The 576,716-nt window shown below is 37.2% G+C and overlaps 4 protein-coding genes across 8 annotated transcripts; 1 reads left to right on the top strand and 3 right to left on the bottom strand.

Moving 5' to 3' along the window:
• Positions 1-17,511: 17,511 nt before the first annotated feature.
• On the bottom strand, positions 17,512-61,084 carry NEDD1 (NEDD1 gamma-tubulin ring complex targeting factor). 2 transcript variants are annotated; one of them, XM_033118726.1, is made up of 15 exons: positions 61,008-61,084; positions 59,026-59,169; positions 56,122-56,216; positions 52,127-52,243; positions 50,345-50,485; positions 35,869-36,098; positions 34,291-34,492; positions 33,707-33,902; positions 30,875-31,003; positions 28,517-28,564; positions 27,439-27,641; positions 26,360-26,513; positions 25,252-25,408; positions 19,375-19,441; positions 17,512-18,928 (listed from the first exon to the last, which is right to left on the bottom strand). In XM_033118726.1, exons 2-15 carry the CDS (start codon positions 59,159-59,161, stop codon positions 18,824-18,826), a joined length of 1,980 nt encoding a protein of 659 aa, XP_032974617.1. In that variant the 5' UTR covers positions 59,162-59,169; positions 61,008-61,084; the 3' UTR covers positions 17,512-18,823. The 2 variants fall into 2 exon arrangements, with proteins under 2 accessions (XP_032974617.1, XP_032974616.1); XM_033118725.1 differs by having other exon boundaries at positions 60,734-61,067.
• A 29,487-nt stretch (positions 61,085-90,571) lies between these two features.
• Positions 90,572-344,214, bottom strand: CFAP54 (cilia and flagella associated protein 54). Its single transcript, XM_033116208.1, has 68 exons — positions 343,874-344,214; positions 336,767-336,872; positions 333,957-334,100; positions 329,320-329,491; positions 324,816-324,874; positions 317,999-318,142; positions 316,136-316,249; positions 315,911-316,012; positions 310,738-310,936; positions 303,693-303,874; positions 303,449-303,611; positions 302,993-303,078; positions 300,146-300,280; positions 298,957-299,107; positions 295,370-295,446; positions 289,651-289,779; positions 289,163-289,289; positions 283,232-283,318; positions 283,020-283,141; positions 271,060-271,236; positions 266,704-266,796; positions 266,277-266,462; positions 258,646-258,782; positions 255,053-255,200; positions 253,169-253,324; positions 248,835-248,957; positions 238,650-238,778; positions 236,842-236,956; positions 234,903-234,992; positions 234,096-234,222; positions 229,029-229,143; positions 228,567-228,664; positions 223,630-223,860; positions 221,168-221,310; positions 219,211-219,392; positions 217,305-217,532; positions 215,444-215,667; positions 215,204-215,339; positions 211,244-211,352; positions 194,966-195,118; positions 192,670-192,864; positions 190,883-190,970; positions 190,388-190,597; positions 187,413-187,479; positions 185,620-185,802; positions 182,326-182,412; positions 177,164-177,286; positions 172,903-172,956; positions 167,750-167,957; positions 165,581-165,657; positions 163,831-164,000; positions 159,258-159,363; positions 157,156-157,303; positions 156,181-156,338; positions 155,834-156,013; positions 155,603-155,729; positions 150,453-150,623; positions 149,029-149,134; positions 148,024-148,117; positions 138,613-138,711; positions 137,888-138,029; positions 134,365-134,538; positions 132,600-132,823; positions 126,845-126,982; positions 114,881-114,987; positions 112,229-112,370; positions 106,820-106,894; positions 90,572-90,697 (listed from the first exon to the last, which is right to left on the bottom strand). Exons 1-68 carry the CDS (start codon positions 344,200-344,202, stop codon positions 90,578-90,580), a joined length of 9,501 nt encoding a protein of 3,166 aa, XP_032972099.1. The 5' UTR covers positions 344,203-344,214; the 3' UTR covers positions 90,572-90,577.
• A 65,096-nt stretch (positions 344,215-409,310) lies between these two features.
• CDK17 (cyclin dependent kinase 17) lies at positions 409,311-499,956 on the top strand. Of its 3 annotated transcripts, XM_033116325.1 has the most exons (18): positions 409,311-409,871; positions 448,061-448,230; positions 461,318-461,459; positions 470,413-470,577; positions 472,390-472,523; positions 474,458-474,583; positions 482,917-482,973; positions 484,017-484,131; positions 484,847-484,941; positions 485,214-485,276; positions 487,575-487,698; positions 490,403-490,523; positions 492,612-492,709; positions 493,209-493,314; positions 495,151-495,193; positions 496,199-496,289; positions 497,595-497,672; positions 498,198-498,733. In XM_033116325.1, exons 3-18 carry the CDS (start codon positions 461,342-461,344, stop codon positions 498,233-498,235), a joined length of 1,572 nt encoding a protein of 523 aa, XP_032972216.1. In that variant the 5' UTR covers positions 409,311-409,871; positions 448,061-448,230; positions 461,318-461,341; the 3' UTR covers positions 498,236-498,733. The 3 variants fall into 3 exon arrangements, with proteins under 3 accessions (XP_032972216.1, XP_032972214.1, XP_032972215.1); XM_033116323.1 differs by lacking the exon at positions 448,061-448,230 and having other exon boundaries at positions 409,312-409,871; positions 498,198-499,956; XM_033116324.1 differs by lacking the exons at positions 409,311-409,871; positions 448,061-448,230 and adding an exon at positions 449,224-449,391.
• A 3,326-nt stretch (positions 499,957-503,282) lies between these two features.
• On the bottom strand, positions 503,283-569,351 carry ELK3 (ETS transcription factor ELK3). Of its 2 annotated transcripts, none has more exons than XM_033116327.1 (5): positions 557,095-557,175; positions 541,965-542,173; positions 521,823-522,602; positions 512,091-512,213; positions 503,283-505,882 (listed from the first exon to the last, which is right to left on the bottom strand). In XM_033116327.1, the coding sequence occupies exons 2-5, from the start codon at positions 542,169-542,171 to the stop codon at positions 505,784-505,786; spliced, it is 1,209 nt and encodes a 402-aa protein (XP_032972218.1). In that variant the 5' UTR covers positions 542,172-542,173; positions 557,095-557,175; the 3' UTR covers positions 503,283-505,783. The 2 variants fall into 2 exon arrangements, with proteins under 2 accessions (XP_032972218.1, XP_032972217.1); XM_033116326.1 differs by lacking the exon at positions 557,095-557,175 and adding an exon at positions 568,983-569,351 and having other exon boundaries at positions 505,136-505,882.
• Positions 569,352-576,716: the final 7,365 nt, after the last annotated feature.

Consider the following 576,716-nt stretch of genomic DNA (forward strand, 5'->3'; position numbering starts at 1 on the left):
TTTGAAGAGCCACTGGTTTCTTACCACAGGTGCCTATTTCCTTGAATATGATGCCTGAGAACATACTTCCCCCTTCTAAACAATTCAGAAAATATCTACTTCTCTGTAGCCCATTTACCTGATCTAGCCTACAAACAACTTGAAGATTAAACATATTTTTATTGAAATAAGTTTGTTGAAATTTAGTGGGAAAAAGATACTGTGCTCTCGACATCACAAGAGAATAACTGATCATTAAAATCTGCTTTTAAATGCAACTGATAGGGCACCATTTAAGAAGATTTGAAAAGAAAACCTATGTGTTAATAGCAGCCTAGCATTCTTCACTTCAATGTTTGCAAACTGCGGTGATCACTAACACCTACGTTCCCCCTACCCTCTTTCTAACTATTCTTTAAATTGACTTCATACTGTTTTTTTTTTTTTTTTGACAGCTCAGTGACAGGCACAAATTACTTTACTATTACCATGGTAACCAAGGGAACTCCAACTAAAGAACAAATTAAAATTAAAATAAAAGGGAGAAGAAATCGCCCAAATTGGCATTAATGAGTCATTGTCCAAGTGTAATCGGGTGTCAACTGGTCAAGCTTTGGGAGTTTTTCCAGTAAGGACCCCTGAATCACTCAGCCAGCACGGGAAGTCACCCATGTGAACCAGAATGCTTGTTTCTGCAAGAAGCAATGGTTTAAAGTTTATAGAACCTTCTACTTTCCTTCTACTTATGCATCTCTTTTATTTGAAATGTCTCCTTTGTTTTTCACATCCTCCTGCTCTTCCCCTTCTGAACACATTAGTTACTATGGAAACATTGGTGTGAATGTCAGAAAGCCTGGCTCAGAAATGCTTCATAAAGTCAATTTATAGAATGGTCTGATATTTATCTCACGTTTGGGAAATTATAAGAATTTGTCATATTCATGACCACGGACAAGAGTGGGTGGTAAACACTGTGCTATATACGGATTTAAAAATTTGTGTTATATACACTGCGAAAACATCTGGTTTTGTCTTTTAGGAGAAGAATAGCAACAAAAAACAGGAGTCTGGTTTGGGATTTGAAATTGGATTCATTTTCCGTCAGTTCAGGAAGGATTTTCACTTTTGAAGTTTGTAAGGCTGACTGGAATCTCTTGTGTCAAAATAAATGCTTTTTGAAAAACTTTGGTTGGCTTATTTTTTTAACTTTAACCTGACAATAAGACAAATGGCATTATCCATAACAATGTACACAGTGCAGCAGCAATATCAGCTAAAGACAGAAATGTTAATATCCATGCTATAAAAATTCTTACTTCACTGTGGAGAATGTCAGACTTAGTGTTACCCTAAGGAATAATAATAATAATAGCTAACATTTATAGCACACTTACTATGTGTCAGGCCCCATTCTAAATACTTTACATATATTAATTCATGTGATTCTCAAAACAACCTGGTGAGGTAGGTGCTATCATTATACTTGTTTTACACAAGAGGAAACTGAGGCACAAAGAGGTTAAGTAACTCATCCACATAAGTGGTTGGAGCCAAGATTCAAACCAAGGCAACTGGGCTCTAGGGCCTATAATCTTAAGCACCGTGCAAAATTTCTTCCGTATAAAAAATTAAAATAATACTAACAACATAGCCAGATAAAGAGCTTTTAGTCCAGGTCTGCATTAAAAAGACAATCTAGGCATCCACTTTAAGTACTACCTCTCTGCTGATATTGCCCAAAGACTCAAGGCTTGCCACATTGTCGATAAAGATACAATGAGTTGCTAATGATTACAGTTTGAGGATAAGTTCAGTTCAGAGTTCAATTTCATTTTTGACTTTCAGGCTCTTAGATATTTTGTTACATATAAAAGAGTAATAAACTATAAATAGGAAAGCTATAAATAGTAGGAAAAGCTATAAATACCTAAAAAGACATTATCATTAACTCCACTGTATTCCATCAGAATTTTAATTCAAATAAAATCGTGTCAAACCATAGACTAAATCTTTGACATCCAACATTTCCCATTCCCTCCAGCAACTTCAGTTGTTGTCAGAGAAAGCCGGACCCGCTCAGTTCACTTGCTTGACCTTCCTGGCACTGGAGTGGATCACGTGGCCCAGGCCTGAGCCAATCAGCACGTCTCATCTCCCTGACCTCTGTGATTGGTTTAAATATCAGGCATGTTATCAGATCAGAACCAAGGAAACGCCAGAAGATTTTTGCCGGAATTCTGGAACAGGAAAAGGGGCTCTTTTTTCCCTTCCCTTCTTGGAAGACTTTAATGTGGAATGAGCTGCTCTAGCCGTTTTTTGCCACCATAAAGGGGTTATCCTGAAGCATACAGAGGCCACTAGGCAGAGAGACTGAAAGCTTTGGAACAAAAAGCATGTGGAAGATTAAGTGAAACCCAGCCAAATGGCATCACTGGAGCCCTGAACACAGCAATGTCCAAAATCTGTCTACTAGACGTTTCAATTACCGAATCAATAAGTCAATGCCGCCCGTTGCTTCCTCTTCCCCCTCCCCCACCCCTCCGTCTCCTTTTGTTAAAATCACAACACATTTGAGCTGGCTTACAACAAACAGAAAAAGGCTTAAAGGAGAAAACATGAAGCGTCTGTGTGCTTTGAGGGCAGAATTTGCCTCTTGTTCACCTTGTTCGTAGACAAGCAAAAATTCCTTTATCTGAGATTCTAAAATTCATAAACTTCCGAAAACCAAAAGTCCCTTTGTAGCTCATCTGGTAACAAAATGGACATAACCTGCGTGGACATGAGGCTCCTATTCACAGTCCTGACGTATCCCATTTATATGACTATTCCTATATTTTGCTTAAGAACAACTAATATGTGTGATTGCAGAATGCCACTGCAGGCCCTGCCAGAAGCATCAGACTATAGAAAGAACATAAACTCTTATCTTTATTAAATAAAAAAATTCTAGATTCTGAAGCCCCAAAGGTTTCAGATAAAAGACCATGGACTTCAAGTCACAGGATAAACTGAATGAATATATTGATTGAATAAAAAATTGCTTAATCTCTGAATAGGATGGGATCTGACGTAGCTAACGATATTGTTGAGAACCACAAGATGAAAGCATCCATCATTCCAAAATTATATTGAAGGTAAAAGAGTGCTTGCAAGGCAGACAATAGACAGACAACAAATCAAACATTAGATTGATAAACACCAGGACAAAGTGAAAATTCATAAGTTTGGAACAAAGGCAAAAGGAATTCAGTGTCTCAAAGAATAGTATCAATAACTTGGAGAACAGAGAATCTGGAAGAAGAATAGAACCGGTGACTTGACTTCACACCAAGTTACACTAAACTGTACGTATTATAAACACTAACTTCAAGATGTAAGAGAATTAGTATGATGCTGAGTATATGTGGCCATGACATTGATCTTGAAATCCACATTCCATGCCCATAGGGGATTTATTCTAAACCTTTCTCTGTGAGTCTTCACATTATGTAATAAAAAGTGTTATTTACCTTTTTTTTTTTTTGACAGTAGCCAAGAAAACTATCATCCTGTGAGATATCAAAAAAAGAGTACTGGAGACTAATTCACCATAACCCTCAAAGTAGCAAACTCATCTGTTTTCTTCTTTATATCCAGGACCTAAAACAGCAACAGGTACATAGTAAGTGCTGAAGATGTGCTTTATTAATAAATGGAATAAGTGCTACATTCTAACACCTCTACCTTCTCACAACACTGACAATTGTCAGTGGGACAAATGACAGAGGGAGGGGGAAAACTAGAGAAGGGGAAAAAGCCCCCAAGAACTGTGACACCACTAATCCATGGGGAGAGACCCTCCATGGGCTTCCCGTCAGTTGTGGAAAAAACAAATTTAGATCAATGATCTCCAAGGTGCCTTTTGGCCCCATGAGTACATGATTTTTCTACATAAAAAAGAAATCTAACCAGGGTGCAGGTAGAAGTCTATATAACTTACCTAAAAAACACTGACTAATAGAGCATAGAGTAATCCCTAAATCTGGGTAAGACACTTGAAATTTGAAATTTCATATGTATGAAAAAAATTCTGCATCAAGTACCTTACTAGAGCTAAAAGATGGTACAAGCCTAAAAAATGGTGCAGCTTAAAATGGCCCACATATTCCGTGTTTCCCCGAAAAATAAGACCTAGCCAGACGATCAGCTCTAATACATATTTTGGAGTAAAAATTAATATAAGACCCGGTCTTATTTTACTGTAAGACCTGGTAATATAATATAACATAACATAATATAATATAATATAATATAATATAATATAATATAATATAATATAATATAATATAATATAATATAATTACTGGGTCTTACATTAATTTTTGCTCCAAAAGACGCATTAGAGCAGATTGTCCACCTAGGTCTTATTTTTGGGGAAACATGGTTGGTCTGAGAAATATTGAGTTCTTATCTTCCTGTTAATAAAACTTCTAATGTCCAAACTGCTGAGCTGTAAGAGCCCAGCCAAACCTAGCATGCTGTCAAATTTTTCTACCTCCCGGACACTGCTCAAATCCAAACTATCTTTTCCATGGGAATAGTTAACTGCTTCCCTTCCCTCCAGCTTCTCTGCCAATCTTCCTTGCATACAATTACCAGATGAATTTTCGTAAGGAAAAGCGTTGGTCCCATCACTCTGTTTCAAAATCTTCAATAACGGCTCCCTATCACCTTGAGACCATTTCACTAACTCTATGATGATACCACCTTTTCCTATTTTCTCTCCTACTTCTTAAGCTGCTCCTTTTCAGTCTCCAATCCTGATGCTCTCTCCTCTACCTGTCCTTTAAAATGTTAGAATTCCTTATATCTTGATCATAGCCCCTTCTCTCACTCTATACCTTCTCCCTAGGTGACCCCATCCTTACAAGGCCTTCATTAACATCTGGATGGTAATGAGTCTCGTGGTGTTTTTTTTTATTGTGGTAAAAAAATACACATATAAAATTTATCATTTTCACCACTTCATTGTATACAATTCAATGACGTTGAGTACATTCACAATGTTGCACAACCATCACCACTATTATCTAGTCCCAGAATTTTATTATCAGCTCAAATGGAAATCCCAGACCCATTAAATACTCACTCCCAATTTCCCCCCACCCCTTTGCTCTTGGCAACCATTAATCTGCTTTCTGTCTCTGTGAAACTTCCCTATTCTGGATAGTCCATATAAATGGACTCTTGTAATATGTGGCCTTTGTGACTGGCTTCTTTCACTTAGCATAATGCTTTCAAGGTTCATCCATGTTGTAGCATGTGTCAGTATTTCATTCCTTTGTATGGCTGAGAAATATTGCACTGTATAGACATACCGCATTTTGTTTACCCATTCATCTGCTGATGGGCATTTGAGTTGTTTTTAACTTTTAGCTTTTGGGAGTAATACTGCTATGACCATTAGTGTACAAGTTTTTGCTTGAATACCTGTTTTCAATTATTTTGGATATATAACTAGGAGTGCAATTGCTGGCTCATATGGTATTTCTATGTTTAACTTATTGGGGAACTGCTAAACTGTTCTCCATAATGTTGCACCATTTTATATTCTCACCAGCAATGGATGAAGGTTCCAATTTCTCCAAATCCTTGTTTTGTTTTGTTTTGTTTTTTAAATGATGGCCATCCTAGTGGATGTGAAGTGCTATTTCTTTGTGGCTTTGATTTACACTTGCCTAATGACTAATGATGTTGAGCGTCTCTTCAAGTGCTTTTTAACTATCTATTATATATCTTCGTGGGAAAAAAGTTATTCCAGTCCTTTGCCCATTTTTAAATTGGGTTTTCTTATTGTTGATTTGTAAGAGTTCTTTACATATTCCAGCCTATACCCTTAACAGACATACAATTTGCAAATATTTTCTCCTATTCCACAGGTGGCTTTTTACCCTCTTGATTGTGTTCTTTGATGCACAAAAGTTTTTAATTTTGAGGAAGTCCAGATTATCCTTTTCTATTGTTGTTGATTTTGCCTTGGTGTCATATTTAAGAAATCATTAGAAAAATAAAATCATTGCCAGATCCAAGATCATGAAGATTTGCCCCTATGTTTTCTTCTAAGAGTTTTAAAGTTTTAGCTCCTAAATTTAAGTCTCATTTGGAGTTAATTTTTGTAAATGATGTGAGGTAAGGGTCCAACTTCGTTATTTTGTATGTGGATGTTCAGTTGTCCCATCACAATGTGTTGAAGAGATTGTTCTTTCCCATCACCTTAGTAAAGAAAAACTAGTTGACCACAGACATATGGAAACCCTTATTACTCTTAAACAAATTTCTCTTCCAAGCTCAAAATCCATATATATCCATCAGGTCATTCAACATATTCACCTCAACATTCCCAGAGCAGACGTCATGGTTTTCAACCTCTCCAAACATGTTCATATTCCAGAGTTCTTTCTGGGTGCCACCATTCATCTATTCATGGAAGCTAGAAATAATCCCTCTCCTTCACTCTCCATATCCAATTCCTCTCAACTGAGTTTCCATATGTATCTTGAATCTGTCCAATTCTTTTAAGCTCCTCTGCTACTCCCTAGATCAGGTTACTGTGATCTACTCCTTAAACCATTAAAAGGTCTCCTAACCTCATCTCCTTGCATCCAGTCTTGTACTCTTTTACTCTATTACTCAGGGACCTTTTTAAGAGACAAATAAAATCACCTCTCTCCACTCCCCACCCTCACTCTAAGCCCACCTTGTTTAAAATTTTTCAATTTCTTCCAATTGTTCATAGGATAAAGACCAAAATGGTAATGTGGCCTGCAAAGTTCTGCAGGACCTGATTCTGAGTTTCCTCTCCAAATTAATCAGATGCCACTCTTTACTCTTCAAATAGTTGACTCCTACTCAACCTTCAGGTCTCACCTCAAATATCACTTATTCAAGTGATCTCTACTAGATCAGGTCTCCTTGCTAATTGTTATCATTGCACACTATACATTTCCTTCATAGAGCTTTCAAAATTTGAAATTATGTATCTGTGAGATTATGATTTATATGTATTCCCCACTAGATTTAAAGCTCCATGAAGCCCACATTTTCTAGCCTGTAAATTTCAAAACCCTGTGTCATCTGACCTTTGTAGACTTATGATTACAATTATTCCTCTTTGCATTCCTATCCTTAGATTCTGATAAAATCCTGTAAAAATTGTCATCATATTCTGTTCACACTGTGGATTTCCTGTTTCCTCTTACTGTATTTTTCTACAATTATTTTTTCATACTCTAGCCCACTTTCAATCTTCATTCATTCATTTAAATTTAATTTATGGAATACCTACTATGTGTCAGTCCTGAAATGTAAATCCAGGAATAGAGATTCACAGCAGAATAAGTCATGATTCCTGACATAAAGAAAGCAAGGAAACAGGTCAGTAAACAAATAGCTACAACCCCAGATAAAAGTTGATGTGAGAAAGACTTCTAAAATTATCATGGGAACAAAGACAGTAATAGCTAGCTCTTCCTGAGAAAATCATGAAAGCTCCACTACAGAATGTTATTTTACGTAGGTCTTGGAAGATGAGTAAGAGTGGGAAAAGTTTTCAGGTATAAGCATTCATACAGTGTGAAGTTACGAAAGAGGTTGACATGTTTGGGAGCAGCAAGTGGTCCAAGTTTTCTGACAGAAAGGGCCTGGACAGAGGGTAAGAGTGAAAGGTACGATATCCAAACTAAAAGCCCATGCCATCATATTTTGTATACAACTGACAGGCAGAGTCTCAAGCAACTGTCCCTTTCCCTCACGCTAAATGAAAAAGTGTAACTTTCTAACAAAACATTAATATGAGAAATGGGTTGTAAAATAAAACTCGCTGGTGGAAAGAGTCTAGGGTGTCCCCAATGAATCCTGCTACCTAGTGTTCACACCCTGTGTAATCCCTTACCCTTGAGTGTGGGTGGAACTAGTGATATATTTCAAGCCAAAAGAAAAACATGGTGAAGGAATTTTGCTGAAGTAATTAATGTCCTAAATCAGTTGGTTTTGATTAATTAAAAGGGAGATTATTCAGGTTGAGGGAGGAAGGGGCTGGCTTATTTGGATGAAATCCCCCAAAAGTCAGACTGAATGCTCCCCTGAAGCAAGAAGCTCCACTTATCAGGATGATGAAATAACCAGCCATGTTGGAGAAGCCAACAAAGAAATTCAGGCAGCTTACAGCTGACAGCCAGCAAAATGCTGAGCCCTCAGTCATGCATCCACAAGCAAATGAATTCTGCCAACAACCTGAATGACCTTGGAAAAGAATTCTTCCCCAGTCAAGCCTCCAGATGAGAATGCAGCCCTGGCCAATACCTTGATTGTAGCCCCGTGAGACCCTGAGCAGAGGACTCAGCTATATCACGCCAGATTCCTTACCTGTGTAATAATAAATGTGAGTGTCTGACGCTGCTAAGTTTGTGGCAATTTATTATGAAGAAATAGAAAACATATAGATTTCAAAGCTAGCAAAGATGTTTTTATTCTTCTTGTTGTTTTTTTATATTTTTTCCAAAATGGCTTAAATGTCTAAAAGAACAACTGGCAAAACACACTGGTTAGAACAAAATTTAAATGCATTTCTAGCCAACTCCCCAATAATGTGAAATGACGACAGGATACTTCAACTTGATTTGCTCTGCTTTACAATAGGATTTTGAACTTTATTTTGGTTTTGGTTGCTCAGCCTCTCAGTCTTAGCAGTTTCTTTGGCTTTTAATGAACATGTTGCTCACAAATGAAGGAAAAAGCAGATGCAGAAACATAGCAGCTTTGAGGATCAAAGCACAGCCATAAAGTCACAAATGGAAGAGCACGCTATTGCACAACCCACAACAGCACATATAACATAACAGTCCATAGCCTGTCTTGCTGCAATGTGTTCCTTGCCTTTGTTATTTGAGTCAGTTATCTTCCCACAGGAGTAATTTCATAATAGGCAACTGATGACCCAGTATCAAATTAAGTCATCGCTATGACTGACATGGTCAATTTACATATAATAAAAGCAAAAAAGGAATTCAGAGCCTGTATAATAAATTAAAATGAAAATATTATGCTTTAAGTGATATAAAACAGGCATAAAAACCACTGTTCATCTTGATTATATAAATTTATAAGTAGCATAATAAACATGATATAAAATATAACAATTTTTTTATCTAATAAGCATATAAACATACATCATTTAATCTTGTTAAGCTGACTATTCCTTATATAAAAACTTAGCAAATTAGAAACCTATATTGCTTATAACAATACAATTGAAACTCTGAAATACCACAGAAAAAGATGTAACAATATATGAAAATAACCTCCCTGACCATGTAGAATTTACCCCCCAAATAAAAAGATAGGTCAGTATTAAAAAAATAAATCATAACTCACTATAGGTTAATAAAGGGGAGGAATGTTCAGTAGATGTTGGAAACTGCTAAATTTCTGTTCATACCATTAATGTTTAAAACTCTGAAAACTAGAGCTAGTAGGGTAATTAAACATAAAAAGCCTTCTCAAATCAATAGGCCCCCTAATGATTAAAAGGTGGCTTCTAGATGCTTTCCAGTTTAAATCCACTATCTTTGATCAAGCTCTGCTTATTTCACCTTCTAAATAGTCCTCCAATCTTTTGATGGTTGTGTTTCTTACCTGGATGACTGAACAGTTTCCTAAATGGCATCTGCTATGGTCTGAATGTTTGTGTTCCCCCCGAATGTTGAAATTTTAACCCCCAATGTGATGATGTTAGGAGGTGGGACCTTTGGGAGGTAATTAGGTCATGAGGGCTTCATGAATGGGATTAGTGTTCTTATAAAAGCCCCAGAGACATGACCTGCTCCTTCTGCACGGTGAGAATACAGTGAAAAGAGAGTTGTCTCTGAACCAGGACGTGGGTCCTCATCTGCCTTTATCTTAGACTTCCCAGCATCCAGGACTGTGAGAAATACATTTCTGTTGTCTATAAGACATCTAATCACGGTATTTTTTTAAATTGCAGCATGAATGGACTAAAACTACATCAGTGCCCTCGGTATAATTCTTCTCAGAACCATGTTCTTCACTGTCGTCAGAATCATCTTTCTAAATCTGAACATGACACATTCCTAATTTAAACCCTTATTTGTTCCTTTTTGTCTTCAGAAGAAAATGCTAGCACCCTGGCATGCACCCAAGGCATCTGACGTGGCTCATCTCTGCAACCTGTATCCTGCTCTCCCTGCCTGGCCCTCCAAGTCTTATGCATGCTGTTTCCAGCTTCCTGTGTGAGAGGCACTTCCCTCCTCTTCACCAGGTGTATTTCTATTCATCTTTAATCCTCAGCGCAGGACTTTGCCCCCTACTTTACCTCCTGTCACCTCTAGGAAGCCTTCTCAGATACTCGACCTCTTCTAGTTGCAGCTAACACCCCTCTCTGCTGCCTTCACAATGTGCCGTGCATGTATCCATCCCCAGCTCTCAGCACGATTGTTCAATGTATGTGTCCGTCTTTTCTACTCAATTAGTGTGCTCCTCAGTATGATGCCCAGTGCTTGGCACATGGGAGGTAACTACTGCTCGCTGAATGAATGAATGAATGAATGAATGAATGAATGAATGAATGAAGTGAACGAATTAAAAAAAGAAGACGCGGAGCCAAAGTGAGCCTTGTGAGTTGGAACACCTCTACTAAAGCACAGGCTGAGATGGAATCTTCTGTGGAAGTTGCCCAGACCATGGGATAATGCCTGAGACTATTTACTACCAATCCTGAGAGAAACCCCAGCAAAACCAAGCTCCCAGATCTGGGATAGCCAGCAGACCTACCAAAATCACGCCACACCCACTAAGGGGATGTGCTATCATTCCCCGTTCAAACTTAAAAAGCCAAGCCCGCTGTGTAAAATAGATGTCAGCTACATTTACCTAACAAAGCTGACGAGGGTGGTCATGTTTAGGAGTCTGTATACTTTCTAACAAGAAGGAGAGGGACAGAGAAATTCACTCCCTTCTTTTCGTCATCTCCAGAAAACATCCGTCTGTTTATTGAAGTCTAGACTCTTAGCCATGTCATACAAAGCCCTTCTGATTTGCCCCCATCTTCTCCTCCAGTCTTTTCTTTGCACAGGCTCCTTCGTGTGGTCTATGTTCCAGCAGTTCCCTCCTATTCCATTGATAACTTTGTTCTTTGCCAAAGTCATTGTTATTTAAAGAGAGTTCAAGAACGATAGCAATATTTAGACATCCAGATATTCTGCAGTCTCATTTTAGCAGATAAAGATCTAGTGTGTATGATTTTAAAAGTGAAAAATAGAATGTTTTTTCATTTCACTAGCACTCAAATAATAGAGTAGGTGTCTTCTGACATAAGATGTGCTTCAAATATATTTTGAAAAGTTCAATTTGTCTGAATGAAAAATGAAGCATAATTGATTTTTGACATTTTAATTTTAAGTGAGCTGATTGTCAGATTTCACTTGAAAAGGACTCACAATATCTACACCAAGGGCATATCAACTTATCTTCAACCATTATTGTCATTCTTCTATGTCCATATATTTATCCTACTACAACAAATGCTATTATTTGACAAGTGTGAAGAAGGGAGAATTACGGTTAACCAAATTTCCAGTTTATTGCAAATATTATAAACACCATACAGGAATTACAAGAATTAATAATCTATAACAATCCCTACGTATATTCCACATTATTCAACAATTGATAAAATTAGATATGATATGATATTGAACCTCTGTGGAGGTCAAAGTATCATATTAGATATTGCATCTACAGAAAACATTCAGAAATGGCCTCGGCCCAGTGGGGAGAGAGACCTGAAGACAAATCATTCCAATTCTATAAAAATTATAATAGCAGTAGAATATGAATTTTTGGATGCACAGAAGACAGCATGATTGCCTTTAGGTCATGGAAAAATATCACAAAAGACAAGACATGTGAGTGTCCTAAAGGATGTGTAGGAGTTTTCCAGGCAGAGAGAAGAATAAAAGTGATGGCCCACAGCCATGAAATGGCACGGTGCTCTCTGGAACCTGAGACTGGGATGTCAGGTTCAGGGTGTGTGGAGTAGCAGGAGACAAGTCTTCAAGGAAGGACCAGGATGCCACACCAAAAGCCATGGCTTCTTCCTGTGGAAAATTAGGTTTTCCTTTTGGGTGAGGACAACTCTAGTAGAGGTGTATACAAGAGACAAGAAGGAACGAGAGGAAAACAGAAGCTCAGTTAGGAGGCTCTTACAAAAATCTCAGCAAGGCAGGATGTAACGCTAAATCACAGCTGCTGGAACAGAGGTGCATCAACACATTGTCAGTTACTACTGCTACGTAGAAACCAAAAACTCTCCATGGCATACAATGGCAGGCATTCATTCCCGGAGATCTCAAGGTCAGCTGGGCTGGACTAGGCTGGGTGTGGCTGAGCAGCGTGGCTGAGACAGCTCTACTTCACATATTTCATGTTCCTGTTGAGACCAGCAGCTAGCCCAGGTAGCTTCCTGTGTTTTATTTTGTGCTTTTAATGGTCCTGTGAGAGGTACAAGACAGCAGGTGGAAACCTGCTGCAAGACCTCTTAAAGCCTAGGCCTGGTTTTGGCACACCATCATTTCTGCTTTATTGTCCAAAGCAAGCCAAAGGGCCAAACCCAAAGTCACCTCTTTGAGTAGAACTACAAAGGACAGGGATACAAGTAGGGGTGAAGGACTGGCGACAATACCACCACTCTGCTCTCTGGGCCACAATAATTCATGTTCCTCCCAAATGCAATGTATGATCACTCCAGCCAAGGACTCTGAAAGTCGCATCCAATCACAGCATCAGGCTCAAAACTTGTGATCTTGTAATCTACACTAGATTCAGCTGTGTCTCATCTGGTAACAACCATTGCTTTTGTTCAGAGACAATGAACAAAAGACATGCACCCAGCCTACCAACAACGGTGAAGCTAGCACAGAATAACTATAATAAATACTTGAATTTAAGAAGAATGGGAGGCTCATAGTAATCACTGGCCAATAGCAATTCTGAAACTCCACTGGGCAAATGCTGCTCTGTGGATGGGGAATATGTCTTGATTAGGCTTGTGTTCTGCACCCTGGTAGTGCCTCCCATTCCATTGTTCTCCACTGTTTTGACTCTGCTCTTTGAGATGTCCATCCTTTTTCACTCTCTTTAACCACTTCTGAAAAGGGCTTTGGAAGATATGCCATTTTGGCAACTGAGCAACTTTCTTAGCCTGCTGCCAATATTACAAAGTTGAGGGCCCAGAGGTTTTCTTAATATTTTTGTAAAGCTTCAATCTTTTAGTCCTAGATGACAGTACTTTTGCTAATTTGACAGTCTGAAACACCCTGTGAATTTCTATGCATTTGATTCCAGTGTACTCTGTGTGCCAAAAGCCAAGTCACACCCACAATTCTTTGCTAGACATGCTTCTCTTACTCTTGACTTAATTTCTGCTACTAAGTACATAGGACTCATGTGAAACTGTGCCCTTAACCTTAAGTGTCCTTTTTACCAGCTGAAAAAGTACACTACAGGTTCTCAACTTTCTTAGTCTCAGTTCTCTTTTATACTATTAAAAATTATTGAAGAGTCCAAAGAGCTTATCTTAGAAAATTCTAGAATGTACAAGAATAAATAAGCACCCATTCTATTAGATACTGGGGCAATGATGTAATTGTGTCATGTAACCTCTATAAACTTCCACTCTATGCTCATGAAAAATGAGTGAAAAAGACAATGTCTTAGTATTATTATGAAAATAATTTTGACCTCATGAACACCCAAAAGAATCTTGGGACTTCCAAGAGCTCACCAAATCACATATTGAGAATCACTAACCTATTAAACGATACTTTTTTTCATTTCAAAGGCCCGAATTATAGCTTCTATAGATACATACTTGATTTTCTTACAAGTAACATACTACATACTAGTATCTTTGTATCTTTGTAGTATGTGGAACTCGATAATTTATTAATACATAAAATAATTCCTTACTAGAAATGTTTTAGATCAGATGAAGTGATTATCTACCCAACTTGTCTGGCATTCTGTTAACTTCAACTATAAAATAGCAAATAGCACATCTAAACATCAACAAAGTTCAGAAGCAGAACTTTGAAAAGTCCTTACAGAGTTGGGGAGACAAAAATTAGACTTCATGACTCACCAGGCTGTGATGGAACCCCAAGGGTTTGGTTTGAACTCTGAAGGGTTATACCTTAAAAATAAAAATAAACCAGGGATTTAAACTCAATTTGGAGTCACCTCAACCCGACTGGATTAAGATGACATGGCAGTGTTCATTCCCCTAGCCCAGTTATCTGTCATTCTGAAAATAAATTTTCCCTAGAAGATAATAGCATTTAGAGACTCAAAAGTATTTGTTTTTCATAAGATCAATCACTCAATAAATATTCAAGATTAGAAGGCACATGTGACCAAAAACTGAGAGAAATGTAAAATAGAAACAAATTTATAGGCTATCCAGATACTAGCTATCAGGCACAAACCAAAATAAATTTAAAGAATTAAAGTGTAAGATTTCAACAGAGAATTAGAAACTAAAAAAATAACCAAATGGAAATTCTAAGATGAAAAATTAAATAGGTGACATTAAATACCAGGTTAGGTAAATATTAAAATAGACAGAGCTGAAGAGAAAAATCGTTTCTGCTAAAATTTCTATTGGGATTATACTGAATCTAAATCAATACGTATGGGAAAAATTGACATTTAATAATATTCAATATTACAATCCAAGAACATGATATGTCTCTCCATTTATTTAGGTTTACTTTCTCTCAGTAACGTTTTGCAGAATTCAATGTACAGGTCTTGGGTAACTTTTACCAAATTTCTACCAAAGCATCGCATATTTTTTATGCTAATATAAATAGCATTGATTTTTAATTTCAATTTTTTGCTAGTATATAGAAATGTAATTGTTATATATTGACCTTTTATATACTATAAACTGTTAAACTCACTTATTAGTTTTAGTTTTATATATTCCATAGGATTTTTCTATAGAGTCGAGTGTATCACCTGTGAAGATACTTTACTTCTTCATTTGTAATCTGGAAGTCATTTGCTTTTTTCTTGCCTAATTGTCTTGGCTAGAAACTCCAGTACAATGTATAATAAAAGGGGACAGTGGACATCTTCAGTCTCTGATCTTAGGGGAAAACAATCCAGTCTTTCACCATTCAAGTATGATGTTGGCTGCAGGTTTTTCTTAGGATGCCCTTTATCATGTGTCATTAGTTCTTTTTTATTCTTATTTTGCTGAGAGTTTTTAGTCAGAAATAAATGCTGGATTTTGTCAAATGCTCTTTTTGCATTTATTGAGATGATCATATAGTTTTCCTATATTAATCTGTTAATATAGTGAATTGCATTAATTTTTTAATGTTAGCCCAAATTTGCATCCTTGAGATAAATCTCACTAGGTCAAATAAACATATTATCCTTTTTATACATAGTTGGTTTCAAATTGCTAAAATTGTGTTTAGAACTTTTGCATGTGTTCATGATGAATACTGGTGTGTACTTTTGTGATTTTGGTATGAGGGTAATGCCGGCCTCAAAGAATTAGTTAGGAATTATGATTTTCTGGAAACATTGAGAATTGAAATACTTTGTCCTTTAAACATTTGAAAGAATTCACCAATGTAGCCATTGAGGTTTGGTATTTTTGTCAGAAGTATCTGTAGAATCTGTAGTGATGTCACTTCTCTCATTCCTCATATTGGTAATTTACACCTTTTCTTCTCATCAGTCCAACTAACAGTTTATCAATTCCATTATCTAAAAGAATTTTTAATTTCACTGATTTTCTCAATTGATTTTGTTTTCTATTGCATTGATTTCATCTTTTTCCTTTCATTTGCTTGTTTTGTATTTCACTTGCTATTATTTTTGTTGCTTGAGGTGGAAGCTGAAGTCATTGATTTGAATTTCATTTTCTAATATAGACATTTAATGATACACATTTCCCTTTAAGTACTTGATTTAGCTGATTCCCACAAAATTTAATAATTTGCTTTCATTTGCATTCAGTTCAATATACTTTCAAATTTAATTCTTTTTATATTAAAATTATGTCTTTATATTTGAAGATTTCTTTGATACAACATATAGTTGTATAAAAGACTCAATTTGATAACAAGGAAAATTGACAATTGCATTAATGTAATTATTGATATTGCTGTTTAAGTATACCATCTTACTGTTTATTTTCTATTTTTCCTACCTATTCTCTGTTCCCCTTTTTTTCCTTCCTACTTTTGGGTTTTTTGTTTTTTTCTATGGTTACATAACAAATATCATTTTTGTTGGTTTATCAGTTTTACCTGTTTTTATTTTTTGTGGTTGCTTTAGGGTTTACATTATACATTCTTGTCACAGACTATTTTCAGGTAATATTATACTACTTCATGGTATAGGAACCTTAAAGGAATCAATATACTTTCATTTCCCTCCTCCCATCCTTGATATTGTTGTCAGGTATTTCACTTTACATATGTTAACCACAAAATACCTTGTTATCATTTTGGCTTTAGTTAATTATCCTTTAAAAATGATTTAAAATAAGAAAAAGAGTCTTACATTTTTTTGTTTATGTATGTCCCATTTTTGTGTTCTTCATTACTTTGCATAGAAAGAAATTTCTATCTGGTACCATTTTCTTTCTGACTAAAGACATTCTTTAACATTTCCAATACGCAAGACGGCTTCCACTCTTCATAGGTCTCAAAAAGTTTTCATTTCATTTTCATTTTTGAAAGGTATTTTTGCTCGGTATAGAATTCTGAGTTATTTTCTTTCGGTACTTGAAAGTTATTGCTCCACTGCCTCTGACATTCTCATCTTTGTTCCTCCGTGTCTTTTGACTTCAGCTGTTTTAAGAATTTTCCTTTGTCAGTGGTCTTCAGACATTTGATTATAATGTGCTTTGGTGTTATTTTCTTATTTCTTGTGCTTCAACTTCATTGAGTTTTCATCACTTGTCTTCCTTTCTCAGGGATCATAGCCCTGTGCTGCATGATGTCCAATATTTGAAAACTGCTTCACATATTTTCTCTTTTAAAAATTGTCAGATGGTTAAATCCAATCTCTATTATTCCATCTTGGCCAGAGGCAAAAGTTCAATTCCAGGTTTCCCATTTTTACCATATGGGAATTTTATTTTTTGTATTTATTTGCTTTTAAATGCCATGAGAAAAATGTTTCAACTACATATATAAAGTTACTAAAATTGTTTTATTTATCCCACCTCTTTTAATATACATTAAGTACATGTATAGAAAAAGGTAATAGGAAAATATTAATGGATTTAAATACAAAATGTAGGCAAAACACACTTTTATGTCTTCTCAACCTGCCTGATAATTATATATAAGAAAACTTGTTACAAGTCATAATGCTTTCATAATCTGCTAGGAAAACGTTCACACAGTACCTCTTAGGCTTCAATACAAATGTATTCTCAGAATCACACTGGGAAAAAGTAGTATTTGTTTTTATTCCTTGAAGTAATTATTAGTATGTTTACATTTATTAAAAATATCCTCAAAAATTTCCACTGCTTTGGAAAACCATACAGTTAGTAAGCTAGCTCAATTTCCTTTTTATTTCAGTAAATATTTTCATCTCAGAAGTCAAAATTGGGCAGGAATACTATACATAAGGTACATAATTTAAATCTTTGGGACAAGAGACTACAGAAGGTAAACAAGCCAGTAACCCACCTAATCTTATACCACAAAAACTGTAGATCACAGCAGGTAAATGTACACATCCATCTATTGTCAAAGAGGTATAAATTCTTTTGACAATTAACCTTTATAAATTTTATGGTTAAGTCAACAATATAAAAAATTACACACAGCACACAAAGAATTAGAGAAAGTTAGTGATATAAACCACAAAACAAACAAAAAAAAATCCACACTTCTCGTGGGAGAAAAAAATGGCAAAAATATAGTAATATTTAGTTTTTACTATGAAATTTTCACTGATTATAAGTTGAATCATTTTGGTTGAAACTTTATAGTATAATTTTGCTTGTTATTAATTTGTGAGATCATCAGCAGATACGCAGCTCTAGTTGAATCTTACAAATCCTTAAAAATTTTCATAGGTAAAGTGAAGTTAGCTAAAAAAAATTACCAACCAGGAGTACAGATTTGTCAGAAGTACAATACAGTAACATAAATGCAATAGATATAATGTAATCTGTGCAACTGAAAATTCCAAAAATTGTCTTATCAAATATACAACAAATAAATAATAGCCATAATTGATTTATCAAGTTAAAATAATTACTAACCAACCTTGTATTTTATTAGTCAGTTGCTTAGAAGCACCAATTGCCATTTTAAAATTTCTCCATAAAAATAGAATGCATATCAAACAGTTTAATCCGGAAATATCCAAACATATTTGAAAAGCAACTGTCAATCAAAAATATATCAGTAAAAAAAGGTGATTTTAAAATATCCATAACCTATTTTTTTGCACAATTTTCTTTTCTTATGAAAAAGGGCACTTAGTGTTTAGCTAAAGCTTTCAGAAAATAAAGATCCTATTGACTTTCCTATTTGCAGATGATACATTGTACAGCTTTTAATATAAAAATATAAATATTTTTGACAGTCAGAGAAGATGAAATACTGGTTGGTATAAAATCCCATTACCCTTTTACTTGAAAAAAAAATTATTTTCCCAGAGGCCATGAAAAAAATAATGATTCCATGTATTTCTGTGTTGCCAGAAACTTCCTAAATTAAAAAACATTAAGGGATTCACTGAAATTTCAAAAGTGGGCCCGGAGTCTTTTGTTTTCTTCTCTTAGTCTTTCAATTTCAGCCACTAAACCTTCATTCACTGAGTATCTTTCCAGCAAAGAGTGCATTTCATTCTAGAAAAGAAAAAAATGGTTTTTAAATTATTGGCATTTCACATTTATTTGGCAACTTGTTTTACATACTTTCATCTATCATTTCTCTCATGTTCAATTAACTAGCTAAATGATGTTTCTTGTACTTAACCACGCTTACTACTTTGTTAATATAAATGAAAGATCACTAGTAAAATTTACATATTTGAAAGGCTTACTTGCACATTTGGGAAGATTTTTGCTTACTTACTGCAAAGAAAAAAAACACTGTAAAAAAGTAGCCTTAATATCATAAGTTAAAAAGTAGGGTGACTAGTTAAAAACTATTTTACTTATAAAATTTCTAAAACTCCCCATTTATTTATCATAGCAACTAGATATGACTAAGTAAAATATATATCGCCCTTTACTGGATTTTGTAGAGCCACAATTCTACACTCATTTAAAATAAAATTTGTTATACATACCAACTGCATATGAAACTGTTTAATCATCTCCACTTGCAAATTCACAATGTCCCTATGACATGCTTCTCTAGGAAAGAACGTAAAATACTTGTTAGAATTGTAAGTTTTACCAATTCTAGATCATTCAAGAAACTAAGCTCTTCTTATTTTTCAAATTACTGGATGTTAACAACTTATTACATTAAAAATACCAAAGCACCCAGCATTTATTTACCATGTGCTCTGCACTGTTTCTTGTACTTTAAAGAACTCAATCTTCACAACTAGGTATAATTATTACCTCCATTTTACCAATGAAGTAACTGAGCCACAGTGAAATTATAACTTATCCAAAGTCACACAATCAGTAAATGGTGGAGCTAGAATATAAACCCAAACTGTCTACCTCCATTCCACTACACTACATTCCTTAATGTAGCAATTATCAATAAGGAAAGACACAGTCTTATATTATAGTGAAATATAGATAATTCACTAGGTTATAATGTTTTAACTATTATCAATATTTTAGCTATTAAAAAATACTTTCAGTGGAATGGAAAGGGTTACTTGGGTGGTCACAATATATCTTACTCAATAAAATGCAATTAATTCATGCTTACAAAAGAATACATGAAAATTATGCAGTATAATAATAAAAGAAACACTTATCACCCATCAAACAATTTAAAAGTTAGAACATTACCAAAATCATAGAAACCTCCTGTGTGCTCCTCTCTATTCCATCACTTAATTCTTGCGAGAAGCCCAAGACATTATTCTGCTTAATTTTGTTTAAGCAAATAAATGCTTAAAAAAATACATTTATATAATATAGAATATGTACTCAATACATTTTTGTTTTGTTTGCTTTTGAGCATTACAAAAGAGTACCATATCCTATGTAGTCTTGAGTATTGTACATTTAGAAAATAATCCAATACCGCAGTTTATGATTCATGTTCGATATATCTGTAATTCACTGATTTGTACTGGTACATTCTCTTGCCAGTTGACATTTGGATTGTTTTTATTATTAATTACAATGGTGTTACAAACAATCATGTATATATCTCCCAACCTACACGTGCCAATTTCTGTAGATGACATATCCAAGAGTACGTATGCTGAGTGACAGGTTATCATCCAGATGTACTTTTCCAGTTTTACAATGTAACACAAATTGTTTTCTGAAGTGGTGGTATCAGTGGACATGCTCATCATAAGTAAAACAGAGTTCCTTTTGCTAACATGTACACCAAGACTTGGTGTAGTCAGACTTTACAGTCTTTTCCCATCTAATGGGTGTGAAATGGTATCACATTCCATTTTCACTTCTCTAATTACAGGATTGAGCATCTTTCTTAGATTCATATATGATTTCTGTGAAATGCTGATCTATATCTTTTAACCATTTTTCTATTGAATGTCTTTTTTTCTTATTAATAAGAGTTCTTTACAAAATCTGATCCTTTGTTGGTTGTGTGAGTACTGCAGATATTTTTTGTCGTTTCACTTTGTTAATGATGTCTCATGATGAGTTCTTATTAATAACTCAAATTTATTAACCTAATACTGCAAATTTACCAATCTATTTTTATTGATAGTATATCCTCTCATTTCTTAATAACTTCCTTACCCTGAAGTCATAAATAAATTCTCTTACAATGCCTAAAATTTGCTCTTTAGATTTAAACTTTTATTCGATATGGAACTGATTTTTTTTAACAGCATGGAATCCAAACTTATTTTTTACATGCATAACCACATGTCACAACACAATTTATTAATTATTCCACATTTTGCATACAGATCTGCCATGTTTCCTCTGTCATATATCACATTTCCATATATGCATAGGTTTCTTTCTGGCCTATTTGATTCCTTTAGCCAAGCTGTCACGCTGTGCTAATGCTACACTATTTTAATTACAGCTTAGTAATTAAGCTTATCTATCTGACAAATAAGTCCCCTTTAACCTCATTCTTCTCTAGAGTATCTTGGTTATTTCTGGAACTCTTCTTCTTTCATGTACATTTTGGAATTATCTCATCAACTCCTTCCAAAGCATCCCGTTTGCATTTGATTGGAATTGCATTCAATCTATGGACCCACCTAGAATAACTGACATCTTCATAATATCTTTCCATTTAGTTAAGTGTTAATATTTTCTAGCAAATTTTAAAAAATGTTTTTCTATAAAAAGCTTTACTATTTTTGGTTAGATTTATTCTTACCTACCTTATTTTTTCTGTTGCAACTATAAGGGTATGTAAAAAAATTTTCTCTTCTGCCTTCAGTTTTGACAAAAGCTATATTAAAAACAAACTGAAGGAATCAGAGAACCACGAAGATAACCAGGATTTCTTCTCTTGCAAAGGAGTCTACAAGGTAAGCCCACATTTCCCTCTGCTTTTCCCTCTGGAAAATGTGCTGGTTCTACCTTGTGGGGAAAAGAGGCTGAGCTGAAAACAGTGGCCTGGAGCTTGAGACAGTCTCATTGTGGGGTGTGGGAAGAAGACTGCCAGAGCAGCCAAGGCTACAAGGTCCAAGATCCTGGAAAGGGGTGCCTGCAGAAAAGCAAAACTGAAACTGTGCAATTTGCCCTTGGAGACACCTGTTGATTCCCAAGCAACGTTTACACTGGGTTAGATGATGGGAATGCAAACGAAAAGTAGCAGCTCCAAAGAGCAGCAAGAATTTTGGAAGCCTTGTGATGCCGGGAAAGAAAGGCTGAAAGGCCTGTGAGTACTACAGATATTCACCTGACATCCTCAAAGGCACAGACTAAACACTAAGAATAAAGGCAAACCAGAAATAAACCAGCCCTAAGAAAACCTGAAACCCCGCAAGTGCAGGATCAGTGATCTGCCTGCCAGAAGAAATTTAAATCTTCTTGAAAGACAACAGAAATAGACCCACCAATTTCCACTTAGCATGTAATCTCTCCAACCCTGATAAATGATAACAAGCCAGATAACCTATAAAACCACACATTTTAAAAATTCAACCAGAGCTGAGTGTGTAAAGAAACCTCAAAGAACTGAAATCCAGAATATGATTATTCCCGCCTAGAAGAGACCTCTGATTGTTTTCATCCTCAACAGAGCAGCAGTGGGGGAGAAAGCTGCCACTGACAGTGTAAGGAGAACTAGCTGAATTTTTCACAGATTTGTAAAGGACAAGTGAAGACTGGCACAACGGATTAGAATCCCAGGGAGTCCCAGCCACAAAATAAACCTGCAGTCACTCACCAACTTTTGCCACAGGCCTTCGCTGAGTGCTTGTGTAAAAAAATTAGGGGCAGAGCAGGAGGGCTAAGAGAGACACCCCTCTCCCGCAAGGAACAGATACACAAAACCTGGTGAAGACTTGGGGCAGGGAGAACTGAGAGCAGTCTCTCTGAAGCACTACAGACCTTTGTAGAGAAGGCGGCCACACTCCACAGCTGAGGGAGAGCTGCTGAAAGGGAACCCCTCACACCCTTCTTTGTCCCCCCACTGTGAGGTGTAGCTGTGCAAGACCTACTGTGCAGAGCAAGTAAATGTACAGAAACACTCTGAGCCTCTCTGGGTCCTCACTGAGTCCCAAGCGGAGGCAGCTTATGGTGATGGAGGGGCAGGAGAGCTGAGAGAGGGCCCTACTCACCCCCACTCCCTGGTACAGGCATACAAGGCATGCTGAAAGCGGAAGGCAGGACAGTGACATCTCTAGGTGTGCCCCAGCAGAAAGATGGCTCTCTTTCCATGTTTCCAACATTGCTTTGTTCACATTTTATAGTTAGCTGTATCTGGACAATTCTGCTATTTTGCCATACATATGCATTCCTGAAAAACCTCACGTTCTTTAAAACTGTGTACTGAAAATAACAGAGCCAAATTTTAAAAATGTGATAAATGCTGTATTAGAATAATATTCAGCCTTAAAAAAGAAGGAAATCTTGCAATATCCGACAACATAGATGAACCTGAATGACATAATGCTAAGTGAAATAAGCCAGTCACAGAAGGACAAATCTGCATGATTCCACTGATATGAGACATCTAAAATAGTTAACCTCATGGAAATAAACAACAGAATTGTGGTTGTCAGGGGCTGGGGAGAAGAGGGAAAAGGGAGTTGCTAGCTGATGAGCATAAAATTTCAGTCATGCAAAACAAGTAAGTTCAAGAGACCCGATCTACAACATGTGCCTGTACTGCACACTTAAAAATCTACTAAGAGGGTAGAGCTCACGTTAAGCGTTCTTAACACAATAAAACTAAAAAAGAAAACGATAGAAAGAAGAACAAGACTTAGGGAAAAAGGATTAGAACAGACCACTCAAAACATACACAACTTTATAAAGAGAACACTAATAAAAACAATTAAATCCTAAAAAAAATACTAGCATAGTTTAAATATTGAATAATAAGACTTGTCCTTAAAAAAGTGATTTCTACTTGATAAATGGGAGAAAGAAGACAGAAGAAACAATTGAGCTGTCAAGCATAAAGGCAACAATAAAATGCCCCAAATGGGGGAATCGTCACAAAATAAGTACTTCCTAACACAGAGCACGTAGCCAAACCAGGTTAGGAGGAAGGGCATAGGAAGTGAAGGACACTGATAGGTGGTTTGCTGCCTTCAGCCAGGGTTCAGGACTTTGTTTTGGTTGCTGTTACATGAACCAACAGAATTTGTTCACCATGTTGTCATCACTGCCCTATTTACCAATCACGAATTAATTCATATTAAAGAAACAAACATCATAGCAGGACACACTGTAGCTATCCCAATTAAACTATAAGGCCTTTGTGGGCAGACCATTTTTATATCCTTAGTATCTGGCACATACACCACACACACTATAAATTCCAAAATGATGAGTTTTCTTTAAAAATGTGTATGTTAACATTTAAAACCATTTTTAACATTAAAAAGAAATATGCACCAACAAAAACTGCATGTCTTCTCCAGCATTCTTGCTCATGATAACCAAATTTGAACTAGAATACTAAGTTAACTATAGGTCAGAAAGAAAAATATAAAGATTCTAATAATTGATAATAGCTTCCAAAACATATTGAGATGATAGGTAAAAGAACCAAATTTGAGTATATTTTACTATAATATAAGAACGGGTCTGATATATGATATGATATGATATATATAATATGATATATATATTATATATATCATATAATATATATGATATAATATAATACCGGGTCTTATAGTAATTTTTGTTCCAAAAGACACATTAGAGCTGATTGTCCGGCTAGGTCTTATTTTCGGGGAAATACAGTAAGTAACTATAGGTCAGGAAAAAAAAACATAAAAGATTCTAATAATTGATAATAGCTTCCAAAATCTATAGAAATTATAGGTAAAAGGAGGCAGCATTCTAGAACACATTCTTACCATGTTCAAAATTCAAAGGATGAGGAGACAAGGATAGATCCATGCAAGAATTTTTTTGAAATAAAGTATTACATTCTAATTCATCCTATCTGAAAATATTCAGAACTCCTTTAAAAAATATTTTTCTGAATTATGTTATTGCACCTAGTATATTTAGCAGGTGATCTATAAATACTATATGTGTGTAAGAATTCCATTTGAGCTTACCGGAATCCATCCACATTTTAATAAAACAAAATCCACAATGGCAGCTTGCTTGTTAGACTGCCCTATCAAGTTATCTAATAACTACCCTAGGAAAATGTGCCTTTTCCTGGCTGATAGTCAATAAATTCAGCATATTAAGATCAACAAAACTCATTATGTTTTCTATGGTTCTATGGACACCAAAACATAGGGAAAAGTAGTAACCACCAATATTACTTATAGTTCTGGTTTTACACCTAATAAAAGCAGTTAAGGTCCAGATAGAGAGAGTAATTTCTTAGTCACTACCTAAAGTCATCCAATGTTTCCTGTATCATGTTCTGAATAAAACGAATTTGAACGGATGTCAATGGTGCATTTGGTCGATTATTTCCAATGGTATCAGCTATTTTTTCTGATAGTGAACTGGCAACTCCAGCAGTGACAGAGTATGCTAACTTCGGATCTAAAATAAAAAAAGAGAAAATATTAATAGTCAACTTGGACTAAGAGACATCAAACATTTCTAAATAAGATTTGGCATGAGAAAACTTGAAAAACTGGTAAAGAACAGTGTTCCTGTGACATTTAGAAAAATTCAGTGGTTGGAGTATAAATCTTAGAAACTTTCTATAACATTATTTCTGTGTGTGTGTGTGTGTGTGTGTGTGTGTGTGTGTGTGTGTGTGTGTATCTATCTCCAACTGTCTAATGTAATAATATATGGCAGAGGGATTAATCTTGAAGAATCTCTGAACCATTTTCTCTTATAAAAGATGAATGTGACAAGCTGCACCACAAACTAGATAAACCAAGACCATTAAAAACAAACAGAAGGAATATAGGAGTAAAGTAGTGCTACAGGCAAAGCCCTAGAGTTTACGCTAATGCAATTTATCCACAGAAGCCTTAAGGTAAAATATAGGTATCTATATAACAGAGTTGCTTCTACAGAGTTGTTTTATATAGATAACTCTTATAACTGAACCTAATATCCCTTTAAATGTGACTCAGTTTTCAGGGTCTGTGGTATGAACTCTACAAGTAAGGCTTTAATATGGGAGGGGAGAGACAATTTTAGGTAGTTAATGACCTATTTTCAAAGGTCCTGCAGATAGAAATATCCTACAGTATATTCCTATCTGTACCATATTAGATCAAGATACTTACATATTAGATTGAAAAATGAAATTCACACCAAGAGTGTCAAATAAATGTGGTTAACTTAACCACTCATATACATTTTATTGTCTTTTAATAAGAGTCATACTAGAGCAATATCATAAACTTTAAACTTGATCATTTCTCATTTTTACTCTATGATTACTCCATTAATTATCCTTTCAAGTTAAATACTTACAGTAATTATCCTTTCAACTTAACACTTTCAAACATTAGGGAAGTTTCATGTACTTACTTGGAGTTGAGGACCCATTGATTGTAGGTTCATATTGTAACTGGGCTTCATTTTCTTTCTCTGGCTTTTCAAATTTCTCAGGGCTTCTTGTTTGGTTAGATGATGGAGAGGTATTTAGATTTCCAGTTTCAGCACCGGAGATCAACTTTGCAAACTTCACATTTAAAATAAACAATTAATATATAAATTCTGGTTTTACCCATGTCATCTACATAATTTGCACCTACTTTTCTCTTTTTATCCAGTAGGTGAAGTCAGATAAAAGAAGAACAGAAAGGGATATAGAAAGAGAAAAAAATTGCTAGAACTAGCGGTAAAATAATTAAGTGTACTAATCAAAAACAATCTCAATGATAACGTAATGAGAAAAACCTCATTTACTAGCTGTTGAGTATCATTTAAAATGAAAATCACAGGCAAAAAAAAAAAACATTTCCCCAGCCTCTCAAGTGATAACTAGTCAGAAATATTTGAAAAATAAGTCAAAAGAAATTTCTGTACTTCTTGAATGGTATCTTTCCATATCATTCTAAAAAATAAATGAAAATAAAGAGATATAATGCACAACAAATTCAGTGTTCCTGGTAATACTTGACCATTTTAAACGCTTATATAATAAATTAACTTCTATATTGAATACTGTATTATAGAGGAACGTAATGATAATGAATTACATTCTTAGCACCATCAATTAGCAAATTGCTCTAAGACTTAGGGTAAATGACTTGACCACCAACTTGGTGCTTTCTGCTGCAATGGAAATACATTCCCCAAAAAAACTCAGGTACAAAATATTATTACACAGTTAAATGAAATTTCTTGTCTTAGGAAAAAAAAAATAGTGTAAGTTTATAGTGCCATTACCTCCAACATATCCAGAGACAGATTTCGAAAGTATCCTTTAGATTTTAAAATACGACATCAAGATTTAAGAGTATTTTTTTACCTCGTAAGTGCACAGCACTGTCAATAATGAGGACACATTAAATAGCAGCTACTTGCTTTCTTGTGATGAAGTTCATTATGCTTGCTAGTGATAAACACACACAGTAAGTTCAGTATTATTTTCAGGCAGATACCTGTTTGAAGGAGTCTTTAGGTTCCTGTTTTCCCAGATACGTTTTCTTAGATTCAGCTGTCAGATCATGATTTTCATTTTCTTCTTTCCCTGGAGATCCCATAAAGACATTGAGAGGACTGGAATGCAATACTGAAGTGCTAGAAGCTCCTGGATGTTTTCTTGGAGGAAACACTGAGTTCAAGTGTGTTAAAAAGTCAAGGCCTAAAAAGGAGGAGAAAAAAAAAAAACAACTGCATTTGCATAAGACTTTCCCCAATCTTGGATATTTAACAAAAACACTTAACACAATAGATAGGTTAATACAGGAGAAAGATATGGGATTTGAATTCAGAAGCAGGTTCCCTTGTCAGCTCTAGCCCTTATCTGATGTTTGTTCTTGGGTAAAAATCGTAACATTCTGCTTCCTGATCTGTAAATGTGAATATTTATTTCCCTGAGTGGTTAGGCTACAGAGGTATTATATGTGAAAATACTTTGAAAACTGACAATGAAGGTTTTAGTCAGTATTAGATTCTGATAACTGAAGACTGTTAATTTGGTATCCACCTGTGGTATGTATCTTGGCAGGCAGCCTGGACTGCAGCTCCTAATAATCCCTGCCTCCAGGCCCTTGTGTAATCCCCTCCCTTTGAATGTGGGTTGGACCTAGCAACTTGCTACTAACAAGTGGTGGGATGTCACGTCTAAGATTTGATGACAAACACACTGTGGCTTCCATCCTGGGGTCCGCTCTCACTCTCTTGCTCACCAGCTCCGAGGCAAGCCAGTTGCCATGTTGTCAGCTGCCCTGCAGAAAGGCCACAGGAAAGGCACTGACTTTTGTCTTTGGCCAACAGCCACATGAATGAGCTTGGAAGCAGATCGTGACCCAGGTCAGCCTCGAGGTGCCTGCTACCCCGTTATCACCCTGATTAAAGCACCAAGAGAGACCTAAAGCCATGCTCAGATTCGTATCCCACAATTATGAGACAATAAATGTTCTTTTAAGATTCAAAATCTTGGGGTTGTTACACAACAATAGATACCACAATATTACTTAAACAATTTTCAAAAAAGTACTTCTCAATAGTTCTTACCATCTCCTTTGGCTACGGACTCATCACCTCCCTTGTTAACTACAGCCTCTATAAGAAAAATTAGAAAATCAAACTTAAAAGATAGTGAAAAAGACACCGTAGCAACTTAACCTTCTTATTCATTACTCCAAGGAGTTCAGAGACTAATAATTATAAGAAGAAAAATCTGAGTAAAGTTAAAGCTAGTACTGACATAAACTTCCCTTTTTGTTCTTTTAGTTTCATGCATAGCAGCAAATATGAAAAGATAATTCTACGATATAGAGTCATTTAATGAGACACCAAAGTATATTAGAAAAAGCACTGTAGTAAGCTCCAAAGATCTCTAACCCAGTTCTGCCTATACTATTTAATACCTTTGTGATGTTGAACAGAACTTTAATACAATTAAGCTTCAGTTTCTGCAACTATATAAGAGGGATAATGCCCTGACGATCTAAGATTGCTCTAAGAATCAAATGAAATAATGTAAGCATATTTTGCAAGCTATACAATGCTATAAAAAACAAAGGTTTATTAATATTTATTTCAATGGTAGAGTATTTCAATACTGTAGCATTCATTTCCCAATTAACCAAAAATTGCTTAATTCCATTTTAACAGATTAATAGAAAAATGGTCCAAGGTCATAAAAAAATTCACCAGTAATTTAAATGGCCAATAAATTATTGTACAAGATGATCATATTAGTAGGATTATCATCCATCCATCCAATCACCTATCTGTCTATGCATGTGTGTATGTATGCCTAGCAATTACACAACACACACATACTTTTGGAAGCTATTAGTTTTGCCCTAGTGAAAGAAGTATTCTTATTTAAAAGATGAAGAAATTGAAGTACAAACAGATTAAGCCTTTTACCAGTAAAGCTGCAGCCTTGAGATTAAAACACGAATCTCTTGATAATGAAATCAGTACTATATTTAGTATCCATGTTTTCTTATTAATAATGTTAACATTAAAAACTCTAATAAATGAAGGGCATATGGCTCATATTCTAACATTTTTAAAAATAGCTAAAGTAATTAAAGAGGAATTTCGATCCTTTCTTCATTTCTCTTAAAAATCATTAAAGAGGATTTCATTTATAACTCGAAACCCTCCTTAAACCCCCTTCCTACATTCTTCAATTCAAAAGTTAACTCCATGGGTTCTTTTAAGCCCAAACTCTCCAACTGGGCACTAACTTCAGAAACCTTTCTCAACACCAGCCCGAGTCACTTTTCCCTCCTTCGCCCACGTCCTTCCTCACATTACTCTTTATGTAGTCTGACCCCTCCTTTTCCTGAAAGAAAGGAACCCTTCCTTCTTTTATTAGGTGGAAGAAAAGGGAATTTGACCTGGATGTTGAAGTAGTCATTTTCAGGCTGGGGTAACACAGAACACACCTAATAATTCTGTACTAATAAATTGTATTTATTCTTTTTGACTATGAAGTTCATTGTAAAAACTTGGAAAATGTACAATTTTAAAATAAAAAATGAAATTTTGTATGATGATGAGCAGATATAACAATTTAAACATCTTGCTCCTGTTGATATTTAGATTTGCTCCAGTTTTTCACTATTATATATAAACAGTAAACATACAAATCTTTGTGGGTTTCTCTGAATATTTCCGTAGGTAAACTTATAGAAATGGAATTAACACGCCAAAAAGTGTGAATATTTAAGCCTGCTAAATTACCCTCTAGAAATTTATCCATATTATTGATAATACTGCTATTAGCAGTGGAAGTATCCTATTAAGGGCAACAAAATGAACATCAGCACCAAAAAAACCCAGCCAAACAATGTGCATAGTTTATATAAAATGAACAACAATGATAAATAATGTTTGCATTTATCAAGCTGGCAAACTTTCTTGCTTTTTGTTTTCTTTTTAATGGCAATGTCTACTAGCAATGGGGAGTGTGTGTGCGTGTGTGTATATGATAGTTTCATACACAGTGTAACAGATGAGGCAATCTACCACCTGGCCATTTGTCTCCATGAAAACATTTAATACCAATTAAATACTAATAAACACAGAAATAATTTTTTTTTAAGTTAGGAAGATATATTTTGCCTATCAAAATATCCACAATTTTATGATGATTTATTTGGAAGTAGGTGTAAGTAAAAGATTGCCTGTGGAGGCAAAACTTCCTTTCAGAAACTTCTGTGGAAATTAAAATGCTAACTTGAGAGCTTTTTGCACAGGCCCCAAGTGGAAATTACCAGCATATACTTTAGAATGATAACATTTGAAATATTAGGGGAAAGGAAAAGAGTTAAACTCAAGCTATTACCCACATCTTTCAGTCAGAATGACCACCAGCAAGAGAACATGACTCTCTGATCCTAACGGACTTACCATCTCTGATAGGTGAGAACATGTCACCTAAGCTACTCTTTCCAGTATCATCAAAGCTGGAGAAATCCTGATTTTGTCCACTGTCTGTTTCCTTGGGCAAAATATCTGTGTTGATGCTTCGAGGCAAACCTTATAGAAATTAGATATAAAAATAAGTGTTATTACATCTACATAAATTTATCATCAGAAGCTAGGTTCTACAAATTAATGCATTACCCATACTATTGGTAATACAACGACTGTGAGCACCAGGAAAAAAAGAATTTAACAATAGCTCAGTTAATCATCCTTTTCATGGAATAAAGGCACCCCCTTCCCAATCAAGTAACTTATTTTTCATACAGTACTACCTTATTTTTTCTTACAGCACCATCTTATTTTAGCCATTATGATTGGGATTTTTCTAAAACAATTTTTATATACTTTGTTCCCTCTTAAACAAAGTATACTCAACACAACTTACTTTTGTTCCTGCCTCACTCAGATTATCCACAAATTGTTTTTTAAAAAGTCTGTAAGGCATACATGGCACAATGCCTAACAGATAGCAGGATTCAAGTTATGTTAGTTCTTTCTCCAATTTGCAGTGAATGGATTTTTCCCCTCTTCTGTCTTTTCCTTCACTAACAGTGGGAGCTTAACATTGCTCTCAGCATCATCGACATCCAGTGACTTCACTAACCTCACAATACGAGCAGTTTACTAAGAGGAAGAAATCCAGAATACCAGACTCATAAAGAATACTATAGAATAGACAACAATAAAGAGGCATGCAGCAATTTATTTTTTACTCCTAAAATGGCTGCTTTCTACTGATAATGAGCACTAGCAACAAGTCTGCAGAGGTTTTTTTTCAATAACTATAATCAGGACACCTTCAGTAGAAGCAACATGAACTGTTTTCAAACTTTGATTTATTTCACAAACGGGCCTAAAATAATAATAGTGACGATAATGATAGTAATAACAATATTATTAGTCACACCTTAATATACTGAGTGCCCGCTATGTGCCAGGCACTTTTGATATATTTTCTCTGATTTTCGCTATAACCCAGAAGTTAAATATTATCTATGGAAGAGAACAATGAGACTCACAGTGGTTAAGAAAATTCGCCAAAGTCATCCTGGCAGGAAGTGACAGACCTGAGACTTAAGCCTAATTAGACCCTCTCAATGTTTCAGAGGGAAAAAACTGTACATGTGAGTGTGTGTGTGACTGTGTGTGTGTGACTGTGTGTGTGTGTGTGAGAGAGAGAGAGAGAGAGAGAGAGAGAGAGAGAGAGAGAGAGAATAAGGAAGCAAATGTGGCAAAATTTATAAAATGGTGAATCTGCTAGATACTAAAGCTCACATGTTCTTCGAACTACTATTGAAACTTTTCTATGTTTGCGATTATTTCAAAATAAAATTAATAAACAAAAATTTCTAACTATAGATACAGAGCAAACATTTATTTTACCAGAAACGTTACTAATCAACCAAGAGTTGTTAGTCAGTGACCCTGCAGACCCAAGTCTTTCATTTCCTAATTAATGCTGTCAACATTAAACATGAGCCTCCTTATTAAAAACTAAGTGAATAACAGTAAGACCTTAGAAAATTTATGGTAAATGAGAGAAACTTTCATTTAATTTTTTAAATTATGCATAAAATTAATAAAATAATTTTTGAACATAATGGCAAATTTCATATAGTTAATTCTACATCTTGGCAAACATTACTTGAAGCTATATTTCAAAAAGAATTTCTTCTTTTAAACAGATAGCAACAGTATTTATTTCCAGGAGTTTTTAAATAGGGATCTAATTATTTTTCTATATAGTATGTAATGATTTTTTTTAAGTAAGAATAATGTAGTCACAAAAAATTTATAGTGAATATACTTATTACTTAAAAATAACTATTCCACACTATCAAGGCTAACTAACAAAGTTTTGCTTATACTTGGAAATAGTAAACTCAGATTGAGAAGGCACCAACAAATATTTTTGTCCAAGTCAAGTACTTACTCCTAAAAAAATTAAAGAAGACATGGACACATCCACTTCTAATGAGAATATTTTAGAAACATACTGGCATCTATACACCATGTAGATAAAAATATCTGTTCCAAGTTGACAGTTTAGTATAACTTCTTAAAATAAAAACCAGAAGGTTTTCAGGAATTTAGGGAATACCATCTTTATTGTGGGCAACGAATATATTCTACAGTAAGTATGGGGAAGTTTATCATCATATTACACCTTCACAAAGCCTAAATAAATTCTTCAAGAAATGCTTCATCAATATGATTATCAGAACAGAACAAAAAATTTAATTACAACATTTCCATTTATTTGTATTTAATAAACTACTAATACCTGCTTAACATGTGCCAGGCACTATTTAACACCTAAATATATTCATTTCATCACTTGACTTACTTTCCATTCTGAAACATGAAACAAAAGGAGCCAGTAATAGCTTTTCTTTAAAAAAACCCTCAAAGATCAAATCATGACTCCATCAAAGTTTCATTCTCTACTGATTAAGACACAATGGAAAGTCATCCAGTCTCGTGATATTAGAATAAATTTCTTAATTGACATTATCCTGTTTTTAAGCTAATATTTTATAATAGAAGTTCAGCTAAATAGAATAAGCAACGTGTCTTTCATTAATACTTTTTTAAATGTATAGCTGAAATGAAAATTTTCACTTCTTTAATGATATCTACTAATAAGTTTACCTAAATATTCAAGTGTATTTCAGGTCTAGGTTCCTAAAGAAAGTGCTAATTATCTATATTTGGGTGGGGTCACTCCAAACACTACATATAAGCAACATTTACCTGCTTTGTCCTGAGCAGCAGCTGTTCCTTTCCCCACAACTGTTGTCATGGGCTGTGGTAGAACTGTGGCAATGGAAGTGGTGGTTGCTTCTCTAACAATTCCAGAATTCTGAACTCCTCCACTAGTAGCGCTCACATTGACAGTTCGTTTGTTCAAAGCTGAGGACTTATTTGAACAGCCTTTATTTAAACTTGACTGAAATGTAATGGAATATTTAAAAGCTCAGGTTTCTAATGCTCCATACTGTTATTAATATTTTATAAATTCCCTGCTAGATTAAAAAATATATATATTTTCCCTTAAAAGCCTAAGCTTGCTGGTGGATCTGAGAGTTTCCCTCTGAACCAAAATGGTCTTTTAAAATATTTTTGAAAAGAGGGAAATATGAGCATTAGGTGTAAAATTTAAAAAAATAAAGTTTAAAACCAAGTATCAAATGGCTCTGTACTGAAATTATTTTAAATGCTTTCATCTAAAAATAATTATGAATCAAAATTACACTGTGTTTAATTGACAACTTAATATTTCCATGAGCTAGATTTTATTTAGTCAAAAAATGCAGACAAGAAAGAAAGTATCTTACCTTAGAAAGACCAGTGGAGTACTGAAATGCTATACACTGCACAGATGTTTTGTGAGCACTGATGGTTTTAACCGGTGATTTCAACATCCTTAAATCATACTGATATATTTTCCCACGGGAAGATCCAATAGCCAAAGTGGCTCCATCAGGCATGAAATCTACTGCAGTTAGAGGAGTGTCAGCCACTAAAGTTTTCACTAGCCTTTGGAAAGGAGAACAAAGTATATGTAGATATATGAGTGTATCCAGGTATATAAGCTTATATGACATATAAATAACTGTATACCGAAACCAAACTTACTTAGAATTGGGCAAATAACATACACATCCCAAACATGTTTACAGCAGAAATTTAGAATTAGAAACATTTCTAATACAATGGCATAAAAAGGAACTGCTGAACACTCCATCCTATTTTCCTATTCTCTTCTAATAGGTACATTTTACATCTTCTAGAAGCAGTACCTATTTCTTTGAGTAATTATTCCTTTGGCAGTGAATGTGACAGAATTCCTGGGTGTCACTCCACAAACAAGGACTCTAGCCTAAAGGTTAAGCAGGCTCTCAGTATCCACTTTCCATTAATTGACCTGCGAAAGCCTCAAGAGGACTATGCCTTTCACAGGGGAGCAGCTGCTGTTTTGTTCTTAGTTGTGCATCTCTTGACCAAAAAGCTAACAGAATCCATGTAGCTTGATCCTCAGGAAGCTAAAATAGAAATATGGAGACTGATCTGCTGCAGCTGAGCTCTTAGCTGGAGTGTCTGATGCAAGAGAGGAACGGCTTACTAACTCAGGTCTCTCAGTAAATAGTTTAAAACAAAAGTAAAAAGAAAAGAAAAAAGAATGTGAAGTAACAATAAACTTTTAACAAGGGCTGATAGTAGGCCCTTCCCTAGGAGTAACATTACCATTTTCTTCTACATTGATCTTTAGAATTGTTCTTGAATAAATCTGTAGCATTCTTGCTGCTTTCTTTTTAAAGGTAACCAAGTACACCTATAACTCTAAGAAGGACAAGAAGGCACAATGGACCCAGACACTTAGATTATCCTTTAGCTCTAGATCAGTGCATCTCAATGGGGGGCAATTAGGATGTCACAACTGGAGAAGTGCTACTGGCACCTAGCGGGTAGAGGCCAGGAAAGCTGCTGAGTATCCTACAAAGCCCAGGACAGCCCAACATAATCAAGAATTATCCAGCCAAAACTGTTTATAGTTTAGAACAACCCCTGCTTTAGATAAGGATTTAATTTCAAAGCAAATTAATCATATTACTTTAAAAAAATGCATATTTAGTTGTATTCTGAAAAAAGAATATGCATGCATGCTAAAATAAAGATGTGAAATCAACATGCTATCCCTCAACATTCACGATCCAGAAGTACTCTAAAGAACACCCACGCCTCATCTATTTTTTTCTGCATGGGAAGAAAAAGAAAAAAAATCGATTTTACTAGATATCAAATACAGAAATTTTAGAGCTCCTGAACATCAATTAGAGGTCTGTACAAATCACAAATACATATGCTAATGAGATAATCATTACTAAATTAAGAAATGAGCATGTCACACTTACTTCTTACTTGAAGTGTCATAAAGAATGATTCTTTTATCCAAGCCTATGGTTACAAATAACAGTTCATTGACAGGAGAAAAACAGATGCCTGAAGCTGGAGCTTTATGTGTACTGTCAAAGTTATGATATGGACTCTGACTATTCACATCCCAGAGAGTTACTATCCCGTTATCCGAAACACTGCCCAGTAGTGATTTCTTAAATAAGGAGTACTTCAAGTGCCGAACAGGCTATAAAAATAAGAATAAATTTTATGTAATTGCAAGTATTCATAAAAACATTTTATATAAATAGTGCCCAACCACTAAGCTTCACACTCACACAGGATTTAGGACTTCTCTGGTTTATAAGTAGCAGATTTCAATTTTAACAATCATAAAATCATTTAATGGGCTATATAAGATGACTCTAGACATACCAATATTCTAGTAATTGAATATTTACCATGATTTTGTTATCTTGGAGTACAGCTATCGCAATCTCCTCTTTTTCAGAGGAAAAATACAGTACATTGAGATTAACTACATTAATTCATCAAGGTTAAAAAATCCACCACAAATAAAAGGCTATGTCACAGCCAAGTCACAAATAAGTACAAGGGAATACTGGCAGAGAATAAGCAATATTTGTATTCTATATATATTTCAGATATTTGGATATATTTTTTTGAATCTGAGCATCTGATGCACTGGCAATTCAACACCCGAAGTGTATTAAAAAAGAACTAAACCACAAAAGAGAAATTATCAATACTCTAGACTGGGGATGAATATATCCATTTCTTTCAAAAGCATCAGCCTGAGGTCAATGCTCGCTTTTCTCTAAAGCACTGGAGACATTCTCTCTTTCTAGCTTCTGGTCTAGCTGAACCAGAATAAACAAAAATCCTGTTTGAGTAAACAAGTTGTGAGTTAAAACTGGTTGAATTTTATCGACTTTTACTAAACTATTGCTTTCAAACTTGTATTCATAATGCCATTTATTGTGCTAAGAATTAAGTACTTTATATTTAAGCACGTTTCCCTATGAAGGAACAGCAACATATGGAAATTAAGTAGAATCTACAAGAGTGGGAAACTGACTGTAAGACGCCTTCAAACAGTTAAGTTATAGTCTTGAGTCAAGCAACGAATCAGGTTCTAGTAGGCGGGTATTAACTTTATATTTGGTCCCAGATAAAACTGGCACAGAACAAAAGTCACATCTGAGGTTTTTTGTTTGTTTGTTTAATCTTTCATATTTCAAAAGGATTTAAAAACACTGGCTTTTAGGTATTAAAAATTCATATTCTACTTACGTCTAAGATGTTTCAAAATAATATGTATTAGCCCTCAACAACAAAATATATTTAGATATGTCTTCACTAGTAAATTCTACCAAATATTCAAAGATTTAATGACAAATTCTCAAATTCTTCCAAAAAATTGAAGAGGCAGTACTTCCTAATTCATTCTATGAGGCCAACATTTTCCTGTTACCAAAACCGGGCAAGGATAACACAAAAAAAGGAAACTACAGACCAGTATCCCTGATGAATATATGCAGAAATCCTAAGCAAAATACTAGCAAATCGATTATAACGATACATTAAAAAGATAATACATCAGGATCAAGTGGGGTTTATCCCAGGGGCACAAGGATGGTTCAACATACGGAAATCGATCAATGTGATACACCATAAACAAAATAAAGGATAAAAATCAAATGATCATATCAATAGATGCAGAGAAAGCATTTGGAAAGCTGTAACATCCATTTATGATTAAAACACTCAAAAAAATGGGTATAGAAGGAAAGTACGTCAACATAATAAAGGCTATATATGATAATCCCTCAGCTAATCCATTCAACGGAGAAAAACTGCAAGCTTTTCCTCTAAATCAGGAACAAGACACGGATGCCCTCTTTCACCACTGTTATACAACATAAGACAGCCAGAGCAGTCAGGAACAACAAAGAAATAAAGTGCATCCAAATTGGGAGTGAAGAAGTCAAATTGTCATTTTTTGCCAACAACGATTCTTTACATAGAAAACCCTAAAGACTCCATCAAAAAACTGATAGAAACAATAAGCAAATACAGTCAAGTTGCAGGATACAAAATCAATGTACAAAAATCCACTGTGTTCCTATGTACTAAAAATGAAATTTCAGAAAAATGATAAAACAATTCCTTTTGCACCTGCCACAAAAAGAATAAAATGCCTAAGAATAAACTTTAAAAAGGATGTGAAGGACCTATACACTGAAAACTACAAGACATTATTAAAATAAATTGAAGACACAAAGAAATGGAAAGCGATTCCGTGTTCATGGATTAGAAGAAACAACATAGTTAAAATGGCCATATTACCCAATGCAGTATACAGTTTTAATGCAATCCCCATCAAAATCTCAATGGCATTTTTTATAGAAATAGAACAAAAAATCATCAGATATGTATGGAACAACAAAAGACACCAAATAGCCAAAGCAGTCCTGAGAAAAAAGAACAAAGCTGGAAGTATCAAACTCCCTTACTTCAAATTATACTACAAAGCAATAAACAAAACACCATGGTACTGGCAGAAAAACAGGCACACAGACCAAAGAAAAAAATTGAGCCCAGGAATAAACCAACATGCATATGGGCAAATAATTTTCAACCATGAGCCAAAAACATACAACGGAGAAAAAGAAAGCCTCTTCAATAAATGGTGCTGGGAAAATTGGAGATCCGCATGCAAAAGAATAAAGCTAGACTATCTGTCACCATACACAAAAGTTAATTCAAAATGGATTAAAGATTTAAATATGAGAACTGAAACAATAAAATACATAGAAGAAAACCTAAGTACTAAATTTATGGACTTTGGTCTTAAGAGAGGATTTTATGAATTTGACCTCAAAGGCAAGGGAAGTAAAAGCAAAAATAAATGGGACTATATCAAACTAAAAAGCTTCTGCACAGCAAAAGAAACCATCAATAAAATAAAGGCAAACAACCAAATGGGAGAAGATATTTGGAAACAACACCTCCGATAAAGGGCTAATATCCAAAATATCTAAAGAACTCATTCAACTCAACAACAACAACAACAACAACAAAAACCAAACAATCCAATTTAAAAATTGGGCAGAAGACCTGAACAGACACTTCTCCCAAGAAGACATACAGACAGCCAACAGATGTATGAAAAGATGCTCAACTTCACTATTTATGAGGGACATGCAAATCAAAACTACAATGAGATACCACCTCAGACCTTATACTTTGTTCTCATACCTGTTAGAATGGCTGTTATCAACAAGACAATAATCACAGGTTTTGGAGAGGTTGTAGAGAAAAGGGACCCTCACACACTGCTAGTGGGAATGTAAACTGGTACAGCCCCTAAGGAAAACAGTATGGAGGTTCCTCAAAAAATTAAGACGAGGATTATATGACCCAGCAATCCCTCCTCTGGGTATCTACCCCCGAAATTTGAAAATATTTATTCATAAAGATATATGTACCCCTATGTTCATTGCAGCATTATCCACGGTGGCCAAGACATGGAAACAACCGAAGTGTCCTTTGGTGGATGATTGTATAAAGATGTGGTACATACATACAATGAAATTCTACTCAGCCATAAGAAAAGATGAAATACTGCCATTTGCAACAACATGGATGGATCTTGAGAATATCATGCTAAGTGAAGAAAATCAGACGGAAAAAGTCAAGAGCCATTGATTTCACTCCTCATGCGGGATATAAAAGTGAAAGCAACAAATGAACAAGACAACAAACTAACAGAAACTTATAGACACAGACAACAGTTACCAAAGGGAAAGGAGGACTGGGGGGAAGGCAGACAAAGGTAAAGGGGGTCAAATATATGGTGACAGGAGATTTGGCTTTGAGTGATGAACATACAATGCAATATACAGATGATGAATTGTACATTTGAAATCTATATAATTTTTATTAACCAATGTCACTCTGACAAATTTAATAAAATTTTTTAAAAAATTTAGGAATAACACAAAACAAATTCTAAGGAAACAAAAGGAGTACTTGTTACCAGACACATAGGTTAAGACAATTACTATGGCCATCCATTAAATTTGGCTTCTTATTTTTATATGGCTAAAGTACAAAGAGAAAGTGCTGGTATATATTTTCCATCTTTGTTGAGGGACAGTATATCAACTGGAATAGATAAATCTTTCCTCTAGTCGACACTCAAGAAAAAATAAACCAGATGGACCATAACTATATAAAAGACACAGAGCTCCTTAATGAATTATGTTTACAGAGTCATATGTCAACAAGGGATATTCCCAATTTTTTAAAGATTTCTGCAGCATTGTACGAGTTTACATAGTTATGGTCCTTCATATAACGTAAATTCAAATTAAATGCAAAACACACAGCTAACACCATAAAATCATACATCTCATAGGTTCTCAAAGTTCATGAAGTTCTATCTCTTAGCAACAGACAGAATTTGCTACATCCTTAAAATATTGTCATCCAGAATCTACTTGAATATAGCAGGAAACAGGGAGCTTACTACTTTTATATAGTAAAACTTGATAGTTAAAAATCCATTTCTTGATTAAGTCAAAACCTAAATTTGATACATTGTTTCAAAATCTGTGAACTTACTGGCAATCCATTAAAAAAAAAAAAAAAAGGATGAAACATAACCATAAATCTTCCTCTCAGATAAACCTGGATTCAAGTAGAGGCTCCACTAAACTCCATGTCACTTGGGTAAATTACTTAAACTCCAACCCTCAGTGTTTTCACCTACAAAACAAAAAATACTTGTTTGTCTGTCCAGATTATTTTGAGGATTAAACAGAATTTCTGCACAGACCCAGGTACATACTACCGATCGCTACTATCCTCACAGGTTCATGACCCCCATATTCAATGCTGTTTATATGCTCATTCAATCATCTTTTACACATATTTTTAAAAAGATCCTTAAGTAACCACACTGATTCTTTTAAATGCCTCCCCTTTATCTCCTTGAAAACAGATATTTGTTTCTGAACTTTCTATCTACTAAATCATCATTTCTTTAGAACATCACTAACAGAATATTCAGTGATCCTGGATAAACAAAGTATTGATCTACAGAAATTCTATTTAAAATAAGTATTAATTTATTTTACTATCAGCAGCACTTATTAAGCCCCTATCTTTTCCACATTCAAGCTATTTCTAAGAAAAAAAAAGATCGCCAAGAAGCTTACTAAAAATCCCATTATAAGCAGCAATGCTATTTTTTCTTACATTATTATTATGTAAAAATGTGTGTGCTTGTGAAGTAGAGAGGTTGTTTCTAAATATAAAATATGTATCACTCACTATCACATCAGGGGTTGGCAAACTTTTTCTTAAAAGAACAGATAGTAAATATTTTATACTGCTGTACTGCAAAAGCAGTTATAAGCAATACATAAACAAGCATGGCTGTGTTTCAAAAAAACTTTATTTACAAAAATAACAGCTAACCCATGGGTCATAGTTTGCTCCTCCCTACAGTATTTGGAAGACTGAAAAAAAAAAAAAAACTATCCATAATCCCTTCACCTAGGGAAAAACTGGTTAACACTTTGGGGGATATTGTTTTAATTATTTTTGTATGTGTATGTATGTTTGTGTGTATTCAATAAAGTATCAACAGAAAATTTGAGATCATACTTTATTAGTATAAAGTTAGCCATGTCATTTTTTTCTATTACATGACTTTAATAGCTGAATAATATATGAATGTATATCAATTTATCTAAATAATCTAATGTTATTTAGGTTATTCCAATTTCCAAGTACCCTACCATCATTTTTAAAAACTGCTAATTTATGAAAGAATTTCTATTTCATTGTTGTTCATCCTTTAAAGGTTCTGGGTTGAAAACTGCTACGTGACCATTTGTCTTTCTTGTTTTTTGAATTGCCCATTAATCTATTTTGCTTATTTTCTACTAGTCTATTAAGATTTTTTAAGTACTAACTTGCAATTGATCTCAAGAAGGATATTAATGCTCTCATAGGTATAAATATTTTTCCCATTTCCTTTCAACTTTTTTATTTTTTTTCAAGTCTTGCTTTTTTGTCAAATTTTAAATTTTTATGTACACAAATTTATCAAACTTGTTCTCAATGACTCATGACTTTGTTCTTATACTTAGAAAAACCTTCCCTTTGCAAAGATAATTCACGTTCATATTTTCTTATAGCTTCAGTCTCCAATATATATATAGATATACATATATATACACTATATATTCATGTACACACACACACACACACACACACACACACACAGTATCTCTTCAACTCCATCCCTTCTTTCTTCTTGATTCTCAGTGTCTTATTTCAAGCACTAATCAACTGTCACCCGAGCTACTGCCTACTTCCATTATCAAAGGCTTACCATCCATCCTTCATACTATTACAGCATGAATCTCTTCAAAACTGGAAATCTGAACATATCTCTGCATTGCTTAAAATCCTTTTAATTGGAGGACTCTGCTAAGACCGTGGTCATGGTGATCACAGAGTTTTTTAATCTCCCTGAATTCCCCCTTTTGAGTATGTGTATTTATGTGTGCAGAAAAGACTTAAGCTGGCCTGAGACAGCCTAACCTTAGCAAATCCTGCTTTCAAGGTTTGCCCTTGTCTGACGTCTGGGAATCTGGATTTTGGGAGGGTTCCCACTACTCTAATAGATAAGATCGTTTCACTATGTCTAGTCTATTTGTGCAAATATGTCTAGTCTATTTGTGGTCGTGACTGAACCACAGCTCAATACCTGCTTTCCTTCTGGAAATTTGAAATTTTAGTACATGCTAGGCGAGGGTGCTTAGGTAAGCAGCCTCCAATAAAAACCCTCGGCAATGAGTCTCTAATGAGCTTCCCTGGTAGATAACTTCTCACACATGCTGTCACAATTTGATGCTGGGGAAAACAAGTACATTTTCTCCACTGAGAGAAGACTCGTTTGGAAGCTTGTGCCTGGTTTCCTTAGGACTTTACCCCAAGCGTCTTTTCCTCTTTGCTCATTTTGCTTTGTACCCTTTCATTGTAATAAATCATGCTGAGTCCTCCTAGCGAATCATCAAACCTCGTCTTGGGGATCCCCAGCAAAGTAAGTGTAAGTGTATGAGTGTTAGTGTATGTGTGTTTTACAGATAACAAACCAAACAGCAAAACTAAAATCCCATAAACAACATTTGCAACACAAAGAGACAATCGGGTATCTCCATGAGCCCCAAAATACACACTAGTAGGTCACACACTCAAGAGCCACAAATCCTTCATAGTATTTAGTGCTTGTGAAGGAAGAAGCAGAGGAAAATACAGGGAGTCTAAGACAGATCTGAAAACAGGAAAAGCCCCAAACAGCCAATGGGTATTCACAGGAAAGCACAGTGGCCAATTAGACAACAGCTGAAACCAGGAATATCCACTGCATTAGTGGGTCTGTACAAAATGTCTGCAGAAAAGTCTGAAAGGCTAGCGCAGTTTAGCCCCAGTGAACTCCCAAAACTGACCAGCCAAGGTGCCTCCCTCCCAAGTCAGGGCACAACACTAAGGAGACACTACTAGGAGTGGAAGCAAACCTGAATAGGTCAGAGTCAACAGAGCTGAAGGAAAGCAAAAGTTCACATACAAGCAGAGGAGTGGAACAGAGCCAAGCAACCTCAGAAAACAACTTGCCGTTAAAAAAAAGAGAAAAAAAACCCTGAAAATAAGGAGCTCCGTAAGTTAGAAAAGATACCCTGAATCCCATCTCTGTCTAGATGTTCAGGGAAACTAACTTCACAGATAAATCCCATAGTTAAGTTAAGATAAATCCCAAAGTTATCGTAGGAACAGAGAGAACAAGAAGACATTCACAACAGATGACCAAACAGACAATAAAATTATATAAGACATTTAAAAACAACATTAATCAGAATTAGGAAACTCAGAAATGAGATGTTAGAACTTGAAAAAGAATTAGAAATTTTAAAAATGTCTTCAAAAATGAAGGCTACTTTAAAAGAAACACAAGAATGAATAAACACAACAGACAATTATCTTAAAAACAGGTAAAAAAGGAAAGAATTTTTAAAAATCAAAAATAAGGAAAAAGTTAAAAATTATTTGAAAGTAATAAATTACTAAAGAAGCTAAAAAAGAGGAAAAAACAAAAATAAGGAAAAGAAGAAATACTAGAAACTATAATTCAAGAAACTTTCCTGAAAGAAGATTTGAGCTACATAAAATGAGCACACCATCTGAATAGCAACACACAACACGCAACACCAGGACACTGTCCAGTAAAATCATTGTACTTTAAAGAATAAAAATCCTTTGGTCATCTAAAGGAAAAAGAACAACTGGCTTATAAGAAAAAAAAATACTGAAATTATCATCAGACATTTGAGATAAAAAATGATAAGAGTAACACACTTAAGATCCTCAAGGGGAAAAAAAAATGTGAGGCTGCTGCTGAGTTACACTGAAAAAGAACTTGTAATCTCAAAGAAATAGTCAAAAGAAGAACATACATGCTTATGGAAACAATATTAACATATGGTGCTCACTGTGATTAAAAAAACTTCGAAAATAACTTAAATACAGAAATGCTGATAAGCTGTGGCATTTCAACAATGGAATATTACTCAGCCATTAAAAATTATGGTTATAAAGACTAGTAATATAAGAATATGTGGGATAGAACACTAATGAGCAAAAGGCAGAAAACAAGACTGAACCAACAACATGATTACTACTGTATGGAAGGAAGACAGAGCCATACATAGAAACACTGCAAGAAAACACTCTTCAAATAATTTTCCATTAAAGAAAATTTGCAAGAGAAAAATGGGGGGGAAAATTAGCCTTTAAGAAGTAAAATATATAGAAGTTTATTTTATGCCAACATGTCAACCATAAAACTGCTTTAGAACATAATATATATAGACTAGCCAAGTATACACAAATCCTAAGGAAATACATCAAGAGAATCAAGGCCGTATTAGCATGCATACATTGTATACCAATGCTCCTATATAACATAAAGGAGACCACTATTCTAGAAATAAAGCTCTGTAGTCAGTCAAACTTTTTGAGTGCTGAAATTCAGGTACAAACACAACTAGTCACCAAGTTAACCGAATTAGAACTAAACTCATTCGTGACAAAACAATTCTTTTAAAAATATAATTAATATTTACATTTACCAGATCTCTGTACTCAAACAGGCTTATTAATACTTACAAAGTCTGTACCTAAAATGTAAAAAATTTCACTGAAGACAATAAGCTTATTTAATACATACTGAAATACGTTATATTTAAAATCTCACAGAAAGCCTACTATATTTAAACATCATTTTTAAATCTAAGGAATCGATAAAATACATCCACTTTTTAACTGCTTTTGAGAAAGGCAACAGAGGTTAACCTATTTGTGAGCCTAAGCTGCTGAACTTGCCAAATAGCGACATGCAATTATATTCTAAGAAGTCTGTCAGCCCTGGTAGTTGGGCAGGAGCAGGAAGGCTCTTTCTTTTTCCCCTGCAGAAAGACACTGAGATTTACATAAAACTAATAGCTTCAATTCAGCTCATATACTTCAAAGTAAGATTCTAAATATATTCAGGCAATCTCATTTCCAATATCACTTTTGCTAAGAAATCAATTTGATAACTTTTAAAGATTTCAGATTCTTGACTGTTCATAGAAACAAAAACAGAAAAATTTTCATTTAATCATTAGATGCGCCCTACCTACTATTTTTCTCAATAACCCAGACCCTATCTGTAGTAAAACTGATCAACATAGAAATTGGGCTGGGTATTTGAATTAAAGTATGTCAGTTTTTTAAAAGACTTGAAATTTTTACGAACACTGTGTAGATTTAAGAAATGAATATTTGATATATTTGAAATGTTAAATGAATTTTGAGAAATATTTTAAAAATTGTTAATGAATGCTCAATTAGCAATTCTATACTTTTGGTCCACATTAGATAAAACAAACCAGAGTGAAATCACTGTAGAAAAAACTAATTAAAAAAAAAAAAAAAACAATCACTCCAAAGATTTCAATCACACTGCCTGAAAAGAGAAACAGAAGCACACAGAATTATGAAAACTCTGACTTTCTTCACGAAGAAACTGAGACTGCATTCTTACATACAGAGGGGCCAACCAGTATTTCCTAGCCCATACACTCTTTCAATGGTATACAGGAAAATGATATAATATAGCATACAAAAATATATAAACATTTGTTCCAGGGAAAGGGAAAAAATTAACACACCCCAATTCAATTTCTTCACCTTCTTTAATGCTCTTCTTATTCTAAGCACTAGACCTAAAACACAAAATATTATTACTGAGGTCAAGTTACAACTGGTAAATTAGCAGGGGTTCAGAGGAAATGCATTAAACCAAGATGCGCAAGCCAGTTTGGGGCAGCAAATAACAAAAGCTATTTTAATGCATTAATATATTTATTCATTCAAAGCTCACACTAAAGTTCATTAATCTCTTACCAAATATTGGGAAGTATGTTAAACAATGTACTTGGCATCTAGTTTAGTCCTTAGGAAAAGAAAAAAAAAACAACAACCCTGTGGAAAGTATATTCTCATTCTCACTTGACAGATAAGGAAAAGGAGGCTTGCGAGTTAAGTAACTTGTCCAGGTTCACACAGCTATAAATGTGGGACTTGCAATGTAAAATGAGACCAAAAGATCCTGTAGAGATGCTGACTGCCCTGGCAGGAGGCAGCAGGCACATGAAAATCTCAGGTTCTGGTTTATCTGACCTTGCACAGAGATATGCTTTTTGCATTACTGTTTTCCTAAAGTAGAAGAAAATTTAAATTCAGTTTTACTGTTATTAATTTTTCAATAATCAATGAAAACCCTTTGAAAACCAACAATATAGCAACCTATCCGTCATGTAGAACTTTAAAAGAAATTTGTTTAAAGTGAAGAAGAGGTTAGTATTTTGGATCCCTGCACAAAGTGACAAAAGAATACTGCAGTTTCCAGAAGCTTTAGATCCTCAAATCCTTCTACATTCAGCTGTTCCTGAGCTAGCAAGAGATCCAAAAGGAAACATTGCTGCCACTCTTAAAGAGTTGCTCTTCAAAACACTCAACTAAGAGTCTTATGATCTGAAAGTCCTGGAATCTGTTTTCTCACTAGTAAAATGAAAATAACATGCATCTCACAAGCAGCAAAGATCAAATAAAAAAATGTAACATGAAGCAATGATCACAGTGCTGGAAACACAATACATAAAGATGTAGGTAGTAAGGATTCTCATAACCTCTACCTGGAATGCTTTCCAAACCCTCACTCACCACCTGCAGTCACCCCACTGGCAATAGAATGGTCACTGCAATAATTAATGCTGGCCGAAGTATATACCTGTACGGAAAGTTGAATCCTATCTCACACCATATGCAAAAATTAATTTGAAACGGATCATAATGGACATAAATGAGACAGGTAAAACAACAAAGCTTTATCTAAAGAAAACAAAAGGACACTATTTTTAAGACCTTGGGGCAAGAAAGATTCTTCAAGAGGACACAAAAAGCAGCATCCATTAAAAAAAGTGATATAATAGACTAGGTTTCATCAAATTTAAGAACCTCTGTTTATTAAAAAGAAGGCATTAAGACAGTCGAAAGGCAAGCTGTAGGCTAAAAGTATATGTAACACGTACACCCAAAATATGACTCTGGAATATATAATAAACTATATAAATCAACCAGAACAATACCAATAACTCAATACAAAAAGGAGGAACAGACTTGAACAGTCACTTCACAAAAGAAGGTGTATGAAAATGCACTCAATCTGTTCAAAATAGAGAAATGCAAATTAAAACTACAATGAGATACCACTATATAACCATCAAAGTGGCTAAAATGAATAAGATAGAAAATACTGGGTATTAGCAAAAATGTGGAGCAACTGTATCTCACACACATTGCTGTAGGAGAGTAAAATGGCACGAGCACTTTAGGAAAACTTGGGGCAATTTTTAATAAAGTAAAATTCGATGCCTACCTAGACACATCAATTCATTTCCCATGTATTTACTCAAGACAAATAAAAACATATGTTCACAACAAGACTTTTACAAGAATATTCATAGTAGCTTTATTGTAATAGCTAAAAACTAGAAACAACTCACATGTCCATCAACAATAGAACGGATAGTGTTACATCCATATAACGGCATACTATGCAGTAATGAAACAGTATGAACCACTATTCCATGCAACAAAGCAAACATAAATGAAGACTAAAAGAAACCAGATACATAAATTCTTTGAAGAAATACTAGGTAGTGACCGGAAAGGGTTAAGATGGAGTCCTCTGGTGTGCCAGAAATGTTCTCTATCTTGATTTTGGTAGTGGCTACACAGGTGTATGTGTATATAAGAATTCATCCAGCTGTACACTTAAGATATACGCACTTTACCAATTAAAAAGATTTAAATATTTTACACATAATAAGGCCAAGAGCAATAAGCAAACCTAATGTTTTCAGGATTATTCCTTCATGCTTGGTTTTAATAAGAAAACTCTGCAGCAAGATACAATAAAAACTGAAATGTAAGAATATACATGGTAGTATCTGATCTAATTTTTGTGTTACTGAAAAGTCAGCCAGAAATGTACAAATCTAAATTTGTCATGAGTCTAATATACACGCCCCACCAAAAAAAAAATGGAAAGAAAATTAGTCTATTTCCTTACAAAGCAAGAAACTGAAACACTAGGTAAATTTTTTTCACACCAGTTCCAATGTCTATGAGCTTAGGCTTTATGTCTTGATTATGAACACACAAATAACCAAAAAAAAAAAAAATCACAAAAACAAAATATTACTTTCTGCATGTATGACAATATTAAGATGTTCCTGGTGGCCAATCAGTTAGCCTAGTCATAATGCAGACAGTGAGATTACTTCCAATGGCTTTTTTCAGTTCAAGTATTCTGGTTCTCACATTCAACTAATCAAAAACTTTCATTAGTTCCCTCAACACCTTCCAAAATAAAAGGCAAATCTTTGGTCTGGCATTCCAAGTCCCATATCAACACTATGTTCACATGTATCTTTCCCATCTTTTCTCACACTGGCCCTGTATAAAGCCCACGCACCTTCCTATTCCTTGTTTTTGCTCATGTGATTTCCTACATATAAAAATATCCCTGTCGCAAAGTTCTATATTAGCCTGTTAAAAATCTTTATTGTCTCTAAATGTATTCATCCACTCACATATTTATTGAGAATATCTTTCCATGTAAGGCACAAAGTTGGATGGCTGAGGACAAAGGAAATAAGATATGGTTCCAACTATAGTGCAGGCATGTAACGAGTTAACCCTAATATAAGTTAAAATCAAGTAACTGCCAAAGAGGACAGTTTATAGTATAGTAAAAACAAAACAAAAAAAAACAATTAAGGCTTAGACAGAACTGAAATCCTCTACCCTCCAATTTTCCCTATTTTATTCCCAATTGGATAGTTTTCTCTCACTGTTTTGAACCACCCTAAGATTATTTTATATCACCTATATTATAATTTATATGTGTATCTCTGTTATTCCCAATACATAGAAAACTTGGGAAGACTTTTTTCTTTGAATTTTTAATATCTATTAAATTTTCCTTAAACACTAAATATATACTATTCAAATAATGATTTTAAAAATTGTTTTTCAAAAGTGAGGAGCTCTTTTATCTGATAGTAATTATGGCCAAAATGATTGTAATAAAAAGGAAGGATTAAAGAAGTTGCACCTCATTGTAAATTTCTGTGAAGGAATTTCATGGCAAGTTGGCCAAGAATTAGATTTCTTGAGAAACTAAATTTATTCTTTCAAGAATTTTATAGACTAATTTTTTTATAAAGAAAAAAAAATTTGACTAATTTTACTTTGTAAAAAATTTCCCTAAGTACTTCTACATTACCCTGAAATACATGAATAAGCTTTGATACATTAACTATCATGTACTTAAACAACCAAAAAACAAAACTCAATTTACCCTATGCCTAAACACACTCCATTACCCCATGTCCACCAGAATATTTATGAACCTTTCTTGTAGCTGACACATTTAGAGCTATGCAACACTTTATAACTGTAATGTCATAGAAAGATTAATATCCATGTTTTGGGCTTAACCTCTTAGCACTATTTGTATTTTGTTATATATAGTTATATTCTAAGAGCAGATGACTATTCAATGGTCTAATTGAACTTAAGTAAGCACCTTAATCAAGTATGAATTAGCTTGTTATTTTAACATTTTCAAACACTACCATTAAAAAGTAGCTAGATGTAAGTTTTTCAAGCAAGCTAAATGCAAATGTAAAATATTTAATTTAAAAAACTTAAAATTCACCGTCTTACATACAACAATTCAACATCTATCTTATCAACTTTATTTTGAATAAACCCATACTGTACCTGGTTACTACCATGACCAAATGGAGTGCTAGATAAATTAGTGGTTACACTGTGCAAAATAATTTCACCACTGAGAGATCCAGAAGCAATGTAGCAATCATTCCAATTATATGTTACACTAGTTACTTCATCTTTATGATCCTGTAAGGAAAAAAAATGAAAGTACAGTGCCATATAACATTCAAACTACATTTTTGTAGACTTCATGTTTTATAAATATTATTTGTCAATCTAATATTTGCTTTAACATTTTCCTCAAATAACCTAAAAAAAAATTACTAAAGCAGGAAGCTATCTGATTAACACGACCTTCTCAGGGAACAGAGATTTATTTTTCATAACCATAATAATGATCAGACTGAAACAAAAGACAGAAAGGAATGGTAATTTTCTAAATGGCATTTTGTCTATCTTAAAGAATTCACTTCCACTAACAAATAACATTTATTGCAAGTTGACTATCATGAGAATCCCTGCCCTTGAGAGTATTACCGCTCAACTGAAAGACAGGACATTTAAATTAACATGAAAAAGGTAGAACAAATGTTAAGTGAATGACAGAGGCAAAGCGTGGAGAGGAAAGAGCAAGAGGCATCCCTGTAAACTGAGTTGATAGAGGAAGCTTTATGAAGACGTAAAGCTTGAGTTCAACATTAAAGAAAGGATAAGAGCTAAGTTAGGTGAAGGGGAAAGGAACCAGACACTACAACATGGAAGAGAGCAAAAAACAAAAGCCCCAAAGCCAGAATGAGTATGCTTGAGAGATGATAGCAGCTGCTTTTAATTGCTGAATACCTACTAATGCTGGGAGCTTTATATGTTGTTGTCATTATTATTATTATTATTATTATTATTATTATTATTAATCCTTAGAACAATCCTGGAGGCAAGGTCATTTTATCCCATTTTATAGATGACTTAACTAAATGAGGCACAGAAAGGTTAAGAAACCTGAGCAAGCCCCTGTAACTGGTAAGTGATAGAGCCAGGATTCAATTGCCGGTTAAATTCCAAAGACTCCCTCTATTAGGCTCTCAAATCCAAAGGGGAATCCACTTTGTGGAAATAAAACTTGTTTGGTTTTAAATAAAATGAGTTCACAAGGACTATGTTTTCCAACATCGAATTAGAGCAATCTAGCAGGAACACAGAAAAGTGATCAGGATTAGGGGTACAGTTTTTCACAGTTTGCTGTCAGATCTTAATGTAAACAAAGTAACCTTTATATTTAATAATTACATTAACGTACTATGAAGAATAGTAACTATAATATTCTACTTATATGACAACTTTTTCAAATGGTTGAAAAAGTTGTTTCACGCATGTTTGGAGATATCTTTACATTTTATTCCTTTTCTAAATCAAAGAAACAACTGCTGTCCTGAGGAAAAAAATGCCTGATAAGAAGAAAAAAACCAAAGAGTAGACATTGAGAGCATTGTTCCCACTTGGGAAATTAAGAACATGAGGTCTAACACAATTTCAATGACTTTGTACTCGTAAAGAGGCAAGTGTCTTTCATATTTCTGTGGAAATAAGTCACTCAATAAACATTTACTAAGGACCTAGCAAGTGCCAGAAGTTGTGTTGTTACCAGAAAGAGCACTGCAGAGAAGGGATCCAAAGGTGAAAGATTAGGTTTCCCACTATTACAATTAGTTATGTACTTTGGTACCAAAGCATTTTATTTTTATCATAAATGCTCAAAATTAAAAGTTTGGTAACTAAACACACTGAGACATACTAATTTCTATAAAGATTAAAAGAAAAAAAGTTGCTTACCTTAAGAGATCGATGAACTCTTTTTGATTTTAAATCCCAAATATTAACAGTGTTATTTAGGCCTCCGCTTACCAAATACATAGATGTTGAATTCAAACTGACACATGTCTGCTTTTGCTATTAAAGAAAAAAAAGTTACCTTAATTTAATAGGCCCAGACATGACTTTCAAGTCTTCTCCAACACTTAGTAACACTTAGTATTTGTTGAATTAAATGCTATACCCATGCTATTTATACTAAAGATTCACATCTCATCATCTTCCACATGGATCCAAGAGCTGGTAATGAGTTCAAAAAAGTTTCAAGGAAATCAACTAGATTCGTGATCTCTTCCACAGAACAGAGGCGGCAGAGGGACCTTAGGAAACTCAGCAAATCTTGGCCTCCCCTCAGGGCTTACTTGCCCTTAACATCTCTCCTTACTAACACCAGGTCGTGCACTTCCACAGTGTCTTGAATTAGATAGAACCAACCAATAGCTCAGAAAACACTACAGGTAGAGGGAACTTGAAGGATGTCCAAGCTCCTCGTTTTACAGATGGGGAGAGCTTTATAAAGAGGACAAAAGACTTGCCCAAAGCCTCACAGCAAATCTCCCCCCTAAGGAGCCCAAGTCTCAAGTATCAGGTCATCACAATTTGACTCTACACTTTTCCCCATGTCTGTAAAGAGACCACGCATTCAGTTTCTCAAGGTAAAAGTCTAAAATTACCCAATTCCTCATTCACCTTCCCCACAATCTATCATAAATTCTCTAAACTCCAACACTAAAATAAATCCCACATGGGCCCCCCTTTATCGCTATTCCTACGGGAACACCCTAATCTGACCCTGCCTCTCAAACCACAGTAGCAACCTCCCAACTGGTTGTCCTGCTGCCACTCCTACTTGCCTACATTCTATGCTGTAAGTAGGGTCACCTTTAAAAAATCAGATCACGTCTCTCCCATCTACAAATCTTCAATGGCTTCTAATCAGCCCCAGAATAAATTCTGAACTCATTAACCTGGCTTTCAAAGCCCTATTCATCTGGCCCCGTCCTACCTCACCTCTCACCAGTTTCCTCCTCACCCACTAATTCTCCAGCCACAATGACCTTCTTCCGTTCCCTCAACAGAACAACTCTGTATTTGCCTTACGGCTTCAAGGCAGCTATTTTTGCCGGGAAAGTTAAATTTCCTGAAGCCTGGCTGAATGACTTCTTCTGGGCAACAGACAGCAACTTACATGCCACCTCCTGACTCAGGAGACTTCCCTTGGCCACCTAATGTAACTTGCTATCTCAATATTTTATTTTAGTTCCCTGCATAACAACATATGACTATCTGGGTATTCAGTTTACTAGTTTATTGTCTGTCTTCCACCAGGCTATTAATTTCATTAGAACAAAGACCATATCTATGCTCAATAAATACTGATAAAATTAATGGCTGAAAATACAGAGGTTATCAAGTTTTTCTCACAATGATTATTATCTGTGAGTGTCACCTCTCTGGTGGTATCAATCCATAACTATGCTACACAGCAGAACTCAACATTACATGTTTTTTTCCATTTAACATTCGGGTACACTATGTAGTTAGAGTAATTGTTCTCACTTTCAGTTGAATGCCATGAGAAAAAAATAGAGAAATGAATTCAAAAGGAAACATTTTTGTGGCTTAGTTAAAAAGTTAAAAGGCAAGCTTTATAGGTTTAAATAAATCATCTCACCTTTCTGAGCCTACATTTCTTCATCTGAGAAATGAAAGATGAGGACTAGATCTACCGGTCCTAACTTGAGAGTCCATGCATCTCATAAACATCCTCTGCTCAAGAGAGCACTGGATTCTTAAAGGGCTGGAGATGGTCCCCCACCCCAAGGTTTCTTACACTCTCAAACTCTGCCCAAGAGTCAAAATTACTAACGCATAACAATATCAGAAGCACACTGCAGCAATGTTTCAGTATAGTTGGTATAATTCTCTTCTAGGCACCATACTAGGAACTGACTTTGGTCGAAACAGAGTAATAAGGTCTGGTTATCACTGCAAATCAGGACAGTTTGTTAAGAGCTATAAAAATAATGTTTAATGAAAACAGACAAGAATAGTGTCAATCAAAGATCAATGTATTAGGATTCTAATTGTCAAAAACAACGCAAATTATTCTTAAGGGCTCAGAACAAAAACTAGTATTTATAGCTGGCTTACCCCGATGATTGAAGATCTTTTTTTATGTTAATATATTATTAATGTAGCTAAGGAACTTAAATAATTAATAGAAATTATATGGTTTTTACAAGAATACTATACCCCAAGACACAAGCAATGGGTGCAGTTTTTAAAATCTAAAAATAAAGCTGGTCAAATTTCTAGGTTATATAGTAGCCTATTATATCCATATTATACTGTTAATTCCAATCTGCCTTCTTTAAAGAAATAAAATATAAAATCAAAGAATATAAATATGAACTTGAAGTTCTACTTTAAAAATAATGTTAAACTAATCCAGAATCTTATTTTCCCATATAGGAAAGGTCTAATATCTCAAATGGCACATGAGTAATAGTACTTAGATCTTACAAAACAAAGGTTATCGACACACTAATATGTTATAAGAAATTACCAATCAAGGCTACAGAACCAACATTTGCAAAATATTTCTATAATTAAAGCAGATTCAAATTATAACCATAATGACCTCACTTCCATCCACCTGCATTCTGATGTGATTTCTTAACTGTGGGAAAGAGAACTATAGCAACAGATGTGCAATATTCACAAAATTTAGAATAAATTGTGTCACATTTGTGAATATCAGGTTATTTTCATACTTTAATAACAACAAAAAAGGTTCCAAACTGGTTCTAAATCATAATGCATAAAAGTAGCACAATATATATTGTGATGGAAGTGAAAATCAAAACGGTTTTGATTTTGATATTTAAACAAACATTTGTTGACACCTTTGCTGGGATTTAACTCTCCAAAGATGACTAAGATATTTAGCCTTCCCTGGAAGAATACACTTTGACTTTGATTGACCAGGAACGCTCTCTGCTGCAATTTTACTTAATTGGACTTGAATAGGTAGAGTACCTCAAACTCCATTTCTACCCTTAGCAGACATTCTCTCTGGCCCAGCCTCCAAAGTAGGTGAGCTGGATGCTTGAATCAATCCCACCAGATACCTTTATAAGTAGATGAGCTAATATTCCATTTCCTGCTGTGTTCTTTCTAATTGGTCTACTTTACCTATTCCGGTGTGTAAAATTAAGACAATTCATAATGATTTAGGGTCTGCTATGAAAACTTTGAAACTTAACAAAAGAACAAGGTACCAACTACTTGTACCTTTTTAATCAGACCTTATTTAAAAAAAAGCAATAGGTTTCAAGGAGTCTGTGATTAGAAATGAGGAAGCCAGCATTATCCTGAATCAGAGGGATTAATTTATAAAACAAAAGAATAAGAAAATATGCAGCAAGAGCTTCATTTAAATGCTCTGGGACCAAAGCCACTTTTGACAAAGCCATCTGGTTCCAGGAGAGCTTGGAGGCTCGGGCAGGCTCCTCAGGACCATGTAAACAAAGGCAAAAGCGGAAAGCTACCATCAGAGGTAGTCTTTAGCTGATGGTCCTGAGCCCAGTGTCAGTGAGGGCGGGGCTACATCATTAGGGCTCTACAGTCAAATCAACCTAGTGACCTAGGTGGGACTTGATCCTAAAACAGGCAGCAAAACCAGGGACCCTCCCACACATGGAAAATGGCAAAAGCAAGTGCCTAGTTGACAAAATCTAAGTCCTTGACTGCTCCCCTAGGATCCAGTATTGTTTTACCTAACGATGTTTCGTACCTGTCTCACCTGTAACTGTTACTGTATTATTTTGAGCTTAGGTTAAAAATGCTTTTAAAGACCTTTATATTTATTTGCAATCACCATAAAAAATAAGCAGTTACCACCCAAGAAGAACCGTTTTTTTTTTAAAGCTTTAAAAAAAAAAATTACTTACCCCTTCACCAAGCTCTAAAAGTGGTACAGGTTTACATTTGCAACTTGAAACAACAATTTTGTCACCACTGGAAGACGCTGTCACTAGAAAGTTATCTAAATGAAAAGTTATGGAGCATAAAACAATCCATGAGCATCTCTAGCACTAGATTAACTAATATAAGAATTGTGATGATCAAAGCAAGCACACTAACCTACAAAGAAAAGCAAATGAACATAGCTTATGCATTAGCTGTCACAAATGGCTCAGGTTACTAATTACAAGACTAATTCTTTTGACTACCACCACAGGGAAGAACTATCCTTTCTGGCTTTGCTATCACTTGAAAGCTATTTAACCCATGTGAAATACTACTCCATTTTCAAAGAGTAGGCCAGGAGGTCTAATTTTATCCTTTAAGAATGAGAACATGATAAAAGCAACATCAGCAAATACGAATCACCCTTTTCATCTATAAATGCTATTCAAGATAGTTATTAACACAGTGCTCAGTACTCATTTAAGCTAGGAAGCAAATATCCACATTAGCCTCCTATCTGTCCACTAAACAAATGAAATTTGGTGATTTCTCAGAACTAGAATTTTTGTAATAGAATGTTTCAATCTTAAATGTACTAAGAATATTACAGTAAATATAGCAGATATAAATAAATGTGGTTAAATAGCAACTATTTATGCTATGGAAGTTTTATTTTAAATTAAACTTAATAATTTCAAATGATTTAGTTATTTTAAAATTTAATTTAAAATTATATTTACCTTATTTTACAAATTATAAATGGAACAATCAGTAAACACAAAACAATTTAATTTAGGTATTTTAAAACTAAAATGATTAAGTACAATAATGCAACCAAAAACAAGAGTCTGATTTTGAAAGTCCTAACAAATTATCAGAAGTTCAAATCAATGCTTTTTAATAAGCAGTTCTAACTGCACTCCTTTTTGATGACTTACAAAACATTCACATATTTTATGAACCGTGGATTGTGATTTGATTATTATACACAATTCAAACAAAATCATTTCCACCTAGATATTCCAGCATTGAGAAAAATAAATCATGTCTCTTTCCTTGGCTTCTTCTGTTCACTTCTACTTTTCTTCTGAGAATATTGAAAAAACTGAAAGAATATGAGAGGGTAAAATAGTAACTCCTTTTTATTTCTCATGTAGTTTTAGAAGTCATGAGAAAGCGAGGAACACTACCTCGAGGACCAAAAACAAAAACACCCAAAAACAAATCTCCCTGGCACCTCACTATTAACCCCATCCTTGGAATCTATACCACATAGGCCCTAAGTCTCTGGTAAATCCTTCTTCAGTAACTAACCTCCATGGAAGGGATCAAAGCCTCATTAGGAAAAAGATCATACAAGAATTATATAAGAATAAAGCTTCCAGTGCACGTCCACTGTATAAGAAAACTATGCAAAAATAAGACCAAATTTCAAAAGTCATACGATACCTCCTCATAGACACATCAGTTTTGTTGAGAGACCATTAAATGGTTTATCACTAAATGCCAACTCTTAATAAAACTCCTTGGAATAAAAAAAACACCAAAAATATCATACTTATTAAGAATTGCTATTTTTCTCTTATACTGTAAGTAACAGGGAAAATTAAACTCTAAACATAATAAAAATTCAATAAAGAGATGCTACCTCACATATTTGTCACTCTCTTTAAAACATTTTCCCCCAATACATATCTGGAAAGTCCTTAAAAAATGTAGTCACTGCACCTTGAGTTTGATTAATAGAACACCAAAGTAATTTATTTTGCTACTATAATACCAAATCAAGGAATGATGAAGAGGTAAATTTAATTCAGTAAGAAAATTCATCATTTTTGTTACAAGAACAATTAGGTTAGGCATGAAAACCTCTAATGTTGTTGTTTATGAATCAGTCACATTTTAAAGCTTTAATATTTTTACTTTCATCAGGAAGCAGAATATTAATTATTTGGTACTGATAACATCAGAAACATTAAAACCTAATTTGTTGTTTAAACAATAGTGTAGCAGTTCTACAAAAAGAATGATAATATCTAGCATACCAAGTATACAGAACATGCTCATATAAAAAGTAATGAGTATTTTGTTTATAGCAGTGGTTCTCAACTGGGGGCTACTGACCTCTGGTAAGGAGAGGCCAGAAAGACTCCCAAACATCTTATAATGCACAGGACAGTCCCTATAACAAAATATTATTTGGGCCAAAATGACCATAATGGGAGGCTGAGAAATCCTGATTTACAAGCTTCAATGCCTCATTTATTTTATCCACATATGGGAGCTTACTAAGACAGGGAGGGTGTGAATCAGAAACATAAAAAGCTTAGAAAAATTCAATATCAATAATGTTTGGAAAATGAGACTATTTTCATCATAGAAAGGAAGAGAAATACGAAAGTACATAAAATGCGGATGGTTGGACAATTTTAATTTTTATCTCCTCCCCCAAACTTTGCTTCTGCCTTTGAGTTCTGTCTTTCATTATCAAATCAGATCAACAAATATACGAATGCAGATGCAAAAATTCATTGCAAAACCTTTCAGAATTTTTCTTACCATTACCTACCTTATTCTATCTGATTCAATAACAAACTTTTGATAAGAAAACTAATTCTATGGTCTGGAGCCAGTAATTTATTTACACAAATATATATCACTGTTTTTCAATGTAGTGGTCTGCAACTAAAATTTTTAAAAATGATATCAACAAAGAGTATCAGTGTGCATTCACATGATATACTGATTTTTAAACTTCTGTTTCTTATCTGTCTTTCACAGGTATGCAAAATATGCTTCTCATTATGGGTGGCATGCAAAAGTTCCATTGATACTGGTTGTTTAACCTAACAAAAAGTGGTTATTTAAAAAAACAAAAAGGATACTATTGCTGCTCCAACACATTGAGCTGATTCCATGTGGTGAAGTGTGTGGGTTGAATTTATCCACCAATGTCATAGATGAAGCATCCCATATTTTAATATCATCTCCTGACGAAGCAAATCTGAGGTTTTCCTGCATGACTGCACCTATAAATAGTTTAAGACAATATATTTTAAAAACAATTAAGGATAGGCAAAAAAAAAAAAAGTGAAAATAAAGCATCTAATCTCAAACAAGTGGCATTTATCCACTTGTTCCAGAGTGTGCTCACCACAAAATCCTGAGATTTTGTCTTGTTTACTACCAGTCTTGAAACATTCCTGGCACACAGTAGGTACTCACAAATAAGTGTTGGATAGTTAAGCTCCTCCTCTTTTTAAACATGTATGATAAACTGGAGCCCTCCTGTAGTCACTCCAATTTTTTCAAATAACTCCAAAATTAAAAAATACAGCCAAAGGAGATGTCACCAAGTCCCTATATCAATTCTTGTTCTATAACACCCTCACTCATGTTATTTATTCACAATATATAGTTCAAACACGTAATTCTGGCAAAGTGATTTCACCAACTAAGGCAATCTAGAAGACAAGAAAGCACAGAAACTACTCTAGGCAGATACTTTAAAGAATAGCAAATAGTAATGCATGACAGGTCAGAAAAAATGCTCAAAAATACATGGGAGGAAGGGAAGGGGAACTAGAAATACATCCTCGCCTTCCTGGTGTGGACAGTGCAAGAGTATAGCATAGCGTGTAACGTCACAGACAGGTTCCCAAGTCATCGATAAAACATCTCATTTATGTCCAGCATACCCTATTTCAAAGGACAAGTTAGAGGGATAATAAATTATAGGGCCCTTTGATTCTCAAGAGACAAAAAAAAAAAAAGTTTTTAATGTTTATAAAAAGGCCAAAACTTGCTAACTAGAAAAGTCAGTTATGTGATTCATTATGCTTCATTTATCAGATAATGCAGTGCTACTAAAAGTCGTTAGTCACCTGTTGCAATAAAGGCAGTGTTTGGATCTGATGCCGTAGCATGTGGTAACATGCACTCTTGGTTCCCTACTCAAGGAACAATATAAGGCTGGAAAGGCGATCTCTACACCCAGTAAACACAAGTGCAAGATGTTTTCACTACACTTTTACACCATTCCTGTTGAGTGCTGTGGAGTAGTGGGAAGATCACTTAAGCCAGGGCTCAGAAAAAGTGGGTTCAAACTAAGTGCCCCAGAGTTAGCTGACAAGTGACTTTGGCCAAGTCATTTAATGTGTTTCCTTCTCTGAGAGTGGAGAGGAGAAGGGGACCATCTGCCCACCTACCTCAGTCTTCTGAGAACTGAGCACAATTAAGGAAGAGGCATTACATCAGCCTTTCAAAGTGGGTCCCACCGAAAGGGAGCTGTCAGGACACAAGGCGGTACCAGACCGCCAGCCCCAGATTTGCGGATAACCGGTACATGAAACAACTCTAATACAACACTTCGTTTACACAAATAAAAGTCCCCCAAAGTTCATTCACCAAAAATGCACTTTACTTGCTGGAGACTTGCTCAACTGGGGTTACCCTGTGAAATCATTCGAGCGTCTATTAAACGAATATTAAACGAGTCGTATTTGAGAAGTTTACGAAAGGGGAGGCAGACTGTGAAGAAGCTGTAAACTTTTCGGAGGCAGCACACCACCCCCAGAGCCACCACCAACCTACCCCGGCGACCCCGGCCACCTCTCAGGCCAGGCAGGAGGCCGTCGCGGGCAGAGAGGTGCGCGACCCCGGCCCGCGGCTCCCGGCAACTTCCGCGCCAAACGCTCCGCCGCGCCCCTGCCCGGCAACCGTCCGGAGCGCGGGACCAGCCCAGGCGTGGGGAGTCCCGGGACCTCCGACCCGCCCCCTGAAGTGGCCGGAGGGCGGACGGGGTTCAGGAACGTGCAAGGACACGCTGGACGACCGCCAGCTGACCCCAACCCCTCCGGAACCTCACCTCTCAGCCGAGGAACGCCGGGGGCCAAGGCACGGCCCGCTCCGGCGCTGTGCTTCCGGCTCCCGCCCGGACTGTTAAACTTCGACGGCCGGAAGTCCCACCCCCAAATGGCGTCACCTGGCGAGGCTCAGCCCCAGGCTCTGGCTGGCGATCGCGGGGTAGGGCCTGGTGCAGGGGCCGATCCTGGAGTAGTATTAGGCCGCTGCTGGGGATGTTATCCCTATGCAAGGGCGGGAATTGCGGGCCTGGGCGGCTTCCTCCACACCCCACCTACAACGCGCCAGCCACAAGCTGCTACACCTTTGTCATTCATTTGTTCCCTGACTGCCTACACTGTGCCAGGCACTATGCTTGACTCTGAGTGAAAGGTGATGGGTTCAGCCTAGGAATACAGGGGTACAGCAATCGCTTATGGTCCCTGGCTCCGTGGAGCTTACAATACAGTATAGGAGGTAGATATTAATAAATAATTATATACTTCAATGAAAAGTGAAATTGTGACAATTGCTTCAAAGGAAAGGTATATGATGTATGAAAGTCCCAAATAAGGGAAATGAACATGAATGTGGTATAGGATACGCTTTCCTGAAGAGGAAACCATGGAGAGCAGGTTAATACCACAATTTACAAATCGGAAACATGTTCAGAAAGGCTAAGAGATAACCCAAAGTGTAAGCACCTGAGTTATCTGACTTTAAACTCACGATCTTTTTTCCACGTCACGCTGCTGAGTCAGCAACATTAAACATCATCTGGTTGGTAATTCTGAAGGGGATGCTTCTCAGAGTGCAAAAAGAGCTGAACTGAGTTTTCAAATGCCCCTTCTACCAGGGCCTCTTATAAGCTCTAGTGACAATTTGTGCTGAGAATACTTACAATAAATATAGGGCATTTCTTCTGCAAACAGTGTTATTATTCTGTCATCCAAGTACATCTGGAGTGTCTTTCTAAGCTAGGTGTATAAGCCCCAGTTATTTGTACCCATATTGCAAACAACTGAAAAACTCTTAACAAGTGCAGTTTTTTAGAGTGGAAATGGGAGTCCTAGCCAAGTTATAAAGATTGATGGTGAGTCTCAAAAGAAGAAAGATAGCAAGCAGCAACTACCTTAATTGTATAATTTGCAGTTCTTGAGGTTATTAAATTTTGACAGCAATGAGAGCCAAAAATTGAGAAATGAGAAAATAGAGTAAGGAAGTGAGGAGAGGGACAATCAGGGCAAACGGGGAAAAGACAGTTAACTAAACCTCTATAACTTTGAAGCCAGCGGGAAAATTAGAATATATGAAGCAACATATGATATAATAATATCTATCATATATACATATTATATGTTATATAAGAGCACATATAACAATAGATATTCATTGAACACATACTTTACTAAGTACTATATGTGTGTATAAGTATGATATATATAATGTGTATATGCATACTATATATATAATATATATATAATTTCATCTTTCTAAAAGCACATACAAAGTCTGACAATTAAGATTGTGAACTTGTTGCAACAATGTTGCTAACCTTTTTCGATGTCAGAGGGATTATTTATTATGAATTTGTACCAACTGGACAAACAGTTCACCAAGTTTACTATTTGGAAGTGCTGAAAAGGCTGCATGAAAAAGTTAGACAACCTGAAGTTTTCGCCAACAATTCATGGCTCTTGCATCACGGCAATTCACATGGCACTGTCTGTGAGGGAGTTTTTAGCCAGTAAACAAATAACTATATTGGAACCCCCTCTCTACTCACCTGATCTGGCCGCCAATGACCTCTTTCTTTACCCGAAGATAAAGGAAATGTTGAAAGGAAGACATTTTGATAACATTCAGGACATCAAGGGTAATACAATGACCGCTCTGATGGGCATCCCAGAAAAAGAGTTCCAAAATTGCTTTGAAGGGTGGACTAGGCGCTGGCGTCAGTGCATAGCTTCCCAAGGGGAGTACTTCGAAGGTGGCCATAGTGATATTCAGCAATGAGGTATGTAGCACTTTTTCTAGGATGAGTTCAGCGAACTTAATTGTTCAACCTCATATATACTATTCTACGTCTCCACTTTACATATGAAGAAAAAGGTTAAGTAACTTGCCTAAGGTCACACAGTTAAGAAATGGTATGGACTGGAGATAAACCCAGATTCATAAGACTACAAAGACTGTGCTGTAAGTCATTATGCTGTATAGTCAAGAGCCAAAACACTGCGTAAAGACCCAAATGTTAACCTCACTCTTCCTTCCCTGTTGGTGCCACAGCCTCATAAAACCTTGCATGGTTCTGGAACTATCTTGTCATAAACAAGTCTCAATAGGTTTAAAAGAATAAATCTTACAAAGTATGTTATCTGATCACAATAGAATTAAATAGAAATAGAAAATAATAAAGCATCTAGAAAAGCCCCAAATATCTAAAAATAAAAAACCTTACTTCAAAATAACACATAGGTCAAAGAAGAAATCAAGTTACACATAAATTAGAAAATATCTAAACTGAATAAATAAAATGCAACATAAAAAAATTTATGGAATTCAGCTAATACAGTGCTTAGACAAAAATATATAGGTTTAAATGTCTATATTACAAAAAAAATGAAAGATCCAAAATCAATGATCTACACTCTCTCATAAGGAACTTAGAGAAAGAGGAGCAAATTAAACACAAGTAAAGATAAGAGTGCAGAACAATGAAATTGAAAACAAATGGACAGTATTCTTTGAAATGATTAATAAAATTCATAAACCTCTAGCTACAAATATCAAGAAGAAAAACATGAAGTATCAGCATGAGAATAGAAAGGCCATCAGAACAGAACCAACGATATTTAAAAAGATAATAAGGGAAGAATATAAACAACTTTATGCTAATAAATCTGGTAACAACATGAACAAGTATTTTGAAGACATATATAAAAACTGAAACAAAAAGAAATAGATAATATGAATAGTTCTACATACACTACAAAATTTGAATTCATAACAAAGAAAACCCCAAGATCAGATGGCTTTACTGTTGAACTCTATCACACACATGAGAAAGAAATTATACCAATACAATATGAAATTTTTCCAAAATCAGAAGAGGGCGGGGTATTTTCTAAACTCACTTTTTTAAGGACAGTATTTCTCTGATTCAAAAACCAGACAAAGACATTAAAAGAATTAACTATAGATTCATAGCCCTCACATATAGACACAAAAATTATATATATGTAAATTGAATCTAGTAACATATGGAAAGGATTATATATCATGACCAAGTAAGGTTTGTTCCAGAAATGCAAGGTTGGTTTAACATTAAAAAATCTCTTAACATAATTCACCATATTAACAAAATAAAGATAAATAGCCCATCTAATTATGTCAATAGATGAAACAAAAGTGTTTGAAAAATTCAGCATTTATTTATAATGAACAACTCTCAGCAAACTAAGAATAAGAAGGAAGAAACATCCTCAACTGGTTCAAGAACATCTATGAAAAGCCCACCGATAGCATTATATTTAATGATGAAAGACTGAGTGCTTTCCTCCTAAGATCTAGAATAAGACAAGGATGCCGTGTCTCACTACTACTACGTATTTAACATTCTTCTGTACGCCCTAGCCAGTGCGATAAGACAAACAAACAAATGAATAAATAAATAAATAATAATAGATAGCATACAGAATAGAAAGGAAGAAGTAAAACTCTATTTGCCAAAAATATGATGATTACTGGAAAATCACAAGGAACATGGAAAAATCCTCCTAGAACCAGTAAGTGAATTTAGCAAGACCTATCCTAAATCAATATACAAAAATAGACTAGTATTTCTATACATCAGCAATAAACGATTAGAAAATGAAATAAAAACTACAATTCCATTTCCAATAGAATCCAAAAGCATGAATTACTTACAGATAAATTTAATAAAGTATGTAATAATTATACATTGAAAACTATAAGATATTGCTGAGAGATGTAAAAGAACTAAACAAATAGTTATATCGTTTTAATGAGATGAAAAACAATATTGCTAGAATGTTAATTTTTTTCCATCTACTTATTCAACGTAACCTCCACAAAATTCCAGCGGGTATATTTCATGTGTGTGCAAACTGAAAGGCTAATTCAGAAACTTATATTGGAATGCAAATGAACTAGCCAAAATAATTTTTTTTTAAAAGACAAAGTCAGAGGACCTACACTGGATATCAGTCTAGATTTAATGCAAGCCAATCCATGGTGACAGAAAGCAGTGTGGCACTTTCCTAAGTGGAGGGAGGAATCAAAAATAAGGAGTCAATGACACAATTGGTGATGCTAGAAATGCTCTTCATCTTGACTGTTGTGATGGTTTCAATACATCTGTCAAAGTTCATAAAAGGGTATATTTTAAATTATACAGTTTATTGTGGGTATATTATTGTTAAGTCAGCTACGGGCATGGTCAAAGTGGCCGGGAGCCAAGTCAGACCCGTTCCTAGGAGCCAAGTCATACCCCTCTGCCAAGTCAGACCCCTCCACGCATGACAGAAATTGGGGCCCCTGGCGTTTCCCAGAAAAGGCAGCAGACCGCTGGTGCGATAAGCAACTCCGGACACAGCCACTCGCACGACCCATCTGCACTAGGGGGGCCTGCTCATCTGCCACCTCACTCAGCCAACCCCCACCCCAAAAATCGCATATATGCCTCCCTCCCTCTACCCTGGGCGCGGCTTCACCGGCCCCCTTTTGCAGACCGGTGAACCTTGCCCGGGAGCGCAGAATAAAGCACACACTTTTCTCAACCCACCTGACTCTCTTAGCCTCATTATCTCGCCGCAAGCCTTACAATTATATCTCAATAATTTTTTTAAAAAAATTCTCAGGGACCAAGGGTTCCTGATCATTAATGAAATAATATCCTTAACTATAAGAAAAAACTAAAATTAATTATTTTTTAAAATGACATACCAAAATATTTAATCGTCAAATTTCAAAACACTGGCTTGAGAGAGATTTTTAATATTCTCAAAAGTGAAAAAGGAAAAAGATGTTACTAAAGTTTCAAGAATCAGAATGGCTTCTATGTTCTTAAGAGTACCACTAGAATTTACAAGACAATGGAACAATACCATTATATTTGTGAGTGGAAATGATTTTAACCTAAAATTATCTAGCCATATTATCATCCAAGTATCAGGAAGGAATAAAAACATTTTCAGACATGTAAAGTCTCAGCAAATTTACCTCCCATGCTACCTATCAGGAAGCTGCTTAAGGGGATGTTCCACCAAACCAAAGGAGTAAAATGAACGAGACAAACACCCAGCATCCAGCATAAGAAAGGTAAGGGGACTCCCCAGGATGTTGGTGAAGGAAAATCCCAGGATAGCAGCTGACACTGGGCCTAAAGAGCAACCAGTTCAGACAGTAGGTCAAAGGCTCCAGGAGGGCTATTGTCAAAAATACACACACACACACACACACATGCACACATACATGCACACACACACGTGCACACACACATGCACACACACACACACACACTCACACCCCTCTGTCATGTTTAATTATATCAAGAAGAGGTTTACAGAACTGGGGGAGAGGAGGTTATGGACTTAATTCATGATTGAATATATAGAAAACTAGAAAAACAACCAACCAACCAAACAATAACAGAAAACTAACACTACGGAAACAAAAAGTTGTACAAGAAAGGAAAAATGGAAATAGAAACCATAATATATCACATAACTCTGCTATGGATAATATTTACATTGTGATAAAAAAGTGATCATGGAATGTTAATTTGACAAAAGTTATGATACCCTATGTGGGTTGTTAGGGATATGGGAAGTGTGCACCCGTGTTGGGGTGGAGGAAAGGGCTATGAGAACCGATTCCTCATCTCCTGTGGTGTCAAGTCAACCGGTAAAACCTAAAATTGAAAAAAAATCATGAATTAGCTTATTATTCAGAGAGATGGAGATGAATACCAAAAACAGCAAAAAAAAAGTTGAAAGGGTTGCCTCTGGGGCTGTAGTCAGTGATGGATAGGGACTACTTTTAATTTAAGCCTTGTCATTATGAATACAAGTACTTCTCTTTAACTTAATCTAATATGTCTGATTTTTGTAACTAAATTAAATTTAAAAAGAAAGAAAAAAATTAAATGTAATATTGAACCATTCATATTTTAAGGCATCAACATTTAGAAAGGATAAAGTAACCAGACAATATGTGTTCTAGCAGTTTTCAGAGACATACCAAAAGGTCACATTGTTTGTCATTATTTGTCTGTCAACACACATTTGTGGGCCCTCCAAGTTCCCAGCAAACTGTGCTGGGTATTTCAATCAACAAGATGAAGAAAAGGCTATACCCAGGTAACAAATACTAGCAATAAAAAGTAAAAAGTGCTCTAACATTTATCAAGTGCTTGGGAGTCATGATGGAAGAAGGAATTAACACAGTCTAAGGGGATAAGGAAGCAAGATGATAAATACTTAAGAATTTAAGGTTTCCAGGTAGAGGTCCCATTACGTGGACATCTGCATCCCTTCTCTCTTCCATGCCTTCCCTACAACACCACTACCCTTTGGGACACTGCTGCCCCACATGCTTTTTCTTGCACACTCTTCCTTGAACTTTCCCATGGCTCCCTCTGGAACTGCAATCAGGTTTGTGCTCAAATATCACCTCTTCAAAGATGCTTTCATCTGGATTAACTTATCTAAAATATCCCCCATATCTCATCACTCTGTCTTCTCAATCTAATTTATTTGTCTTTGAAGCATATACGTGTAACCAGCTGACATTTTACCATCTTATACATTTATTTACTTGTTGTTTGGTTTGTTTAGTCTCTTTCCTGTAATGCGAGTGCCACAAGAATAGGAAATTTGTCCTGTTTTGGGTTGGTATTTGTTTGTTTGTTTTGCCATTATATTTCCAGGGCTTAAAACAGTGCTTGACATATAGTAGACACTCAATACCTATCTGTTGAATAAGCAAGTGGATAAAGAATGAATAACTCCAATCTAAATATCTCACCTGAGTGCAGACCCCTATACTCAACTGCTATCATCTTTTCTAGATCACAAAACCAGCTCTCTGCAAAACCATTCCCTCTTCCACAGCTCTTAGCTCCCAAGGGCTCAAATCAGACATTGGCAAGTCAATTCTGACTTTCCCCTCGTCTTTCCCTCCTTCTCATAAACATCCAAATCGGTAGTCACTAAACCTAGTCTGTTTTATTGATATCTTTCAAATTTTCAAATCTGTCCACTTCTCCCCATCCCTACTGCTGTTATCTTTATTTAGATCACCCTTGACTCTTGACTGAATTGTTGAAATAGTCTCCTCCTAATTTGCTTTCCTGTCTCCAGTCGATTATCCCTCTAACTACCCTCTGAACTCCTACCTCAGTGCTTTTCATAAAATGCAAATCTGATCCCAGGACTGCTCCGCTTAAAACCTAGACTCTTAGAATAAAGTCCAAACTCCTTTGCATGCCCCTCTAGGCCCTTCGCCACCACCTCATGCTGATGTCCCCAGCTCTTCCCTTGCCACCTTACTGACCAGATATGCCACACAGCACCCTGTTTATCCAATGCCCTTGCTGCTGCTTCTGCTCAGAACATGTCCCTCTGCCTCCCTACAATGTGATCAGTTGGCAGGGATTGAGAACTGCCCCTTCCTGCTGGGTGCTGCCAGTGCATCCTGTGCCCACCCCATGGACTGTAAATCTTCTGTCTACTCATTGGCACCAGACTCAAAGCTCAGGAGTATGGTGTCTGCATAGGAAAAGTATGTCTTTGTGTCTCCAGTTCCTAGCAAGATGCCTGACACAAAGGAGATACTTAAAATATGTTGGATGAATGGATGAATGAACTCATGAATCTGTTTTTCAGAATCTCTTTTTAGAACTTAGCAGTAAAGTGGAAAATACATTGCCAGTAGGGTGTCTGAAAGCATGCCGACTATTTAAGAGCTAATTGACATATTCCAGACAAGATGAAGAGGGCTGGACTCAGGCAAAGGCAATGGGGATGGAAATAAGGAGTCAGAATCAGGAGACTTTTGTTCAAAAAAAACTCAAAAGATACTTTATGAGCAAATGCAATCGATTGAATACTGTGAATTTTCTGAAGGGTGGCTCTAGTGTTTTAGACAAAGGGCTGGAAAGCCAGACATACCCTGTGAGAAGCAATCAATCAACAAACTTCATGAAAGTGAGAAGAGGTGACTGAAGTTGACAAAGGGTTTAGTATAGTGCATAGAATTTCTGGTACAGAAATAAAGTAGTGTTTTAACTGATGAAGAATAAAGAGGCCGACAAGGAGAGTGAAGATTTTAGAGCAGAGGATGTAATAACCGAAAAAATTTGCTTCGGTCCTTCAAATAGTAATAAAATCTGCAGACAGCCTACAATATTATACTGACTGTGAAGTTATACATTATACAAGCTGCCTTCCATTTTGATGAGAGAGATATCAAAGTAAGCATGAACGTTTGGGGATTTATTGGGGGCAAATAACTAACTTCCAGGGCATGCCATAGGATCAGTAGAGCCTAATCCCATTTACACTTGACAACATCTAGAGCCATACATAAAGGTAACTTAAGGCGTCCCTGAAGTGTGGAAAGATTCTGCTATAACATCTGTGCTATTCGACAAAGTGTAGGGAAGGAAAGGGAATGGATATCTCCTAGGAGCCTACTATGTGTTGGACACTAGTATGACATGTATGTCATTTACATACATCTGTCCCCACCTCCACTTTTTAAAAATAAACATGAATTATTATGCTCTTATAACTGATTTTGGAAAATTCTTTTTGGAGACTGTTTTCTTCAAACCTGTAAATACATTTTTTTTTCTGAATAGGTAAGGAATACATATAGTAAAAACATTCAATCAGCACAAATATGTAGAGTTAAAAGTAAATCTTCGTCACCTCTGATACTGAACTGCAATTTCTTCTCTCTAGGACAATAACTAAAAATAATTTCTCATGCATCCTTCTAAGAATATTCTGTGTATAAGTACTTTAAATAATTCATCCAAAATCTATTCAATATACACTGAACACAAACATTTGCTTACTATACAAGTCTTCTGTGCTTCCTTTTTTTTTTCCACTTAATATATATCAGACAGTTCCCTATCTTCATACATATTGGTCTCATTCTTTTTTCTGGTCACATGATATTCCACTCTGTGGATGTATCATGCTTTATTTAGCAAAGCCTCTGTCAGTGAATATTAATGGTGTTTGGCATATTCTTTATATATACATAATTTCCCATATATACAAGTAGAACTATATATGCTAGCATTGCTCAATAGTAATGTAATGTGAAAAACATGTAACTTTAATTGTCCTAGCAGCCAAATTAAAAAAGTAAAAGAAACAAGTGAAATTAATTTTTAAAATGTATTATATTTAACCTATATGTCCCAGATATTATCACTTCAACATGTAAATCAGCATAAAAAATTAATAATGAGATATTTTACATATTTTTTACTTGTAGTCTTTCAAATCCAGTGTGCATTTTATACTTAAAGTATATCTCAATTCAGATGAATCACATTTTGAGGGCTCAGTAACCATATTTGGTCATTGGCTACCATATCAGTCAGCACAGGTATGTACATTCCTAGAAGAATTACTCAAAAAAGAATGTGGTGAAATTTTTATGGCTGTTGCCAAATTGCCTTTCAAAGAAGTTGTACCTGTTTACAGTCCCCTTAACAATGTATGGAGTGCCTACTTTCCCACATCATTTGTCGGTTGGTTAGGTGAAGAATGGCATATTGCTGAGTTTTATTTTGCATTTATTTTATCACAGGTGAGACTGAACATTTTTATATATTTAAAAGTCATTTTTATTTCCTTTGCAATGGACTATTTTTATGTCTTTTGTACATATATTTTTTATTGGATTGGTCTTTTTCCTCACTGATATATGAGAGAATAAAAATAATTCTTTTATCTCTCATAAATGTTGCAAACATTTTTTTCCAGTTTACCCATGCTTAGCTTTGGGTATTGTATTATTTTGCCTTGCAAACATGCTATTTTATGCAGTCAAAATGTCCATTTTTTTATGGTCTCTGGATTTTATCATGCTTATAGAAGTCTTTCTCTAAGATTAGTCATTAAAAAATCTTTTCATGACCTCTTCTAACACTCACGATAAAATTATGAAATGAATGTCCTTATTTATATTTCACAGATGAGAAGATGGATGCTTAAATAGTAAATGAATTGCTTAAAGACACCAAGCTAATAAACAGTAGAACTAGGATTAAAATCTAGTTAGTCTAACTCTAAAGACTATGCCTCCTCTTTTGATTAGATTGTAATGATCAATATAATTTGTTAGGTGTCTCACAATTGTCCACTTCTTTTAAATCTGAGTACAAAATTAAATATATCATCATATTAATAACTACATTTCATTAATCCTCATACACCTTGTTCTCACAAAATTCCAGATAAAGAGAAATTAACAGTTTGGACATTCCCATGAATTCTCATGGAAAGAAAACAAAAAGACAAAATATAATAGAAGATAAACAGAAAACATTCAAGAGATCAGCTTATTGGGCTGAAAGGGAGAACAAATAACAAACCCCAGTGAGACTGCAAAGAGCCTTGACTTCCAGACCAATGGATTTGGATTTTTTATGTGAGAAGCCAGAAGTCACTGATACATTTTGAAAAGGTAGTGACATGAGAGAGAGAGAGAGAGAGAAAAAAAAGAAATAGGGAAAGAAGAGATCGTTAACATCCTGGAGAGAAAAATTAATCTATCTCATTATCGTATTACATGATTATGTTGTAGTCCTATTAGCTTTTCCACAAAATTTTACTTCAAATAACAACTTAGGTTGTTTTCAAAATTCAAATTTGTTCTTAGAAAACATGTACTTTTACCTGTCCAAGCTCTGAGGCAGATTCAAATGAGAAGCTTCAAAAATGTCTTGTGCAGTAACATCATTGCTAGAATAAATATACAGCCTCCCAAAGTGAACACCTTTGTTCCACTTATTTTATTTTATTTTATTTTAAAAAATGACACTTTGTAATTTTATGTTATGCCAAAAAGAAATTTCAGTTACCATAAGGGAGAAGAAAGTCTACCTTTTCTTTTTTCATTTATTTTTCAATTACAGTTGACATACAATATTATGTTAGTGGTAGGTGTACAACACATTTATATGCCCTATGAAGTGACCACTCCAATAAACCTAGTACCCGTCTGATACCATCCATAGTTATTATAATATTTTTGACTATATGTGTGACTTTTAGGGAACATATATATGTATATATATATACATATATATACATATATACATATATATATTCCCTAAAAGTATATATGTGTGTGTGTGTGTATATATATATATATATACATATATATATATATGTATATATATATCTTAACCCATATTTTAATTAATAGGCAAATCTCTTCAAAATGAAGACTCGTCTATGGGCATTTGTCTTAGCTTTTTAATAAATATATGTGAGTTCTGAATCTAAAAGGTGAGCGGGGTTTTAACTGCAAAATGGTTTCCACCAGAATCACTCAACAAATTGTAGACATCTGTTGCTTTGGGTTGCCCCCAATTCTGACCATATATCCTGGAAACAGCAGCTCTTTCATTTCCTTCTTTTCGATTTATTCCTCCTTTTTTAAACCATGTGATTCTGGTGGCATTATCATTGATAGAACCTACCCCCCGGCCTAAGAGTAGGCTCATGTCCTGGCTGGCTTGACCAGTCAGTCATTCCTAGAAAGTTGTATATTCTAAAGTGAGGAAAGAGAGTTCCCTCTTCCCTCTGGATTTACAAGGCTGAGAAGATGTGAGCCTGGAGTTACCATGAACAGGAAGCCTGTCTGCAGTGAAAAACAATAAGACCCTGCATCGTAGGGTACCAGAAGAAGAGAGAAAGCAAGGAATTGAAAACCTATATGAAGAAATAATGATGGAAAAATTCCCTAACCTGCTGAAGGAAATAGATATACAAGCCCAGGAAATGCTGAGAGTCCCAAACAAGACAAATCCAAACAGGCCCACACCAAGACACATCATAATTAAAATGCCAAATGTTAAAGACAAAAAGAATTTTAAAAGCAGCATGAGAAAACCAGTTTGTTATGTACAAGGGAACTCCCATAAGATTGTCAGCAGATTCCTCAACAGAAACTTTGCAGGCCAGAAGGGATTGGCAGGAAATATTCAAAGTGATGTAAAGCAAGGACCTACAACCAAGATTACTCTACCCAGCAAAGCTGTCATTTAGAATTGAAGGATAAAGAGCTTCCCAGGCAAGAAAAAGCTAAAGGAGTTCATCACCACCAAACCAGTATTACAAGGAATGTTATGGAAGGAGCAGGAGGAGGAGGAGGAAGAGGAGAAAGAAAAGAAGGAGAAGAAGAGGGAGAAAAGACTGAAAATAATAATAAAATAGCAATACCTACATATCTATCAACAATTACTTTAAGTGTAAATGGATTAAATGCTGTAATCAAAAGACACAGGATGGCTGAATGGATAAGAAAACAATGCTGCTTACAAGAGACTCACTTCAGATCAAAAGATACACACAGACTGACAGGAAAGGAATGGAAAAAGATATTTCATGAAATTGAAACAAACAGAAAATCTGGGTTAGCAAAACTTATACTAGACAAAGTAGACTTTAAAACAAAGGCTATAACAACAGACAATGAAGGACCCAGTAATCCCATTTCTGGGTGTTTATCTGAAGAAACCCAAAACGCTACTTAGAGGGGTCATAGGCATCCATATGTTTGTTTCAGCATTATTTACAATAGTTAAGAGATGGAGGCAACCTGGTTGTCCATCAATGGAGGAATGGATAAAGAAGAGATGGTACATATATACAATGGAATATTACTCTACCATAAAAATGAATGAAATCTTGCCATCTGTAACAACATGGATGGACTTAGAGAATATTGTGCTAAATTGAGCAAGTCAAACAAAGACAAATGCCATATGATTTCACTTATATGTGGAATCTAAAGAACAAAATAAATGAACAAACAAAGCAGAAACTTATAGATACAGAGAACAAACTAATGGTTACCAGATGAAGGGGACTTGGGGGGAATAGGTGAAAAAGGTTAAGAAGTACAAATTGGTAGTTACAAAATAGTCAAGGGGGTTGTAAAGTATAGCATAGGGAATATAGTCAATAATATTTTAACAACTATGCATGGTGTCAGATGAGTACGAAATTTATCAGGGTGATCACTTTGTAAGTTATATAAATATGTTTACCCAGTATCTTGTACATCTGAAACTAATATAGTATTGTGTGTCAACTAATTGGAAAAAAAAGTTATTTGAAAAAAGAACAGAATAAGACCACAAATAGAGAAGGACAGAGATATGTGAACGAGGGATTATGGGGAGAGATGGGGAGAAAATTGTAAATATCATTTAAGACCCTGGATACTCTTTTCTCCTGCCTATTAATATAAACCAAAAAATTCCTTATGTTGATTTGATTTGAGTTTCCATTACTGACAATCAAAAGAGAGCTAATTGCTGCTCTTACAAATTAGTTCCACTTTATCCAATCTGACTTCACAGTTTTTACCTCATTCAATCTTTTTGAAGTCCACCTCTCTGTTAGCTCTGTTCTCTTTCTTACTATATTCTCTTAGCTTTTACCCCATCTCTCTGGCTGTACCATTTTGGTCTCTTGCTGACACTGCCTTCTGGATTTTCACACTATGACTTTCTTCCTGTGAAATAGCATTAAAACCCACTGCTTCAAAAACCACTTCTACTCTATTTATTATATATGAGAAATCCCACAAACACCACAAGCCCAAAGTGGTTACAGAAAACCTATTGTCTTTGACATCAAACCTGCTCCTCCTACTACTATATTCTGCGTCTCAACCAGTAAACCCATTATCCATCCAAAAGACCAAACCAGCAGTCCAAAAATCACTGGTAGCGTCCTCCTACACTATCTTCTCTCTCCCTCCACATTCTATCAATCATTAGATCATATAGATTTCACTTTCTAAGTATCCTTCAAAGTCATCCCTACGTTTTACCTCAACATACCATATCTAGCTGAAACTATCTAGTCTGTGATAATACTATTACCTCCCAGTGAGTCATCTTACCTCCAGGTCTGTCCCTATGTAATACATGCTCCCAACTATTGCCAGAAGGATCTTCCTACAAAGCAAATATGATCATTTCACTCCTCTCCTAAACTTGCTTCAGGAAATGGCTCCCCACAGTTTTTAGAGTAAAGTTGTAACTCCTTTGCTTAGTACACACAGCCCTTCATCTGTGACCAAATATTTATTTTAAACACTGTGTCCCACGTGCTGTGGTAGATGCTATACTTGCAAAAACCAAAACAAAAGTCATAGTTTCTGCCTAAAAGAGCTACTAGATGGGCTTCTGTGCATATAGATTTTAAGTTCTCTGGAGAAAGTTACCAAACAATAAAAACTTGATGAAAATTTACAACACAAATGCTGTGATTCAGGCTTTCGTCACCTTTTCTGATTCTAGGAAAAAACAACATCAAATACATGATCCAAGAGACCCCAACCTGCATTATTTGCCTACTGCAAGCCCACTCTTACTTTTAGCCATTTTGTTTGAACTGTGATAAGGCTTTTCTAGAAAACATTAAAGGAGGCTTCAGCCCCAGGAGCATCCTTTTTGCATCTCCTATAGCTACTGATTGATAGTAGCAGTCAAGGAGACTTGAACACCACAGCCCTGCACTCCTTACCTTAAGGAAGAGCGCATTGTCTCTGCATCCACGTAAATGCACCTGTGGGTCGCATAGCCATCCTGTGTTCTCTAAACACAAAATAAAAGATGCTCTATATTACTTGGTTTCTAATTACATGCCACAGACTTTGATGCAATATTACGAGGTTATAGTATCTAATTGGTTCGGTGCATGCTTCCCGTCTACTTCTATAACAAAGGGTACATTAGGCTGCTTTATGTGTATGGTTTGACTTTGAATAAGAACAGGAGCTCTCATTTTAAAACTAGGAATTATATCAGAGGGAACAATCCTTCACCTGCTGACCTAGCGGGTTTTTTTCCTTCTAATTTTCATGAGTCTAGATGCATCTTTTGTAAGGAAAAAATGCTTTCTGGCTGTTAATTTGACAGCTGGAAATTTTTGTTCTGGTTCACCTGTACTTTCATCACTGATTTCAGCTTGTGAGGAGGGGGTCGTTGCCTCAGAGAAACTACTTTTGAAGGCTGACTATTAAGGGTCTGAGGGTGACTCGTGACACAGGTAGATATGCATTAAGCAGGTTGTTGAATAGGAAAAGAAAAAAGTGGTTTGATATATTTCCTTCCCCCTGTTGAAGTATTGACCCAAAAAGCGCTTCTTAGGAGCTAGTGTAATTCTATTTCTTTATCTGGGTACTGGTTACTAGGTGTATAAATTTGAATAAATTCATTGAGTTATATACGAAGGATTTGTACAATTTCCTATATGTATGATATACTTTAATGAAAAGTTTTCTTAAATACGTTGCAATATTCCCTCCCTACCTGGTGGATAAATAGACATACATGCATATACACACACACACACACACACACACACGCACACCACTAGTCTGTGCTCTGTGATTTCTCTATCAAAGCACTATTAACACATTGTTATTGTGTTTTGATTAACAATCTTTCCTAATAGTGTAAGGTGTTCGTTCAGTAAAATTCGCAGAAATCTTTAAAATGTGACCAAGAGAAGCATTCTAAACGGTCTAAAATGTGTGCAGTGTAAATGAAACAAAATTTAAAACCTTTATGTCAAACTCAAAGTAACAGCCAAACGTAACTTATGCAATATCAGGCTAGCACATTATGAGAGTAATTCCATCCAATCACCTTCCCTCCCCTCAGACTATGTGGGTTGCTTTCTGCCTCCAGCCAGCTCTGTGTAATTCCAACATTCTGGGGTTGGAATGTGGTTTACGTTGTTATATCACATATAATTCTTACGTCTGAATTAGTTCAGTTTATAGATCATTTTCCATCGTATACCTTAGACTTGGGACAGATTTCCCTTGATTTCCCCACTGATGTCTGCCTCTCATAGAAGGAAGGAGCTTTACATCGCTCTGTTGCTTTTCACCCTTTTACCCTCAGGGATCTTCCTTCTCCCATTTCCCCTTCCCCTTTTTATTGGTCTCCACAAGGAATTAATTTCCCATTACCCTTTCCTGTAAAACAATTTAGACCACTGCCTCCTACTGGCTCAGGGCTTCCATTGACTTATTCTCAATGTACTCTGTAAATAACGGACCATTTTCTCCAAGGCTTCCAGCAGTAAGCTCTACTACCAGTCTAAAATTACATAGCTGAAGCCAGAGAGCTGAGTCAGAGGTAAATGAAAAATACCGAGAAGCCACTCCTCCCATCCCTTCCCCTAGGTACCTAGAAAGGATGTGGGGGGCACAGTACCCTCTATCATGCTTGGGATGGGTGTCAGATAATTTCCAAGGGAGAAGGGAACAATATATTTCCCCACTAGATAAACTGTGCAATTTCCCCCAATTTTGAAAGCATATGCTGCTAAAGTCAATTTTGGTTTTAAATAACACATTTTTGTCCTCTTTGTTTCACATCCATCATCTGAACTACACCAGGACATATGTAATAAAGAAATCTATGCTAATTATTCATCAGGACACATTTGTATTGTATTCTAATGTAACTCGCACTTGTGGATTTCAAAGAGCTTCCCCAGATTTAATTAATCCTTAGCTTTGCTAATGAAAAGCATTGCTTCCACCCAACGTGAGTTTGGGTTTTTAATCTGTTCCTTAAGGTCACTTCATTTGTCTCGAAACTATACATTTATAATTTAACATTTCAGATCTTTCACATTCCCTATTAAGCAATTATTTTGATTACTTCATTATCTTTCATTTTTTTTCCTAGACTACTTAGGTTGGTTTCTGCCTGCTGCTAGCCAAGTGTAATTCCGACATTCTCTCTCACTCCCTTTATTAGCATGATTTGCATTAGCAAGGGATTCATTTTCATTCTGAAGACGGAAAACAATTTCATTATCTGATAAAAATTATCTTCTCATATGCTATAAGAACCAATTCTCCTCATTTATGGTCTCATTAGGCATTTCATCTACCCAATATATCTCCTCAATTTTTCCTCTTTCTGGAAGTAATCATTCCTGTGGTTCAACTAACAACGGTCTTGGGCTAGTGATTTTCATTTTTCCCTTCCTTCCCTCTTTTATTCTTTCTTTTCCTAATACAGTAATTGCATCATCTCCTCTGTAAAACCTTTTAATTCCTTCTCTCCCTAAATATTTTGTTCAAGTTTTGTTCTAACACCCACACTGTTGTATCGTGAATTTTAAGTTTACATTTCTATTGTCTTTAATACAGTATGATCATCTGTGCTGGGCACAGCTTATAGATCTTTATGTTTTCAGAGACTGGAACCATGTCTAGTGTATGGCAATGATTTAAAAAAAAATGTATATTAAAGCAATGACAAACTAAGTACATGTGCATATTCATTTTTATTTGGAAAACTTATACTTTCCAAATGCAGGAGAGAATGGAAAAGCCAAAGCAACTTGATAAGGAGGTAGATCAGTTGGACAAACTGAGGACAAGCTGAAGAGATATACAGATCTGAAAGTAACAGGAAGTAAGTAGTTAAACCCTTCTAGTGGGAGCTAAAGCTTGAGGCTACAAGAGGCCGGTTGAGTAAGAGTAAAAACTCAAAGTAATATCTGCAGTATCTGGGTACATCACAAAGGACCAGATGTGGCAAGAGCCACGTCAGACCCAGAGCTTTCTCAGCCAGCAAGATATTGAATCATGACCATTTCTCCTCACTAAATATTCAAAAGCTAAAGATAGTGCTAAAAAAATTCCTCAGTCTGAAGTTGCATTCTTGATTTATTTCTCAGTTTTATTCATCCCTCAAAGAGAGGAAAAAAGTAATCACAATACTTCCTTTTCATCATACGCGTGTTAGAAATATAAGGAATGCTGCAGCATCATCCTGTGGCATTAAGTTCAATTCCATGGCAAAGCCAAAGTGCCTGCTGCTTGGAGCTGGGCCTATTTTCAGGAAGTGGAATTTTGATTATGTTAAGTTTAAAATGGTATTAAACCTTTAAATGGAAATGTTAAACAGGTAAGTGGCTATAGGAGTTTGGAGATAGGGGAGCAGTCTGGGTCAGAGACAAAAATTTGAAAGATTTTAGCACATAAATGGTACTGATATGGTCATCTTGAGAGTGAGTGTGGTGAAGAGAAAAGAGAGCACATGGCAGGAAGAGATTTTTGCTTACAACTTTGGTTAGACAGTTTCTAAGTCAGGGGTCAGCATTTATGACCTGCAGGTCAAAACTGGCCCTCTCTGCCTGGTTTTGTTCAGTCCTTGAGGTAGTATGGTTTTACATTTTAAAATGATTAGGGCAAAAAATCCAAAGAAGAAGAAAGAATATTTCACGACACTTGAAAATTACACAAAATTTAATCGATAAAGTTTTACTGGAACACAGCCATGCTCATTTGTTTACAGATTGTCTATGGCTGCTTTTGCACCTCAACAGCAGAGCTGACTAGTTGCAACAGACACACAAAGCCTACAATATTTACTGTGTTGCTCTTTATAGATCCAGTTTGCTGACTCGTGGTGTTGTGTGAGCATGTGAGTCCCGGAACTGCTACTGCTATTGTTACTACTATGAGGGGAAACCATTCTGAATATGAGCTGTCACAGGGAAGGAGGCTGTTGAGATACGTGCTGAGGAATGGAACCAGAGCCCAGAAGTGTTCATGAACCTCTGAGGTGAATCAAACCTGAAGCCCACTTTACCTCCACTTTTCAGTTACATGAGCGAATAAATTCCCTTTACTGGGTGATCCAGTCAGAGTAGATTTTCTATTAAACAAAAACAAGGTTCTTAACCAATACAGTTATAAGATCCAAATGGAATCTCAGTGCTTTTTGCCCTTAATATACCCAAACTTGCTCAAATCTCCCATTTTATATCTATACTGGTCCAGAGCCATTCACATGATTTCTACAAATTCCCAAACACTTCCTAGGTATAACAGGATACCACAGACTGGCTGGCTTAAACAACAAACATTTACTTCTCATAGTTCTCGAGGATGGGAAGTCCAAGATCAAGGTGCTGGCCAATTCAGTGTCTGGTGAGAGCCCTTCTTTCAGTTTGAACACAGTTGCTTTCCTGTTGTACCTTCATGGTGAAGAGAAAGAGGTAGCTTTCTGGTCTCTTATAAGGGCACTAATCCCATCGCAAGGACTCCAGCCTCATGACTTCATCTAAACCTAATTACATTCCAAAGGTCTCATCACATTGGGAGTTAAAGTTTCAACGTACAAATTCTGGGGGACAATCAGTCCATAGCAATTACGTTCTCATGGCTCTTGCCTCGTGAATATCATGCCCATGACATATGCCATGTAATTTTCACCCATTCTCCCTCATCGTGAGTTTCCCAATGACTTCATTTTTTCATATGCTATCTGTATATCTTTGGTAAATGTTGATGTGCTTTGCCTGCTTTTTTAAAATGAATTTTGGCTATTTCCTTTTTCATTAACAAATAAGGAGATAGTGAAACAATAAATAAAGAATTATGTTGGAACTTCAAAAAAAAACAAGCTCACACACACTTTATGAAATGCTCCATTTTACCTCTAGCAGTAACCCATGTCTTGAAACATACTTGATATTAATATAGTCTCACCAGTTTTCTTATGTTCAGTGTTTGTATGGTATACATTGCTCCATCCTTCACTTCCATGATGCTTAATTCGATGTTAAGTTCATCCAATGAATTTTTTTATTTCAGATATTATACTTTTTAGTTCTAGGCTTTCCATTTGGTTATTTTTTCTAGTTTCCATATCTTTCCTGATATTTCGCTTCATCCATTATTTCAGTTTTTTTCAATAGATTCATTTACATGTATATCATGGTTACTTTAATGTCTTCATCTGCTAATTATAACAACTGGGAATTTGGTAGATCCATTTGACTGTTTTTCTCTTGATTAAGGACCCCATTTTCCTGCTTCTTTGTATAGATAGTAATTTTCCATTATATACTGTACACTGTGGGCAATATATTGTAGATGATAACATGATCTTTCTCCAAAGAGTGTTTGTTGAGTTTTGTTCTAGTAGACTATTGAATTGCTGACAAATTGCCTTGATGTTGAGGAAGCTTGACAGAATGGGTTCTTGTTGTTTTGCCCTTAGGCTTCAGTTGTAGTCCTTTGTCCTGGCATCTTATTCCTAAAGGTGGTTCTCTTAGGGTTTCAATGAAAAGCACAAAATGTTTAGTAAGTCCCTTGTACTTGGCTGGACTTGAATTCCAAAACTTGTCTCTGGCACCAAGTATCTGCTGAAATCACTGCTCAGCTCATTTAACCTTCCAGCTGTTACGTTCACTGACATCCCCTCCTCAAGTGCAAGTGCAGTTTGGTGGTCAGCCAACAATTCGAGGAGAATTAGTGCACAGATCTGGGGGTTTCTGGCTCCTGGCTCCTGGTTTCTCTCTGTTTTTTTTTTTTTTTTTTTTGGAATATTCCTCTTTAATTTCCAGATACTCTGACCTCTGAACCCTCGTTCCAGTCAGTCAGCCTCTTCCTGAAAGAGCTCTGTTCTTCAGCACATCACACGATGAGAAGTGCATTCAGGACAAAAGCTGTGTAGCTGTGGATCTCACCTAGTTTGTTTCCCTGATTTCAAGGATCATGTCCCGTTCAGTTTCTGCAAATTTTCAGTTATTCTCCCAGTGCTTCTGCAGTTATTTTACTTCTGATTTTTTAATTGCTCATTCTGTTTTTTAGTCCAAAGTTTAAAATTGTGATTAGCAGATTATAGGTAGTTCAATAAAAGCTACTCTGTTATGAGTGAACTCTTCTTACAAAAAGCAAGCAAGCACACAAACAAACAAACAAAACCCTCTAGTCTTTCCAGGCAAAACTGAACTTTCCTGAAAGGTGTATGCAATAATAGAAGATGTAATAATAGTAAGAGATAACTATATTGAGAATCCAGCATCTGCTAGCCACTGTTCCAGGTACTTTACCTATCACCAATTCACTGATGAGAAAACTAAAACTTAAGAAATTTGCCCACGTTCATATAAGTGGTAAGTAAGAAAGCTAGGACTCCAACCCACGTGGCCTGATGTCATTGCTGGCTCTCTTTACTACTAGACCATGATGCTATTTAAGTGCGGGCTGTTTCTTGATGGAGACGCTTTAGAGGGGATTTAAGCCTGTAGTAGAGAACTGAAATGAATAACCTTTATGATCCTTTTAAACCTGTGAATTCATCATCCTATAAAAATCAGCCAAAAATATAATTTTTATGTTAGAAAAATTATTTTCCCTCAATCAGAAATCCAGAAAATGTACACATAAAAAATATTTTTATGTATACTCAACTCCTGCAGAATCGTTTCCCTTTACTTTAGAATTTGACTTACAGCATCTCAAGCAGAACTATATTGTATTTGTGGTTACCTGAATTGGTGCAGTGTTGGCTGTACACTGTGCTCATTTTGAATGCATGGTCAAGATTGATAAACCAACTTACTTCAAGCAATTCCAAGGCATTAACCTTTGAAGTTTTGAAAACAGTCATTTTTTCACACCACCCCAAATACGTTTGAAAAATATTTTTAACCAGTGAAATTGTTCTAAGAAAAAAAGCCACATGGCAGTATTTTTCCTCAACAAAAATGGAACTGTTTTAAAGATCAATAAAAATATCCCTTTCCTTGATATCTTTCCCTTGCTACATGACTCCCAAATTGTTTCAAACTCATTAATGAGCAATGGATATTATTTTGCAAAAATAAAATAAATGAAAAACCCTTGAAAGAAAGTCTACAAACTACAAATCCCTTGACACAGTTCATTGAGAATATCTTCTCATAAAGACCCATGGGAAAAACTGCTTTCTGGAATTTGTACCAAGAATACCAGTATTTCTAAGTTTGTGATGTGTTTTTCCCTCACAACACTGTTGATCTTGTAATGCGTTGTATGTACTTATCAATGCAAGGTGCAGAAAAGCATGCAGCCACATCAGTGGCTGACCTCTAGGAAATGGAAAGGTTGTAATAGCATCTTTTTTGAAGGAATTAACTCCAGGATCCATCTTTCTTCCAGATCTTTATTTGTTTTCTTTGCCTCCTTTTTCTTATCTGGTTTTAATTAATCTTATCTTTGTCCTGAATGCATGCTTGTAAGCCACCTTAAATCCCTTTTTTGAGCAAGTCTGAACACAACTAACTAAAGGGTCTAGAATCAACTATCACAGTTTTAAAAATAAGAACCATTGAAGTTGAGAGGCAAATGAAAACCTGAAAAAAAATTTTACAATACATATGAAAAGGGTTAATAGCTTTGAAAGTGAGGGATTTTGGAAATCAACAAGAAAAAGACAGGTATGAGTAAACCTCCAAGACTGAGCAAAGGTTCTGAAGAAGCATGAAATAGAAAAAAATGCAATGGACCAATAACAAAAGTGAAAAACATTCAATCTCAGTGGTAGTCAAAAAAATGCAAATCAAAATTTAATGAGAAACTTCTGCACAAAATGGGAAAAAAAATTCATCTATTTCCTTGCAATCCATCTACCTTACTCCCTGACCTCAAGTTGGGGCACAGACATACCAATAAGCATGTATAAAATAGAGTGTGCATGACAGGAGCATGTATGTTACATGGAGGCATCAGGAGGAAGTGATAAAGACAGGTCCAAGATAGGCGAGATGCCTGTGCTGACTCTGGAATGAAGAGCTGCCATCATTAGATGTTCTTTTTTGGAGGAAGGGACTGCCTAAGTGGCAGTCCTCGTGTGCGAAGTCTCTGGCTTATAGTGGGCACCTGACAAATTTTTTTTTTTAATAAAAAGAGTGGCAAAGGACATTTTTGCCAGGAAGCAAAGGCACAGAGTAATGAATGAACTCTACCAAATGAACAAATGTACGCATGAATGAATGAGCTAAGTTTGACAGGGAAATACTAATATATTTATGAAAGAGAGATTAAATGACAGCCTCCAAAGGACAAAGTGAAGATTTATTTTTTCCCTCGTATGGATCACATACATTTATTACTAGGAAGAACTCTGGACACTTCCTTGGGATCTAATGACATCCTCATTTTTCATTTTTTAAAACTGCCTTGGGTGAACCAAATCACAAGGTCTAAAGACTCCCAATTCAGGCATATTCCCAGCCAATAGGCTCTGGAAAGGCCTATCTGTGCTACACCTTAGGGAATGTGAATAGTTTCTTCAAATCTCAATATTTTTCAGTCTGAAGACTTCCCCCCTGTCTATTAGGGAAGATAAGTAGATATGCTATAGGAAATATATTTAAATGTCAATCTTGGTTGTTTCACAGTGGTAGACTCCTGGCTAACTTTTATTTTCTACTTTATGCCTTTCAATATTTTGCAAATTTTCTGCATTAGTCTTGAATTGCTTTTATAATGACGAGAAAAGAAATCAGTTCAAAAACTTCTTGTGACTTTTGTAGGGGAGAATTAAGTTAGGAAAGTTGTAAAACTACTTAGAAATCTTCAAATTACTTAGAAATCTACTAAGCTTTCACACTGTGGAAAATTTAAAAGGAAGGTTCAGGGTGATTTGTACTTGGGCAGAATATGGTTATAGACCTGTTCCATTCTAAGCTATTAAATACAAAACATATAAATGTTATCTTAAATATCAAACAGGACCAAAGGCAATTTAATAGCAATTAATTCTGTTTTATCTCTAAAGCTCCAGTTGAAAATGTCCTTGTTGCAATAAAATTCCTCTGCCTCTTAACCCAGTATTTTAACTAATGAATTTAATTACAAAGAAACTGCTGTCACTAAAGCCTTCTTCTTAATCATGCTTGTTTTTATGACAAAAAAAAAAAAATATGTTGCCATGGAGATTTTAGTGTCAGTGTTGCAAGCTCCACTGAAGTGTAAAGCAAAAATAGAAAATGTGTTTTGGTAAAGAGAAACTTCTTAATGTATTTTTAAAAAACATTTAAATTATGGATGGTAGGTGGATTTTTCAAATGAACCTCATTTCGCATAACAAGCAGTCATGTAAAAAGTTCTGCCTATATCTAATTTCTGAAAATCAAATAATTTAAATTATAACTAGGGAACTTACAATTGATAGGAATCATACAGGGAATCTGCCTCAATTTAATTAAACATTTATTGAGGCTCTCCTATCTTATATTAAAAATTAGTATTTTCATAGATTGAGTTTTCTAAAATTGGGTACATGTATAGTTTGACATTAATTTCAAAATGATTTTCAGTTGTCATTAAAACCCCAAATAATGAATCAGATGTGATCTACTCAGTTACAGTCATATAATGAGACCGGAGTCACAGCTCACATTTAACGGTGATTTCCTGATAGGTGAGCCGATAGCCACACGGAGCATGATGGCCAACAAGATGAGGACGGTAAATGGTGTGTTCGTTTTTCATTTACGAAATATGTCATGTGTGTAAAAAAATAGAGACCAGTATAACAAACCCCAAGCTTAAAAAAGAAAATGTTACAAATACAAATGGAATCTATTCAGCATTTTTCCTAGACCACATTCCCCTTTCTTCATCCAGTGGGTGACCACAAACCTGATTTGGGTGTTGACCAGTAACCTGCGTTAACAACATGTTTTTAACACATACTTATACATCCACCAATACTTATGTTATTTTACCTGTTTTTAAAATTTTATATAAATGGTATCATCCTATATGTACCCTTCTGCAACACTTCATTTTTTTCTCTTTTGTTCAATCTGCTTTTGAAGTGTATCCAGATTGTCTCTGATACATGATAAATGATAATTAATTCATTTATAACTTCTTTTTAGTAGTCGGTTATTCATTCATTTGTAACTTCTGTATAATATTCTACCGTATGACCACACCATTCTATATTTATCCATTCTCCACCTGAGGCATGTTTAGTAGGTTTCCTTTTTTTCTTTTGCTATTGTAATCAATGCATCAGTGAACATTTTTTCCCAAGTTTCCTTGGGCACGTGGGTAGCAGCTTCTTTGGGGATATACTACAAGCATTTCAAATGTGAGAAAATGAGAAACAGTGATTAAACAGTGGACTTCTGGGTCCATTGTTTTCTCCCCTAATCTAAGTTAGGGGCTTGTCCAATCCTATGCACACATAAATAAGTTAAAAATAACATTTTATGTTTTATGGATTGCAGATGTCTGTGACATTATGTATATTTCAGCTAAGTCTCCAGATGTGGACACCCGGTAGGTTCCAAGATACATTAGCAAACAACAATGTACCCAGTCTCAAGCTAATGAGACCCAAAAGAACGTGGGGCAGGCTCACACATTTGTGACAACCTTCAGCTGAAGATGTAAGACTGTGCTGTGAAAATATACCTACAAAACTATATGCCAAAGGGCACTGGTAAGAGCCAAATGAGCAGGCAGTGCTTTAGGAGTTCTGGGAGCCCTATCCTCTGTCATTTGAACCAGGATGGAGAGATTTGTATATGGTTTTCTGTAAAGGGAAGGAAGAGCAATGCAGACCAGAAGCAGAAACCAAGTTTTCAGGACACCCAGAGGTGTACCATTTTTTCCCCTACAATTCAGTGAAGAACAACAGTTAACTGGGGTGGGAAATGTGTAAAGTGTCTGTACCAGAAGTGAACTGAGACCACTGCATTTAAGCCTCTGAATTGCCTGCAGGTGGTCAATTTCTAAAGCAATCTCTTGAAGATTGATGTAGAGAAAGATAAGGGAAGCTGGGGTTTTGTTAACCCTTCACTCAGCTGCTGCACTGCTCCTATTCCCTGGCTCCCCACTTCCCTCCCCTCTCTTTCTGCTTTCCTTCTTCCCTTTTCAGTTTGCCTCCTGTCATTCTGTGTTATAATTAAAACAAATAGAAAACTTCGCAGGTGTCTGCTATAAAGCATTTGCAGACTGTACCTTGCATGAAAAAAAAAGCAGCTGGAAATTGTGTAATTTCGTCTTTATGAAAAAACCTGAAAGACATTTCTGGAAATAAACATATTTTTCATTCTGGTAGATTTAGAATTTTCTTTTTGTTTGTGCTTCAGCCCAGTTCCTCACCATTTCCTCACTGCCTTGCACAGAAACTCTCAGCTCTAACTAGTGAGTGTTCCTATTTTAGAAGAGGTGGGAGATTTTTGGAATGATGGCTTAAAATGGGAAACAGTGACTGCAGGGTCTGGTGCAGTTTTACGAGTAGATAGCATTTTTCTCAGTCCAAACAACATCTAAGAATAACAGAATCTGTAAGTTACTAAAGGGGAGAGAAGGTAAAAATGTGCTGAAACACTAGCTGTAATAGTTGGAATGGACTTTCCTTTCCCCAGAGAAAAACAATATACTGGTACAGATAACAATGGGGACACCCTCACGCTTTCTTGGGACATCCATTCAGTTCTACCGGTCATTTAAAAAAAAAAAAAAAACCCGCTCGTAGGGCAGACCATGTTGTTCCCATTTTATCTTGAGGCTCAGCTGTCTTCCTTTCTCTCAACTTTCAAATTTCTCAGAGCCGTGGAGAGGGCACGAGGGCTGTGGAAGCCAGTTGAGCAATAAAGAGCTCAGATTCTCCAGTCAGACTGAGCTGAAATTTAAATCCTGGCTCTATCTCTGACTGTGATCACCAGGTAAATTACCTAACCGGCCTTATACTTGATTCCTCATATGTAACGTGGGGTCAGGCATCCTACATCCATCATGGCTGTAATGCTTGTGAGGATAGAAGGTACAATGCCCAGCATGGTAAATGCTCCAGAAAGGGTAGATAATAATGGTAGTGGTAGGGATGGTGGAGGCAATACCTTTGCTTCTCTTCCTTTTAGAGCCGCATAGTGTCATTTTGCCTGGGTCACATCCATCCATCCATCCATCCATCCATCCATCCATCCATCCATTCACTCATTTAACAAACATTATAGACTTCTATTATCTGCCAGGCATTGTTTTAGGGTTCTATGAAACACTACATGCCTTTATATCCTAATATTTAAAATAAAGAAAAATAAATAGCATGCAACAAGTAAAAACTTAATAGTGACGAAGAATGAAAGACATGGATACACATGTGCAGGAAATTAACATCAGGTTGCAGGACGTGACCTTGGTTATTAGTTATGCTATATTCCTACACCTTTATTAAATGTGAACTGCCTTTGGCTGTGCCTTTTTGCCCTGTTTGCTAAACTTGGCATAATAAATTAAACTTCCCCTAGGAGAAACACTTTATCCCAGCAAGAAATTTATAAACCGCAGCCCCTGGCCAAAGATTGGGAAACCTTCATCACATTACAGCCAACACCCAAACTGTATTTCATAAGAGGAGACAGTCATCAGACTTTTTGCTTTTTTTTAAATTCAGTGGAAAATATTTTGTTGCTTTCTCTTTCGTTTTCACTAAAACATAGTTTCCTACTGGTCTTCTTGCCTTTGTTTCTTCCCTTGCCATTGTACACTGCATACTTATCATCCCTGAGAGCCAGGTCATCATTCATTTTCATTCATTCATTCATTCATTCATTCATTCCCTATTACTCACTCAATATTTATTGAATGTCTACTAGTGCCTGGAATTTGCCACTCTTCTCCTTAATCACCAGTGATTGTACCCTATCATACATTGAATGAAGCCCATAGTCTTCGCTCTAGTTTCACCCTTAGAGTTTACTTTATTTTCTATTACCGTGTTTCCCCAAAAATAAGACCTAGCCAGATAATCAGCTCTAATGTGTCTTTTGAAACAAAAATTAATATAAGACCTGGTCTTATTTTACTATAAGACCAAGTCTTTATAATATAATATAATGTAATATAATATAATATAATACCCGGTCATCTTTCACTATAAGACCCAGTATAATATAATATAATATAATACCGGGTCTTATATTAATTTTTGCTCCAAAAGACACATTAAAGCTGATTGTCCAACTAGGTCTTATTTTCGGGGAAACCGGGTATGACTGTCCACTCCAGATAGGTAGTTGTAAAGTCCTTTGCACATACATCATATCCATTTTCATTTTTATGCCTCTGTTCTTTCACGGCATCCTGCCTACCAGCAAATTTTCAACCATCAAAATACTTATCATTAAAATTCTTGCTCAAGACTCATTTCCTTTATGTAGCATTCTAGGACAATTCTAGCCTGGCTGTTCCCAGACTTTGGAACTTTCATGCTAAACACAATGGGTCAGAAATGCATGATCCTCTTCCAATTTGGCAGGGCAATGAAACTCTTAGCACAATGACTATCACTACCTCAGGTATTGTGCTAAGTACCTTCTTACATCATCTCACTTAATTTAATCCACACAGGCATCGTATTAATATCCCTATTTTACTGGTGAGGAAACAAAGACTTAGGCTATTTGTTACTTTCCCAAAGTAGAACTGGTAAGTGGTGAAGTTACTATTCAAACTCAGATCTATAAAATATCATAGCTCATGCTCTAAAATTTTATGCAGTGTTGCCTCTTGGAAATGTAAAACATGAAAGGTCTAATTTGCTATAGATTTCTTCCCAAATCCGGTAGATAAACTTCCAAAGATGAACTTATCACATGTTGAGATTTCATCCAGAGTTTCTCTTTCTTGACACTACTTACATTTTGGGCCAAATAATTCTTGGTTGTGGGGAGCTCTCTTGGGAATTGTAGGATATTTTATAGCATCCCTGGCTTCTACCTATTAGATGACTAGTTATATTAATAAAAACATCTTTGGAGGGGCAGCCAGATGGCTCAGTTGGTTAGAGCGCGAGCTCTGAGCGACAGGGTTGCCGGTTTCATTCCCACATGGGCCAGTGAGCTGTGCTCTCCACAACTGGATTGAAGACAACGAGCTGGAGCTGAGCTTCCGGAGGGGCAGCCGTATGGCTCAGTTGGCTAGAGTGTGAGCTCTCAACAAGGTTGCCAGTTCAATTCCCGCATGGAATGGTGGGCTGTGCCCCCTGCAACTAAAGATTGAAGACAGAAACTGGACTGGAGCTGTGCCGCACCCTCCACAGCTGGATTGAAGGACAATGACTTGGAGCTGATGGGCCCTGGAGAGGCACGCTGTCCCCCAGTATTCTCCAATTAAAAAAAAAATGTCTTTGGAGATTCCCAAATGTGACCCTAGAGGCAAAATTCCCTCCAGGTGAGAACCACTGGTTAATTCAATCTTGCTGTATGGACACATCTAAAGACAATCTAAACATAAACTATGTAAACATGGGAATAGTTACACTGTGCATGAACATATGTCCTATGAATAGTTCTGTAAGATAGTCTTAATAAGCAACAGTACTGTCATTTAATTCAAATACAGTTTAAAACATTACTAAAAACTATAATTTTTAAAGAAACTTTGTGTAGGAAAACAATTTTATTTTGTTTGTTGTAAGATGACAGTTCTTCTTTCAAACCAAGAAAAACATTAAGATGTATAGGATGTTTAGGGAATAATCGACACAATCCAGTTGAAAACGCTTCCTCCTGATATGATGCAACCATGAGCAAGATCAAACAGTTTCTCAAGACTGAATAGAGATGACAGTGAGATATCAAATGGGACCTGATGAAAAAAGCATAAATGTGTTCATGAAATACATTGTGTCAAACTGTTGACTGAAGTAATATTCTCAAAACACACAAATACCAATTCCATATTATTTTGTGAAAGATATGTAATTCTTGCCTAAGTTAAGACACAAAGTTTTTTATCCCTACACTGCTGAAATGTCACATATATCATTTTATATCCTATTAAGATTCGTATGTATGAGTCTATAAAAATGAGCCTATAAAACAGCAGATACTTCTAGAAATATGGATTATTTGTATTTACATAATCATTGTGCATGATTCTAAATGTGGGACTTTTGGCTCTGTTCCTAATGAAATGTTTTCCTCCATAACATACTGCCAATTGACAAGTCTCCCTCTCTCGTTTTGAGTTGAAGTCTGGCCACAAGCAAATTATGTTAGGAGCTTAATCTCTCTGAAAGAGGTACTGTGTTACCATGCTGAGGACTAGTGCAGCCAAAATCATCTGAGCAATCTGAAAAATAGGAAATAAGACTGCTTTTGTGATCATAGCACTGGTTATTTGATTGGGAGAAGGACAGGAAGGAGAGAACAAACATGAAGGAAAGGAAACAAACGTCTACTGTGGGACCCACTTCATGCACATTTCCGTGTTTCCCTGAAAATAAGACCTAGCCGGACAATCAGCTTTAACACATCTTTTGGAGCAAAAGTTAATATAAGACCTGATATATATATTATATTATATTATATTATATTATATTATATTATATTGTATTGTATTATATTATATTGTATTATATTATATTATTATATTATTATATTATACTATATTGTATTATATTATATTATATTAAAGACCTGGTCTTATATTATAGTAAAATAAGACTGGGTCTTATATTAATTTTTGTTCCAAAACACATTAGAGCTGATTGTCTGGCTAGATCTTATTTTCAGGGAAACACGGTAGCTACTTGTAAAGGTGAATGAGCCAATGTCACGTAGAATGACCAGCATGAATTAGATCCTTGTGGGCCTGAAAGAAATTAGAGGACACATCTTATTAATTTCTTGTCTACTTATTAAATGAAATTTTAGTCGCAAGAAAATAGTGAACCTAAAAATGGAGACTCGTTTTTATTTTTCTATTTTCACGTTATTGGATTAAAAAATGAGAAAAGTATTTCAGTGGTTTTTTATAACTTCAAATAATAAAGAGGTGAATACATAAAAAATTAATAATATCCCCTTTCTCACTTCCTGGAGTAATTAGTGTTACCCATTTGAGGAGCTGTCTTCCAAAACTTTTAAATCCTCATACAAAATATATTCATGTGTGTTTTTTCTTTTCCTTTTCTGTTTTCCCTTTCTTTTTTTGAAAGAGTATAACTAGATTCCCATTATTTGCTTTTTCAGTTACCTATATGTAAGAGAAATCCCTCCTTAGTCAGTTCAGGGAGGCAGAATGACCAGTTAAGAGTATGCATTCTGGAATACGACACTCTGGTTCAAATTCAGACCTCACCACAGACCAGCTATGTGAGTGAGGCTGAGTAAGATATTTGATCTGCTTGAACTTTAATTGCCTTTTCCATAAAATGGAAATAATAATAATTCCTATGTAGTATTGTTACAAAGATGGGATGAGTTTATACACATATCATAGAATTAACTCTTGAACGATGTGGGAATTAGAGGTAACTACTCCCCATGCAGTAGAAAATTCGCATATAACTTGTGACTCCCCTAAAAGTTAACTACTAATAACCTACAATTGACTTGAAGCCTTACCAATAACATAAAAAGTTGATTAACCTTTTAATCAACATACAATATAAAAGTATGTTATATGCATCATATACATTATATGCATTATATTATTACAATAAAGTAAGATAGAGAAAAAGCTATTAAGAAAATCATAAAGAAAAGAAAATACATTTACAGCACTGTACGGATTCGCACAGTTCAAACCTGTGTTGTTCAAGCGTCAACTGTATCTAGGACAGTGCTTAGCACAAACACTCAATCAAGGCTATGTATTATTATCATTGTTAAACACATTATTTTTAATGGCTACATAACAATGTGTGGGATTGAAGTATCCTAATTTATTCAGTCATTTGCCACAGAGGTTGTTTCTAGTTTTTCTACATGTTTGTCTATTTACATATATCCTGGGTACAGGTGCTTTCATTTATGTATTACTGATTCCCCAAGGTGGCTGGTTTAGTCAAAGGGTGTTTACATTTTACTTTTTAACATTTCTTTCCAGATTACTTTCCAAATAGGTTATGACAGTTAACACTTCAATCAGAAATATATGAGGGTTTTTCCACACCTCAGGTGGCATATTTTTATGGAATGTAATAAACATTTTGGGGACATTTAATGACTATTTTATTCAGAAAAGAATAATGGGAAACATTTTGGAGAGCTAATATTAACTGGTTTATGAACACATTGGAAATATATGTGATTACCATGATTATTTTGGTTATATCTCCTTGCTTTTTAACCACACTAAATATTCAGTCTATTATGTTTTGATGAAATATCTCACATCCAATAATATTCTTTCGTAGATGATTTTCAAAGAAGTATACAAAGAAGTAATAATTGACATTAAAATATTTGTGTTTTCTTTTGTGCTATATATCTGTTATTATGGAATTCTTCTCATGTTAAAGATAAGAATGGTTTAAAAAAAAACACAAAGTGGCCAAGTACGTTTTAGATACCATTAAAAGTATCTTTGACATAATTTATATATTAGATACCAATAGAGCACTTTGGCCTCTGACCCTGACAATGAAGCTGCAGAAACGAGTGACCATTTGTCAAACGACGAAGATCAATTGCTGAATTTTTTATGGAGGCCGCACGTAAAAGCTTCAGGTCAGGAAGATAAAATAAAAACAGTTGTCATTCAGGAGTTCTTAGTTCTTGTTCATTTTCTGGAGAACACAAATTACCGTAAAATATCAAAACTTACCTTTGTGTTATTACCTCTCCCTTTCTAGACACCCAAGCCCTTCTGTGGACAAGTCAAATGCTTTACATTTCAGCTATTTTTATCATGCTATAACACAGTAGTCTGTATTTTGCTATTGCTGTACACAATTCTTTAACTAAACTTTTGATTGAAATATAACATACAGACAGAAAAAAGAGAAATCTCAAGTGTACAACTTGACAGTGTCTTTTCAAAATGAACACAACCTCACAACTATCCCTCAAACCAAGAAAAAGAACACCATTAGCATCTAAGAAGTCCCCTGGTGCTCCCTCCGAGTCACCGATCATGCCCTCCTCCCACCAAAGTAACCACTGTTCTGGTTTCTATGCTTTTGTGCCAATATTTTAGTTTTACTTGGGGTGTGTGTGTTTTACTGTATTCCTTAACTGTATTTACTTAAATTAGGAATAGAAGAGAACCACCTAAACAAGGTCCAGTTAATGTATGAAACACATTTTATTAAACAGTAAAATAAAAAAGTCACTATCAGCAACATCATGAAGTCCAGCTTTAAAAAATATTGCATTAGATGAACGTGCTAAGTTGACCTCACAGCCAAAGTATATCAATGCTATAAATATTCAGAGAATCTGAATGTGCTTTAGGAAGTCAATGTCATACCTTCTTCTCAGAGAATTCAAGATTAAAAAAAAAAATTTACAAGATTTCAAGTAAAATGATGAGTTAACAGGTCAAGTGTTTCTACATGTTTCTTGATCTGTATCTATTCAATCTTGATTGAATATTTAAGTGAGCCCACATAATTCTTTACAATATGAACACCACTATGAGGCTCAGAGACTTCAAGTGACTTGCCTAGGTCCCTGAGCTAGTTAGGGTGAGAACCAGAATTCACACCCAGGCAGACTGGCTCCTCAGAACATATTGCTCACCACTGTGCTGTATTGTCTCTTCTACTTCCCACAATCCTCTGAACTGCCTCCTGCCATGTCTGTCAATCATGACATGGCCCTGCTCCATGCAGCCTCTCCTCCCACACCCACCCGACTACTCAGTCTCCTCCTCCCATGGGCTCAGTGGTAATCTGGACAGTTTTCTAGCTCCAGCTTTTGGAAATTGTATGGAATATTCTAGGTCTTCTTTCATAGGGAATTTCTCAAGTAAAGTTAAGCTCAAGTGAAATCAAAGAAGGGATTCTTTGTCATTCAGTAGAGACAAGATTGACAATCATATAATCACTGAGAAGTCCTCTATGTTTTGTAAATAGCTTTAAGTCCAAATTGTCCCAGATAAGGTACCAGAAAATCCTTGTTCCTCTTCCTTTGTAGAGAGAAAGGAAGAAAAAGCTTGGCAGGTAGTAGACTGCAAATTAGTTCAAGTAGGTTATGCGTTAAGGAGCAATATTAAAGAAATGGTGATGATTTTGCCTGCCTACAGAGGATAAAAGTCTGAAATAGTACAAGGAAGAGAAAGAAAGTTAATCGGGTTAGAGCACACTGAAAGGGTTCATTAAAATCTGCTCTGGACTTGAACTTGTTTGAGACAGTTGTGAAAGTCATTGGAGAGTTAAAGGTTATTTGCCAATGCTATACTGTATTTTATATGAGTTTCTACATGAAAACTAGATTCTATCATAATGAAAGATTTTATTACTTCTGTTCTTTTGTTCCAACAATTTTATTTGATTGAAAAAAATATCATATAGCCTTCAAAGTATCTATGATTTTTCTCAAGCCAATGAGTTTTTACTGAGCAACTACTTTGAGACCTCTTTATGCTTCTCTCAGCACAATGTCAGCTGCCTTTCATTGATTCTAAATGTTAATGACCAAGAAAAAAAGGAGAAAGCCAAATTCCCACTAATGAATTAGGTTTGACAACTCCTTTTTTTTTTTTTAAGGAGGGTGCAGCTCACCGTGGCCCATGCAGGGATCGAACCGGCAACCTTGGTGTTATTAGCACCATGCTCTAATCAATTGGGCTAACCAGCCACCCATGGTTTGATGACTTATAATTGGTAAGTGGGATATCAATAACTGTAGGTTTTGTGATATAGATGGATTTAACTTTGCCTCCTACCAAGTATCTTAAAATATAGAGAATCAGAGCCATGAAAAAAAAATTTCATAGCTTCGAGGAAAGAAAGCAATAACTGTTTTCATTTAGCATTCTCACACATAATTTTCTCTACCATGTTTTCTATCTCTTCTTAACAGATCACCTAAGTCTTTGAAGTTAATGATTTATTGGAGTTTTTTTTTTTTGGACTGCGGAAAAGCATGCATTCTATAGTAGAAAGGATAATATGATACTAGCTTACTTAAGAATCGGTATCATGAATGGATTGGTGACCCCCATCTAATAAAAGTTCCAGCTGAGAGGGAACAAGATATATTTGGTTTCACTGTGCTTTATATGATCAGAGAATCCTAATACTAACAACATAGATCTTATTCTCCCCAATCTAATAGAAAGAGCAACCAACTCTTAGGAAGGTGAGAATGGCTTATATGCAACTCTATCAGATCAGATCACATGAAATTTCACACTTGGCTGAGAAGAAGATTATCTTTTGCATCACCCTAATTTTTGAATTAATAAAACTTTAAATGTGACAGAAAAGAGGTTTTTTTTACTATAATATGAGATCAAAGGGCCATATTGGTGAGATAGTCGGAATCTTTAAAATTTAATTTTAAAGAAATAACATTATTATAAAGACGTTTTACAGAGAACAAGAAAATTAGAAGTTAAGATAGGCTATGGGAGAGAAAGCAGGTGCCTAGGGAATTGGTACAAATGTTACACTGTCTAAGAATAGGACAGGTTCTTTTTAAATGACCATCACTACCGTTACCATTGTCACTGTCACTCTACAATCACTGAGTCCCGGCTGTGCATGGTGTTTCCTTGAGCTCTTGAGCAGAGTTCACCTTTTAATAAAGGACAATTCTTGCTCAGACACATTGTTGCACACGCACAGGAAACCAAATACTTCAGCCCACCCCAGATCATTTCCGCAACGTGACGGGGCCCTGCCTCTTTTCTCACATCTAAGTAGATGCCAAAAATGTTTTGAACAATGGCTTCTTTATTGGAATACACGCATGAAGAGTGCCACCAGGAGAGGAGACTACGTTCACTGGAATGTATGTTTAAAAATCAATTTTAGGTTATGCTCATAGTTTACAGTTGTGGTATAATAAAAAAAAAAAAATTAGGTCTTTGTCCGAGGTTTCTGGCATAGCACTCCTAAAATCCCTTGAAAAGAAATTTGGGGGGATAAGATGACTCGTGGGGCAAGAAGTGCCTAGATAGCTCCAAAATGGGGTTGGTCACCAGGAAACCCAACCCTGTGATTAGAGACTTAAAACTTTCGGCCTTTTGCCCCAAATTCTGAGGAGGGGTGCGGGGCTGGAGGTTGAGTCCCATCACCAATGGCCAATGATTTCATCCATCATGTCCATGTAATGCAACCTCCAGAAAAAGCCCATAATGACAGGTGTCAAGGAGTTTCTTGGTTGGTAAACACATTGATGTGCTGCAGCTTGGAGCACCCAGCGAGGGCATGGAAGCTCTTGTCCTATGCACCTTTTCTATTGGGCTGTTCCTCGGTTGTATCCTTTACAATAGACTGGTAATCGTAAATACCATGCTTTCATGATGTTTGTGAGTCTTCCTAGCACGTTATTGAACCTGAGGGGGCATCGTGGGAACTCCCCTATTTGTAGTCTGCTGGGCACAAGTGTAGGTAGCCTGTCATCCTCATTTGCAGTAGGCATCTCAAGTGAGGGCAGTCTTGAATTGAGTCCTAAATCTGTGGGGTTCTGTGCTAACTCTGAACAGTAGTGTCAGAAATGAATTAAATTGTTGGACACCCAGATGGTGTCAGAGACTTGTTGTGGAGTTGGTTGGTGTCAGGAAAACCACCCTACAGTCCTATCTGATGTTATGTAAATGAGGGCCGTTCTCAGCTAGTGAATGTCTTTGGGGCTTTTGGGGGCCTTCTCCTTCACCGCACAGATTCTACAAACACACTGCTCTTCATACCCCATCCCAGGCCGAGCGAGGCACTGCTTGAGGAAAAGTGATAGAGCTGGCAGTGAGATCATCATTAAGGATATATGCTTTTCGTAGGGAACCATATAGGAAAACAATCTGTTAAGACCAAAAGAGAGACTTAAAAAAAAAAGTGAAAGTTTAGGTTGTACATATCCAGGCTTATTCTGACTGCTCAAGAGTCTATGGCCCAGAGAAAAGAGCCTTTGAAGTCTGACACTCCACTGTGCAGAAAGAACAGCTCCTCTTCTCTCTCTCTCTGCAGAAAAGTATTTTTCACCATATAAAGAACTAATAAAGGGTCTCATAAAGGGCAAATCCTCTTAAAATATCAAAAGCTCTAATCAGAACAGGAAGCATGAGTTATGCAGCCAACAATGAAGTGCACAGGGCACAAAGGCTAGATGCAAGTTCACGGCCAATGGTTCCGTGCTTATAATCGGGGGTTTAGGGGAAGAATTAAAAGAAAAGTTTCCTTGGATAGAGAATTGAACAGAAATGCTTATATTGAATGTTTTTAAAATTGAATGTCTATTCTTCATTCTCTGTAGAGATGCGAGGGTATAAATTCTGATATAATACTTATACATGATTACATTTCTCTTTACATCATTGCCTTTATTTTCAGAAGATGGTTTAAAGCTCCCTCAAATCCTCGTTTTTATACTCTGCAAAAATTGTTTCACTGAAAAAGGAAAACCACATTTATTGAGGATTGGATATGGGCTGGAGGCTTAGTTTTATAGTTTATTTCATTTGTAAATTAACTGTTCAAATAGGGTCAAAAGAAAATGTGTTGAACTGCAGGTCACATTGTAGAGTGTATTTTTAATCACAAGTGGGTGACGTGTGTATGATGTTTTTCCCTGACTTCTATAAGAAAAAATAAACTTTAAGCCAGAAAAGCACATTTCCTATTTCCTTTAGAACTCTTCTAATTCCAATAAATAAGGATTAATTGAGCACCTTTATGTATTCATCACCAGTCAGGGATCTTCATTTTTTGTTTTAAACTTATTGTTGCAGTTCAGGTTCTTGGGAAACAGACCTTGAGGGAATTTAGCTTTCAGGAAATTTATTAGTCAATACCCGTGGGATTGACACCCATGGGGAAAGGGAAGAAAGCAGGATTAGGCAGAGAGAAGATGGGCGGAGAGAGAAGAGAGAGAAGTTGCAGTCACAGCAAAGGGCTCAGCCAACCTCAGGGGAGCTTTGGAGCTGGAAGGCTTTTCAAAGTAGACCTGAATCATGGTGGGGGTGAGGGGGGTGATGGTCAGGTCTTTGCACCCTCATATCAACCAGTAATTGGATGCAGACTTCCCCCTAGAAAAAGACCATGTCCTTTGGCCGGGGACAATTCTTAAAGCTGAGAGCTGAGGGCTATTAGACGGCACATTCCCAGAGCTGGGAAATAAGTTCTTCAGTCCTGGAGGGGAGATTTGGGTGGCTCAGTAAAGGAGCAGGCATAAATATTTAATTCAGTGGTTAACTACAGAACCACTAAATAAGTGGCAATATGGCAAAATGCATGCTAGTATATAACCAGTACAAGCTAAGGGGAGATTTAAAGTAATAACTAAGTAAGAATTCATATACCAAATTCCCAGATGCTTGTTTTCTGGGTCACACAGTTCCAGTATCACTTCTATAATCATTTTATTTGACTACTCTTGGGAACATTCTCCTCTCTAGTATGAGAAAGAGAATTAGAAATTAAAAGTAGGAAGAAGATTCAGAAATAATATCTTCCCGTGAACTTAAGTATGAAAAAATTTAATAATTTTATTTGAAGCCTAACTTTAGTTGAGAAAATTCCCTATGGAAGACACAGAACCTTCCATAAAATTTCTAAAAGCTGAATGAAGCTGGACAAGTGTCCAGAGTACCACCAAGCCCATGGGAAGAGCAAGAGACTGAAGTCAGGTGGGTGTGGGAGGAGAGGCTGCATGGAGCAAGGCCATGTCATGATTGACAGACACGGCAGGAGGCAGTTCAGATAGTTGGGCAGTAGGGGAGAGGCAACACAGCACAGTGCTTAGGATGTGTTCTGAGGAGCCAGTCTGCCTGGGTGTGAATCCTGGTTCTCACCCTAACTAGCTGAAGGAACTTGGGCAAGTCACTTAGAGTCTGCAGGACTCTGTTTCTCACTTGTAAAATAAGGATAATAATAGTACCTGCCTTAAGTAGAAACGGAAATCTAAAAGTCACATGCTGAAGTCCAGAATGTATGTGTGTATTAACTTCCTATTGCTGCTATATAACAAATTTACAACAATCCTAGTGATTTACAACACAAATGTACGTATTCTCTTATAGTCTTGGAGATAGGAAATCTGAAATCAATTTCACTGCGTTAAAGTTGAGGGATCAACAGGACTGGTTCCTTCTTGGGGGAGAAAATGTTTCTTTGTCTTTTTTAGCTTCTGAGGCCACCTGTGTTCCTTGGCTTGTAACCCCTTTTCCCGTCTTCAACACATATCACTCTCCAAACTCTACTTCCATCATCACATGGCCTCCTCATCTGTTGTCCAATCTCCCTCTGTCTCTCTTTTATAAGGACACCTGTGACTTCACTCAGGGCCTACCTGGATAATCCAGGATAACTTCCCCATCTCAATGTCATTAACTTAATCATATCTGCAAATTCACTTTTGTCCTAAGGTAATAGGTTTCTGGGGATTAGGATGTGGACATCCTTGGGGGGCGATTATTCAGCCTACCACAATATGTGATTAAGTGAGATGGTTTAGTTCATAAGAATATCATATTGATATCATAACAGCTCAACACAGTTTTGGTAAGCAAAGTTATTGAACTAATTCTGTTAAAAAATTTGTGGCATTCCTAAAAATGCCTATTGTGTCAGAAGTTATTAGTGTTCATTAAAATATATACTTGCTCCTCTACAATTCTCTGCATCCTTGCACATTAGGTTGAAGCCAATAGAATATGAGCAGGAAGTATGATACCCGTTCCAGGCTGGCTCTTAGAAATGATCACCCTAATTTATTGCCTAAATGGGAACACTTTTAAGAATAAAATAAAAGAAATATTAACCATTACTCCAAATTGACAGGTATACGTTGTGGCTGTCACAGGCAAACCAGGATGTATGGTGGTGATCCTACTTAAAAACATCCTGTAAATTCCCTAGCCCTCTTCTCCTGCACTAGTGACTTTGGCAGCCACGTAGTCCAGACAACATAGTGACAGTTTCAAGGATAGTTGCCCATCTTCCACTGGACTTTGCATGAGAAAGAAATAAACATTTATTTCCACGGAGATTTGGATTTATTTGTTAGCACAGCAATAACCTACTCTATCCTGACTCCAACACGTATGTATGTTCTACACATACCCTATTTCTGAATAGGGGAAATTCCATCAGAGTAAGGGTTTAACTCCACTCAAAGGTCAGGACTTCAAATCTCAGCAGCAAAGCTATTGGAAGAAATGCTGTAACTGAGGTCAGTGAAGTTGAGTTCCCTCCTGAAGGGATGGTTTGGGTCTGCCTGTGGGCTTTTGACCTGGCATACAGAAATGAGAACTCTAGAGTTCGAACGATACTTGGCATTTCTTGATGCTTTTATGAGGGAGCTCACTGGGCTTAACTAGAAACAGAGGCCCTTTTTTAGAGCAAAGGCTTATAAAGAACATGAAATGAAGTTTGCGTTTTGTTCATGAGACTTTGCTGCTTAGAATCAAAGCATGACAGGCTTTGTTGGTTAGCAGTTCCCACTGCAGGAGCAAACAGGAGGGCAGGCCGCATGTGCACAGTGTAGGGAAAAAAAAACCTGCTCACGTTGACTTCGTTGTTCACCTCTGCATACACCACAAGCACCTGCAAACCATTCTTATAATGTGGCCAGCACAGACCGGCAATTTCTGATGGATAGTCTAACAGAGCTTGCAATTTACAAAGAATGTTCCCATAAATCATTTCATTTAACTCTTTGTAGAATTTCTTAACTTGAGCAATCAGCCTTTGTCAATATTAATCAGAGCATGTGGAGCAGAAGGGGGCAAGGAGAGAGGAGAAAGACAGAGGAGGAGGAGGAAGGGCAGAGGTAGGTAGAATGGGAACCCACGACTGCACCCCCTGAACATTTACTGTGCGCTTATGGACTCTATGCCAGGTACCACATTAAGCACTTTTGGCTGATGATAAATCTGCTGCCAAAATAAAATGTGTCAATATTCACAAGGATTTTTTTTTGATTCATGAAAAGCATAGTTTAATGGCTCTCTAGGGAATTATCCTGAGTGAAAAAATGCCAACCCCCAAAAGTTACATACTGTATGGTTCCTTTAATATAACATTCTGAAAATGACAAAATTATGGAAATGGAGACTAGACTAGCCAAGTATCAGGGTTGGGGATAGGGGCGGGGGGTGGGAAGCTTAGGTAGCTACAAAAAGGTAACAAGAAGGGTCCTTGGGACGAAATTGTTCTGTGTCCTGACTTTATTAACGTCAGTATCCTGGTTGTGATATTGTACTATAGTTTTGTAAGATGGTACCATTGGGAAAAACTGGATTTCTTTATACTATTTCTTATCATTGCATGTGAATCTGTAGTTATCTCAAGACAAAAAATTTAATTAAAAAAAATTTAATTAAAAAAGGATGGTTGAAAAATAATACTAAAAATACATCTACACGTATTAAATGACCATTTACTCTACTGAAAATTAGCAAACATTTAGACAAGCCAGAGGCCACTAATGAAGGGAGTTGCTAATGGTCAAATGAAGAATGACTCCTTTCACATAATTTTAAGGCTGGGAAAAATAAAAATGGCCACAATGCATTGAATGCTTACCACTGGCATTGTACTAGCACAATACTAAATGGGTTGTATGTTGTTTCTGAGGTAATCCTACAAGAGGAGTAGCTATCACCAATGTACAAGATAAGGAAGCAAAGCACAGAGAAGTAAAGTAACTTGCTCATAGTCACACAACCAATACATGGTGGAAACAAGAATCAAATCATGTTTTTATCCACTAAGATACATTGCTCTTGAGACCTTCAACAGAATCTAATTGACTTACGGTCTTTAAGGATTAATGACTTATCTAGGCAAAACTGAGACTAGAACTTGGGCCGAGTGCTCTTCCCACCACACTATGCTCTCACAGGTGGTTGAGAAAAGAACATAATGTCACAGCTGCATGAGATTCAGGTGGAATAAGGGCAAAAATCTTGAATGGCTAGTGTCCAAAGTATTAACAAGGAAAATGGATAAATTTACACCTGCCGCTTCTTTGTGGATTAATTTAAATATAAGGAAAATTTGTCTAGATAATTTCCAGTGGTTTTTCTAATTGACTCAAATATATGAGGCAAAAAATCAACAATTCTCTTAAAATGAACTATATGGCCATTGTGAAAGGTCCAGTTTTCGGACACATAGACCAATGGAATAGAACTGAGAACCCAGAAATAAACCCACATAAATATGGACAGACAATTTTTGACAAAGAAGCCAAAAACATACAGTGGAGAAAAGACAGCCTCTTCAATAAATGGTATTGGGAGAATTGGACAGCCACATGCAAAAGGATGAAACTAGACTGCTATCTGTCACTGTGTACCAAAATTAACTCAAAATGGATCAAAGACCTAAACATAAGACCTGAAACAATAAACTGCATAGAAGAAAACATAGGTACTAAACTTATGGACCTTGGGTTCAAAGAGCATTTTATGAATTTGATCCCAAAGGCAAGGGAAGTAAAAGCTAAAATAAATGAATGGGACTACATCAAACTAAAACGCTTCTGCACAGCAAAAGAAACCATCAACAAAATAAAGAGGAAACCAACCGAATGGGAGAAGATTTTTGCAAACAACACCTCTGTTAAGGGGCTAATATCCAAAATATTAACTCAACAACAACAAAAAAGCAAAAAATCCCATTGAAAAATGGGCAGAGGAGCTGAAGAGACATTTCTCCAAGTAAGACATAAAAATGGCCAATAGACATAAGAAAAAATGTTCAACATCACTAATCATCAGAGAAATGCAAATAAAGACCTCAATGAGATATCACCTCACACCAGTTAGAATGGCTATCATCAACAAGACAAATAGTAACAAGTGTTGGAGAGGCTGTGGAGAAAAAGGAACCCTCATACACTGTTGGTGGGAATGCAGATTGGTGCAGCCGCTGTGGAAGGCAGTGTGGAGGTTCCTCAAAAAATTAAGAATAGAATCACCATATGACCCAGCAATCCCTCTCCTGGGTATCTGCCAAAAAAATCTGAAAAAATTTGTCCGTAAAGATATATGTGCTCCAATTTTCATTGCACCTTTATTTACAGTGGCCAAGACATGGAAACAACCAAAGTGTCCTTCAATAGATGATTGGATAAAGAAGATGTGGTATATGTACACAATGGAATACTATTCTGCCATAAGAAAGATGAAATAGTGCCATTTCCAACAACATGGATGGATCTTGAGAGTATAATGCAGAGCGAAATAAGTCAGACAGAAAAAGTCGAGAACCATATGATTCCATTGATATGTGGTATACAAAACTGAAAACAACTGAAGAACAAGACAAACAAATGAGGAAACAAAAACTCATAGACACAGACAATAGTTTAGTGGTTACCAGAGGGTAAGGGAGGAGAGGGGTGGTAGATGAGGATTAAAGGGGATCCAATATATGGTGATGGAAAGAGACTGACTCTGGGTGGTGAACACACAATGTGATATATAGATGATGGATTATGGAACTGTACACCTGAAATCTACATAACTTTACTAACAATTGTCACCCCAATAAACTTTAATTTAAAAAAAAAAGAAAGGTCCAGTTTTTAATCAAGACAAAACTATTCAGCAAAATGAACTAAATGAAACTACATATTTAACTCTGTTTTCAGCAAAATAGAAAGCAATGAACAGATTTGCTAATGATACCCTTGCCTCTCACCTCCTTGAACGTTATCTAAGTAACTCAACTTCAGCAAATTGTCCTTTTGATTCTGAAATACAGTTATATCCTGAATGAAGCGAGGCTTACTTTATCAGTGCATATGCTTCTTGCCACTTTTAGAGTAAATACACAATATCAGGTTCATGATTATACTTTGGTTTAAATTATATCCAAGTATCATTATACCCCAAATTGCATGCCTAACAAAAGTAGAACCAATACTTTGAGCCCGATAACACAAAGGCTCTCAGTTGCGGGGTGAATGAGAGCATATTTTACCTTGACACTATTGCGGGCAAATCGAGAGATGAGCATTTTGAAAATGCTATAAACAGCTTAGCCTTTTCCTAGCATTTTGAAGAGCGCATTAATAGCCTGGCCTTTTCTTAAGGGCTTTATTTTTCCCTTAGCCAAATTTGACAGTTAGAAGTGAACAGTGAGCGGATGGAATCAAAGTCAGCGCTGTGTTTTAAAAGCAACTTGGGACTGATGTCATCCAGCATTGTCTTCAAAAGAATATACGAATATTAAGTGGATGTCTCATGAACTTATACAAAGGATACTCTTCACTTGAGGACAGAATGATAATGCCTCACAGAAGAAAGATGTAATTCTAGCTGCTCATAGAATCTATTCAGACAGTTCTTGGCTGGTACAAAAAAAAAAAATCTGCAACTCTCAACCAAAAGAAGTTATGTTAACAGAATCAATTCTTTAAGACTTAGTAAATACCAAATACAGAATATTTGGAACCTTGTGCCCAATGCTATAAAAGACAATTTAAAGAGAGTATTGTCATTGCCACCATTTGGGCAGTTTTGTTAAAAAGAAACCCAAACCTCTCTTTTGTTAAAAAGAGGCGTATGGTAAATGTAATAAAATTAGCCAAAGGAAGTTAAACAGCCTAGCACCACCCTCTAGGATTTAACAGCCTAAAAAAGTGAAGTGGAAGCTGTCCCAAGTGGATAGTGGTACATGCAACCCTTCTACCACCCAGAAAAACTGCATAGGTTATTTCAAATGGTTCAGCTTCAGAAGAAAACAGTTTGGGGGTTCCTCAAAAAGTTAAACATAGAATTACCATACAACCCACCAATTCTACTCCTAGGTATATACCCAAAAGGATTGAAAGCAGGGAATCAAGCAGATACTTGTACACCCATGTTTCTAGCAGCATTATTTACAATAGTCAAAAGGTGGAAACAACTCAAATGTCCAGCCACAGAAGAATGGATTAAAGAAATATGGTATCTACATACAGTGGATTATTATTCACTTCATTCCTTTAAAAAGGAATGAAGTACTGACATATGCTAAACATGGATGAACTGTGAAAACATTGTGCTAAATGAAATAAACTAGCCACAAAAGGACCAATATTATATGATTCCATTTATCTGAGGTCCCCAGAATAGGTAAATAGTAGAACAGAAAATAGAAGTTACCAGGAGTTTGGGGAGGAGGGAATGGGAAGTTATTATTTAATGCGTACAAACATTTCTGGAAATGGATGGTAGTGATGGTTGCACAACATGGTGAATGTACTTAACACCACTGAAGTGTACACTTAAAATGGTCAAAATTGTAAACTTTATCTTATGTATATTTTATCATAACACAAAAATGTACATACACTTTTTACTCCAAAATCTTATTCCTGAGAATTAACTCTGAGGAGATAACGCATAAGGGTGAAATATGTATATATCTATCACCCACGAGATCCGTGAATAATATCTGTTTACATAAAAGGAGCCTTACACAAAAATACACAAAAGAAATTATTATGTGAGCATTAAATACAACAAGATAGACATTTCACATAACAATATGACTATAACATCAGTGAATGAAAAGAGGCAGGTTACAGAATGCATGTACAGGATGATCTCCAAAATGTTAATAATGATTATTGTCTGAATGGTAGACTTGAGCTGATTTTAAAATTATCCTCTTAATAAATTTCTGTACTGGTTAATTTTTAAACAAAATAACATGCTATTATAAAATGTTTATCACTCTCTCACATTAATTAAGAAGGGTTAGGCCCTTGGTACTTTCATAATAGATGGTTTCTGTTCTATAGCAACAATGATTTCTAGTTCTATAGCAACAATAATACTTGTGAGTGAATCAGATACAGTTTTAAAAAAGATACATACCTCAGATAGTGGTGATGTCTCTCTATCACTCAAAAACAGACTTCTTATTTCAGAGCAACATTCAATAATCATGTTCTAGAAATAAGAAGACAATATAGTGAGGTTGAGCTTATTGGTAAACATTACGTATTTTAATTATACGCTATTTATTTTATTTGTCTTTTCTTGCATCATCACCTAACTCTTAACTCCCAGCAGGAGACTTGGAGGGATCCAAAGGTCATAATCCCGTCAGTAATTAGGGTTATTTGAAAAGATACAGGATGGCCACAAAAGATAAGATTTAGTTGAAAATGATACATTGTTTTAGGATTATTTCCCCAAATATTCATTGTTAAAATTCATGTCACAGAAGAATAACAAGTAAAGTAATTCGTACCAAAATATGATTTTGGAAAGCCACTTTTCTTCTGAGAAGAGAGTCTAGAAATGAGTTGAAGCAGAGAAGAATGTTCGGGAATTGGGGAAGAAATGGAAAGAGTAAATGAGTAGGAAGCAAGAATCAATATCATATGCTGTCTACTGTTGATGACACTGCCACTGCTTGATGGACAGGGCTATGTTTATGTGTGGACATCTGACACATGAGGGATTTACCCTTAGGCGGGTTGAATCACGCAGATCCTCTATCATTGTAATTTCCTATAAAGAAGGACCACAGAAGAGAGTTGTAATCAGTACTGGCCATGTGCTGAGAAGTCCTGATACAGAGTTGGAGAAGGCAGTCATTGGGCCAAATGTAAGATGAGTAGGAGCAGGAAACAGAGATGAGTGAGAACTTATACCCCCTGTGGAACTGAGCACAACCTTGGCTCCTGACTTTCCAGTTCCATTTTCTGTCAGGTCCACTGTGTGTTGTTCCCAGTCCTTGGTTATGCATGAGCTTCCTTATTGGACCCTGCCAAATTTGGCCTCCCCACCATTTTCTGTACTTAGCAATTAAAGGAGTCATAATTATAACATTATCAGAGAAAAACTATGCCTGCGGCACAAAGTTGCCAATATCCATCCTGGAAGAAAGCAACAATTTGTTTTATGGTAGCATGTACTAACATTCAGAAATATTAAAATGAGTCAAGTCCATTAATTTTTACATTATAACTGACCAATGCTGGTGAAATCCTTAAAAAAAAAAAAAAGAAAAAGTAAGCTATTGAACTCACAGCCTCAACCATGTTATGTCCAAATTTTAATAAATGCATAAATATAGAAAAGATCAAATTTTAGCATTCCAAAGCTATAGCTAATTTAATTCAATTTAACAAATATATTTAAAGCATTGTATTAGGTACTGTGGAACACAGATAAAGAAATAAGCACTATCCTCCTAAAGTTTATAACTGAGAAAAAAACAGATGCATACATAGCTTAATAAAATACCAAATGGACTGTGGTCAGATCAGAACCTCATCGTTATGACATGTTGTAGGAGCCTAGAAGTGGGACAGTAAGTGTAAGTACGACGAACAGGGAAGATGTCTTGGAGGAAGGGTCAAAGGAACTGAGCATTAACAGAATAGTAGAATTTCAACTGGTAGAGAATGGGGACAAAGACCATGTAAGCAACAAAACAGTGGGCACTCAAGGCACATAAGGGATCTGATACGGTGTTTACTGCGGGCTTGTACAGGAAGCATGGCAATGAGAGTGGCGGGACATGGAAAAGTAAGGAATTTGGATTTTGTTGTGGAAGACACTGAGTTACTGGACCGAGGGAATAATGATCAGGGTGCTTTAAAAAGATAATTTTGGCTACAGTTTAAAGGTGAACTGGATTGTTCTCACCAAGAGGTGATACTTAAGTGTGAACTTAAAGGTGAACTTAAACGTTCTCACAAAAAAAAAAAAAAAAAAGGGGAATTGCACTGGGAAGAGACGAGAGAAAGATACATCAGCTAGGAGGCTACTCAAACTGTTTGCACAGGAAGTGATCGTGGCTGAATATAGGTCAGATTCCATGAGACGAAAGGATGGAGGGCAGGCAGGATCGCCAGCACTGATCAGGGTATACCAGTTCTCTGATTAACCCTCCAGGCTTCTGGTTCATTTCACAAGAGGAGAACACACATCCACTTCTATACTCCAGTCATTATCTATATTTCTAATTGAGTTCTTAGGACTGGTTAAAGTATGTTTTCTTTCTATATAAAAGGTGTCAGGAACAGCTATGACGATGGCTGTAACTCAGTAACTCAGCCATGATGAGTTACTGTCATGATTTCATCGAGAGCTATCAAGCAAATGACGCTGTTTTGTCATTAATCATTTCACAAAGCAGATGGGCAGCAATGTTACCTGATAAATGACTTTCACTGCTCATCTCCACATTTATTAAAGAGAAATTTCACCTGAACAACATTCTATTTCTTTGGCATTATTTAAGGTAAACAGCACACATGTTAGAAACTGGCTGATTCCATGTTGAGCCTGTGAGAGACCTCGCGTGACCTTGTTACCCCCGGAATGAAGACAGGAAAAGCACTGAGTTCATCCCTCCCGTCAGAAAACTGCTGGCAGAGTGCTGTGTTTGGCGAGGGGCCTGGGAGGACACAGAATGACTCTCGCTCAATCTCTGCCATTTCTCCTTTTAAAAAGGAGCATCTGTTGGTTCTATGAGGGATGGTCTTTTGAGTTACTTCAAAAATATAACAATAAAGCCAATTCTTTGACTTAGTTGAAATCCTCATCATCTTTCACCTATAATATGGAAAAAGCTTCCTAAACTGTTTTCCATCCTCCAAACTCGTTTCTCTCATCCCTCCTTCACATGCCACCAGGGTTGCCCTTCCAGATATGATCCCCACCTTCTCCGATTCCCTCCCATACCCAGCCTTGCCTTCCCATGGCCATTTTCTGCAGAAACACGTTCATTGATCATTTCTTCATTCCACATCTACTGAATGTGTCCTAAGTGCCACGGAGGGGTAACCGGAGATGCACAAGGCCGAGCCCTTAAGGAGCTCGTGGTCGGGTGGAAGGAGCAGGAGAGAGGGACTTCCCGTACCACGTATGAGACCAGAGAGGAGGAAGCACTCCGCCCCACCCACCCCGCCAGCCCCATCTCCCACCACATTCACCCCAGACTCCTGCCACAGCAGATGGCTCACTGCCTCCTGAGTAACATTCAGTCCCGTGACCTCATGCCTCATCCCTTACGGTAGCCTCAGTCAGGAATGAGTACCCTCCACAAGTCTCCAACTAGAAGTTTCACAAGCAAGGACTGAAGAGGCGCTATGTTTCAGTTCCTGGGCAAGATCAAATGATGAATAGGAACCCTGAGCAAAGGAATTCACAGTAGAGAGAGGAAGAGACACTCAGACAGATAATTGCTGAAACAGTATGGTAAGGACACAGGATATTTTGGTGTGCAAGGGAAAATGGCCTTTATTTCCACTTATAGGGAGCGCTGTCTGAGCTATGTAAGCAAGTACAAAGTCTAGCTCAACTTTTTCTCTCTCTCAACACACACACGCACACACACACACCTATATGAATGAGATTTAAAAAGAAATAAATGAGAATAGTTTGCATCAACAGCCCTACGACTTAGAGAGAAGGATTCCAGCAACCTTACCCTTTTATACAGTGTAGAATCCAGATAATGGGGGAAACAGGAAAACTGGAAGAAGTCAGAGACAAAGCTGAACATACATAATAAAGAGCTGAGCCAGAGCAGGAAAGGGAGAGAAAACAAAACTCTCCACACAGACTGCGTTGGAGGCAAAGATTTCGCTAGGAGTTAGAGCCAAATGAGACAGATGTTGCAGAGCAGCTGTGAATGTCAGGGAGATACCCAGAGCAAGACAGTTGGGGAAAAGAAGACATAACAGGGGAAGTTGTGCTGTGTATTAGGAAGGATTCCTTCTCAGATGTTCTTACAAGAGCCTCCATAAAGATTTAGATCATCTTCAATGGTTTTGAACATCAGATTGATGTTTCTTTGAATGTCACACTTTGCTTGCTAAAAGAGGGCTGCCAGGCAACTGGCTCATTATGACATCTAGGTACCTATAGCCATACGCATACAGTGATTAAGCTCCTCCATGACAAGGACCTAATTGGACTGATGTCTGCCTGTCCTCTCTTCCCAAGCCTAGGAAATCCTTGCAAATAATTATTTCCCAAAAACAATTTGTTAATTGATGCTAATGCCCAATTGTATTTTCTTCTGTTTTCATATTACTTCAATATTTGGGATAATTTGAGTTTACAGCAATTTTAATTGCCTTGTACAAGCCAGGCATTCCATACATGTTTGCTGAACTAACCTTAGATGACTTGGTAAACAAACATAATTTAAGCTTTTCATATCAGTATGCTATCATTCCAAACAGGTGTTTTTCTCTTAAAATCAGGACGGGTTGTACCTTTCATATGCTTTGAAGTACCTAATATACTCTGAAGACACCCCGAAAACTGTGAATGACAGGTTAAAATAACTTAGTCATTCTGAGCTGGTGGTGTTCATTTTAAAAAGACATGCAGGTTTTCAAGCCAGAAGTGATTGGAACACCTGTTATGTAACCCTCCCAATACATCCTAAATTAACATCTGTCTTCTGAAGTTCTTGGCTTATTTCAGACAATAGAAATTTGGGGTGGGGCGGGGAGAAAACACAAAAGGAAGGAAATGAGAAATATTAACCAAAGGCGCATTTTTCTGAACCCTTATATTTAATAACCCACCAAAAATCTATACTGTGATAGAAATAAATATATTAGATTAAAGAGGTTATGAAATCCTGTCTAATTCTTGACCAGAATTGATCGCTTCAAGTGTCCTGGTTAACTTCTAATTAGCTCCAAGCGAAGGTTGTCATGACAACGGACTGGTAGGTTTCATCAACGGGATTTATTTGCTATAACCCAGAATCTAGCTGCTTTATTTTCTTAAGTGCTGGTTACTATACTGGAAAATAGAAAACTTTACGTGTTCCTTTCATTTCTCAACTTTCAAATGTTATGAACTAATTAGTTTGACAATTCACTTAAACAAACACTAGTTTTTCTTCCATTGGAAGATATTCTGACTTCACACGTTAATTGGGTAATAAAAATGCTCAAATAATAGACTTAGAGCGAGAATTAAAAGTAATGTAATGAAGTTACAGAACATTGTTTCGTGGGACTCAGTTACAGCTGAATGATTTCTCTAGATTGGCTCTGTTTTCATTCACCACCAAATTCTTATAATTTGTATGCTTCGAAAAGCTTTGAAGGAAACACTACTTATGTGTCTAAAAGTTGGGTCATATCTGGGACTCTACGTAGAGAGAATAGAGGGCAGAAGATCCATAAAATTCAAGTTTAGCTACATAGTTCTGCTCCGATGAAGTAAAAAATAAGTATTTATGTAGAATGACATCCATCCTGCAATAGCAATGTAATTTTCCATTATTTAATAACTTACTTCCATTTCTTTATCAATTGATTTCTCTTCCATTTGTCGTATTTCAGATACATTTTCATCTGGAGTAATTTCAGAAATTGCTGGCAATGATATTTCAGCTATTTGCATAAGATTAAACAGTTTCTCATGAATTGAAATAACTCTAAAAATAAATACATATGTATTTTATTTAAAAGTTTAAAAAGGCATCCATTTATTCCCAGATTCAATAACATGTAGAGTAAGTCCTTGGTTATTTAACACTCAGTTTTCTGGCATCCCTAAACAAAATTCATTCAATTATTCCTTCATTTAAGAAACATGAGCAAAGAGACACAATTCAAACAGGCATAATGTTTATGATCTAGCTATACAATCAGATAGACATGTAACTACCAATTGGCACAGGCACAATGAAAGAAATGTATACATCCAAAATACCACTTAACATGAAACTAAAGAAAATAAATGATCTATATGGGCAAAGGAACTCCAGGCAATGACAAAAGATTTCCTCCTATGTAAACCTTAATGACATGCTATGATTGTCCTGCTGACCTGAAGGTAAAAATTATGAGAAGTTAGCAATGGCTCTAAAAAAAATCAATGAGCCCACAACACTGAAATGTATTGTGTGTGGAGTGGAGGGTAGGGAGAAAAATCAAGACAGGAGGAAAAGCAAAAGCAGAGGAGGAAGGCAGAGGACACAGTGGCAAGTAAGCTGCAGACAGAAAGCGTCTGGAGCCACAAAGGCAGAGGTGAACTGGTGAGTAGAGTCAGAAGATGGGAAAGACTTGAAACAGTTGAAGGAGGCAAACAGCCACCTGCCTGGCCCAGTGACTACGATACAGGCCCAGCGTGCGTGTGCATGCCCGTATGTGTGTGGGGTGCAGGTGTCTCCAGCCAGGGGAGGGGGGAAATTTTTATGGAAAAGAACTAAATGGTCTAACACAGCAAACCGACATTAGGAAAAAAAAAATCAGGAATGTTAGTTCTCCAATTTTCCTCTTATTTTGCCTTCTAAAGGATGATTAACAAGAGCAATTCCTCATGAGCTGATCTTATCTTGACCCTCATACGAGCACAGGAAACATCGCCCTGGATGAGAGAAATTGTCCATTTTCACCATGTCACCAAGTGACAGCTCAGATGAAAGGTTGTCGTCACCCTCCTCTGTGATGGCCTCCGTGACAGGGGCATGTCCCTAACTTTAGTAACCCCACCATCAATCAGGAACACACCAAAAATAACATTTTGGAATAAAAAAGAACCTGTCAGTTTGATTACCTTCTACTCTGCAGAAATTATAATCATTTTCATAATGTGGTTCTGAAAAAAAAAATCTTGCCATGTTTCTGGATGTACAGGGCAAGTGCCTAATTTCCTAATTTTGTTGCTTAGCTGTGCTGGTATATGACCTGTGTCTAGATTTTCTGCCATTTCTCCAAAAGAAAGAAAGAAAGAAAGAGAGTCAGGGGGGAGGGAGGGAGGGAGGGGAGGAGAGGGGAGGGGAGGGAAGGGGAGGGAGGAGAGAAGAGGAGAGAAGAGAAGAGGGAAAGGGAGGGAGATGGGGAGGAGGAAGGGAGAGAGGAAGAAAAGGAAAAGAAAGAAGAAGAAAATTGTCCAAATAATTCAAAGTATGCCAGCTCTTGAAACATTTCTTGTTTTATTCTCTTTCATGCCGAAGCCAAAGTGTCCTTGGAAATGAAAATCACAGAGCACAAGCTCTGTAGGGAAAGACAGAGAAGCACCAAGCCTCAGTTCCCTAAGCACTTACTAGGTACCTAGTGGGGCAGAGAGCTGACACTGACAAAAAAACATGAGAGTTAATAAGGAATTAGTAATGAGACTTGACATTTGCCTAGTGCTTCCGCCTTTCAAACTATGTGCATACATTGTCTGGCTTGATCCTAACAATAACCCTGAAAGGAGGCAGAATAGGTATTAGTTCCATTTTGCAACCGAAGAAACGGAGGCTGAGGTCATAAGAGCAATGAACAATGGAATCAAAGCTAAATTAACTAAGCAATGAAACAAATAAAAAAACAAACAAGGAGTATGGTAGAGTGAAACAGGAACAGAGATAAACCAGGCCTGAGCCAAAGTTAGAGACATTAAGTTAGAGACATTTTTTTCCTCCTATTTGATGGAGGAAAGCAACCTAGTTGAAGCAGAGATTTCTGACTAGGGAACAATATAAAACAGGATTGGGTAAGAGGAAAGAGTAAGACAAGGGATATGGGGAAGTATGGGCTTAATTTCGCAACTCAATTCAGAGCCACATTAATTTTTAAATACATGCAAAATTTTAGGCAACATATAGTACAGACAACATCCTGTGCTCTCTATAAATTTCATAAAATGTCAGGAATTGTTCCTCCAACAACCCTAGTTATTATTATTATTATTCTCATTTTTCTGAAGCAACTGAGGCACAGGAACATGCTCAAGGTTGAGAGGGTAGTGAGGGGCACGCCTGGCATTTGAACCAAAGCAGGCTGGATTCAGAATTTGTGTTCTTAACCACTGCAGTGTCATGAGGCCCTAAGTAAAAGGGAGACTTTTTTCTAAAAATATCTTCTAAGTGTTACCTTGTATATTACTGAAACAGCTTGTTTTTATGAAAATACCAACAGTGAAGGTTGGAGTTGTAGATAATCCGTCTTTACTTGCCTGTTCAGTGGAACCCAGAAAGAGCCAACACATGCATCGCTGTAAGTGGTATTTTCAACATCGGAAACCTTCAGGGGCTTCGTATTATATGCATACAATAATAAAACCTACAAGAAAATGAAAGGGCATATAAAATGTGACATCAAAATTATACTTTGCCTCAAAAAATGTGGCATCAGTTCTCAAAATAATATCGTTAATCTTTAAAAAGTTTTTCTTTGAAAGAGAAAAATGAGGATTTTTTTTTTCAATCCACTTTAAGGAGAATGATATGAACAAGAATTGTGCAAAGGTTATGAGATGAAAAGAAATGCTATTTGGTACCAATATTACATTCTTTTTGAAGAGTGACATTTCTTAGTGCAGTTAAATTTAAATTTCAGCCTCTGAAAGTCCTCTACAAGTTCTAAATATACACCCAGTGAATATATAACTTTGTTTCTTGTTAATTTTCAATATGTACTTTTCCCATAGTCGTCATAGCCGCTTCTCTGCATTCACTTATGCTGTCTCCTTCTTCTCTCCATTTATTCAATCTACACACAACTTTCCAGTCCCCACCTCTAAGATGAAACTTTTCCTAACGATGGAGGCTCTACTAGTTGCCCTGTTCGAATTCTGACAATATTTAGAGTCAGTCCTACACAATCATGGATTCATAGAATTTGAAATTCATGGAAACTTACAGGTGATCTACTCTATGTCCCTCATTTTAGATATAAGAAAGCCGAGGCCCAGAGTTGCCAGTTAAAATTGACTAAGTGCACGTGTTTATCTCTGCTTCCTCACAAATCAAACTAAAATAAGAGTAAAGATAGTTTCGTGGTTACCACAGGGTAAGGGGGAAAAGAGGTGGCAGATGAGGATAAATGGGGTCTAATGTTGTGATGGAAGGAGAACTGACTCTGGCTGGTGAGCACACAATGTGATATACAGATGATGTATTACTGAATTGTACACCCGAAACCTATGTCACTTTACTGACCATTGTCACCCCAATAAACTTTAATTAAAAAAAAATAGAGTAAAGAGATTTTTTTTTAAAAGGCATGAATCAACAAAGACAGAAGAAACAAGAGAGGAGGTTGTTTCTTGATCCAAGAGAGGAGGTGAGGCAGACAAGAAATATTAACAACTCTCTGACAGAAAGCACTTGGAAGAGCTGATCCGACACAGCAGAAGGAAAGGCTGTATCCTAGCTACCGTTAGAGGGACTGCCAACAAGAGGCCTGTATCCTGAGAAGGCTTTGGGACTGGGGGCAGCAGGAATCTTAGACAGCCTCCTTCTCATCCTCTCTCCATGCCACCAGGAGACACCCTCCCCCGCCCACTTCCCTTGCCTCCTCTCTGCTGGCTGAACTTCTTCCATGTTGCTCTCTGCTGAGGTTAAATTAGAAAACATCTATGCTCGGGGACATTGGGTACAGGGGTGAGATGCTGAACTGAAAACAATGGAATTAAGTGAAAGTCTGTGTTCTGAACAAGAGACATCCTCTTCCTCCGTCCACTCCAACCCTTTTCAGAATGTAGAAAACCTGACGGGAGTCTAAAAAGAGTCCTCTTAGGGAAATTCACCAAAGAGAAAAGACCTACAGATACTGATATTTCAGCATCCTTCAATGAAACTGCTGGCCCCTGCAGTGGCCCCACACTGGGGCCTATGTATCAATAACCCTGATCAGATATGTTTCTTAGTGACTCCAAACATGAATGGATAGCCAATAGTCACTAAACACAAAATGAAAGCAGCGACCAAAACTAATATAAGAAAGGAACTTGGAGAATCAGATACAAGACAAAGAGCATAAGAAAACGTCACTGAAACCATAATTAATACCCTCAGAGAAGAAAGACGATATTACATGTGTGAAACAAGAACATAGTACTGTTAAAATGGAACAATAAATGACAAGATAGACGTCTTAAAAATTTAAAAATAGGGGCGGATGGGTGGCTCAGTTTGTTAGAGCATGAACTCTAAGAAACAGGGTTGCCGGTTTGATTCCCACATGGGCCAGCGAGCTGTGCCCTTGGCAACTAGAATGAAGACAATGAGCTGCAGCTGAGCTGCCACTGAGCTACCAGGCGGCCAGATGGCTCTGTTGGTTGGAGTGCATGCTCTCAACCACAAGGTTGCCTGTTCGATTCCCACAAGGGATGGTGGGCTGTACTCCCTGCGACTAAGATTGAATGATGGCAACTGGACTTGGAGCTGAGCTGCGCCCTCCACAACCAAGATTGAAAGGACAACAACTTGACTTGGAGCTGATGGGTCCTGGGAAAAACACACTGTTCCCCAATGAAGTCCTGGAAATACACACTGTTCCCCAATAAAGTCCTGTTCCCCTTCCCCAATAAAATCTTTAAAAAAATAAAAATATAATCATGACAACTAAATAACAAAAGATTTGAAATATAAAGTTGAACATAAAGTAAACCTAAATTTAAAAACATAAATAGGGGAGAAAAGTAAGCACTCAATCTACTAGGTAGAATATCTGAATAATAGAAATTGCACAATATGGAGACAATCAGAGGGAGGAAAGTATCAAAGAAAAAATCTCCATGAACTGAAGAATATATTTTCAACATTGAAAGGGGCACCCTAACTATCTAGCACAATGGATGAAAGACCCACACCAAGGCACCTTGTGGAATTTAAGAACACAGGGGACAGAGGGAAGATCCTCAGAGCTTCCAGAAGAAAAAAGTCAAAATAAAGAACCAGGAATCGGAATGGGATCAGACTTCTCAACAGCAATGTAGGATTGTCAGGGACAATGGAGCAATGCCTCCCACATTTTGAGGGAAAATAATTTTCAACCTATAATTTTATGCCTAGAAAACAAGGAAGTAAGCATTAAGATGATGACCTTTTGTCAGATATTTAAGGTCTTTTTACCTCTTGTGGAATACAAGGTCAATTTCAGTCAGTATGTTGTAACTTTTAGCATCTCAGGGGACTGTGATCATCATATTGGCCATTGGCCAAACCTGAGTGAAATGTACTAATAAGTAGTGTAGTCCTGTCCTCGACACATCAGGGGACAGCCAGTGCCATCTTGTCAGCACTTTTTTTTTTTGTAGAAAACATGCATATTGATGATTTGCATCTGGATTCTGTTATCTTCATTTCTATTACTGAGTCTGGTACCAGACATGGTTTTAACTACGTAAACAGGAAGGTACGAAAGACTCCTTCTCAGTAAGACAGTAACTTCCTTGATACTAAGATGTCTCACCATATTTTGGTGGTTCATGATCCATAGGTGAAGTGTGCCCTATGCAACTGAGACAGGATCTTGGAAGCTGCTCCTGGACATCGTGGATATCTCCCATGGTTATCTGTGCTGTCTTTATCCTGCAATGCCTTATCCTTTACTAAAGTCTTTAATGAATATACTTTGTGGAGTCCGGTGAGTCCTTTGAATAATCAGAACCTTCAATTCACCCTTTTTCAGGAAGCTTTATGATGTGTTCATATGACATTAGAGAACAAATCAAAATAGAAAGAAACATAGCACCCCGGGAACCCAACTCAAAAGAAGGGTTTGGCGAATGGGGCTCTTAAGATGATACCTGAGCCATAAGAGCAATCAGTCCAGTTTGCATGTCTCTAAAGGAGAAAAAAAAAATGGAACTGAGACATAAGCTTATGGGTTTGACCATATGGAGAGGGGCTGTATAGTTCTTTGAAAGTTTAAGAAGAATGAAAGATTCTAAAACACAGAGAACAAGACGTTAAGCAAATACAAAGCAATTTCTTTCTTCAGGAAGAAAAAAATAGCACCTTATTTGGCTCAGCTGTGAGTGGTATTTATACGGTCATCATTTAAACGCTGACTATGGTTTAAGAATTATGATAGAACTTGATTAGGAGAACGTGCAGAGGAGAAGCGTGTATGTGTGTGTGAAGGTTGGGGGGAAGGGTTGACGTTAGCCTTCCTCCTCCATAGTAGTATGTGAAGTTGCTGACTCAAGAAATCACCATGTAAGCATGTAATTTAGATAAATGGGGGGCAGGAGAAACAACCAAACACCCCATCTGAAAGAAGTTAAAGTAATTGCATCTGAGAAGGGGAATTAGGGATGGGGACAGCTAAAGAGAGAACTGTTCTTTTTTTAGTCATTAAAAGTTTTTCAAACATTGATTTTTCAAACTATGAAAAATTTGATGAAACGTTTCTGAAAAGAAAATTAAATGAGTCCCAGACAGATTAGCCCAAGAACACACACTGTCTTTTGGTGTTTGCTCTTGTTTTGTGTTTGTTAACCTTTGTTAACCTTGACTCCCAGGTTAGCATAGAAAATCCCTGAGGACAGGAGTGACATCTGGTACTTTTTCAGCAGTGCTCACAGCACCTAGAGCATGTTCATTCATATCTTCATATTTCTGAAATTTTCATTAGCTCTATTAAAAGCTAATGAAGTTCCCCAAAGCATGTTAGTGGAAAATTTTAAACAGATAACATAGTTGATATTTAAGCCCTGATAATGAAAATGACTCTTTCCCTCCTCAGGCTGATACCTGTCAATGGGCTTGCAATACAATTCAAAAATCTTTTCTAACTGAGCATAGCACAAACAACTAAATTCAAAGTTTAATAGTTTCAAATTAGACTGATGTGCATAGAGTGGGGCAGTACGTAAACAATAAAACACTAAACTCACTGGACTACTTGTGAGCCTGGGCTCTGAAGCCAGTGTGCCTGGGTTTGTCTCCACCACTTACTAGCTCTGTGATATTGGGCAAATTATTAAAAAGTTATGCTTCTGTTTCTTTATTTGTACAATGGAGATGTGGTATTCCCTGTCCCATGGATCTGTGTGTAGTTTCACTGGGTCAATGTCAAGTGCTTAGAGTGATGCTTAGAGCATTTTTGTTGTGTTTAGCCTCATAATCTGTCTTGGTTCCTCACTCTACCTTGGTACCTCATTCTTCATATTCTCTTCGACTTGATGATAATCCCAAATCAAATTCCCTTTGGATCTTCCAGTCGGTCCTTGTCTAATCCACTCGTGTTCAGTTCTATCCCCAACTTGCCCTCACTCCTCAGGGGTAAGTTTCAGCCTATATCATCCAGCACACTCAGGACTGGATTCTGCAGGAGATAATACTCTCATGATGGAGTTTTCAATGCTCCCTTACTCACTTCTGAAAACACTTTTATTCCACAGCAAAGAAGTGATATGGTTTGGACAAACACTGAGGAAAACTGTGTTTAAAATTGTCTTCTAGCTAGTCTAGTAAGCAAAATATATATTTTTTTTCCTAAAGAAAAAAATAAAATAAATCTGTCTTGTATGTAGCATCCCGTGCAGCCCAGGCATGGGTGAAAGAAGAGCCCCTCACCTACTAGATGGAAATGATTCATCACTCCCTCCTCTTGGTGTCTTAATCACCTAACAAAATGCCTGGTATGCAGTATGCATTCGGTATACCTCCTATATTTAAGAAGTTAAACTTTTCCAAGTTATACACTTCATTCTAAAGTATTGCGGTATGGAATATTTCACCCTGTGAATTTTTAAAATATTTTATATCCAAATCCTCAGTCCCAGGATTTCTGCTTTGCTGCTACCAGCATCCTTTTCCTATTGGCATTTCTGCTTCAGTGTAGTGGACAAACTGAAGTGGATTGAGAAGCTGAATTAGGTGATGCCAACCTGCAGTGTTATCCAATAACCGTCTAGACCCTGGAAACTCCAAAGCCCTAAGTCAGATCTTCGTTTTCATTACCTTCCTGCCCAGAGGCTAGAAGTGCCTGCAGCCAGGATCATCCTCTGAGGACCCAACATAGCACCGTTCTGAGGAGTGCAGACATGGAGTCAGAATGAGATACCAAGGTAGAGTGAGGAGCCAGAAGTGATCATGGGGCTAAAAACAACAGTAATGCTCTAAGTATTGCTCTAAGCACTTGAGATTGACTCACTGAATCTTCACACAGATCCAGAGATGGGGAATACCACATCTCCATTGTACAAATAAGGAAAGAGAGGCATAACCTTTTAATAATTTGCTCAAGATCACAATCCTGACTCCATGCCAACTAGCACTCCTCCATTTCATGTATCAGTTTCCTTGTCTATAAAATGGGGGCTAATGATAATACTTACCTAATACAGTGGTTGTGAAACTAATATAAGTGTCTGGATAACTAATATAAGTGTCTAATATATGCTTTACATAAGTGTTCACTATTGCTATTATCTTGTGTGTTTCGTTAGCTTTGGCCAGTCATTCAACACCAAATTCTACACTAACGGCCTAAGATGATGGCAGAGAAATGCTAAAAATACACCAATATTTAAATCATCAAACAAATTTCAGTGTTACCTTCCAAAAAGATAGAATCTTAGGACTAGAAGATGTAGACTGTCCAAGTCAGTTTTTCCTGATTTTTTGACTGAGATTTATGGCAGCAACTACATCTGTTATCATGATCCAGTACATACATACATATTGTCAAAGGGGGGAAAAGTCCACAAGCTAAGAAATGGGAAAACTGTGTGTTCTGTATCTTTGCTTATGGCTTAAGAAAAACATGTATAAATCAGAATGTGTTAGTTGGCGATCTGCTTCTAATCTCTGACACCAGTTCATGCTTCCATATTAATTATCAGACATGACTGCTAATGGATAAAGCCTTGTTATTCTAATTATGAGTCATAGATGTAGACTTAGCATTAACTTCTCAGTTCGTCCTGACCAAAACTGATAAGGATGTGATATTTCTATGACCTTGTGAAATGAACTATATATTTTATAATTTTTCTTTGTTTTTTTTTTAAAAAAACTAGCTGCTTAGGTAAACATTCTATTTCCAAACTATGTAATCTTTCTCTTTTCATACACTTTTTAAATGATATACTCTTTTATCACTTTGTTGGTTCTCTTGCCAGCAAGTAAATAAATTCTGACATGCTGATGAGCAATGTCAGAAATTTTCTTTTTTAACATATCTATCGTGAAATAAAAATTTCAGAAAACATTTTCACTTACCGTATATGATTCAATCTGATATTTTTACTTCCTCTCTCATTTTAGACATTCCATCTAGGATCACTTCTCGTATTTAATTTCTTTAAAAAAACATACTACTCATCTCCTACTCTATTGACTCCATGACTTAGAGTATTATTGGAACCACACTTTGAAAACTACTGTACAAAGTTCCTCAAAACAGACTGCAGATTTAATATTTCAAAACATATGTGAAATATCTGGCAAGGGTCTGACTTGAGGGTGGGAAGGAAAGTACTTTCAAAATATAACAAATATCTTTAAATGTTTTGGGGGAGTGATAAGTTAAAGTTTCTCTTTTCATGTAAGTAGGAAGAGATATGTAATTGACCAAGAGTTAGCAGGATTGCCAGCCTAAGGATGCAGAATGAGGAGAGCAAAGATAGGTAGTAAGCCCAGGAGGTTTCCCTATCTAACAGGAATCACCAGTCAAGGAGCAGCAGAAACTACCAGAGGCACAGCTAGAGGGGACAGCCCTTAAGAACTGGGACGTGCAGGACTAGACTAGTGCAGAAGACAAAAAGCAAATGAAAATGCTAAACAGGGCAAAACTATATGGCAAACATTTTATGGGAAAAAGCCTGAGGCTCTTCTTAGAGCAACAATCAAAGGAATTCTATAGCAGAAACTTTCTCTGTAAAAGACTACAGTGACCAACTGTTCCATTTTTAAAAGCTTGACTCCTCTTCAAGACTCTCCTAGCATCTGAATCACTGTTTCATCTCCAAGAGTTCAGGGACTGATACTGAAGTGCTCCCAAATACGTACTTGCCTGTGCGTCTTTCTTAGTTCTGCTGCACATGTCTATCCATGCATAGGACATAGGTATGAGTAAAGATAAAGATACAGAGTTAGATAAAGAACATTAAAATAAGGAGTTATATGAGTGACGCAAAATTATAAACAGCATTTACAGGCAAACTAAGTTTGTTTTTTTCCTCTAATTTGCTGCGCACTTTAATTTTTCTGGTTAGGCACAGTTTACTCTTTTTTCTGCATAATGTAGGCAGCTAAAGGATCTATAAGGAGATACTGTTGCTAAACTTTAAAAGGTGCTTTTAAATAACATTTATTAAGTGTATTACATGTATATTTGAAGTTATTAAACTTTAAAACAACATAATAATTTTAGAATAATTTCAGATAATTAATGTCAACTACTATTTATTGAGGTTAGGTGTTTACACAATTATCTCTAATTACAGATAAGGGTAACCATGATACAGAGAAGTTAACTACCATGTTTCCCCAAAAATAAGACCTAGCTGGACCATCAGCTTTAATGCGTCTTTAGGAGCAAAAATTAATATAAAACATTAATACAAATTAACGTAATATTAATATAATTAATATATTATATTAAAATAAGACTGGGTCTTATATTAATTTTTGCTCCAAAAGACGCATTAAAGCTGATGGTCTGGCTAGGCCATATTTTTCGGGGAAACACGGTAATACACTCAAGATCACAAAATTATTTAGTGACAGAGTTGGGATTCAAACCAAGGCAATTTGGCTCCAGACTCTGTGATCTAAACCACTACACTCATGTAAGCAAAATAAATAAAAAGAAAACCATTCCCAGCAAAATTGTGCAAATACAAAGAGAAAATCTCAATAACAACTAATGAAAGAAGGCAGAATACTTTTAAAGCAAAAACAGTTTGACTCTCAGCTTCAACAGTGGAAATGAGTAGATGACGTTTTCAATGTACTGAAATGAAATAATTTCCAATCTTGAATTCTCTACTCCACAAAAACTTATTTCACAAATAAATGTAAAACAGTGAAATTTATCAGACAAACAACAATTTGTCTGAGAGGGTTTGCCTCCAGAAGAGCCCCACTAAAAGAAATTCCAAAGTATATACTTCAACAGAAAAAGTGACCCTAGAAGTAATGTCTAAAATGCAAGAAGAAGTGAAAAGAAAAAAAAAGGAAAATAATGAATGTGTAGAAAAGTCTATAGGAAAACAACTCTTGTAGAAAATAATTTTAAAATAATATTATTTTGCGTTAAAAAGAAAATGTACAATAATATCATAAAAGTCATTAGAGGAATAAAGATATTCATTAACTTTAGACTACGATAAGTATGTATATTGTCCTGCAGGTAGCCACTAAAAGCACAGAAAAAGAGTATATAATTTCAAAACTCATAAATGAAAAAACAAATGATAAAAATAATCAACTCAAAAGAAGGGAAGAAAGAAAAGAAAAACAGAAAAGCTGAGACACACAAAATAACATGGTAGATTTCAAACAAAATATATTAGTATTTATGTTAAATATAAATGCATTAAATTCTCCCATCAAAGTACAATAATGTCAGATTGTCTTTCAAAATATCCGATGCATACCTTTGATAAAAAAAAACACTCAAAACACAAGTACATAAAAGAATTGAAAAAGAAAGGCTGGAAAAAGATACATTGTGAAAATAACCACAAGAAAGTCATTTTCCTCTGGTAATATCAAACAAAACAGACTTTATGAGGAAAAAAAGCATTATTACAAAAAGGCTATGCGTCACTTCACAATGAGAAAATTCTCAATTCATTAAGAAGATGCAACCGCTATCAATCTGATTGCACCTAGGAACATAGCCTCAAATTATATAAAGCAAAATTTGACAGAACTACAAGGAAAAACTAAACAATAATAGCTACTGAGGGATTTAACCATACTCCTTTTAGTAATTGATTTAAAAAAATAAAAAGGCAAACAAAAACAGAAGAGTCAGCAATAATACAGAAGATGTGAACAAGACTAACCAAACTGACGTATTACACATATATGAACACTGCGTCAAGAACTGAGGAGTGAACATTGTTTTTTTTTAATTATTAGTTTCAGGTGCACAAGACAAAGTAATACGTAGACGTTTATCTTTTATATCCCTCACACTGTGTGAACCCCCCTCCCCCCCATCCGCTATCCCTCTGACATCGCACAGAGCCATTACATTTCCACTGTCTCTATTCCTAATGCTGTACTATGCTTCTTGTAAGTAAATACATATATATATATATATATGTGTGTGTGTGTGTGTGTGTGTGTGCGCGTGTGCGCATATATATATATATATATATATATATATATATATATACACAAACTTGTAGTTGATATTCATTATTGTTCAGCTTCAGCTTCAGGTGTACAATGCAGTGATCAGGCATCTACATCATCCCTGAGGTGGTCTCCCTAATGAGACAAGTGTCCATCGGATACCCTACAAAATCTTTAAAACATTATTGATTACATTCCCCAAATTAATTTTCAAAACCCCATGGCCATCTTGTGGTTACTGACTGTTTTCTCATCCCCTCACTTTCCCTCTTATCCCCACCCCCCCATCTAGCAACCCTCAGTTTTTCCTCTATGTCTTCAAATCTGTTTCTGATTATGAACATTCTTTTTAAGAGCAATGGAGTATTTACACAATAAACCCTTTCCTGGAGAAAAAAGCACATGTCAACAAATATCAATCATACAGAGCATTTTTTATTACAACAGAACAACATAATCTAAGAATAATATAAATGGTAACTAGAAAAGCTCTATATAGTTTGAAATTTAAGAAATACATATTGAAATTGTCCATGAGTCAAAGAAGAAATCATAATAGAAATTTAAAAATTATTTTAACTGAATGATGATGACAATACTATAATAAAAACTGGTGGGATGAAGCCAAAGCAATGTTTAGAGAAAAATTTATAGCCTTAAAATACATACATTAGGAAAGGAAGGACTGAATATTGAGCTAAACAGCTATCTCAAGAAATCAGTAGTAGTTGGGGAAAAAAATAGAAAAAGAATACAGTAATTAATGAAATAAAACTAATGAGAAAACTTAGGTGACAATGATCGAGAATAAATATACAAATAACCAATATAAGGAATTAAAGGAAGCACTTCACTACAAATATAACACATTAAAAATATGAGAGAAATTTTAAATAAAATGGGAAGATTCCTAGAAAAAGCAACTTAAAACTGACTCAAGAAGAAATAGAAAACTCCAGTGTTATATAAACAGGATGATAGTCAAAATATTTAAAACTTGGTTTGACATAATTACTAATCATTAGAATAGATATGGTCCAATCAGAACTGATACCAACTCTGATAACCAGTATATTAGTACTAATGCTTAAAGACTGCCTGTAACTATTCAGAATTTTATCACTAGTCTTACACCTTCTTACACAGAAAAACTATGACCAGTTTTCCTGATGAGTTCTTACCAAATATTCAAAGAAAAAAAAGTTACTACAAACTTCACCAAAGAACAGGAAAACATGATTATACTTATCAACTAATTTTATGAGTCTAACAAAAGCTTAAAACAAACAAACAAAAAATCTGAAAAGGATATTATGAAAAGGAAAATTTATAGCTCAATGTTACTCTCGAAAATAGTGGCAAAAATCCAATATAAAAACATTAGTAAACTGAATCCAGTAAAATTAATACATCATGACCAATATGAGGTAATCTTAGGAATGCAAGGTTGATTTAACATTTTTAAAAAATCAATTAACATATTAAAAGAGAAAAATCATAAAATCATCTTGATACAGTAAAAGATTCATGATAAAAATTCTTAGCAAAGTGGTAGTAGAAAAAAAACTTCCTTAATGTGATAAAGAATAACTACCAAAAGGAAAAAAAAACGTCAAATACCATATATAATGGTGACACACTGGAAAGCTTCCCTTGAGGATCAGGAAAAAGGAAAATGATCTCAACTTGAATCAGACTTTCCAGGATTTCATAGTTCTTTTCAGATTCATTCTATTAGACAATATAAATTCTATATTGCTGTATATTTTTGTCTCTATGATAAGAAGGTGGTCTCTACCCTTCAATTTATAATGGCCGAGTTAAACTTTATATCTAAATGTAAGATTTAGCTTTGTAATTATATTACATACCATAGGTTCCGTTTCCTTTGGAGGTCTTTCCAGGGGAGGAATGTACCACTGAAAGCAGAGTTCTTTGTTTAAAGCTTGTGCTGTTTGTGCTGCCCTATCTGAAGATATCGGCTCTACAGAAGATGGGCTGGCAAGGATCTTTAATAATAAAATGGAGTGTAGAGAATTATCATGAAGTAACGAGCAAATAAACAAAAACATCAGTTTAATTGCTGGTAATGAAGTCATTCAATATTTAAAACGTTCATTCAATATGCATTCAATACGGGCTCCACTGGATAACTCTGGGAATTGTTTCAGCTTGTTTTATGGTTGTAGATCTTAAAACTGTCCCTGATTACCACAGAGAAGATTTTTCTACAGAAGAATATGCTTCAAAACCCAGTGGACTCAACAAATATCTTCCACTTTCGTGAGTCTCCCAGATTAAAGACATAAATGGAAAATGTCCATGCTGTCATTTCAGCCTCAAGGTCACCATGGATTCTAAGATTCACCATGGATTCTATCTGCTTTTTTTCTGGTTTATTCACTGGCAAATCTACTAAGGATATGGTTACACTTTATTATTTATTTTCCAATAGCATTTTTTTTTGCAGTGCCAGATACAAAATAAGACAGAGTTTTTACTCTAAAAGATTAAAATCCATTGTTATCATTCCCCTTTCAAATGAATGTGCTGATTTGTAAGTTCAGACTTGGTGAATCTGGGCCCAGCTTCTCTGATGGAACTTTGTCCCTGAATCAGGAGTTTTCAAGAATCATAAATGTGTAGTGATTTCATAAATTATTTATTTAGTTTTTAAAGGTAGCTAAGAAGGCAAAGCATGATTGATATCAATAAAATAAATCTAGCCAAAGAGATTATAATAGTGATAATAATATCTCAAATCTAAAAAGAGCCTTCTTCAACAGTCTGTGAACTATATTCAAAATTAACTTCTTGAACAAAACGATTGTTGCCAGATGGGAGGAGGTTAAGGGGCTGGATGAAAAAGGTGAAGGAATTAAGAAATACAAATTGGCAGTTATGAAATAATCAAAGGGATGTAAAGTACAGCATAGGGAATACAGTCAATAAAACAACTATGTATAGTGCCAGGTGGTTACTAGACTAACTAGGGGGATCACTTTGTAAATTACATAAATGTCTAACCACTCTGCTGTACACCTCAAAATAATATAAAATAATATTGAATGTCAACTGTAAATGAAAATAAAAAAAGAATCATACCTATAATTTTAAGAAAATGAGCATTATATTGACACAATAAATATACTACTTGACATTTTTTAAAAAGTTAACTTCTTGTTATTCCCAAGTTTACAGCATGGTGGTTGGGAAGCAGTTCTTCTACTAAACTCTTGACATCTAAGGTATCTGAAGGCTTGGTGACCAAGGGAACATGTCAGTGGCCAGAATGAAATGCCTGGTGTTTCTATGAGGCTTTGTTCCTCCCATTATTTCTGAGCCTATTCAAGATATAATATAAGATCGCCAATGCAAGTCTTCAAAATAAAATAAAAAGAGAAATAAAGACATTGACCTTTCAAGTCATCTACTGATAAAAGAAAAATATGTTTTGACTGAAAGGTAATATTAAAGGTGAAAACCTTTCAAAAATGTCTAGAGACTATCATAAAAGGATACAATAAGCCAGAATCCTCATTTATTAGCACTATGGTACTAAAAGCATGACCAAAATGCATAATAAGCAAAATTATTAGGGTTAAATAATTATTTTAAAGTGCTTAATTAAGATGAATTCTACGTCAGGCCTTTCACCAAAAAATCAGGTAAATAACTGATTCACAAAAATAAATTCTCATATTTTTTTCATATCTTGAGTGCCTTTCAAGAGTCTGACAACTACCTTGTTTCCCCAAAAATAACCCTAGCCGGACCATCAGCTCTAATGCGTCTTTTGGAGCAAAAATTAATATAAGACCCAATCTTATATTATAGTAAATAAGACTAGATCTTATATTAATTTTTGCTCCAAAAGACGCATTAGAGCTGATGGTCCGGCTAGGTCTTATTTTTGGGGAAATGGTATTTTAGTAAACAATTCATGTTTAATAACTACCTAAATGGAGAAAAATAACAAATAGATATTTTTTCTCTTCCATACATACAGTGTTTATTAGCATGATGGTCTAATAATGGTAAATTGTAACAGAAGTCAATTATCAAAATAGGCATTTCATTTTCCATTATCTTTAAAAAAAATCGTAACTAGTAGCTGATGAGATTAATTACATATACTAATTGATGGAATACACACTGAATAGTTTTGATATGTTTGATTTATTCCTTGAAAGGAATGAAACAGCAGACCTGCCAGGAGACCTCTTGTTCGCCACAGCCCTATAGACAACAAATCACTTTGTACCAGTCAAATATTTGACCTTACACAGATTGTCACAGGCACACTGTCTAAACATGAATATCTCAGCATTGTGCACAATTTTAATCATATCCTCTCTTTTCTTGGAATTTTTAATGTAATTTGTTCAGCATCTTTGTCCATCAATAGACCTGACAACATGCAGACTCACAAAACTGATGAGCATGACCCATAGCAATGATTGTTCTGGAAAGGCATCTACTTCTTTGTGGGAGAAAAGCATGTTTAAGTATCAAATTATGGAAAGAGTTTGATTGAAATAGCCTCCTGAGTGATTAAAAGGCTCAAAAATGTTATTATAAAAATCAGCCAAGCTTGGAGTTTATTAAAAAAAAAAAATCCGAAAGGCTTTATGCTTGTTAGCTGTCTACCCCAGTGAAACGAACACATGATTGGGTGGCTTGCACCTGTCAGGCAAGCAACAGTGATCTCCAGAGCTGATTATCCTGGGAGAGTGTTACACTAATTATATCCAAAAAAAAAAAAAAAAATAGCAAACAGGGTGTGATAGCTCTTTGATAACACTGCTGCCATTAGAAATGTCACATATGTTTACAACGTATTCAAGGTTATACATTTTGGAGCATCATCCTGAGAACTGGGTGATGATAGGTTACCCATAATACTAAAATACTTAAGTAGAACTCCTTTCAGAACAGTATTTAAGAAATCACACATATTAGTTTCCAAACTTATAAAATATTCACGCAGGTAGCATTTTCTCAATTCGTTGGGATTTTGCTTCCTGGCAATTGTCATCAGTTTGGCTCAAATAAACTCTTACAAGCATTAAAATAAAATAAAAAAATTCACGCAAATATATCCATTATAACTATAGTTCCCAACGTTCTCATTGACTGCCCTCTATTCCACAACACCTATGGTGTCTGGGACACATAACAGTCTCCGTGCCCAGGAGGAGGAATCAGAATTTGGCCTTAGATGGAAATGATTTCATCCCACTATCTACTGTTTCCTTCCCTGGGGAGGGCCCGACATTAACATGACATGCCTGGCCTTTCCGTCCCCACTCACTCCACTCCCTGGGAGACAGGTACTTGATTGGTGAATTTGGGGAAAAGAATTTTGGATATGCACAGCTCTGACTTACACCTTAGGAGTGAACTATTTGCAGGGAGTGCGTATTCTGCACTCCTTCATGTGACAAATTTTTAAGAGGACTGTGTCCCCACAGATTTTAAAGAGACCTGTAATGACCAAAAAACAAAACAAAACACAACACATGGCTGTATTGGTAAATCTGTCTACTTTGCTATTCACTACTAAGAACACCATTTACCAGTAAATATAAACCATACCCTAAAATATCAACGTTATGACTCATAAAAGTGAGTATTTTTTAATCCCAGTCTGTTTCAGATTCTCAAATGATTCAGAATCTCGGCAGGAAATGGGGGTGCTAAGTATTGGGCATCCCAACACCCCAATATCTGAAAGTAATTTGAAAAATCCTCCCAAGTGGATTCCAATACACTGCCCTGGGGGCACTTCCATAACCCCAACGGACAGTCACTTCTTTAACTGAATTCTTAAATATTCCTTAGTGGTCTTTCCAATTCTTTTTAAAATCACAATTTATTAACAGTCACTTCTATTTCATAAATTTTAAAGATTTTCATTAAAATACAGCTAACATACATTATATTAGCTTCAGATGTACATCATAGTTATTCAATAGTACTCACCTGGCTAAGTCACTTTTAAAGTCACAATTTATTAACAGTCACTCTGTTTTCTTGTTCAAAGCAGTGATTTAAAAAAATATATTACCTACTCAAAACATAAGGTTACCACTTTCTAGTAGGATAAGATGAGCAAAGGGTCTCAATTTGGAACAAGCCACATTTTTGTGAGACAGCTGACGATAGAAACATGGACCTGCTATGGGCAATCTGTAATTGTACAAAGTAAAGCACTATATGGTAAAGTACAAAGTCAAAATAACTCAGAATAAATGAGTGATTGTTTTTCCCAGTTTTTGAAAGAATTCTATGCATATGACTTGATCTATTCATTTCACAAATGCATATTGAAAACTTATAATATGTCCACTAGAATCTCAAACTCTGTATCTACAGAGCAGAATATGTCAGACTTCACCACAAAAGTTCTCATTCTTCTGCCTCCACTATATCGGCTAATGGTGTCACCATGCTCTAATGATCACAGAGAGAGGATCCAAATGGCGGAAGAGACTTTGACCATTTCTTCCGCTTCACTTTCTGTCTCCAAAGGGTCACTAAGTTGTTTTGTTTGCGATTTTACTGAATATCTTTTACATCCATCCTTTCCTTCCCATTCCTATGATCATAAGTTTCATCACTTTACCATTTCTCTCTTGGATAACTCCCTTTCACCTCTCCATTGCCAATCAGCCCTACCAACGACTGACAATTCATATAGTTTAATTTTTACATTCCGTCTGCCACTAACCTCGCCATTTTCTCTTAAAACGCTTCTCTGAGGTTCTGTAGTTTTCTTCTGCTCTAACTCTATCGCTGCTTCTCCACCGCCACACCACCACTGTGTACAATGACTAGGCCTTATCCATCCCCTCTTTCTCCACCAACTAAGAGTGTCTGACGTATAGTTAATATTCAACATGTTTGTTGAATATACCGCGTTTCAAATATACATTCCTATTTTTTAACTAAACACTTCACTTTTTTGTATCTTCCAATTCATTGATTCTGGTAGTTTATTAAACAATTACTATTATTCAAGACCCTAGTATCTTTAAAAAATAACAAAACTTCATTTATATTCCTCTTTTTCTCTTCAGCAGGTAACTTAAAAGAAGCTTCCATATTACATATTTTGAGAAAGTCCATCTAATTTAATAACTCTTTTCAAACAACAAGAAACCTTCAAACTTTTAACTTATTTAAACATTTTACCCTATTTAGTGACACTCATGATTGTAAAAAATACAATGAATGATTTTTATTACATATTTAAAACAATGAAATTCAGCATAGATTTAGGAACTCTCAGTCGTTTTATTATGGAGTTATTATGTTGAAATTTGTGTAACTTCTTGCCAAAATTACTGCCTGAGAGATGTTAAGTTCAGGAATGTAGAAAATTCTGAGACAGTCTGAAGATGTATGAGGACCGCAAAACAAAACACTTGAACGGTGAGCTTTCCTAGACATCCAGGATGTCTGGTTGACTTCGCTACGTGACAAAACAGAAATGAGCCTCCCCAGAACTCTGAGGACACTAGACATTCTTCATGCCAGTACTGACGTTAACATGCTCCCTTCCGAAATATGAAGATGATTTTAGGAAGTTTTACAAAAATATATAATGTTTCAAAACATTACCTTGGCTGATGAGTCATGTAAGACTTTTTCTGAAAAAGGTGAATTTTCTAATCCTTGCAATAGTTCTCTTGGAAATTCATCAATACAAGAGGAACAATACAGCTGTAAGAATCTTTTAAGGAAAACATCCATTTCTTTTTGGCGCAAAATCAACCCAGAGTTGAAAAGGGACGTTAAAAGTGTATCATTTGGCAAAGAAATTCCAGCACCTGGCTTTGGAGATGCTTTAGGAAGAAAAATAGCTTAATTTAGAGTCATGTTAGATAACAGAATGGTCTCAATATGATTCGCTTTTGCTCACTAACCACTAACCTGTATATCCCCATCTCCGGTAGTGGCTGCCAATGACTTTCCAACATTTTTAGCGCTTACACATTAATGAACTTGCTTCTCACCCCAGAAAGGAAAGAAAATCTCAGAAGCATGTAAGGATGTTAATTCAGGTTCCAAGCCTTCACAACGCCAAATGTTCTCTCTAGCTGTCGTGTTTGGGGCTCTCCCCATAAAAGATCTTAAAGTAAGCATTTAGGTGCAGGTAATTTATTTGAAAAGTGATCCAAGGAGCACCAGTCAGAGAACGGGCAAAATGTGACAGAAAAGAAAAGAGCCACCGAGAGTGAGTTCATGAATGGACCACAGCTATGAACAATGAGGGCTCAGGGCTGGGGGCGCCGTCTGAAGGAAGAACACGTAGAACTGTCCCATCCAGGGACTGGGAAGCTGGAATATTAATCTACCACATTAGTTGAAGGTTACTCCTGGGTGTGTGGAATCCTGGCACTCTCAGGCTGCCCTTCCTTTGGGCTGGGCTAGCCTCAGTAACTTCCGAGGAAGCCCAGGCAGAAAAGCAGTGAAATGTGGGCCCTTGACCTGGGAAGTGTCAGCAGCTGACTCAGAGGTGCGCTGACTTGGTATAGGGCAGGGCATAACCAGGGTCTGCTGCACTGGCTCACGTACACTTCCTTCACCACTAGACTTCCATTGTTCTTGCGCCCAACATGAGGCACCTTAACCCCTGACGCCTTTCTGGGTGCCCGGCTGTCTCACTGCTAACTCCTGATACCTGCGCTTAGCCACCCTGTGGCCCCGCCTATTAGCCTTGCTGGCTTCTCCATCACTGGGCCCTGGCATAGGTCCAACTGTCTTTTCTGACCATGGCACTGATGAGCAACACTGGATCACCCATTTCACGGGCACAGGTTGAACACAATAATACACATTCCCAAAACCACCGAAGGATGGATATGAAGCAGGTTATATCAGTCCTTCTGGATATTCTGTAGGTACATCAATGATAAAACAAAAAACTTAACAAAACAGAACAACTCCATGGAGTTAAATATCCCTTCTGAAGTCATGCATTTCTTCTCTTTTACATACTGGATACTGAAAGACTCTCTCCTTAAAGCCCAAATTTCATCTTGCTAATTTTATAAGCTTGTCATATTGTGATCACTCTGGTTCTTAATTGTTTTAAAACATGAGTCAGTTTGGCAGTCATGGGAAGACTCTGGATGCCTCCCTATAATAATATTTTAAATACATGAAATAAAACATATATAATGCCAAAGGAAATCAACTACATTGAAAAACTATTTTATGCAAAGGTCCGAGTGTCTCAATTTAAGAACCCCTGAAATTTTCATCTGCTGATGAGAATTCATTCAGAAAGGTATCAAAAGTATTTTATAATTCTAAATCAGAGAATTGACTTAAATAGAAACTGGAAAGGAATATGATCTTTCTTAACCCATCAAAAACTTACCTAGAAGCTTGCTCATATTATTAATTCTCTGCAGATGAATATAGTAGCGCAATAGAAGAATCCATGTAATATCCACCTTAGTCTGAGTCTTTTTTCTAGCATCTGTATTGTCATATACATTATCACTTGGGTTAAAAAATGTATAGCCAGCCTGGAAAACAACTTGGTAGTTATCTGAAAGTTACAAAAAAAGTTTTTAATACAAATATTATGCTTTTCTTAAAAAATAATGAAATGTATGAAAAAAGCCCAACTCACAAAGGAAAGACTGACACAGGGGATTACATTCGATTAATTCTTTTGTATCACAAAAGAAAACAAACCATAGACTTAGAAAATATATATAAAACATGTACGAAATGTTTTTTCTCTAATATGAGTAACACCTTCCACCAATCAATAAGAAAAAGTCAAATAGTCCAATGAAAAAGTGAGCAAAGAATTCCAACAGAAACTCATAGAAAAAGAAACCCAAGTGGCTAACATTTTCAGCATCACTAAAAATCAGAGAAATGCATATTGAAATCAAATATCATTTCACTTCCCTCAGGAAATGACAGACCCTGAAATCTGAAAATGAGAAATATTAGTAATAATGTGAAGAAACCGGAATTTTCATACACTACTTGTGAGAACGACCTCTTGGGGAAGCAATTTGGCAGGATCTAATAAAATTTTAAATGCAGATACTTATATATGTGTACCAGGAATTTCCCACAAGATATTCATGGCAGTGTTGTTTGTAAAATAAAATTTTAAAAGATAGAAACTTGAAAAAATAAGAAGCCTATTCATTTGATGGCATTTAAAATAAATTTATTAGATCTATAGGCAGAAAGTGTAGTGTAGTGTCTTGGTTCAAATTCCAGCTGTACCTCTCACTATTGTTGAGACCTTGAACCTCTCTGTGCCGTAAGCCTCTGTAGGCTTTTGCTTTTCTGAGTGTTAATTTCCTCATTTTTAAAATGGGCATGATATGGGTGGTTCTGGATAGATCTTGAAAACACATACTGAGTTAGCAAGCTGGTTCCGGAAGACAGAGTATAATACTACTGTATAAGTTTGAAAGAACTCAATACACTATTTTGTATTATTTATGTATAGACACACAAATATATATTTGATTAGGGTAGTGGGTGCCCCTAGGGAGAAAGGAAGTAGGATCTTCTATGGTTAATGACGTATGCATATTTTCTTAAATAATAATATGAATCCCGACGTACTCATCACCCAGCTTAGCAAACAAAATATTCCCAGTACTTGGAGAACCTTGTAAAGCTCTTGCTAATCCCATTTCCTCCTCTCTACTTCAGCCCATCTCCCAGAAATAACCACTATCTAAAATTATGTGTTAATAATCTCATAGGTTTCCTTTACCCTTTACTTATATATTATCTATTACTTGTTATTTAATAAGTAATGCATCGCTAATTTTATCTTTTTGGAACTTTATAGGGAGAAAATCATATTGCACATACTTATCTACAATATTCTTTCTTCCACTAAGCATTATGCTTTAAAAATTCATGTATGTAGCTGTAAGTCATGATGTATGTAGCTGTAAATCATTAATTTTTCATTGTTGTATTATATTCCATTGCTATATGAATATGCCACAATTTATCTGTTCTACTGTTGATTGTCACATGAATTGTCTCTAAGTTTTGGTTTGTTGGCTGTGGTTTTGTCTTTGCTGTTATGAACAAGGCTGCTATGAATAGTTGAGTACATCCTGTCTAGTGCATATGTGTAAACTAATTCCCTGGAAGTGGAATTACTAGATTATTTTTCAGGATTCTTTGGACCAATCTTGCCTCTTGCTCTCCCACATAAATTTTAGAATAAGTTCGTCAAATTCCACAAAATAAAATTTGCTGAAATTGTTATTGACGCTACAGTAAATCTATAGATCATTTGGAGAAGACTTAGAATCTTGCAATGAATCTTCTTAACTATAAATATTGTATGTTTCCTTATCTCCTTCAATAATTTTTTTTTTTGTTTTATAACTTTTTGTTATATTAAGCCCTAAATACCTTATACATTTTTGGAGTATTGTAAATGATAGCTTCTAAAAATGCACTATCTGTTAAAGGTGTATCGAAATGAAATCTTACATTCTGTAATCTTGCTAAACATTCTCATTGCCTCTAGTTTTGGGACTTGTCCATGTGAATAATCTATTGTTAACAACAGCTTTTTTCTTTTTTCCCATTACTTGTACCACTTATTTCTTATTTCTTTTGCTTAATATTTATGCAGGATAGGACTTCCAGAACAATTTTCAATAGAAGTGGTGATAGCAATCTTACTCCTACTTTTAAAAAGGTCTAGTGTTTGAATGTTGAGTAAGGTAAGTCCAGTAGGCTTTTGCCCATTTAAACTTTTCAAAATGAAGAAAATCTTTAATTCCTAGTATTAAAATCATGGTACGTGCAAATTAAAATTAAATCTCCCCCCCACCACATTGATAAAAGTTTTAAAAAATGTTTATAATGTACTTATGTCAGCAAGGGTATAGGGAAAATAAACCTTTTATTAATTGCTGGCAGGAGTACAAACTGGCATAACATTTATGGAAGGTATTTGGCAAAATTTACCAAAATTGCAAAAAAATCTACCCTTTGATCCAGAAATTTCCCTATGGGAATTGGACCAAGAGATATACCAGACTATGTACAGAATTATGTATATATAGCAGAGCTCTATGTAGCAGTAAGTTATTTATCTATAGCAGAGTTCTATGTATTTGTAAGATTAGAAACAACCTAAATATCTATCAAAGGGAGACTAATTTAATTATGGTGCATCTCTATGAAGGAACATTATGCAACAATAAAAAAAGTTATGTATTGATTTGAAACAATTTATAATAAATATATTTATATTAAATTAAAGAAAAGAATGAGCAAGGGGCATAAAACTTTTATCAATATGTATAGTTATACTATTATTTGTATTTTTAAGGAAAAAAATGTCAATGTATTAGTGTATGAGTATGCACCTGATTGGTTCACTCAATATCCATCTTAATCTCCAAATTTGCTTTCCCATATTGAAGAAGTAAAAAAGATAAAAATTGTGTTTCCCAGATTTCTTGGTAGGTAGGGCCCTGGATGGGATTTAGGTATCACAAATTCAGTGCACCGGGCAGGACTTGAAAGTTGGAACCCTGCTAAATGGAGACAGGATTCAAGGCATCTGGTTTGCTGGTTTGCATTCTGGCAGAGGCGGTGTGATGCCTGAGGGTGCAGCTAGAGCAAAGGCTTCCTATTTTGCAGGCAGATTCCTGCTTCTACAACTTCCTTTACATTATGGTCTGAATGTTTGTATCCCCCCGCCCCAAAATTTATATGTCCAAATTCTTTTCTTTGGCAGCTAGGCCCTAAGACCCCTATCCTCTGCCAGAGGCTACCCAAACCATTATCTAAAATCCAACAAATCACTACAAGTAAGCTTTTTAAACTTGATTACACATGACATACATCAGGTTTTTATAAAATGCCTATACATTCAAACATACCAAGCAAATAATCTGTGTATGAAGACAAAAGATCCATAATGGCAAATTCTGGGATGTTAGGCAATACGCCTTGACTAACTTTATCAGTTCTAGCATTTTTCTTTCCGATAAGTAGGTTAACTGCCAGCACAGCTTCATTGACCTAAAAGTAATGCATAATTAGAATTCATAAATGTAAGCTTTCTGATTCAGAGATTACCCATTAGGTAAATAATGTAAAAAAATGAATTCATAAAATAACATTCGACATATATTGGAAGAAAAAATAAAGACATCCTCAAAAATAATATGTTATCCCCAACATGTAGTATATATCATTGTCAAAGATATCGTTACTGTTGAAAATTTAATTAATGTATAAGTCACTTTATTTTTTAATGTAAAAGTCACTTTAAATATGCTACCTTACTATGGTAGATATCTATGACAGATGTCTTACTATGACAGATATCTACCAAAAGTCAAATAGGTGTACCTGTGTATCTGCCAATATTTTCAGTAAAGAAAAGTTAAAACAAACAAAGACAGATATGGCTAATAGAAATTAAAAACACTACATATATAAAGTACATTTTTAATCTTCCCAAAGAAACATTAGCCCAAATCCCAAAGAGTATAAAATTTTCCTTTCTCTTGTACAAATATACTGTGTTGTATTAACAGCTAGTAGGTGGAGAATACAGATGTGACAGTAAAAAGAAAGATTAAATAAAGATCACACCAACCTGTGCAGCAGCTCTTATTGCAATCCAGGCCAATGAATTGTACATTTCAAATCTATTTACTGCTGGTTCTTCAATAGAACTATGCTTTCTAGGAGGAACCTAAAAAATATGGCAAATATTTTATGGTAAAGATATATAAAAATATTATAAAGTTTCATGATGAATTTTCTCATCTTTTGAAGATAACAATTTAGTGGAATACTATGTAGCCATTAAGAATAATGTATGCCAGACAAGAAAAAGCTAAAGGAGTCCATCACCACCAAACAAGTATTACAAAAAATGTTAAAAGGACTTCTATAAGGAGAACCAGAGCGGGAAACATAAATATAAATAATAAAATGGCAATAACTATGTAACTATCAATAATCACTTTAAATGTAAATGGATTAAATTCTCCGATAAAAGACATAGGATAGCTGAATGGATAAGAAAACAAAAACAATACATATGCTGTGTACAAGAGACCCACTTCTGATCGAAAGACAAACATGACTGAAAGTAAAGTGATGGGAAAAGATATTTCATGCAAATGGAAATGAAAAAAAGCTGGGTAGCAAATACTTATATTAGACAAAATAGACTTTAAAACAAAGACTATTATGAGACAAAGGACATTTCATAATGATACAACAAGAGGATATAACCCTTGTAAACATTTATGCATGCAACATAAGAGCACCAAAATATATATAATAAATATTGATGGACAAAAAGGGAGAGATTAACAGTAATACAGTCATAGCAGGGTATTTTAACACCCTATTGATATCAATGGACAGATCTTCCAAACAGAAAATAAACAAGGAAACAGCAGCCGTAAATGACACATTAGACCAGATGGATTTAATTGATATTTTTAGAGCATATCACCCCAACAAGGCAGAATATACATTCTTTTCAAGTACACAGGGAACATTTTCCAAGATAGACCATAGGTTAGGTCACAAGTCTCAATAATTTAAGAAGTCTCAATAAATTTAAGAAGACTGAAATCATGTCAAATATTTCCTCCAAACACAATGGTCTGAAACTAGAAATCAATTACAAGAAAAAATAAATGAAAAACACACAAACACTTGTAGGCTAAATAACATGCTATTAAACAATGAATGGGTCAACAATAAGATCAAGGAAGAAATCAAAAGATACCTTGAAACAAATGAAAATGAAAACATAATGACCCAAAATCCATGGGACACAGGGAAAGCAGTCCTAGAAGGGAAATTCATAGCAATACAGGCCTACCTCAAGAAATAAGAAAAATCTCAAATAAACAGTCTAACTTTACACCTAAGGGAAATGGAAAAAGAACAGCAAACAAAACCCAAAGTGAGTAGAATGGAGGAAATAATAGAGATCAGAGTGGAAATAAATGAAATAGAGTCTAAAAAAAAAAATCCAGAAGATCAATGAAACCAAGAGCTGGTTTTTTGAAAAGATAATAAAATTGGTAAACCTGTAACCAAACTCATCAAAAAAAGAGAGAGGAAGAACTAAAAAAAAAAAAACAGAAACGAAAGAGGAGAGGTGACAACTGACACCACAGAAATACAAAGAATTATAAGAAAATACTATGAATAATTACAAGTCAAAAAATTGGATAATCTAGAAAAAAATGGATAAATTCCTAGAAATATACAATCTTTTAAGACAGGATCAAGAAGAAACAGAACATATGGATAGACTGATTACTACTAACAAAATCTAATCAATAATCAAAAAACTCTCAACAAACAAAAGTCTTGAATCAGATGGCTTCACAGGTGAATTTTACCAAACATTCAAAGACTTAACACCTATGCTTCTTAAACTATTCCAAGAAATTCAAGAGAAAGGAAGGCTTCCAAGATCATTTTACAAGGCCACCATTACCCTGATTCCGAATACAGACAAAGACATTACAAAAAAATGAAAATGATAGGCCAATATCCCCAATGAACATAGATGCAAGAATCCTCAACAAAACATTAGCAAATCAAATTCAGCAATACATTAAAAACATTATATACTATAATCAAGTGGGGTTTATTCCTGGGATACAAATTTAGTTCAATATCTGCAAATCAATTAATATGATACACCACATAAACAAAATGAAGGATTAAAATTATATGATATCAACAGATGCAGGAAAAGCATTTGACAAAATCTAGCATCCATTTATTATAAAAACTCTCGGCAAAGTGGGAATAGAGGGAACATACCTCAACATAATGAAGGCCATATATGACAAACCCACAGCTAACATCATAGAGACCATCAAAATACTATTAGAACTAATAAATGAATTCAGTAAAGTAACAGGATACAAAATTAATATTCAGAAATTGGTTGCATTTTTATAAACTAATAACAAACTATCAGAAAAAGAAATCAAGAAAACAATCCCATTTACAATTGCATAAAAAGAATACCTAGGAATAAATTTAACCAAAGAAGTAAAAGACCCATACTCAGAAAACCTAAAGATATTGAGAAAAGAAACAGAAGAAGATACAAATACATGGAAGCATATACCGTGCTCATGGGTAGGAAAAATTAATAACTGAAATATCCATACTACCCAAAGCAAACTACATAGTCAAGGCAATCCCTATCAAAACACAAATGGCATTTTCCACAGAACTAGAACAAATAATCCTAAAATTTATATCGAACCACAAAAGACTCCAGATAGCCACAGCAATTTTGAAAAGGAACAGACTTGGAGGTGTCACACTACCTGATATAAAACTATATTACAAGACTATTGTAATCAAAACAGCATGTTACTGGCATGAAAATAGACACATAGATCAGTGGAACAAAACAGAGAGCCCACCTTATAACCCAGCAATCCCACTTCTGCATATTTATACAAGAAAATCCAAAACACTAATTTGAAAAGATATATGCACCCTTACGTTCTTTGCTGCATTATTTACAATAGCCAAGATGTGGAAGCAACCTAAGTGCTCATCAATAGACAACTGGATAAAGGATATATGGTACCTATATACAATGAAATATTACTTGGCCATAAAAAAGAATGAAATCTTACCAGTTGCCACAACATGGAGGGACCTACAGGATATTAGGTTAAGTGAAATAAGTCAGACTGAGAAAGACAAATACCATTTGATCTCACTTATATGTGGAATCTAAAAAAAACAAAATAAACGAACAAATAAAACAGAAATAGATACAGAGAACAAACTGATGTTTGCCAGAGAAAACAAAATACCATATGATTTCACTTACATGTAGAATCTAAAGAACAAAATAAACAATTAAACAAAACAGAAACTCTCATAGATATAGAGAACAAACTGATGGTTGCCAGAAGAGAAGGGGGTTAGGAGGCTGGGTAAAAAAGGTGAAGGGATTAAGATATACAAACTGGTAGTTACAAAATAGTCATGGGGACATAAAGTATAGTATAGAGAATACAGTCAATGATATTGTAATACTACGCATGGTGCCAGGTGGGTACTAGACTTATCAGAGGGGATCACTTCGCAAATTATATAAATGTCAAACCACTATATTGTATGCCTGAAACTAACAGAGAATAATACTGAATGTCAACTGTAATTGAAAATACTTTTTAGATAAAATAAAATATTTTTTAAATTATGCATAAAATCAATAATGAATTAAAAAAGAATAAAGAGAATAATAATATATATGTACCTATTGACATGAAAAGATGTTCAATGTATATGGGGAAATAAAAGTGTACATTACAAGATAGGATGCAACATATGATCCCATTTAAAAAAAAGATATATATACACATATATTTCCTGTATATAAAAGCAGAAAAATTATTAACAGTGTTATCTCAGGCTTAAAAGATAAATAGATTTTTCTTAACATTTTTTCTAATTTTCAATAATGAGCTTGCATTATTTGAATATTAATAGTAAACACAAGTGGCATTTTATATAAAGCATTTACTTTACCTAAAATGATATTTACCATTTTAATAGAGGATCTACAAATGGAATATATTGTATGTAAAGATATCAGAAATGAGAATATTACTTTAAAGTTTCTAAAAGGTATTTGCTATCATCTTTCTAACTAGGAAACTACTAAAGGAACAATGTAATTATAAAGTTCCATAAAACAGCAAAAACTAACGATGAATGAAGATATATTTCATCATGAATATGTGTGTGTATTGTTTTAAAACATAAGAAAGTCAATGCTACAGAAATACACAGAAAGAAAAGAAACTTCACCAGCAACATAATACTTGTTTTACATTTTTAAAGATAACCAAAATAAGTGTTAATAGTCAATTTTTAAGATTTAACTAATCTGGATGACAGTGTTCAATTAGACTGCTTGGTTCTACTTTTTGATGCTCTCGTGTTTTGGCCAATTCTTTAATCTTCAACAAATCTGCAGAATAAAGGAAACAATAATAAAAATATCTCTCTTCTACTTCTGGCTACAACATTCTCAAGTAAAAGGGAAGACAGTGAATAATGCTGATGCCAGAGCAAGAAATACAATATGTAAATGTGCTTGGCCTAGACCACGTGTAAGGCTTGGCAGCCGATACCTGCAGAGATCCGCCTATGGGGAATCTAAGCAATACAGCTCTGTCTCAAGACACAAAGGTCCTAGTCGTTAGCTGTAATGAAACCACCTAGGCTCTGGGGTAGCCGTTGCCAGCTTACTGCTATATTAACATTTACCTACTTAAAGTCTGGAAACAAGACTGATAGGCATTAAATGAAGAATGCAGAATAACCTTAAATGACTATAATGGAAGAACGATTAGTGACACAGACATTAAAAAAAAGAACTCATTTTGAATTGAGAGGAAAGCTTTATTGAGGAGGTTGGGCTTCAGCTCAGAATAGAAAAATTTGGACTGAAATAAAAAGTAAGGTGGGCATTTTTTGATGGGGGAGGTGTTCAACATTGCAAAGGAGATTCTAGCCCACACAAACAAGCAAGAAAAAGAAAGGGAAAAAAAATGCTTTTAGATGGAAAATGAAGAAGGGAAATTGTCTTTGTTTGCTGAAGACATGATCCTACTTGTATATGCAGAAAATCCCAAGACTCACACACACACACACACACACACACACACACACACACACACACCTAGAATTAATAAATGTATTCAGCAAAGTCACAGGATACAAAACTCGACACACATAAATCAATTGTATTTCTATAAAGCAGCAATGAACGATTTGAAAATGAGGTTAAGAAAACGTTTCATCCACAATAAAAATAAACTTAACAAAAATGTAACAAATGTGTACACTGAAAAGTAAAAACATTGTTGAAATTAGCTAATATCTAAATAAATGAAGAGACAGTTCATATTATGAATTGGAAGATTCAATATTGTTAAGATGGCAATTATCCCCAAATTGATGTATAAACGATCCCTACCAAAATAGTTTTTGTGCATAAAATGACAAGTGTATCCTAAAATGTATATGAAAATGTAAAAACTCAAAGCAGTCAAAACAATTTTGAAAAGGAAGATCATAGTTGGAGATTTTGCCTGTGTTTTCTTCTAGAATTTTTATAGGTTTAGCTTTTATGTTTATGTATAATCCACTTTGAATTAATATTTGTGTAAAATGTGAGGAAGTATTTAAATTCATCTTTTTATACAAAGATATCCAGTTGTTCCAGCACCATTTGTTGAAAAGACAAGCCACCAACTGGAGAAATTATCTGCAAATCATATATCTGATTAGGGACTTGTATCTAGAATATACATTAAAAAACTCCTAACTCCTTTTTATTGCTGAGTAATATTCCACTGTACCTATATGCCAACATATTCACATCCTTTGACCATAACCTAAATTGAGTTATTTATCTTTTTTATTGAGTTATGAGTTTTTGAGCGATTGATTGATGGATTTTTCATTGAATTGCCCTAGCACATTTGTCAAAATTAACTGATTATAAATCTAAATGTAGATCATAAGTATTTTATCATGAATATGTGTGTGTATTGTTTTAAAACATACAGACTCCCAATACTGTTTTATTGATTTATAAGTCTACCTTTACATAAGTATCCTGTCTTATTTACTGTACATTTTAGAAACTTTAAAGTAATATTCTCATTTCTGATATCTTTACATACAATATATTCCATTTGTAGATCCTCTATTAAAATGGTAAATATCATTTTAGGTAAAGTAAATGCTTTATATAAAATGCCACTTGGGTCTACTATTAATATTCAAATAATGCAAGCTCATTATTGAAAATTAGGAAAAAATATTAAGAAAAATCTATTTATCCTTAAGCCTGAGATAACACTGTTAATAATTTTTCTGCTTTTATATACAGGGAATATATGTGTGTATATATCTTTTATTTTTAAAGGGGATCATATGTTGCATCCTATCTTGTAATGTACACTTTTATTTCCCCATATACTTTGAACATCTTTTCATGTCAATAGGTACATATATATTATTATTCTCTTTTTTTGAAATTGGAAAGTACATATCCCCCAATTCTCTCCCATTTGGCAACCATCAGCTTGTTCTCTATTATCTGTGGGTCCATTTCTGTTTTATTTACCCATATGTCTTATTTTTTTAGATTCCACATATAAGTGAAATCGTTAAGTGGTATTTGTCTTTATCTGTCTGACTTATTTCACTTACAAACGGCCAATGAGCACCTGAAAAGACGCTCAACATCATTAGCCATCAGGGAAATGCAAATCAAAAGCACAATGAAATACTACATCACACCACTACAATGGAGAGTCAAAAAATAGATAATAATAACTGTTAGCAAGGATGTGGAGACACTGGAACCCTCATATACTGCTGGTAATGATTTGACTTTGGAAAACAATCTTAGAGATCAACAGAAGGCTAAACGTAGAGTTGACATGACCCAGTAATTCCATTCTTCGGTATACACTCAAGAGAAGTAAAAACATGTCCACATAAAAACTTGTATATAAATGTTCAAAGCAGCATTAGTCATAATAGCAAAAAAAAGGGGGGGAAATAATTCATATGTCCATCAACTGTTAAATGGACAAAGAAAATATGTTATATCCATATAAAGGAATACTATTCAGCAATAAAAAGGAACAAACTATGGTTACATGCTACAGCATGGGTGAACCTCAAGAAGACAATGCTAAGGGAAAAAAGCAGGCACAAGACTACATATTGCTTAATTCCATTTATGTGAAATATCCAGGAAAGGAAATCCATAGAGACAGAAAATAGATTAGTGGTTGCCTGAAGCTAGAGGTGGAAATGGGAATGACTGCAAATGGGCACTAGGGATCTTTTTGGAATTATGATAATGTTCTAAAATTGGCTGATGGTGATAGTTGCACAACTCTATAAAGTTACTAAACATCTGTGAACTGCACTCTTAAAATAGGTTAATTCATGTAAATCATACCTCAACAAATCTATTTTTAAAATGTGTGCTCAATGATCTCTCGCTTTGGACTATTTTTTTCCCACTTGACTTGGAAAACTTCTACTGATCCTTCAAAATTCATCTCATCTGTGCAGCTTTCTCCAGCATTCCCCCAAAGCAAAATCAGCCCCTACCTGGCTCCACTTCCCTTCCTTGACATATCTTGATTGTATTACAGTCCTCATTACATTGTGATATGATTATTTCTCTCCCTTGCTAGACTTTGTGCCCCTTAGGGAAAGAGAGTAACATGCCTGGCACACATTAAGCACTCGGTTAGTGTTTGGTTAATGAATGAATAAATGAATGAATGTTCAAAAAATAGTCAAGTAAACTTAGCTTACAAATAATTAGTGAATACCTACTATGTACAAAATACTTTAGAAAGATAGACTGTAGATGTTTAACTGAAATTACATTGTGATGGAGAATAGTTCCCTTGAGTATCTATTACGTGTCAAGCCCATTACATTATTTAATTCTCCGAACCATCATCGTCTCCATTTCACAGATGAGAAATCTAAGCTTGGAAAGTCTCCAATCACACTGCTAGTATGCCATAAAGCTCGGATTCAAATCCAAACCAGTGCTCTAGTTATTCTGCTATATGGATTCCATAAAAGTGAAACAATAATGCTTTCTTTTAAGGGCTTATAAAGCATTGTCTTTATTAGGACAAATCTCAAGTGTTATATTTCAACGGTTTGAATGTGTCTGGATGAATTTTTTTATTTGTTTTTGGCTGTTTTCTGTGTGTCTAGTAATTGTATGACTTTCTAAAACATTTATATCATGTCAAGATACACATAAAATGATGATATTGTATGGAATTATAGTAGTCTTTTTATTCAGATTCTAACTTGTTCAAGCTCTTAATTATAAGCACTTCTCTAACAAAGACCAAAAAGTTGATATATTATTATCATAGCATCCTATTCATTTGTATTGCCATTTGCTATGAAAACAACAATTTTTGTTTTCTCTTACTGAAAATCAACAAGTTTACCACACCACAAAAAGCAACTTTTCTACGCAATCATAGATTTTTGATAGAAAAAAAATGGCTGCTATCACTGAAGGCAGCTACCATGTGAATAATTCAATTGACTGAAATCTTATTTGTCTAATGGTTTTAAATCATGTTTATGCTGTCTCAAAAATTAGAAACTTGACACCAAAATTTTCTGAAAAGATCTCTTGGTGGGTCCATGAGAAAAAGGGCAGACTTTGGCTTGGATAGTATTTAATCACCTTCCAGAATGCTGCCTGGGTCACAGTAGCTGCTCAACAGATATGTGATGAATGAATTAGTAACTCTATCAAAAGGTGGTCTGTTTGAAGCCCACATCAGTAATGAAAACCTTACTGTGTAAGTAATATGTCATATCCTGCAATTACCTAATTCACACTAATAGCTTACAGTATTTACAAGCACCTACATTTCATAGACAACATTTTAACAGACAAAAATGTCTACATGAAACCAATTTCCAGAGCTTTATGTAAAATATCCAAAGAGGTGTCTAAATCTGAGTGTCACCACAAGCAATGAATTACCATGTTTTCCCGAAAATAAGATCTAACTGGACCATCAGCTCTAATGTGTCTTTTGGAGCAAAAATTAATATAAGTCTCGGTCTTATTTTAATATAATATAACACCAGGGTATAATATAATATAACATAACATAACATAATATAATATAGTATAGTATAAGACTGGGTATAATATAATGTAATACCGGATCTTATATAAAACCCGGACTTTATAATATAATATAATACCGGGTCTTATATTAATTTTTGCTCCAAAAGACGCATTAGAGCTCATGGTCCAGCTAGATCTTATTTTCGGGGAAACATGGTAATTTCTCTAAGTCACACAGGAAAATCAGTCTCATTATTTCAATAACACAGTGTTACCAAAATAGCAAGTTCAAAAGGCAATTAACTTAAAATTTCTAATAAAATAGTTTATTACCTTAGGAGTTAATGGTCTTACTGAAAGCTTGTTCTTTGGCTTCTTCAGATGTAAATATAATAGGGCCATCTCTAGGTAGGAGTCCCTTATCAACCTAAAATGATAGAGCGTTGTACTCCTTACATACCTTCACCACTCATAATCATTTTGCATCATTCGCCAATAATTTCTGAGCTAATGAAAGGTGAAAATAGGCAAAAGCAGCATCTGTCCCAAACTCACCCCCTCTTCTCACAGCACTTTCCGCACACACACTAGCATCTGCCTCCCTACTGAAATTAGAAGCTCTTGGCGAGACCTGAGCTTTCTACCTTGTCCTGTGCTGGCCACACTCCATGCTGTGGCTGCCATGAAGCCCAGCACCAACACTAGTCCAGGATATTCCAGCAAACAAGGCAGTAAAGAAGTGAAGGTGCGGACTGGAGGAACCTGGCTTGAAAATCAAGCATTTATCTACCCTCCTACACTAATTTATACTGAAAGAGACACATAGAGTTATGCAGAAAGAAGATATTTGCTATGGGTAGGTCTGTGTGTTCACTACCGGACCTGTCAGTTGGGGACGTTTAGATTAGTGCAGTTGTAATTATTGTGGCATATTCTCAATCTGGAGATGATTTTTAAACAGAATTAAGTTGGCTCACCCTAGTACTACTGACCAGAATGAAAATCCACATATTCCCTTTTAGACACAATTTCACATGCAGGGGAGGCTCCTGTCATTCTGGGACTGACTGGAGATTGATCTAAGTGCAGACTAGAAGAGAGCCACAGTCCAATAGGCCACCATGATAACCAACCATCGCTGAAAACGCCTTGGGTTAGAGCCAAGAGCAACAAGCTTGAAAAGGAAGTCCGGAAACCTGTTGGATACAGTGAACTAGCCCTGCTGTGGGAAGAGGGTCTCCCATCACTTCCACCTTGAATATTCAATGTACCACCAGAACATGGGGCTCAAACCAAAACACACACATTGTTACAACAGTGGAAAGATATTTGCTTTACCCTGAGTTTTGATCATGTCTCAAGCTTAGTTGTATAGCTTCAGGTAAACTCTCAAGTTGTGCATTAGGAGATTTCTCTTCCATTAATACTTGACGTTCTATTTTGCCTGACAGGAGAAAAAGATACACAAAGATGGATTTTCCTTTTTGTATCATTTAGAACTTCAGAACAAATATTGCATGCTGAAAATTCAGAAAACTGGATTGCTTTCCTTTTCATCTGTCTGTCTGTTGTTTCTTGCTGGGAGAGAAGCCATACAAAAAGATCTTTTGCTTTCTTCCGCAGGCGTCTCAAGGCTCCGTTAGCAGCAATGAGTCAAAGCCTCCTTTGGCTTTCTGGACACAACTGTTCCTACCCTCTTCCTTTTCTCTCCATTTCCTTGTTTTGCGCTTCCCTTTCCTCCTGAGGTACTCATTACTTTTCTCTACACCCATTTTTCTCTTTCCTTCGTCTACTATCACAGTTATCATAGAAAACAACTCTAAAAACAAAAAGACCTAAAAGTCAGCAAAGGCTGGTAAACCCCGATGGATGATGCCAATGCGCCAGTTCTCACACAGCTTCCAGTCCTGATGGTGGGCAGCAGCTTTCAAACGGCGGTGCTGGATGGCACTGTCGTAGCAGCAGAAAGGGCAGGAAAGGGAAATCTGACAATTACTATGAAAAGGATTCATGCAGCATGTGGACAGGGTACAGGGCTACCCAGGGTTAACATCTGGCACTATTATTTGGTAGCTGCTGATTTATGAAAAGTTATGTAACTAGACTGCACCTTATTTTCCTCGTCTGTCAACCAGGAATGGCCATGCCTACCAGGTGAGCTGTTGTACGAATTAGCAGTATGAGATGTAAACCACTAACTACAGTGCCTAACATCTAGGAGATGCTCCATAAATGATAGCACTCGTCACCATCATCGTTTTTCTCATGGATAAAATGGCCACAATAAAATCATATGAATGTGTTATGCAAATATGTGTTGTATATAAGTTATAAATATAGGTATGCTGTAGCAATTTAATTTAAATGGGTATGTCTCTTCTGCAAATGAACTAAAATGCTTAGCTAAGTAATGAAATGATGCAGAAAAAAAGCATCTTCCAGGCATTATTGAAGTAACGTTACTTATAGCTCAATGTCTGATGCTGACATTTTTGAGTCATACATGGAAACAAGGAGGGGCAATTGCAATTATAAAAAAACTAAGGAGTACTTTCTTTCTTCTGTCTAGATGTAAACTTAAAATAATTTCTTTATCTAAAACTGAATTTGGCAGAGGTATTAATGTGTTTGTCATCACCAAGCCCTTGTAAAAATCTATATTTTTTATACTCAGTAACCAGATTTTCAAGAAACCCATTGTTAGTTAATAGGAAAACAATTCCACAAACTTTACCATAGTTCTGGCCCCAAATACATCTTACCTTTCTGAAAAAGGATTTCAGCTTCCACCTCATGTTCTTCTGTTGCTGATATCTTACAGAGTTTCAATGCTATTTCAAAAAGTTGAAGAGCAGGGAACCACTTTGAGGGATCCTTCTTTTTACTTTTCATTATATTATTACTACAATACACTTGCTTGGCCGCTGTATGTCCTAAAGAAAGACAGTTGGATAATGAGGGAATAATAAAGCATGCAGTGATCACAATAAGCCTCCAAGTTACTAGACTGCTCTCACAGGAAGGCACCTACTAAGAACCCTGGTGGTCTTTAGTTTTTAGCGTCTAAGAAATTTTTGAAAGAAACTCAATACCCAAATATTTCAATGAACTATAACAATAGCCCTTTGAAACTTTATGTTTGATAAATTTCAACGTTTTCTCATTTTTAAAAGAAAGGATAATCTCTCAAGTCGCTCTGTCAGTTCTAAAATTTTTATAACGCTCTACAAAACAACTTCTGTGGTCCTAAGACAGGGAAACATCTGGAAGTGTTATGAAGTTTTATGTTGCTTCCAATAAAACTTGCATATATTAGGTAGTGATTTTGTTTCCATTCAGCTCTACACAATAGAAACAAAATCTATTTTGTGTTGCTTGCTATGTATATTTTGTCAGCCCAACTCAATGATAAACCCGTTAAGGGCAAGGCCCACATGCTATACTTGTGTGTGGTCCCATCATCACTTAACATAATGAAGGGTTATTGTATAGAAGAGGCATTAGATTTCATCTGTGTGGCCTCAGAGACAGACGGACAGAGAGACGTTTATTGAAAAAATATTTTCTGAGTGCGTAGGCACTGGATAAAAATGAGAAAAGAGAAAAGTAAGAGCTAAGGTTTATTAAGTGCTTCCTGCAAGTCAGGCTCCATCCCAAGGACTTGACAAACATGACCTCGTGTGATCCTCCCAGCTCTGACTCCGAGTCTGACTGGGTGCCATTTTCCAGAGGAGAAAGCGGTGGCACAGGGAGACTTAAGTAACTTGCCCAAGGTCACAAGACTAGTACATATCAGGGCCATGATTTGAACCTAGGCAGGCTGGCTCCAGGGCCCACTCCCTAACCTGTGACACTGCAAAGCTCCTTAAGAGAGATAAATCACGGAGCCTAGTGTTTAATGGGTAATGCTAATGGCCCCAGACAGGTGATCAAAGTACTATGTGGTTAATTGTGTGGCAGGAAAAGCATGGGTGCTGTGGTAGCCGGTTACCGGAGCCCTGGCTCAGACCTGGAAAATGTCAGGGAAGCCTACTCAGAAAGTAGTTGTTGAGGCTGACAGCTGATGATTGCCTTGTCTTTTGGTAATTTTAAAGAAGAGAACTGTTGGGAGAAAGAGTAGAAGGCAACCGGAGGAAACACTACATTGATAGGATAGTTTATCACACTCCAAAGTAGAATATTAACAGAAAGACAATACAGGCTTGCAGAATGATACAGTCCCTAGATTCCAGCTGAAGTGCTGGGTCTGAGCCAGTCATTGGTGCTCCCATGTCATTTGAGGCTTTGAACAAGTCCCTACATGTCTCTGAGCCTTGAGTGTCCTTCTCTGAAAAATGAGGCAGCAGAACTAGAAAATATCTGAGGTCTCTTCTGGTTCTGAAAATTTTCAGTTCCGGGATGCTATGCCTTATAAAGAGCTTTCAGGAAATCTAGGACTCTTTGTAAATTTTTATTTCAAAATGTGTTATATGAACCAGAGGATAGTGGAAAAAGTCTCTCTCTCTCTCTCTCTCTCTCTCTCTCTCTCTCTCTCTCTCTCGCTCTCTTGCTCTCTCGCTCTCTCTCTCTCTCTCTCTCCTTCTCCTTCTCCCAGGGAGAAGTTACAGAGCCCTTACTTTGGACAAGACAGGATGACAGCACACTGTTGAGAACATGGAGATGAAGAAACTGAAGCCTTGCTTCCAGGGGGCTCCCAGGAGAGGAAGGTAGCCAGACATGGAATAGTGAGGAAAGCTAATACCTGCAAAGCTCTTAGAACAAACTAGGTGCCCTCCTATACATACTACACATTCCACTTGTTTCATCCAAAAACAAGCCAGTGAGATTAGTACATACTTTTCTTATCCACACATGATGGGAGAGGAAACTGAAACACGGGGAAGTTAAATGACTTACTCATGGGAATTAGAGCAGACTTCTTTCTCCAGAGTCCATGCTCTTAATCCCAACAATTACCAAGTGTGATTAGAAAGATATGTGGATATCATTTGTCCAATACAACTTTATATTTCAATACATCTCCCATTTTTATGTTTCATTATTGTTTCATATTATACTGCAGCTGTTTACTAATATGAGACAAAATATCACGTATCTTCATGTCATCCAGGCACTTATGTATGTACTATATGTGCTATCTACATACCATATATAATATAGTACTAGGTAACATAGTACTAATATATAATAATAGTACCTAAATTGTCTCCTAGATTTTTGTTAAAATTAGAAAAGAAACTGTTACAGAAATTATTGACTGTTTTATTTTTTTTTTTCCCTCTCCCTCCCTAACTAGACAATAACTCTTTGAGGACAGATGGTGACTGGCTCAGCTCTCTATTATCTTCCCACTCTCCAGCATCATTCTTGCAACTTTCTTCACTCCTATCACACATTTAGTAATTGACTTTTTCATCTAATAAGGAAGCCCAAGTTTCAGTCATTAATGGGAAAAATAATCTTAAATAACGGTGATGCTTATTTTTATTTTATAACAATAATCTGAAAATGCTTTTTTTTCTGTCTGATGCTTTCACAAGAAAAAAATGATTTTTATGTGGCTCTATTCTTGCAATGCAGGCTATACTATCACTAAAAAGGAAAACTGTCGAGAACACATCAAGTGTTTTATGCTTCATAATATTGAAGTGCTCCTTTTTTCAATAAACATTAATGCTGTGAAAAAAAAGTTGTGAAACTGACATTGTTTTGACAAAAAAGCTGCTTTTAGTTATGTTTTTTAAGTCTGTATTTAATATAATATAAAAGAAAGCAAGCTGTTCTGCTTCAAGTAAGTCTAAAATATAGTACCAGTATTGCTACTGAATGGTGACACATCTTCAAGATTAGTAAGGCAGGAGAGCAGAGAATACGTTTGATTTAACAAGATCTGCACAATTTAACACAATCTGTACTTTAAGCTCTTGTAGAAATTAAATATACTGAGGATATAACAAACCGTGGACTAAAAATGCAGAAAAAATAACTCTCAGGGGATCAGATTGTTGGAAGGAATTCTAGAGGTCAGCTAGGCCAGCGTAATTTCCTAAATAAGGAAATTCAACAACATAGAAGTGAAGTGATTTACCTACAGTAATAAAATCCACAATTGATGATGACAATCATCTAATAATAAGGATCAATAATAATAATGAGGGGGAGAGTCAGATGGAAAAATAAGGGAAAAGGTTCTGGACAGATGATGGCTGGGGCACACCTCTTATTGGCCGAACTTCCCCATTCTAGTCCAACCCTCGACCTCTCCTGAGCTGACAGCACCTGCTGGTGCAGGAGACAAGTGGGTTCCAGGAAGCAGGGGTAATGTTTTAAAATGTAGAGTTTATTATTATTCATGTATGATGCAATTAACAGGTCAGGAGACCACTGCCATTGAAAAGATAGTTTGTTACAGTTCCCAGGAGGAAAGGGCACAGCACTTCAGGGCAGGGCCACACGGGAAGCACAGGGGTTGGTCAGGAAGTAGAGGGAGCCAGGGGAACCGTGGATGAGAACCTTTGTTACGGTTTTCATGGGAAGGAATTGGTTGGGTAGGGTAAGCAGGCTAAGCAGGTTTAGGATTGGCTAGTTTGAATAATTTCAGGGGGCTCTGCTACTAGTCTGATAGCTGGCCCCAGGGTGATCAGGGCAGGGGAATAGTGGCATGGAATGTAACAGCCCAACAAAGGACACTAAAGGAACCCAATAAAGGTCCATGGTGTGGGCTCTGGAACGGTTAGTTTGCATATGAAAGGCATGCTCACAGGAGAGTGGTTTGCTATTTCCTAGGAACTGGCTAACTCTGGGAGGGAAAGTTCCTCCCTGGTTAGCAAGGCACTTGATGTCAAAGCATTAGCAATACAGAAAATAGAAAGGCATGGTTAATACAGGTTAGAACAGAGAGTTGGTACAAGATATTCTTCCCTTTCTGAACTGCACAAGAAGCGCCTGGAGCTCAAGGCAGGTAGCCTTGGGTCAAAGATCAGAGAGGTCCTGGAGAAACCTCAAAACATGTCCCTGAGTTCCTCCTTAGTTTCTGAGGAGCTGTATGTAAGCTTTCTGCTTACCTGTCCACCTGATCTAATCAGGTCCATTGTTGGTCGGCTCAAGTCTACCCTCCAGTCTACTCTTCACTCAGCAGTCAGGGTAATATTTTAAAACATACACCATCCCCAGCTCAGCTCTTCCCATTAGGCTGCCCCTAGCCCACTCTGCTCTGGCTGTACTTGTCTCCTGGCAGTTCCAGAATATGTCAAGGTTGCCCTGACCCCCGAGCCGACAACTCACTGCTTCCTCTGCCTCTACTACGCATAACTACTGACTCACATTTGAGGTCTCGGGTTAAATGACATCTCCACAGAGAGGCCTTCCCCAATTACACTACGGAAACGGGCAGCCCTCCGTTCGTTGCTCTTTTCCAGCAGATCTTATTCACATCTTTCATAACACTAACAATTTATAATTATATACATACACATAATTCACTATTGTATATAAGCTTTCTATATCCTTGCTGATTTTCTGTCTAGTTGTTATCAAATACACATTTTATTTTATACAATATGCATTTTATTCAATTTTATACATATTAAAATATTTATTTTTCTGCAATATTTATAATGATGTGATATGTGATATAACATGCACTCCTACACGTGGTTTATTTACTTGTTTATTTCTGTCTCCCACACTAAGAGCAGAGATTACATCTGATTTCATCTCCAATAACTTCCCAAGTCCTCACATACAGCCTGGCACATTAATAAATGATCAAAATCTACCAGTTAAATAAATAGAGCCTGGGTATTCATAAATATTGCCCATATAAATGCACTCATATGATAGCATGACTGAAAATAACATACAAATTTTACACTCAGTAACTTGAGCGTAATATATGTTTAAGTGTGCTTACCAATTCTCATTTTTGTTTTGGCCAATAACATGATATGAGGGAGATAGACATTTTTCAAAGGCTGTAATGGATTTGCATAAGCAGTGTTTGATGAAAGAAATTCTATTGTCTCTCCAAAAGTTAACATCTGTAAGACAAACATTATAATGGGTAATTAACTAATGGGGTCTGGAATAAGAAAAAAAAAGAAAAATACGTTTCTAAATCTTGCACACACAAAAGCACTCTTACCTGCTCAATAAGAATGTTGTGAGACCGAGTCAACAAATCTAATTTTTCTGTTTTCGAAGAGGGAGTTTCTTTGAATTTCTCAGCTTTTGTTAAGTCATCCAGCAAAAGCATGCTTCTCACCAAGGTTAAACAAGATCGAGGAGAAATAAACTCACTTCCTTCAAGCAAACGTATTATGGCCTATTAAAATAAAATTATTCCTTTTGATCGTACTGTTTGCAATTCTCTGAAACAAGAGCTGGCCATATTGGCTGTTATGTATTCAGTACCTAATGGAATTTAAAATTCTCTCCTTTTGTTCTAACCAGAATCCTTCAGTAAATATCAATGTGAATGAAGTTTCCTACCTGAAGGTTTGTTATGATGTCTGCCTTTAAGTGCTTTTCTTGCAGGCCAATGATTACAGCTTGCATCAAGAATTCAGCCTGTAGCTCCCTATCGCCTGCACTTTTTGCTTCCACGCACACTTCATTGATGAGGCTAACATAATCCGTCATATCATTTTCTAAAATAAACAAATGCAGTTACTTAAAACGCACCGAGAAAGTAAGAAATTATATATGCGTAATATCCCCAACGTTCATTACAGGAATATTGTGTAATATAGAACAGGAAGATACAAAGACAGAAAACAAATGGACTACATGAAACATTGAAAATAAACGTGTTTAATTGGGGGGGAAGTACTTTAGGGTACATTCAAATGCTGCAAAACTGGTAATAATACTGCGTGAAATAATTTGGGAGATGGATAGAGATGGGTAGATTGATAAATTTACAAATAGATACTTACTAATCAGTGTAAGAACTAACATTTATATGTGCCAGGCTGATTTAAGAACTTTATAAATTGAACCCATTTAATTTTGACAATAATCCTATGAAGTAGGTACAATGATCTCCATCTTACAGCCGAGGAAATGAGGCATAGGGGTTTAAGAGACTTGCCAAGATAACACAACAAGAAAGTGGTGATATGAGCATTTGAACCCAAGGTGGGTGGCTCCAGAGACTGTGCTCTGGACCCCTTACACTATGCTGCCTTCCTACGTGACAGTGAGACCTGCACGTTAGTATTTTGAAATCTCCTTGGCGGCTTTGCATACATCGGTAACATATGTGCCATTTTCAGTGGCACAAGAGACTGTTGAAAATGATTTTTTCTTATTTAGTAACCTGAATTTTTTATTCTGAAAACAGATCAAGCTAGAAAGTTATAAAGTGTTAATGCTATAATAAAATATATCCCAATAAAACATCTGTTACTTACATCTAATCAGTTTTTTATAAAAACTTTGATTAAGGAAATAGGATATTTGTACCTTTCACAATTCCAATGCCACGGATCTGTGCAACAAATGCAGTCACCAGTGCTAAGCGGCACCTCAACCACAGATGAATGTTGAAATATTCTCGAGAATTTAATGAAATAGGATCTAGAAACTCATTATCGTCTTTATTTCCAGTGGCCTAAACAATGTTAAAATCATGGTTATCTTTCCATTTAACCATGTCAAAGTTCTAGCCTAATGCTAAATGTAAGTTAAAAGAAGCATCTGATATCATTTAATCGCATTAAGTTTTTAATCTTAGAAATTATTCTTGTACATTCTATAAAACATAAAAAATACACAAACAAATAAATATATAAAATCATCCATAATCCTACAATCCTCTATTGAAATTTTGGTATACTGTTTTTCAGCCTTTCTTTTTCTCTCTATACTCATTGTTGAAAAATAGTTTTGCAGTATGAATTTTTCATGGCAAATTATATTATCAGTAGTTTCCATATCTTCAAAAAATTTTATAAACATCATTTTAAAGACTGAATAATAATAAATAATACTGGCTAATATTTATTGAGTGCTTATTATGTGCCAAGCACCGTGCTGCATGCCTTATACACATTATCTCATATAATCCTCCTGACAAGCCCAAGAGGACTTATTATCATTTCTGTTTTACAGATGGGAGAACTGAGACCTAGAAAGGTTGACTATTTGCTTAAATTCCATCATATTCTGGCAGAGGTGGGATTCAAACTTGTGTCTTTCCAAATCTAGAGCCCCCAGTCTTAATCCATTGTGTCAAACTGCTGTCTGCCGCTCACATCCCAAACACATATTATAACTGATTTACCATCCTCATTGTTATACTTTACAAAGGGGAGCCAGGGTTCAGAGCTTCTGAAGGGCAATGCAAAGAGAGCTTTTTCCAGGGGGTGGCAGTAATCAACATTACTTAGATATTTGGGAACTTTAAAGTCACTTAGAACAACGCCCACTTGTTCTAGGAATTTCCTTCTATGCATCTCTGACAGCTCATCATCTCCAACGAATCAGCAACCAGGCACAGCAAGTAATCGAGGAGTATAGTATTTAGATTAGCAATACAGAAAAAAATGCCCATCCACATACCTTAATCTCTTAGTGCCTACATTCCCCGTTACCATTAAAAAACCAAGTCACCATCTAAATCAGGGTTTCTCAGCCTTGGCACTACTGACATTATGGGGCAAACAACTGTTGTGGGGGACTGTTCTGTGCATTATAGGAAGCTGAGCAACATCGATGACCTCCATGCACTATATGCCAGTAGCACCTCCTGTAGCTGTGACAACCAAAATGTCCCTAGAAGTTGCCAAATGTCCCCTGGGGAGGCAAAATAGCACCCACTTGACAACCATTCTTCTAAGTCAATTTTTAGAATTAGATTGCTTTTTAGCATTTTTATTGCTTTTAATAGAGTAAGAAATGAGTCTCTAGAACAATTAGTTTTACTTATTTGTAATGACAGTAGATATTAACAATTTTATTAGTAAAGTTTAAAATAATGAGTAAGGAGTCTATGTGATGAATCTTTATATTTTAATTCTAAACAATACTATATTATTAAATTACTTGATCTTATCAAAATCCAATAAAATTTCAAATATGCAACACCAGTTGTCAAATAGGTTTGAGAGCTAAAATGTGGAAGAATCTAACCATGAGAAATCCAAAGTAGGAAATAACACTGGAGTCATTCTGGTAATGCTGAAGTAATAACTGAAAAGTGAAATGAAGAGCACAATAAAGTGAAACAACTTCATTTGCTAGTGAAATCAGATCTAGAATACTGTAATGATACATCTAATGGGCTTTAGTGACTATTACATCCAATTCCATCAGTTCACAAATGAGATTTAAATTAAAAATTTTAATTAAAATTGTTTTTTAAAGTTTAAGAAATTTGCCAAAAATATACCAGTTAATAAATAGCATAAACAGGTCTGAACCACAGATATCTGTACTCTGAATTCAATGCTTTTTTTCTACTTTACTCTTTTGTTTCATACAACTAATTAATTAGACGATTTTCTAGCTTGCCATAATTATTATATAATACGTATTATAAGGATAAACACTGAATTCATACATACAGAAGCTCTAGGAGAGATGCAACTCTCTGTTTCAGGTTGTACTTCCTTCTTTTTAAAAAGTTTTGAATCCTGGAGAAGTTTAAGTGTGGAAAATACTATTGCAGCACTAAAACAGAGAATATATTTTAAATGTTATTGGTATTACACTGTGGCATTTTGTTGTTTCCTAAGGCTCTTCCCACACTCCCATCTTCCCCCAAACCTGTTAGGCACCCCTTCTATATGCCCCAATAGTACCCTGGTCTTAACCGTGCAGTAGTATTTATTACACTATTTAATTGCCTGTAAATTGCTCTCTAGCTAATCTAGAGGTTGGGATATAACAGAAGCTAAAAAATATTTTTAAATGAAAGTGAGTGAATATAAAAATAAATAAATGAAAGTTTCCAAGATCTAAAACAAAATTTGCTGACAATCTCCCTAATTAACGAGCACATATGCATTTTACATATATTAGAACGTGATTCTCTAGCTGTTTGAGGTTATAGTACTATGTTAATTAATGCTAAACACTTGGAAACTCTAAAGCTAAATTACTGCTTAATCAATTTCTAACAGAACCAGAAGGGAAATGTACTAAATTAAGAAAACAGAATCTAGGAAATGGGAATTCTTCGTATTTCCTATTATTCTGTATATAAATTTGTCTGCACTTTAAACCATCACATTCTCCTCCCCTAAATGATAAATTTATAATTGACATCACACTTCTTCAAAATATTTAAAAATATGTATCAAGAGTCTTCTTCTTTTGAAAATCTATCTCAAAACAAAATTCAAAATATGGAACAACGTATATATCTGAATACGGTTATCACGGTGTTATTAATAACATACGAAGATTGAGCAAAAGCCAAATGGACAGTATACCCATATAGCTAATTCCCCACTTGATATGTCCACTTGAACAGTTAATAGACAATCACATTTAATAGGTGTTGTAGGTTGAATTATATCCCCCCCAAAAAAAGGTATGTTGACATCCTAACCTTAATACCTCAGAATGGTAGTTATCTGAGGAAACCAAGTTAAAATGAAGCCGTTAGGGTGGACCCTATTCCAATACGCCTGGTGTCCCTATAAAAGGGAAAATTTGAACAGAGAAACAGACATACATACAGAGGGAAGACGATGTGAAGACACACGGGAGAACATGGCCACGTGACTGGAGTGATGCATCTACAAGCCTAAAAATGCCAAGGATTGTCAGCAAACTAGAAACTAGGAAAAGCAAGGAAGGACTCTCCCCTAGAGCTGTCAGAAAGAGGATGATCCCGCTGATGCCTTGATTTTGGACTTCTAGCCTCCAGATCTGTGAAACAATAAAATTCTATTGTTTTAATCCACTTGGTTTTTGGTACTTTGTTATGGCAACCCTAGGAAACATAGGTTACAAGCAGATTCCTTTTCTTCCACCTTCTCCACCAAACCCAGTGCTCTTCTCTGTCCTCCATCCCACAGGCAGAGCCCAGAATCACCATTGCTTTCTCTTTGACTCATTCTATATTCAACTCATCAACAAGTTCTGTCAGCTTTACCTTCAAAATATTGATACCAGCCAGCAGCTCCTCACCTCACCTCCTCCAGGGCTAACACCTTTGTCCAAGCCATCATCATGTCCAGGCTGAATGACTGGCAGCTTCCTGACCAGTCTCCCAGATATGGCTCTTAGCCCTGCAGTCCTGGTTTCCACAGAGCAGCCACAGCGATCTTATCAAGATGTAAATCAGATCACGTGACTTCTCCAGATACACATTCCAGAGGCTTCCCTCATCCCTGGACTACGGTCAGTATGCCATCCCCTTTGGGTCAGTTACTGAGGTTTCTGGCCCGTATATGATCAGCTTTGTCAGTGTCCATAGATGCTTGGGAGAATGTATAGTCTGTTGCAGGCTGCCAGAGTGTTGAAATGGGATTATTGTAAGGATTAAATGAGGTGTTTATTCTTTTATTTGTTCAAAAATATGTATTGAGTACTGAGCCAGAATAAATCTAAGGTCTATGGATACAGTCCCGGCCCTCATGGAATTGACATTCTAGTGAGAGTGGGGTGTGCTTAGCAAACAGGGGTGCTTGGCAAATGAATGGTGCTCAGCGCATACTAGCTGTTATCACTATTTATTTATTGAGTTAGCCAGGAGGGGTGGGGATATTAAATTGATTTTTTTCTAAGTTGTTAATCGGAATCAAAAACTTTCTGCAATTATTGAATTCTAAATTCCCAAGATTCTACTAAATCACTAAAATGGTATAGATATTTGCAGAATATTTTCTAAGGTATTGTTTCTGATTATATAAATATATTGGTTTTTACTTAAAATAAAACTAAACAAACAAGAAAACAACAACAAAAAAACGGTAACACTGATCCATTATGTATTGAGGTATGAAATTTCCTCTCCCCCACACCCTTCCTCCCTCAAGGATACACACATTTCTGTGGCACTTTGTTTACCAAGTGGCTTCGGAAGCTAGCACGGGTTGGCTACTAGAGGGCCCTAGAAAAAGAAAGTAGTGCTGATCCCATCCTTCTGATTCTAAAGCCCAAATTCTGATTTTAAGAGAAATGAGGTATGTGGTTTGGAATCTTGCTAACCCCAAAACTTAATGAATAAAATATAAACATATGAACATGGACTAATCCACGTGGTACTGCTTAGCTGCACAATGGAAAATTTCTAGTTTTTCCTTTCCACTTGAGAGACAGAAAGTGTAGGAGGATTACCCACTATAAACAGTCTAAAGTCCCCAAGGAAGGGAGTCTCATTCTGACACAAAATTAAAAGACTCAACTCTTATCCCATTTGGACAATAAATTAAATAGAAAGGAGAATAGAATGGAACACTTATAAAAAAAAAAAAAAGACAGGATTCTGAGACAGCCCTAAAAGAAGTAGAAATATAGTTTGAATAACTTTGATCCCATTTATTTCTTATTAACATTCATGACAAAAATGGTCAGTTTGTTCTCCTAAAAATCCATGTGGCTCACTTTACCTGTCACCCTAGGGAAGGTGCCTTTCAATTTCCTTGACATATAATTTTATTAGAAGTATCATGAAATGTCAAGCTAACCATCATTTGGGGAAGAGACTGTCCAACACTTTCAGCAGCGCCCAAACAGAAGCTCGTTGGGGGTAAAGTTCACCTCAGAAAAACTCATTCATCTTGACAGTAGGCTTCCCCAAATGACAACTCCGCTGCAAAAAGGCAATCACATCAAAGTTTTTGCAGGTTTTGTCCCAAGGGCCAGGTTCATGTATTTAAAATAGGAGCGATTCTGATTCACTTGCACATTATTTGCATATGTCTATCTGGTCTTCAAATTAAAGTTCTATTATGACACTCCTTTCTGTGGCCATTTTGTAATTTTTAGTTTCTAGTTTCCTTCTTCTTCCCTGAAAAAAAAAAAAATCACTCACATCTTCCATACCAAAAGGGCCTAAGACATATGGAGAGCTGGGGAAATAATGAAGGTTCATGACAAAAAAATACTTCCTAGGGCTGCTGTTGCTGTCTGGGAAACTGTTTGGAGAAAAGAATTCTATATTCTTCTATAGAAAATCAGATAGTTATATATTTTATAGTCATATTTATCTATCTATATATTTATATATATATATATATATATATATTCACGTTATTTATTTTCTATATATAGTAAAAGCTCCTATCAGACTTTGATATGCAGCAGAACTGCTATAGGTGTATTTCCCATTTAATATTCCCACAGAATACTAAAAGGAGATTCATGGACAGGGATTTATAAATGTAAGATTCTAATGCTTCATGAGAGGCATTCTTAAGTGAAAGTGGCTTTTTTTTCTTAAATTGCAAGTGTGTGGCAGTGTTGTATGTAATGACTACCAGTATGGTTGGTGACACCTCTTTGATTCAAAGGTTTTACTACTGTTGCTTTTGCAGCATCAATGCAAATACAAATACAAGAAGAAAGCGAATGACATCTTAGTTTTATTATAAAAATAGTTTTAACCCTACAGACCCCCTGAAAACTTCTCAGGGACAACCCTAGAGATCTGCAGATTACACTTTGAGAATCACTACTCCAAACAGACTTTATGGATTTTCATCACTGCTTAGAAACCACAAAAAATAAATTTCCAAAAACTATATTGACTCTAGCAAAAAACAATCAAACATAGATATGGTTAATCATGGAATGGACTTCAGTCAAGGCTCACACTGATGAGATGATGGCATGTGTCAATCAAAGCAAAAGGGGATTTTTGCAGAATTGATTACCCCCTTGCAAAAGCTACAGATGGGCTTCGCCTGTTTGAGAGAATGACCATTAAATAATTAATTCCGCTTCTAAATTCTGAATCTAATGCAATGAGTTTAATGCATAGAATTTTAGTTCTGTGAAGAAAGTCAAGGACAGAAAAAACACACATAATTTTTCAGTCTGTAGTTTTAAGAGTAATAATGTACGAAAACTCCCCTGAATAATAAAAAACAAGTATGTTCTATTAATCTAGGAATTAATAAAATTTAGATGTATTTAACAAATCGGGTGAGGAAGAAAGTCTCTTCTGTTCCTGAAGGGACTCACCTATATGCAGCCCGGTGTCTCTGCAGGGCAATTGCAGCCAGCTGAAGCCTGGCCTCCACCACCATCTCCAGCTCGCCCACAGAACACTGAGAGAAGTTCTTGTGGTCTGGATGCTCCATCTCCAACACAAGGAAGTTCAGCTTTTCTTCAGCTTCCATCAGTAAAATAGACTAAAGAAAGAATACCACACAATCACATCAGTTCAGAAATACAAATAATGTCTTATCCGTCTTCATCAACTAGTTTTCATGTACTGAAAGGTAGCAATGAATGAAAGACCAAAATGGAAATTTGATCATCATCAGAGGAGATAGTTCAGTGAAGAGGAAAAAGGCAACAGAGAATAAAAGGAAAGTAATAGCAACACTATGCATATACGACAGCTACCCTTCATTGTATGCACAGCTGCTGCTCATACATACTTTATTCAGAGCAGTTATGCTTGATAAAGTTGCTGAAAATACTGAATTAGCAAATATTGATCCATTGTTCCTATGGAAAATACTAGGATAGGTTCCTGGGGGCCTCTGGTCACATTTTGTCAACTGATCTATATGTAATGTTTTTTTAATGTGTGTTTATGTTTAAAGACACACTATTTAATATATGGTATAGGTTCATTAACCTTGAACTCACAGCCAATAGCTCTGTAACTAATGCCTGACTGAAACTTATCTAACACACTTATTTTCTCCATGAGGCACATCACAGCCTCCTCACACTTAGGAACACTAGACAGCACTACACTTGCGGGGTAATTTTAAATATCGAAATTACCAACAAAAAAGCATAAAAGTGCACACAAAAAAAGTGGCAATAAACAGACCATGAAAAGGACAGTTGTTTATAGTATGGAAGTGGAAATACAAACTCAGAGCATTGCTTTGTTCACCTCAGCTGGGAATGACTGTGTTGGGCAACTCCAAGTTTTCTATTTTCTGCCTATGTCCACAAATGATGACGAAAGAGCCACATATACTGATTTGGGGTTACGAATAAATTTTACCTTTGGCAAACTATTGAATACTGAATCTACAAATAATACGGATCGACTGTATTTCAAGCTAAACCATGGTCACCTGACTGGTAATGTGAAGATAATGAGATTTCACAGTGGGTAATCAATAGGAAATAGCAACCTGACATGGCAAAATAAACAGGAACCAACTAATCTTTCAAAAAACAGGTCTCTAAAATCTTGTTTGTAGAAAGCAGTAGATATTATACAAGTTCTAGGGCAATTTGTATAATGGTTAATAACATGATCTGTATTTTGTTAGTTCCATGATGTTAATAAATTTCTTACTGTCTGAGCCTCAATTTTCTCATGGTTCAGTGCAACGTATTTCAAATATGAGTAATACCTAAATCATAGAGTTGTGCAAATAATCATGCAACGTGCCTGTCATGTAGTAAGCACTGAATAAATGGTAGCTGTTTTTGTTGCTGTTGCCATCACTATTATTATTAGGAAATGAGAAACAGGGTATGGAATATTCAAATCCCATCAAATAAAGAATCATATATTCTGCAGCACCTAATTGAATTGGAAAGTCAAAGTCTGACACCTCTGGGCATCTGCTTTTCTAATGAGGAGTAGACTCCTTCTCATCCCAACCCATCCTTATGCGAGAAAAGCTACCTGGTCTCCTAACAGCGAGCACAACTCTGAAAGTGGGCTTGTCCCTGACCTAATCGTGGGCATCTTGGTAACTGATTTATCATGATTTGAAAACAATTTGAAACTTACCTTTACTTTGATAAGAGTAAAGTCATTCACTTTTGTAAGACGACTAAATGAGCCTCCATCATCCTTTAAACATAACTCTATAAGACACAAAATTTTAGAGGAACCAAGGAGGTCTGTGGTTAGTTTAAATATTAATTCTAGCTTATAAAACTCATCATTAATTGGGAAACTATCCATAAATTTAATGCTAAAAAACCCACAATGATATATAGAAATATATTGCTATATCAAATAGTCTCGTAAACATCACAAATTAGAAGACAGAAGCTGATTCTTACAGCAAATCAGACAACTATGGAAGGACCTTTTGGATGCTTAGTGATGTTATTTAAGTGACCAGCTACTGATATAAAGTACTAGTTCCTCCCCTGGAATTCCAGAACCCCTTAAAGTCTTCAAAGTATTTTGGGTCATCCAGATATTTATAACATTTCAATAAGATCTCCTTGGAAGCATCAGTTCTGCTGATTTACACAAATTCATTGCTCCAAGAGCACAGAGTAAGACCATTTGAAACAGCACATCCCACAATTCTCAAATATCTCAAAATTCCCACCCACAATCCGAAGCTGGCCCTTATTTTGAGATAGGGAGAACTGAGGGAATTTAGATCACAGACTTTGCCTGCTTTGTAAACCAGGCTTCTAGACTTCCTATAGTAGAGAGAGAAAAAAACTACAAGGAATTACTTCAAAAATTATCCACCGGAAAGACTAAGTTTGCCAAGTAGGAAGAGGGAGTCTAGAATAACATGGGACTTAACACACCTGACTTCCTCTCTTCTTCCAACTCCCACCTACCTGGCTCTTACCCTACATGAGGAGGCTCTGGAGCTGGGGGTCAGCTGAGTATAAGGGAGGGTTTGAACATTGGGAAAGCCCAGCAGGAAGATCTGGGACTGAGTCTTCTCCCAGTGAGACAGAGACAGAGAGACAGACAGAGGTAAAAAACAAATGCCTGGAGACTGGTATGGAAGAACCCTGCAATGAGTATTAGAGCATAAGACACCTCAGGAAGAGTGTGGCCCACATTTTCCTCACTGCTCTCTCTGCTTTCTGTGTGGTCTTTCCATGATGTGGCATGACCCTTCTCTCGGGAGCTGTAAATAACAAACTATGTTTTCAATGGCAGTCATCTCCTGATCTGTTGGCCTCACCATATCTGAATAATAATAAAACTTACATTTTAAAACAGAGGCCAGTGTTACTCCCATATTAAACACAAAGACACCACAAGAATATAACTACACACCAATATCTCTTATAAATACAGATTCAAAAACCTTCAGTAAAATACTAGCAAACAGAAACCAGCAACACACAAAAAAATTATACACCGTGATCAAATGGGATTTATCTCAAAAAAGCAAGGTCGGTTAAACACTCAGAAATCAATCGACGTAATACACCATATTAATAGAATAAAAAAACAAAAACTATATAATCATCTTAACAGACTCAGAAAAGGCATTTAATGAAATCCAACATTCTATCATGATAAAATCATTCAACAAACTTGGAAAAGAAGAGAAATTCCTCTATCTGAAAAAGGACATATATGAAAAACCCACAGTTAGCTTTCCATACTTAATGGTAAAAACAACTATTTTCATGGTGACTACTAATACATTTGAAAAATACATACACACTGTGGTCCATAAATCCCATCCATGGGTTTCGTATCCCACAGAAATATATACTATATATCATATGGATATGTAGCGTTTTAGCACTATTCTCTAGAAACAAAATAAATGCATATCAATAGGCGAATGGTTGCATAACCATGGGATATCACAGCATAGAATACTGCACAGCCAATAGAGTGAACCAAAGCAAAGCAGTGGACTTAGACTGGTTTTAGTGAAGTTTTTCTGCATGCAAAATGCAAGGTGCAGAAAAAATGTAAAACACATCATTTGTATAAATGACAAATCCTGTTTTGTAGGTATATACTATATGAAACGTATATGGATATGAGGGTAAATGAATGGATATGGATATGCACGTACCTAAACATAAACACATATGTGTGTCACTAGTGAGATTAGAGAAAAACGTAGAAGAATATATACTAGATTGTTCATAGAGATTAATGAAAGTGGAGTAGGGAGTAGTTGGGGAAAGTAAGGAGAAAGAGAAGCAAGCAAACAATACCATAAAAGATTACCTTTCAAGTTCTGGAGGATTGCTTTGCTCTTTTCGGGAACGAATCCATGGGAGACAGTTTTCAACAGATTTTCTGGGACACAATTTATTGTTGCAGCCACATTTATTAAAAAGTATGCTTTAACAAAAGAAAACTTATTTAAGAGATGTTTGTGGCCAACTATAACCAGAATTTGAGGCAAGCCTTTATTTATTAATTCATCAAGTGCCTGAAAAAATGAAAAAAGCATTTAAAAATGGAAATAAGTAAAATGTTTTAGATGTCTAATTAGATATTATTAGCTTCAGTCCCCTTTTGCACTCTTCATTTGTTTTGGGGTGAAAGAATACAGGGATAGATAGTTATGAGGTACCATAGATGGCAGTTCTATTGACAGAAGCATGTAATGTCAGAACCATTCCAGCAGTTCCATAGCACTTCTGCCATTCCCCACCAATTTGTGACCTGTGCCTCATGAGCCCAGCCCTGCCATATAACGAGAGTGAACCTGTGCTGAGAGCAAGAGAGAAGACACTTTATCAAAGTAGAGAAACTGCAAAAGCTCATCAGCCATGCGTGCTGGCCACTCTGCTTTAGTGTGAGTAAATATTAGAGCTGTGAGGACAGAAACAGGAAGAATGGGTGGGCAAGAAAGCTCCCTACTCAGCTTAGATTCCATGCTCAATCATTAGAACTCCGCTCTGTGCCCACCCTCGACTCCCTGGCCCCTCTCCCATGCATACACATTTCCTTGGCAAAATCATATCCCTGTTAAAATACAATGCTGAACCTTCTTGGGGACGTGTACCCTGCAGTAGCTGAAGGCTGGAGAAAATCATGTAATCACAAGTGTCTCACTTTAAGTTCCTGACCAAACCGCAGGGCTGCCTCATCATCATTCTACATTTTCCCGGTCCATTCGCTCTCACTCTCTCCTAGACAACCTTCTCACGCTCTTCTTGTTTCTAAATTCTAACCCTTCCCCCCTGTTACCCCTGCCAGCTAATTACCTTGCTTCCTCTACTGAAGTAAGGAAACTGAAACAGTGAAAGTAGTGTCCACAGACCCCACAGCTCCACCATCTCACCCAGCTACCCAGGCAAATGCCCCATTGCTCTCCTTTCCTTCAAGCCACCTCAGCCTTCAATCCTGTCCCCACTGGTCAACTCAGCCATTCTCTCTACATCATAAATGACCCCTTTCTACAGAGATATTCCCATCAGCACTCAGCCATGCTGTCTTCTTTATCTTAAAAAACAAAAACTTTCTATACCCCGACTTCATCTCCAGCTACTACCTTAATTCTTAATTCTGTTACAGTGCAACCTAGAGTTGTCAATATTCCAATTTCTGTCCTTTCATTTGCTTATAAACCCACTTGTTACCTACGTTGAAACCCTTTGGTTGAGGTCACCAATGGCCTACACTTGACTAAATTCAATGTTCAATTCTTAGTCCTCGTATGTCATATTACTTATAATCTAAGACATTACCTCATATTCCAATTAAACTGTCACATGTCTTCAACAGTAAAATTCATTCTAATTTCAGAGATGTTAAATATGAAAAAAATGCATGTTTAAGACTCAGTCAATTATGGTGCTTGAGTCATCAGCAAAATTTGACACCATTAATCATTTCCTTTTCTGCAAACGCTTCTCTTAGCTTTTAAGTCATCACACTCCCTTGGTTTCTTTCCCATCCTATTGGCCACTCCTTGTCAGTCTTCTTGCTGGTTCTTCTTCTTCTCCTATATCTCTTAATACTGGAGTATCTCAGAAATCAGTCCTCTTCCCTCTCTTCACTCCCTCCCCTTAGATGATCTTAATCAGGCTCATGGTTTTAATTTCATTTAAATGCTGATTCTCTGCTTTCTCTCCATCTCTAATCTCGCTTCTGAATTCAAGACACATATAATCACCTTCTGACTCAATACCTTCACTTGGATGTCTAACAGATATTTCAAACTGAACATCCAAAACTGTATTCCTAGTCTCCCCTACAAATACACACACACACACACACACACACACACACACACACACACACACAAATATAAACTCCATAAGGGCTGGGAATTTGCCTCTATTGATTAATGTGTTTGATTGACAGCACTGGAACAGTAGGCTCAACAGATTAGCTAAAGTGATCCTTTCAAAACATAAGTGGATGAGGCATGCCTCTGCTCTAAACCTTCCAGTCGCTCCCCATTTTGTTCAGATAAGAACCTAAGCTATAAAGGCCCTACAAGGCCCTTCTCAAACTGGCACCCTGTTAGCTCTCTGACCTCATGTCCTACTGCTCTCCACCATTCACACAGCTTTAGTCACACTGGCCAAGGTTTTCCTCCCCAAGCTACGCAATCCTGCCCCAGGGCCTTTGCACCCTTTCCCTACTATATTCTTTCTCCATATTTCATACCACTCGTACATTTACCTGTTTCAAGTCTGTTCACAAATGTCACCTCCGTGAGGACTAACCTGGTCACCCCATTTAATATTATAACCCCCAACCTAGCCCCATGTTCCCAAGCCCCTTCACACAGTACTGGGTTTATTTTCCCCCATAGCATGGTTCACCTTGCAATATACTATGTGATTTACTTACTCATAATGTTTGCTTATATATTTATTACTAGCCTTGATCACGAAAATATAAACTCCCTGAGGGCTTGGAGTATGGATTGTTGATTGATGTGTTTATTTGACAGCACCAGAACAGTGAGCCTTATGCACAACAGGCTCTTATTAAATACTTTCTGAATTTTTTTTTTTTTTTAAAAGACAGATGCTGGGGGTGGCTATTCTAGAAGAAAAGGAAGTTGTTCGCCTTATGTGAACTAAAAAAGAAAAATCACATTGTTTGGGAGAATTTGAGGCAATGTTGGCAGTGGGGAGGTCTGTTGCTGTTGCTGTTCATTCTCCTTTCTTAACCTCCTTTAAGGGTGGAAATCAACACATACAGGGGAGCCAGACATGGAGCATCAATGAGCCTGAGCTGGTAACAAACTGCTGTACTAGGAAAACGGTTGTCATTCTGGATCTAGGAAAAGAAATTTGGATTGGTTGAGGGCTGGGGAGAGAAGAAGTTTTCTCTCCTCTTTTCTCTCCACAGCAGTCATTTAATGAGTCTTAACAATTACACACAAACACTTGAGGATCAAAAGGAGATTAATTAGTAATGCTGTTTAATACCCCTTCCCTCTACACAGAAAATGTGAAGCGTAATCTGAAGCGTCTTAAGCAGACCAACAATTCTGTTTTAATTAATTAGCTAATAGAAATCGGTTTTCCATTATACTGTCAGTCTCTTTTTGTTCAAAAAGAAATGATCAGGCAATCATTCTTCTTATACTCCAAACCACTCCTTAAAGAAGTGTTTTTAGGATGCTGTGGCATTTACGACTGAAAAGAAATAAATACTCTTAAACATCCCAAGATCTTGAAACACTAAAACGAAACATGAGTATGTGTTTGTATCTTCCTAATTACCAGCTCTTTCATTTCAGGCAACTTGCTTATAAATTAAAATAAACTTCAAGGCAAAAACAATGAATCATCTGAAGCATAATTATATATGAAGATTGTGGAATAAAATGAACAATAGAAAAGCAATAAGATTACATTTAATAAAAGGTAGATATGTTCCTATCAAAATTAAGGAGAACAAAAAATAAAGCAATTTTGAGGAAATGTCTCTTAATATTATTTCATGAAAATAAATACCTTATTTAATGGAACAGAAAGCTGTTTCTAGCATTGAAAAAAATAAAACTATGTATATCTGTCTACATGGTTGTGTGAGCCCCTTACCTGTCCATACCCCCTTTAATAATGGTTGCATTACCACTCTTGTGCTCTAATGCTTTCTAGTGGACAGATGGCTGATAGACGAAAGATTTTTTAAATGATTATTTAAAGTTATTTAAATAGTACTAGGCCATTAAAGTTTAAATCCCAATCATTCAATTATTGACAAGAACAAACAAAGTGAGATGGGCAGTCTAGCCCGCTCTTTGTAAAAAATATTCTAATAGGCTTTTATTCAATATTTGTTGAATTCATATAAAAGGAGAAATGGGGAGATTAGAGGAGCTGCTTATGAAAATGTCATATGAAAACCTTCCATTAGCTATCTCTATGGTGGTAATCATATTGCAATATATATACTTATCGATAAGTTTATATAAGTTTATATCAATAAGAAGTAGTGATATATACACAATGGAATACTATTCGGTGGTAAGAAAAAATGACATAGTACCATTTGTGACAACATGGATGGATCTTGAGATTATAATGCTAAGAGAAATAAGTCAGACACAAAAAGTAGAGAACCATATGATTTCACTGATATGTGGTATATAAAACTAGAAACAACAAAAGAACAAGACAAACAAATGAAGAAACAAAAACTCATAGATGTAGACAATAGTTTAGCAGTTACCAGAGGGTAAGGGGGTGGGGGGCTCTAGAAGAGAGTAAAAGGGATCTAATATATGGTGATGGAAAGAGAACTGATTCTGGGTGGTGAACACATAGTGTGAAATATATATAATGAATTACAAAATTGTACACCTTAAATTTATGTAACTTTACTAACAATTGTCACCCCAATAACCTTTATTTAAAAAATATAGATATATAAATATGAAATCAACATGTTATACACCTTAAACCTACACAATGTTATATGTCAATTACATCTCAATAAAAAAAACTTTTTTAAATAAAAAAAGAAAAGAAAACCTTTCAAACCATTGGGTAAGAGGCAGTCTCATACTAGGGAAAAAGATATGAGTAAAAGCAGAATTGAACAAGTGGGCTACCACAAAATACACAAAATCCTTTTCTTACAAAGTCAGCTGTTATTGGATAAGTAATCAAGATAAATATCAAAGTTAGAGACTTGACATGGCTAGATGAGCAAACTGAATACACATGTGTAATTTAAAAATTTAGGAACAATAACTGTTTGCCCAATCTGAAGACCAGACCAGTTTGGGGCCAATCGTACCTTTGGCCTCAGCATTTTGAGATAACCCATAACTAGAAATAGAAGAGCATATCACATAGAGGATTTTCAAAAACAAAGATTAGAACTACCAAATAGATAAAAATGACTCAGAAGTTTTCCACACTAAATATCCAATGTTTATAAACTGTTATCCTTACTTGTATATTTTCTTTATGAGTAAGAGGTTTTCCGGAGTCAAATGATTGGAATACCTGTCGAAATACAAAACATTAACATTAGAAACAAGAGTATTGAGTGTTCTTTTAAATAAAATTGTCAATGTGTTCTAAACAAATTTTAAATATTTTAATATAAAAGTACTACATGTTCTAGTTACAAAAGACAAGTATAGTAGAAAGAAGAAAGTAAAAATTACATAAATCAACTCTTTTAGGTCATCAATGTTAATATTTTGGTGTCTTTACTACCAATTTCTTTTTGATGTATTTTAAAATTGTATATATGGATTTATGTTCCTTTTCACTAAACATTACATCATAATCATTTTCCCACACCATTAAATTATTCGTAAGCCTCAGTGTGATAGTGAAGTAATGTTCTATCCTCTGAATGGAGTATAATAACCTCTTTTGTATCGTTACACATCTAAAAGGACTACTTCCCTCCGTTACCCCACCATCTAGACCTATTTAAATAACATGGGTGACTATTTTGTCTGTATTTCTGATTATCACCTTTGGATGGATTTCAGGAAGCAGAATTACAGGGTTATAAGATAAGAATATATTAAGAAAATTGAACGGGACTGGCTTAATTTACACTTCCACCCACGTTGTATGAAAATGCCAGGATTACTGCACTTTTAACAGCATTGAGTATTAGCACTTAAAAACATGTTGATCAACTTGAGGTAAAATTGCATACTCTTCAGAATGACTCTTTTTGTGGTTCTTTTCCTTTTTAGTGAATTGCCTATTAATATGTTTGGCTCTAAATATAATGTTGCATTAGGAAATATTCAATTTATTTGCCACAGGAGATTGCTGTATCACTCTGGAGGGTATATCCCTCTTAGTACAGAAGGCCTTTTCTAGAAGGTGCCGCTTCGTAGATGTCCATACTGATGCCCTGCCCATATGCCCTAGGCCACCTGGAACTCACCAGCAGCTTCTGTGGACAGGCCGCTCCCATATGAATGGTATCCTGCTTCACTTGGACCTTTTTGCTGCGGGCATTCTGTGGCCACAAGAGCACTGAGGAAAGGCCGGGAGTGGAGGGAGCATCCCGTACCAATAAGGGACAAACACCGTTCTAGCCAGTCTCTCCAAGGGTCCTGGTTATCTACACTGGTGACCTCATCAATGTTCCTGAAATGGTTTTCCTCCTTTCCCTATTTGACTTTCTCACTCCTTCACCATTGCTTCTGGAATCACCTCTCAAATATGCTACTTGCTCCAAAATCTTTGTCTCAGGAGCTGCTTTTGAGGGACCCCTAAACCAAGTGAGTGTGTGTATGAGGCACCCTGAAATGGAAGGCATTCTGTCCAGGGTGGGTTCCTGCCTGGCACGCTGAGCTGCCAGGATAGGCTCCAGCCACCCATGACCCTGAACTGGAATAAGTGGGTTGGAAATCATTATCTTACTTGTTTCTATTAATCTTTCTTAAATGTATGTATAGCTCACATTCATTTCAATGTTTAATATTATAAGTGTTTTGGGTCTTTATTTAGAAGCCTGGTGATACTTGTTTTTATGACCAGAAATATGGCATAGGAACTTAACTTTTGTTTATATCAATTATGGTAAAATTGGTTTCATGATACATCATTTCACCTAAAGTTGCAATTTCCAAGAATCTACTGACGACTTTAAGTAAGGACTTACTGTACTTCCTTTACAACTGAAATCGAATTCATTAATCCTTTCTTTAAATAACTAGCCTGTAGCCTAATACCACTGGCACCTATTTTAATTATAAATCCTGAACACATTTCCTCTTTAATTACACTTTTTAAATTCCCAATTGAAGCTGCAAATTAACTTTGAGAATACAAAATTTGAAGTCACAATCCACTGGGAGACAATTCACCCACACTTGTGCCTTATGATAATTAGCTGATAAAAATGAAATTTGGAATTGACCTGTCAAAATTGGCTTCAGAACTGTTTATTTTGGTGAAAGCAGTGACCATTGAAAACTCTTTCTTGTTTCTCACTCTACCCAATTGGCTTCTCTCTCCTTGACTTCCTGGATTCTAAATGTAGATGACCCAAAGGGTCAGTCCTCTGACTTTTACTTTTTCCTATCTGCCTCGGTCCCCAGATGATTTCATCCAGTCCCATGACTGTAACTCTCTATGCTAATGATCCCAGATGTACCTGAAGCCCCAACCTGTCCCCTGAATTCCAGGTCATATCCTCTCTGCACCTACCTGCACTACATCTCCACCTGTATGTCTGCTAGAGATCTCATACTTGACATTTCACCCCTGCCCAGCAGCATTCCCCAGCTCAGTTCATGAAGACTTCTTCCTATCACTTGAACGCTGTAGTCTTGCTTGACTCCTTTCTCTTCTATCCCACAACCAAACCATCATCTACAAATGCTCTACTTTCACAACATACCCAGTATTTGACCATTTTTCACTCTTTCCACCACTTTTACCCCAACCATTGTCCCATCTCACTCAGATGACATGCAAAGGCCTTCTAACTGGTCTCCCCATTTATCCCCATGCGCACCCACAGTCCAGCCCAAACAGCAAGCAAAGCAGGCCTTTGAAATTGAATACCTATCCTGTCCTTCCTCTGCTCACAGCTCTGCGAGATTTCCATCTTATTTAGAGTAAACTCCTGACCTGACCAAGCCCTGTGAGGTTCTACAGGACCTAGCTCCTGGGGCCGGACCTCTTCTCCTCCTCGGCTTCCTGTCTGTCCAACCTCACTGGCCTCCCTGGTTTTCTTCAGCCACACCATGCAGGCATTGCCCCAGATCCTTTGTCTTTGCAGCTCCTCCTTTTGGGAAGGTTGTTCTCTTGAATTCTTTACCCTCAAAACTCCCAGATTTCCCAAAGCACTCTGACTAAAACTCTGTCCCCCTAACTCAGCTTGACTGTCCTCACAGCACATCACTGCCTGGCACATTTACGTGCTTAATACATTTATTGTTTGCCTTCCTCACTGGACTGCCTGATAGTAACATGCCCTCAGGAAGGCTGTAACTATTTATATCTTTACTGCTCCATCCCCATGCCTGGGATACTACCTGCATTCAGTAAACTCTCAATAAACACTTAAATAAATTAAAATATGATTTTAATAACAAAATGAAAACCATTTACAATAGGAAAAGGCTGTTGACTGAGAAGCAAGCCAGGAAATACTGCTAATTTTACTGAGGTAAGAAAATGAATTCATTCATGCCACAGAAAATAAACAAAACCCAACTGATTCCTCTATAAATAGACAGATACTTGTATACACACATACACATATCCGATTGCCTACTGAGCGTCCCTGTTAGGATTTTCTGTAGATCTTACCCTATTACAATAATTATAATCATATTGAGAAATAAGCAGCTGTATTTCAGGGGAATATGTTGAATGCATTATATGTAAATATAATGTCAGCTTATGCAAATAATTTTCAAGACTTACATCCTATTCCCCAGCTTCTTTTAGGTTCTCAAAATTGGAATCCCATCAGCATGTAGCTGTCTGTCAGTTCCACTCCTCACACATACAGTCTCCCCCAAGAAACTGACTTGTTATCTTTTATTTTCTTTATTGCTGGCCCATGAGGGTCCAAGCATCTCCCTAAAACAAGATCACTCACTGATTTCCAGATCACCATGAAAACTGAAACACAGGAAAATAATAGCTCATTCTGATTTAAATATAAACACCAGTATCCATTTTTAAGGAGGCTTCAGTTTACAATTTACAAATTACACATTAAGCAAGCAACTTCCCAAAGTCAAAAAAGATGAGACAAACTAGAGGAATGTTCTCTCCTTACAGAAATCAGGAGAAATTTGAACACAGGCTTAACACTTTCATATAAAGTATGTAAGTCAAAAATATCCAAATAAAACAGGAGCGAGACTGTCTGAGTAAGAACACTAACCAGAAATTATATGATTAGACTCAACAGTCTAACAGGTAGTGGCTGATAAATGCATCTCCGGAAACAGTCCATGATAACTATAATACAGATCCAGAATTTCACTGTAAAAATCTCCTCCAAGACCACACTCCCTCCCCCATGACATCCTTCCATTCCAGACAAGTGAAACCTTGTAAAAGCCTGATGTTAGCTATAGCCATGCTTAACAATGAGGTCTGCCACACCAGAGACTTGTCAATGCATGTTTGTGGACGCATGCATTCCCTAGATTTTAGAAACGCAGCCTTCAAAAGGTAAAGAAATGGCTTTGAATTAAATCAGCACGTTTACCTTCACTTTTCCAGCAGCTTTAGAACCAGCGGGTATTAAGGCAGGTATGTGTTTTCCATGAAAAATCTGGGACATCTCATGAAAGGCTTCAGAAAAGAATCTTAAATCTATAAGGACTTCTATCTTTAAAGGAAAGAAAAAAATGAATTTTTAAAATAAAACATTTTGTTTTACTTACAAAACAAAAACTTTAAAGAGGAAAATCACCACTGAGATCCAGAACTTCTGCTTCATGTTGGTAAACGTGTTATAAATTAATGTTTAGTAAACATGGATGATGGAGATGCATGTGTATGTGTGTAAGCCAGTTTACATGTGCAATGGACTCAGTAAGAAGCTAATAAACAACAGCAAGCTGCTGTTCAAAACAATGGACATCTGTCAGATGTGGCTACTTCATCACAGGAAAACACATAAAAATATGATAGGCATAGAAGAGTTAAAAAATAATTGAATTTCTTTCTGTGTTCCCATGGTGAATTATGGTCTAAAAGAAAAACCAAACCAAAACACTCCTGATGTTCTCTAACACTCTGAGGAGAGTCAAACACACCAGGGGATGAACTCTACAATGTATCAACATAGAGACAACGATTCATTTTCTTATCCATAATTAATGGGCACTGTCGATTTTAAAGACATATACTCAACAACATTAATTAATTGGTAACTATACACTGTGCATGGCTTATTTTGAATATAATCCAGCAATCAGAAAATTATAGGAAGAAAATTTCTTGATCAAAATCATTTATTCATCCAACATGTTTATTGAACACCTCTTATTCGCCAAGCCCTCTGGAGCTTACATTCCAGCACGATATATATACATATATATATACATTTAGCCAAATTTAAGGGATACGTAAAGATATACACAGTAAGAGAAAGGGTATAGGTTACTGATGAAATGTTCTTTTCAAAACTGTGGTCAAGAAGAACTTCCCTGAGGAAAAGAGGAGATTTGGGGATGATGTAATGGAGAGAGACATGTGAAAATCGACTGAAGGGACCTCGATTACAAAGGTCATATGGTGGCAGCAGCAGTCTAGCCATTTTGGTGTGCTCAAGGAACAGCCTGTGTGACTGGAGCTTAGGGAGAGAAGGGAAGAGGATTGGGAGGTAGGTGCGAATGGTGGCCTGTACAGCCAAGTGGGGGCTTGGGATTTTACTCTTGGGTGAGAAGAAGTTAGTGGAAATTTTGAACAGGGCAGGGCCCTAACCTAACTTATGTTTTGAAGATATCTAGTGACTTTCTAAAGAATAGAGAAGGATAAATTATGGAAGCAGGAAATGAAATACAAAATTAGATGAAAATTATATATATATATATATATATATATATATATATATATATACACACACACACACATACATACGGATGTATGTATACATAACATAGTAAAAATAAATTCAATTAATCCTCAACATGGATACCCATTTTACTCTCTCTTTTCCTTTAAGCACTCACTATCTTAGAAATCTCAAGAGTGTATAAATTTGAAAGAAATAAAAAGAAGGTAAGTTAGGGGGAAACAAGATGTTACAATAACATGAAAATAAATCATTAAAGATCAGGAGAGTATTTTTAATGGAGAAGAGAACACTTCTTGTCTATTGAGTTGCATACTTTGGTTCTGGCCTACAGCACCTTGGGTTCTAATCTTCCTAGTGCTGTATCACATCAAAGTAGGCTCTTTCTGACTTCTCCATGAACATCTTTCTCATTGCTCCAGGGAGGAAACACTTGCTCATCTCTGTGTGAGGTTAGTCTCCTCTGGTCTGGACTATAAGATTGCTATACATGGACTACTTATAACTGTTAAGGCTACTTTGGGTTTCAGTTTATCATACTAATATGACCATCTGAAAAAGCAATGGTGACAATAATAGACCATACATTTTCAGAAATGACAAACACCATGAACACAAACAAGCCTGATCAAAAAAAAGAATTACCCATATATCAACCCTTCACTCACACAAATACAGAGCAAACGGTAAGTACCCTTTCCAGGAATGTTGGATATTTGGGGAGTACAAATCTTTCAAGATGTTGGCAGTTCTAAAGTGAAGCCAGACAAGTTGATCGTAAAGAGGTCTTAAAGCTTTCCCTGAAAGACATTAGCACACTATAGAAACTGAACAGGATGATCTATTGCTGTTTGATTTGTCAAAACATCATTGTTTGCTATTTCCCGACTATGACTTTTCTCTCTCAGTGAGTGGAAACTCACTGACCCCAATTTACTTCAGAAAGGTCAGGCAAACTCTGCTCACAGAGGCTGTCATTCCTTCTTTTGAAGGAACCATTGGTTGCCTTTTTTCATTACTTCTGTTAAAACCCTAGTTGAGTTTTTCAGTCCTATTATGCCAGTAAGATCTCACTTCCATCTCAGTCTGCTCCTGACACTATTACCAGTTACATCTGATCACGTCTTTTTCCTGAGCAAAATTCTGTAATTAATTCTCCCTGCCCTCCCAAAGCTACAGAATGGGGTCGACAGTTCTTCACTGGCTTTTAAGCTACTCTAGTACAAAAACAGTTGTCAAGTGTTAACAATCCAATTTAAAAAAAAAATCATTTAACTAAAATTTTCTTCTTTCAGTGCCTCTCCTGATCTCCTTCTGACATGTTACTAACGGTCATCACGACCCTTCCATGGTTGCCTCTTAGCACAGACCACAATAAAACTGTCACCCAATTCTGACTCCACAGTCCCCTCATTTCTCCCATTGCTCAGCCTCCACATTATGTCTCAGTCTAGAATTCAAGTTTGGGCCCCTCGCATTCTCCGCATCACAGACCTCTGGTATTCTCATGTTATCTTCTCCAACCTCCCTGCGCAAAACCTCCACTCCAGTCTAAGTGAAACACTCCTGCCCCCTAAACAAATCAATACTTTCTCACCTCTATATCTTTCACACTACTGTCTGCCAATAAAGTCCCTTTCTTCCTCTCTCCTACTCAGTTACTTCTACTCTTCTCAAGCCTAAATCGTATCTACTTAGTGAAACCTAGAAACCCAAAGCCATGTTTTCCTCTTTAAAATTCCTGGAGACGGTGCTCATCATCTTCAATTAGAAACGACCAAGTGGCAGGAGCACACGTTATTGTCTTGTGTTTATGTAATTTCCTCTTCCCTATTTTCACATCCTTAGAAACAAGGACCATGGGTTACATTTCTTTGATTAGAGTTACTAACATGGTGCTTTCATTTAGGAGGTACTCAATAAATGTTGTTTCAGAGGTAAAGTAATAAATAGTTACCAAATATCTTCTAAGTGAGTTCCTACTAAACACTAAAGAGAGTGTGGATAGTAGGCCCTTGATAAATGTCTATAGATTTCAAATTCAATTTAGTAATTAATTACTGAATATCAAGAATATAAATGTATCACTCAAGATGTGATACAGAACTAAAAGATGGATAAATATAGGCCCAAGCCTCAAGAATTTTACAATCAAAGAGAAAGAAAAGACTGCATGCATGTTTTAAAAAGTGTTATTAGAATTCAAAAGCAGGAGAACTCTTAAGAGTTCAATTAACTCAGAAAGGGTGATCCAGAAATTCTCATTTATAACTTATTTATTCCTGAGTTAAAATATATTAAGAGTCAGCACCAGAATTCCTCTTAGGGAAGGTATTGTCTTTATTTAGAAACAGAATGCGATGGAATATTTGGGTCTGAAAACATAGGCCCAAGGGCAGAGTCTGGATGTAGAAACCAGTTTAAAAGAAGTCTAATTTTCCCTCATTAGAAAAAGGAAAAGATTTGGAGAAGAAGGGTAGAGTGCATTTCCCAAAAGGAGAAGGAGGGTTAAGCTAGTGGTATGTTGGAGCCCACTCCCTCCCTATTGTAAGAGCTAATTGTTCACATCTTGTCCCAATTCCACATACCACAGTCAGTAACGCCCAGTTGGTAAGCTGAAGTCAGCTATGGTGAGAGCATTTACGCCATGGAAAATGCAAATGCTACAAATCAGAGGGTTTTTTCTTTTTCTTTTTTTTAGAGTGAGTTGTGAATCACTTACCAGCACACAGCTGACTAAGCCATGGTATGGGAAGCAAAAGCATGAGGTGTTGGCCAAGAAATATTTTAAGTTCAGAAATGTCAAAAATTCTATTTAAAAAATTTTTTGCCTCGACTTAAACTTCCCTGTGTTCCCAATTTTCAGTAAAGTCAAATATACCGTGTTTCTCCTAAAATAAGACCTAGTTGGACAATCAGCTCTAATGTGTCTTTTGAAGCAAAAATTAATATAAGACCCAGTCTTATTTTACTATAATAAGACCCAGTATGATGTAATAATAATATAATATAATACCGGATCATATTAATTTTTGCTCCAAAAGATGCATTAGAGCTGATTGTCCAGCTACGTCTTATTTTAGGGGAAACACGGTAGAAATAAAGGCCTTCGGTGAATGTGTTGTGTGTGTTTATGGTTTATGTGTAAATGAGTATGCGTGTGTGTGAGTGTGTGTGTGTGTGTGTTTAATATGGAATAGGGTTGAATTGCACATTAGAAATGAGGAAGTGCAGAATAGTAAGCAAATTTCCTGGATATTGAGATGATCTGCCTACAAAACAAATTCAACAACAGTGGGAGCCTGAGACCACAGGTGACCAGGCAAAGGGGCAGAGAAAATGAGGTGCTTGAGATTCCACGTGGGATTCAAGCCAACTGCACGTGAATCATGAAGGCAGAGACGCTATGCTGATGTCTAGGTTCCAGAATTAATCATAATTTGGTGTCGGTGCAAGGAAAAATTATTGTATACCATAATATACATAAGTGTACTCAGCAAAAAAATTCACAGAAACGTCAGAAAACTGACTCTTGAGTCTCCAGTCTCCCAGGAAACCAGTCTTTCAGAAGGGGTCATCTCCAGGCTGATGTTGGGTGAGCCTTGGTACCAGATGGAGTTGTTTCTCACTTCACTGTGGCCCAAGTGTAAAATGATAGCTTTTCTAACTTGCTCTTTCCCATAGTTTATTATAATGATGGGCAAGTGTTTTTTGGTTTTTTTTGAATATCAGTATAACACCATATTGTTACCAGCTGATTATTATCATGAATATTAGAACCAAATTAATTCATGACAATATCTTTAATAGTTCAAGAATGGCAAATGTCTTAAAAGCTTGTTACATACCTTGAGGATTCTTGCTTCTAGATTTCTGACTAGGTCTTGGCAAATTCCGAAAACAAAATACTGGTACAATGCAAGGAGAGGCAGAACCTACCAACAGAAAAACATTTTATTTTTAAAACATATTTTACCAAGTTAATAACATAATAATAAAACTTAGCCAAATAATATAGGAAATGTTATGCAAAACAGTGATTGATTTTTCCATGCTAGGAGATTATACTGCTTGGTATAAGTGAAATGATCTACCTAGCATATGCTTCATAATTTTATCAGAACTTTAATGTGCTATCAGGGACTTACAGTTCCAAATAGATGCCACTTGGTCCCCAAACCCTTGGTTTCACATCTTTTTAAGATTGAAAAAGTGAAAATGCAATTATTTATCTTTCTTGAAAAAAATTAATTCAATATATATGCATGAATCACAAAGGCCTGTGGAAACATTCTAGCAAATGAGCTTTCAAATAAATGCAAAATTTAAAGCAAAGGAACTCATATCCACGTCCCTTGATAGCTTCTACTTATTCACCTCAATGTCAGCTGCTATTTGTATTCAATTCGAATATCCCTATCAGCAAAATAGTATTTATAACATGCCTACTATGTTTCAGGCACTGCTGAATGAGAACAAAATCTAACAAATCCCTGCCTTCATAGGGCATATATTCTACTCATTGAAACCCACGCTTACTCTTCACATAATATTTTTATTTTACTAGAACTAACCCCAAGTTCAACTCTTCTGGAAATCATGGCTATATGTGAAGGCTTAAAGCCTATAATATTTCAATTGACCTAGCCACTCTCCAGTCAGAGACAGCTGTTGAGGGGACAGTTTTGCCTGGACTTCGGAACAGCTCCGGATCTCAACTCCAAACTGAAGCTCAGTTCCTACAGCTGGCTCCTGCCCCACTAAGGGGAGATAAAGCAAGGAGGAGGTTTGGGATTCCTACTAATTGGCAAAATATTTCCCATGATGCCACGGCAGTGGGTCCCATAGCAAACTTTTAATGTGACATCAGTCTCCTTAACCATCAGACTTCTGCTGAAGGGTAGTGTAATACAAAGTGGAAACTGTTTACGTCCTGCAAGTTCAGCTAAGGAGACTCTAATTGTCAGTCAACTGGCAGCTGCTAATAGCAACGCTTTTAAAAAGGATTAGAACTGATCTTAAATGATTTCAAACATAATACATTTTTGAACAGTTATGTGCTACAAACATAACACAATACCTTTTTCTTCAATTAATGCAGCACAAAACAATTAGCTGTCTATTACCTTTGAGATTTTTCTTTTCTTTAGTAAGAAATAAAACCACACCATTTTATTGCTGCCAATTGCTTGATTATTCAGAAAAATGTTCTCAATTTCTTAAGCTTCAGAGAGAAAAAAGTCTCATTTCTTTTCCAGTGCAGTGGTATGTATTATATATGAATGTGACAAGGCAGCTAAAGGTTACCCAAGGGATAGAACTATTTTCTAAATCCAGAAATGAGCCTCTGTAACAATGAGAGGAGCACCATTTTGTTATTTTTTTCTAATAAACAATTTCTTGCCAAATCTGCCAAGTGTTAAATGCATTTGTCAGTCTCTTCACTTTAACACATAGCTTTATAATTTAACAACTCATAGCAGGGAGAAATAAATCTTTTCAATATAAGAAGAGAGATTTATTTCTCCGAATTTAGAACAAGAGAATAGAAAACAATATATGAGAAAAAAGAAAGCAGGTATGAAAATTATGAAGAAAGGGGAAAGAAGCAGAAAAAGAGACAAAATAGATGTTAAAGAGCAAACAGGGAAACAAGAGATACAAAAATAAAGGAAATGGCATAAAGGAGGAAAATAGGAAAAACAAGATAAAGGAGGAAAATACAAAAGGACCAACAGGACATACTAACTTATTTTTAAAATGCAAGCAGCTTCAAATTTATATATATATATAAAATATATATAAAATTTGAAGCAGCTTCAAATTTATATATATATATAAAATTTATATACTTCAAATTTATATATATATATATATATATAAATTTGAAGCTGCTTTGCATTATACATATATATATATATGTGCCAAAAATGTATACACATTTTAAGAAAGGAAAAAACTGTATTAAAATTGTAACACTCAATATATACCAATAACAAAAGATGAATACAAGTCACGTTTGACTTCTGAAATTACAAAAGGTGCTCAAAGTGGTTACTATCAGAATCCAGACACTTCTGATTATGGTGAACTACTGCTTGAGCAGTGCTGACCAAAGTGTCTACTTGTATATATATATATATATATATGTATGTATGTATGTGTGTGTATATATATATATACCGTGTTTCCTCAAAATAAGACCTAGCTGGACCATCAGCTCTAATGCATCTTTTGGAGCAAAAATGAACATAAGACCTGGTCTTATTTTAATATAATATAAGACTGGATATTATATAATACAATATAAGACCGGGTCTTATATTAATTTTTACTCCAGAAGATGCATTAGAGCTGACAGTCTGGCTAATGGTCTGGCTAGGTCTTATTTTCAGGGAAACACCAAATATACATATATACTCTCTCTATATATATATATATAAATACACACATATGTACATATATATGTACATATGTATATATGTGTATGTGTGTGTATATATATATATATATATATATATATATATATATATATATATATAGAGAGAGAGAGAGAGAGAGAGAGAGAGAGAGAGAGAGAGATTCATTTCCCCAAAGGAAAAGAGAGTTGTATTGTGATTTTTTTATTTCCTAGGATATTAAGAAGTGTCTGTCTTTTATTTCACAGTTAGAATCGGTTGTTCACTTAGATGCACCCTTAACAAAGAAAAGACAAGAGACACAAAGATAAATTTATCTCAATAAAGAAATAGTCTCAGAGTTTTGGTCATGGTATGACATGCATGACTTACTGTAGTGAGTTACATGTGTACTAGATTCCTCAATTTGAGAATGTTTCACTAAACATTCTAATCAATTTCACCACGTCTTCAGAAAAAACAAAACAAAAAATACAGTAAAAAGAGAACAAAATCAAATAGACATTGCTTGTGGATGCAATGCAAAATGCGATGCAAACAACATCAAAGAAAGAATCTTAATTTATTTCATTTTGAAATACAGATAAGAATCCTGAATATACAGTTTAAAAGTTAAACAAGAACCGACCGAAAGAATATTAGCAAATTTTGAAAAGTATGAACTAAGTGGGGCAAAAAAATACCACAGTGAATTAGATTTGTTGATTTTTACAAATTACTTACTATGATATTTTGCTTAGCAAAGTGCAGTTCACGTATAATGTAATATAGGCTTGCAACTACAGAGCATATGTTAGCCCTGTAGCTATCTGAGAAGAGTTCGATTCCTGGGAGAAGCTGAGTGATTTCATACTGAGCGTAGCAACGTTCAGCTTTGGGGTGCAGAAGTGTGGTTCTCAGCAAACCCTGATAATGGAAGAAAAGGTGAAATAAAGAGCTATAAATTGCATTTGTAACAATGAAACAGAAAGACAAGTACATACATTACTTGCTAAAGTGCTTAGCACATGCCTCGCACTCTGGACTCTGTAATAAACAATATTTATCATTCATATTATTATCATAGGTTGCCAATGCTTTTATTCCTCAAGATGGGCCTTCTAAATTCCATGGTCATTGAATATTTATTATTTTCAGAAGAAATTATCATTACTTAGGTTATCATTTGTTGGGAGGCAATTTTATATTAGGCACGATTGCGAAGGTCTTTATTTTTATTTTTGTATTAGTTTCAGGTGTACAATGCAACATAATAGTTAGACATTTACTCCCCTTACAAAGTGATAACCCTCCTCCCCCAAGCTTCTACCCTTCTGACATCTTATATAATTGTCACAATGTTGCTAAATTCTTTATAAATGCTATTTCATTTAATCCTCATTTAACCTATCCCTACAAGGAAGGATTATTATCCACTTATACATGGATTTTTTCCAATAAATACCTGCGCTGTTTTTGATCTGCAGTTGGGAGTCCATGGATGTGAAGAGCTGACAATATGTATTGATTTATGCTTTTTTATATAGGGGATTTGAGAATCCACAGATTTTGGTATCTGTGGAGAACCCCGTAACCAATCACCAGCAGATACCAAGGGACAACTAAGTGTTGGGGGAGTCAAAAGTTATATGTGGATTCTCGACCATGCCTCCAACCCTCCTGTTGTTCAAGGGTCAACTATACTTATTTCCTAAAACATAAACAGCATTCTGAACAAAGAGTATCAGAATGTAAAAAATGCAATATGAGGAATGAGAATCAGGTAATCATTCCCTTTGCACCCCTGCCACATCCACCTCTTCCCTTTGAAGCACAGGCAAGAGGTGAATGGAACAGAAGAAAATTGAAAAGTCTGGCCTTACATTCAGAGAAGCCTTTTCCAAAGATCTTATCTATCCAGATTTCTTAAGCTATCAGACTCTTCCGATACACAGAGCAAGGGTGTCCGTCCTTCAAAGTAAACAGAACCTTTAGTAGGTTGAAAAGGTCCCGGCTACATTTCTGAATCTGAAAATATCTTGTATTTCAGATAAAAGCTCCTTTCTTCTTCAGCAGAGTCAAACCCAGATCCTAAGAACTGCAAACACTCTATGTACTTCTGTAGTCATCCACTTATTTCTTGCTTTCATTATATGGTACATCATGCAATTGAGCAAAGCTTTATTTAGAGATGACGTAATCCACGGCAACCCTTTGGAGCCAAACAGACTGACCTCGCCCCTCACCAGCAACATGATCTTACTAACAACAGCAGACTCAGGTGACTTATCTGTAAAACTCCTTCTTCCATAGGCTAATGGAAAAACTGATTCTGCTGGATATTAAAGGTGCAACTGTCACACAGGTTCAGCCAAAGAAGGAAAGATGAACTTATGATATTTAATCAAGATTCATGCTATTTTCCTACCTGAATATAAGTAGAAATTTTATTTTATGAATATGATAAACTACTGCACTTTTTTTTACTGACTAGTGAATGGTCATGCTACTGTAGAAAGATATATGTAAAGTGTTACCTGAAAGAGTAATGCAGACAAAATGCAACAGTCAGTTCTCTTCTCAACATCCAACATCTTAATAAATCTAAATAAGAAAAAGAAACAGATTCACAGACGATTTTTCAAAAATATTTTTATATAAATACAACTCTAATACTCATAGATTTTCCAAAATTATAATAGTCTTTGCAATTGTAAAAGTGTTACTTTCTCATATAAGATCTAGAACACCAAAAAATGAAAAATAAAATGAAGAGTCACCTATAATCCTACCACCTAAACATGATTACTGACCAGTAACATTTTGGTCAATATCCTTCTAGATTTTTTTTCTATATAATTATATACACACATTAAGACTAGAATTATGCAACATGTATTATTTATAAACAAATTTTCCATTCATGGATATAATGAGCTACATCATTATTTTACAGAACTTTAATATTTTTATCATATGTATGTACCATAATATAAAAATAGTCATCTCCATTTTGATGTTTTCCAATGCTAAGATAAACATTGTTGTTCCTAAATTTTTGAGCACTTGTCCTATTGGTTCTACTGGATAAATCCGTAAAAGTGGAATTTTTTGGGGAAAGAAGATGCACAATTTTAAACTTCTGGATGAGTATGGTTAAATAATTCCCTCCAAAAGATGGGTGTATTTTCTCACCAGCAGTATATTATGGACACATTGATGATATTAAGTCTCTCTACCAAAGATTAAGGTGATGTCTCTGAAGTTACTACCATCTCATTTTGTGTCCCTTAGAAGAGTTTGAGTTTTCTTTATATGGGTCTTGAAACTCACATTTGCAGCTATAAACCACATTACTTTCTTCTAAGTCTTATTTAGATAAAACCAGTCATCTTTACTATATTAACTTAATTAACTAATGTCTGAGTTCAGCTTCTGTGTGTGTCTATGAGAGTGTGGGGAGAAGAGTTTCTTCTACGCAAGGAGTCTCCGAGAACAGCCAAAACCCCTGTAGCATCATATATCCTATGGAAGTCAGACTCCAGCTGGATAACCAGGAAATTACTTTCGGTTGAAAATCAGGAGATAATAACTTCAGAGACTCAGAGAAGCTGAGGTGCCCAGTGGCAGGAATGCTATAGTGGTTCTTTTTCAAGCTGTGGGCTTTTCTCAGCTTTTCTACTATTCTCTGCTGCCAAGCTCTACTAAGTCATAAGCTCAGACTTGTATGGGGATTGATTGATTGGTCGATTGTATGTGTGTGTGTGTGTGTGTGTGTGTGTGTGCACATGTGTGTAAGGATGCGTTCCTTTCCAGATGTGCAAGAAAAGATCAAACCTGACAAAAGTTTTAAAAATCTATACTGTTTAATACTTTTTAACGAGTTATTTCTTACTTCCCCTGCCCAAAGATGCTAATTTCCAGAAAACAATGTGATTATTAACTAGTTATTATTTTTTTAAATTTGCCGTTCAGTTCCAAATACTATGCAAGTTTTGGCCCACACCCTATACATAAGCTAAAAAGGTAACTGGAGAGGTGAAGGAAACCTGTACCTCTACTCCCTCCATACTTCTTACATTTTTCATAATAATCAAACATTTAAGATATTTGTGAATGCTAACCAGGTATAAGGTACTATAATAGACTTTCACATGTTATGTGTGGTAGACTGAATAAAGGCCCCCGAAAGATATCCACGTCCTCATTGCCCAAATCCATGAACATGTTACCTTACATAGCAAAAAAACCCAAAGACTTTGCAGATGTGATTAAATTAAGGACCTTATAATGGGGAGGTTATCCTGGATTATCCAGGTGGATTCAGTGTAATCACAGTGGTCCTTATAAAAGAAAGGCAGGAGGGTCAGAGAAGGAGATAGGTGGAAATGGGTGAGTGAGAGAGGAGAGAGAAAGATGACAGGCAGTTGGTCCTGAAGACAGAAGATGAGCCATGAGCCAAGGAACGCAGCAGCCCCTAGAAGCTGGAAAAGACAAGGAAACAGATTCTCCCCTAGAGCGCCTGGAGTGACAGTCCTTCCAACACATTGATTTTAGGTATTCTGACCTCCATAACGGTAAGATAGTATATCTGTGTTGTTTTAAACCACTAACTTTGTGGTAACTTGTTACAGCAGCAGGAGGAAATGCATCTAGTGTGCGTGATGGGCTAAATGTTGTGTTCTTCCCTTCCCATCCATCAAGTTCACATGTTGATTTCCTAACCCCCAGTACCTCCAAATGTGACTGTACTTGAAGACGGGGTCTTTAAAGAGGTAATTAAGTTAAAATGAGGTCATTAGGACGGGCTATAATCTGATATGACTGGTACCCTCATAAGACGAGGACATTAGGACACAGACATGTGAGGACACAGCAAGAAGACAACCATCCAGAGCTGATAAAAGAGGCCTTGGAAGAAACCAACCCTGCCAACTCTGTGAACTTTTAGCCTCCAGAATTGTGAGAAATACATTTCTGTTGTTTAGGCCATGCAGTCTTTCGTACTTTATTGTGGCAGCCCTAGCAAACTAATACAGTTTGTCATGTAACTGTCACCACCAGGATTTAAAGATGAGGACATTGAGGCTCAGAAAGAATGAGTAACTTGCCAAGGGGGCACAGAGTTAGTAGGAGGCTCTTGAATTAGGCCCAAGTCGGCTGCCTCCACAGCACTATTCTTACTCCCGTACCAACTGTCCATTCTCGCATTCATTCATTCAACATGTAGTTACCGAATGCCAACTCCAAGGCACTCAGGATACATCGGTGTACAAAACAAAGATCTTTGCCCATGTGCTGCTCATATTCTGGGGGTGGGAGGTATTATAGAAAGAGGAGAGGCCCTAAACAACAAACATCACAAGTAAGTAAATGGTATAACCCTTTATGACATGGACGTAGCTGCAAGAATCCAGTGTGTTTAAGGCATGGCATTGTACTTGGCACAGGTGGGCACCCCACAAAAGGAAGCTATTAGCTATTATGCAGGTCATTCCATCATCACACTCACTGGGCTATCTTTGCTGATATGACCGCTCCTTGCAAACATCCCCAAACGCCAACTTTTGACAGAAATTCCTCACTGTAGTCTTTGGAACCGGGAGGTGAACAGCTGTCGGTGGCACTCGTGAGCGAGGTGCCCAACTCTTTCCATGTATGTAGCACATCTTGTTTTCTGAATATGTCATCAAGAGCTTGACACCAACATTTAAAAGCAGCCCTAAAACAGAAACAGAGCATCCAGCAGTACATTTTCTGAGACTTATGTCATTAAATGTTTCCAAAAGGGAAAGCGAATATACTAAAGAAACATTTTAATTAAAATCTATACCATTTATACATTACTCATAACCATGTCTCTCAGGTAGCATTTGATGAATAAAATGTAGCAACATTATTGAAGAACTAAAATTTATGAAAGACGGTATTTTTTCACAGTAATTAAAAAAAAAAATTCAAACAAACAAAAACTTCTCCCTCAATCTATAGACTCCTAAAAATCTACCTTTTCTTTCCTGCGAAGACAAGAAGACTTCCAAGTTCATGCAACGCTTGAACTTTAAGACTTCTTTGATTGCTGGCTTGGAGAACATCTGTATTTTAATCAAGTAAAAGAACAAATATCAATTCCTGGAAAATATTTCCTTTATATTCGCAAAATATTTGAAACTGCATTATTCCTTAACTGTGTACATAAGCAAACTGCAAGCTAGCAGTGCTTTCAAATGTCACACTACACACACACACACACACACACACACACACACACACACACAGAAAGAGAGCAAAGGATGTTTTCTATTTGAATATAGCAGAGTGGGAGATTGGATCTAACAGGTAGGAAAAATGGAGAAAGTAAAATAAGAGTCAGGCAGGTAGAAATGGTTGAGAAGAGAAATGCAGAAATGGTGTGCAAGGGCTGAGTGCATATGGAAATGACATGTGTGGCTGGAGTATGGTTTTCCTGGGAGGGTGATGAAGGAGGTAGAGGTAAGATTACAGAGGCTTCTGAATGCCTCATGGAAAAATGTGGACATTATCCTATAGCAGATGGGAAGCCTCAAAGGATTGTTTCTGAGCTGGATGTGACAAGATCACAGCCTATCAGTTTCTTCCTTTTCCTTTTACACAAACGCAAAAAAAAAAAAAAAAGAGCATATTTTTAATATCACCTCAATTTTTTTCTCATGGAGGGTGTTCTGATAAATGCATGTATTCAAGGATATGTAGCAAAAAAATCCCAACCAACATGGCAATGGTTTCTAATGAGAAACCTAAAATCTCAGGAAAGGTTTTAAAAATCTAAGGAAAGGTTTTTCGTATGTTGTCCAATGGGGCATCTCCTGGTATTTCGTGGGTAAAGACCAGAGAAACCAGATGGCCTGTAATGCCCAGAACCTTGTCCCTCAGTGAAGAAAAAGGTGAGAAACCTGTTTCTAATGATCTAATATCTAACTTCATTTTACACATAAAAAGGGCATACGTGCATATTTTCCAATTGCTCTAAATTTTCCAGAAATGCAACCATTAAATGTAGTTGTCTGTTTTGTTCAGATCTTTATTTAGATTTATTTGCCATTTTAGAAAATCATGTCACCAAAATTAACAGTGCTGGTTACTACATGCCACCAATATAAACATACCGGAACCACTCCGCATTTGCAGCTGTCACATTCCTGGGGACCCTACATGCAAGATATGAGCATTGGGCTGCTTCACTGTACCTTCTACTGCTTGAGTACTTACGTGCAAACAATAGCTTCTTTTATTACAAAGTGATTTTGTCTGACTTATCCTTTATTTTATATTCAGAGCATCATATGGATTTGGGGAAAACAAAACATGTAGGAAGACTATATTAAATATACATTTTATTCTGGGAGTAAAGGGGAAATTACAAAATGTCTGTTATGGGAGACACTGGGTCTACAACATGGGTTGAGTATATACTGCTGAGTTTGTAAAAGCCAAATCAAGGGGGAAAGGCAAGGAAAATGAAATCAGCTGGGGCAGAGCAAAAGAACTTGACAGTGGCCATATCCCAACAAGCGGTTCACAGATACAGTTAAAGGGGGATGGACAGAAGGGTGGCCTTGAATCTCGCAATGGTGACAGCCAGGCTGGGAAAGTGGGTAATAGGAGATGCTGGACTGCAATGTCACTGCTACAAGGGTGTGATGAAAGAGCCTCTGTTTAAGCTCTTTCGTAACGATAACATGTAAAGGCTAAATGTAATCTCAACATTCATGCAGACAATCACATTGACAATGAATGCATAATAATACATCTTACCAATAGTTCCATAATAAGAAGAAATTACAAGTCCAAGTTGTGAATAGGGAAGTTTGCTTTTCTCCACTGAACTAAAAACTCTGAAGTTTTCCTGAGAAAGGTCAGGGGGTGTGGGCATATGCATCTCTTCTGTCCCCAGGCAAAATTCCACCTTTCCAGACGTAAATTTTGAATTGTTTATACCCCCTTTGTCTCCTAAATTCATGAAAAAAAAAAAAAAGGAAATTTAGAATAGAAAAAGAAAGGAAGCTGATTGGGAAGAAAGGAGTAGAAGAAATGGAAAGGGACAAGAAAGGAAAGGTTTTGTAATATATAGCTGAAGCTTATTTGCAGTTTGAGGGGCATTGTTTCCTTCAACTTAAAATCATTTCTGAAGAGCCCAGGAGAGTATGAATGGGCTCTATATTCAAGTTGTTAAATAAAGAACATTACAGAGGAGCAATTTGCCAGAATGTAAATGTTGAGATAACGCTTTGCTTCTGTGGCGATTGGTGGAAGTTACATTGTTTGGGTTTGCCCTTTTTTAAGAGCTTCCACCAGGAAGACGTTGGTTTGCCTCTGGGACGGAGACCTCTGGGATAGAAACAACACATAGGTAGTTATGACACGAGGGGGAAAAGTGGGAAAGAGCTGCCTCTTTCTTATAAGATCAGAGAACACACAGGAAAAAACAAAAAAGAAAAAATATTCTAGGGAAAGTAGTCAAAGGTTGCAGAGAGACAGAAGCAATCGTCTATAGTCCAAAGACTAGGGATAAACTGCCGAGAATATTTTGGTATATGTTACATGCCTTTGAGTTGGCTCTGACTCTGATGACCCTGTGAATGAGTGACGTCCACAGTGTCCTCTCCTCACCAGCCCTGCTCAGCTCACACCTATGGCTCCTTTAGCAGAGTCAGTCCATCCCATACTTGTTCTTCCGCTTTCCTGATGCTGCCTATATTTCCCAGCATTACTGTCTTTTCCAAAGGCCCCTGCCTTCTCATGATGTGCCGGAAGTAGGACAGCTTCAGTTTTGTCATTTTTGCTTCCAGCAGTGTTTCAGGCAGGCTTAATTTGCTGTAGGACCCACTTGTCGTCTTTCTGGCGGTCCAGGGTATCTGTAGTGCTCTCCTCCGAAACCATATTTCAAATGAATATTTAATTCATATTTCAAGTGAATATTTTGGTACCAGGTCAGATTCAGAGTGAATTGGTGTAAACCATTCTTAGGAATTTTATCTCCTTTTTTTAATTTATGCCCTTAACCATCGTTAATGCACGCCGTAATTGAGAAAAGTTCAAACATGATATGGGGAGTTAATTTAATGTAATGTGAGTCAGTGGAAAATACAATGAAAAACTGTGGGGACATATCATAACAAGTGCTTTTTGCAGGGGGCAGCAATAACATATACATAAATACATATGTATATATACATCCATACATACATAAAACTTCAGTCAGTGGTTGTAAAAAAAATTGGTCAGATTTCTAAAAGATCAATTCAGTGGATATTAGCATCTTAATTAGATATGTTTAAATCTACTTTTAATAACTTTAAGGTATAATTATTTTAAGTTTATTAATTTAAGTTTATTCTTTAAGCTTATTTTGACTATTCTGATAAATATGAACAGCAAGAATCATAAACATAAATTAAGATTTTAAAAAATTTAAATAAACTAAATATAGATAAATTTGAGTATACTCTTCTTTGAGGTTACCACTTAACCACTCAAAGCCATATTTTGATTAAGTTCAGAAATCAATAGATGTTGAAAAAGGAGAAAACAAATAAATGTAATATAACCAATGACAGTATCTTGTTTATGTTAAAAAAAATCTCTAAGATCAAAACCTATGGTGCTAATAAGAAATTTTATTGATGCTTATGTTAAAATGCATCCATTTCTTTGACACTGATAAAGTAGTATTTTAGTAAAAGGTACTATATCATTAATTCAGTATCAGTCAACTCATCTACTTATGAAAATTAAACAAAACTCAGCCATACAGGCAAAGAAAATGATAAGAACACAGAAGTACAGAATCAAAAAACTGACAAATGTTACTTGTGTATCTACTGTATATAAGGGGGTCTTGTAGTTTCACAGACAGTATAAAAGCAGATGAGTGAGACAGTGCCTTGGTTGGCATAGTGTTATAGAGAGAAAATGCAATCCACTAGGCAAGAAGGAGAAAGTGAAAGGCAGCAGTGAGGGGGCATGGAGGCCCTATGGCAGAATACAGTAGATCCGCAGGGTGGTATCCCCACATAAATAAAGAGTAACTGATACAAAGCAAGTCTTTTACCTTGTGTCTGGGCAAGAAATAATGAAAGCAACTTTCTGCTGTGTCGGATTGATCTGTTATGATATTTGGATTTTTCCAAGGTCTCTCTAAAGCATCTCAAAGTGTCTGTCACATCCACAGGCACACAGACGAGCTCTTTGGCTTGGCTGTATTCTGAAAGGAAAGGGAAGAGTAACACTGGGGATGAAATGCTGCAGCAAGCCAACTAGTAGTGAAAGATTCTAATTCAGAGAATTCTTGGTGCCAAACTAAAGCTGCTAAATTCAAAGCCCCCGAGTCTGTAGCAGGTGTTTCAACATTCAAATCAAATTTTTTTGGTATATTTGAAAGTTCTTAAAAAAAAAAAAAAGAAAGAAAAAAGTTAGGAAACTTTTGATTCTTATGAAATGCAAAATACTTTAGATCTTGCCAATTTTCCTTATGAAGCCTCTACTTTTTCCTTTTTTTTTTTTTTTTTTTTTTTGCTGATCATAAAAGATGAAATAATCTACTCTTTTCAGCATCCTCTTCAAAGTAAGGGTACCTTGGGAAAGAGATGAAAGGAAGAAACAAAAAAGCTTGGAGATGGCCAACTGCTCTCTTAAGGAAAAGCCAGTTTTCTAATCTTGGAGGATGCAAAGAAAGGAAGATGGGGCCATAAATGAGTATGAAACCAACAAACAGTCCTGAAAAATGGCTAGAAAGGGGAGATGGTGGCAGAGAGTTGCTATGAGGTCTCTGGAAAGGAAATGACCATACAGGAATTAGGTTGCAGATTTGCGACATACGATAAGAAGCAGGCATATGAGAAAGAAGAATTACAGACTTCAGATGAATAACAAAGGAATTTACTTCTTCAACAAGTTGAACAGGTCAAATACCTCTATAAAACCTGAGGTCTTGATAGTATAGCAACTTGCTGGGGAACAGAGCTAATAGAGGTTAAGAGGTAAGGCCTGTGCCCTTGAGAGTTTACAGTCTAGCTGAAGATATGAAGCATGCCATCACTGGAGCATTAATATGACATTTACAGAGAGTGTCTGATTACACGCTAAAATGAGGGAAAGACAGAGGAGAGAGATCAGGGTAAGGAGGAAAGGAGGAGCTAGAAAAACTTCATGGAGGAGCTAGAAAAACTTCATGGAGGAGAAGATATGCTGGCTGTGTTTTAGAAGATAAGGAAGATTGGATTGGGAAGAAAGAGGCAAGGGGTTTTTTTCAGATAGAATAAGAATAGCTGAGTTGATTGAGCACTTACTCTATACCATGAACTATTCAAAGTAATTTATGAACATAGTCACATCAAACCCTAAAAGGAACCATAAGAGGTATGTACCATTATATCCTCATTTGTACAGATGAGGAAAAGAAGGCACAGAGAAGCCTGGTAGCCTCCCTTGGGTCACAGAACAAGTCTGTGCAAGGAGAGGCATGGCAGCAGGAGTAAGGGTGGTGCTTTAGGGCACAATGAGATGACATGACCAGTCCTGTTGAACAAAGAAGGGTTGCCAGAGGCCTGAAGCCCTCACTGAGTAAGTGGCCCTCTTTCTCTCTAAAGGGGAGCTGAGCAAGGGTTTTGACCAGGACCTTGACAGAAAGATTGGTATTTTAGGAAGAGTCAGCCAGCAGCTGCATGCACAGCAGACTGCAACAGAAAGAGGTTGGTGACTGAGAGACTGTGACAACATTGTGTGATTTGATATTGAGTAAAGTAATAGCAATGGAAACAAGGGAGGGACACAGGGAACTTCCCAATGTTAGAAGCGACAGGAGAGTGGTTAATGGGCTATGTGGCAAAATATAAAAAGGGCGTGGAAATTACCTCTTCCCCATTCTTTAAGGGCCAATGACCTTGCTTCCTACCTCACTAGAAAAAAATGAAAGCAATCCAAAGGGATTTTTCCACAAGGCCCCACCACTATATCCATCCAGTCCCCAACACCTGTACCCATCTGTACACCTCCAGGGCATTACTCCAGCAGTTCTCGCTCTCCAGAACATGAATTTTTCTCTCTGCTGAATCATTCACAATAGCACATTTTGCTGTTTTTCACCTATCTTTAAAAAAAAAATTTAATTTCATGTTCATTGCAGCATTATTTACAATAGCCAAGATAAGGAAACAACCCAAGTATCCATTGATGAATGAATGGATAAGGCAAATGGGACACACACACACACACACACACACACACACACACACACACACAGAGAGAGAAATAAAAAAGAAGGAAATCTTGCTATTTGTGACCACATGGATGAAACTTGAGGGTATTATGCTAAGTGAAACAAGTCAGACAGAGAAAGACAAATACTGTATGATCTCATTTAAATGTGGAATTTAAATAAACCAAATATAGTTTCAAGATGGCAGAATAGGTTGTGCTTACCTCCTATCACAACCACATCAAAATTACAACTAACCTACAAAACAACCATCACTGAGAATCACCTGAAGTCTTGCTGAACTGAAGACGTACAACTAAGGACATACAGAAGGAGCCACCTTGAGACTGGTAGGAGGGGCAGAGATGTGGAATGGGCTGGTCCCACACCCATGTGTGACCATAAAAATTGGGAGGAATATCTCGCTGCAGAGGTACCTCCAGAGGAATAATGGGTCCCAGCCCTACACAGGCTCCACAGCCCAGGGATCCAGTACTGGGTAGAGAAGTCCCCATAACTTATGGCTGTGAAAATCCGTAGAGATTGTGGCTGTATGAGATGAGAGTGGCTGCAGTCCCAGAAGCTCCTCGTAAAGGGCTCTCACACAGACTTACTCACTGATGAACTTACTCGCTCTGAGCTCCAGCACTGGGGAAATAGCTCAAAAGATGTCAGGGACATAAAGGGAAGAAGTGAATTGTCTGGCTCTAGGGCAAGGGCTGGAGGGGCAGCTATCAACAAAACGAAGGTGCTGGCAGAAGCCATTGTTTATTTGTTGAGCCCTCTCCACTACCAGCATGCAGATGCCGGTGGCTGTCATATTTGCCTGGCTATGTTAGCCACCATCCACCTGGCTAACACTTCATTCACTCCACCCTGGTGATTCTGAGACCCCACCTCACCCAACTTTCAGGCACACCAAAGCCACTTCTAGTGGCTTTTCCATCAAAATGGCCTGTTTTAGTGCATGCTGCAGATTTTCCTAAAAACTCTCAAAAGTTCACAAAACCAAAACAAGCAGCATCTGACTTTGGCATGTCCTGTACCTCTGGCTGAGATGCCCTAAGCTGGGCACTAGCAACAGCTGGCCTCAGTTTAATTCTTGGCCTCTCAAGGTACCTCTCAGCCCAGCATGGGTGGCAGACATCTGTGAATTGCTTTGTAGAACATACCAGGTGACCACAGGTAGGGCACAAACTGCAGCTGAACTAGACCTGCAGCAGGTCCCCTCCCAGGAAGCCCTCAGTCTGGCACACCTAGTGGCCAGCTTCAGACCAAGCCAGAGCATCACTCAGCTGCTTCCAAGGATGAAACACACAAAGGGCAGACTGGGCAGGCACCAGAGCCCTGCTAAAGTGAATCCTGCTCTGTAGGGTCAGCCCCTGTACCACAACTCCTACACTGTGTAGAGATGGCGAGTCCCCACAACCAATCAGCCTGAGGCTCAATTCCTTCCACTAACGTGCAAACAGCAACCAAGGCTCAACTACAACAGGAGAGCACACACAACCCACATGAGGGACACACCTGGAGCACCCAGCTCTGGTGAGCAGGGAGACGGCACCACTGGGCCCTACAGGACACCTACTACATAAGGCCACTCTGCTAAGACCAGCAGGCATAGCAGCCCTACCTAATACATAGAAACAAACACAGGGAGGCATCCTAAATGGGGAGACAAAGAAACATGTCCCAAACAAAAGAACAGAACAAAGCGCCAGAAAAGGAACTAAACAAAATGGAGACAAACAATCTACCAAACACAGGCTTCCAAACACTGCTTATAAGGATGCTCAATGATCTCAGGGAGAACTTCAACAAAGAGATAAGAAACATAAAAATGGAGATAGAAAATATAAAATAGAACCAGTCAAAAATAAAGACCACAATAACTAAAATTAAGAATACATCAGAGGGAATCAACAGTAGATTAGATGAAGCAGAGGATAGAATCAGCAATTTATAATATAAGGCAGAAGAAAACATCCAATCAGAATAGCAAAGAGGATAAAAAAAAATGAGGAGAGTTTACGGGGCCTCTGAAACAACATCAAGCATATCAACATTTGCATCATAGGGGTACCAGAAGGAGAAGAGAGGGAACAACAAATTGAAAACATAGTTGAAGAAATAATGATTGAAAACTTCCCTAACCTGGCAAAGGAAATAGATATACAAGCCCAGTAAGTGCAGAGAGTCACAAACAAGATAAACCCAAAGAGGCCCACACCAAGATACATCATTATTAAAATGCCAAAGGTTAAATACAAAGAGAGAATATTACAGGAGCTCTCATAAGACTATCAGCTGATTTCTCAACAGAAACTTGCAGGCCAGAAGGGATTGGCAGGAAATATTCAAAGTGATGAAAGGCCGGGACCTACAACGAAGATTACTCTACACACCAAAGCTATCATTTAGAATCGAAGGACAGATAAAGAGCTTCCCAGACAAGAAAAAGCTAAAGGAGTTTATCACCACCAAACCAGTATTACAAGGAATGTTAGAGGGACTTCTTTAAGCCAATAAATACATACATACATACATACATACATACATACATACATACATACATAATATGAATAATAAAATGGCAATAACTCCATATCTATCAACAATTACTTTCAATATAAATGGATTAAATGCTCCAATCATGGATGGGGGTGGGGATGAGGGAGAAGGGGAGGGGATTAGAAAGCACAAATTGGTAACCACAATATTGTCACGGGGATATGAAAGACAGTTCAGGGAATATAATCAATAATGTTATAAAGATTTTGTAGGGTGTCAGAAGGGCACTTGTCTTATTAGGGAGACCACTTCATAGATGGTATAGATGCCTGACCACTGCACTCCTGAAACTGAAGCTGAATAACATTGTTATGTCAACTATAATTTATATCTATATCTATAGGTATAGATATAGATATATAGATATATATTCATGGGATATAGAGTACAGCATAGGGAATAGAGTCTATGGAATTGTAACAGCTATATACAATGTCAGAGGGGCAATAGATTGGGGGCGGGGGGTTATCACTTTGTGAGGGGTGAAATGTCTAACTATTACATTGTTTTGTACACCTGAAACTAATTAAAAAAAAAAAAAAGATAGGGCAGCTGAACAGATAAGAAAACAAGACCTTATATATGCTTCCTACAAGAGACTCACTTCAGATCAAAAGACACACACAGACTGAAAGTAATGGGATGGGAAAAAGATATTTCATGAAAATGGAAATAAACAAACAAAACTGTGGTAGCAATACTTATACCAGATAAAACAGACTTTAAAACAAAGGCTATAACAAGAGACAAAGAAGGACCCAGTAATACCACTTCTAGGTATTTATCCAAAGAATCCCAAAACTCTCCTTTGAAGGGAAGTGCATTCCTATGTTCACAGCAGCATTGTTTACAATGGCTAAGATGTGGGGGAAGCCTGGTGTCCGTTGATGGATAAGTGGTAAAGAGTAGGTGGTACATATATACAATGGAATATTGCTCGGCCATGGAAGGAAATGGGTGCTTGCCATCTGCAGCGGCGTGGATGGACCTGGAGGGGATTGTGCTGAGTGGAGTAGGTCAAAGACAGATGCAATGTGATTTCACTTACATGTGGAATTTAAAGAACAAAATAAACAACCAAAATAGAAACAAACTCATAGATACAGAGAAAATTCTGACAGTTGTCAGATGGGAGGGGGATCGGGAGTGGGTGAAAAAGTAGAAAGAATTAAGAAGTACAAATTGGTTATTACACAGTAGTCATGGGGATGTAGGGTATAGCATAAGGGATATAGACAATAATATGGCAATAGCTATGGAAGTGCCAGGAGGGTGACTTCTAAAATTGTACAAATGTCTAACCACTATGCTGTAAACTGAAATTAATATGAAATGATGCTGAATGTCAACTGTAATTGAAAATTTAAAAAGGGGAGGGAGAAAAAGGTGAAAGAGAATAAGAGGCTAAAATTTCCAGGTATAAAACAAGTAAGTCATGGGGATGTAATATACAGCAGGGGGAATATAGTCAGCAATATTGTGATAGCGTGGTACAGTGTCAGATGGTTGCTGGGCTTATCCTGGTGATCACTTCTTTAGGTATACATAGAATAGATTGGTGGTTGCCAGAGGTGGGGTAAGGGATGGGCAAAATGAACAAACTTCCAGTTATAAGATAAATAAATTCTAGGGCTATGATATACAGCATGATAATTATACTAAATGTCTAAAAAAGAAAAAAATACTTTTAAAAAATAAAAAAACTTTCTCTTGACCCTACCTTCCCTTCAAGGTAGCATCCTTTTTTTCTGTGCCATTTTACAACAAAACGCCTCAAAATGTTCTGTATTCATTGCTTCCCATTCTCTCTTGAACCCATTCAAATCAGACCCCAAGGGTCTTCTTGTGGCTTAAATGTAGTGTTCCATTTTTAGACTTTATCTTACTTCAGTTTTCAGCAGCATTTGACTCAGTTAGTAACTCCCTCCTGCTTGAAATACTTCCTGTACTTGGCTTAAAGGTCCTTTTCCAACCTCACAGGCCATTCCTTCTTAGTCCTCTTTGCTAATTCATTCTCATCAACCCAACCTCTTAATATTGGGGAAGCCCCAGCTCTATACTTAAGACTGCCTCTCCTTTCTTCTTAATTTATACTGACCCCCTAGATAATCTCATCTAGTCTCATGGTTTTAAGTATCATCTGTATGCTAGTGGCTCCCAATTTATACCACTCTCTCCTAAAGTCCAGACTCATTTGTCCAGTGATCTACTCTGCTGTGTGCCCAATAGACATCTCAAACTTAACAGGTCCACAACTGATTTCCTAATCTTTCCCCCCTAAACTTGCTCCTGCCACAGTCTTTCTCCATCTCATTAAAGGATGGGTCCATTTTTCCAGTTGCTTAGGCTAAAAGCTGGAATCATCCTTGACTTCTCTTCTCTCATGCTCCAGATCAATTCTCAGCAAATCCTACAGGCTCCCCCTTCAGAAAATAGCCAAACTCCACCCTCCACTACCACTTTCACTGTGTTCCAAGACCTCATCATCTCCTTTTGAATTACTGTAATCATCCTGATAACCAGTCTCCCTGTTTCCACCTTTGCCATTCTCAGCATAGCAACTGAAGACTCATTTTTAAATGTAAGTCATCTCATGTCATTCCTCTGCCTGAGACCCTCCGTTGGCTCCCCCGTCACCATCACCCCCAAGAGCGACTTGTAAGTCCTGACATGAACTGGCTCCCCACGGCCACTCTGAACCCTTCTCTTACTATTCTCCCTCTCACTCCCTCCCACACCAGGCATGCTTTCACATAGGGGCTTGGCACCAGTGGTTCACTTTGGTCTAGAATCTTCTTCCTTCAGATACCTTCATGTTTTGCTTCCTCAGCTCCTTAAGGTTATTGCTTAACTGTTAACTTCTCAGTGAGTGCTTCTTTGATCACGCGATATAAAACTGTAGCACTTTTCCTTCCCAACTTCTTTGTTCTCTGCAGCATTCATTATCTTAGGATGTACTATGTGTTTCACTTGCTTATTCATTGTCTCCCACCACTGGAATCCAAGGGATTTTTGTCCATTTCATCTGCTGCTATAACCCCAGGAGTGTAACAGTGCCTGTTACATGGTATGTACTCAATAAGTAATTATTAAGTGAATGAATGAATGACAACAGTTTTTAAAATTAAATGGCTAGGATAAACTTAATCAATAATCACTTTATAGGTTTTAATCTCAACTGATCCTCATAGCACCTTACAAACTAGTAGGGGTAGACATCACTCACACTCTTCAAGAAGGAAAACTAAACTTGAGGGACATTCAGTTATTTTAAGACTTTATAAGAGAGAGAACCAGTGTTCAAGTCCAGCACCTTTCCTAGAGAATTCTCCTAAGGGCATCAGATCTTGGGTAATCGGCAATGACCCAGATTGAGGCACAGGGACACTTTGAGAATAGGACAGAAATAAACCCAAGAAAGGTTAATAAGAGAAGAAGCCTGGGGTCCTGTGAGCCCAGGGAGGTTCTGATGGAATTAGTAACTCAGGGTTACATTGTATGGCCAAAGAGATGACATCTTTCAATATACCCTAATGTCTAGAAACCCTGGAGGCTCTAGACAAACCAGAAACATAGCTTCATTGAGAGATGCATTTTTCCCCCCAGCAAGTTCAATCCAACATGCTTTCCTCTCACACATTTAAGAGAATCAAATACTTAGGTCACAGTATCTCTTATTAACTCCCTGGTAGCTCTCATTCTTCTACCCTACCGATTTCATTCTCCTGCCCACTCCATCCTGTCCCCGCCCTCTTGCTCTTTCAATTGCCCTGTCCTCTAAGCATGCACAGTCCTGCATGACCCTGAGAAAGCATGCCCCATGCCTGCCACCACCGCCCTTACGCACAACACCCTGCACATGGTAAGATTTCTGCTCTATTTTTCTTGCAAGAATTCATGAGCTTGGCTTTTATCTTCTTCTCCTTAAAGATCAGGGAAAGAAGCCTGCAAACAAAAAGGAGGAAGCTGGGGGCCGGAGGAAGCTGGGGGCCGGCCCAGTGGCTCAGGCGGTTAGAGCTCCATGCTCCGAGCTCCAAAGGCTGCCGGTTTGATTCCCACAAGGGCCAGTGGGCTCTGAACCACAAGGTTGCTGGTTCAACTCCTCGAGTCCTGCGAGGGATGGTGGGCTCCACCCCCTGCAACTAAGATTGAACACGGCACCTTGAGCTGAGCTGCTTCCCAGATGGCTCAATTGGTTGGAGCAGGGGCTGTCAACCACTCCTGCAAGGGATGGTGGGCTGTGCCCCTGCAACTAGAAAACGGCAACTGGACCTGGAGCTGAGCTGCACCCTCCACAACTAAGAGTGAAAGGACAACAACTTGACTTGGAAAAAAAAGTCCTGGAAGTACACACTGTTCCCCAATAAAATCTTCAAAAAAAAAGGGGGGGGGGAAGCTGGAAGCCCTCACACATTAATACTTTGAGATAGTCAGTTACTTTCTCTAGGCCTTCATTTTAAATATCTGGTACAAGTGGGATGACAATGTTTACCCCTGAAGACTATTATTTTCACCTGGGTGTGACACGCCCAGCATGGTGCCTGTTGTGGAGCAAGCATGCAGTAGATAGAGGCTCACGTGATCACTGTTAGTCATATATTTTTAAACTATATAGTAACGCTTACTGGTACAAGGCCCATTGCTGGGCACTGAGAAGATACGGGTAGACACAACAGACATAGTCCCTGCTCTTGAAGAGCTTACTTTCTAGAATAAAAATCACAAAGGCACATGGGATATCGGGGGTGATAAGAAGGGTAGGAGGATGGGAAGATGTTTGTCGTCTTTAAAACAGGAGGTCTGAATAAAATCATCCTGCTACTTTGATCAACTATCTGCTCAGAAATCATTCCTTTTTTTTTTTTAATAAACTGTATTTTGCTTTCTGTTTTTCCTTTTTTCAAGCCCTAGCTTACCTTTTTCTTGTGGTCTGATTAGGGTTTGCTGGTGTTTTGTGGCTGTCTACATGAGAGAAATGATGCAAAGCGGTGAGGCCTTATCCTGACATCTATCTCAAGGGGGTTCCTGTCTGAAAACTTACATGGATAATTCAAGAAACTATTTCAAAGCCACTAATAGGCTCGACAGTTTAAGATAGGTGAGAAGAAGAAGAGGTGAAAGAGGAGGAGAAGAGGAAGGGGACAGAAAGGAAGCGGGAGAAAGAGAAGAATTACTATGTCTCCCATTGTCCAACGTAGACCTTAAAACTGAAATGCCAATCACTGCTGAGAGATGGGTCCACCAAGGAACACTCCCAGGGAGTGATACAAAATCTGTGCTACTTTCAACACATTTGGTCAATCCAAATGCCCAAAGGCAGTAATAAAACACACCTGCCAAAGGGTGGAAAATTCCAACGTACCTGAAGACTGAATAACCTTATCAGAAATCTTAAATACCAATAAGGTCAAAACTCAAAAAAGAAATTTCAGACAGAATGCAAAAACAGCTGCAATACAAGACATATCCATAGAGTTATTTCCCCTATGAAGTTTAACAAGCAGGCAAGTTCCTCACCCATATAAAAAATAATCTATAAAGTGAGGTATTCTCACTTCTCCAAATCCTACAGAGACCTTACCAAATTACATATGCATTATTAAATAGTTAGAGGGAGAATAGAATGTTTTTAAATAATGAGAACAGCAAATGTTCCTAGGCACTGGAGCATTACAATATCTGCTCTGAAGAATTAAATGTAGCAAGCATAACCGCCAAATGCTGTTATGCCAAAGGAAAATCTACGATGTTCTAAAGCAGCAATCTGGTGTGGAAAACATCAAGAGTCTACTTGGTCTTTTCAAAGAACTGCAAACATGTCATGGTGACATACATAAGACCCACCATGCTAATAAACATGTTAATGACCTGAGTTCAGTATACTGAAAAAAATTCAGGGTCCTAAACACTTATCAAATAAGCCCAAGTGTGGGCCAAAATCTTGTGCCTAGTCACAGAGGTCCTAGAGTCTTATACAGAGCTATAGGTTGGATGCCAAGATTTTAATGATAATGGCTCAATGAGAAACCTCTAATTAGTATGCAGGATTATCTAAAAATTATCATACTACTGGTATCTATCACCAGAAGTCAGAATCAAGTATCGTCTTCCCATGACCACTGATATATAGCAATTTTTTTTTTCTTGGGTGCTGTAAGGTTAAGAAGAGAGTTGAGCCAAAAAGGGCACAAATGGTGAATAGGCCTGGTAGCTCAGTGGAGCACGCATGGGCTGACCAATCAGACAGACCAGGGTTTGAACCATAGTTCCAGTACTTACTAGTAACATTTAATGTTCTCATCTGTAATGTAAGCATAATAATATCAACCTCCTAAGAATGTAAAAATTAAAGAAGCTAATGATTATAAAGTGCTAAATACCGTGCCTAGCCCAATTAATTATTGCCATTATATAATTTTTTAGATGTTTATCTATTAAAATATTCTTGCTTTAATCACTGCTCAAACTGGCTACACTTCCACCACTGTTGAGAATCAACCAAAAGAATCACTAGCCTGACTCTACTTGCCTTCCTTTCTGCCTACCTACCATCTTGCCTTTCCAAATGTAACTTGGACAACAGGCAAGCAAAGTGCTTCTCTGAAATAATGCACCTACAGTCATACAGGTCTAGAATTCTGTTATGCATGTTTTTCCTATCCCTTAGATGCTAGTCATTATTTTGGTAACGAGAATTTTTGACACATTTTCTCACATTTGTTGCCAGGTATTTTTAGGATGGAGGGAATAATATAAATCACATTCCGAGTTATGAATCCCAAATCGGGGGATCTCCAGAGGTTTGGCAGAAAAGACCAAGAAAGGGAGAACACACCCACAAAGAATCACACTCTCTGATTGGAACTGGTCACACGTGACTGACCACATGGGTCCTCCTACTGTTTACTGACTATAAGGAGATAATTTATCATTGGCAGTAAAATCTGCAAGTTCATGGTTACCAACCTCACTCAAAGGGACCCTCTCCACTACTCTGCAGCCCCTCTGTCTTCCTTCTCCTATTTCCCTCAGTGGCCAGTCCACTCTGTCACATCCTGAAATCCCCCATCAAGTTTGGCTGTGCTCTCAACCCCCTGCTTCATTAAGAAAGTCTCCAGTGTCCAGTGAGAGCGCCTCCACCTTGTACCCTTCCCACCAGCAAACTTGACGGCCTTTGGACCTATTCTCTCCTTCCTTCTGCCCTAGCAGCAGGGGTGCTGCACCCTCCTGTGTAAGGCAACTTCCCCTCCTGCATCCGCTTCTCTATCTTCTTTCTCCTCAAGTTCCTTGCCCTCTCTCCTGTCTGCAAGCTCTCCCTCACTACTGGCTCTTGCCATTTAACGTAGAAACAGGATCCTTCTCCTCCTCTATAAAAAACAGACACACAAACAAAACAAAGCCCTCCTGAGCCCTCTGACTGCCCCATTTCCTTCTAGCTGCAGCTACTGCTCTCTTTCTTGTCATTGCTAAGCTTTCGGAAAGGCAGTTCTCTATTCAGTGGCTCTGAGCAGGCACAGCTCACCACTACTGCACCTACCGCTCAAAATACCTCTCCTCTCCCCACCCCACCATTTCTTTGAAGGTACCCTTTTAAAGGTCGCAAAGTCATTCATTCAGCAAATAGATAGAGATCCTACTAAGTATCAGAAACAGACGAAGGTATTCGGATTATACCAATGGACAGAACAAGGATCCTTGGCCTCACAGAGCTTACACTGTATCAGGGGAGACAGCCTGGTCATCAGTAAATACAAGAAAAATCTTTAAATTATACAGTATGTGATGGGTCGTTGGTAAGTGATTCAGGAAAAAAAAAATGTTTCGCAGAGTAAGCGGAACTGGAAGACGCAGGCAGGATACACTTTTAAGTACAACGGTCAGGGTAAGTGTCCTTACCCAAAGATTTGATGTGCACGAAGTTGTAAAGTTGGTGAGGGGTTTTTCAGACTGACATCTGGGTGGGAGGAGAGTATTTCAGGAACGGGAAACAGCTAGAGCGAGGTCATAAGATGAGGGTGGCATATCAGAAAGGCCAGTGACAACGACCTCCAAAATATTAACACAATAGACAGTCTGTCTTCACCGTCGGTGACCTCCCTGACTGAGGGCTGCTTCATCTCACGGAGTCTCGGCCTTGTTTACACCCCTCTCACCTGCTGCCCCTCCCCCCTCAGAGGCCATGTCCCAGTCTCTTCCAGATCCTGCTCGTCCTGTTTGCTCCTGGGACAGTCATTAAGGCTTCATTGTTCAGTGTCTCTTTATCCCCAGGGTGCAGAGGAGAGTCCTACTTCCTCACCCCTTTGGAAGTTAGATGTGGCCATGGGACGTTAGCAATGGAATATCAGCAGAAGTAGCATGTGTCACTTTCAAGTATCAGTGTTAAGAGCCAGCCCATGATTTATATATATGACTCATGAACATAAAATTACAAAATATGAAAAAGCCTATAAGTTATATTCTTTCTCCTGCCTGAAAAATGGAGACAATAACAAACCTACCTCCTTAGGTGGTTGTAAGCTAATACAAGCAGGCCTCATCTTATTGCATGTTGCTCTACTGCACTTCGCAATTTTTACAAATTGAAGGTTTGTGGCAACCCTGCATCGAGCAAGTCTGTTGGGACCACTTTCTCACTGAAGGCTCATGATGGTGAGCATTTTTTAGCAATAAAGTATTTTTAAATTAAGGTACGTACATTTTTTAGACAGGACATTATTGTATACTTAATAGGCTACAGTATAGTGTAAACATAGCGTTTATATGCACTGGGGAACTACAACTGAACCCACAATATCTCCGAGGTATGCCTGTGCTCACAAAGCACTTATTAGAGTGCCTGATGTCCAATGCATAGCAATAATTACTTTATTGGGGTTGTTATAAGAGTTAAATAAAACAATCTATGTAAAGTCCTTAGCATAAAGCATACAGTACATGCACATGTGATCTGGCTTCAAAGTCTGTGTTCTTAACAATTGACTGCCTCTCAGTATAACTCCCTGAAGGGTAACATTAGTGTCCCGTTTCCTGCCTTGGAAATTATCGTGGAAGCTTATGTCAACATGTAGAGTCCATCAAGCCATGACGATCGGCAGCTCCTCGCAACCTCACTGAACATGGTAGCGTGGGCCGAAAATAGACTTCCCTGTGTTAAGGCGTTAGGTTTGGGGATTGCTTCTTACGGCTATGTTGCCTAGCCCATTTGACTGACACAGTTTTCAAAATGAGGCCATCCTAAGATCTACACTCCGCATAACTCTTCCTGGGTGACCTCATACAAGCCCAATTTCAACCAGTACCAATATACTGATGACTGAAATACAAATCTCTTCTAAGTGCCTCACCACTCTATCTAACCGTACACTGGATCATGCCACCACTCGGCTATCACCCAGGTCTCTTGAACTCAGCAATTCCAAAGTAACCTTCTCCTCTGACCTGCCTCTCCCTTCAGTTTTCCTGCAGAGTGAAGACCACATCCACCGTGCCATCCAAGCCAGAAACCAAAGCAACTTGAATTCCTCCCTTCCTCATCCATCCTCATCATCTAACAAGTACAGAATGAAGTCCTGTGGACTTCGGCCTCTCTCTCGTATCTGTCCACTCCTCTGTTCTCACCGCCTACGTCCAGGGCCTCACCACATCTCTCACACACAGGTCAGGAATAGCCGCTGTCCTGCTTCCATGTGGTCTCCTTTTAGTCGATTCCACATGCATCTGTCAAAGGGTCTTTCAAGACCACAGATATGACCATTTCACTTTCCTCCTTTAAATCTTTTTATCTAGCTCTGGTCAGCAATCCAGAGAAACCTGAATCTCTGTATCCTGTCTTCTAAGACCCGTTAGTACCTAACTCCTGCCAACCTTTCCAACCTCAGCTTTTGTCGTTTCCTTTTATGTTAGCCCTAATAAATTAAATGCAGCCTCTCAAAAGTGGTACTAGCTGTTAACTTGTATTGTTTATAGCAGCAGCAGTAGTCATAATATTACAGGTCTAATCACGCCACACTACAGCAGGTCCTCAAATAATGCCATTTCATATAACGTCATTTTGTTATAATATTGATGAGAAAAAAATCGATTCTCAGCCTAGGCCACTGTGTGGAGTTTGCCTGTTCCCCCCATGTCAGCATGAGTTTTTTCCCAATACTCTGTTTTCCTCCCACATCCCAAAGATGTGCAAGTTAGGTGAGTTGACAAGTCTAACTTGTCCCAGTCTGAGGGAGTGTGCTTGTGTGAGTGCGCCCTGAAATGGAAGGGTACCCAGCTTGCACCCTGAGGTTCTGGGAGAGGCTTTGGCCAGCCACCAACCTGAACAGGGGCGGGTGAGAAAATCATTATCTTATTGGTTTTACTAATCATTCTTACATGTATATAAAGCTCCCATTTATTTCAATGTTAATATTAGAAATGTTTTGAATCTTTATTTAGAAGTTCGGTGATGTTTTGGTGACTAAAAATATGTCATAGGAACATAACTCTTGTTTACATCAATTTGCCTCTGGTAAAACTGGTTTTGTTATACATCGCTTCACTTAAAGTCAGTTTCCAAGAACCTATCACAACAAAGTTAGTGAGGACTTACAGTGTAATATCTGATTTGCTTATTGGTCTCCTTCAATGGGCTGTAAACTCCTAGATAACAAATCGTTAGTCTCATTCATCTTTGTATAAGTACCTAGTACAATACTTAACACATGGTGGATACTCAGTAAATGTTTGCTGAATGGCTGAACAGCTGGCTGGCTGACTCAATAAATAAGTAAATGATTACAGGAGGTCTCCCCCCCTTATCTACGGTTTTGCTTTTTAAGATTTCGGTTACCCGCGGTTAACACAATCCAAAAACATTACATGGAAAATTCCAGAATAAACAATTCATAAGTTTGCAATTGCTTGCCATATGAGTAGCATGATGAAATATCACATCATCAAGGGAAGACTTGAATTTCTTTCTTATACCAGAAACAGAAACACATGAAAAGTGCAGCTGAGAGAAGGCATTATTTCTATTTTCATCTTATTCTATTACCTCATTCTTACATGCTACACTGCCAAAATATGCTAAGAGGGTTTATCAGCTAAAAGCAAAGGAGTCATGGCATTCCCAAATCCGCTCCTGTACTCTAGTTAAAAGATGTACAATTTAACCATGGTAAAGCCAATAGAAAAACAATTTATGGAAATGGAAATTATTATGGGAATCAAGATAGAACAAAGGAAATAGCAAAAGGCCAATTTGAAGAGCTCCCAAGTGAGATAAAACCATGGAAAATAGTGAAAAACAGTCTTATCCATTTTTATTTTTCCCATCAATTTCCTTTCTCCTTCTTGTTTTTTATTCCTTTCCCTTAACTTAAACATTAAACTAATAAAAATATGTGTTTTAATTCCCCTTAGGTGACATTTATAGCAACACAAGATGGTAAATATCAAATGGATTATTTCCAGTCAAACCTGCAAAAAAGATTTTGTAAATATTTTAATTATGGAAGATTTGACATGCAGAACACAACAGCAAACCTTGCTTTAAAAGAGTGTCAAGCTAAAATTGGTTCTGACCTGAAGAGATAAGCTTTCCTAGGAAATCTATGTAGTTTCCTGTATCTGTCAGTTTGTTGGCCAAAGGATTAATCTTGAGCTGCTTCCCAATAAAATTTCGGCAGGTTATCTTAAAAAAAGAAAGATGAAAACAAATATAACTTAGTCAGGTATTTATAGCCAAAAATTTGGCATGCTTAAATGTTTATCTTATTTTTCATTTATCGAGAGAGAGAGAGAGAGAATGAGAGCGAGAGATGCAAGAGGATGCTACAAATAAAAGTTATCAGAGTAGCATTCAATCATGAGAACTTTGGGGGGGAAAGTAGCTATACAATTTTTCATATTTTGTACAGCACAGCTGGAGTAGCATTAGGCAAATTACATACAGCAATTAGAATACAATTTTCTGATATTCTATAAATTTACTAGTCTAAATATATCTTCCATTATGTAAGTTGAAACGTATTTAAAATGTAGGCTGCTTTTCCAATGGCAGATTTTTCCACCCTACTCATAATTAATGCAATTTAAACTTCCCTGGTAAAGTTTTCCAGAACTTCCCCTCTAGTATTTTTAAAATGTATTTTCTAACTGATACTTGAGTACTAAAATTGTAAAATATCTGAAAAGGGAACATTTTTAAACAGAAGGAAATTCTTTTAAAACGTCCAAGATCCTCTTCTCTTCATTGCTCCACTCCCACTCCTTGAACTAACTCAAAATACAGCCCTTCCTGAACCCCAGTCTGATGGAGATGCTGCTTTTAATTGTCCCTGGCAGGTATTTCTATGATGAGAGTTAAACACAGTCTAATAAAATGCAAATTCCTTCCCACAGCCTAATAAGGCCCTTCTTGACCTAGTCCTTTCCACCTCTCCAGCTTCATTAAACAAATCTTTATTGAACACCCATTACATGCCAGGAACAGCTTCAAACTCAAGGATGATATGGCAAAGAACACAGTAAACAAAAGTCCTATTCTTATGGAACTTATTCTAGTGGAAAAAGAGAGACAATAAACAAAATAGAGAAGTACATTATAAAGTGTATTAAAGAGTTATAACGCGATAGAGAGAAATAGAGCAAACAGGCACAAAATTTTAAATAGGGTAATGAAGAAAGTCCTTGTAGAAAATGTGACACTAAGCAAAGACTAGAAAGAGGTGAGGGGAAAATCAATGTGGGTTTTGGGGCGAGAAGCATTTCAAGCAGGGGAACAGCAAACACGAAGACCTTGAGACGGGAACCTCTTAAAGAACAGAGCAGTTGAAACCTTTAGGGGAATAACAGGCGACGAGTTACTGGAGATCACAGGGCGACAAGCTATGTAGGGCATGAAGGCCATGATAAGGATGTACGCTTGAACTGAATCAGATGGGAAGCCACTATAGGGTTTAAAATGGAGGAATGACATGGTCTAACTTAGGTTTCTAAAGGATTGTTCTACCTGCTGTATTGAGAACAGACTATAGGCTGGAGTCAGGGGTTCATGGAAATTGGAAGCAGGAAGACTAATTAGGAAGTCATTGCATTAATCCAAGCAAACACAATGGTGGTTTGGATCAGAGCAGGAGTGGTGGAGGTAGTGAGAAGTGGTCAGGTTCTGAATGCACACTGAAGGTAGGGAATTTGGCAACCAATTTGAAGTGGGGTATGAAAACAAGAGAGGAGTCAGGGATGTCTCCATGGGGTCTGGCCTGAGCAGCTAGGAGGATGGGATGTCATCAATTGAAGTGAGGACAACTTGGCAGAACAGGTTTGTTTGAGATGTGCTAAATTTGAGAATTATATTAAATATCTAAGAGATGGTGTTGATTAGGCAGTGTGATGGTTTTTTGATCAGTCAACTTGGTCAGGCTAAACTGTGAGGACAAACTAGAGGGAAGCATCCATTTTGTAGCACCCTGCACCTCATCCCATTTATTCAAACACTAATCTAGATACTGCTGTGAAGGGATTCTATAGATACTAATTAAAGTCACTAGTAAACTGACTTTAAGCTAGGGAGATTACTTTAGGTGGGTCTGGTATAATCAGGTGAATCCTTGACAGTGCTGGTGGACTCCAGACTCCAAATTCCAACCAGCATCCAGGTTGAAAACTGTTCTTTCCTCACTGGATCCTCCCTCACTGACTGCCTGAGGATCAGCTTCTGGTCATGCCTGTAGGGTTCCTTCCTGATCGTGATCCTGACTACCTACCCTAAAGATTGGACTTGCATAGCCAGCCTCCATAACCACATAATATATGCCAATTCCTTGTAATCAACCTAGGTAGATAGATAGATAGATAGATGATAGATAGATAGATAGATAGATAGATAGATAGATAGATAGATACAGACAGACAGACAGACAGACAGACAGACAGACAGACAGATAGATAGATAGATAGATAGATCTTATTAGTTCAGCTTCTCTGATTGAACCCTGACTGACACAGGCAGTTAGCTATGTCAACACAGAATTCAGGAGAAAGGTCTACACTGGAGATGTAATTTTGATAGTCATTATCATAAAGATGGTGCTCAGACCCAAGACCAAATTAACTCACCAAGTCAGAGTAAGTCCACATAGAAGACAGGAGGACCAAGAACAGAGTCTTGGGACACACTTAACGTTAAGACATTGGGGAGAAGAGGAATACGCAGCAAAGAAGACAGAGGAGCAGCCCCCAACCCCTGCCTTTTGCCTGCTACATTCCTCTGACCATTCGGGCTTCTTTCTGCCCCATCTCAGGGCCTTTGTCCTTCTTGTCCCCTTAAGCTAGAATGCTCTATCTCACTGTATGACTGGCTGGTGCCTTCTCATCAAATGTTACCATCTCCAAGAGGCCTTTCTGATCACGCTTGCTAAAGTTTCCACCTCCCACCCCAGCCTATCTCTATTCCATTGACCCATTTTATTTTCTTCAGAGAATGTTTAATGATCATAAATCTTTTTATATATGTTCATGTGTTTATTTTCTGACGATACCTTTGCCCCACCAAAATTAAATTCCAAAAGCAACAACTCAGACTGTATTCTCTCTACATAGAATATGCAGGAGGCAAGCATACACAAGGCCAAACTTTGTCACAAGAAGAAAATGGAGTCCTTGCTGGGTGGCTGTAATACCACAAGCACACAGACTGGTGTGTGGGCAGAGACTGAATTTCAGACCCTATGTGTGCCAGGGGCTTTGGGGAAGCATACAGACAGACTGTATAACTAAATACAATAGCTCTGACATTAGGCAACCAATATGTATTTATTAAGTTAACAAATGAGAGAATTTACTTATCTCTTTCCTCTGCCTCAAAGCTGAACCACCTAACAATTGTCACCCCAATAAATTTTAATTAAAAAAATAAGCTGAACCATGACTTTCGTGGGTCTTAGACAGTTTTGCCTTCATGGGCCCACTCCTCCTCCATAAAAAAATATTAAAAGTTCAAATATATGGTGATGGAAGGAGAACTGACTCTGAGTGGTGAACACACAACATGATATACAAATGATGTATTATAGAAATGTACACTTGAAACCTATATAATTGTACTAACCAATGTCACCCCAATAAGTTTAACAAAAGTTAAATATATATATATTAAAAATTATATTTTATGATTGCATTGGTATAAATACTATAAATATAGTAATATTAAAACCAAAACTGTGACATAAAAGTTGCTGTTTTCTAATTTTAAAAAGAATGAAAATATTTAGTGGACCCTTAAAAGCATTACAGCTCTAGACACTGTCCTCACTGTGCTTAATGGATAAATCAGTCATGATAAATTTCTTGTGTACATGGACTTACTTTAGTTAACCCTGTTTCTGGAAAATATTGGCACATAACAGGCTCTCAATAATGTTTGTTGATTTGAATGATATATGCCCACATGAAAATAATAACGTTTATCCCAATCCTAAATGTTTGTATTTTACACATGTACTAATAAGAAATCACAACTATGCATAATAGAGTCAAGCTTACCTTCTCTTTATATTCAGCCTCATATCTTACACAAGGTTGTTGGGTAATATCTGGGCCCTTGAACTTGGATATTCTTAGAAGAAGCTGGCGTTGTGCATATACCAGGAGTGGTGTCACTTGCTCTGTATACCTCTCACTAGACAGGGGTAAGAATACATTAAAAAGTAAACATTAGCTAAAACACATTTTTTTTTTGCAATGAAGTCTGTAACTTTTAATTCCCTTTACAGTAGTACTTACTGTGAAATTGTATTGAACTGAATGGCAAGTGATACTAGTGCTTCCCATTTTTCTACTTGATATAAAAGCTCCAGAGATTTTAATACAAAGTCATGAATCCATTTCAAATCAACCATATTTACATCATCCAAAGGATGCTCAAAATTAAGGCTAGAACCACCATTATCGTTTTTAATATTTCCATAGCAACTTGGAACACTGAATTCTCCTTTTTCTTCAATAATCTGCAAGTGGTACATTGAAAAAAAATTTGCGTAATTTCAGATTCTACTACACATTTTTTCTGAAAACTGAATGTGATATATAAAAATATAATATGGAAAAAATGAATAGAAAAATGCTCAAATATTTGTATTATGCAAATCAAAGTTTGATAACGCTATCCAATAGAACTTCTGTGATGATGGAAATGTGCTACATCTGTGCTGTTCAATATAGTAGCCACTAAACACATGTGAATACTGAGCTATTGAAGTATGACTAGTGTAACTGGATTTTTAATTTGATTTAATTTCAATTAATATAAGCTGAAATTTAAATAGCCATATATGGCTAGTCATTATCATATTAGCACAGAGTGAGGTCTATCCTTCTCGAACATAGTCACTATTTAAGTGAAGATATTAAACCAATAAGACAAAGTTTTGAGGAAGAATAGGTTTTAGTACAAATAATTAAGATTCCCTAATACATTGGTCACATTCATCAGTTTGTAGAATAATATGTCCAATTCCCTAATGCAAAGGCCAAATCTATGGAGAAGGAAATCTTCTAGAAGACCCTCTTTTTACCTCAGTTAAAGAGTTACTATGTAATGTTGTGTTCCAAGTTTTGGATGTCCAAAGTGTATTTTGAATCTGTTAATAGGTGCATATACATATGATTAGTATGTCTTCTTGATTAACTGGGCCTCTTCTTATAATAAAATATCCCTCTTTATCTCTCAAAATGTTTCTTGATTTGAAGGCTATTTTATCTAATATTAATAGAGCCTCACCAGCTTTTTTGTGCTTACTGTTTTATGGTATTATCTCTTTCCACTGTTTTATTTTCTATCTATTTTTCTTTATATTCAGAGTACATCTCTCACGGACAAATGTAGGTGTTTTTCTTTTTAATTATGTCAGATAATCTCTGCCTTTTAATTGGGGTGTTTAATCCACTTATGTTTAATATATTTATTAATGTAATTTGGTTAGATTTGTTATTTGCTATTTGTTTTCTATTTGTCCCATATGTTTTTGTTCCCTTTCCTTTTATCCTGCCTTACTGTATTGGCTTTTTAGCTATCTCTTTTTTTGATAGTTACTCTATTGTTGCCTTCTGCTTTACATCTGGAAATTACCCCATGACTCAATGTGTTTATGTGTTGACTAATTTTCAATAAGTTTAGGATCTATCATGGTTGAATTTTTTTCAATTTTATTTTCAAGCTTTGAACCACAGTGGAAGATTTTAAATGGCTGCAAATTCTACCAGATCTGGAGTAACAGAACAGGGACAGATAAAGCAAGAAATAAAGACCAAGCAACAAGCTATATATATCTTTTTCGTGGGTATGTTTCTTTGTCAAAAAATTGCTATAAGGATTAAATGCATTAAGGTTAGTTTATGTAGAAGCTGGAGCTCAGTAAATGTTACTTTCTGTTCCCTTTAAAAATTTTAATTTTCAGGCTGATATTTGTAATTATCATCAATGTAAGTTAGGTATAGTGAAGCAAATAATAATGAGAAGCAAATGAAATATAGACAAACCAAATAAGAACTCAAGAAAAATATTAATTTCTACTTATCCTAAGCTGCATGGCACAAAAATATTTGTCAATTGACTACAATAAAAATAATTACCCAACGCCCTTACCTTAATAGAACTGGTATTTTGTAGTTCTATTAACATGTCAATAAGTAATTCTGCTCCCAAATAGAATGGTAAAACAGAGGTACAGAGGAGACCATCCTGACTAATAGGAAATATTTTACACTGATCCAGTGCTTGTTTGAGAAGTATCTGTATTTCCTGAGTAAAGTTCCAAAGGGCCCGACAGCAGTTCTGAAGCAGAGTCCAATAGCCACCACGATGAGCAAGAACCTATGACAAACACAACATTCAAAAGACCCCAAAGTTCCAAAAGTTACAGATCTCTGAATGACTTCATCTCTCTGCAAATATTATAAGCCAATAATAAAAACAACTAACACCATTTGTTATGTGCCACTTAAATGAGCTTGATACTGTGGTAAGACCTTTATATGCATCATCTTAATTCGTTGTAACAATAACTCCTATGAAGTAAGTATGCACTCGTATTCTATTCAATTTACGGATAAGGAAATGGAGCTCTGGAGCTAACTTGCCCAAGGTCATGAATCTACTAAGAGATGAGCTAAAATTTGCACAGCAGGTCTGACTCCAACATTCCTATTGTTCTAGGTTCTGGGAATGTGCCAGTGAGCAAGAAAAACCAGGTCTGCCCTCATGTTGCTTCAATTTATTGGGGGAAACTAACAATAGATAAGTAGATAAATAAAAATATAATTTTATGAACAATAAGTGTTGTAAAGAAAAGCAGAAATGATGAGAATGAGAGAATGTATCCTTTTAGACATGGTGATCAGGAGAGAAGTCCTCTCTGAAGAGGTAACTTATTGAATGTTGAGTTGAATAAGTTCTGTCTTTACATAACTTGGGGACAGGGCTGCTGGGAGGGGGACAGCATTTGAGGCTGAGGGAACAGCAAGTGCAAAGGATGGAGGGTGAACTTGAGGGCTGAGACGGGAACAAGCTCAGTGCTTTCAAGATCACAGAGGGGAGAGTGGACTGAACAAAAGCAAGAGGAAATGAGTTCCGAGAGGTGAGCATGACCCAGACCTTCTAGAGGGTCCTGCAGCTGGTGGAAAGGAGAGTAGGATGCAATGTAATGGTCAAGGGGATGATGTGGGTTTACTTTACATTTTTAAAAAGTCATTCTCTCCACTCCACAGAGAATATGGGAACTTAAGTGTGTTCCTTTCTATCTGGAAAGGGTAGATTTCCTCTCCCCTCCCTGATAAAAGGACAAGGAAACTAATCTCATTGTAGCTAATGATTCTGAGTTTTAAAATCTATCATACAATATTTAAGAAGAAAAAGAGAAAAAAACATTTGAGAGAACACACAAGTGTCCTGTAGAAGGAGAAGGTCAAGGGGCAGAAGCAGTTCCTTCCAATGATCTAAAAATATCTTACCTGTGCTAGAGAGAAGAAGGGGTGTATGGTATCCCAGGAGGGAGTAAAACTCCAGAAGGGAACCCCTGGTGTCACCAGAAAAGTCCATGTCCCAAGTGTGGTAAGAAAGCAGTAAAGGGCTATCTGTGCAGACAGGGACAAAGGCCAGCTCAGCTCGGATTGATGGGTAACCGCTGATTAACGGAGCTCAGCCCTCTCCCTGACAACCTGACAATGTCTAAGACCACCGCACCACGGCAGGCAAACCTCAAAAATGACTGACACAAAATCCAGCAAATTTAGTTTCAAAATTGAAACTAAAATTACAGAGAGTAAGCAAATAAATACAATATATCATGCTTGAATTTATGGGCTGAGATTTGTGTCTACTGCCGTGTTTCCCTGAAAATAAGACCTAACCAGAAAATAAGCCCTAGCATGATTTTTCAGGATGACATCCCCCCAACATGAGCCCTAATGCGTCTTTTGGAGCAAACCTTAATATAAGACCTGGTCTTATTTTCGAGCAAACATAGTACATTAGCAAATAAGGACCACCTTACCATTGCTCTCCTGCAATATAAAAAGATTTTTATAAAGTGATCCAATAGACCCGAACTTGGTGATTGATCCTTTTCTTTAGCACTAAGACCTGATTGAAAGTCTGAGTCATAAACTGTTTGTGTCTTGGAATCATTTTCGTCACTCGCTTTGGAATTAATAAATTCCAAAAATTCTTCAGCATCTACGGTACAAAAATAAAGCATAAGGTTATTGAAAACAGAGAGTTAAATTCCAGAAAGCATGGTAGATGATAAGTATCAGATGAGTAACTCAGATTTATCAGAGGGTAAGGAGGAGGGGGTCGTAGATGAGGGTGAAAGGGATCAAATACATGGTGACGGAAAGAGAACTGACTCTGGGTGATGAACACACAATGTGATATATAGATGATGGATTACAGAATTATACACTTGAAACATATATAATTTTACTAACCATTGTCACCCCAATAAACTTTAATTTAAAAAGTAAAAGATAACAACTGCTATATAAGTCTGCAGAAAGGACAAGATTATCATGAACACAATGACCCAGGAAAAGTTTGTAGAGAAGGAAGCACTTAGAGTAAGTCTTAAAGGGTGCGTGTGACTTAACTAGGCAGGAATAGTAGGGAGAATAACATTCCAGACAAGGGTGAGGGCCAAAGGAACAAAGCAGAGTAGGAATGTCATGTTTTTGGAGGGAACAATGACAGGATCACACTGTTCCTTAATTTCTCCCCAAACAGGGCATTCCCAGGACACAGACAGTAGCATCCCCGAGTTAGGCATGCAGCCACCCTGGCCACTCATTCTCCTGCTGGTGTGATATAAAAACACAGAGGATCTCTTCTGCCACAAACCTTTGCTTAGAACCCTGCATTAAATAATAAGTCTCAATAGCAGGATATTCTATTGCCCATTTCATGCAAGGTCTTAGATAAAAAAAAAAAAAAAGCAAAACAAAACAAAAAACCCCAAGGAGGTACATATTATACTCTACATACAAAATTCAGACTCTTTCTATGTCTAGGGAATTTACTTTCGAATACTTCAGTATTCACAGTATAGCATGTGGGTACCAGTTAAACTTAATCTATACCCTAGAAGAAATTAGAAAGCACGTAAAGTACCCCAAATATAAATCAACACTCCTGAGGCAGTTAACCAGTATACGAAGTATCCTGATTAGCAGTTAAGTTACACAATACTTAAAATGCCAGTACTAAAAATCTACCTAAGAAGGTTTGTAATAGCATAAAGCTATTAGAAATAAGTTTTTATTTGTGAAATATGCAGCATTCAAGATAGGTGACTGTTCAGGAATAGCGTCATTAATGCTGACTAAGAGCCCTGTTCACCTGCATCTCTCCACCTCCCAGAGTCCCATCACCTGAGCACATGACAATATTGGTTTGTCCTGCCATCAGAATTCATCTTGCATTCTTCTTGAAGTAAGCTTTCAGGGAAGGTGCTAACTGGAGATCATAAGGCAAGAGCAGACTACCCTGAGTACAAAATCAGTACGTAAAACAGCTATACAACTGTTTTCATGCCAGCTTGCATCAGTATGTTTGGTGGAATTTGTTCTGGAACTTACTTCCACTAAAACATAACAGCTGACAGCAAGTCTTTACCTATCTTGACCACTGGAGGCTACTAATATTTTTAAAAGATCATGTTATTTGTGAAACAACCAAATTGTTTTAGATCAGAATACGATCTAGATATTTTCAAATATAGTACATGATACTACCATAAAAATAGGAAAATATAAAAGTAGAGCAAATAAGAATCTCCTACAAATTATCACACCTCAACTAAATCCTGGGTCATTGGAAAACGGGGTATGTACCTCCGTGTGTCTGTTATGGGTGTGTGTGTGTGTGTGTGTGTGTGTGTGTGTGTGTGTGTGTTGCATTAGTGAATAAAAATCTAGACACAATTTGATAGTATATAACATGTTTATTTATTTTACCTGATGGTAAGTTGGCCTTTCTTTTTTTAGCTGTATGAATGAAATCAAGCATCACTTTATAGTTTTCTAGAGTCAATTTTCCTGTTGGTAATACTGTTCCTGAATTATATAGTGAGAACATATTAGGATCACATGATCGGAAACTGCAAGGGGGAAACAAATCTCATTAAAAAAACAGTATAAGTAAAATTGAATTAAGTCTGTCAAATACAACCTACTTTAATTTTTTAAATGTTTTTGAATTAGTGCTCCCAAATTTTGGATCATAACATATTTGTGCATTTAACCAAAGCCAAACAATTTCCCATTAAATTTTAAAATTATGCAATGTAATTTTGCTTTTAGAAATTTTAACATCAATATCTGTTTCACTGAAAGGGATCTGGAAAATGAGAATGGAAGACCGATAGTCACTCTAAGAACTCTAAAACAATAATGTATGTCAACTAAAAACCACCTGATTTAAACACAACTCAGTGCCTACAATATATATCAATGTGTCCATAACAAATGTTTATTTCTTTTTTAAAATAAGGTCTGAGCAATAAACAATCTTCCACCAAAATATACATGCATACTGAGTATATATTAACAGATTCAATAAAACTGAATTTAGCACCAAGTTACCCTGCCACAAATTTGATCACTGTCTAATTATTGTGCTGCCAAGTAATCATGAATGGTCATGTATGATTGGAAGCTCAGAGAAGACTTCTCAGTGTTTGCCAAAAGACAACCCATCTGACCTGAACCATTTTCTCTCTCATGGCCTCATGAATGGGTCACTTTGTCAAAGCCTTCCTGGCTGGTCAGGCAAGTTGTTTTGTTTTGTTTTGTTTTGTTTTGAGAATAGAAAATGTTTGATCTTTATGAAGCCTACATTAATTTTTTTCATTGTGTCACTTTGTGGTTTTTTATTTATTTTTCAATTATAGTTGACGTACAATATTATATTAGCATGTACAACATAGTGTTAGACATTTATATACCTTACAAAGTGATCACCCTGGTTAAGTCTAGTACCCCTCTGACACCATACATAGTTATTACAATATTATTGACTATATTCCTTATGCTGTACTTTACATCCCTGTGACTATTTTTATAACTGACAATTTGTACTTCTTAATCCCTTTCACAACTTTTTTCTAACTAATTCTTAAATGCAAACCTGGTCTAGCCCACATAGGAAAGAAATCTATCTGGAGACATTTTTGCAAAGGTTCAGCCTGGTAATGATTTTAACCAAAATTCTGGAGAAACAGAGACTGGGAATAACTTCATCGTTGACTCAACATGCATATTTGATCACTGGATTGTTTAAATAAATACTTTCTTAATTCATACCCCTGTCACCAGTCTTTCCTTTATTCAATCCATTTGGTAAAGTGGTAAAATTTCTTATCATAGCACTGCTCAAAAACCCTTCATAATCCCCCCACTGTATATAAAGTTCAGATTTAATAGACAGTTAACACTCTACATGATCTGGTATTGACATACTTTCTAATTATGTCACACCACTCCTGTTCATATACCCTAGGTTCTGATTGGACCATTTGGGGTTCTCATCTGTGTTTCCTTCCGTGGCTCTTACTCGTGTTCCTCCACCTACATGGAATGCCTATATCCGTATCTGTACATTTCCAAATCTTGCATATCTATCAACACCCAGGCCAACTCGCCCCTCCCCATGAAACCTTTCCTGCTGGTCTCAACCAAAGTAAAGCTTCCTTCCCAGGAACAGAGAAGACTGTATGAGTATTTCACCTTCTACCATTATCTATAATTATTCGTAAACATTTGTGATCTAACCTACCAGACTCTAACTTGTATATCCTCTCCATCTTTGGATGTCCACTGTTCCTACCTCAGTACCTTGTATCTAACAGTTACTCAACAAGTATTTTTGAATGAAAGATTCTCCATGACCTTTTTATTGGCTATATAGTAATCTATTTATGTATTTATTTTCCATGTTTATCTCCCATAACACTTTAGCCAAAGACACTCAAGAGAGCTCAAAAATGTCTTTTGAATTAATAAAAAATTTACATTTTTATGAGAAAAAATGATGTGTTTATAGAGGCTTAAAATGTATGTTTTAGAGGCTTAAAATAGCTCTAAATAAAATAGAGATTTGCCTAATGCCTACTAACATCAATAGTTATTGTACAATTAATATTAAATTTCTCTGAAAATTATATTTTCTCCTTTCACTGATACAATATTGAGAAATATAGTCAAAATTTATGCAAATTGGTACTTCATAAACACTTAATTTCATAACTTGTTTGGGAAAGATTCTAAGATAAGAAAATAAGAAATAAGTCAATGGCCAGAAAAGACAGAAGCATTCTGTAACCTCTTTAAGCTATTATCGACACTGGAGCCCTGAACATACAAATATAATCTACCTTCATGAGACTTGAAAAGTATTATTCATTGATAATGCAAAATACCTGACCACTGCATGTGAAGTGCAAAATTTCATCTTCGGCCGTTCCACTAGCTTTATTAAAAGCAGGTTGAAGTGTGCGCTTGCCAGATACAGATTCATCTGAGCCTTCCAGGGCATCTCTTCAAGACACATTTGATGAAACCTCTTTTTCTGAACATGATCAAATATTAGAGGATTCACGTTATCCACCAAGAATCGGTGTGCTACTTTTCTAACATCAATTCTCTTATTTCTGCCAAGGGAGAAAGAAGTTTTGAAATTACACAAACTTTCAGATATTTAAAGAGGAATGATTCCAATTTGTACATAATCTATCAAGAAGTCACTTGACTGTCCTTAGGCAAATATTTCTGGCTTAGTTATCACTTACTTATGCTGAAAAAGTGAAAATGGGGCAATAAAGAAGGCACATGAATAAACACTAGGGACAAAATCACTACGTATTGCCACCAGTTCCCTCCGATGTTGGTGTCCTGAACTCAAACCAAACAGAGCTTTTCTTTTCCATGACCAAAAGGCCACTGAGATTAGACAACTAAATTGTAACGTAACTGTTCACATTCATCAACTAACTTCAATAATGAACAAGAAAATCATTTTTGTGTACGATTCTTTAAGGAAGAAAAGAATGGAGCAAAATGTTTTCTAAAATCAGCTAGACTGTAGAAGGTAATAAAATATCAATCAATGATAGATGAAATAATTTCATAAATCCATATTCAATACACTCTGAAAAAATCTAGTATTTCAAAATTTAGCTAATAGTTCAGATTCTAAGCATAATATATATTCAGTTTGTTTAAAATAATTCCTATCAAAATCTCAAAGTAGTCTAACTAATTTTATCTTTACATAGTTGTTTATATGACATGACTTTATCTCTTCAAAATACTTTCATCACTTTTTTTAACTGCTGACAATGTTGCTGTCCCACTGGCTAGTGCCATTCTACCTGATGTTCATTATTTTCAGCCATTAGACAAAAGCATATTAAAGCCATGAGTATCACTAACACTTATTTTCTTGACTAAAATTTTTTTTAAAATACAGGTATAACACTAAACACAGGCAAGCATGAGGGGAAACTGGGTTACTCATTCATTGCTGGTGGGAATATAAAAAGGTATAGCCACTCTGGAAAAGAGTATGGAATTTCTTACGAAATTAAACATACACTTACATACAACCTAGCAATTATACTCTTGGGCATTTTATCCCAGAGAAAGGAAGACTTATGTCCACAAAAAAAAACCTGTACGTGAATATTCATATTATCATTATTTCTAATAGTCATAACTGGAAACAATCCAAATGTCCTTCAGTAGGGTGAATGGTTAAACAAATCGTGGGTCATCTGTACCACAGAATACTACTAAGCAATAATAAGTGAACTAGTTATTCATACAACTTGGGTGGATCTCAAAGGAATTATGCTGAGTGGAAAGAAAAAGCCAATCTTAGAAAGTTACATACTGCATGATTCCATTTTAATAACATTCTTGAAATGGCAAAATTATAGAGATGGAGAACAAATCAGTGGTTGCCAGAGGTTAGCAGGGGGATGGGAAGAGAGGTGGCTATAGCTATAAAAAGGGTAGCATAGGGGTTGAGGGGCAGATCTTTGTGATAGAACTGTTCTGTATCTTGACCATGGTGAAGGTCACACAAATCTACAAATGTGATAAAATGGCAGAAAATTAAATACATACACACATGTGTGTACATGCAAAATTGCTGTAGTCCGAATAAGGTCAGTGGATTGTATCAATGTCAATTTTCTGTGCTATTGTTCTATAGTTACATAACATTATGGTTAGTTCGCCCAAATTAGGAGAAACTGGGTGTAGGATATATAGGCTCTCTTTGAATTATTCTTATAACTGCATGTGAATGTACAATTATCTGAAAATAAAAAGGTTTTAAAAATGAGTGTTAGAACAAGGAAGCCCACAATTGCAAACACTATTCAAGATTAAACTTCATAATATAAGCATAATATCACCTGTAGGCTAGACAAGAAAAGGAAATAAAAGGCTTGAGCATTAGAAAGAAATAAGCAAAACTTTCATTATCTCCTCACAATATGACTGTCCACACAGAAAATCTGCATCTATGAATAAATTATCAAGTTGTATAGACTATCAAGTTGTTTATAAGTCAATTATATTCCTATCTAAAAGAATAGAAGCATTTAAAATGTAATTTTAAAATACTATTTACACTAACACAAAAAAAGCATTTCTTTGATGCAGCTAACAAAAGGTGTATAACATCTTTATGGAGAATATCATAAAAATGTATTTAAAGTCATTAAATAAGGCCTAAGTATGTGGTCTGTCTACTAATTGAAAGACTCAATATTATTCTTAAAAAAAAATCTTCCCAAACCAATCTATATATTCCATTCTATCTCTATCAAAAGCACAAGTTTTCTGTATTACTTGACAAGCTATTCTAAACTACAAGGTCAAAGAATTAAGTTTGCGAACTTGTTGCAATGATGCTGCTAAACTTTTTTGATATCAGAGGGATTATTCATTATGAATTTGTACCAACTGGACAAACAATTAACCAAGTTTACTATTTGGAAGTGCTGAAAAGGCTGCGTGAAAAAGTTAGGCGACCTGAACTTTTCTCCAACAATTCCTGGCTCTTGCATCAGGACAATGCACCAGCTTACATGGCACTGTCTGAGAGGGAGTCTTTAGCCAGTAAACAAATAACTGTATTGGAACACTCTCCCTACTCACCTGATTTGGCCCCCAAGGACTTCTTTCTTTACCCTAAGATAAAGGAAATGTTGAAAGGAAAACATTTTGATAACATTCAGGACATCAAGGGTAATACGATGACAGTTCTGATGGTCAATCCAGAAAAAGAGTTCCAAAATTGTTTTGAAGGGTGGACTATAGCTTCCCAAGGGGAGAACTTCAAGTGTGACTATAGTGATATTCAGCACTGAGGTATGTAGCACTTTTTCTAGGATGAGTTCATGAACTTAATTGTCTGACCTCGTATTTTGTGGAAGAATACCCAGGAGTTAAGACAAATGATGGAAAGCAACATCCTAGAGAGACTTGTTCTATCAGACAAGACTTAATTTAAAGCTAGAATAATTATGATGGTGTGATATTGATATAGATAAATAGACTAACGGCACAGAAAAGAGGTCTTAAAACTACATATAAGAAAACTTAACGACAAAAGTGACAGTGGTCACAGAATACGCTACTCAATAAATGGGGCTAGCCACTGGGTAACTACAAAGAGACTAAAAGAGAGGGGAAGGGGGACTCTTCCTCTTAGCATTCACGAAAATAAATTACAGCTGGATGAAATTCCTAAATGTGAAAATCAAAAATTTTAAATCACTAAGAAAATAACTTTACTACCTTAGGTTAGAGAAGAATTTCAAAAACAGTAAAAAGAAATATTGCTACATTTGACTCCATTAACAATTATAACTTCTAATTTAAAAAAAAAAAAACTTTAAAATGTAAATAGATGAACCACAAACTGGGAAAAGCATTAGTATACAAACTTCTAAAAATAAATGAGAAAATAAAAGTTTCTAAATGTGCAAGGATCTAAACAAGCAGTCCTGCAAATAGAAAAGCCCTAGGGTCTATTAAAAAGATGAAAAGATGCCTAACCTCATCAATAATCAAAGAAATAAAAATTAAAATAACAATGAGATAAAACTTCGCAACTCATAGTTTCACAAATATTTGAAAATTTCACAATAGTATCAAGTGTTGATGAAGATGTTGAATAATGAAAAATTGACACACCACTGATGAAAATTTAGGAACAGCTTAATAATAACCAGTAATGGATATAAAAAATAAATATGTTCACATCTTAGGAGCTGCACTCCTATGTATTTATACCAGAAACTCTCACACGTGCATATGGAGATATATACAAGAATGTCCTCTGTAGTACTGCTTGCAATAATGAAAAATTGAAAACAATTTAAATGTCCATTTGCAGGAGACTAAATAAAGGTCATTGATTCATACAATGGAATACTACACAGAAGTGAAATGCATAACTAGACTTATTTATTATCAACATGAAAGAAATCTTACAAGCGTGAGGAAAAAGAACAAATTGGCAAAGCAAATTTTAAAAAAATAGTAAAATACATTATTTAGGGGTATACAGATATATAATTTAAATATAAAGTCACTTATAAGCATGATAAATTACTTCTGGGATAAGGGGGATGGAAATACATTGCAAGAGGGATGCATGGGAATTTCAACTGTATTTCAAATGTTTTATACTGTAAGCTACATATTCAATATACACATGTTCATTTGTTATATTATTGTCTACACCCATCTAAAATATGTCATAATTTAAATTTTAAAAGTAAAGGACTACTCAAACAGACAGTATGCAAATGTAAACAAAAAGAGAATGGTTCTGTTAATATCTATATGTTGCAAATTAAGATCAAAATCACTAACCACGTAAAGAAATATATATAATGAACGTAAAAAAAAAATATATATATATATATAGACAGTGTATAAGAATCACAAATGCATACTCATAAAAATAGAAGTTAAACATTTTACCATGATAAGTTTATGGTTTAAGTTTTATGAATAAGTGCATTAGGTCCACCAATAATTAAAAGCAATTTACCGATTTGGTTTCCTGACCATCCTACCTAAACTACTGCTGCCGCTACCTCCACCGCAGGCTAATTACTCTAGCATATCATCATGTTTACTTACTTTATAAAATTTATGAACATTGTAAATTGTCTTATGTGTATGTTTACTTGTTTACTGTGTTTCTTTCAATAGTATGTAAGCTCCCTGAGGGCAGTGATCTTATTTGTCTAGTTAACTAGTGCCCAAAATAATGCCCAACACATAGTAACCTTCAGGTAAAAGTTTTTTAAATTAATCAAATAATTAATACCTTTCATGTTCCATCATTTCAGAAATACATGGATTTCTGGAAAAAAATTCTCTTAGAGTTTCCATTTTTTTAACATTTTTTCTTTGTATTTCTGCAGTCTTAAAATAGGAGAAAACAAAAATGTTACAGTCTACAATTAAACTCTGAACACAATATTATAATTTACTCATACTCTAATGCTTATCTCTTGATGTTAACATACAGTGGTTTCTTTATGCCCCTCAATTAAAATTATTATCAAAAGTAACAATAGTACCCCTGAAGACAAAAAAATATGATTATAAAAATATCCATATGATAACTTAAGAATTATAATGTATTGTATAATTATAAAATTATGCTTGTTGGTATTTCCTTCTGTTTTATATTATAATAAATTATAATGCAGAGATGCAATCATCTCTAAATACATGAATCTCTTCATTTCATTAACTTAAATTTCAAAACTCATATGAAACTTACTCTTCCAATCTCCATTACTACAGCTCTGAACTTCTTCACAGGTTTAGTCAACTTTTTACAGAAAATATTGTCCTTATATTTCAGTTTTTTCATTCCAAGTAGGGACTCATTTCTCCTAATACAAAAAGATAAAAGTCAGTTAAAAGGATCTCCAAGAATTTGCAAAACTAACCCAAAGTAATGAAATTTAATGAAGGTTGTCACTGAAATTATGCAAGAAAATCCAAAATTGTTTGTGTATCACGCATAAATTAGACTGATATTTTCCTGGTCATCAAGGAATAGCTGGCCTCTCAAAAGAGCAAAATGTAAATTGTACCATAAAATTTGATTAGAGCTGACGTGTGAGGTAGGAAAAATAGAATTGGACCAAAAATAGAATTGGACCAAAAATAAACACTTCCCTGTAAAACTGAGAAGATAACTACATAAGAGTGACTGACCCTAAACAAGCTACCTTGCTTCCAACAGAGTATCTCTTTGGTTCCATCATGTGCCACTATCACCTTCTAGATACCAACAAAAGCTAAGCACTTTAAATGACCACTAAACTTTCTCTTCTCCCCCAATCACCTGCAGGGATTCTTAACCTTGTTTTTTCAATCTGTCATGAACCCCTGTGGTAATCCGGCCCATTGTTCAAATACTATAAAGTCTTTCATTATTCCCCCTCTATTGACACTTACCACTTATTTTCTCTGAAATTTATGCCTTTCCTAAAATTTATATTTCTTTTGGTAAGTACTTGCTGGGTACAGCAAAATTCTGCTATAACATGATAAACAGAATCCAAAACTTGAATTGAATAAAATTTAGGGTCACATCAACACAAGGCTAAGAAAATGACTGGGTGAGTCTGGATAGCTGGTTCCAGGAGTTGGGGTTCCATATTCATCTTGGTCCCACTGTTGGTTTGGCCTCTCGCTTCAATTTTAATGATCATGATCCTGGATCCTGTGGTTGGTTGGGACTCCAGCCCAGCTGCAGCAATTCCAAGAGTCTCCCAGTTAACCAGGTATTCATTTTGGCAAATGTTTTGTCTGCATGAACTAAGAAGCTTGGACCAGTGACCACTAGAGATGTGGGGATCCATCCTCTGCAACTTGCATGCTGAGACTGGTTGCCATTTTCCAATCAGCTTGGTCTCTTCTCTATTTCCTCCCTATCCCACTCCACCAGAATGCTGCACCTGGTTGCTGTATCCCAGGAAGATATGGGAAGGAGAGGAGGTCATGGATGTACACTTGGGTTGTCATCTGCCCAATCCTCTCACCATTTTCCGCCCATGCTCAGCAGAACTCTCCTCCACTGAAAAATTTAAACTCCACTCTTCTAGTAGGAGAGCTAGAATGCTTCCTCCTAGCTCTGACTGCTTTTTAACTTTGTCTATGGTATGTTATGAAAATATAGTATTTTTAAATTTATATGTAGTCAGCATAATTGTTTGATTTCATGGCTTAGCCCTTGTTTTGCTTACTTATATTAGTGCCTTTTTCTGACTTGAAACATTGAGTCCCAAGAGCTGTCTGAAGATTATTTTACAAATATTTTTGTAACTCTGTTATATTTTATCTGATAGTATAAATCTCTCTTTTAGATCTTCTTTAATTTTTCAAATATTTGTCATTATTTTAGCTCATTCCATGTAAACTAATCTGATTAAAATTACATTACACCTATAAATTAATTTTAAAATAATAGAAATCTTGACAATATTCCATCTGCCCACCAAGCAATGTACTATGTCTCTCCACTGATTCAAGTCACTGTTTTTACATTTCATAGCAAGGACGTTTGGTCTTCTTTATATTAACCTAAATTGCCTCACAACTCCTAATTAATTTAATTTTGTACTTCATAGAAATGAGATGCTTTTCCTACTATACTTTCTAGTTGATATAGGAAACCTATTGATTTTGCAAACTTGCATGTAACCGTCTTATAAAATTCTATTATTAGTTCTGATAGTTTTTAATTAATTAGCATAAGTTAAAAAAATTATTTTCAAATATTAATCATTTTATCTTCATTTTCAGAGTACCTTACTGTAGAATTCATCTGACAAACATTTTGAGACCCTATTATGGGATAATCACATAAATTTTATTCCCAATTTCTATTTTCTATTTTAATGCACTGGCAAGAACTTTCAAAACAATGCTAAGTGACATAAGGAATAACAGGTTTCTTGTCATCATTATTTTATAAAGGACTTATTCCTTTAGTTAGATTTACTATGTGATCCAATAATTTTACATGCCAGTAATTAATTTTGTTATAAAATATCAGTTTTATTGCACTGTAAGAGAATGTGATCTTTACAAATTTTAGTCTGAGTGATGTACTGAGCTTTATTTTTCAGCTTAAATATTATTTTTTTTAATTTAATGAGTGCTTTAACGGGTGTTTAGTCTCAATTGACTATATATACTAAATTAAGTTTATTAATTACATTATGTACATTATCTTTTTTATTTCTGTCTTTTTAAAAATAGCACATTAATCTCAATATTATTATGTTTCTGTCAAATTAGCCTTGTTTTTTCAGCAGTTATTTCCATTTGCAATGTGATTTCATTTATATGTGGAATCTAAAGAACAAAATAAACAAATAAACAAAACAGAAAAAACTCTGTTTAAATACAGAGGGCATTCTGATGGTTGCCAGATGGGAGGAGGGATTGGGGGTTGGTGAAAAATGGGAAGGGATTAAGAAGTACAAATTGGTTGTTACAAAGTACTCATGGGATTGTATGGTGTAGCATAAGAAATATAGTCAATAATATTGTAATAACTATGTATGGTGTCAGGTGGGTACTAGATTTATCGAGGTGATAGATGGGAGGGGGTTGGGGACAGGGCAAAAAAGGTGAAGGGATTTAGAAGTACAAATTGGTAGTTCATTGGTAGAATAGTCGTGGGGATGTAAAGTAAAGCATAGGGAATATAGACAATAATAATGGTAATAACTATGTATAATGCCAGTGGGTAGTAGACTAGTCAGAGGGATCACTTCTTAAATTATATAAATGTCTAACCACTATGATGTACACCTGAAATAAATATAATACTGAATGTCAACTGTAATTAAAATTTTTTTTAAAAGGTGGAGAAGGTGAATGGGAATAAGCAGTCCAAATTTCCAGGTATAAAACAAATAAGTCATGGGATGTAATGTACAGCATGGGGAATATAGTCAATAATATTGTGATAGCACGGTACAGTGTCAGATGGTTGCTGGACTCATCATGGTGATCACTTCTTCAGGTATACAAATATTGAATAACTATTGTGTATCCCTGAAACTAATACAATATTGTATGTTAGCTATATATTAATAAAAAAATCTTTAAAAACATAATCATAGGGATGTGTAGAATAGCATAAGGAACATAGTCAATAATATTGTAATTACTATATATGGTGTCAGATGGGTACTAGATTTATCAGGGTGATCACTTCATAAGTTATATAAATGTCTAATCACTATGTTGTACACCTGAAACTAATATAAAATATTATATTTTATTATATATTATATTATATTTTATTTGTATGTCAACTGCAATTGAAATAATGAAAAATTACTTAAAAAAATAAAAATTGATAAAAAGTAACAAAAGGTCCATACTTTAAATGTTACCAGAACAACTGGTAAAATTTGTAGTGAAAAATAAACCCTAAAGCTTCATCTAAATCCCCCATATCAAAATAAATTCCATATGGATTAAAACATTAAACATACACCATAAAATCATAAAGTTGGAAGAAAATACAGTTGCATATTTGTTGCAGCATGAGAAAATTTCTTTGTGTAAAAATATGTTAAGCATATGAACACAAAAGAAAACAGATATTTCTATCAAAGTAGAAATCAAGGTGCGGCATCTGCCCCTCCTCTGTATTCCCTGACTTGGAGAAGGTCATCATCCTAAAACAGGTGCTCAGCCTGGAAAATTGAAATCATTACCTTGGTTTGAACTCAGTTATACTGCTCAATCTCCAACCTCGGAACTTTTATTATACCACTGGTCAATGCTTCTAAGCCACTTACTCTTATTCAGAAAGACTTTTCCTCTTTTAGAATATCTATTTTGCTTAGATTGGATCTCCATCGTCAGCCCTCTAAATTTCACTGCACACTGATAGTGTCTTCTAATTTTCTCTGGTATCGAGAATATTATTTACAGCTTCTACACATCTAATTTTGGCTTTTTTTTTTTTTTCACTTAATGGAACTTTCTAATTCTGACCAATTCTGTTATTACCATGGCCTGCTTCATTTAATAAAAGCAATTTCCTCTTTCATCTTTCGAAAAATGAAATACATATATTCCAAGCTTTTGTTCTAATAAATGAAGTGCATATTTTAGGAAGACTATTTGCCTGTGTATTTTTATAATAATGTTTTGCTTCTGCTGCCATTTTTAAAATGGACCTCATGTTATTGATGTTTCCTATTACTAAAATGAGATAGATCTAGGCCTAGTGGTGAAAGTAAAACCCAGTTGTTAGAACAAAAGTTGGGTTCATTTGGCATCTCTCATAACTGGCATGAAACACTATAACTTTCTTTGGGGACAAAGAGAATCACCCAGGCTTACAGAACAAGGGGAACAGCTTTAAGTTTTACTACTTCTATTTGAGGAACTCTCCATTCATATATGCAAATGAAAACCCCAAAGAATGGCTCTGCTTGCTAACGCAGAGGAATTAGAAAAGCAGGGTAAATGACAGAAACTGGACCCAGAAACCTATGCATGAGGAGGTGATGGCTGAGAGACGTTATTATCCATTTTGACTCAATAGCAAAAAGGCATACTTTATTTCCTGCTAGAAATATGAATGTGCTCTAGTCTTACTCCTTAGTGTAGTTGTATAAATATTTTTCTGTTTAGTCATTTATTTACGCAGATAGACATAAATCCTCATTATCTCCCAGGTGGCTGTTTTAACTGCCTATATCTTACCCTCTTTTGCATCCACCTTTTGTATCATTAAGTGACAACATTATTCATTTTTTAAAGCTGTGACTCGTAATACCAATAAAACAGATATTACAAGTACCTTTTCAAGAAGTCATAGACAGGATTTGTTATCTCCACCATAAGGTGAAATTTTTCAGCATGCATACATTTTAGCATAACTTGCGTAAAAAATTCCAGGAATCTAGGTTTCTGCTTAAATTTCATAACTGTGAAAACAAGGAAGTATACAGTTATCAATACATTTAGTTATTGGTGCTGAGAGGTTACTATTGCTAATAGTCATTTTGTTCCAACAGGAAAGTTTATTAACCTGTTTTTTAGATTTCTCCCTTTTAAAAACTACATAGAAGTAAATGTGATGAGAACCATTGTTTTTCTAAAATCAAATAATCCTTTACAGTCTATATTTCTATTATTTTCCAAATAACTCAGTGTTGAGAAATATTTCAAAAAAGTTGTCTCTAATGTATGACTAGTTGGGGAAAAAACTGCTGATAATTATCAGAATAACTAGTTACCCTAATTTTTATTATGTTTCACTCTGAATTAAGTAATAATGCTGCTATTTCTTCATAGCTGAACTTAAAGATCACTAACACAGTTTCAATTCCCTAGTTTTTGTAAGCTTCATAATAACATCTTTTACTACCAAAATAAGCCACCCTCAAGGTCTGTCTTTCCAGACTTTAAATCAGATACCTGTTTAGGTCTCTTTCATTACTTGACAATCAAGAGTCTGCATTATTCTGAATGGGTAAGAACACAAAATCTTCAGGTTTTTAAGTAGAAAATAGGTTTTTAAAGAGAAAACAATAGCAGAATCCACAGAATAAATGATCTTTAAAGTAAGTTGAGTGAACAGCATACATACGTTTAGGTCACCCACCTTCTTTCACAGCACCTTTGACTGACCAATTTAAAACTATAGGGTAAAGAAATATAGGGTCTTCTGTTCCTGAGAGCTCAGTTGTAGTATCTAAGGTTAAAAAAATAATAATAAGTTGTAAGTTCTGTTTAACATCAATAACCAAATATGAAAATTCTTTGGAGGGAATGAAAAAAATAATAAAATACCCACGTATTCTTTCTGAATTATGTGCCTTAAAAATATCAATTATAACATACTTTGGAGATTAAAAAAACCCAATAATCTCAATTGTTTTTCTTTCATTTTTCCCCCTAAAAGCCAATAAATGCACTACCAAATAAGTGAAGAGTTTCCAACGCATGAGTCTCTCTTATTCAGCAGCTGTCATGTATCAGCAAATCCCAGACTCATAAACCTACCAATTACATTAATTCCATTTTTATAAAATTATTTTTAAAAGATAGTAAAGCATAGAATAATGAACAGCACAGCCACTGGAGCCAGACTTCCTAGGTTCAGATTCTAACCCCAACACTTTTTAGTTATGAGACCTTGGGAAGTCAGTCAGTTTCTCTGTGCCTCAGTTTCTTTATCTTTAAAATGAGGATAATAATAATACCTTCTTCATATAGTTTTTATGTAAGGATTATATGATTTCTAAGATATATAAAACACTAAAAGCAGTTTCTGGCACACAGGAAGCACAAAGCATAAACCTATTATTTTTATTATTGTTTTGTTACTATTTAGTTAGTAAAACTTGTAACATTACATTGTGCTTCTTAGTAAAATGTGAGGGGTTTTTTGGATAATATGAAAACAAATAATTCATATTTCTAGGATGCTCTACATTTTAAGGAATTATATTTTTTATAAGTAACCAGACAATTACATAATTTCCCAAAACTATGTTTATGAATATATGAATATTCATATATGAATATATGAATATGGTTATATGAATACTAGAGCATTGGGTTCAATTCATAAATTCAGCTTGAAACAGACATGGAGCATGACGAAAAACAGTGAGAGATCCAAGTCAGGGAATTCCAAAACATTACAACCACCCCGATATAACTGAGACACACAGTATGAGATGTGAGGTCGGGAGGGACACAAAACTCTACAAGTATAGTCAGTTCCCGAAAGACCCAGGGGCCAAAAGTGGAGCCTCCCACGTAACAGAAATTTAGGTACTCTCTTGTTCTTCTAGAAAATCTGAAGTACTTGCTTTTTAAAAATGTGATAATATTTACCATCACCAGAAACTAAATCAATTTCTTAAGCAAATTTCCAAACTGCAAATTCCAAAATTCCAATCATTGTGCTAACATATTGGTCCATTATGAAATTACTACACAGCACAATGACCTGAAATTAAACTAATCTCTCACGTGAGTAGGTGGTGGTTCAGATCACTCACGCATCAGCCCCTTATGCTGTCCCTTTACTTCTCAGTTACATATTTGCCTTTAGAGCAGTGATTCTCAATTTTGCGCCCTCCCTCCCCAACATATTTGGCCACATTTTGCTTCCCAGTTGGATGTCAGAGCTGGGGAAATGGTGTGCTATGAATCTCTGGGTAGAGACTAGGGATGCTGTTCAACATCCCCAATGCCTAGGACAATCCCCCACAACAAAGAATTATCTGGCCCAAATTGGCAATAGCGTCAAGGTTGAGAAACCCTGTTTTGGAGTCAGAAGATTTAGGCTCAAAGCCAACTACATAATCCTAGATAATTTATTTAATCTTTATGAGTCACATCTGTAAAAAGAGTTAGCAATCCCTTATTAACAGAGTATTGTTAAATTAATAACATCAGATAAAAGCACTGTGTAAACCTTAAAGGGTTTACCTAATGCTAATCTCCTCTTAATGCTTTTAACAAAATATTTTCTTGTTTTTAAAAACATAACGCTAAACAGAAGTACATAGGAAGAAAAAAATGACTACATTGCTTTGTCATTTTGAGAAGGTGTGTCTCCAACAAGGTGAGCTGTTCATTTATTTTTTCAGGTGACAATATCTGCTGTGGCCTCTTAGTCTTGGAAAACTTCTTAGGAGAACCCTAGAAACATTGGTGAAATGTCAGAATGTATGTACTTCAACATGTTTCAACAGTTGTCATTTTCAAGTAACATTCTTTAAATTATGTTTTCATACTTAGTAAACAAAACTATGAAGTACATGGCTAAATAATACAAATTAATAATTACTACTAACAGTCATTGTGTTCTAACTACACATCAGACACAGTATGCAATATTTTATGGAAGTTAACCAAAATAGTTCTTTCCTTCTCTCTCCCTTCCTCCCAGTAATTTCCACCCCTCCTAAAGAGCACCCCGGATACACACACACTCTCCTGACAGCAATTGAGGGTATGTCTCTAAAAATCCTCAAAAGAAAATTCCCAGCATGCCCTTAGAAATGCATTACTTTTTTTCTTTTTTTCCCTTTCCTTATTTCAGAAGGAGCTTCTTTACAACTAAGCTAATTGTCTTTTCTGCTTTGCCTTTCATTGAAACGTAACAGGATCAGTAATTAGTGAATTAAAAATTGGTGGGTCTGTACACAGGCTCCCCACCGTCACTAAGAACTGACCAGTTAATGTCTTTTGTTCTGAAAAACAAAACAAAACAAAAAAACCTCCCAAGCCTCTTTAGGCATAAAGCAACCTTGAGTGGCTATAATGATTTCTGACTCCTAATTAGCTTCTCAGTCCCTACAGGCTTGTCAGAAGGAAGTGTCACAACCTTCTGCTGGACCAGAGGCTCCAAGGAGAAAGGCGTGGGGTCCTGCACCACAGTGCTGTGCAGGCACATGTCCTGAGCTAAAACATGGGCGACATGAAGGACTGGCTGATGGACTCTGAGAGTGAACAACACTTGGTGGGAAAAAACCCTCATATTGCTGCAAGCTTAATCAAAATTCTCTCCAGACAAAACAATCCCCTTCAAAAAAAAAGTATTAACGGCTGAAAAAATCCATCCAGTAAAAGACTGCTAATATTTGAAGCTTTTTGTGGCAAACAAATGCTCACTTGGAAACTCAACATATGATAGCAAAAGAAATGGAGCTATTCCGACTGACACAGGCTGGGGGATAATAGTCTCTACCCGACCCCAGTCACTGAAGGGGCTTCAAGTAACTTCTAGTGCACCTCAGAAACCCGATCAACGAAGCGACAGTTCAAGATTTGATGTACAAAAAATTTAACCACATAGTTTCTACGAAAGGCAATAAAATAGGTTCTAGTAAGACCCATGCTTGGGGGGTAGATATTAAAAAGTAGGCTCAAACATTAGCAGTCTCACAAAGAAGACAATTTAGGTGTGACCATGAGTTTAGGAAATCTATTCTGAATACAATGAAAAGCTCTGATAAGTGTTCACTACATTCAATGACCCACCCAGAATAATAAAATCTGGGAGAGATTTGGGAGAGGCTTCACAGGGCTTTTAGTCCAATGTCCAACTGGGTGTAGGAAGTTTTCAACCAACCCCGAACTGATGGCAGCACTGGTGATAGGGAACTATTCAGTATTCTAGCATGGATGCCTTTTCATTTTTTAAAATCATGATTAAAAGAAAAAGGAAAAAGAAGCGCTCTTCACTATATATTATTTTTCCTTTATGTGAATATGACCAATTAAATTAACTAATATGTTTACTATTTTCTAACATGTTTACTAATACTACATGACCTCTTGAAAGACTCAACTAAACATAAGCTTAAAGATGAGAAAAAAAAGTAATTACCTCCTCTTGTATTTCTTCTTGGTCAGTAGTACCAAATAGCGACTGGCATCCTAATGTGATGTCCAACATCTTTTTCCCATAATTTATAATAATTACTGCCAGGTCGTATTCCTTCCATGAACGCAGAATCTAATTTAAAATATTTATTAATTATCTCTGTTGGAAACTCTTGTCTATTCTCAAGTGTCTTGTATCATCTTTCATAAACTCAAAACTCCCATTAATGTTTTGGATCTAAGAATTCCCCTGTTTCTGTTAAGGAAATTGGAAGCTTACCCCCAGATCATATTTCCTAAGAAATAAAACCGCGTGATTCCACTACTCTGAATAAAGGACAAATAACAGAAATCTCATCAATAATGAATTCCCCATATCTCTGGGACCTATAGCCACACACGTTTTGGCATACTAAGTTAAGAAACTATTTCCACTTAAAAGATTCATGTTAAAATAAAACCATTTTTAAAAACCACATAATAACTACTACCTCTTGTCTTCAGTTGCTTTCTATGTGAAATGGCACATTTGCTGACCACCTGGTGTTTTGGCATGGCGGGGGTGGGATAGTTGGCATTTATGTCAGTAAATGATATACAAGGCATTCTGGGAGTGAACTGAACTAGAGTTAAGCTGTTTTTGGCAGATTCTCCATGAACCCTAGGGGAAGCAGATACTGTATCATAAGAAGGGGAGTAGCCCACTCTGCCACTCTCATCCACAGTCTCTGTTACTAATTGTTATTCTTGGCCTTCTCTAGCCTGGCCTTTACCAACCTCTCTAGCGTAATCTTTTCACCATTCATTTCCTTGTACTTGAGTTTACAAAATATTTAGCCACGTACAAATTCTGACACTCACCATGGTTTCAGAATGCCATGCCTTCCTATGGCTGAGCCGTTTCCCAGAACAGCTTCCCCACCTTATTTATATAACTCTACCTGGTCATTAAAACCTGAGCTCTAGCAGCAACTCTAGGAAAGCGTCCCTGACCAGCAATCTGATTTGCATAGAGCCTGCTGTAGTGAAGGGTCACATGAAGCAGACACAGTCATTGTGAATCCCACAGGGCAATATTCTGAGGGTAGTCTGAGTGTATGAATTTGTTATTTCTAGATGCATTCTGTTAAGTTGAATAAATTAGTATTTAAGATAAGTAACAACTGTTACCTCCCAAGCAGGGAAAGGATATAATAAGGTGGCTGAAAACCAGTGAGTAGCTGCTTACACCTGATAAGACTGACCTGATGCAAGGTGCTAAGAACTAGAAATATTTCCATGGGACCAAGGAAATAGTTGTAAACTAATGCTGACTATGGAACAGAGTGTGGGAGGAAAAATGGTAAAATAAAGTTTGAAAAGGTAGATGGGGTTTGTTATACAGGGCCTTGAATGCCAGGCAAAACAGTCCAATCTCATTATAAAATTGATACAAGAGGGAGCAAATTTTGTCATTAGAAAACAGAAATGAGCTAATGTTTGTTCTTGACTCAACTTTGCTTTCTGACATATTTAGGTCCTAGGTCCATAGAATACTACGTAATTTTTCCCCCTTGTTGTAAGATGTCAGTAGAAAATACTAAATGATAACGAACTGTTCCAATCAAAAGAAAGAGAACCAATTCTACTTAACATATCAAATGGTGAACAGAAATAAAAAGACTATGACAGATGTTTAGCATAATAATTGTTTAACAATGCAAAATAGTGGAACATTTAAGATGATGTTTCTCAGTATTTGGAATTCTGACAAATTTTAGAAAAAACTACTGCACTTATATAAGAAAGCCTGAGTCATCTGAAAAGATTGCCATTTTTTTTTTAACAGAACAGAGAAAAGAAACAAAGTCATTTGACTAACTAGGCTTTAACTATCTTAAGAGAAAATCCATATAAAAATGTGTTTAGGACTTTCGGTCAAGATGGTGGAGTAGGTAAACACTGAACAAAACTCTGAAAAAGATGTAAACAAAATGGAGACAAGTAATCTACCAGACGCAGAGTTCCAAACACTGGTTATAAGGATGCTCAATGATCTCAGGGAGAACTCCAAAAAAGAGAAAGGAAATATAAAAATGGAGATAAAAAACATAAAAAAGAACTAGACAGAAATAAAGACTACAATAACTGAAATGAAGAATACATTACAGGGAATCGATAGTAGATTAGATAAAGCAAAGGAATGAATCAGTGCGTTAGAAGTTAAGGTAGTAGGGAACACCCAATCAGAACAGCAAAAAGAAAAAGTATTCCAAAAAAAATGAGGATAGTTTAAGGGGCCTCTGGGACAATATCAAGTGTACCAACATTTGCATCATAGGGGTACCAGAAGGAGAAGAGAGAGAGTAAGGGATTGAAAAACCTATTTGAAGAAATAATGACTGAAAACTTCTCTAACCTGGTGAAGGAAATAGATATACAAGCGTAGGAAGCACAGAGAGTCCCAAAGAAGATGAACTCAAAGAGGCCCACACCAAGACACATCATAATTAAAATGCCAAAAGTTAAAGACAGAGAGAATCGTAAAAGCAGCAAGAGAAAAGCAATTAGTTAACTACACGGGAGCCCCCATAAGACTGTCAATTGATTTCTCAACAGAAATTTTGCTGGCCAGAAGGATTGGCAAGAAATATTCAAAGTGATGAAAAGCAAGGAGCTACAACCAAGATTACTCTAACGAGCAAAACTAACATTTAGAATCAAATCACAGATAAAGAGCTTCCCAGACAAGAAAAAAACTAAAGGAGTTCCTCACCACCAAACCGGGAATGTTAGAGAAACTTCTTTAAGACAAAGAAAATATGTGTATGAATAAAATGACAACAACTACATATCTATCAATAATTACTTTCAATGTAAATGGATTCAAAAGTACCCACTGGCACTGTACATAGCTATTACCATATTATTGACTATATTCCCTGTGCTTTACTTTACATCCCCATGACTATTCTGTAACTACCAATTTTTACTTCTTAATGCTTTCACCTTTTCACTCTGTCCCCCAAGCCCCCATCTATCACCCCAATAAATCAAGTACACATCTGACACCATACATAGTTATTACAATATTATTGACTATATTCCTTATGCTATACCCTATAACCCAATCAAAAGATAGGGTGGCTGAATGGATAAGAAAACAAAACCCTTACATATGCTGTTTACAAGAGACTCACTTCAGATCAAAAGACACAAACAGACTAAAAGTGAAGGGATGAGAAAAAAGATATTTCATGAAAATGGAAACAAAAACAAAAAAAGCTGAGATAGCAATACTTATATCAGACAAAATAGACTTTAAAACAACCACATTTTGATGGTTGCCAGATGTGCGGGCTTGGGGGCAGGTGAAAAGGAAGGGATTAAGAAGTATAAATTTGTTGTTACACGATAGTCATGGGGATATAGGGTATAGTATAAGGAATATAGTCGATAATATTGTAATAACTATGTATGGTGTCAGATGTGTACTAGATTTATTGGGGTGATAGATGGGGGGCTTGGGGGACAGAGTGAAAAGGTGAAGGCATTAAGAAGTAAAAATTGGTAGTTACAGAATAGTCATGCGGATGTAAAGTAAAGCATAGGGAATATAGTCAATAATATGGTAATAACTATGTACAGTGCCAGTGGGTACTAAACTAGTCAGGGGGATCACTTCTTAAATTATATAAATGTCTAACCACTATGCAGTACACCTGAAATTAATATAAAGTAATTTGAATGTCAACTGTAATGGAAAAATTTAAAAAGTGGGGAGGAAGGTGAAGGGGAATAAGAGCTTCAAATTCCAGGTATAAAACAAGTCATGGGGATGTAATTAATGTACAGGATGGGGAATACAGTCAATAATATTGTGATGGCACAGTACAATGTCAGATGGTTGCTGGACTTATCATGGTGATCACTTCTTTAGGTATATAAATGTTGAATAACTATCATATACACCTGAAACTAACATAATATTGTGTGTTAGCTACATTTTAATAAAAATATTTTTTTTAAATGTGTTTATATGAAGTGAGCACCCAAATCTGGGGTTCAGGGCTAGTCCAAGTTTCTGGGACTGCGGGTCATGCTGGAGGAAACTTCTGAAATGTTTCAGCATATCAATTTGGCTCTCATAGCAAAATCTTGATACTAATACATACTTTTTTAAAATGTCCAGAATACATTCCGAGTCATTTGTACAATAACATCACTTGGATCTCAATATAATTCCTCAAATGGGAAGTAGAGTCATGGATAGCATATTAGGAAATACAGAGCCAGCCCCAAGCTATTTTGTGCTACGGGAGAAAAATCTCAGGAGGCCAAGAGAGGCGGCATCCCAGGACTTCAGGCTCCACTGGACCCCACATGCTGGCTGGACACTCTATTCTAGGACAGCACTCTCTCCCATCTCCCACAGGGGTTGTCACCAACTCTCCCATTCTTCTCAAATGTCTGAAACCCACCCTTACTCTTCACCTTCTCACTCTCAGCAAATGACCTTGCTTCCTTTCCACAAACCTACCTACATATTCACCTGCAAGTACAACCATCTTGTCCTCTTACTAGAAGGGAGAGGTGAACCTCTTGTCCAGACTAACTCCTCCCACATGTGCTCACCCCTGCCTTCTCAGGGACCTTGCTCTAGTAGTCACCCCTCCTCTCCTATATACTCATCCTTTCCCTCTTCTGGCTCCTCCCCATTAATAGGCACATGTTGTGGAGTACCTGGATAAGCAGAGAATTGGTTTTATGGCTGCTTCTCTGGTTGATTTATTGGGTGGTTGATTTTTAGCAGGAGAAGTTGCTATTGGCAAACTGCAAGCAACAAACTGCCTTGGATTAGAATTTCTTTGTTCTGGAAGAAACACTACAGTAGACCCTATTAGTTATTTAAATGTAAAGTGAGTAGTTGTCCAGTGCCCTGAAAGGAGAGTGTAACCTGGCCTTCTCTTATTTGAAAAAGACACCGTCTCCTAAATACTCATTGACCGAAGGGTTTGGGGGGAAAGGCCAAGCGGATGAATATATTCTGAAGAAAAGTAGCCTTGGAGAGTGCACTTTTAGCTTAGCAGAACACTAATTAATGTGTGTGATTCAGTGGAAATGGAAAGAGGTGCTTTGGATTGTGTGAGACTCCTGCTTTCTGAATGGTTACACCATGTGACAATGACAGAACTAATAGCAGCAGGAAGATTCTCAAGGTTGGGGAAGGGTTAGGAAGGACAAGAGATTTGTGCTAATGGACTCTCCAATATTCCTCTTTCCAAGCAGAAGCAGGACTGGCCCCTTAGAGTAAGTGCACCCTCGAGATTCTTAGATACTGTTTCCCCAAAAATAAGACCTAGCCAGACCATCAGCTCTAATGCGTCTTTTGGAGCAAAAATTAATATAAGATCCGGTATATTATATTACATTACATATATTATATTATATTACATTATATTATATTATACTATACTATATTATATTATATCATAGACCTGGTCTTATATTATAATAAAATAAAACCGAGTCTTGTATTAATTTTTGCTCCAAAAGACGCATTAGAGCTGATGGTCCGGCTAGGTCTTATTTTCGGGGAAACATGGTAATTCTCTTCCCTTCTACTCTACACACTGTCCGCGGGTGATATTATCTGTTTCGTTGCCTCACTAAGTCTATATACTAATGACTCCTTTGTCTTTATGCATATTGACCTCTCCTGAACTCTAAACCTGTAGGTCCAAATACATAATGGCCACCTCTTTGAATATCCTATGGGCCCAAAATTCAATATATTCAAAACTCATTCTCTATTCTCCCTTTCCCACACAAAATTACTCCCCAACCAGGGTTCAATACATAGCATTGCATTCATCCCTCCGCTCAGGACAGATAACTGGATTACTGTCAACCCTTTCTTTTCCCACCTTTATTCCCCCTATACTCAATAGATTTCCAGGTTCTCAATTCTATCTTACAAATCCCTCTTGAATCTTTTCAATTCTCTCTCCCACTTTTCTATACTGGTTTAATTTATCATCTCTCACCTTCTAACTCATTCCCTGCCTCAGTTCTTAGCCCCCTCTAATTACTAGCTGTTGCACAACCAGAACAATTTCTTTTTTTCTAAAATGCAAACTTCATTATGTAATTCCCTGTTTGAAACCCTTCAATAGCTCCTCATATCATTTACTCTATTTATCTATCTTTTTGTGTATCTTTTGAATGTTGTGCCCTGTTGAGAAGGGTCTCCCCTGACTTCAAGGCTATTCATCCTTAAATCCATTGGGACTTTATTTTGTTTATATGTGAGGTAGGACTCTGGCTATGTTTATTTTCAGATGAATTGTTAGTTGTACTATTTATTAAATAAACTACTATAATAAATTATCATTTTCTCAGTGGATCCAAATACTTTTGTCATATGTTAAGTTATTCTGTAGACCTGGGTCTGGCTATTTCTAGACTCCCTATTCTCTTCCACTGAACTATTTTTGCCCATTACCCTGTTAACACCATTTTTATTGAAGTGGCCTTACGGTAAATGTTAATATCAAGAACTTTTGAATTATTCTAATCAGTTTCAAAGTAACTCCATTGGGAGTCTTATGTGAACTGCATTGCAGTTAAATATTATTTTAGGAAGGATTTATATTTCTATGACAGTAAGTCTTCTTATTCAGGAACCTGGTGTTGCCTGCCATATGTTCAGATCTTATTTTGTGTCCTTCAGTAAGATTTCACAGTTATTTAATTTAGGTCCTTTAACATTTTTTTAAATTTAAAATATTGTGTATTATAAATGATATATTTTCCCTTCTCCGTTTCTAACTGGCTACTGCTAGTATTAAAACAAAACAAAAACAAAAACAAAACACAAAAAAACTTAGTTTGTGTTTTACATATAATCACTTTATAAATTCTCTTTTCAATTCTAGTAATTTTTTTACTAGAGTCTCATGGGTTTTGAGACCTCTACAATTACAGATAAATTATACTTTTCTAATATTATAAAATTATTTCATATTCTTAACCTATTGCATGAGACAGAATCTCTTCAAATAATGAATCACACTATTAAAAGTCAGCATCTCCTGTGCCTGGTCTTTAAGGAAATGGCTTCAGAAATATGCCATTTAGTATGATATCTGCTGTGAAATTTTGGTAAATGTCTTTATCATTACAGTAGTTCCCCCTTATCTGAGGTTTCACTTGCCGTGATTTTAGTTATCATGGTCAACCTCAGTGCAAAAATATTCAATTCCCTCAACCACCGACATCATCTGCTGCTGACACCCAACCATTGCCAGGGCCATGGCTCACTGATCCAGGATCACTCCAAGCAGGTAATCCTCCTTCTGATGTATTGTCAGAAGGTCAGTAGTAGCCTGACACATCATTCACCTCACTTATCTCATCACAAAGGCATTTTATCATGCCACATCATCACAAGAAGGATGAGTACAATACAATAAGATATTTTGAGAGAGAGAGGATACATTCATAGAACTTTTATTAGCGTATATTCTTATAATTGTTCTATTTTGTTTTTGTTGTTAATCTCTTACTGTACCTAATTTATAAATTAAACTTTACCATAGGTAGGAATGCATGGGGGGGAAAAAGCATTAAAAAACATAGTATATATGTAGGGTTCACTACTATCCACAGTTTCAGGCATCCACTGGGGAGTCTTAGAATGTATCTCCCGCAGGTAAGGGGGGACCACTGTATGCAATATCTTCCTTCCATTTCTAACTTACTTCGCAATTTTATTAGGAAAAGTTGCTGAGTGCTATCAAATGCCTTTGTAGCATTTTCATATAATTTTGTTTTTATCCTTTAATTTGCTGTTGTCAAAAATTCAGGTTTTGTTTTAATTCAGACTTAATCATTAGTACTTGAAAATGAGACTGTCCTAAGACCAAAAAGTAACCAGATGCCATCCAGGAGACGAGAAGGGTGATCAGACAGAACAGATGTGAGGAACACTGGTACAAGGCCTCTCTCTGTCCTAATTAATGTTCTGGGCCATGAATTCTGCTTTTTCAGATATGAAAATTGTCACCCTTCCTTTATTTTTGTTTGCATTTTCCTAGTACCTTTCTTTGTCTATCCACTTATTTTTCAACCAAAGTTTGTCACTATGTTTTATGTGTGTTTCTTGAAATATTATACATTTAAATGTGACTTTTTAGCCCATCTGCCAGTCTGCCTCCTGAGTTCATTCACACGAGTGAAGTTATTAATATACTTGACTTTATTCCTTCTATCTTAAATACTATCTCTTTTTCCTCTTCTTCCTTTTGCTGAATTAGCCACTTTTCCTCCTTGTCATTCCTCTGTTCATTTTTCCTTCCTATCAATTTAGAAGCCCTACTATGTTTTAAAGTTCTGTTCATGGCTACATATTCCTCTGAGTCCTTTAAATATATTTATTCCTTTAAATGTATTTATTCTATCAAAAGAAAATATATTTATTCTATCAAAAGAAAAGAATCATTTTATATTATATTTATACTATATACATTAAAAAAAAAACATAAGCATGAACAAAGATTATGTAATTGCTCTCCCCTCCCTGGGCCCAAACAAGAAGGAAGCTTTAGTTCTAGGTTACTAATAAGTTTTCCTTTCAAGAATGATCCTTCTGTTTCAAGAATCCCTACTTAGCATTTATATTACAAAGTCCTAGTCACATCATTATTATCTATTTAATTTTAATAATACATATATTGCAAGATTCATTGCTCCCATTATTCCTCTCCTTTTTGTCTTTCCCTATCTTGGGATTTCTGTTCTGAACCAATTGTCATTTGATAGAGTATTTCCTCAAGTGTTTTCCTCAGATAAGTACATAGGAAGAATACTTTTTAAATGCCTGCACTTCTTGAAATGTTTATTTTGCCCTGACAAGTGAATGATATCTTTCCTGGTTATTAATTTTTGGACCCTCAGGATTCTACAAATGTTGCTCCAGTATTTTAACTTCTAGCATTGCTGATAAAAAGTTTGAAGCTAATTAATTCTCTTTCCATTGCAAATAACCTGTTACTAGGATCTCAGAACTTTAAGATTTGTCCTTATCCTTGGACTTCAGGCATTTCTCCAATACGTGTCTCTATACATGAGTTCTTACGTTAATCCTGGCTGGGACTCAGGGGGCCTATTATGTTTCCATTTGTTTCTTTTCTACCTCCAAAACTCCTTTTATTTCACGTTACGAATTTTGGATCTACCTTCTGAGTTTATCTCTAGGCAATTCTGTTCTACGTTGTCAGGTATTTCTGAACTTCCAGATTTGACTCAAGAAATACCATAACCATAACCTTTCTCTGTTTAATTTTTTAATCAAAAATCAAATTGGTTTGTTTTGTGTTTTGATCATTTAATGGTATCACCTTGAAAGTTTTCTTTCTTTTGTTTTCTTTTTTTTTTTTTTTTAATCATCTCTGGTCTTTTCCAACATGATCAGAGTAAATAACACAGTTATTTTAGTGTCAGTCTGCTCTTCCCCTCCTGGGGGTTCTGAGTCCTCTTAAGTGAATTATTATTTTTCTCTTCTGGCTAATGGCTTATGTTCCCTCAGCATCTACACAAGGCAGGTCACAGAAGTCTCTCCGACAGTGGCAAACCAGAGGAATATGATTTTCTGTTTCTCAGGTCAGGCCATGAAGAGTCAGCAATTCGTGACCTCTTTGCTTAGGTACAGGGCAGAGGCCTCTCTGTTGCCAGACCTCCACGGAAGCAAACTTAAGTCTCAACAATAATGGATCAAATCAGGCCACATATGCAGTAGCCTTCCAGAACCCTGGCCAAATCAGAAAGGTCCTGTGAAGATCACATAAAACAGGCAGATACCGCCCTTCTTTGAGGAGACTCACCAGATTCAGTCAACCAACGCCTTTGAAAAAAACACACCATGCTGGTCTTTAAGCCAAGCAATGATGATAAATAAGCTTACCTCTGCCTCCGGTCTCTTGGTTCTTTCTTGTTTCCAAAGTGAATGAGGTCTCCTAACATGCCTTTTTTTCCATCTCCTTCCCAAGATACACTCTCAAGGTTTTACCAATTGGCCTACTCAGGCTACTTTTAATCTAAAATACTTTCTGGGTGTTAGTGTTTAATCTAATTCCTGTGATTAACAGTATCTTAACTTTCTTAATCATTACTACTCCTAAATTTTATGACATGAGAATGAGATAAATACCTTTGTTATGTAGAAGATGCAACAAGCTATCATGTGCTGTACACTTTCAAAACTCTCAATATGTTTCTTTGAGGAGATGATACTTGGTAGTCCTTGCAAAACCACTACACACTTTATCAAGATCTAAAAAATAGAAGCACAATGGGTTTGTTGAAAAACACCATCCTTACTCATTACAAAATGTTCTATTCAAATCATGCAAGTTTTAAGTCATCAAATTGTACTGTTATCAATAATTATTGATAAATTATTTATCATTGTTGGAATGCACTCTGAAATAAAATAGATATGTTCAATTTTCAGATGAGTACCTCATCTAAAGTAACTTAAAAACGTGTAGACAGAATAAAATAAGTACACTAATAACTATAAAACAAAGCACATTTTGACAATGCCATAGAAGATATAGGCGGAACGCTACATGTATACAAGAAAACTAAGATCGCATCCAGGTTTAGGAAGATCTTGAAAAACCATATGGAGAAGTATGTACCATATTAAATATACAGTGGTACCAGGTACTTGAAATAAATTTCTTTTAAAATTAAAACCAAATATTCATTTCCCAGGAAATCAATTAATATTGGTGTGTACTTCTTATTCTCCTTGCTTCATATTAGAGGATCATGAATTTGATCAAGAGCTAGATGATTCAGATTAGCTTTCTATTCTGTTGCACATTTCTAAGCAATATTACAATCAGAAAAGTAGAGCTGAGATTGCATCAATCTTGTCATCATTCAGATTATCCCAAAGGACAAATTAATATATGGATGTGGCTCCTTTAGGGGCACATTACTTGATTCAAGCTACCATTCTAACAATATTATTACTGTTGTTACAGTACACTTACCGGTTTTTTATGTTTGTTTAATTCCTCACTTCCACCATCACCCTCTCCCACCATAACCCCAAATCATGTTGACATAATGTTTTGTAGTTTTCTTCCTGGCTCAAATAAGTGTGTGTGTGTGTGTGTGTGTGTGTGTGTGTGTAAACATATAAATGTACATAGGAGGGTTAATGTTATGTTACAAAATGGGATTTATACACACTTTTCTGAACTGTGCATTTCTCCTTTAACCATGTCTTGTGAAAAATCCCTTCAAGTCGACAGGTGTAGCTCCAATTCATTATTTCTAATGGAGGCATAACATTATTCAATATGGATCAACCATAATTTATTCCGCCACTTCCAAAATCTCCATGTTACACAATTTTACAATTGATGTTTTCCAGTCTGGCACTACTGGCCATCCTCCTGTTACTGCACTTTCTCTTCATCTCCAGCTTTCTTGCCACCACAAGCAGTTGCATCCTACCAACTGGTGATTCTATTATATGAGATAAACTACTACATAATAGAGGGATTGCTGTGTCAGGTAAATGTATTTTTAATTGGACTAAAATTGTATTCTATGGGAGGGGGATTGCTAGTAGAGGGATTGCTGCCAGGTATGTTTGTTTTTAATTTTAATTAAAATTAAATTCAGTTTGATTACGATTGCTTTACCATAATCCAAAGCCTGGAACAATTCACATTTCCCCCATCAATGAACAAGAATGCCTTTGCCCCACATGCTCACAGCAATAGGAGTTACAGATCTTTTCAATTCTGCCAGTGATGTTACATAGTTCATTTAATGTGCATGTCTATGAATATTCACAATCTAAGCATCTTCTCATCCATCTCTGAGCCATTTACTTGGATTTGCTTTCCTATAAACTACCTATTCATATCCTGTGCCCATTTTTCTGTTATATTATTGTCAATTTGTAAGACTTGTAGTTATATGTACTTACCTTTCATCAGTATTAGATACATTTTTTTCCAAATCCATAAATTTTCTACTATTGTGTTTCCCCGAAAACAAGATCTAACTAGAAAATAAGCTCTAGCATGATTTTTCAGGAGGTCTTCCCCTGAACTAAGCCCCAATGCGTCTTTTGGAGCAAAAATTAATATAAGACCCGGTCTTATTTTCGGGGAAACACAGTATCTTTATTATGATCCCTTTTTCACATATAGGTGGCTAGACATATAGTCAAATATGTCTTCTTTTTCTTGTGGTTTCTAAGACTTCTGTCTTGGTTAGAATTGGTTCCCCCAACCTGGATTGGACAGGTAGTCTCCAGAGATTCTTTTTTCCTTTTTTTTTTTTTTTTGGTAAAATTTTTTTGCTTTGTTTTACATTTAAGATATCAACTTTTTGAAAAGGATACAAATAGAATCAATCTCTGTTTACTTTCAGATGAATATCCAGGTGTTTCACCATTTATTAAAAATATCCATTCTCTTCCCACTAAATTGAAATGCCAATTTTGCCATATATTCTCTACATATCGAGGCCTAATATTGGAGGCCTCAATTTCTAGACTATAGGAGGCCTATTTGTAGAATCTCCTCCCTGTTCCATTTGGTTTTTCCAATTCCAAATAATATAGTTTAATTAGAAACGCCATTCCTCAGACTTTTCCTCAGAGATACAACCTATTCTCTGGGCTATAGCTAAAGGCTTCCTGAATCAGTGGGATCCTAAAGGATGACGGTGGATGATCCTGAACTCAACAAGTGGAGCACGAATTGCAGGTGCCATTCCCAATGTGGGATCTTTGCTAGAGCACATTAAAAGGCATGCATTGAGATGGTTCAAGTTTCCTTTCCTTCCCTCTCAGAAAGAAGTACCGGAAGTTCCCATTCACACTGGACAGATGAGTATACATTCAGAGTCTTGCCCCAGGGCAATGGTAACTCTCCCACCCTCTGACAGAATCTTTTAAGAAAAAGTGTGTATTTTCTGGACATTTTTCAAAACAAAGCATTGGGCCACTATATCAATAACATTATATTAATCAGACTTAATGAGCAAGAAATGGAAGTACATTAAAGACCTTGGTTGACACATGGTCTCCATAGGGTAGAAATAAACCCTATGAAGATTCCGGGGCCTGATACATTAATGAACTGTCTGGGGCATGCTGAAACACTGACACCAGACATCAGGCAGTTCTCATCTCTTAAAAAGAAAGGGCAATGCCAGGCACACACCTTTGGTTTCTGGAGGAAGAAGATTCTACCCTTGAAAATACTGCACCGGTCCATTTACAGGTGACATGGAAGTCTGTCAACTATAAATCTAAATTTTGGATTTTGGAGGCATATCTCTTCAGCAGCAGAACTTCTAGATGCAGGAAATTCGGGAGAAGGAGGCACGTCTATGCTCCAGTAGAGCCACTCACAAGTGAGTGTTTGTTGTTACTTAAGCTCTCTGGTTAATTTCCTCAATAGTTAATTAAAATTTTTTTTTTGTACTTTGCGTAAGTTCACTCACATTTTCTTGGGTCTCAAAATCTGAGTCAATGATGATGATGACGACAATGATGGTAACTTTCTACAACCATCCGCAGAAAATCCTGCTCCTCTCATTACTTCTCTGTGGTAGGCAGAATTCTAAGATAGTCCCCAGGATCCCTCCTCTGGCGCATAAGCCCTGTGTAACCCATCCCCTTGAGTGTGGACAGGACCTGTGAATGTGACGGCATTGTTACTCTCACGACTACACTGCGTTATATATGAGTAAGGCACCTCATGCATATTAGAGGAGACTCTCTTGCTGGCCTTGCAGAAGCATACTGCCATGTTGTGGCAGGGAACTGGTAGTCAGCCTTTAGGAGGCAACAACCTCCTATCACACAACTGGGAGGAAAAGAATTCTCTCAAACAACCAGTGAGCTTGGAAGAAGACCCTTGGCCTCAGATCAGATTGCAACCTTGATTTCATCCTGATGAAACACTGAGCAGAAGACCTGCTAACCTGTGTCCAGCCTCCTGACACATAGAAACTATGAGATCGTAAATGCACCCATGGTTTTAGGCCACTAAGGTTATGACGATTTATTAGCAGGCATAGACAGCTAATATAATCTCTGTAGCCAGGGGACCCTCCAACTTCTCCATCACCAAGACACCAAATACGTATTCTTGGGTCATCTACCAAATTTCTTCCCCAGATGAGGGCTTTAACAATATGTTTTGAATAAATATTGCTGTTTCTAACATTACAATAAAATAAAAATTGAAATAACTTTAAAAGCCTAGAAAAGCACACTGTCAATATTTAAATATGGAGAACACCTTTTGTTCTTATTTATGTTCGCCTAGACATATCATTTAAATTATTGAAATGTTTTTCAATTAACTCATGAAACTTCATAATACTTGTTATTTGGACTTTATAAGAGATACATTGGTTTTTCTTTTCCAAAATGCATTGTTGGGTTGCCCTTATAAAAATACCATTATTGGGGGTATATGGTGGCGGGAATACGCTTACCTGCACAACGGGTACCAAAACAATATTGTGATAGATTATAGGAGCAAGGAGGCCATAACATTGAGTCACAGCTTGAAGGGTATAACTGGGATCATTCAGGTAGTTGCTAAGTTCCAATGCCACCAATACTCTTTCACATTCAATTAGTCTAGCAATCTGTAAAGAAACAGGTATTGTTACTCAAATTGAACAGCAGGTGCTTAACTAATGTGTCTCTAAGGGGGAAAAAAGGGCTTGACAATGACATGAATGTTGGTACGAAGAAAATCTAAATTCAGGAACAACTCTAAGCCCTGTATAATAAGGCTACATATGGATATCACAATCTTAGAATTGAACTTCAGAACTCTTTGTAAAACAATACAAATACTACTAGTAACAGAAAAAGAACCAATCTCTTTTAATTAGTAAAATAAAATGTTGGCTACGTTTTAATGTTAGAAAAAAAAAATCTAGCTTTTCAAGGACATAGATTATAGCAAATAATAATTAAAATATAATGTCTCTGTAAAATTCCCCACTTGAGTAACAGAGTCCCATTCCCTTCTGGATTTGTGAGAAAATAGTAAACTTTCAGTATACCAAACTAGTCTTCTTTTATAATTCTCCTACTTAAAAAAAAAAAAAAAAATGATAATGAAATGTAAAGCTAGGCTTTTGTAAATGCCACTTAAAAAGAATAAGAAGTCTATCTTACTCCTCCTTTCCCTTTCCCGGGGAAAGATTTCATGATTTTTCTATATTATAATACTAGAATGGTAGTCTAGCATTCTGGAAATCATTGAAGAAATGCAGGATTGTCTTTATTTTCAGACTGGATGCTGAAAGAAGAAACTGAACGCAATGTGGTAGGAACAGGTTCATGGTGGTGAGTGCTTGGGCTCTACAAGGCTGTGAACTTGCCTTGGGCAGAGTCATGTTTTTTTCACTTTCATATCCACAGAAACTAGCAGTCTCATGTAACAATGTATTGGTTAACTAATTAATAAATAAATGGATGAGTAGGTGAATGCACCGGCAAGAAAGAAGAAGGGAGGGAGGAAGGGATGGAGGGAGGAAAGAAAGAAAGAAAGAAAGAAAGAAAGAGAGAGAGAGAGAGGGAGGGAGGGAGGGAGGGAGGGAGGGAGGGAGGGAGGGAGGGAGGAACAGAGAAACAAAGAAACAAAGACAACCAGGGCAAAAGCCTCCATGTATCTAAATGAGTAAAGAAGGACATAGAGAAGAGTAACCTTAACCTAAAATGAAACAAATGTAGGATTGCTATTAAAAGAAAGAGAATTATAAGGTTGTAGATGTGCACAGAGCGATGTTTCTAAGTACTGAGAATCTGTCAAGAGGAAATAAGTTAAATTCCTGCCTCTGTACAGGAATGCAATGTTATAATTAAAAAGAATGTCATAAATTGACAAGTACCTGCATGAAAATATGTCCAAGATATATTATAAAATGTATTTAAAAGTCAAATTGCAAAATAGCAAATACATCATAATCCCATTTTTGAAAAAAAAATAATAATAATAATAACATTAACAGATTTGTCTACTCATATTTTTAAAATTGGAGAAATCACATGAGAACAAAAAGAGTATTCTTAAGTACAATAGGATTACAATGGGTTTCACTTTATGCATTATACATTTTTGAATATTTGAAATCTATACTATTTTTGTACAGGGAAAAAGAAGATAAATTAGAAAAAAGGGAAAAAATGAACTCAGGACTGTGAATCCTATATGGAATATCAAACAAGCCAGCATAATCATACAATGGCCTCTTAGTCTATTCACAAGCCAGGATACACATTCCCAAAATAACAAGAACTTGAAACACCAAAAAACAGATAAAGGAAAGTTGACACATTTTCAGTCATTTTATTTCACTTACTTGTTGAGAGGGGAAAATTTCATTGCCTTTAATATTGTCACAGAAAAGATTTTCTTCTTTAATTTTAATGTCACTTGTCACAAAAATATTTCTAAGAAAAAGGTATAAGAGGATTGAAGAAGTCTCTGCCAAAATATCTGAATGTAATCTGCAAAAGAAAGTAAGTGACATTACATATTTAAACATAAAATGATTTAGCATGTGAACTTGCCTTTTTAGATTGATTTTTCATAGCATCCACACAATGATCACAAGACTGCAGCAAAAATTTGTGGAACAGCTACTTTTATACAGTGTTTAAGTTAAAATTCAAGACTATCCTTAACAACAAGTTCACAAGTAAGAAAATTAAGCTGCTGACATATTATGTCATAGATACATAAAAATAACTATTGTGAAAGTTTTCTGGTTCTAATATGTAAAGCTCTTTTTATCAAAATAATGAAATCACTATAGATAGCCAGAAGCCTAGAAAACAGGCGCAGTATTTAAATTAATGAACTTTCTGAAAATGAGGATCATCTCTAGCAGAATCAGCAATGTTGAGAGAGAGACAGAGACAGATAGAGGCAGAGAGAGGAGAAAGACTGATTGACTTAACTTTTGGATTATTTTTGATTATCATTTCTAAATTTCAGTCAACAGTGCCAACCATTGGCAAAATGTGAAATCTGCTATCTTCCTTGTTTCCAATATTCCCTTCCTTACCCTTAAACTTACTCAGTGACAAACCCTCCCTTCTAGGCTTTAGGTCCTTCTACTTCCACACCCCCTATTCCTATGAAACAAGAAAGAATCTGACATCAGTAAATCACACCAGCAGATTATGTTTCATCACCATGTTAGATTCTAAAATTACTGTTGTCAGGAGAATGTTAGTTCTCCTCCCACTCCTGCAACTCATACTACACTTTCTCTTTGTCTTCATGCTGACCATCAGTACCTTGACACGTGCAATGAGTCCAGGCTATCACCTCCTCCTGGCTCCATTTCCTTCCCTTCCCAGCTCAGACTCTGGTAGTTATTTCAATAGTGAATTCTCTCGCACTTTAGATTCTCTACCCCTTATTTTTGGCAATAATCAATTTGCCTGACCTTGCATAGATGTCACTGTCCAATTTTTCTATCCCTGCCACAATGCTCAATCATCATGTATTCACTTACTCATTTTCATTCAAATTATCATTTTCTGAACACCTATTATGTACAAGACACTATTCTAGGACCAATCAAATGGCCCTTAACCACAAGAACTGTGCTCTACTACAATTCATGTTGTGTGACATCAGCTGAGTCACTAGTGCTCCTCAGCAACACTTCCGTTTATCACTAATGTCTCCTTGTTCACATCCCCACAACAAATGTTCTAACCACTGTTCTCTACCCCAGGTGCTCTTATGTCCTCCTGGCTCTACCACCACAGTGTCATCATCACCTGCATTTTCTTGTATCCTCAGTCTCTCCCTCTGCACCTTCCAAAATTCCAAATTTCTTTCCTTAAGCCTGCCTTTCCCCTCAAACTTCCTCCAACTTTCCTCCTCTTTTTTTTTTCCCCAAAGATTTTATTGGGGAAGGGGAACAGGACTTTTTTGGGGAACAATGTGTACTTCCAGGACTTTTTTCCAAGTCAAGTTGTTGTCCTTTCAATCTTAGTTTTGAGGGTGCCGTTCAGCTTCAAGTTGTTGTCCTTTCAGTCTTAGTTATGGAGGGCGCAGCTCAGCTCCAGGTCCAGTTGCCGTTGCTAGTTGCAGGGGGCACAGCCCACCATCCCTTGCGGGAGTCGAGGAATTGAACTGGCAACCTTGTGGTTGAGAGCCCCTGCTCCAACCAACTGAGTCATCTGGGAGGCAGCTCAGCTCAAGGTGCCGTGTTCAATCTTAGTTGCAGGGGGCGGAGCCCATCATCCCTTGCAGGATTCGAGGAATTGAACTGGCAACCTTGTGGTTGAGAGCCCACTGGCCCACATGGGAATCGAACCGGCAGCCTTTGGAGTTACGAGCATGGAGCTCTAACCGCCCAAGCCACCAGGCCAGCACCAGACTTTCCTCCTCTTTACCACCAAACTTCACAACAGTAGTCTTCGCTTGTTAAAATTCTCCATTTTCATTATTCCTTAGCCAATTGCAAAAGATTTCTGTCCCATCATGCCACAAAAATGACTCTGTTGAACCCACCAATGGCCCCCTAGTTGCCAGCTTTAAAGCCTCTTCTTAGTGCTCGCCCTACCCAACCTCTCTGTAGCATTTTATTGAGTGACTGCTCTACCTGATCTTGTGCTAGCATTCAACGCTGCTGACAGTCCTCCATGGTGATACTCTTACTTCCCTTAGTAGTGTGTTCCCATACTTTCACCTCCTGGACTGCTCCTTTTTCAATAGCCCTCCTCAGTTCCATCTCCTGCTTCTGTCTCTTAAAAGGAAGCAATGCCCAGGTTCAAACTCCAGCCTTCTGTCTTTTCGGCTGAACAGTCATTCCCTGGGAGATATCACACATTGTTAAAATGTCAATGATGATCTCAATGGAAAGTTTCTAAATCTGTATCTCTAGCCTTGACCTCTCCTGAGTTGTCAGCACTAAATAACCAACTACCTACTGGACATCTCCTATCTACCAAGATGTCCTACGAGAAAACTAAACTCAAAATACCCTCAATCAAATTCATTGTCTTCCTCCAAAAACGTGTTCCACCTCTCACATTCCCTTAGTAAATGTCAAAGGCTTCCAGTCAGGTAACCCTGGAAATCCCAGTCAACTGTCACTCCTTCCTCTCTCTTATCCTCACAAGTCACATAAAATCTTCCAAGTCCGGTCTCTTTCTCCTCTAACATGCCTCTCAAATCCATTTCCCATAGCACCTAGCATCCTTGTACATGGTAAAAGCTAAGTCTACATTTTTTAAATGAATGGAATTATACCTTTCTGTAAATCAGCATTATCCATGCCTTCCCTCAACCAGTATTTGCATTTTAAGCTCATTATCTTTGAGGAGTGAAGGGCTTTGTCTTCTTATTAAAGAAATTTCAGGCATTAACAAGCAGGTGAAGGAGACTGTTGTTTTTGAACTTGTGAAGGTAGCCGGAAATCACACTAATGGTCATTTCTAAACCTACTCTTAAACTTTGTTCCTTTAAGAAAAATGGCAGTAAAGCAAAATGATGGCCTGTGGCAGCTTCTACTGATCTATTTGCAGTTGCTGATAGGCTGATCCTGGGAGCATCTTCAAGCAAAGAAAAAGCCTTTTTTATCCCAACAGTCCACCCATCAGACCCTAACCTTAACCTGAACCTGACCTTTCGCTGTTACAAAACTTCCCAAAGACATTTGTGTTTCCTAGTATAACTGGCATTACGTTGGTTAGTATTTGGTATTTTTTTCCATAACCTTCATTAACTTATATTCAGAATGCATCCATATGACTCCAGTATTTTTTCTGATTCTAACAAAGAAGGTATGTGCTTATTAAAATACTGATTGGAAATAGTTTTAGATGGACGATCTTAACATGAAATTGAAAATAAATTAATTCTAGGCTTCACACCCAACATTTAATTTCAAAAAGCAAATTAATATTTGAAAAGAACATTTCTAATTACCTTCTCTGTGTAATAGTCATTATGTTGCTTAAACAAATAACAGATTGTTCACTGTGAGGTGGTGAAGCAACAAAATAATCCCAGACGGGTGAGAAAACTTTCTTTGCCAACTCATAGTTACCAATCTGATAGGCAACCTACAACAGAAAGCACGTTATCTTATGTGGTATTTTTATTTGCAAAATATACATTTTAAACAAGAATTCTGATAAGGTCCTATCACACACTAATTTCATATACAGTTATTCACACTTGCTGTTCTGTCCTGCAGTGCCCCAGTAAGATAATGATGGCCACTGGCAAGGGAGACAGACATTTTGAAATCTCCTTTATTTCTAAATTGCATGGAAATTTGAAACTCTGTAAGGATGTTTCAAATTCTCATAAGCAAAACAAAGATCACATCTGAGCCAAATTAATTTCATTTCCATCTATCTCGGCAGCACACTCCATTTATTATAGACACTGTTGTAATGAACAATCTGTTCCAAGAGAAACAATCAGATTTCCCAAACCCAAAATATGAAATAGACTTCATTCTTTTCTGGTTTTGACTGACACTTTCAGAGCTTCTGTGCAACAAAGGGTTCACAGCTGAAAAGAGTGAAGAATAAAACAGAGACACTTCCAAGAAACCATGATATGTTATAAGTTTTAACACATTCAACATTAGGCAAAATAACTCATTTCACTGGTAAAACCTAGACACTCAGGAGAAGGAAAAAAATATCAGTGACTCACCTATATCTTTTGGTAGAATATATTTCTTTAAAGATATTTCTAAAAATCATTCTATTTAAATATGTATGACAATATGAAATCTCACTACAAGTTACATGCTGCTGCAAATCCTTAATGGAAGCAGGTAGGATATAAAGCATAAATAAATTCATTGAATCAAGTATGTAAATAACATGTGGCTAGAATATGTTCTACTCAAGGGAATAACTTATAGAGTTAGAATTTTTTAAACCATCCAGGTCAGCACTTATAATCAACCAACACATAAACTTTTATGAAGTTTAGACTGTGTGCTAAGCACCATAAAAATAGATTCTTCAAAGCTTAAAATGATTTCATACTCCATGAAACTGTAATGAAGTTACAGACATAAAACACATGAAATCACAGAAAAATAACAAAGACTAACATGATCATTGTGCTTAGAAAAAGAGAAGCAACGACTTCAAGGAGGTGGAAGGGCTTGAGTGGAACCCTAAGACAGAGATAACATTCAGATGGGCAGAGTTTAGACAGAATATGAATGTGATCCAGTAGTAGAAGTCACCACAGTGCAGTTAGGAGAGACTAGAAAGGTCAGAATTTGAAGAAAAGCAGGCAATATGATTGGACAGGTAAAGTGGGACATGATTTCAAAAGGCCTTGAAAATCAGGTGGAAGTATTTAAAGATGTCAAGTACCGAACTGAGCTCTTTATGTGCATTACTGTATTGACTCCTCATTACAGCTCTATTACATAAGCTCTATTACCACCCCTGTTTCTCAGATGAGGACACTGCGGCATTGAGAAGTTGAATGTTTTGTACAGAGCCTGATATGCAGTAAAAATACTGGAGCCAAGACTTAAGAGTAGAAACTGAGTCACTTCTCTGGACTGCATTGGTCAAACAAAGGAGTTGGACTAAGTGGTCACCAAAACACCATCTAACTCTAAGATTTCCATGGGAAATAATAACAGATGATGTGTAAGGGTGTTATTGAAACTATCATTGAATATTCTTTCCTTTTAAAGAAAATACACATTCTTTTTAAAATAACGTAATTCAATTAGTGAAACAAGCAAATATGCCCTGATAAAACTAAGGTTTATAAAACCATGAGCCTTTGTGGGTTAACAGAGGAGTGCCATGATATCAGCATGTTCAAAGATGGTTAACTGGTACTGCAGAATAGATTTCAGAGGAGGCGAGGTTAAAATGAGAAAGAAGCACTAAAAGACTAATGAAATAATTAAGTAGAGACTTTGCTATATGACCTTCACTTGACTTCCAGAACTCCACACTCTTGGTTTCCTTTTCATTTCAAAGACCACATTCCTTTTCAGTTGCCTTTGCAAGCTCCTCCTCTTTCCCCCAATGTCTTTATATAGGCATGCCCTTGAACCTCTCCTCTTTTCTGTCTACACTTATTTCCTTGGTGATTTCATCCAGCTCCATGACTTTGTCACATGACTGCTCTCAAATCCCTCTCCAGCCCAGACCTCTCTCCCAAACTCCAGATTCATACATCTAACTAACTACTCAACAATTCTCTCTGAATACCTAATAAATCTAATATTGAATAAATATCTAACAATACCTAATATTGTACTGCAGCATGTCTGAAACTATATTTCTGATCTCCCCCGCCCCAATGTATACCACTTACAGCCTTCCCCAACTCAGTTAATGTCAACTCTATCCTTCTGGTTGGTCAGTTAAATATCTTAGAGTAATCTTTTTCTCTTTACATTAGTTCCATCAGGAATTCTTGTTGACTCCTCCTTCAAAACATATCCAGAATCTGACTAGTTCTCACCACATAAACCATTATTCCTCTGACCAAGTCACCTTCATCTCTTATTGGATCACAACAGTAGAGAGGTCCCTCTGCTTCCACCTTTACCCTCTTACGGTCTATTTCCAACATTGCAGTCAGGGTGAGCCTTTGAATATACAAGTCATATTATATCACGCCACTACTCAAAATCCTCCAGTCGTTGCCCATTTCAATTTCACTCGTGAGGTAAAAGCTCACGATCTTACAATGGCCTAAAACTCTTTTCATGATCTGCTCCCCCACCTACCCACTCAGCTTTACCTTTCTGACCAATCCTTTTACTTTCCATGGGTCCCTCCGCTCCAGCCATACTAGCTTCCTTGCTGTTTATAAGACATACGAGGTGCACTTCTGGAAATCAGGGCCTTTGCTCTAGCTCCTCCTGCACAATGCTCTTCCTCCAAGAGTCTTTCCCTCACCTCTTTCAAGTCTCTGCTCAAACACCACCTTCTAGATGAGGTCTCCCCTGATCACCCTATTTAATACTGTAATCAACCTTCCATTCCCCCACTTCACATTTCCAATTCCTTTTACCGTACTCTTTTTCTTTCCATAGAACTTACCTTCTAATATATTAGATAATTTATTTATTTACTATGTCCATTGTTTGTTAACTGTCTCCCACCGTCGCATTTTGTTCACTTTGCTTAGAACAGTGGTTCTCAAAGTACGGTCCCAGCATCAGCATCAGCATCTCCTAGGAACTTGTTAGAAATGCAAATTCCTCAGGCCCCATCCCAGACCTACCAAATCATAAACTCTGGTGGTAGGACCCAGCAATCTGTTTAAACTAGCACTCCAGATCATTCTGATGCATGTTCAACTTTTGAACCACTAGCCTGGAGCAACACCTGGCACGGAGTAAGCACTGAATAATAACATGTTTAAAGAATTAAATAATGTGTTGAATGAATCTTTTCCTAATAATTCCCCCCTACCCCCAGAAGAGGATACCCAGAGGTTGTTCTATACTACAACATGATTGACTGGCCCAGGGTGACTGTCTGACCTAAGCTGAGTATTTTATAGCCCCCGCTTCAAAGCAAGATGGACCACCACCCAAAGTTTGGTTCTGATGTCAAGATGGTAACGTGGTGATGCACTTGGAGAATTTGAGGGAAAGTTTATTATTCACACAAGAGACTCCTAGGGAGAGAGAGTTCAGCAGGCACAAGCAGGTCTCGGCTGGATTGAACAAAACCGAGGAATGGGTTGGGCCTAGATCAGTGGCTGGGGGGTAGAAATAAGGAAAGTTCCTGCCCGCTGGGAGGTTTAAATTTCCTGCCGGCACCAAAGGAGAACCCATTGACCTCCCTATCAGCTGCCTAAATGTGCGGCCAAAGGTAAAAAACAGGGGTAAGTTTTAAAACCAAGTCAGTGGTCAAACATCAAAACTGAGGTCAGACTCTCTATTACATTAGGTGGGCCAATCAGAGTCTCTTTCCAGAAATTTAGAATCAAGATTAGGAGCCAGCTGGCTGGTCTCTATTTATATCTGAAATTGAAGGATATATAAAATTTCAGGAGCTGCCATTTTTCCTCCAAAGATGGAGAGGTAAAGAAACTCAATCCTCAGAAAAAGAAAAAGAAAGCAGATATATAGAGACAACCAAAGGTACCGTGTTTCCCCGAAAATAAGACCTAGCAGGACAATCAGCTCTAATGCATCTTTTGGAGCAAAACTTAATATAAGACCTGATCTTATTTTACTATCATATAAGACTGGGTCTTATATAACACAACAAAATACAACATAAGACTGGGTCTTATTTCAATTTTTGCTCCCTGGACTCGGCAGCTTTCCCAGAGCCTAGCTGCATTCCCCCAGGCCAGGCTGGTTCCCTTACTTGCAATTAGTCTTAACTGAAATCGTAAGTCAAATTATCTAAACAAGCGTCATTGTTATGGTAGTAAGATTGATTAAAAAAAAACGGTTCAAAGGACGAAGAGATGACATCTCCCATAGAACCTGGCACAAATTAACCACTAAATAAATAATTCATCAATAAATAGATGAGTACAGAAAGTAGTAATATTCCTTTAAAGGATGAGAGGGAAAAGAAGAGTTGAAACTTCTTAACGAGTTTTAAAAATGGGAATGACTATCTTTTTTACCTAGTCGCTTTTTTTTTACTACTTGAATGGTCATAAGCAAAAGGCAAACCTCTATTAATCAGATTTTCAATTAATTCATATACAAAGAGAACAAAAAATGTAAAACTTCATTTGCCTTTCTCCTGCCACCATTGTGATTACTAACAAAGCATTCACATCCTCGTATCACATTCTATTGCCAACATTGATCATCAAGACCTGCTGAACACCACTAAACTCAGGCATAGAAATGATGGGAGAGATGTGGGTTCTAGAAGAACTTGGCACATATTAGATGTTGAACACATAAATTCCTTGGAACCTGGACAGAGTTGGTTCAAGTGTCAGGCTTGCCATCTGCTACCCAAGCAACCTTGAGTAAATTACTTAACCTCCCTGAGACATCCTTTCTGGAATAAAATGGGACTGGCAGAGGAAGAATTACATTAATGTCAGTCTCCTCAACTATAAAATTAAAGTGATAATACCATTTCACAGAGTTGTTGTAACAAATGAGATAATGAATTTTTAAATGCCTACTACACAATAGTTTCTTTTTAATAAATGATATTTCCCGTTTCCTTTTCTCAACAAGCCATTTTTCCCACTCATTATTTGATTTAGTAGTTTAATAATCCAGCAGTGTACAACATTTTGTTGTCTATCCATTTTACAGATAGGGAAATTGAGACCAAGCAATTTGCCTAAAATCCTAAAATCATTCTCACAGTTTTCTAATTTTATACATTTTATATCACATTAACTAGACATTTCCAACTTAAACGGGAAGAATAAAAAGAAATGAGGCTATATAAGAGGGAAGATTGGAAAACATCCACAAAAAACATATCATTCGTAAAGGTTCCTCAAAAAATTTTTCAGATAGCCTAAATTCCACATTAAGGGAAAACCTAGTAAAGATTCACCTGACTTTATTAATGTGTATAGAATAATGTTGAGAAAAAGTACAACCTAAAATCGCAAGCCAAATTCATCATAGGTATCTAGCGTAGTATCTCCATATCTTACTATAAGAATATTTATGATAATATTTTTTAAAAAACAGAAGTATCCTGAAACTGAAAACTAACCACTCTCATGAAAAATACTGTACTTCCAAAAAGAAGGTACATTTTCTTGTTGGAACATAAAAGCTTAAACTTTTGAAAATTAAGATTTACTAAGTGAGAAAATTTTGCTTGAGCCACTTAACATTATGAGACAGAATGCTCATAAACTGTCATAAATGAACTACAGTACTTCAAATATAGTATCAATAAAGACACACAGGTCATTACTTTATGACACTTCTCGTTATCCCAGCAGTATAGCTGGGACTTAGTTTTATTAACTTTCAATGAAAGTTCTGCCAAATGAAGCCCAAGAGTCAAACCACTCCCTGGAGAAAAATTAGGCCTTGATGAAATATTCTGTTCCTCACTTTAAAATAACTCCATCACTGCAAATTAGAGAATATATTAGATTCCAAAGAAATCAAAACATTGGAAAGCCATGAGCCAATATGACATGCTAAACCAATGCTAGACAAATTCTAGCAATTCTCTGAATTTAATTTTCTTTGAAAAATATGATAATATAAAAATCCACTAAAATCTTAGCTCATAATACTAATCAACTATTAAGAGAAAATAGCACAATAGAAATAAAATAAAATTTAGAATAGCCATCAGCTCTACAGTCAAAAAGTGGCTTAAAATTAGATGCTTGAGGTCAATGAGTCACTCTTCCTCATGTCCTACTCACTGGTGACATGTTCTAAGTCAGGCAGTCATTTCAGCAAAAATTGAAATTCATGAGCAAGTATATTCAAAACCAAAAACAATAATAATGTTTATTAAGTGTCTACTGTGTTCTATGTTAAACATTTTTATTTATTAAGTGCCTATTGTATGTGATGTTGAACATCTGACATGAATAATTCTATCTCATACTAATACTTCTGGGAGGTAGCTACGACTCTTATCCCCACTTCACAGATGAAGGTTACTTTCCCAATACCATGTGGCTAAGTGTGAGGAGCTGAAATTTGAACTCAGGTTTTCCTGTCTCTATTAACCCAGAAATTTCCCTTCTATAAATTTATCCTAAGAAAGGAATCATGGATGCAAGCAAAGGTTTATCTACAAAGATGTGCATCACAGCTTTGTTTATAATAGCAAAGGGCTGAAAAGTATCTAAATTTGCCTAACAATGAATGATTACTAAATAAACCACAATCTAGCTATAAGATATATAATACCAGGCAGCTGTTAAAAATTATGCTTTGGAATAATATTTAATAGAATGGAAGAAATGTCAGTTATACATTAAATGAAAATATCAGGATATAAAATAATATGTATACTATGATTAAAATTACATATAAATAAATTCATACATATATGTGTGTATACATATGTACACACACATACACACAAATGAAAGGATATCTCTGGAATCAGGGTTTCTCAACCTTGGCGCTATTGACATCTTGGACTAGACAATTCTTTGTTATGGGGGGCTTTCCTTTACATTGTAGGGTGCTTATTAGCATCCCCGGTCTCTACCCAGTAGGTGCCAGTAGCACCACTCTAGATTGTGACAACCAAAAATGTTTCCAGACATTGATAAATGTCCCCTGGAGACCAAAATTTCCCAGGTTAAGAACTGCTACACAGGATGATAGGATAACAGATAACATTCATTTTCTTCTTCGTGCATTTCAGTATTTTCCAAAATATCTAAAATTAATGTTTGTCACATTTATAATCCAGGAAAAAAATGTTATTGTAAAAAGCAAACTCACTAATAAGAGAAGGAATGGTTCCTGTCTTATGAAAATAAATTGTAATAATGGAAAACATGTATTATAGGAACTTTTGAATATCTGCTGTGACTTTTTCTTCCATCAGAATTTATTTAGTAACTGCCCAACAGAAAAACACATAGAGAAACAACTTAGCAGAAGTCTCTGATACCTGTGTCAGGAACATACGAGCAGTAACAGCAGAAAGAGGTGGATAAACCAGAATTGGTTTAGTTGTCTCCCCAGTAGCATCACCAACAAGCTTCCCATTAGAAGAATAAGCAGCAACTGCAAAAATGTATTTTTCATTGGTTTCTAAACCTTTCACTTCAAAAATGCTTTTATCATCAGCTGGTATCTATTAATAAAAACATATTTCAAGTTATGTATGGAAAATTAAAGTAATGTTTAAAAATAAAACTAAGCAAACCTTATATGTTAAAAATACTTTCATTTACTGGTGGTTTTTACTTATGACTCAAAAGTAGAGAAATTCACTGAAATAATGACTTCATAAGAAAAAGAAAAACAATTATAATTAATGAGAATTTTGGTAAGATTTCCTGACATTTAAAGTTGTTGTTTTTAATTTGACATACCGCCTCTCCTGAGTTTGGGAGATGATTATTGTTTAGTCTTACTTTTCCATAGCTTCCTTCTGCTTTGCAACCCAAAATGCAGTACCACGACACCTGCCAAGGAGAGAGAGATGAGTGTATCATCTGTAGTCTGTTTAACAAGGCATTCAATTTCTTTTATCAGGATGTGGCAAAAGAAATACTTTTCTAAATAAAAATGTAACTATTCAAGTTTTCAAACATGATATTGAAGTTTACAAAAATACTTAGATTTAATCTTTTTTAAAAAAAGACAAATATAGGGCTGGGATTACCAAGACTAAAATATTATTCACCATTATTTTAGCTACCACTAACTGAGCAGTTCCAATGTGCTAAGTATTGTTAGGAAATTTACATATACTTTCTAATATTCACAATATCCCTATGAGATGAGATTACAATTGTCATTTGGCTTTACAGGAAATGGAGACTCAGAGATGTTTAATAACTTGCCCAAGAACAGACAGTGTCAGGAAGTGACTCCGAAGATGACTTAATCTTGATGGAAAAAAAGACCAAACTGAAATGATTTTCACATTTTATTTAACAATATATGAGAAAAAAGTAAGTGGAAAAAGAAGCAAGATACTAAATTGTAGTGTTTTTTTTAAATAAAATGTAAAAATACATATGAAAAACCCTGGAAGAAAATATTCCTAAATAAGAATAGTGGTAGAATAGGTTTCCTCAAAAAACTTAAGAATAGAATTACCTACAACCCAGCAATCCCTCTCCTGAGTATCTACCCCAAAAGTCTGAAAACATTTATCCATAAAGATATATGTACCCCTATGTTCATTACAGCATTCACAGTAGCCAAGACATGGAAACAATCAAAGTGTCCTTCGATAGATGATTGGATAAAAAAGATGTGGTACATATATATAAGGGAATATTACTTGGCCATAAGAAAGATGAAACACTGTTATTTGGGATGACAGGGATGGATCTTGAGATTATCATGCGAAGTGAAGTACGTCACACAGAAAAAGTCAAGAAATATATGATTTCACTCATATGTGAAATATAAAACTGAAAGTCACAAATTAATAAGACGAAAAAGAAACAAAAACTCATAGACACAGACAACAGTTTAGTGGTTATCAGAAGGTAAGGAGGGATGGGGAGGCGGGGGAAGGTAGAAAAGGGAAAAGGGGGACAAATATATGGTGATGGAAAGAGAACTGACTCTGGGTAGTGAACACACAATGCAATATATAGATGATGTTTTATATAAATGTATACTTGAAACCTGTATAATTTTACTAGCCAATGTCACCCCAATAAACTTAACAAAAAAAAAAAGTGGTAGAGTTTGGATGATAAAAAGATTATCAAGGTGGCCGGTTAGCTCAGCTGGTTAGAGCATGGTGCTGATAACACCAAGGTTGCTGGTTCGATCCCCACATGGGCTTCTGTGAGCTGCACCCTCCTTAAAAAAAAAAATAATTAAATAAAAATTAAAATGCAACAAAAAAAGGATTATGGATAATTCTTTTCCCTAATTTATAAATTTTCTGATACATAATGTTCCTTTGATAGTTCTTAAATCTAGTCATAAACCAAAAGCAAAAGGCAAAGTCCACAGAAACAACCAAATTTAAATTTGATTGTGTAGACAATGGCCCATCTGCCAAGATAGCAAAATAATAGAGACTCCTTATTGTAGTGAACTATTCTCACCATAGGACAAAGGGAGCAAGTTGATACCTAGGGAGTAGCATTATTAGGAGTCATACTGTCCAGGGGTTAGAGATGGAGGGGCTGTCATCATTGTGTCATTCCCTTTTCCCCAGAGGCTCTACCTCACAACATCTCAACTCCTAAATTACAAGAGAAGCTAGAAAAAAGGGGAAACATAATTGTCTCCAAAAAGCAACTGGCTCTTACTGCCTAGCCTGCTCTTTCTTCCTCTAGGTCAACAGAAAAATCCTATATCATGTCTTGTCTGCACAGGTAATTCTCAACTAGCCTATGCAGCAGAATCACTTTTTAAAATACAGTTTGTACAGAATCAAACATTTTTTTAATTACATATATGCAAGCCTGCCTAACCACAATGAATAAGAATTTCTGGTGCAGGTGGCTGAACCTTTGTGTTTCCAAAGAAAATTTCACAGGTAATTAAGGAGCACTAGACAAAGGCGGGAGGACTCCAAGGACAGCGAGAGTATTAAAGAGACTTGGAAGCTGGAAGGGGTGGGGGGGATCAAGCGAATCTCAGGAAAAAAATTAGAAACTAACTTTCCTTGACCTCTCATGCAAAAGAAGTATTATTTTTCATATATATGTGTGTATATATATATATGTATATATATATATATACACAGAAAAACTGTGTTTATGACTTAGACCATTATTGGTCTAAGTTAAGCTATATGTATCAACCAGAATTTGAAGGGTAAAATTCTCTCTAAAAGCCTTTTTACAAGCAAGTTTTGTATTTTGTTCCACAGATGAAAACATCTTAGTTGGTGTAACTGTAAGAAGCAATGTGTCATTAGAATCCACATAAGAGTAAAGGTACCATAAACAAATCATCATTAACTTTAGAACTAAAAGTTTATAAATAACATCAGCATTTTCAACGATTAAAACAGATTTTAATGAAACAAATGCCTTAATGAGATTTGATTTAAAAAAAAAAAATGAGAGAGAGCTATTGTGAAGCCTCAAACCAGAAAACCAGAAAACGTATTTAAGGCCATAGCACCATCTAGTGCTGATGAGTAGGTAATAGGCAATAATAACTTCCTGGAGCATACACCTCTACTGATGCATAATATACATACACTTCATGTAATGTGCTAAGTGACAAGCCCTACAACTACAGGTCAAATGTGGGACTCATGTATTCCTATTTCTAAGCATTATAAAATAAAATAAATGAGTCACTAATTTTAAATACATTTTAAAAATAAGATTCTGGTTAAATAAACCAAAACATTAGAAAAACAACCACAACAAAAAACTCTTGGTAAATCACCCAGTCTTAGTTCTGTACTAAATTTACAAAATCAGTGACTCCCTATTTTTTAAACAGATCCCAAAAATCCAAAGTTAAACTTTAAAACTGCTAGCAATTGCAGTAATGTATTTATTATAGCACAGTTACAGGTGTAAGATGAATGTTATTTCTGTTCCCCCAACTAAAAGGCATTGTGAAGATGGTATTATTTCTCCCTGATGTCCACCTCCCATTAGTCTAAAGCTCCTCAAAGAATGGAACCATGTTTTATTTGTGTTTCTTTTGATTACTTCAATTACCTCACACAAAGCTTGACAGATAATAGACACTCAGTAATGCTCATTGGACAAAATTTATGAAAAAAATCATTAAAGCATGTAATCACAGTTTATAACATCATTAATTGTTTTTAGCAAAGTTTACTACATATGTTTAATACAAGATAGGGAAGAACATCAGTTACTATGCCAAGAAAATTATATACTATGAGTATGTCATTTAATTTTCACAATAAACATATTTTACAAATGAAAGAACAAAAGCATAAAACACCTCATGAAGTATGTTTAGATTTCCCAAGGTCATACTACTAGTAAGGGGTGGAGCTAGAATTTTAACCCCGCATCTGTCTGACTTTAAACCCATATCCTTTCCACTCCACCAAGTCAATGTAAGTTCAAGCGAACATCCTAAAGAGAATCAAAGATACAACTATTTTTTACACAACATCAAAGAACATCTTGTTGATTATCCAAAAGGAAAATGTGAAATTTAAAATATGGATTAGATGGAACCAAATGTTTGTGAGGAAACTAAATCTCAAGTTATAGTCACATTTAGGCTGAGTCCCAAGGCATCAGGGATGGGAAAAACAGCTCATTCTTCTACACATACAAAAAAATTTATGACTTAATAATATGGCTGGAATTGTCATTTGTTTGTATTAAAAGAATCCCCACCTACTTGGAAGAACTTTGGAAAGAACCTCGAAATTCCCCATCCCCAAATTTCCTCATTTCCATCATTGGCTCTGAGAGTAACTTCTATCCTCTTCAAATGTCACACTAGAAGGTCAGTATATAACTAAGTCATAGTGACAAAAATGCTTAGAAATGCTTCTCTATTATTTCTCCTATTTGTCCGTGCTATATATTTGGGTGTAGCAAGGCTATCTGGGGCATAAAGGGAAATAGCATAAAGGGGAAAAGACCATGAAGAAACTAAGTAGAGTTAAGACATTAGAATACTAATCCCAATGTTCAGTTCTTATTAATAAAATTGGTCAAGTCCTAAAAGTATCAATCATTATAGTGATAAAAGTACTTATGTTGCTTTGTCTGAGGTAAAGATCGTAAAGGGCAACATACCTTAACATCTGAAATAAATGGAGCAGGTTTCAAGGTCACAGAACAATGAGTTCGAGACAGCACAATAGGTGGAGGAGGGATTCTGCTTTTCTTTCTTTTTGAACTTTCCACATATTTCTGATATGAATATAGAGTATGTTGTTCTACTTCGACCTTCTCAATTAAAGAATATGCTTCCTGTAATAAAGTGTGAAAATGAAAAAATACATTTCAAGAGCTTGAATTTCATTTATGTTTGTAGAATTCTAGTGATGTTAAACATTATCTTGCTGTATATAGTTCTTTAAGCCTCAGTAGTATATATACTTCAAGCACTGAATGATTTGACAGAAGTGAAAAAATAGCTACTAAATAAAGCTAAGTAAAAAATAGTTATTAGATAAGGCAATAGTGTCATATTTATTTCTAATATTTTTATCTTTATCATATATTAATGAGTAGATATCTCTGAATATCTATCATCATAATTCATTGTCCTTAAAGAGTTCATAACACAATCATCTAAATTTATACTGATGAATTGTACACCTACTTTTAATGCAACTTGAAATGCAACTGTCAAGTAATGAGACTATTGGTATCTGTGGTTTATAAAATGAATATTATTAGATTTTCTTACTGTCAGCAAGAAGAAATAAAACAGATTTTAAATTTTATTATGTAAACCTGAAGGAAAGGCAACCACTGTTTCAAAAGGTTACACAGAGTGATAATACATAGAACAAACAAACAAAAAAATCTAAATAATATTTCAAAGCAACATCAAATATATCAGCAATAACAATACATGTAAATGAAATAAACTCCTCTTAAATTAAATTAAAGGCAAAGACACTCTGAGTTCCAACGCAAAAATCCATATAAAGATTAAAATTCAATGGATGATAGAGAAGGAATACCCTTTCAGTGTTGAGACAATTATACATCCACCTGAAAAAGAATAAAGTTAGACCCTTACCTCATACCAAATACAAATATTAACTCAAAATGAATTATAGATCCAAATGTGAGAGCTAAAATTAAAAAAAATCTTAAAAGAAAACATAGGAATAAATCTTCATGACCTTGGATTAGGCAATGGTTTCTTAGATATGACACCAAAAGTACACCAACAAAGGGAAAAGTAGATAAACTGAACTTCATTAAAATTAAACACTTCAGATGATACCATCAAGAAAGTGAAAAGACAGTCGACGGAATGGGAGAGAATACTTGCAAATGTTATATCTGATAAGGAATTTGCATTCAGAATATAAGGAACTGTTATAAAGAACAATAAATAGAGCTGAGCCGCTGGTGGGCGGCCAGTTGGCTCAGTCGTTGGAGCGCAGTGCTCACAACACCAGGGTTGCTGGTTCAAATCCCACATGGTCCAGTGAGAAGCAATGGCTTGAGTTTGGAGCTCAGCCGCCAGTGGGCGGACGGTTGGTCAGTAGTTAGAGCATGAGCGCTTAACACCAAGATCGCCAGTTCAAGTCCCAGATGGGCCAGTGAGCTGCGCCCTCCACAACGAGGTTGAAAACAACGACTTGACTTGGAGCTGAGCTGCGCCCCCCCCACAAGTAGATTGAAAAAACAATGACTAGACACCCTGGAAAAACACATTGTTCCCCAATATTCCCCAATAGTAAAAATAAGAATAATAAAAAGACAAGTAACCCCAAATAACACCACTGAAAAATGGACAAAGGGTGTGAACAAACACTTAGTGCCAATTCTTCTCAAACTCTTCCAAAAAGGTAAAGAGAAGGGGCTACTTTCAAATTGATTTTTTGAGGTCAGCATTACCCTGATGCCAAAGCCAAATGAGGATACTTCAAGAAAACTACAGACCAATATTCCTGATGAACATAGATGCAAAAATCCTTAACAAAATATTAGCAAATCAAATTCAACAGTATATTAAAAGGATCATATACCATGACCAAGGATTTATTCTTGGGATACAAGGATGGTTCAATATAAATGTGATTCAAATCAATAAATGTGACACACCAATTAACAAAATGAAAAATAAAAATAGTATGATCATTCCAATAGAGCCAAAAACGAATATGACAAAATTCAACACCTCAACAAATTACATATAGAAGAAATATACCTCAACATAAGAAAGGCCATATATGACAGATCCACAGCTAACATAACACTCAATGGTGAAAGGCTGAGAGTGTTCCCTCTAAGATCAGGAACAAGACAAGGGTGCCCACTCTTGCCACTCCTATTCAACATGGTACCAGACATCTTAGCCAGAACAATCAGAAAAGAAAAGAAAACAAAGAATTAAGTAACAATGAAGTAAAAATCAGAAAGAAAGAAGAAAAATTGGGGGATGGGGAGAGTTGGTCATAGATACAAACTTTCAGTTATAAGATGAATAAGTTCTGAAGATCTAATGTACAGCATGGTGACAATAGTTAATAATACTGTTTTGAATACTTGAAATTTGCTAAGAGAGTTCTTAAACATTCTCACCAGGAAAAAAAAAACTGAGGTGATAAATGTGTTAATTAACCTGATTTTGGCAATCATTTCACAAGGTATACATATATCAAATAATCACATTGAACATTCTAAATATATTACAAATTTATTTGTCAGTTATCCCTCGGTAAAGCTGGGGGTGGGGGAAAAGCTCAATAAACTTGGAACTATCTTTCTTTAACATAAGAATAAAATATTAATTTTAGCCAATAGACAATATCATGGCTAACAGCAAAGCACTAAAGAATTATCAATAAAATCCAGGAGGAGATGAATGCCACCATTCCTTTTTATTCTAGAAGTTCTAGCCAATTCAATAAATACAAGAAAAGAAATCCTGAAAATGAGAAGACAAAATGTCCACCAAATTTCAAATGCATTTCACTCTGATACAAAAACCTGTGCTGTTACCCCTACCGAAGACATGCTGAGTTTGAAGCTTCCTTTGGAATTCTGGACTCAAGCTCAAAAGAAAAGGTAAGACTGGACAAATGATCTGGGAGTCATATACATCAGAGTGATATTTAAAGCTCAGTGAGTAAATCAGTTCCCTGGGGGAGTGTAGATTATAAAACTTTAGTACCATACATTTTTCCTAAAATAATGAAGGTTGGCCTAAATTCAAATCAGAATTAACTTCTCACTTTTATTTTTTATTGGAAATTGTTGACATTAAGGTCTAAAATCATTAGTCATGATTAAAATTTATTTAATAATAAATATTCTTTTAAATCCACTTGTTCTATGCCAAGAGACCTTGAAAATTTTTCTGCATTTGTAGTTCAGGAATCTTAGCCATCTGCATAGGACAATCATTCCTTCATGTAAGAAGGGATGTATTACATGGTAGCCATGTTTCTAAAGCCTACCTGCCAGGGATCTTAGATGTTTAGACTCAAAAGCTAATTTATATATACATGGGCTCAGTTTAACTGTTGAATCACTGAATGAATGAATCAATCGATCAATCAAGGAGATAGAATGGTATCTGTTATCCTCCATCGTCTCCACTTTTTCACTCATTCAACCAAACCAGAAAAAAAAATGGAGAAAACGGATGGAAAAAGCATAAGGCCAGACATTGAAGGAGCTGTGAAAGGAGGAAATATCACCAGCTTTGGCTCCCTGAGAGGACACATGTACCCACACAGCAGGGTATGAAAGGCAGCAGCAGATAGGAGCTTGATGAGGAGGAGGCCAGAGCTGAACAAGGTAAACAGATTCCCCCAGATAATGGTGGGAAAATTTTGAGGGAAGAAATTTCTACTTGAACAGAAGGGCAATAAAAGCTATTATATTTTGAACATTAAAAGCCAAAATGCCTTCATTTGCATCACAGGCTGTGGAGACTATATTTCAGGTTGCGTAAGAACAAGTAAACTCAGCCTAAGGAAAATTATGCAACACAAGGGAAGGGGACCAATGCCTTGAAAGTTTGGAGACATTTTCCTCCTCTGGGTTGTATTTGGAGCCTTAAAATACACCAGCAGCACTGGCTCACTGGCCCTAATTAATGCAGACTTCCTTTGACCCTCACCTCAACTGACTAGCCAAGTGCCCTGGACTTTCTACATTAATTCCCAAAGTTTGTCTCAGCAGTACTTGTTCCAGTGAACCAGCTAGACACTAGCAACTTCTGGCTTGACATCAGCAGCTTCTCTCTGCATATTCATGAACCCAATTGAGATTTTTTTAAACTTCCTGCTTTTTGCCATGGGCTATAATACACAGCTATTTTTCAAACCTGGCTGGTCATCAGTATCATCTATAGAGTTTATTTAAAAATTAAGATAGTCCGTCCTCACTCTAAACCCACTTAATAAAAATCCCAGGAGTGCAGCTTCAATATCTGTATTATTAACAAATGCCAAGGATAATTCTGAAGTACAACCAGGCCTGAGAATGACCGATTTAGATGAATGAATCAACCTCCTATCCTTTCTCCCAGCCTCTAGGCTCTTCAGCCTTCCGTTATCTAGTCTGTCAGTGGCTCCTGAAATACCATGTTTCTGCAAAAATAAGACTTAGCTGGACCATCAGCTCTTAATGCGCTTTTTGGAGCAAAAATATATTATATTGTATTATATTATATTATAAAGACCCGGTCTTATATTATATCAAATAAGACCGGGTATAATATAATATGATATACCGGGTCTTATATTAATTTTTGCTCCAAAAGACGCATTAGAGCTGATGGTCTGATGAGGTCTTATTTTCGGGGAAACACAGCACTTGTTACTGAGCAAAATGCTCCACAGCCCTTTTTATTCTGATTGCAACTATATTTTCCAGGCTTATCTCAATCTCTACTCTTTTTTCCCTCCCATCGCTACCACTCTATCCAACCTACCCTCCACAACCATAAAAGAAAAAATGTCACTCATTCCCTGATAATGCTATATTCTTTTTTTTTTTTTTAAGATTTTATTGGGGAAGGGGAACAGGACTTTATTGGGGAACAGTGTGTGCTTCCAGGACTTTTTTCCAAGTCAAGTTGTTGTCCTTTCAATCTTAGTTGTGGAGGGTGCCGTTCAGCTTCAAGTTGTTGTCCTTTCAGTCTTAGTTGTGGAGGGTGCAGCTCAGCTCCAGGTCTAGTTGCCATTACTAGTTGCAGGAGGCGCAGCCCACCATCCCTTGCGAGAGCCAAACTGGCAACCTTGCGGTTGAGAGGACGCGCTCCAACCAACTGAGCCATCTGGGAGCTCAGCTGCAGCTCAGCTCAAGGTGCCGTGTTCAATCTCAGTTGCAGGGGGCGGAGCTCACCATCCCTTGTGGGACTCCAGGAGTTGAACTGGCAACCTTGTGGTTGAGAGCCCGCTGGCCCATGTGGGAATCGAACCGGCAGCCTTCGGAGTTAGGAGCATGGAGTTAGGAGCATGGAGTTAGGAGCACGGAGCTCCAACCGCCTGAGCCACCCGGCCGGCCCATGCTATATTCTTTTGTGCCAATATGCCCAGGCAATTCCTCTTCCTGGAGGGTCTTACATCCTTTTCTGTACTTCAAGACCCACTCAAATATCACTTCCTCTGAGTTCTTCCAAGATAAGTCCCATGCGTTCCCTTCGTTTCAGGTACGCGTTCCCTTCATTTCATACAATCTTTATGTTAGCAAATATTATGTAATATGGTATCTATGTACATGACTTTCCACACTCTCTAAATAATGAGTGTCTTGGTGGCAAGGACAGTGCTTTATTTATCTCTTTAGGTGTTTTGAATGAAAGACATATGAAATTATGACAGGAGGATGATCTCTACTATAATGCATTTTAAGAAAGCATGTTTAAAATGTTCTGATTGGGTCTTAATTAATTTTACCTTTATATACCCTCATTTAAATCCCAGGCCTGATTTGAAATGGGTTAATAAAGGTATTAGTTCTAAGTGAAAGGAATTAGAAGAAAAGTCTAAAACAAAGTTCTTGATTTAGGTAAATTCTATAATAGAAATCAAAGTAAACCTTAATGCTTGTTAGAAGTTAAAATCCTAATTTAGTGAGCCAAATAGTTGGCTGCTAAGATTCCATTTATAAGAAAGTGACTAGGGTTTTTTTAAAGGGGGTTTCTGAGATAGAAAGGAGGAAATATCATCAGAAAAGAAGTCTCAAAAAAATCAAGAAAGAAAAATTCCCATGATACTGGCTCTGCTCAGTTGTGAAAGAGAAAGTGCTATCAAAGTGGACATGAATATTGCCTATAACAGCAACACCCTAAAACACCACAGTATTGCGACTACAAAATCTAGAGAACCATTCCCTAAGCAGAGGTCAGGAAGAACGGGATTTTCCATGACATGTCAGATAACGGCAATGACTATCTGCTCACTTCTTCCCCTGCTAACACCAAATGGAAATAACTACATGCTCACTTCTTCCTTTGCTAGCATCATGCCTGGCGAATCCGAAGGGCTCACTAACCTTGAAAGAAGGAAAGAGCCTTTACCTATCACAGGGAAAGAGTCAGCCATGGAACCTCAATGGAAAGAGGCGCCAACACCAATTCCCATGGGAACTTAAGTTCTGAGTGTTTTTTCAGTGGTGGCAATGTGCCCCAAAACAATAGTACTGAAGCCCAAAATACTATTGTCTGAATGTAAATCTCTCTGTTTATAGTTTCCATTACAGAACTTGAGACCTGCCTCTTTTCAGAAGTTACTCAATGCTTATGAGGACAGATTGACGTTAAATACATATAATGATGGCTTAAAACCCACAGTGCAGCAAAACAGTTATGGAAAGCTCTAATGCAATCTTAAAGGGCATGATTAAGACATACAAAAACAACTACCATAAAACTTCAATGGTGAAGGGCCATATTTACTATTTGTCTGCAATGATGAAGTGCCATAGTTACTACTAGATCTCCCGGGGTTAAATTCTGGGTTCTCAACACTATTATGCACATTTCAAAAGGAGATGAAAAGTAGATTTAGTCATATCAAAGAATCCTGGGAAGGAAAATTGCTGAGAATAAATATACAATTTATAAGATCAATATAAGAGCTAAGACAGAAGAAATGTGTAGTTTCATAGAGAAAAATATACCTGATGCACAAAAAAATAGCTCTGATATGACAAAACAGAATGTTCCAGAGTGCTTAAGGTGGAAAATAAAGTAGTACTAATAATAATATTCATGGTTAACATTTATTGACTGCTTACTCTGTGCCACTTTGCAATTTTTATGCATCATTTCATTTAGTTTTCATAAGAACTCCCATTTTACAGATGAAGAAATGAAAACTTAAGAGAGCATAAGTAACTTTATTTAGGTGTACAGCTAGTCACAGGCAGAACCAAAACTCTAATCCAAGACCCTCATACTCCTAAGCACTGTGCTATATTGTCTTAATACAAAGCCAAGTTAAAAGAAGCATGGAAAGGCAACCTGATGAATTTTCCTATGAAATACCCTTAAAACATTTAAAAGGGAAAAAAACTGAAATGATTAAATCTTCTCTCAGTTATTTGACACCTGGAGGTCCAAACATGACCTCACGGAAGGGGTAGGAATCAGAAGGGTTTGGTCTTTATGAGGAAGACTTCAGCATGGCGCAATTAAAAAGAGCTGAGAAGGGGCGGCCAGTTAGCTCAGTTGGTTAGAGCGCGAGCTCTTAACAACAAGGCTGCCAGTTCAATTCCCGCATGGCATGGTGGGCTGCACCCCTGCAACTAAGATTGAAAATGGTGACTGGACTTGGAGCTGCGCTGCACCCTCCACAACTAGATTGAAGGACAACAACTTGACCTGGAGCTAATGGGTCCTGGAAAAAACACTCTGTTACCCAATTAAATTAAAAAAAAAAAAATAGCTGAGATCTGTGGAAAAATAAAAATTGTTCACATATATTGTTCCCCAAAACAGCAAATAGAATTGATTTGACTAAACTGTTATAAAACAGGAAAAATAATTACACTCAGTAATCCAATTATTGCTGACATAGTTAATATTGCAGTGGTGTTTAGGGGACAGCAAGATATGAATGCAGGAAATATTAAAGGCAGGAATTAGAACTTCTCGTGGCCTGGGCTTCTTCATTAGTTCTGGTTTCAAAAAAAACAATAGATTTTGTTTAGGTTCCAACAAATAATATTAGGAGAAAACTAGATGCATCCGTTGGGGTTCTTTGCCACAGAAGCAACAGGAAAACCAGGCTTGGGCCAAAGCAAGTCCAGCATCCACAGAACACAACTGTCATGGTCTGATCAGGATACAGGCATTAGGATGAATACACGCCAACTACTTTTAGTCTTTTTATCCCTCTGCTCAAGATTCAGATTCCAAAAAGGGAGCAACCCATTGGCCCAGCGGGCTTCACTAGTCCTCCTCACAGCCAGCAGAAAAGAAAGCCTCTGAAAAGTCCCACCTGAGTGCATCTAGTGGGGAAGAAGAAATTCCTCAAATGGTGCTGTCTGGAAGGGAGAATGGCTGCTGAACAAAAACAACAGTCTACAACGCCGCCTGGTAACACTCAGCATGTGGGTGGAGGATGAGTCCTGCCCCTTCCCAGTGAGGAATCCCACCTGCAGTGATGCTGCATGTTCGGCCGGCCGGGGGACTCAAGTTTACTAAGAGCAATCAGTGATTGTAAGCCACATGGTTATGGCTCTCTTTGATCAGAAGTAGGAGACCATGGACATCTTAGATGGCTCTAGGTGCAATGCATTAAAATAAATCTGAGGTCCAATGTGTACAAAGCCAACATGGATGTCCAGAATTCAAGTAACCAAGACAGGAAAATAGGAAAAATAAATCACCATAATCAAGAATAAAGCCAGTCATCTCGTTTGGAAAGCTAACAGTTTGTTATGAAAGGTTTGTCCCTCATTCATGGCAACAAGTTGGTCCACCTTTAATTGATTTATAATGAAACAAACACCTGATGAGATTATCCAGCTCCATAATGTCAGGAAACTTTTGAAAAACAAAAACAGGCTATGAATTATTTAAGAGTTCTGAAAAGACCCAGGCTTTTCAAACCTTTTTATGGTATGAGGTGACATATCAGTTACCGATTTGGGGATAATTTTATTACAAGATTGTGATAATGTAAAACATTCCATAATATGCCCCAGTACAAAATGATTGCCAAGGGAGAGAAATTTGTCTTCTTTAAGGAAAGAAAGTTTGGCAATTATTTGAGCCATAATATCATTGTTTACAAGAGTACCCTGAGGACTGATCATTAAGCCTTAACGCTTGGATAAAAAACTACCACTGAGGAGCGGAGGTGGCTATAGAAAATTTCAGGACTTCTAAACAAATATTCAACATCAGCTAGTTGGTGAAAATTCTTAAGGCGTTCCCCTCATAAAAAGTAGGGTCTTGAAACCACCCCATTAGTTTATCCTCAGAGGACATTACCTTTATAATTTTTCTTAAGTTAAAATAGTTTCACTTAAGAAATAGAAGGAAAAGATGCACAAGGAGAGAACATGAAAACTTCACACTTCCCCCATCTCCAGTATGTTCCCCAGTCTCAGTGGTAGGAAGATAGAGACTTAATTGGAATAAGTATATTGTGACAGTATAAAAATAAGATTGAGTCGTAATAAAACAAAAGAGAAAACCCCAGAGGTTTTACTCTCTGCATGCTGAGAGGCCACCAGATTAGCCCTGAGAGAAACAGTTCTAAAAGAAAGATACGCTTCATGCGCCATAGAAATAGGACTGAGTGCCCGTGTCCCCCACGCACTAGAGAGAGTGGCCACAGGAGCATTTGCTGAAAAACTATCTTCCAACAAAGGTCAGACGTCTTCCAACAAAGATCAGACTCCACTTGGCCTTGAGACTGTCCAACATCACCATCAAACTTCTTCATTCAAATGCTGGAAATTGAAATTTAATGAGGATCTTCCCTAATACTGCCAGAACAGACTTTCCCACCTTGAACATAGATAGCATCTGTCCATCCAAAATCCTTAGAGTTCTTATGAACTAGACTCTCTTTTCTCTTTGGTCTCACCTCTTACTATCGTCTCCCGTCACCCCCTCGCACACTCAATGACCTACTGGACTAGTACTCTATGACCTACCTTTCTAGCCTCAGTACCTTTGCATGTGTTGTTGTCTCTGTCTAGAATATCCTTTCCAGTTTTGGTCCCCTTTCTCTGGCTACTCCTGCTTACCTTTCAGTATTCAATTTCATGTCACCTGTCCTACATGTTTCCTTAAATATTCCCCACTATCGGGTTAGGTACTCCCCTGATAAATTCCCCTGGCACTCTTGCAATTAAAGCATCTATAACACTGATGCATAATTACCTACATACTTACCTACCTACAGTTCCCATAGACTGGGTTTATCTTGAAGTCAGGGACCACAAAAAGAAGGCAATCTATCAATATTTTATGAATAAACAAAGGATTTTTGTTTATTTTTGTCCCTGTACTCAGCATAATACCAGGCATATAGTCGATTTTCAATGCATATTTTCTGAATGGATCATAGGTACTCAAAAATATTTGTTGGGTGGATACAATGGTGGGCAGATGACCAGGAAGTGCTCCATATCAGAAATCTGAACTTCTTACTTTCTGACCTCAAAAACCTGTCCCTTTAGCTTTCTCAGATTCTGATTTTCCAGTCCCTGACACCTCACAGAGATGTCGTCTCTTTATATCTCCATAGCCACCAAGTCATTAAATGTCTTGATGGTGTCACTTCCTTTCCCTCTCAATCTGCATCAATTTTTAGTGCAAACTTTAAACCTACACTTTCATTTTTTTTTAAAAATCCAACCCTGAACAAAATTCTGCTGTCACAAATATCCTGTTGTCACAGCTACTGAAAATACCACACCAGGGTAATGTCATGCCACCATGCAGATGAGTCCCCCTAAAAACTCATGGTCTTCAACCTCAGCTAGAACTTTATCGTGCTGGTCAGCCCTTTACCTTGGACTTACCTCCTTCATCCATTCCTCTCCACTCTCTAATCATCATCTCTCTCCTCAGCCTAACTATCCACCCTCACTCTCTATTCTTGGCAGATATCTTCACCTTTTACGTTCTCAAATGACTGAGGTAAGAGCATCAACTCAACTCACTGCATCCACACCAACAGACTTCAGTAAGTCTGTATTTGTCCATTCCTCCTTCCCTTCTACATTGGAGGATGCGGTATCTGCTCTGCAGCCAACCGTCCACTGAAGATGAATCCTTTTATCTGTGCTTTCCATCTCATCCCCTTCCCTCTTCGATAGGACTCCACTTTATGTATCAACCACTCACTCGTATCTTCAATTTCTCTCTTTTTTTCTAGCTTTCATTCTTAGCATATGAATATGCTAAATTTTCTCTCTTAAATGCTCCTTAACTCTGTTTTAGCTTTGACCTGCTTTTTTCTTTCCCTATCAGCCAGGTTACTTGTAGCATTATTCTCTACTTCACCAATGTGCCCTTTACTCAGCCAATACAATCCATCTTTCATGGGTGATACATCGGGCAAAAAATAACAAAGATTCCACAACTTGAAATGTTATTGCCCTCAGGAATTTAAACTCTAAAATGACATATAACGAATCAGCAAGAAGACAGAACAACTTCCAGACCAGAATGAGACAACAACAACAAGGCGATTAGTCTATAAATTAGCAATATCCATCCAGGAGAAGGTACCTTAGCCAATGGATTTTAAGTATTTTAATTCCATAATAAGAATTGTATTATGCTGGCACAGTGTAACTTAAATTCTATAATTTCTCTTATTTATCCTCCTGATTTTCTTTCATTTTCCATGTTAAGTTTCCCCTACAAAGAGAGAATCTGTCATTTCAGGAGAGTTGAGGACTGGAAATATAGATTAGTTCCCTGGCTCAGGGCTGTTCCACTTCTCAGAGGAGCAGATATGGTGAACCTGAGCTTCATAATCTAATGTTAAGGGCAACACATTATTATTAGCACAGGAAAATAAATCATTCACTTAAACAGAGGTTGTATGTCAAGACGAAAAGAAGGAATGATATATTGTTACCATCAAAAAGTTATGTGAAGATGTAGAGGTTGAATCTTTCTCAAATATTGTAAGAGCTTTCTGCATCAAATAAATCGCTTTGGATAGCTTATTCTTCCTTATTTTATTCATTACACTTAACTCTGAAAAAGTAAAGAAACATTTTACCAAAAGGGTAACACAAACTATCTTTAAAATTTTTTGGAAAGACAGGTTATCCCAATTTTAATTACCTGTAAAACAATCAATGCTTCCAGATTGTTTTAGCTTTTCTGGAATTTTGGTAGATATATTTTTGCTAACAGTTGGAGTCTGCAAAACTGAAAAAGAAGATGGAGATTGCCATTACAATTAGGTTTTGTCCAAGAAAGGAAATATTTTCTAAACATTAAAGAGTAACTATTTGTAAAATTATTGCTTCCTCTGTCATGTTATCTTTTTTCATTAATAGATAAAAATTCAAATTAATCTACTATAATGTGGTTTTATTGTTTAATCTTCTTGTATTTGCCACAGTTTACCTGAGGAATATGAATTTTCAAATTATAAAAATATGTTTTCTATTTTATCTTAAGTAAAATTATCTTGAAGAGTGATAAATAGAACCCAACCTACTTTTGTCCACTTTCCCTTTCATAAACATTTCAACACTGCTTCATCCATGATCCCTGCAAGAGCCTGGGTACCACGTGAAGACCTCTGCTCTCCTCTAGCTGTGGCTAATGAAATGAGAGCCTCTCTCAAGATTTTCAACTATCATACAAATTATCGCCCGTTGATTGTGGGCAGTGAGAGACACCCTGGTGTACAACTGGAACTGACCATCATGGTGGTCCAGGAAAGAGAAGAAGCTAAATAAGGGAGAAAAGGATTAAAGGTATGTATGCTGGCCCAAGAAGATGGAGACTGTTGCACTGATTTTTTTATTTTTCAGGTCCAGTCCTCAGGAAACCTGGCAATATTTTGTTTCTGTCCTTGGAAGTATGTGAGGGTTCCTGTAGTAACTTTACAATAAGCCCCTTTTATTGAAGTTTAATTATTTGTGCTAATGCATGTCAGTCATGACAGGCTGGTGATTGATGACAAGATGCCAACAGATACCATTAAAGGATATAAAGTTTCTTTAATAATGAAGGATAAGGGAATTTATCTGTATGGGATAGCAACACAAAGCAGAATATAACGTATCACTCTCTCAGTACCTAGGGTATTCCAAATGCTATTTAAGTGATAGTTCTCATGACTATAATTATTGGAGATAAGAAGGATGAGATTGTAAGAAAACCGTGAATGCCCAATAAAGATAAGTCATATTTAATGCCACTGTCATCGACAGACAACCATTGTGAAGTTCTTGAATAAGAATGATGAAAGCAGTATTTAGGCAATATTAGTCTGGCAGCAGCAAACAAGAGTGAAGAAAGACGGGAAGAACAAATTGATTATCTGTGCTAGGGTGGTAGTTCAATAAAATGGAGAAAAAATCCAAAAGACCCAAAGATAATGCAAAGAAATGATAACCGAATATTCCATTTAAATTTAAGCTCAAGTCTACCATCAATATCTTTAAGTGGTCTCTGATAAAAACTATGAGAATCATTTGGCTTTCAAAAATCTATAGATGACAGAGAACAAACTATTTAGTAACTGAGTAAATAAACCTTATTTCTCCAAAGAAGATAATACCGCCACTAAGTGAGAATCATGAGCTAGTTTTCTTAAAGAAAACCTGACACATAAATGCCATTCACATTTTGAAATACATTTCTGATCTAAATCCTTTTAAACTAAAGAATGTTCAAAGTCATTCTTCTAAGTGACCTCATTTATATACTAAAAAAACTTTATCAAGTTTTTCAAATATGACACAGAGATATTTTCATTATCATTTGCTTCCCTCCACACCAAGAAGGTTTTTTTAAGAAACAGTTTTTGGAACAACGTAAATGTTTAAAATAAAATGTAAAAGGATAAAATCTGTAAAAGGATAAAAGTATTAAAAAGGAAACGTAAATTTTGTTATGTAAATAAAAATGCAAATACAAACAAGTGGTCCTAAATGTATATCAAATTGGTGACATAACCATACGAAAAAAAAAGATTTAATTCAAGCAAATTCGAACATAGTCTCTGATATGTGATATATTCGAAAGACAAAATGAACCAGAAAGAAATCTTGAATTTACATATTAGGTTTGCTGTTAATGGTGGTATTGGTATAATAATTTTGAAAGTATTTTGTTAATATGGTGGGATAAAGCAAATGACTTATTACATTCTTATTGTTGGGAGCCAGAGTTCTCAACATGAGAGATGGGAAATAAAAAAGGAAATGCAGAACTTTGGATTCTCGAAGTGTTGGACTTTGAATTGGCAATATCAGAAAGAACTTACCATGTAAATAAGTATATATTATTCTCTCTATTGACAAAAAGAAGCTAGTTGATATTCCAACAACAATGAGCACTCCTAGCTCAAAGACTTTAGTTTCTAAATATTATTTCCTACCAAAAGGAACCAGGGGTCCTTAGAAAAATGATTGATTCTAGGTCTAGGGTAGATAAAGCATAGGTAGGTCTAGAACATTTTGTTGTGCAGAAAGCAACAAATTGCTCAAAGAATAATGGGGACATATCAAAAGAACACAGGATCCAGTTTGAGGCCTCCCATTGGCAAAATGTGTGACTTTGAGCATCAGAAAGAACAATGATAGTAACTAATTTTAAAAGATTTAATTTTTTAAAAAAAGTCCACAGTATAACTTAAAACTTAAAAGGGGAAAAGTAGGGACAGTTCTTTTTTACAAAAGGATATCACCAAATAAATGTAGCAGAAATAGTTCAATCAGAAAATCACCGTGTACAGTCATTGTAATAATTCATTCCAGAAGGATCACCATTAGATGCCAAAACCATTGGGTGAGAAAATCTGTTGGGGAATAAGACATTCATTCCATCTCAAAGCATCATGTGATAGTACCAATTATTTTTTTCACTATATAGAGGAAAAGATACTTTTAGGCAGATACCACCTTAACAAAATAATAGCATTTTACTTTACCTCACCAATGATAGGACAAATGAATAACATGTGCCACCTAATATGATACAATAGAATGTACAAAACACCACCTACATAACCATGAGGAAACTGTCAGGAAAACTTAGATTGTAGGATGTTCGAGAAACATGTCTTCAAAAATATGCCATAAAAGAAAAAAAAGTTACAGGAATTATTCTAGATTAAAGGAGAATATGACATGGGAGTGATGTCAGCATCATGGCAGCATAAGATGTCCCTCGTTTTTTTCTCTTACCCCCTGCTAAAACAACAAAATTCAGCATCCATTTATAGACAAAAGTACCTGAGAAAGAACAATGTTGGAGGCATCACACTGCCTACTTTAAACTATACTACAAAGCTATAGTAATCAAAACAGTATGACAATGGCAAGAAAATAGACACAGAGAACAATGGAACAGAATCAAGAGACCAGAAATAGACCCATGCATATACATTCAATTAATATTTGACAATGGGGCCAAGAATATTTGATGGGGAAAAGACAGTCAATAAATGATGTTGGGAAAACTGGATATCCATATTCAAAAGAATGAAATTGGACCCCATCTCACACCACTCACAAAAACTAACTCAAATGGATTAAAGACTTAAACATAAGAACTGAAACCATAAAACTCCTAGAAGAAAACATAGGGAGAAAAACTCCTTGACATTGCTCTTGGCAACAGTTGTGTGCATGTGTGTTTTGGTTTGGTTTGTCGTTGCTGTTATTGCTTTGTTTTTTGTTTTGTTTTGTTTTGTTATCTGACAGCAAAAGCATAAACAAAAAAGAAAAAATTAGTAAGTGGGACTACGTCAAACTAAAAAGCTTCTGCACAGCAAAAGAAACAATCAACAAAATTAAAAGGGAACCTGTAGAACAGGAGAAAATATTTGCAAATCATGCATTGGATAAGGAGTTAATATCCAATATATATAACATACTCATACAACTCAAGAGTAAAAAAAAAAAAAAAAAAAAATCCAAATTTAAAAATGGGCAGAGGAACTGAATAGACATGTTTCCAGAGACATACAGATGGTCAACAGACACATGAAAAGGTGCTCAGTATCACTAATCATCAGGGAAATGCTAATCAAAACCACAATGAGATATCATCTGATACTTGTTACAGTAGATATCAAAAAGACAAGAGATAAGTGTTGGTGAGGATGTGGAGAAAAGGGAACCCTTGTGCACTGTTGAGAGTGTAAATTGGTTCTATGGAAAAAGTATAGAAGTTCCTTAAAAAATTAAAAAGTAGAACTGTCATATGATCCAGTAATCCCACTTTTGGGTATGTCACCAATGGAAATGAAAGCAAAATCTTAAAGAGATATCTGTACTCCTATGTTCATTGCAACAGTATTCACAATAGCCAAGATATGAAACAACCTAAGTGTCTGCCAATAAAGAATGGATAAGGAAGATGTAGTATATATACAAAGGAATATTATTTAGCCATGAGAAAGAAGGAAATCTTGCCATTTGCAATAACATGGATGAAACTTGAGGGCATTATGCTAAGTGAAATAAGTCAGAGAGAGAAAGACAAATACTGTATGGTATCACTTGTATGTGGAATTTTAAAAAGCTGAACTCAGAAACTGTACAGTGGTGGTTTTACCAGGAACTGGGAGTACAGAGGAAATGGGGAGATGTTGGTCAAATGGTGCAAACTTCCAGTTGTAAGATGAGTAAGTTCTGAGGATCTAATGTACAGTATGGTGATTATAGTTAACAACACTGTTTTATACACTTGAAAGTTGCTGAAAGAGATCTAAATTTTCTCAACACAAAAAAAAGTAATTATGTGACGTGATGGAGGTTTTAGCTAACTTTATGGTGGTAATCATTTTGCAATAAATGAATGTATCAAATCAACACATTGTATACCTTAAACTTACACATGTTGTATATCAATTATATCTTAATAAAGCTGGGGGGAAAGTTTACACTCAAAAATTAATTAATCAATCAGCCATCTGAGTAAATCTATCTAGCTGTATATATGGTATGACATCTGAATGCTTTAGACAGAGATCAGAGGTCATGTTGGATCAGAACACTTAGTTCTATTCTATAATTACTCAGTAGCTTAAAACGGAAAATTGCTAGTTATACAATGAATATTGGCTATATACTCATGTCAAGAGTAATTTGGCTTTATCAAAATTTAACCTCAAACAGAGTAGTTTTTAGACCTAATGATATTAAATCTTGAGACTCAAGTAAACATGTTATTTGTATTCCTACCAGCTCCTTTTGTTAAAATGTTTTGATCTCTTTACCTAATAATAAGGCAAAAACAACTTAGATCCAACTCATCTGTCCTCTGACACTGCTGTCAGAGATGTCTTTCTCAGTTTTTCACTAGCTTACAGGAAAAAATATAAACCTTTTAGCCTTCTAGATCTACCTGCAATCTTCTCTGTAGCCTTCTCTGTAGTCTTCTCTGTATCATTCCCCCACATACGCTCTTTACTCCAGCCATAAAAGAATTTCGGTAGCTCCTAATTTCACCATACATTTGCTTCCACCTTGCTCTAGGTTATTTTCTCTATCCAAAATAATGGCCTCCTTTCCATCTTCTTCATAAATATAATATTTACCAGCTTTCTGGTCAGTTATCACCTCTTCCAGATAATTTGTTGACTAATATAGACGCTCATCTTTTGTGTGCCCACAACTAAAACTCTGAGCCCATTTCTATTACATTTAGTAACCTCAATTGGTATAGTTGGCTTACTTATCTAGAAGCTCAAAAGTAAACGTGGTACCTTATTTGTACCAAGCCTAATATGGTTCCTGGATCTTGGTAGGCACTCAATAAATATTTGTTTGAGTTAACAAAATTCCAATAATTTACTACAGCTCAAACAAATAATTTTTTAGAAGTTTACTAATTTATTTGTAATGCAAGGTATAAAGAAATAATGAAAGGTATCAATTGATAGTAATCAGAGGAAGAAAAAAATAATAAAATTTATCAGGAAAACACCCAGTCAACAAGAACATAATTTACAAATTAAATTGATTCTATACTTAATCTTGTCTTAAAATTGATTTAGAACAAACTATTTGCTTTGATGATTACTACCTTGCAACTGGTCAAGAAGCAAAACAGCTATTCGGTGCTGAGCTTGAATTAGTTCAAGATTCAAATCCATCATGAAGCTATTTGGTGTAACTGGTTTAGAAGCATCTCCATCTATATCGGGGGTGTACTTTGATAGAATTGAAGTAAAAATATAAAAATAAATACAGTTACCAAAACATACTAGAAATAGCTCTATCCTATTATTACTCAAGTTATCATTTTATTCTTAGCTATTAAATTCTGCTCATTTTTCAACATGTTGCAATCTGGCTCACACACAAATAAATCTGCTTTTAAAATTCATCTTCAGTGACAAATTCAAAGATTCCTCACTCTTCTTCATTTCTTCTGGGAAGAGGGAAATGAATATATTTCTGGCTTATGAGAGGGAAGCCGCCACAAATCATGCTTTACTTACCTACTTGCAAGCCAGCCCTCATCCTAGTTAAGTAACATTTAAATCTAATATTAGAGTTTCCTGTTCTCACCTTGGCGTGGCAATGATCAATCACTGATGATCCATTTGGCAAAGTAGTTAACATGCAATTGAAATTTATTCTATCAATTGCTTTGTCAAGAAGTTCATAAGCCAAATATAACTGTTCCAAGGGTTTTTTCTAAAGTGATTTTATAAACAAAAAAAAATAAGGGAAAATCATATGAAACATTTCTAAACTTCTTTTAACAATAATTCAAAACCAAATAATAAATTTAAATAGTCTTTCCAATGTCAACAATGTTGTTTCTTACTAAGGGTAATTGCTTTTGATTAAATATGGAATACTATTAATAAAGGCAAAATAATAAATACATTTCATCATGTTTTTAAATATAAATTAAACTTTTCACAAACATATATATATATAAAACGTCTTTTCATGGTTTTCAGAATTCTGAGTTTACCAAATGTATAGGCAAATTTTAAATATATTACTCATTTGTCATTTTCACATAGTTTATTTTGAAAGTTAATTTTTTTTTTAAATCTGAGAATCTCTGAGCTAGAAATTTAGACTTAGAGGCTATCAAATCCAATGGTCTACATCATGATTTTTTAAAAAATTAAATACCTTTTTAACATAATTATTCTTACAGAGAGACAAATATATAGAATACCATAAAGAGCAACCAGCTTTGCTCAAACTTTCTAACATTCCACATTTCCTCCAGAACAGTTTTAGGAAATAAAGCAAACACATACATGCATATCGTTGAAACCCCCTGTCCATAATGACATTCTTCTCTGCCCCTAGAGACAGTCATCATCCTTGAATTTGGTTTTACCATTCCTTCCCATGTTTTTAAACGTTTACTTCATGTGTATGTGTCCCTTAACAATATGTAATATTGCTTTGCATATTTTTAATTCTCTCGTAAAATTCTGCAGTTTGTTGTTTTTTTTTTTCATTCAACCATATGTTGTTGAACATTTTCCATGCTGGTGTATGTAGCTCAATGTGTCAGTGAGGGTTTGGTTAGGAACACAGAATGACTCTAGATATTCCAAGCAGAAGGGGACTTAATACACAGAGCTAGGGTGTCTGTCACCATTGGAAAGCCTGAGAGCAAAGATCAAGAAAGCTGCCTGGGACTTTTTTGCTGCATGCAAAGCCTCTGTGAATCTAAGAATCTAGGAGGCAGCTGACATCCTCAAGGGTCTATTACACTGAAACAAGTGAATTGCAAGAGCCTGTCCATCAGGACTAGTAAATTCACTTCTTTACTGTAGCATAAGAACTCTCTTTTTCCTTCTGCCTGACAAATCCATGCAAATGCTCCTCATCAGAAGGCTAACCTAGAACCTCCCGGAAATGAGATGCTGGGAAAGGTAGTTCCAGGTTTTCTCCCTATCATGCAAATAAGAGGATGGCAATGATGCAATGCTGATTCTAGTCCAAGCCCACTCTGGTCCATTCATTTTCACAGCTACAGTGAATTGTTGCTACAATAAGAAATGTGTCACAATTTACTTATCCATATTCTTCTGCTGGACATTTAGATTGCTATCACTAAAAATGTGCAGTGTGCTGTACCTGCCTATGAATAAATAGAAGGTTGATACTTTACAGTTCTTACACCTTTTATCTGCTTTCTTTTTTCACTCAGTATTCTAAGACCTCTAGGGACACGTTGAATAGAAGAATGACAGATATTCTTATGTTGTTACATCAGTGTAAAGGGACTGCTTTTAATTCTTTACCATAGATGTAACACTTATTCAAGGTTTCTGGAGGATACCCTTAATGGGTTACAGAAATTCTCTTCTATTCCGAACTTGTTAAGAGTTACCTTTTAAAAAGACAGTTGTGAATTTTGTCAAATGCCCTTACTACATCTCTTTATCTAGTGAGGTGGTCATATGGTTTCCCTTTCATCTGCTAATATGGTATGTTGCAGTACAGATTTTCTAATGTTAAAACACCCTTGTATTCCTGGAATGTACACAATTTGATTACCTATATCCATTCAAGATACATAACATACATTTCCCCCTCCCTTCTTGAATGGAGATGTAAGAATCACAGGCTTAGAGAGGTTTTTCAGCACCTCAAGTAGTGTAAATTCAAATGACAGACCTACATGAGGGCAGGCCCAAGGTTACATATCATTAGGAAGCGAGACCTCCTTCCATCCACTCCTCTTCTCAGGGCCCATTGAGATACCTTCCTACACAAATGGGTGGACTTTTTTCCTCGTCTCCCTGTTTCTCAGATGTAGTCATTTGTAGGTTCTAACTTTACGTGTGAGGCTCAGTCCCAAGCCCCCGTCTTCCATGTGCCTCCTCTCCTGTCCCCAAATGGCTGTTACTTCAATCAGCTTTGTAACTGAGCCCACCAACCTACTGCAGCATCTACCCATAAACTTACCACTCCGGTGTCCAGTTCCCCTTTCTGTTTTGGCCCCCGGGATTTACCTTACTTTCTTGTGAACTCTGCAATGTGCCTGAGGATATTTGTTCGATTCTGTCCAAAATTTCTAGGTGTTTTGTAGCAAGAGGTTTTTCAGATCATCTAGTTTACTGCTTTGCCAGAAACAAAAATCTTCAAGGATACCTTTTAACATCAAAAAATTTCAAAGACTCCCTACACACACTCACTTTCTGTCATTGTCATCAATCACCACCACCACCTTTATTATCATCATCTTCACCATCACAGCTAATATTTAATGAAAACATGTTCCAGGTACTGGGCTAACTGCTTTCCATAAATTAATCTTTTTAATTTCCATAGTCCTATGAGGTAAATATTCATTAGTTATCATTTTATAACCCATTTGTTGAAAAATACCTGTTACAAATTCAGGAAAACTTTCTAATGTTTTTATGTAATCACAACAGCACCTCATATTTTTTAAATAACTGCATGTCAATATGCAAGATATGTAATTAATCTCACCTAACAGATTGCTAGGTAAGTGTACGGATTCTGGACTGCCCTTACAGTAAATTATCACGCCTTCTCCCCACTTCGCTCCCCTCCACATGGATCCTGAGACCCTAAGTTGAGATTCAGTGCTCTATATGAAACATAAGAGAAACACTGAATAGCTAGCATGGGCCAGGTACTGCTTTCCCCAATGTTACCAATATCTCGTCTAAACTGTATCACATAAACAGTACCAGTAGAATAGACACTATTGTCATAATTTTACAGATGAGGACACTAACATTAAAACAGATGATGTTATTCATTCAAGGTCACATAAGCTGCCAATATCAGAGTCAGGAAGCAACTCCAGGTCTCCCAACACTAACTGCTGTGGCATTAGGCCACATCAGTGAATCACCTCCGCTACATCTATTGTATGCCCCAGTACAGCAAGGAAGGTTGTGCACTGCACAATTTTAGGGGACTCCATCTACACTCTTGTCATCACAGACTTGTGTATTCATTTTGACAATTCCCCATCAAGAGAGAGTAAATTATGTCAAGGAAAGTGTGCATTTTCCCAATTTAAATAATAGTAGCAACTGTTCATAAATGATCTCCAGTTTCCTTGTTACGGGAAAATTGCCATTTCATTTAGTGGTTTTAGTTGCCAGAAATTTTCCATTACAAGCCAAAACCTAGCACTTTGAAACTTTCACTGGTCTTCCTATCCCTGCCCATGAAGCCTCAGAAAATAAGTGCCAGCCCACTAAGCCAGTGACTCTCAAATTCTTGTCTCCTAAAAATCTACCTGGGGCACTTTAAAGAGGCTCACACCTGAAATTATGATTCAATATTTCTGGAATGGGAAATAGGAAGCTGCATATTTGCCAAGTACCATAAATAATGCCCAAAAAAACCACTGGCGCATGGTTACGATGCCTCCTCAATGTCTTATGCAGGTCAAACACTGTTTTCAATTTCAGATTTCTTAACTCTTGCTCTCTTCAGAAGACACAATATAACATGAAGAACTCAAAAATTGCATTCCCTGACACCTACAATTACAAGATGAACATTCATTTGAAAAAGTAATTTCAGAAGGACCCCCAGTCTTCCATGATATTCATATTAGATTGATATTCGGTTTCTTAGGACTTGTATTTTTTCTGCATTAGAAAAGTATCTTTTATACAAATATCCTGAAGACACTTTTTTATAATGAAGAACCATCATAGCTTAGTGGCTAAATGCCTGGATTTTGAAGGCAACACACGTGAATTCAAATCCTCTTAATGTGAGACTTTGAGCCACTTGGATGTAGTAGTGAAAATGAACACTATGACTACACAAAACAACCCCAGGGACTCTCATAAACACAACACTGAGATGAAAAGCAAGCTGCGGAAGAATGTACGCAGTGTGACCCTACTTGTATAACTTTAAAAACAATTATCTCTACTGCCCAAGAATACACACATATATAATAAAAGTACAATATTAAAATGCCTGGAATTTAAAATCACTGTATTTGCAATAGCAGTTACTCCTGGCGGAGGGAGTTGGGGGGCGGCGATGTGATCAGGAGGGGTTAGTGAAGGAGTTGAGTTTCAACTGTACTAATACTAGAAATGCTTTGTTTCCTTAAGCTAGTATATAGGGAAATGGGTCTTCATTATAGTCGTCTTTATAATTTTATGTTCTACAGTTCAAATCGATTTTTCAGAAAAAATATACTAAACATGATCATCGGCATTTAGCAACAGGAAAAGTACTGATAAAACAATGTTAAGAAAAAACATTAGATAGCTATTACATTTTTAAGAAAGAGTAGGAAAGAATATTTTTAAATGATAACATTTAGGTCTATATAGTTAAATTACATTTTTTCTTCATTTTTGTACCTTGAAATGTCCTCTAGTATTAATACAATTTTAATTTAAAATTACAGTTTTTTTACTAATCCAGCAAACTAAAATGTAGATCTCTGGCTTCCTCTCTAAAAAAGTATTTTTACTGCAGTCCATGTCCTAAGTAAGTATTCTATAGAGCATAAAATGGGTTTTATTCTCAATAAACCCCATGGAACATATGGGAATTCTGTATCTCCTTCTTGGAAAACCACAGTATTCATAAGTAAATTAATACCTCTGAGAAGTCTTACAGTAAGAAACCTATCATGTTTAATCCAAAGTCACCCAAAGTTACTTGACAATCGCATCCTTTTCTAAAGGATAACACTAGCATCACATAGGACAGAGTTTGTAAAATGCTATTCTAGTTCCTGCCTATACATAAATGAATGTTTATTTTATATATTAAGCAGTTCCCTAGACTCTCATTCATATCTATATAACACAATCCATGATGTACAGAAATAATTCAAATATTATAAGAAAATCACAATCAAGAAGAAGATGGCCATTTATCTCCATCACCTCCTTTCATTCTTAAGTCAACACTGACTAAGAACTTGCCATGTGCCAGAGACTGTTCTACGTGCATTTTAAACAGGCAATAACTCATTTCATCTGCAACAGGTATATGCTGAAGAGGATATCTCTGCTCTATAAGTCTATAGATCACAACACATTCAAATATCAATTGCAATATAACTATAAATTCTTTTAAGATACTTCACCTAGCTTATTTTTTAAAGCTGATTGGATTTTTTGCTAGAGTAAAAGCAAAAGGTAGATAAATGCTCCATAAATTCTCAAATTTTAAATATTCAAAATTATTTCTATAATTAACCATTATATATTTACAAGTTTAATATTATTTGAAAATTAAAATACATGTCTTTAACTATAGTTTTAAAACTATTTCGCAATACCTTTAATATTGGAAGAATTTCCAGGCCCTCATTTGGAGTCCCAAGGGATTCATCATTCCCTTTTCTTAAAGATGCCTCTGAATAAAAAGAGAGAGAGAGAGAGAAGAAGAAAAAGAGGAGGAAGGAAAGGAGGGACGGAGGGAGGGAGAGAGGAGGAGGAATAAAAAGAGGGAAAGTAGGAAGAGGAGGAGAGAGTAGGAGAGATGAAGAAACAAAGAGTAAGCAGGAAGGACCAGAGGAAAGAAAAGGAAGAAAGAGAAAAATGAAAATATAGCAGTGAATCATAATCATAAAAAAGTTATACTAAATTAGTTATCTTTTTAGTTACCATGACTTTAGAAATGATTCAACATTTTATAAGTTAACTAAATACCAAATCGTTTCTTCCACATAATTAAATTTTTTCTTTACATAAGTTAATTTAAAAGCATCTTGCAATACAACAAACCATATCAAGACTCTTGATTATCACCAAGGTAACATATGGTAAAGAGTTTGGTCTTCCTCCCATAAATTCCATTTAAAAGCATTCAGAAAATAGCAATGTAGAAGCCTTATGAATTTGGACAAATATCACAGAAGGCTGTGAATTAGAGGAATATAAATTATAAATATTTATATGGCAATGCTAGTTTCCTATTTTAAAATCTATCCAATAATTTAAACTAAGCAATGTTTTACTGAATAAACAGGCTAATAAACATTTTGAAGCAGACTGCGATCATTAACATACAAGAATGACTTGTATTTTACATGTAATGTGCTAAAAAGGTGATGAGAGTAACACTGTTGGAAAAATTGTAAGAATTTATGTATCTAAATGGGGACAACCCCTCATTACATAAATACAGTATAGAAGTTTCCAAATTTATAAATGGATTGTACTCCAATATGGATTATTTTTTTAGAAATAAAATATTTTAACAAAAAAATCAATACAATAGATTGTATTTAGCCCATTTATAATCAAAGAGTATAAAACACAACAAAACAAAAGTCTCCCAAAAGTAACTAGTAAACAAAACAATAAAATTGAGTAAGAAAGAGACTTTTTTAAAAAGTAATCAGTGGGCCTTTTACCTTTTGATAGGTAATTGGGAAAATTCTCCTGGCTAGAGACTAGAAAAACTGGAAAGTACAGTTTTGTTTCATTTGCAAGCCAAGAGATAATGAAAAAATCAATATAGGGCCAGGATCTTGGGAAGACAGCCCAGGGAGTACAGAATGGCATTAGAAATACTTTTCCCACTGGGGACTTCTGTCAATTCTGGAGAGGGAAGCTGAGAAACCGAATGGTAATTTTGACAGCTTTGAAGGACTAAAGCAACAGAGATTGGTATCCAGGGCCCACCAAGGGTGAGAAGCCAGAAGGAGCTGCATCCCAGGAGTTAGGGTAAACTGAAAACAGATCTTCAAAAAGAGAGCATCTTCAATGAGAGAGCTTCAACTTAATCTCTCAAATTGGAATAATGGAACCCTGGAGTAGTAGAGCCTCTGTGCATCTAGTAAAAACAAGTATGAATCTTCTTTGGAAGAAGACAACATCATCTAAGGCCTCAAATTATTTCTATAAAATATTTAGCGAATATAATGTCTACCACTTAATCAAAAATAGCCTAAGTAACCAAATAGCTAGTGAAGTAAATTCTTCATTAAAGAACTCAATATAATAAATGTGGAAGGAATGGTAAGTTTTGAAGCCCTTTTTGGCTTCGCATCCGCACTCCCTCCAGTAGCCTTCAACCAATGACATGTAAAAGTTGTATAAACATCTTAACCTCCTAGCTCTCTGAGGCATGTTCTGTACAGTCTCCGAGGGGTCCCTCGTGGGAATAAGTCCTGAACTCACCTAGCCTTCTCATTAACTTACTGCACTTCGTATTTGTTTCTTTTCCTTCTCCTCCTCACTTCTCTACTCTACCACGGTGCTTCCCCAGATAATATCCCAGGTAAATTATTTCACTCACCTCCTGGTCCCAGAGTCTACTTCTGGGGAAACCAACCTAAGAAAAAGGTCAGGCTAACAACACCTGAATTCACTGATAAATCTTTACATCACAAAAAGTGGGACAACCAGGCATTATATGCCTCCTGATTCAATGCAATAGGGATAAATAGTACCACCCATGAACTATCTTGCCAAAAAAATAAGATATCGGTAAGAATTCTTTTGTACACGATATCACTTGAACCTAAGCAAGCCTCCAGATCTAACTACCAGATAGAGAAACAAATTCATCAACACCACAAGGATGCAAATAACCAAATTCAAAATGTGGGAAATCCTATAGGGTAATGACTCAATGTCTTCAAAAAATAAAAAGCTTAAAAAGGGGTAAAGGAGAGGAGGAACTGTTATAGATTAGAAAAGGAGATTGAACAGACATGTAAGAAAATACAATGTGAGGGCTCATTTGGATCTTGATTGAAACAAACCAACTGAAGACATTTTTACTACAATCAGAGACATAGAAATTTTCACTAATTATGTAAGGTATACTACTACTAATTTTATATTATAAAATATATACATATTAAACCAACAGACAGAGAGACAGACACACACACACTACATACACACACTACACACACACACACACACACACACACACACACACACACACAAAACACTTAAGTATTTGCTGGTTAACTGACGTGATGTTTGCTTTAAAACATTTCAGGAAAAAAGAAAGTGTTGCAGGGAGAGATGAAGTAAGATTGACAAGATGTTGATAATTATTAGTACTGGATGAGGTGTACAGGGTGATTTATTTCATCTCTCTCCTTTACATTTGCAATTCTGCATAATACAAGTTTTTAAAAAGGTAAAAGCACCTAAAGACAAAACATTTCAAAGACTATGACTTCAGGCCATTGATTATGTAAGACAAAGCCAGGCATCTCTAACCAGTGGTTCTCAAACTTGGTGTATATCAAAATCTCCTGGTAAGCTAATAAAGACTAGGAAGACCCAGGCTAGCTGAAGTTGAATAGGGCCTGGGCCTTGTATTTTTAACAAGTTTCCAGGTGATGTTTGTACCAATCAAAGTTTGAGAACCATGGCTCTAACACTCCATATGCAAAGCCACGCTCACCACACAGGCTTGGCAGAGCTGGGAATCTGGGGAGAGCCAAGAATATAACGGTGATCAAAACATGCTCTCTTCCTTCCAGAAACATACACTCTATCATGAAACGGAAGAGAAGGAAGTACAAAGGGAGTAAAAGGAGGAAAGCACAGAAAAAAAGGAAGGATGGGGGAGGGGTGAGTAGTTGGTAACGAGGAGTAGAGAAGGGAAATACATGAGCAGAGTTTCATCTGCCATTGACTCAAAAAGCACATAACCATTTTTTAAAATCCACTTGGTTAAACCTATATTATTTCTAATCTCTGACTGTAAATCATCAATGAATCACAATACTGAAATACCTAGTTTCCATTAACAGAAGTTATCCTGTATACCAATTTAAACTTACATATTCATGTGTGTGTGTGTATATGTGCGTGTGTGTGTATATATATATATATACATATATATATATAATATGATACATATAATCTCAGCCTATTTCATTCAATATTTTACCTAGAGATTTTCTAAATTTTCTTCTTGAGTTTCCTAAAGACTCCAATATTTCACTTAATCGTAATGTGACCTCTGCCACCACTACAATGTCAACGTCTTCCATTTTACCGCAGTGAATTACTTCATTTATCTGCCACAGAAGATAAACCCACTAAAAAGAGAAAATATAAAGCAAAATCAAATTAAAATATATTACATTGTAGAAAGAGGCACACTGTTCAAAACAGTACTTCCTTAAAACCACCATCTTCTAATCATATGAAAAGGTTATACAGGTACCCCCACCTTATCAGTGCATCTTAATTATAAATGGTATAAAGTTCAATGGTCCAATTATATTTAATAATCAGTGTGTTTATGTAAATTCATAAAGAAGATTCACTTAAGCTCATGGTCTGCACGTCGATAGCCATAATGGAAAATTTATCACGTTATTTTTAAATATCAGTGAAGATTTTGTACATCAGTCAAGACTATCCTCGAAATTCTCATTCCCCTTTCTAAAGGGGGCTGTCATGATCACTAGCAAAGTCCTCCAAAATAGTGAGGGGGAAAGGTGCTTCAGGTTCCGCGATAGGTGCCTCAAACACTGTCTTTCATGCCTATATCCCCAAAGCTTAGCACATAAAATTAGCCATCACACTCTGGGAGCTAAGACAAGAAAACAATATTTATGCACACACATCATTACTTCATCAGAGAACATGACAAAATCATGCCCATGAATCCTAATGTAGCAAATCTTAGGGGGCCTTGGCATCACAGGAGACTGTGTTTTTGCTAAAATATTTTCTCCTAAGTTTCCGGATTATAATAGTCACCTACTCAACTTTTTCCTCCCATGAAGTAGCTCTTTAAAATAGTCTAAATGTATCATTGCAGAAAAAAGCCCTTAAACTCCTTATTTATTTGTATTTTCTAATATTAACCTTCTTAAAAATTTATCCAAGCTCATGTGACTTTAGACACACTATATTCCTTCCTTGGAAACCTGAAACAACTCCCCACTCCCCAAAACTAAATTGGGGCAGATGTACAGGGAGTATACTTAAAAGCTCACTCAGCAATACATTTTAGAAAACAGTAGTTATATAGGCAGATAAATAGGGAAAATTTAGATTTGAAATGTATATCACAATTTAAATTAATAATAACAAAAAAACATGTGAAAGGAAACAAAAAGCAATACTTTATTAGTACTGATTTTCTCGATGAATTTTGTACAGTCATTTCTAGGTATATTGATCCGCTGAATTCCTAATTTACATTTCTGCCACAGGAACATTATCACATCCACAACGATTTCTTTATCAGGCTGAACTTCCTGAAAATAAAAGTGGCAAAGTGAATTAATAAGAAAAATAAGACATATAGATATATAACATTTAATGTGTGTCAGGCAACATTCTAAGAGCTTTATACAGAGCGTGCCAAAAAAAATGTATACACATTTAAAGAAAGGAAAAAACTATTAAAATTGTAATACTTAATATATACCAATAACAAAAGATGAACACAAGTCACGTTTGACTTCTGCAATTACAAGAGGTGCTCAAAGTGGTTACCATCAGCATCCAGACACTTCTGATTACAGCGAACTACTGCTTGAGCAACATTGACCAAAGTTGCCACTTGTATACATTTTTTTTGGCATCCCCGTTATATACTGCAATGGACTGAATATTTGTGTCTTCAAATTCCTATGCTGAAATCCAAACTCCCAACATGATCCCATTAGGCGGTGGGCACTTTAGGAGTTAATTAGGCATGAAGGTGAAGCCTTCGTGAATGGGATTAGTGCCCTTATAGAAAGGACCCTCAGAGTCTCTCGCTGTCTTTTTATCAAGTGGGGACACAGCAAGAAGACAGCTATTTATATACCAGGAGGCGAGCCCTGACCGAACACCAAATCTGCCAGTTTCTTGATCTTGGATTTCTCAGCCTCCACAACTGTAAGAAATAAATGTTTGTTGTTGAAGTCACCCAGTGGCATTTTTGTTACAGCAACCTGAACGGACTAAGACATATACCAAATCATTTCATCCTCATAACAACCTATGAGAGGAGTACTATCTCATCAACCCCACTTTACTGTTACTATCATCCCCACTGTACAGATGAGCAAGCTGAAGCACAAGATGATTGTCTTTTTCCCAAGAAGAAATGACAGAAAATAGCAGAGCCAGAATTCAGACCCATGCAGTCTAACTCCAGAGACCTTACTCTTAACAAATGCTCTAGGCTACTTCTGTCTCTCTAAGAAGAAAAGTCTCAAACATTGTTAGGCAAGTATATAAACCAATTAGTTCTATCCAAATTTGAAATGTTTATATAGTTCTTTCTTTTTAAAATATCTATATTACAGGGCAGCCAGATGGCTCAGTTGGTTAGAGTACCAGCTCTCAACAACAAGGTTGTCGGTTCAATTCCTACATGGGATAGTGGGCTGCACCCCCTACAACTAAAAATTGAAAACGGGGGGGTGGGGGATGAGGGTGAGGGGGATCAAATGTATGGTGATGGAAGGGGAGCGGACTCTGGGTGGTGAACACACAGTGTGATCTATGGATGATGTGATACAGAATTGCACACCTGAAATCTACGTAATTTTACTAACAATTGTCACCCTAATAAATTTAAAAAATAAAATTAAAAAAAAAAAAGAAAACGGTGACTGGACTTGGAGCTGAGCTGCACCCCCTACAACTAGATTGAAGGACAACGACTTGGAGCTGATGGGCCCTGGAGAAACACACTGTCCCCCAATATTCCCAAATAAAAATTTTTTTAAAAATATGTATTGTAATAATAAAGAATGGGGCAGGGAGGAGGGTTGAACTAGCAAGGGGAGAGGGAATAGAAGCTGGGAAAGGAAATAAACCAGGGATAAGAGACATGAAGAAACTAAACAAACCAGGGATAAGAGACTTGAAGAAACTAAACAGAAAGTCACATTGGTATCAATAGATGACCCAGAATGAGTTACTTGGCTTTTTTCAAAAGAAATGTAAAGTTACTCATTATATCTGATCTAGAAAGATAACGAGTTTATGATCATAACATATGAAACTTTAAGCTCCTTTGGAGCACCTCTAGGATTTAATTTGTATATTTGTATATGTAGCACCTTAGTACAGTGTTTGGGAACATAACAGAGATGAATAAATGTTTCTTGAATTGAACTGAACTAAATTAAGATATGCACGATTTTTTAAAAAGCAGATAGCTGAAAATTCCTTGCTCTTTTCAGCCTTGATTGAAATTTTTTGGTTTAGTTCTCCCGCTATAATCGTTATATTTGCTACTAAATACCTTTCTTTCAAAAATTAAATAACTGTCACATATTATAACATAATCGAATAAACCCAGAAGAAATAGAAAATACTATAACAGTAGAACTTCTCAAGTCCCTTACTATGTGTTACTTATTTGAACAAAAGTTAATACACAGTGTTCTATAATTGTGGTTTTCAAACTTCTTTATAACAGTAAAATCAAACTTTCAAATGAAATTCCATCAGAACCTCAACTAATAAAAATAGATTAGGGTGTTACTATGAAATCTGGGCTCCTGAGGAACCTCAGAGAAAACTGGGGATCCCTGGCATTCAGTTTTAAAATCAGTGCTGTATTAGTTTTCCTTAAACATTCATACCCATAAAAAAGTCATTGCTAAATACGGCCATTGTGTGCAAAGGGACTCCAAATAATAAACAGACTTTGTAGTTATGGACTGAAAAGCAGTGTTTCATTAAGAATATTAACTCTTCATTAAAACCACTGCCTCATTTCTTTATTAGAAATATAGCTAGCCTAGAAATTTCCCAAAAAGTAAGACTGAGACCCAAAATGATGACAATAATAAAAAGAGACTTAAAATTACAAGTCAGGATATAACTCAATCTCTTATTCTGATGATTACAAAATATAGAATTTTGGCAAGGTGCAATTCTTGTGATATTTTAAATCAGACTATAATTGAGGTACAATAGCCTCTTTCAATCCATTTAAAAATTATCCAACATTGTTATTTCACCTGGGGAGAGGTGCAGACACAGGAATACAAGGTTGCTGCTAAATGGAAAATGTCTTCTGAATATCCATAAGTCTTCATACAAGATTCTCAATTCATAAAGTAAAAGAAAATGAAACCAAAAAAAAATCAATTACAAAATTTCAAATAGAAAAGGCACAGAAACATAGCAATTGTACAAAAATGACACAAATGATATCTAGGATCCTGCAAGATCTGGCGCCCAGCTATTGCTCTGACTTCATCTCCTCCATATTCTCAGATTCTATGATCACCACCAGTGCACTCCACTCATACATGCCTCCTTGCTGTTCCTTCAACAACCAAGCACATGCTCACCTCAGGATCTTTGCACTTCCTGCTCCCACTACCTTGAACATTCTCTCACCTCACCCATAAAGAGCATATTTTATCAGATAAAATTATACTAATTATTCAAAAAGGCAAATAAATACTCACCATGAAAAGCAATTCTTTTAATGTAAAACGCTGACTGTTCTTCTCTGTAGTTTTCCAAAGGAAAAATCAAACCTTTGTTCCTCTTCACATTGATTAAAGGTTCTATTGCAATAAGAAGAGTTAAATCCTTCTCTGCTTTCTTTGACTCTGGATCATCCTGTCTCTAAGAAAATTATATCCCATAAGTTAATTAGTAATTCAGTATCATCCTAATAAAACAAATTAATGGTTTTGCATATATTACCTGGAGAAAATCAATAAGCTGCCCAGATGATGATTCAAATAAACTCCATTCCTCATAGGTAAAAGCTAATTTTATAAATTTCACAGCAGCATCCATAGAAATACCATTTTTTCTATTTATAATAAGTTCCAGAAGAGATGTTTGTGGAAAACCAAGCATTCCATCTGTACCAATATTTGACACTAGGAAAGGAAAGAGAGAGGTTTGAATGTTATTCATACAAATAAATAGCTACTAAATATTAACCATCAGCTACTACCAGGCACTAGGGAAACGATGGAAAAGAAAGACAATCCAGGCCTTCACCGAGTTTACACTCTTGTGGGGGAAAGAAGAAATCTCAGTGGGCAAATTCAGGGTGTCATGGGGACAAAGTGGAAGGGCATCAAACATATAGGCTTAGGATAGGAGAGCAGTCAAGGAAGGCTATTCATGGAGTGTCAAACATATTCATAGAGTTAACTAGTCAGATAGGCAGCTACATATTACAAATAGAAAGCTCAAGAGAGAAATCTAAAAGAGGAATATAACTTTCAGAGTCATCATTATATAGCCATAGTAAATGGTAGGATCAGCAACAGACAACGTACAGCTGCCTAAGACAGAACACTAAGGAACACCAATATGTAAGAGAAGGGCAGAAGGAGAAACAGTGGCAAATAAAAATGTTTAGAAAGAAAGGACTAGTCAACAGCAACAAATACTACAGAGAGTAAAGGGTTGCACTGAAAAGTGACCCTTGGATTGAGCAATAAGGAGACCATCATGGCATTCTCAGTAGAGTGCTGGGGACAGAAGACTGCTTACGTACAAGAAGGAAGAAAAAAAATTGGAACAGTGAAAATAGACAATTCCTTCAATAAATCTGATTCTAATAAGAGGAAGAAACACAGGGAAGAAGCTGAAAGAGGACAAGGAATGAAGCGATAGTTCGGAAAGAGTAGGCTTAAAGACCTAAAGAGGAAGAGAAGAAACATATGATTTTTAGTAAGAGACAGTGGAAAGGATGGGTGCAGACAAAGATAAATCTTCAGATTTGGGTGAAGGATGTCAAGGAAACTCTCATCTGAGATCTTGTATTTTCCTGTGAAGATGATCCCAAACTGTGGCACAGAGACTCCCTGCCCTCACACAGGTGTGTGCCCGCAAATGCAAGCGCATGCACACACATCCTAAGCTCACTTAGAAGCACACAGGCTAAGGCCTAAGTCTTAGCTTTCATCCCTCCTCCCAGGCGGACTCTCTAGCCAAGTCAGCTGATGTTCCAAGGCAACAGAAGGTAAAGTAAACTCATGAGAAAAGAAAATTAAAAGCACAAACACCTTGAAACAAAGACTACAAATGACAACAACATCTTTTACCAGAGGAAGCATAAAAATGGAACAGAGTGAACCACAGCTTAAGCTTAATAAGTATTCTCGCAAAGAAATAAGAGAAGATATATTAGAGATAAGAAGCAAGAATATACTGCTATAAAAGAGAATCAAATGGGTACTAAGAATAAAATATATTATTAGTGAAACAAAGAATTCAATAGATGGACAGAATAGAGCAGCGAGAACCAAAGAACAAATTAGTGACCTGGAAAATCAGATTGAGAAACCTTACCAGAAGGCAATAGAAAGGAATAAAGAGATTAAAAATAATGAAATAAATAAGATGTGGAGAATGGAAGTGTTAACATTTATCTATTAGGACCCATGGAGAATTAAGAAAAGTAAACGTAAGTGAAGTAATGAAGAAGTAACATGAAAAAATTAAAGAAAGATGTAAGACCTCAAAGTACTGCCTGTACTACTAAATCCACCCCTACATCCAATATAATGAAATGTAAGAACATCATAGGAAAGAAAAAATATAAAAGCTAAATCCAGGGCAAGCCGGTTGGCTCAATTGGTTAGAGTGCAGTGCTCATAACACCAAGGTCACCAGTTCAATTCCCACATGGGCCTCTGAGCTGTGCCCTCCACACCTAAATTGAAAACAATGACTTGACTTGAGCTGACGGGTCCTGGAAAAACACACTGTTCCCCAATATTCCAAAATAAAATAAAATAAAATATAAAATAAAACATAAAATAAAAGCTAAATCCATAAAACAACAAGATTTAAACTGACTTCTCAACACCATATAGCTGGCTCTTGGCCCTTAGCCGTTGGGCCTTTGAGCATTTGACCCACGGCCTGCTCCTAACCCTTTGGAAATATACTTTCTCTTCTAATAATGGCCATTGAGCCACTGCCTTCTGCTCAAGCCTACTTCTATCTCTTTGAAGTGTACTTTTTCTTCTAATAAACTGCTCTTTCACCATAAAAAAAGAAAAGAAAAAACACCATATGAAAGATTGTAGGGAAATATTTTTAAAATTTTAAAAGAAACAAACTTTTAAGCAAAATATTATATCCAGATAAACTATTTCAAAGTTCTTAGAGTTTACATTTCAGCAAAAAGAAATTAATTTAGAAAGAAGCAGTGGAAAATGGGAAGTAAGGATGAAGAAAACAGGTTAATAAATGTATTTACTGTCTTAAAAAGTAATGACTAGGACTTGTATTAAGAACATACAAAGAACTCTCAAAACTCAACAGAAAAAATAAACAATCTAATTAGAAAATGGGCAAAAATCACTGAAGAGAAAGACGGTGTAAAGATGGCAAATGAAAAGATAAGCACATAAAAGGATATTCAGCATCATTAGCTATCAGGGAAGAGCAAATTAAAGCCACAATGAAATATCACTACATAATTCTCCAAATGGCTAAAAGAAAAAGAAAAAATCATGGTACTACCAAATATTGTTAAGGATGAAACTGGATCATCATACATTGCTTGTGGAAATGTAAAATGTAGTCATCCTTGAAAATAGTATGGCATTTCTTACAAAACTAAATATATACTTAACATATGATCCAGCAATTGTACCTTGAGCATTTCTCCCAGAGAAATGAAAACTCATGTTCACACAAAGACCTGTACTCAAATATTCACAGTAGCTTCATTCCTGAGACAAAAACTGGAAACAACTCAAATGTCCTTCGACAGGTGAATGGTTAAACAAACTGTGATATACCCACAACATAGAATACTACTCTGCAACATTAAGAAGTGAATTATTAATACACATAACACCTTCGATACATCTCAAGGGAATTATACTGAGTGAAAAGCACACATATAGTCACCTAGTTTATGACAAAGGGATAGTATAGCAAATAGGGAAAGGAAGGTGTCCTCAACAAATGGTACTGTGTCAACTGGATATTATATTGAAACAAATAAAACTTGATTCCTACCTCATACCAACAAAAAAAGATCCAAATTTAAGCCTAATGTTAGAGGTAAAATAATAAAGTTTCTAGAAGAAAGCATAGAAATATATCCTTATGACATTAGGGTAGCAGACATTTCTTAAACATGAATGACACAAAAATGGTTAACTATAAAGGATATACTGATAAATGGCCTACATTAAAATTAAGAATTCCTGTTACGATTAGAGACTAAATAAAAAAGTGAACCAAAAAACAAAGAAACAAGTAAGCAAATCTAAACTTGGCTCTGAGCTTTGACTCTAGGTACAGGAGAAAAAAACTATTCATGGAGAATCTATACCCACAAGTCATAGATTTGGGACCCAACTTCACAACAGAATATGTGTAATATAAAGCATAGGGAAATACCATTTCATATCTACCAGACTGGCAAAATTTTAAAGTGAGAATACCAAATATTAGACAAAATAAGGAACAAGGGGAACTCTCATTCACTGCTCTTGAACATCAACTTTGGAAAGCAATTTTGCATTATCTGGTAAAGTCATAGATATACATCCTATGCAACGTTGATTTCATTCCACTACTAAGTATGTAAATACTTGAAAACCCCATGAGCCTTTGCTTTAAGAAACATGTATAAGAATGGTCTTTGCAATATAAATATAACAACCCCAAACTGGAAGCAGTTCAGATCCATTCACAGATGACTAGACCAAGTGGAAGATTCATACAATGGAGTACTACAGCAGAGAAAATGAATGAATTATAGCTACAGATCCTAGTACAAACATAATATAGAGTAACAAAAACCCCAATACATACATTAAGATTGCATTTGCCTTCACAGTCTTACCATATATTATAAAGATAAAACCAGGATCAGGTCCCTACTGACCCAAATCCTATATCCAGGTTATAAGTTCTTTAGACCAAGAACTATATTCACAGTTGTACCCACAAAACCTAGGAGACCACCAGATATAAAGAAGATACCCAGTAGATAATTGTTGAATGAATGAATGAATGAATAATGAATGAATTTTGGACACAAAAAACAAAACAAAACTAAAAGAATTCCTGTTCCTTAACAGCTATAATTCGGAGAATGAAAAGGCAAGCCACCAAATGAGAAAAGATGTTTCCAATACATGTAGTCAGTAAAAGAATTGCATCTGGAATCTATCAAGAATTCTTTAAACCAGTAAGAAAAAAGCAAACAGCCCAATAGAAAAATGGGGAAAAGATCTTGGTTTGCAAACTGGCTCCCATACATGCAGGTCACAGAGAGATCAAAGAAAGAGGCAGACCTTCAGATGGGTAGGTGGCAGTTTTAATAAGCAAGGGAACTTACATCTGAGGCTTGTCTTAGGTAGTTGCGAGACCAGTAGATTTCCACATCCGCCCACCAAAAGTTTATAGGGAGGATTTAACTAACAGGGTCAGTCACATATACTGTCCAGATGGTCCCTACAGCACCTTACTCTCTCAAAGTTATGTCTTTGAAATGGCTACTAATGTGAACATAGTAGGCAGGACCTGTACATTGCAAGGACAGGGTAGGGGGAAGGAGCCTCTAATGGCCCAGGTCGAGTTCACAGGTCAACTGTAGTCACATCCTCTTGATGACCTCCTCCAACAGATCTGAACCTACACTTCACAACAGGATATCCAAATGGTAAAGAAATGTATGAAAAGGTGCTCAACTTCAGCAGTTATCAGAGAAACGCAAATGTATTCCATCATGGAATACTACTGAATTCACACAACAATGGACAAAATAAAAAAGACACAAATCTAAATATCAGAATCTGGAGCAATTAGAACTCTCATGTAATGCTGATGGGAGTGTAAAAATTTACTCAGAAAAAATCACTTTGGAAAGCAATATGGGCTAAAGTAAAATATACGCATACACTATGTTGTAACAAAATTCCACACCAACAGAAATGCACAACAGATGATGTTAACACATCTCTCTCATCAAAATAAACAGGCCAAAAAAATAGTAGGAATAAAGAAAATTTAACTACATTATTTACAAACTATATATATAAAGCAACGTACCCAACAACAAAGAATACATAATCTTTTCAAATACATACAGGCTATTTACCAAAACTGACCACAAATTAGGCTATAAACACATCTCAACAAATTTCAATGGTTTCAAATACTACAGAACATGTTTATGACCACAGTATAATTAAGCTAGAAATCAGTAATAAAAAAATAATTAGAATGTTTCTACATGTTTTGACTCATGCATGACCCATATAGCACAGAAGAAGTCATAATGGGAATTAAAAAATATTCTTAACTAAATGGTAGTGTGGTAAGATAAAGCAAAATTTCAGGTACATAGCTACAGATGCATTTAGAGAGAAGTGTCTTAATATATACATATTAATTAAGGGTAAATCCTGAAAATCGATGATCTAAACCTCCAACTCAATCATTTTTTTTAAATCAGCAAAATAAAACCAAGAAAAATAAATTAAAGGAAATAAGAAAAAAACAAAATAATATGAAAAACAAATATACAATAGAGAGGCTGAACAAAGTCAACTATTCCTCAAAAAGACTAATGAAATTGTAGACTCCTAGTGCAACCAGTGAAATGAGAGAAAAGGCAAAATGACAACTATCAAGAAAGAAAAAAGGGCCTCCACTGCAGATCTTACAGATGTTAACAAGATCATAATGAGATTTTTAAAATTTAATTAAAATTAGAAAATATTAGATAAAAACAAAAATCGCCAAGGAAAGTGCAATTTATCAAACAGATAGAAGATTTTTTTAATGAAAAGAAAGCCTAAATCATTTTACATCTATGAAAGAAATTTAATCCATAGTTAAAAATCTTTCCACAAAGAAAATTAGGTCCAAATGGCTTAACCAGTAAAGTCAACCAAACATTTAGAAAAAAAATGACACCAATTTAACACAAATTGTTCCAGGTAATAGAGGAAGAGGGTGTACATCTTAACTCTTTTTAAAAGGCCAACATGACCTTGATAGTAAAACCTAAAAAGGACATTACAAGGAAGGAAAATCTTGCTCATGAACAGAGAGGCAGAAATATTAAACATTAGCCAAAAAAAAAACCCAATATATCAAAAGGATTATCCTCACCTCTACACTAGGGTTATTCCCAAAATACACAGTGATTAAAAATTAGATAAGTTATCAATGAAATTCACCATATTAACAGAAATAAAAGAGAAAAGCCCTTGATCAACTCAATAAATCTCATTAAATCCAGAAAAAGCTTTGGATGAAATTCAACTACTCAGGGTTTAAAACAAACAAATAAAACTATTAGCAAAACAAGAATAAAACCAAACTCCTTAGTCTGTAAAAGAGTATCTAAAAAAAATCCTTTAACAAGTATCAAAATTAGTGGGAAGTGTTGAAAGCTTTCCATTAGAGATCATAAATGAGACAAGGATATCTGCTCTCACTTCCATTCCATGTTTTATTGGAGATCACATTCAGTGCAATAAGCCAAGAAATGTAAGAAAAAAGAAATAAAAACTTTTAAGAATTAGAAAGAAATATAATTGTCATTATTTACAGATGATTGTATACATAAAAAATCCAAAAGGAAATCTACTAATAAATTATTTGAATTATCAATTGAGTTTAGCAAGTTTTCTCAATTCAAAATCAATAAAAATTGGATATGAGTTTATGGATGGACTACCACACTAAAAACTTATCTTACTCCTGTTCTACAATACAATCTTATCTATCTCAACAAGTTACTTACTTATCAAAAGTTCTTTTCCTGCTATAAACAGTTCTGAGACAACATCACGAACTTCTACTTCATCTGTAACAACAGGTCCAGTTTGTAGTGTTCGCCGATTTGAATCAGAAAGAGCTTCCAAGACAGCCAGAAACTGGGATGCAGTGCTATCAAACATCTCATCCAACAACCGTTCTGTGACAGTACGTGGCCATGGCAACTAGAATTCAAAAAAAAAAAAAAAATACAGTCCATTTTTTAAAAGTTCTACAATATCTGATATTACATGGCAAAGATAAGTAAGACATGCTTAACCAATGTTAAAAGAAAGACTGGTTGGCCTATCAATGAGATGGCTGCTTTTATGATTTTCATTTTTTTGAGGTGTCATTCCAGACTCCATTAAAGTTCATGTCATGCTGCCATTATATCAAAGACTTTGGTATTTCTTTGTGGTTTTTTTTTTTAATTTATTTATTTATTTTTTAAATTTATTGGGGTGACAATTGTTAGTAAAATTACATAGATTTCCGGTGTGCAATTCTGTATCACATCATCTATAAATTACATTATGTGTTCACCATCCAGAGTCAGTTCTCCTTCCATCACCACATATTTGATCCCCCTTACCCTCATCTCCCACCCCCCAACTCCCTTACCCTCTGGTAACCACTAAATTACGTTCCCCAGATTAATTTTCAAACCCCGTGGCCATCTTGTGGTTACTGATTGTTTTCTAATCCCCTCACCTTCCCCTTTACCCCCACCCCCCCCGCCCATCTAGCAACCCTCAGTTTTTCCTCTTTGTCTCCAAAACTGTTTCTGATTAGTTCATTCACTTATTCTTTTCTTTAGATTCCGCATATAAGTGAGATCATATGGTACTTGTCTTTCTCTGTCTGACTTATTTCACTTAACATAATGTTCTCTAGGTCCAACCATGTTGTTGCAAATGGTAAGATTTCTTTCTTCTTTATGGCTGTGTAATACTCCATTGTATAAATGTACCACAGTTTCTTAATCCAGTCATCTACCGGAAGCATTTCGGTTGTTTCCATGTCTTAGCTATTGTGTATAGTGCTGCAATAAACATAGGAGTGCATAAAGATTTTTGAATTGGAGTTTTGGATTTCTCCGGATAGATACCTAGGAGTGGAATTACTGGATCATAGGGTAGTTCCATTTTCAGATTTTTGAGATACCTCCATACTGTTTTCCATAGTGGCTGCACCAATCTGCAATCCCATCTTTGTGTTTTTTTCCAAGGCAATATAAAAAGGCTGTTCAATACTGTCTTGTTAGGGCAGCATCAGTCTCCACAGGCTTTGTGGAATCCAAATTACACCCTTGAAGAACTGATACTAAAACTTTGGTTGTTTAAGCATCTCTCAGGAATGCTCTTCAGATTCACTGACCACATCTCCAGAGATCCAGTGGGTCTGAGTGGGACATTTTTAATAAGCACCGTAGAAAATTCTAATGCAAAAGGTCCTCAATCCCAAATGTGAGACAGTATTTTATATAAATAACTGGTTTTATGCTAGTTAACTCTGAGGAAGAGTTGACCAGAGGTATACGAATAAACTAGTAGCTGTCAAAGCCCTGTGTGCATTCCCAGGCCCTCTGCTTTGAACTGTCCCAGAATGATTTCACCTCCTTCAGATCGCTTGCCTCCACACTTTATTCTCTCTGACAAATTACCTGCTCTCTGTGTTTAGGTTACAAGAAAATAAGAAAGGTAGCTCTAGTTGGCTTTTCTAGAATCCATGTCCAGTTAGAACATACCCATCATATTCCCCATGATTCCTTTGTTTCTTTCCTGTTCTTAGGGCAAAGTCAGAAAGACAAAAAAAACAAAAGCAGGGATAAAACCCAAACAGATTACAGTAAATTTTTTTTTAAATATCATAGGAAAACTAGCAAAAAGTGGAACAGTTTATCAAAGCTATAGATGAATACTAAAGGATTTTAAAATATAAATATTTAAAAGAGCTATAAAAAAGATTTAAAGCCCAAGCAATTTAAAAAATGGATTGCTATCAAGCACGACAAGGAAAATATTAATGTCTATAAAAACAATGAGCTTATTCAAGTATATTTTAAAAATTAAAATCTCTAGTAGATAAATGTTCAAAGACTGAAAGATAATTTACAAAAAAAGGAAACAGAGTAAACACAAATATAAGGGAAAGTTTAATCCAAAAAATAAAGATAAAACAAGCCATTTTGTGAAAACTGAATTATAAAAAAGTAAAGAAATCATAGTATCAAAACGATCATTGCTTGTGGTGAAATTGGTACATACCAATTGGTTGTCCCCTTTAAGAACATACTTTGGAAATTAATTCGGCAATATATACCAAGAGAAATAAAAGTGTACCCTTTAATTTAAATCCTACACCTGGAAGTTTATCCACAACAAATAAAAGATTGAAAAATATAATTTAAGATGTTGATTACATCAATATTAATTATAGCAAAGAATTGGAAACAACTAAAATAATAGTAACAAAAATACTAGACAAATTCTGGTTCATGTACTGCATAGTACATATAAGACCATTTTAAATGTAAGGATAAATGAGAAGCTGAATGATGCAAACCATGCAGTCTGTTCCACTTCTAAATCCTGTGGTTTCCATGATATCTACTCTATAAGATGCATTATGTTAATTCCCCGACATAGTACACCTACCCTAATCAAGCTCAGTTTCTCACTGTCCCCCAATAAACTTTGCTTATTCCTGCTTCCAAGCTATGATCATGCTCTAATCCTTAGAATGTTTCCCCCCTTTTGCTCTCTATAGTCAAATCCTGATCATTATCCTGAAATCATTCAAAAAGACAGAACTGCAATTTAGTCTTTTCTATATTCCACCACAGTTGAAACAACAATAAGTGTTCAGTATATATGGTTATAGAATGAATGAATGAAAAATAAATAATAGCAATAGCTAATATTTACCCAGGACCTACTATGTGCCAGGATCATTCTAAGGGCTTTACATGTAATTCATTACTACCATTATTTCCTCCTTAATACTTATGACAAACTATAATTATTCTATTTATTTATTATGTAATTTCTCTACTGGAATGTAACCTCTGTCCATCTTGTTCACATAGCAGGTACTTTAAAAATATTTATTGAATGAATCACTAAACAGTCACTCATTAAGAGTCTGAATTAAAAAAAAAAAGAGTCTGAATTAGTAGTCCTTAAAAGAATCCTTTGAAAGTCAAAATGATTTACTTTGAGTTAACGACTAACTGCCTTACACACTCAAAAATGTTTTATAAAATAGATTTAATACATATTAAAATTACTTTCTTTTATAGGAAATATAATAAAATTATTTCATACATACAAAGCAGGACATTCTGCAAAATATGTCAAAGTAATATACTATGACTTTATAAAAAGGGTATGTTGACTATTCTCTGTCAAAACTACCCACTAAACAATTATAATTTTTTCCTAAAAAGATATACCATATAATTTCCATATAATAATGATCTTATAAGAAACTAGAAATTAATGTTTTTTAATGTAATGCTATCTGGAATTTTAAACATTTTTCTTTGAAAATATATTTAATTTTTATACCAGGATGATTATAAATCAAGTCCTAACAATACGCTCATTAATGACAACCTCACAGCTTTCAATACTTAAATTTGTTTTGCTTAGAGAAAAAAATGTTAACGAGAAAAAAAGACTTGTCCCCTGCTTTCTTACAAACACTACAGCATTACTAGTTAACAGCACCAGGTGAAGGCAGTTCAACAGCTCATCCATGGAATCACTATAATTCGGCATATTACCACCCCACCAATTATACACTGTTGGATGGTAAAGGATATGATTTAAAAGGGCTGTATGAAATGTACTTCTGGGTTCAGTGGTCAATATTTCATAGTCACACTAAGTAGCAATAAAAAGCTACCATGTCCAAATAATACCTGAATTTAAGTATTATGATTTATTTAAAATTTAAGAAAAGAATTACTTCTAAATGTTGTTAAGAACCAGAGAACAGCAGTCACTGCAGTAGAGAGAAAACACTGGACTAGAGACCCAGGTTCTGGTCCCAGTGCTTCCAGCAGCTGCCTTTGTGACCTTGAGCCAGTAATTTAAATACTCTGGGCTTTATTTTCCCCATCTTAGAAAAGGACTGAAGCACGTGATTTCTAAAATCCCTTCCAGATTCTGAGATTCTACTACTCTTCTGTTAGAAACTGCTCTTCTTCCCCCTCACTTTCCTTTTCAGTCTCCACAAAGAAGCTTATGGAAGAGAGTTTATGACCATCTACAACAGTCAGGGAAAGCTTCGAAGAAATACAGACCCGGCCTTAAGGAATACTGATATTCAGAAAGGTCACGGGGAAGACGGTGGAAGAAGGAAAAGGGCACAAGGGAGGAGAGGCAGAGGCTCCCACAAGGCATAACTAGATCCCAGGCGCCTCCTGCGATAGCCCTTATTGCTGTCTGCCAAATACCTTTGTGGCTGGAAGGGGTCCTGTGATGAGGTTTAACAAGGGAGGAGAGACTGCTGTCACTCCCACGCTGGGTATTCCTGCCTATGTGAGACCCTCCAAAGCTCTCTGACATCCCCTCTGACAGAATCACCAGCAATTTTTGAAGTGAAGCCTGCTTGTCAATCTGGCCCTGAGCAGCGGTCATGAGCAGAGCCACCTGATAACTGTAATAACTTGACTCCAGTGGGAAGTGAAGAGTTAGTTTTAAACCACGGAGATATGGGGATTGTTTGTTGCTACACTATGACCTAGTTCCTAAACACTCCCAAAAGGGAAACCTGAAGTGGATGAGAAAAGGTGCCTCCACCTTCTCTCCAACCTCAAAGACTTCTAAACTAACACCAAGCTGTCAAAACAAAGGCCTCTGTGGAACCACTCAGAGGCCTGTGCGTTGGCACCTTTCCCAGGCTCTTCTTCGGCCTCTTGTCCTTTAAAGCTACAAAACTGGGATTGTGCGAAGGTACAAAAAGCTTTGAGAAAGGGAGGAAGTGAGGTCGTGTCCAAATTGGGAAGGCATTCTTCTCTCTATTTGCCCCTGGTGCAGAGACTAGGGTTGCAAGGTTTAATATTTAACGACAAGGCTTAAAAGATTCAGAAGTATAATACAAATACACCAAAAATGAGTCTGAAACAGAGAAGACAGTCTTAGACTTACAGTTTGTACTTCCCTCAGGTTAACTCTTATCTTGGGTCTAAACAAATTTTTGTTTTTTCTTCTAGACTCAAATACTCCTCGTTTGAAGATCATCACCGCCATCTGCCTCAAAAAGAAGAATTACATACGAAGTAACAGTGCGATGCACTTCCCCACTATTAACAGCAAGCACTTCATCAACTGTAGAATGCAGTCAATTTCTTTTATTTCATGAAATTTTTATACCTTTATTGTGGCCTCTCTATAATATCCTCTGGATTCTTCCTGTGACTGTGAGGACCCCATTAATTCCAGTTGCCTTAACTCATCAATTTTAGCTAAAGCACGCCGAGCAAATGCCTAGATGCAATTAAAATAAATTTAACTCATAATAAGTAAGAGCACAGTGATTAAAAATGTATCGAGACAGCATGTTTTATTCTCCCAGACATTTAATTGGTGAATTAAACTCTAGGCTGATGCTGACTATAACACAGCAGCTATCCAATCTATCACTTCCTATAAGCACCACTAAATTCTGTGGATCTAAAGTTAACACACTGTCAGATATGCTAACTTTATGAATTAAGACATTTTAAAAGTAAGGAAAGCCAAATTCTAGGTTAGACAGTAGCTTCATATAGATTATCACATCTCTGGCATTGCACACACACACACACACACACACACACACACACACATCCTCCTCAGTGTTCTTCTTGAATCCTAACTTTCCTACCAAAACACACTGTATTATCCATTCAAATGTTCACATTGCCCACTAAATTGTGAGGTCCTTATAGGGTCTTATTCGTTTTTGTGTCTCTAGTACCCACCATATAGGAAGTATTTATTCATAGCAGAGGAAAGGAAGGAAGGAGGAAGGCTTGCTTATTTAATCAGATCACCATTATTATAACTCTCTAGAGATAATAACACAAAGAGTTCAAGTCACGTAATTTATTTTATCAGTTCTTTGAAATAGTGCATTTATAATTTACAATTTTAATGACGATGCTTCTAGACCACAATAAAAACATATATGAAGTGTTAAATTTTTCTGTAAGAAAGAATTTCACTGGAATCAAGTGGTCAACACTATGTAAACGTTCCATTCCCTGATAATTTGAATAGCTATAGAACTATGCCACCACGAATACACTACAATTAACTATACATACATGGTGAGTAATTTCTGGAATGTATCCTAGGCTAGAAAATGTATCCCACAAGGGCTGTATTAGACTATTCACCTGCTTCTGGGCGACTACCATCCAACCCTTCAGAATTAGTTCAGGCAGGAAAAACTAAACGTAAAGGAGCCATTAACTGGCCAGATGATTTATTTATGGTTGTGAACAGGATATGAAGAGGGATTTGTACAGCTGTGAAGGCTCTGTCCTGCACAAGACTTTCAGCCAAGTGGTTGAGTGAGGGCTGAAATCCAGCCCACACTGCACTCGACAAGCCATGCACACTGGTGCCGGTATGTGTTGGCTTAAAGAAAGGGGTGCCTATTTTAATTCTCACCAAGGCCCCATCCACTGACAAAGCAAGAACCGTGTGTGGTAGAGATGTGCATTTTTTCATTTGCATAGGGGTATTGGCTAGGACAATAGAAGCCCCAATCAGTAGTTAAGTTATATTCCAAATATTCAGTCAAAAAGATATACAGGAAAAGAGGAAAAAAACCAAACAAACAAGAAATAGACGAAAATAAATAAACAAACAAATAAATAGATAAATAAATAAATAAAATGATAGCTGGAATGGTAGGTGAATGGAATACAAAGGAAACAGGGAAGGAAAGTAACTTGCATACAAAAATACGATGAGGAAGAAAAGATACCAGAAATCTTACTCAGAAAAGCAGGAAAGATGGTAGAAGTGAATAAAGGAGAGGGCAGAAAGCCGAGCAAGAAATCAGCAGAATAGAGAAGCCAAGCAAATTTCTGCAAATAAAGCCCAGGACTTTTGTCTTTGCTTCATTACAATTCTTTGGGTTTTGTTTGTTTGTTTGTGATTTTCTTGCTGGGCATCTAAAGAAGAAAATGCTGCATAAGTTGTATTTTAAAATATTAGGATCCTCAGAATTAAAAAGTCGCATACCTCCCCATGAATACCAGCTTGGCAGTCATAGTAGCACTGGCAGACAGCAGTATAAAGAGTAGCTCTCCACGTCAAGTACCTGACAGACAGGAGTGGAACCGAGGACTCCATACATATACTGGCCCACAGGAGAAATTCTAAGGCCTGAGAAAGAAAGGGCAAAACTGAATGCATTTTCATTTTAAGCTAATAATTATTATTTTTATTTAATATAGTCAGGTCATAACTTGTGAGCACAAGTTGCTGACTACTTAAACCAAAAACACCATAAAAAATGAGTCAAAAAAAACAAGTATTTGAAAAGTAAAAGAATAATTTAGAGAACTCAATCTCAAGTTAACCACTTTAGAATGTCTTCCTTCTTAGCTCCTGAAGTCCCAAGAACTCAGCTCATTTTTACTAACATATATAATATCAAGTGTCAATGATAGTCTAGGAGCTAATTCCAACAATACAACTGTTATTAGCTGGCCTGGAACCAATGCATGATTTTGAAAATAATCTGGTATAGCAGGATAGGGAAAATGAAAAAGGCTTACAGTCTAGGGCCTGTGATACTTAGTAGAAACAGTTCAAGATTGGAATCAAATAGACCTGGGTTTCAGTCCTAAATTTATCACTCAGAGCTGTGTCATTTCACCTCTCCAGACCTCGATTTTCTCATCTGTAAAATGGGTATTTTGACACATCACAGCAGTGCTGTTATGTACGTGATATGCTAGGATGGCATTTGGCACATTGTGAGCACTCCATAAATGGTGCCTATTTCCAGTGGTAGGGAAAGAGGTCACCACTGTATTGGTCTGTCTGTAGGAATATAAGTAAAAGTCTCTTGCGCTATTTTAACTGAATGAGTTTTCCCTATCAATCCATTGACAATTCTTTTTAAACATATTCTTCCCACAAACCCTACATTGGGAAACACTCTTTGACTATATATATATATTCTTCAGTTAATTTTTTCAGATTTTTTTCCTTTCTTCAAATATATTCCAAAAGCTCAAAGGGTAACTGGATTATGTTGCTCTTCATTTGACTGACTATAAGAAGAAATTTGGTCTGTGCTCCACATGTTTTTATAAAAAATATTACTGGGATGAAAATAAGAATCTGTGAGCTAAATGTCTCAGAATATCCATTTCTAAATTCTGTCCATGGAAATATTAGCCTTAACCGAGCAGGCCCTCTTAGGAGTCCCTGAACTGCTGAGTACTTCCTCACTTGTCTCCCTGTCTTTATCTCACCATTGCCCTTCTTCTTATACACCCCCTTCCTTATACACCGCTCTTCCCTCCACCAGAGTTACCCTTTAATATGCAAATTGGGTTGTGCACTCTTGTGCTTAAAACACTTCAGTGGCTCTCTGTGACCTATATGACAAAGTACAAGCCTTATACACGCATGCAAAGACAGTCCCTGCCTACCCCCACTCTCCGTTACTCTTGATCTTGCATCATATACTTAAAGCTGGTCCAAAATACTTCTCATGGCACAAAACACGCCTTAGTGGTCCAAATATGTGTGTCTTTGCTCACTGTGTTCACTCCTTCACCTGCCCTACAGGACCGAGATGAAACCCTACCTCCACTACTAGCAGTGTTACCTTGGACAGTTTACTTAAACTCCATGTCCCTCAGGTTCTTTATCTGCAAAATAGGTGTAACAGTAATTACCTTAAAGGATTGTTGGATGACCAAATGAGTTAACACATACTAAATGCTTGGAACATAGTACACATAGTAAGTGTTATCTTTGGTAATGACAATGAAGGAGGGAGGAGAAGCAGGAGAAGGGAGAGGAACAGCAAGAGCAGGAGGAGGAGGGAGAATACGGGGAAGAGTTGTTGAAAAGAAGTGTTTCCTAACGTCACTCGAGAGAAATGACCATGGCCTCATTTCTGTCTCTGCTGTAATTGTGTTACGTGTGTGTGTATGATTTACATATATTTTATGTACACATATATCATATGTCACATCCAATAGCATTAACATGCTCACATGTGTGATTCCAAACTAGACTGTGATCTCTTTGAAAATAGGAACAGCGCCTTATTTGTTTTTACATCACCTAGAATAGTGCCAGGTACATAACAGACATTCCCAAGTGCTATTAAATGAATTCACTGAACAACCTTAAAGCTAGCAGAACCAACCAAGGGAGAGCTAACAAACATTCTAGATTCTCAAGAAAATAATGATAATAAATTTAAACAACAGAATAAAGTTCCTCTTCAAGTAACAAATTTGGCCTTCAATAATTGAGGAATTAATTAAGAAAAAGTGTACGTACAGTAGTCAAATCCACCTTGAAAAGGCAAGTCAACAAAAAGGTCCAGGAGATGCATATATATTAAGCAAATCTACTAGACTGACAAAGTATTCAATTGCAAAAATAGATAAAACACTGGTAACATTCAGACCCTATTACCCACTTGTGGAGCCTTCAGACAGTGTATATAACACGTGTGCAAGCAGCTCAGTGGACATCTAAGGGAAAGAAGCAGCCTGAAAGGGCAGAATTCCCCATAGTCTAGTCAGTTTTGAATCCAGAGGAAAAGAGAGCAGGGCTTGACACAGAATGGTAATATTCTTTGCTACCCACTGGAATGTAAGCTCATCTCGCTAGAATGTAAGTTCACTTAGGAAACAGACCTTGCCTGTCTTGTTCACCAAGGTAGCCCCCCCCCCCAGAACATTATCTGGTGTGTAGTAGACATGCAATAAATACTTGTTGACTAACTGACCTGCATTTAAAAGTTTCAGTTCATGGTGCCAAATACGGAACTATTTCAAATCATCATAGAATAAAAGGGCTGAAAGCCAATCTAATTTCACCCTCACCAACATCACCAGCACTACCACCCGATGTCCCACACCTTCCCTACCCAAGCGATCCCACCTCTAGTAACAAGGAACACGCCAGGTGGCATCAGAAGACAAGTCTAAACGTACTTTCTTAATCTGAAGTGTAAACCACCTTGATACACCTCCTGTGCATTAGTCCTGGTCATATCTTCCGGAACAGCACCAAACCACTCAAAACTCACTTTCAAACTACAGCCTTCCAAGAATCTGAAAACACCGATGCCACCTGTCCTCTGTCCAGGATAAAGATCGCTGAGCACTTCTCCACCTCCCAGAACTACACGTCCCTTCCCCATCACGGCTGGTCCTCCATGGCTTCGCTCCAGGTTGCCCATGTCCGGTTAGAGTATGTGACCACACCACGGTACAATGACCCTCTCAGTCGCTGCTCCTGGACACTATACCTCTACTAAGTCTGCCGGGGGTGCTTTATTGCAGTTTTTGTTGTTGCTGCTGCCGTCATTGTGTGCTAACCTTGCCATAACATGAATTGATATGGAATCAAGAGTCATCAAAACTCAAGTTTTCTCACATCTGCTGCACAAAAAGCCTATCGTGGATCTTTGCATTTGGATTGTTGTGGTTTGGGGAGTAGGGGATTAAGCCAGGTATAAATTTCCCCATGTTAAATTCACATGTCTTTCCAAAAAGCCCCCCGGGTATTAAAAATTTCACATTTCAAAATAAAAAGAGCTTCGGTTACCAGTTGTTCACATTATATTTGGGTTTGGCCTCAGACTTAGCATAAAAGACCGTAAATCACAGATTTTAGTGCTGAAGGGGATCTTAAAAGTAACCTGGTCTGACTCCGAGAGGCTAAACTGCTCATAAGTGACAGAGCTGGAGCTGGAATTCAGGTCTTCGGACTTTCAAGCGCAGCGGCGTTCTTTCCACTACACAGGACAGCCTTGACAAAGGTGAGTTCAGAGGAAAAACAAACCATCATTCCTCTTAGGGTTTTGAAAAAAACATCATTCCTTTTAGGGTTGTGAAAAATCATCATTCAGATTTTAAAAATGAAAAGCCAATTCCAAAAAATAATTCTGACTTTGTAGCATTTTTTTCTTGCCTCTAAAAGATAGAACTATTTCTATTAATGTTTAAAAATGATGGGATTTAAACAGGACTGTTCTCTTCATAGAAAAAAAAAAAGAACTTTGAAAAACCCCATTTTAGGAGCCCAGTGAGGACATGATTCCGGTATCACACACATAGTTCATCAGCTCAGCCACAGGATGGCACTGCAGCATCATTTATACCAGATTTTGAGGGAAACAACACTGAGCAGCATTTCAAAGGTTTGATTCAAAGTTTATGTCGTGGAACGTGGAATAATTGGACAATCATTGTTCAAGCCACAGGCTTTACAAACTAAACTACTTCAGTTTTATAGTAAATGAAACAGCAATCGTTTTCGTCAAATGAATAGATTCTACTGTATTTTTTAATATTTGCTGAGTACTATACTCCAGTTTTTAAATGCCTCCGAAGAAACTACAGGTTATACCATAACCGAAAGCAAAGTTGTCCTATGTCTTTAGGAAAAGAGATTTCAGAAATCTACCTCCCTCCCCCCCACCCCGCTCTACTGCCTAAGCTTAGGCTGCTCACCTCCCTCCGCGCAAAAGGAAGCGTTTCCCATCTAGGGAACAGCCTCTGGCCTGTCACGGTCTTTAGCAATAGTCATGTCAAAAAATACTAACCCCTCCCACACAGCTCCTCCATTTGAGTAGGTGAGCCAAAATAGTCACGACAAGATTAAATTTAGTTGACATTCGTGCATTGTTCTAGTGGTGTTGTGGGGCAACGCAGTGATGTATTGGCTCTGGCCTCAGCTACACTTCTAACTAGATGTGTGACATTGAGCAATAAAACTTTCTGAACCTCAGCATCCTCAGCAATAGATGCAGGTCATACCAGTACCTTCCTCAGAGTGGTGGTGTGAGGACTAGATGAGATAACATATGAAAGTGCTGAGAAGCCTACCTGATAAACGGTAGGCATTCATCCAACAAACGATGACAATGACGATGGTGATGATGATGGTAGTGCCCACCTCATAAGACTTTAACGCAAAGCCCTTCACACAATGCCTAACGCATAGTAGGGATTCAATAATAATAACAAACGGGAGCCATAATGCCTGGATCTTATAGGAATAAGCGTTTGTATTACTCTGGGGTGACTCCAAGAAAAGCCTGAGGATCTCATACCTATTTCTCCTTCTGTCTCATGCTAGACTAGAAGAGAACTCTAAAGTAGATACAGAATCAGGGTCCCTCAGACCCAGAAGGACACAGATGTGTCAATTCACTAGCTGAAGATATAGAAATTTCTGGGCGAAAATTACTAATTTCCTTGGAACTTATTATATTAAACAAACTGAAAGAATTTCATCCCACTCTTCAAATGCCAACTGTACAACCACTAACCACCCCAAAATTCTTGTATCCCTTACTCCCCTCACCACCATCCCACAAGACCGAGACCAGAGAACATTCTCCTTCAGCTCTTATTTGTCAGAGAGAAATTCAAGTTCGATGAGCAGAGAAATCTTATAGAGGGTATAAATATAAAATTATTTTTAAATGACTATCACATTAAAATTCTCTCAGCATTAACAAGTACAAACACAAACAGTTACATTTTGGCACATACATCTCTGCCCTACAAAGCTTTGGCACACAAACACTATAGCAAACCAAATTATGATGGTTCTGTAAAGCAGTATTTGTTGCAACAGCAAGGGCAATAGGAATTTGCAAATTCTTTTTAGGAAATCATCTGTAACTGCATGTAGAATCTCTGGAATATTCTGTATGCCAAGTTTACATTATACAGGGGACAGTCTCCCCTCATTTTAATTCTCAGGCCAAAAGCTGGCACAGATTTGTTCAAGTCACTGTCAGTAATAGAGCTTTTAAATTCAAGGAACAAAACAGAGAGAGAGCACATAATTAATGTTATAAATTAAGCATGCAAATCTCTTTGCTTCCATTTTTAAATGTTGGTAACTTTAAAGATACTTGGCTATATTTTGAGAAAATAAGAAAAAAAAATGCATCTGTCCTGAGAGTTAGAATATTCAGGGTAAGAATACTGCATGTGATAAAGAAAAATAAAGTAGTCATGTTTCAGATGGCAGCAACAACTTGAGTATGGCTATACTCGCCCTTCTTGGCCTACATTCCAAAGGCTGGACAATAAATACAGGGAAAAAATATGTCTCCTAGAGATAAAGTATTACCAACATTATAGGGAAGTGTCAGACATTCCCTCAAGCTAAAACTGAGCAGTGAGTACTGGTCAGTGGGAATCTTATTATAAAATAAAGTCCCCTTGCCCTCAGCTTGTGACTGGGACAGAGTTTAGGTATTCATTCACCTAACTACTAGCAAGCAGATAGGCCGTAAGTGAAGTTCAACCTCTTCCAGCAAAATGAAGTCCAAATTCCATAGGTATCACATAAGTAGGGTAACCATAGTTCATCATTCAAACCAGGACACTTGTAAGAGTGAAAGCAGGCCCTACTAATAATACCAGACAAGAGGTATAAACGAGGACCTTCCTGGGCAAGCCAGAATGGATGGTCACTCTATCTCAAGATATAGTTACCAGATGGATAGTCAGTATCAAGCTTACAAGTTATGACTAATCTGAGAGACCAAGGGACAGTGGAGAATACTTATTAATTTTAAGAATGCTTTCTTTTCATTAATACTTTATTTTCTGTATTTTTACATATGATCATGTTAAAGTAAAACTAAAAATTGAAAACCTGTTTTATATATATATATGTGTGTGTGTGTGTATATATATATATACACACACACATATTCACTAAATTTTGTTATGTAGTCACTAAATTTTCTTTGTTAGTATTCAATGCTAACAAAAGTCTTAAGAAAAACAGGAAATACAGGGGAAAATATTTTTGACAGTAAATTTCATACCTTGGAAGACTGACCAATAATCATCAATTTTCTGCAAATGGTGTAGATGTAAACGGTACCTAGATGGAGAAAAATACCATTAATATGTTTTATAGTCAACTGATGGAAATTTTATATTCCAATTTCTGTGGTTTACATCTGTAGCTCTCAAAACAAGTAATCTCATGAGAAAATCTGACGATGGTTAGAGAGTTATAATCATTACAATTTGTTGTGTAACTGGTAGCTGAATCATTAAAAGAATTAATATGACCATATTTTAAATATGTTCACACAGGAATCTTTTTTTTATTTTTTTGGAATTGTTTTTAAGATTCTCATTTTTAAAGCACTTTAAGTTTTGAAATATATTGAACAAAAGAATATTTTTAGTAGCATAATTTATGTACCCTGTGGTTTTAGTACTTCATATAAAATAGCATTGGTTTCCATGGTTTCCTCATAGTTGAAAAACTAAAGATTTATCTCCAGATAGGGTAGTCATACAGATTTAATCATGCAATACTCAAAAAAGAATCTCATAATAATTTAAACATCATAATGCATAATAGGCTGCATTATATTCCTTTGGAGTCTCATATAATATGTATCCCATTATTAAGGTATGTCCTATGAGCACTCTAATAAAAAACAGTATTTCCAACTCCTATTTAATATCATTCAAGTATGATTTTATTTTTAATCAGGCCATTAATTAAATGAGGATAGAAGTCAGATGGCAGGGTTATGGGGAGGGGTGAGGAACATCTCCATACATCTCTCTATATACAAAGGACACTATAATGCTTTCAACACACCCGAAGACGGTAACGTGCTTTTAAAAGGCAATGCAATTATAATGCAAGTAGTCTAAATGTTTTCTATAAAATATTTGATCTAAAATTCATAACCATCAAAATTCAACAATTATGAATCCTATGTTCACAGTTAATCTTTAAAAGCTTGAGAAAACAGCATCTGATCCAAAATACACATCACTTGATTAAAACGCACCTGTAAGCGTTATAAATATTAATCACATAACTCAATGACCAAAAGTATTGCATAAAATCTTAAACACATATAGCGCCGTAAACTTCACAGAGATTGCAATAGGTCCTTAACATTCGAGAACTCAGCATTCTTAGTGTGGCTGCATCCTCGACATAGTTACTTATTTCACGTAAGATCCAGTGGGGAAGAAACCACTTGGCTAGTAACAGTTCAAGCACAGTATTCTTATCTCAATTTGGTTTTCGCGACCTCTGCTCTTAATCTTTCAAAATTAAACTGTATAACTGTGTTTCTTTGTTTAAAAAAGAAAAAGTCACCACGTAAGTCTATGCACAGGAAAGGCATGCCTCTCCACAAAACATGTGATTCAGGTGTAAGCCAGGAGCCTGTATAAACATGTCAGTAACAGGAACTGGGGAATTTCAGAAGGCCTCAAGGAGACTGCCCTTAAGAATGACAAGGGCCCTCTGTATTTCAAAAATGTGCCTTTAACCTTTCCAACCCTAGTACGTCCTGACTATAACTGAGCCCTTCTTTGCGGGACCTTGGCACGGCTCACGAATCCCCACTGCAGAAAAGAGTAATTGGTATAGAATGAAAACACAGACTGAATCTTAACAACCTCAGATGTCTCCGGAAGTTTGTTTTGCTTTGTTTTTAACTAAAACCCTAATATGAGTTTATTGCTTTGTCATGTGACTCGTTTTCAACAAAGATGGCCACCATCAAAATAATCTGACAATTCGAGGGTTTAAATTTGAGGGTTCCAGTTAATTGAGAAGCAAAGTGTTATCAAATATTCATACACCCAGTTAAATTTTATGAAAGAACCTAGATTGGTTACATAGCTTAAGAAACCAAGGGTGTGTACATACAATAGTCAATTAAAAGTAAAGAGAATAAGAGTTAACTTCTAACTGAAAAGCTTAAATGTATTTTGATAAATTGTAAGTTAATTTATTTTTGATTACTTAAATTTCAAAGTTTTAAAAACACAGGATCTTTGGATGTGCTAATCCCCCAGTTGGAATGTCCTTCTCCCAAATATTCAGATGTCTCATTCAGGTCTTCGCTCAAATGTCATCTCAGTGAGATCTGCCCTGATTATTCTATTTAAAAATGCACCCAGCCCCAGCCTGCGCTCAGCTCTCCCGATCCCCTCCTCAGCATTTCTTTTCTCCATAGCACTCTGCACGATCTGCCACAATCATTTAGGTTTTCCTTTTTAATACATTTTTTATTAGTTTCAGGTGTACAAAACAGTATAACAGTTAGATATTTACACCCCTCACAAAGTGATAACCTCCGCAATCTACTACCCCCTGACATCTTATATAGCTGTTACAATACCACTGACTATATTCCCTATGCTGTATTTTACATCCTGTGATATATATATATATATATATATATATATATATATATACACACATATATATTATAGTTGACATTCAATATTTCAATATTATTCTACTTCAGCTTCAGCTGTATAGCGCAGTGGTCAGACATCTACACAGTCTATGAAATGATCCCCCTAATAAGTCCAGTACCCACCTGACACCCTACATAATCTTTACATTATTGATTATATTCCCCATGCTGTATTTCATATCCCCGTGACTATATTGTGACTACCAATTTGTGCTTTCTAAACCCTTCACCTTTTCCCCCATCCCCACCCCCTCCCATTTAGCAACCATCAGTTTTTTCTCTATGTCTCTGAGTCTATTTCTGTTTTGTTTGCTCCTTTATTCTGTTCTTTAGATTCCACATATAAGTGAGATCATATGGTATTTGTCTTTCTCAGTCTGACTTATTTCACTTAGCATCACATTCTCTAGGTCCATTAGTTTTGATTTATCACCTCCCTGTAGCAGAATGTAACCATGAGAACAGGGTTTTGGTCTATTGTCCACTCCTGTGTCCCTAGCACCTAGAACAATGCTTGGCAATCGGTTTTGGAAAAATTAATTAAAACGGGCAGGAATTAGTGAAACTAAATATGTATTAATGTATTTCTCACAACCCAGCAATCCCACTCCTGGGCATAGATCCCAGAAAATTCTCACACAGGTCTATAAAAGGACACATGCAAGGATATTCACTGCAGAATTATTTGAGCAGTTAGAGAGGCAGGGCAAACCAGGTGGCCATCCCTAGAAGTGAATGGCTATCTGGAACACAATTCAGCATGCAGAGTTAATGAACTAGATTTACAGACAGGAACCTGTCTAGATTCTAAAACCATAGTATTGAGCAGAATAATATTTAGGAAACAGAATAAAATCTAGAGCATGATACTACCTGTGTAAAGAAAAAGCACACACCAAGAAAAGGACAGAGAAGATACAGAAATCATTTATTCTTTTTTTTTTTTTTTTTTTTTTTTTTTTAAGATTATTGGGATTTTTTGTGTGTGAATCTAAAAAGACTGCAAACAGGGAGTCATGCTGGGTCATTTCCACCACTCAAGCAAGGCCTGACTGCAAAGCCCAACCCATAGGCCTATTCATTGCCTCTTGAGCACAGAACCTCTGCTCCTGCTCAGTCCCTACCAAGATGTGTGAGCAGCTCAGGTAGAGAGATGGTAGTGGCTGCTCTGGGAATCACAGATGCTCTTGAGCATGATCAGGCACAAAAGCTTGACAATCACTGGACTAAAAAATGTCTTCCAAAATCAGCCTCCTCTCTGGCATGTAAAGTCTAATTTCAATCAAAATGTCAAAAAATATTTGAGGAGGGCAAGGAAGGAAAAGGCTAGGAAACGTATTTCAATTGCCATAGATGAAGTAAAATCCAGTATTTTCTTTCAGGTAATTTTGTCCAACTCTTATGCATATAGAACACACTGTCATTATTTTCCTTTTAAGAATATATTATCCAGACAACAATATAGCAGATGATTCATTGCAACTTTTCATTGTAACTTTAAAAAGAATTTGAATTGAATGTAAATTTTAACTCTTTAAAGAGAAAAAAATGCTACATTTTGATAGATAATATTTCATGAGACATATATAATGTATATATGTGTATCTACACAATGTACATATGTATATAAGTATACTGTACACACACATTCGCAGAGCTCCTTATTCAAAACCAAGTAAAACCAAGTAGGAGGAGAAGGTTGATACCTAGAAAGTCACAGTCACTGGCCAAAGTACTTGAGAGGACCAATAAATCTGGATGATGCTTAGAACCAATCTAACCTGCAGTGGTTCTTTGATTCTTCTCCACTTATATTTATTTATTAACTGAGGCCCCTGCTTTTTATATACCTGAGATTATCCCCACAGCCTCTAACACTTCCTTGAGCAGAAAACCCAAAGATATACTTTCTAAGTTCCTGCTTATGAGGACAAACTAAAATGTAATAAAAATGTAAAAAAAAAAAAAAATCATCCAGTGAGTATGTTTTAAATCACAAGGTAATCAAGTTAACATCAAACTAGGCATTTAAATAACTTTCTCAATGACATGATGGGAAATAAAATACGTGGGTAAATACCATTGAAGATAATCCAACAAAGGTGCTCCTGTGGCAGAGCCAACTGCATGATGAGTCTTAAGGAGGACAAGATATGCAGACACTGGACCACAGATTCTTTATTCTGTAGGTTCATATCACTGTCACAGACCAGCTGGTAGTTGCAAATACATTTGCCATTTAAAGCATGAAACTGAAACACATGGGAAAATGTAATATAAATAAATGTAAACAAAGTTTATGCAACTTAGGAAAGCTTTCCTCAAAATGTAAGAAACTAAAATGGAAACAATTTTGCTTAATTAATTTAATAGATTAGTATAGTGCCATGGACTGAATGTTTGTGTCCCTCCCCACCCCCCAGAATTCTTGCGTTGAAACCTATCCCCAAAGTGATATTAGATGATGGAGTCTTTGGGAGGTAGTTAGATCATGAGGATGGAGGCCTCATGAATGGGATTAGTGCCCTTATCAAAGGGACACCAGACAGCCCTCTCAGGGCTTCTGCCATCTGAGGACACAGTGAGAAGACAGCCGTCTATGAACCAGGAAGCGGGCTCTCACCAGACACTGAATATTCCTGTACCTTGATCTCAGATATTCCAGCCGCCAGAAAGTGAGAAATAAATTTTTGTTGTTTAAGCCATCAGTCTATGAAGTTTCGTTATAGCAACCCTAACAGATTAAGACATATAGAAAGAAATGTGGTAAAATAGGTTTCTTTGAAGCATCCGTTTAGTTAAGATAACCTTTCCTTAATCAAAAAAATTTCAAAATACAAAACAAAAAAAAGTACAAAATCCTATTTCCAAGAATATGGAATTGAACCAATTTTTAGAAACTCACCCAATGGCATTTTAACTTACTAATTCAGATGTAATTATTACTATTTGCACAGTTCCTTCGGCAAATGTTTATTGAGAACCTCTATTTGCCACACTCTGTTAAGCAATAGGGACTCAAAGTTGAGGACGGCAAGTCCTCTTCTCTTGGCAGAGGGAAAAGAACTCCAGGCATAAGCAATGTTAAGAATGCTTAAAGTAGTTGCTGTGGTCACTGAATTTGAAGTCTTTTGTAAGGTTGGAAAAGAATGTTTCAGATAAAGAGATTAAGCTGTAGAGGTGGTCCATGGTCAAAAAACATGGAGACCATTCCACGTCATTCCGAGCAATATGGACTTTAGCTAAAGGGCAAAGTCAAGGGGCAGAGGCATAAAATGATTTGATTTATACTTTAGAAATTAATTCCGGCAAAAGTGTGGAAGATGAAAAGCAGAGGGTAGGGAATAAAGCTGCGTGCAGGGAAGCTAGGAGAGATCAAAGGCCTCTGAGGTAGTCCAGACATACCAGGGTCCTGAGATGGGGCCCTGGACTCCGGGATGAAGAGAAAGGAAAGATTTAAGTCTGGTCTGAGTCAATGAGATTTAGTGACCAATTCGATGTGGGATACAAGGGAGAGGAAGAGATCTGCAATGATTTCTTGCTTGGATGACTGGCTGGAGCCAAGGATGGAGGAAAGATGAGTCCAGCTTGGGATATGTCAAGTTAAGATGTTTATGACATAACTGAATAGATGTGGAGTTCAAAAGAGAGATTTTAGCTAGACTACTGATAAGTACTGGTAAAGCTATGGGAGTAGACACTATTAATAATACAAATGGGCCTTATCTACCACATAGATTTCATGCTCAGATGTATGTACACTATTTCTAGCCACTACGTAGTTGGTATCACAGAAGATATTCATTGAATGTATCTACATGTTGGAGTAATCATTAACTTTAAAGTACTCTTTCTTTTATAAACAGATAACGATACTTAATATTTTTTGAGTGTCAGGCCCTATTCTAAGTCTTTAATTATCTCAGCAATCCTAAAACAACATTATGCAGGAGGTATTGTTATTACTTCCATTTTACAGATGATGAAACTGAGGCACAAAGAAATTACACAACTTCTCCAAGGTTCCATCCTTAGGAAGTGGCACAGCAACTCTTTGAACCCAGGCAGGGGGATTCTAGAGGTCAAATTCTTACCAACTCTGCCATAATACCTCCCTACAATACAAAGGGGGTCATTAAATTACATGATTAAGTATCTGCACAAAACTTTGCTGTTAATATTTTGACCATTAATTCCTTATCACTGCTTCATAGATGATCTTTATGCATTTAATTCCAAAATTATTTCTCTAACAAAACTTCTCAAGACCTCTAGTTTTGCATTGTCAAGTTCCTCCTAGACTAAATTTCCAATCTATTTATTCTCTTACTCACTCATTTTATACATATTTGTTGAGAACCACAGTATGCCAGTGTCGAACTTAGCACGTAAAAAAACCAAATTCTTCGCATCTTTTTGCACCTATCACAACAGTCCTGATGGCATACTCTTAATGTTGTCTTCATTGCTTTACTTTCTGCCTCCAGTATCTTTCCTCCTAATCCATTCTGTGTACTGCTTCTAGATTACTCACTGTGACTATATCACTTCATTTATTCAACCCTTCAATAAAGCTTTACTGAGAATGTATTAGCTACCAGGCACTGTCCTAAGCACTAGGGATTAGAGATTAGAGTAGTCCCTGTCCTTGTGAAGCTTCTAGAAGGGGAGAAAGGAAATTAAACAATAAACAAATAAAAATGTAGCTGGTGAAGAAAAATAAAGCAGGGAGTGCAGGAGACCTGAAGGAAGTGAGTGATGAGCCACGCCACGTAGATATCTAAGATACAAGCTTTGCAGACAGTGGAGCTCGTCAGTACACTGGTGCTAAGCCAGGGAGTTTGGGTGGAAGCAGGATAATGAAATCATGCATGAGAGAAAGATGGGGACCTGGACTAGGGTGAAATAGGAGAGGCCTTAAAAGTCCAAACTCCTAAGCTTTTCATTCAGTACTGTTCCCAATGGGGGGCCAACTCATATTGCCCAATATTCTCATTCATGTACCTATGATATAGTCAAATTGAACTGATCAATGGACCCCCAAATATGGCTTGAAATTTTTCTGCTAATTAAACCACGTACAGGTGTGATCAAATAATATGGTGAATGTTTCAATTTTTAAAAATATATTACAGCAAAAGACACATTGCCATTAATCCCCCTCAAAATACTCCATCTCGCTTCAAACACACTCGTGCCACCATTCTTGGCACTTTCTGAAGAAGTTCTGGAAGTCCTCTTTCGTGTCTTTAGCTGTGCTGTCGTGGCTGTCTTGATGTCCTGAATCGATTCAAAACATTTACCTTTTATGGTCATTTTGACTTTGGGGAAAAGCCAGAAGGCACATGGTGCCAGATCTGGTGAATAAGGTGGATGAGGACACACCGTAATATTTTTGACAGAAATTGCTGCACCAGAAGCGATGTGTGACACAGAGCCTTTCTATCACAAAATACGATGAATGCTGCTGCTGAGTGCCATCCAATGGAAAAGCAGGGATCTTCAATATGGGAAGCAGCGCGCGGAACCTTAGTAACAGTGTGTGACCAGTTTCAACTTGTTCAGTGCAGTCAGTCAGGTGTGAGCTACGGTTGAAAAAGGTGTGCTTTAAAGTGTGCTGTAAATCATCCTCCATCATGACAACACTCCATGTCACCCATCGCTTCTGGTATATAGCAATTTCTGTCAAATAAAAACGTGATGGTGTGTCCTCATCCACCTTATTCACTGGATCTGGCACTGTGCCACTTCTGGCTCTTCCCCAGAGTCAAAATGATTCAGGACACTGAAGCAGCCACAACAGCTCAACTAAAGATACTCATGAAAGAGGACTTTCAGAACCGTTTTAGAAAGTGGCAAGACTGATAGGATAAGTGTGTTCCAAGCAATGGGGCGTATTTTGAGGTGGGTTAATGGCAATGTGTCTTTTACTTTAATAAGTTTTTTTTTATTTATTTAAACATTCACCGTATTTTTTTTTATCACACCTTGTATATTTCCAAGGTCTTGAATAATCGTCAAGTTTGAAATAACATAGCTTTGGATTCAGATTGATTAGCCTTCAAACACCAACTCTACCGACTGTTTTAAGTGGGATGGGTTTCTTCGTCTGTAATAAGCCTCAGTTTCCTGATCTGTAGAAGAGGCATAATCATACCTACCTTTTAGGACTGTAATGAGGCTGCAAGATAACAATTCATATACTGAATACAGAAGAGCCTAGTACATGGTCATTGCTCAACCAGTGAATCAATGGTAACAATTAACATAATAATACTGATATACTAGAAATAAAGCATAAAATTTTATATCAGAAGATCTGTGTTTGATCTCCAGACTGCTAGTTACACTGTGTGATTAGTTTTCTTTTTCTCTTTTGTAAAATAGGGATAATAATAGTATCTAACTCACAAAGTTACTGTGGGGATCAAATATGTTTTCCAAAGTACTCTGTAAACTAAAATCACTCTACAAATATTAGTTATTGTAACAATAACTGTCTGCTAGATGAATGAGTGATTATAGTGATACAATCTCCAAAGCATCTTTACAAAGTTTAATGAGTTCACTTTCTTATCCAGCACTGAAAACATTTATTAAGCAATTTATAGCACACAAGTAAATGCTATGCTAAACAAAGGAAAGACTGTCAACAAAAGGATATATTGCATAGTTCATCATAAATTGTAGCTATTTTAGCTACTACTTTCATCTTACTGTATGTACAGCAGTTTTGTCTCCAAAGCCTTTTGGAAAAAAGATGGCTTTGAATTGATGCACGTCTACTTGATTCTCATCAAAGTTGATATTGAACTGCTGAAGGTATCTTCCATAGCACTGTAAAAGGGCCAATTTATAGTCCTGAAATAATAAGAGCACTTGATGAAAGTTTCAAAATATCACTTTGCTTATTAAAATTTTACTATTAAATTATATTAATATTAAATACAATAATTATCAAATTATATCATTATTGAAATTAGATAATATTTGTTGTTCTTAATAGCATCAACCTTGATTATTACCATTACTATTATTTCTACCACCATTACATTATTTCTATCATTTCCAAATACTTATTATGACAGACACTGTGCTAGGCAATTAATGCTCATTATTTCATAATTCTCCTCAAAACAAGCCTATTGTGAGATAAGACCATTATGATCTCCAAGATGAAAATGTTCACTCAAGTATTATTGTGTGTGGTAATACCTGTATATACTACTTAAAATCCAAAAAAATTTAACATCACCATTTGATGGTAACCCACCCACTTAGTCAGAGAGGTAGATGAGTTAGTTGTGTAACTAGCCTTGCTTCTCTGATACCTCCTAAGCTCCAAAAAAGAAGGAAATAAGAGATAAGGAGGAGAGAGAGGGAGAGGGAAAAAGAGTGAAGGAGGAAGGAGGGAAGGAAGGAGAGAGAAAGATGAAAGAAGGGAGAGAAAGAAAGATGGGGGTGGAAGTAAAGAGAAAGAGGGAGAAAGTAAAAGAGGAAGAAAGAAAGGAGAGAATGGGAGGGAGGGAGAAAGAGAGAGGAGGAGGGGAGGGAAGGAAAGGAAGAGGGAGAGGCAGGAGGGGAGCAAAAGAAAGGAGAGGCGGGGGAGGGGTGGGGAGAAGAGAAGAAAGGGGAAGGGAGGAGAGCAGAGAAAAATAAAGGTGATGAGCTAACTCAACCTCTCTTTTGTCAAGTCTCTGACGCTGCATTAGGGCAAACCAAAAAAAGTCAGAACTATTGTTCGTTATGATTCTGTGAGTTCTAATTCAGGCTTATATTTCCATTACAAAGTTACATGCCTCATTTCTGTAGCCCATAAGGCACAGTTAATCTGAAGAGTTTCAGGGCAGTGGATGTGAGTAGGGCTCTGAAATATGTCTGTTGCAACCCTTACTCAGCTTCCTCCCCTGTGACTGTGTCTCCTGGAAAAGCAACTGCCCGGAGTGTGAACTGCCTTTCAGGTTACCTAGCCCCTTGGGAGGCATCCACAGTCAAATGTGTTTTGTTTCTGTTTCTATTGACTTGTTTGTTATTGTTCACTTAATTCTTTTCTGATTCTTTTCTGTTCTAATTTGATTTATAAAATGAATTCAAATCCAGGTTCAAAACAAGAATATGTCAACAAAATGATCGTACTGTAACTAAAGTAAAAATAAAGAGATTCTAGAACCAAAGTAATAAGTTCATTTTCAGGATTATAAATACCTGTATCGGCCGACTTTCTTATGAATACTATGAAAAGTATTTAAAATGTTTTTGTTGTTGTTCCTTTAAGCAAATTTTAAAACACCGCTACCTTAGCCATTACCCATCATCCACTTGCTTTATTAATTTCTAACATGCTGCTTTCTCCTTCCTCCACCAATATCCACTCAGCTTACCTGGATACTCCTCAAACCCAGTCACCAGCTTCTTATATTGAGCAGAAGCATCAAAATGGAGAGGGGGCACTCTTCTAATTCTTGTCAAAGCTGTCATTCCACCTCACATGAATACAGATTACAAGTGGGAGCTCATCTTTTTTTTTTCCTATAGTTTTTCCAAACTCTATATTTTTAAGTTTCTAAAAACCACAGTCCAATTACATGAAGCTAAGGTGCTTATCTAATTTTGGCAGCAGAAAATAGAGCTTAGTTCTTAATTACCAAAATTCCTCCATATCTTATCCTCTATTTGGTAAATTTTCCTCACAAACCAAAACAAATAGAAATGGAGGAGGAAAATGATGCTGAAAAATGGAAGATTAAGAAGACACTGAATAGGCCTACATCTGACCTAAAATCACTTTGGATAAAATAACTCTTAGTTCACAGATCCTAGATGTGCCAAATACTCATACCTAACTTGGAATAACTTGGGCCTCTGCCAGAGTTTAAGGGAAACACTTACATTATCATTAATTTAAAACTTAGCCATGGTGTGGTCTTACCAAACCAAGTCCATGAGTCCACAGCAATCTAAGACCTGGGTATTGATATGGAACCAAAAATAGAGACAAACTCAGTTTGGAATACAATACTGAGCCAGAAACAGGGCAAGTGTGGAATGACTGCTATAATTACATTTGGCAAAACCTTAAGAAGGAGACGAAATTCATTAGAACAGGGCACTGGGAAGCAAGCAACGCAGCAGCAAGGCCAGAAGCCATGAGAGTTGTCTGCTGGGTCAGCCAACCATGCAGAAAAAACAACAGGAAGTGCTGCCTGGGCTCCTTTGTATAAGGTAGGAACACGGATGACTCAACATTTCCTGTTGGGCCTACCACACCCTCTGTTAACTAGGGGCTGTGCCAGCTGTCTTTCTGTTCTGGAATCACTCACCTATGGAGAATAGCAACTAGTAATACAAAATTAAAAAACAAACACTTTTTAATGTTACTGTGCCTCATTAAAATGTTATGTAGTCATTTATATTTTTTCTAAGAAAAACAATCAAATCATGTAAAATAGGAATGGTATCAAACCAAATCATAATAATAATTAGCCAGATGAGTTTCATTGAGGCTTTTTCCCTCCAGAGGCACTTACTTTCGTTTCACAAAGGCTATCTCCAACCTTCAGAAGCTTTTCATCGTAATAGGCAGCTGGCAGCCGGGGGGCATATTTGTTCCAGATATTGAACAAAGAGGTGGCACTGTAAAAATCAAAATAAAATAGTATCTTCAAAGTCAGCACGAAACCTCAATTCATTAGCAAGCAACCCTTAAAAATGTATCTTGTGCTAAGTCTTTCCAATGTGCCTTATTGTTAATGTCTAATTATTAACAAATACACTCATAGTTAAAATTTCTGCTTCTTTTATGTCAAGCACTGATTGAAGCTCTTTATATGTGTTTTTTAAAATAGACTATTTTTTTAGAGCAGTTTTCGGTTCACAGAAAAATTGAGCAAAAGGTAGAGAGATTCCCCACATACCCCCACTACCAACACCCCCCACCAGAGTAGTACAACTGTGACAACCGATGAGCCTACACTGACACGTCCTGGTCACCCAGTGCCCATAGTTTACAGTAGGGTTGACTCTTGGCATTGTACCTTCTGTGGGTTTGGACAAATGTACACTGACATGTATCCATCATTACGGTATGACACAGTTGCTTCACTGCCCTAAAAATACCTTTGTGCTCTGCATATTCATCCCTCCCTCTCCACCCCCAATCCCAGGCAACCACTGCTCTTTTTAGTCACTGCACTGTTTTGCCTTTTTCGAAATGTCATACACTTGGAATCATACAGTATGTAGCCTTTTCAGATTGACTTCTTTCACTTAGTAATATGCATTTAAGATTCACCCCCCCCCCCGCTTTTATTATGGCTTGATATTTCATTTCCTTTTAGAACTGAATAATATTCCATTGTCTGGATATACCAGTTTATTTATCCATTCAGTTACTGAAAGATATTTTGTTTGCTTTCAAGTTTTGTCCATTTGAATAAAACTGCTATAAACATCCATATGTACAGATTTATGTGTGGACATAACTTCTTTGGGTAAATACCAAGAAGAACAATCTACCAAAGAGAATGTTTAGTTTCATAAGATACCACCAAACCGTCTTCCAAAGTAGCTATCCCATTTTGCATTCCCACCAACAATGAATGAGAGTTCCTGTTGTTCCATATCCTCACCAGCATTTGGTATTGTCAGTGTTCCAGATTTGGGCCATTCTAACAGATGTGTAGTGGTATAGCCCCGTTGTTTTCATTTGCATCTTCCTGATGATTGATGGTGTGGAACATCTTTTCATAGGTTTATATGCCATTCGTGTATCTTCTTTGGTGAGATGTCTGTTGAGGTCTTGAGTCCACTGTTTCAATCAGGTTGTTTGTTTTCTTATTGTTGAGTTTTAAGAGTTCTTTATAGTTTGGATAACAGTCCTTTACCAGATATGTCTTTTGCAAATATTTTCTCCCAGTCTGTGGCTTGGCTTTCATTCTCTTGACAGTGTATTTCAGAGAGCAGACATTTTTAATTTTAATGAAGTCCAGCTTATCAATTATTTCTTTCATGGATTGTGCCTTTGATGTTATATCTAAAAAGTCACTGCCAAATCCAAGGTCACCTACATTTTTCTATATCTTCTAAGAGTTTTATAGCATTTATAGGTTTGTGGTCCATTTTTGAGTTAATTTTTGGGAAGGGTGTAAGGTTTGTGTCTAGATTCATTTTTTTTTTACACGTGGATGTCCAGTTGTTACAGTATCATTTGTTGAAGTAACTATTTTTATGCCATTGAATTGCCTTTGCTCCTTTCTCAAAGATCAGTTGACTATATTTATGTTGGTCTATTTCTGAGCTCTCTGCTCTGTTACTTTAATCTATTTGTCCATTCTATCACCAATACCACACTCACTTGATTACCGTAGCTTTATAGAAAATCTTAAAGTCAGGCAGCGTCAGTCTTCCAACTTTGTTCTCCTCAATATTACGTTGGCTATTCTAGATCTTTTGTCAACATGCTCTTTTTTTTTTTTCATTTCATTTTCAAAACAACCCTGAGATAGGAAATATCAATATTTCAAATATAGAATGGATGAAACTGAGACTTTCTGCATTCATGCTCCTAACTAGGACATAGTATATAACTAAGTATATATATATATATATAACTTCCAATCCTCTGTAATATAAACTCACTGAGGGCAAGGACCTCAATTATATTATTGTCCAGCCCTAAGAGTAGTGAATATCTACTATATGTAAGTACTTGATAAATATTTGTCGAAAGAATAAATAAATAGGAAAATATTTCCTTGTTCTTATTCTTTTTTGTAAAGGGTCCAAGAGTTCAAATATCCAGTCAGTCTATGTAGGGTTATGTTTCCTTCTACCAAGTAAAACAAAAATAAAGCATATAGTATTCTCAAAATGGCTTCTCATCAGAGTTTCAAAGGGTAGCAGATCATTGCTTATTTTGTTCATTCATTTAGTCAACATTTACCCCTTCCTCCCCTCAGAAATTATAAATGTCTCTAGGAAAAATTCAAATTTCCCTTAACAGCTGTCCAATCCTCTCTCTTAAATTTCTAGATAAGGACACTATTATGGAATGAATGTGTGTCTCCTCAAAATTCATTGTTGAAGCCCTAATCCTCAGGGTGGCTGTATTTTGAGGGGAGGACACTTAAGAAAGTAGATAAGGTTAAATTAAGTCATAGGGTGGGGCCCTGGTTCATTGCGATCAATGCCTTTCTGAAACACCAGAGAGCACTCGTGCTCACTCCCATTCTCTCCTCCCCACCCCTGCTTCCTGAAAGGAAAGGCTGTAAGAGGACAAAGTGGGCCTCTGCAAGCCACAAAGAGAGCTCTCACCAGAAACTGACCCTGCAGGAACTTGACTTGGGATATCTAGCCTCCAGAACTGTGAGAAAATGAATTTCTATTGTTTAAGCCACCCAGCCTATGGTATTTGTTCCACTGACTAAGACAGACAGGAATCTAAACTTAAGGATTGAAGATGGCTCTAGTATTTATGATGGACACGGTGGGATATTAATAAAAAAACCTCAACAGGAACATGTCAATTAATTCATTCAGATAATTAGAGGATATTGGTTGAATGACAAAGGAAGTGGTGGGAGAGGGTATGCCTGCCTTCATGGACTGAACAATAATACTTAGGGTAGAAAATTATATACACATACCAAGTCCTAACCAACAATGCCAAATAACTAGTGTGGCAAATACAGCCCAAAGAAGTTTAAAAAGAGAGAAGTGTTTTGATTGCCTGGCTTATTTTACCGTTTTTCAGTTTCTTTTGCTGCTTCATGAACTGTCACAGTATTAGAATAAATATAATGAATCCAAAAAATTCACCAAGTCTTGCTAGAATTCTTAAATTACGTAGTTGAGTTAATTCTTCCAAACCTTACAGATGAGATAATGATGTCTAGATTTGTTACTCATTAAAAAAAAAAAAACAGCTTTGTTAAATCAGTCAAGGTTATATAATAACTGTCTTTTCTTTTGTTTTCTTTTCTTTTTTTAAGTAACCTTAAGTTCAAGTTAAGATTGCTCATTGGGAACGGCTTACATAATGATTAAACAAGGAAAATACAATATATACTATATCATATACATCATTTAAGAAAAGAATGTTATTGTAGTTTGGATTACTGATTGATAACACCTGCTGCTGGATACTTAGAATTTTCTAAAATAGAAAATCGTAATTATATAAACAGAATATCTCAACTATGTGCTTATACCTTTTAAAAATTCATCACACTAAATTTAATGACATTGCTGGTGTGATCAAATCTATATTTTAAATACTATGAATTTGTTACAAAAAGAAACAAATTTTGATTTAAAAAGATAACCATCTGTCAAATATGTTACCTCCTGTATATTCCTAACTGTTCTATACATTGCCATTCTCGCTCCATTTGGACAAGATCACCAAAATAATATTTTAAAATAAAAATCACATATGGTGAATACCCTGCCCAAAACTACCCAATAGCTTCTCAATGCATTTGGAATAAACACAAACTCTATAAACGGCCTCTAAAACCTTCCAAAGCCCTACCTGTTCCTCTAATAGCATCTCATACCACTGCACCCACACTCACTAAACTATGCTAAACTGGCTTCTGTCCTTTCCTCCAAAGTCCCTGACTCTCCTGCCAAGATCTTCCCACATGCTTGCTCCGTTTATCTTCCCGCCTTGCCTGGTGAACTGCCAGGCATCCTTCTAATCTCAGTTTAATGTCACCGCCCTCACCATTCATTTGAAATGCTCCCTCTGTATTCTCTTTAAGCCTCTGCTCAAGTGTCATCTACTCACACCAGCTTATTGAAAATTGCAATCTCCTGTCTCCCACTCTACAACCCTTCCTCTCTTTTATTTTTCTCCCTCGCATTTATCACTTTCTAGGTCACCATAAAATGTACTTATGTAATACGTTTATTGTCCATTTCCTCCTCTAGAATACAAGTACCAACAGAGCAGGGGCTTTTGTCTGGTTCACTGCTGTATCCCCAGCACGAAGTATAATGCCTGGTACACGTAAGTGCTCAGTAACATCTTCCTTCATGGCACTTGTTGTATCTGTGTTCACTTAACGACTCATTTGAAAGCCTATCTCCCTTGCTAGACTATAAGCTCCATGAGCAGATTCCTGTATCTGTTTTGTGCACCACTGTATAACCCATGACTAGGAAAATGCCTGACACATAGTAGGCACTCGATACAAATTGTTGCATAAACACATACATACATATACACGTATCTAAATTGTGTGAGAGGTTAGATTGCTAAGGTCCATGTCAATCCTTAACTTTTGTGATTTTCTACTAGTCTGTTTATAGATGGGACAGATGCTATACTCATCTATTGAACCTAGGTCTACTTTCCCATATAGAACATTTACAATTATTCAGAATGCTTGAATTTTAGAATTTTTTCAATAACCCTTGAATTTTTTTCCATGCCAAATATTCATTGAATGTTTACTCTGTTCCAACCCCAAGGGTAGGTGCTAGACAATGAAAAAGAGAGCAATGAAAAAGAGACGCATCATTCAAAAGACACAGGGAGCTTACATTCTAATGGGGGTGACAGCCAACACACAAGAAAACAAAAAGTATAAATTGACTGATGAACCTGCATTAGATATGAAAGGCCACTCTAAGGCGGTAACAACTGGGCTAAGACCTGAAAGAAGAGAAGGGACCAAATATTTGAAAAGCTGAGGAAAGAACATTTCAGACAATGGAGGCAGCAAATACAAAGTCCTCGGGGTGAGAAATAGTAGGATCTGTTTGGCTGGAAAATGCTGAGAAGTGAGGGATGATCTGAGATTAGTGAGGCAGGCAAAGCCAGATCCGCAGTCCCTGGAGGATACCAGAAGGAGTCGTAATTTTATTTGGAAAGCAATAGAAAGTCTTTAGATAGGGGAGTGGATGATTTATTTATAAAGATCACTCTGACTGCTATGTTAAGAATAGATTTGAGACTCAGTGGCTGCAGGGAAAATCCAAGATGGTGGTAGTCTGAACTGGAAGGCTGGTATATATATCTTAGGTATGTAATGCGCTCTCCTTGGTCAATTCTTAGTTTTCATCTTATTTGGACCATCAGCAGGATTTGTCCTAGTTGATCGATCATTCTTTCCTCCTTGAAACACTTTCTCTACCTGGCTTCTAGTACACACACACTTACTGGTTTTCTCTTACCTCCTTGGCCACTCCTTCTTAGTCTCTGCCAGTTACTTACCTTCACCACTAGGTGATGTTGGAGTGTCTCAGGGTTCAATCCTTAGACCCTCTTCTTCATCTACACTAACTCCCTCAGCTATTCCACCAAGTATCATGATTTAAATATTATTGATATTGATATGCTGATAAATCCCAAATGTATATCTCCTCTGACTTCCAGACTCAACTGTCCAACTACCTACATAATAGCTCTGCATGAATATTGAATTACATGTCAATCTAAAAATATATCTAAAAACTAAACTCATGATCTCCCTCACTCCTGACAGAAACCTGTTCTTCCCACACTCACAATCCCACCCTGGGACCTTTGCACTTGCTATTCTCCCTGTTTGGCCAACTCTTTCTATAGAAATCCTCATCACTGGCTACTATATGTCCTCCTCTTTCTCAAAGGCCACTTTTCCTGACTTTCTCTGACCATCCTCCCTATCATCCCGTTTTAAATTGCAACACCGATCCCATATCCTCTACCCCCACTGCCTGCTCTACTTTTCTATCACTTATCTCCTTGTGAGATAATTTCCTTACATATTGGTTTAGTAGCTATCTGTAGTCACAAAACTTTGTGTTCCATGAGGATACAGATTTGTATCTTTTTTTTAACCTGATGTTTTCCTAGTTCCTAGAATGGTGTCTGATATATAGTAGGTGCTCAATACATAGACAATGCATGAATAAATAATAAATATGTTAAAACTATTTCTTCATAGGAAATGCATAAATAAAAAATACAAGTTGAAACTACTCACTATTCTGGTATTCTTTGCCACTGGTTTAGATTTATAACTGTTCAGTTTGCAATGTATTTTGACTGGCAAAGGGAGATGGTATCAAGCAGAAAAGGACATTAAAACAGGGAATTTGCAGTTCAAGATAATAACTTGGTGAAAACCCCACCTCCCCAAGGCAAACAGATGTGCAAAATTAGTCACAAAATCAAGGAAAAGTCATTATGATCCTAATAACAGTATAAAAAGGAATTAAAGAGCCATGGACATACTTCATGGCATCAAGAACTTTTTCAAGAACCTAAATTACCTCAAAGTTATTACTTTTTCTCCGTACACAAAACTGTACCCACAAAACGGAAAGTTGTGCAAACCCGTGAGTGAGCCAAAAATGTATTGGCATGGAGTAGCAATTAGGAGACAATCAGAAAGAATAGTGAGTTATGAAACATTTCTGTGTTGCTTTTTATTTTGACCCGAGAAGGAAGCCAAGATATAACATTGACCAGAAATTAAGGGTTGTAATAGCGAAGCTTCTCCACTTCTTAAACTTTGTTTTTACCTCCAGGACCAGGTCCTGGGTCCACCGCCTGCATTCTCATGGGCATCTCACCCTGGGCCCTGGGAGTTGCCCCGAAGTTTTCCGGCCAGCCCCGGCCCCAGCGCCCTGCCTCCGCTTACCAACGCTGGTGGAATTCATGCTTCTCTTCCTCTGTTATCTCTAAAGCCTTCTTTTTCTTCATAAAGCCTAGCAACTCCTTTAGCTCCTTCTCAAAGGAGGCCAGGAGCGGGTTTTTGGCGTCCAGAGGCCCATAAAACACGGCCAGAGGCAACGAGCCCTCCTGGCACGTGGAGCGAGGTTGGGGGTTCAGAGAGCTTGCCCTCGACTCCAGGGGCGACTTGGAGACTGCAGTTGAGGTCGAGGGCCGGGTCGGTGGCGATCCTGGTGGCAACACCGATGTGGCAGACACGTTGGATGATGAGGTCAAGGAGGCGCCTTGAGCCGCCATGTTGACGAGACCCGGGCCGGACCCGCAGTGTATATACATGCGGTTGCCTGGCGACGGTCTCGCGGCAACCAAGCGTACAGCGCGCTTTCGGGGAAACACAGCGGCCCCTGGAGGACAAAGGAAGAAAGGACCGGGTCCAGAAAAGAATGATGTTCTTGCGGGTTTTTTTTGGGTTTTTTTTGCCCTCTTCTCACTAGCACTATATGAGATGAGAATAGAGAGAAGGCTCCGGACAGAGCTCCAGAGATTAGGAGACCCAAAACTTACAATAAAATTCAAACTACGCCCTTTTTAAATTTTGACCACTTAATAATGATCATCATCATTAATATGTGCCAGGCATTGTTCTAAACATTTGAAATATAATCTCATTTATCTCATTTAGTCATCATAACAGCTTCCCAACTTAGGATATTATTAGTATCTCCATTTGATTTAAGAAATCAAAGCTTACAGAGGTTTAGTCATTTGACCAATGTAATGGACCAGGTCTCAGCTTTCTGACTCCAAAGCCTGTGCTCAAAATGAGTAGGTTGTATTGACCATCTCCAAAACACTAAGCTTATCAATCAAACTGAAATTAGAAAATTATCTGTCAAGCAATTTGAAAATCAAGTACATGCAACTGATCCATTCTCTTCCCTCCATTTGTATGTACCTTGAGGTCTGTAACTCTGGAAATGATGTTTCTGCCTAATGATAATGATTACTTTATATTGATTCATTTTTATTTCCAACATATCTTAATTATCGCTATATTATAAATTAACGAGCATTTTACTCAACCTTAACGATTGAACATTCATGCGTACTAGTGACTTAAAGTGTTAGCTCTCAAAATACTTTCACATTTTAAGTGGGGATTTTAGGAGATTTTTACTTCTGATGGGGAAAGTACAGGCCTCAAGGGTAATAACTGCAGGCAAGGGAAGTACTTCTTTCCCTTTCATGTTATGAGCAACAGAAGATTTGTTTGTTTGTTTATATTATAAATTTCTAACCAATAGGGAATCTGCTTTCTTTATAAATTATGCAACGCCAAAAATTATCTAAAAGGAGGACCAGAAATATTTCATGGTTTAGAAAAATAGGTCTCTAACACTGAAAAGTGTTACTGGTTTTGTAACACTTAAAAATAAATAAAGACAGTGACCCTAACACCCTGTGAACCTAATTTCCCACTTAAGATTAAAAAGCCTTTTGGACCACAGCCTGATTTCTTTCAGGCCTGACCTAATTTCTCGCAGGCTCTGTGGGGCTGTGCTGATTTGTGAGGCCAGCCTAATATGTTATGTGTACTGTACTCCAATATTCTTTGAAAGAAAATGATGATGATTTTGCTCTTCAAGGCAGGTAATTATGGCCTGAGAACCTTCCAGGCAAGCAGTGAAGTCCTCTGACACTTCACTGGAGGAGTTCTCTCCAATCAGGATGTAGAAATCATCCTTTGATCAAGATTTTTATCTTGTTTCTAAGTAAGCAATAAAAAAATCTTAAGATTTTAAAGAATTTAGGCCTAAGGAAAATTCAACCTTAAGGCATTTACAAAAAGTATCAAAAAAAATCTTTTTTTAAAAAAAATCAGCTTGGTAAATCTTTCTCTTCTCATCTTCTCCTGTTCTTACATAACAAACAGACTTGTCCACTTTAGATCAAAACCTGGAGTAATTTGCCACTGAGTACTATCTATTATACTGATGGAAGTGAAACCACAGGATAAAATTAAATTAAAGTGGTCAGAGAGGAGGAAAGAAAATAAAAATAAAACAGATAAAGGGGTTTTTTCTCCCTGATCTGGCTGCTCTCACAACCTTATTCATAGTGCAGACACTTAAATTTCAAAGTCACTGGTAAAAGAAAATGTGACTAATTATTTCAAATACATGAATTATAAAACATTGCATCTTAGTCATTTTCTTCCTTGTACATACAAAAGTTAACAATGTTTAATTTTCAATAGTTTGTGAAACTTGTCTGAATATTGAAATGGGTGCTATTCTCTAAATCATCCTTTGGTAAGATGGAAGTTTCCATCTTGTTCAGTTTAAATTATATTTGAAGCATTTTTTTAACATTTAAGAGGTGTTACCTTTCTTGTAATGAGATGCAGCTATTAGAATATCTTTTTTATTTCCTTGTCACTTTGTTTTATTCTTTTCACTGTAGTGAAAGAATGGAGCTCTGCAGCTATTGTGTCTGACAGGACTAAGTAATGTAAATAGCTTCCTTATAAATAATGTAAATTGCTGTTTCCTAATAATTAGTACCTTTGCAGGCTGTAGGGATCCTTTTTGCCCATTCAAGAGTCTTTATCATCTAAAGTTACTGTTAGAGAAAGAATAAATAAGGTTAGTATTCTTTCTAGTCCTAATTTAGTTGTTAATCATTTGGACTGTCCCAAATATGTCCCATATATATAGGTACAAAGCACAAAGTTCTCCCCCTCCCCCCTCATCATCTAATTTAGACTTTATTTTCTTAACTTCTTCATCCTTTCATTTAGTAAAATGCAACCGTTTCTTTAGTGTGACATGCAATGCATAGATGAACCCACACATTTCCTGTCAGAAGCATATCACACGCAACTAAAGATGATAAAAAGGCATGCTGTGAAATGCTGTGAAATGCGCTATGATGAAGTTTCAAAAAATGCTAAGATGAAGCTTGGAACTGGAAAGAGAGCAGAGTATTATAAAGGAGGTGATGTTTTAGCCCTGGACAGTAACTGCCACTCATTAACAGAAAGACCCTTGCAACAGGGATTTGCCTATGTACTGTGATAACCTAGCACCCAAGCCTGGCGACTGGCACAGAGTTTGACTCAAATCTTTGTTAGAATGAGTGAATGAAAATAAATAAGATGAAACATTTAGAAGGCTATTCCTGACTGATAGGAAAGCTCAAGTAAGGTACAGTTATAAAAATAAACAGCAAGTTACAAAAATAATCAGTCTAGTGTGGTAAGCCACAAACTGCAATAGATCCAGGGGCAGAAGATAAGATAGAAAAAGAAGCATGATCAGATACAGTAAGTACCTAAGTAGGAAGATATGCTAAGAGATTTCTTTTAACTTAATTCTGTATTCAATGGGGGCCTTTGTTTGAAAAACAGTACAATGTAGAGGTTAGAGCCCAAATTCTGGAGCCAGAAAGAATTCTGGAGCATGGTTTAAATCCCCAGTTTTTCCAAGTTACTTAACCTCACTGTGCCTTGGTTTCTCTATCTGTAAAATGGGGGTAAAATAATAATACTACCTACCTCATAGTTTTGCTTTGTTTAGAATTAAATGAGTTAATATATGTAAAAGCCACAAAACAGTGCCTGGCATGTAGTAAATGCTATGTAAATGTTTGCTAATATAATTATTCACTTGGGAACCATCAAAACTTCCAAAGCAAAGAACATGATCCAGTCTGTATTTTATGTATTTTAGAAGGGAAACTATTATGACAGAATGAAAATGGATTAGAGCAAAGAAGGTTATATCTGATCTAAGTTGCACAGATCATCACAATAATTATATACAGTCAACAATAAGACAGAAAAGTAGTCTACTACCGTGTTTCCCTGAAAATAAGACCTAACCAGACCATCAGCTCTAATGCGTCTTTTGGAGCAAAAATTAATATAAGACCCGGTCTTATTTTACTATAATATAAGACTGGATCTTATATAATATAATAAAATATAATATAAGACCGGTCTAATATAATATAATATAATAATATAATATAGGAATAATATATATTCCTAATATATATTCCTAATTTAATTTTTGCTCCAAAAGATGCATTAGAGCTGATGGTCTGGCTAGGTCTTATTTTCGGGGAAACACGGTAAAACCACAGATAGACACGGCGGCAGAATCAGTAAGAAAACAAATTCCAATCAATAAAGTAAAAGGAGAACCATGGAGTAATATATAATTCATATAACAATTATATACAGTGTAACATATAACATATTTATGTTATATATAAAATACCTGTAAAAATAATAGAAGAAATTCTAGCAGAATGTACTTATGGTCATGAAGTAAAGCCTTTCTAAAAAGCTACAAAAGTAAAAGGCAAAAAAGAAAATACTGATCAACTTGAATTGATTAAGATAAACTTTCGGAACAATGAAAGATACCACAACAAAATAGAAAAATAAGCCACACCCTGGGAAAAGATATCTATAATGCATAACCTACTGTGTGAACAGCATATTGATAAGTTTCAATAGCAGGCTCAGATTGATAGTAAAACCAGATAAAGATACAGCTTACGTATTTTAACTAGTTTACTTATTACAGGCTACCAGTGTAGTCAGGACACATGACAACGAGATCAGCAGCGATACCTAGGACAGATGGGAATATAAATTTCCAAAACCTAAAATCCTCACCAGTGTTACACAACTCTGGATGGTAATATCCCTGCATCTTTTAAGTCTTTGATGCTTGAACAAATATCTGCATTTCCTCTGGAGTGCAGTATTGCTTCTAATTTAACACTTTGGTATGGACAGTTTCAGATACTTCCATGTGGCCCTTCCACCTATAACAGCTCTAATGTCACAGGTTAGGGATCCAGTGTTAGGGGTCTGCTAAATACTAAGTGTCCCTTTCACTTAAAGGTTCTGGGTTTGTGAACTGCCTGAAATCTGGAAAGTAGGTGAGGAACCACAAATTTCCATTGCAGCAATTAATATCAGACTTTTGCTTACAATGCCATTGTAACAGACTGAAATGCTCACTCAGCCTCTCTGACTTCATTTTGTTCAAGCCTGTTTTGTTCCCATAGTTTTCAGTTAATAGCTTCTGCTTAGTCTTGCATATAGACATGCTAATCATCAGAGGAATTCTGCATTCAGCTTGAGTTTTACAAAAACAGCCCCTCACCAGAAAGTGCTTCTCCCAAGGAAATGAGGGAAATACTCGTATGTAGTTTATCAAAGATTTGTAGGAGCCTTGTGTGGGACTCACATCAACTAGTACAATCTTCCTTGGACCCCTGCTGGCATCCAGCTGTCTGCGGCTGTCAATAACCTCTTGCCCCTCCCATTTCCTCTTCCCTTCACATAAAGGAAGCCTGAACTCTGTCTTAAGATGGATTTGAGGATTAGGTCTCCCATCTTCTCAATCAGTAAACCTTTCATTACTCTAAACTCGGACATTTTGAGTTTTGGCCTTTTGAAGTATCAAGCATACAGACTTTGGACAAGTAACATCTTGTGTTTTCTGATTACACATGTCGAGCAACACCTTTGTTGCCTGCTCATCCATCTTGCCGCGTGAACACCATGATCCGTTAGCCAACACCAGATATCCATCCCTATAGGTAAAGGCACCTTCATCGTCACTCTAGTCTGGATGTTCTTATGATAATTACATCAGTAGCCTTTGTTAACTTCTACCACCTGGCCTTTGCTGTTCTGGAATTACATTGTCACCACTAATATTATGAAGCTAAACTTCATGGTAGAATCTTCCACTATCAACTCTGGTCTGCAAATAACAGAAACTATCAAGCTTCTCCAGAGATCCTAGTGCTCCCCTCAAAGCTGACTCCTACCTCCTCAGTGAAGGGACAATTCTCTGGCCATCCCGTTACCATGCAAAAAGTCCAGCTGCTCGCCACATGAAAGCCAAAACTCAAGAGGCGAGATTGGTGGGAAGAAAAGCTGGTTTTATTGCAAAATGCCAGCATTAAAGGAAGACAGTAGATTCCCTGTCACAAAGAGTGCCTTCCTTCTCTTAATACCACCAAAGGTTTTATAGACACACAAGGAAGGGCAGAACAAAGGAAAGAGAAGTTGGCCAGGCAACTGCAGGAAAAAGTGCTTCCTAGAGGCTGGTCTGCCCCAGGGTTGGAGGTGAATCCCATACAGATGCAAAAAAAAAACAAAAACAAAAACAAAAAAAAACCCTCCCAAGATACCGGCCAGGTGTGCACACTGGTCCAAAGAAAACAGAACCATTGGAACTGGTATGCACAGTAAATATACAGTAAACAGAGTCATCAAGGTTCGCTGGGAGGAGAGGGAAGCAAAGAAAGGAAAAAAAAAACTTTCAAAAAGTCCCAAGCCAAACCACTGTCAAATCGAATTGCATCAGAGGTTTCAATTTCAAAAACAGAAGATATAAGGTCACTGTGAGAATCCCAGAGAACATAGCCAGGTGGTGGGTTCTGAGCACATACGTAATAAATCCTTTCTAACATTCCCACCTCTCTGAGCCTTCTGACCCTGTCTTTAATATGATACCAAGGAAGTTGTGCCATCTCCATTTCATTTGATGTAGAACATCATCAGATCCACGCTTCCAGAAGCCATCCCAAGTTATTAGGAATCTTGAATCATGGGTGGGTACCCCCATATTAACGAATTCTACTTTATCCGGCTTTGTATTCGGTCCCCCTGGTCGAATATAACAACATACACTCCTACACAGGTTCCTCCCAGTTTCAGCGACTACCTGTTAGCCGGATCCTGCAATTCCTTTGGCATGTGGGCTATTTTTTTCCCAAAGCAGAGCTTGTACTTTCCTGCTCAGGCTGTGCTGAAACCTGACTTTGGTCTTTAGCCAGGAGGTAATGAAAGATGTTGGGGGCATATCTTGAGGAAAACAAGAATCATCTTGAAAGGCACCTGCTTCAGATTAGGTTATTGTATGTTCCCCGAGGCAAGCAGAGACTCTTTTTCTCTGGCAAGTGGTTAGGGGCTATTTCTGCCGGCCTGGAGAGTTCAGAGGAATTTAAGAGCTCGAAATTCTTAGGCTTGTCTACCTAACTATCTCCATTTTAGGTCTCTGGATCCCATTCTTTTCTTGGAATCTCTGCTATATAATCAGATCCCAGGCCTGATTTCCAGCAAAGTCTGCCCTGCAATTGCCCTGCGCTGCAACAAAGGCACTCTGACTCTCAGAGCATGACTTAAGTTGTCACTTAAGTGCCTTAACACTGTATACATATTGGCAAGACTTCCAGTGCCTTCAAAAGAAGACACACCGCAATCCCTTTAATTAATATTTCCCCCATACTGACTAAGCACAATAGCTGTTTGATCTCCCCATACCTGGCTGTCTACCTGCACCTCACCACAATTAAACCATGAGTGAAATCACTGCATACAAAGATTATTACCACCCTACCTACCACCACAATTGGATCCCTATTGCTTTCAGACAGTGGATGATTCAACTCTAAAATCCCATCCTGAGGGTCCACTTTTTACAGCTCACTTCTACTGTGTTAACCTAGATATCCAGTTATCTGGGTTCCCTAGATAACAGAATTTGAGCAAAAGCTTAAGTGCTAGTGTTTATTTGGTAGTGCAATTTCCATGAAGCAAGAATGAGAAAAGGGAAGTGAGACAGGGATTGTGATGCTTAATTTTATGTGTCCAGTTGACAGGGCTCAGGGATGCCGAGATAGCTAGTAAAACATAATTTCTGGGTGTGTCTGTGAAGGTGTTTCTGAAAAATATTAGCATTTGAATCAGTGGACTGAGTCAAGAAGATCACCCTCACCAGTGTGGGTGGGCATCAACCAGGGCATTAAGGACCTGAACAGAACAAAAAGGCAAAGGAAGGGTCAACTTGCTCCCTCTGGTTGAGCTAGGACGTCCATTTTCTCCTGCTTCGGATATTGGCACTCCTGGTTCTCAGGTCCTTGGTCTCAGACTGGAACTTACACCACAGGCAACACTAGTTTGTAGGCTTTTGGTCTCAAACTGAATTATGCCATTGGCTTTCCTGGTTCTCCAGTTTGCATGGGACTTCTCAGCCTCCATAATCATTTCAATCAATTTGTTGTAATAAATATATAATCTCCTATTGGTTCTGTATCTCTGGTGAACCCTGACTAACACAGATATGGGTACCAAGGCATGCTATTGCTGTATAAATATCAAACTGTGGAAGTGGCTTTGAAACTGGGTAATGAGTAGAAGCCAGAAGAATTTTGTGGTACATGCTAGAAAAAGCCTACGTTGCTGAGAACAACTATTAAGAGAAGTTTTATGAGGGTTCAGAAAGAAAAGAGGAGACCATGAAGCAAGAATGAGAGAAAGCCTTGATCCTCTTAGAGAACACCCAGGTCATCCTGAACAGACTGTCGGTAGAAACATGACCATCTGGTAGTCAAGGCAATTTTGATGAAGTCTCAGATGGAAATGAGGAACATGTTATTGGCTAATGGAGGAAAGGCCATTCTTTGTTATAAATTGGCAAAGAACTTGGCTGAATGGTGTTCATATTCTAGGGTTTTGTGGAAGATAAAACTTGCAAACAATGAAACTGAATATTTCACTGAAGCTATTTCTAAGCAAAGTGTTGAAGATGTGGCTTGGCTCCTTCTGATGTGAGAAGAGAGAAATGACTTAAGGGCAGAAGTGTTGAGTAAAAAGGAAGCAAAATTTAAAGATTTGGAAAACTCTATTCATATTGTAAAAAGTGAGAACTGAGTGTTTAGAAGAGAACATGCAGATTGTGGCCAAGGGACCGTTTGATAAAGAGATGAGTATGGATCAGCCATCTCAACGGACATCTTTAGTTATTGTTCAGAACAACGGAAGAATCACCCCAAAGGCAATTCAGAGATCTTCCAGTCTTGTGCTGCAATCACAGAGTGCAAGGTCCCAGGGGCAGAGCAGCTTCAAAGGAGGGATACACGGTCTCCTCAATTGCCCCAAGTGCAGCTCCAAGTGGAAACAACTGGTTGCCTCTCCAGAGGGGCAGGCAGCAAAATTTGATGACAGCTGTACAGCACCATCCCTGCCAGAGTGTAGCAAGCACAGGCCCAGGGCACATGGCTGCCTCCATGTAGATTTCAAAGAACTGGGCTGCCCAGAAGAGCCCCAGGCTCAGGACCCCAGTCCATAAGAGGTGCCTGTCTAGGGCAGAGAACCACCATGGGGTGGGGGTGGGATGGGTAGTGAAGTGGCACATGCCAAGAGCCACTGTGGGGCTGTTCCACTAAGCCGCAGAGGTGATACTGCCACCCCAGTAGGCTTGGAAGGCAGAACATGGAGTCAAAGAGGGTTACTCTTAAGCCTTAAGTTTTAATGATGTTTGCCCTGTTAGGTTTTGGACTTACCTGGGACCTATCACTCCTTTCTTGCTGCTTATTTCTCCTTTTTGGAATGGGAATGTCTATCCTTTGCCTGTTCCATCATTGTATTTTGAAAGCTCATAACTTGTTTGGTTTCATAGGTTCAAAGCTGGAGAGGAATTTTGCCTCAGGATGAATTATACCTCCAGTCTCACTCATATCCAGTTTAGATGGTATTTAGATGAGACTTTGGACTTTAGACTTTAAAGCTGATGTTGGAATGAGTTAAGACTTTAGGGGCTGTTAGAACAAAATGAATGTATTTGACACATTCATTTGAATGTATTTGCCAAATACAAAATAAATTTATTTGGCACATAAGAAGAACATGAATTTGGGGGTGGGGTGGGGGCCAGGGTTACAATGTTATGGAATGAATGTTTGCCTCCGCACCACCATCACCATCAAAACTCCTATGTTAAATCCTAATACCTAATGTGATGGTATTTGGAGGCGGGGACTTTGAGAGGTGATTAGGTCATGAGGGCAAAGCCCTCATGAATAGGATTAGTGCCCTTATTAAGAGACTCCAGAGCATTCTCTGGACCCTTTTGCCATGTAAGGACACAGCAAGAAGACAGCCACTTATAAACCAGGAAGTGGGTTCTCACCAGACACCAAATCTGCTGGTGCCTTGATTTTGAACTTCCCAGCCTCCAGAACTGTGAGAAATAAATTTCTGTTAGTTAAGCCACCCAGTCTATGGTAATTTTGTTATAGCCGCCTGAAAGCACTTAGACAGGGACTGATGGAAAGGAAATATAAAGCTGGCCCAAATGCCCCATAAAGAAACATATAACCAGTTACTTAGCCATGTGGGACATTTCCCAGCAGGCTATATAGACTTTTATATACCAAATCTAGGAGTAGTCTATAATAAGGAAGACAGAAAACGTACCTGCTATCTTTTTCCTGTCCTCTCTATCTCATTGGTCAAGATTCACCTCTGTACTTCCAGGTTGGATCACCTAACCCCTTAGGTAGCTACTGGGGATGCCAAATCTCATACCTTGTGATACAGTGCTTCATCCTTGTTCAAAAGTGGTAGAAGGAGCGAGAAACTCCAGATGGTGGTCTCAGGTGGTGGAATCCAGCAGGCCAGCATGGAGTCAGTCACTACAGCAGCCGCTGGAACGTAACAAACGGTTAAGGACCCAGTAGACAAGTGAAGACAAGGAAATCCAAGGCAGTGCATATGGTGTGTCTTTACACACAAGCCCTCTTGGATACAAATAGCAAGCAATCCCCTACAGAAGGCAGAGTAGCAGAATCGAGAGAGCTTGGATCCCCATCACTGTGGAACTCTAATACTAGTCCTGGACCACTCACACCCAGATTATTACTTACGTCAGAGAAAAATAAACTTCCATCTTCTTTAAAGTACTGTTATTGAGGATCTTTGTAGGAGCAGTCAAACCTATATTCTCACTAATATACGTATGTCTCAGAAATCTCATTTATTTATATCAGTTTTAGATAGTCATGCACACGTATGCATAAAGACCCACATGCATATATACAGCAGATGTTCATTGTTAAGATTAAATGATTATATTAGCAAAACATTAGAAACAACCTAAATGTACATCAATAGAGTAATATGTAGATAAACAAATAATTTATCTATATTATTAAATACTAGTCAGCATCCTAAAAGAATAGATCTTTCTGTTTTGACATGAAAATATTTTAATATGTTTTTAGTTAAAAAAAGAAATTGTAGAATGATGTGAACAGTTTGTTAACACTTATCTGTAAGAAGGTACCACAAAATGATACTATAACATTTGTATTTATACGTATGTATATATCATGAGAGAGACACGAAAGAGGAGATAAGTGTGTTGAGAAGTTCTGAATGAACGCTCAATAAATTGTTAACACTGGCTACATCTGGAAGGGAACTAGAATTGGGAACGGGATCAAATGAGATCTTAGACTTGTCTGTACTTTTGGAAACTTTTTTAACAAAGAAAATGACTTTATTATTTATGTAATTAAAAGTTAATTTTAAAATGTAAAAATAAAATGATTAAGTTTGTTATCCTGGAAAGATGGGATTACAAGAATCTTTGTTCTTTTCTGTAGATTTACACAGATCTTTACAAGGATCTGTGTTCTTTTCTGTAGATTTCAGTTTCTCCACAGTGAACAAGTATTACTTTCAATGTTAAAAATATATATATATATATTTTTTTTTACCAAAAGCGTGAAGATATATACACGCAACAACAATACTACAAACTAAAAATAAAACTCCATATTCCTTAACAGAATTTCCACTAACTACATCAGTTTGGGGAAGTATTTAGAAACACATTCTTGGACTACATACATACTTTTTGCTTCATTTACTGAATCTCAAAAAGGCAGAACATGTTTTTGATTCATTCGTGCATTTTTAAGACTGAACTCGAAGAGTCGGGGTCTATATGGAACCCCAAAATAGGCATATTTTTTTTAACTACATATCATGCTTCTCCTGGCCATTTCCCCCACCATCAACTTTCTTCTTTAAACATGAATGCAAAGACTATGACTCCTGGTTTACTACACGGCAGGAGGTAAAGGGAAATATGCCGAGACATAGCAATTGATCAGTTGGAATGCTGGCTCCCCTAAGGAAAAGCTTAAGCAGCATGGAGATTGGAAGAATATTGAGAGGACACTTTTCTCAGGATGTAGTCTGCCATATAATGTGCTGTTTCAAGAAAAATTGAAATTTTATCTGACTCTCTGGATTAGTCATAAAACCCCAATCTACTGGTTCCCAAATTTTTTTTTCTACCATAATGCATAGTAAGAAATGCAAAGAGCATCATGCTCATACTTTCAGTTTGATTCTTGTCAGAAGACTGAATTTTAAATGCCTTTGGCTTTATCTGTTACAGGGTTGAGATGAAACCTCAACCATGCAAAGTCCCAGAGTTTCATATTATTTCATTCTTCCTTGCTTGAAAACCAGCTTCTCTTCTGAATTCATATCTTTCTTGTAGTACCTTGTCAAATACAATCAAAATAAACCAACACATGCTTTTTGTGTTAGTTTCATCTGAAGCCCCAAGTTTATTCAGTGCATTTTATGCTATCAACTTATTGCCAATAATAGTTTTACGAAATGTTTCATCACTAAATAACATGAGTCACCATCTTTCTGGGCTACAACATCAGTTTCCTTGCTGCCCACTATCTGGCTCTACACATTTTAAATTGTTGCAGCAACACCCTAATGCCAATGATAAAACACTCTCAGTCTCCTTAGACCAAATTATGCTGGGGTAACAAACAATCCCGTATCTCAATGGTTTACAAGAACAGAATTTTATTCCTTGCTCATATTTGTGAATAATGTGGTTCAGCTGAGTCTATGCTTCATGCACTGTCTTCATTTGGGGACAAAGGCTGAAGGAGCAAGCCATATCTGAGACACTGCAAGTCTCAGGGCAGAGGAGAGAAAATGATGGAGGAACCATTCATTGGCTCCTTAAAGCTTCTCTCCTCTGAAATGGCACCAATCATTTCCACTCACATTTCATTTTCTAAAGCACTTGCTATACCTCCTGCTTGTTTGATATCATCATCAAAAAAGGCTACTTTTCAGTTTTCATATGAAGGGACTTCACCAAATTTTCCTCTGTTATGAGAACTTTGACTTTTACTGAATTTTATGAAATGAGCTTGAAGGAAAATGCGAGCAATTTTTATCTGTTCAATTTCGTTATCATTATAGTACTCTTTGCCAAGACTTCTCTCCTTTCAGTAGTCCAAAAAAAAGGTGTTTTTATCTCCCAAATTTGCATGATTATTTTTAAGTGTTGTTGAAAGAGTGGTTTCAAGTAGTTATTACTCAGCGGTTTTTTTCGTTTGTTTGTTTGTTTGTTTTGTTTTTTAACAAAAAAACACCAAGGTTTAATTATTTAACTCATATAATAAATAAATTCATATACATATCTTAGACTTTTTAGATTGACAGCTGTTGTTTGTGGTTGATTCCTTCATTGTGGTTGCCACAGTGTTGTCACCAAATTCACTGTCAAGGTCATTGTGTGAGTAGTCACAGGGAGTATAGGAGAGTGGTTAGAGATACAGGCTACAGAGTCAGACTGCCTGGCTCAATCACCTGTTTGTTGTGTGATCTTGGAAAACTCATTGAACCTCTCTGTGCATCAGTTTTCTCATCTGTAAAATGGAGTTAATAAAAACAGTAAGTCCTTCATAGGGTTGTTGTAAGAATTAAATGATTTAAAACTAATGAAGTGCCTAGATTGTGAGTCATTAAGTTTTGGGGTAATAATGTAAAAGACCAGTAAGAGGACAACCTCACTTTTCAATAGATTTGTTTTGGGGACCCTATAAACTCACCGAGAAATCTTACATTTCTGTTTATGCACTTGTTGCCAGGAATGGATTCTGGGTATCATTGCAGAAAAGAATTCAAGGATAACGGAATAAACCAAGCAAGCAGTGACTTTATTAAAGGACAGTATACTCTCAAGAACGGAGAGTGGACAGACCTGGAGAAGAGCAACTGCCCAGAACAGCAAAGAGGCTTAGGAGTTTATTACTTCTAAAATGAGGGTGCAAAATACCAAGATTTAGGGGTGATATTATAGGTGTTTCTGGACCTCGCTGACCACCCCTTCAGTTCCAGAGGAGGGATTTTTGTCCTTATTTGGCTCTTGTTGGAACTGTCATGGTGGCACAGGGGGTGGAGATTTTCCCTAACCACAAGGCTAACAATATTATAATCCATTATAATTAACTAAAGTTCACCTCGAGGGGCAAGATGGAGTCCTGGATCTGCTCTCAACCACAGAAATCTAGTTCTGACCAGTCTGGTGACTGCACTTTTTCTTAAGGATGATCTCATCTCTTCCCTCCTTTGTTTCCCCTCACTTCCTCCTTCCCTTTCTCCTTTTCTCTCCCTGTGGCCCTTTTTTTTCTGCCTATGGTAACACACTGAAGTACATTTTCAATTCTCATCCCAATAACAAACCCTCTTAAAGCATCACGAGTGCAATGCTAAAATTATCAGGTTCCCTGTCAACTAAAGTTCCAGTTTTTTTCCAGTTCCTCACCACAAATGAATTTTTTTCAACCCTCTGGGTTTTATACACACACACACACACACACACACACACACACACACAGAGAGAGAGAGAGAGAGAGAGAGAGAGAGAGAGAGAAAGTGGTTTTATCTTCTGGTTTTGCTTGCACTTAAGTGTGGCAAGACTTTTTAAAGCCCCAAAATTCAAAACATTGTTTCCCAAAATATCTTCAAGTAATTTAATTTCTTAGAAAATGGCTGGCAAACTTTTCTGTTGAGGACAGATAGTAAATATGTTAGGCTTTTCAAGTCATATCTCTCTATTGCCACTGCTTAACTCTGCCATTGTAGCTCAAAAGCAGTCATAGACAATAATAAATAAATGAGTATGACTATGTTCCAATAAAACTTTATTTACAAAAATAGGCAGGTCTTCAGGACATAGTTGGCCAACCCCATATTAGCTGTTATTCCCGATTAACCTTATGACTTTGATTGTCTCTAGTATATAGCAACATAGCCATGATGAGAGGACAAACTCAGTTTGTGAAGCAATAAACTACAGAAAATCACATAGTAAGTACAGTATACAGGTACGTAGAAAGCAGACCAAAAACAGATGAGAAGCATCTGTAAGTGAGAAGCAGGTGATACTTCAGTTCTCCAAGGTGATTATTTAGCAAGAAACACAGATTAAAACAAGCACAAGTTTAATTTTCTGCCTCAGAGTAACTTACACATATACACACATATATTCATCTCAACTCTCAATTAACCAGCCAGAGACACACACATCTCTAGGGCAGTTCCTAAAACTCTGTGCCCCAAATATTATCATCAGTCCACTGAAATAATGTATTGTTATTTCCAGGACTCACTGGTGAATTCTTCACCTTACCCAGAATTCTCTTTTTTGTATGTCTATATTTAAAAAATAAACAGAAACTATGTGTGTTATTAAGAATGTTTTCCCAATATTTTCAGGCTCTTTGATCTGCTGGTTCTACTTCCAAAATTGACAGACACTTTTGAGTTAATAAATTATATATGAGTCTCAAACTACTTAACTATGATTCCATTAAGCCAAAGGATCAATCATAATGGGCTTGAAGCAGAGCTGTGATTGAAATGAAAAGTTAAGCCAGATACAGTGAAGAATCACTAGAACTTGATAGTGAAGCCAGGTGTGCGTGCGTGAGTGTGTGTGTGTATATCTGTGTTAATTGTTGTATCCCAAGTACTCAGAACAATATCTAACACTTAGCACTTACTCCACAAACACCTGTTCAATGAATGAACAAATGAATGAACAAAAATGGATGACAAATCTGGAGGGTAAAGGAAGACGAAGAATTGAAAATGAATCCAAGTTTTCACACCTGAACAACAGAAAGACTCCTAATAATGTTACTATTCAAAATAAAGGCTATAAGAGATTACTTGAGGAGCTCGCTATACAACAGTCAGGTGGATAACCAATGCACTGAAACCTCTTTTACTCCAAAAAATGTCCCCCAGGCATCCAGCGGTCTTGTTTGTATTATGTGATCTACCACCATCCACAGTCGATTGGACCAGGGATGAACATTTGACCTAGCTAGGCCAATCAGATCCTTTCTCCTGGGATATATGAAACTGAACTTCTGCTGAGCATGGTAGAACCAAATGCAAAGATACCCAAGTTAGCCAAGAGCTTGGAGAAGCAGAGAAAACTAGTCTGAAAAGACAGAGGGAAGCTATCTCGTGAAAAAAGCACAGGCAGAAGCTGAAGGTAGAATATTGCCTATGTTAATGAGAGTTTTCTAGTGTTGCTTCTATTCCCTCCCAGAGGCCCCGTTGCCTTCATGTCATTTTTTTCTGGATATCCTCATAATAAATTTACGTTGAGAGAAGGGCGAGTAACCAGATTTGTTTTCTGATGCTCTGAGCCAAAAATCATTAACTACACAGGAAGGTGGGTAGATGACGGATATATTTTTGGACATATTAAATCGGAGTTTCCTTTCCTTCTTCAGAAATATTGGTACCTCACTGGCCATAGCTTTCCTATACTCTTCATTATGTCTTCAGTAAATTTCCAGGTTTTTTTTCTTCCTGTCCTTTTAGAAAATATCTTACAACATAGGTGCATTCTTACTACCTTAACCTCAGAAAAGAAAGTATCCTTACTTCCCAAATCTCTGAACAACTTATGATATCCATCTCTTTATAGTAAATGGTCCTGAAACAAGAAAGTCTTTCAAGAGGGGTTTGATCATCAGAGACAAACACCATTAATAGAGGGTTTTTCTCTGTTCACATGTCCACAAGGCATGATATTATTTTCTTAGAATATGAGAAAAAATGGGATAGAAGACATATAGAAAGAGCAGGGAAATTGGAGCTACAGGATATGATACAGGCAATGAAATGCATGTCATTTTCTAATCGTTTTATGGCTTCGACACCTCTTCACAACACCTTGAAAAAAGTCTGCAAATTTCAAACCTCATCTTTGCAAATTGATTTCTTGATGTCACTAGGCTCCACACGCTTCCAGCCCACACTTTTTCAGTTGCTAAGTGCACTGGATTGTCATAGTATGTTCCAGAGGCTCCAGATTTCTCTCAAATGCAAAAGATGTGCTTCTAATTAGAAGCAAGGTTGTTGTCTTTCAAATACAATATTCTCTAAAAACAAAGACACAATACCCATTAGATTTTAACCAGTTCAAATTAAAACTGATTTCCCAAAGCAAAGCTCATAAGCTCTAAACTTAAATATCATTTTATAACTTGGAACTCAATGGCATGTACATGAGGTTTGCATTATTAGCTTCACTTCATTACAAATGAAAATCATAACATTCCACTAAAAATATTTATTCCTAACATGCATTGATAACTACTATTGAGGAGATACATTTCAAAAGACTGAGTTTTCTAAGTCAATAATATAAACAATGTTTTAAGCAAAAGTTTAAGACTGATAAAAAGAAGGGGGAAAATTATGGCAAGAAATAAGAACACTTCAGTGTAATGGGTATATATACATAAATTTAACAAATATCTATTGAGTGAAAGCACAACAACAGAGTAGGGACCAATGAGATATAAAATGAAGTCCATAGACCTGAAGGGTTTAGGGACTAATAGTAAAAGCTATTCATTCATTCATTCATTCATTCATTCATTCATTCATCTGACAAATTTTTATCAAGTATTTGCCATAAATGAGATACTGCACTTGGTACTGAATCTTAATGATTGCACTGTAACATTGGATCACTTCAACATACGTCATCAAATTTAAATTTTTATTTTAAGATTTTATTATGTTACAGGGAATACTTTTTTTTTTTAAAGATCAAACCATACAGAAACAAAAAGTGAAAGACTCTCTGTAACTATCACCACTAGGTGGGGTAACCACTATTACATTATATGGCACCTTTTCATACTTCTTAAAACAAGCAATGCGAGGTGTGATCAAACAATATGGTGAATGTTTAAATAAAAAAATTTATTACAGTAAAAGACATACTGCCATTAATCCACCTCAAAATAGTCCTCCTCACTTCGAACATACTTATTCCATCATTCTTGCCACTTTCTAAAGTAGTTCTGGAAGTCCTCTTTCGTGGGTATCTCTAGTTGCACTGTCATGGCTGCCTTGATGTCCTGAATCATTTTGACTTTGGGGAAGAACCAGAAGTTGCAAGGTGAATAAGGTAGATTAGGACACACTGTAATGTTTTCATTTGACAGAAATTGCCATATACCAGAAGTGATGTGTAACATGGAACATTGTAATGATGAAAGATGATTTATGGCACACTTTAAAACATATCTTCTCTCAACCGTAGCTCACACCCTACTGACTGTACTGAACAACTTGAAACTTGTCACACACTGTTACTAAGGTTTGTTGTGCCACTTCCTGTATTGAAGATCTCTGCCTTTCCTTTGGATGGCACTCAGCAGCAGCATTCACCATATTTTGTGATCACAACAGAAAGGCTCCGTGTCACATATCACTTCTGGTATGGCTATTTCTTTCAAATAAAAACATTACAGTGTGTCCTCATCTATCTTATTCACCAGATCTTGCACTGTGAGACTTCTGGCTCTTCCTCAAAGTCAAAATGGCCATGAAAGGTAAACATTTTGAATCGATTCAGGACATCAAGGCAGCCATGACAGTGCAACTAAAGACACCCACAAAAGAGGACTTCCAGAACTGCTTCAGAAAGTGGCAAGGACGATGGGATAAGTGTGTTCCAAACAAAGGAGAGTATTTTGAGGAGGATTAATGGCAATGTGTTTTTTACTGTAATAAATTTTTTTATTTAAACATTCACTATATTTTTCGATCACATCTCATGCAGGTACAAATACCTCTTTTAAAACAAAAATGATATCATACTATACACAGTCAGTAGAGCATATTGCTTGAGAGCATGGGTTTTACGTTATACCACCTTGATTCAAATCCTAGCTCTACCATTTAATTAAGTTACCTTTTGCAAGTTACTGTACATCTCAATGCCAAAATTTTCTATCTTTAAAATAGAAATTATATTACTACATACCTCATAGACTTCTTGTGAAAATTAGTACTCATAATCACTTAAAGCACAGCTTGACACATTCTAAGAATTCAATAAATTAAGCTATTGTTATGCAATTTGTGTTATATCTTGATTATATTATGCTACTTAAGATTATATTGTAGACTTCTTTCTTCCATCTCATTTTTTTTCAAAGACTGTGGTATGGATTTATTACAATTCATGTAATACATTCTCCTGTTACTATACATACAGATTGCTCCAATGTCTTCACAAAGAATGCACAAATATCTCTGTGCCTATACTTGAATACTTCCGAAGAGCAAATGTTACATCTATCTAAGGCCACGGAACTAGTTCTCAACACTAGAAGCAAACAAATACAATGTGTGCCATTTTCAGGTCAAAGTGATGTGGAACACAGTATGCCTTCTTCACTGTCATTGTTTCTATCCAAGGACTCCAAGGACTTAACGGGAGGTTAGAGCCGCAGAATGGAAGATGCCTGGCTTCCGGAATGATCCTAAGAAGTCAACCTGACCAGGAAATCTTGTACTGAGTGTGAGTTAGAAATAAATAATTTATTGTAGTAACCCACAAAGGTTTGGGGGTTTATCTATCACATTCGCTAATATACAGATGATGTATTTCAAATGGCATTTTTTTAAAAATTCGATTAGGATTTTGATTTGGATCACATGTTCATTTGTACAGAGGCCAGAATGAAGTGAGAGTGAGCCAGATGGATATCTTGGGGTGGGGGGATGATTATTCCAGTAAGAAGAAACAGCAAGGATAAAGTCTGAAGGCCCAAAAGGAAATAGCACCTTTTCAATGGCAAGAATACCAGCATGGCGGGAGCTGACTGGGTGTGGGAATATGGAGGTCAAAGACCCAAACTGTGAACAAGTAACCACCATTAACGATAGGTAACTTCAGATCAGTGCAAATGCTCTGAAAATCAGGTAATAAACAATAGCTTCACTCTGCTTTGAAGGTTGACAAATCAATGACAGCTTCTGGTTTATGGAAACCAGCCAATCAGTGATAAAACGCATAGTTCTTAAAGTCAGCCTGTCAATGACAGGTCTACCCTTCTAGACAGCAGCCAATCATCAAGTGCCTCAAAGTCAGTGAGTCAACCTCAGCCTTATTCCAGTGACCACCTAAAAATCTGTCAATCCCTAAACGCCCTTGCTTCTAAAAGCCCACCAAACCCTGAATGGCAGGCTTCCCAAAACCTTATATAAGATCATATTTGGCTTTGTTTGGGGAGACTATGCCTCATGAGCACAGCTCTTCCATGCAGGCAAACCGGAAGTTCACTTTTTTTACATGATATAGTTCAATTTATCGTTAGTCCATTAATTCTCAAATTTTTCAACAGTTCAAGCCCTGTTCACATGAACTGGACTTGCGAGTGACAGACACACAGTTGCTACTGTGAGAGTATCAAATTCAGTCTTTTTAATTCTGGGAGTGGTTGTCATTATCTGATATTTATTGGTGTATATTTGAACTCAAAGTGTCAAAACCCAGCTGTTAATTTTGTGATAAATTTTCTAAAAGTGGACTTTTATTAACAAGGAAAATTATTTTGAAGCTCTCAGTATGCAATTGTTTACTGGATATCAAAAATGAAGCAAAGTTCAACAGTAGTAGAAGCAGTGTTGAACCAGGAGTCAGGCCACCACTTCTACCCAAACATTGCTGTGGCCTGACTTGTGACTTTGAGCAAAACAGTTAATCCCATTGATTTTTTTTAAATTTGTAAACCAAAAACATTAAAATGTATGATATGTTGAGGCTCCTTTTGAGGCTCCTCAAAATTCTAATTTAAGTTTTTGGTTTTTCCTTAGTAGTATTAGTCTACCCTTTGCAGTTTGACAATTAGTTCTCTTGATGATGTAAAAGGAAGAAAAATAGTTGATTTCTATTTCTTTTCTGTCATCAGCTAATGTTATACCATCTACTTGAAGATTTAGGGCAAGCTCTGCATATTTTTTCCTCTTTGCCCTAAGTCTAGCTTTAAAAAAGAAAAAAGAAAAGAAAAGAAAAAGGTCTTTTTGGTAGCTTTTGCTAAGCCTCACTCATATGGTTTATTAAATTAGACAGAATCAGGGCTTGGATCTCAGTTCTGTTTTATGCTGGTTGTGTGAAGTTTGCAAAGCTATCAAATTCTCTAGAATTCAGTGTACTCCTTTATTAGGATAACTTTAGTGTTCACCTCACCTGATGGTTGTGGGAACTACATGAATAAAAAAAAACCCAAAAAAACACGAAAAGTGCTTAATACAATACCTGGCACAAAAAGCCCTAGAGAAATGCTATTTGTTTTCTTATTTTCACTGTTTGTTGCCATTATCATCACCATCACCATCGTTATCATCATCATTGTTATTATTACTTCGGAGGTGTTTTTTGAAATGTTATTACTAGTTTTTCATCACTTCTTTTTATTACAAAGCAATATCAATAATACCTCATACATATACATACTTTCAATTTGTAAGGTATTTTTACATGTCTTACCTGATCTTTACAATAATGCTGAGTTGAGAAGGATTACGTTACACATCTCAGAGAGTCTCAGAGAGGTTCAGTGACTTTCCCAAAGGACGAGTACAGGAGGGTTGTGACCTTTACTTCCCTAACCCCATCATGCCTCGCACAGGAAATGACTGAGATAATCCACGTGATAGTAGCAGGATGGTGGTAAACAACATCAGACGGCTTTGTGACAGTGTTGTTTGTGATGACCATTAGCACTAAAACGGCCAAAGCTTCACTAATGAACACTTTATGTTGACTTGAGAGAACACTGGTATTCATTAGAGGTTGAATTTCTTGAAATAGAAACAGTATAAAGTTTTTTTTTCTGTCTTGGATACACTGGCTTGTCAATAGAGTTTTTCTCAAAATTTGTTTTCAGTTTTGAATATCATAAATTGCTACTTATTAATGAGACAATGTGGAATGTGGGGTCCTTGGGGGCATTCAGAAGGGGTCCTGAGGTCCGGGTTGGGAGGTTGTGAGTGTTGACAGGACAGAAAAGGTCTCCGAGTATGTTTGCTGGGGAAGGACACAGACAGACTGGGATAAAAAGTCTAACACACCCTCATTCATTTGTTTCATTTCCCTCTTTATTTGTCTCTTTGAATCAGGAGGAAAACAATTGTTCTTGTCTTAGGGCACTTTACCCTGAGAAACTTTCTACTAATTTGAAGAAAAATGGAAAAAAACAAGGGCAACATAGTGTGAGTGTCATGATGCTAATTTTATCCTTCGATTTTTAAAAATTCTTAAGAACTTCCTGTTGTTCTGTTGTTTACAAATGTCATTTTCTGAAACGATAGCAATAGTAGATGGCGCTTGGTTTTCTTTAATTTGCTAACCAGGACAAATAAAAAGTTGGAAAATACAAAAAAAAAAAAAAAAAAAAAAATGAAGCAAAGTTCGACATAAGTCAGTATATACTAACAGCTAAGCATATGAGATTTTTCATTTACTCGACTATTACCAAAGAAAGTGATAAAATGACAGTTTTTTATTAAGAGAAATTCACATGAAGAAGATAAAATAATCATAGCAGGAGTTGTAATAACCTTCCACTCCATATACCAGCCTCAATCTTTCAGTTCAAATGATCTAGCTAAAGTACCCCATTGCTCATAAGAACTTGTTGAATGTGTTAAAAAATAAAAGAAAAAGAACTGATAAAATAGTTATCCCTTTAAGTGTAAAGGTTATTCATAAATGTAATAACATTACTTATGGACAGGAAAACAAATTCCAACTTAAAGTGGATAATTATTATGGCACTTGTCATGATAATTTCATCCCTGGAAGAATTCTATTCTTTCACATGGATGTTACTAAATACTCTTCCAACATGGCAGCAAGTGTAATCATAAAGAAGGAATAAAAATTGATGACAATACTCTTTATCAGTAGACAACGTTTTTAAAAGTTATTGCTCAAGAGATCACAGCATAATCCTGTGGTAGAATGGAAAAGCAAGTTATGCCTGAAACATGGTATTATGTGCTATAACAAACCGATTTAAAGAGCAAATCTCAAAGGTATTAACTTTGTGTCAATATATGTTCAGTATACTGGCTCATATTACTAATGTTGAGTATATTTTCTCATTAATGAATGTTCAATGGACAAAAGAATAAAATGAGTTGATCACCGTAGAAACTTTGTTATGTAAATGGAATAGAGACTGTAAGTGCAAAAAATTTTATAAGCAAATTCCGCATAAGAAAGTATTATTAAGGAGAGCCAAATGAAATATACTTAAAGGAAGAAGTATGAAATTTAGATACTTAGAATTTATTTCAGATTAACAGCAAGTAATTTTTAGCACAAGTATCCCCCATGGATTATTTTTCTTTCATTCAATATACATAGACATAGGCAATTAGAAATAGCTAAAATTTAACTGCATGTCCTTTATTTTTATTTGCTCATTCTGGCAACCCTAAGGGAGGGGCAATTCTTTTTTTAATTTCCCAGAAGTTAAATTGCTTCTTTTAAAAATAGCAGCCTATTCTTGTGTTATAGGTATAATAAATTCGTATGGATCTTTCTGCTTCCTGTATTAATTCAGCTGTTTCATAGGAAATTTCCTTTGTTTCTACAGTGTGGTATCATTCTTTCATGCTGTTTGTTTTCCTCAAATGTTTGGGAACTCTTGGTTACCTATTCATACTTATAATTTCAGGTTTAAATTGACCTATTTAGATAGCTGGAGTGTTTGAGTTCATGCAATTCCTTGTTTTCTTGGCAATCTATACAATTCTTGAGCAGGGAAGAAAGACTGTGTGGCCAAGTGGGCTTTCCTTTAGGGAGCATAGGCAGCTTGCTTTCTGGATGCAGGTGCTCTCCTTCCCTTATGACCAAGGGAAATACTGCCCTGGTTTGCCTGGATAGTCATAGGTTACACTTCTTATCCTGGCATAATTATTAATAGTGCTTGCTTTTACTCAAAAGTGTCCCAGTTTAGACCACAAATTATATTTTCATTCTTCTTATGGCAGATGGAAGTTAGCTGGGATATTGTCCCATTTTTCTCTCTGGCCCCAGCACCACCTTGGGCGTGTCTGGTGGCAAATATCCCAGTTAATTTAAAGAACATAACTCATGGCTTTAAGCTGGGGGCAAATGCTACAGCAGCCACTTGGAGAATAAGACTGATAACAGTTACTCCACAGCAGAGTAATTAATTACTTTACTGGCTGTCCTCCTCTGCCCTTATTTCTTAGCATCTTAGGTTTCTTTTTCAGGGATCATCAGAGCTGTTATCTTTCACCTAAATAGGATTATAGGTTTTTTATTCCTGGTAGATGTTACCATTGATGACTAAACCCATCTGCTGTATTACTTAATATTACACCTATAATAGCACATATAATAATAATTATAGGTGAGGTGTGAATACTTATTATGTGAGACCCTGTTCAAAGCACTTTACTTGTGTTAACCTTCACAGAAATACTATTATTTCCATTTTCCAGATATGGAAACTGAGGCATAGATAGGGCAAGTATTTTACCCAAGGGCTGGAAGACCCAAAGAGAGTAAGCAAGTTACCAAGAAACTACCCCGCCTGAGTTTCTCATGTGAAGCCACAGCCTCCTTCCTGGCTTTCGAGAGCTTCTTGGGGTTTTGCACTTCTGTATTAGTTCTGTCATTTCTGTGGGCTTTTTGAGAGCAAGGCAAGGTTAATGCCTGAGGTCAATTAACTATTTTGAACCAGAAGCTTATCAAACTGTTTTTTGCAAATTCAGATGTCCTGTCATAGTGAAGAAAGGCTTCTGGTCTAAATTATTATTTGCTGTCATGCCGTCAAGTCTAAACCTTCTATTCGCCAACCCTTACTAATATGCATAAACATTCATACACTGCTTCCTACTGCCTTGTCAATCTATAAAGCTGGATGAAGATCTGGTATAAAAACAGGAAATAGTGCCATGGAAATTTCCACACAGCCCCTGGAACTCCACTGGAGGTACTTTATGGGCCACCGGGGGGGGTCATAATAGGGCAGCCCTTTGCAGTATATAACCCCAAATCATATTATTTTAAATGAGAAAGGGACAGTAACAACTAAGCCCAATCCCATTATTTTGCAAATAAGAAAATGAATTCCAAAGAGATCAAGTGATTTACCAGTCATCTCACAGCTAATTAGTATAATTAGGGATAAGGCCAGCATTACCTCAGAGTTCTTTTCATTCTGTCTCACTGCTTCTCTATTTGGTTGCTTTGGGAACAGAAAGAGAAAATCATTAAAATTATATTATTGTATGTCTAGAAATGGTTACTTTGCACAGGTTTGATCTAACTGTTCTGGACCCATGCTTTTGTGAAAATTATTGTCTCAATTTTAAAGGAAACCTTTACCTTTAAAATTTGATCGCCATATCTGTCATGGTTCCCTACAATATTTTTCTGACCTTTCTGTGATATGCATGCTGGTACAGTAAACCATGCTACTTTTTACCCCCAGAATAGCATTGACTCATATTGGTTCAAATATGTTAACATTTTCATCTGAACTGACTCACTTGCCAAGAGCAACAAGCTTTTATGCCAGTTCATGGCATAATTCACATCACCCCTGTGAATTATGGATAAAATAAAGAAATATTACTCTACTTTAAGGCTAATGATCTTTGCAAAGTGAAAGCTTTCTTTTTCTTTTTCTTTTTCTTTTTCTTGATAGCAATTGGCTTCCTGGGCCACAGATAATGTTCTAGAAATTGCAACATTGGAAATGTTAAAAAGGGCGGCGGGGAGGAGGAGGCTTGAGGTAAAGGAAAGGAGGGAGAATTAAGAGATATTTAATAATTTATCAAAAGATGAATATTTCACATTCTAAAAAATAAAAATGGCCTTCTTGTCCAAGACCATAAGGAGATTTTCTAGAAGGAAAAAGGGAAAAAAAGGAAAAAATAAGATAAGTTTTTAATATTTGTTATAGGGAAGAAAATAGCTACTGATATGCAATATCTGTTTAGAAGCATATTAAGAACTAAGTTCTAAAATGTCTGTTGTTCATAAGCCATAAATTCAAGATAAGAAGCAATTAATTCTTGTCCATATTATCTCTATCTTCTCTCCTTGATTGTTTCTAGCAAAGAAAGCAACAGAGCCAGAAAATCTGCTAACGCCATCTACAGCTTCCTGGACATCGAGGATACCCATAATTCCCTCAGCAGATACACATTCTCAGAATCAGCCAAACCCCTCATTCCACCCCACCCCCAATCACCTACCCAGCCATTTATTTGCCTCTTGACACTGAAATCTCTAATTCCTCCTCTTCTGAAACACCAGAGTAACATCCCACCTGCACTCCTGTTAATCCTAGCTAAAACAGCATTGTTTCCTGTTTTATTTTTTTAATATCTCTTTTTGTTATCACAAATTATCTCATCTTGTTTACATATTTCTCTGTCAGCCCGTTTAGAGAAGATTTTGGCTATCTATTTTACTCAAAATGCAACTCCAGTTTCTAGAACAATGCCTAGCACCTAGGAGGTGCTTAAAAATATTCGTTGAATGAATAATTTATTTTGCTTCCTTGAAGCTTCAAAGCATCTTGGGTTCTGGAATATCCGAGCAGCTATCAACTCTCACACCTTGCCCATTTCAATCATCACTTGGAAATGTCCCAGCTCTGAAACTTTAAAACTCATGGAAATTCGCTCCAATTGCTATTCCCTCTTCCTCTGGTACGTTCTCTACTGCTTTATTTACAACAGCTCCAGACGCTCCAATTATAACCCATATATTCCACCAATTCTAAGGCTTTACCTCACTTCCTTCTATAGCCGAGCTTAGTGAAAGAGTAGTTTACACGCACCAGCTGGATTTTACCATCTCCCACTCTGTCTCAATCCAGGCATTCTGATTTCCTACCACTCTACCAAAACTGTCTTTGCAAAGGTCACCACTCCTTGATCCCATCAGATTATAAAAACATTAAAAAGAAAATCTAATACCAGATATTATGAGTAGATGGGAAAACAGAAACTTTCTTACAGCTGGAGTAAAAATGGCATAATCATTTTGGAGAGCAATGGTAAAGTAGAAAACATGAATTACCAACATCATATTTCCCCTAGAGAAACTCTCTCATATTAGCACAAGAAGACATATATCCTCGTATGAATGTTACATCATTGTTTGTAGTAGCAAAAAACTGGAAATCTCCTAAATGTTCACTGTGGTAGAGTGTACATGTATTTGGTCCCCAAAATTCACCTTCCTGTTCCTCATCAGTAATTGAACAACCAAATTTTAGGCATATGGCCACTCAGAATAATTTCTTTTTCTGATCTCCTTTACAGCTGTGACAGTATGATTAAGTTTTAGCCAATGGAGTATAAGCAAAATTGGGAAATGAAACATCTTCTCTTTCTTCCTTCTACTGTAGGAATGCATATGTGTCCACTAGAGGCGAAGCAGCCATTTTGAACTCAGAGGTGACCTGTATATAAAGGTCCATGCATAAAGAAATAACAAGATAGTGAGAGCCTGTGTCCCTGAACTAGTGGCATTCCATACCATGCTTGAAAAACTACCTATGGACTTACCTACTCAAGAGAGAGAAAATTTTCTTATCTTTTTTAAGACCCTGTAATTTTGTTGTTGGTGGTTATCTTTAGCCAAGCTTAATCCTAACAATCAAAACAGTGTATTCATTAAATGGACTCCAGTGCAACAATAAATAGGCAAACACACAAGAGAAATCTATCAACATGGATAAATCTCAAAACATGATATTGCAGAATATGTACAAAATAATATTATTTATTTAAAGTTATAAATGTAAAATATATATATTGCCTATGGGTTTTTACATGCTTACATTAAAAATACAAAACATATGAAAATGATTCACAACAACCTCAAGATAGTGGTATCCTTAAAGCAGATACTTTTCTGATTCTACATTGGTTAACAAACTACATTATTGATTATCTTATCAGCCATGATGGTCAAAGCCAAAACAATTAAGAGCCTCTTGATTTGTCCTGTCAAGAGCTTTCGAAGCTGATCTATCCACCCTTCCCTTATAAATCACTGCCACTGAAATAAAGCCCTGCTCTTCCGTCTCTGAGTCACTCCTGAATAATGAGAGGTGAGACAAGTTGTTTATGGGACATGACTTTGTGAAAATCAAGTGAAAGAGAATATCCTGCCAAGCTTTAATAGACCTGTAGCGGCAGAAGTAGCCTTGGCTAATTGGCGATTGTGGACTAACCACAATTTATTCACATCTACCGATCCCTCAGTATATAGGAATATTGACTCTGTAAATTAATGTGAGTGAAATAAGAGCTGGCTGAATTATTCTTTATATGTGGAGGAAATCTGAGCTTGAAAAAATCAACCAGTTAGCCATTTTCAAGTTTCTAATAATGATGAAAATAATAACCACCATTTGTTGAGTACTTATATATATTTGTTTTCACAGCTCTATATTATAAACTTAGAAACTGAGAATTAGCAATAGCTTGTGGTCACATAGGTACAAAGGGGTTAAACCCGGATTCTATTTAAAGAGCTGTCTGAAGCCAAAGTCTATATTCTTGAATGTTGTACTAGACCATTTATCACCACTAACAGTATGTCTTTTCATGGTTCATCACATGTACAAATAAAATAAATAGTTGATTACATTGTGCAATTAAAATGGTGATTACATTGTGCAGAGGCCATTGAAGGGTTTACCTGTCCCCAAACATCTCCACATTTCTGCAATGTTGCTACAATTTATGTCACTTCTGGGGTTAAATAATGTCCCCCAGAATATCAATCAGTAAACTCTGAGGAGACACTATCATTAACTAACCCATACGTTAATTTAACAAATTAAACTATAATTTAATAACAATCTAATAAAACTAATATCCAAAGGAACGAGATATCTGTCATACACTTTAATGGCTACTGTAAAAGTCTTTTAAGATCGAGTAGTCTTAGGAGGAAAAGTCATAACAGAGGGGCCTGGACAGTTAAATGATACCATAAAGAATCTGTATGCCCTGTGGATGTGGTATCTCACTCTGAAATGGAATGTTTGAGTTTGAGGAAACCTTGAAGATTACCTATCACAATCTCCTTTATTTCATCTACCAAAATATACCCTTTACAAAAGAGGAAGGTTAGCCCAGAGAGAGTCCTCCACTTGTCCATAGTAATATAGGTCGATTTTAACTGTGCTAAGACTAAATCATAAATTTTTAAATTCCAAGCTCATTTCTCTGTCAAAAATTAGGGAGAAAAATGCCAAAAAGACAGATATAATCTGGAGATAAAGAAATAAATATTTGGCCCAATGCATAATTTTAACCAGCACGAGCTGACACAGCCACCAACTGTCTTTATCCAGTTTTGGATGAGAGGAAGAAATAAGACAGGAGATGTAAGGAAATGACTGGGTAGGGGCCTGGGACATTCTACCTCTGTTTGGGAAGAAGGCTGTTGAAATCACTGAACATGCTAGAGCTCTCATTTCTGCTTTCTCCTTCCTTCAGGCCCCACAGCTGACCTGAGGAAGAAGAGTCAGCTTCAACAATGGGAGGAGAGACTGCTGTAATAGAGCCGGAGGATTCATGTTATTGAGTTTCCAGCCCAGTCTATTTCCATCCCCCAACATCCCCATCAAGAGGAGTCCCAAGCTCTAGTGACAAGGAGCCCCATGTCAACCTGGACGGATCTCATCTTTGAGCCAAAGCCAAGTTTGCCGTGGTCCTAGTAATGACCTCTGGAGCCAAACAGGTCAAATCCCTCCTCTACATGATACAACTTCATATGTCTGACGATGCAAGTAATAATAATAGCAAACACTTACATATAGTGCTAACTATATTCTAGGCACTATTCAAAATGCTTTACTTATATTAATTCATATAACTTTCACAACAACCCTAAGTACTATTATCATTGGCCCCATAGAAAACCGAGGCACACAGGGGTTAAGAAATTTGCCCCGCTCCCACAGTTAGTATATTTTCCAGCCAGGACTGGAGTCTATTCACTCAATCCCTGTGTTACATAAACTTTTCTTCCTTATTTTTTGTCTCCCCTTTCAGGTACTTCTCATATGACATGATTCTCTATCCCTTTCACCCTTTCTCTGACTCACATTCCAGCTGGTCAATGCTGCTTTTAAACAGTCGAAGACTGAGTTCATTGAGAAGCAGGCTCTGAGACAGAGTTTATAGCATGCAGGATGTTTATTAATGAGCGCCCTTGACATCAACACCTGAGGAAGGTGAACAGGGCAAAGAGAGTGGGGCAAAACAGACCTAAGGCATTTCGACAATTCTCATAGGCCTACTGAAGTATACAGAGGTTACCAAAAAACTGTATACACATTTTAATAAAGGAAAACTGCATTAAAATTGTAATACTCAATATATACCGATAACAAAAGATGAATACAAGTCTCATTTGACTTCTGCAATTACAAGAGGTGCTCAAAATGGTTACTATCGGCGTCCAGACACTTCTGATTACAGTGAACTATTGCTTGAGCTACGTTGACCAAAGTGTCCACATGTATTTTTGGCACTCCCGGTAGATCTTAAAATATTCATAGGTTACTCTGAAATGTAAAGTAGTTTCAATTGACTAAATTTAACATAGGCTGAAAATTTGCCTCCATTAAATTAATCACATGACTTATTTTTGTCCTAAATTTTAGCTAGGCAAGTTCAGCTAGAAACAAGTTTCTGAATGATGATAATGGAAACCGTTTTACTGATTCAGGCTAATTAAGCAAAAACTTCTGGGTATATCCCCCTCCTCACAGACATGATTAATCTTTAAAAATAAAAAATAAAAAAATACATTGTTCTTGTAAGTGTTAAGAAAAAGTCTACAGATCCCCTGAAAAAATTCTTAGGCCCCTTATTTGTGTGCAAGTTCATTCATTTGTTAATTTAATAATATTATTGATGTTTGATTAATCAAGTTGTTTTTCAGAGCTTCACAGTATTTTAGCAAGTCTGTAAAGTAATAGATAATTAGCCCCTAGGAAAAAAGGAGTAGCATGCTGCAGCCCCCGCAAATCTGTTACTTGTCACATGCCTTTACAGTGACTGCTCCAAATGCTATTAAAGTTAAACTTTGAATTCTTACCTTATCTATTCTTAGTCTGTTTATCAGATGTTCTTATTTCAAAGCTCCATACATTTGTTTTCCTGTTTCTATTACATGATCAATTTCAACAATCACAATTTATGACTTAGCTAGAGGAATTTCTACAGTATAAATATTAAAAATCATGAAAATGCATAAAAGGAAAAGTTATGGGAATATTACTCTCATAATAACTATGAATACGAAATGGGGGAGATTTTCAAAGGGAAATTAAAAGCAGGTATGTTAAAATAACAGGAAAGAGAATCTGGCGAGGAGGAATTGTCCACCTGCTAAATTCATATACTCTCATTCAATGTGACCTCCAAAACAGCATTGTTCCTCCACATTGTTAATTTTGCTGAGAAGATATTTTAAATGGCAATTCCCATTTTCAAGTAGAATTACTTCTACAAAGTAAGCCAGTTACATTCTTTGGATGCCAGACTCTTAGTTACAGTTTTTCAGCAGTCCGTAGTGTCTCCTTCTCATACCCAGCAAAATGCACGTTACCTCCTAGGACACCAGACGTAACTTCTTGATCTTTAGAATAGTCCAACCCTGTCTCTTTTACTAAACTAATTCCATTCCTTTGTTAATTTTGCATAAATGTTCTCCATGGAAACAGCTCCTTTTTAATCATACTGAGAAAAGAGCAAAAGAACTTGGCTGCTGGGTAGAGCCATTCGAATTATCTCTATTTTGTTTAACCCCCTTGACCTAATGAGTTTCACAGAACTCAAAGAAGAATGAAAAGCTTATCAAATAAGCTATTCTATATGGGCAGCTTTCCCATGAATGAGCCCAAGATTTCTTATATAAATTACACAATATGTATTGCTCACTTTGTCTCAGTCCTTATCTTGCCTGTGATGTAAAGCTGAGCTGTAAAAGAGACATATCTACAGAGAAGGGTCAGCTGTAGGCAACTGAATCAACTTTATAGCTGCAAAGGGAAATTGACTAATCTTAGAAATTTGTTTTTCCTTCCTTGTACCCTGCTTGCTCCAACTGGAGGAAATTGACTGGTATTTCATGATTTTCCTTTACAATAAGCTGGGAGCAAGCTGCAGAGGAAACTAGTCAGGTTGGAACAGAAAGGAAACCGCCTAGCACCTTCGTCAGTTTCCTGTTGCATCCAACTGATAGCAGAAAGGAGAGGATGTGATGTTGTAGACGCTGGCCTTAGAATCCTAGATGTTGCTGATAAACACGGCCACCTTCCATTCAGTAGCTAGTGATTCACAGTTTTCTACTGACCTAATCTAGCTTCAGACTTTAAAGACTACCCCTTAAGTACCCAGACCTTTAAAATGTTTATGCTGTGTAAGATAGAGAGAGCCAATAATTAAAATACTTCCTTTACAAACAACTCCCTGATGATCTACCAAGCTTCAAAACTATACGAGATCTGTATCTAGGGAAATTAACTCCTTCAGAATACAGTCAGCTCACCACAGACATCACCATGGCAGAGTGTAGGGAATGTCTTCTGATTTAGTCAACGATAGGGGTGTGTTGGAGATATTTTACCAGAACCTGTTTCCCAATACCTCATGTGACTGCTCGACTCAAACATGCCAATGATTTCCCAGTGATTACAGAATAAACTTCTAGTTTCTTTGTAAATAATTTGAAAGCCTTATACAACACAGTCACTACCTACCTTTCCAGAACTTGTCTCAAACCACCCCACTATCATTTAAAAAAACAAAACAAAACAGCCTACACATGGTGTCTCATGCTTCAGAATTTGGGCTTCGGTCAGGCTGTCATCCAAAATGACCTCATCATTTCTATTCGCCTCTCCAAGTCTTGTCCATAATTTAAGTCCAGTTCAAGTTGCTATTTCTCCATCAAGTCTTTGTTAAGTATTATTCCAGGTACAAAGGACTTGTGCAAACCTTATAATATGTGTTGTATCTACTTGTCCCCATTAATCACTTCTCTGATGGAGCACATTTTGTGCTGTTTTGCTGTACAGTACTTTTTCTTAATTCTTCCATTCCTGTTAAAGTCTGTATGCTTTTGTGATAATTTTGGGAGAAAAGTGATACATTTTACTTCTTTATCTGTCTGTACCCCACCCAGAATCATGTCTTCACTTTTGCAATACAGATTTTAGATTAATTCATTGAAAGTATACGGTACTAAACAAAAACACGCCCAACTGTGTATAACTTTACATGAAGTGGAATAATCTAGCACTACAATAATCACAGATTTGGGGATTTAAATAGTTTAGCTTCTTATAGATTCTCAGATTTACAATTAAGAGGAAATACCTTGACTATTTTAACCAAGCAGCCTACCTACTGAACAAACAAAAGCAAATAAAAAGCTTTTCTGAGTGCAGGTAATAATGCTGTAGGTTCATAGATTAACACAAGTACATCATCGGTGCGGGATGTTGATGGTGGAGCAGGCTGAGAGTCAGTGGGGGCAGGGAGTACATGGAAAATCTCTGTACCTTCTGCTCAGGTTTGCTGTGAACACAGAACTCTAAAAAATAAAGTCTATTAAAAAAAAAAAAACAAACACCTCTGTATTGAACCCATTTGTGTACCTCACCAGTTCACTCAGTAATATCTGGTCCCCATTCCCAAACCTTGGCCACTTGACATGCTTCCACCATGACTGCGACAGAAAGAGGAGTCCCTCCCTGTGTACAGTGTCACCTGACAAGGAGGGACTGCTATATGTGCACGTTGGCTGGGTTGGATCCTGGAGGCTCCGCCTTCAGCACAGGCTGCCTGGACTCACTGGAAATCACAGAAAGGTAAAAGGAATTGATGCCCCATAGGATAGACTTTAACCACAGAGAGCAGACAGAGAGAACCCCCATCCATGGACTGTTCTGGTTTTCCATGCCTCTCTGGACACCAAACTATCAGCTGGGTTTTTTTATTGTGAAGCTGTGGCCAGCTCAATAACACACCACCTTGTATTCACTCTCCTACTTTCCCTTACTCATCCCCTTTTTCTCTTCACTCTCACTTCCCTGGGATTGCTCCCCTCTCTAAAAGAATGGATATGTAAGCTCTTACTTCTGTTTTCTAGGGAATCTGAACATCTGTCAAACAACAAACCCTGTGCTTAGTGTTTAGGAAAAGACACAGTACTCTGTAGTTACAAATGCTCTTTTTATGTTTGTTTTCTTTAATAGGTAATGCATTCACCTGGTCCAAAAAAGTAAAGGCACAAAAGGGTAAACTGAAAACCTCTCTCCCCGACACAGTGCCCCTGGTGTTTCATGTCTTCTGCACCCTACTCCCCTCCCAATAATATATCTTGGAAATTGTTTCAATCGGTACCTTAAAAACTTCCACAACATCTTTGGCTTCATAGTATTCCAACATGTGGATGTAACATGATTTACTTACTCTACTATTGATGAAACTTTAGGCTGTTTCACTGATTCTATTACAAATAATACAGAAATAAATAAAATTATATGTTATTTATTTTGCACACATACCTGCATATCTATAGACTAAATTTCTAGAAATGGTACTTGTAGGTCAAAGAGTATGTGTAACTGTATAAGAGCATCTTGTATTACATACCCTCAAAAGCATAATATGTTAACAAAGTTTTTGCTCTTTGTTTTTGGGTTAGTGAAAAATGGTATCTCAGCATATATTTAAATTGTACTCCTCTTATTATGAATGAGGTTAAATATAATTTCAGATGTTTGGGAGCCATTTGTTTTTCCTTTTCTGTGAACTGCTTGTTTTTGAAGCAATCTTCATTAAGGGAAAAAACTTCGGAGACTCTATTTTTAAAACCCCATGCACCATGACTCAAAGCAAATTAAATTGAGAACTTTAACATAATTCTCACTCACCGCTTGAGATACTACAGTTTATGTCATCTCCAAGTTGCAAAGTCTGGTCTCCACACTCAGTGAGTTCACAGTCTAGCAATAAATCAAGATGGCAGGGAGAAGGGAATAAATCAGGCTAAAGAACATCCAGCTGTTCTAATTTTAATGCCCAAAGAGGCAGAACATACTTGGCTGATGTCAGTACCCAAATCTCAATCTGATTGCTGGGTGGGCTGGCATCTCTAAGCAGTATCAGGTCTAAGACAGGGATGAAGCGCACTGGTTCTAAGAAGAACTCTCCAAGGGTGAAGTCTGACTCTGCTCAGTAGTGGACAGGGCTGGAACAGGCAGGGACTGAGACATTATAAGCATTAGGATAAAGCTATCTACAAACTACTATGGGAATAAGTAGAAAATAGGATGGAAGTGAGGTCTGGAAAGGTCTCACACTGAGATGATTTTTTAACAGGGCCTTGAAGGATAAGGTAGAACAACCAGGCAGAGAGGCATGACCCTTCTATGCAAAGGGAAAATAACGAGCAGAGGTATGGAGGTCTGAGATCTCTTTTCTGTGAATGATGACGGATCCAGAGGGGGGTGTGTGTGTGTGTGTGTGTGTGTGTGTGTGTGTGTGTGTGTGTGTGTGTGTGTGTGTGTGTGTGTGTGTGTGTGTGTTGGTGAGCAGGTGTGAAAGACGGGCGGAATGAGAGATGAAGTCACCATTTAATTAAAAGCTTTATTTCCTTACGGCTCTTTTCATTGAACTCAAATTTTCTTATAAATTTAATTTGGCATAAATGAAAAGTCTTAGCATAAACATGGCTTGTGACGATGTATAAACAACCTATTTTAGAGAAAATTGAGGGAGAGGCTCACCAGGTCAGAGAGAATTGGCTCCTACTAGTCACGAGGTCTCTTCTTCCTCTCAAATCCAAAAATCAATGCCAGGACATGTAGGTTAATAGGTATGTTTGTGGGGACAGAGCAGTATAGCACCAGGGATGGAATAACACAAAAACTTCTAAATGAAATACGGGAATGTATACCCCTTTTATATCTATGATTATTAGAACTGCTAGAATAAAGAACAATAAAAGGTAGATACAAAGAGAGGTCAGTGGAGTGAAATCAGCTACATTACAGAACTCTAATGATACCCACTTCCTAAATACCCAATAGACTTTTCTAATGAATACTCCGGAGCTGTAACCATTTAAAAAATCTGCTTGGCTTTAACAAGAAAAAAAATACATGATAATTATTTTTTCAAAGAGACATTGCCAAGGTTTATCCATGCCAAAACGCTGAGCAAAATTTTAATGTGAAATGAACCACAGAAAAGAAATGATAATAAGAGAGAAGCTTACAAAAGCTCTGTCATCTACAGACACATTGGCACCCGCTATTCTTCTTTCAGCTCGTCCTCAACCTGTTCTCCTCTAATCCTTAATGTTTATATTATCCACCTCTTTAAAACCCAACAATTTGCAGACTCCAGGAATTAAAACAAAAGAGCTCAGTTCCCAAATCCATACATATAAGGTAAAAGTAGTAACAGAGGTTCAAATGAGCTCACTAGTATCCTAGAACATCATTCTTCCTCACCCTGAGAATCTATGTAATGGCCATGTCCAGTCAATTCTTCCTTTGCAATGACTACTGTCTACATCTTGCTTACTTAAAGATTCAGGACAAATCAAGCGAAGAACTTCCCAATGGAGTAGTAGTGAAGGTAGAGAATGGATACGCTGAGGTTGGGGCCCCAAGAACTAGTTGAGATGTGATTACATTGGGTACACTGGGACAGGAAGGCTGAGATTCTGTACTCTTAGTCCATCGTGGACATGACACCTGGAGTTGCCTGCCCAAATGCCATTTCCCTTCTTGCCTGCTAATAAGCCTCCACTTTGTTCAGGAAAATATGCCTAGAACACAGGATGAGTAATGACTGGTCTAAGCCACTCATGGTGAACCTATTCTTCATTGCTAGTGATTGGTCTAGGAGTGGACATGTGAGCTTGACTTGAACAGCACAATGTAAAGAGAAGGTGGTTGAGGGCCTGTAGGAAAGATTTTAGTACCTGATAAAATAAAGGAAACAGGAGACAACCTTTTGCCTCCCTTCGCTTGCATCTAGCAAATGCCTTTGTATAAGGGATGTTTCCTAGAGGGGTTACAGTCATCTGACAATCACAGGGGGTGGGACTGCTGACTAACTGAGAAGGCAGGATGGAACCTGCCTTCTTGATAGATAACACTGTTGAATCATCAAACCAGCTTTGAGACAGGCTTCTTGTTAAGTGAGCAAAAAATGTCCTTACGGTCTTGGGCTGTCTGTTTCCTGTAGTTGAAAACATGATAAATGGTGGAAACCAAATTAGTAACCAGGGGAGTAGTGTTGGGGTGAAGTCCAAAGGGTAAGGAGCAGTAAGTGGGAAAAGGGGGCCAAAGAGCACATCAGAATGCAGTATGGGAAGGTTAGGAAAATGATCAGGACTAGGAGTGTGTCTGGGGAGTTCCAGGAGACCTCCTGCAATGTGCTTCTGGTGAAACAGGGGTGGGACTGACAGCATAAATAATTAGCGTAGGGAGAATGATCGAAGATGGCAGAGTAGATAAACACTGTCCCTGCATCCTTCCGTGAACACATTAAAATTACAACTAAATTATAGAACAGTCAACCTGGAGAACAATCTGAAGTCTACCTGAATAGAAGTCCTGTGACTGAAAATATAAAGAAGCCATGTTGAAACTGGTAGGAGGGGCAGAGACACAGAATGGACACCAAACCTCCATGTGGCAGTTGAGAATTGAGAGGGATATCTTAGCCGCAGAGGTTCTCCCCAGAGGAGTGAGGGAGCCCAGCCCTCCCCACCAGACTCCCCAGCCCAGAGTACTGGTGCTGGGAAGAGGAGCCCCATAAAATCTGGCTTTAAAAAAACAGTGGGGATGCTGACCATCCAGCCTTCCAGAGGGCTGCAGGAAACCCAGATGTCCTCTTAAATGGCTCACACACAGACTCAGTCACTCGCAAGCACTCACCTTGGGCTCCAGCGGAGGGACAGTGACTCAGGAGGTGTTTGGAGGCATACAGGGGTGCAGACTGTGGTGTGTGGCTTGGGGTGAGGGAGGACTGAAGGACAGTGGGCATTTTCCCTGTGTGAGGTCCTCTTCCCGGATAGCTAGCAGGCAGGTACCATCTTTCCTATGTTGGGCCTGCCCCCACCACAGCCAAATCTGAATCTGGTTGGCCTGGTGTGCTCTGCTGATCCACTCTGCTGACTCACTTGGACCCTGCCCCATGAAACTCCCTCTACTTTCTCTGAGAGCGGTCAGCCCCTCCCACATTGCACTCTTTCTTTGAAAACTATTAGAGTCTGGCAGGCCCCGGGGGGGTGGCAACTGGCCCAGGTATGCTCTAAGACTTTTGCTGAGTAACTCCAGGCTCAGCACTGGCACCAAACCAGAATTTACATTAACCTGGTGACCACAACACTTCCCACTCTAGTGACTCCCCGAGAGCCTGCCTCACCAAACTTGCATAGTGCAGGAGGCTCTATCAGCGGCTGAACCTTAAGGGAGCTGGCAGGTGGCAGCAGGTCTCAGGGTATCCTGGCTTTCTGTGGAGCTACCCTGAGCTTCTGGTACTAGGGGCAGACATCCTTGGTTCATAGCATGGCTTCTCTCACACACCTCCAGGTTTAGCATAGGCAGCAAACAACTGCAGATTGCTTTGTAGCTCCTACCAGGTAGTCCCTGAACTGTCACAGGTAGTGGGTGACATGGGCTTGCACTGGAACCCCTCCCAAGATGCTCCAGAACCAACATATTTGGAGGTTGGCTTCAGATCACAGCAGAACACAACCCAATTAGCCCGGCAAATGGCACACACAAACGGTGGTCTCAATAGGCACCAAAGCTCACTGGGGTGAATCCCACTCAGTAAGGTAAGCCCCCCTTTATAGCAGACCGTAAGCTGTGGACATGACCGAACCCCAGTCAGTCAGCCTAGGGGTCAATCCCACTCACTGACGTGCCAATAGCAATCAAGTCTCAACTATAACAGGAAGGCACACACAAACTACACAAGGGACACTCCTGGAGCACCTAGAGCAGGTGACCAGGGAGACTATGCCACTAGGCCCCACAGGACACCTACTACATAAGGCCACCCGGCCAAGACTGGGAGACATAGATCTACCTAATACATAGGAACAAACACAGAGAGGCAGACAAAATGAGGAAACAAAGATATGTCCCAAATGAGAGAACAGGAGGAAAATCCAGAAAAACAACTAAACAAAATGGTGGTAAACAACCCACCAGAGACAGAGACAGAGTTCAAAACAATGGTTATAAGGATGCTCAAGGAACTTAGCGAAACCTTCAAAAAAGAGATAGCAAGCATAAAAAAGGATATAGAAACCAAAAAAGAGAATCAGTCAGAAGTGAAGAATACAATAACTGAAATGAAGAATGCACTAGAAAAAAATCACCAGCAGACTAGATGAAGTAGAGGATCAAATTAGCAAATTGGAAAACAAGGTAGCAGAAAACACCCAATCAGAACAGCAAAAACAAAAAAGAATCCAAAAATATGAGAAGAGTTTAAGAGACCTCTGGGACAACATCAAGGGTACTAACATTCGTATCATAGGGGTACCAGAAGGAGAAGAGAGAAAGCAAGAGATTGAGTAGCTATCTGAAGAAATAATGACTGAAAACTTTCCTAACCTGGTGAAGGAAATAGACATGTAAGTCCAAGAAGCACAGAGAGTCTCATACAGGATGAACCCAAACAGTCCCACACCTAGATACATTATAATTAAAATGACAAAGGTTAAAGACAAAGAGAGAATCCCAAAGCAGCAAGAGAAAGGCAACTAGTAACTTATGAGGGAGCGTCCATAAGACTGTCAGCTGATTTCTCAACAGAAACTTTGAAGGTCAGAAGGGATTGGCAGGAAGTATTCAAAGTGATGAAAAGCAAGGACCTACACCCACACGTACTCTACCTAGCAAGGCTATCATGTAAAATCGAAGGACATATAAAGAGCTTCCCAGACAGGAAAAAGCTGGTGTAGCAATACTTAAACCAGACAAAATAGACTTTAAAACAAAGGTTATACGAAGAGATAATGAAAGACCCAGTAATCCCACTTCAGGGTATTTATCCAAAGAAACCCAAAATGCTACTGCAAGGGGACGTGTGCATTGATATATTCATTGCAGCATTGTTTACAGTGGCCAAGATGTGGAGGCAACTTGGGTGTCCAACAATGGAAGAATGGATAAAGAGGAAGTGTTATATATATATATATATATATAATGGAATATTGCTCAGCCAAGGAATGGAATGGGTTCCTGCCCATTTCCAGATAGCAAACTTAGCCCAGATCCTTGTAGCCTCATACTTGGAATCTTACACATTTCACGTTTCGTCTCCTATTTTTGGTTTCTCTGCCTTCCAACCCCTCCTGTACATGTTAACCAGATTAACCATCAATAATGTAACTTCCACACTTTGAAGTCTTTGATGGTGCCTCATTTAAAAGTCCACCTTCCTTAGCCTTTTTCATGTTATTCAAACTATTGTTTGTATATACAGTCACTACTGTATGGTGATAATGAACATCATCAAAAATGGTCATTAGGAAACAGTCATTTTTGCAATAGATTCTAGTAAATTAACAAATTTAGCAATTGTGATATTTTAAATTTGAGTTTCTACTTGTTGAAATTATTTTCTTAAATAATCATTTTAAATTAGCTTCACCTTTATAATTTCCCTGTCAGATGTTTTTAAAATTGAAAACCAGAACTTTATTTCCTCAGTAGCTTTATTTAGTTCCTTAGTAGCCAGCTTCCTGGTTCATACCATTATCATTTCATATTATGACCAGTGCAATAACCCCAGTTGGTATTTTGGTATCTTTTGTATGTTCTTAATTCCATGACTTTGCTTTTATCATTCTTTCTATCTAGAATACTCTTCCATCCTCCCGTAACTTAATCTTAAACATTCTTCAAAGCTGAGTCTAAATTTCATGTGTCACGTAAAGCCTTTTCTGACCACTGTAATCCATTGTGGTTCCTCTTTTTTTTGAGTTCCTATAACAATCAATATCTGCACGCCTCAGTATGCATGTTTGCCTTACATTGTTAGTCTTCTTTTTAAATGTGCGTGACCAAATGTTTCCAAGACCTCAACCTCCCCTTTAACATTAAATAGAATGAATCAAATTCCTACTGCACATAACTCTGCTCTTCTGATAAGAACACTTGAATTTATTGAGTCTCTCACCTTTTGCTCCAAATCTCTACTCCCAGCTCAATTTTTGATCCTCTCTCATCATTTTGACTCCGCATTTGCAGTCCTTTCTTAACACTCCTTCCCCCCAAGAAAAGACACACCTTTTCTTCTCCATTCCTTAAAACATCATTAACACAAGCTGTTCCATGTAATGGACTTTTACTAAACATTTGGGAATAATCGAGACTAATTGAGCTTAGAACGTGATTGAAAGTCCTATATGCTAATCAAAATAATTATCAATTACTGAGCACTTAATATATGCCAGATACTATGCCTAGCATTTTACAAGCATTATTTCATTTAATATACACAGCATCTCTATATTCACTATTAGACAGCTGATAAGTTAGGGAGACATTATTCAAAACCAAGCCTTTTGGGCACTCGAGTCTGACATAATCATCACTATTCCTAAAATTCATTGGCCTTCATAGAATCTCTGATTGTATTTATTAGATTTTATTGGTCACCTAAGCAACGTTCACTCCATTTGTCATTCATTCTTCCTTATAGAAGTTTAATTTTGTTCAGGATTCCACCCTCTTCAAGCCCACCCCTGAGAGCTGTATCCTGATTTTTCTTAGCAGTTATGGTTGGCAGTGATTGGCTTGGGCATGGACACATGATGCATTTTGGCCAGTAAGACATGAAAGGGGGCAGCCAGATGGCTCAGTTGGTTATATTGCAAGCTCTGAACAACAGGGCTGCCAGTTTGATTCCCACATGGGCCAGTGAGCTGCACCCTCCACAACTAGATTGAAGACAACCAGCTGCCGCTGAGTTTCTGGAGAGGCAGCCAGATGGCTCAGTTGGTTAGAGCACAAGCTCTCAACAACAAGGTTGCTGGTTCAATTCCTGCATGGGATGGTGGGCTGCGCCCTCCACAACTAGATTGAAGGACAACTACTTGAAGCTGATGGGCCCTCGAGAAACACACTGTCCCCCAATATTCCCCCAATGAAATTAAAAAAAAAAAAAAGACATGAAAGGAAATCTGGGCTGCTTTTAGGAAAAGTTTCCACCTCCCAATACACAGAAAGAGGTAATCTCTTCCTTTGAACATTGTCATGTCCAAAGCTGATAACATGCTGTGGCATCTCATAAACATGAGGGGATTACCTTGAGGACAAAGACAATACAACAAAGGGTGCAAAAAGGAAAGACAGAAAAAACCTGGCCTTTATTGTTGGCCCACCAAAATATTTAGTCTAGAACATTCCAGCTCTGGATTTCTGGAATAATAGTGGTATTGCTTATATCCATTTTGAGTTCAGGTTTCTGTTATTTGTGATGCAAAATATCCTAATAGACAATTGGCTTCTCTCTTTCAAGATTCCAGCCTACTGCTACTCAAAGTATTCACTCCCCTAACACTGGTAGCAGCCTTCTGTGAGTCCCACGTTTGCTAAATCTACTCTCTCTTAATGTCAAAGAGTAACTCCCAAAATTCTATTGCTTTACTATGGAGAACAATTAGTTTCCCTGTGTCTCACCTTCTCCCATCTAGTTCAGGGTCCCCTTCGCACCACTTCATTACCAAAAGGCCCACTTAATGAGTTTTCCTTAACAATTCTTCCCCAGAGTTGAGATGCCAAAGACCAGGAGTCATATTACCTACATTTCAATCTCAGTTCCATTTCTTGCTAGCTGTATAAACTTTGACAAGTTACTTTAATTTTTCTAAGGCTCAGCTTCATCTGTCAAAGGAGAATAATAATTGTAGGTTGTTGTGAAGATCAAATGATTGTCACCCACACAATGCCTTTGCAATAGTGCCTGGCATTTGTAAGCATTCAAGATAAAATGCGGATTGGAAGTAAAGGAAATGAGCTAAGGTAGGCCAAAAAGGAAATTTCCGTTTTGTGCCTTAGCTCATAGAATGGAAAGCCCAACTCGATTACCAGGCTCAGAAAGTACAAGGATCAGGGCAGCCTTGGGAATCCAGATAGCAAGGCGGAAGTTTTCTTTTTCAGTCTTTTCATTCCACCACTCAAGATTCAAATTCCTGACAACAAACATCTGATTGGCCTAGCTTGGGTCACACCCACCTCTTGGTTTGGCTGAAAAAGTACCTTGGTTAATGGTGTCATCAGACTATCTCCAATAGTGTCCCAAAGCAAACTTGAAGTACTGTCACCAGAAGAAGGGGTAAAGTGAATAACAACCTAATTACATTGGTTAGTCTATATTTGTTATATGATGTTTATAGGGCAAGGATTATATCTTATCCATATAATTCAACCATTATCAATGTTCAAACCAATGTTTATTGGTTTCTCTTGTATAACTGTAACACTGATCATTTGCATTTTGAAGCCTCGATCCAAAAGAAAACACGTTTCTTTTCTGGGATTTTTTAAGCTCAGGAAGTCTGTCAATGATAATTATAAAGGGATATAACAAGGTTGTTTTCGAAGGGTGTGGAAAGCAGAATAAAGGTGAGGATGTTAACCAAAAACTATCAATATTCAAGAAAAACATTGGAGGAAAACACAGACATCTGAGAATACTATTGTCAGCCTGTCTTCGTCATCCTTTTCTGAATTTTGCATCGATTTCCACCCTAGAGGATAAGTAAAAAAGAATAGGAGGCATTGGTAAGAAAATATCTCAATGGTCTAATTGGGCCTTCTTGTTTAATATTTAGAGAGTGTTCTTTTGACATCAGGCATAATTAGAAAGGAGATTGCATGTTGCCTCAATAGGCAAAAACCTTCGAGAAAGCATTAACTTCACTGTTTATCACTTCTTTCATTTCAACCACCAATTTTTTTCTAATAAACATATTTTTCCTTCAAATCCATTCCATGGTATCCAGGACAACCTGGATACCAAGACAGCCTGGATACCAATCACCTTGTGGCTGAAGTGCCACCACAGCCCACCTCCCAATAGCTTATTCTTTTTTTTTTAAGTCAGAAGGGAATTATTCTTTTTTAAATTAAATTAAATTTTATTATTAGTGTCAGGTGTACAAAACAACATAATGATTAGACATTTACACCCCTTACAAAGTGATAACCCCACCCAGTCTAGTACTACCCATCTGACATCTTACACAGCTAATCGCTTATTCTTAATCCATTTTTTTCTATGAAATCATAGCACAAGTCAACTTCTTCAAGCATTATTTGACCTTACTCTTTTCAAATCATACTTAAACTGCTGATTCAAATGTCAGAGCGATTTGACTGAGACATCTGCTGCCCCTTTGCTTATTATCAGCATTGATTCTACTGATCTAATTAGTGAGGCAGATGTCCCCCTTCCTTTCCTCACTGCTTCATGTGCACCCCTGCCCCAAGAGCTGCGCACATAGTAACACTGGCAAAGTAACAGGAAGGGAAGCCAAGGTCTTGGGTTAGCTTGTTTAAGGAAACAGTAGAGAGTAAGTAAGAGGAGAGGGGGGCCTGGGAGCAAGTTTAGAGAACTTCAACATTAAACAGCCGAGTGGCAGAGAGTAAGCCTGGAAGGCAGCAGAGAAATAGATGTCAGGGAGGTAGGAGTAAAACCAGGAAAAATGGTGTGGAAGGTAAGGGAAGAAGGCCTCAAAAAGTAAAGAGAGGTCATAAACAAAACATGGTGTACATACATACAATGGAAATTACTCAGCCTTAAAAAGGAAGGAATTCTAACACACACTACAGCATGAATGAACCTTGAGGACATTATGCTAAGTGAAATAACCCAGTGAAAGACTAAATGATTTCACTTCTATGAAGTACCTGCAGTAGTCAAACTCACAGAAACAGAAAGTAGAATGGTGGTTGCTAGGGGCGGGCGTGAGGAAGGGCTGGGGAGTTATGGTTTAATGGGGATAGTTTCTATTGGTAAGATAAAGAGTGCTGTGGATGAGTAGTGGTGATGGCAGCACAATAATATAAATGTGTTTTATGCCACTGAGCTATATGCATAAAAGTGGTTGAGATAGTAAATTTTGTTCTGTGAATTTTACTAAACTTTTCTTAAAAAAGCAAAGAGAGGTCAATAGTCAGATGCTGCTGAAAGGTCAGGTATGGGGAGGACTGAAATATACCCTGTGTTTAGTGTTGTGGAGACTGCCCATGACAAGGGAAACAGAGATCCTGGATGACTTCAATATCCACGTTTAAACACTCATGCATATATTCTAGCTCATAACTGACTTTCAGTAAATGTGAGTCATGACAGACGCAGGCCCCCTCTGGTTCCCATGGCTCACCTGTTCCTCCTCTCCCTGCCCTTATTTGGTATATTTCCTTCTCCCTGGTGTGTTCCCTGGCTCCCACACATATTTCACCATTTTCTGCATAAAGCTAAACAGGACTTAAATGTCCTGTCTCTCTTATATCTTCTCTCTACCAACCTGTATCACTCCCCTGCTTCCAAACAGTGGCTAAACACTTCCCTCCTCCAAAGCTTTTTCCTACATTAACTCCATTTGGCTTCAAAAATTCATACTCACCATTGTCTTCATTGCCATTATCCACTAAATAATTTTTTTTCTTGTGAACAATGGCAAAATGCCATTTGTCATTCTTTCAGCAATCATTTATTAATTTAACATTCCATAAATATTGATAGAGCCTCTATTCCATACCAGCTAGTATGGTAGTTGCTAGAAATACAGTCTTTGCCCTCATAGAGCTCATAGTCCAGTGGGGGAGGATTTATCTTCTCCTGGGCCATGTACACAGAAGTTTTTGTCTTGAGGTCAAATCTTAAAAGGTAAAAGACCAAGGAAAAATATATATATCTTTATAGAAAGATTTTCAAATATTTTGGGAGACAGCATAGCATTGCAATTTCAGTAGGAACTCCTTGCCATTGCCAATAAATTAAGTCTACTATAAATTCACCACACTGGCCTTGTTATATGCCCATAGTGGAACTTCTACAGCAGAACTTTCTCAGCTCCCCTACACATACTCTATGTTCCAGTAAAACTGAATTACTTTATTTTCCCATTTCTAAAATGCAACTGATGATCATAAGACACACCATCCATTAAATAACATTTTAGAGAAAGAAAGGATATAATCATAATACATTCAGATAGTGATTATAAGACACATACCAATTATATCAATTTGGAAATGTTAAAATGCAAGGGGGAAGCGGGAGGGTGAAGTATGCATCTTAAGTACCAAGTTATACAGTATTTGTTGCTCTTGTTAAATACTTTGTATTTCTTGGGCTCCAAACATTTGCTTATGCTGTTACTACTGTTTGGAACATCTCTCTTCCTCCTACCCTTACCTACAACCTATCCAGTTTTTAAGGATTCCTTCGTTCTTCTCATGAAACCTGCCCTGCTTCTACCAACTAAATGTGAATTTTTGTTTGTTCATTGGTTAATTCAACAAATATATATTGAATGCCTGCTACGTGCCAGGCATTGTTCTGGGCATTAAGGATTAAATGGCAGACAAGACAGATAGACATAGTCTTGCCGCTGTGGAGCTTATTTTTTACATGGGGAGACAGATAAAAATCAAGTAAATTAACAAATAAGTGAATGCTATGAAGAAGAAAAGCAACAACAAACGAAGAACGGAAATAGAGAATTATAGTGGGGAGTCTCTTCTATGATGGCCAGTGAGGGAAGGCCTCTAAAAACATAAACTGAGACTTGAAGGGAAAGGAGGAGTTATATATGCAGAGTGGGGAGATCATTCCAGGCACAGGGAACAGCATGTGCAAAAGCCATGAGGTGGAGCTGATTTTGGTGTGTTTGAGGAACAGACCTGTCCTTCTTTTGAACCTCCAGAGCATTTCACATCTCCCTTTGGGGTTTATAATCGTTTCCCTTGATCATAATCCTGGCTATTATTTTCTTATTCTTGTTTCCATGCCTTATAATTAGTAAATACTTGAGGGTAAGAATTGAGTCAAATTTATCTATGTTTTCCTCTACAGTGCCTGGGACAGTACCATATACAAATTAGATGCTCAGTAAGTATGTTTTGGATTCCATAAGACTACAGATTGGGACCATATTTACTTAGTCCACTATGAAAACTTTGAGCTACATTGCAATTGAATACTTTCGGTTTTTACTAAAGGTTGTTGTAACAGCCATATTAAATTCAGTACAGTATTTGAGTAAAATGCTATAGAAAACATTATTCAATATATTATTCAATGTACCCTTTATGAGTTCCTTTTAGAATTCAGTGCTAGCAAAAATTTTACTTCCAAATTAGTTTGCTTCTTCCCTTTTGAACTCCAGGTTTATATGAAGCATTTCATTTCACCTTGTGGGAGTTAGAAAACTAAAACTCAATTCTACTATTTAAGTTGAACAATTAAAGCAACATGTTTACCTGCATGGTCATGTTTGTGATTTTTTTTTGCCCCCGAAATTCTGACTTTTCTCTTGATAATGATTAATATCACAGTTTTCCAGGCACTGTACCAAGTGCTTTACATGAATTATCTAATTTAACCTTTACAATAATCTTGAGTTTTACAGATGAAAAAAACTGAGGCTTAGAATAATGTCAAATGGATAGTAAGTACTGGGGCCCGGCAGTACTGGATTGAACCCCGGCAGTCTGACTTTCCCACTATGCTATATTTTAATATTTTACCATGTGGGGTGTTATAAGTCTCTGAAAATAATTTCAGTGAGAGAGAAGGAGAAAAATATATTCCTATGCTCATATGTACATATGTAGATTTACATAAAATTATTTGAATTGAATTAAAAAATAAAATACAGTAGATGTCGATGACCTGTCTCCCACAAAATTATATTTGGTGTTCATAATGAAATCTACCAAGAAAATACTAACTTTTTAAATATTTGGTATAGACAAGTAGGACCTAAATGATGTAGTATTCTTTTAATGCAGTGTTGATGCACAATAAAATTGAAGATATAAGAGATTTGATTTTTAATTTTCATCAAAACATGAGTTTGGATAAAGAACCTTTCAAACTATCAAGTTTAAAATGTGACCCAGCACACTACAGTAAATTCAGAGAGTTCTCAGCTTTATTGCAGTAAAATTCTTGGATAATATTTGCCATGGTTTAATATAAAAGTGGCTCCCAATAGGGAACTGGATCATGTTCAGACACTCAAGTTGAGCTCATCAGGACATTTTTATATTGTTTAACACTTAAATAACTGTCTTCTCTGTCCGTCAAGATTGCTTTTGCATTTTTATAGAAATCATTTATAGAGAGAATTATTAGAACTTGTTCCCAAGGCAAATGCTATCTTTAGGCCGGTATTCAAGGCTATCTGTTTTTTCACTCATGACAAGAGTTTATGCCAGCACTAGTAAGAAAACAGGGCTATTAATACATTGAGAACTGAAAAAATTGCCAGCAAAATGTATTTCCCTTCACCAAAGCTGCAGAGGTGAGAAAGCTCAGAAAGCTCAGTAGAAGAACCTGTTTCAGGAACAAACAAGGCCACAGAAGGAAATCCTCCCAGGGTATTCGAACTAATTTAATGAGAGCAATAGCTTTTCATTTGCAGGAAGAACAGGTGTTTCCCCAGAAGAAAACCTGCAGAGTCACCTTGCTGAGCCAACATACAATTGAAAAATGGCAAAAACTGGATTACTAAAGAATAATTCAGCAGGAAGGTAAAAATATCTGCCCATCTACAGAATAATATGTTTGCTTATCTGTTACTAAGATTACCTGGTAATATTATTGAGGGATTGGAGAAGGGGAAAGAATTGTTTGCAACTGAGAAGAAAATTTAGCGTCCTCTTTCTTTTTGGAATGGACTAATAGAAATCGCACAAATTAATCGCAGCCTATTATCAAAGTGGTCAGAATTCAAATGAACAAATTCTAGTGTGGCCAAGGGCAATGGAAGAAATAAGTTTTCTAAAGATAAGGAAATGATGGCATAAGATGGTTACAAAAAGGCCCAAGAGACATAAGGGACAGAAAGATGTGCATGAGTCCACATCACTAAGGACTGCAGAATTCAGGCATGTGCTTGTCCAAAGGTTTGCCATGCAGGAATTGCAAGACAGTTCTGCCCGTTGTCAAAATTGATGTTAATGGGATGCGGGGAGCGGGGGTAACTGATCAGTTTTGTCTAAATAGTTCTCCTGCAGCATGCTTTCAACAAGTTGGTGAGTAATAGCGTCTACCAACTCGATTTGGTGAGTCTTTCAAAACCTCATTCGTTATTTTATCAGTTAACTGATATTTATTCGGTACTTACTAACTGCCAGACACTGTGCCGAGCTGGGAGAATAGAGGGGTGAATAAAAGAAGGAATTCAGAGAAGGAGAGGATGTGATCGTGTCTCAGAAAAATTGTCTCATACGCTCAAACCCCCAAGAGCTTGTTTGACATGAAAGAGATTCATTAGTTGGTAATGAAAAATTTAAGAATCTGGATTGTGAACTGGTACTCCATTCCTAATAAACACCCACTGTGGAGCCCAAGTCACTGATCAGAAGACACTTTGGGAGTATTGGGGCAGGGACACCGGGGACCCTGCTCGCTGCACCATCTGTCCTGAGAGGCTGCCTGCGGGGTCTCTGCTCCTGCTCCCCACATAAGAATGCAGGATATGGCTAGGCCAAAAAGGACTGCCCACGGAGCCATAGATAGGGGAGTCATACCACTTATAGTCCCACTGGAGGCACTATAGTCTCACTGGAGGCTGGATCCACACGACCTGTAACCTGCTGTCCGCTTCTCTGCCTGCCAACCAACCAACCGACCAACCAAGGCAGCCCTGGCATTTATATCAGTGGCTAATTGGCTAACTGGTTACAGCTGACGGCCATCTACTACCCACGCCAACACCTTTCCACATAGGGCTGAGAGCCTGGAAACTGCTCTCTGGGACTCTGTCCCCACAGGGAGTACAGATTTAGAGCAAAGGGAACTGGATTTGTTTGTAACATGGTACCTTCTCCAAAGATACTTTTATTCATTTCTCTTTAAATTACTGCCCCCTCCCCCACCCCCATGAAAAGCTCACATTTACCCTTTGGCTAGCAATTCTGCTTACTCTGCTGATTTTCTCACCTTCATCTCTGATTCCTTCACATTTGTGTCGTAATTGAGCACACATGTTTTGGAATTAAGGCAACCTGGGTTTGAACCTTCACTCAGCCACTAGCTGGTTGACATGGGACAAGTAGCTTAAGCTTTCTGAGTTTCAAATTCCTGATCTGTAAAATGAGGGCAATAATAGTAGCTGTCTCACAGGATTATTATGAATATCAACTGAGATAATATATGTAAGACAGCTAGCTTAATTTATTACAGTCAATACAACTATTATTCTGAAAAGTATCTGCTCTCATATCCAAATAGCATATAATCTCTTTGACTTCTGCAAGTCTTATTTTTTCCAATATTCTGTTTCATTTTTATATGTAATTCATATTCTAAAAATCATGTAGCAGCTTATGGAAAACTTGGAAATTGGAAACAAAGAAGCAATAACTCTTAATCTTGCCCTTCTTACCCAACCATTAAAAATTATAATTATTCTTGACATTGTGTTTTCAGATATCTGTTTATACTGGATCTAGCTGAAATTGAAAGAAAGAAAGTGCTTCTAAACATGGCATCCTTCAGTTTGATATGAACTGCTCCACTGTTACAGGCTGTGAAAGCCAGATTGCTTACTGCGCACCATGAATCTGGCTTATGGTAGCTAACAGGTAAAAAGTTGAAGAAACACTTTTATATCTCTCTGTCCTTAAAATACATGAGAAAATGAGATGGTTTTGTTGTTGTTTTTTGTTTGTTTTGTTTTGTTTTGAGAAGAAGACAACTTGGAAAGGCTGGAATTTCCCCAAATTTTACATTTGCCCTAACACTTCCTGTCTGGAGATTTCTAATTGCATTGTTAGGCAAAAGAGCCACATGTAAGACTTGTGCTTTTAAATAGTCAAGTTAAATTACGGCTTAGAATAATGCAACAATATGGAACCAGTGCTTTTGCCAAATGACATACTCTGCTCTGGATTTAGTGACATTTTGTCTGTTATTTTGAATCAGAACATGGAGGAATTTGCAATTATGCCATTCCCTTCAGCAAAAGAAAAGTGCCCGTCATTTTCTGATGCTTATCTGTCAAATATATGTTGAAAAAATTTTGAAGAATTTTGTTTTATGAGCCCCTTTTGGAAACCTCCAAGACCTGAATTCCTTGAAATGGTAAAGAGTTACTTCTTCAAGTAAAAACTCCTATTGCAAATAAAATCTTGGAACTATAGTGCACATGTAGTGTTTGGCAAGACATCTGGTTTTTCTGCTTTGATGAAGAAAGACAGCCATGAGTCATGGCTTTCTACATCACCTTGCATGGGCATCAAAGTCCTTGCCAATAGTCCTGAAGAAGTTTTGTCTATTACTGCAAAAGTCATCAATTTCCCCAGACTCAGGGCTTTAACTCATTGGGCTTTAAAGAAATTTTTGTCAAGAAATGGAAGCAGAATATGAAATTATTCATTGGAATTCACTCCTAAAATAATTCCATAGGCAAAAGGTCATTTGTGGTTTTGATTTATTTGATCACATGAATAAGGTAAGGCTTTTTTTTTTTCCCAGCATAAGATCCTGAGGGCTCCATTTTGGAAGCTAACCAACACACACATACACAGAAAACCCACGACCCCTTTTGGCCAAGTTGTCACCGTGGGAAAAGAGATCGGAAACAGACAAATATGAACAACCCTTCCTATACTGGAGGAGATTTTCCTGGCTCTATTCAAGAGTGATGAAAGTTATCAATTTCTCACAAGGCAAAATTTTACAGACACCTGGAAACACTGCAGAACTTCTCCAAAGGTTAGTTATACTCATTTGACTTTAAAATTGAAGTATAGACTTCAACTATTTTTTTGCTGATGTATACAGCATTGATGATGCAAACTTTGCAAAGATGACCAAATTCATTGACCTGAGGACATGGGAAATGATGCAACTGTATCAGCTTAAAGAGTCCTAGAGAAATCTAGTGTCTTGACATAAGCCTATCCATTTGCCACATCCTAATTTGTTAATCATGGCTTTCTTTCACTTGTTGCTTTCCAAATTAAAAGTAAAAATTGATAGAATAGCACAAATGACAAACATTATGATGTAAAGACTATTCCATAATTTCTTTCTTCTCTTCGAGTCAAACAATGGCAGCCTTCTCGTTAAATTTGCTTTGAGAAAGAATTTTAATTTTGTTCTTTATTTTCACACTTTGAATTTATTTCAAATTATTTCATCGATGTGAATAAATAAGAATGAGAGAAGGAAAAAATTTTGTAAGTTTTTTTTCTATGTAAAGGAAATCGATTTTAAATGCAGTAAACAAAGTGTGTGCCCCAAATTGAGGGGATGTTCATGTGATTTTTTTTATTTTATTTAGAAAATGATCATTTTTTTCATCAGATCAAAAGAGGTAAGTGACCACACACACACACACACACACACACACACACAAATGGTTAAGAACCATGAATCTAACACAGCCACCTCATTTTACAGTGAATGAGTGGAGACTCCAAAACATGAAATAATTGCCCGAAGTCACACAGCTAATAGGTATGAAAACTGGAATTTGAGCCCAGCTGTCTTGTGTCTAAGGCCATTATACTATGTTGCCATTATATATCCTCAGTAGGACATCCCACAGTCACATAGAAATTTCTTTGGAACTGAAACAAAACAAAAAAACCAACCAACCAAAAAACTCTGTGAATATTGTATACCTGAAATGAATGTAACAAATATAATATTATACACATAATATGTTTTTTTAAAAAACTATGAAAATAAAAGCTGTTGTTCCAAGTGTTACTGTCAGACTTTCCTGACCTTGACTTCTTCTTTCGTGTCTAGACCTGCACTGATTGCCAGCTGCTTGAAAAATCCATCTGCCACTTACCCCATCTAGTTCCTGCCTGTTTTTCTTCTTTAATGACAGATGTCCTGGTTTCAAATCCACTAGCAGACTTAAGCATCTTAAATAACCAACACCAGTCTTCACCTGGGTGTGTCTCTATTCTCTAAATCCAAACCATGGCTTTTCCTGCTGTGTCACTTTGCCATTGTCTGAACTCTGTATATAACAGAGTCTTAGTCTATTCAGGCTGCTCCAACAGAATGCCATAAACTGGGAGGCTTATAAACCACATAAATTTATTTCTCACAGTTCTGGTGGCTGAGAAGTCCAAGATCAAGGCACTGGCAAATTCTGTGTCTGGTAAGAGCCAACTTCCTGGTTCATAGCAGCCATCGTCTTACTGTGTCCTCACAAAGCAGAAAGGAGGAAGAAACTCTCTGGAGTCTCTTTTATAAGGGCATTAATCCCATTCAGGTGGACTCCATTCTCGTTACCTAGTCACACACCAAAAGTCCCACCATACTGGAGTTTAGGATTTAACATATGAATTTTAGGGAGACATAAATATTCAATCTATAGTAAATAGCTTATACTAGAGTTTAGTGAGTTCTGTGTTGAATATCTTGTGGCCATACACTGAAATGGACCCTTTGCTTTTAAAAAAAAAAATGTTAAAGCTAATTTAAAGCTATTTATTTTCAAGTATATGAAAGTCATAAATTTTTCTCATTTAATTCAATAAATCTTTTTTATAACATGAATTTTGAGTTCAAGAATTTTTCTTAAATTGCTAAATCAAAACTGCAAAACAGGTAAAAATTTGATTCTTAGCCTATAGTTTCAGTCTGCCACTTTGAAGATGAGGTACACCATTTGAATTGAGTTTACTTCTAGTATATGAACAATAAATAATAACAAATTTAACTATCAATATCAATATGGTACTGGGAGTTGTACAAGCATGCCTCTAGTCCTTGATAATCATTCTGCAAAGTAGAAAGTATGATCCCAATCAATAGATGAGAAAAATCAAGATCAAACAGGTTAAGCGACTTGCTAAGAATATACTAAGTGGCTTTGCCACTTGTTAATAATGTTACCTGGAATAAAGATTTTTTAAAAAAATTCATATGAAGCCCAACATTTAGATACAACATCTTTTTTATCAATGAACGTAATTTAGATGTAGTTCAGGAAAAATGTGTGCCTATTGCTGGAGCCCTGACGGCCTTTGTTGGCCCCCAGTCTAATTTTCCCTTTCTGCAAGTAGGAAGGCTTTAGGATGCAGCATCAGTGGGTGAAGTCAAGGGAGGTGATTTGACAGGATAAAATAAAACAGAAGTCCTATCTAGGAAGTCAACAGTATCCAGGGGAACTGATGGCAGTCTCAGTGTATTCAGACTCAGCTTGCCTGAAAATATGGTGGTTTCCCGCAATGGAGAAGAGTAATTAAATAACACATATGGCAGCTGCTTGGAGAGCAGCACAAGTGAGGAATCCCCTCCCTGCAATGACTCCTAGGCACACTTTAAAGAAAACTTTGCAGAGAGGTGGGGAAGGCCCATGAAACACAGGTTACAGCCTGTTAGGATGCCAGTAAATAGAGTAGTCATGAAGACAACAGGAACAAGTGTTTATGATAACCATAAGTGAAGAGCATGATACAAAATTACCTGTACACTATTAAAACACATACGAAGATGAAATTAAGAAAGAAATACTCCAAAATGATAAAAGTTACTGTGTTGGCGTTGAAGAGTTATGGGTGATTTTCTTTATTTCTTTTCTAAACGTTTTGTAATATTGTTACATAATAATTTTTAGAGTTTCTCCACGCCCCCAATGGGCGAAGAGAACATTTAATTAGCAACTTTATATTCTGTAAGAAAAAGAGAAAGTTCTTAAAAATCATGATAATTTTTTCTTCCGTCTTTCCTCTGTCATCTTTTCAGTCTGTCTTCAAGCTGTTTCTCATTCCAATTAATTCTTTGTTTTAAATAAAACAGATCACTCCCCCTCAGGCTTAATTATGATACAATTTGAGCCTGTTGTGTTTGGCTGGCTTGGGTGTCACTTGTATGCACCACACAGACGTGCCTAAATCGGACCTGAAAGTACATGACTTGCAAAAAACGCTGAGACATCTATTTGTAAGACAGTCGAAGATGTGAATCAGATACAAAAGGGACTTGGGGAATGAGGTTGATTTAGGCAGGAAAGTTGGAAACTTGATTCTAGGGAAAGAAATAAATTACTTCACATTTAATGCACTTATGCTATAAACAAAAACTATTTCTGAAGATTATTTAAAAATAAACTTGTTAAGGATTTATAGCTTCTCTCTATTGTGAAATAAAATGTTTAACCTTTCTAATAGAAGTTTAGTACTCATATGAAGCCCAACATTTAGATACAACATCTTGACCCAACCTTAAACACTAGACCCAAATTTCATGTGACTCTACAGTCATAACTGTGTCATTAATTCTTTAAAAACAAGGGCTTAGGCAGCAACCAAATAACTAATTTAAAATTTTAGTTTTCAAAATATTGCCAGGCAGCCAAGGTTCATAAAGATGAGATGGTCCATTTACAATTTGACAGCCGACTAGAGGCTATTTCAAAATGACTTGATTTTTTCTCTTTTTTTGCTTATCTATTTATCAAATCACTCATATAAAGAGAGATACCTGCCTCTTGTCTCTATACATAACAGATTCACTGTTTTTAAAGACTGGATTACTATCAATAAGTGAATTACTATTAATAAACAATATGCATTTGAAATAAATATATCAAAAGTTATAGAAGCAGTACAGATAGCCCGCCTACCTTGCATATTCTGCTAAACACATCCCAGATGGCTGAGAAATACCAGCTAAGGTACTTCTGCATTCTCTATCACACTGTATGCTAGACTCCTAATTAGTCACCAATAAGAACTTCTTGACTTGCCTTATCTAAGCAGTGTAGCCTGCCTTGATTTCCTACTCCCTCCACTTCTCCCAGCTAGAAGTCCTCTTCTTTCCCTGAGTAGTATACTCAAACTTTTATTTTATGTCCTTAGTTCTTTCTGAGTTATTGCCAGGCCTTCTTCTCCTCTGATAGATATTAAGCCCTTTGAGGACAAAGACATTGTCTGTTATCTTTCTGTTCCTTACAGTGCCTGCTACATTGTAGACACCAAAATATATTGGTTGAAAGAATACTTGAATGAAATGATATTTGAAAAGTAAATATAAGAATAGCTCCCAATCCTAAAACTGCCTGAGTATCTCTGATAAAATAAATTGAGGTATATAGTTGTACTTGTAAATATAAGGTATAGAAAGTAGATAAATAATAATCTGTGCTCATGTGTTGTGTTCTCCTTACAGGAAACTCTTGACAGATCACAAAGTACATGTGTTTTATTCATAATAGCTACTACTGCCCCTTCACGTTTTGAATGTTAAGTAATACTTATAAAGAAATACAGTAGGATATACACATCGAATTTTTTTCTAAGTGGGGCTGCTAATCTTCCAACAAAAATGTTTATTTATCTCCCTTCATTTTTTCTAAATGTTGTAGTTCCTCTCCTTGAAGACAGATTATTTCTCTTGATCATTATAAACTTAGATTTCTGCCATCCTAGATGCATTATCATCAAAGTATTTTTCCATGACTTTTATAGTCATGGTGTGCTGGAATGGAAAGTATAACACTAACATTTATTCATCGCCTGTTAAGTGCCAACTATTGTGAGGCAGTTTTATATTTGGCGTTTCGTTGCATCCTCGTGAAAGGCCCGAAGAGATGTGTCCATTTTGCGTATGAAGAAAGTAAAGCTCAAGAAGATGAATCATTCTCATTGTCTTATAACAAATAGTGGAGCTCAGATTCAAAACCAGTTTTATTTTACTTCAAATCCTATAGTCTTTACATTGCATCATGCTAAAATTTTTGTGAACATTTATGCAACATAAAGGAGGGCTGGAACATTTTACTCCATGGTGCCTAACGGTGGATAGATGTTAATGAAGGAACGAAGCATGAAGGCATACAGAGAGGTACCTACAACTTTAAAAATTGGCCTATTTTAAATGATTTGAATTATCCAAACATGGGAAATATCCTTTTTTAGCAGGCTATGTTGCTAAAATTTTGTTATTGTAATAAAATTATCTTTTCAACAACAAAAGTAACCTTTATAAAAGGTTATTACCTCTCATACACCTAGACATAGGTGTATGAGAGGTAATATTGAAATATTTAGCACTTCTGATGTCTTCCAATTAAACTAGAATTTGAGGATAGGTAATTGTCATGAGTTCTGGAAAGCAATTCTAACTGTGATCTACCTAACAGCTTTGAGTATCAGGGTGCCCAAAGAAACAGGATGTCTGGCCCCACAGCAAGCTTCTCCCTGCCTAGAGGCAAAGCACCTCTAATTACACAAATAGCCTACATTTCAGGAGTATATAAACAGGCAATATTTATATTCAGTAAACATGTGAAATGAACAATATTTCTAACTTTTTGGATCATTTTCACATCGAGCAGGTGGAGGGATAAGGGAGCTGACATTTATTGAATTCTGCAATCTACTTTAATGGTATGTTCTAGATTTATTAGGTTGGTGCAAAAGTAATTGAGGTTTAAAAGGTTAAAGATAATTGCAAAAGCTGCAATTACTTTTGCACCAACCTCATACCAGGTCAGTATTTTATATAGGGTCAAGTAGGTTTCAAGCATGGCTCACTCATTATTGCCCACCGCTGCACTCTTTTTCACTCTGGAGAGACATTTGTCAAGAAAAATGTAATCTTTTTCATAGTTTTTATTAACCTTTTCTTTAGCCCTGAGGCTAGAAACTACCTGTGGGTTAAGTGGTGTGGCTTCCACATAGTTATACTTACAGAAAGCCTACACTTACAAAACTGTTAGAAAATTCATACTTGTACAGACGGTCAGATAACAGTTTCAAATGCCATTAAACAGGATAGTGTTTGTTTGAATCACTCGCTCTCTCCTTCTCTCTCAGTATTATTTACGAATAACAAACAATAAATTGCACATATTTAGAGTGTCCAATTTGATAAATTTCTGCAAATGTGTGTACCTAGAAACCATAAACACAATAAAGAAAAAAAGAACATATTTATCATTTCTGCAAGCATCCTCACGCTTCTATTAATCCTTCCCTTCCCCAGACCTAAGCAATGACTGATCTGCCTTTTGTCACTATTGATTAGTTTGCATTTCCTATAATTTTACAAAAAATGGAACAATATAGTGGATGAACTCTTTTTTTTGATCTGGCTTCTTTCACTCAGCATAATTATTTTTGGATTCATCTATGTTGTTGCATATATCAGTAATTCACTTCTTTTTATTGCTGGGTAGTATCCCATGCTGAGTATGAATATACCACAATTTTTTTATCCATTTATTCATACATTTGCTCCTCTTCTTGGTTCACTCCGCCCTCCTTATCAAAAGTACTTTCTGTGATTTGCAATTTCTGATTATACACTTGGCATTTACCCAGTTATAGCGGACACATGTGATTTAGAAGAAGCAAACTCCACCCTGGCTTTAAGGATAGAGCATATGTGACCAATTTCTAAATTGTCTTGGTCACAGTGACAGTTCATTGATTCAAGCTGGGCTAACCAGAGCTAACATTTGGAATGTTGCTACTAGGAATAGTTGCTACTAGGCTACTGGGAATGTTGCTCTCTCTTTTCTGCAAGACTTGAATCAGAAGGTATAGAGCTACAAATATTGCAGCCATCTTTTGACCTAGTGGGCAGATGAGACAAGGCTGCCAAAAGCAGAACCAAAAGAAGAGAAACCAAGTCCTGATGACATCATGTGGGCTGTTAGATGTCTCTGAAGCTTGAACTACCCCTGGTCTTTGAAGTTATGTAAACGACACAGCCCCGTTTTGTATAGGTTATTCAAGTTCCTGTTCATGTCACTTACAAAAGAAAAAGTTGTGACACGGATGCTTTACATTCATCATCTCATTTAATCCTTACAACATACCAGGTGTGCTATTATCCTAATTTTATATATGGGGAAACTCTTAGTTAACTAACCTACCGTAAGCTCACAGTGGCAAAGTTTGAACTCCCCAAAATCCAACTGATTCCAAAGCTCTCAATTTCTAAACAGTACTGCTTTGGGGCTAGAACCCTGATCTGCTTAGCTTTATGGAACACTATACTTTCTTTGTATTACCTGATGTTTAATAGTATTAACATTTGTGGCTTCCTTATAGCTGAAATAAAATTACATTTATAAGACTTAATTCTTTCCTTCTTTTTTGCCCCTGCTTTGTGTCTTTCTTGTCATCTTTTTCCTCTTCCTCATTTTTTATTTTTCCATTTTTCCAATGTTAAATACCAAATATTTGCTCTAGTCGTATCAACTCTAAAATGATCCTGGGGTGATGTCTGTTTCAGCAAGGCAAAGTTAGTTTACTGAAAAGTTTGCCCTTCTAATAGCTAAAGACTAGAAGGATTACATCTACAAATCAGTCTAATAAACTTCCCTAAAAACAAATCGCTGGGCCAGATTTCAAAGATGACAAAACCAGATGGCCACAGTTACTCTCTCCCTTCTCTCATTCTTTAAAAGGAGGAAAAAAATTCCAACGATCATTTTGACAAGCCCCTGGGAAAATGGCTAATTGCCACATCCTCTTCTTAAGATGTTCAAGAGGGGAAAACCTTTACTGCCCTACCTCACACTTTTCAACACTGTTTTCTTCTAAAAAAGGTAGGAATTTGTTAAATCTTAAATCTAGCTTCATGTTGTTCTTCATTTTTCAGAAAACCCAAATAAGCTTTGAATGTATTTTATTTAAGAGCCCACCTCTGCTTTCTTTCAGTAGACAGAACATCAATCTAGTTAAAAGCAGTTAATAACACAAGGTTTAAAAAAGAAAGAAAGAGAGAAAAATGATTTAATCCTTTCTTACTCTCTTAATAGAGCCTTGTACTAAGCATTCCTGGAAGCCAGGACACTAACCCTCCTTAAACACTTTGTCAGCAACTAGAGAACAACTTCATTTTAAAGTGAAATGTTTGAAAATTATGTCTTCCTTAACTGCCAAGACTGAGTTTGGTTCTCGGATTCATTTCCCTTGTAAGGATATATGACATCACTTTCTAGAAAGCTCCTTATAATGCTCCCTGGACTCTACCAAATATCTTGGATGTTATCAAAACTTGGCAGTTAAATCCAGTACTGCAAATGTGAAAATTTAAATGTAGACAGGGAAGAAATTTCCCTCCCCAAATTTGTAACTTGTATGTCTTTGGAGACATTCTGATAATGACTTCAATTAGATCTGGCTGTGTAAAATCTCTGTAGTTAACCTTTAAAGTGATGGGCTACAGCCATATCAGTGTGCAATGGTATAAAGCTGTTTTGCAAAGGTTGGGATGACACAAAATATTTATAAAATATAAATGGTAGGGTGAGGCTAGCTGTTTTATTTTTAAAGAAGGTTAAACGAAATCCTTTGACAATACTCTTTTCTTACCTATACAGTCTACCTCATTTTATTGCGCTTCACTTAATTTCACTCCACAGGTGTTATGTTTTTTACAAATGGAAGGCAAGACCCTCCACCAGCAAAAAGATGACAACTCGCTTTATTGCTATACTTGCTTTATTACAGTGGTCTGGAACCGAACAATATCTCAGAGGTATGCCTGTAGTTTCATTTTTACAAAACATAAAATTATTTTACTCAAGTGATATTAGAGGGAGGATAGTTAATTGCTACATTTAGCTTGACTTACTTCATTGTTGTTGCAAAAAAAAAATAGATTTATTATATGGTTTGGCCTAACAAAATAGAGAATAGGGCCAAACAAAAAGTTTTTCCCAATTTGGTAAGTTAACTAATTTTTTTTTGAGATTGTTTTTTGCAATTATTAATGTTTGGAAATGGTTCAGAAATGAAGACATGTAGAAAATTGTTTTGGAAATAGGTAAAGTTATGTATTGATGCTATATAGGGCAGTGGTTCTCAAACTTTACTGTGCAACAGAATCCTAGAAGACTTGTTAAAACAGTTTGTTAGACTCCGTCCTAGAGTTTCTGGTTCAGTTGGTCTAGGGTGGAGCCCGAGAATTTTCATTGCTAAGACATTCCCAAGTGATATTGGCGTAGCAAGTGGTAATGCTGACCTTCATTTGTGAACACTGATGTAGAGAACTGAAAACCAGCTTAAGTGTCTCTTTTCCATATATTATTCGGATATGTTTCACATTTGTTTCCCAAGCTAAGTCACTCGCTAAGTGTGAATCACAACAAAGACTTTCTGGCTCCATTCCCTTCTACTCTCTCTGTCCAAAGTTCAATGACCTTCAAATTCTACCCTTCAAGGGCCCCCTTTCCCAAGGCTGAAGAGTAAATTCCTGATGCTACAAGAGATCGTTTCCCAAACTGCTCATCAGCACACGTGTCCCTCAATATTTTCATATATGTCTTGTGATAAAGCTGTTCTATGGTCCAAACATTTTGGGATACACTGGTTCAACTGGAAAAAAATATTTATAAAAACTATTTTATGTTACATTTTTATGAAAATATATTTTTTTGTATTATAAAACCGTTTAATTTTAGAACTTCTCAGAGCTTTTAATATGTAAATGTGCATTGTGAATTTCCAAAAGGGAGGTAAAGTACAGGGCATTTCTCAAGTGGATTTGATTGTGGAATTCTTTCTCAACTCCTCTTCCACACCAAGCACTAGGGAATATATATATATATATATATATATATATATATATATATATATATATATATATATATATATTCCTATTTCCAAAACAATTTTGGAGACACTTAAGAGACTCTTAAGCTGGTTTTCAGTTCTCTACATCAGAGTTCACAAACGAAGGTCAGCATTACCGCTTGCTACGCCAATATCACTTGGGAATGTCTTAGCAATGAAAATTCTCGGGCTCCACCCTAGACCAACTGAACCAGAAACTCTAGGACGGAGTCTAACAAACTGTTTTAACAAGTTTTCTAGGATTCTGTTGCACAGTAAAGTTTGAGAACCACTGCCCTATATAGCATCAATACATAACTTTACCTATTTCCAAAACAATTTTCTACATGTCTTCATTTCTGAACTATTTCCAATCATTAATAATTGCAAAAAATTCTCAAAAAAAAATTAGTTAACTTACCAAATTGGGAAAAACTTTTTGTCTGGCCCTATTCTCTATTTTGTTAGGCCAAACCATATAATAAATCTATTTTTTTTTCAACAACGATGAAGTAAATAAAGCTAAAGGTAGCAATTAACTATCTTCCCCCTAATATCACTTGAGTAAAATAATTTTACGTTTTGTAAAAATGAAATTACAGGCATACCTCTGAGATATTGTTCGGTTCCAGACCACTGTAATAAAGCAAGTATAGCAATAAAGCGAGTTGTCATCTTTTTGCTGGTGGAGGGTCTTGCCTTCCATTTGTAAAAATTATAACACCTGTGGAGTGAAATTAAGTGAAGCGCAACATATATATATATATATATATATATATATATATATGTATTATTTTTTTTTTTTTTGGCTAGGGAATATCTGTTAACCACAGTGTGGGAAATGCTCTTATTTTATAATTTAATTTTATTTTACAAGGTTGAAAAAAAAGTCTATATTACAACCTCGGGAAAAGGCAAATTGACATGCCAAAGGCATGATGTATGAATGTTAAATCAATTTATGAAAGTAAGTACATGCACTCATCCATTATTTTGATTGTATGAGACTTTTCCTTTTTTCTTTCCTTTTTTTTAATTGTGATAAGGACGGATAATGTAAGCTCTACCATCCTAATTTTTAAGTGTAGAGTACAGTGCTGGTAACTATCGGCACCATGTTGTAGAGCAGATCTCTAGAACTTACTCATCTTGCATGACTGAAATCTTAATACCTGTTGAACAGCAATTCCTCATTCTTCCATCCTACAGCCCCTGATAATCACACTTCTACTTTCTACTTCTGCATTGGGCTATTTGGGATACTCCATATAAACTGAATCATGCAGTATTTGTCCTTCTGTGATTGGCTTACTTCACTTAGCATAATATTCTCAATGTTGATCCAGGTTGTCACACCACTTCTTTCTTGTGGTTGAGTAATATTCCATTGTATGCATACACCACATTTTCTTTTTTCATGTGATCTTTTCTCGATCAAATAATTTACTGAGTGATATAAAGAAAGAACCCATGGTTCCCAGCCTCCGTTGATCATCAGGCTTTTCTTGCTCTCACCACCTAAAATATCCCTATTTCTCCCCCCTTCCAATTTTTTTCCATTACTGTTCCTTTTTTTGTTTCTCATGATTATGTTATCTTATTAATTCCTAAAGTGATTTATATGTTTATTACCTGTTTCTACCACTAGAAAACAGCTCTTTATCTGTCTTGTTCACTTCTATATCTTCAGTGCCTAGAACAGTGTTTGGCACATCATGTGCAGTCAAATATTTTTTGATGGAAAGAATAGATCAATAAGGTAATCATCTCAGTTCTAACTATGAAATCTTTATTATAGTAATAAAAGATATAGCAAGAGGAAAGGGTGCTCTTTAGCAGCTTTAGATGAGGCAATTAGAATAATCTTGATTTCTAATGGACTCATTCCAATCTAATGGTATGAAGGGGGAATTATTGATGTGAAACTCAGGATGCCATTTTGTAGGCACAGTTTTATTATGATTTTTAATATTTACTAAGGGATCAAAAAGACATACAATTATTTTTTAAATGAGGCAAGCATATGAAAAATACTTGGCATACATGTAGATCTTGGATAAATATCAATTTTTCTCTCTCTCTAACTTTAAAAAACCTCTGAAAAGGATGCTTCTGCTTGCTATATTATAAACTTCTTTGACTTGGACAAATCTAAAAAGCATCATTAACAGTGCTTTTTAAAAAAGCACACTTGTTCTAGTAAAAGAAAGCTTGTGTTATATATTTGCATTTTGTATGATAATAAAGTGTTCAATATGTGTAGAGCATAAATGTTGCTAATTTATGGATCCTGGTAATTTTAGAGGCAGGGGAGAAGGCTGAAATATATGATTGTTGGATATTACAGTACATAGATTCAACTTTGCCCAACAAAATAAAAGAAAGTCAGAAAACATTATTTTTAGGGGGAAAGGATTCATCCAGGAATCCAAGAAGATAATCGTCAGGTCTGTAGGATATAACGTGATTTGAAATTGCATTAAAAATTTATTGTCTGTTTCCTGGTATTAAAATGGAAAGAAAAATATTTATATCTCACTTCACCAGGCCTTTCATGTGGTTAAAATTTTTTTTTCTTGTTTAGGTTGTCTATATCCGGTCTCTGGTCTCTTCTTTTCAATCTTCTCATTATCTCCCTGTAGGCGTTAATGTTTGTTTTCACTTCATGCTTTTATCCTTATTAGTGGAAAAAAGTGGGTCAGTACTACTTCAGTTTGTCTTCACTTTCACCCTTCTGTTCATTCCTGAACTAGCTTTTAGCCTCTGGAAAAGAAGAAAGTGAAAACATACAGAAACTGGGCCAACCTCTCTGCAGCCCTCCTCCTTGAAGAAAACAAAACCTAAGCAACTGCGACAGTAGTTCCTCTCCGTTCTCACAGCATTTTGTATTTCCTTTCTCATAAAGTTCAGAGTTTTATTATAATTGTTTATTGAATATCTTTCATCCCAACTAGACTCTCAGGCCTTTGAGGACCTAGTATATTGCCAAGAATATAACATAAAGAAATTTGTAGTTTAAATGAATAAATGCTGCGTGCGGGAAAGACTGCTGCACTGGTACCCACCACCCACACACACAATAAAGTTGGAAAGTTGCAGCAATCAGTATACTCAAGTGTGGGTCCTTTGACATCAACTCCAGAAAACCAGTGGAGAACTGTGGCATTGGTATCTTGATTACATAATTACTAGAATAATTTAAGCAAGAATTTTTGTTTTGTTTGGGGGTAGGTGGGGAGATGATGAACGGGCTGACTTATTCAGATAATTTCTTGCCCAGATGCTGCGGACAGACACTGCCTAAACTTCTCACTCCTGTGGGGTCTTCTCACCCTTCCCACCCTCCTCTGACCGCTTCAAAATACAGGCAGAGTAGACTAAGGCCCCCACCTCGGGGCGGGGGTTTCCCGGGGATACCCCGCCCCGCCCTCTAGGCCCCGCCCCCTCCGCTGCCGCCGGCAGGGGTCGCGCTGCCCCCAGCTTGCCGCTCAGGCGGGGGTGGGGAAGGCTTCGGCGGCCGGTCGGTTTTCTTCGCCGCCGCTGGTTGGATCGTTTCAATAAAAGTCTTTTTTCTCTCTCGCTCTCTCTCCTCCCGGGAACAGGCGGAGGCGTCAGTCTGCAGCCGCCGAGTGAGAAAGCGACGTACACGCAGCGAGCGAAAGCGGCCGCCCGCGGTCTCTTCAGCTTCTCGCCGTCCGGCCCCAGAGAGGAAGGAGTCCGCGTTCGGCCGGGCAGCCTCAATCAGGCGTCGGCGCCTCCCTGCCCGCCTCGCTCCCGCCCGGGATCCTCCGAGGGGATTAGTGGGACGCCCGCGCGGCTCGGCGGCACGGGAGCCATGTTGACCCGGGGGCTTGGCAACGCGTAAGGGACCCCGCGGCCCCTCCCGGAGGCTCCGGACCCTCGGCGAGAGCCGGAAGGCGGCTGCGGCGGCGGAGGCCTGCCCCTCGGAGGCGCCTCGGTCTGCCAGCTGCTGGGACCCGGACCTGCATCCGGTCGCCGCGGGCGTCGGCGGAGCAGCTTTCCCTCGGCGCCGCGCCTCGCCTCGCTGCGGGACGCGGCCCCCGCACTTGCTGGTGAGTTGGCTGCGGGCGTCGGCGCGGCGCTTTCCCTGATGCCCCGCTGACCCCGGGCTGGAGGGGCCGGAGAGAGCTTGGGACCGAGGGCCGGGGCGGGCGGCTGGTGGGGGCGCGGGAGGCTCAGGCCCGGCCGGGAAGTTGAGAAAGGGAGGCGCGGCTCAGGGGGCTCGCGTGTGCTTGTCGCCCCTCGGGTCCAGCGAGGACGTCGGGTCGTCAGGGCATTTCCGGGGGTGGGGTGGGGTGTGGGTGTCTGTGGGGATCCTTCGCAGGAGGCGCCTGCAGCTGCCGCCGCCTCCGGTGCTTGCTGCCGCTTTGGTCTCCGGGGGAGGCCGGTCTCCCCGCGAGGCCGAGGAGGGGGAGAGCCTGAAAGTCCCCCACGACACAAAGGTCTCTCGGCGGGGGTGGAGCTGTAGGCGCGGGCGGCGCAGCTCCGAGGGAAAGGAAAGGACGCGGGTCCGCTGGAGGTGGGCAAGGGGGCGGCGGCCGCGGCGCTTCTAGCTCCTTGGAGACGCCGGGGGTGTGCGCGGGTGGGGCGCGCGGAGGAGGGGGAGGAGCAGCCCTCGCGTGGGGCTCGGGCGGAGACAAAGATCGGGGCAACCTCCAGCTGGAGGGTCACACCCATGAGTGTTGGTCTAGAGCAGAGGTGGAAGCACTGTGGGAAACCCTAGGAATCCATGGGGAAGGGGAGGTGGGGGGCTGCCAAGTATTGTCTCCGTCGCAGTCGCTTTCCTCATCGTTCTTGTGCCGCATGCTTTTGCTCCCCAACTCAGCTGAATAGCTCCAGATTGCCTCCCTCTCATCACCCCCTCACTGCCACATTGACTCTCCTGTGGTTTTCCCCTCGTTCTCCCCCTACTTTTCACCCACTCCTTTTCGGGTAAGCAGTATTTTTGCCTTCTGCTGGAGAACGTTTGCTAATGACAGGATGCCTGAGCTAGTTCTGACCCTGAACTGCCTTGAACTCGTCTCTCTTCCTCCTACCCTTTCCTTTCTGGGATCTTAGAATGTCACATGGGCATTAACAATTAGCTTTTCTTCTGCAGAAAGGGCAAAAGCGTTTCGCTGAAATCTGTGGCGCTCGTCCTGTATGTACATTAATATGTCCACCAAAAGCTACGACGTTGGTCATGGCTTATCGCCTCTTTAGTTAGCCAAATTAATTTTCTAGATTCAAAAGTGGCCAATTTTGTCTGGAGTTTTGGCTATTTCTAGGGTCAGCAAAGTGTGTTCCTAGCAGACCTTCTGTCACTTATCAGGAAATGCTTGACTTAAAGACGGACAATTCTTTCCTCAAAGTTTGCTGATTCTTGAAGGATTTAAGAGGTGCTTGTGTAAGGAGGTTAGAGGAACAAATCTGAATTACTGTATTTTAGACTTGTTTTGTTAACCATTGGGCAGAAGAAAATGAATGGGATCTTCAGATCTTTGATGCCTTGAGTAGAGGAAATCCTCCCTTGAAGCTAGAAATAAGGTTCAACCAAATTTTAAGAAAAAAAAATTAGTCGTCTTATCATGGGTTTTGTTCTTCTGTGAGACTAAGTAGAGGGCTTAATAAATGTTGGGATGTTGTTTTGTTAATGAAGTCATTTTGGTCTTTGTAGTTCTAACATCTGTAATTCTAAGATTGTTACATAAACAACATTTAGAACAAAAGAAAAAACTGGCTACATTTAAGGAATATTCTTGTTTTTATGTTATGAGAAAGCATATTGGAGTATAAAAAGTGCTATCCTTTTATCTGGCAAACTATCTTATGGGCCAGAAACACCAACAATTTAAGTGCTGGGCCTTAAAATAGCTGAGTCTTTGAATTTAAGCTGTTTTAAAATTACTATGCAAATATATTGTTACTATTTTTACAGCGAAAATAAAAACATTGAAATATGAATGCAAAGAAAATATAAGTAAAGCCTGTTTGATGTAGGGATGTTACTGTTGATATTGTGTATAAAGACAGTCATATCTTGTTGCTTGCTACCCTTAAAAGGTTGACACTGTAAAAATTGTTAAAGGGGTTTAGGAATCTGAACTGTGGACTTCCTACACACACTGCCCACCTCCTCCCTCCCACCCCCGGTAACATAGTTTGGATGTCTTTGTGAAATTAACAGGTCATACTAATAATCCATGTTTTATATAACATTTATCAAAAGGCCATATTGAGGATATTGATTTTTTTGCATATTTATTAGTGTCTACTTAGATAATCGAAGTTTAATTCTTACTGGAAGGAAATCTACCAAAAAGTAAAAGATTTCTGTGTGGTGGGATTTATGGGCAAATTAAAATACATTTCTGTATTTTTCAAATTTTCACAATACTTTTATAAATCAGGAAAAGAAGTATATGAAGAATTGAAGTCTTGTTAATAACCTAATTTGCGTGGTACTAAGAAGCTTCTATAAAATGTGTAATTTATTGTCATCCTTGGATTCAGTTACAAAAAAGTATCTTTTAATGTTAGGTATTTGAAACAGTGCACCCTGCCAAGTGTACTCTGGTTACCAGTAGGAAAAAGAGATAGTATAGTAAGGAAAGATGAAATTGGAAGAACACAAACAATATATGGTAAAATTTGTAAAATCTTGTTCTAATAAGTCATTGGTTTTACAAAAAAACAGGAAAATTAAATTTTATTTTCTTTGTAGCACAGAATAGCTGTGTTGACCAAGCAGATTTTAATGTACATATTTGTTGATATTTTTAGTTTTCAGATATTGGTTCAGTCCTACAATTATGGTGGAAAGAGATGTTATATAAAATATTTTATTCTGTCAAGGCTTTTGTTTTTTCCCTAATTTTCAGCAATAGTTACCTCCTTTCCCTTTACTGGTAAAACTACTAATTAAAAAACTGCAAATATTTCATTGAGAACAATGGAAGCTATAATGGCAACAGAGGTAGATATTCAATAGTGTGAAGATGATGGTGGTGTTCCTTAATATTAAAACAAAGAAATTTGTGAACACAAAATCTTTGCCCTGGTATTTTTTCATTATTGTCTAATGCTGAATATTTATAAGGCACTACATTTTGAATCATTATTACTGATCTCTAGTCTTTATAAAAATTACAGCATCATGTTATGTCATTCTTTCATATAGCTTTTATACTTCCACGGTGGACATTTACTTCATGAATTTATTGCTGTATTGTAAAAAAAAAGACATGCCAAATCCAGTTTGTTTATAAAAATATTCTTTAGAGTATTTTATCTGTTTTAAAAATTGCCTCCTTTCATATATGCGAAGGAAGAATAATTTTATATCCTTTGAATTTTGACTAATTTTTGCTTAAATTTTTACATGGATCAAGTTATTTAAAGTGCATTTTATGAATTGGTTATGGCATTTTGCATTTTAAATGATGAAGGTAAAAAACAGGTTTATGACATTTAAAAATGAGGTTTATTTAGTATTTGTGAAGTAAAAAACTGCCTACAATGGAAAACCTGGTTAGCTTACTAGCATTCAACCTATAATGTTGGTAATTTGTTTGAACTGTTTGGAAGAGGACCTATTAAACTGGCTTTTTTTTTTTTTTAATAAATTTCTATGAGATACTTACAATTAAGCCAAGAATGCTTACTGTCATTCATTAGTGGATTCTTTGTCATTATTTTGCTTCCAATCTTTTTTAGTTGGTAATTACTTTGATATCTGCAAAATATTGACCTGGAAAGAGGTGTTGCCAAGGGCCAGAAAAATGTATTGAATATATCTGACTGTAGCTTGCCTTTTCTAGCCTGTTTTCTTTCCTCTCTATGTTGGCCAACTTGGAAAATCAATGGACATCTACCAGTGAATCTAATTGGTGGAGTGCTACTATAAATAATGTTATATTCTGCAGTAACATATACTGAATACTATATTTGAGGTGGTAGATGTACAGATCCATAGCATATTGCAGTGATAGAAAATTATCTTGCTTTCCGAAGTCTCCTTTTTAAAATATATTTTGATACAAGCTATGTGAAAGAATCTTAATTAATACCTCTTTTGCTAGGTACTGGGCCAAGTGTTAACTTGTTAAATCCTCACAATAATTCCATCCTGATGGAATTAGATATTGTGCCTGTTTTTCAAATAAGGAAATGGAGACCTTATTTTAAGTAATTGATTTTCTCCAGGGTCCTACCTCTATGGTGAAGATTCCTGTTTAGGCATTGAAACCACTACCGTATAGTGAGTGAGTGCTTCCATGGAGGATGTGATGTTGAAAAGTCAGTGTTGAGTGTCTGCTGTTGAGAGATTTAGAAAGTGGTGAATTAAAACGTTCATCAAAATTAGATTTAAATTCCATTGGGTTAGTTTACTTCATAAAAAAATGGACCTACACAAAATGTTTAAGGGAGGACATTTTTATAGCTGAATTAAAATCAAGATGCTAAAAAGATATTTACAATATTTGTAGATTTATTTTTAATCATGGGTTTATCAATTAGAGTTCTTTGGACATAAAGTAAAATGAATATGGGTGCTGAAAAGCAAAAAAATATATATATGTATAGCTGGCCTTATGATACAAGTATATTTACTTTCATTTTTACTTATGTGTTTATTTATTTTTATTTTACATGTGTTAAAATTACTTTGAATTACTTGAACATATGCCATAAAAGGGAATACAGCCCACATGCATTCTGTGTAGGTTGCTTCAGTATTGGGTGAAAAATTTGCCTTAAGGTAGATAAATTTTATGTCTGTATGTCTATACACATACAATTGCCTATTGGTTTTTGGTTTTGGTATTGCTTATTTTAATTCAGTAAAGTGTAAATTTTGGTCTTGTGTTTTTATTGATATGTAGCTATATACCACTGAAAAATGAAAATATCAGACCAGGTTGTACTTTTTTGGTCATAACTTTTTATATTGAAAACTGACTTTTATGATATAAAAATTGCAAATTACTATTGTTAATATGTACTTTATCTCCTATTCACATTTAAAGAACAAAATTTTATTGACCTGACCTGACAGTAGTCCATTGAAGTGAAAAAGAATGAAAGATTTGCTTTCTTTTATTTTGTTGCCATAAAAGTTAATTTAAAAAAGTTTGTCAGCCTTTTAATAGCACATTTTTTGTGTGTGTGCCCTAGTTTCCTTTTATGCCCTAGTTAATGTAAATACTTTCAAGAATACTCTAAATTTTGTATGCATATTTGTAAAGAATGGGAAAAGGACTCAAGAATAATTTTTCTTTCACTGTATTCCAGGTTAGTTACTAACTCACTTTATTCTCAAATATATATTGTAATACTGCTATTCTTACAACTGATGGTTAATTATTAGTGTGTGTTAATGTTAAATACAATACTAACCAAGTTTGGTAAAAATTGATAATATTTGTGAAAATTATCAGTTAACAACATTGGGGCTCTTAACACTCCAATTAGGGGCATTATCCTTTAAATTAGTTAATGTGTATTTTTAAGTGTTGTTTTTAAAATAGACTTTTTTCCAAAGGTAATATAATTCCAGATTTTAATAATTGTTGATTTGTACTGCTATTTCTGGTGGAAAGAGAGCTTTTCTTTGATTTTTGAAGTAAATTTTGGATTCCTTAAGCAGACTTTAGCCCCTTGAGCCTGTCTTATTGAATTGTTTTTCAGAAATGATCCTTTATTTATGGCTTTATTTTACTTAATAAATTTGATATTCCAATTAATTCAAGGGTGTAAGTAAGTACTTTTTAAATATTTGTTGTGTCTAGGTATTGTGTTAGCCATTATATATGTTATAAAAATATACTGTGTTGATATTGTAACGTGAAATAACAATATTGGTTGTCTGGAATGTTCTGTGGTTGGCCCTCTTCTCATGTTTTACGTGTTCTTTGGATAGTCTCGTTCATATTAAGTGCTTTGTTTTTATCATCTACATGCTGATGATCTCCTCATCTTTATTTCTAACCTAGACCTCTTTTCTGGGTTCCTTCCTAGCTGCATCCCAGATACTGCTTCTTAGTGCTCCCTTACTGGAGCCAAACTCTTTACTATCCCTGCCTCCATTCCAATCACAGTCAATAAACCACCATCAGCTTAGTTTCTGAAGCCAAAACATTTTGCAGTTCTTATGTTTTTCTATGTTCCCCTCCCTTAGTCCAGTCACACCAAATCCTGTTAATTTTATTTTCTAAATATCTTCTAGATTTCCCTTTCTGTTGTCATTTTCATATGTCAGGATTTTGGAATGCCTCATCTGAATTAGCACTTCCATTTGCCCCTTTTAATCTAAAATTATATATTGTTTCTTCTATACATGTCTTTTTACCCCGTTGTCTTCCATTTCCTTTCCTCCCTTTTTCCCTTCAGGATACCCATCCATCCATCCATCCATCCATCCATCCGTCCATCCATGTCTGAAGTATCTTACCTGGTTAGGACACCAAGATGAGGAGACTGTTGTGTTGATAGTGCAGTGCTGTGACACTTGGAGAGAAATTCTCATTTTTCAGGATAATTGTCATTTCCTCTGAAGTCTTCTTTGACCCATTCTGACAGAGTTATAGTGATTCTGCTGTAGCATTTATGTCTACTGTAGTATTAGGTTGGTGCACAAGTAATTGTGGCTTTTGCAATTTTTAACCTTTTAAACCCCAGTTACTTTTGCACCAACCTAATACTTAACACATTGTATAGTAATTATGTACAAATCTCTTCCATCTTCATGGGCTTTGTGCTTCAGAAGGACAGTGCTTTTTAAATTTCTGAATTCCTCCCCAATTATTTATTGTTTAATTGAATGGATAGATTGATGAGATTAGGGGAACAACACTGAATTAGTGAATTAGGGTCATGGCCTAGAAAGAGCCAAGTATTAATTCTGATAATAAAAAGCCATCAGAAGTTTTGAGTATTGGAGCTACTTGTAGGCGGTATTTGTGTGAGAGTAACCTGGAAGTGGTTTGTAGGCCAACCTGAAGGGGCAATAATTTGACATTACTGGTCCTAATTTTAATTACATGTGAGCTGTACTAGTTATGTTTTAGACAAATTAGAAATACAAAATTACAAATCTATATGTAAGTAAAATACCTATTTCTAAAGGTCTAAAAACATTGGTCGGTATCAAGAGTAAAATTTCATCCTTAATGAAATCCAGCTCTTTCGCTGTATAGTACTGGGCTTAAATGCATTTACTGTACAAAATGCATTTAGAGTACAAAATTGCACTCTAACAGATAGAACAGTGCATTTAATGTCATTCCTATCACCCTGATAGTTTATGTATACAGTTGACCAGGAGCTTTGTTTTCATTGGGATTACTGTAATAAAATAAAAAGTGCTTTATGGTCTACTTTTTTTTTTTTTTTAAAGATTTTATTGGGGAAGGGGAACAGGACTTTATTGGGGAACAGTGTGTACTTCCAGGACTTTTTTCCAAGTTAAGTCGTCGTCCTTTCAATCTTAGCCGTGGAGGGTGCAGCTCAGCTCCAGGTCCAGTTGCCGTTGCTAGTTGCAGGGGGCGCAGCCCACCATCCCTTGCGGGAGCTGAACCGTTAACCTTGTGGTTGAGAGGATGCACTCCAACCAACTGAGCCATCCGGGAGCTCAGCAGCAGCTCAGCTCAAGGTGCCGTGTTCAATCTTAGTTGCAGGGGGCGGAGCCCACCATCCCCGCCTCCACCATCCCTTGCGGGACTGGAGGAATTGAACCGGCAACCTTGTGGTTGAGAGCCCACTGGCCCATGTGGGAATCGAACTGGCAGCCTTCGGAGTTAGGAGCATGGAGCTCTAACCGCCTGAGCCACCGGGCCGGCCTTATGGTCTACTTTTTAAATTAAAGACGTTTTACTAAGGTTTTTAAATTGTTATAGTAGGTGTATTATAAGAACTAGATTTATTTTAAAAATCATATTATGGCTTGATAACTTATTTGAGATGTGACATTTAAAAGTGAGTTTTTATAATTTGTGAGATTTGGTGCTTTTTCATATTCCTCAACTTATTATATTATCTTAAAATATTAAATTTTTTTTACATCAGTTACATTTTCAAGATCATGATTTATTTTCCTGCATTTTATCGCTCCAGGAACAGTGGAGTCTGCATTGAACTTTGCAGTAATTTTTGCTTTTAAGTTTGTGAGCATGGATTTTTTGCTCTTCTACTTTCTCCAAATATTATTTACATTTCTATTTTCCTCTGGTCCCTTTTCTTCCCAAGAAGCTATGAAATGGTTGACATTTTTATTTTAGCTATATTTTTTGAAAAAATATGCAACTCTCATTTCTATATATAAAGTTTAGAATTGGTTATATGTTTTTTTCTTTTTCCACAAAGACTTATTTCAGTAACAAGTGATAACCATGTGCTCTTGAGCTATAGTTACTTAAACTCTTAACAGCCAGTTTCTTCTATAAAGTTAGGAGATGCCAGAACCTACTTCATAGGGTTGAGGGAATTAAATCAAATGACACATGTAAAGCACTTTGCAAAGTAACTTGCATGTAGCACTTAACAGTTAGCAATTATTTTTGTTACTATTTAATATAATGGGAAAAACTGCTGGTAATAGTACTAAAATTGTTTAGCCGATTGATTCCTTCAGCTTGATGAATGTCTAAGTGATTCACAAGGACAATTGAATGAAAATAATCTCTTTGGCTTTTAAAACTAGACATCCTAGATTTTCTAATATGCCTCCCTGCTCTCACTGAATTTGAGAATCAAAGTATTAGTGAGTTAGCGTTACTAACGGATGGATGTTGCATCCTTTAGGTATAATGGAAGGAGGGAGATAGTATAGTAGACTAACAGACGAAATAATGTAGGACATTTATTGTTTCTTATCTCATGACCAATTAGAAATAAAGCTGTCATAATCTTCCTGATTAGCATACTGATAAGCTTTTCCATAGGGCCAACCAGATTCTTCTTGCAACCGTTTATTCTGTCTATTCCCCTTCTCAGGCCTGTGCTATCTACCATTTGTTTGACATCTTAACAGTCTAGACCAGGGGTGTCCAAACTTTTTTCAATGTTTTTTATGAAGGGCCATATGCGGTGAAATACGCAAACAGCCGGGCCACTCACTCGAGGTGAAGTACGTATTGCCTCACCTGGTTTATTTAAGTAAACTAAATATATTTTTGGAATTTGCTGCGGGCCAATTAAAAATGGATTGCGGGCTGCAGTTGGCCCGTGGGCTGCTGTTTGGACACCCCTGGTCAAGACAATATTTGATTTCCTTTTCTAATGATTTTTGTGTGTGACTCAGGTTTTCTGACGTCAAAATAGAATATCAGGTCATATAACACCCATCAAAAGAAGAAACTGGTTTTGCATTTTATCCTTTGTCATAAAATCTGTTGGGATGCTTACTATTCATTATCTTACATTTTTGTTTATTATGTTCCTCTAGGTCAGTGGCCTTAACCTGAACTTCAGAACCCTTGTTGATTTAAAACAAACAAACAAGAAAAGCTAGATACTTCTGTGTGTGTGTGTGTGTGTGTGTGTGTGTGTGTAAAATCTCAAGCTTTGTCTCAGAACAACTGAATTAGAATCTATGAATTTGGGTTTTTTAAATGTTCTGGCAATTCTTGGGTTTTAAAAATACTTCTAGGGTTTAACATAGTGTTAAGGGGAGGTACACTCATATAAATTAAATTTAAAGTAAAGGCGAACTGATTAACTGATTAGAACTTTCCATCATTCCATCTTATTTTTTCTTCCTCTTTATTCAGTTCTGAATTTTCTAGTTTTGTTTTGGGGGGGGGGGTTTCCTTAAGTTTATGTGTAAACGGCTTCTGTTACAATTATTTTTTTTATCCCTTTAGTGACTGTTTTGGTCTTTTTTAGTTTGTTTTGTTAAGGGTAAACTGAAACACATTAAAAATTTCAAGTTTATTTGAGCATACACTGATTCCAATTGGGTAACTCTGAGCCAAGGTTGTTAGGAGTGGTCTACTAATAGGAACTAGAGGGGAGGTTTTTATTGAGAAGATGTGGAAGCAAAGCAAGGACATTATTTGGCTATAGATTAAGCAGTTGCCTTATTTGGGACAGCCTAGTTAGCTGTTTGTGATTGGTTCTTAAGTTTCATTTTCTCAGATTCAAGTGCATTGGCTTAGGTTTTGGTTTACTTATGTAGACTACTGAGGCATTAGAGCCACCTCACTCTAATGACCTTCTTGCTTAATTACTTTAATAGTGTCTTACCAGTGTCTTACTGTTTTTCTATCTGTATGGTCTCAATTATTATGTTGTTGAAATGTATTTTGAAAATATCAGAATATATAATAATGTGGAAAAATAGACCATAATCTAAATTCTCTAGCAATGATTATCATTTTCAGATACTCTGTCATTTTTCCTTTTTTTCATGTATAGAGTTTTATTATTTTGTTCAAGATCCTTTGATAATTAAACGATAGAGGTATTTTTATGAGTACCAAATAATTCTTATGGTTATCATTTTCAATGGTTACATCAATCCATCAAAAGAAATTTAACCATTTCATAGTAGTGGATAATTATTAAATTATTACTTTTCACTATTTTAAATGTTGCTGAGACAAAGTCTAGCATATGACACACCATCTATTTTACATTTCCTTAGGGTGGGTAGATATACAGAAATGGAATCCCAAATCAAATCTACCTGGCTAAAAGCTTTGTGAATTACTTTTGAATGTTGAAAGGACAACCTTTGTGATACATTGATGTTTCAGAAGAGGCCTCAAAGGATTGCTTTCCTACATTGGGAATGCTAGAAAGAATGGTTTGGTTCTCCTCAGAGACATAAAATTACTGTCTTTTAGGAGCACTTGGAAATATGTATTTAATTTGCAAACCTTCTGCCATTTTTAGCTTCCAATCAGGAAATGTTTCCATATGTTAGAAATTGGTTTTACCATTTTGTTGGGGAAATAAGAGATAAAACTAATAAATTTATCTCATATAGAATAATAGATCTTCTTATTTAATTGTGAATGTCAAACATACTAATCAAGAACCCAAATATTAAATTTGCTTCTACAAATAATTTTGTAGTTCTTTACCTCTGTGCGAACATAGGTAATCATACAACACTATCAACTTCATACTAATTCAATTAAGTTACATACAGGTTCTAAGAATAGGATTATTTTAGCAGCTATCGTGCCTTTCAGTACTTTAAAGTCGACTATGTTTGACTTAAATGTACTTCATTTTACTAAAGGAGATAAAGGTGGTTTTTTTTCTTTAATTTTTTATTGGGGAATATTGGGGAACAGTGTGTTCTCCAGGGCCCATCAGCTCCAAGTCGTTGTCCTTCAATCTAGTGGAGGGCGTGGCTCAGCTCCAAGTCCAGTCGCCGTTTTCAGTCTTAGTTGCAGGGAGCACAGCCCACCATCCCAGGCCGGAATTGAACCGGCAACCTTGTTGTTGAGAGCTCGTGCTCTAACCAGCTAAGCCATCTGGCCGTCTCCAGAAACTCAGCGGCGGCTGGTTGTCTTCAATCTAGTTGTGGAGGGTGCAGCTCACTGGCCCATGTGGGAATCAAACTGGCAGCCCTGTTGTTCAGAGCTTGCGATCTAACCAACTGAGCCATCTGGCCGCCCCCTTTCATGTCTTACTGGCCAAAATGCATCATGTGTCCATGCCCAAGCCAATCACTGCCAACCATGACTGCTAAGAAAAATCAGGATACAGCTCTCAGGGGTGGGCTTGAAGAGGGTGGAATCCTGAACAAAATCAAACTTCTGTAAGGAAGAATGAATGACAAATGGAGTGAACGTTGCTTAGGTGACCAATAAAATCTAATACATACAATCAGCCATACAGTCGGCTGCTCCTCCAGCCCCTCAATGGCAGTTTGTTGTCTTCATTCTAGTTGTGGAGGGCGCAGCTCGCTGGCCCATGTGGGAATTGAACTGGCAGCCCTGTTGTTCAGAGCTCGCCCTCTAACCAATTGAGCCATCTGGCCACCTCACAAAGGATTTTTGGTACATAATTATTCTTGAGCTAGAGCTACCTTGTCTCATAGTATTTACTTTTCAGAAATGATTATCTCTTCCTCCCCACTTTCTTCATTTGAACCCTTCAAATCCTTCTATTTTTGTAGGCATTTTAAGTTCTTTTTAAAATTAAATTTTTTGAATAGGCGATATGAAAAAAACTCAAAGGTATGTAGAGAGAGCTACAAGAGAAGTCTTGTTTTCTCCTTTGTTCTGTGCTTCCTGTTTTTCCTCCCATACCTTTTATAGGTAAACATTTCTTCTGCGTATTCTTCCATTGTTTCTGTTTGCAAATATAAACATGTATATTTTATTTTGGAGATTTTTCCATATCTAGATAAAGATCTTTCTTTATTTTTAATAGCTGAGTAGCTCTTCTGTGGGTATGTGATAGTTTAGTCACTCAGTCCTGTGTGGACACTTGGGTTGTTTCCTATCTTTTGCTCTTAAACAATGCCAAATGAAAGACATGTAACATTTTGTACTTGCATAAAAAATGGGCGATTTAGATTCTAAGAAGTAGAATCTCTAGGACAATTGATAAATGCTTCTATACACAAATACTGGGGGTGCCAAAAAATGTATACACGTAGTTTGTAGTCATCCTTTGTTATCGGTATATATTGAGTATTACAATTGTAATACAATTTTTTCTTTACTTAAAATGTGTATACACTTTTTGGCACCCTCTGTATATTTCCTTGTTTTGTCAGCTGAGAGGGCTTGAAGAAAATGACCCCGAGTAGCAATGAGCACATCTGGTGCCCATGTCTTGGTTTCTAATACCGTTGTTCCATAAAAGGAACCAGAGCTCCTTGAAGAAATGGCTGAGTCCAGGACTGGGACAGGAAATAAATGTACAAGGTGAACCTGGAACATCTTATAATGCTGGAAAGTAAGAAAGTACTCAAAAACAATGAACGAGGTATGTAAAAGGGACACAGGAGCCAACTTGAAGAGCTCCCAGTGGCTCATGCTAGAATAATTTGAACAACAAAATAAAATAGTGTTGGATTATAGTTCACATATAAAATAACACCCATGAATCCATACTGATATAAATAAATAAATGGAGAGTAGACAATCTGTGCAGAGTAATTCCGAATAATTTATGTAGATACTCAGCTCTAAAGGAGGTGTAACGTAACTCCCCACTTAAGGAGTGGAAAAATGGGGAGGAAAGGGTAACATAAGAGAAACCTGACAAGTACTACCTCAGCCATCTGACCAAGGCTTAATACTATAAATATTATACTATATTTTGTATGTACATTATAAAGACTATAAATATACTACAAATACTAATAAATGTAAATAGGCAGTGTTGATCCTATAGACTGAATGTGTCCCCCCAAATTCATGTTGAAATCTAATCCCCTAATGTGATGGTATTTGGAGGTGGGGCCTTTGGGTGGTTCCTATGTCATGAGAGTGGAGCCCTCATGAATGGGATTAGTGCCCTTTATAAGAGACCCCAGAGAGATCTTACCTCCCTTCTGTCATGTCAGGACTCTGAAAGAAAATAGCAGTCTGTGGAACTAGGAATGGTCTCTCACCAGACACCAAATCTGCAGGGGCCTTGATCTTAGACTTCCCAGCCTCTGGAACTGTGAGAAATACATTTCTGTTGTTTATAAGCTATCCAATCCAAGATACTTTGTTACAACAGCCTGAACAGTCTAAAAGTTAAACAGTTATAAATCATGTGGATAGTATGAAGTGATGAGAATGGCGCTTCACCTCTATGGTCTGTCCTCCCTCCAAAACTGTAACCCCAGTCTAATCATGAGAAGAACATAAGACAAATACAAATTGAAGGATATTCTACAAAATCAAGAACAGTACTCAAACTGTCAAGGTCATCTAAAAACGGGAAGTCTGAGAAACTGTGACAGCTAAGATGAACCTCAGAAGACATGATTATAGTGTAATGTATACTGGATAGGTAAAATGAAATTTTACCTAATGAAATTTATAGAATGTATCAATTTTGGTTCGTTAATGGTGACAAATGTACCATATTAATATAAGATCTTAATAACAGAACCAGGAGGGTGCTGTAGGATAACTCTATGTACTATCTTTGCAATTTTTCTGTAAAATCTGAAACTAATATAAAATAAACATTTATTTTAAAAAAATAGATGCTTCTGTAATTCTGTTAGATATAGCCAAATTGCAATTTTGTACTACTACCTGAATGTATGAGAAGCTTGTTTTCCCATAGCCTGATCGCTGAATGTATTGTCACACTTTTGGAATTTTTCCAGTTTGATAGATGAGAACTGCTGTAACTCAGACTATGTATTTCTCTCATTAGTGAATGACATTGGATATTTTTCATATTTTTATTGGGCATTTACTATTTTCCCCTTCTGTGAACTCTCATGTTCTTTATTTTTCTGTTAGGTCCATCGGTCATTTTCTTTTTGGTTTCAGGAGTTCTTGATAGGGTGATTAGCTCTTTATTTGTGATGTGATGTGTTGTGTGTGTGTGTGTGTGTGTGTGTGTGTGTGTGTAATCTTTTAGAATACTTTTTAATGCAAAATTTTTCCTTTTTCATGTGGTGATATAATTCTTTTATGTTTCTGATTTGAAATATAGTTAGAAAAGTCTTCACTACTCCAAGATTATAAGGAATTCATTCATATTTTCTTCCGATATGTGTATGGTTCCTTTTTTACATTTATACCTTAAAATTTGAATCCTCCCTCCCAGTTCATTGAGGCATTTTAAATGCTTAATGTTTTTCTTTCAGATTACTTTGGTGTAAGCATGCCTGTGGCCTTATAGGTGCTTAAATAATTTATAGGAAAATAAATGCTTACATATTTATTCTTGTGGATAAGAAGTCTCAACTTTCTGGCAAATGTATTCAGCATTTCATTGTGTCTTAATTCCAAATCATGGTTTAAAATAATTTTACAGTAATGAAAACTGAAGTGTTTTTTTTTTCCACTGTTAAATTATAATGTGTTTAGCAGTATTTTTTCGTCTACTGATTATTAGTGTTGTGGATTGTTTATATGTTAATTCAATTTTTCTCCTTCCTGTTTGTCCTTAGATTCCTGCTTAGATTGGTAAACCAGCCTGTAACTTATTTCCCATCATCCTTAGAACTCCTCACTGGTTTAATGGCCCCTCTGATATTAATAATCTCTTATTTGGTATTTAGAAGTTTAATTAGTGGGCCAGTTAGCTGTTTTAACTCAGTAAGAAACTGGAACCAAAGTCAGCAGATGCTGCCTAATGATGACAAACTTTTATAAAGGTATTGATGTTTTCCTCATACTACTTTTGATAAAACTAGTATTGCTGAACTGAATTTTAACAGACATATGGGAAACTATCTGGTAGTGCTGTGGAATGTTGGCCCCTGAAAAATACCATCAAAATAACCTGGTGAGTTTATTGCTTATGATACGTAGAGTACCACTTGTACAGAGTTGGTAGGAGCTGCTGGGTGAAGGGGTATGTGTGTGTATGGGTGAAAAGAATAGCAAAGTAGGAAGGGAGAGCAAAAGTTGGGACTTTATTGAATATTTGGAGTCTTTAAGGCAGGTATTTCAGTGCATGAGTTTGAATAGAATTAGTAATGATTCTGATATAATAGTTTTAGGTTTGGCAGGGGTTTTGAGGTGAGATTTTCAGAGTCTGGAAGTGAACAATCATTTGCTATTATTTATTGAAAGTTGAATGGTCTGATGTTGGTTTATATGGGTTTTGGGAAGTTCCTGAAATGAACAATGAAGTTATTTGCAACTCTTATCTGCCTGGGCCAAGAGTTTCCTGGATAGTAAAGTCATGTTGTTGAAGACAGCTGAATGGTGATAATGTAGATTTTTAACTCTGAGTACAGATGGTTTCAGTGGCCATTCAGAACCACGATCAAACTTGAAAACGTATTTATAAAAAATCTAAATCTTAGGCCCATCTACAAAGACAATACATTCTCCGCGGTTGTGAGGGGTTTGACAATAGAATTTTTCCCCTTAGGGAATGAGTCTTAACTTTGACAATGAAGAGTCCAAGATACCCAAGTAGGCAGTTGGGTATTATGAGTCTGCCAGCTCAGAAGAGAGAGGGAGAAAAGGATCAGAAATAGAAATGTGGGAGTTACTGTTTAGATTGAATCCATGCACCTAGATGAATTTGCCTAAGGAGGAAGCATAGAATGAGAAGAAAAATACTTGGGCCTTAAGAGTTCTAGTGCTTAAATGGCTATACTGGTGTGTGTCTGTCTGCGGTCTCTGTCTCTGTCTGTCTCTGTCTCTCTGTCTGTCTCTGTCTCTGTCTCTGTCTCTGTCTCTCTCTCTCTCTCTCTCTCTCTCTCCTCTCTCAATAAACCTGCAAAGGAGTGGGCCAGAGAGGTTGGAAGAATACCAGGATATATATAATTTCTGGAGATGTGGCCTGAAAAGTTGTGGGGTCAGAAGACAAGGCCTTATATGCCTAGATGGAGAAGACCTGTTGGCTTCAGTGATAAATTTTTCACTCATCAGTTCTTTTGTGCATGTACAAAATGTAGAAATATAGGCTGTTCAAGGAACTATTCAGTCTATCGTGATGTTTTTCACATAAGAATTGCTTAGTGGGAAATTCTGTTTGCAGGGTGGTTTGAAATTAAGAATATTTTCTTAGAAATAATTTTACCAATTTGCTCCCACATTACCCCCATAAAAGTTATTAATCACTCATTTTTTACTGTGATTGAGGAAAGGAGGTCAGTGGCGTGTAGCCTGCAATTTTTGTATACAGTACATATATTTGATCATAATTTGGGAGGTACAGTGGAGGAAGTAACATTTGTTGAATGCCTCCTGTGCGCTAGGCACAATACATACATTCTAATCTGGTTCTCACATCCTTTTGAGATAGTTGTTTCCATTCTCCAAAAAGGAAACTAAGGTTGGCTTTCTCAGTGTCATATACTTCTCTCACTCTCCCCAGTGCCTATATGAAGGAATGAGGATTTGAACCTGTGTTAGTGGGCTTACTCTCAATGTCTGCTATACCTAGAGGACTTCCCGTATGCTGTAAATCCTTCATCCATCAGTGCCAAAGTTGTATGTAATTAACATGTCACTATCGGTGTTAATTAAACGTGAGAGTATGTTACCTCTCAGTGTTTGAGGATCAGGACTGAACAGGTAAGTAAGCAATAATGAAGCAAAGAAGAGAGATCTAGGCCCATATACTCAATCTCTGATTAATGAGAACCCATTTAATTCCACTGAAGGGAGATATTCAAGGTCGCAGAACAGTGTTTTGTTCGTCAGAATTCTGGTTACTTCATGTATTATTTAAAAATATTTTTTCTGTCTTCATAGGAAACCTTTCTTTGAACATTTTTTTAAGAACTGTTATTTGTAATGCATATGTACATTTTAACCTCTTTTTTCTTCATTTTGTCTAATTTGGTACTTTAATTTTCCTATTTCTATTATGCTTAGGTTCCTAAATAAGTAAAAATTAGTAGAATAGAAAATCCCGGAAGTAAAAATGAGAACTTTTGGAAAAAAACAAAGCTGTGGCTATGGAGTTTAATCAGGTGGTACAAATTTTCTTATTAGTTTTTTGATTGAAATCTTACACCCTGGCCTCTTATAAAGTAAATTAAGTGTACTTGTTAATTGGCTCATTGTTATGCCCCTTCCCTCTTAGGATTGGTATGTGAGCAGTTTCTAATTTTCCATTTAGCAAGTAATGTGGTAGAGGATTAAACTTGTTTTTTTCCTCCTCCAAATCACAAGAATGCTTTTCTGAAGGTGGTGATAGTTTTAAAATTTGAGGTTCAACTGCTAAATGATTCAGCCCTAGGAAGACCCTTTTTGTGGGGGTGGGGTATTTCTAATATCTTCAACTAACTTATAAACTGACCACTTTATAAGTGATTTTTTTTTTTTTTTTTTTTTTTTTTTTTTTTTGCCCCTTAAACAGCCCTTCCCTTCCCCAAATAAAACTTTATTCAGAAGGTTGAAGAGTGCTGGCATTTTTAACGTGTTGCCCAGAGTCTTAACACTGTTGCTGAGGGGAGTTGGCCGCTATCCAGTAAAATTTGTCTAATGAAAGCTTTAAAAACTGTTAGTGTTTTTTTTTTTTAATGTGGTAAACTATTATTGTGTCATACATTACAGACTGACAAAATAGCACATTGTTGTCCAGTTGAGATATCTATTGGAGTGAAAGGCTAGAAACTGCCTACACACTTTGTTTATTTAAACATGAAGAGCAAATTCATATTTACCTTATTCCACGTATGCTAAGACCATTCTCAATGAAAGCTACATGACTATTTAGAAAGTAGGAGATTTTGTGAGATTTGTACTTTGAAAATATATAAAAAACAATACGTAATCCTTTATTTGTGGTAATTGAAAAATGTGTCATGTGATACAGAATTAAATTACTGTTTTTGAAGGAATTGAAGTTTCATTCTTATAGTAGCTATAAGAATGTGACCTTTAAAATATCTAAATACATATTTTTACTTAATTTTTCTATTAAAATGAAGCTCCTAAAATGCTTTTACGTTTCTTATGTTGGAGTTAGGAGTTAGTTAAGAGTGAATGATGAGCTGCACCTCACAGGATATCTTTACATCAGTGGAGTCATCATGTGTTACCATGTGGTAAAGTCTGATCTTCTCAGTTTTGTAGGTTGACATTCCTGTTCAGTTTATTTGAGGTGATGTGGTACTGTAGAATGTTTTATGTAACTTAGGGATAAAGTGCAATGTTAATTTAGAAATATGCAATAAGAAATCATTTGGCTTGATACAGCAAATTATTTTTGGATGTGAGTGATGTGATGGGGTTAGGGGAGGGACACAAAGATTAAAACGAAAATGTTTCTGTCCTTAAGGACTTTGGTGAAACTTGGGAACATTTCATTTACAGAACCCACTTAATCCTGGTGAATAAATCAATTTAGAAGACCAGATTTTAGATTTGAGGATTGGTTGAGAGTGGCTTTAGAGGGGTGGCTTTTAAACTTTTTTTGGCATGAGGACCTCTTTATATTCTTAAACATTAATTACTAAAAATAACATTAAAAATTAACAAATGTTTTAAAATGAAAAATACAGGTATTTAAAAATATGGTGAGAAAAGTAGCATTGTTTTACATATTTGCAAATTTCTTTAATGTCTAGCTTATTTAGAAGACAGTTGGATTCTCACATCTACTTTTGCATTTCAGTTTGTTGCAATATTATGTGCATTGTAGTCTCTGGAAAATTCCACTGTATACGCGTGAGAAAAGAGTGAAAAAGGCAAATAATTTCATAATAATATTATACAAATAGTTTTGACCTCAGGACCCCCCCCCCACCCCTGTAAAGATTCTTGCAGAACCTCTGCTTTAGAGCAAAGTGAAATTGGTTCCTCATCCTGCACTTGATCTTCCTCTCTCAATTAGATATTCCTTGGGGCTATTCCTATTAAGCTGTAGTAACTCACTGAATTCCATTTCTCGAATCTATTCCTGGGTATCTTCTACTGTGAATAGCCTTGGAGTTATAGGTTTTGATTCTTCTGTTCCCTTCTCTCCTTTTTTTTTGTTTGTTTTGTTTTGTTTTGTTTCTTAGACATCACCAATTAGAAATGGCAGGGCTTGCTAGCTATGTGATCTCAGGCAAATTTGTTAACATTTTTGAGTTTGTTTCCTCATTTGTAAAATGGGCAGAGCAATACCAACTCAATAAGGCTTTTGTGAGAATCAAGTAAGATAAAGTTACATACAGTTGCTAATAAAATCTTACTCTTAATAGAGGTTAGCATGAAACATGGTCTGATTTATGTTCCAATTTTGTTGCATACATGTTAGACTATTTGATTCAATTTGCAAAATATCCTAAACTCAGTAAGATTTGGGTCTCCCTTGTTTGTAAGTTACTCTAGAGAGTGACTTGTTGGGTTTATTAAAAATTGCCCTCCTTTCTGTCCTTCTGTCTAGCACTTACTTGGGTCTTAGAGCTAGGTCCTTCACAAAGAAATGGGGTTTTAAAACACAAATAGCAAAACATCCTTCCTTTTCCAAAAGTGGTCATAATCTTGTGCTTAAACTAACTGGAAACAAACAGGAAGATGCTATATAAAAGACGTGTATGAAAACAGCATAGTGTAAGGAATACCCATAACGAAGTAGCATAAGGAAAGGAGGAAGAATTAGTTTGTACCTTTTTTCTGAACCACTGATTTTTATAACTGCTAGGAGAAAGAAAAACTACGAAGCACCAGCCAGTTCATACTTGAGTGATGTTATGTACTAACCCTATTCTGGGATATTTAGCAGTTAAGAGCATGGACTAGGTAGGGCCTTTAACTACGTGGGTTCCAACTGGTTCTTCTGCTTACTAGCTGTGACCTTGAGTGAGTTTTTAATTCTTTGGTGACTAAGTTTCTTTAGATACGTAAAATGGAGATAATTTTAATAATATTGCAGGATTATTGTGATGGTTAAAAGAGTTAATGCAAACAAAATACAAGAACAGATTGGCATATACTACTATGAACTATTTTTTCTATTATGTAAGAAAGGGAAAAGACATTTCCTTGATAGTATTAACTTCTAGTTTCACAGTGATCTTGTATTTTAAAATGGTTGCTGAAAAGTTATAATGTGAACAGTTAATTTTGTCTTTTCCATTCCTGTGTTGTTATTTAAAGTACATTTCATTACTTTGACTTGCACAAGAGGAGAAAATTGATAAAACACCAGCTCTTTTAGCAGTTAAAATTTTACCTAAACTCACATTAATGGTTTTTTAATGTACTTTTTTCCCTTTGAGTTTATTATAGATGCCTTCTTGTGTGATGTTGCTAGAGAAACTAATGGGTAGTAAAGTACGTAAAGTTAAATCTCATTGAGAGAAAAATTGTTGATATCACTATGTACTAGTCATTTTCTGTGTATTTCTAATCATTTTTGAAGGATATGGTTGCCAGTGGATAGGGACATAAACTTTTGTGTTGCCTGGTTAACTTTATAAACAGAAGATTGCTCGTATTTTAATGTTGAGACTGATTTATTTGTCTTTCAAGTGTTAAATTAAATTTTGGGTCAAAATCAGTGTCAGGCTTCATTGTAAACCATAAATATTGCATTCTAGAGTAGAGAGATAAGAATCTTTTGAACAATCAATGAAAATCATTAAAGTGAATCCTTTTTGCTTCCAGAAAGAGTAAAAAAACAAAAGAAACTTTTGTCCTTTTGTGTTACTGAGGATATCAGAGAGTGTAATGCTAGTGAAACATGTACACAGTGAAATGTGTAAATACACATTAGGACACCAGGAAAAGCTTAATTGTAACAGTGTGCTTAAAACAAAAGACTTCTGTGCTGCTTTTAAATTTCCAGATAAAAAAATCAAACTTGTGCGTCAAAAAAAGGTCTTGTATTTTCCTTGATAAAAAAATTCATATGTTTGGAAGCTGTTGGAACTACAAAGGGGGGTTGGACTTCTTGAAAAGCATTTTAATGCTCTAGTCACTTACTGAAAATCTATTAATTGAACTTTCTTACTCACTGTAATTAAATATGAGTGAAGTTAATTAGAGTAAAATACAATTCTGGAGTTCAGTAATAATGAATTTATACCCATTTTTACTGTATCTTACTACTCATAAGTTCTGGAGAGCCTTGGTGAGTGCCATTAGGTTTTCTTTCCTATTGATTGTTTGTACACCTAATACTTGCATTTTAATCAAATTTTCAGCCTGCTACTATAATAAAAGCAGTCATATAAATGAACACGTATTCAAGTGCCTAGGAACTCACTATAAACCTTGCCCCAAAGCATGAAAAAAACAAATTGAATTTCTATCATGAGACCAAATCCTATAATAATATTTTAAATTTCTATTTAAATAATCAAATCTTAGCTGATACCACGTATTCCAAACAGTATTTCTTATAAATATGAAATAAAGAAAGACTTCTCATGGAATTTAACCTTATTTTTTAAAAAAATCACTACAGAGGGGGGCTGATGGGAAGATTGTGCAACAAAATTTTTGTTTAATTGTAATACTGAGTTTAGTTCTTTTTTCCGTCTTTTCTGTTTAACTTTTCTCCGGTTTAAGATATTAGTTAAAATTGCATAGAAATTTTATTATAGTTCATTAACACTCCATGTAGAAGAGAACATTCAAATCATCCATCTATACTGTCGTGGGGAGACCCTGTTCGCTGCGCCATGTGTCATGCGGGGCGGCCTGCGGGGTCTCAGCTCCTGCTCCTCACGTAAGAGCACAGGACACGGTGAGGCCAAACAGGAACACCCATGGAGCCATAGGTAGGGGAGTCATACCGCTATAGTCTCACTGGAGGCGGATTCACCCGACGTGCGACCTGCTGTCCGCTTTGCTGCCAACCGACCGACTCCCCCTCCCCCTCCCCAGCCCAGCCGCGGCAGTTATATCAGTGGCCAATTGGCAGTTATATCAGTGGCCAATTGGCAGTTATATCAGTGGCCAATTGGCTAACCAGCTACAGCTGACGGCCAACTACTACCCGAGCCAGCACCCCTCCACGTGAGGCCAAGAGCCCGGAAACTGCTCTCTCGGGCTCTGTCCCCACATACACTATAGTTATGGAATGTATAAGTTATGGAATGTGTAAGTTACAAGTATTTTGGAAGACATACAGTGTTTCCCCAAAAATAAAACCAAGCCGGACGATCAGCTCTAATGCGTCTTTTGGAGCAAAAATTAATGTAAGACCCGGTCTTATATTATCTAACATAATATTATCTAACATAATATAAGACCGGGTCTTACATTAATTTTTGCTCCAAAAGACGCTTTAGAGCTTATTGTCCAACCAGGTCTTATTTTCGGGGAAACACCGTAGATGGTTGCATGCTTGCAGAGACCTCTGTATTTAAGAAGGCAAGTGAAGGTATACTAGAAGCTCTGATTAATTTGTGGCTTTCATTCTCCCTGTAAGACTACTATTGGCTGACTGATAGCCATGGCATGTTTAATGCAAACTGGTGGCTGGTAGGCTTTTCTTTAGTTTGACCTTACATTCTTTTCCTACCAGTGGTTGTATACCAGCTGTATATGTTATTGTAATTACATAATTGAATCAAATCTTACCTAAACCAATAAAATAATGATGCATAATTTTCTGTGAAAATTTTGGAAAGACTCAATAAGGCAGGTTGCTAAAAATGAAAAAAGAACAACAAAGCAAACTTGTGGAGTTAGACGTAAGGAAGAATTAAAATCCTGGAAAGGTCATACAAATCTAAAAGAGTTTGGCATTCAGTGCTGGACAGGTGTTTTCAACTTTTCCCTTCACTTTTAAAGAAATCCATGAAAAATTGTAGGCTGTGTTGACACCTGGTTTATGTCTTTGTCTCACAGCAAAAGATTGGTAAGCACATTTGAATGTTTTAAGTTAATATGTGTAAAGCACATGGGTGTAATTTTCTTTTTCCCATTTTGTGATTCCCTGAATTACCAACTTGATCAGTGGACTGGCCCAGAGTTGGTTGATTCACCAATTCTTATTTTTATTGAATGAACCTTCTATCAGATATTTTTCTTGAACTTGAAAGAAAGTAGTAAGACTGAAGCACTTTTTCAAACTTTAACGTGGATTTTGTAATAAAATTAGAATAATGCTGTGAATTCATGGTTAATACCACTCTAATAATGGTCATACAATTTTGTATTCCAGCCATTTCTTTTAAGAAGACTTTGTAGTTACCTAGGTTTTGAGATCCTCTTATGATTCTTTCTAAGAAAGCCTTGTTTGCCCCCTTTCTTTTAAAAACAGAGCAGGTTCCTTTTAAATGACCTCTTCCAGGAATCAGCTGATGCTTCTAAGGCAGACTCTTGAGCCATTGTAATGGTTTCATATACAGGTGTCAACATATTTTTTATTGAATATTACACTAAAATGTGGAACACTTCAACAATTATGGCTTACTTGGGAAATTAAAAGGAGGGTATTTCCTATTTATGTTTATTTTACTTTTTAGGGAGCTGAAAATACCTTTTAAGAATTAGTGGTAAAGTATTGGCCTGCACTCCAGTCTTAGGAGGCACAGTGCCCAGAGACTGCCCCAAAGCTTTTTCCTGGCTGCCTACTCTGGAGCAGCTGACTAACCAGCTGCGGAGCACATTGATCTGGTCATAATTGCTTTCATCCTGGAGCAGAGCAAGTTAACACAATTTAAATCAAGAGCCACATTTGAAGATCCTGACCTCAGGATAACCTCTCATTTCCTACCTTTGAAAGAGGGAACGATTCCAGTCACCCAGCTTCTAACCACAAAATTGCACAGGAACATATAGCCACATCTAAAGATTGTGACCTCTTGATTTTTTTATTTTCTACAGGTAAATTCAGAATGGGATCTTTTCAGTTTTCCTTTGGAGTAAAAGGAATAATAGTCTTTACCTATTGTTCTTTGTTGAATAGAGAGATAATTTTTCCTCTACTAATTTTCCTATTGAAATTTTCCAAGATCATTCCTATATATGCAGCATAGATGAAATATGCCTGGGACAATGTTTTTTAAACTCACCCTTTTCCTAAAAATGCATATCAGAGTGTGACAACTCTTGTCTGTGTTAGGTAACGGACCAGTGTTTCTTGATATATACATTTTTAGATCATTGCTTCCTTTTGATAAATCTAGGCCTCCCATTCTCTGAATACTCCTACCGGTCACTATAAAGATTTTACTAAGCTTTAGTTTCTAGAGATTTCAACTTTGTTTCTGCTATGACTCACATGACAGTATAGATAAGTTCACATATGGAAAACGATAACTGACTATAGATAGATAAGAGGGACTGCGAGCTATGAGCAATTTCCAGTGCGTAAGCTGTAAACCTACTCTTCTCTCCCATTCATTATTTAGAGTGACATTATTATAGGAATAACTGAATTTGCTCATTCATTAACTATAACTCACATATTGTTTATTTCAGCGGTTAGTAAGAAAATTCAAAGGCTCACAATATAAGCACAAAATATTGAAAAAATTAATCATAGAATTAAGAACTGCTCTTTTACTTTGTAAGTCTTCTTGTTACCAAGGGAATTGCCACTATAATAGAAGTTTCTGTGCTTGTCTCTAGGAGAACATATGGAGTTAGAACAGAATAAGAAGGAAGAGCAGAAGTCATTTAAAAATGTCATGAAATGAGGGAAAAAAAGGAAATGATGTATAAAATGTTTAGGTATTTTGTAAGTATTAAAATTTTGTTGAATTATGAAGTTAATATCTTTTTACTCAGAAAAAAGACCCAGATATATCTTACCAAGGTATCATCCTTTGGAGTTGTATACTTTGCTGATAATGGCATCCATCCACCTGTAATCTTGGCTAAATCTTCATAAGACTACTGATACATAGTATTTACCGTTTCTGAATGTCCAGAGTTATGGGTACGTTATAGTCCTGGTAGTGTAAAGCTAATCGATTTATATATGGATCAAATTATGGGTCTTAGCCTTAGCCAAACACTTTAAATAAGCATGAGTTGCTATTGCCTTTTTTTTTGGGGGGGGGCGGTGGGGGAGGCAATTTAAATAGAGCTTATAATTCTACTTCTTATTTTTCAGAGATGATTTTTACTTTCTTCATGCCTGTTTATCCTATATATTGCAATACACTAGATACAACATTTCAGATACTATATAATATTATTATAATATATCAGGTATTGGTGTGGTTTATTATACTTAGAACTAAGGGAGCTTTCTCTTTTAGAAAGACTAGGTCATACTGCCAAAAAAGTAATGACAGAAATGGCTTGCTGTGTAGGAAGGGTACCATCTGTGTTCAGTATATGAGTGTGGCCTATTTCTCTAATAGAATGTCTAACACTTCATGGTTCTCAAAAAGAGAGTTTATTAGTAATTTTAAATAAATTAAAAATAAACTATTCTAGGAAGACTGGATAGCAGTGGAAGGTTTGCTAGAGGTTTGTTGTCCTTCCTTTGTCTGAAATCTCTTCTCAGAAGTGTTGAAATATAACCAGGATAGTTGAAAATTATTTCTAACTATTTGTGGAATTGAGTCTAGAACTTGTCTTTATTTCCCAAGGAGAAATGTTTACAGACCTACTGAAGGAGGAAGGAAGAATGTTTATAGGTCTCTTGCAGAGGTACTATTTACAGTATTATGCTACTTTCTATAAACATAGTTTTAAAAAGAAATATCAGAAATGCCCTCATTAGGAAATAATTTGTTACGTACATTTTGGTACAATACTAAGTGAAATATATTGACTTTCAGATAATTTGATATTGCTAAAATTGCTTTAAGGTGTGGTTTTTCCTTTGAAAAAGATTATCATAGGTGCTTACTTATTTTACTCACGAATATTACCGAATTTCACAAAAATTGAAAGACAGTTTGTGTTTCACTCGTAATCTGCACAGAACCTACTTATTTGTGTGTTGCTTAGTGGAAAGAGTACATACATAGGGTTTGAATTTCAGCTTTATCAGGATTTACTTAGTAGCTTCATGACTTTTTGGTGAGTCAGTTTTGAGCTTTTGTTTTCTCATTTATGTAATAGGAATGGTAAATAATTATACCTTTTTTTTTTTACCTCACAGAATTGTTATAAGAGTTAAGTAAAATGATCGATGTGAAGATTGTTCCTAAACTTCATAGGGCTAGTTACATAGTGGTGTTATTCATGTTACTTTAACAGTAAATTGGTAAATGAATTATCTTCGTTGTGGCTATTAATACATATCTCATCTTTGAGGAAAAAAACAATTTTATTTGTATTCAACATTGATATATTTAAGGACAATTTTAAAGCTTTTTAATTTTTATGAATAAACATATAACATGTAGACAATTAGAAGCTTATTAAATTGGCAAAAAATATGTATGAAAAAGAGACTACAGTTTTGTTGCCTGAAAAAGATCTCATCATAACCAAGTAATGCTTTTGCAAGTTTAGCACCTTCCTTATATACCTTGTTCTTTCTTATATTTTGTGATGATGCATAAGTCCTTGAACATGTTTAATAGCTTTTTCCTGGATGATACTGAAGGTAGAGCTGAATTTCCAGTTCTCTCCTTAAAATGGAGGAGTAATTTACTAATCTTAAATTTTTTTTTGAGGCAGTTTTTGAAGTTCATTTGTGAAACATAAAGGAAAATATTTTCATTTCCCCATTTTTAGGGAGTAAAGTAAAAGACGACGCATACTGAAGTGATTTCCTATAATACTTGCTGTCTTTCTTGATAGTACTCACTGATAAGTGTTGTTGTGAGGATAACAAGATAGATGGAAAAAGAACAGCATAAAAAACAAATGGAGCACAGGCAGATGATTTAACATGTGTATAATTGGAGCCCTTTATTTGCCATGGTCTGAAAGTTTGTGTCCCCCCCCAAATTTTATATGTTGAAATCTTAATGCCCAATGTGACGTTCTTAGGAGGTGGGGCCTTTGGGTAATGACTTGGTCAGGAGGATGGAGCCCTCATACATGGGATTACTGTTATTGTAAAAGACAACCTGCCTCCCCTGCCCAGACAGTTCCCTAGTCTCTTCCATCATGTGAGTATACAGTGAGAATTCTGCAACCAGAAGAGCTCACGTGACCGTGCTGGTGCTTTGATCTCAGACTTCCAGCCTACACAACTGTGAGAAATAAATTTCTGTTGTTTATAAGCTACCTAGTCTGTGGTATTTTGTTACAGCATCCTGAATAAGCATCCCAAATTATTGTAACAATAATTTGTTACAGCATTCATCAACTAAGACATTGATGAAATGGATAGGAGAAAGGGGCAGAAATAATATTTGAAGAAATAATGGCTGTTTTTTGAAACTGTTAAGACATCAAACCACTGATCTCAGTGAACCCCAAAAAGGATATGTAACAAAGAAAACCACACTTAGCCTTAGTTTCTCAGAAACTTTTTCACAGCATCACTAAGCCAAAAGAAATAACTAACAATTCTGTTTATTAAATAGTTAGGTCCAAACAGCTTAATAGTAGCAGTTAGTACATTATCTGACAGATGTGGTTGTGTTTCCCTAGGCACACAGTTGGACTAACAGTGCTAAAACCCACATGGAAAGAGAAAAATCTTACAAGCAGTTGTAGGGTGGAAAAGACATGTTATTTACAGGGAAATAATAAGAATTTTGAAAATTGACTTTTCAACAGATTACGGAAGTCTGAAGATGATGTAGTGACATCTTTAAAAGTGCTGAAAGAAAAACCTGCCAACCAATAATTTATACTCAATTAAAATATCCCTCAAAAATCAAAATGAAACAAGGATATTCTTAGGTAAACAAAGCTGAGAGAAGTCATTTCAGCAGCACTTCTGGACTTTGGGACATATAACGGAAATTCACTAGGCTAAAGGAAAACAATGATCAAATTGAAGCATGATGGAATGAAGAGCACTGGAAAGGCTAAATATGGTGGGCAAGACTACTGACTGCTTAAACCAACAGTATTAACAATGTCTAGTATAACAGTGTTATATTGAAAAACAATATATAACACGTGTGGAAGTAATTATATGACAGCAATAGCAAAGAGACATAAATGGAATTAAATTGTAAGAATCTCTCATTGTTTATGACATAGTAAAAATACTAATTTAAAATATAAAATAAAGATGCATTTTTGTATCTTTTACAGTAACCACTGAAAGAATGGTGCTAAAAGATAACAGGCCTATAGAATACATAAAATAGAATAGTAAAAACTACTTGATTAATACAAAAGAAGGAAGGAAAGGAAGAACAAAGGACAGAACAGTGGCACAAGTGGAAAACAAATAGAAAGATGGTAGACAAACTCACTTGTATCAATCATTAAATGCAAATGGACTAAATGTTCTCATTATCTAGCTGAATAAAAAAGCAAAATCCAACTATATGCTGAAATATTTGTTCTTTAAAAGGTACCATTTCTTAACAAAAAGGCAAGCCACAGAACAGGAAAAAATATTTGCAATACATATGTCTGACAAAGGACTTGTATAATACTTAAAGAAATCTTAATAATACAAATAACTCAAAAGTGGACAAAAGATTTAAAGAAGCTGTATGAATGGATAATAAACATGAAAAATGGTCAACGTCATTAGTCACTAGGAAAATGCAAACTGAAATGACAGTGAGATGTCACTCATCAGAAGGGCTAAAATTAAAAAAGCTAGATAGTATCAGTGTTTATGAGGATGTATAGTAACTGGAAGATAAACATTGCTGGTGGGAATATAAATGGTATAGCCACTTTGGAAAATTGGATATTCCTTAGAAAGTTAAACATAACATATCTATCATGTGACCTAGCAAAAAAAGATTTCTGTAAGAATGTTCATAGGAACTTTAATCACAATATTCAAAAACTGAAAACAACCCCAGGGTCCACTAACCGGCAAATGAAAAACAATGTGGTCTATCCATTCAATGGAATACTCTTCAGCAACAAAAAGAAACAGACTGCTAATCCACACAGCATGGGTTAATCTCAGAAGCACCAGGCTGAGTAAAGAAGTCACACATGTACGAGTACATGCGCTTTTATGATTCAGTTTACATGAAATTCTAAAGAATATGCTACCGTAAGTGGATGCTTGATCACCTGCCAACACTATGAGCACTCTTTCAGTTTGCAAAGTTCAAAAAACAATGTTTGTTTTTTTAAAGTTACGATATCTTACACAAGTAGCACCTCATAGAACCTCTAGGATTCTGTGGAATCCCACTTGAAAAGCTCTGTACTAGGAGTTGTGATTATAATAATGCTAGTTGATGACATATTTACTTCCTTTCAAAACTGAAGATGATGTGAATGTTGATTAGATGCATAGGGTGAGTCATTTTTGTAATTGTCTTTGTCACCTCAAGTATCTTTTGGAGGTAAATAGCATATGAGTTTATAAATGTCTGAGGTCTGGCTTCTTCCATTAATGTACTTTGGATGCTGAGAAGATACATCTGGAACTTCTCATTTATGGTGTGGAAATATTTTTGTTGGTTTCCAAACCCCCACCCTGCAACACACAGCATAGCAACAGTTCATGAGAGGTGAAATAAATTTCTCAATTAATGTCTCTTTATTGTCATCACAATGGGCTACATTTGACGGCTTGCATTCTGAAATAAAAGTAGTATGTGATTACAGCAGGGGTCAGCAAGCTACAGCCCTAGACTAAGAATGGCTTTACATTTTAAAAGGTTTTTAAAAAAATTTGGCAAAGGCTGTATGTGGCCCACAAAACCTAAAATATTTATCAGGTAATTTAAAGATAAAGTTTGCTGACATTGGAACTAGAGAATTCTCTCATATAGTTACTTTCAGAACCAAGATTTCATAAAAATGAAAAGTGTGCTATAAATATTTTATGTTCAATTTTCATGTGAGAAAGCAGAATTTATCATAAACATAATTATTTTAACAGCTTTGTTGAAATATATAATATGTACTATAAAGCTCATCCCTTTAAAATGTACAATTCAGTGATTTTTAATACATTTACAGTTATCACCATACACAATGATCACCTTAATCAAATTTTAGAACATTTCCATCACACTCCCCAAAAATCTTTGTACCTATTCCTCCTCATCCTCTCCCATCCTCCTGCCTTAGCCCTGCAAAGGTTAAATGAAATCATTTAGTCCACCAGTTTGAAAAGAACAGAGATGAACTAAGGTTAATCTTTATGTTCTCTCTAGAAAAGGATTTGTTGATTGAATGCTAAGGTAAACGAAGCTATAAGAAAAATTAAGAAAAATGAAAATAGAAATTTAAGAAACCAAAATACTTATACACTCTAAAACAATATAATAGTAATTGACAATGAAAAAGTTATTGATCAAAGTATATTCTAAAATAATATTCTTTAGCAGTTCATTAGATTATTAATGTTTAGAGTTCTTTCAGTAAGTTGTAAAAGTTCATGAAAGAACTAATGAAAGTCATAGTTTAATTTTTAGCATTTTTTCTTAATGGTTTATGCAACAATACTGTGTTCTATAATTGATGGAATCTTAGATTTTGTGAAATGTGGTGTGTTTGAAATGATATAAGTCACCTATTCCAGAGAAATACTCAGAACATTTCAGATTATAAAAATATTAAAATTAATCACTAGGAAAAGATTTGGTATAAAGGAAAAATCTATTTACATTTGTAAGTAATAACATTCATCTGCAATTTTAGCAATTCAGACCTTTCATTGAGCCACACTAATCTTTTCCTGTGATGATTTTTGAATAGATGAGAGTTTAAAGTTTTCACACAGACACTAATTTGAGCCTTAAGATTTTTTCCCGACTGTTCAGATTCTGATTTTGTTTTGGAAGATCTGTACATTGCCTAATTATATTATAGAGTACAGAGAGTGTCATTCTTTTAAAGTTTGAGGTATTAATACAGATGGCCCTTGTTATGGTATTGATTATATAATTTCCTCAGACGTCATGAGATGAAGCAAATAGCTTAATTTAACTAGTGTATTGTAATTATAAATATTTTGCAGGCTATTATCTTAAGTATCTGGAATGGAGAAATAAAATTATATAGGTGTGCTGGCTATTAAGGCATTATTCTGTCAGCTTTAGATTCACCCTTCTAAACTTTACTTTGTGGTGTGGGAACTGGGAGCCTAGAAACTGTATTTCTCTTTCACTTGCTTGTTCCTGCAACAGTCAGTATCTCCAAGCAACAGGACTTCACCTGGGCAGGAATAGGAGTGACAAATGCCTCCAATTTGAAGTTTTCCCACACTCATATGCACGTATAACTATCCTCATTATGTCCCCTCTGAGATACCAACATCAGCTAGCCACTTTCTCCCTCTCAGAGATCTGGGTCCCAGCTTTGCAGGAACCCTCCTTCATACTCTTGTTCCTTAGTGTTCTTTGAAGAGTGGTTTCTTCTCAGAGATCTGGGTTCCAATTTCATAGGGTTTCTCCTCCAAGCCTCTTAGTAGTTGTTTGGGTTTTTTTTTTGTTTTTTTTTTTTGGTAAACCAGAAATTTTTATTTTTTATTACTTCTGTCTTTATTAAGTTTATTGTAGTGACATTGCTTAGTAAAATACATAGGTTTCAAGTATACAGTTCTATAATACAGCATCTATATATTGCATTATGTGCTCACCACCCAGTCAGTTCTCCTTCCATCACCGTGTATTTGACCCCCTTTTTCCTCTCCTACTATGTCTCCTCCCTTACTCTCTGGTAACTACAAAACTGTTGTCTATGTCTATGATTTTTTGTTTGTCTTGTTTGTTGCTTTCAGTTTTATATGCCATATATGAGTGAAGTCATAAGGTTTTTGACTTTTTCTGACTTATTTCGTTTAGCATGCTAATCTCACGGTCCATCCATGTTGTCTCAAATGGCAGTATTTCAGTTTTTCTTACGGCCGAGTAATGTTCCATTGTACATATGTACCACATCTTCTTTATTCAGTCATCTATCGAAGGACAGTTTGGTTGTTTCCATGTCTTGGCCACCGTGAATAATGAATGCTGCAGTGAACATAGGGGTACATACATTTTTAGCCTCTTGGTTTTAATAATTCTAACCACTTCCCTCTGTTTCTCTCAGCTTTGGGGGTCACAGCTGCTTCCTGAAATTACTCTCTCTCTGATAGTCTGTGTTCTCTTCTTTTGTCTTTTCAGTTCTCCAATTCCTGGTTAACGACTAATACTAAATTCTCTCTGTTAAAATTACTGGTGTAGTTTCTGTCTTTTGACTGATCCCCTGAAACTGGTCAAAATAATAGGCCTTTCTTTGCAAACCAAAGTCCTGGAGATCACATTAAGCTACTCTGCATTTAGTAGTTATTGAGCCTCTGCAATGTGCTGGGCCTTTCCTTGTTCTTTGTATCCTCCATCAGGTGTGCTCATCTGTAGTCCCAGAGCTTCTTGAGAATACATCATTATCACACTTGATTGTCGTCTGTGCTTTTCTGTATTTCTCACCTTGAGGCCAGTGTTAGTGTCTTTTGTCTCTCTGTCCCTAGTTCCTAAAACAGGGTTTGTACATACTAGATGCTCAGTAGTGTTTTAATTAATGAACATGCTTGTAGGTAATGGTTTTAAAGGGAAGAAGTCATGATAAAAATTATCTGATGAAGGAAAGGATCTTATTTTGGTAATTTTTGGCACCTGAGCTCTTCAAATATTGAGATGTTTAAACCAACTATTAATGTGGCATCAAAGATTATATGATACCTCTCCAAAAATTATACCTGAGGCTTGATTGGGCCTCTCTGGTTCAATTGTTCATGAGATTAAATATGACTCACTCTCACCAGCACATCTTCACCAACTCTTGCACAACTCTGTGCCAGGGAAGAATCTATATGTATCCATCATGATACCTCTCAGGTTATCAGGCCTCTGTTTAATATGTCTCACTCTTAATTAAGCCTTCAAGCTTCCCTTTCACTTTCATCATTAGTACTAACTATATGCTAGATACAGGACCACCCAGAGGGTTTCCAAGTCTTCTAGTTATGTTGATTACAGTATACTTCCCTCTCCTTTATTTAGTGAGGTCACCCTGGCCTACATGTGTCTCTATTCCATACCCTTTCCTCTATCACGTTACACCTTAATAGGTACCCGTGTCATTCCTATGTCATATCCTTTAGTTCAGGCTCCCTCCCCTTCAGTTTAAATCAAACAATTTAAATCTATAGTTAATATTTTCCAAGATGAGAGTGTGGGGGACATCTTTATTTTTACTTTATGTCCTTGTCCTTTGTCGTGGAGGATCTGTTGATCAAGTGACTATGTATAATTTTAATGTCTTATTCTACAATACTGAAATTTTAAAAAATATTTCCTTGAAATTAACTTGTGGAGGGATATAGATTTTTTTTTTTAATCTTTCAGAATTTTGATGGCAATTTGGCTTGCACTTGATGGTTTATTTGCTGTTTCAGTATTTATGCTGTTAAATCTTTTGGAAATCAATTATGTTGGTTATTTTTAATCTTGAAGTTTTAATACATTGTAGTATGTTAACATTTCATTCTGCTTATTCCAAACACTAAAACATTGTGAAATTATGAAAATTATTCACATATAGTCTGCCTCTTCTCTTGGGAAAATGGTAGAAATTCCTGCCCACTTAAAATTAGGCATGGCCATGTGGCTTGATTTAGGCAATGAAGTGTGAGTAAAAATCTGTGGTATTCCTAGATGGAAGTTTTGAGTTAGTATATGCTTTGCAACACTCTCCCCTTCGTATGGTGGCTTCTGCTTCAGCCTAGGTCCTTGAATATTTGAAGAAGAGCCCCAGTCAACTCTCAGTGGATATATAGCGTGAAAGAATAAAATATTAGTTATTTTAAACCACTGAGATTTGTTGGTGTTTGTTACTGTAATATAACCTAGACAAACCTGACTTACACAACCGTGTTTCCCAGAAAATAAGACCTAGCCGGATCATCAGCTCTAATGCGTCTTTTAGAGCAAAAATTAATATAAGACCCGGTCTTAGTAAAATATTTTATTATAATACCAGGTCTTTATAACATAATATAATATAATATAATATAATATAATATAACATAACATAATATAACATAATACCGGGTCTTATATTAATTTTTGCTCCAAAAGACGCATTAGAGCTGATGGTCCGGCTAGGTCTTATTTTCTGGGAAACACGGAGTTAGTGTTAGTCAATATGACCTTTTTTGTAGGAACAACATTTATTGAACAAACACATGTCAGATAAAACAGTTTCCCCATGGTATATATGTGTCTTTTGAAGTTCAGCCTAAGTGGTTGTAATAATTAGTATAAGTTACGGAGAGAATCTGTTGGAATGATTATTTAGGTGCCTTATTTGTGGACAAAACAGTATAGTGACAAGTAATGTTAAAGGGCTAGGAAAAGAAGGGAAGCCAAGAACGAAATGATAGCATTTCCCAAAAGAGACCAGATTTCATACCTGGTAACATTAAATAGAGGCCATTTGTTTCAGGAAAACATAAAATAAATCCATCTCTGACTATAGTCAGTTTTAGAAACTTAACTGTTAAGTAACTAGCCTGAAGTTGCATAGCTAATTAAAGGCAGGACTGGGAAAAAGAAATCAGCCCTTTTGGCAGTAGCCTTATGTCCTTTTATTATTAAGAGGTTTCACTTATTAAGATTTTTGATCCACTCATAATCTTTAATTATGCCTTTCTTTTCATTCCTGTTTTTTTCCCACCTAAACTTATTAACATTTTTCACCAATTTGCACAGAATTGTGTTAATCATAGTTCTTGGCTCATGACACATTATCCTCACTGGTCTGTGCATGATTTGCTTATCTAATGTATTTATTTATACATCACTAAAATAATTAATATCTGATCCAACTTCTCAAACATTACCAGTAACGTATCTTCCCTATGTGTTTTCCTTGTCTCTCCCTATGGTAGCTATCATCCTGAACTTTGTATTTCAGTCTTTTGCATTTTATAAATGTTTTATCATTTATATGTTTACCTAAACAATATATTGTTTTATTTTTGTTTTTATAAAAGGATACGAAATGTAGTCTTCTGGGTTTGCTTTTTTGGTTAAATATTATGTTACTAATATTCATTCTTGTTGCATACGGTTATAGTTCATTCATTTTTACCACTGTATAGTCTTCCATTCTGCAGACTTACCATAATTTATCCATTTTCCTGTTTATAGACATTTGAGTTGTTTGTAGTATTATGCTATCACAGACATGTTGATATGAGCATTTCTGTTCATATTTTTGGATTAACATATGTTAAAAGTTTCTCTTGAATATGTACCCAGAATAAGAATTGCAGGATCATAGGCTGTGTAATGTTTAACTTTACAAGGTTGTAGCTAATTAATTTCCACCATTGTTATAATAATGCTGTTTATTTATGTCATTTTTTTCTTGACCAGGATTGCCAGAGGTTTGTCTGTTTCATTAATATTTTTGAAAGAATCAGGCTTATTAATTATGAAGCTTGTTGTAGTTATTTAGATAATAAATTATCATGGCTTAAAGTAAGGCCTAGCAGTAGAGATAGAAGACGATGGGATTAAGAAATGTGAAGGATATGAAAGTACCCCGATCTGACTTGATAATCCAATTGGATATGGCAGTTCAGAGAGTGGAAAAGATAAAGAATGACTTAATAACTTCTGAGTTTCTGGCCTATATGAATCAGGAATGTAAATATAGTTAGTTTTTCTGACATTGCAACTGAAAAATGCCCAGGTCACTTTTGTTTTTCTTTCATTAGTTTCTGTGGCATTATTTTCTAATTTTAAAAATAAAGCATTTATTACCTCCTGATAGTTGGTGAAATGCTGTTTTTTTGGTACTAATGTTTATATTTCATATACACTATACCTTCCTCAAGAAGAATTTGAAGCTATTATTATATTATCATTTGTTTACTCTTAACAAATAAAATAAGCTTGATCGCTCTAGAAAGGACAGAGGTTAGGTACTACACAAATCTGTAGACTCCAGCGCTTCCTTTGTTTTTTAAAAATGTTAGTTTTCAAGGGACTAAGTAATTTGAAGCCCAGAATAATTGATAGTTTGTTATACTTTCCTGTAGTTGTACTTTGAGAAATACAGTACTTATATGCTAATGTAGGATTAGGAGCCCTCATCACTTGACTGAGATATACGTATATAGAATGATAATTTGAATTGTCTTTTTTGTTTCTGATTTCAGTGGAGGAATTTAAATTTTTTTTAGAGTACTAATATTTCCTTAGCCACCAGAGATGATTGATTCTCAAGTACAGGAGATGATTTATAGAGCAAGTGTTTTAGCAGCAGTTCTTTGTATCTTTCAGGAACTCCTGGCTTTACAATTTAAAGCTTTTTTTTTTCAGAGAGAGAATTTGGGAAAATAAATTTACCTGGATTAAATAATTAAAAGAGAATTTCATCCATTTACAAAGATAAAAATTAATGAAGTCTTACCATTTTCTTTCCAAATCTTTGCTGCTTTTTCAGTGGGCCTTTTCCTTTTTGTATATAATCATTTGTGTTTCAAAATGAGGCACTACCTCAAGTGATTACAATTGCTCTCTTGGTTCTGCTCTGAGTAAGACCATTATTATCAAAAGCATCAGATGACATTTCTAATAGATGACTTTCTGAATTCACTGCAACTGAACAGCTGTTTCAAACAAATGCCCTTTCTGTGGGGATTTATCATCTGCAAATCAATTGATGATTCATGGTAAAAGTATCTACATTTTGAGTGATTTTTGAATCAGGTTTTAATCACATTTTGAATTTTAGCTTATAGCCCAGCAGACCATATGCAGAAACACATACTGAAAGAAAATAATTAAAATAAATTTTAGTGGAAAAATATTATCTTCTAAAAAAGCCAGAAGGAATTGGAGGATTATTTATACCAATGAATGTATTGAGATACATTAATAAGCCTGTCAGAGGTTCCTCGGCTACTGGTTTAGGTTTTGTCTAAATTATTATTGAATCCAGCGGATAAGTAGACTTGTCATTTCATGTACCAGTAGGAGTTCCAATATAGTGAACTAAGTGTTGATCTTTATAACCTTAATAAAGTCAGCCAATCATGTTAAATGTTAAATAAGTTACCACATTGGTGAAACAGTTTTCACGAAAAGTGTAATTTGAGTATTCTCTTTGTTGAATGAATTGCTTGGCTTTGTAATCTATAAACACATTTATGTATTAATTTGGAGTTATACTTGCTTACAATACTACAACTTCATTGTTCTGAACAATATATAACATCTCCCTAAGACTAAGTTTCTTGTCGCAGAGTTCATATCTTATTTATCTTTCTGGCTTCAGTGCCTCGTATATCGCCTGGAACATGGTAGGGCTGCTATGTGAATGTTTGTTGAATGAAGGCATACAAGTTTTTAACAAAAAAAGGGAAAGCTAAGCAGAGGTATCAGAATGAGACAATGATCTAAAACTGCCAGTCAATAGATTGACTTTAGATAGAAAGATCTCTTGTTATGAAAGATGACTAATCTCTCTCTCTCTCTCTCTCTCTCTCTCTCTCTCTCTCTCTCTCTCCCCCTCTCTCCCTCTCTCTCTCTCTCTCTCTCTCTCTCCCTCTCCCTCTTCCTCTCCCTCTCTCCCTCCCTCCCTCTACCTTTCCCTCTCTCCCTCTCTCCCTCTCTCCCTCTCTCCCTCTCTCTCTCTCCCTCTCTCCCTCTCTCCCTCTTTCCCTCTTCCCTTCTTCCCTTCTCTCTTTCTTTCAGTGGGTATTAATGAGTGCCTTTTGGATGCCAGGTTTTGTTCTAAATGCTGGATTGTACTAAATACAACAATGAACAAAACATTAAGTCCCTCAAGGAGATGAAATTGTAGTGGAGGGAATCAGCAATATTTAGAATGTCAAGCAGTAAGCCTATGGAGGAAATTGAAACAGGTAAGGGGGACAAAGTGTAACCTGGATATAGAGTTGTCACTGTTTTATGCAGGGTGACCCCGGAAGTGATGTTTGAGTAGAACCCGGAAAGAAGACCAGTTAGGTTGCTCTAAATATTATATTCTAGGCAAAGAGATGATGCAGCTTGGATCGGGATTTTAGCATTTCAAGTGGTAAGATATTCAGACTTTGGATATCATTTCAAGGAGGAGCCTATAGGTTTTGGGATGCATTGATTGTAGAGTATAAAAAAGGGAAGACAATCAGAGTGGGTGATGGACTAGAGTTACCATTTACTGGGATAGTGAAGACTGCAAAAGGAGCAGGGTTTGGAAGAGTAGAGATACATGGGTTATTTTTTCCTTGGTATCTGTTCCTGACACTAGACTTTAATTCTTCTGTAGTTAAGAGTGTTACTTCCTAACTCTGGAAATTGGGTACTATGAAAGAAAACTGAATTGGGATCCATAAGATAGAATTTTAAGACCTGACTCCCACTTTCAGAAACTTGGCCAAATCACTTCATTTTTGGAGCCTTTTCAAACTGTTTCCTTAACTATGAAATGAATTGGTTGGCTCAGATTGTATCTAACATTCCTTTCATTGGTCACAATGTGTTTCTCTATTCATTCTTTTTGGAACTGCTTTGATGACTTATCCTTTATCCACTTATTAATTGTAGACATTTCTCATGTATCTGACCTTCTCATTACACATATTCTTCCTGGCTTCAATTTTAGAAATGTAACTCTCAGATCCACACTTTAAACTTGGGCCTCTTTTCTGAGTTCTAGATTCATTGAAATTTGTTTCAGTAGGTTCAATCCTGAATTCATTTTTTCCCCCTAAACTTGCATTTCTTCCTGTATCAGCTATTGGTAATTTTGATTATATGATTATACTATTAATAGCTGACCATTAACCTTACTGAATTATTAATGTTCTATTTGTTAAACAGTTTAATTAGAATTAAGTTTGGGGACACCAGTCAAGATGATGGAGTAGGAAAACACTGTGCTTACCTTCTCTCAACGACCGTATCAGAATTTAAACTACAGAACAAACATTATTGAGAATCACCTGACGTCTAGCTGAACTGAAATCCTACAACTAAGGACATAAGAAGCCATCTTGAGGACAGAAGAATCCGTCTTGAGACTGGTAGGAGGGGCAGAGACATGGAATGGGCTGGTCCCACACCTGTGTGTGACCATTAAAAATTAAGAGGGATATCTCGGCTGTGGAGGTCCCCCCGAAGGATCGAGGGATTCCAGCCCCACACCAGGCTTCCCAGCCCAGAATTCCAGTGCTAGGGAGAGAAGTCCCCATAACTTCTCACTGAAAACCGGTGGAGACTGTGGCTAAGTGAGACTAGGGCACTCCTCCAAAGGGCCGAGTCATGGACTTACTCACTTATAGACACTCAATATGAGTTCCAGCTTTGATCTGAGCTCCAGCTTTGAACTGAGCTCCAGCTCTGGGGCAGTAGCTTGAAAGGCATCAGAGATAAATGGGGAGGAACTGAGTTATCTGGCTTCAGAGTGAGAGCTGGAGGGGCAGCGTTCTCCCAGACAGAGGAGCTGGCAAAAGCCATTGTTTCTTTGTTGAGCCCTCCCTCACTCCCAGCATGAGGACTCACGTTGCTGCCGTATCTGACTCTCCATCAACTTTGCTAACATCCTTCATTCACCCGCTCTGGTTCCCTGAGACCCCACACCACCCAACTTTCAGGCCCACTCAAGCCGCTTCTAGTGGTTTTTCCAAATAAATGGCTTGTCTTGGCCCATCCTGCAGACTTTCATAAAATCTCTTAAAGGTTCACAAAACCCAAACAAGCAGCATCTGGCTTTGGCGTGTCCTGTACCTCTGGCTGAGCAGCCCTAAGCCTGGCACTAGCGACAGCCAACCTCAGTTCGCAGCTTGGCCTTTTGAGGCCTCTAAGCCAAGTGTGAGTGGTGGCCAACAGCAGATTGCTTTGTGGCTCATGCCAGGTGGCCTTGGGCAGGGAACAGGCTGCGGCTGAAGTTGGCTGCAGTGGGTCCCCTCTCAGAATGTCCTAGGGCAGGCATGCCTGGTGGCCAGTTTTAGACCCAGATGGAGCATCACCTGGCCATCTCTGGGACAACACACCCAAAGGGCACACTGGGCAGGCGCCAGAGTCTTGTTAAAGCAAATCCTGCTGTGTAGGGTCAGCCCCTAGCACAACAACAGTTTCTCTTTTGTAGTCACAGCCAGTCCTCATAACCAAGGATCAATCCCTCCCATTAACATGCAAAGAGCAACCAAGGCTCAATTATAACAGGAGGGTACACACAATCCGTACAAGGGACACACCTGGAGTACCTGGCTCAGGTGACCAGGAAGATTGAGCCACTGAGCCCCACAGCACGCCTACTACATAAGGCTACTCTACTAAGATTGGGAGATGTAGCAGCCCTACCTAGTACATAGAAACACACAGGGAGGCAGCCAAAATGGGGAGACAAAGAAACATGTCTCAAATAAAAGAACAGAACAAAGCTCCAGAAAAAGAACTAAACAGAATAGAGACAAGCAAGCTACCAGGCGCAGAGTTCCAAACACTGGTTATAAGGATGCTCAGTGATCTCAGGTATAACTTCAACAAAGAGATAGGAAACATAAAAGTGCAGAAAGAAAACATACAGAAGAACCAGTCAGAAGTGAAGAATATAAAACTGAAATGAAGACTACCTTAGAGGAAATTAACAGTAGATTAGATGTAGCAGAGGATAGGATCAGTGATTTAGAAGATGAGGTAGCAGAAAACACCCAAGAAGAGCAAAAAGAAAGAATCCAAAAATATGAGGATACTTTAAGTGGCCTCTGGGATAGCATCAAGCGTACCAACATTCGCATGATAGGGATACTAGGAAGAGAAGAGGAAGTAATTGAAAATCTATTTGAAGAAATAATGATGGAAAGCTTCCCCAACCTAATGAAGGAAATAAATATACAAGCCCAGGAAGCACAGAGAGTTCCAAATAAGATGAACCCAAAGAGGCCCACACCAAGACACATCATCATTAAAATGTCAAAGGTTAACGACAGAGAAACTTAAAAGCAGCAAGAGAAAAGCAGTTAGTTAACTACAAGAGAGCTCCCGTAAGACTGTCAACTGCTTTCTCAACAGAAATTTGCAGACCAGAGGGATTAGCAGGAGATACTCAAACTGATGGAAAGCAAAGATCTACAACCAAGACTACTCTACCCAGCAAGGCTATCATTTAGAATTGAAGGACAGGTAAAGAGCTTCTCAGACAAGAAAAAGCTAAAGAAGTTCATAAACACCAAATCAAAGGAATGTTAAAGGGACTTATTTAAGATTAAAAAAACAAAAGATTAAAAATAGGAATGTGAAAGTGGCAATACATTTCTATCAACAGTTACTTTCAATTTAAATGGATTAAATGCCCCAATCAAAAGATATAAGAAAATACGATTTTTACATATGTTGCCTACAAAAGACTACTTCAAATATAAAAAGACACACACGGACTGAAAATTAAGGAATGGAAAATTTCATGAAAATGGAAATGGAAAAAATAAGCTGGGGTAGTGATACTTATACTAGCCAAAATAGACCTTAAAACAAAGGCTATATATAACAAGAGACAAAAGAGAACTCAGTAATCCCACTTCTGGGCATTTATCAAAAAAACCCCAAAACACTACTTCGACATGTGCATCCTTAAGTTCATTGCAGCATTGTTTACAGTGGCCAAGACGTAGATGCGTCTACAGCCTGGATATGTGTCAACAGATGAGTGGGTAAAAAGTAGGTGTTACATATATACAGTGGAATATTGCTTGGCCATGAAGGAAATGGGTTCTTGCCATCTGTAGTGGAATGGATGGAGCTGGAGCGTATTGTGCTGAGGGAAGTATGTCAGAGAAAGACAGATGCATTGTGATTTCACTTATATGTGGAATCTGAAGAACAAAATAAACAAAACAAACACATAGATACAGAGAACATTTTGATGGTTGCCAGATGGGAGGGGGTGTTGGGCGTGGTTGAAAAAAGTGACGGGGTTAGGAAGTACAAATTGGTAGTTACAGAATAGTCATGGGGATGTAAAGTAAAGCATAGGGAATGTAGTCAATGATATGGTAATAACTATGTATAGTGCCAGGTGGGTACTAGACTAGTCGGGGGATCACTTCTTATATAAATATCTCACTTCTGTGCTGTACACCTGAAATTGATATAAAATACTGAATGTCAACTGTAATAGAAAAATTAAAACGTTGGGAAAAAGGTGAAGAGGAATAAGAGGTTCAAATTTCTAGGTATAAAACAAATAAGTCATGGAGGTGTAATGTACAGCATGGAGAATATACTCAGTAATATTGTGACAGTGTGGTACGATGTCAGATGGTTGCTGGACTTACCATGGTGATCACTTCTTTAGGTGTATAAATGTTGAGTAACTATTGTGTACCCCTGAAACTAGTATTGTATGTTAGCTATATTTTAATAAAAATCTTAAAAAGTAAAAAAAATTAAGTTTGGGAAACTAACCTATCAGATCTTAGTGTGATTATGATCCTAAAACCCTATCATGGTGCCTGTAAGGTCAACACTTAATTGTCATAATACTAAAGTATTATTCGCTGATTTTCAAAAATTGTGTTGACATTTGCTCTGATGATGCATATGCACTGGTGTATAAAACAACTGGCTCCTCATTTCAAATCATAGCAGGGACATTCTTCCCTTACATAGATTTACAGGGAAAGAAAGAGTTTCACTTAAGTTTTTTGATGAAGCAATGAAATGTATTAATTTTCTTCAATCTTACCCTTGAGTACATGTCTTTCTTAATATTCTGTGTGATAAGATAGGTAACATAAAACATTTCTGCTGGCATGGTACAGCCATACAGGGGAGCAGCAAACATCCATTTAAAAGTATGCTGTATAGCTGCATTCATTTACACAAATGGATCTCCATGACGTTGTTGAGGGGGAAAAGCTGAAATATAATACTTCATAGGAAAACAGCCTAATGTAGGTGAGAACGCTGTTACAGCTTTAATTATATTTAGTTCACTACTGGTATCAAATGTTTTGAGTGCAGAATTGGGACTTCCCTTCATTTAGGACTTGGGATCTGAGCACCTGTGAGACTCACGAAGTCTCTTCATGCTTTCCAGCTCAGTCAACAGTTGGTAAAATTAAGAGCTCTAGGTCTGTTTCACAGCCCAGCTGCTGGGATTTTGAACAGCGGGAACATTTTCTTTTCTCTTTAGCCCTACCCCTGGCTTTTCTGGCCTCTGGAGAAAGCATTCACCTAGTACCCTGACTCGTTCCTGTAGTGGACATGGATGGGCTTGCACTTGGTGAAGACCCGGGCCCCTTGGAGACAGGATTTTTCTCTTAGATCGGCTGCCCTATTCCCAGCATTTTGCAGCCTTACCTCCTCCCACTACCCCAATGCAGCTCCAATACTTGGAAAGACTCTTTTTGAGAAAGTGCAGATTGCTGTGTGAACAAGACTGCTCAGAATGCTAATCTGGCTTGTCATCTCCTGTGGACCCCTTAAAAGTTGGTTAAAAGTTGAACTAGTTTTTCCCTTCTATAGCAGGTTTACTTCCGTTACCATGACCCCAGCCTTGTTTTCATTCCTGGAAAGGGCTTGTTCTCTAGAATTTAGTTCATTTATGTTTCTTTGCATCTCAGCTCTCCAAAAACGTATGGTTTTACTTTCTCTGGCTTGTTCTGATTCTTGAGATGGGAGAATAGTCTTTTGGGAGTTTCTGCATCCTAATCATAAGTAGTGGTCCTCATATTTTACTCTATTGTGTCTAAAATAATTGATATAGGTTGACTTCACATTGAAATTATTTAGCTAGTTCTTTTAATAAAATTCTAGAACGAGTTATTGGCTTTATTTAGGCTTGGTGAAAAACTGATATAAATGCTGGCTGACAAAATAGTTAAAAAAATTTTTTCATTATGGTAAATACACATAAGATTTACCATTTTAAACATTTTTAAGTGTACAATATAGTGACATTAAGCACACTCAAAATGTTGTGTAGCCATCACCACTGTCTATTTTCAGGACTTCCTTATCATCCCAAACAAAGACTGTACCCATAGATGACAACTCCTCATTACCCCCTTCCTCCTACCCCCAGTAACCTCTGTTCTACTTTCTCAATGAATTTGTCCATTCTAGATATTTCATATGAATAGAATCATACAATTTTTGTCCTTTTGTGTCTTACTTATTTCACTTTAGCGCATTGCTTTCAAAGTTCATCCATGTTGTAGCATGTGTCAGAACATTCTTTTTTTATGGCAGAATAGTTTTATTTATTTACCTGTTGATAGATGCATAATGTTTTCACTTTTTATCTATTATGATTAATGCTGCTGTTAACATTGGTGTACAAGTATCTGTTTGAGTCTCTTTTCATTTCTTTTGGGTATATCCCTAGGAGTAGAATTGCTGGGTTATATGGTTATTCTGTGTTTAACTTTTTGAGGAACTCCCAGACAGTTTGCCACAGCGGTTGTGTGTTTTAAATTCCCACCAGCAATACAGCCGTGCTCTCTTCACATCCTCATGAACACTTGTTGTTTTCTGGGTTTTTTGTTTGTTTGTTTTTGGATGACAGCCATCCTAGTAGGTGTGAAGCAATGTCTCACTGTGGTTTTGATTTCTGTTTCTCTAGTGAGTAATTATGTTGAGCAGCTCTTCATGTACTTAGTAGCCATTTGTATATATTCTTTGGTGCAGTGTCCATTCAACTCCATTACCCATTTTTTAATTTGTTGTTGTTGAATTCTTTATATATTTTGGATATTTAAACCCTTTTAAGATACATGATTTGCAAATATTTTCTCCCAGTCTGTGTATTATCTTTTCACTCTGTTGATGCTGTCCCAGATGTAGAAAAGGTTTTTTGTTTTAATAAAGCCTTAATTTATCTGTTTTTTATTCTCTGTGCTTTTGGTGCCATACATAAGAAATCATTGCCAAATCCCAAATCATGAATATTTCCTCCATGTTCTCTTCTAACAGTTTTATAGTTTTAGCTCTTAGATTTAGGACTTTGTTCCATTTTGAGTTAATTCTTGAATATGATTCCACTTCATTTCTTTTTCATGTGAATATTTCCAGTTTTCTCAGCACCATTTGTTGAAAAGACTATCTTTTCTCAATTGAATGGTCTTGGTTCCTTTGACAAAAATCATTTGATCATAGATAGATATGTAGGTTTATTTTGTGGCTCTTAATTCTACTCCATTGGTTTATGTACCTATTCTTATGCCAGTATCATAATGTTTGATTATTGAGCTTTGACTAATACACTAGGTATACAATGTTGTTCAAGTTCTCTATTTCTTTATTGAACTTCAGTCTGGTTCTTCTATCCAGTGTTCAAAATGGGGTATTGAAGTCTCTAGTTATTATTGTAGAACTGTATTTCTCCTTTCAATTCTGTTAGTTTTTATTTAATATACTTTCAGGCCCTGTTATTAAGTATATATATGATAGTAATTGTTTTATCTTCTTCTTCTATTAATATATACTGTTCTTGTCTCCTGTAACCTTTTTGTTTTTTATTATTTTAGTCAATTTTATATGACAAAGATATAATAATTCCAGTACTCTCTCTCTTTTTATTTGCATGGAACACCTTTCTCTAGCCTTTACTTTCAATCTCTTTGTATTTAAAATAAGTCTCTTGTAGACAGCGTATAGATGGACTGTGTTTTTAAAAATCTGTCCTGCCAATCTCTGCCTTTTAATTGAATAATTTAACCCATTTACATTTAAAATACTGCTAATGGAGGACTTGTTTTTTCCATATAGCTTCTGGTTTCTGTATGTCTTGTTTTTTTTGTTTCTTGTACTGCAATTCCTCCATTATTGCCCTTTTTTGTACTTTGTTGATAATTTTGTAGTGTACCATTCTGATTCCCTTCTGTTTTTCGTTTTTGTAATATTTTTAAGTTAATTTCTTAATGGTTACTTAGGAATTACAATTAACATCTTAAACTTATAACAACCTATTTTGAATAATACCAACTTAGTTCAATAGTACATAAAGATTCTGATCCTGTGTATCTTTATGCCTCCCTACTTATATTGTTATTGTCACAGATTACTTCTTTATACATTGTGTGCTCATTAACATAGACTTAACATTTTTCATGTGTATTTGCCCTTCAAATTATGTAGGAAAAGGAAAAAAGTTACAAATCAAAAGTAAAATAATACTGTTTTTCATAATTCTACTGGTATTATTTCTTCTTATGGCTTTGAGTTAATTGATGTCTAGTGTCCTTTCATTTCAGCTTGAAACTCTCCCTTTAGAATTTATTGTAGGGCAGTTCTACTAGTAATTAACCTCATCAGCTTTTGGTCATCTGGAAATGCTTTAATTTGTCCTTAACTCTTAAAGAATAGTTTTGCTGGATATAGAATTTTTTTCAATTAAAGTTTATTGGGGTGACAGTTGTTAGTAAAATCACATAGATTTCAGGTGTACAATTCTGTGTTACATCATCTATAAATCCCATTGTGTGTTCACTATCCAGAGTCAGTTCTCCTTCCATCACCATATATTTGATCCCCTTTACTCTCATAGAATTCTTGGTTAACAATTTATTTTCTCTTTTCAGACTTTAAATACAGCATTCTCAGTGCCTCTTGATCTCCATTGTTTCTGATTAAGGTATCAGCTGTTAATATTATTCAGTCCCTTATATGTGTCAAGTTGTTCCTTTTTTGCTTCTTTTAAGGTTTTTTCTCTTTGAGTTTTGACACCGACTATAATGTGTCTTGGTATGGATCTCTTTGAGTTTATTCTTTTTGGAATTTGTTAGGATTCTTGGATATGTATATTCATTTTTTCATCAGATTTTGGCTCTTTTTAGCCACCATTTCCTAAAAAAAAAATTTTTTTTTTGCCTCCTCTTCTGAGACTTTTATGATGCCTGTTGTGGGTACATTTGATGGTGTCCGACAGGTCCTTCAAGCTCTGTTCATTTTTCTTCTTTTTTTTTTTTTTTTTTCCTATTTCTCTCAGTGGATAATTTTGACTTTCATATCTTCAAAGTTCACTGATTTTGTGTGTGTATGTGTGTGTGTGTGTGTGTGTGTGTCTACTTTAAATCTCTTGTTGAACCCCTCTAGTGAATTTTCCATTTAGTTGTACTTTTTTAGCTTTGGAATTTCTGTTTGGTTTCTATAATTTCTATTGATTTTTTTTATTACATCATTTTTCTGATTTCCTTTAGTTCTTTGTCCGTGGTTTCCTTTAGTCCTTTAAGCATATTTAGGACACTAATTTCAGATTCTGGTCTTCTGGATTGATTTCTGCCATGCATTTTTTCTTGTGAAGGAACCATACTTTGTTGTTTGTTTGTTTGTGTGCTTTGTAATTTTTTTATTTGTTTTTTTGAGACCTGGACATTGGTAACTCTGGAAACCAGATTTTCCCATTCCATTGGTGTTTCATGGTTGTTGACGGCTGCTGCCATCCATTTGTGATTTTTCCATATTATTTTTGCAGGTATGTAATGCCTGGCAGTGTGTGGTCACTGAAGTTTCTGTTCCATTACTTCTATTAATAAAAGAATGAAGAAAAGTGAACAAAGCTTGAGGGACCTGTAGGACACCATCAAATGTACCTACAATAGGCATCAATGAAAATCTCAAGAAAGAGAAAAAGGGGCAAAAAATCAGGTTCCAGAGTTCCAGGATAGTTGATTCTGGTCGTTTACCCCAGTTTACTGGTTGTTTTTGGTGAAGGGACCAACCCAATAACTTTCTATGCATCTCAAGTGTCATAATAGTCACATATGTCTAATGTGGTGTTTATGAATAGAGGAAAATCCTTGGTACTTGTTGTTTTCCTGGTTCGTGTGTTTGACTGTTCATACTATCAAAGGAAAAGAATCAGGCTCATATTTCAACACAAAAGATTAAGATATTTATTTCGGTTAAAAACCTGAAATAATCATGACTGAAATTTTAATTCAGTGTTCTGTCAGTGTTTTATACAATAATTTTACACGTAGTTGTAAAATAATCATGACTGAAATTTTAATTCAGTGTTCTGTCAGTGTTTTATACAATCATTTTACACATAGTTGTAAAATACATGTAAATACATCTAGTTCATTATTTTACAACCCAGAATTTTTTTCATTCTTGATGGAAAATAAGTGCAGTGCATACTAGTCTGAGTTATAAATGCATAAAATGTTTCCTAATGTACTCTTCAAATGCATTGTGTGAAGAAAAGGTTACATCTTAGGTAATTTTTTTCTACCCACTTAAAACCACTGAGATCTATACCAGCATTGTCCAGTAGAAATATAATGTGAATTCTATATTTAATTTTAAAATATTTTGCAGGCATATAAAAAACGTGGAATTTTAGTAATATATTTTACTTAACCACATACGTCTAGAATGTTTTTTTAATCATGTTATCCATATAACAATGAGTTTATCTTTACTTTCTTTTAAAATACAAAGTCTTAAAAATCTTGGTGTGTTTTTATAGTACAAGGCAGTTTGCACTGACCACTTTTGAAATGGTCAGAATGAAATGCTACTTTGTTATGTAAATTTATTTTCTTGAAGGAGAGTGTGTTGGAGTTTCCCAAGACCACCCTTGATGATATGCTAGAAGGACACAAAAGTCAGAGAAAAGCTGTTAAACTCACGATTATGATTTATTATAAAATCAAGATAAGATTAAAATGAGCAAAGGGACAGGGTGTGTAGGATGGAATCCAAGAAAAACCATGTGTGAGTTTTCAATTATCTTCTCCTAGTGTAGTTGCATGGATAGTGCTTCATTTTTCCAGCCACCATGTGTGACACCATGTACAAAGTGTCAACCAGGGAAGCTTACCTGAGTCTCAGTGTCCAGGGTTTTTATTGGAGGTTAGTTACATAGGCTTGGAAATACCTTCATGATTGTCTCTAGCTACTTAGTCCCAGCTTCTCTTATTCCTCCTCTCCCCAAAGGTCAAACTGTTTCAGTGTTATCCAAAGCTCCAGGCATACAAAAATAGGCATTTACCATACTTTACATTATTAACATAAATTTTCTGGTGTGGCCCAAGGTTTCAGGTATACAAAGAGACTTATCAGGCAGGATATTTCCAAGGGCTCAGAGATTATCTCCTAGGAGCCTGTCACTGGCTAGTACTTTGTTTGGAATTTGCAGTTTGAGGCACCCTCCCCCCCAAGTTTGAAGAGTTACCCCTTTACTGCACAGAGTAATTCTGGAGCCTTACAAAGGAAGGTGTTTCTGCTATAAATTTTTACAAAATGGTAAATGAAATCGGCAATAGCTCAATTCACCTTAAATGTCTAATATGTTTTAAACAAATGGCGTGGATTACTGACTCAAGGTAGAGCTATTTAAAGGCTGACTGTGAGAAGTAAAGAATCTTAACATTTGGGACATCCCTGCAATTACAGGTTTCTTAGTTGGAATCAACTCTTAACAGCTTATTAAATGCCTCCTATAAATTCACTTTGCTTGGTTAAATACGTATATTATCTTCTAATCGTCATCTAAACCTCCATTTCTGCCTGTGAGGAGAAACTTGTATCAGACTGAGGTTCCTTCTAACTACTTGAAAAGCTAGTGAAAAAAATCCGTTTGAAGGCATTGTAGAGCTTCTGAATCAGTCAAGACTTGAGGAATCAAGATTCAGAAGAGAAAGGAGATAGATATACACTGTGCTGGGTTCCCTCTAAAGATGTTTGCCAACTCGTAAGCCGTTTTGGATAAGGGTATAAAAGTTGAGCAGTGTGTAAGAGGCGAACAAAAGGCAACCAAGGAAGTTGAGTGGAGCTTTCAATAGTTTGTTGTTGTTGTTCTGGTCCTAGGTTTGTAGTTGGAATTCTCTGAAGGGCTACACCATAAGAGTGGGAATAAACCAAGTTCAAAATAATATCCAGAACTGTATGGTAAAACATGTATTTTAACATAAGGCAGTTATAAGGCCCTGACTCTTAGTTGGGCTAATGGTAATAACATGCTTGGTAATCAGGTAAACTCTGTCACCACAAGTGATAGTAAATTAGAAAAGAAGTAATGGGTAAGTTATTGAGGAATTTGTTATTGAGGGTAAGTTATTGTAGCAAATACTTTGTTTGATCATGTCTAAGACTCCACTATGAATTTACCATTGATTTGATTTGTATACTGTTAAATTAAAAGAAAGCTGTCTCAATTATATTTTGATATCCTAGTAATTGTGCAATACGTCATGATTTCAGAGATGTTAAAATGTGGGGGGGAAAGTATGTAGTAATCCTAGTTTTAAATCTCAGTTCTATCACTTATTATTTGTTTGACTTCGGTCAGAGAACTTCTTTGAGCCTGTTTGCTTATTTGTGAAAATGGAATAGTGTGGTCTACTCTTTAGAATTAGGGAGACTAAATGAATTAAGAGATATGAAAGTGTCTAATATGGGGTAGGCATTTGATACCAGTTAATTTGGCTTTCATTTCTTCCTTGTAAAGCTTGGCATTGTTATAATAGGAAGAGACTCCTGACAACTGACCAAGGGAAAAACAAAACAAAACCTAACGTAGTGGCTAAATAAGAATTTAAGAAAGAAAATTTCTATTTAATAAAGTGTCAAACGTCATTCATTATTTTCTCCCCCACCCCCTTCACCTGTCTTGTCCCCAAAGTTCTATTTAAAGATACCACTGACTGGTTCCAATGTGATTAGTATTCGTAATGATAGAACCCACACATCAAAATAGTGTTGTTTTCATTATATTGATTTTTAAAAAAAATTCCTATCTTTCTAAACTTAATTGTGATGCTAAAATCTCAATCTTTAGTTTGTAGAATTCCTGCTCTTCTGATGATGCTATATAAATATAGCCTTAATCAGAGTGAGTGCATCTTTTTAAGGAAGGGGTTAGATTTTGTGATGTTTGGCGGAAGTATGAATTCCTCATTATATTTCTATTTTGAACATTCTTAGTAAACCGAGAACGGCACTTGTCTTAAGCTGTAAAATATTCATAGCTTTAATTTTGTGTTCATTCTGTTCTTTCAGGATTTTTCACATTCAATCGATAGGATGAAAAAATTTAAGAGAAGACTGTCCCTCACGCTTCGAGGAAGCCAGACTATTGATGAATCATTGTCTGAATTGGCTGAACAAATGACTATTGAAGAAAATAGCAGCAAGGATAATGGTACGTATTTAGGGGATGGGGGGGCGGGGAAGATGCTTCCACTTTTGGTTACTCTATAAATAGAATGTAAATTTACTTCTCTAATTAGTTTCTTATAGCTTCCTTTTATTTATTTCTCTGGGTCTCTAGTTATTAGGAAACAGAAGACTACACAACTTGCTTGCCTACTTCTGGAATGTTCAACTCTTACTTCAGCAGTGTTGCTGTACCTAGTCTCTAACCTGATGAATTCTTCTATCTCATTTATCTTTTTATTTTTCATTGATTCTTAAATAAGAATAGCTTATGTAAGAGCATCCTAGTTGTTAAGTAACTATTTTTAAATTAACATTTAAATATTCTTATTTTTATAGCCCACTTTTAATATAACTTAAAAGTACATAGTAAGTTTATGAGATTCCTGTTTGAGGTTTCATCATAGTTTTTTATAACATTATGTATGCATGTTGACTATCCACATAGAGAATAAGGTTATTCATATGAGTGAATCTTACTATTTTCTTATTTTCTATTTACCACAGAATCTGTCATAGCATCGGGAGCACTTACAGTAGATAGGCATATAATGTTTCACACATTTGGCAGTTCTTTTTTACAATGTAAAGTAGTAGTACACAGATGTTGATATAAAATAAAAAGAGCCTGTTAAATTGAATGGATTAAAATGTAAAATCCTGATGAAGTTTATAGAACAAGATTATATATTCAAAACTGAAATAGCCCTAGGGATGTCATAATAATAACCAGAAAGGAGTTTACAGGAATGGCTGCCATTGTGTCATGATGTGCAGATTCTTTGGCAAGCTATCCTGTCTGTGCCTGAAATTCTTCTGTTAGAGATTTGTGGCTATGGGTGAAAGCATTAGTACCCCAACCCCCTCCCAGCGAATGCACGTGTCCTTGTTGTGAGAGACAGTGGGATAATGGAAAATGCTCTGGACTTTAAGTTTAAACTCGGGGGTTGGAATTGAGGATGCACTAACTTACTTACACACTTAGTTATATGACTCTGGGTAAATAATTTATCCTACCCAAGATTTAGTTTATCTCTTTTCCTCAGAAAGGTCATTATCAAAGGTTATATGGCTCTTTGTAATATGGGAGAGGAGATATAGATGAGTTCTTTAGAAAATTTAAAATAATAATTTGAATAGAAAATAATAATTTGAATATAATTTATATGTAGGAGGGAAACATTTTGCATTTGAGTCAAATCTCAAAGATGGTTTTATCACGTCATTCTTTTATTCCTCTTGCCAGGAGTAAAATTCTTTATTCTTTCTCAGACCCCTCTTTGAATTCTTGGTATTAATTAAACCCAGTGTGTTCATTCTTAGGATTGAAGAATCTTGCCAGCTATTTGCCAGTGATGTTCAGGAATAGAATAAGCACAGTGTATATATCTTGATGGCTGGTTCCTGGGACACATTCTTAATGGGTATTTGAGTATAAGATAAACCTCTCATTTAAAAAGAAAAATTGTGAGTCAAAGAAAATGTATATACTTTTTGGAGTGCTAATTAATATTTTATTTTATTTTTTATTTTATTTTAATTTTTTAAAGATTTTATTGGGGAAGGGGAACAGAACTTCGTTGGGGAACAGTGTGTACTTCCAGGCCTTTTTTTTTTTTTTTTCCCAAGTCAAGTTGTTGTCCTTTCAGTCTTAGTTGTGGAGGGCGCAGCTCAGCTCCAGGTCCAGTTGCCATTCATTGCTAGTTGCAGGGGGCTCAGCCCACCATCCGTTGCGGGAGTCGATCCGGCAACCTCGTGGTTGAGAGGACGCGCTCCGACCAACTGAGCCATCTGGGAGCTCAGCGGCAGCTCAGCTCAAGGTGCCATGTTCAATTTTTTAGTTGCAGGGGGTGCTGCCCACCATCCCTTGCGGTAGTCGAGGAATTGAACTGGCAACGTTGTGTGATTGAGAGCCCACTGGCCCATGTGGGAATAGAACCGGCAGCCTTCGGAGTTAGGAGCATGGAGCTCTAACCGCCTGAGCCACCGGGCCGGCCCCACTAATTAATATTTTAGATTAATTGCATAGTTTGTGGGATATTTTAGTTTTAACTGTTTTAATTTATAACTAATGGTGAAATAATTGAAAATACTTTTTTCAAGTAGTACATATAGTTTATGGAAACTTTCTTTTATAAGTAACTTTAACAGGTAGTGCAAAAGGGCAAATAGGAACTCTCTTGAGCTTCCTCTTAACCTGAGTTACTTGAAATAATACTTGAAGATGTCATAATAGACATTGATTCTTCTTGAGTTGTAGAGATTGCTGGTAGCACAAGCTTTCTCTGAGTTATAATCTGCTGTTGCTTATTTCCTATGTGTAACAGCACATGGATTTCACCAATAGCTTTGACAATGATACTATACCTTTCTGGCCATCTATCAGTGTCTGATAGCTGGTTCCAACATATTCTTTCTTTATGGAGTTTATCTTAAAGCATAAAAAGCTCCTAAAATAGGTGACTCACACAGTCTGAACATGGTTTAATGAATGAGAAGTTGTAGATTATACTTTTTAAACGATCTACCATATGATGTAACCAGTTGTGAAGAAAGTGATCTTTGTCTGACAGCCATATAGTGAGAGTGGCAAGGCTAGCTGGGAGAGGAAGAACATAGTTTATAATTTCCCTAAGTAAACTGCTTTTGAACCAATTTTTAATCTCCTGTGTCTTGTTCAGTCACATTCATGAGCAGAGTCCTGTTACTCTTGATTATATACAGGTAAGTGGCTCTCATGAATACTCTAGAACGAATTGAATGGGGAAGTAAATGTGTATCAGGATAATACTATAAAAATCTTGGAAAAATTGTGATTCATATACATTTGGTTATACACTTATGCACATATACTGTCACTCATACATATTCTACCTCCATCCAAATAGAATTTGATATATTATCTCTTGTCATTTTGATAATTGAGTCATACTGTAATGGCTTTAATTCAGTTATCAATATATGATTATAGTTCACATAAGAGTGCCTGTCTAGATAAGCTAGTGTTTTTGCACATTGATAGGTAGATAGAACCCAGGAAAAGAGGAATCTTGAATTTATATTATGTTAAAAATAAGTTGAGGGCCGGCCTGGTGGCTCAGGCGGTTAGAGCTCCATGCTCCTAACTCTGAAGGCTGCCGGTTCGATTCCCACATGGGCCAGTGGGCTTTCAACCACAAGGTTGCCAGTTCAGTTCCTCGAGTCCCACAAGGGATGGTGGGCTTCGCCCCTGCAACTAAGATTGAACACGGCACCTTGAGCTGAGCTGCCTCCCAGATGGTTCAGTTGGTTGGAGCACGGGCTCTCAACCACAAGGTTGCCAGTTCGATTCCTCGACTCCCTCAAGGTATGGTGGGCTCCGCCCCCTGCAACTAAGATTGAACACAGCACCTTGAGCTGAGCTGCCGCTGAGCTCCCGGATGGCTCAGTTGGTTGAAGTGCATCCTCTCAACCACAAGGTTGCCGGTTCAACTCCCGCAAGGGATGGTGGGCTGTGCCCCCTGCAACTAGCAACGGCAACTGGACCTGGAGCTGAGCTGCGCCCGACACAACTAAGACTGAAAGGACAACAACTTGAAGCTGAACGGCACCCTCCACAACTAAGATTGAAAGGACAACAACTTGACTTGGAAAACAGGCCTGGAAGCACACACTGTTCCCCAGTAAAGTCCTGTTCCCCTTCCCCAATAAAATCTTTAAAAAAAAAAAATAATAAGTTGACAGTTTGCAAAGTTGGTTGATTGAAGCATACTGACCTTAACTTAATACAGCTTTTCTTAAATATGAAATGAAATTTTTGCACAAATTCGAAAAATTTTTAAATTAAAAGATAAGAAATTTTGTTTTTAAAGTTCCTTCAAGGAAAAAGAATTCTGAATACATCAAAATTTTTTTTTAAGTAACTGAGAAAGTATGAATATTTAATTTAAAAAACTGTTGAAATTAATTTACCTAATTCCTCAAAAGGTGTAAAAGACCCAGCAATTCTATTCCTAGAGATATACCCAAAAGTATTGAAACAAGTATTTAAACAAAATCTCATACACGAATGTTTATATCCATAGCAACACTATTCACAATAGCCAAAAGGTGGAAACAACCCAGATGTCCATCAAGAGATGAATGGATAAACAAAATGTGGCATAGCTCTAGAATAGAATATTATTCAACCACAAAAAGGAGTGAAGTACTGATATATGATACGATGTGGGTTAATCGTGAAAACTTAAAAGGAGTCAGACCCAAAAGGTCACACATTCTATGATTCCATTAATATGAAATATCCAGAATAGGTAAATCCATAAAGACAAAAAGCAGGTTAGTGATTTCCAAGGACTCAGAAGAGGACGTAATGGGGAGTCTGCTTAATGGGTACAGGGTCACCTTTGGTAGTGATGAAAATATTTGGAACTAGAAGTGGTGGTTGCACAGCACTGTAAATGTACCAAATGCCACTGAGTTGTGTGCACTTTAAGGTGGTTAATGTTATGCTGTGTGAATTTCATCCCAAACAAGTTATCTGAGAAATACCTTTTCCTCATAGATTCTCAATTTGCTTGATAAAAGTCTTAATACTACTTTAGACATATCACAGTTATGATACTTCAGGATCTGGTCTTTTAGTAGTTAGCCTTGAACTTATTTGTCTCTAATGAGAAGATATATTGAAATTACTCAATTTGATGAGGTTAGGTGACAATTTAAAATATAAGGCAGAGAATAGGTCACAATTATACTTACAGAAAGGCAAAAATAATGTTTTATAATACATATAATATTTGGGGTTTCCAAGTGCAAAAGTTACTTCTTTTGACACAACCGAAATTCTTCACCCAAGAAAATGAACTGCATCTTCATGTTCCCAGGAAGTATAATAAAACAAATATAACAGAATGTCACTTCTCATGATGGTTTAGGATCTCAAGTAACCCCAAAAGGCAAATATTGAAATGGTCTCACTTTCCAGATATTTCAGTTTCTTGTCCTTAATCCTCAATCTCTGCATTGGGTCAGTTTACCATGTTTTTTTTGAGTCAACAAGCCTACTTTTATGGATATTACAAGCCTTTTTTCTTACTCCCAGATAGTTCTTTCTCCTGCTGGTCTGACACATGGTAGCAGTTATGATTAGTTTTTGACAAAAGTGGATGCCATAGGATATTGTAAGTAATGCTAACTCCTGCCAATAGCACAAGGTCCAAGAGAGGGTGAGGTTGAAAGCACAGACTTCTATTTTAACCGTTTCGAAGTGTGCAATTTTAGTGGCATTAAGTGCATTCACATAGTACAATCATCACCACTATCCATCTCCAGAACTTCATCATCCCAAACTGAAACTCTGTACCTGTTAAACAATAACTCCTCATTATCCCCTCCCCTCAGCTCCTGGTAACCAGTATTCTACTTCCTATCTATGAATTTGCCTATTCAAGTTACATCATATAAGTGGAATCATACGTTATTTGTCCTTTAGTGTCTGACTTACTTCATTTCACATAATATCTTAAAGGTTTCCATTACTTTAAAAAATATAGAGTATTATATTTTTATAATACTTTTTTATAATATTATAATATTAACTGTCCAGTTAATTGCTGTCATAATCTTGAAATGTTAGACTATTTTATGATTCTCTCATGGGCCCCATTCTCTTCTCTGTCTACTCTCCTTTGGTGACCTCATCCAGGCCTGTAATTTCAGCTGCTGTGTATATGCTTACTACTCCAAAAATCGGTATCTCTCATCAGGAGTTTTGTCTGGATCCCTAGATTCATATTAAAATGCCTACTTGGCTTCTGCATATGGATATCTAATAGGAATCTCAAATGTAATATAACCAAACCAGAATTCTTGGTATCCTTTCCCCCCAAATCTTTTACTTCCACTTCCCACACTTAACCCAGACAACTTAAAGCTCAAAATCTAGGTATTACCTTTGATTCTTTTCTCTCCTTTACCTTTCTGTTCTCCCTTTCTCCTCTCCTCTGCCATTCTAACTTGCTGTATATTAACTACATAAATAACTTCTTAAAACTCACTCACTATTAATGATAGCCATTTATACACTTGATGCATGATTCCAATTATTGTCCTTTTGCATATCATATTTCATAGTATTTTCAACAGTTGCTCTGCTGGAGATTTCAAAATGTTCCTTGGATAGATGTTTTTAATGCAGAATCTCACTAAAAGCTGGGTGGGAAAGAGTGTGTGAAAGTAATTTTGCAGCCATTTCTGCTGGCCTTTTGGCTCTGCCTTTGTGTAATAATATATCCTAAATCTGTCTGGCCACCATTATTTATTGCTTGGGGTACTGTAATAGTCTTCTTCTGTTTCCCTTCTGTTGATTCTCTGTCATCTATTCTCCAACAGCAACCAGAGTGATGTTTTAAAATTTTTTTAAATAATTATAGATTGAAAAGAAGTTGTAAAGATAGTGCAGAGAGGTGCCTTGTACCCTTCTGTCAGCCCCGCCTTCAGTTACATCTTCTGTAACTATAGGCATTGTCAGTCCCAGGAAATTAACAGGAGTAAAGTGTGAGTATAGTTCTGTGTCATTTTATCACATGTGTAGATTCATGTAACTACCACTGGAATCAAGATAAAGAGCTATTTCATTGCCACAGAGATCCCTCATGCTACCCCTTTACAGTCATCCTACCTCCTCACCTTCCACTGTCCCTTACTCCTCAGTGATACTTTTAAGACATGAATCAGATCATATTACTGCCGGCTTCAAAGATACCACAACTGCTCCAATCCCAGAATAAAATTCAAATGTTTACAGTGATGTACAAACCTGCTTACTCTTTGACCTCATTTAATAACCCATTCCCTCCACAATTATGTACTGCAGCTACACTTGCCTTGGTTCTGTTCCTCTAACACTGGGGTTTTCAAAGTATGATCCTTGGACCAGCAACATCAGCATCATCTGGGATTTGTTAGAGAGAGAAATATTTGGATTCTATGCTAGACCTGCTGAATCAGCAAGTCTGGGGGTGGAGCCCAACAATCTGTGTTTTAAAAAGTCTTTGAATGTGATTATGAAACATGCTCAAGTTTGAGGACTGCTGCTTTCACAAGTCAAACTCTGCCATGTGTCAACTTTTGCAGTAGCTTTTCTCTTTGTCTGGAATATCTTATAACCCACCACTTACCTATCTTCCCATGACTGGCTCTTTCTTGCCTTTATATCTCTGTTAAAAATACCTCTGCAGAGAGAACTTTTCTCAATAACTAATGTAAAGTCACTACTCATTTATTTTTCTATCACATATCTTCATTTTAATCTTTTGCTTATTGCCTGTCATTATCTGATATTTTCTTCCTCATTAGTTTCTTATCTGTCTTTTCCTGCATTAGATTTTGTAGTCTCAAAGAGCAATACCTTGTTTGTTTTGTTCACCTCTTGATGCCCAGGGCCTGTAATAGTGCTTGTCAAATGGTAACACACACAGCAAATATCCCTTGAAAAATTGAATATATTAATAGTTATGATCTCTATGTTGTTTAGCTATATTCTCTAGGACTATAAAGCCATAGTTTCCAGGATAGCTTTATAGAACAACTAAAACAGATGTTGTCTATGGGCAGAATATATATTTTTTATGATTTTTGATGTGAAATATTATAACCTAGAAAGTGAAAATTTTTATTATACATTCTAGCCTATATCCCATAGGGTTTGTAACTAATTTATGCATTTATATCAGATTGCCCCTCTCCATTCATTATTAGATCATTATTTTACTAAACTTTACATAAAGATCCCCAAATTCTTGACCAGCCAGCTATTGCCAATGAATGTACAGTCTGGGACACTTTGCACAGATTTTTCTCCGTTACTAGTTGGGTACTCTCCCTACCTCCAGTCTGGCATCTACCCAGATTAGGTGACTTGGGCCTTGTATGAACCTTTGCCACATGCTCCCTCTCCTTTTTCTTTTAGGCAGTCTTCTTGGCCCATTTGCCCTAAGCCTATACCTTGGTCTTAGGGATCCAAGCCACCCCCTCCTGCCAACTTGTTCTTGGTGTTTGATAAACCTTTACAGGTAGGGCAATCCCCTCAGCAGGGAATATCCCTACTCCTGATTATCAGTTACAAAAGAAGAGCTGGCTTCATTTTAGAGGAAGATATTCAGAGAAGCCCAGATCCTTTTGAAATTCCTTGACTATATTCTAATATGAAAGATTAGGGTATGTCACAGAAGACTTCATCATGTCTTTAGCGTATATCGGAGCTCTGTTTTGGAGGTGGAAAGGAGTCTGGAGATTCCCTGTAAACATTACAAACTATGGTTTCCCTTATTTATAGTTAAATGTTTAAATATTTTAGAAATGTTTCTGCTTAACTATAGGTCTGCGATTTAAAAAAAAAAAACTTGATGTATTAAAAATCCCAAATTTGGGGTAATAAATTTCAGAACGTCTGCATTGATCTGTACTTAAATACTTCTGTTTTATTCACTGACATACCTTTTTGAATGTTGAGCAAATAGGGATATAAGTTCCTTCCATCCAGGGCCGTGTTTTTCATATTCTACAGCGTGCCTCATAAAGCATATACAAGGTTCTCAATGAATGTAGGAGTAGTATGGAAATAATCTTGAAATACGTTAAAATAAGCAAATGGACCAAAAAAATATCTATGGGCTATCTTAGTAGTTTTGTAATTGCTAGCCAGTTTTGATTATATAAGAAATGGATAATTAAGTTACTAGACAAATTTCAAATATTAAAGTATTTTCTATAAGTATTTTGTCACAGAAATTATTTTAATTCTAGTACTTTGTGTAGATAGCCAAACAAATGAGGTTAAATGTAATACTATATTATAACTTTTTGTTTTGTTTTCTGTTTTGCTTTCTCAATCCTTCTCCTTTGATCCTGGATCGTGGGCTGTTACTGGAATGACTTTTGGATATTGTGAACCACAGAGCCTATTGTGAAGAATGGCAGGCCTCCAGCCTCTCATAGTATGCATTCCTTCCTCCACCAGTACACAGGGTCCTTCAAGAAGCCCCCATTGCGGAGACCGCATAGTGTTATTGGAGGAAGCCTTGGCTCCTTTATGGCAATGCCCAGAAATGGAAGCAGATTAGGTAATTTAATTATTTGTCTGTTTTTTGTTTTTTTTTTTAACTTTCTGACTGTAGGTTATGTACATAGCTACTAGGTTTTAGTTATATGGAAGTCAGCCAGCCTTTATTGTATTATGTTATCTGATTTGTCTTATAAAAATCTAGTTGGGAATAAGAAAGGTAACAGAAAGATGGAAGGTTCGAGAGAGGTAGTAGTGCTGTCATTGCAGAGGAGTAACACTTGAAAATCTGTTCACCAGGAAGAAAACAAAAACCCTTAAGAGGTAGCAAGATTTCAAGATGTGGCAGCTTGAGATGGTGCTTAATTTAGAGTCATACCTTAGTAATGCCAGATTATCATCAGATGATAGCTCAGTTCAATAATTAGTTAGTGTATAAGATTATCACCTGAGTTGTTACGCTTTTTTTTTTTTTGAGTTGTTACTCTTATGTCACAATGTCATTTTTAATATCCAGGAAAAATGGATATCTGCAAGATTCTGTTTATTTCTCTGTTTTATTTTATGGTTTTTATTTATCATGTTTTCATTTTAAAATAATTTTGAACATAATTATTTTGTAGTCTTACGACAGTTATATTTACTGAAGTTTCAGAGGGCTTTAGTCTGCTGCTTGCTTACTCTAGCCCTGGTAGATTATGTGTTTTGTTAATTTGGGGAGTATGAGCTTATCTACAGTGGGGTTTTTCTCTATGGGAAATGTATGTACCCTTTATCCCTATGGGTGTTACCCTACAGAATAGTGTGTTGGAGTTGGCTCACACTGGTTCACAAGAGATGATTGTTAAATTTTTAGCAACTTTGCAGTCTGGTTGTTAAACATAAACATATGTAAATTTAAAGTACATAAACTTACAATTGAGCTAAATTAAAAACAAAGGTAATGAATACTTAAAAGTAATTATTTTCCAGTTATTTTTTATGCTTTACTATTGCCAGTGCTTTTGGTGTTATTTATTTCTATTGTATGTGTATAGTCAAAGTACTATGTAATGTTGTATACATTTCTTCCCACTACATGTTAAATGATATCGTGTTGGTAGCTTGAAGTTGATAAGGAGGAAGTATTTATCCTACAGAAATTGGAAAACTTTAGATTAGGGCTTGATTTACTGTTTTGTTAAGACCGGGCGTTGACAAACTTTTTGTAAAGGACCAGATAGTAAATTTTTCAGGTGAGTCATATATGGTCTCTGTTGCATATTCTTCTACTTTTTAAAATAACAATTTAAAGATACAAAAACTATTTTTAGTTCAGGGGTCATACAAAAACAGGTTATGTTTGCTGACTCTTGGTCTAAACTTTAAAAAAAATTTTAAAGAATATTCAAAGAAGTAGCTCATTTGGTTGTAGATCCAATGGCACATTATTTAATACTAAACTAAATAAAAGGCAAAAGACAAGGTTTCTGTTTTAGCTCTACCTCTAAGGTGTGTGACCTCTGAAAGTCATTTAACCTTTCAAGGTCTCAATTCCCAGATCTGGAAAATGAGAGAACTGACTAAATCCTTATTGTTATTTCCTGTCTGTAATTTTATTATTCAATCTTGATAATAACTTGAGTGTTAAGTTTTTTTCATAATTTTTTATAATGTGAAAGTATAAAAGGATTTCTTACTACTGTCATAAGACATTTGAATTATGTTTTGATCTATTTAACTGCATACCTTTGGTACCCAGAGTGTACAAGACTTTTTATGTCATGATTTTTTACATGTTGGCTGTCTACATCTTACCTGTTGTGTTAATAAGTTATGTGACATAGGGTATGATACATACCTCGTAAAATAAATGTCTCATATTTTAATACAGATATTGTTCATGAAAATCTAAAAATGGGATCAGATGGTGAGAGCGACCAAGCTTCTGGGACATCATCTGATGAAGTCCAGTCACCTACAGGTGTTTGTCTTAGAAATCGTATACACAGACGGATCTCAATGGAGGTAACCATTTAAGAACTATAAATATGACTCTGTGTGTGTGTGTGTGTGTGTGTGTGTGTGAATACACATACATACATATCAAATAGACTAAATGCCTATTTGAAAATTTTCATGAAGGCAAATGAAACTTGTAAGAAAGTTGTTTCTTTGCATTAGTGAAGAGCAGTTTTGAGAATATTTCCTTTTTCTAGTTATGTACTATCCCAAGACAAGTATACATTAATTACATTTAAAATTTTGCAAAAACACTATATAGGTTCTCTTTAAAGGAAACATGAATTTTCAAAAATTCTGGGAATCAAAATAATATATTAGCAAAGTCTTTTTAGAAAATATGATTTTAATTCTGTTTTTGAGATTCATCTATATACTTTATATTTTATTTTATAAATACTTCCAGTTTCAAAAGGTATACATACAATACGCACCAGCTTTTTTTTTTTTTTGCTTTACATTATACATATGGGTATCATTTTTTTTATGGTTCGTTATACCTACTAATGTCTGTAGCACATATAAGTTATTTCTTCACGTGAAAGAATGAAGAACTCATTTCCTTTTCTTTGTCAATGTTATGTGTAACCTCGAGGACAGAAGTTGATTATGAATGTTATCATTTCACTATATACTGTAGATTAAAATAGTTTTCTCTAAAAAAATTGAGCGTGTTTTAAAATAAGAGTATTGTTAACTTTTTTCAGTGCTGTAGAGTTGAGATAATGATGATTAGGGTATCTGTCCTGTTGGTTGATTGCATTTTCATAATGCAATAATAATAAAGATTGCTTCTGAATCAGTTAAGGAAAACAATATCAGTTTCTTAAGTGATTAATTAACATTTTCATCTCTTAAGATTAACTTGATAATCTGTCTATATCACTATATAACATCACAATAATAAAAATAATATTTGTTTTTCTTTACCGTATATATTATTTTTTTATTATATGTTTTATTTACTATTAGGCTCTATATCTAGACTTTCTCATTCTTCCATTGAGCTGTATTTATTATTTTCCCAAAGGTGACACACTCTTAATTTTATTCTTTTTATTGTATATTTTAATATCCAGAAAGACTGTTTTCTCAGCATTCCCCCACATACATATTCTGATTTATTTTAGAACTTTTTTGCATATTTGTTTATTCTTCTAGATAAATTTTAAATATTTTGTTTTCTTCCAAGAATAATATTACTGTGATTTGTCTGAGTTTATCTAAAATATAACACTAATATAGGAAAACCATTATCTTCATTATTTCATCCTATCTTTTGGGAACATGGTTATATTTTTATACTTAAGCCATATATTTCTCAAATATTTATATAGTTTCTGTACCTCTCAATTTTGTTTCATTGTTTGGTTACTATTATGAATAATAGGAATTTATTTTTATAGGATTTATGTTTCTTGGTGTCATAATATAAGCAAGATTCCCTTTCAAGTTTCTTCCAGTTTCAATTCTATAATTAAATGAAATAGAAATGCCTTTTACTTACTTCTTTCCATTGTCATAGCAATAATAAAATATTTCAATTGCTGTGTTGCATACAAAATTATGTAGTATCTACTTCGTTAGTTAATTTAAATCAATCACATTTTTTGGTAGTCTTTGTCTGTTGCTACTATATGATATAATAATATCAAGGTAAGTTCCACGTCATATTTACCAATGGAAGGAATTCAGAAATAAGTGGGTTGCAAAGTTCCATTTCTGTAAAACTGCATTGTATACTTTGCTTAGAGTAAATATGTTTGCATTACATATTATATATAATCAATATAGATGACTTTGTAACTGTAATAAAACTTTACAGTTACTTATTACTAAGAAATAATGTATTAGAGCCCATGAATTCAAATGTCAAATGCCCTTTTTTTTTCTATTTGTAGTTACCTACAAAACTGTTTTTTTCTTTTTCTTTTTTAAAGGATTTAAATAAGCGGTTATCACTTCCTGCAGATATCAGAATACCTGATGGGTATCTTGAAAAGTTCCAGATAAACAGTCCACCATTTGATCAACCAATGAGCCGAAGGTCTCGTAGAGCTTCCTTAGTAAGTTTTTAGTCTCCTACACCATCAGATGTGCTTTGTTTGATTTTTTTGGGGTGTAAACATTTTATATTAAATTTTATAGTTAATTTTTGAATAACTAAATTTTATTACACTTCCTTCTGGATTTTATTGTTTTCTATTCTCAAGGGTTTAAAGATGCATATAAGAATAGGATTTAATAAGCTATGTTCTGTTTTATTTTTGGTAAGTTTTATTGATAAATGCTAGACGTACAGAATTATGTCCTCTACATAGATATATACTAGGTATACAGAAAAGCGCATATACCATAATTGTATAGCTCAATGAATTTTCGCAGAGTTAACGTATATAACCAGTACCTAGATCAATAAATGAAAATTCCAAAAATCCAGAAACCCCTTCCTGCCACCTTTCTGTTTGCTTTCTACCCCCCACTTCCTCAGCTGTAGCCATTATCCGTACTTTCCAATGCCAAAGATTAGTTTTACTCATGTTTTCTACTGTTTTGATTATATTATGTTTATAGTATGTTTAAATATCTGGAAAGACTTTAAAATCTACATTTACATACATGTTTTTATTTTAAAAATGGTTTTTCTATTCTTTTTCTGATTCTTATTTAAATTTTCAACTTTATATAATTATGAACATATATATTATTAAAATATATTTGATACAAATGTATAATAATGTATATTCAAGTTTTTATATGTATTATACAATATGTATCCCAATATGTATAGAAGTGTACAATATGTATTTTTTTTGTAGTTAGCTTTTGCTCAGTGTTATGCTTGTGTTTTATCTAGGTTTCATGTAGTTATAGTTCATTTGTTCTTATTGTCACATAGTACTCCATTGTATGAGTATACTATACTTTATCCAGTCTTCTGTTGATGGGCATTTGCATTTGGATTGTTTTAATTTTTGGCTATTACCAGGTAGAGCTTCTGTCACCATTTCTGTATGTGTATTTTTGTTAACATATGTAACCATTTCTGTTGGATGCATACCTTCGAGTGGAATTGTTGTATAAGATTATGTGCATATGTTCAGATTTCCTAGATACTGTCAAAACAGTTTCCAAAATGGTTGTACCAATTTACATTTTCTTCACCACTAATGACAGTTCTAGTTGCTCTCTTTGCCAGTTTTTGGTATTGTCCCTTTATAAAAATTTTTCACTTTTCTGGTGTTACCTCATTGTGGTTTTATTTTGCATTTTCCCAGTGACTAAGTTGAACACTTTTTTAAATGTTTGTTGGCCATTTAGATACTCTCAGGTCTATTGTCTTTTCTGTTGTGTTTTCTGTCTTTTTCTTATTGATTTGTGAGAATACTGTATAAAGGAACTTTGTCAGTTATAAGTCTTGCAAATATCTTCTAGTATGTATTAATAGCAATTGACCCATCAGTCGTTTTTGAAAGGTCAGCTTTTCCTGTCACAGTGTCACCTTTGACATAAATTCAGGTGGCTGTATATGTGAGGATCTCTGTTGGATGGCTATAGTCCTGTAGCAGAGGTACATAAAAAGTGCTTTGAGACAAAGTGCTATGAGATAGCAAATCAAATGTCTTTGCACATCACAGGCTTACGAAAGAGATATTGCTTCAGCTGGCTCTAGAAGGATGGGTAGAAATTTGTCAGGTTGACAATGGGTGGAAGAGTGTTCTCAGCAGAGGAAACTTCATGCCCAGAGGCATGGATGTAAATATCATTATAACTGATATGAAGGGTAAATGTGGAATCATGTTAAAGAATAGGGCTTAAACGGATAGGATGGATCCAGACTGTAAGAAGCCTGAGATGTCAGGCCAAGGAGTCTGGACTTCATCTCATGGAATGGAAGGACCTCAGATGTTTTTATTTAAACAAGGGCTGACATGACATTTTTGTTTCGAACATTAGCTTCAGGGAAAAGTATAAATAATGAAGTAGAAGGAGAGAGACTAGAGACAGGAGATGAATTAAGAATTTGTTCAAAAATTAGGGACCACGTGGACATGGAAAATTGGACACAGATCCTAGAGGCCACATAGAGATAAAATAAGCAAGACCTGGTACCCAGTTGGACTTTGTGTGTGAGGAAGGAACAATTGATGAGGATTCCTGGAGTTCTGGCAGTTGTTATATCTCCTTTTTATATACTATATCATGGAAAAACTTCTGTTTTGGGTTACATATTCTAAAGAATAAAATTACTTTATGCTAAATATAATATGAACATATTGTTATTTAACATTCATCAATATAATATACAGTAAAATAAAAGTACCTTACTGTACATTGTATAAAATATACACCAATATAATATACAGTAAGGTAAAAGTACCTTATACTGTATATTGTATAAAAGTACCTTATTGTATATTATATAAAAGTAATGCCATCTTGATTTTGGTGTAGATTTATCATTGTCATAGTTTTGCATCACTGCTTAAGACATTTTTATTCAGATAACTTTGTCATTTGATTACTGGTTAAGGTGTTCTTTGGCTATCAATTTTTATCAAAGATTGGTATTTAGGATAAATTTTGGAGTTACTAAATGTTCAGATTGTGACTAAAAGTATGATTTAATCACCATGTAATTCTTAAAGCTGTTTTTTAAGAGCTATATTTTTCAGTCTACATGAAATTAAGGAAAACAGTGCCCTCTAATGAATGTTAAGTGACTGGAGTTATTACTGTGGTTGGGTGTTCCTAGCCACTTACCTTGTTTTTTGATCTTGATATGGCTTATAGAGTTCAGATTAATCATGGCAGTTGCGTTTTAGTTTCTATCAATGTATCCCTTACATTATTCATTTATCTTATAAAGCATGATATCTTTTGAAATATATTAGAAAATTATTCTTCAATACCCTAGGTTTATGTATAAAGGCGCTGGTTAGGGAATAAATGGAAAGGAGACGGGAAAAGAAAAGTATTCTTCACATGTGTTAGAGTTCATGTTTCTATGAGTAATATACACTTTATCTAATAACAGTTTTTCAAGATAAAATTTTAGTTTTGTCTAAAAGTATAAAATTTTATGTTTTGTATTTTCGATAGCAATGTATAGTAAGAGTAGTAAAAATAACAAATCCTTTGTTTGGATAGGAATTAAGAAACAAGTCACAGAATTCTAACATAAACCCTTTGGGTAGGAATTAAGAAACAAGTCGCAGAATTCATTTCTGGTGGAGAAAGACACAATAGGGCAATTGGTTCTTCTATAAATTTATAATTGTCAACCTCAAATGGGCCCTCAGTATTGCTTGGCTACCCTACTGTCTTTCTCTCTGAAAGGGGTTAACTCTTCCCCTTTCACGCTAAGCAGATAATCTCTTCTCCTACATGATAAGAAAGGGAGAAGCTATTAACCAGAAATCCCCTTATTTCCTGAATAACAAATGTGCAAATCTACCTACACCTGTTCTACCCACAACTCATTTTATTCTTTCCTTCTCTTAATATTGAGGAATTGTCCTTCCTATCCCATCTCCTCAGGGTGCTTAGAATATTTGTTATCCTTGTATACTCATGTATATTCATTCTCCTCTTAACTGAATCCTTCCAATTGACTTTTTATTTAAATAAACTTTTAATTTTATAATAGCTTTAGATTTACAGAAAAATTTAAAAGATATTATAGAGACTTCCCATTAACCACACACCCAGCTATCCCTCTTATTAACATTTTACATTACTTACTACATTTGTTACAAGTAAGAAACCAACACTGGTACAATTAACTCCACACTTGATTCAAATTTCCCTAGTTTTTCACTAAGGTCCTTTCTTGTCCCAGGATCCCATCTAGGACACCACACTACATTTAGTTGTCATGTCTCATGTTAAAGGTATTGGTTATTGGATCGGCGAACTGCCATTTAATGTTCATTATGGCTGATAAGGAATAGAATATTCTAACTCTTAACATATTTAAACATTAGACTAGTGGGAATGCCCATACGTGGCTAGTCAGGTTTCCTGAGAGCATTGTTGCAATTACAATGATGGCATACCCAGTGGAAGATCTGTGAGACTACAATGGGCAATTTCAGTAAACTGAAAATCTGTATATGGAAATTTGTATCATCATATTGAAATTATAGGTTACACATATTTTAAGAATCTGTTTTTTCCTGTACAACAAGTATTAGATTCCTCATTCGTGGCTTTACCAATATAGATCATACGTAGTCCTTTGTATTTCTAGGAGTAGATGAGAAAACAGGGTACCAAGTCTAGATCTCTTTCAGATATAATACTGGGAGTCCAAAAAAAATGTATACACATGACTTGTATTCAGCTTTTGTTATCAGTATATATTGAGTATTACAATTTTAATACAGTTTTTTCCTTTCTTAAAATGTGTATACGTTTTTTTGGCGCCCTCTGTATATATATTATGGGATGTGAAAGTGAGGTTCAAAGTCTGCCCACAACTTAATTTACCTTTGACATACCAATTACAGGATTAAGATAGTATCATGATGATGGTAGCAGCAGTTTTTCTAAGACAAAATGACCGAGTACAATAGAGATTCTCAATCTCTTTTCTGCCCCCCACATACGTAAGAACGCATTTCTGTCAGTAACAGTAACTTGGTCATTCTCACAGGAGGTAAATTAGTGTTTGACAAAAATCTCCCTTTGTCCCCAGTGTTTCTTATGTACATATTGACTTTTAGAATGGCATCTACACAACTTCTGCGCATATTTCATGTGTTTTGAAGCACAATTAGAATTATATTACCAGTATTTTAATATATCATTACAACTGTAATATAGTGATTGTGTTGCTAGAGCCAGAGTAATCAAGAAATCTCCCATAATGCTTGATACCACTTATAAGTTGCGCTGAATTATAGGAAGCCTATTATTATAAATCATAATTTATTTAATTTTTTTTTTATGTGTTTATGCTGGTAAGAGCCATCTGAACAGGAATTTGCTTGGGGCTACCAAAAAGCAAAGTATTCTCTTGGAGAAATGAAGTATCAGAAAAAATCATCTTCATATGTTGGGAAAGCAGAACTAAGGGTTTTTTTCTATTATGTTAAAATATAAAGCTTATCATTCCATTCCTTTAGCTGTTATTTCTGTTTTTATGAAACTTAAAATATTCTAAAATAATCTAATTTGAAACTCAGTCTAGATTGTGAACTGATGAAACCAGGAATCATATTGCCTTTCTTCATTATATCCCCAGTACCTAGCATTGTGCCTGGTACATGGTAAATAAATGAGCTGTGTCCTCTGTCCTCTGAATAATTTCTGTAGGAGAGTATATCAGCAAGCTAGTCATTATATTTATTATTAATCTTGTCATGTTCAGATAAAAATACAAGCAAAATTTTCTAAAACTCCCATTTAAAGACTCAGTAATATTTGGATGCAATTATTAAATCCTTAAGATTGGAAATTATTAAAGTGAATGGTGAGGGGAATGGCCTTGGACAGAAGTGAGCCATCCTCCCAGAATGTTGGCATTTTGAATAAACCTGCTTTTCCTTCCACCATAAAAAAAAAAAAGAGAGAGAAGAATGGAGAAATAGATATGCTTTATTCTTTGAATTAGATTCTGACAGACAATTTACTAGTAAAATTGCATTTTGCCTGAATTGTCTGCCTTCCTGCATGGGTAGAATTTAGTTATGCTGTTTATAGATCAATAACTAAAATTTAAGTTTAACTTCAGTGGGTGGCCGGTTAGCTCAGTTAGTTAGAGTGTAGTGCTAATAACACCCAGGATGCCAGTTTGATCCCCGCATGGGCCACTGTGAGCTGCGCCCTCCTTTAAAAAAAAAAAAAAAATTTAACTTCACAATTATAATACAGTATTTACTTTCTTTTTTGAAAGCAGACTTTCAGCATATTGTAATGATCTCACTAAATCTCATTCTCTGAAAAGTGACTCTTTATAATGTTACTTTTTAATGTATCCCTTACAGTTTATTCCTTATATATTTTATATGATAACAGTAATCTATAACATTTTTATCTTTATAGTCTTGAATTTGTGGTCTACTTATATACATACTTGAAAGTAAACCTCAGAATTTTTGTCATAGCCGCTATTGGACCAAAGTGTATTTGATGTTTTAAGGGAGTGCCAGGGTTTATTCACTTAAAATAGAATGAATAAGTTAATATTCCAACAACTGATAAGAAAAAGTTCCTAGCTTGCAGTCATATTTTTCTATGTGCTTCTCGTTATGGATGATGACATTTTAATGTTTATTTCTCAGACACATTCACAGTTGTTGTTTATATTAGTTTCCATTTATTCTCAATATAATTTTTTTCTTTTATAAAATATATAACACAAGAGTTAAAATTCATGGCAAAAAATGCAATAGTTCCATATATGTGAATTTAAACACCTGAATTCCAGAAATAGGTGTAAGAAAATAAAGACGTTCTGTCATAGTTTGTGCGACCTTGGCAATTAGCCTTTTTTTAAAGTAAGTTATTTAAGATCATATGTAAATAGACTGTAAAAAAATCATACATAAACTAAAAGATTATTGAGAATCAGGCTTTCATGTACTACTAGATAGTGGGCTGTTTGCCACGTTTTCCATATTAAAGTTAAAAACTATTTGTATTTGGAAAGTTGTCTGTTGTAATTTTACTTTATTCTGCATCGTTGTTGATAATAGAATGCAAGGACTGAATAGCTCTGAGTAATATACAATTCAATACATGTGTAGATGTTGTATAGTGGCTCCAAAACTTCATCTTTTTAATAAAAAAAAAAATTTAAATACTATATACAGAAAAAAATCATAAGGAGTGCAAAAAGAAGCAATTTTTCAGTCATTTAATAATATCACCCATGAACAAAGTTATTAGTTTACCAAAATTGAATCAAGTACTGTTGGACATGCAGTTCTCATGGCTTTTAAACACGATATATATATCACTGTAACAAAAGGATAAAACCAGTTCCTTTAGGGCCTCTGCTACTTTTGGCCTTTTAACTTTAGGGGCAGTTTATCCTATTCAAAGTGTGGTAAATGATGTTCAGTCAAATTGTCAAATTTTATTCAGTACCTCCAGAATTTGACTAAAACATATATTTAATGATCCAGCATAATTGATACACTTTTGAGATCTGAGGTTATATGGAAGAACATTATTTGCTTTCACTGGCTATTTATTTAAGGGTATTAGCACCACTATGAGAGGCGATTTTCTTATTTTTTTACACTATTATTTCCTTTTCTACTATCTACAAGGGGTACTAGAAAATAATTTTAAGAAAATTCTCATTTTCTCTTCTGCTTGTTAACTTTTTTCCTATTTTTGCTTTCCCAGTCCCGAAATTTCCATCTGTCTCTCTTTTTCCCCCCTACATCTTTTGTGTTAGGGTTTTTCTGGGTTTTTTTAGCTTTTAAATACTGGGTTTTCATTACATGTTTGGATGCGTTCCATTTACCTCATTAATTGACTCCATACAAAATAGGCAAACAAGTGCAAGGTTTAAAAGCAATGGTTTTGAGAACTCACTTTTGAAGCCTTTTTGGTTTTTTTGGCCAGATTTAGACTTAAATTGCTTCTTCTGTGTCCGTTATTTCCTGATCCATAATAGAGTGTGACTCGCAGTTGTCTTTTTCATTATATTTTGGTTGGAAAACTGAAACAAATAGTATTTTGTTGCTTGAAGGCTTTCCTAGGGAACTCAAAGATTAGTAACGGAAAATATGTAGGAAAATTGTTTAGTTTGCAGTTCCGTTAAAAAGAAAATCATGTTTTTTTTTTTGAGTTTGTAAAAGATTTATTTGTTTATTTGAGGTATAGAAAACAACATAGTGATTAGACATTTATATAACTCACAAAGTGATAACCCCAATAAGTCTATTACCCATCTGACCCCATACATAGTTATTACAATATTATTGACTATTCCCTATGCTGTACTTTTTATCCCCATGACTGTTTTTTAAAATCATTGTTGACGTTCAGTATTATTTTATATTAATTTCAAGTGTACAGCGTAGTAGTTTTACAGTTATGTAATTAATGAAATTATCCCCCCAATAAGTCTAGTACTCATTTGACACTACACATATCATGTTATCTTTTATAAAATTCTTTAGTGTCTTAAAATGTCTGTGGTATCTTAAAATCTCAGGGTCTTAAAATAAAACAACTTTTTCATAGCACGATGTTTACTAATCTATATAAAAGATGAGTTGACAATTTTAATTGTGAACTTTGATAGTTTTGAACCTTTGACTATTCCAACATCAGGTATATTTTAAAACTTGACAGATGTTCAACAATTATAATCAATTTTTTCTAAGAGATGAATTGAAATTTTAAGAATACTAAATTTATAATTGTTTGCTTTCAGTCAGAAATTGGGTTTGGGAAAATGGAAACCTACATTAAATTGGAAAAGCTTGGAGAAGTAAGTAAATATGTATTTCATAAATGTAAGACTTCTTTCTTGTTCATCATCTAAACTTCTCTATTAGTCTACAGTTTTTGCCAACCTGGGGGTGGAAATGTAATCACTGTTGTCTGAAAGTTTATATCTTGTTCTGCAAAGGCAACAGAATGTTAGAAAGAAATAAACCCTTAAGTTCTTGAAATGATCCCATTATTTTGAGAAGAAATGAGTATTTTTTATAGCCTTGTAATCTTTATTGGAGCATAAAATATTTTTTCTTAGTAACAAAAATGGGTATCTATTTGTTAGTTAGCCTCCTGGCAATCTGCTGTGTGTACTATCATGTGGGGAATTATGAGTTCAAACCTGTGAAAAATCAAAATACTATCTTGAAGATAAAGACACATGTCGCAAAAGGAAATTCTTGGCTAATAAGACCCTGGTTTTTTTGAATTTGCTACTACTACTGACTAATTTTGAAATGATCTCCTTCCCAGGGTAAGAGAGGCTAAAGAAAATAATAGAACTAGTTAATAGGGAATCCTTTTGAGAATTTGAGGGCTATCCTGGCAATGATAGAAGAAATCTCCTGAGTATGTTTTTTTTTTTTTAAAGGAAAGTTAATGTTTAAAATTCTGAAAAGTCTGCAAACCAGTATACTTTTTATAATTGAACAATATGTTAGTTACAATTTCAGTTTTCAGTTAATATATTCAGTTTCCTCAATTCCTGCATACCATTGCAGGTAAAAATACCTTTGATTCTAAAGTTATTGATCCATAGGTTAATCTGATACACAAGTATGAAAAGTAAATTAAATATTCTCGTATTTTGCTATGAGAGGCACTCTAGGGTTATAAGTATGGAAGCAGTGCATGTGGAACTGAAAGTCCTTTTAGGTATAGGAAAACCAAGACTAATCATTGTGACGTTTTCCTTGCAAGATGAATTTAACATGATGCTTAGAAATTAGAAATTTAATTAGGGCTCTTTATTGTATAGGTGGTATAACTAGACCCTCATGATACTTTTGATGTGTCTTTCAAAAATATATTTTATAGGGTACATATGCAACAGTGTATAAAGGAAGAAGTAAATTGACAGAGAATTTGGTGGCATTAAAAGAGATCCGGTTGGAACACGAAGAAGGTGCACCCTGCACAGCTATAAGAGAAGGTATAATTTGATCTTTTGTGAGTAAAATGTATTATGAAATTATTGTAGAACATTTTAAATCCAAAGCTGTATAATAAGAGTTCATTTTGTGTAATTAAGAAGAGCTCAGATACAGAGATAATAGATGACTGGAAGATATATTTAGGCCTTAAAAAAGCTAATATCTAAAGCCAAAATATTCAACAGAAAGGGATTCATTCATTATCTTGTGTAGCGTGAGTTATTAAAAATCATTGTCATGGACAAATATTTGACATTGATGTTATATAGTGGCACATGGGAAAAAGCTAACTATAAATTAGTATATACAGAATTTAAATAATTCCTATAATGGTATTTTTTTTAAAAAGATAGAGTTTCCAGAAAATGGTTTGAAGCAACTGGTTAACAGTTTGGAGGGAAGAGATATCTAGTACTTCATATCTAAACTAATTCTAGAACTCTCAGCACACGAATATTTGAGAGAAAAAAAACAACAAGATATTATCGAGGGTATTATTATAATATTGGGGTCAATTAAAAATATCAAACCCAGAATTGTAGAAGGAAAAAAATTGATTTTATTGAAATTACTATTACAAATCCCCTTCGTCAATTATTGTTGTAAACTTAAGAGAATCTGAAACTCAATCATTTGTTTGCTAAACTTACTTCAGGTTTTTATAAAGACTGGCTACCACAGACCAAATAATTGACTTTCTTTTCTGTTTTGCAGTTTCACTATTAAAGGATCTAAAACACGCAAATATAGTTACCTTACATGACATTGTTCACACAGATAAATCTTTGACCCTGGTCTTTGAATATCTGGTAAGCATATAAAAGCATATCTGGTAAGCATAATAAAAAGTCAATATTTGCTTTTGCTTTAATAAAACATCAATTGGATTTTTTAACAGCATCAGGGACATTATTGCTTAATTATTGGTATTAAATTTAACTATGTGTGGTGCATTCAATATCTTCCCTCAAAAAACAACTTATTTTTAAAAATTAATAGTATTTATTAATAGTATTTAAGTAAATGAGCTATGCCTTCTGAAAACTGTGTACCACATAGTAAGGTGCTGTATTTTTTTCAGGATAAAGACCTAAAACAGTACATGGATGATTGTGGAAACATCATGAGTATGCACAATGTAAAGGTACGTTTTAATGTGTCATTTTAAATTTTGTTTAAAGCAGAGACAAACACTAAGCATAGACAGAGTACATTACTTGATGAAATATACCTTCCTCATAACTGTTCTGCTTCAGAATTTTCTGTTTGGCATTTTAAATAGGTTATTGTCCTCTGAACAAATTTACTCAGAACTTCTCTTTACTATAATATCTCTTAGGCTCAGACCGTTTTATAGAACCTGCTTTGTTTTAAAAATGTTAAACACTTTTGACATTTCCTTTTATGCCAATTGTCTTAGATATAGAATACATTTACTGATATAGTCTGGTTTAAAAAATCCAACAAGCCTCTTATGAGGTTGGTGCAAAAGTAATTATGGTTTAAAAGGTTAAAAATGCAAAAACAGCAATTACCTTTGCACCAACCTAATACATCAAAATCTAAATGTTTAAAATAAATACGAATGATTAGTGCATTCTGCAAAAGGCCGTCTTTAAATGGCAAACTCCCCTAACATATTTTAAATGCTATTTAAGTATAAAACACCAACTGATTTTCAAGTTACTAATCTAATGAATAACGCCAGGAACATGCACAAGTAAAGTATTATGAATACTAGGCTGGAAATACCAATCTATATTGTCAAGAGGAAAAGGAAGATAATTGTTATGGTTTCTTACCTGTATATCTAAAGATGTGATGTAATGCGAGAAAAGTTTGGCATAATAATCAGTGTCAGATGAAATGCAAAAATAAAAGTAAAATCAAGTAAAAACATTTGATACACTTGTGTTCTTACAGTAGGTTTCTTTGACCCAAGTGGTATACTCCAAATTTAGCAGAGATTTATTTATCTAAACTTTGTCCAGAAAGTGTTCTGGAAATAGGCTGTCCCAGCTGTGTGTTTGAGACACTTCCAATTCTGTAGACAGTAACTTTAAACTTACATTTAAAAAAAAAAAAATAGTAATTTTGGTGGCTAGAAAGGAGAAGTAGTTTCTTTTACTAAAAGACAACTCAGAAGATACGGATAACACATTGCTAAGAATTTTAGAATAGGGCTTTAAGTGTATTTCCTTATACATTCCATGAGAATTCACAATATTTTACATTTTGTTTTACAAGTTGTGGATTCATTTGCATATGTTTCTGTTTGTTGTTTTCATTTTGTTTTTCCTGCTTTCATATTGGCAATAACTTGGAAAGAAAATAAGTCCTTATCATAATTTGACAAACATTTGAGAAGTTTGTCTTTTAAGCCAGGTGTACATGGCTGGCTTAAGGTGTAAAATATTTATTTGTTTAAGTGGCAAATTTAACTCTGTAGTTGTATTTTCCAAACCTAAGAATTAACAGGAATACATGGAAATAGTAATTTTAGAGTTTTCAAAGCTCGTAAATATGTAGTGTAGAAAAACTGCTGATTAGAATTTCTTTAGGCCTATTGTTCACCTGCTGCTTTGGCTTATTCTCAATGTTCTAATGTTCTGTTTTTCACCTACAAGTAAATCAAGGAGACACTCTTCAATCCTCTGTATTGAAGCTCTTTTTGTTACCCCAAAGAATCAAAAAACCTACCATGTTCCACATCCCTTTTCCACCAAAATCAACAACAAAAAGTCTACCATTAGCCTTGTAGGGATTGCTTCTTTCAAGGAGTCATTCAGAGCTCTACAGTGCTAATTCCCTTTTCTGAACCATAGCAGATTTTGAAGGCCGAGTAGGAGGTGCTGAAAGTAAAGTACCCAGGAGGTGGGTGATAGAAGCTGGTTTAGGTTATTTTTATATCAGGTAATTTGCCAGAGCTGTGCAGCACCATCCTGTTTGACATCTCAGAATTTTCATAAAACCACCCATTCCAATGCCTTATTTTAAAGACACTGTTCCAGATCAGGGTTTTCTTTTTTTTTGGTGGGGGGGGGGGGCGGGGATTGAAGGGTAGAGTTTGGGTGGTTGTTTTGCCAGAATTTAATAATCAAACTGTAAGTCTTGTTGGTAGGCCTGCAAGTTTATCAGGATATGTTTATTTTAAATCACTTTTCAATAATAACTGAACTGTTATTATTGAAAACTGAAGTGAAGTTTCATTTCACTTTATTTTCGATATTTATTTTCATAGATACTGTCAGACTAAAAAACATAGGTAGATCCTTCAAATAGAAAACAACAATATAAGGAAAAGGTTTTGTACTTAAGGATATGGTTCCTTTTTTTAAAAAAAAAAATGCTGTTCTAGGCCAGTTGCTTTTCTGTCTGCCATAACTTATGCTTATACCAGAGTATATCTGTAAGACTGATTTCTATTTATTTGTTTCTATAGCTGTTTTTATACCAAATTCTACGTGGTTTGGCATATTGCCACAGAAGAAAAGTGTTGCACCGAGACTTGAAACCACAGAACCTCCTCATTAATGAAAAAGGAGAATTAAAGCTAGCAGATTTTGGTATGGAATGTATGAAAGATATTTATAAATAGTTCTGGGTGATTAAGTTTCAAAGAACTACAGTTGACACTGTGTAATTGCTTTTATGTGGGTGTGGAAATTTCCTCTGTAGACCATAGAATAAGGTATTTGACAAAACTTTGGTGGGTGAGTTATGTTGGTATTGCTAAAAGGCACCATTCTCAGGTATGATGCATAGACCCATAAGGCCCTTTCAGGGGGTCTCCAAAGGTATAATATGTTATCAAAATTATACTAAATGTTATTTTCCTTTTTCACTGTGTTATTGTTTGCATTGATGATCCAAAAGCATTAAGGGGTAAAATTACTGGTGCCTTAGTATAAATCAAGGCAGTGACACCAAACTGTGCTTAGTAGTCATTTATTCTTTTAGTAACAGATTAAAAATTCATTGTTAGTAAGTGGTAAATTTGTTCTGGAAATTCCTATACTTTTACTTATTTAACACTTTACTATTTTTTTTGAAAGGTAGGTTGCTATTTGTATTTCCTTTCTTAAAAAGGAAATGGGTGGGTCATATGTGTTTAAATAAGAAATTACAAGTTATTTGCATATGCTCACATAGATAGTACAATTTCTTGGGTATAGTTTGTATATTTATTTATTTACTTACTTTTTTATGCCAAGCTGCATTCATTACTCCTTATTCCTTAACCACAAAATGAATGGCGATGATAGAGAAACCTTGCTTGGCTATTAGAAATTCAAAAAAAGAATGGCAAGGGCCATCAAAAATTTACTTTTGCAAAGGAATACTATGAATGCTTTAAATTTTGCTTCTAACCTCTACAAAGCAAGCCAAGCAAATCTTATCTTCCCACAGGACAACAAGAAATTCTGATTGTTCCATGAGATAGTGTAATCAACTTTGTCTCTATTGCTTTTTGTGATTTTTTTTTTATTGGTTGCATAGTAGTAAATATACTTAGGACTCTACATAAAGGAGGGGCAGGCAACTTGGAGTATTTTACTGTAAATTGTTCTTGATTTCTATGAAATTTCTACCCTTTCTCCTGTGATTGATGAAATTTAGGTTTAGGAAATACTAAGATAGACATTTTCATTAATAATAGAAAATGACTTATATAACAATACCATATCACATTTAATTAATATGGTTTGGAGGAGATTATTATTTCGTTTCATGCCAGTACTGAAATTCTAATTGTAAACGAGGAACCTGTTTGAACAAATACCCTACTTCAGAATTCTCTCAGGAGTAGGAGAGGAAGGAAACTATAACTGGCAATTGCTTTGGTGCCATACATATCGGTTATAAGATAAGTAAACTTGTGGCCCTGTCCTTTGCCCCCCTTATAACCCACTATTAATATCAGGAAGAGAGATCAGAAAGCTGCCTTTATGTTGCTAATTACCAGAATTGGTAGGAGAATAATTTGTTGAACTTATTTTACCAAGTTGAGATGGTAGAGTAAAACTTGTAATTAAATAAAATAGTGTCAACATTGTTCTATTACACCTTTTAGCCATTGTACTAAACAAAAATAGTATGAGTGATACTATTTTATTTTAATTTCTGGTTTTATTTGAGTGACTTTATCCAGTTTAATAAAGTATTTAATTACCCTTTTATGACACTTTTTAAATTTTAATTTTTTAAATCAGATATATATAGTTATACATAAGAAATCACAGACAAAACATGAATTATTCCTTGTTTGAAATAAACTATATGTTACATTTATATTTCTTCAGATAGCTTTTATTTAAAGTGGCTTCTTCAGAATTTTGAGGCTTAGAGGTAGTAAAACAAACTCTCTCATGCCAATGGCTCAAGAGATAAAGTTGTGAACTCTCACTTTTATTTCTGGATAATCAGTGAATTCCATATTAAATTGGCAAAGGAATGGCATGTGTTTTACATCATTTGCAGCAATTAATATCCAAAGGCAGGTCTGTCTCATTTTAAAATTATCCATATAACTTAAAATTTAAAAAGAAAGTTCAGAACAGGAATTTATTCTAATGTAACGTTCTCTAAGTAGGCTTCTGCAAGGAAATTGTCAATAAAATTCAGCAGGATCTAATAACTATGTATGGTGTCAGATAGGTACTAGACTTTATCAGGTGATCACTTCGTAAGTTATATAAATGTCTAATCATTACATTGTATATCTGAAATGAATATAATATTGTATGTCAACTGTATTTGAAAAAAACTATTTAAAAAAAAGAAATAGATTTTAGAGACAGAAAATGAAAACAGGATCTTGGACCAATAATAGCTTCAAATACTTTGATAAAAATTGGTATAGCAAATTAAAATTGGAATCAGGTTAAAAAGGTGACAGAAGCCTATAGCTGTAAGAAGTAAGATTGTTCATCTCAGTGTCATTGGCCTATTTTGCATCGACTTAAATTAGCTGGGAAATTTTGGCATCATGATCCATGGACAACAGGAAAATATCTAAAGTTTAGATGAACCCAGACACTGTACCAGGTATATTCACATAGCAAAAGTAAGCAATAATCCCTGATTGTGGAATTACTATTATTTAGTTTAATTATATAAGGATTTGCTGACCAAAGACCATGAATACTTTCAAAAAATTCGTAAGTCTAATTTTAAGCTACGGGAAGCTACAGAGTAGCCATCTCGGGCATCCTTGTGACTGGAGGGAGTCATGATGAGGATATTTCTTGTTTTGTTTTCCCTATGAAGGACTAGCCAGAGCCAAGTCAGTTCCCACAAAGACCTACTCAAATGAAGTTGTCACACTGTGGTACCGGCCACCTGATGTGCTTCTCGGTTCTTCAGAGTACTCAACACAGATTGACATGTGGTAAATATCTGCGGATGTTATTGCCATTTATAATTTTGAAAGAATGTAGCTGTTAACACAGGGCATACTGATAGATACTTGACTTTTAAGGAGATACTATTTTAAAGAGCTGCAATATAAGCAATGAAAAAGTTCTATTACCTAGGTTTAAATGCCAATTCTGCCACTTAAAACTATATAATAACTTTATTTAAATTACGGGCCTGTGCCTTAGTTTCCTAATTTAAGGAAATGGGAGTAGTAACAGTAATTATTTTAAATGGCTGTTCTGTGGATATTGTTAAGACCAAATAAGCTAATATATACAAAGCACTTAGAAGAGCATCTGGTACATAGTAATTTAAAACAAAATTACTGTTTTTGTTATCATTTAATATTCACCAAAATCTACTTGCTTTAAGTTGATCTAAAAAATAGTAAACTGTCGTAGCCATTTTCCTAACACACCATTTTGATCATGACACTCCTTCACTCAAACAGTTTTGCTCCTTCCCCATTCATTACCTGTAGAATAAGGTACAATTCTTTAGTCTGATACTTAGTGATCTGCATAAAAATGTCTCTAAACTACCTTTTTCAATTTACTTCAGACCATTCCTCTACACTAATGTTCCCTTTTAGTCAAATGGACTACTCACTGTATCTCAAAAAGAACCTGGGCTTTTCCACCTTTGCTGCTGTGTTCATATCAGTCGACCCCTCTGGAATACTTGCCTGTTTCTCTAACTGGGGCCTCTACCTAGGAACTTTGAAAACACATTTTTCATAAATTCTTCCTGAACGCAACCTAGTCTCCAGCGGCAATTCTTTCCTCTGAACTGCGGTTGCATTTAGTTGCCTACACCTTTCATGTAGTGATAAGCCATATACTTCCTTCTGTTGTCTTGGGTTGAACAATTATAGACCATTTTTTTTAAAACTTATAAATTGTGGTAAAATACACATAACATAGAATTTACCATTTTAACCAATTTTAAGCGCACAGTTCTCTGGGATTAAGTACATTCACATTGTTATACAACCATCACCACCATTCATCTACAGAACTTTTTCATCTTGCAAAACTGAAACAAATTCCGTACCCATTAAATAGCAACCCATATTCTCCTCCCTCCAGCTTCTGGCAACCACCATTCTGCATTCTGTCTCAATGAATTTGACTTTTCTAAGTACCTCATACAGTGTAATCATACAATATTTGTCCTTCTGTGACTGGCATATTTCACTTAGCATAAATGTCTTCCGAGCTCCATCCACGTTGTAGCTATTTGACTTTTATGTGTCAGAATTTCCTTCACTTTCAAGGCTGAATAATCATTGTATATGTATGCTACATTTTGTTTATATCCATTCATCAGTTGAGGGACACTTTTGTTTTCCACCTTTTGGCTATTGTGAATAATGCTGCTGTGGACACGGGTGTACAAATATCTCTTTTGAAGCCTCCTTTAAATTCTTTTGGGTATATACTTAGGAGTGGAATTGCTGGGTTATATGGTAACTCTATTCTAAATTTTTTTTTTGAGGAACTACCATACTGTTTTCCATCATGGCTGCATTTTCTTTGTAACATTTTAATACATAAAGTTAAATTTTATATACAGTTGCTAGATTATGAGTCCGTTAATGGAAGAACTATGTCTTAAACTTAACATGTATTCACACAGATACTAGAAGACAGTCTTCATTCACTGAACCTCCATCCATTTCTCTTCCTTCTCTTACACATACACTCTCACACACTCTAGACCCTGTCTCTGCCTTCTGCATAAAAACATTTTGAATCATGTGCTTCTCCCCATCCCTGCTACCCACTAGCAAACACATAGTAAGCATTAAATCACTGTTAGCTGTTATTAATGTTATTCTTCAACGATCATGCTGAGGAGAGCCGGACGTTTTAAGTGAGAAAATGGATATAGTAATATAGAAACTGAGACAAATAGGATAAATGCTAATAACTCTGGTGGAAGTTTTCTACCAGGCTAGTACAAAATTCTCCAGAGAGACGATCTTAAGGAAAAGATTCTTGTGTGTCATAATATGTAAATGGATTACTCATCATTTTTTTTATGATATATTTTAAAGGGGTGTTGGTTGCATTTTCTTTGAAATGGCTTCTGGAAGACCTCTATTTCCAGGATCAACTGTGGAAGATGAACTGCACTTAATTTTCCGACTGCTAGGTAACAGAAGAAATCTTTCCCCTTTGATTTGTTACCTACAATTGACTGGCTAGATAAGACTATCTTTAAAAAATATATTTAAAAATTTGATATTGAGACTAACATAAATAGTTGTTATATACATTATAATTAATGTAATTATGGTAAAGATAGATCCTTCTAGGCAACTTTTAATTTACTGAGGCCCACCTTTGCAATAAAGATTTTATGGAAGAACAGAGAAATATTATTGAAAATTGACCTTTAGCATATTATTAGGAAATATTTCTAGCTTAGGCGTCAATTAGGCATCATCATTTTTATGGCATCATTGCCGAGTCCCCCAAAAAAGTCCACATACGTTTACTTAATATTTCTATCATTTTGGTTTCAGTTCAAAGTCAAGTCATCTACAAATGTAAATTGTTCTTTAAAACACTTTCTTAGTCCTGCCTACTTATATGTATTTGCATGTATATAAATTTTTACATATTTATATATATAATTGTTTTTAATTCAGGAACTCCATCTCAGGAAACTTGGCCAGGTGTTTCTTCAAATGATGAGTTCAAGAACTACAACTTCCCGAAATATAAACCTCAGCCTCTAATTAACCATGCCCCCAGGTATTTTTTTTTCTTTCTTTAAGTGAAAGGGGGAAAACCCACATGATTCTTTTAAAGTATTAGCCACAGTGAGGACTCAGGACAAAATATATAATTCACATACACAATTCTTAAATATTTTAGTAGCTAAGTTAATTGAATTCCTTCTTTCCTGAATCAGATTAATTTTATAATTCAGTAACCAAGGAGCACCAATGTATGTAAGTCATAGAATTGAGCTGTATATGAAATGAACATAGGTATTATTCTAGAGTTTATGTCAATTGTTCCCTTTTCCAGAAAGACGTTAATTAATGCCTTAATAACATGAAGACCTTGGTGAAATTTCTGTTTTGCTTTCTACAGAAGTATTCTATATTTACTTTAAAAAATCTAAGTAAAATCTTGACTCTGATAAAAGGTGATGTGGCAGTATTTTGGTCCAAGTTAATGACATAATTTGTATTTGAAGAATATAATTAATCTCTGGCCCTTCGTATCTTAAATACTGGCCATTCAATTAAAGTTTCTGCTCAGACCTACTCCCAGATCTGTCCAAAATGCCCATTAAAATTTGACTGACAGAATGTATTACATTTTAGTAAGTAACATAGAGTAACCTCTTTGACTGTATTTTTCCATCTTTCCTTAAAAAAAAAATAAAAAGGACATCAAGGTACCAAATAAGGCTCATGTCTCTCTTACTCAAAAGCCATTCACATTTCTCAGAACATAACACATTTGCTGTAGTTTCTGCAGAATAGCAGTCCAGTTGACACCAAAAATATTTTTAAAATATTTATGTGAATTGATGTCCTTATTGTTACCATAGTAGCTAATAATATTCTAAGTTGACTTGTTTAGGAAGAATAAAATTATGTGCTGTACTTTTTGTGTGTATTTTTCCCAAATCCTATTTTTGTCATTTATGTGTTGTTTGCTGTTGTAATGTCCAGTGCAAAAGGTTGAAGCTCTTCTTTAAGCAGATTTTCCATTACTTTAGCACCCAGCTTGTCGATGGCCAAGGATCTCTGGATATTTGTCAGATTGGTAAACTACAAAGGATTAAAAGAGTCTGGAGAATATCTAGGCCACAGCATCCACAGTACCCACTAAGAACATTTGGATGGGAAAACATTCTTTATCCATAATCGTGCTATTGCCAATGAAAGGCAGCAAAATAGAACTTGTGATTTCTGGTCAGATTATCCCATTAAGATAATCTCTAAATCCTCTACTACCTGTTATATTAAATTCATCACTATAATTATCTATATTGGCTGTATCATTGGTTTTATAGCCCTTCTTAATTGTTTTATGAAGTTATTAAGGCATATTTAAAGTGAACTTTATAGCTATGTTCAGCTGACTACCCTGTAAAAATTTGTTGAATGACTCATCTGTGTTTATCTTGACCACAGTGATACATTTTGTGGTCACTTGTCTCCTTGTTTTCACCTGTATAATAGGAAAATGATGCTTTTGTACTCTTGCCTTCAGTGGAACTCTATGAAAAGTGATGTAATTTACTTAAACTTTCCCAATAAATAGAGATTACTTTGAGACAGAATGGTGATTTTTAAAAATTCCATAGTTTTTGATCATCTAATTTTTTTTTTAATATTGAAAATTTGAATTGAAGCCCAATTATTTATGGTTTCTTCTTAAACAAGGGTCAAGATAAGTCTTTTAATGATAAAACAGATTTGAGTTTATTTAAAAGCAACAGGAGTGGCTGTTTTAGGGCACTTGAATTTCACACATTGAAACACTTGGAAAATAGTTTTATTTGAAAAGTTGCTATTAGCTAAGATAAAATTAGAGAATAAATTGCCACTTGTTTTTTGTTGTTTCTAGGTTAGACTCTGAAGGAATAGAGTTGATAACAAAATTTCTTCAGGTAAGTTACATCTTATTTGTAATTGTTAAATGGGTTAACTTCTCTAAACTTCAGTTTCTTCATCTGTAGAATGGGATCAGTAATAATGTCCTTTAAAAATTTGCCACAGCAATAAATAAGGTTATTTATTATAGTGTCTAGCATGCTTAAGGCATATGCTTAAGTAAAAAAAAAAAAAAAAATAGTTTCAATGTGTCTGGTGGGTCTCATTGTGACCTAGAACAGTCAGAGGTAGTCAGCTTCTGACATTGATCACTATGTCAAGGCCTTGTTCTCTGCAATTCGTATTCTCTTATGTTCTCTTCTATACACTTAAATTCCATACAGGCTGCTGCACCTCCAAATATCATTCATATCTTCATTCAAAGCAGGAAGAGGAGAGAGGATAGGGTTGTGTCAGCCACATTAGTCCTCTTGTATCTGGAAAGCAAAGGCTCTTCTAGAAACCCCTGCAAGCCTTTTTCCTAAATCTTGTTGGCCAGAATATTAATTGTAAGAGAGGCTGGGAATTGGGGAGCAGGATTATCATAATTGGCTCAGATTTAGAACAGTCATGATTCATGATCCATCTGTGAGATGCATGGATCTCTTAAATAAATCTAGGTTATATCATCAAGGAAACAAAGGGAGATGGGTATAGAATAGGTAACTTAATAATGTCTGTCATAAAGGTATTGGGTATATTTTCCAATGATCCATCGGTGTTCATGAAGAAAAGTAACAGTAAAGGTCAGAAATTTTAATTTTTCATCACTTTAGAAAAATATAGGGAATCTAAATTTTTAGTTAAGATCCACTTTATCTTGGGGATTTGGAACCGAGATAAAAAATCATTACTGCATAATCTCAGTACCAACTCAGTTAGAACATGTCTGGAGTACCTCCCAATTGGTTCGTAAAAAAATAGTGTAATTAAATAATCAGATAAAAGTAGTGCTAACTTCCCGAACCCTTTTACAGTATTTAAAGAAAAAGTTCATGATGCAGTTCTTTGCTTTTTCACAGTATGAATCTAAGAAAAGGGTTTCAGCAGAAGAGGCCATGAAACATGTGTACTTTCGAAGTCTGGGACCAAGAATACATGCTTTACCTGAAAGTAAGAGAAATTCTGAGTGTCACCCCCACCCCCTATTTTCATTTGTCCAGGGCTGGAAACGAGTGAATTCGGGGTTTAGGAAGAGATTGCTGTTGGTTTTTAAGCCTAAAATGCTAGTCGTCTTATAATTAGATCAGAATTCCTTGAAGGAAGGTATATATCTTATTTGCCTATGTTTTAATTTATTTCTTTTAACTCTTGAGCACATGTCCACTATGTAAGAAATCAATAGTACTTAGGCGTGGGCCATTAATCTTATTGGACTTGAGTTGGAAAATGCTATACGATGATAGTCATTGTCATTAGTCCCGGTCTGGATTGCTTTGATTTGGAGTTGTTAAAAATGGATTTCAGGAAAAGGAGTGAAACACAACCAAAACATAAGATTGTTTTCTTGTGAAAGTAGATTTCCTTTTCAAGATATAAAAGATGATTTTCCTTTCCTGTGGCCACTCTGACTTTACTGTCGCCACGACAGTAGTGAGCATATTGTTCGTCACTAAAATAGCCTGTTTCTTATGCTCGAGGTATCTGCTTGATTTTACTCATAACATTCTTTTTTTGTAAATTCCCTCAATATTTTACTTTAAAATTGAGTAAAGTGAATAGGAAATTAGGAGAATATTTGGGAATGGAGTTGCCAAAAGCTTTCATTAATTTCCCATTTTCATTTATTAGACAATGTTCATTCATCAAAGTTTGCTAATTGGAGTCGAGAATCCGTAGAACTTTTCACTTAGAACTTACTGGATATTTTTTAATGAAAGATTACCTCACCTCTCTGGCAGAGATTGGAAATGAGAAAGATACATTAGAGGTGTTTTTAAAATGATACTTACATTTTATTATTAATATCAAGTTTCATAGTTTAAGGTAGACAGTTATGTACAAACCTATTCCTTGTTCTTTTCTAAAAAACTGAAGATAGTTTGAGGACCTGATACCTTCATGCTGTCATTAAGAGAGAGAAAAAGGGCAGAGAGAATAAAAACCAAGTAATACATTTTGATTAAGTTTCCCAACTCCTGTAAGTCCTACAAATAGACAATGTATATTCTCCTCAGAGAAACGAGATTTAAAGCAGAGTTTGGGGGAGGGGTGGTTCTGAAGGGAGATTATTTTGTTTGTTTTTCTTAAAACATTGGGACAAAAGGGAAAATATATTTCAGCAGGGCTATAACCTTGTAAATATAGTATAAATGTTGCATATTTAATCAGTATACATTTTTAAATATTCATAGTTGGGTTATGTTTGTTTTAATAATGTTAGGCCGTCACCTGATAATTTTTGTCTGTGCATTTTAGGTGTATCAATATTCAGTTTGAAAGAGATTCAGTTGCAAAAGGACCCGGGTTTTCGAAATTCTTCTTATCCAGAGACAGGTGTGTTTGTCATAAACCATTTCACATGTCGATCATGAAATTTTGCGTGGAACCAAGTTTTTGGTTTATAAATTGATCAGTAAAATTATTGATGTAAAAACCAATGTACAGTGCATTCCACAACTGTGTATGTTAGCATTGCACGTACTCACTTTTCTGTATGATGTGGGCAGCTCAGTAATTCTTCAGAGAGAAATCTGACTCAGTCAAGTCAGGGATCCTGAAAGCTGCAGATGGCACAAAGACTTACAAGTGGCCTGGCTTGATCACTGCACACGCCATCCATGGTACCTGAGGCAGAAGACACATCTTGTGCTTCCCTAGTCGTCAGGTTCATCACTTCGAAGCATAGACGCGATACACTGACCCCATCAACAAAAGGGTCATTTAAGACAGTGCTGATCACTCTTACCATGGAATAGTAGCTTTTGCTGGTGGGAACATTAGCTTCCTAGAGTCACCAAATACTGTATGTAGGATAAAACTGAACCTTGAACTGCCTCATAAAATGACTTTATATTTTAGGACATGGGAAGAACAGAAGACAGAGCATGCTCTTTTAAGTCTGATAACATGGTTTCAAGCCCAGCCCCCAGCCTTTCTTATCAATCAAGGACACAGAAATGAAGGCAATTATTTCTTTTGGTGGACTTGGAATCTCCGTTTGTCTACACTGTCCTCTTCACAGTGGAGTCTTTTTATTTCAGGCCTACAGATTGTTTTTATATTTGTTGTCACAGTGTGACAATTTTTTTGTACAGTTGGTTTTAAGGTCTTCTCTGCCGGTAGAGCCAGTAGGTTACAGCCGTTGATGTAACTGTAGCTGCAATTTTTGTGCAGGACTGAGAAACACAGTGCATTATTTATTGCGGAATCATTGCTGCTAAATAACTACTGTCTGTTTATTTAACACAACAATTGAATGCCTGAAGAAGTTGCAGTGGCTTTATTATATGTGAATGCATCTGTTTCTCCTCACAAAATGTTTTACTGCTGCATTTTTTGTTTGTTTGTTTGTTTGTTTTTAAGATTAAACTGCAGTGTTTCCTGGAATGTAATTTAGCTTTGCTTAACAGTAAAATAAGTGAGCCATCTTGAACACTCTAAGTTCACGCTATATAATCTTTATGATTTTTTTTTATTGAACATTGACAAATAGAGTAGCTAAGAAATTGATAAGCACATTATGTTTAGGAAAGCCTATGATGCAGAAGTTGATTCAAGCAAGTGAATGAATACCTGACATTTTGGAGATCTCACTTTAGATACCAGTAAATTAAAGCACCAAAATTATTTATTTTTACCTTTCCTCATTTTAGAAATATTTACTGCATATTATTGGATATTTGTATACTAATACACTTACCTATTTTACATTGTGCTTTAATTTAGTTAAAATCATACAAGTCCGGTCAAACATGAGAGGTCTTGTTTCTGTTTGTGTTAAATACAATTCTTTTATTAGAAAGGATGATACTTCGTTGAGGAACAATTTATTAATATTTCATTTGGGGGCTGTATGTGTGTGTGTTTTAATAACATTCACTTGGAATCAGCTGAAAGCTGTAATATGTCTTTGAAATGAGCCATGATAAATACAAATGAAAAAAGTGAGAACTTAGAGGATTGTTTTAAAACATTGTAGGTATTATCTGTTTACCCAAAATAGTAAATATTACAGTTTTAATTATGCATCTCTTTGAATATCATAGCCACACCTTGGTGTTGGTAACAGTGTTTTAAGCATTTGTGTTAACTTTTAAGATTATTTGTTTAGTGCATCTTACAAACTACAAATCTTAATTGGTATATTTTGAGATCATGTAAATTTTTGGCTTATATATCATGAAAATAGTCATAACTTAATTTTTTTCCTGACATTCACTGTAAAACATTCAGGGGTCCTACCATTTCTGTTCAGGAAAACTTGTAGTTTATTGTTATTTAACAGTATTAAGTGAATTTCTGTATATTTCATTTTAACTTTATTTGTGAATAGTGATTGTGGCATGTGTGGGGTGATATTTTAATATTTCATAATACTGAAATTTTAATTTTTTAAAAAAAATTTCTGGAAGAAACAGATTCATGTGTAATGGTGAATATTGGACCACTACTGTTTTTCACAATTGTAAATTAGTTTTATGTTAAACCCTGTAGCCTAACAAACTGCTGTTATTTCTAACTGACAGACATGTATTACTTTGAAGGTTATAAATATCATGTGAAATTCCTTCATTTTGTTTTGAAATTTATAATAACAAAATCTTCATGTTGTTAAAAATGTGGTTTTGTTGAGTCCCAGTTCTTTCTAGGGGAAGAATGCTGTGCAGAATGGGATAATTTTCTTTTATGGGTCTCATTCTTAAGATAATGAAGTCTCACTGTGCGAATAATATTTAACTTACATTTGTGTTGGCCATTTAGTAATCTGTACTGTAGTTTTATAGAATAGCCTTCGCAATTATAAGTGTCACATATTTTGTTTCAGATTACATATTGGATATGTTCATAAGTTTGACTTACATATAAAAGGTGAAGAAATATTTCCAGTAATATAAAGTTCTTCCTAGGAACTCCTAGGAATGTTTCTTCATTTTATTAAGGAATTTGGTATCTTTTTCTTTTTTTTTTTTGATACTTGAGCGCCATTCAGGTCCTGGAAACTTTGCAATGAAGAGAATTGAAACTCAGAAATTTTGAACCTTGAACACTTAATGATTCGTCTTAAACTGACAGGGTTCTTAAAGGTAAGACAGGATGACTTTTTTTGTTTTCCTTCCAAGTGATGATGTTAACACGTATTGAATATGTCACTCTAGGTATATAGAAGCAGCTGCCTTTTATTTGGTGCTTTATCAGCTTATGTTTGAAAGTCGACTTGTTAACATGTTAAAATAATTTGTCTTTTGGACCCAAGACAATTCATGCAGGGATCTTTGTTTTTACTGTTTTTTAAAGTTGTGGTAATTTATATAGTATATAACATATTAATAAAATTTGCCATTTACCTGTTCAGTGGCATTAATTCAGTGGCATTAATTAGATTCACAACGTTGTACAGCAGTTACCACTATCTATTTCCAAATTTTTCGTCACTCCAAACAAATTGTGTACCTATTAAGAAATAAACTCCCATTCCCACCCCACCCCCCAGACCCTGGTAACCTCACATACACTTTTTGTCTCTGAATTGGCTATCGTAGATAGTTCATATAGGTGGGATCGTACTATGTTCGTCCTTTTGTGTCTGGCCTGTTTGACTCAGCATAATGTTTTCAAGGTGCATCCATGTTATAGCATATATTAAAACTTCACTTTTTATGACTAAATATTCTGTGATATGAATACATTTTGTTTGTCCATTCATCTGTTGATGAACACTGGGTTTTCCCCACCTTTTAGCTCTTGTGAATAACGCTGCTATGAACATTGGTGCACAAGCATCTGTTTTGAGTCCTTGTTGTCAATTCTTTGGGTTTATATATACCTAGGAGTAGTTGTTGGGTGATGTAGTAATTATGTGTTTAACTTTTTGAGGAACCACCAAACTGTTTTCCATAACGATTGCACTATTTTACATTCCCAGTGGTAATACCATGTTTCCCGAAAATAAAACCTAGCCAATCAGCTCTACTGCATCTTTTGGAGCAAAAATTAATATAAAACCCGGTCTTATTTTACTATAAGACCCAGTGTAATGTAATATATATGAAATGATATGATATACTACCTGGTATGATATTAACCGGGTCTTATATTAATTTTTGCTCCAAGACACATTCGAGCTGATTGTCCAGTTAGGTCTTATTTTCGGGGAAACAGGGTATATGAGAGTTCCAATTTCTCCTCCGCATCACCAACACTTGTTTTCCTTTTTCTCATTATTTATTCTGATATGTTTGAAGTGGTATCTTGTGGTTTTAATTTTCATTTCCCTGATGACTAAAGATGTTGAGCATCTTTTTATGTGCTTATTGGCCATTTGTATATCTGCTGTGGGGAAATGTCTATTAAGGTCCTTTGCCCATTTAAAAATTGGATTGTAATGTTTTTTTGTTGTTGAGTTGTAATTTATGTATTCTAGATGTTAGTTAGACCCTTATGAGGTATGTGATTTGTGATTTCTTCCAGTCTGTGGGTTGTCTTTTATTTTCTTGATGGTGTCATTTTGATACATACAAGTTTTAAGTTTAATGAAGTCCACTGTATCTATTTTTTGTTGTTGCCTCAGCTCTTGGTGGCATATTTAAGAAAGTATTGCCAAATCCAAGGTCATGAATATTTTCCCGTTTTAAGAGTTTTATACTTACAGTGCTTACATTTAAGGCCTTGGTCCATTTTGAGTTAATTTTTGTATATGGTGTAAAGTTAGGGTCCAACATCATTCTTTGCATGTGAGTATCTAGTTTTTACAGCACCATGTATTTGTTGACTGCCCTTTCCCAAGGTCTTGGCACCCTTGTTGAAAATCAATTGACTGTAGATGTGAGGGTTTATTTGGGGGCTCTTAACTTCTCTTAATATTCTGTTGGTCTACATCTCTGTCCTTCTGCCTGTACCACAATGTTTTGATTACTTAGAGCTTTGTAAGTTTTGAAATCAAGAAGTGTGAGTCCTCCAACTTTGTTCTTTTTTATAAGATTGTTTTTGGCTATCTCATAAAAAGGTCACTGGAAAATTCATATAAATTTTAGGATGAAATTTTTCTGTTTCTGGGGAAAAAAGTGCCAGTAGAGTTGTGATAGGAATTGCATTGAAACTGTAGGTCACTTTGGGTAGAATAGTGATTTTAACAAACCATACATGTGGGATGTCTAATTTCTTTCAACAGTGTTTCAGCAGTGTTCAGTGCCTCCTTGATTAAATTCATTCCTTAAGTATTTTATTCTTTTTGATGCTATTGTAGGTGGAATTGTTTTAATTTTTTTCAAATTTTTCGTTGCTAGTGTGTAAGTGATTTTTACATGTAGATTTTACATGTAAAATCCCCAACTTTACTGAATTTATTAGCTGTAGTTTTTTGTGGGGATTCTTTAAGTTTTCTACATGTAAGACATGTCATCTGTAAATATAGTTTTATTTCTTCCTTTCTAATATGGATGCCATTTATTTATATTTATTTACTTACTTATTTACTTGTTTATTTTTGCCTAATTGCTCTGGCTGGGACTTTCAGTACTATGTTGAATAAAAGTGGCAACAGATGCTATCCTTCTCTTGTTTCTGATGTTAGGGGAAAAGCTTTCAGTCTTTCACCATTGAGTATATTAGTTGTGGCTAAAAGAATAAATGGTAATTTTTTCCCTTCTTCGTCACCTCCCCTATCTCAATACAGAATAACTGATAAAACTTAAGATTTAAAAGATCAAGGTACACTTTTAAACCCATTTCCTTCTCTCCAATTCAATCTCAATAATTATATTTGTTTAAATATCTGTTCAAAGCAGATTATATATACATAGCATGTTTTGATATACCACATTTAAAGCTAGACAAGACTCATTTTCTAACCTGTATCCACATGGAAAAATGAAATTTTGATTATCCCAAGTAAATGGAAGTAAACCAACCCACTTGCCTCCTCACACCTTTTATCACAAAGTATTTATTGAACAAAAATAATATAACAGTAAAAATGATACATATATGAAAGTGAATCAAGATTTGCAGTCATAGAAAAGATGTGTACAAAGAGACCATGTTTAGGTTATAGTTCTATAAAACTTTAGCCATTGCAGTTTAACACTGATCAAATAGACATATAAAAAGGAAGAAAAAGTTACTATGTTCTTTGAAACCTATTTTCTGACTAAAATAGTTGATTAAAAAAAAAAGCAAACACATAGAATGAGGCAGAGCTATAAGGGTTATACTTCAATAGCCAGTTCTCTATGTTATAGTGAGTTTTTGAGCCATCAAAAATTATGGTATTTTTCTCCTTTCTAGTAAATGGAGCTAGAGTATATGTTAATCATAATATTTGGAGGAAGGGAATACCAGAATTCAGATATATAATCATTTGAATATTTTCAATCAGCATTTACGTTTTAAAATATTTTGGGTTGAGATTTTTGGCACATTAACTTCCTTTTTAGTCTCTGTAATTATCTTGTATTTGGGGTGCGTCCTCTGACACATAATTTTTAAATGCTCTATCTTTATTTGTTTTTTCTACTTAACATATAGTTTTGGACCAGTAGTTACTTTAGATAAGCATGTAGAAGCACAACTGGACTGAGCACCAATCATTGTCTTACCTTCGATGGGCTGTGTGGCCTTAGGCAACTCCCAGCTTCTCCTGTGCAATTGTCCTTATCTGAAAAGGGTGGTGGGACATTCTCAAAGGCCCCTTCTAGCTCTAACATTTTATGTTTGGTAAATAGCCGGACCCGCTATTTTAGTACAGAATCATACTTAGCCCGTGAGGGAGTGACAGTAGTGTCTTTTTGTGGATTTTGGAATCAGTCCCATTACTTTGTATTCAAAGATGCATACTAGAGTGTTTGGATTTTTCTCCAGATAAGGGCATACATCCCGGCACATAGAGATGTTCAATTTCAATTGAAACTCAAAATTTGTAAGTATTGTAACAAAAATCTTAGTTTTTGAAAATTGAAAAAATGCTTGTGGTTTTATAAGCTTTATTTTTTACAAAACCCTTCTCATAATCCCTGCTATTTAATACCTGGTTTGGATCAATTAATTATTCAGTAACATTTCAAAGTGGTTTCTGTTACTTATAGTTAAGGATGATAATGAACCTGATGTTGAATTGAAAGCAGAGCCCTTTCCAGTTCTCTTACATTAAAACTTTCCTACTAAACATACAGAACAATGTCTTAGAGTGGTGCCTGCTGATTTTTTGAAGGAACAGAAAATAGGTCTCTATTATCACTGCTCTAAACTACACTACACAAAAGAATTTACTGCTGAGTGTTCCACATTGTTATATAATCAGTTCAGTTCCACAGTGATGAGGTTCCTGAAGAATTTTGTATTTGTTGTATCACATTTCCTTCATTCTCACCGTAAACTTAGTAATAACCTCTCCAGTCCCACAAGCAAGGCTATAGCTATATACATGAAGATACCTGTGTTACAAAATTGTTTGTTGTTTGTATTCATCACCAGTCTGTGAGCCTCTTCCCAAGCATAGCGTTTTTAAATGTTAATTATAGTTCCCGCGATTTAGAGAAACAATTCACTCATAATGATACATGAAATGTATCAGAGGAGTGTGATTCTCTATGGAAAATGGGAAGAACCAGAGCTAATTTTTTGAAATAAGAACATGTTAACTCAGGAAATATTTTAGGGGTATGGATAGAGTAAACTTGACATAGCTTTTCCATCTCAGGTTTTTTGTTTGGGAGGAGTCTAAAAGATTGTGAACAGCTAGGAGGCTAGCCTTTCAAAGTTTACTTTTTTAAAAATGCACTTTAGAACATTTTCTTTTGTGAATGTTTATTGTCTAAATATGGCTTAGTTTCTTATAAAAACATTATGTGGACATTACATTTATTGAATTTCAGTTCAAAAGGTTCTCTAAGGCAATTATAATTGAAAGCAAAAAAGAAAAAGTAATATGAATATGCTTTCATATTGCCTACTTGTGAAAAATAATGAAATTCTACTAGAGAGCTGTGTGATACTAATTTTTGTCTTTCAAACATTTTCTCTTAATACTAAAAAATATATAAATCATTTACATTAAACTAAATGCAAAGGAAGGCACAGCTGGTTATAGTGTATATAAGCACAGTTCAGCATACATAGAATAAAGGGGGAAAAGCTTCACATCCTTATTAGTTACACTGAAAACCATTAAGAAAAGTTCTTCACTGTCAACAGTGTTCAACACTTAAGAGCTACGAGGATATAAAAACAAACATTAAAATTCACTTAATGCAAAACAGATTTTCATATATACTTGAATATAAAAAAAGTTTTAAAAATGCTAACATAAATCTAGACTGTCCATGTTATGAAAAGTGCAAACCAAATTAACAGAGGGTTTCACAAAGTCCTTCTCATGACACAGGTAAACTAGCCCATGGGGACAAATTTGTTTCATTAGTTAATGAGTCTTTAATTGTGGCCAGATGTCATCAGGACTTCTGAGAGTTCGAAGAAAGCAGTACTGGAGAAGCAGCTCTGTCCAGATTGGGGATTGGCACTGGCATGTGGCCATTAAGCAGTGTTGGGAACTGTAGGGGACAAAAGATTTTAAAAATAATTACTGCAAGTCCATTGGGAAGATCTTGAATTCTTTACATTTCTAGACAGACCAGAGTGGGTCAGTTCTGTTATCACACCTGTGATACCGTGTTTCCCCTAAAATAAGACCTAGCCGGACCATCAGCTAATACATTTTTTGGAACAAAAATTAATATAAGACCCAGTATTATATTATATTATACCCGGTCTTATATTAATTTGTGCTCCAAAAGACACATTAGAGCTGATGGTTCGGCTAGGTCTTATTTTCGGAGAAACACGGTACAGTTTAAATTGTGAATTATTTTACAGAATGAGTAACTGGAAGACAACAATGAAATCAAGATTACATACAGCAAACAGGATAAGGCCCAGGAAATGTCCCTATTATTTTATATGCTTAGGCTACTAGAAAAAAATATGTACTTTAAATGTTGCTAAAGTATGCTCTAATACTATTTTTAAAAGGTTCCAAGCTACTTAGAATGCTCATTTGCTTTAAATATTAAGGGAAAAAAAATTAACTTTGAAAACCCTTTATATGTGACTCAGTAATTTCTAATACTGTATTTTGAAATTCGCCATCAGAATGAGAAATGTTTTTATCTTAAAAGATTTACAAAGCAAGAATATATTTGGGGGCTGAGAAAATATTCTAACTAAAATGATAACTAACATAAAACTTAATAATAGAGAGATCGATCACCCATTCATGACACAACTTGAATAAAGATAATTTCTTCTGTATTGCTGGTAACTAAGATGATAAATAGGATAAAGATACATGCTTTGGTAACTTTCAGGTCTTAAAGAAATACAGCAGCTATACTCCCAAATGAACAAGATTGCAGGTCAATTTTAACACGTGATTGTTTACAACTAGATTTTCTTTGTCTAGGATGATACGTGTCAGAATGATCTCCTGGGCTGTCTTCTAGTTTAATTCCTGTTAGTCTAGCTAAATTAAATATTAAACTTCACTTCAACACTAAATATCAAACTACAGAACCTGGTACATGTTAGAAGTACAATAAATATTTGTAGAACAAACATATTTGTAATTTTCAAGCTATTTTAGTAACTTTTATGTATCTAGTGCCTTATAGTTTATCAGTGGTTGTCATTTCATTTGATATCTAGAGCCTCTGTAAGGTAAGTTTGGTTATCCCCATTTTATAGCTGAGAAAACAGAGTTCAAGTAAGTTCTTAATAGGCTGAAGGTCATAGCTAATAAGCAATAAAACCAAGTTTTAAACTGTCTGATGGAAAGATATTGCGTTTTCTGTACCAAACTGCCCAATTTATTTTTGGTAGGGGTTGGGATTGGGGGGAGTACTCTTTAATTACTGTTTCGGTTTCTTTAATGGTTATTGGTACATTCTAGGTTTTTGTTTCTTTTCTGACACTTTGGAATTTTAGTTTTTTTAATAGAATTTGATCCATTTCAGCTGGGTTATAAAATCCATATGCATGTAGCTTATACTCTAATTTAAGTTCCGTACTCCTACCCACTGTTCCTACTAAATTAGAGTGAAGACTGGAAGAAGAGCAGGTTTTGAATTTTTATTCTTTTAGTTTATTTGCATCTTCTCTTATTTTGGTTTTATATATTTTATTGGTGTTTTCAAAAGACTTAGCTTTTGGTTTAGTCTCTTTTTTAAGATAGTCGTACATTATTGATTTCTCTTTATTTTCCCTTTGCTCTTTATTTCTTATACACGCGGTTATCATGGTTTCTTTGGTTAGCCTGGTTTTTCTGGTGTGTTTCATAGTTGTCTTTATTGGCTCTAACTACCCTCCCCTCGCCCACACCTCCCCCTCCCCCACAATTCCCCAAACTTGTCCTCAGCCTGCCTTTCTCCTATCCTGGACTCAGCAGTCATTTCCTGTTGTTAGTCAGACATACCCACCAATGTGTCTTCCCCACAAGACCTGCTCTCCTGTGCTCATTCGCAAGTCAGTGAAAGTGGTGGTTAGAAGTGAGTATCGTCCTGACCTTGATTCAGAGCTCTGCTACTTATTAATATGGGAGGGACATTGGGTAAACTGAAGCAACATCTCTGGGCCTTAGTTTCCTTATCTTTTCAAATAGAACTATTGGGAGTATTAAATGAGAAGCCCCAAAAAGTTCTTAGAACAATGTCTGGCATATAGTAAGTAGCTCTCAATAAATGTTAACTATTGTTATTAATAACATTTCCAGTCTTTTAATCATTTAGTAATTTTGGCCTCTTCCTACTTTTCATTACCTATTTACTCCTTAAACCCAACTAAAACTTCCTCTGAGTTTCCAATGTTCTAATCTAAAAGATGATTCTTCCCAAAGTAGTTAGAGTAGTGTAAGTTTCCTCACATCTTCATGCCCCTTACGCTTTCTGCTTTCTCTTCAGTCAATCTGCACTGATACCAGCAATATCTTTCTAAGACAGATGCCATCATACCATCTCCAGCTTAAAAAGCCTTCCATGGCTGTCACTAAGAGATTAAGATGGAAACTCCTCAGCATACTATTCAAGACCCACAGCTGCTTTTCCAATTTGATCTCCTATCATCCAGTACCTTCCTGAACAGACTATGTAAAGGCATGCCGACCCACTAATCTACAGTGTGCTTTACTGTTTGCTGAAATCCTGGCCCATCTTAGCTCAATTTAGGTTCCACTGCCTGGGAGCTTTTGTCCAGTCCCCAGCTAGAAAAGAGCTATTACTGTTGGGTTCGTATAGTACCTTGTTTACACATCTATTCACGTATTCTATAACCTCTACAGCCCCCGCCTCAGAATATTACAAATATTTGCTGGGTTAGATTTGAATTAAAAATTACAGAAAACATTCTCAATTGAAAACTTGATGAGCTCCATCCATCTTGTTTCAAGATATATCTGTATCACTAGGCTTATTCTGAATTTGATCAAAATCTGTTTCAAAAGTGGAACAGGCATCCTTTAGACAAACTGAAAATGCCAAACTGTCCAGTAGGAACTGATCTCACTTTCTTTATAAATCATGGTTGTATTTTTAGATTTAGCACAGTGTCTTTCTCATCTCACTCTAAATAACACGCCTCGATTACAAAGCATACCTCTCCTAGAAAGACTATCTTCTCTCTCCTTCCCTCATTCAGTTTCTGCTATAACTTGCCATAACAATTCTCTATCAGGGGACGTTCTGTGCAAAAACTCAGCTCTGTCAACCCTAAGGATTCTGATCTATTCCAATCACAAGAAATTTGCCAGCATCGTTTAAAACTTACTCTACTTTTTTTTCTTCCTCCAACACATTCATACCATGTGAAAGAGGTGTTATTATTTTTAAAAGAAATTATTTTCATTAGTTGAAAAGGGGTACTGTTGACACTGTCTGAATTTTGAAGATCTATCATTTGAAATGTCTAGTTTTAAAAATCAAAGTATAGGTAGCATTTGAGATCTTGCTCTTCAGCATATATCATTAGTTTGGCTCAAATGAACTCTTGTTAAAATTCTCCCCCTAAAAAAATATTATTCCTCTTACCATGTTTTATTATTTACCATTTTCAAAAGTGCTACCGTGTTTCCCCGAAAAGAAGACCTAACTAGAAAATAAGCCCTAGCATGATTTTTCAGGATGACATCCCCTGAACATAAGCCCTAATGTGTCTTTTGGAGGAAAAAGTTAATATAAAACCTGGTCTTATTTTCAGGGAAACACGGTAATTTCCATTTTAGCCACACTCAAATGCTCTATCATAGGAATAGTAATATTTTAAGAGTTTTAAAAGGTTTTTCCTTGGTCTCATGGACCCAATCACAAAGGAGGGCCCAAGGCCCTGTCAGCCATCCAAACATGGTTGCATTTTTTTTCCAGGATTGTATTTTGAATGGCTCCAAGAGAGAGGACAGCCCCATTTTGTGAATTAAAAATTGTGAGCAGGTAGCCTTTAAATGCAGCAACTGCTTCTGCAGAATTCTAACTGTAAACTGGGAACCACTGGTCTGCACTGGTTCTCAAAGTGGTTCCTGGAGCAGTAGCATCACTACCATGTTTCCCCGAAAATAAGACCCGGACAGCCCGCTCTAATGCATCTCTTGGAGCAAAAATTAGTATAAGACCTGGTTTTATTTTACTATAAGACCGGGTGTTCTATTAATTTTTGCTCCAAAAGACGCATTAGAACTGATTGTCCGGCTAGGTCTTATTTTCGGGGAAACACGGTAGGAACTTGAATGAATGTTATCATCTGGCCCCACTCCAAACCTTCTCCCGAATCAGGAACTCGGGGGCACAGCAAATCTGTATTTTATCACACCCTCCTGCTGATTCTGTTGCATACTAACTTTGAGAATCACTGGTTTAGTCGTGACTAAAGAGGAGAGGATACGTACATCTCCTAACCCCAAGAACTCCTGATATGATAATGTGTAGAATCGTTGTGAACATGGAGTAATGGGTTGGGAATGGTTTAGTAGCTAAGGCAGGTATGCCAAAGAACTCCCAAGCAATAGTTCTCCGTGGCTTCCTTGGGAGGTCACCAAGCCCTGCACCAGTCAGGTGGCAGAATTTCTAGTAAGGAGGGAAGTGAGCATCTATGCATTACTCACAAATATCTCTGAACCCTACAGAGGCCCTATGTTAGATCCGAGGACAAGAGGAGTAGTGCAGTCAGTCCCTACTGCCGTGGAGCTTACCGTACACACACACCACACAACTCCTTTCTGCTCTACTTGGGAGCTCTGCTACTAGAATACTGCTGCTCCAATCTGGAGAGTTTCAGGAAATGAGGTCTTTTAGCTCTCTCCATCAAGAGACTGCTAATCTAAAACTTTCCTACGACTACATTTGCTCACTGTTTGCGTTTAGCTGCGGAATTAAAATGGCTAAGCACCAACGTGTTGGCTGTGCATGACCATAGCTCAGTTTCTTGTGATGGGAAGAAGGGCCAGGAAGAGAAACCTGATTACTCCAGGGATACAGTGACATCATGACACCCACCTCCACTACTAGGAAACCAGAGAAGTGAGATAGCAATCAAAACCTGCCTAGCTCTACCCTTCTTCCAACAAGACCCTAAATCCTACCATGCACACAGCTCCTTGCACAGAGGAAGGAGGAAAATATTAAATTAACCTCGACAAGCAAAATGACCAACTCAAAAAAAGGATGGAGACCTGATCTTTTTAACACTTTCTTCAACATCTTTTGGCAGATTCTTAGGCATCCATTAATTCAGTCAGTCAGTGATAATCACTGAGCATGGTTTGTGTACCAAGCAGTGTGCTAGATGCTGGTGGTACATCCCAACGAACAGATGCACTTCCGGCCTCAGGAGGGCCCATAGTCTAGTGGGGTAAACTGCCAGATGGAATAGGCCATCATAACACAAAGTGGCAAGTGCTAGATGCAACAGGAGCAGAACTACAAGTAGCTTGGAGTGAGCCACACTGGGGGGCGGGTATGGGATGCAGGGTGGAGACAGACGAGACTAGAATAAGACAGGTAAAGAGGGAGTTGACACTTTATCCGGCTTTGTCTCATTCCTGTCCCCAGGATCCTTTCTGTTCTACACTCACATATTCAAACAGTAACATCTTGGTCGGTGAGTAACAATCTTTGGGTCTCAAAGAGGAAATAGTGATTTCAACATGATAGCAACTGATGCTACCACAAGATTTTAGTGTGTGAATGAATAATGAATGTGCTTACCTGGGTGTTTGGCGAGATAAAGCAGCTAAGACTTAGTTTTTAACGAAATGCCTCGGATACTCCTTTTTTATGATGGAACAAGGAGAACTTCATTCATGGAATTATACAGTTAACTTTCCTATTACAGTATAGAAAAATTGTCCACTATCATTTTTCAATTTAAGTGATGTCACTTTTGACCAGTACTTAATAAAGTCTTTTATGAGATTTCATAAAATACAATTTTTTAAGTTTTGTCTTTTCCTTAATAAACTTCCAGTTTTCATAGTCAATGACAATTCCAGAATACTTCAAGAACGAATTGTTCCGTTTATAGATACCTGGAGCGAGAACTCCATTTCTGCGTCAGTAAAAATGTCTTGCCTTTTGAGTGCAGCTCCATTAACATAAACGCCTTTGGGAAACAACATTTTAAGCAGTCGTATGGCAGAACTCTATTACCTTTGCAGAATTTATTGGGGGAACACATACATCCCTTAGAAGTTCAGTGTTTAAAAGTTCCTTTCCAAACGCTCACCTGGAACAGCGTGTTTGGGCCTTGCAGCCGGGCAGGACTCAGTGGAGCAACTGGACTAAGGCTGCTCCAGAAATGTATGCTGGACAGCAGTGGACTCGGGGTGAGAAGCAGTCCGTTTGGTGTCTGGGGAAGAAAGCATATAGACAGTTTTTGGCATAGGTATCGCCTGCCTCTGGGGTGATCAGCAGAGTGGCTAGGTAGGTGCACCAGTCACGAACCAAGAGAGAAAGCTCCCCATCTTAGGGAAATGGGACAACTCTGCTATTTCTGCAAGGCTGAGTGCACAGTGTAATTTTAATTTTCTGTAATGCTAACTGTACTGGCAGTTTTAAAAAGGAGGGAGGTATAGACCAGTTACCTTCCCTAAACGTTCTAGTGAAAAAAAGTTTGTAGCAACTTTTGTCCAGATGGTTTTTTCAGTTTGTTCCCTCTCTTTATAATAAACAAGGTTTAGTGTACAACAAAACAGGATCTCAAGAAGGGGCTTTATCCTTTTTTCTTATCTATGTTTTCTTAAGTTTTCTATAGTGGACATCCATTACTTGGGTTACAAACACACACGTTTTTAAAAGGGCCTCCCAAGCTTCACTTTCCCTATCAATGGCCCTTTCATACTTTAGGATTTGCTGCTAAAATACCCTGTAGCAGCTTCTTCAAAAGCTGAACTGGGTTTTCCAGATTTTACTCCGGATGTGGGGCAGATGAGAATTCATCTGCCTGGCAATGGTTTGAAGGAAAGAAAGAAAAAAATCCTTTCTTGTCAGATTGGGTGTAAAGCCAAAACTCTGGGTTTCCCGGGAGAGTGCCAAGGATTGCATTTGCTTGCACACACTCGGCAGGAGCCCTGGCCTGCAAGCCAGCTAAAGGGCAGAAGAAACAACCCTCCCATAAAAGTCTGCATGGCTTTTATGCTCAGCAGAGGCAAACTCTCTGGCCCAGGGTGGTTTTGCACCTTTGGTGACTAAAAGGAGCCCCTCAGTACTTTTGTGATGTCAGTAGGTGTTTTGTGTAAGAAAAACCACAGCAAAGGTGCCAGCTTTTCAGACTGCATCATGCTGGATGCTGAAGTGTTATTTTTTCCTAGAATTGGCCCAACCAGCTTTGTTAATTATGGAGAGCATTTGGCTTAAACCAAAGTTGAAAACTCTACTCTGTTCAGTGGAATGGAAACTTTTCAAATTATGAAGCTGCTGAAAGGTAAACTAATTTATACCAAATTATTTGAGTCTTTGGTGCCACAGCATTTCCTACATATTCAGTGACCTATGAGGTCACTAGGATAAATACATGTTTTTGATAAGCTTCCCATCTGTTCGAATCCAAGGCAATTTCACGAGTGTGCCAGGCCATCTGGCCTAATGGTTAAGACTTACCGGTCCAGCCTGGGCTCTGCTAGGGTGCCAGCCTCAGAACCACTACTTACTTAGCTAGGTGACTGCTCTATGCCTCAGTTTCCTACTTTTTAAAGAGAAAAAAATGCCTACATTACAGGACTGTCGGGAAGATTAAATAAGATGACCTCTGTAAATCTCTTATATGTGCCTGGGACATAGCAAATTCTCAGCAAGTGTTAAAGACTGTTTTCATTAGTAATTGAAAGTCCACCTGACACTTACTAAAATGCATTTCACCTATGCATGGGAAAAACTCACAACTGTATATAGAAAAGTACTTAATGTTCTGAAACAGCCAAGCGAGTCTCATCAGCTGGTACTTAATTAAGGCTCCTCTCCGCTCTGTTAGGCTCGAGTCCACGGGCTCAGGTGATCTGAGAACTAATATTTGCATGTTACTCTGGAGCCAGTTCCCAACCACAGTTATGCCACATTAACATTTAATAACCAGTGTGTTCAGAGCCTCCTCGTTTACCCACCAATGAAGGTCTCAAAGCTCTAAAGAGACAATGAGTCTTCTAAACAAAATGTAGCTACCTTTCTCTCATCCATGGCCATAAATACATACCCATTCTTTTTTAATCCTTTGAGCAATATACAAAGTGTAGCATTTATATTTTCATAGTCTTAAAATTTGTACCCATGTCTGGATTTGAGATGTTTGCACATATGTTTTTCTAAAGGATACAGGATGTATTCAAAATACAGTAGCCTTCTGTTTCTTACACTTAATGTTTGAAATGTCTTCTATAATATATGCAAATCAATACTGTAAAATTACCTCATTCCCTCTTCTCCCTCCCGTCCCTGATCTCCCTGAAGATCCTGTGGCCTTAAAGTAAAAACGGGTTGCTTTTTTAAGGAAAGTTCCTATCAAGTCTGCCCTGGGTCATTCTCAGTGTGAGCTTTCAGAGCCTCTCCCTACGAGCTGCTGGAGTCAGGCAGGGTGGGCTGAGCCTGAGGACGAGGAGCTAAAGAAAGAAACAAAACCCATGCTTCCTCTTCCTTGGGCCCTTGGATGGCCCGGTTCCTGATTCCATCAGCTGCCAGGGCAGGAGATGCCCTCAGGCCCAAAAACTCCTACCAGGATCTCATTTTCATCCTCCCCACTCAGCTCTTCCACTTACTAGTGAATCTCCTAAAAAGCTCATACATCTGAGCTAATCCTGGTGAGCTGGTGGCCAGACAGGCCACACCTGAGTGCCCCCTTGGTTCACATTCCTCCGACCTCCTCTTTCTTCCTATACCCTGCCACCTCCTGCCCGTCAAAATGCCACTACCTCAGAGGACACTTTCCTGCGTTCCCTTCAGTCAGACGACACTTTTCTTTCTAACTACCTGTTTCCTTACCATTTAACATGTTCTGCCTCAGTGTAATTTGCATGTTTTTATTTTGCCTTTAAGATACCGCGCTCATCTCTTTGCCTCTTGAAGTGCACAGCTGCTAAATACTTGATGAGCTGACGCGATCTACCACTCCAGGTGTGTGCCCTCGCTTCTCACCTGTTAATGTCTCCCCTTGGAACGTCCCCCATGATCAAACTTGAATATACCACCTTCTTTCCAAGTCCAGTGTTCTTATGGCTCTTCCATTTCAGTCAACAGTACCACCATTTGTCTGCTCACAAATACTGAGTACATACGTATGCCTCAGGCGCCAGAGAACACGACCCAGCGTCCCCGTCACCCATGCAAAGTGCCTTCCCCGCGCCAGAACCTCTCGGCGTGGTCTGTGGAGCCTTCCTTGAACTGACTCCTATTTATCCCTTCACTTCTATTCCTGCTTCATCCAAGCCGCTGTCACCTTACAGATGGCATTTGACAACAGCCCCCTTAACCAGTCCACCTGCCTTTGGTTTCTCTCCCAATCTGTTCTGAGCACCATGGCCAAACCAGTCACCCTAAGACATCACATTCATTAGAAATTCTTTCACAGTTTCAGAAAGAAAGAGTACAACCTCCTTAGCCACAATTCTGGGTTCCCCCATAACCTGGCTTCAGGTGCTTCCTAACTTCCCTGTATGAACCTTTCTACTTTGCGTGATACGTCCCGAGCTTATCTAATACATCCGTACATAGAGAACCACAGACTCGCAATCTACCAGTTCTTCAGCACTCATCCCAGAACTGCCCTGACCCCCCAGGCCACAGCTCTCTGAGCCAGACGCACTCCACAAGTGATGACATCCATTTCCATGGTTTTAACCACCCCTTACATGTTGATGACTCCCCAACATCTTGGTCCAGCCTCAAACTCTCTCCTTAGCTCAGGTTGCAACTGGATGTTTCCACTTGACTCAACTAGGCCCAAACGGAACGTGTAACCTTTTCACTGTGAGCTTCTTCTCATCCTCCTCATACTCAACTTCTGGTTCGCCCCTCCTCCCTCCACACCCAGCCACCAAGTCCTATTGATGGCATTCCCTTTGTCTCTCTCAGATCTGTCCCCTTGGGCCCTATCCCACTGTCACAGCCTTAGACCCTCATTGTCCTTTACCTTGAATATTATAATAGTATCCTAACTGCTTCTAGCCTCACTCCTGCCCAACGCCCATCATGATGATGATTTCTAAAACACAATTTAGACTTTGTCACTCGTGCCCCATCCATCTCCTATCACTTTATCTTTGGAATTTATTCTCCCCTTACTTACTAAACTACTGTGCTAGGCCACCTCACATCTTACGCCTTGGCTCAACCTCTCCCTCTGCCTGCCGTGCCCATGCCCTCTTCACCTCATGTGCCGGATACATTGCTACTGATCCTCCAACACCCCGTGCCCGAAGCCCTCTCAGCATCCTTCCCCGTCCCCGAGGTTAATACCTTCTTCCTTAGTATTCCTCTTTTGTCTAAGGACTCCTTTTGTACCGCAACTTGGTAAGTGATGAGCTCCTATTAGGGACGATCTAATTCATGTTTATATCCCCAGCTCCAAGCACAGCAAACACAGTAAGTGCTCAGTTCGTTTGCTGAATTGAACTAAATGATTTCCCCCCCTTCCTTTTTCACAGTAAAGGAAGTAAAGGTGCTTCCTTTACTGTGTATTTGATGCTCATATGTGGTGTCTTGTGTGTGTGTTTGCCTTGTTGTCATGGCGAGATCCTAAGGTCATAAAAATAAGCACTTTGGGTGTCCTTTCTATGTCTTGCAAATAACGCTCAATATTTGTTGATAAATTTCAATAGAAATTTTTGTTTCTCTTGGCTTACGACGCCCAGTAGCTGTTAATTTCCCATCAAAGCAAGTCTAAATTCCTCAGCCACTTTTTAGGGTCCTCTATAATGTCACACCACCATAAATTGTGTAGTGCCTCTATCCCTTACCTACTGGACAGTAAGCTGTAAGCTCACTGTCGATCTTGCTCACGTCTATATCCCCAGGTGCCCAGCAAATGAGAGGTGTTCAACAATATTTCTCAATGAATTAACAAACAGTAACTGTTCCTTTTAGACTGATTCCAAAGGATACACATGAGCTGTGCAACACGAAGTATTTGTAGATTGATTACTTGACTTGATGACTTGAGATACTGGTACGTCGTTAGGACTTTAGGAAATACAGGAGAACATCAGGGTGTCCATTAAGTTTGTTGTACCAACAAACATCTCTTATCTTCATCCCCCACAGATGCCAACAGAATTTCTCCATGACAACATCACTTTGGGGTTAAAAAAATATCCATAAATGAAAGGAGAGAATCCCTGGAAACTCCTATAGTTGTCTGAAAATTCAAATAAAAACATGGTTTTAAGGACTTCAAGAGAGAATTAAAATCACACAGAAATTTGTGTAGTGCTGAACGTGCTGATCTTAAGGAAAAGAGGACAAAATGGAGAATTCCATAAGGTCCTAGGGTAGGTATAGTAAGTGGTAGGGGAAAAAAGGAATAAGGGCAGATGTGGGGTGGGGGCTGCAAAATCACGAAGGATCAACAGAAAAGGCCAAGAAGAAGGGAGACAAGTTAGGCCCCAGGGCGGTTTGTTAATCCCAGGCAGCCAGAACTTCAGCAGGAGTGTCAAGTCCTGCAAAACTCAATCAGTAACCAGTGACACCTTCCACTGCAAAGCGCTCCTAAAAGGACAACCGCTTCCCCACAGGGTCAGTGTGGAGAAAGCCGCAGGCTGAGCAGGGGAAGTGTAAGAGATGAAGGGGAAAAACCAAACTTTTCCTTCTGTGATAATGGCAAAAGAGACTAGACGAGAAACCACCCCAGAGCTGGGCTCGGATGCAATTTACCCCGACTGCTCCTCAGCACACATCCATTTTACTCCAAATTCCCACCTTAACATTTTGGCTTAAAGCTGTTCAATCGACCAGTAAAGGCAGGAAGGAGGTTTTAGCATTTCAGTCCTCAGCCAGCTGTCTCCACTCAATTAGTGCTAACCCAGCAGCCTGGCCACGCGTGCTCGGACTGAGGGAGAGTTCCTGCACGGCGGCCTGCACGTATCTGACTTGACCATCTTCAAGCGCACACAGGAGATTAACAGAGGTCTTGGCATAAATGAAGGAAGGGAACAGCAATGTGCCAGCCTCCGATACTGAACCAGCTTTACATTGTTAGGAGGTGAGGAAGGAGAGAATGAAGGCAAGACACAAATGGAAGAGGGACAGGTAATACAAGGCACAGAAGATAGAGGGTGAGAAGTCCCAGCTGGCACCATTCGGGCTCCCATGGTGCCTGGCTGGGAACCAGGAGGGTTTCACATCCTGGCTCCTCCCCCGTCTCAGTTTCTGTAGCTCATGCCATCAGAGATAACAACCTTGCTTTTTTAGCAACAGTCCAATATGACCTTGGCAGCTGAGCTCCAACTATATCACTCCTTGATACCCAGCTGGCTTTTCTGGTCCCGTTTTTCAGTTCCTCACAGTGCATGCCTCAGGGGCCTTTGCTGATCAACACGTCTGTTTGTATTAGTCACCGTAGTGTCTTAAAAACTCATAAAATGAGTCATCTCAACTGTACTTTGTACAGGTGCCAGCAGATGCACCACAAGCATTTTTGACGGGAGTGGTTATGGAGTTGGGGGAACTTAATGGAGTTGGGGGAGTGGCTGATGATTTTTCGTGCACATCATGTAGATGAAATTTCAGATCTGAAATTGGGCTTATGCGAGGTATGGGGTTTAATACGACCCCCCGAGGACACTAACCAGAAGACCCTGTTCACACCAAGAGTCTCTTAATCTTACCCTTCTTCCTGCCATGTTTCTAGCTGAAAATAACTCGAAATTATTCTTAGAATAAATAAGTAAAAGATAAATAAATAGTTCTGAGAATAGACTAAATTCTTGGGAATTTCATTTTCAGGATATCAAGTTATTACAGCACAGCTCTCATCTTTTCTAAGGCCAACTGTTAAGAAAACTTTATAGGAGGTTCCCAGAGGTAACCAAATGTTTATGTGCAAACAGTGTCACGCTGCACACAGAACAGAACAGAGTTTCTGTGACAAAGTGGTAACGAACCCACTCATGTGTTACACACTCGTGTGTAAGGTAGAAGGGAAACCAGTGAGCTACAGGAGTGAGACGTGAGGGCTGCCTGTGGGGAGAAAAGCCCCCGCCCCCTTCAGGTGGAGAGGAAACCTTCAGAGCTGATCTCGGAGCAAAGGGAAGTCTCACTCCTGTCTCCTGGGGGCGACTGCAGGAAAATGGGCTCATCCCTCAGGCTCAGGCCCGTGGCCTTCATCAGTGTGGAGGGCTCCTCAGAGAGCTGCTGTTGTTTCTGACTGTCCACTGGAGGGAGACACATGAGTGGGTTCGTTTCTGGGGCACACAAAGCAGTTTCTGGGGGAGAGAATCTCTGAGAATCCAACTCCTACAATGAGTCAAGGCCTACCCTGAATCCTAAAAGACGCGAGGCTTGTCAAGTCAAGATCAAACCACGTGACAGTCCTGTGTGATCTCAGACAAACCACCCAATGCTTGAGTACTGCCCTTTCTCTGCTCTCTGGTTTCTCCCTCATTGCTGCTCAGCCACCCTTGGCCACCCACAGGCACACCAGGTAGTGCTGACACTGCTGGAAGGTGAGGGAACTTCAAGGCCTGAGATCCTTCCATCTCCCAAAGGCCGCCCGTAACTCCTTTGAACCTGTTCAGAGCACAACCTAGTGTGCTTCTGCCCCGCTTCCAAAGGCCCTCACAGCTCAGGACCCCACATTTACTCTCCTGTCCTGGGTCCGCATCCTCCCCTCTGCCTCCCCCCCTCAGGAAGCTCTGGTCCCATTTCTTGGACTCTTGTCGCTAACTCACACTTCCCAGCATGAACCCTCCGAGTTTGGCTGAGGACCATTCACACTCATCTGCTCAAGGCATAGGTCCATCTGGCTTTCCTAGGCTGCCTGGCTTGAGGTCATGTCTAGTGGTTTCTGTCTCCCTGTCCTGAGCTTTGCATCCATTCACCTGCATCCACCGTCTATCCATACCTCATGCCACGGTCCCTCGTCTCGGCCCAGCCACACCATCCTCAGTCCCACTGAGCGGAGTCACCCTAAATTCACTGCGTCCAGGTGCAAAACCACCGAGCTAGCCTGAATCGATTTCCTCCGAGATGGCTGCAGGGATGGCAACTGTCCCACTCTGTTCAGAGACGGTGATACCGGCTCAGAGAGAAAGCAGATACTGAAATCACAGTTGGCCTTGGCCTGGCTTGAGACCTCTCTAAACCTTATAGTTGTGAACACAAACAAGGCTGAGGGAGGGGATCCTCAGGTCGACCCCCCAAGTCCTGCTTCTCACATCACTTCTCGGAGCTACTTCAGGAGCCTCTCAGTCTTATTTACTCAGCAGTCCTTAGTCACCAGACAGTTTTGCTTGGTTAGAAAATGCCCAATTTAAGAGCGCACACGCTCATTCTGACCACTGAGCGCTGAGCTCTCCTCTCTGCGGCATCCTCTTTACCTCCAGCTCACCAGCTTGAGCTGACACGCAATCCCTGGGCCACCAGTTTGGGAGAAGACACAGAGAGGAAAAAGCCCAAGAGCTGCTTTGGGTTGCTTTGCAGACTCCACGGACTGTCACGACCAGGGACAAGTGGGCATTTTCCCAGTGGGAATGGATGCCAAGAGCCTTTCAGTTAAGAGCCTGGACTCTGGAATGGACTAACTGGGTTCCAATCTGCTTCTACCACCTACTAGCTGTGTGACCCTGGAGAGATCACCACTGTGCCTCATTTCCCTCAGCTGGAGAAATGGGACAATAACAGTAGTTCGTGGAGCTGCAAACTGAAGCAGTGCATGTACAGTGTTAGAATAGTGCCTGGCATACAGGAAGAGCTCAGTATGTGCTGCTGCTGACGATGCAGCAAGGACATCATGGCGATGAGTGCAGAGGCAGGAGATGGAGAGAGCTCCTCCCCACCTGGAGCCACAAAGCTCCACGGTAATTCCTGCCTGTTGTAGCTCGCTCTCTTACCATGGCCATCACCCCATTTAATCCTCACAATAATCCATTTCACAGACGTGGAAACAGGCTCAGAGAGCACGTGCCCAGTCACACTTACAGCCAAGCAAGGTAGCCAGAAACTGAATCCAGGTCTGTGACCCCAAAGCCAACGAGCTTAGCTCTGCCACCAAAATGCATCCGATGTTTCAGTGGGAGCAGAAACAGGATTTAGCAGGCATGTGCTCTGCCTTTGCCCTGCAAGTGCCAGCTGGACAAGAAAGGGCATCTGAATGTGGCATTTAAAGGAAAAGGCTGCCTTCTCATTTGGCATCAGTAACACTGCAGACTTTCTTGTTCCACATTTGCTTTCTTCTCCCTCCTGACGCAAACCAGGGTTTTCTCACAGCAGCACTGCTTCTACTGAAGAGTCTTTCTCACCATCTGACATGGCCCTTATTATCCTTATTACTACTACTTATTGGGGACTACAGGACAATACACCTCCACACTGACAACTGCGGTGGCGGTATGTATCGCTTAACATCTATTTTCTTATTAACAGAAAACAAATGACTACTTATCAAGCTCCCCACCAGAGAGGACTCTGCCATAAAATTTCGTAAAGCCCAGAGGCCTTCTGAAATGTCACGTGGCCTACTCACCTTTCCCTAGGAAATGACTGGGGCTGCTTTGATGGCCAGTGTGCCCATGTTCTGTCTTCCTAGCACTTCAGGTCACTGAAAGCAAGAAAGCCACCAAACACCTCACTGTAGCCAATACCCCACCTTTTCTCTTGTGGATACCTTACTCCGGGGGTGGAAAAATAATGTCCCTTCACATTCACACAGTGACTGGTACACGGGCTCTAGGATTCTCTCTTGAAGGGCAGAAGCAAGGGTCTCTGGTTGCTCTTTCTTCCTTTCTGCGAAGCCCCTGCGTCTGGGTGTAGCTCTTACCTGTGCGGTGAAGAAGGCTGGGGTGAGGGATCCTGAGGGAAGGGCTGGGCTGTTGAGGGCGATGGAGCCAATGTCGGTGCCAGAGAGCACCAGCGGGGGTGCGGAGATTTCCAAGCCTTTGGGCTTTTTGGCCTTTGGGGGAAGAGATGGAGACCTGGTCTTGGAGCCCGAAGACAGGTTCAAGGGCTCCAGGGAATCCGAGTCATGGCAGGCGGCCTCCAGGAAGAAGCTTCTGTGTTCAGAAGGGAGGGGTGAGTTGGGGGACAGCGACGGGGACCGAGACGAGGAGGGCGATGCGGACGAAATGCTGGCGGCATTTGGCAACATTAAAGAGGAGATCTTGGCTGAGACGGATGAGGCCAGGAAGGCGTCAGACGTGGAGGGCAGGGACACCACGGGCCTGCTGACGTGCTTGTCGGTTTTATTGGTCACAAATCTGATGACAGTCCTGACTTCTTCTACGGGAGGGCTGTCTTCTGGCGGCTCCTCCAGCTTCTCCGTCTTGATGGCCTTGAAGGATTCTGGGGGGTTCTGCAAAGAATTAATGGTGAAGGACGAGTACAGGCCTGAGTGGATGTATTCGTTGCGGCTCGTGCCTTTGAGGGCTGACAAGCCGTGTCTGTGCGTCTCGCGGCCCTCGGGAGGCACCTTGCAGTCGCTGTCCTGCAGCAAAAGGCTCTCCCGGCTGATCTCCACCGTGTGAGGGTCCATTTTCAGTATCTCCGGGAAAGAGACAAACTTGTACACAAACTTCTGCCCAATCACCTTCTTGATGATGTTCTGTGAATAACACAAAAGGAGACATCAGAAAGATCAGTGCACCAGAGAAACCGAGAATGAGCTTCATGAGACTGGGGAATTGTGCTGGCAGAAGCACCGCCATATGCCTGATTTAACACATCTTGGCAAAGGTGTGGTGGAAAGAGGACGAAAGTTGGAGGCAGAATTAGATTTCCATTCCAGTTCTGCCAGTTATAATGGTGTGTGGTCTTTGGCAAATTGTCATTGTTAGTTTCTTTATCTGTGAAGTGAGGATTATTATTAGGTAATAATATTACAACAGTTGCCATTTAGTAAGCACTTACTGTGTAGCTGGCATTATCCATTGCATTATCTCACAGAATCGGTACAGCAATCTTAAGAGGCAGGTATCATGAAACTCCCATTTTAAAACTTAGGAAAGTAAGCTTAGAACGCTTAAATAATCCACACAGCCACAGGGTAGGTAAGTGATAGAGGCAGCGTTTCCTTAGCTATAATACAGTATTGTCTTACCCACCTCTGGGACTTGTGAGAATTCAATGAAAGTAATAATGGGAAAGCATTATGTAAGTTGGGAGGCATTACAGAAATGTTATCACCACCAAACACCACAATGTTTTCTTAAATCATGTACCCATTTGTTCCTTTTTTCATTCTCTGCCAAGAAAGCCACCGGAGGAAAAGCAAATTGTCTACATGGATATTTACGGCACTCATCCAGTATTTTAAGTTGCTACTATCTACTTCTGACTCTTCAATTTACGGCTCTGGCCCTCAAACATGAGGATGTAAATGAAAACCAATAATCATTGCAGAAATTGTCATGCCCCCTTGGGATAACAGACTTCATTTTAAAGGCTGTGCTGTTCTCGAGGCTTATTAAATTGGAACATTAGCAAATATCTATCAAATGCTTGAGGGTTCCGAGATGCTCAAGGGGGACAAAGATGGTCTCCCTCAAGCACAGGGAGGTAGCAGCGCCATCGTGTGGGAAAGGACTCAGTGTTTCCTTACAAACTGTTCCTCCTAAAACTTAGGTGTGAATGAGCGTTAAAAAAATCACCTGGGAGAGAAGAGCTTTAGAAGGAGCTCCTGTTGAGTGCCTACTCTGTCTCAGCTGTACACAAGCTATCTCATTTGGTCTCACACTAACCCTCTTTCAGAGTGGACGCTATCATCCTTATGAGCAAAGCTGAGAGATGGCGAGTAATTTGCCCAAGAACTACCATGATTGACTCATTCTAAAGCCTGAGCTTTTTCCTCTTTCCACACAAATTTGGGAGCAGAGAATCAAAGAGCCCCTTAGTAGAGACAAAATTTTTTAAACGAAATATAACTGACATATAACATTACATTACTTTCAGGTGTGCAACATAATTTGATATTTGCATTTATTACAAAATGACCGTCCCAATAAGTCTAGTTAATATCCATCACCACCCATAGCTACCAATTTTTTTTATCCTTGTGATGAGAACTTTTAAGATCTACTCTCTCAGCAACTTTCAAAGATATAATAGAGGTGAAATTTAATTAAATGTTGATGTTCCTTTGGTGATCACAGTTTGGTGTCTATGTTTTTGCCTTCCCTATTGTTACATAACGGCCTGCTAACTTGCCTGTGTCTTTAAATGGATCCTCAAACCCCAGAAGAGAAGTTATGTAGCAGTCAGGAGGGAAGGGCATATTTACCAAGCCACTGAGATTTGCGGGGAGCAAGTCCTCAGTGCAGGCATCTGAGGGAGGGACACACAAGGTCTCCATTCAGCACCGGAAAGCCCAATAACGCCAATCCTGGCAGAACTTTGCTCAGCACCACACACAGGAGGCTCACGTACCGAGCACGTCAGAGTCAAAGCTGAACGATTCATTCAGCAGGACACTGGCGGTCATCGGGCCTGCAGTTTAACCCACCAAATCCCATTTACTCCATCGGACCTCATTCCACACTCAACACTAGCCAAATTGAAAACCTCTTACCAACCTTCAGAGAAATTTGGGAAACTTAAAAGTACCACCCAGGCCTAACTGGCCTGGGTGGACAACATACCAGGGAGAAACTGTTCTCAGCAGGAAGGGTTGAGGGTGTCACTGCTGCCACCTGATCCAGAGTCAGTTCCTAGTAAAAAGAAAGCATCCTTGCCTGGTGTGTCCCTCTGCTAAAATTCTAAGCTCTTTTGGTTCTTCACACATAATATTTTTCTCCCTGGGGGAAAACTATTTTATCCTCAGCCAGTTGAACATTCATCTAAACGGAATGATTTAGTTGAGCCTAAATAATTACCCAGAAGAAAAAAGAAACGATAATCTGAATCATTTCTTCTGGCAAGTCTCGTAAACTTTTTTTTTTTTTTTAAAGAACCAACCTTTAATTTTATTATGGTATTCAGAACAGAATATCTGAGCAAGGATTACATTCATAAGCAAACCAGGAAGTAATTTGAGACTGTGATAAAAAGGATAAAAATGCCTCACCTCCTCAAAAAAAAAGGTTCGGAATAGACAGGCGATCTCAAGGAGAGGGAGGTGCGACTTGATGTATGAAAAGGAACATAAAGAACAACCCCTAGGACTATCAACTGACAGATGGTTAAACAAAATGTGGTATATATAGTAAGGCAGTTTTTGGAGGTGCTCTGATAATAAACGCTTATTCTATGACTAAAAAAAAAAAAATGTGTAAAAGTCTTACAATGGAATATTACCCAGCCATAAAAAGGAATGAAGTTCTGACACCTGCTACAACATGGATGGACCTTGAATGCAGTATTCCAAGTGAAAGAAGCCAGACACAAACGGCCACATATTGTATGATTACCTCTATTTATATAAAATATCCAGAATAGACAAATCTACAGAGACAGGAAGGAAATTAGTCATTTCCTAGGGTGTGGAGGTGGGAGGGAGGAATTGAGAGGTGCCAGCTAAAAGGTACGGGATTTTAGGGGAGTAGTGAAAAGGTCCTAATGTGCTGATGGATGCAGAAGTCTGGACATATACTCAAAGCTATTGACCTGTAGCCTTTAAATACTTGGGCGAATTGGATGGTATGTGAATTATATACTTCAATAACGCTGTTAAAAAAAAAGAACATGAGGAATCCCCCCCCCCAGCTTTATTGAGATATAAATTGACATATAACGTTGTATAAGTTGAAGGTATATGATGTGATGATTGGATACACGTGTATTGGGACATGATTACCACAATAAGGTTGGTGAACACGTCCTTCACCTCACATAATTACCCATTTGTGGTGGTGGTGAGAACATTTAAGATCTGTCTCAGCCACTTTCAAGTATGTAAGACAGTACTGTTAACTACAGGCCTCATGCTGTACATTCGGTCCCCAGAACTTGTTCATCTTACAGCTGGAAGGTTGTACCCTTTGAGCAGCATCTCCCCATTTCCCCCACCCCTGAGCCCCTGGAAACCATCCATCTACTCTCTTTCTATACATTCATTTTTTTCTTAGATTCCACATGTAAGTGATACCATACAGAATTTGTCTTTCTCTGACTGATTTATTTCAGTTAGCATGCTGCCCTCACACACACGAGGGATTGGAAGAACTTCCTATGTGTAAGTGGAGCATGGTGGGAACCTCCTATGGCTGCCCATCAACTGCCATAACATGCTAAACCCTGAGTATGAAAAAAGGAGACGCATGGAAGGGCCTGTCAGTAGTGCCTCCACCAGGAGAGCTACGAGGACACCAAGAGAGCTTTTTAGGGAAAGGTCACACCGTGATGAGGATGGGGCAATTTACGGAGCTGACCACAAGGAGGAAGAAACGGCCTTTGGAAAGAACCAGGATGGGTCTTGCTTCACTAGAGACCAACAGGAAAGATGTATTAGATCTGCACACCAGGATAATTGGAAACCTCTGTAAGGACAGAAGATTGGGAAGGGAAATGAGAGGGAAACCAGGAGGTCAGAATGATGCAGCCCAGCTCCAGCCCAGCCGTCTGAGAGCCCAACTCTGTACCTGGATATCTGTTCCCATGAGGAGAGCAGGTAAGGAAAGCCCCCCACCAGGAGGCCTTCTGCTGGGGACCTAGGTAGGTAAGTGGACTCGGAGGGGAATGCCTGGCAGCTGAACTGACAGCCCCTTCTCACTTCACTTCCAGGGCAGACCCCACGACAGTATCTGTGGCATGTGTGTTTGAAGATTTCTTTGTGGTCTCTAAAGGGAGGTTTCCTTCCAAGAGTTTGCCCCATGACGAGCTTGCTGGAAAACTCACAGTATAGGGTCATAACGATAGGTAGTATTTGCTGAGCACATGTATCTGTCAGGCTGTATTAAGAACTTGGAACACTCTAGACTCATTTAATCCTCTGAAAGGTTGGAACTGTTATTGCTCCCTTTTTAGAGACGGGCCAACTGAGGCTCAGAGAATATATATTACCAATAGTCACATGCTAGTATTTGGACAGTCTGACCCCAGAGCACTTGGCCACAATGAAAGGTGATACAAGACTCGGGCTGAGATAGCCCAGGACACAAGAGCGCTTGGGGATGGGCTCTTAATATGAAAAGTGATGAGGATGTTTAGAAAAAGTCTGGTTTTTTTCACCTCTTCCTCCCAGACACAAGTATTTGTTGGCTTACAGTTGCCTGGTAACCTGGCAAATGCTGTCTGTGTTTGGTTGAGCTAAGTGACTCTCTCCAGTGCGGTTTAAGAGCAACAGTTGCACACATCTTCTTCCCTTCACACAGGACCAGCCTCTTTGTTAACAATGTCCCATTACATGTGTATTCACAACCAGTATGGACCCCTGACCTGGCGTTCCATCGGAGGTTACAGGCAGCAAGGATGGGCTGACTTCGGTGAAGGGGAGAACAACAGCCCCTACATATCCCGGGTGGCAGTTCCGGGCAAAAGTGGAAGAACGGTCCTGCAACTACCCCTGCCATCCCTGCTTCCAAGCTGGTGTTTTGCGAATGCAGGAGCCTGAAAGGGAAGCCATCTGTCTGGCGCAGGACTACAGCCGAGTGGTTGGTGCAAAGAAACCCTTCCTGACTCACCAGCTACTGTTGGCAACTGAGGTGCCCCGAGAGAGTCTCCCTCAGTTATGTCACCCTAAAGGGACAAAAAACACCGAGAGAGCCGGTGACATTCCATTTCTCTCAGTGCTGTCTGTCTGCTGCCAGGTCCCAGGCTTACAAGTACTCATGTGTGTCCTTGGGTATGTTTAAATACATATACACTCTCAGGGCTGTCTTCTCCTCCCACTGAACAGGAAGGAGCCTGTTCAGTAATCCCAGGCAATGGGTAAATTAGAAATCTATTAAGTATTGATTTAAAAAAAAATTACATACAGTGCTAGGGAATGAAGGGATGCTCGTGTAATTGAATTTACCTTATTAATTTTGATGTTATTAGGATAATGTTAACTATCAGGTTGGTGCAAAAGTAACTGTGGCTTAAAAGGTTAAATACAATTGCAAAGACCGCAATTACTTTTGCACCAACCTAATGTGTTTGTCAAATGAACGACTCTCCCCGGGAAAAGAACTGACAAAGGCAGAAAGCCAGTGACGTCATGCCATGAGGGGCCCAATTTTCTGTAACTGCTCCCCAGGCTAGTTAGAGCTCCATGTGACTGTGTCCCATTCATGTACCTGCATGTGCTTTGTTTGTGCTGACATTTTTAGATGAAAAGCCCTGAGACAGATCGCAGGGGCCATATGCAACCCCCTACGACCTCCCAGGTCCTGCGAGAGCTTAACAAACTGTCTTTTCACTTATCCTCGTACTGGGCATTGGCTGTGTACGTAGGCTCTGGCCTGGCAGGCAGCCTGGTTTTGATAAGGTCATGCATGGGGCTTTCCTGTGCTCAGACTTCTTACCTAGCTCTCATTTCTTACCAGTGCCCCTCGAGGAGGAGCCGGATCAGGAGTGGGTCTCCATCAGTATGGCTACCGCCCCCCCCCCCCAACCCTTAATTTTCTACCAGTTGGGAGCTCTCAGGAACTACAGGACTCCTGTCCTCTGATTTTGCGACTTTCCTATCTTGTTCTCAAACAAGAATTGTCAGCAGCTCACTAAGCAAGCAGGAAGGGTTGTGCAGAAGGTTCTTCCGAGCAAATAGTCCACCCTTTCCTTAACCTAGCACCCACAGAGGGCGGGATACAGAGCACAGAGCAGTGCATCTTTCCATAAATACCCACGTGACAAGGGCTGCCACTGGGATTAGAGTTCCAGAGTCACTGCCTGAGTTCAAATGCCACTCGTCTCTTACTAGCCAAGTGCCTCAGTTTCCTCATCTACAAAATGGGGACTGACCTGCCACTTGCCTCATGGGATTCAATGAAATAATCCATATAAAGCTTATAGCAGAACACTTGAAACAGCCACACACGATAAGCCTGCAATATATACTAGCTCTTAGTATGTATTATTTATTGTTACACCCACCATTTGAGCAAAAACGAAACAAAACCGCTATCAGCTCCAATGACAACTGCATAGTCAAAATTAAATCTCTTAGAAGGCTGTGTATATTCCTGCTGCTTTGTCCACAATTCTGGATGACAAGATGGGGCTATGGAAAACAGAATTACATCTGGTTTACATATTTCGACCAAGCAGGGGAAACATGATGTTTTATTTAGTTGGGTTCAGACAAGAAATAGACACAAGGCTTAACAGTAAGTATGTCATGCTTAGTGTGGCCAGCATTTGACATTCACTGTGAAGAAAACCTCACACACTCCAATTAATCGGGGGGGGGGGGTGAGGTGGCCCTGCGGGGTGGCAGCAGATGCGAACAATCGCGGAATCCACGTGTCCCACTTAGAGGCCATGGCAGCTTCAGGAGAGACACCCCCGTTTGGCCCGACAAGTGGTACAGACACTAGCCAGACACCCCAGCTGATCTCCGCTGTTTTTCAATGCCTCTCAGAGCAGGAAACGCCTGCCTGGACAGGCAGGAGCAGCCCAGCTCCATGGTGTCTGCTGTGGCCTGGGCCTCAGCTCAGCCGCTGGGGGAGGGCAATGCAGGCTGCTGGCCCTGAGTGTGCCACCAAGCTCCTGGGGCAGGGCAAGCAGGATGGATTTATTTTGGGGACATACATCTTGCTGTGGTTGCTGTGGTAGATGTGCTACGTGAAAGGAACCAGTGACTAGAAAGGGCAAAAGAAAGAAGCATTTACGAGGGCCTGCCACAGCCACCTTGCAACATGGGTACTGTGATCCCATTTTAAAGATGAAGAAGTTGAGGGTCTTGACTGGAAGTGAGGTCATGCACTATTTCCCATCCCATAGAGGTACGTTAAATACTGGGTCTTCCCATGGAATACCAACCATGCAACTATTTTAGACCACAATACATTGTTGACATTTTCTCATGTCTTTAAACATACATTGAGTTAAAAAAAAAAAAAAAACAACACATGAGATCTTCCATTATTTTAATGCAATAATTAGGTATATTAAGAGAAAAAATAATCTTGAAAGGTGTATAATAAAATTTAACGGTGATAGGTTTACCATTGATTTGTAATTTTTTTTGCTTACTTGCATTTTCACATTTAAAAAAATGTGTTTAATATATGTAGTACTTGAAAGACATTTGGAAAAAAAGAAAAAGCAGCAGGCTCAAAAAGCTTTTTAGCCCAAGATCATGCAGCTTGTAACTGGTGGGGCTGAAGTTTGAACCCAGTTCTACCTAGAGCCAAGACTGAAGCCCTTTGTCCACCCCCACACCCTCTCCCAAAAAGCAGCTGGTGTTGGCTCAGAGGCTCAGCTCCGCTCAGTTTGCCAGAACCGTGGGGCTCTGCATTCCCGACTAACCGTGGGGTAACTGCAGAGTTCCCAGGAAAACCAGCTTTCTGCTAAGGAAGCATGGTTGTCAGAGCGGTTATTTCTAGCTCCTGGTGAGGGAGGCCAGCCCTCCCTGAGGCCTGTTCTTTAACTGGAAATAGAACTGCCTCTGCCCACCTAGGTACAGGAGGTGCCTGCTTTGATGGGACACCCTGCATGAGGAGCCAGGGACCCAGCAGTCCCACGGCAGCAGACTGGCCAGAAGCCCACGTCCAAGAGATGAGGGTGACGGGGAAACAACAGGAAGCTAACGTCCACATACACAACCTGGTTATCGCCCCCACTGAGCAGCAGAAGTGCTCGCAGGGAGCACGAGGAGCACTGCTCAGCAACTCGGGTCATCCGCGGGCTGGAGCAGAGCTGCTCACGCAGGGCACAGGCCAGGAGCCTTGATGGGCCAGATGCTAAGTGGAACCAGCGCTGGGTGAACTGACCTGGGTTCAAATCCCAGCTTCACTACTTACGGTGACGTTGGCAAAGCTACCGGAAATTCTGCAGGCCTCAGTTTGCTCTCCTCTACAAGGGGAATAAAAATACCTCATGGGGTAGTTTTTTCTAAAAGAATGTATGTCAATGCCCCCAGCTCATATAGGTCCTCAAAAACATGACCTCACCCAGTGGAATTTCGCTTAGCAAGCAATGATGTAGTTGCACAGCGTCCTCAGTGTTTCGCACTGTCTTTCCATTCTATTTTGCCTCCACGTAATCTAAATTCCTCCTACGGGTACCTGACTTTACAGTTTACAGAAGACTTACACATTATCTCACGTAAGTCTCACGTAAGCCTCACAACCCTTTGGTACCCACTTTATAGCTGAGGGACCACAGGCTCCAAGCTGCTTTCACAAACTCGGCAGTAGCAGAGGCGACTTTCCAGGCCACCAGCTTCCCAGCCAACACCCTTTCTTCAGCTCCTCATCTGGGTTCCCTTCCAGACCACAGTCTGACTCACTCTTTCCTGACACAGAACCCAACTGTCCTCTCTCCAAAGTTAGAACAAGTACTCACTGTAGGAGTCAAAGTTCCTGCTCTGTAACAAGCAAACATTCTTTCAACAAACATTTAAGGCACTTTCATATGGATGACTCCTTGCTAGGCTCTGAGGAGCAGAGAAGGAAGTGAATTCGACCTCTGTCCTAGAAGCATCTTACTGCTGCTGGCATGGGCAGTGGCAGCCCCTGCCTCCTCATTCCCTGCCTTCCGAACCCAGGGGACACAGAGCAGCTGGTTGGCAGCATTGGGCTCTGCCAGGAATTTGTTGTGGGCAGGCTCACCCCACACCTGCCACCCACCCTATGGAGCAGCTTTGAAAGGGTTCCTAGAACCCTCTCATGGGGCAGCCTTTCCCCTGGGCAGTGAGGGGAATGGTGTCTCCTCCTCCCCGCCCCCATCCACCCAGATCCTCAGAATGTGGCCTTATTTGGAAACAGGGTCTTGGCACATGTAACTCGTTAAGGATGTCGGGATGCAGTCCTCCTGGAGTTAGGGTGGGCACTAAATTCCATGACTGGTGCCCTTATAAGAGGAAGGACATGGAGAGACACACTAAGAAGGCCATGTGAAGACAGGCAGAGACTGGAGTAATGCAGCTACAAGCCCAAAAACACCAAGGACTGCCAGGAGCCACCAGAAGATGGAAAAGGCCAGGAAGGATCCTCCCCGAGAGCCCTCAGCGGGAACACGGTTCTGCCCACACCTTGGTTTCAGACCTGTAGTCTCCAGAACTATGAGCGAGTAAGTGTCTGTTGTGAGCCACCAAGTTTGTAGTACTTTTATAGGAGCCCTGGGAAACATACCCTCTTAAACCTACTTCTTGAAGTCTCTATTGAGTGGGGCGGGGAGGCCTGGCCTTCCCTGAGTGCACAGCCTGCCATCCCACGGTTCTGTTACTGTAGGCACTGGGTTCGGTGACGCCTGGGCTTTGAGTTTAATTTTGGAGCGTGCACACTCACACATGCACATACACCCACTCGCACCCCACTTCCAACTTCTAAGAATAGCATGCTGCCAATAAAGGGCTCCAACTCGGTCTCGGAATTGGCCGACTCCCGGGGGATGTTTCCTTGTGGTTTGGGTTGAGATTTCTTTCTTCTCTGGCACGGCTAAGCTGCAGTGGGAACAGGCTCTCTACACTTGATGGCCCGAAATCCCGGAAGACGAGAGGAGCCCGCGGGACTCCCGGCCCAGGGGGCTCAGGCTGGATGTTACGAGCATTTTCCCACCCCCTGTGGGTTGGCTCACTGCGGCGTGTCCTCGCTGGACTCGGAGTCTTGTCTTCCTCCTGGCTTTCTTCAATACCCAAGGGTATTTTTATTAAAGGCCACCGGAGTGTTAATAAAATAAAATGCCAAAACTGCTCCCCAGTACATGTGCTCCTCCAGTTACCAACAATGACCTTCCAGCTCCAAGTGGCCACCTGCCACACTGGCAGATGGCTGGGGGACTCAGAGCCACAGGTGGTCTGGGCGAGCGCATTCTCATCCTGGCTTTGGCTTTGCCACCGATTTTCTTGAAAAATCACTTCCCCTTTTGGGTTCTCACTTGCTAAAGGAGGGGCAAGCAGGGCAGGGTGTTTTGTTAGGTCCTTTCCAGCGCCGACATTCAAAGATGACAGACGTCTTTCTATGGTACGGAGAAGCACGTTTGCTTGTTTCCATGCTCGTTCACCCTACCCTCATTGGGCAACAGCAGGCGCCCGAGCCGCAGACATGCTGGGAATGGTAAGGAAGACCAGCACCCAGCCCAGTCAGGGAGGCCAGCAGGATGACAGCAGAGGAAGAGCAGAGGAGGTGACACCCAGTGCAGGCGTCAGCTGGAGGAGGTGAAGCACAAAGGAGTTTGAGGATGAGCTGCATGGCCAGGCAGGAAAGGCAGAGGGAGCACCCAGGCAACAACGATGCCGTCTGAGTAGATACTTAGATGCTAGTGAGAGCGGTGGGGCCAGGGTCGTGCAGAGGAGGGGGGGGCAGATGGTGAAGGGAGTTTGGAGTCTCCTGGAGCCACAGGGACCTGGGAGCCATGCAGGCAGAGGGGTGCTCTGATTGGTTTTCTTTAGGAAGTGTCATCTGGACACATAGGAAGTTTGGGGTGCACTGGGGCCTCCAGAATGATCATTTCACATTTTCGGCTGGCTCAGAAAGCTGCCAGCACTTTTTCCACTGTCATTTCGAACAACAAACACTGGGGACTGGTTTCCTCTCTCTGCCTGCCGTGGGGTAATAATCAGCAATATGAGGAATATGGGATTCAAGTTCGGGCCCAGGGCTCTGTAACTGTGATCTTCCAGCTTCCTAATCCTGAGCATGGACTTTGGGGTCAAGACTGCTAGGTGGAAAGCTCTGCCACTTACTGGCTGCTTTGTCTTGGATCTGTTACTTAATTTCTTTAAGACTCACTATTCTCACCTCTATAATGGGCCCATTGCCAACCGTAACGATAGGCATTTTGTGTGTTAGAAAACAAGTCAATAAATGTAAAAATATCCAGCACAGTGCCTGCCTTAAGACAAATGCTCCATACATGTGAGCTTCTCCTTGTGTCACAAACTTGGGGCAGGAACTGAGATAAACTGCTGTTGGAGCCCAGGTGAGGAGGAGGCCACGCAGAGGAGCAGCTGGGCCCGTGGGTGCATGGTGAGTCTGTGAATGCTAGGGGTTTTGTCAGTTTGTCTACACAACCGCTGAATTTTCCTGCAGCTGGAAGCCCAGAATCAGGAGGGCTCACGCCGGCAAAGCAGTGTGGGCTTGGGCCACAGCCTGACGTAAGGAGAGTTGGCCAGGCTGCCGGAGTGTTGGCAGTTGAGCACCAGGCATAGCAGCCTCATCAACACAGTGTTGAAGATAGTCCCAAAACTCGGGGTGTTTCTTAGCAACTGCCCTATTTGAGGAACAGTGAGTGCCACAGGGAAGCTGCTTGGAAGCCCATGCAAGACAGGCAGCCTCCCCAATCAACTTGCAGTGTCCCCCCCTTCAGCCTGGACCCCTGCACCAGGTGCTATCTCCCAGGGCCATGTGACCAGACTGGAAGACCTCCATGAGCCATCAGCTACCCCACGGGTCTCTAGGCAGCTTCTGGGACCAAATGTTTGCAGAGAGGCCCTGATTATGCCCTCGGCCCCCAGGCAAAGCCCAGTTGCCATCTGTTGTACTTCAAACTATCTGAGCTGCTGACAAGACCTAAAGGAAAAGATACCACCTAACGAAACATACCAGGCCCTCAACACTCAGACCCAGAGCTGGGCACAGAGGGCACCTTCGATGCACAAAACACCTCCGAATAGAGTCCAGAACAGATGGGTCTTCTGCGGAATTTTGTAACCAACATAGGTGTTCTAGAAAGTTCCAGGATACAAATGCTTGCTGGACTTTTGTTCTTTCTTCACTCCAACAGACAGTACATCATTTTATCTTCGCAAAATTTATTTTGGGGAATTAAAAAATTCTGCCAGGGCCAGGCTTCTTGGCACCGGTGGTCAATCTTAGATATGTATTATGAATACGAACATTTTCCTGTCGACCCAATTTGAAATGAATTATCCAATTAAGTTAAGAAGGGGATGCATCCTACTTCCAGGAATATATTGCTAATGACTCTGTCTTGACTGTTTTCCTCTAAATCCTTTCTAATTAAGTAAGGACCGTTCCGTACATTGTGGGGATCAGCCTGGATGTTGCTCTGGAGACGGGAGGATTTTTCATGATATCACCATTTCAGTCTCCTGCTGAGAAGGGAGCTGGCAATGCTTTTCGCCTCCCCCTGGGATGAATGCTCACCGCCAACAACAAGCACAAAAGCTCTGTTGGACGGAAAAGGATGAGGGATTGTGTAAAGCTTCCAGGTCTCCTTCTGCAGCAACCCTGAGAGTCTGTGGCTTCAGCTGCTCTGAGCACAAGACAGTTGCCCAGTGTATGCAAGCAGCAGACGCCCCATTTTCCTTCTCCACTCCCGGCCAGTTCTAGAGAGGGACATGCCAGCCCTGATGAGGAGGTGTGATAGTGCCAACTCAGCCAGCAGAGAGAAACTGATTTGTGGTAAACGGCCAAAAAGATCGGGGCTGTGGGGTCAGAGTGTGACACGATTGATGCCGCGAAGCCTAAGAGGAGAGAAAGATGTTTATTTCTAAAATGCACACATGATCATGGCACTGCCTTGCTTACAGCCCTTTATTAGTTCTCCGTTGTCCTCGTCATAAAGTTCCATATCTTTTGCATAACACATTTCATGCTTCATTTCCCACTCACTCTTCCAACCTTTTATCTCCTCCAGCCCCTAAATAAGTACTCTGTAGTTGCAAAGTCAAAAGCCTCCCTGCATTCGCACATGCTGTTCCCTTTCTCAGGATATCCTTTCCCAACTCTTCTCAGCCTGGTAAACTCATCTCATTCCTCCAGAGCTGACTCAAGGGTCTTAAACTCTATGGCCTTCTTCCCGCCTTTACTCCCTCCCGTCTCTCCGGGAAGATGCAGGAATCATGGCCGAGCTTGTGTTCTACACATCGTGCTCTGTTATAGTTGGCCTGCATGTCTGCCTCCCGACCAGCTGCTGAGCCCCTCAAGGGGAGCGGGTATGTCCTTGAAGGAATGGCTGAATGATGGGAAAAAGGGGCCATGTCCACTGGAGACGGATGTGTAACTAAAACCACGCAGAGCATATCTAAGAAGTAAATGCCATGTGTCCAGTGGTTCCCTGTGCCCCTCAGACTTAGGCCCACAGGTGTGTGGGCAGTCATTGGGGCCAGTTATGTCATACTCTGGGCATCAACCCCTCTCTTCTCCATCTGAGCATCCCCAAAATGAAAGATTTAAAAACCACATCTGTCTGACGTTGTTCAGTAGTGAAAAGGAGTTGTTAAGCTTGTTAATAAACAAAATCTCTGAAAGAGATCCTTACTATTACATCAAATTGTTAAAGTACCTTCTGGAAGACTCAGTTTAATGAGGAAAAAAACAAACTGCCCCAAAATTCAAACATAATGAGAAAAAAACAAACAAACCCTGCCCCAAAATTCAAACCATCAGCACTACAATGAACAAACCTGTCTCCTAGCACTTGAGACAGAGTACAGCTATTTGGTAGGGGGTTACTGTGGAATGCCCAGACAGGAACTAGACGTCCCATTTAGGTCTCTACCAGCTCTGGTTTCTGCCCCTCATGGACTCAGACCCAAGCAACCCCCCGTGACCTGTATGTTTCCAAGCTGAACAGGGGCCTTTCATTCAGTTGTGCTGGGTATAAAACTATGTCCTGGGCTGGGCATCACTCCTTTCTTGCAATCCTACTTAGGTTTGTCCAGCAGCCTAACTGTATGTGGGGGAAGCAGGTCCTTAGCATTGCTCAGCTACACAACTTTGACCCTCCAGCCTTCCCTAATACGTGAGAAATTGGCAATCCGCAGAAACGCAGATGGAGTAAGGAACCTCAGAGACCAACGCCAGCCATTGCTAGTCCAGGATTGGAGCCATCAGAGTCAGCTTTCCTTCCCGTCTAAGTCATTTATTAAAATCATCTGCTGTTCCAGAGAGCAGGAACTGCTGAATTCCCCAAGACTCTGCATCTCTCTATGGCAGGTCTCGTCCTCTTCACCTGTTTCCACCCCAGGGACCCAGCAGGGAGGCTGGCACATGGTGAGTACCCTGTAACATGCCTGTCACAGAATCTGGTTCAGATACGCTGTTGAATCTACTTCCTGTTCCTGTCGTGGGGAGCACTTTTCCTTTTAGGAGTTGTTTGATTTCAGGTGAGTCAAAGCACCATCTCCAAGCCTCTCCCTGTGTGTGTAATTTTGAAAAATCTAATAGAAAGCCAAGCAATGTGTGAAATATATGTACGTTACGGGTAGAAGTGTGTCCCCCCAAAATACATGTTGCAGTCCTAATCCCCAGTACCTGTGAATGTGATCTTCTTTAGAAGTAGGATCTTTGCAGAGGTAATCTATTTAAGATAAGGTCATTTGGGTGGGCCCTAATCCAACAGACCTGGTGTCCTCATAAGAGGGACCTTTGGAGATAGAGACCCAGGGAGAATGCCATGTGAGGACAGAGGCCGAGACTTGAGTGTTACAGCTACAAGCCAAAGACACCAAGGATGGAAGGCTACCACCAGAAGCTAAAGAGGCAGGGGAAAATTCTGCCCAGTCTCAGAGCAGGGCCCTGCTGACACTTTGTTGCAGACGTCTGGCCTCCAGAAATACAGAGAGAAAAAATTCTGCTATAAGCCACCTACTTTGCGGTCATTTGTTACAGCAGCCCTAGGAAACGAAAACAGGACAATAACCAAAAGGCAGTGATTTCTTGTTTGTTTCTAAGTTCAGCACTTCTTTAATGTCAACTCTCATATACAGTAACTTGTGTGGGGGTAGTGTCCATTTCATTATGTGACCCATTTGCTCTTTCACGTAACATTCACTGAGCAACTAATATGTGCCAGACTCTATGCAAGGTTCCAGAGCAACAAAAGTGGGTAAGCCAGGAGACCACGGTGAGGGCAGTCGGTGAGGAAGCCACCTACGTAAACAGACAGCTACATAAAAGCAGTGCAGTCAGTTTTCTAAACACGGATAACAGAAACAAGGAGCATTTATTGCGTGTGTGCTTCCCACGCGCCTCACATTGTGCTGAGCCCCTCACACACGTGATCGCATGTAATCCCCACACAAACCACGAGGGAAGGGGCCTGTATGACGCCCACTTTCCAGTGGGTGAAGTTAGCCCGCGGGACTCGAACCTGGCCAGCGCCAAACGCAAAGCGCATGGGGGCGCTAGGGGAGCGCAGGAGGATGGGGGCTCGCTCCAAGGGGGCGCACGGAGGTCGCGCTTTGATTCGGGGCAGCGAGGAGGAGTCATTCAGATACGAAAGCATTTTAGTAGCTGAATTCTCAGAACAGACTAAACATAAAAATAGGCAACGAATGGGTAAAGAAATTGGGGTTGTCCTTCAGTCATTAAAGAGATAACAAAATGCTCCGGCCCGCTCACCGGTGCAGAGCCGTCATTCCTCTGGATGGGCCCGCTCAGGAAGGGTGTACAACGGTCCTGATTTTCTCCATTGCTCCTGTGTGAACCTTACACATTAGCAAGAAGGAAAATGTCGTCTGTATTATTGCTCGGGCTAATGCTTTGTAGCACTTAATGTGTTTTGGGCACGTTCTCAGCACCGATGTGTTAACTCAGCTAATCCCCACCATGACTCCATGGGGTACGAGTAGACTCTACTATTAGAGCCATTTTACAGAAAAGGCAGTTGAGACCCAGAGAGGCTAAGCAAAGCACCCACAATCACAGAGCTGGATCAAACCCAGACAATCTAGCCCAGAGTTCACGCTATTAACCACCTGCTAGGACCGGGGTAGGTAGGCCATATTTTGCAGGGACCATGGTTCAAGTGCCTCAGCCCCAACCTGACACCATTAGCTCATTCGTTCTTCTCCTCTGATGCCTTCTGCAAAGTTTTGCACACATTTTTGCCTTTTTTTCTCTGCCCGTTTCTAATATTCTGGAATGAGCTAAAAATACAACATATAACATCAAAATAATAATATGCTCAATGCTTATCTACTGGGGCAGGAAAACTTCCCTATTAGGACAAACCAAGGGATGTGTAGTGTCAGCCAAGAGTGAAGACATGGTAGCTGGCAAATGACAGAAAAAAAAAAACAGGGCAAGAAGAGCCCAGCTGTCAAGGTAGGGGAGTCACCTAATTTATGCCACGTGCAGATCAGGCTCTGGATAAGTGTCAGGGGGAGGGAGTGGGGAGAGGAAGAAGGAGGGGGAAAAGGAGGGAGGTGGGGAGGAGGGAGAGGGGAGGGGACTGAGGAACAGGCTGGGGAGGAGGGGAAGGAGCGCAGTCCATGGCAGACAGGTCACACTCAGTGCTGGGAAAGCCTGAGAAACACGGTGTGGTGAGGAGTGGGGCATACCAAAGGCTGCCCACTGTGGGGGGAGGCTTCCCGTTCGCAAAGACCGTCCTCAAATCTGTCTCTTAAATGAGAGCCGGGGCCATTTAAGATGCCACTTCTGTGGCTCAAAAATGGACATGTATTGGCAATTTCATGTTTCAACTTACACATATAGTCACAGAGGAACACTGGCAAAATTCAAAGTAAGCTCATCTAAAATGTAAAACCTAGTAGACTTTTTGTAACCTTCTTTTGCCATTTCTCCTCCTCCTCCTTCCTTTCCCCTCCACTCTTCTCTTCTTCTCCCCTCCATCCTCCTTTCACCCTAGCTTTTCCATCTTCCTCCCCACTCCCTCCTCTTCTTCTCACTTTAAACTATATTAGGAGTCTAATTAATGATGATCACTCTTACTCATTACTTGAGAACATTTCATGGGAAAGATTCAAACGGCCATGTGTACATGCATGTGTATTGTGTAAACGTGCTTATGTACTGTGTACACATCCATGTGCATAGTGTACATGTGTCCAAGGAAGGATGCAGGGCACCTTCGCCTGGTGGCCACACCTGCATGACACACAGGACAAGAGCTGCTTCTGCCCTGTTAGTGCCAGCTGCCTGCTCAAAGCTCATGCAGTCAGAGCTTGGAGTCTGCAAGAGAGGAAAGGGACAATTTCGGGGAGTAAGCCACACTGGCCACTGGGACCCGAGGCCTTGGGTTCAACCTGACACCCAGTATATGCTGGATTTTTTTAGTACTGAAGTGCTTGATAATACACAAAAATTTCTAAGGCGGCAATACCCATAGTGCTTCCTGATTGCCTACCTAGAACTCAGGTGTTCAGAGGCAAAGGCAATGAAAGGCCCAGAAGGCAAGGTGTGTGCCCTTTTGCCAAGAATGTGGGCATCCTGACTCTACCACTTCCTGGCTGCAGGAGCTTGGGCAGGTTTCTCATCAAAGCCCCACATCCTCATCTATAAAAGGAGAAGGTGCTTTGCTAGCAGGACTGTCTCAGATGGGCTGTTGTAGTTTAAAGGAGAAGATCTCAGCACAGTGCCCTCGACACAAAGGACCAAAACATGCTGGGTGACTGAAGCCTCTGAAACTGCTCTCCCCGGAGATTAAAAAAATCTGCTCAAGAGAGATCAGGTGTAGTCTAAACAGGAATGGCTTTGCCAGTCTTTGCGGTGTCATTTGCAGCCCATGATCTCCCTTCGTGCTGATGACACACAATCCTTAGCCCCAACACCCAGGCCACGCGAAGAGATGAAACCAAGTCACAGACACTGAGGCAGGACTCCTTTTCTTTGACACCTTAATTTAAAACAATGAAATTTTTTTTTTCCCCAAGTCTCAAAGCCACGCTTTTAGGCACCCTGCCAGAAGGCAAGATGACTGTTTTCCTTCAGAGGGCTCCAATTCCCATTGTACAACTTAGAGCCTGGGGAAAATGCAAAACAATAAACCATCTGCCAGGCTTTCAGACAGTGCAATTTGCAAGAAGTGCTTTTACATCGTAGTAGGACTCTGCATTAAGCCAGGATTAATTAATTGCCACATTAAAGGAAAGCACCTTTAACATTTCAATGGCATAATCATATGCAATTATGATCATATGAAGGAACATTTTATAATTAATGATGCCACCACTTCCTGAAATGTGTAATCCTTTTGTCTTGAATTCCTAAGAGGTTGGCAGAAGGAAGGCACTAAATATAGATCAGGAACTAATATTTAAATCAGTTTTCAACTCACTTTTCAAAATGAACAGTAAAACCAGAGCAGAAGCTTACCCTTATTAGGACTCTAAGTCTTTATGTCCATGAGGCTAAATATTCAGCAACACAGAAATGGTCAACAGAAACAGGCCTGAAGTGACGGCCCCTAAATAGCAATAATTTTGCCATTCTGCTTTTAAATTTGCCAACTGCTTTTCCAGAATTGCATTAAAACACACCCAAACGGTCCTGGCTTTGGCAACGATGATGCTGTGTTATCACTCAAGACAGACCGCTGACTCATCTGTGTGACTTTGAAAATGAAAATGGTTTTTCTTTTGATTAGGGATGTTTCCCACGAAGCTGCAAATCCCGCGTCCCGAGCATTGTTCTAAGTACTGACCATGTTAATTAACACTTGTTTGGTCTTCACAGCAACCCTGAGCCAGTACTCTTAGGGTCCCCATTTTATAAATGAGGATACGGAAGTACCAAATGCTTATATAACTTGCCTAAGCTACTGTTCCCCCAGGAAAAGGCCCATTTGCATGAACTACAAACCAGATGAGATAAACAGATTTTTTAGATTCTAACACCCATTCTGCCACTCAAGCAACTAACCATGAGGAAAGCCCCAGAACCTCCCGACATCTAATTTCTGCTGTTGGCAAAGTTTTGCAGCAACTACAGATGAAAATGCAGCGGAACAAAATTTGACCCACAGTAACACCCAAAGAGTTTCCAGACAAAAATACCTATAGGACAGTTTTTCTCAAAAAAAGCCAAAACAAAACAAAACAAAAACCTCAAACTGCATAAACTGCCATTATTTCATTTTCCAGTTCGCTTCAGAGTACACTGTTACCTGCTTCCAACAATGAAATATGGAGGTGGCACGCCACCTCCCCAAGACAGACTTACGTAAGGCAAGTGCTCACCTTGTCATAATAGTAACGCAGGGCTCTGCTCAGCTTATCGTAATTCATGTTTGTTTTGTTTTTTCGGAGTCCCCACAGTTTGGCCACCTCTTCGGCTTTGAGGAGCTTGAATTCACCATCGTTGGAGGTCCAGCAGATCAGATGCTCATGTTTCTGGTCCAGCAGCAACTGCAACAGGAACTGCCACAGCGTGATTGCACTCTCCATACCTGGGGAGGAAGGGGGGCAGGTCAGCGCATCAGTGCAGATGCCAAGTCTGGAGGGGTGGGGGCTTCGGGGTGAGCGCCTCAGCTCCCTCTCGCCCCTCTCCCAGTGAACCTAATAAAGCCGTGTGCACGTCCATCCCGACAGGCCGCTCTGAATCAGGGGCCTTCTGGATGCGTTTTTCTAAACAGCCACACTTCAGAAATAGCTGGCAGCCCTGTGATCCTTGTATCTGTGACATATCCCCGCAGGTGACAGGGTTACACCAGGAATAAAGTGGAAACATGATTAATCAACTGCCCACGTTAGTCCCCATTCAAACAATTCCCCACTTAACAGTAGTGTCTGTTCCCACCCATCCTATCAACTCCTTTGATGGTCAGTCTCTAGTCCATTAACTGCTATGAATGTGGACCCCATGAGAAGTACATTTATGTGGGGTCTGGGATAATGAGGCTGGGGTATATCAGTCAGTGTGGCGACAGGATGAATTTCACATGGAAGGGACTTCGTTGGATTACTCTTCGTTGGATTACTCTGTGTATTCCCAGCACTCTGATAACCCAGCACAATGCCTGAATGTAGCATGCACCCCACATACAGATGTTTGTGGAATCAAAGAATTGATCATTGCCACTTGAAAAGTCCTTCACTTTCCCAGGCATTTGTCATACTGCAGAACAAACTGCACCATCACAAGTGCAGAGATGGGAAAAGCATTTTTTTCTCCTCTATGAGAGGAAAGCATATAAAATGTTATCTTTTTCCTCTGACTCTGGTGTAGACTTTGTAAGTGCTGTTCCTCCTGCCCAAAATGCTGTTCCCTAGCTTTGGAGCTGGGTGAACTCCTACTCGTCCATCATGACACAATGAGGCCTTCTGGAAGAAATGTTCCCCCACTCCCTCAGGTAGTTTCCCAACTTCAAACATTTGAGGACTTTCATGGCAATGGGTCCTGATACTAAAAATAATAGCATTAATAATCCATTTCTCTTATCAACATTCATTAAATTAGGAAAGAAGAGGTTGGGCTGGACTCAAAAGCTTTGCCTCGGATAAGAAGTGATCTGTTGGATCAAATATATGGTGATGGAAGGAGAACTGACTCTGGGTGGTGAACACACAGTGGGATTTATAGATGATGTAATACAGAATTGTACACCTGAAATCCATGTAACTTTACTAACAATTGTTACCCCAATAAACTTTAATTTAAAAAAAAAGGTGATCTGTCATGACTGGACATGTGACTCGCCCTAGGTTTTGATGTGGACAAGATGGGGGTGACATTCCAGTGCTGGGCTGAGAAAGCCAGGGCAGGACAGAAGCTTCTGGCAGGATAGAAGCTTCAAAGGTAAGCTGAGAGGTGGGGGCAAAGCCAGAAAGAACTATGGTAGCAAGGAGGGGAGGCTGAAGTCCTAGGAGGCAGCCAGAGTGGTGAGACACGGAGCTAGACTCTGGGAGACTTGGAAGCCCGAGTAATTGCTTTAGGGGGAGTTATCTGTAAGAATATTGTCAGCTCCGCAACTCCTCTCGTGCATTCCTCTTAAAAGGGCAGCTTTCAGACTGACAAATTATTTTTCTGCCTTTCCACACGGGAAGGGATGTGGAAATACCTAGCTACCCATTAAGTATTCATTTCTTCATTTCCTGTCATATGTTGAGCTGAAAGGACACATTTTATCATTTCCCTGAGCAACATGGGTTTCTCAGTTAAAGGAAAGCAGATTAGGAATGGTCTCCAAATACCCATTCGGTGTTTTATTTATGGTTCTTTAAAGGAGATCTTCTTGACAGAAATCAACCTTCACCACCATGGCCACTCAGTCTGTGGGACAGTAAATCATTTCGCTGTTGAATCAAAACTGCCTTTGCATCTCACGAATCTTGTAAGCACAACTGCTGGGATACGCAGCAACTTGCCAGCTCCAACTCCTAACACCAACCACCCTTCCGATTATTTGAGGACGAACCACACACTTTCTTCTCATCATTGGCACTAAGAATTGCTAATAGTTGTCTCCCAATTTTTTGGTGTTTTCTTGGCCAAGCATTTCAGATAGTAACCTTTAAAATATCTTTGGGACTTGAAGGGGATGCCCGGAGGAACCTGCTTTGAAGGACAGAAGGCTGCCAGTGGGTATGGAGTCTGGATAGAAGGAGCTGTGGCTCACATGGCAGGTCAGAAAGTGGTGAGCCACCTTCTCCTCCCCCACCTGTAATGGGCACGCACCATCATGTTCCAGATGGGACAGGAGGACAACAGGAACACCCCCATGGATTTTACACTTGGTGCCTCTTCTACCCAGGAATAGTCAGAGCTTCTTGTGCTTTCTGGAATCCCTTCTCATGGCATTTCCACCCCATGTACGGGAGTCATGTTCTCCACTACAGAGGACCTACATGGAAGACTGGATAAATGTTCTCAAGCCTTCCCTCCTTCCCCCACTCAAGTGATGGTGCAGCAGTGCACTAGAATGGATGGGGTACTTTTTCCCAAGCTCACTAAAGTTTGGGCTTGGCCATGTGCTTTGACTTGGCCAATGGAATGCTGAGTAGAAGTTAAAACATGCCGATTCTGACACGAGGTCGCAGAGGCTTCGCATGTCTGAACTTTTCCTCCTGTCTTCCTGTTACTGCCATGAAGTCTGCTGCCCCAAAATGAGGCATGTGGAGCCAACCTGAACTCAGCCCAAAGCCTGGAGCCAAGCCCCACGACCCACAGTCTGAAGCAGAATCCCTGAAGCCAACCCATGGGAAAAATAAATGCGGCTGTAAACCAGTGAGTCTAGGGGCAGTTTGTTACACAGCACTGATGCAGCAAAAGCTGACTATTACAGTGCCCAACGGCTTTGTTTAAAAAGATTCTCTCTTCACTGGGGTATGATGTCTTTACACTACAGAGCTTCCATTCACAATCATGAGGTGTATCTAGACAGGAAAAAGCATTTTACAAGATGTGGGGCGACTGGCTGATCATGTCTTCACTCAGAGGGCCACAAGTGACCTAAGTGATGGCTGTGAATGCTATGGCCATGGCCTAAGACAAAGGTAGAAGAAGGAAACGGAAAAGAAAAGAGAGAGGTAAATGAGTAGAAAGTAAAAAGGCAGCAGAGCAAATGGTGGGGATGGGGACCCCCAGATCAGGGGCCATCCAGACTTCTGGAGTAGAGGAACTGGGGCAAGGAAAGGTCAGCAGCTGTGAATCAGGAAACACAGGGCTGCCCTGCAAGCTCTTCGACTCCAGCAGAGCTGGGGTGGTGGCCGAGTGGGCTGTGGAACATTCCCTTCTCCCCCTCACTTCGCCCACGCCGAGGCGTCACTGCCAGGCTACAACTGAGTACTGGAGGATTACTCAGAAGGCTTAGGTGTTAGTAAGAGCACTTCTCTGGAGGTGACTAAGGCATCATCAAGCCATTCCTGCAGAATGCACAGCAAGCCCAGTGCTGAGGCCTCATTCTCCTCTTCGCCAGCTCTCTCCAACCACTCCCCTGCCCTGGTTGGTCCACCAGTTTCGATGACTGTGCAGCACACAAATCTTCACTGTGGGAAATCCCCGGCACACATTACTCAGAGATGAGTCTCAAAAATATTTCCTTGTGAGCTTATAATCGCATCTACAAACATCTGTCACCCCATTCTACACTCGGCAGAAGTAATTCTGGGATGTAGTGGGCCCCGAAGGCAGCTCTGGACCCTCCCAGCCCCTCTGGCCACAGCCATCAGTGGGATTAAAATTCGTGAGTACATGTGGGGGAGCAGGACCATGGGAAACAGGAGGGAGGGGAACACCCGCTCACATGGCTGCTGTGGTTCTCTCCATTCAAGGGCACACACTGTGCTTCTTTTAGTTCCAATGTTAGTTTTAGTTATGATTAAATTAAGCATCATTTACACATATACCGTGATTCCCCAAAAATAGAACCTAGCCGACCATCAGCTCTCATGCGTCTTTTGGAGCAAAAATTAATATAAAACCCAGTATTATATTATACTATATATTATATTATATTATATTATATTATATTATATTATATGCTCCAAAAAAGACGCATGAGAGCTGATGGTCTGGCTAGGTCTTATTTTCAGGGAAGCACAGTAATCATGCTTTGCATTCTATCACACCTCTGCCAGCTACAAACTTTGTCCCCTTGGCGCCATTGGAAAAGAAAAAGATTCTAACATCTTTTGGGGAGCATGCCCTCTACCAACTGCCAACACTGAACATATTAGCAAACTCATCCAAATTAATATCTCTCCCACCAGAAAAAAAAAATTTGAGTGGTTTTTTTCTTTTTCTAAATTGATTCTTACATGCCTAGAATCCTCAGTGAAGCCCAGTATCTTAACATGCAGGTACAATAAAGTCCAATTTATCTGGCAGCCATTAGAAGGAATGGGAGTAATTCAGACAGCACACTACAGCTCCTACTAAATAACAAGATCAAGAAGGTGTAGATACGTGATATTTATGCTTGATACGCTACCATGTAAATGGAGGCCGGCTTTAAGTCAAAATGTTTCATCAGCCTAATCTCATTTAGCTGATTTTCCAAACTCTCCACTTAAAATACATTGGGCACATGGAAAAAAAACACAAATGTTATAAATCTTTTTAAAATATTCCCCAACGTCAAATTTCTGCTAGTTAGAAAATGCTTCTCTTTCCCGTCCTCGCCGCCCAGGCCTTATTTTGAATGTATGAAACTCTGTCAGGTATTGTGATGCCATTCTTTACGCAAAACCAAACTCTGCACGTTTCCATCTAGGATCAGTCCCCTTTTAAAGCCACCCCTGTTCTTACAGGGAGAGGTGCCTCTCAGCGTCTGACACTTTCTCTGCTCCTCTGACTGCACCTCAGTTGTGCCGCCTGCAGTGGGTGATTTCTCACCATTTCCACAGGAGCTGACCAAACACAACAGTCACAGCAGCTGGCAGGCCCACTTCCAGGCCTCTCCAGAGAACAAGTCAACCCGCTATTTGCCCCAATGGCTTCTCTTCCTTTGTAATTTATATCCTAGATCTTGCCACAGTGGAGGAGATCATCTAAAACATCCTGTCCAATTTGAATATTACACATGCCTCCTTTTAAAGGAGCAGGGGGGAAAATTGATAGGTTCCCCATGCTGACAAATTATTTTCATTAAAACTTATTATAATTTCCCTTCAAGATAAACAACAAAACTGGATATAAGTTCCTCAAGGTTTATAACGCTCATATAATGATAAAATGAAATTCACAGGTAAAACACATTCCTCCCTCCACTCAAATTCATGATTAATTTTACACGTGACAGATGAAGTTTTGTTGAAATGCAGCCAACAAATGCAGTCACTGAAAGCTTATGGCAATGACTGAGCCAACACAGGTTCTTTCAGGTAAAATGTGTTTATATTGCTATATTCTTTGAAGACTCAATTCTTTCCTTGCTTGCTTATTTATTTAATTTTATTTTTTGAATGTCCGTTTTATGTCAGGACGCCATCTGGGTATTTTGGGGACACATCAGTGAACCAAAAAGGTGAAGACCACTGTCCTCGAGTTTACATTCCAGGAGGAGAAGACAGGTCATAAACAACAAACATATGACTATTAAATTACATAGTATGTTGGGAAAATCGCGTTATGGAAAAATGCAACCAGAGCAGGTAAAGGGGGTGGGAGCCTGGGTTACATGAACAAGAGAAGGTCATGGCTTCTTTGAGAAGCTGAGAGTTGAGCAATTCCTTTGTTAAAAGTAATTTTCAAAATGGGTAAAATCATGGCTCTCCTATAGACAGAAAAATAAAGACACGTGAAAGGTTTAATTTTACTCATGAATCAAGGACGGCACTAGGCAGACGTTATAACAAGTCAAAAGAGAATCCGAATGACAGAGGCATTTCTAGATCAGGAACATTGAAACGAATGCCCACGTCAGACCAAATGGGGCGAGAGAGGAGTCAGCTGAACACCGTACGACAGAACAGAATTTGCATCCCTATTGACAAGAATTATTTTGCTATCAGTTATCCTATACGTAATTGATAGGGTTGTAAAGCAGCTTCCATAAAGTCAGAATCACATCATCCAGAGTGCTCTCTATAGTCTAGACAACGCGGTTTTTCACTGAAGCACCGTTATTTTCTACAATCTGCAGCAGGTGAGAGAGTGAACCATTTTTGTCTATTTAGAAGGCCATATACTGGGTAACAGCAGATTCTGGAGACAGACTGTTGAAACGCAAGCGCTGGCCCTGCCTGGCCTTGGGACTAGAGGTAAATTATTTAACCTTTCTGCCCCTCCCCATACTCGTAAGTAAGATGGGGATGATGATAATAAAAGTATCTCCTGTACAGGGCTGTTGTAAGGATTATATGAGTTACTAATAATGCAGTTGAACGACACCTTGTGCGTGCTATTCAAATGCTTACTTTTTAAGCAACGGGGAAAGATCTTCATAGAGCATGTTGTGAAGTCGTTTGGCCTTCACCTGGCCTGAAGCATCATTTAGATATTGTATCACCATGGTTCTCTTTTCATTAGGCAATGACCCCAATACAGGCTCTGAAATCTAGGGAGACTTTCAGCTATTCAGGGACTTATTTATAAGGTGACTTGGAATATGCTTTGTTTATTTTTTTTACACTATCATCAAAAACGAAAGAACATTTTTAAAAATTCTTGCTGAGAGAATTCCTGGGCACATATCCTCTGACTCCTGCTTAAGAAACACTGGTTTAAAAATGCTTCTTAGCTTAAGGCTGTCAAGCTGTTGTGCCTCCAGCAAAGATGGCTCTTTGGTGCCCACACTTCTCTTGGGGCTAGTTCTCCTCCCATCTCTCTTGTGCCCCTGGAGCAAGGAGGGGAGGCAAGTAGTAGATGAGAGTGTTGTGTCAGACTAAGTGTTCTAACACGACAACCCAAGGGACAGCGAGGACAATCCTGCTTCTGACTGAAGATGGAACCCACAGGGGTCCATTCACTGGGCCAGTCAGGACAACAGATGCAGAGGTAAGCTGGGTGGGGCGGCATAAGAGGAAAGAATTTGGTCTCTGACACAGAGCGGGACAGACACTTAGATGGACTCTGAGTGGTTCGTTTCCACCCTCGTTCTGTGTTTTCAACTCTTCCTGTTTTTAAAGAATGCAAAATACATCATTGAATTCATTCTTTAATCTGGATGAAGCCTCAGAGAGAAGGATGCTATAGACCACGATAATGGTCACCCAGGTAATTCCCTGGGGCCCTCTTCTATCCACTTGACAGCCATTTGCCCACACAGCCGTCCCCCTTAGGGCAAGGGTTCTAACCACCAATCCCCAGAGCACACTAACTCAAGCCAGGCCCATCTCCTCTGACCACTGGGGGTCTAATCAACAACCTGCACAAACATGAAAGCTGCTCCCTCCCCAGGGGTAGGAAACAGGAACAGTCATGAAGCAGGGTAAAAGCAGTAAAATGTGGTCACCATCCTGATGCTCAATCAGACAGTTCAAATAATCAGCACAATGGGCAGGACAGAGAAGATCAAAAGGCCATCCCATTCCTCCGGAATGGAAGTAATTTATATACACACACGTGAACACACTCATACCAAGGTTCCTTTTAGCACTTAGCATACAGTCTCACAGTGTTAGTCATTCATTAAGCTGTCTTTTCCAATTATAAGAGCCTTAGCTTTGTCTTCTCTGGACATGGTGGGTATTTTTTATGAAGTCTTTGCCACATACCAAGCACTTTCCTGCATTATATTATCTCATTTAATTCCCACAACAGCCCTATGAATCAAATGGTTACTGTTCCCATTTTGCAGATGAGGCAATTGAGGCCCAACAGTGGAAGAGTAGGGGCCCTGTAGAACAGTCTACTCAATGTTTGGCCAACATACCACTGCAAACTATTGGTCACCAGTCTATGATGACATAGGTATAGAAATCAAAAGTATACAGAGACTTCTAGTTGCAATTTGTCACCACATGCAAGTATGGGATCAGCAGGCTCATCTGTCAGCGTAAGCTATGGACTAGGCAGTCACATTAAAAACCACACTAAAAACATGCAATATTCAAGGTTAGCTTTTCTTTTCTTCTTTTTTTTTTTAAGGTTAGCTTTTCAACTGTAACCCAAAAGTGTATAAAAATCTGGAATTCACTGATACCATTAAAAGATGATTGAAATGTAACCACGTATAATTTTATAGGTTAAATTGTTGGAACTGGCAACTAATGAAGGATTACAGATGAATTTTTTTAATGCAGGAATACTTGCTTCATTTTGGATGAAGGTTAAAAAATTAATATCCTGAGTTTGCTGAAATGTGTTTGAAAATCCCTTCCTCCATTCCTGTCAACATATCTCTGTGAGACTGGCTTCTCTCTGAGAGTAATTAAAACCAAACATAGAAATAGTTTCTATACGTCCTCCCCTACGAGTCCCATTTTTGTTTCCAACCTAAACTTGCTAGTCAGCAGGAAGTTCATTTGCCACCTTAAAAGTGAATATTGATAAATATGGTGTTTGTTTACAGTGTGCTTATGGGCATTTACTATAGGGATTCTCTATTTTACTTAAAACTTTTTTGTTTGGTTACAATTACCAAACGGCAAAACCACTACCAGTAGTAACAGTGATCTTCTGTATTAATTGTCTTTACACACAATTTCAATGAATATGTAGTTTTTGTACTTATTTTCCCCATTATGTTTATTTGAATTATATTTCTTGAAATACCATTTTATGCCTATTAAATGTATAATAAAAAGAAATTGCGGATTGTGTTTTAGAATCTTTTTTATTTTCCTAGTACTTTACTGTATTTCACAAAATTATCCATGATATTTTGGAAACTTTGAAAAATTGGTCCCTTTCTACAGACGGCTTGAGAAGCACTGCTCTCGGATGTTGACTCTGAGTACTGACCTTTGTTTTGCTGGTTGATGTCTCCCCAGCCCTTAGATCAGAGCCAGGTCACCGTAGGCACCCAATAAACATTTGTCAAACAAATGAATGAATACAAAACGCTGAGGTCAGAGAGTGCCATGGCCTATGCCCTTCACCACTCTGTACTACTGCCCTCCCCGCCTCCCCCCCAAAGCATGGAATGTGCCTTAGGATTAAGATTAGGCTAGTTGGAGAAGACTTTCTGGAGGAGTGAGCTTGAGCACAGCCTTAATCTAAAGGGTGGTTAACATTTGAAAAGTGTGAGAGGACAGAGGCAGACAGTCCCCACAGCAGGCAGGGCAGGGGTGGGGGCAGCAATGGCAAATGGCAAAGCATGAATCAACGGTGGGGGGGCCTGGAATGCAACAGACCTGCAATTTATCCAGAGACAACCTCCAGCCTGAGCCTGAAGAACAGAAGTCGTCCAGTAGCACGGGTTACTGTGCCCTTTCAAACTCCACCAAACCTCCAGCAGCTGCTGGGCTGACAAGGGCATTCCACCCCACGACCAGCACTGCCTTGTCATCTGGAACCTATACCCTGGGGCAGATTCACAGTGAAGCTAATGCCTCAGGAACCGTTACTTTGCACAAGTCTAGGGGCCCGAGTGATTTTGTGCTTCTAATTTTGGCGGGGGTGGGGGGGTTATACAAAGAAGGTTTCCCCGGATTGTTTAAGCTTCAAGCCCCACAAAACCTGGACCTGCCCCTGTAGGAGTCCCTTCTCAGGCTGCCTCTTTTCCTCCTAAAAACTGCTTTCCTCTTGTTGGAGGCGGGCATTCTTTCCGTCTGCCACAAGGTGGCGCCAAACGACTTAATGTAAGATGGGGCTGCACAGAAACTTCATGCAAAGCATGAGGTTTTTGCTTCCATTCTTAGAAGTCTGAATACTCACTTCTTCCTCTTCCTATTGATGGCAACCTAACACTTGTCTTTGCATGTTCCTGAATTCATTTTTAAAGTTACACTGAGGTGGGAACTGAGGGGGTAGAATTATGATCTTTGATTTTCCAAAGCTTATGTGAACTAAAGAAATCAGCCAACTTAAAAAAAAATTAGAAATGAGAGAGGCCAAGGAAAGAACAACTCCTGTGTAAGAAATAAAGTAGGTGCTCCGTTGAGTACCTGTCTTTTGCTTGGTTAGAGAAATGAGGATGGATCTGAACACTTCATAATTGTTAAGTTCAACTCCTCTGTACTTTTCATTATATGATCAATATCCAAGAGAAAGGGCAGAAAACATTTCATTATATAAAACAAACCCTGTTCTTAGGTCAAGGAATTGGAAAACAACAATTTGTATTATTTGAGGTCTACAATAACTCAGCACAGAATAATTTCAAGGCATTAAGTAAATGAGGATAACATTTGGTAACTACGCAGCCCATATTTGAAATCTTTATCATTTTTGTGAGGTGGAAATAAGATTAAAATTTATTTTCAAAAGGCATTTTAATTATTATCAACCACTGCATTAAAAAATGCTAATCTGCCAGAGGGTAAGGGGGGTGGGGGGTGAGAGATGAGGGTAAGGGGGATCAAATACATGGTGATGGAAGGAGAACTGACTCTGGGTGGTGAACACACAATGGGATTTATAGATGATGTAATACAGAATTGTACACCTGAAATCTATGTAAGTTTACTAACAATTGTCACCCCAATAAATTAAAAAAAAAAATGCTAATCTGTGAGGTCAAGCTCATGTCCCTCAAAGGTCTTTTTATCCGGTAACAAATGTTTGTATTCTCACTCATTCTGCGGCTATCTACAGATTGCCCATTTTTTTCTAAAGAGCAAGGTGAACAGGAGCAGAGAGGGAAAGTGGCCATTGCTCAGCCTACTTATTTACCCTTTATAGTTTGCAATGCTTTGCAAATATAATTTTTCAAATAACTCTTCCATCTAAGAGGAATATTTTTCAGGGGAAATCACTGAAGCCACTGTAATAACAACATAACCATTTACTTTCTTTCTGAAACTGTGTTATCTCTGGGTAAATTAGAAACAACTCTTGGTTCGTCGGTGACTTTTATATGAGAACTTCCTTTGGAAAAGAAAATGGATGGTTATATTAACTCCGGCTGGGAAAGTGTGTTCGAACCATTCTACTTCCTCCCACATGGTGTATATTCATGCCATTTCCTATCCGACCACACTACCGCATAACCCAAAACCTGTCTTACTCACTTCGAGATGCAAAAGTGCCTCTTCTCACTCTAGGCTGCCTCACATGGTGGGTTCCTCTTAGATCCCCAATTTGGCAACATCCCCAAACTTCCTAACATTCCTGGTACAGAGTTTGTTCTTCCTGGGCTTGAAGAAGGAGAAGTGGTAATCAATCCACAGGGTAAATAAATAACTGGTTGTCCCAGACGCGTACATCTATTTTTCTGTACCTCAAAGAAGCAAGTCAGTTGGAATGAGATGGCGTATGGGAAAAGCTCAGCACAGTGCCCTGTACATGATAAGCCTTCATGATAAAGCTTATGTGTTGCCTTCGTTTATGCCTCTGTGAAGCCTTCAACATGGCTTCCCCAAATGGACTTACTTAATATTGTTAGCTGTCATTTCATTAGCGTCAACCAGCAATTCCAACACAGCACCTGGCAAACAATGGGCGTTCAGTGAATGTAGAGGGAACCTCAGTCTCCTCAGATTTTCATTTACCATTGAACTTAATTTCTTTACCACTGAGGTGGGGATTGTAATGTCTGTCTTCAGACTCTTCTATGATGTATCAAAGAGCCCAAACACAGAATAATTTTATTTCTCTCTCCTTCCCCCCTCCCCTCCAGGAGAAGGAAGGACTTGTCTACTACTCCAGTGTCTCACTGCCTGGGCCTGCATCTCCCCACATTGGGGAGCCACACAAACACACAGGGTGTGTGATCTGTCGTCTTCAACACACACATTTCCATTTACTCTCTTCTCTGAAAGCATCAGACACAATTTTATTGGGTAGTTAAAGGAACACACGCCTGCTAGATCAAAGCAGCCAACTGGTCACCCAGCCTTCCCAAAGGGAGGCTATAGTTCATTACAGCCCCTCGGTTAACCACATCCACCTCCCTCGTATATCAACATGCCCAGGAAACAGATTTAGAAGTCCTGGGCACTGCAGGGAAAATCTTCCCAGGTAACCAATTGTATTAAAAAGCAGACCATGTGTTGAAAGATGATTAGGGCTGTAAAAATCAGAGGTTCCTACAACCTGGGACAGCCCCCAGATGTCTCCCCATAGAGTCTCACAGACAAGAACAGGGTCTGCTGACAATGCTTTTTCTTTAAACAGATATGTTGTTCCTTCCCAGACATTTTTGGACTAAAACCCAAACAATCACTTTCTTTGCAACTGTTTTTGTTGTCCGTGTTGTTTGTGTGTATCTTAATTCTGGCTAGAAGCACGTCACCCTTCAGTTCTCATACTTGGTTCTCATTCTGAACATTCAGCTTCCTCTTCTGCAGGTTGCAGGCAGGAAACTGGAAAATGGGCCACAGGAAACCTGGCCTCCTACATCTGTCCCACTTTGTAATTGCAGCTCTGGTTTCATTTTGCCTTGTGTCAGCTCTGTTTTAACCCTCAACACCACAGCCAAACCCTGCTTTCTAAAAGAACACTGTTATTCTTATGACCCAAGAAATCTCATTGAGACTTTTTTTTCCTCCCCATAGTAATTAGCCCCATGAATTAAACAGGGAAAAAATACTAAACAATTCTAAGTGTTTTTTTTTTTTAATTCTAAGCACTTTACTGTTAAAAAAAAAAAAAAAGCTAAGCAAATTATCCTAACAGTAGTCATTTGAATCAAGAGTATGAAACTAAAAAATGATCCATTAGATGTGATAAAGTTACCAATAAGTCCCCAGGGAAAATTCAAGACTATTTCATAATACTGTACATGGCAGAAGTTATTTTAGATAAATATGATTACTAGTGGTCCAAGACTACCGGACAACTTCTGACTTACAAGGCTTTGAAAAACAACATAAGAAAATATGCTGTAATCATACCTCCTTACAATCTCTCTCATTCTGATACTGTCTCAAATCGTTTCTTAACGACACCACTATGTGAAATTGTTGGTTTTACAATATTTACAGTCAAATACCAACAATCTCATATAGACAACCTAAAGCATGTAATCACCCCGAGAACAGACACACACGCACATGTATTCATACACAATCACATCCCCATGGCAGTATCTTCTACCTGTGTTTGGTCGACGAACTCTTTTAAGAATCTCAAATTTTCTAGGGGGAAGAAAGATATACTCATATAAAAGATATCTAATTTCAGCAGGGTTTATAAAACCCTAAAGATAATTTATAAATCTCAAACCAAAGAGCTTCATTCTAAAGGAAACGCTAGCTACACTGCCCCCCACCCAACAATACCTTAAGTCCATGGAATCCTCAAGAATAAGGCTCACAGCCTCCCCCCAAAAATCTGTTACTTCTTTAAATAGGAGCTTTTCTTTTTTAATGCTAACATTTGATGAGCATTTATTACGTAACAGGCATTGTGCTGAGTGCTTTATACGCGCTATCTAAATTTACTACTCCATGAGGAAGTCGTGACTTAACAACACACTAAGACGCTCCGGCCACTGGATGGGCAGAGACTCCTACCCAGGGGCTTCAGGCTACAAAGTCCAGATTCTTACTCACCACACATAACTCCTCTAGCACACGCTCCGTCTCGCATATGCACACCTCACTGGTACTAAGAGGAAAGTCTCATTTTAACCCAAAGGGCCATACAACATTCCCACTAGGAATCCTATCACGAAATGTCCTTGTTTGTGTCTGGCTTTGCCTCATCTGTGACTCCAGTGGTTCCAACAGGTTCTGTTGTAAGCAAGAAACTTTGAACCCGTCCCACCACCACTTCGTTTTTAAACCAACTTCCCTTTTCAAAAGATCTGTATATTGGCTTAGTTATGCTCCAGTTCCACCTAACACTAAATAATCGACACTACCTCTTGCCTGTGAAGACAAGACGTAAGGACAGGAGCTGCACCTGCGGTAACTTCGCTCCCCCTCCACGGGACAGACACGTGCCCCCACTCGGTATTCGGTATTCGCACACAGGATGGCAAAATGAGAGGATGAAAGTCAAAAGTGGTCTAGCCTGGCCCCAGTGAAGGGCCCAACACCTGAGCACATTCCACATAACAACAAAACGAATCATGAGAAAGACTTCACCTGTGAACAGGAACAAGCGTGGGACCCCACTCATTCCACATGACAGGGCCTAGTGCGGCACCCAGCACCCAGCAGGGGCTCAAAATTTCTCCTTTGAAAACAAACACCTCTGAGGAAGCCCTGTTTCAGGTTTTCAGAAAACAGTATTTGGGATTTCAAGGAGGATCACGACTTGCAAATGAAAAAAAAAAAAAAAAATGCTGTTTTGCATTCAGTAAAACTTACTTAAAATCTTGCTAACTGTCCTTTGAGCTTCAGTGTAATGAGCTCCTCAATTTCTAATGGGTACTTTCCCCCCATACTACCCTTGATTCTTGTATTTCATAGGCCTCTGAATGGAAAATCTGTTACCTAAATTTTTGTACTTTAATATTAATAAAATTTGATCCTGCGCACAAAGGAAAGAGGTCAAACATGTAAATTCTCATCACAGCCGGGGCCTTGAAGAGTTTGGTGATCTCAGGCAGGGCTGTCAACTTCTCTACATTTCAACTTCTTTATCTGTAAAACAAGGATATGGCTCACCCTATCCCCCTCTACACACGAGTGCTACCAAACTAAAAGAACTTTTACGATTAAAACTATTTTGAAAGTAAAAAATCTAAGTTACTTTTAGATCAATACATTGCACAAATGATCTCTAAAATAAGAAGGGAATAATGCCTTCAGCTTCAATAAAGCCTCGAGATATTATTAAAATCTGTGTTGTCTTAACATCAGAAAATGTTTATTTGCTTCGGTACTCTGTTAAGATAGTTTTAGGAAATTTGAAACTAAAGGAAATCTTACATACCACTTCCACTAGAATGAAACCGTCATCTTTCAGATAAACTTGAAAGCTGTTCTGTGCTACACAATAAGTTGGTGAAAGCCAAGTGTCTACCCAGTATTAGTAAGAACACTTTTGTATGATACAAAATGATGGTGGTTTTTCCACATCCAGAAACTGAAACATTTCCTGCCAGAGCATCCTCCAAACTCTTCTATTGTGTTGAAACTGTAAAATCTTTCTAAATCAGGACTTCCTCCTATTATGCTTTAGAGGCGTCTTTCTGGGAAGGGTAGATCCAAGGCAAAAGGTAGGAATTCCTGCAGCACCACCCAGTGGAAACATTAGAAAAAAAAGGCAAGATAAAACATGTTTAAGAAAATTCTGGTCTTAGCTCTTCTAATTAAAAATCTGGACACTGCTCTTCTTCTATCAATGGCAACCAGCGATATGTTTCGCTTCCCAACGGCGCTCCCCTTCCTCAGGGTGACCCTTAAAGGCCATCCATGTCAATGACAGCCATCATCACGTCTGCCCTGCCTCTTTCTCACACATGTGCACACTCACTGGGCCAACACCAGGGGCAGGGAGGAATGAGTCCCGGGTGAGTCAGGTGTGGGCTGGGACATGATCCCTTCCTCTCAAAAGGATTCCCAAGGGACCCTGGGGACCGGGGAAATCTGCACAGCTGTGCTCGCATCCCAGTCGCACTGCAAGGTCGGGCATTTCCTGACAGAAAGGTAACCATCTGTGCACCTTCCCCTTCCTCTGGCCCACCTCCAACATCTGCACAGCAATTCTACCTCCCCAGTTCCACCCGGGGAAAAGGTACAGAGCCTTTCCTCCCTTCATGGCCCATATCTCCTGTCCCCCCCACCCCAAAATTCCCTCCAGTGTGAGCACTGCTTCTGCCCCCCTGGCATACCAAAGCCACGCCAGGTCCCACAGCCTCTCCACAGGTCCATTCGGCTGGTCTCTGGTTCATTTACTGTCCTCATCAGAACATGTCTCTCATCACCAATGACTGCTTCTCACGCATGCACGCCACATCAGCCCGCTAACCGGAGGAGCAAGAGGGACCCTGACCCTCTCTCCTTCTAGCTTTCCTTCACAGAAAGCCGTGGCAGTGGCCGGCAGAGGGAGAGAAGCCATATCTTCCCAGAGACTCTGGGAACTCTCTCGTCATCTATCAAACTTAAAATAAAAGTACCACTTCCTCCATAATTTCTGGATGGTTAAGTCACTAAAGATAACTGTCCCCAACATCAGCCTTCCTGGAAAACTCATCTTTCCCTCTTTCTGGAATAAATTCACTGAAACCATTTTATATGTCTTTTTTAAATAGCATATAGATATACAAAATGATACTAGTTAGCTGGTCTTGATATCGTTTTGACGTATATGATCAGTGTTAAAACTTTATAATGTAGCATATTTGAACTGCTAATTTACAAATAGCTAATAGCATTATAAATCCTGTTTTCTTTTCTTTTTGTGAAATTTTACGTGTGCCAAAATATGTTGGTTCCTGGTAATGTCGAGATTTAGCTGGATAATATAGACATTAACTAATCTTTTGGGTTCTACTATATATAGCATTCTTGCAAAAATAGTTATGAGTTTCGGGTATCAGTGACATCTTGAGAGCTTTTTCAGAAGCACAAAGAGCTACCTTACAGGGGTGGTTACCTAACAAAGAACTGGACTCTTGCAAGGTTCTAGACTCTGGTCACTCCAGCTTTACTGCTTTTCTTTGGTGCTCTTCTCAGCAACACTCTTATATGGTTTAGGAAATGCAAATTCTAGGTATAAACATGTATACATAAATCTGGTGTGATAATATATTCACTTTGGAGGGGATCTATAAAAAACAGTGACTCTGCAGTCTTCAAAATATCATCACCTGCTCATGTGGTGGACATCTGTGAGAGATTTTAGCTGCATCTAAAATCATGAAGGTAGTAACTACTCCTCTTATATCTTTACTCTCTCCACATGCATATGTTTCTCTTACATTTTTGTACATGGATATGAAGTCTAGCTACATGTGATGATTACAGTGCCAAATGCCGAGTTTCTTTTAAATGTAAACAACTTCTAATAAAGTCCTTTTTAACAGGAAGCAAAAGTATAAGGGCGTTAAGGTAAAATGGCAAGCAAAAGGCATCTCATTTTTCACTGAATGTCTCTTTAAAATCAAGCCTGACTTACAGGCGAACTCCACTAAGTGGAACACATTTAAAATGTTTTGATGTTCCTGTTGAGTACAGTTATTTCTAAGAAAACTGCTGCAAAAGTAGACAGTGAATGATCTCAAAACTAAATAATCTTTTCCCAATGCCTCACACTTAAAACCTTTTTTTTTTTTTCATCAAGCCCCAAAATGCACTGAATAAGTGAGTAAAATGACAAAACAGTAATCTAGTGGAAGATTGATGGTTCATCCATTTGGGTCAGGATGATGTTGTGCACACGTATTTCCTTCAGGAGGCCACCAAAAGCATCTGACGCAAGAGACTAGCTGTTGGTGGCATTAGCATCAAATGTTGGACCCGCGGCCCACACTGTCCTCATGGCCTTGAATCTCCATTGCATCTCCCACCCACTAACCTGGCTCAGTCCTGTTCAAAAAGTCACACACACCTTTTTACTCTACGTTCTCCTCCAGTAACTGTTCAACAGGATTGTGTTAACAGCACAAAATTACAGCCAGGTCTGCTTTAGGTGATCTTTCCTCCCTTGCTAAAGAAAGTCATTCTATATTCTAATCATCGGGTGCATGTATGATCTTCTAAGTCAAGGTCTTAAAGTGTCTACTTTCCTGAAGACCAATTAGTAGGTCTTAATATTTGGGTTAAAAAAAAAAAAGAAACACAAAAAGCAAAGGATGTGGCAAAGCCTGGAGGGGGAGGCCGCTGTTGTGGTTCAGCTCTGATTCGAATCAAAGCAGGACAACACTCATATTTTGTGAGCAGAGACTCCAGGCTTTTGAGAACCCCAGTACACTTTGTGTGATTCAAGACATCTAACAGCACATACTGTGTTAATGAATGTAATTCACTTTCAGACATTTTTAACACTCTTCAAAATTGCTCACCTTATCCAAATCTAAATAAATGCAGAATTGAGAATTAGTGCTAAAATGCCTCACTAGGTGCATTAGGCAACATCAAGGAATGTCGAGTGCTACGGACTGAGCGACACTTCTGGTTTCACCTCCACTCTCAAAGACAGAGTCGGCGCATCCGCAGGCACGTCCGCCCTCCACTAGCCGCTCAGCACAGAGGTGATGACATCTCTCTGCCTGGGGTTGAATCAGTTCCAACCCGGACCCAAAATGTCACCTGGAGAATTTGGAGATGTTTGTTCTACAATGCTTTTTAAAAAAAAACAGCAATGCTCTACCATCCAACACCCTCTGGTCTAAATAATCAGTATCTGAGACTTGGAAAACAGGCAGGGGCACTAGCAGAAATCACTTCCCTACCAACACTCACGAACTCGAGATTCCAGGGGATTTCAAAATGCAAGACCATACAAGAAGATGGAGGCGCCATCTCTCCAGACAGTCTTCCAAATAATGTTACATGTTTTGGTCCACTCTTGAACGTTATCAGGGTTTGCTGAAATTATCAGGAATCTCAGATTTCTCTTCTCCTGAAAATTATATTAAAAAAATCCAAGTTCTCTCCTGAGTTCTCACAGTGAAACAATGATTCTTTGGAGGTGGAGAAGTTTAGCTAACATGCTTTTATGCTCCCATCCTCTGTACATAGTTAGGGCTGGAATCCTACAAGAGAAGAGTGACTCTATAGAGAAGGAGTAAAAACTGGGGTCACATATTATCCCACTCTCTTAGCCTCAGACATACCCATGGTCACCTACATGTAGGGAGGCACACCCAGATACACACACACATACACACACACACACACACTCTCCTCACCGGCTGCCAATGTTTCTCTCTCTTTCAAATGAACTCCACCAGAGCTTACATTTTTGGCTCGAAAAGCAAACCTTCCAAACTACATAAGGAGATAGTGGGGAAGTTACATTTCCAGTTCACCGAATATTAACCAGAGACGTGCTCCTCTTAACTGTTAGTGTTAGGAAATTGTTCCAACATCTACATGCCCCCTTCTCTTGCTTACAAGAAGGATGCTCTCCTGAGGATGGTGAGAACTTACAGGTGCAGATAGTGTGAGAGAATTCCTGCAGTTACCCCGAAACACATCCTGAAATAAACTCCAGGGCTTGTTTTGTTGTTTTAATCTCTCTTCTCACAATTAAGTGCAGGAGAAAAATCTCTTTACTCATACATTCTGGTTAGTCAAGATTTGATTATCAACCTGCCCCCTGGCAAAACCCAGCTGAAATTAACAGCAGATCTGGCCCTCCTTTTCCAAAAAACAATGTAGGTATTTAGCCATTCATCTTTTCATAATCACACAACCATAGTCTTCTATTATTTTAAAACTCAATCAGAAATGTTCTTCACTAATTACAAAAAGTTACAGACAGAAGCTACATACACAAGTGCTAGTATAAGTAGGACTTTTAACTGTGAATATTATGGAACTCAGCCCAAGGGAACTATAAAAACTTGATCAATGGAGTCTTGATAAAGGTCTAATGATCGCTGTAAAATGACTAATTTTAATGTGGAAAGAACTTTACAATGAGATTCTTTCAAGTTGCACTATCCTATGAATTACCTTATTAACCAACCATTCTTAGTGTAACACTGATATCAACAATAGGGCTAAAATTTGTCCCCTTGGATATTCAACAAACTAACCTGATTTCTGTACATCTACTTCTACGATAAGTCTGGATATAAACTCTGGAAAACGGTATGTTCTCTACAGAGGATCTTCTTGGCTGTCTTTATGGGTTAACCAAGAGATACGCCTGTTATTAATCCAAATAATTTACTGTCTAGGAAAGAGTTGGATTTATGCATGTCAACAAAGTGCTTTGTCAAGTCCAATAGCAAACCGGGCAGAGGGGCGGGCTATACTGACAAGTTTTTCCCCCTTCAGATTGTTTTTAATTCAATGAGTGCCAGGCTTTGTACAAACTGCTGGGATAAATACAACGATGAGAAAAACAGATGCAGGCCCAGAGGGAGCTTACAGACTGATGTGCACGACAGATGGGAAACACATCATGACACATATATGCACAGGTATCTCTCACTATCTGAATCTAATGGATTCAAGGGTTTGGACAGTGAGGGACAACAAGGGATATCGTGCTATCAAATCCACTTGGTTCCCAAGTTTTGGAGAAAGAGTATTAATGAATAATAAGGGACATCAGCTCTATCTCTAGAAATCTGTATCTGAAACTGTTCAGTACCTGTGTTTAGATGGTTAAGAATTTAGAGAGGGAGAATTCAGGTCATGAGGAAACATACAAATAAAGCCTATGACAAGGGCTCTGAAGACCCAGGACAGATGATGGTGGGCTAGTCTGGGGGACCCGCAAAGGCTTCCTCAGGGAGGAGATGGTTGACCTGAGACCTGTAGGATGACTACAAATTGTCTAGGCAAAGCAGAGGGAGGAAAATTGATGGGAGTAGGGGGTGGAGGACGGAATTTCTAGGAGAGAGGACAGCATTGGGGAACGTCCAGTGGTCAAAGGGTGCAGTACACACTTGGAGAACTGAGAAAAGACCCGTGTGGCTGGCCCCAATCACAGCTTGCAGCTCACATTAAGGTCTATACCCTCGCTGAAGCCACTGAGAGATTTTAAGCAGAGGAGTGACATGGTCAGCTCTGAGTTTAAAGGACTGCTCTAGGAGAAGGGAATTGGAGGGGCCAGAGGAAACGTGGGACCTGTGAGATACCGCAGTCAAGGATGGAGATCGTTTTCAAAGACTATTGGAAGGAATGAGTAGGGACTTAACCTGGTGATGAAAACCTTATCTAGGCCTACTCAGCACTCAACCCAGAGGCAGTCATTCGTGTCCCCAAGAATGAGGCAGTTGTAGATCATTAGAAATAAGTGGTGCTTGTCACAAACCTAAAAAAAGTGACAAAAAGCCAGCACAGCAGCTAATACTGACATTCCCTCAGCCACTCCTTACTCAATAAGGGGCCAAAATGGGACCCAAGGGGAAATGCATGGGGAGCCCCTTTTCCCACCACAAAACAGTTTGTTTAAATTGCTGTATATGTCTAAAAGCTGTTTGGGGATGACAGCAAAACTTACATTACACTTTCAAATTTTTTACTCCAAAAAAGTAGCACAATAGGACTTTTGCCTTGAAAGACTTTCTAATTCCCATTAACCTCCAGTCAGGGAAACTGAGGTTGGGAAGATTAAGTGACATCCTCTCAACACACTTGGTTTTAAGGGAATCTCCTTTTTTCTGCAGCATTTATATTACTTTTGTTTAGCTTACGTGACATTAAATAATGCAGAAGGGACTTTTCCTCTTATCGTATGAGAAAATCCATACATTCTCATGATTTTTAACCATGCAGATTAAATAAAAATACTGTGTTATTTTACCAAGGTATTCTGGGGTTTAATAACCTCCATGGTAGAATCATGAAATTGCCATAATATAATTTAAAAAAGAAAAACAGCCAGAGAATGTTTTTGGGTGATGGAAAAAGTCTCTGCTTGGAGGGAGGGGGTAGGGGTTACACAGGTATATACATTAACATTCAAAACCTGTGCATTTTCATGTATGTAAATTATACCACGACTTTTAAAAAAAGCACCAATGGTCTCAGATTCCTTACTTTATTGCTTGCAGTGAAAGACCTCTAACCTCATCCATCTAAGGGAAAGCATCAGAGAAGTGTGTTTTATACCTAGCCCACCACTCCCAGATTTATGCATGGAAAATTAAGAATTGTTCTTAAATATGTTAGCTTTAAAAATACTTACAAAATGGCTTTAGAACCTTTTTCAGAGCATGTGTGTGATTAAATTCGTTTTAGTGCAATTCGAATTAGAACACATTAGCATAACCATCATCTTAATTTCTTTAATATACAAATAAATTTCACAGCCAAATTATAAAATAATACCATTCAATTCTTAGAATAATAATTACTTTCCAGGAAATGTAAATTAAATCACACAGTCAATGAGCTAATTCCTAGTGGCAATTCCAACCAAATTCCAATTTATTGAAATGGCCAGTTCAAAGCATATTTTTAAACTGCTGACATATATGTAAGTTTCCAGTAACGGATGAAAGGCCATTTTTATTTTGCTTATGGATAGGAGTATGGGGAGTCAAATTTCTGCACAGGATGATTACTTAAAAAACTGAATGATCTACCATTTTTGAAGGCCTTTACGATTTGTTAGCAGAAAGTTACACACACACATGCTGACAATTCAATTTACTGGGGCGGCACTAGAGGTAGCAAAATCAGTTTTCATGGTCTCACCACCATGGTTTCAACCCAAAAGCTGCATGATTGTGATTCAAACTGGCCATAGGCAAGAGCAACATTGAGCTGAAAATCCATTTAAAACACCAATTTCAAAGTCTGAAAACTCTACTGATATAAAATGAAACAGTACTAAGGAAGAGTTCTCAAAGGGTGCAAGAGGCACCTTCTTCTGAGTTAGATATACAAGTTCAAGGTGTATTTTAGGTTTAACCTAGTTTCTCTTCTTTCATTATTGAACATTCTATTTTGATGTGTAGTGCCCTGGACTTCCTGTTACTACATCTTGATATTCTCCTGCAAATCATGACTCATTCTTAAATCATAGAGAAACTCATCAAAATCCCAAATTTCACACCACATGAGTTCAGTCTTTCAAGAGGGCAGCATTCTTAGAACATTACTTGGAACCACAGAGACAAAAACACGGAACAAGTCCATGTAGAAATTGTGTCAATCTACTGTTGAGTCAACACATTAGATCAATAAATACAAGCTCTATGTGTGGTAATTTTGGTGTTGTACTACTTATTAAAATGTGTTACATGATATGTTAAGTGGAAATTAAGTTGCAAAACAGGAAGTAGAGTGTGATTTCAATTAAAAATGTGATGCATGTGCGTCTGTATGTATACACACACACATGCGTTTTAAAAAAAAAAACAGAAAAATAGACACCAAAATGTTAACAGTGCGATTATGGGAAATGTTTTGTTTTTTTTTTTTCTCTGTGGTTGTCTGAGTCTCCCTGAGGTAATTCACATTAATATTTTTATAACAGAGAAAAACCAACTAACCTTTAGAAAATTTTGTCATGCTCGTGTGATCTCAAATGTGTTATAATCAATCTACGAAGGCAAAGAGGAATTATGGATAACTAGGACATAAAAAAACTCTTGTCTGAAACATACAGAAAAATCTGACTGGAGTGGGGTCCTTCATTCAAATGACCTGGGCCGCTCACGTGTCTGTGTAGGTTCAGGCCCTAAAGAAGGGGCAGAAGCCAACTGCCTGCAGCCAGGGCACAGCCCGAACGGACAGAGAACCAATTTCTTTTAAAGTTTAATGAGGAACCCCAGGTCTGGGAAACATAGAGATGGCTGGATCACTCCCTAGGGCTGCAAAGGAGCAAAGCCATTAATTAATTAGTAAGCAGTAACTCACCGTCAGTGAGAAAAGACTCTACTCCAGGAAGTCACATCCTTGGGTAAGTTTAAGTGCTTTGGGTTTGTCAATTGGTAATGCTTTGCAACGATATTGGTTTTTGAATCAGACAGATATGCAAATATAATTAGGTAGCACAGGACGCACAAAATCCAATATCTGACAGCTAAGAAAGGAATATTTTAATGTATATGCACTGCCTGGAAGTCCTTTAAAACCAATTTCAGGAAAAGATTCAAGTTCCAAAAAGTTATTACAAATATAAATTTCAATACATGATCTCAGAGTTACATTTACTGTATACTAGAAGTTTTGAATTATTAATTTTTTTTAAACAAGAAAAAGAGGAGGTCTTTAGTAAAATGTTTAGGAAACTTCAAAATTCAAATGGGGCTGAAAAAGATCACTGCTCTCCCCTACCTGGGCTATTGCCATTCTATCTAAAAAGCATTAGTACCAAGTGAGTGAGGTTCAGAGATGGTCTACTTCAGCTCACAAAGGTACACCATCGCAATGCATCATTTAAATGTCATGCTATTGGACATTACAGACCAAAAAGAGAGAAATGAAGAGAAAAATTCATGCATACTGTATTATACATGTGGCAGAAAAGTGTAACTGATAACTTTTAAATGTCCTATTCATTGAATGAATGCAGGTAAGGAGTTACCATCATTAATGTAAACAAGAGTTGCTCAATCTGGGCACTACTGACTTTGGGGGCTGGAAAATTATTTGTGGGGGGGCTGTCCTATTCAATGTTGGATGTGAAGCAGCATCCCTGACCTCTACCCACTAGATGCCAATGGCATCCCCTCTGGTTATGACAACCACAATGTCTCCAGATACTGTCAAACGCCCCCTGAGAGGTAAAATTACTCCCAGGTAAGAAATAGCCAAATAATAACTTACTAGAATGAAGACTTCTAATTACCTCCTTTTTATTTTGAAGGAAATGTCATCTTGAGAGGAGAACATTTACAACCTCCCTTGTTAAGGAATGCTCATGCAGAATGCTGTTAGTTTGCAAAGCTTTTTTTCCTATTTATTGTAAGTTCTACGAGCCTACTCACAGCTTTCAATGCAGTAATTTACTGAGCATCTACTCTGTGCCAGGCACAGTGGTAGGGACATCCCGTACTCATGTCCACTGACTCACACCCTGGTAGAGCTGGTTGGGCTGTTTTCAGGACACTTATTGTTGCCACCACAAAGAAACACCAACATCTTACAAACCCTCAAGAGAGAAGCATGTCCTTGTCAATAAAGGAGCCCTACAGTTCCAATCAGGTTCCTTCAAATTCTTTACCCTTTTTATCAACTATACATTTCCATCATTTAAAGGTGTTTTTTTAAAAAAAAAGAAAAAAAAGCCAGATGATCCTTGCTGTATTTGGCATAGAAAGACCAGCAGGGGTTTTTGCAGGCAGGATCATTACTGGAAACTCTAAAAACACTTATGGACAGTATTCTTAACTGTCTGACCCACGTGCCCTAACACAATTTGTAATTTTATAATCTCCATAAATTGAAACTCATAACTGACCTTTCCCAAATAAATGTGTGTCACGGAGAGAGAAAAGGGAGAGAGATCAGAGGGTATTTTGTTTGGCAAGAAGGCAATGAGGCTCAGAAATCGATTTGAGCTCATTAAATAGATGCCTGGAACATGCTTGGCTTCTCATCTCTCCAGCTCCCCCCATCCCCGACAAAGACTGAAGCACAGACGCCAGAGGATGGGTGTGTTGAGCTGCTTGGGCAACAGAAACTTCACACACACACAACTGGGAAAGAAAAACCTGTAAGTCCGAAATCCAAAATGGCCAAAGTGACTTCCAAGTTTTCAAGACGCTACCCTGAAAAGGTTCGTCTGGCGACTGCACCTCGAAGTAAATAAAGCCGTAACTTTTCTCCCTCTCCGGCTCAGTGCTCGCCCGGCTGACAGTGGCTGCACAAAACCCCTCCTGTGCCGAGCAGCGGAAACTCCTAATGAGATTAGTTGGTGTGTGTGCAGACATTACTTAGCAATGACTAAAGGGGCTCTCTCTTCCTGCAGCAGCCAGTGGAAAATTCAGGGAACTTTTTCCCCCTGCAGCAGCAGAATCCCTTTAACCCTCTCCCCAGCCAACTCCAAAAACAACTCAGCCTCCCCCAGCCCCCCTCTCCCAGATGGGGTGATGGGGGGAGTTAAAGACCGGCCAGAGGCTCCAAAAGCGGGAGGGGGCCGGAGGGGAAGGGGCGGGGGACCCCTCCAACACTACAAAGGAAACTGTAAAAGGCACAAATACATAAACCTGAGAAGGAGCAAACCACAGTTTCTTTGTGAGCTCCTCTAGTGAGTCATTTTCAAGATGCTGTCTGCTGCCAGTTTCAAAGCGGAAGCGCATGGCAATTAGTCTTGCAGTTTCCAGACAAGCCAGAAACTCTCCCGACACTCGTTTTATTTTTTTTTTCCAAAAAAGCCCCTTTTGCAGTTTCTGAAATAACATTTCTTGTTCCCACCCCCACCCGCCGCCTAACTGCAGCTTGTCCTCAGGATGATTCAGTTCAGAAAACAACAAAACCGAGACCTTTTTTTTTTAACCCTCCCAAAATTTAATTTTCCCCCTCCTCAAAAAGTTACAGTAGCATTACAGGCCAACACTCCGTTGGAAGCTGAAGAGCCCCTTCCTAAAGAGCTGGGAGCGCCAACACCATCTCCTGCCGGGTCCTTCTCCAAAACCGTGTCCAGCAAAGACTCTGCTGGCTTTTAAAGGTCCGGCTGGGCGTGCGCCTGGGGCAGTGACCCGTATGGGGGTCACCTGCCGAGCGAGTGGACGCAGCCCCCAGTCCCGGGTCTACGCTCTACACACCCTCCGCCACCCTCTCCAACCCCATCTCCCTCCCAGAATCCGAGCATCGGTGCCCACTGCCACCCCGAGGGGAGCCCCAAATGGCAGGTCAGCGGTGGTCCAGCCTCCAGCCACGCAGCCTGCTCCAGTCACCGTTCTTCCCAGGGACCCCAAGTCTCACCGTCCCCCACTCCCCACGCGCGCCCCTCCTCTGGACTTGCAGCGAAGCCCCAGGTTGGGGTGCTGCCAGCGCAGGGTCGCCGCAGCCCCCAGCCCGGCGCGCAGACGGACAAGAAGCTCCTGCTGGGTGGGCGGCGACGCGGGCGCAGGAGCATCACAGCTGTGCCCCCTCCCCACTGCCACCCCCAACCCAGGCCCGCAGCCCATCCCGCGGCGCCCACCGCCCCACCCCCACCAAGCCAAAGAAAAGAAAGGAAAAAAACACCCCCAACGAAACTTTGCAACTGTCCCAGCAACAGGCAGAAGCCTTGCTACCTACCCAGATGTGGGGGAGCTTTCAAGATTCTTCTTCGGGGGAATTTCTAGGAGGAACCGGGCGAAAGCCCCCGACTTTCCATGCTGACAGGCTTCTGCAGACGGTCTGTTGCTCTTGTAATGAGATCCTGATTTTTTCCCCCTTTTTTTCTTTCTCTCGCTCCTCTTTTTTTTTTTTTTTTTCCCTCTGGTGTGTGTGAGAGCAGGAAGTTGGAGCAGTCAGGCCGAGCCGGCTCACTTCCTTTACTGCATTATTCCCCAGGCGGTGTGCAGTCTGTGTAAACAGGCTTTTCCGCCCCGCGCCGCGCTCCCCGGCCGCGGCTGTGCGCCGGGGCTGGACGCCCAGGCCCGCGCATACTCCGCCGCCTCGGCCCCGCGCGCTCGCCTGCACCGCGCCGCGCGCCCCCGCGCCCCCCGCCCGCTGCGCGCCCCGCTTCCTGCTCGGCTACCCCAGGGGAGGAGCCACCAGACCCTATGCTACTCCAAGCGGCCGCAGCCCCTCCCACGGGGGGGCGGGGGTGCAACTCGGCCCAAAACCCAGAGGAGCCACCCTCGACGCGCAGGGGGATAACCCCCGGTTTCGGCGGAACTTGGGATCCCTCGTCTGTCCCCGGGGGTCCCTGCGCTGGGAGACCGCGCTGGGCACTGCAGTAGGGTCAAGCCCTGCCCAGTTGGCTTAGGTGGGGAGGCACGAAGTGGGGAGGCCGCTGGACTTGCTGTGTTCTGTCCGCTGGGATGGAAGAGCTGTGGTGCAGGGGGCCCACGGGAGTGGGGTTCAGGGTTTGGTTGCTTTGGGCAAAGGGTTGCTTTGATAGTGGGTGGGGGCGTGATTGTTTAGGTTTGCTTAGGAGAAGATGTTGGAAGTACAGAAAAGGAGGCACGGTTTCTGTCGGGATGGACACAGTTCCTGTCTGGGATTAAAAAAAAAAAAAAAGTCAGCCCTCAGAGTAGGGGGCCCACTTTGGGGAAAAGGATGAGACACCATTAACTGGAAGCTGGGATTCTCCAGGAAGAGACCTTTCTGGCCGTTCACTATGGCCTGCGACAAGTCCACCCTTTCCTGCCCGCTGAGGAACTCCGGAGGGAAATGAGAGGCGACCACGGGGCCGAGTGATTGAGGCTTTGGAGGGAGGCACTGTGGTTTCAAAACTGGACTCCACGCCGCAATATCCTTCAGGGACAGCCCACCTCAGAGAGCTCAGGCCAGGCTCTGACAGGCGAACTTGTCCACTGCCCTGAGGCTGAGAGAAGGGAAGAGGATGCCCGTGGAAGAGTCCTTCACCCCCAGCCCTGTGCTCCAACCCCAAGAGCTTACCTACTGGAGCCCTCCATTTCCATGCCTTCACTGCTTAGCAGCGCAGGCCGTGTTTCTTAAACTTGGCATGCACCAGGGGGGCTTGTTAAAACACTGGTTGCCTGGCCTCAACCACCTGAGTTCCAGATTCAGGAAGTGTGGGGACGATTTCAGCCCTGGCTAACGTGTGAATCACCTGGGGAGGTTTTGCAGACTATCATCTCCATACACAACCCAAACCAATTAAGTCAAGATTCCCTGGGGGCAGGGCAAGAACCCTTTCTAAAGGACCTCATCTTAAGACTTCTTCCACTTGTTTGTTTACCTTTGACATCTTTCCGAAAGATTATTTGTTTACCAACTGTGGACCTCTAAAGGGCAGGGCTGTATTTTGTATCTAGTTAGTACCAGCCCCTCACCCACCAAGCGCCTGTCAAAGCACCTGACTCAAAAGACTGTCCAGTTCCCAGCATTTGCTTTTCAGGCTGGTGTGGGTAGTTCCCTGAGAGGTGGAACAAGACCCACCAGACCTGTGAGAAGGGTGGGAGAACATGGGGTGTAGGGGGTGGGGCAAGGTAGGAGAGTAGAGCAGAAGAAAAAGGTATGGGGAAGAGGGCTGTTTATCAACCCCTGATTTTCCACAGCTAATTTTCCACGTTAGGGATTATCCTTTTAATCCCTAGTGGATTTCTCCTGTCATTCAGCAGAGCTCACTCTGTGTCCCTGTATGATCCAGCTAGCTACGGACTAGGAGAACGTAAACTTTTTATCAGAAAAAAAATCTCATACACACAATAACATGTTGCCTTAGTTTTAAAAGTACATGACAAAGCCAAGAATAAGGGTATTTTAAAATAGTGGCTTTTATGCTTTTTATTGTTTTGTGGTTTTTTTTTTCACAACAAATCTTTGTAGAATCTTAATATGTAAGAGAGAAAAGGTATACATGTTTTCATCAGGCTGTTTAATTGTTTTGAAGAAATGCCTTCTTGTCTAAAGCACTTTTGCAACACTTATGGGTGGCCCTAGCATTTCCCAGACCAAATGAAGACCTCTTATGTTTTCCTGGTGTTTTACACTGTCCACAGCTCTACTCCCAGCTTTTCATATGAATGAGCAATTCAGAGCTGACTCATGGCATAGAAATAACTTTTACTTTTAGGTGTTGGCAGCTTCTGTGCTTTGCATTCTAAGGAAAAACTGCTGTCTTAGCTCGAGCTGCTATAACAAATACCATAGACTGGGCAACTTAAACAACAGACATTTATTTCTTACAGTTCTGGAGGCTGGGAAGTGCAAGACCAAGGTGTCAATAGATTTGGTTCTTGGTAAGGAACCTCTTCCTGGCTTCTAGATGGCCACCTCTCATGGTGTCCCCACATGGCCTTTCCTCAGTACACACGGGTGGAGAGAGAGAGAGAGACGAAGCAATCTCTCTAGTGTCACTTATAAAGGGCACTAATCCCACCAAGGGAGCACCTCCCTTATCTACATCAAATTACCTCCCAAAGCCCCCATCTCCTAATACCGTCACATTGGGGGTTAGGGCTTCAATGTGAATTTTGGGGAGACACAAACATTGTCCATAATAGCTGCTATTTGTTTTCTGTGCTTTTATTTCCCACTATCCATAAGCAGCCAAGAGGCATGGCATTCAGGATTGTATGATCCACACTCTTCTTTCTATGCTTTTGTTGTAAAACAGAAAGGAGTTAGGAACGTATGGGTTATGAGTAAGATTTCTTCTGGAGCCCTTTATAGCAGGTGGTAAGGACTAGCATCATTCATTTCTGCTGGTCAAGAGACAGCGAGGCTCTCAGCTTTGATAAGAACAGCAGAGATCTTTTCAGAGATTGGAGTTAGGGCAATGTGATAGAGGATGCTCGGAACAGGGTGGAGGATGGTCAGCTCAACCAAACCCTATGGATGAAGAGTGGTGGAGGGCTGGGTCTCCAGAAGAAAATCCAACCGCTGGTTCCAAAAGAAGCAGTATATTAGTGAGCTTTAGCTGGAATAATACTATGTAAGACACATCCCCCAACACTCAGTGGTTTACAACAACAAATGGGTCTGGATTGGCTGAATTCACGTCTGCTTCACATATTTTCTCGTTCAGGGACCCAGGCTGAAGGAAAAGACTCGACTTGGCACAGGTGGTTCTCTAGGAGGGCAGGAACTCAAGAGAAGGGAGAGGAAACACATGATGCCTCTTAAAAACTCTGCTTAGGACTAGCACACTCTCAGTTCGACTCACAGTCCATTGGGGAAAGCAGTTATATGACATACTCTAAAGTCAATGGGACACGGAGAAGGACAGGGAGGGGAGGGAGACTTCTGAGCAAATAATACAAGAGAAAATGGATGCTGGGTATACAAAACACATCTCTCAGTTCCCTCATAATTTAACATTCCACAATGTACAACAAAATGGGATGCTGTGAAAGCTTAAAAATATATAGATGGTTGAGGAAGCATGATTAAACAGGGCAAGGGGAAAGATGAGTTTTAGAATATATCGAACTAAAATACTCTAGAATACAGCAAACAAATAATATGTGAAACTTTGGAATTGATTGTATTAAACTTATGAACTGATGAGTTTTAGTAGAAATTCAAAAGTAGTTTGCCATCATTACTTTGAGGAGTGCCTCAATATTAGGGGGATATGGATAGGAGCTGGGAATGGAGAGGCAAAGCCTGATGGGAAGGCAGGCCGCTCAGTTGGAAAGTATACATTTGGAATCAAAAATTTTGAAATCCAGTCCTATACTGACTTGTTCTAGTTATGTGACCTTAACTAAGTATTTCACCCTCTCTGAGCCTGAGTGAGCATCAGTTTTTACTGATTTTTACAGTTAATGCCAATTTTAGATTAAAACAACATGTTATGGACTAGGATTCAAAAACTTTCATGAACTTCTTTTGAAAGAGTATTTAAAAGAAATTTATAGACTTGCAGGCAGACCCCTATGGGAGTCTGCATCCTCCCTTTTGTGTTGTTAGAGGTTTTTCAGTGGGGACACTTGAGAAGTATTGATTTGGACCATCTTTTTTTGCCCTCCGATTGGCCATCCCTATGCCAAGGATGGCAAACTACAGCCCACCAGGCCGGTCACCTGTTTCTGTATGACTTTTGAGTGAAGAATTGATTTTTTTCTTTTGTGGTCAAAACATAACATGAAATTTACCATCTTAATCATTTTTAAGTATACGGTACAGTAACATGTTAAATATATGCACATTGATTTTGTGCAACTGATCTGTAGAACTTTTTCATATTATAAAACTGAAATTCTATATCAATTAAACACAACTCCCATTCCCCCTTACCCCAGCCCCTGGCAACCACCATTGTACTTCCTGTTTCTATGAATTTGACTGGCTCGTTTCACTTAACACAATGTCCTCAAAGTTCACCCATGTTGTATCATGTGACTGGATCTCCTTCCTTTTCAAGGCTGAATGATATTCCATTGTATGGATATACCACATTTTTTAACCATTCATCTGTTGATGGACATCTGGGTTGCTACCACCTCTTGGTTATTGCGAACTATAAGAATTTACGTTTTTAAATGGTTAAAAACAAATCAAAGGAAGAATAATATTTTGTAACATGTAAAAATTACATGAAATTCAATAGTCAGTGTTCATAAATAAAGCTTTATTGACATACAGCCACGCTTGCTGTCTTACGCATTGTCTAACGCAGCTTTTGCATGACAAGGGTTGAATTGTTGTGACAGAGACCTTGTGGTCTATAAAGCCGAAAATACTGACTTTTTGACTCTTTACAGGAAAAGTATGTCAACCCCTGGCATAGACCATCTGAGACAAATGAGATTCTGCCCTGCTTTTTGCTGTGGTTTAAACTGCATTTTCTTTCTTCTTCCAGAGAAGGCCCTTCTTTGCCATATTGGGTAAAAACCTTAGTGTCTTTAACAAACTTCATATCCAGGACCTTTATCTTCAAAGGCAATCAAGTCATCATGCATCATTTAATTCCTCTCATTTGGTTTTCCAGTGAGGTGGAGAATAGCTGGCTTGAACAGTCCCAGGCCCTGAGACAGCCTTTCAAGTCTTTGTCTGGAGTCTGGACAGACCTGAGCCTTTGTTTCTGACAGTTCCCAGCCCTGGTGACATATCAGAACCACACGTACCAGGGCCTCACCCTGAAATTCTGAGGTTGACTCCAGGAATCTGTATTTCTCCAAAGCTCCATACAGATGACGTCTCTCCTCAGGAAACCCTTGTAAATGTCTTACTCATCTTTTAGACTCAGCTCAAACCCCACCTCCTCCAAGAAGTGTTCCAAGAGCCACCAGATGAAGTAGACGGCCCATTTCTCCTGCCTCCTCACAGCATAGTGTTTGAACCTTACGGCTTAGAATTGTTTATTATATATGACTGTCATATATAGATAGCATCCGCTATCTATATCCCTAATGCCTGACAAAAAAAGGAAAGAATGAAAAATTTTTGTTAAATCAATCAATTCTTCAATAATAAAAGGAATGATGTATAGTAAAGTTTTGTAAATGATGTTGTACAGTAGTAACTGAGACGTGAACAATTACCAGAAGGGAGAATAATTAATGACATTTGGAAGAAATTAAAATTGATTCCAGTGAAGAAATACAAAGTGGCAGTTACAAAATAGTCACGGGGATGTAAAGTACGACATAGGGAATATAGTCGATAATATTGTAATAAGTATGTATGGTGCCAGGGGGGTACTAGACTTATTGGAGGATCACTTTGTAAGTTATATAAATGTCTAACCACTATACTGTACACCTGAAACTAATACAATATTGCATGTCAACTGTAACTGAAAAAAATGCCAAACTTCAGATTTTTTAAATTCAAAATTGATTGAAATCCATTAACATTTTGTACTTCCACACTCACCCCAAATCCACATTGTACCATTAGAAAGGAAGGAAAATGAAAACGTAGTGATACGGTGTCACAACTCTGAAAACTGTGAGTCACTGCTGTAATTCCCAGGATGACTACAACTGAGAAACTGTCCTGACCAGCTTCTGGTCAAAAATCAAACCATGTCCTAAGTGCAGCACTTAGGACACAGGGCCTTGTGTGTATACACAGGCCTGTGAGGCTATGGATATAACTCAAGATGGAGGAGAAGAGAAACCCCATTCTGCAGCCTGCTTTCAGGAATTGTGCACCGTGGTTTGGAGGTAAAGGAAGCTGGGGCAATGTCATGCTATGGAACTAGCTTTAAATTAGCTAAATTCTGTAGGCCCTTGTGAGGGTTCTGATGACAGAAGGGGAGGGGAGAATCATTTTCTCCCTGGCCAGTGTCAGCGAATATTCGTACGAGGAGATAAGACTTGGTAATACTACATTCACCGCCCTTTCTCTCCACAGCACTACATATTTCATGAATAAATGCCACCGACATTCAAGGAACAAAACTAATTATTATTAGAAAATGTCTATAATGCCTCAGGGTCTAAAGAGTGCCATTAAATAGATAAACTCAATTGGCCCCTAATAGTACAAATCCTGTTTTACATTTGATACAACTGAGGAGCAGAGATGTGAAGCAATTTTGGGGTTCAAGGTCACACAGTAAGTGATGGGGTTGGGACTGAAATCCGGGTTTTCTGAGGGAAATTCAAATCCTTTCCACCATTCTTTGCTGTGTCGCAATAGAGGACCACAGAAAGAGAAAGGTCCCCAGCAGGAGATTCAGAGAGACTGCATGGGAGTGCAGGTTCTTCCACTAACTTGTCCTATTGCCTTTTTTAGATTCAGCCTCTTACCCTGGAAAACTGTAAACTGAGGGCGTTGGACCAGACCGTGTCCAAGACCCTGACACTCGGTGAAGGTCCCGGATGGTTCTCATCATGAGCTCACCTTCCACTGCCGTTATTCATAGCACTTCTGCCTAGGAAGGCCATGGTCACAGAATTGGCTCAGCAGAAAGCTGGGGCATTTGAATCTGCCACCTCAAGCAAAGGGCTAAAAACCGTAACTCTAACCCACAGTAGGAAATTAAGTTTCCATCTAAGCCCAATAAAGACATATACGGAACTGAAATAGGTTTCACTAGACAATCGTTCTTTTCCTTTTTTTTTTAACGTTTACTGTGTGTGATCTACTCTGATATGTTCTATCCTGTCTTATTTGTTTAGAAAATGTTGGTTGCAGACCACCGCTTTGAGTTCATGGGCCATGGATGGTTGGAGACGCACAGATTGGAAAGCTGAAAACTGAGGGGTACTGATGGGACAGAGCACGGAAGAAAGGGTCACAGAAGCTAGACGAGGCCACCTGGGAGAAGTGGCAGGCTGTAAAAGGGAGGGCACTGGGCTGGGTATGCATGAGTCAGGGTCCTTATCATCCCCTGCTCCCGCACATGGCCCACCATCTCCCCAACCACCTTCCCACCTCCTTCGTGGACCTATCTTTCCC

The sequence above is a fragment of the Rhinolophus ferrumequinum genome, chromosome 10 (genome assembly GCF_004115265.2).
Source record: "Rhinolophus ferrumequinum isolate MPI-CBG mRhiFer1 chromosome 10, mRhiFer1_v1.p, whole genome shotgun sequence".
NCBI classification, from domain to species: domain Eukaryota; kingdom Metazoa; phylum Chordata; class Mammalia; order Chiroptera; family Rhinolophidae; genus Rhinolophus; species Rhinolophus ferrumequinum.

Excerpts from the sequence above, each read along its gene's own strand:
- NEDD1 (XM_033118726.1), bottom strand. The coding sequence starts at position 59,161 with ATGCAGGAAAACCTCAGATTTGCTTCGTCAGGAGATGATATTAAAATA. Across the intron at positions 27,642-28,516 it reads GTCCGTAGCCAAAGGAGATG|GCCTTGACTTTTTAACACAC; the intron begins GTAAGAACTATT and ends CCTCCTTTTTAG. Across the intron at positions 25,409-26,359 it reads CAATGGGTCCTCAACTCCAA|ATCCGAAGTTAGCATACTCT; the intron begins GTAAGTACATGA and ends TTTTTATTTTAG.
- CFAP54 (XM_033116208.1), bottom strand. The coding sequence starts at position 344,202 with ATGGCGGCTCAAGGCGCCTCCTTGACCTCATCATCCAACGTGTCTGCC. Across the intron at positions 192,865-194,965 it reads ATTTCTTGCCCAGACACAAG|GAGACAAAGGGGGTATAAAC; the intron begins GTAAAAGACTTG and ends TCATGAATTTAG. Across the intron at positions 159,364-163,830 it reads AGACACCGGGCTGCATATAG|TGCTGCAATAGTATTTTCCA; the intron begins GTGAGTCCCTTC and ends TCTCTGTTTTAG.
- CDK17 (XM_033116325.1), top strand. The coding sequence starts at position 461,342 with ATGAAAAAATTTAAGAGAAGACTGTCCCTCACGCTTCGAGGAAGCCAG. Across the intron at positions 472,524-474,457 it reads ACAGACGGATCTCAATGGAG|GATTTAAATAAGCGGTTATC; the intron begins GTAACCATTTAA and ends TCTTTTTTAAAG. Across the intron at positions 484,132-484,846 it reads CTGCACAGCTATAAGAGAAG|TTTCACTATTAAAGGATCTA; the intron begins GTATAATTTGAT and ends TCTGTTTTGCAG.
- ELK3 (XM_033116327.1), bottom strand. The coding sequence starts at position 542,171 with ATGGAGAGTGCAATCACGCTGTGGCAGTTCCTGTTGCAGTTGCTGCTG. Across the intron at positions 522,603-541,964 it reads TGCGTTACTATTATGACAAG|AACATCATCAAGAAGGTGAT; the intron begins GTGAGCACTTGC and ends TGTTATTCACAG. Across the intron at positions 505,883-512,090 it reads GCCCAAACACGCTGTTCCAG|TTCCCAACACTGCTTAATGG; the intron begins GTGAGCGTTTGG and ends TGTCCCCTACAG.